The 576,716-nt window shown below is 38.0% G+C and overlaps 15 protein-coding genes and 5 non-coding genes across 27 annotated transcripts in view; 12 read left to right on the top strand and 8 right to left on the bottom strand.

Moving 5' to 3' along the window:
• Positions 1–2,767, bottom strand: part of purab (purine-rich element binding protein Ab) — a 6,689-nt gene extending 3,922 nt beyond the window's left edge. The window contains exon 1 of the mRNA XM_059345989.1: positions 1–2,767. This exon is cut by the window's left edge and continues 3,922 nt beyond it. Within this exon, the coding sequence (XP_059201972.1) occupies positions 1,888–2,733 (846 nt within the window). The 5' untranslated portion in view covers positions 2,734–2,767 and the 3' untranslated portion in view covers positions 1–1,887.
• A 4,138-nt stretch (positions 2,768–6,905) lies between these two features.
• Positions 6,906–78,319, top strand: nrg2b (neuregulin 2b). Its single transcript, XM_059346396.1, has 12 exons — positions 6,906–7,545; positions 37,709–37,871; positions 40,204–40,322; positions 42,749–42,872; positions 54,435–54,493; positions 60,103–60,126; positions 63,986–64,088; positions 67,461–67,590; positions 70,084–70,211; positions 72,976–73,191; positions 75,902–76,085; positions 77,831–78,319. The coding sequence occupies exons 1-12, from the start codon at positions 7,134–7,136 to the stop codon at positions 78,305–78,307; spliced, it is 2,139 nt and encodes a 712-aa protein (XP_059202379.1). The 5' UTR covers positions 6,906–7,133; the 3' UTR covers positions 78,308–78,319.
• Positions 78,320–87,333: 9,014 nt separating this feature from the next.
• On the top strand, positions 87,334–88,686 carry si:dkey-160o24.3 (N-acetyllactosaminide beta-1,3-N-acetylglucosaminyltransferase 2). Its single transcript, XM_059345668.1, has one exon. The coding sequence runs from the start codon at positions 87,334–87,336 to the stop codon at positions 88,684–88,686; it is 1,353 nt and encodes a 450-aa protein (XP_059201651.1).
• Positions 88,687–92,622: 3,936 nt separating this feature from the next.
• On the bottom strand, positions 92,623–100,224 carry eif1ad (eukaryotic translation initiation factor 1A domain containing). The gene is made up of 5 exons (XM_059346897.1): positions 99,914–100,224; positions 98,914–99,032; positions 98,694–98,802; positions 94,878–94,986; positions 92,623–93,554 (listed from the first exon to the last, which is right to left on the bottom strand). Exons 2-5 carry the CDS (start codon positions 98,998–99,000, stop codon positions 93,320–93,322), a joined length of 540 nt encoding a protein of 179 aa, XP_059202880.1. The 5' UTR covers positions 99,001–99,032; positions 99,914–100,224; the 3' UTR covers positions 92,623–93,319.
• Positions 100,225–101,365: 1,141 nt separating this feature from the next.
• On the bottom strand, positions 101,366–112,462 carry ctsf (cathepsin F). Its single transcript, XM_059346701.1, has 14 exons — positions 112,101–112,462; positions 111,232–111,342; positions 110,371–110,452; positions 108,228–108,289; positions 107,993–108,065; positions 105,602–105,715; positions 105,289–105,437; positions 105,036–105,132; positions 104,049–104,129; positions 103,770–103,889; positions 103,456–103,520; positions 102,356–102,446; positions 102,210–102,268; positions 101,366–101,912 (listed from the first exon to the last, which is right to left on the bottom strand). The coding sequence occupies exons 1-14, from the start codon at positions 112,344–112,346 to the stop codon at positions 101,838–101,840; spliced, it is 1,425 nt and encodes a 474-aa protein (XP_059202684.1). The 5' UTR covers positions 112,347–112,462; the 3' UTR covers positions 101,366–101,837.
• Positions 112,463–116,811: 4,349 nt separating this feature from the next.
• On the top strand, positions 116,812–128,253 carry aup1 (AUP1 lipid droplet regulating VLDL assembly factor). Its single transcript, XM_059346620.1, has 12 exons — positions 116,812–117,111; positions 118,566–118,703; positions 119,200–119,350; positions 120,360–120,547; positions 121,320–121,392; positions 122,875–122,948; positions 123,345–123,411; positions 123,551–123,653; positions 124,528–124,665; positions 125,339–125,478; positions 125,735–125,823; positions 127,878–128,253. The coding sequence occupies exons 1-12, from the start codon at positions 117,062–117,064 to the stop codon at positions 127,921–127,923; spliced, it is 1,257 nt and encodes a 418-aa protein (XP_059202603.1). The 5' UTR covers positions 116,812–117,061; the 3' UTR covers positions 127,924–128,253.
• Positions 128,254–130,834: 2,581 nt separating this feature from the next.
• On the top strand, positions 130,835–140,443 carry fnta (farnesyltransferase, CAAX box, alpha). The gene is made up of 9 exons (XM_059346858.1): positions 130,835–131,027; positions 132,328–132,413; positions 133,878–133,992; positions 134,899–135,003; positions 135,569–135,695; positions 135,930–136,078; positions 137,369–137,431; positions 137,714–137,906; positions 138,938–140,443. Exons 1-9 carry the CDS (start codon positions 130,900–130,902, stop codon positions 139,103–139,105), a joined length of 1,134 nt encoding a protein of 377 aa, XP_059202841.1. The 5' UTR covers positions 130,835–130,899; the 3' UTR covers positions 139,106–140,443.
• Positions 140,444–143,166: 2,723 nt separating this feature from the next.
• Positions 143,167–143,238, top strand: trnaw-cca (transfer RNA tryptophan (anticodon CCA)). Its single transcript has one exon. It is a non-coding gene; the product is annotated as a tRNA-Trp (tRNA).
• A 339-nt stretch (positions 143,239–143,577) lies between these two features.
• On the top strand, positions 143,578–143,649 carry trnaw-cca (transfer RNA tryptophan (anticodon CCA)). Its single transcript has one exon. It is a non-coding gene; the product is annotated as a tRNA-Trp (tRNA).
• Positions 143,650–146,418: 2,769 nt separating this feature from the next.
• trnaw-cca (transfer RNA tryptophan (anticodon CCA)) lies at positions 146,419–146,490 on the top strand. Its single transcript has one exon. It is a non-coding gene; the product is annotated as a tRNA-Trp (tRNA).
• A 146-nt stretch (positions 146,491–146,636) lies between these two features.
• On the top strand, positions 146,637–146,708 carry trnag-ccc (transfer RNA glycine (anticodon CCC)). Its single transcript has one exon. It is a non-coding gene; the product is annotated as a tRNA-Gly (tRNA).
• Positions 146,709–148,995: 2,287 nt separating this feature from the next.
• Positions 148,996–149,067, bottom strand: trnaw-cca (transfer RNA tryptophan (anticodon CCA)). The gene has a single exon. It is a non-coding gene; the product is annotated as a tRNA-Trp (tRNA).
• Positions 149,068–157,599: 8,532 nt separating this feature from the next.
• Positions 157,600–159,531, top strand: LOC131982112 (transmembrane protein 271-like). Its single transcript, XM_059346679.1, has one exon. The coding sequence runs from the start codon at positions 158,394–158,396 to the stop codon at positions 159,183–159,185; it is 792 nt and encodes a 263-aa protein (XP_059202662.1). The 5' UTR covers positions 157,600–158,393; the 3' UTR covers positions 159,186–159,531.
• A 37,555-nt stretch (positions 159,532–197,086) lies between these two features.
• Positions 197,087–324,308, bottom strand: pigg (phosphatidylinositol glycan anchor biosynthesis class G). Of its 2 annotated transcripts, none has more exons than XM_059346139.1 (13): positions 323,904–324,308; positions 323,599–323,804; positions 310,269–310,478; positions 306,332–306,520; positions 296,382–296,520; positions 285,501–285,713; positions 267,122–267,339; positions 263,630–263,914; positions 245,316–245,719; positions 240,259–240,450; positions 222,984–223,293; positions 206,767–206,930; positions 197,087–198,592 (listed from the first exon to the last, which is right to left on the bottom strand). In XM_059346139.1, exons 1-13 carry the CDS (start codon positions 324,067–324,069, stop codon positions 198,370–198,372), a joined length of 2,919 nt encoding a protein of 972 aa, XP_059202122.1. In that variant the 5' UTR covers positions 324,070–324,308; the 3' UTR covers positions 197,087–198,369. The 2 variants fall into 2 exon arrangements, with proteins under 2 accessions (XP_059202122.1, XP_059202123.1); XM_059346140.1 differs by having other exon boundaries at positions 323,916–324,308.
• A 5,686-nt stretch (positions 324,309–329,994) lies between these two features.
• Positions 329,995–353,476, bottom strand: guf1 (GTP binding elongation factor GUF1). The gene is made up of 17 exons (XM_059346911.1): positions 353,035–353,476; positions 352,038–352,149; positions 350,655–350,803; positions 348,313–348,393; positions 348,157–348,234; positions 347,990–348,073; positions 347,842–347,906; positions 347,546–347,749; positions 345,586–345,725; positions 343,489–343,612; positions 341,814–341,946; positions 339,579–339,722; positions 339,165–339,298; positions 335,351–335,452; positions 332,234–332,353; positions 330,624–330,660; positions 329,995–330,539 (listed from the first exon to the last, which is right to left on the bottom strand). The coding sequence occupies exons 1-17, from the start codon at positions 353,218–353,220 to the stop codon at positions 330,405–330,407; spliced, it is 2,028 nt and encodes a 675-aa protein (XP_059202894.1). The 5' UTR covers positions 353,221–353,476; the 3' UTR covers positions 329,995–330,404.
• Positions 353,477–364,788: 11,312 nt separating this feature from the next.
• Positions 364,789–428,115, bottom strand: LOC131981543 (gamma-aminobutyric acid receptor subunit alpha-2). Of its 4 annotated transcripts, none has more exons than XM_059345872.1 (10): positions 427,736–428,115; positions 427,229–427,327; positions 423,641–423,756; positions 401,164–401,231; positions 397,001–397,221; positions 394,805–394,887; positions 393,736–393,879; positions 373,015–373,167; positions 369,635–369,837; positions 364,789–366,935 (listed from the first exon to the last, which is right to left on the bottom strand). In XM_059345872.1, exons 2-10 carry the CDS (start codon positions 427,297–427,299, stop codon positions 366,627–366,629), a joined length of 1,368 nt encoding a protein of 455 aa, XP_059201855.1. In that variant the 5' UTR covers positions 427,300–427,327; positions 427,736–428,115; the 3' UTR covers positions 364,789–366,626. The 4 variants fall into 4 exon arrangements, with proteins under 4 accessions (XP_059201855.1, XP_059201857.1, XP_059201856.1 ...); XM_059345874.1 differs by having other exon boundaries at positions 427,229–427,313; XM_059345873.1 differs by lacking the exon at positions 427,736–428,115 and having other exon boundaries at positions 427,229–427,648.
• Positions 428,116–450,605: 22,490 nt separating this feature from the next.
• gabra4 (gamma-aminobutyric acid type A receptor subunit alpha4) lies at positions 450,606–489,253 on the bottom strand. Its single transcript, XM_059346724.1, has 9 exons — positions 488,992–489,253; positions 488,772–488,890; positions 487,126–487,193; positions 482,783–483,003; positions 481,653–481,735; positions 470,362–470,505; positions 469,678–469,830; positions 456,019–456,275; positions 450,606–453,410 (listed from the first exon to the last, which is right to left on the bottom strand). The coding sequence occupies exons 1-9, from the start codon at positions 489,078–489,080 to the stop codon at positions 452,883–452,885; spliced, it is 1,662 nt and encodes a 553-aa protein (XP_059202707.1). The 5' UTR covers positions 489,081–489,253; the 3' UTR covers positions 450,606–452,882.
• A 36,116-nt stretch (positions 489,254–525,369) lies between these two features.
• On the top strand, positions 525,370–533,914 carry cfap100 (cilia and flagella associated protein 100). Its single transcript, XM_059346525.1, has 14 exons — positions 525,370–525,533; positions 525,635–525,735; positions 525,867–526,095; positions 526,176–526,240; positions 526,703–526,866; positions 527,445–527,525; positions 527,658–527,836; positions 527,935–528,019; positions 528,731–528,770; positions 529,782–529,936; positions 531,269–531,398; positions 531,518–531,720; positions 532,475–532,568; positions 533,646–533,914. The coding sequence occupies exons 1-14, from the start codon at positions 525,452–525,454 to the stop codon at positions 533,769–533,771; spliced, it is 1,734 nt and encodes a 577-aa protein (XP_059202508.1). The 5' UTR covers positions 525,370–525,451; the 3' UTR covers positions 533,772–533,914.
• Positions 533,915–535,511: 1,597 nt separating this feature from the next.
• ap1ar (adaptor related protein complex 1 associated regulatory protein) lies at positions 535,512–555,467 on the top strand. The gene is made up of 10 exons (XM_059345943.1): positions 535,512–535,721; positions 539,314–539,362; positions 539,453–539,479; positions 539,889–539,914; positions 540,585–540,681; positions 541,785–541,883; positions 544,093–544,154; positions 544,559–544,632; positions 545,955–546,077; positions 549,186–555,467. Exons 1-10 carry the CDS (start codon positions 535,651–535,653, stop codon positions 549,449–549,451), a joined length of 894 nt encoding a protein of 297 aa, XP_059201926.1. The 5' UTR covers positions 535,512–535,650; the 3' UTR covers positions 549,452–555,467.
• A 5,151-nt stretch (positions 555,468–560,618) lies between these two features.
• Positions 560,619–576,279, top strand: smad5 (SMAD family member 5). Of its 4 annotated transcripts, none has more exons than XM_059346252.1 (8): positions 561,667–561,800; positions 563,922–564,075; positions 565,521–566,440; positions 568,242–568,544; positions 569,833–569,940; positions 572,361–572,582; positions 572,668–572,924; positions 575,157–576,279. In XM_059346252.1, exons 3-8 carry the CDS (start codon positions 566,038–566,040, stop codon positions 575,298–575,300), a joined length of 1,437 nt encoding a protein of 478 aa, XP_059202235.1. In that variant the 5' UTR covers positions 561,667–561,800; positions 563,922–564,075; positions 565,521–566,037; the 3' UTR covers positions 575,301–576,279. The 4 variants fall into 4 exon arrangements, with proteins under 4 accessions (XP_059202236.1, XP_059202233.1, XP_059202235.1 ...); XM_059346251.1 differs by having other exon boundaries at positions 563,918–564,075; XM_059346253.1 differs by lacking the exons at positions 561,667–561,800; positions 563,922–564,075 and adding an exon at positions 560,619–560,901.
• The last annotated feature ends 437 nt before the right edge of the window (positions 576,280–576,716 follow it).

The following is a 576,716-nucleotide window of genomic DNA, read 5'->3' as shown; positions in this document are numbered from 1 at the left end:
ACAACATAATGTGGAGAAAAGAACTTTGAAGGAGAAAAAAAGAGCATCAGAATAAAAACAATGCAAAGTGACATATTCTGAGCGGCAAGGCCCCCAAGGAGCGATCGAGGGGCTGTAGCACCATAAAGAGATAGATACTGCTTCGGCCCTGCACTGATAGGCCTCTACATCCACTGGACTGCACTCAGACTGATGGCATGGCACGGCCGGCTGGCCTGCCTGGCTGGCTGACTGCCTGGCTCTTTAACAGCATCCATCTCAGCTCTGACGAATATCCTCATCCAGCCACTCCTGATTTTGTTTTTTCATTGTTGCTGTTTTTTTTTTTAACATCATGGTGCATATGGTGTGCAAAACCACCTGTAACATCTTCATATTAATCCCCATGCTGACACCCAGTGGTACATCCTGGGTCCTTCTCCTGTTCCAGGGAGACACACGTCTACTCTGTGTGAGGCCACCAGCCAGGGCAGGGGTGCTGCTAGTGTATTCTGGCCTCCAGGGTGCCATGACACACTAAGCCCCCCCCCCCCTGCAGCACCTCATCTTTCTGAAGGGCTCGCTCCAGCTTGGAGTTACGCCCACTATCTTTATTGGCCCAAAAGCTCCCGGCAAACTTTCAGCTTACGTTTGGTGTTGCCACCCATGCTCCATGCACCGCAGGAGTGTGAATTAACACAGCCCTGGTGAGTATATATTTTCGGCCTACATAACAGCACTCGTAAATGAAAACGTACAGCGGTCGAGGTCACAGACCATCCACGTGATAACACGTAAACGAGTGGAGTGTATAAGGCACGGGTCGTAATGACGTCAGAGAGGATGCGTTGCCTCGCCGCGCGCTGCGCTGACGCGTCTTTTTTGTTTTGCTTCCACGCCTCGCGCTCCCACCAAGTGGACCTTATCTGTTTGCATCCCCCAACCCCCCCAGAGGAAAAAACAACAAAGTCACAAAGAAAAACTTAACCCACAGAAAACGTGGGTATCTTAATAAAGATTTTTTTTTTTACAGCTGATTCACAAAATCATAATTAGTACATCTAAGTTAGCACTTTTTTTCATTTAAGTTTATATGGACATGGTGCAAGAGGGTTGATATTCAATATAGTAGCTCAGAGATAGACTTATCCCATTTGTTTGAGGCGCACAAAATAGGCTATTCATTTTTGAGTCTCAACCTTTCCATAATGGCATGATAGAAATGCTTTCATTATAGCCAACTACGATTTAGGTCAAATTAAAGACTATAGCCTACTTTGCCAAACTTCTTTTCAAAACATGAGTCTACACACATGCTGACAGGTGTTTACAGGCCTGTAGTGCTGCGTTCTGCAATTCATACACTTTTAGAGCGCTTTCATATTTATTCTGCGTACCTTTATAATAAACTATACATCTGGTATCAGATTTTGGTTTCATAAAGTCCATAATATATTCTCTTTGTGCTGATGTCAAATATTCGTTCTACATGAAGACTGTCATTTTATATAATAGACCTCTGGTTTTACTTTTGATTAAATCTTAGTATATTACCAGTTTGAAAACATTTAAACATTTTTTTCGAAATAGCTTTGATGTGTGCAAAATCTGTCGTTTGATAGAGATATAAACACTCTGTTCATTGTCATTTAAATCAAGTAGGAAACAGTTCATATCTTACAGTTCAATCCTTGATAGCAGCGGCTTACTGTTACATGGGTGGTAAGTGGGGTGACATCCAGTAAAATGAGCGAGGAGACAGCAGAGGTGCTGCCATGTCTGTGGAGGTTGTGTGTGTGGGGTGATTCCCTTGGAAATTCTCTTTCTATTTTACAGTTAAAAGTCTCGTTTTCTCTCAGAGTTCAGTTTTGTCTTTGTTGTTTCATTTCTGCTCTCCTAAAATCCGCGTCAGTCATCGTCGCCGTCATCTCCGCCGTGCGGGCCCTCAGGTAGCAGTTCGGAGGCCCGTTTCTCTCTACTCCTCTCCTGGATCTTCCTCATCTCCTCCGCGTATTTACAGAAGGTGTTGCCGAATTTGGACCATACTTTGCACGGAACCGTAATGGAGTTCCGGTACGTGGGCTTCACCTCGCTGACCCGCATGAAGACCCCGTACTTATTGGAGCCCACATCAAAGAAGAAGCGCTTGTTGTCGACCGTGAGCGAGGTGCCCTCCGGGAGCTCCGCCGGCTCCTCGTCCACACCGTAGTCATCGATGAGTTTGGCCAAAGCGTCGCGGAACTCGATGAGACCCTGCGCCGGCAGAGCGATGGTCTGGCCTTGCGCGCTTCCCAATCCGGGCCCCCGATTAACGGTCTGTCGGATCCTTAGGAACCGCCCCCTCTGGTTCTCTTTCAGATCCATGTAATATTTCCGATTCTCCCGCACCAGGAATTCGCTCTTGAGAGCCCGCCGGGGCTCATCCTGCACTATGTCCGGGTTGGTCGGGCCCAGCTGGGCGTAATGTTCGATAAAGTCCCCGAGATAATCGCGGAACTCCACGGCAACCGACATGGAGAGAGTGAGGCGGCTCTTGTTTCCCCCAGCCCCGACCTCGGCTATCTTTAGGAAGCGGCCTTTAACATTCTGCTTCACGTCAAGGTAGAAGCGCTTGTTCTGGATGTCGACGCGCTTAGAGGCGAGCTCCTCGGTGTCGTGCTGCAGCCGGGACATGGCACCCATCGCACCCGGGGGCAGCGAGCCGGGGCCTGCGGTGGGCCCTCCGTGGTCACTGCCACTGTCTCTGTCCGCCATGATGCTGCCTCCCTGCTTTACCTTCCACCGTCTCCCTCTGCCTGCTGCAACCTCGACTGCCCGTCAAACCACTCCGCCGCTCTATCGCGAGACGAGAGAGGAGAAGAGGGTGAAAAAAATGAAAGTAACTGTAGTTGGTGTTACTGTAGTACTCCGAGAGGGCTGCGTTCAAGACAGCCGCGCTGTTTTTACAACGTTTCACACAATTTTCACTTCAGCCTTCAGTGCAGCTGTATATTGCAACTGAAAGTTACCCCCTCCACCCCCAACACAGCCTAAAACACTGCAGTACTAACACCAACCATAGAGATAGATAGATAGATAGATAGATAGATAGATAGATAGATAGATAGATAGATAGATAGATAGATAGATAGATAGATAATTGTCACACCTGTCTGCATCCTGTCCAAAAAGTAATAATACAGGAACAAAAGTCATACCTGGTGATTATTGGTGTGGGGTTTTCAGCACCATGGACAGCGGACCCGGACAGTCCCTGTGGAAGGACACAGACAGAGCGAGAGCTGGGTGAAAGAGAAATTTCTGAATGAACAGTAGATGATAGCTGTGTGGGAGTCTGAGGGAGGGGGCTGATACACTGTGAAGCATCATGAATCATTACCCTATGATTGGACTTGCTTGCCTGCTACTGTTTCTCAATGGCCTTGAAAGGGTTCATCAGTATAAAGAAGTTTGATTGGGAAATAAATGCTAATTTCAACACTCAACATGTCAGAAAAGCTGCATTACTTCACATACATAAAATGTACAAACAAGGTAAAACATATAAATGGGTTTTAAATGATTACAAGGCTGTGGCATATATTAATATCAATACACAATAAAAATAACACTGTATGCTTTAATTGTAAACGCTATTGGGTAAATAATACTAAAGTTGGGGGCCAAGGTCCCTTTGTTTTGTCTTCCTCTTCCATTCACTCTGTCATAAACCAATAAAGCAAAACACTTAAAATAAAATTAAAATGATAAGAAAAAAATCACAGAGAGCAGAGTTGTCCAACTCATTTCCTTTAACCCTAAATATAAGTTTGGTCTGATTGATAAGCTGGTAAAAGGGTGTTAGGGGTGTTAACTTGAATGTAATGGGCTTTATATTTTTTAGCTGACACTCAGTCATGTCCATTGTGGTCTGAGTGGATAAGTCACTAGTGTCTGTTTTCAGAACCACGGACAGCGGCTGGCGGGCTTAAAAAACAGATGGGATTTGAGTTTTTTTATTCAGTAGTATTCACGAGTATTGCTCGTAATGTAGAAAATGAGAGTGAGAGGACTGCAAAGTGGAAATATTGGACAAGTTTTCAAAATATATTGTACATAATAATTGTAACAAAAAGGCTGCTGTGTCACTAAGACAAATCATCACAGAAAAATAGCATTACCCTGACAGGAGCTGTGTGGACCAAGGTTATAATAGTTTTGGATTTTTCAGTAGTTTTAGTTTTGTTGTCATTTAGTTTTAATTAGATTTTATTTTTTGGAAAATGCTTAGTTTTAGTTTAGTTTTTATTAGTTTTAGTGTTAGTTTGAGTTTTTTTGTAATGAGGTATTTGTTGGGTGTCAGATTCAAAAAAGTCACAATAAATGTTGCCTTTATTTCCTTTGTCTGATCCATCTCAGCCCCAATAAGTTTATTAAGTCATAAAACCAAATAGATTAAATAGATTTCATATCAACCAAAAAGGTTTACGTATGAAAAAAGTTGACAAAGACGAAAACGAAGGACATTTTCAGTATAATTTTAGTTCGTTTTGTAACCACACAATACAGTTTCAGTTAGTTATCATTTTTTTAAAAACTCTCGTTTTTATTTTTATTTCAGTTAACGAAAATGTTTTTTCAATTCTAGTTTTAGTAAGTTTTTGTTACTATAACTATAATAACCTTGGTGTGGACGGCAAATGTATCACTAGGGGCCAATCAAAGTGACCTCAGAAACAACCTGCTGACAAGCCAAACACAGCCCCTCTAATCATCCCTACAGGTCCAGCATGAGTATCAGGGGAATCGTGGAGACAATTGGTGGCTAACCTCCCCGGGTTTGTCAGCAGGAATTGTTTTTATTTTACCCCCCTTCGCTTTGTCAACAAATTATTTGCTTTCAAGGCAAATTTGGAAATTCTTAAATTGTGTGTGAGATCTCTGAATGGGGTCTCTAATGAATGCATGAGTGATTGAATGAATGAAGGAGAGACAGATCGGTGAATGGGTGGGCAGTGGGCGGAGAGGTAGAGAGGAGGGGTGGGCCACTGGATGGATCACAGACTCTGAATTGCTGTGTTTCCCTCTAGAAATGCTGTGGTGATCCCTGGGTTGGAAAAGTAATCCCAGTGATGGGGAACCATCAGCATTTGACCAAGATAAACCTTCATGTTTGATAGCGTTTAGCACCATGGACAGCACACTGCAATGAAACTGTACTTTTAACTTTGACCTCCCAGTAAAAGATCTTATGTTAATATGTTACAGTGAACACTCAAACATGCAGTGAGGACACAAACCTTCATTGCAGCAATCTGGCTGTGGCCTTCAGTCTGGATGAGGTATCATGTGATTGGTCTGCTGGGACAGAGCACTAAACCTGTCAAGCCTTTCAGCACCATGGACAGAGACTGGTTCATGATGTGACCCTGCTGATGGGGAACGGGTGGATGAGGCCATCATGTAGCTGCATACTGGGATGAAATGGCCTCTCATACATTCTCTTTATTATCTCAGTCATCTATAGTAAGAAACACCTGTCTGCGTGTCCCCTATATGACATTATATTTTATCCGTTTCTCAGCATGGACAATGAAAGGCTTTCTGACCTCTAGCGAAGGGCGCTCAGCTCCTGACAGGGAGGGAAAAGCAAATCTTATGAATGGCTTGATTGATGGATACAGAGATGGAGGCAGGGGCTGGTTTGCTGTGGATGGAGGAGGGGATACTTGTAGTCAGCATAAAAAAAAACCCTGAGCATATTGTGTAAAGCTCTCTTTTCATTGGTGGAGATGTATTCAATGAAAAAAAGTGGTTTTATTAGCTGTAGCTGAGCAGGATTGGCAAAATATTTGGGTAGAATGTCTTTCCAGCGTAATACCCGCAGGTTGGGGTAACTGATGCCCCCACTTGTTGCCCCAGAGTCTTTAAAGTGTACAGCATCCCAAGGCAATATTAGTGAACTGCAATGACTCGCATAATAGTGTGGAAAATGACAGGTTTTGGGTGCGCTCTCCTGCAGCTTGCAGCTAGCGTATGTATGTGTGAGGACATTTAAAGCTCAAGTCTCGAAACTCCCAGCTCGCCTGGCCATGCTGAGGAATCCATTGAGAGAATTTCGCAGCGTTAGTCATCGCAACAACTATCCGCAGTGTGTGTAGTAGTCGCCTATAGCCTCTCTTGCACCTCTTGCACTGGAGATCCACAGTGGGCGCCGTGCAGGGCTTGGTTACAGACGCACTCTGTGCTCCGTGTCTGTGCACTGCGTGCGTGATTTCTTTTGCACCCACCCGCAGAGGTTTAACACCGGCATGGTCACATGCCGGTTGGGTCGGTGGCGGTGTGCCGGTGGGTGCCCGGGTCATTAGGGTGTTTGCGCAGGACGTGGCGAGCCGACGCCAGTGACCGGGCAGGTGATGTTTGCTCACGTAAGCCGCTCGCGTTTGATGAGGGGCGCAGGGGACGCGGCTGGAGGGTGCGCGCTACTGTTGCATCGCCTCACCGGATAACCGCTGCTATCTCATCCTGTCCGTCTGTTCCTCCCCGGTTTTGTGTTCTCTTTTTTATTTTGCTTACCGACTAAAGGGTTTGCAGGAGAGGGACTCTTTTGACGATCGAAATAAGTGGATAAAGGACCCGACCTTGCGTGTGCGTGTGCGTGGAGTGCGTATCGTTTCTTGTGATTCCCCTGTACGCGCAAGCTGCTTTTTTCATTCCAGAGAGGCAATGCGCCCACCCATGCGATGCTAGCCTATTAGCTGGAGAGAGAGAGAGAGAGAGAGAGAGAGAGAGAAAGGGAGAGAGAGAGTGCGAGGGAGAGAAAGAGAGAGGGAGGTTTCAGCCCTGGATTCGAGAGGAGGCTAATTTACGAGTCTTGTTTTGCCTTTCAGGAAAAGGGGAGATAAGAGGGGGAGGGTGGTTGGTGAAGGAGAATGCAGCAATCACATTTTTAAGCATGCAGAAGCGGGCCGTTTCCGGTTCCTAGACTGGTGTGTCCCCCCATCCGAGGCCAGCAGCCGTATGGGGAAAGCAGCGGCAGACACAGATGGCATGGACACTTCCACAAGGTCTGCCGCTCTGCCCTGCCTGCTCTGCCGGAGCCCGTTCGCCGCCGTCTCTCTCTTCCAGCTCGCTCCGCCGCCCAGCAGCACTGCAGCACAGCACAGGCTGACGGCATGAGGCTTGATCCAGTGCATTTCTCCATGCTGGTCATCGGGGTCTCCTTCGCCTGTTACGCCCCGAGTCTCAACTCCCTCCAGGACCAGGCGTACCGATCAGCCGTGGTCATCGAGGGCGAGGTGCGCTCCTCCCCGGAGAACGTCTCCTCCCGGGAGCCCTACAGTGTGAATGTCAAAGTGCTGGACGTGTGGCCCGTCAACAGCGGCGGCCTCGAGAGGGAGCAGCTCGTGACCGTCGGGGACTTCGGTTCCGAGGCCCCGTGCACCACGGTGGAAAAGGACCACAGATATATCTTTTTCATGGACCCCACAGCTGAGCCCTTGGTATTCAAAGCATCGTACGCCCCTGTGGACGCCAGCGAGCCGGAGCTGAAGAAGGATGTGGAGAGAGTGTTGTGCGAGGACTGCGGTAAGTTTAAGGCTTTTCCGTTATACCTGCCATACACTCACACCGCACTATAAGGGCCACAGAAGCTGCCATTGCGATGTAAGGAGACAGTCACTGCTCTCTGGCGGCGCGTGCACGTGTGTAGTCTATACAGTGTGTCAGCGTGCATACACACATGCCTGCGCGCTCGCCGATTGACACCTCCATCCTCCATAACCCGGTCACCCATAATGAAATGAGAAGCATGGCAGGAAAAGCGTGTGTGCATGTCGGTGTGTGCGTGACAGAGACACAGTTAAACCTTTTAGTTAAACCCGAGTTAAACCCGGGGTTAAGCCCCAAACAGCAGCCTCCTTAGTCAAGCACTGAGGATCACTTGATACTGAAACTTCACCGGAGCTGGATTCCAGCAAGATCTGCATCATCACATCATTACAGTGAAGAAGTCTGCATGTGGAGTCTTAAGGTGGAAGACACGGGTAAAGCTTGTGTGTGTGTGTGTGTGTGTGTGTGTGTGTGTGTGTGTGTGTGTGTGTGTCTCAGAGAGAGAGAGAGTTAAACGTGCCATGGAAATCAGGGACCTCAACCTTATTTTGAGGTAACCTCCTTTTCAAACTTTGTCTAGCTGCCTTTACAGTCAGTATTATATGTCAAATCAGTTGCTGTTTTACATCAAACAGTGCCAGTGTTGACTGCAGTGACAGTCTGTGGGTGGTGGTAACTGTTCAAATCTCTCAACTTGTTGCAAGTTTCCACCATGGTCGTCTGAAATTGTGCCTTTTTCCCTGCAGCACACCAAACAGAAACTCCTGTAGCACTTCCTGGTTTAAATAAGTATTCTCTGTGAGAAGTAGCTAAAACTATGTGTACCAGCTAGCCGGGCCTGTGAGAAACTCAGTTTAAGTTATTGTCACCAGAATGGCTTTTATAAATGAACAATCTGAACATGACACAATAAAAAAAAAGACCTGGGGCCTGTAGTCTCAAGATGAGGGTTGTGCACTTTATTCTTTCTCTCGTTTCCTCCCTTCATTTCTCTCCGACAGGGAGAGAAAAAAGAAGTCCTGAAATGACCCCTTTTCTACTAAAGGTAAAAGAAAAGGTTCAGAATCAGGGTCAGCTCCTCAGCTCAAATAACACATAAACTGAGCTCTGAGACAGTGTGATTTTGTGATTTTGTGATTTTGTGTATTGTATATAATGCAATCTGTTTGTGGAAAAGGCTCTCAGATCCTTTAATTTTAACCACATTCAGTAAAAGACATTGCTGACTTTTTGGCAGATCATCTCCTAGATCCATCCCAACTGTGTTTTCAGTATTTAAAAGTGCTACACTGTTTTTGAAACGATGTAACTACAATTTCTACCATCCACTAGTGTTAAAATCATCTGCTGTACTGTGGCAAATGTGGTTAAAGTACACAGACAGGAAGTTATTTCCCCTGCTGCACAAAAGAGTGGGGGGATACGATTTTAACTGTGGAAGTGTCACACATTTCTCCTATAAAAAATGTAACAGCACCACTGTAAACGTTTAAGGGTTCATTTGAGGACAAAACCTTTAAAACAATGTGATTATACCAAGACTTAATTCCCATATTTAAGTTCTTCAAATCCAGAATCAACCTCATTTCCATGCAGTGTCTATGAAGTGTTAAATCCTAATAGGAAGTAACTCAGATGTTTTAACAAAGGGTTCATCCAGCATTTGAGCTAACAACGTGATGTTCTATTTTTACCTCCGTGACATGCTAAAATTATCAAGTCATTTATTTATGACAGTGCTGTTGCAATCAGGCTTCCGTCTAAAATGCATTTTCCAGGCAGGGATAAGCTCAGGAGAGGAGATACCCACTTATGAGCTGATTCACCTCGCGCATGCACACACACACACACACACACACACACACACACACACACACACACACACACACACACACACAGATTTATAGAGAGAAACACAACCTAATTAGACACTGCAGAGTGTGTTTTGACAGTATGGATGCACAGTGACAACCAGGAGCCTCTGAATGTCCACAGCATCGTAAGAACACAAATGTTTGTTACTATCATCACCTCTGTTTTTTTTCCCCAAGATTGGTTGGACTGATCTGCCAAAACTAATCACAGAGTTACAAAATCCATGCCCAGAAATTGTCACGAGGTTAAAGGAACACTTTAACTTTAAAGTAACGCTTTAACTGCAAACATATCACACATTATTTGAACCAGTAAGACAGGACAAGGCAGTTTTACTTATAAAGCACATTTCATACACAGTTAGGTACAAGGTGCACAATACATCTACCAATACAAAATTAGAACAAATCAATTAGAGGTTAAAAGCCAGTCTTGAATGCTTTATGATGTTCTACTTCATTTCTTCACACAATTCTGAAACGGAAAATTTAAGTTGGGAACAGGTTTAACAACAGGAAACCAGTATCCAAACTGGGGATGCATGAACAGATAATGGTACATTTATATTACTAAGTATTATTCCATTGATTAAGTTATAGCCAATAAACTATCTGCTGATAATATGATGCAAAATTGCTTTTATTGACTTAACAGCAGTACAGCAGCTGCACACTCTGATACAATATTGGTTGCTAGTCAGCAGTATTGAGTGTCTAACATGTCTGATTAGATTAGACTATGCAAAAATATTGATGTGCAAACATATCAAGGGATGTGCAAAGTTCACAGTATAGGGCATACATTCAATGTCAAAGGACAATAGTCCAAGTTTTGCATTAATGAAATGTTTAGACACATATAACTTTCTTTGCAGCCTCATGTGTCTACTTGTATGCTTAGTAGATCTCAAGCACATAAACTTTCAGTAAAGTATTACAAAATAACCCCCCTGTGCAAAATGCCAACAACTGCTTATTGGCCAGCACTCCCCTTCAGTTGTAGCTCACTCCCTGGCTACACTGACACTTTTCATTGGGTGGATGCAGTAATGTCAGGGTGGCCGCTGAATGAGCTACGACCGAGCAGGACTCTTGGCCGCTGATCAGATGGAGATGTGCATGAGAGGATGCTGTAGGAGAAATTAGTTTAAAACAGAAGTAACTGCAGCTCCCAGAGGGGTTGGGGTGAGGGGTGTGTCAGCAGTAACCAATCCCAAACATAGTAAGACACAGCCAGCCAATCACAGCCTAACTGTCGAAACAACACACTTTTATTATAGTGGTGCTTTCACCTGTGTTCGGGTGGTACTGAGTAAGTCCATAGCTGAGTCTAGCTGACACTTTTATTGTTACAGAATCACTGGGTGGATACAGAGATTATTTTTACTTTAGTTAACATTGCCAGACAGATTTCTGCGCTTCGTTGTCATGCAAATACTGGAAACAGCTATCAATAACACAACAGCAACACACTTCTTCTTAGCGTCCATGTTCTTTCCTCACTACAACTTAAAGTTCATGAACACACCAAAGTAGGGAAGATGATTTCCCAACTCAGAAGAGCCATTCTGGTTAAATCATGTCAGAATGTTGAACCTGCTAGATGGAGGTACACCTGTCCTTCTTACTCTCTTTGACAACCCAGCAAAATAGTGAGTTTAGTGAAAAATGAACAAAAACATAGCTGTTATGTACTTGGCACTCTTAAAACCCAATCGGCTTCCCCAGACTTCCTTAATCCTCCTTACAGTCTGATTAGCAGGAGGTGAGAGATGACGACCTGGTAGTTTTTCTGCATATGAATGGAAATAAATGTAAAAATAATACATTTCAGTATCCTACAATTCCGCATTTTATCCACTGTGTATATTCTGGTAGAAACTCAGTACTGCTAATTTCATTTGCCAGTTTTACCTTATTGCAAAACTGCAAACAACCACCGTAAAGCAGTATAACAACAACCAAAGAGTAGCCGTTATAACAACATTATTCAGTTTGCTTGCTGTGTTTGTGGACTATCAGCGCCTGTTGGATTGACTTGCTGAAATGTAAAGACCTTTAAAGACTGTTTTGTTGATTTCCGTGCATGAATATGTAGAAACCACACAATGTCAGCTTTGTTAACTTTGAAACAGACAGTGATGTAAATACCAGCTAATATTTGTTGGAAACAACCAGTTATTAGATTACTGTCTTGATTTTTAATTCAGACTTTTTACCAATGAATGTTGACATTTACAGTGAGTTACGGTTGTGCAAAGTTAGCAGCAGAGACTCCTCACTGTGAGAGAAATTATGAGACAGTAAATCTTTTTTGGACTATAAAAGAAAGCAGAGCCAATGTTGATTAAATGGAAGAGCAGTAGGTTTCTCTCTTCCTGTTTATGCTATTGAGTGTGCCATAGCTAATCTAATAACCTCTCCCTCTTTTTCAACTACACCCCTAACCCAGACCTCTGACCAAAACCAAAAAAAAAAAACCAGCGTGATGAGGCAGATCAGACTCTGTAGAGCTAGCTGCAACATCTGATTTGAAAGAGCACAAATTGAAAAATAATTCAAGGCTACAGGAGTTGAGTAATTGACAGCGGGTCTTTGTTCTGTTCTGAGCGACTGAAACCACATGTATGTATGTCTCCACTGAGCTCGACTGGCCTTCACTGCCTTTCCCTCAGCACTCTCTCTCTGCTTCACTCAGTGAAAATAACTGAGCTGTGTGGACAGCTCACACTCTCCTCTTAAAAAGTACAAAACCAGTCCTATCTTACATCCCAGGCAGTCTAAAGCATAAATGTAGGTCTTCTCTGATCATTGCTGTTGGCATGCCTTTTGAGATACATTGACAGTTTCTTCCTAAAATAGCTTTATCTGATGCCCAAGCATGCTCCTGTCACTGATGCTGTATCTAGTGCTGCATACCTCAGCTCTCATGCTCCCTCTCTGTCTCTCTCTCTCTCTCTCTCTCTCTCTCTCTCTGTCTCCCTCTCTCTCTCTCTCTGTCTCCCTCCTCACGCTGTAGCTGACTGTAGCTGAAGTGTGTGGTTCAGCTTATGCCTGCCCTCCTGTCAATCAGCCACACAGAGGAGGAGAGAAACAGAAAGAGAAGGGGGGATCTTTAGCTTTGAGATTACAAATAGATGCTGCAATAATGTATATGTAAAACTTCCAATAAAAGCCAGGGACTTTTTTCGTTTCACTGTGAGTAAGGACACAAGTTCAGGGATAGGTTTGGTGTCTTGAATGTCATAAACTGAATTTACTGCTATTCTGTAAATTGCTGTAGTGTTGCATAGGCTTGCAAGGTGTTTTCTCTTTTTTTTCAAGGGAAGTTTAGCTCAGGAATATTGGAAATCTGGCAATTTTTTTTATATAAAAATACTTTTTTAGTAGCGAACTTATTTAGGAAGGAAGTACAAATAAAAAAATAATAACTAGCTTAAATACCGCGTTTGGTTAAAAGTATGCCCATTTTATTGAACTGTAACCATGCACATTTCCTTTGGTACTGGCTTTAACACCAATGACTTGTGACTTCACTTGAAAATGGCTTATAGCTTCGTCCAAGCTCATTTAAAAAGTTTGCCATGAATCAGTAAATTTTTAAAGTCAAGTGGCAGGTCAAGACAGTGGCAAGTGGCAGGAGAAAGCTGTGAAGAACAAATAAATACACATTTTATCAAGCATTTATTATTTTTGTAAATTCAATATATTTGTTGTTAAACAGGTGTTATATTTGATCATATTTGGCATTCTCACTTGTTTAGGACTTAAAACTAATTTAGGACTTGGGACTTGAGTTCAAAGTAACTTGCAAAACAATGACTTGGTCCTACCTCTGCCCAAAAATGAGCTGTTCACCTTTAACCCTACATTTGCAAACAGCCCACATTACCAGCTCATATTTTCAAGGTATCGTTCCTCAGTAGCTAACTCACCACATTGCACATTTCATATTAATGGATTTATGTAGCAGATTCATGTGCTATGTCTGCATATGACATGGTAAACATGGATAGTTTCCGGTTGAATATTCCCAGAATTTTGCTGCACTACTATTGGCGCCTTTTAGCTTTAAATGTTCATGCTTTTAGTGCCTGTTTGTTAGAAGATTGATCATATGTTATATGCATGGAATTGGAGTAAGCTGATCCACATAGGAAGGTTAGTTTAAAAACTCATCTGAAGTTTATTAGCTGACAGACTGTATCTCCATTCTGTAACCTGTACATATACTGTACATTAATGTAAAAAAAAAAAAACACCAACAATTTGAGGTGAGTCACTTGTTGTCACAGTAAGGGAACTCTTTCACTAGTCCGCCTTACAGCCTCTAGTTGTGTTTTACAGTAACTCTTGTAGATTGTAGATTACAACAATAAACAACAATAAGACCATCAGAAGCATACAGGTAGTGATGTTCAAGTCATGCCACCATGGTATAGTTGACTATAGGCTGCATTAATGCTTCAAACCTAAAAAAAAGTGGTGTTAATTTGTAGATTATCCTGCTGAACAAAATGCATAAGCATCAGATATGTATGTTTGCCACAGAGCTTATTTTCTGCAATGATCCAAAATCCAATGCAAAAATCCCATAAGCGTATTCTTAATAGACCACTTCTGGGTTGGCCGTCGAAATTACGTCATTTCGTTTGCTCTCTATAGCTGCAGATGTTGTTCAGCACTGGGCGAATGGATTAACTGTTGTTGATCAAGGAATAGTTACAATATAAATGATCATTTTTGGATTAAACAAACAAGAAATTTTGTGTTCATTATGGAGCTTTAGAGGTCTGGGATGCTGTATTTGTTTTACTTTGGGAGAGTTAAGATAACTGTTATCCCCCTTTTCCTCTTTATCCTGAGCTAGACTTACCACACTGTGAACTGTTCTGTAACACACAAACATAAGAATGGTATCTTCTCATCTCCCTCTCAGAAAGAAGCTTTAATATATCAAACCATTCCTTTAAAATTATCTGAGTGACTAAGCCGTCTGTGACACACACTCCCAACACTCAAATAATCAACCAAATTAACAGTTATGATTTTGTTTTGCTAAATTAAAATGTATGTGCATGTAGATGTGTGTGCATAATTATGTATAAGTGGTACTGAATGTGTATACAAAGTGTAATTGCAGATTAGTGTGCATGCATATGAGACTGTGTTGACTGCCTGACCTATGCATAGCAGACTGTGTTTGCATGTGTGTAACACCAGCACCTTATCAGCAGCAGTATAATTTTTCTGGGCTAACGTGCTCTGCTGTCTCTTAGCTCAGACTCACATCAGTGTGTACAGCAGCTGGAGGGCAGAACCACTGTGGCATTGATCTCCAAATCCCAGAATTAGGAGAATTTTGCTCTGGCGTTGTACATTTTCAGGCTCCTCGGTGCATGAATCACATGCTCACACTGCCGTTTGTGCTGGAACTTTGAATTCTTTAATTAAGAGGCAAAATACACCTTTAGACAGAAAAAAAGGTGGCGCTTAGACTAACATACATGCTGAACGTTAATATGAATGCAAGGAGATTCAATGGTTGAATCTGTGACTTGACAAGACTCTGTGTGTGTGTGTGTGTGTGTGTGTTGCGAGAGGTCTCTCACTTGTCTGTCTCATCCTTTTCTCCTCTTTGTTGCGTTATCTGTGTCTATTTCAGACACCCTCTGTGTGTCTCTTTCTCTTCTGTTTCTCTCTCCTGTCTCTCTCACTGTCCTGGTCTCAACAGAGCATTATACCTCTACAAACACACACACACACACACACACACACACACATACAGAGAGAGAGCCATGCCAGTTAGCTGTTGCTGTTGCTGCTGTGCTGCAGATGCCCCAGTGTGCTGTCATTAGCAGGGAGATCTGGGGCTGCTATAAATTATGCACACTGAATAACAGAACGCTGAGGATTTCTCCCCTCTGCTGCCTGCGTGTGTATATCTATATATATGTATGTGTGTGTGTGTGTGTGTGTGTGTATAGAGAGGATGTATAGACCATGTTTTTGCTCATTTATGTACTACTGACATTTTACTGATCAACTTTTCTTGTCGACATGTGTGTATTAGCATGCTTTTCTGTGGCTCAGTGCACTCCAGACTACCAAACTCATGTACATGTCCTTCACATATGTAGCGTGTGTGAGAGGGTGTGTGTGTGTGTGTGTGTGTGTGTGTGTCCTTGCTTGTGAATAATGTATCAGCACTCACCTTTTCCAGCAGTCAGCCTTAGTAGAAAAAGTCTGACACATGCCTCTTAAAGGGACCAGCCCAGCGCCACATGGCTCAGTTTGTGAATGAGAGAGGTCTTTGTGTAACCCCACTTACACACAGCGGAACACACGAGCACACACATGCAGATGTACTGCACACACCACCCACACACTAATGCGGCTGGCGCTGCACACACCCTCCTCACTGCATCAGCAAAGTGCCTGTTTCAGGCAGGATGGATTTGGCCGATGCTCTCTCTGTTTCTCTGTTCAGATTATTTCACCGCAGAATTAGATTAGACATCAAATTCAGAATTGAATAATTAGAAATGTTTATGCCAAGAACTTGTCAGTTGGCATTCCAGATAAAACACTTAAAAATGACAAGTTTGCCACTGTTTCGATAAATCTCAGGCGTTCTACTGTTTTCTTGGAAAGCCATTTTAATCTTTGGCATTCTTCTCCATAAGTAGCCCTGCTGTGCCTGACTGTAAGGGCTTGGCATGCAGTCAGCGAACGCCTGATATTCATGAAGTTGTAAAATGGCATTTTCAACTGTCACTACGGGTAATTCTTCATGAGCTAGAACTGCTCTCTCTCACATCCAAAGTGCTTTTGAGCAAGGCATTCAACTAATTCTGACCAACGGTCGTGTAAACAGGAGGAATAGTTCCTGAAACAGAGAATGTGCACTCTGCAAACATTTCTTGTGCGAGAAAAGGGTTAAAACATCCCTTTGGTTCTATATCAGGCTATCTTCGGCTCAGAAAGGCGTGGGCTATCTTTATCTCTCTTTGTTGTGGCGATCTTTGATGGTGACAGGTGGAGTATCTTCATCTGTCTTCCAGATGTCCTCCTCTGCCTCTCTCGATGTTATCTCTGAACTATTATAGTCTTGTGGTAGAAACTGTGTGTACTATATGTTTGTTTTTGCATCTTTGTATGCTTCTGTGAAGCTTTTGAGAAGTAGTGGATCTGTATTTCCTTTCTGAGGAAACATTACATGCATTCATTGAGAAGATATAGGCAATACATTGCCTAATTTTAACTTATGAAACAATATTTCACCTTCTGTTGTCAGCTGGCTTCGAGATATTGAAGATTGTTGTTTGTGATTTGGCAATTATGCTGCAATTCCACCACCTCCCTAGATTGATTTTGCCTCATGTATCTGCACCAAGTTGAAATACTGTAGATCAGGAGCTGCACAGCAGGCGCATCACCATCATCTGCAAAAAGACCACTGGATCTCTCACAGTTAGTCAAAATAATTTATCCAAAATAATAAGTTAAGAGGAAGTGAAGATGATATCTCTAGGCTCAGACTACAGTAGATTGGGGCCGATTTATACCAGATTCACCCCTACGACAGTTGGAGGATGAATGTGGTCTGGTACAGTACTGATGTTTGGTCCAGATTATCAGGTAATGTGAGGGTTTTACAGATCCAGTCGTTAACCTCCTGAACTGTTCGCAGACTCAGTTAGGCTACCCTGATACTTTCACACACGTTCAATATTAAGAATCTCAAATCTGTATACGTCTAACTCGGGAGCGTGTCTATGTTCCCGTCTTTGTACGCGACTGGGGAACATAGGACCCTTTTTACCTGCTTTTCCCAAAAAAAGGGTCCTATTTTCCCCAGTCTGTTACTTTTTCCACCATTACTGCCAAATTCCATGGCAAATAGGCCTATGTAGGCCTACGGGCTGTTTGACGCGCATATGCTAATAGGCCAAGACGAGGAAAGATTACGTCAGGGGTGGCAAACCTGCAGGTCTCGAGCTAACCCTAACCCTAACCCTAACCCTAACCCTTACCCCGCAACAGTGGGGAACATAGGATCTTTTTTCTAAAAAAGGTCACGAATATAGGTCCCGGGGAACATAGGGATGACCCTGTCTAACCCTAGCAACAGTACACATTCTAGCTCTTTAGGCCTTGTTCTTGCAGATTAAGCACCCGTGATGATTGGGTCTTCCTCATTCAGACTAATGAAGGCTTACTGCTGTTTTTTCTCACTACAAAGCATTATTACAGTAAGTTGTTGCACCATGTCAGTCTCCATTATGTTTACATCTGCTCCCCCATGAAATCATGCGAGCGAGATCATGTGAGGTGGTGCTCCCTCTGGCATGATAGTCTTCCATTATTTTAAAATCTTGTAGTGTGTCCAAAGTTTCTTCTCATGTGTGTGGTTAGCCCATATCCTAAAGCTGGGCATACACTGTACAATTTTGGGGAATTGTGTGATGGCTCTGTGTCAACTGTGCAAATCCTGACAACGTCTTACATGTCAGAAATTCATCCGAAAGTCCATTCGCCGGTTGGATGCAGTTGAACAGGGTACGATCGGTCCTCGCCCTCCGTACACTGCACAGCAAACGATGCCTGAAGCTGAAATGAGTCTTGCAGCTTAATAATCGTGTCAGAAACTGGCTCAAATAGTGCAGTGTATGCCCAGCTATACCCCCTTAAGTTGACAGCGGTGTAGTTGCAGCTAAAAATCTAAACGCAGCCTGTGAATGGACATGAACATGCAGCGTCAATCTCATTTTCTCATATCGCCATTTTGTTGTTTGGGGTTGGGGTGAGTGTTTGTCTGTTTGTCAGCAGAATGAGGGAAAACTACTGGCCCTATTTTCATGAAACTTGGTGGAAGGGTGTCGCATGGGCTAAAAAAGAACCCATTTAGTTTTGTAGCAGATTCAAACATGGATGGATACAAAAGTTATTTGTCACTTTAGTTAAAATTGCAAGAATCTATGCACCTTGCATGCTTACCGAGTTTTGGTTGGTTTTGGAATATGGATGTGAAATAATATGCTATATTTATTATTATTATATTTCATGCACCATTCATTTTTCTATGGCCATTTACTTTAAGTTTAAGGTAAAGGCATGCACTCATTTTCAGAATGAGGTAGAAAACATGTAGAACTATATGTTTATCCATCAAATTTACTATATTTTTCATACTAAATCACAACAGCATAATGCATCCATAAACACCTGAACAGAAAAAAAAATCATAAAATATTCATATTATATTTTTTATCTTAAAAAAAAAAAATCTATTAGAAAATGACTGTGTTTCACTCTAATTGTGACACCCCCCTGCCCATGCTGATGAATGCATCAATCTGTCTTAGTATCATTATATTCCCTTACTCTGTCCAGAGCCCACTCATTTAACTGAAAATTTAAATCTTTAAAAACTTGTTGCAAATATGGTGTTTCATTTTTAAAGAAGGTTACATAATTTTGTTAAAACAGCCAGCTACTGACAAAGTTGTTTTTAGTAAACATTACTTGTTGGGGCTGTTTTTCAGCCTGGGAACATTACACATTTGGTGCACTAGTGAGTATTTAAGCAAACAGGATGTTATACGTTGTATCAGCTAAACAAAACAAAATTACAGCAAACTGTGCAGCAAACTACTGCACACACAATAATATGTCACACTGATCTTTTTTTGGACACAAATACTTAGCATAATTTCATATATGATATGTTTCCCCCTACCTTCAGCAATTTATCGATCTTGATTGTTTGGGTGTGAGTTGTGGAAGATATAGACGCTTCCTTTCTTCTATGCAATTTGTGGGTGAGTCCTGTAGAAAGAAAATAGTTCCTGCATGAAACTGCTCACAACAAGGTCTGTGGATTATCATAAGTAACCAGATCATAATTTCTGGAAAAAGACACTGCTGTTGAGTTTTTTCAAATGTGTTTTTTGTGCTTTGATCTCCATCTATTTCCATTCTATTTGAGTGAAGGCAGGAATTTAATATGCTGTTTTCAGTGTTGTTGTCTTTCCGCTGGCCGAGAGTGTCAGTACTTTTCTAAGACACATTCAATGTGGTTTACTGTCTTCATTTGTCTCATCCATTTTTCTGCCATGTGCCATCTGGCTAGTAAAATATTACTAATAGCTGATTGTTTTAATACATTTTACGGCAGCTTACAACTGTAATAGAAACACTTTCTTCTGACCAGTCAAATGGCACTTTTTCTATGATTAAGCATATTTAAACCAAACCTAGGCCATATTTGAAGGGGAAAATACAATGCTACCCCCCCGTTATATATGCCATATATATGTATTATATATGCCATGTCAAGTATGGTCCTTTATTAACCAACAGGAAATGACAAGACACAACTTAAAAGAGAGATACTGTCTCTTTATGAGTAATAATGAGAGAAAGTCAAACTCACTCATAATAAATCTTTTGTTACTCTTGTCTCTTTGGTACGAAGCATCACAGGCTGACTGGCTGATAAAGGAGCATGCAGTGATCAGTTTACTGAGGTTACATTACAGGGTTTCTGGGAAATCACTTCAAGTATATATTTAAAAAAATGCTATTTGGTGCTGCCAACATGCAAAGTTGCCAAGTGCAGATTTTATCCTCAGTAAACCTTTGTCGGTGCAGCACATTCATTTTAGTGGATATGGAAATGCCAGTGGGACTTTAATGCACAGCAGTGCCAGTCAAACAAAAGGCCAAGAGGCTAGTGAGACTTTTTTTTCCTCCAAATCGCACACAATTTAGTGTCATACGGACATACATAATGGGGACACTTGTGCTTCAGTAATATTGAAAAATAGAAGTCAATCTTTAATACAGCTACAGTACATAAAGCCTTTGAACATCTAAAGCTGAGGACACACTACAAGATGTTTTGCCAGATTTTACCCAGGATTCCCAGTTGGGCAAAGTCGGCACTAGTTGGGGACAGTCGGCATGGCTCGTTGGCACAAAAATCTGTTAGTGTGTGAGGGACCCCGACCCGACCTCAGTCGCAGTCAATCAAACATGTTGAGTTGAATCTGGTGGCAGTCGGGTAGTGTGAACTGATTACTAACCCAACTGCAAACATGTGATGCCAACAGCCAATGAAAAAGAGAGGGTGGGACAGGAAATAGCGACGTAAGACACAGAGAAGTAGCATGAATATCAAAACAAGGACGGCGAACATCAAGAGAGTGCTGACCAAAGCAAACCTGGAGGGATCGAGCTGTTGCGGGAGTTTGTGGGAGAGTTTGATGCGTTCTGTTGGCTTTAGTCGGTTTGATAAATCATGTAGTCTGTGATCCCTCATCATGCGCAGTTGTTAAGTGTGTGATCCCCAGTCTTTCAGTCGTCATACAAAAATCTACTCAAACCAGTCATGAAATGTGTCCTCCACACTCCAAAAAAGGTGTGTCTAAAAACAAGATAAAAACCTCTGAGGGAAATTATATTGCTGCATGGACAGATAATTTCACTTGACAAGATTCTTGTTATTATTAAATCTAAAAATAAGCATGGTGTACGCTTAAAATAAGAAATTAACTCTTAAAACAAGATAGATTAAAGCTGCAAGCAGCGATGAACTGGCCCGAGCAGAGTGCACTGCAAATTATTTGTTTCTTACCAAGATTAAAAAAACCTTTTAGATTTAGAAGTATTAGATAATTTATCTTGTTTTAAGAGTTAATTTCTTATTTGAAGTGTTCAACATGCTTATTTCTAGATTTAACAATCTTAATTTAAGAAATCTTGTCAAGTGAAATTATCTGTCCATGTAGCAAGATCATTTCCCTCAGATTTAGTGTTTTTATCTTGTTTTTAGACATGCCTTTGTTGCAGTGCAAGTCTTTTCAAAATCTGTAAAGGCTGTGAAAGTTGTGTGTCGCCAGCTTTAAACAACAGTTTGCTGTCTTTACTAGTTTGTATGTCTATTATCAGGAAATTCGGAAAGAACAACCAATCCTTTCAGATGAAATTATCCAAATTTCTGATGTCAGAAGTTACTTAATGCAAAAAGAGGCCATGGCATGGGCCAGTCTGCAGACTGGGCCAATCTAATGCTTTTAATACAAAGGGGGTTTATGAGCAGCCCATCCCAGTTTGGACTGTACCTCATTTTTGTAGAAATCTGATTGGCTCAGTCATTTTTATTGTGAAGAGGATCTGTCCCTCTGAAATTTTGATGATGCAACTAACTGTGCCAAATTGAGCGATCTTTTTTGTGGTTGAAGGGCAAAGGTTGCTGTGGCCCTGCTAGCCGGCCATTGATGCTATGGAGTCATAGACAGAGTTGCAGACTAGTGGATTTCTCCGACACTCACTGTTGAAGTGTGGACAGGAAATTGTTTTGGGGTTTTGAGAAGGTATAGGCCTGTATATCTGGCGGGTGGTTGTTTCTGTCTACAAATATTTGCTTTGACTTTTGATGATAAGCTGCTTGTTTTTATTGATCTCATACATTGAGTAGCAGAGTGTGCACATATGTGAATGGTAAATGGAGTGCACTTATATAGCTCTTTTATCCGAATCGCTTTACACTCATTCACCCATTCACACACACATTCATACTGGTGGCCGAGGCTACCAGGGCACACTGGTGCCACCTGCCACCATTGGGAATTCATTCAGACACCGATGAATGCAGCATCGGGAGACATTTGGGGTTCAGTATCTTGCTCAAGGATACTTCGACATGTAGCTGCCATGGTCGGGGATCGAACCACCAACCTTCCATCACTGGGCGAACGCTCTACCAACTGAGCCCCTTGTAACTACTTTTTGACTGTATACTTTTTGGTGCAGAAGTTGGCAGTATACACTGCCTTAGTGTTCCAGCTAACCTCAGCTTGCGTGGCCTGGTCTTGTTTGGATTCAGTGCAGTGGTGACGTGCTTAGACAAAATGAGGAGGCAGGTGTCAGCAACATACCCTAAAGTGTCTTGAAGGTCTTCAGCATCATCAGATTCCCTTTATACCAAAAAACTGCATTAGTGTTAAAATTACTGCCAAAATGTTTTCTGCTTGCACTTGCATGAAAAGCCTCTCTGAATCTCAGTCCAAGACCATCCCTGGTGGATACCCTAATTTTGACACGGAGGTTGTTGCAGGTTCAGGGGGTGTGTATAAACTTAAGTCCTGATCTCTGAAGCCTAGCAGCATTTCAAAACTATTTTTATTAGTCCAAGGGGGAAAAGATGAATGGTTAAACAAACAAACACGTTGAAAGCAAGTTGCTAGTTGGGCCACATTTGTTATAACTTTATTTGTATGTTTAAACCAAAAGTGAGTGGGCCTGTAAGGTTGCTGATAATCAGACAAACAGTTTGAGTTAGAGTTCTACTGTTTTCCTTTGGTTTCTCTTTCAAATGAATGACTAACCTTGTTTTTCAACCTGTATGAGTGACTGGCTGCTTCTTGCTCAGTTGGACTTGCTTTTAGTGTTGCTGCTGCTTTCTGAGATCTCAGAACATGAAATAAGTGCTTTCAGTCTCAGCCAGTGGAAGTTTAGTCCCAGCCAGTGGACTCACTTTGGTTTTGGTAAGGATCCTGGCTGCAGTGCTTTTACCTATTGATGTGTGATCAGTTTCTTATAAAAGGCACAAAATTGTCCCAATAGATAAAAGCTCTGTTTTTTTTTTTTTTTTGCTTTTTTATCCTACAAGTAATATTCTCTATTCCTATTTAACTTTAAAACAGTTTGTGCTGTTGTCAACAGTTGAGTAGTGTGTTATCTGCGTAACAGCAGAAATTGATTCTGCTTGTAATGTAAAGCCATTTTCTCATGTGGACACCAGACAATGTCCAGACCCAATTCTCTGGACATTGTCTGGAGTTGCCCTTTCACACATGCACCACACAACAGAATACTGTCAGATGTTTTTTTATCTACTGGAAATACTTTGTTTGGTTTAGGTAAGGGGTGGAACTTTGGTAGAGTATGCAGGCGGAAGGATGCAAAAAAAAAAAACTGTGCATAGCCAGTTCTTAATTTGGTCAAATGCAACTTTGTTTAACAGTTTTGGCTACGGCCCTGACTGACAGACTTTCTTAAATCATCTGTTTGTAAAAATTACCCTGCTTATTTCCCCCTCTGATGTTTGTATTCGTCCAGTTTGCACCAGGACCATTAAACCTCATCAATACACCCAGTCGCTCTCTGTGAATTCTCTGGACAATTCACTTAGACTTTTACAATGGGGCTGGCAGAGCAAAGTCAGTTAAATTTCTAGTCCAACTGATTCAGCCATTTGTGTTTTAGCATACAACTCCTCCGGTTCATGTCCAAATAAGTTCAGGGTTGCAGTGCATGTTTGAAAGGGACTTTAGATAGAGGCAGCATATATGGACAGAAAAAAATGGGACCAAGCACAGAACCCTGGGGTACACCACAATAATTATATCTCACCATCTTTGCTTTGTCTTTGAAAGCGGCAGTAGGGCATCTTCTTCTGATAGCGTCTTTGTTTGATCTCTCAAAGGGGCAGTGGGACATCTTTCTTTTGTAGAATCTTTAGCTCCTCATGGAGGACGGATGTGATCAATGCTTCAATCCTCTTATCAGGAGAATTGTGTCTGTTAGTCTGCTTTACAAGCCTGCAGTTAATGGTGTGTGTGCGTGTCGAGGGGGGAAGGTTGATGGGAGAGATGAGAGGTGAGAAATGGTGGGGTGAGGGGTGGAGGATAAGAGATGGAGGAGGGAGAGGCGAGAGAGCAGGATGGATGAAAACAGGAAAGGAGGCAGAGGTGACAGAGAGAGAAAGAGATAGAATGAGAGAAGATGGATAGATGAGAAGGGGGGAGAGGGTATACAGGAGAGAAAGAATAGGAAGTGTTGGGGGGGTAGGAAGAAAGAGGGAAAGAAAAAAGATAAATGGAGGACAGGTGGGGCGCAGAATGACTTGCACACGACTCCCAGCCCTGAGAAAGAAAAAGAGGAGAAGGAGAAAGGAGAGACAGAGAGAATAGCTTTTCCCCACCGTTCTGCCCGCAAGCTCTTCATTAACTATTCATTACCAACTCTGCACATCCTCCCTATCTATCTATCTATCTATCTATCTATCTATCTATCTATCTATCTATCTATCTATCTATCTATCTATCTATCTATCCTTTTTTCTCTGTATCACCCTCTTTTTCCAGACATACAACTATCACACACACACACACACACACACACACACTCACACACAAATAAGACTGTGTGTGTGTGTGTGTGTGTGTGTGTGTGTGTGTGTGTGTGTGTGTGTAGCTTTTTGTGTGTGTGTTTGAAAAGAACCTGATTTCTGTTGAATCTGAAGGGTGTATTTATACTTAAATAGATCTCACTGCAGCCAATAGAACAATGCACAACACCAGCGTTGAGAGACAAGGTCAAGTCAGTGTGTGTGTGTGTGTGTGTGTGTGTGTGTTTGTGTGCATGTGTGTGGTTGTGGTTGTGAGTATATGTGTGTCAGTGTATGTGTTTATGTGACTACAAAATAACAAAAAGGGGAGGAAGGGAATGATTTATTGACAATCACTCTTGCAACCACGCACATACATCCACACAGAATGATTTTCTTTATCAAATGTGGATGTGACAGGAACACACACACACACACACACACACACACACACACACACACTGCCAAGTATTCTCTGCTTGCAACACACACACTTATATACATGGAGGGTTGCCCTGGGCTTGGTGTTGCTGCTGTGCAGAGGTTAGCTGGGTGATACTGCATGAGGGCCTGTTGTGACTGCTATCATTCAACAACCAACGCTCATCTCTCTCTCTTTTTCTTTCTTTCTTTCACCCTTTCCCTCCCTCTCACACATGCTCTCTCACGCTCGCTCCTACACTTTCTCAGTCTTTTTTCCCCTTTATTTCTGCCTTACATCCTCTCTCTCTCTCTGTCTCTCTCTCTCTATCTCCTGCTCCCTCCCTGGTTTCCATGGTGACAGCTGTGCGCTGCAGAAATCACACTGATCGGAGAATGAGATAGAAGGAGCTCCTCTCTTTTATACATGAACACACACGCTGGCACGCTTGCACACGAATACACACACTAGACACATACAACAGAACATAAAACATACAGTGTGTTTGCAGATTCATCCAAAACGACATGCATCGCTTTCCTCTCAACTTGTCTTTGTACATTTTATGAATGTACTCTGTTTCTTCGCTCGCCAGCTTGTCAGCTGACTCACAGCACACACACACACACACACACACACACACACACACACACACGTTCTGCCCATGTGTGCAGGCATGTTGCTGACCATGTGCCTTACCTGCCTGCGAACACACCTAATTGGTTTGGCTTCCATATCACTCTCTGTTATTGGATCATGCTTAGCAGGAAATCAGATCAATTTTGTTGATGCCTGCTTTGCTGGTCAGAGAGAGAGAGAGAGAGAGAGAGGGAGAGAGAGAGGAGGGAGGGAGCATCAGCTGACCTTGAAAGAAGGACCTCTTGATGGACGGCTGATGGGAGCGCTGGTCACGTGTGATTGGCTAGTGGAGCAGGCTGGTCACAGGCTATTGGCCAGACAATGCTGTCCATTTGAGGCTCCCCTACCACCCACCCCAAACCACCACCCCCACCCCTCTGTGCTCTCACTGAGGAATTCTCTCATCACTCAGTGATACAGAAGGCTTGGATCAGCAACTTACAGTACACACACACACATACACACACACACACACACACACACACACACACACACACACACACACACACACACACACACACACACGCATTCAATACACATTTGCACACACAGACAATCACGCGTATCCATCAGTGCAGACAATAAAATGCTCGTATGCACATCTGTGCAGCACACATGTTCACATGAAGGCACTCTCTCACACACACCTATACACGTTCATACACATTGACAGTGCTGTGGAAAATCTGTGTGTAAATTGCAGCTGCAGAATTAGACTTGTTATGGCTTGCTTGGTGCCTGTGGTGTGTGGGATGTGTGAATCTACTCTAATTGTGTTGGTGCACATGCATTTCACAGTCTCTCCCTCTCTCTCTCTCTCACTCTCTCTTTTTATGCAAACATAAATTGTTGTGCAGGCTTTGCTTTTTTAATGTCTGCAGTAGTACGAATATTTCCTGATCAAACTGAACCTCAACTTCAACATATTTACAAATTAAGTCAATTTAACATCTATTTCTGTTTCATCCACTATATTTTTTATGTGCTTGTTAGCAAGCAGTGCTGCCAGAAATAAGTATTTTTTTTGCAAGACCTTAGAAGAGGTTTTGACGGGCCCCACAGGATTTATAGGCTTACTTGGATGTTCTCCAGTTTATTTACTAATAATTTTACAGGTACAAAATAAAGAGGGTGGTAAAAAAAGGCTTCGCATTGGGATTTTACAACCATTCAAAGGTTGACGTCATGTACTAGCAATATTTTACAGTATGGAGATTTGACAGTCTGTTAAAGTGTTGAACTCATCTGTGGTAAATTATTTAAAGGAAACCTACGTTGTATTACGCTCCTTTTCAGTTTCATTCTTGTATTTTGGGTTTCTACACGTACATGTTTAAATGTTTTAATTTAAAAAATATATATATTTTCTGTCTGTCTGAATATACGTGTATTCACCCTTACATTAACGTCAGTGACTGTGGGTCATCCCCAATTACGCTGTCATTGCAGCCAGTGAATTAATGTAGTGGCACTGTAGCAGCACTTTTATGGATATATGTAGTATAGTTGTATCATCAGAACATTACAGAAGTCCTGATGGCTCATTTAAAGGCACAGTTTCTGAAAACAGGCTGTGTATTTCTCTGTGGTTGAAGCATTTTGATGCTTTTGCCGTATTTACAGAACTTAGACTTGCTTTATAAACATAAAGACATGGATATCTACAAATTGATAAATGGATCATTCAGCCCCTGATCTGTCAGTGGTTGCTTTGCACTGGTCTGTTTTTAAAGATTGACATCTTTTAATGAAAACATTTTACAGGCCAACCTGTTTATCAGTTTTCTTGATTATTCAGTGCCGATAGGACGTTTTGAAAATTGCTGTTATTGGTAGAGCTGGGCTATAATAGTAGGTGATGGCTGCGCCGCGTCCACCAGTCACACGGGGACATTCATCATTGTGTTCAAGGAGGCTCTGTAATGCGTATCTAAGAAAGTAAATGTTTACATAAAAGTTAACTTCATATAAGACAGTTTAATTTGTAAATCATTGATCGTGATAAGGTTGTTCATCATAGTAGTATTAATGCATTAAGTGGCTCTGCCAAAAGCATACTGTCTTTTTTTTTTTTTAGCTAGAAAGCATGGTCTTTATAATGCGACTGTAAGTTCAAGCCTAGCACGACTATGGGCCATATATGATCAATTGAGGGCTGAAAAGATCTGTGTGCATGTTATTAAATGCCTGATTATAATCTAAACCAGTGGTTCTAAACCTTTTTTCAGTGATGTACCCCCTGTGAAATATTTTTTCAGCCAAGTTCCCCCTAACCAGGGCAAAGCATTTTTGGTTGAAAAAAAAAAAAAGTATAATTATGTATACTTTTAATTATAATATTTACCAGCTATCGACTTTTTACTGCCTCAAATTATCATTATTATTATTATTAATATTATATTGGTCCTTAAAAATCGGTCAACGTCTTTTTCCATATATTTATTAAAGTAGGAGTGTCTCAGATGTTTATAAGGTGCTGTGTTTTATGCATGTCCACAGTCACCTTTTTGCCCTGCAGTGGGATCCCTGGGCTGTCTTACATGTGTATCCTGTAATTAATGCAGTGAAAATGAGGCAAGATGGAAATATCAATGGAATTACTTATTTAAAACATCATCATTCCAACATCCTAATGTACCCTATAGGTGCTAATGTGATTCTGGCATAGAGAGAGTGGTTTTAAGACTTAATGGAGAAGCCTTCACAGTAAATTCCTCCTCCTCAGCATTTGTGACTTGGTTTTGGACCATCCAGCAGCAACAGTATGCAGTGTGCAGAAAGGTTCTTTATATGTTTTACAGCTTTTTATATCTTTGAGTAACTGAAAGAGCCAACCGTTAATGATAAATCCATATCATTAATTTATAAATTAATCACATCTAAACTAAGGGCAGTGAAGATCTGACTGTCACTTTTTACATGTCAATATAATAACAATTCAATAAACATACATACACATTAAAGCTGCAAAGATTCATTTTTTAGTTTCCAGACAGAACAAGACATTTGAGGACGTGATCTTGGGCTTTGTGGAACACTGGAGTAATTTTTCAAATAATAGATTATTCGAGAAATCAATCAAAATATTGACACTGAAAATAATTGTTTATCTGCAGCCCTAATACACACCCAGAAACATACATTATTGCTCATTTCATTGGGATCATTTTGAAAGGAAAACTCATAAGGGTGTGTGAATATTTAAAGTGACTTGAAGTGTTACGTCAGATTTTTAAAATGAGTTCAAATTGGAGTGGGAATGTGTAGCGATTCAATCAATCCGACACCGTCACACTCGTGAAATGTGGGCGTCACATCCATGAAGGGTAATTTTCTTCTGGTTTTCAGCTAACATTCCCAGGCTGACAAAAACTTCCATGTTGCCTGAGGAGAGCGTCCCAGAGAGGGATGTGCTCATTGGTAACCAGGCTCACCACTCACAGCTGCTTCAGGCCGACTTTTACCACTCATTTCCACTCTTACAGCCTCACAGTCACCTCAGACTCACCAGGTGATGAGTCTCATCTGGATGGCTGTAAAGTGAAGCTACGGTAGTAATATCCATCTTTAAAATATAGTGTTATCTTACTTAAAACAAGAAAGAAAGAAAAATGTGTCAGTGGGGTAAAATGATTCCACTTATTCCAATGCAAATTAAGGATTTCCTTGAAAACTAGTTGAATTATTTGCCTTATTCTGCAAATTTGTTTCGAGAGAGCGATTTCGCCTTAGAAACAAATAGGATTATTACATCCAGCTGGCAAAGTGTTTTTAAGAACAAGTAATGTGTGGCAAGTCTTGCATCAAAGGACAAATCCCCTTGAATCCCCATTCTGGTTGATCTAATTAGCTTCATGGTAGAATGTGGATGACATTATTACATGTCAGGGCAGGTAAATGGAGTGTAATTTGATTTATGATTATGATGTCACTGGTCATTTTGCTATATATATCTCTCATTTCCTTCCTGTTGGTATATGTCCGAGGAAGACCTGTTGGTCATAATGTCACTAATAAGATTAAAGGGAGCTCTGATCCCAGTGTGCAGGTACTCCTGGTATTACAATAGAGTTTAATAGCAGGAAATAGCTACCTAAAACATGCATGGTAAATGTCAGGTTTTCCCGCACTGACATTGAACATACAGGATTAAATATATTGCAAAGAAAACAGACTTAATGGTTTTCTCTTGCTGTCTTGCATCTGTAAAATCTGTGGCTCTGACCCTTTATCCTAGAACTAATGTTTATACTAATTTACTTTGCCAGTTACCTTTCATTAGGAAACCTAATTGCTGCCTTGATTATGTTCTCTGGCAACGTTTATTTCCAATCAAGGAAGTGTCATGATCTTGTACTGCACAGAAGTCATGGGGAGGTGGTTGGTGTTCACAGCACATGACTTTGACACCACAGACGGGGTCATCCTGACTGTTGTGTGAGGTTTAGGCTTCTAAAAAACGGTGGTTTCCATGTGAGAAAGATTGTGGTTTTGGTTAATTTTTAAAATCCCATCCCATTGGCTATCAGTCTGATGACAATATAGTTTCTGGGGGCAGGGGTTGATATTTGTGGGGTTCCAGTGTAGCCAGTGGATATCTAGAGCAGTGATTCTCAACCTTTTATCAGTGATGTACCCCCTGTGAAATATGTTTTCAGCCAAGTACCCCCTAACCAGGGCAAAGCATTTTGGTTAAACGAAAAAAAGACTTAAAAACAGAGCACTGTGCCATCAGTGTCTAATTTATTAAACTTTGGAATTGATAAACACATACAAAATTCAAACATTTGAAAAAAAAAAACTATTTAAAACATTTTAAATGTTAATAATCCATGACTAAATTTATTGCAAATATTTCTCATCACTAAAATGTAGTGATTGGTAAATGGACCTGCACTGATATAGCGCTTTTCTAGTCGCTTTGCGACCACTCAAAGAGCTTTACACTACAGATTGCGCTCATTCACCCGTTCACAGACATTCATACTGGTGGCAGAGGCTACCCTAAACGGTGCCACCTGCCACCATTGGGAATTCATTCACACACCGATGAAAGCAGCATCGGGAGCAATTTGGGGTTCAGTATCTTGCTCAAGGATACTTCGACATGTAGGCTGCCATTGGTGGTTCATGGATTGAACCACCAACCCTCCGATCACTGGGTGAACACTCTACCAACTGAGCCACAGCTGCCCATTCAAACTAATGTAGTAAAAACAGTGAGCATATAACCATTTAAAACTATAACTGCTACACTTCAACCACGACTCTATCTTTGAGTTGTCAAGTGATTGACAGGTGATGCCAGGTGGCATATGACAGGTTGGGTCAAACCATCCTGGTATGGGGGAGACTCTGGGTTTTTAGGATCATGAAATTGAATAGCCTACTGAATATAAAATTAATTTTATGAACTTATATTTATATTTCCCTAAAATATTTATTAAATAATTATTTTTAAATGATTTTTACATGGATGCTTCTTCTTAAATGTATATTTTAAAATCTCACGTACCCCCTGGAGTGCCTCACGTACCACCAGGGGTATGCGTACCCCCATTTGACAACCACTGATATAGATAATAAATATCTGGGCCAAGACTCTCCTTGCACCGGCCATAGTTTACGGTCCGATAAGCAACTTGGGGTTAGTGGAGTTGAGAGACGTCTACAAGTGATTTAAAAAAACATTTTTTTTTACAAATATACAAAAAGAAAAAGAATGTAGAACACAAATCTGCAATCAACAAAAGCCCGATCAAAAATCAATGGTTAAATACTTTTCAGACTAAAAACGTAAACCAGAACACTTCCGATACAGATTATGCATTCATATGCAGATATGTGTTTATAGAGATTATGTTGTAAATTCATCAACCATACAAGAAGAAAAATATATCATTACCAACCTTAAGAAATTTGCTTTCTATTAAATGGTAAATGTGTGGGTATCCTGCTCTTATTATGTCATCACTATCACTCTCTGTGTTTCCATGTAAACATAGTACAAGGAGTTTGGGTATTTGTGAATTGTCAAAAGGGACTGTAGTATTTCTGCAGTAGCCTATTAAAATACATCTCAACACTTCTTCACAGGATGTGCTGATGAAAACAGGCTCATGTTCTATATGTTCAAAGAGAATCTGAGGATGTTATGCCTTTAAGTGGGCATCTATAGAGCTAGGCCACACACTGGGAATAGCACTGAGAAAGAGAAACTGCTCCTGCAAATGTGATTGAATTGACTACTGGAGCTAGTTTGGAGGGATTGATTAATAGATTGACAGAAGGATTGGCTGTTCTTTAACGCTGGATGTATGGACAAACTGGCTGTCCTCTACTTCTCCTCCTGTGTGTCTTAACCTCCTACTCGTGTGTGTGTGTTTTGCCAAGCTCTAGAAAAATATTCCAATCTGTGGAGACCTAAATTTCATTTTAACACCTCACTCCCTTTCTCCCACACATATTTTAAATGAACTCACTGGTTTCTGACACACAAACTATCATTTCTGTCTGGTTTTTAACACCGGTCATGCTTCGTGTTTCTTGAAGCTGCAGTGAAATGATACAATATGTTCACTGTAGTTTGTGCAGAGTAGCTTTGTCGTGCAACACCTGGACTTATTTATTGTTACAGTCAATGATTGTTGTTTTTACTAATGATGCTGAACTGTTTTCTAAAATGGAAGCTGAATGAGTATCTTTGCTTTATGTTCTTTGCATGTATTTGACTCTAGTGTGTTATTTATGTCCTCTTACTATATTTTCTTTCTTTTGTTTGGTGGCATTTCTAGTTAATTTACTGTTGATTATTTCTAACGTATTTACTGACTGTGTGTAAGCACTTTGTAACTTGCTTTTGAAAACGGCAAATATAAACAGAGATTATTATTCTCAGAGGTATTTTGTCATTGTGAGTCTAAATGTCAAATCAGTACTGCTGGTACTGGCCTAAAGTCGCCCCTCCCAAAATTAAATCTCATCTCTTTTCCACATATGAAACTTTATTATTAGATTACAGTTCCCATGATTTCCTCTTAGTGTCCTGCAAAATAAATTCAGCAAAATGCTGGAGGAAAACAGCAAGGAGGCTGCTCATTTTCTTATGAAAAACTGTTTGTCATGACAAGAGAAAAGAGAGTTAAGTGGGGAGTTCTGACTTTATGCTTTTTTGCCAAAATAATAAAGGTTCCTGGTAACTCAGCCTTGTTTTAAATGTGAGTTACACACAGAATGTTTCCCATAATAACTTCTATCTAGCACTGTCCTGAAGCAGGTCCCAGAAAAGGCTCAGCCTGATAAATATGACCGATCATATTGATTTAATGCATAAAGTATGTGGTTTTATGTGTGTCTCCTCTAGCCTTAACCTGGTGTGGTACATTGCAGGAGTATAAGAGTTGGGTTATACTAAAAAAGAAATACTTCTTATGAGCTGTTGTCCAACCATATCAGGGGGCAAAAGTGTTTATAGCTGTTCCCACTGGAAGATGGGGTGAAAAGCCGGCCGGCTGTCACAGACAGGAGAGACTGGATTTTGTTTAATTAGGGTGTAATGGTGCACATTCTTAGAAAGTCTCTCCTGAAATACATTTGTAGTGTTGCATTCTGTGCCTCACATTAAAAAATGAAGACATAATTAGGGGTGGGCAATATGGTCACGATATATAACTTTATATCACAATCCTTGAACAATCCTTTCAAATATTACAGGTTTTAAGGTTGACAGGTTGCCTCTTCCTGCTCTGTATTTACAACTTCACTGTTCACTGTACAATTCACTGGATTCACCTGATCATGCAATTAGGGGTGTGCCATATCGTATCGTTCACAACAATACCGTTATGTATTTTTTATGAGTAAAAAAAATGCATATCATGATATTGGCAACATGTCTACTTCTTGACGTAGTGGCGTAAGGGTTTCCAATAATGACCTAGATCATGGCAGCTCGCCAGACTCTCATGTGCTGTGCTAACGTCACATTTCAAGCTACTGAAAGTATATCTACACTATTCATAATATAAAGTTATTTTGCATGTTTGCGAGTGTCAAAATAAGATGCTTTGAATAAAACATACTAGAACCCTTATTCTCCTTTACAATTATTCTTTGAAATCGGCAATGATAAGATCAGTGTATATGATAGAATAGTGGCATTAGAATGTGTGAGAGGCACCAAATTTGGGCTTTTATGAAAACTAATTATCCTGGTGGGGCCCCCGGACCCCCTAGATGGATATTTTTAATTATTTTCTAATACTCAAGAGACAAAAGTCATTTTTTTTGTATTTGGCCACTGTATAGACTTGCAATTTACACAACATTTTAGATTTATGATTGTTTTTTGTTTTTTATTTATTTATACAGACTAAAATATAATTTTCTATATATTTTTCAGTATTTTGTAATATCGTCAAGAATGTCGTTATCTCAAAAATACCCTTAAATATTGTGATAATCTTTTAGGGCCATATTGCCCACCCCTACATGCAATCATGGGATGTGCGAGAATAGCTACCACAGTAGAAATGGTATTGCTCAATACAGTCACACTTAGATTTAGGTACTGTTCACATTTGAACACAGGTCTCTCTCCTGGCATGTGAGATTGTGGGTCAGTCAGGTTTTTATATTGTTTAGATTTACCCTTATCTTTTAAATACAACCCTACGCAATTTTATATCAGCAACACTTAAACCACACAAAGGTAATACTTTTCAGCGTATCCCTTTTTATAATAACCAGAAGCTCAGAGTCCACAACCAAAAAAAGCACAAAAGCATCTGTCTTAATGAAAACTGTATGAAAGTCCTTCGGCGCCGCACAACGTACCTAAGGGGTGGATAGGAGGGCGTGGACAGGCTGGCTGTCACAACATGTGTGGAGGAGGAGGGGACAGAGACGCTGGCGTGACCATCAATGACAGTAAATGTTTCAGCATAATTTTTGTTGCAGTCATTCGACTAACGTGGTTTAAAAACAACCAGATGCGTAAATCGGTACTCAGCCAATCCAACCCTAGTTACACGGTATATACTGGCATATCGCCCGACCCTAGATATAGTTGTATAAGAAATAAATACAGAAAGCCAGAGAGTTCAAACCCTGGCTCCTGTCTCACCTACATGCTCAGGCCAAGCACATTGTTTGACCAGATCCCAACAAACCAAATGTGGGACAAAGATTATGCTGTGTGGGACAATGTGGGAAATCTTAACAATGCTGAGAGGTAACTTAAAACGTTAACTTTATCACTTCACATGGTTTTCCTTGCTGTGACAAACTGAAAAATAAGTTTTTCAACGTAGCGTCTCCACTGCCTTCACCCAGTTAAATCTGCTTTCCCTGTCTTTGTTGTGGCTACATTTCCTTTCCTTTGTGACAGTCACCATCATATACCGCCTAAATCTGCATAGCTTGTGACTCTGTGATGACTCACAATTTTCCCCATTGGGCATAGTGAAGCAAAAACGGTGACAAATAAACCTGCACTTGACCCACATGTGTGCAGTTTGATTGACATGTAACAGCCGCGATGACAGCCTTCCCTGCCTTCTTCACAGTCATTGGATAAAAGCCAGACTTTAGAAAAGCATCCTCCCTGTAGTGGTTTGACTTTTGAAAACTAGAGATAATCAAAATGCGGGACATCATCTCAAAATGTTGGCCACAGGACGAGGGATAAAAAGGGAAAAGTGGGAAACCTTGTTACCCAACCATTATAATGTGAAATGGGTCTGAAAGTCAAATTATCAGTTTTGGAGTTGCTGGTCGGCTGTTCGAAACCATTTCTGGAACTTTCTGGAACTGGCACACGATAAACTGTTCTTACTGTAGAAATTAATATTGAACAATGTCTTTTTTCCTAAGTAGCATTAATTGTTTTTTTTTGGCCAATGGGATGCAACACAAAAACATTGCAATATAAAGCTCTGTTTTTTTTCTGTGCTGTTTGGTATTAGACAGGTGGTGCAGAGGGTTTATCGGAGAGTTGGGTTGAGTCAAGGTTCAACAGGCGGTCCTGTATTGACGTAGGCATGTGGAGCCTCAAAAAAAGAGAAAGCTTTTTCTTGAAAATACCAAAATAGCAGGCAAATTATTCAAAAAAATATATGATGACAGTGACATTTAGGGCTATTCTTCAGCATAACTCATTACAAGCCAGGAGAGAGAGAAAGAGAGAGAGAGAGAGAGAGAGAGAGAGAGAGAGAGCATCTGGTGATGTTGAGATGATTTACTCTGGTGTGACGTGGAATTATACATCAAGAGTGTGTGTCGTGTCTGTGACAAGACTAAATCTCACAAAATGTGAGAACTGGATTTAAAGATGTGCTGCTTGTTCTGTTGTGAGTCTAAAAATCCTACTTAAATCCTACTTACATAACTGCAAGCTGTTTGGATGGTACTTCATGGAGGTTCTCTTTTTTACCTCCATTCTGACTTGCATTAATTGCATTATTCTGCAATGCATTAAGATTCATGTTTATATAGCTTTATATATTATATCTGAAAAGACACCATGGCGTGGGCCTCTGCAGATGGTATGTGATCTATGAGCATGCACAGGCATTTATGCTCAGTGCTATGTTCGTGTAGTATTCTCTAAAACAGAAATATGGTGTTCATTGTGTTATTATTAAAGTTACTGTCGCTAACCTCGAAGTTGAACTGATTGTCCACTTCTCAATGTTTAACAAAACGGGTCAGCCTTCCCAAATCCACCAGAATCTAAATTTAGGCTTTGACAGAGTGATCTCTCATGTTTCATTTCTCATGTTGCAAAAATGCTTCTTCTTTCCCGACAGTGATGTCTTTACATGAAGTTAGGGCCAATTGACTGTCACTGGGGATTATTTTTTGTTTTGGATTAATATCAGACATATTGGTTGAAATTCTAACCCGGAAACCTGTCTGACTGTCTGTCTGTCTCTGTCTGTCTGTCTGTCTGTCTGTCTGTCTGTCTCCCTTCCTCCTGATTAAATCCTTAAATATAAAAAAAAGTTATAAGGTTTTCACAGGATATACAACCTGCGGTGTTAAGTATATGGTGAAAATGTACAAGATTTATGAGATATACATAGACTTGCAATGTCTTGTTGAGGCTCAACATCCACATACAGTATCTACTGAGGAGTAAATGGAGGGATGCAGCAGTGCTGCGAGGAGCTGTGGCTCTATACAACAGTTGCCTCACAGTTGATCAAGCGTGTGCGATCACTTAAACACTGTGTGTATGTGTATGCAAGCCGACGGGTGTGTGTCAGGCCCACATTTGTGCTCATTGGCTGTGTGTGTGTGTGCGTGTGTGTGTGCATGTGTGTGTATAAATGGTACTAGATGCTGCTGAGTTGTCTCTTTGCTTTAGCTTCTGTGTGCTTGTGCTGCCTGCACTGGTGTCAGTGATGCAGTCTGTTGTAGTTTTTAAGGAGAGAAGAGAGAGAGAGGGAAACTCTCCTGAGACTGATGAAGCACATGCACGCTCACACACACACATACGCACGCACACACACGCACGCACATGCACACGCACGCACGCACGCACGCACGCACACACACACACACACACACACACACACACACACACACACACATGTAAACACACCCACATTGCTCCATAGTGAAAATCTACTGCAGAGTTTCTGAGGGGAGAATTTTTTCTCTATTAGTTTTCACTTGCTTCTCAGGATTCAGACCCAAATGCTTTTCCTGTGTGTGTGTGTGTGTGTGTGTGTGTGTGTGCGCAGGCGCGCAATTGTGTCGTATTATTGATTTCCGTCCTGAGGCCATCTGTCATGTGAACTCTGACCTGTTGCCTCAGGTTTTGACCCTGACACCTGAACCATTGCTAACAGATTTTCACCAGCCACACACACATAAACACACACTAAGTCACAGACACAAAAACACAAAGACACACACACTCACAATTAAATGGATAGATTAATTGAATGTCTGTAGTTAATTTCGATAATGCAAGCTTTGATTTTCTTTCTCTGCTCCCTTCCTCTCCCTCTTTCTGTCCAGCCTCTGCTCCTAAGCTCCGGCTGACGCGTGGCCAGTCTCTGGTGGAAGGGGACAAGCTGTACTTGAAGTGTGAGGCGTCGGGGAATCCCAGCCCTTCCTTTCGCTGGTACAAAGATGGACATGAGCTTCAGAAAGGCAGAGACCTCAAAATAAAGACCAACAAGTGAGTTTGTCACACTGGATATTTTTCTTCATATTCACGCTAAGAACTTTGAAAATGCCCCAAATCCAGACAGATGACTGCTTCCTTAAGCACATGCTGTACATACTGTAATGGCTCCTTGCATGCAGCTCTGTTTTGGTGACCCTGGGCAACTTCACACTGCACCCACACTATGTCTATTAGTAGAAAATTGGTCTTTTACTGACTGTCCTTTTCTGTTTATATCTATGATGAACACAGACACAGTGAAAGAGCACAAACATTTATAGGGATAGTTTAGATTTATGGAGTGGGGTTGTATGAGGTACTTATCCATAGCCAGTTTATTACCTAAAGTAGATGGTGGTATAATATATATATATATATATATATATATATATATATATTGCTGTCAAACGTCTTTCGAGGGGGAACAGAAGCTGCTATCTATGCTCTTTTTTTAAAACCACCAGCCTCCAGTGACAAAAACAGTAATTTTATCTCGCAGTCACTGGTGACCCCCTGCCTTGATCGTTTAGTTTGTTTGTGTTATTGTGTGATTTTGGTGAATCTGAACTAATCTGAACCTTTAAAACACCAAAGTCACACAATAACGCAAACAAACTAGACCAGCAACTCCAGTGTTCTGTGAGGTAAAATGACTGCTTTTGTCAAAAGAGCCTGATGGCTTTAAACAGAGCATAGACGGATAGAACAGCTTAAGTTCCCTGTTAGAAAGGGCTGTCTGACAGCAAGTTAAAGCAGTGAAAATATTCTAAATATACCAATAAAGCAGGTGTGCCCACAATAATCATAATACTTTGCAGACCAAGACAATCACACAGAATCCCTTTGAGGAGGTGGTCCCGTCTAGTTCCAAACAAGCTCTGGAGCAGTTTGTTTGTGGTGGAATTGTGATCCGACCTTTATTCTGACCCAAATACCACATGCACTCTGCAAGTTCAAGCAAAACAGCTCCTGTTCCAGGGTGTGCTTTGCATTCTGGGATGCGGCAGAGCATGCAAACTGTAGCAGCTGGTGTAATGGTAGCAGCAGGTAGCTGGAGAACTGCAAAGCAATGTTTCTCTCACAGAAATATGCTCTAGTCAAATGAACAGGAACTTGAATTTACTTTACTACTCCTGCTTAGGACACATGTGACCAATAAGTGGAGTGAATGTTCTCACACGGTTTGTAGTGATGCATGTTGGTTCGCTTGGATTTTTCTGTGAGAAAAGCCACCAAAACCAAGGGGAAAAAGTTCCAAGTTTACAAGCTCATCAACTGACCATCGGACCAGAGTAAACAAACAAAAAATACAAAGTGAAGTTCGGTGGAGGAGGCGGAGGACTACGTCCTGGTAGTCGAATCAGGTTTGTTTCCCTGACTGAACATCAACAGTAGCAAGACTCGACTGCCAGGGAGAAGATTTCATTCTGACTTCTTACAACTGAAGCCTCATGTTAGCTTTAGCTGGACGGTACAAGGCTTTTTTTTTACTATACATGGACTACATCTTTTGTCCCCATATCTTACAGCATCCTTAGAAAAGGAGTGCTTTGAGGTCACTGAGGAGAGGAGGAATGAGTACAGTGACCCACAACTCTTTTAATATACAGTACACTCTGTATGTGCATTGAGTGTCGTATTAAGATACATTTGGAAAAATCAAAACCTATCCGTTTATGTGCCTAGTGAAATATTGCTGATACTGTTCAGATCATATCAACACGTCTTCCCAAGCAGTATTATCAGGCAGTGTCCTACTTTTGTTGCATTGGTTACATCAGACAAACACACATTATTTACCCGGTAGAGTTACAGATCAGTCTTTCTCCTGCTCAATTTTTATTAATTTTTATTAATAATTTAAGCCACTAAAAAGCTTGTTTTAAGTTTTATATTCCTTTTTGAAGGAACTTTAGAGAATGTAATAAACCCTTATTTTGCACATATTTACACACACACTTCTGCAAGACATTATTTACTGTTGTATAGCAATATTAAGCTTGTTGTTTATTTTATGCTCTGATTGAGTGCTTGTCTTGCTTTTTTTCAGTTATCATCTACTTTTTACTTGTAATCAGCTCCTGTAATCCTGTAAAGATTAGGCGAAGCCCGTCTGGTTTGAACTTTATAAATGTCCAAATTGCTTTTATGGCCAATCACTATGAACATTTGTATAGAATGATATTACTTGTCTGGGCTGGGAACGAGAACTAAATGTTTCATTCAGTCACAGATGGGTATGCTGCTTTTTTTAAACAACAATAACTGATATGTCTTTATGTCTGCTCTGTATCACTCTCTCTTTCGCTCCTCTGTCTGTGTCTCTCGCTCCCCTTCACTGAAGAAAAAACTCAAAGGTGCAGATCAGTCGTGTCCGTGTGGAAGACTCTGGCAACTACACCTGTGTGGCTGAAAACTCACTAGGACAAGAAAACGTCACAAGTATAATCAGCGTGCAGATCTGTGAGCAACGACACATCTATCTGTCTCTGTCTGTCTATCATCATTTCACGTTGAAACTTAATAATCATCAAGATAACTTTTAACTATTAAGGCCCTTTTTATATGCTTTGATCTTCAAGCCTCTGTTCCTGAATGTATTTTTTTTCATTTGGAATTTCTTTCATCTGTCTTTCTGAAAACCTAAAACTTGATACTGTGGTTTTCTGTCCATTTCTGAAGATCAATGGGTATCTGTCCTGGATAGTAAACTCTCATCACCCTGTATTTAAAAAAAAACTATGAGAGCCATTATTCTGTTAGCATGCAGCAACCTTACCTTTGCACAAAGATTTCTTTTTTTTTCAGAATAAAAGGGTTAGTATTCGGGGTGTAACATGCACAGAAGTTTAATTCAGGTTTAGGAGTCACAGTTCGACGTGAGTTCAGGACAAGGGGAAAACCCCAATTGAATAAGAACGTGTTTGTAAAGGCAAAAATCTTCTTGTTGGGGACTGAGGTAATATTTTGCCCACTGGCAACTTTGGTAAACTATTTTTATTATAAAAATTAGGATAATTTCAAACTCTTATGTATTGCACTGAATGAACACTGAACAAAAGCACTTTCCCAAAAGGCAACAGGACACAACAGGCTATAAAACTGAAAATATTCTCTTATACTATGAATTTGAAAACCCAAAAATACATAAAATGATAGAAATGAAAATGTGGGTGTTAGCATGTTGTCCCATTCACATCCCCAACAACAGTGGAGCAGCACAGACAAAACCCCTTATCTTCAACCCAACTCTGTCTCTCTGGTGTTCCAGCAACTCATTTGTGCTCACCATAGTGTGGCTTACTCGCTCTGCTCGCCACCTCACATGTTGCTAACGTCGTTTGGCTTAAAGTTTGGGGTCAGAACTTGTGCTTTGGTTCCACATTTCTTTCATTAAGCTACATACTGTGTATTCTGCATGCACCGGACCAGGACAGTTCAGCACAAATACACAAACAGTTACAGCCCTGACTGTTTTTATTATAAAATCTATTTAATATTAAAGATCTGATCATGTAATCACAATGTAAATTCACTGACTGTGATCAAATTGTGCTTTGTCATGTGTTATTTAAAAGGCTGTGAAAATAGGGGGATACAAAACAGAAATGGCATTACGCAGAACAATAGATTTTAGGCACTTTTCCATTAGGGTAAAAAAAGGCTGCTGGGAAAGTTTCAGGCCACGCCCTCTCAAATGTCCGCTCACTCTGCGTGTCTATATTACAAAAAAAGGCCCTTAGAGGGATTTACAAACTCCGGAGGTGACGTATGGTTTTCCAATCGTCACGTAATCCCTTAGCGACAGTTTCAACCACGCCAAACGTAAACAATAGGAAGGAAACGCAGAGATGGGAGGAGCAGAGCTGTCTGTTTCTTGTCGCTGCTCCATCTTCTTCTTCTTCAGGGATGGGCAACTTAAATGCTGGAGGGGTCCACAGTTTTCATCGACACTACCACAGGGCCACATATAGGACCGTGCACTTAACCAGATATGATAAAACTGCAATTAAATATGTTTACAGTGCAGTAACTTAACATATTTCATGCTCAAATGCATATATAACAGTATAAATAGGAATACAAAAGGTTTGAAGCATATAAAAAGCTATGATTTATTTTTTTTCAGTGCAAACCAACATTAATTGCAGGAAGCAATTTTGTGCATTTTTACACTGCACTGCAAGATTTCATGCTCAAATGCATGTAGTTGTACTGAGGGCCACTTCAAGTGAGGGTGTGGGCTGTATGAGGCCCCCGGGCCTCCTGTTGCCCATCCCTGTTCTAGATAATAAAGTTGTTGTTGTGACTACCCCACTTTGCTGGCTTTTAAGAATGGCGCGTGTAGTGGCGTCGAGTACTGCGTCACATCCCGCTTAGAGCTCTATCCAATAAGCAACCAAGCTTTTTTCAGGGGGGAAAAATGGCCGGTCAAACGGCCGCTAGTGACGGCTCATATTCAAATTGGGGGCGTTTTGGTGAGGGAGACCCCTCATTCCGGGTATTCGACTATAGTGGAAACACACCTTAAGTTTCTGTTAAATACACCCAAACGCTTTCAAGATTCAAGTTTGAAAGGAAGAAGACAGATGTGTGTTGTGGATGGGGAGCAGGTGTATCTGACTGAACCTGCCTCTCTCCACTCACAAAACCAGCAGCTGTGAGCTGGAGAGCTGCAGCGAGCACAGGAAAGTGACTGATGCCTGCCCAAAAAGTAGATAGATTGGTTACACTAAGCTCTATGAAATTCACTAAAGAGGTCTGAAAGGTATGTGGCATAGTGTGATATGGTATTTAATACTATGGCTGTCATAAAATATGTGCACAGTGTGATTTTAGCAAACAGGTGACAGCATTTTTTGTTTCATGTCCAACTGTCCTCCTTGTAGTGGCCACCACCACCCCGTCTCCAGGTGGGAGTCATGCGAGGCGCTGCAATGACACGGAGAAAGCCTACTGCGTCAACGGAGGGGACTGTTACTTCTTTCATGGTCTTAACCAGCTGACCTGCAAGTAAGTTGGTTTCTCAGTCGGCCCCCGTCCCCTCAGTCATCACAGTGTAGTCGCTCCCCTGTCTCTCCTCCCTCCCTCTCTCTCTCTCTGTCTCTGTGTCTCTGGTCTGGGACCCTGTGTTGCTGATCACTGCACTACGTTGTCTTCTGTTCCCTGGTTGTACTGAACCCTCCCCACATACATGCACCTGCAGCACACCTTGCCACTCACTATGCACTGTGTATGAGACATGTTATTTACAGTTTGTAACAGAAGAAAATTGTTTTTTTGTAAAGAACAAATGGGTTGAAAAAGAATTTTGTTTGCAAATTTTGTTTGCATGCATTGAAGCTGGTTGTTTTGCTCTTAGCGGATGACTTAAGTTTACAGTGAGTGAAGTTTGCTTGAAGAAAATACTTCACAGAAAGTTGTGAGATTTTTTTTAAGAAGAATTGTTCAATTAATGGAAAAGAATGACAAGTTAAACTGTTGTTCTGTTTTCATTTCAAATAATATTTGTTATTATTAATTTGATTTTTCTTTTAATAATAAGCAATAATGCACAAGAGGTCGTTGTTTACATTGATTTTAGAACAGCTACGGGTTGTTCTTAGGCATAATGTGGCTCATGTTGTCATCATGTTACAGTTACATTATGACCATATAAGTATATACCATCAACAACTACAACCCCAATTTTAAAAAGAGTATGGACACTGTGTAAAATATAAATGAAAACAGAATGCATAAAATTGCAAATGAGTGTATATATTTATGAAAACGATTTGCAAAACATTCAGTTTTACAGTGTTTTTCAACATCTGTTTCCCAACTTCTTTGGAATCAGATCGCTTACTTTAGTAAAAGTACTAATACCACACTGTGAAATTACTCCACTACAAGTAAAAGTCCTGCATTCAAAACTTACTGAGGTAAAAGTACAAAAGTATCAGCATCAAAATGTATGTATCAAAAGTAAAATTACTCATTATGCAGAATGGAACCACTCGGATATTTAGTCTAAATATATTATTAAATTATTTGTCATGATGTATTTATGTAAGCTGGTTTTTTTTGTAAGGGTAGGGCTTCTTTTAACTATATATATTGTTAGGAGTTTAATTTATAAAAATGTCTAATCATTTAAAATTGATCAGGTTTTGTTATGTTATATTTTGACCTGAAAAGTAACTAAAGCTGTCAGCTAAATGTAGTGGAGTAAAAAGTATGATATTTGCCTCAAAATGTAGTGGAGTAGAAGTATAAAGTTATATGAAATGGATATACTCAAGTAAAGTACAAGTACCTCAAAAATGTCCTAGGTACAGTACTTGACTAGATGTACTTAGTTACCTTCCACCAATGCTTGCCAGTGACAATTTTTGTCACAGTGTTACCGATTTCTCACTGACTAACCAAACTACACTGTAAAAGAAAGAAAATCACCGGCATATGACAACACAGCCAGGGAACTGTGAGCATAATGGGTTAAAAATAAAAACATGCAAGCTAGCTTAAGTTAAAGTTAACTTACCATCCTTGGTGTAGTTTGTCAGCTTTGGATTGAGATAAAGGACGGTGGATCGGGTGCCAGCAGTGACAAATATTTCTCCAACAAAACAACAGAACGCAGCGGGTTCCCTGCCTGCTCAGACATTCATTTAATACCTGTCGTTTCCCTGTGTTTATTTCACCACCATCTTTGTGGTTTTTGTGCATTCATTGATAGGCAGGGTATAGTGACCATTCTTGTTCTCTGTCTTTGAATGAGCAAAACAAACAACTGTAAATTTCTTGACTAATTTATGTGTTCAGACAGGAATAAAAAATATTCAGCCCAATCTATTTTAGATTACAGCAAACCTGATGCTGTGGGGCCACTTGTTAGCCATAAGCTAGTAGAACCTAATGGGAGCGTGTCTATGTTCCCCTGGTCCTTTTTCCCCGCTTTTCCCAAAAAGGGTCCTATATTCCCCGGTCTGTTACTTTTTCCACCATTACTGCCAAATTCCATGGCAAATAGGCCTAACCCTAACCCTAACCCTATGTAAAAAGCCCAAAAATGAACTACAAAGCAACCAGAAAGTAGCTGCTGTGCAAATTTAAGTTTTGGGCTGCTTGAGCCAAGGTGGGCCATGCGACGGTCGGCCTGCTGGCCATGCTGAGAGTCTACCGTAAAGATTGATAGATTGTGGGGAACATAGGACCCTTTTTCTGGAAAAGAGTCCTATGGCCCCCGGTATGTATTGCTACAGGGGAACATTGGACCCTTTTTCTGGCATAGGACCCTTTTTCTGGAAAAGGGTCCTATGGCCCCCGGTATGTATTGCTACAGGGGAACATAGGACCCTTTTTGGGAAAAACAGAAACATATTACCTGGGGGAACATACCTAATAGAAACTGTTAGCATCAACCTGATGCCTGCATATGTACAGGGTGATTTCAGTGTGCAAATGTCTTCATGTTATAGTCAATAATATATATGTATTTAGATATATTGTTATGTTCGTCTATCAGACAGTACTGCAGACATTTGTCTCCTTTGTCTATGCTAGGTTAGCAAGCAGGTAACTTGTGTAGCATGGCAGTATATTCTACTTTTGCTGACCCTGCCGCAAAATAAAAAAGTTTCATCAGAGCACAGTGTTGCTCAGAGGAACTTCACAGGCATGAAAAGTTAAAAAGGACATCCCGCTGACGTAGAGTATTAGCTGCTGGCTCTGTCGTCGGTCATTCTGTTGGCATGTAACCACGAAAGCTGAGGGCACCTAGAAAAGCAAAGAGGACAGAGCCACAGAGAGAGACTTCATACCTGAGAAATACAGAGTGATTTAGACTGTCCTGAATTGTCATTATTCCACTGTCAGTGATGCACAATTAAGTTTCAGTTCACCTACATTCGATGAAATCATTCATTTTGACTCACTACCATCTGTCATTTGCCACTGTTAGCAGCCATGCTAGTTACTAGCAATAATTACAGTATTGCTAAATTCTCACAGCTAACTGCAAATATTGATTTTACTTTTAAGCTGGGGTAGACTGTTGTTAAAGTAATTATTAACCTTTCAGGGTATTATAATTCAAGTGGTCTGAGAGAAGACAAGGGGAGACTTTGGCCAAGCAGATGTGTCCCTCCAGCAGTGATGGAAGAAGTATTCAGATCTCTTACTTCAGTAAAAGTACTAATACCACACTGTGAAATCACTCCAATACAAGTAAAAGTCCTGCATTCAAAACTTACTGAAGTAAAAGTACAAAAGTATCAGCATCAAAATGTACTTAAAGTATCAAAAGTAAAAGTACTCTTTATGTAGAATGGACCCACTCAGATATATAGACTAAATATATTATATATTTGTTGTGATGTATTTATATAAGCAGTGTTTTAATTTTACAAAAGGTAGGGCTTCTTTTAACGATATATACTGTTATGAGGTTTGATTTAAAAAAATGTATAATTTTTGTCTAAATTTTATTGTGTTTTTCATATTAATCTCGACCTGAAAAGTAAATAAAGCTGTTAGCTAAATGTAGTGGAGTAAAAAGTACAATATTCACCTAAAAATGTAGTGAAGTAGAAGTATAAGGTTACATAAAATGGAAATACTACTATACTAATTGCATTTAAGTACAGTACTTGAGTAAATGTACTTAGTTACATTACACCACTGCTTTCCAGATGGCAAAATCCTGATTCAGTTGTGGAAAATCTTGCAGGAAGGGCGTCCCGGTGGCACACCTAGTAGAGGCGTACCATAGAGGCCTTGTCCTCACAAGCAGTCGGCCTGGGTTCGAATCTGACTTGGAGCCCTTTCCTGCATCTCTTCCCCTCTGTCTCTCTCTCTCACATTGCCAATTTTTTTGAAAAATAAGAAAAAGTTGCTATTCCAATATCAGTAGTCTGACAATAAAGGTGCCAATATCAGCAAAACATTTCATAGATGGAAGGAAAATCTTGTCCATAATTTGATTATAGACAGTTAAAAGTAATGGTGTAACCAATTCTCTCCTGGATTATCAACTTTTGATGAAAAAACAGTTGTAAAGTTGACAGTGTGCAGGGGATCGACGCGATGTCAACTAAATAAGTCCTTGTCAAGGTGAGACTGTGTGAAACTGAATCCTCAACCATCTGACTGAATGTTTACTGAAAAATGACTGCAACAGTGGCACAGCTTCATCTTCTTTTATGAAGGCACAATCAGAAAGTAAATATGATACTTGCATATTTAATGCTTTGTCCATCTGTTTTGAAGTATCCCTCTGGTACTGCGGAGCACTTGACTACAGCACTGTGATTTTAAAGTTCCTTCTTCGTCAACATTCTCGCAACTATCACAACATATCAAAGTCAAAATGTCATAATTATCTAGCTATCTACTTTTTGGTAGGAAGCTTTTTTTTACTGAGTAACTGACACTTCATCCCAGCAATTTCCACTTTCTTGTTGTTTGTTTTTCAGCTTCTACTTTGTGACAAGAAATCCTGTAATTGCTATGTTGTTTGGCAGCTGACACTCACATTTTGGATTACAAGAGCGCGCACGCACACACACACACACACACACACACACACACGTGAACACATCAAGTAGATAGAGAGCAGCCTGTGTTATTTTTGTCGGATTTTTTAAAACTGTGAACATGTTTAACAGGTGCTTGTCTTCTATCTTGAGACAATGCGAGTAATATATATGTAGCTCAATCAGGTCAAGCTGCTTGACAAACTGATGGTCAAATTCATGGCAAGCTGGATCTGAAATGTAATAGTAATGCCACAGCTATTTCTGTACTAAAGCAGACCAGTACTGCTCTAGTATCTAGTCCTTCTTCTTCTGTTTATTTCAAATAAACTGTGAATATGCAATGCATCACTTCCTGTGAGTGGGAGGATTTTTCCCAGGAAAGAGCTACCAGACTTGTAGGTGTTTAGAACAGCAAGTTCAAAAATTTCCATGAACTGGATATTAGATGAATCACTGCAGTGTTATATCAACTTATTACTGCTATTTGCTGCTTACCATTACAGCAAATCTAATAAAACAATGTGTATGTTAGCAACATGGTGTAACCCCGGCTATAATGTAGAGGCTAGAGTTTGTTACATCTTACAGTAGAGTAGTAGAGGTGAAACTGGTATCATATTAGCAGTTATCTGCTAACACTGCTCTTCTTTGCTACACATTAATGGCACAGCATGCAAGCAGCTCTAAGCTCAGATATTTGCCCATCACAGACTTATCAGTATCTGTTGGTACTAGCTTATGTGTTTTACAATATGACTTCTTTTTTTTTAATTTTTACAATATATATAATGCAGAAAGTGATGCTTGTGGTGATTTAGCTTTTTATTTTTTATGTACTCAGCAATTGACTGATACTGAACATACAGTAATTATTTATTTAGCTGTCAATTTAATTTTTATTTACTATTTTTTTTCTCAGTGTTAATTTCTAGAATTGGTTAACAATGCACACATTGTATGTATAATGAATAATAATGTTAAACATTGTAAAAAATAAAAAAAGGGTTTTCAAAATCATATTGGTGCAAAATTCACCAGAATGGCCCATAATATATATTTGCAAAAGATAATTTGTTTCCCTCTAGAATCAGTGTCTGTATCACTCTCAAAAACCCATTATTGCTCGCTGTGATACAAACTGTGTTTGCGACCAAAGCTAAGAAAAAAGTCTTTGTTTTCCACCTTGTGGAATGCATATTTTCTAAACTGTAGGTTGTGATATTTCAGTTCAAACTTGCCATACATACAGGGTCACTTTGTACATGTGTAACAAACACTTCCCCTGGTGGCGTGGATAACAGATGGCATGTATAGTCCTGTATGACCAAGAGCTTTGTTGTTATGCTTCCTGACAATTGGATGTATCTGCTAGAAATCCATCCTTAGATCCTTTAGTGGCTGCTCCAGATCTACACTCTTTGTTTCTTCATTTCCATTTCTCTCTCTCTCTCTCGCTTTCTCTCTCTCTCTCTCTCTCTCTCTCTCTCTCTCTCTCTTTCTCTCTCAATATATATATATATATATATATATATATATATATATATATATATATATATATATATATATATATATCTTGCTTTCCCTCTTCTCTCTCTCCCCTCTGCCTTTCTCTCTATCTCTCATCTGATATACCTTCCGGTCATTGCTGAAGGATAAATCAGGATTTTTTTCATGGTGCTGACAAGCAGAAAACTTTGTTCGAGGGTGCATATAGACATCACGAGTTGCGTATATAGCAGTTTAGGAGTACAAAATGGGCAGGATTGTACAACATTTTTGTGCATGATTTTGCTACATGCAAACACACTGCATATTTCAAGACGCTACTGCAGGCTAGCAAGGTAGCAGCAAGCAGTTTCCGGAGAGTTACTGTAGCTTCTCAGCTTTGTCATCCTTTGTTGGCCTGTCGGTTTGGGCCAGTGGATAACAGGATGTAAATAAGACTGCTGTCTGTAGACTGTCTGCTCGGCTTGTTCGCTTCAGAGATATGTAGACCCCCACTCTCTCACACACACACACACACTCACACGATGACACTCACGGTTCTGCACAACAGCTGCAAATCAGTGGCAGTGCACTGCATGGCACTGGCAGGCAGCAAAAATATTTAATATCCCTGAAATTTGAGGTGGTATTTGCAAGCTCTTTTGTGCCAACCATGGAGACGTATAATCTCCTCTTCCCCGAAGGGGAAAATAATGCTGTACTGCAAAATGGAGTCTGTAGGTTAAAGTGGAGGACAGCACATACAGAAAGGCACCCTGGCTAAAAAAGTGTGGAGGTTAAAGTGGAGATCAGTACATACAAACATGCCCGCTGGCGAGCTGATGGCAGTGAAAGCTTGGTGTGTTTAAATGTTCCTTAGCTCTCCGTGTAGAGTTGCAGATAGCTCCGAACTTTGTTCCTAAACCTGTAAACATTAGCCCATGCTATAGGTTGAAAATGCCAAATTCCCCATTTGAATCAATAAAGTTAATTGAATTGAATCTAATCTACAAATGCCATGAGTTCAGGCTATTATTGATGCTAGAACATAATGTCCATGGCTGTCTGTGTTTTTTTCCCTCTTAAATTTGATGAGCCTTTGTATGATGAATATAACAAAATGAATCACAGGCTTTGCCTTTCCTTTGGAACAAAAGGTGCGCTGGCTTTTCTTCCCCTCTGTGCTCGTTCTCAGGGCTGTAAGAACAGTACAGTCGGGGGGAAAGGGGGAAGGCAAGCATGGAAAGATAAAGAAAGGGTATAGAGAAGAGGGGAAATGAGAGGCAGAGAATGAGAGAGAAGGGGCGAAGGAGAAAAGAAATTATATACAGTAAAAGCTCTGCCGGCATAGGGCTGCCTCTGCTCCGAGTGTCTCCCACCTCTCTCTCTCTCTCTGCTCTATTTATAACTCTATGGGAAATTGCTGAGTGGGCTCTTCCGAGGGTTTTTGCTGTAATTGATTCAAAATGCAAGTTGTCTCTTTAGTGGTGAGAAAGAGGGGAAAAGGATCCCCAGTCAGTTATACGGACAGTATATGCACGGGGGTAGACCGAGGTCCTTGCCTTTTAAACTGGATAAATTTGTTGACCTGATATTAAATCACTGCAATAAATACAATATGGCTATTACAGCCAGAGAGCTTCTGTTATCCTATAATGACTGTAATGGGGCCACACCCATGATATCATAACAGTGTGGTTCATCAACTGCTGTGATTCATCTACAGTATAATGTGCACTGCAGTTGGATCAGATTGTCTATAACATGCCTATTTTTCATTCGACTGCAGTAAAAGCTGATCTACTATCACTTAAAGCAATAAAGAGATTAAATCAATTATGCCTGGCTGGGTGAAAGCCATGACACTCATTATTACACATAATTCAAGACATTTCAGAATCTGAAGCACTCTCTCTTTCAAAGAGATGTTTTATTTTCTCAAGGACATCAATTGAAATAAGATCCTTTTTCGTAAAAAATGATAAGAATTAATAGGAAGACAACGGCAGTGTCAATACTGAGCATCAAAAGTACCAAGAATAACAATATTTTGGACTCTGTATATGTATCAATTTTCTAGTGACTGTGAAGCAGTGAGGAGCCGACTTGTTAGTTTCAGTGTTGTGAGTTTGATGGCTGTTGCCTGAATATGAATCATATTCAGCCCGTGGTATCGCTGACAGCTCGCCACCCATCCAGAAACAAAACACCACATTCTGCAGCTGCATGTAAACTGTTGCTGTTATTTATGCCCAAGAAATACCAAAACCTATTCCAGCCATTTTCATGCTCACACACTGTGGAGGGCTCTCTCTCTCTCTCTCTCTCTCTCTCTCTCTCTCTCTCTCTCTCTCTCTCTCTCTCTCTTCTCTCGCTCTCTCTCTGTGCATGCATACGTGCATGTGTCACTCTTATACTTCTATTCTTGTGAAAACCAGTTAAATTTTCACCACCATTTTTGCATTTGTCGGAACGTCACTTTGACAAGTCCTTAGTTAGCTTAGCTTAGGTCGCAGGGTTCATTTGGAGATGCTTTTTTTTTTTTTTTTTCATCACCATGAGGTTGTAATGTGTTACCGGTGTTGTTTTTTCTCTTGCAGCTGCACTCTCCTAAACCACTGCATGTCCATGATTTAACAGAGCACACTGCTTTGATTTCCTGCTGGGTGTCTGTAACCAAAGTTTCAGCTTCATTAAACCTTGCCCTCAAAATACAGTGACTTCTACAAGGCAACCACAGATATAACTCTACACTGCATTGTAGTGTTGTCACGATACTAAAATTTTCAACTCGATACCGATACTCAGGAAAATATTTGATACTCGATACCATTTTCGATACCACCAGGATAAAAACAAAGACCCCAAAATTTAACAGAAATGTTTTTATTAACAAGAAAAATGCAACATGAAAAATTAACAGAACCACAGGTTAAATATTTTTAATAAAAAACAGTTGTGCAAAAAGAAACTGCAACCATGATAACAAGCTTCAGATACTCGATACTTTTGAAAATGAGTATCGTATCCGGATACAACGTTTTAGTCTCGATACTTTTTTGAGTATCAATACTTTTGAAAACCCTACTTCATTGTACTGATGACGTAATAAGCATTTAGCAGGGAATATACTGAAGGCCAGTGATACAGTATGTTTGTTTACATATTCCTTATGCCATCCACATTTTGCTCCATTTTGTATGTTAATATGATCATTCACATTATTCATATCAAGTGATTTAACCCATAAGAACCCAGACCTATTTATCCTTGAAGGAAAATTATGGGGGGGTATACCACAGTCCAAGTGGACCACAAAGCACATATTTCTGATGTTTTTTTTTTAAATTCTACACCTAAATGTTAAAGATCTGTGATGTAATATACATGTCACATTGGGTGTTTATGGAATTTATTTTTATGATATTTCTTATTTTAATATAAAAAAAACTTGACACCTTTTCTGCTTACAGATACACAAATTTGTCTTTTTCTAAAATTGTGACATTAATAGTGCTGTTTAACAACAAATTATTTTTCAGATTTATTTTAAAGTAACAAAATAATAATAAATCAATAATAAAAATAAACAACAAACCCTAATAGGGTCAAATGCAATAAAGGACAGCCTATTAACGGATTAGAATTGTTAAATGGGTTTAAACAAAAAAATCGTAACAAAAAATAAGCTTTTTGAAATTAGCTACTTTTTTTAGATTTCTGTTTCCAGTCACAGTCACATTTTGTAGAAGTCACTCAAGTGTTTGTTACACCCATGTCACCGTGGGTTCTTATGGGTTAAAGCTGCATCAAGGCAGCACAGATCAATATTTTTTATAGTTACAGAGAATCAAATGACTGTTTGTAATGTGAAAGGTAATACTTTGTCCCCTATATGGGAGAATCAGATCATGTTTTCCAGCTCTGCTCTGACTGGTCCAGTCTGAGAGTAGATCTACTCCGAATCCTGCATATCACAAACACCTGAGTGATGAATGTTTTTATGACTCTTCTGCTTTGTGATGGTTATGTGTCTGATGAAGATCTCTGTCAAATGGAAACTGCTGGCAGCTATCAGTACAGTGTGCAGGTTTTGTCCGATATTTGCCTTCAGTTTGTTGAAGTTTTTTGAACGTGCAAACTTTACACTGTTGTTGCTGCATGTAGTGACGACCCCACAGAAAATGATTGCCTGACTACAGTTTTCCTCAGTTCTACAGAATCTTATTTTTTCTTTAAATGCACAAAAGTCGCATGGCAAGTCATCAAAGTTGTATTTTAGTCATGTTTATTGAGGTTTATTCTCGTTTTGTCATTTCATTCTAATGAAATAGCTGCTAATGTAGCAGCTGTATGGGTAGTCAGTGGCATAAATTGAAAAGATATGCTGTGTGGTATACAAAACTCTGTATTAGTGTGACTGAGCATAATTCTTTGACATTTTCAGATTTATAATTACTCTCTGATGTATCTTCTAGTATTTTCCTGGAAATTTGAGCAAATTGAGGGTTTTAAAAGTTGTATGATGGCATTGACAGGTGACCAAATGAAATGCACCGAAATTACAGATTTCTCTTGGTTTGAACATTAACTAAACAAAATATATAACACATGTCTAGGCTTTTTTTTTTAGACATTTCAAGGCAGAAATGTTACATATTATAGATTTAAGCTTAATGTTTGGGATTCGTGGCCCAAAACTTCATTCACTCTCACAGCTCTCATCAGCCTTATTTCCAACAGAAGCAGGCCGATGTTTTCAGACGAGGTTAGAGAAGAAGAAAGTGGAGCATTTAGCAGCTGAAGGGGCAGATATTTTTCTCATGAGTTGGTGGAGATCAGGCCTTGCTTAATATATCCTGGCTGACATGTTAGCCAATGAAAATGATGTTGTCACTGTAATGGTCATTCACTCAACTCAGATTGTTTAGTTAATCTGGGGTTAAAAATATGCATGTTTTAAGGAAAATTGTGAATGATGTGGAGAAATAGCCGCTCATTTATGTGCAACAAAACATCTTGTCCTTACAGAGTTTACAGACATATCTTCTTCTGTGTCTAAAAGTCTTCCTTTGTTTTTCTGTTTCATGGTGATTTTGGTCGGGTTTAAGAAACGGATGCAGAGAACGAGAGTCCATAATAAGGCATTTGTGAGTGTGTGTCTGTGTGCTTGCGTGTATCTGTTTTTATGTGTGAGAGGGGTGGGAGGTTAACGGCTGTACGTTTGATCCCTCCTACTTCCTGCACCACCATCACATGACCCCCATGACTGTGATGATGTCTTAACTGTAGCAGTGATGTCATATTGATGGCGGTGATGTCACGGTATGCAGGTCATCTCTCTCTCTCTCTGTAGTTGGTGGATTGTGCTGTTTCTAATCCCTCATCTCTCTCTGCTCTCTTATGTCTCCCTCCCTCCCTTCCTCTCTCTCTCCCCCTCCTTTCTATCTGTCTCTGTGTACTTCTCCTCCTCCTCTCTGTCCTCCTGTTTGACCCTCTCTCTTCCCTCTGTATCTTTAACCCTCCCCACCTCCCTTCCCCCCTCTGTGTCTTGTTTTCCCTCCATCAGGTGTCCCAATGACTATACGGGGGACCGCTGTGAAAACTCCGTCATGGCCAATTTCTACAGTATGTCCATTTGCTCTTGTCTGTCTCCTTCTCACTGAGATGCTGCATGCTACATCGGAGGGGTTGGATGGAGGGAGCGATCTGTGTGTGTGTGTGTTTGCAAACCTGCTCTTGTGTTTCATATAAGTAAATGTGTGTGTGTGTGTGTGTGTGTGTGTGTGTGTGTGTTCTTGTACTTCCTACATAGTGAGGACCACAACACGTTTTTAACCAACAGAGTGAGGACATTTTTGCAAAGTGAGGACATTTCGGCCGGTCCTCACTTCTTTAAAGGCTTTTTTGAGATTTCAGACTTTGTTTTAGGATTATGGTGACATGATAATGATAATTAACTGAAACTGTGGGTGGTTACAAAACTAACTAAAATTATAGTGAAAATGTCCTTTGTTTTTGTCTTTGTCAACTTTTTTCATGCATAATGAAGATGGATAAGGCAAAAGGAAATAAAGGCAAAATTTACTGTTAATTTACAAAAAACTAAAACTAATAAACACTAAACTAAAACTAAAGCATTTCAAAAAAATAAATACTACACTAAAACTAGCAAACACACTCTAAAAACATATCAAAACTAACTGAATTTAAAAACAAAAAATCACAACCCAATTAAAAATAAAACTAATGAAAAATTCAAATCTATTTTAACATTGCCGGGAAATCCACTATTCCAATGAGGGTCCTCACAAAGATAGAAGTACAAGAATATATGTGTGTGTGTGTGTGTGTGTGTGAGTGTGTTTGCATGCCTCTGTGTCCACCCCTTCCTCTACCTGTCTCCCCTGGTTCCTCCGTGGTGCTCCTCTGGTCACCAGAAACAAACAATCAAGATATTATTCATAATTTACACAAAAAAATATGTGTCACACTAGTTCATCTACTACTTAGAGCTCATACCATACTGGATATGTGACCTAGAAAGCTGTTTAAAAAAGCCCCAGAATTGACAACTCAACACTAAGCACCGCATTTTGACGCTGTGTCAACCCCTAAAAATTGTATTTTTAAAAAGTAAATTGCACACAAAATACTGCTGTTGTCGCTTGATCCAGAGAACTGCACACAAAAAAACAGAGGAGACAGAGGATAAACACAATAAGAAATACAGGAGGTTGGAGTTATTTGCTTTTATTGGAACACTTTGTCACTTTTTTTGTAAATGGTCCATCGGTGCTGTTTAGATTTTAAGCAGTAAAAAAAAAATGAAACAAGCAAGGTTGAACTATGTGGATAGAAACTATTATTACAAGGTTAAACTTTTTCACTGTAAGCTCTCTTTTAAACAAAGAGAAGAATCTTGCATTACTTACTTACTTTTTTGTGTAGCAGAACGACTGACAATCGAAGGCTTCAGACGGAGAACAGTATAAGTCCCTCTGACATTGTTTTGAACAGCCGCCAGTCATTGCTACAAGCTATAGTGTGTCCAAAATCCAAATAATTTGGCAAGTGAATCAATATGTTCAACATTTTAAGTCTTCATGTAATGAGATTTGAAATCATCACTCATGGTTCTATCTATCTAAGGGTCAGTCCCTTTGTGATACTGATTTTCATATAAGCGCAGTTACTTGATATCATGTCAGTGGAATCTGTTCTGAACTAAGAGATTAAGATAAAACCAGCAGGAATAAATGTTGTTTTCACTCTAAGCATCCATGGATCATCTGATGAAATCTTTCATTATGGCATGTGGCTAAATGCTGCTTGAATTGTTCCAGGGTTGACTTCTAATATGTTCAAAATGGTGTCACATGTTTTGCTTCTCATCACAGTGTAATTTAATCACAGGGATAGTTTGACATTTTTGTGTGCGTGTTTGCTTTCTCGCTGAGAGTTGAGATTAGATGAATCGATACCACTCTCGTGTCAGTACAGCTTAGCTTAGCATAAAGACAGGAAACAGGGAAGACACGTATCCTGGACCTGTCTAACTTTAACAAAATCCAGCAACCAGCACCTCTAAAGCTCATCGATTCTCACGTCGTATTATGTGAGTCTGTAAAAACTACAACTTGCGGTTTCACAGGAAATTATGTGCCAAACTATTTCTTGGCCAGGAGCAGTGACTTCCTTTATTGTCGATATCTTGAGGTTACTTGGAAACCAGTGGTGCTGATGCCCCCCTGCTTCCAGTATTTATGCTAAGCTAATGCTAATGCTACAGCTCCTCTGCATGGTAAATCACAGCTGCAACCGCTTACCCGTCGACACAAGGTGCAAGCCTATTATAATATTAAGCATCACTTAAAAAAACTAAGATAATATACAGTCATGGAAAAAATATTAAACCATTGTTTTCTTCAATTTATGTTCATTTTAATGCCTGGTACAACTAAAGGTACATTTGTTTGGATAAATATAATGATAACAACAAAAATAGCTCATAAGTGTTTAATTTAACAGCTGATATCTAGACATTTTCATGGTTTTCTTGTTAATGATTTCAGTTATCATCAAGAACACTATGGAAAAGGTCTAGATATCAGCTCTTAAATTAAACTCTTATCAGCTGTTTTTGTTTTTATGATTATATGTGTCCAAAGAAATGCACCTTTAGTTGTACCAGGCATTAAATTGAACAAGAAATTGAAGAAAACAATGGTGGTCTAATAATTTTTTCCAGGACTGTATTTTAAAAGAATATTTTTTTGCTATTTGTAGTATTGAGCAGCACTTCTGCCTGATTGAAGCAGCTCTCATATCCAGGTGCTGCAGAAGACAGAGCTGCTGCACAAAGCAATAACAAAAATAATATTAATTTGATGAACAAGTTTGTTTTAGAAGTTTTTATGAATAGCCCAAGTTTGTTTGTTACCCTCCATGTTTCGCCTCTGATTTTTTTTCTCAGCCAACGCTTTCAATAAAATGCTGTATAAGAGAAGCCGTCAGTTCCATTAATTATATTTATGTATTTGGAAAGGACTGGAAAGGATTGATGCAATCGTTTAACTGTAATATATTTACTATCCAACACTTCAAGTCTGAGCCAGCCAATGCAGGACTCGGCCTGGTACATTTTTTTTAGTACCACCTCTGAGCCGATACCAGAAGGTGGAATTAAAACACTGCAGCCCACTGAGAGAATCATCACTAGTGCACATCCTGCACAAACCCGCCATTTTTAAATAGCCAAACTGTCAATAGCAAACATATTTTTTCTATTCACTTGACCCAGATTTAGTTTTGCAGCCTGCCAAACTATACCAAACAACTGACAAACTACACTCCCTTGCCGATGAAAGGATCCAGCAAGCAGTGGCGGTTCTACACCAATGTTCCTGTGGGGGCCAAGGAGGGCCCAGTGTTTAATCAGAGGGGCCCATTAAAAAACGGCAAAGATGATATTTAAGCATTAAAAAAACTTTATTTTAGCTTATTTAAAAATTTAATTTAAGTATATTTAGTATACATTGATTGAATCAATGAGACTTATTAACAATTAAAATTATTTTTGTACGACAATGACATTTTATCATTTTTGTGCACAATTATTTTTTTATTTTTAAAGTGCAGAACAGTGAGAATGATCTTTTTTTATATTTACTAGAGCTGAAACAATTAATCGATTAATCGAACAATATTCGATTATTCAAATAATCATCAACTATTTTGATGATCGAATAATTGGTTTGAGCAGTTTTTTAAAGACAATAAGTCCAAATTCTCTGATTTACGCTTCAACACTTCTGGTTTCTTTGTTCCTTTATGACAATAAACTCAATATCACTTTGGTTTGTGGACAAAACAAGAGATTTGAGGACGTCATCTTGTGGTTTGGAAACACTGATTGATATTTTTCAACATTTTATTGACCAAACAACTAATCGATTAATCGTTTAAATAATCGACAGATTAATCGATAATTAAAATAATCGTTAGCTGCAGCCCTAATATTTAGTTTTTATTGCACAAATAAACTTTTATACAATGTACATATTCTGGGTTTTTTTTGTGTACAATGAGATATTGTTTGAGCAAAAAATAGGTAAGAATTGTTCCTTCGTTCATTCTTATAAATTGATAGTTTTAATTAGACACGGGCCACAGCAGGGGCCAAGGGCTCCTTCACAGGGGCAGTGGCCCCTGTAGGCCCCTGTGTAGAACCGCCACTGCCAGCGAGCGTTGCGTTAAAGATGCCGTCACAGCTGCAATCAGCTCCACTGAGAGGGTACTGTCTGTTGTGTGACACAAAATAGACAAAATATTAACTTTCCAGATAGGATTCAATTTTCTGATCTTACTCTCAGCCTGAAAGCAAATACACAGACTTTCAAAAATGTCTAACTCTTCCTTTAAATCACAGGGATGCAAACAGGGCATGTTTTGTCACTCTCCTGTGATTGCATGGGCAGTGACACTGAAACACATTATAGTTACTGGTACCATCAGATGGTAACCAGAGACAAGTACATAAAGTGTTTGGCCTTGCTACTTTCATACAAGAAAAAAGTTCTCCTCTGTTTATCTGCTGCGTCATGCTCCTGTTACTGTTCCCAGCAATCACAGAGAGATCAAACCAGAGGGGTAAAAATGAGCCTTGTTTCCAGGGGTTAAATACTGTTGCTCCATGTCATGTTGTCTTGCTTTGCTGTCTGTCTGATGTGGAAGTTTCCTCACTGAATAATGTCTAATTTAAACCAACACCAGGTTTTTACACCATGAGATATCACACTATATGTAATGTCTGCTTTTTTTGACCCCATCATCAAGCCGTTGTCTACATGCTGAAATCTGTCTGTGTGCTTTTATTTTTGCATTGTGACGCTCTTACAGTCAGTCGAAGCAACACTTTCTGCTGTTTCTTACGGACATAAAGCACTGTCAGTATGTAGGGTAGCTCAGGTCAGGGTGGACAGAAGATTGTATGGGCATCTCTCTTTATAGCCAGTAATGCATGCAAAGACATGGAAATTGGGGATGCCGAGATGATTTCTCTGTAAATCATATGAAAGGTTATAATAGCTGTACGCAGCAGTAGTGGGACAAAGTGCTATACAAGAGGTATGCTGTAATCAATACAGAGGCACACAGTTGCCATTAGTCAAACGAGTTACAGCACCCACCCCCATTTGCTGTGCCAGCCTCATCGACTGTACTGTGTTTTTATGTTGGAGAGTAACTCACTGCTTTTTACCTTTTGTTTTTTTGTTTTTTTTTGTTTTTTTTGTTTTGTATTTCTGTCTGTTGTTTACTCCAGAAATGAGGTCTAGTAAATATAGCAGTAAGTGATGTGGCTTCTTGTCTTGCTGTCTTTGTCCGTCTGTCTCTGCATGTCTTTTCCTGCCTGTTGGCTTCTCTTTCCTTCTGCCTTTGGTTCATTTTCTCCCTTCGTTTTTCATTTTTGTTTGGTTACGTTTTGGGTTGTTTTGTTTTGTTTTGTTTTGTTTTTTCCTATAATTTCTGGGGGTCACAGAGCTGAGGCTGTCTGAGTTGTCTGTCTGTTACTGGACGGTACACGTGTCAATCACTATGATTGACAGCACTAATTAACTTATATCCTGGTTCAGCGTATACAGGACATGAAAATAATATATCTGCTCCAAAGTGGACATTACAGCTGACCCTATCTGTCTCTTTCCTTTTACCACGACAACTTTCTGCGCTGGCAGGGCTTCTCAGAATTGAATTTACGGGTATGGAACATTATTATTCATTTTGCTGTGCTTAAAGGGTTTGCCAAGATCCTCTCACAGTCACACATTATTGTACCATCTTCTTTCTAAAACGAACAACTGGGTCTCCCTCAACCTGTCCCTCTTTTTCTCCTGCCCACTAACCTGCTTTTAAGACATGTAACCTCCCCTCTCTGCATGCACTCTTCTTACTGTCAGAAGCACACATTAGAGACAGACACAAATTAACTGGGAAGGATACATTAATAAAAGAAAGAGCAGAGGTGAATTATCCACCAGGCCTGTCACAAGTCAAAGTTGTGTTAACCTGGACACCATATTAGAGCAAAAGCTACCTCCTTTGCCCAAAAAATCAGAGGCTGTTTCACATCATCGATAAATACAAGTATCTGGCTCGTCCTCTGGGCTTTGGCAATGCGCATATTGGTTTCAGCAGCCCGTCGAATAAAAACATGCAAGCTGCGAGTATTTTTGCAAAGCGTTGCCAAAAGCTAGCAAAAGGCCTGACCACATAGTCTGTCCTTATTATTCTGCCCTTGATTGACTCAGTGTCAGAGTGGAGAGCTCGCCTGTCCTAAATCACGATTGCTGTTGGCTCCACTGTGCCAGCGAGATCGCCTTCCCATTTCCCTTTGCCTTTCTGTATCAGTACCCTGTGACACACACACAATGCCGGGCCAAGGCTCTCGTAGGCTTGTCAATCCCTACAGAGGCCCTTTATTTAGAAACCCCCCCTCCTCCTCCCTTAACCCCCTGCCTTCCTCTACAGTGGCGTGTCCTGAGATTTTTGAGGAAGGGGAGACAGGGAAAGGTGATGAATAAGGTTAAAGGGAGAGTTTTTGATTCACCTGATCTTGTTTAAGCTGATCTCAGAAACACAATAATTGAAGAAAAGACAGATTGTCTTCAGATATAGATTCCTCACGTGTGTCACTGTATAAAGTAGACAACCTTTAGTGAAAAGAAAGATAAAAAACTAGCAAATGATTGTGTAGCAGAAGGGTTATGACATTGGAAAACAATGATTGATCCTTAGTGACTTTAATTCAGCCGTGACTAACAATTCAAGGGCCTCTATAATCCAGTTTTAGGTGATAAGGAGACAAAGTCAGGCCAGTGTGTGGCTCCTGGGAACTAGTTTCTCCCCGGGCCTTTCTCCTGGACACGCCCCTGCTCCCCTTTCAGCCCCCCCTCCTCTCCTTTCCCCTGTCTACATGTTTCCTCCTGCTCCTCCTTCCTCACCACTTAGCCTTTTCTCCTTTTACTCCCCCTCTCCTCCCCTCATGTTCTGTTCTGTTTGTTGCTCCCTCTGTCATTGTGTCGTTGCGCTTTCCGTTTCTGACACAGAGTGTTACACCACAGCAGGCCCAGAAAAACTGAAAATAACCCAGATAAACCGAGAAGTATTCACACGACGTCACCACGAACCTGTTAGAACTTAATGAGCTTAATGTGTTCCAACTCTGCCTAGAGACGTTCTCACTGACATTAAAGCACTAACTCTCTCCCGTCACCAGCACACACTTTGTCAACCTCATACAAATCTCCCAGAAGTGTTGTTGGGAGAATCTTTAGAGAACAAATAGTAAAACGTAGGACATACAAATTAATTATTTGTAAAATTAAAGGCTAATTAAATAGCATAATAAGAAAACGTGAATTGTCTTTCTTATATATGTTTCCAAATGTTGTTGACTGTTAGAGATGTTTCTCTTTTAGCAGGACCCTTTAACCTGAACAATTAAAGCTGGCTACCGTCTGAGAGTCATACAATACAAATTAATACAAGACAAAATAACAGGATGATCTGATAAAACATTTTAAATACGATCCAGAAATGTCAAACCTAGGCCTGTCACGACAACACATTTTTTAGGGTGATATATTTCCCCAGAAACTATCACGATAAACAATAGTATTGTTTTATCGATGTTGTTTTAGTTTTATAACAACATTGGAGCATAATAAGTACATCCTTTTCCACAGCAATTCATTTTTGCTGTCTCAAGAATATTAAACATTGCAATTGAAATGTGGAAAATAAATATTAAAATATCCTAGACAAATAAAACACAATTAAATAAACCTCTGCCTCTGTTAACAAAACATTGCAATGAGATAGTCATTATGGATTATTTTGTTTTTAAAATAACATATAAACAGCTGGAATGGCTGCTTGGGAAATATATAGGGTTTTTTTGGCAATTCATACTGCCTGTCAAACATTTGTAGCATTACTTTAAACACAACACAAAAAAGCACAAAAAGTCACGCATGTAAACAACAATATATTGAGTCCACAAAATAACTATCGTGTCCATTTTTATATATCGAACAATAAGTCAATATAGTAATTATCATGACAGGCCTAGTCCCACCTGCATAATAACATTAAAGACCAAGCATGGCACACACACACACACACACACACACACACACCACTCCACACGCCTGGACTGAACATGTAAATTGTAGAAATGATGTACGATGAGATAATCTTTGATCTGAGCAGAAATATTATATATATATATATATATATATATATATATATATATATAATATACAATTCAACTGAAATATAAGTGTCTGCATTAAGATGTATAATAATTAAATAGAACAGTTAAATATATAATTAGTGTGTTATTTTTGAAATTGAAGTACTTATTCTTGACATATTTGATTGTGACCAAATATTTCAGTGTACTGCAGAGGAAAAATATTACATATTTGTTTCTTGCAACAAATAAGAAAGTAACTTGATGTACATAATTCAAGGCACATGCAAACACACACAAAAATAAATTATATTGTTGGGAAGGCTAATTCCCTAGTAACCCCCAGCCCCTAAAAAAACCCAAATCGTCAGAGGTGAACCAGGCTTAAAACTTAGGGCAGAAAAATCCTGCTCACAGGCTGCTATTAAATTACGTTTTTAATACTGTTCTATTAAAAAAAAAACAGGGTTAGAGATTAATGAGGTTTGCTTTGACAAAAAATGAAAAGATCCCTCACATTTGGAATTAACTTTTGAAATTCAGTTTAAAAACGCAGCTTTTATTTAAGTGAAATGCCACTGTTTATTCTGTAGTCTTCGTTACCAACATGACCTTTAGTAAGACCATAACAGGGTCACCTAATATAGGCTCCTGTAATAAGCCAAACTCCATAGTGTACTGTACAGCAACAGTAGTTGCTTATACAAGCACAGAAACACAGTAAAATACAGATAATTGAATACATATGGTATCATCCTTTAATCAATAAAATGAAATCTATGCTTAGCTTTGTGAATACTACACTGTTAAACTCTCAGGCCGTTGTGGTGTCAACACTTTGAGCAAAAAATGCTGTATTTGATTTTCTTCATCTGGACGACTTGTCTTTTGGTGACTCCATCCATACAGGCATGCATTCAGATCCCCTCCAGTGTCATCTTTACCATCACATCCCCATGGCCATGTAAATACATTTATATAGGGACAGCAGGAAGTCTTTGTCAGGATGTCTGCTTTTCATCATAACATTTATGAGACTGTAGAACTCCTGTGTTGTAGTAGCTCTGTTTGACTGTAGTACAGTTAAAAGTGAAAGGCATGTGACATTATAGAGCAGGAGTTGTTTTATAGAAAGCACAGGGGATAGGATGGCAGCAGATAATAGTCAAACACTGTTTCTGTAGTTACAATCAATGGAGTAGCTCATGCTGTTCGTGTGTGTGTGTGTGTGTGTGTGTGTGTGTGTGTGTGTGTGTGTGTGTGCAATTTTGTCTGTTTTGTGACTATCTGTCTCCAATGCATGGACGTGTGCGTGCATGTGAACATGTGTGTGTGTTTGTCTGGGTGTGTGTTTCCATCCACAGAGGCTGAGGAGCTCTACCAGAGGCGGGTGCTGACGATCACAGGCATCTGTGTGGCGCTGTTGGTGGTTGGCATCGTTTGTGTGGTGGCCTACTGCAAAACCAAGTATGTGTCTTTGAAGTAAACATGAATGACTCCCAATTGATTAAAGGCTCTAAACCTTCAAATTAACCCACTGTAAAAAAATAAAGATTAAAAAAACATCTAATAAGCTGCCAAAATGAACTTAAAGGGATAGTTAGGATTTTTTAAGCAAGGTTTCTATGATGTTGGTGTAGATAATCAGTGTATTACCTACACCAGGGGTCGGCAACCTTTACTAACAAAAGAGCCATTGTTGGCTAAATAAAGAGGAAAAAAATCGGAATGGAGCCGCAAACCTTATTTTGAGCCTTACAAGAAGGATAAAACAGCCTAAACCTGAGTCTAAATTAGCCTACCAACATTACAAATAGGTCATAATGAGCATTTATTAATATGTTTTTGTCAGAATGCAGCGAAGACACAAGTGCAAATGAGGCAGGACATGGTAAAAAATATCTCAGGAGATTTGAATCGAGAGATATCCTAGCTAGGGAAACTCAAAACTAGACTTGATGTTGGCATAATTTAGAGGTTACGCTGGACCGTAGACTTTCGTAAGCTATGAACAGCTGACACAAGTTTAAAAGTTTCTTAAAAATGTAAATACCATGTATAAGCTTCACATTTTACAATAAAGACTACAGATTGCTTTAGGCCTACGCCAATGGTAAATGAAAATTGAAATGTAAAGAAATTTACATTTCATTTTGTATAGGTTTTTTTGTCGCAGCCACATGGAGCCACTGCAGATGGCCTGAAGAGCCACATGTGGCTCCGGAGCTGTTGCCTCCCCCTGACCTACACTAAACAGCACCAGTTTGGAGAAGCAGGCATGGAAGCTTAGCTATGTGCTGCTTTGAAAGGGGACAGCAGGTTATTTATTTATTTTTTAAGTGTATGGTATACAGGTGCATCTCAATAAATTAGAATATGATGGAAAAGTCAATTTCCAGTAGTTCAAGTCAAATAGCCCCAACAAGTATTGAATCATATAGATGGACATACTTTTGAGAGACAACATTTACATATTAAACATACTTTTTAAAATTGGTCTTTTGTAATATCCAAATTTTTTGAGACACTGAATTTTAGGTCTTCATTAAATGTAAGCCATAATCATTATAATTAGAAGAAATTAAATAATTTAAGACATGAATTGTTTCATTCTGTGTGTAATGGATCTATATAGTGTTATTTCCACTTTTTGAATTGAATTACTGACATAAATAAACTTTCTACGATATTCTAATTTATTGAGATGCACCTGTTTGTCAAATGTTTTCACCATTTAACCTTGCCATCAGACAGCACATTCTTAAACGGGATTGATGCCATTATCCACCTATACAAACAGTAATTTCATTTTACAAGACCGGGGAGCATGCTGATCACTTGCTGCCTTAATAAGTTAGTTTGTGATATTGTTCAACTTTCGTGAATCTAAACTAACCCTTTAAAACACCAAAGTCACACAGTAACACAAAAAACTAGGAGGTTGAGACAGCGGTAGACCAGCAAGTCCTGTGTTTTGTGAGGTTAAATTGATGTTTGTGTCAATGGAGTCTGGTGGCTTTGAAGAGAGCATAGATAACTGCTCCATGTCCCTGTCAGAAAAGGCTCTCTGCAGTCAAGGTAAAGTGATAAAAATATAGTAAATATAGTAAATACAGTGTCTTGCCTCACAGCAAGAGGGTCGGCGGTTCGACTCGGCTCTTCAATATGGACTTTGCATGTTCTAACTGTGTCAGCGGGGTTCTCTCCGGGTCCTCCGGCTTCCTTCCACAGTCCAAAAACATGCACTTAGGTTTAATTGGACACTCTAAAATTGTCCGTAGGTGCAAGAGCTTGCATGGTTGTCTATCTCTATGTGTCAGCCTTGTGATAGTCTAGCGACCTGTACCAAGCCTCTCGCCCAATGTCAGCTGGGATCGGCTCCAGCCCTCCACAACCGGAGTGCGGATAAGCTGTTAAGGATAATGAATGAATGAATAGTGTACACTTTGTGTCTGAAGTAAGTTAAGCTGCTGCAACCCATACACAGCATTACATGACTTTGTGCCAGTACTCCTGACTGTTTCTCCGAACTGGGAGCTCACTGACCACCATCTACTGTACTATCACTCGTCATGTGTATTAAAGAAGGAGGTTGCTAACAAGTGGCTAAATGAGACTACAGAGGATATGAGGCCCTGTTTACACAAGTACGCTTGGGGTAAAAACATCAAAATATTTTATGGGAAGTGCCTTTCGTTTAGACGGTGCCGCCGTTTTTGTAGCTTAAAAGCGCTAAAATCTGAAACCACCCTCCAGAGTGTAAAACTGTAATCCGTTCCACCGTAGTGTTTCCGTCTACACTGCCAAGACACAAAACTCTGCTCACGTCACATACATGCTCCAGTACAGGGAAATAAACAAACGTGGGATTATTTCCATGCGGAGTCTTTCCACCAAATGTACAGGATATGTACAGATAGTATTAGTGAACAGAGAAGGATCTGTAATTACCTCTATCACATTTTGGATGCACCAGTTGGTCGGAGGCGTGCCAGACGGCTTTGGACGAGACCTGGGAGATGTAGTGGATGGTGGAGAACTTTGTGGAAGGAGTAGCTGATGAAAATGCGTGGCGTGAAAACTTCCACATGCCCAAATATGCTCTTATTGCTTTAAGTGATGCTGCCTTGCATGACACCCAATCCAATTCACACACTGAGTCACCGTATGCACGCAGATTTCCTCCTGAAAACGCTCGTCTAAACGCGAAATAAAAAGTGAGGACGCAACGCCACTTTTGCGTCTTCTATCAGACCGTCATCATGTAAACGGAGCCTAAGACTGCAGAGGATCTTAGTGTTGGTGACGGTGAAGTGGTGTGACCATGGTCTAGTTGGCTCATAGTCTAATGTTAGCTTTTTACTTCTGGTGAATAATCTTAAATCTTTTAGGAAAATTGTTATGCTTTTTGTCAGTGATCCAAGTTGATGCTAACTTCCATGATGGACTAAAAAAACTTTTAAAAAATCGCCATTCAATTCTGCCTATTATCCAATCATATCAAGAGCTTTAACTTATGAATTAATCCTAACTGTTCTCCGTGGTATTTCTTTTATAAACTGGCAATTTGGATGGACCTCCAATACTGAGCATTTTACAGTGAATAAAACAAGCTTTAATTCACAGTTGGCCAAAAGGTGTGCTATTAAGACCGTGCTGCCGTACCTTGATAATACTGCTGTAACCATAAAACAATCATGTGATGAGTGAAATCCCAACAAGTAATAAAAGGGTTTTTTAAAGAGCAATTATAGTGAGTTACAAAACAATATCAGTCACTGTCTTGAGTTCAGCACTTTTTCCAGGTCACTTATTGTTCTTTTATCACCACCCCTCCAGGAAGCAGAGGAAGAAGATGCACAGTCACCTACACCAGAACCAGAATCAGTGTGTGGAGCAACCCAACCGCATGCTGGCCAACGGACCCAACCACCCCGGTCCCGGTCCCGAGGAGATCCCCATGGGTGACGTGAGTCCAAACTGTAGATACACACAGCAGAGGCTTTCACAGGTCATCTGAGGTCAGATTAAACTGACAGGCAGGAAGTAAGTCACCTCCTGATGACCCTGCACTTCATGCTGAGGAGACAACCACAGCAGGTCACTCTGACAGGGTGAGGGACAGAACTGCTCCCAAAGCAGAAATAAATAAGTAACCATCCTCTTTTAAAAATGCAACAATATTAACTGACTAGATTTCATATAAACACAACAAAAGGTTACTCACCTCATGACATTTTTTTAATAGAGGTGCTAGTTAAGCAACTGTGAAAGCAAATAGATTTAATTATCTATGACTTAGGAGCTCAAAGTGTGGCCTACGCCCTCAGAAAAATTTTGTGCAGCTCCTGAACGTGACATAAAATGCATGCTTTATATTTTTTTAATCTTATGCTGTGCATTCAAATAATTCACTGTCTATGGCTGACATTTAATACACTACTCAGCTGCTGCAGCAATCTGAGCCCCTCGGACAAACATCTGTCAGGTTGTGAATTAGGGCTGGGCGATATGGAACAAAAGTCATATCCCGATATATTTAGGCTGAATATCGATATACGATATATATATATCCTGATATTTTTATCACAAAGTGAGAGCAAATGTTCAGTCAAAGTCAAAGACATGTCACAAGTAGTTTTATTGAAACCATTTATTTAAGTGAACATAAATACTGTATAACAACAGGAGTAACAGGAGCTTTCAAATCAAGGCTTCATAAAGTGCACATTTACTAAAAAAAATATCTTAAATAAAAATAACCGATGAAATAAAATATAACTATATTTTTCTGAAATAGGGTGAAAAAAAAGGATGAAGTTTTTTATTTTGCACAATAATGAGACAAAAAGAAAAATATAAAGAAAAAACAACAAAAGGTAGGTGCAAGGCAGCGGCAAGAAACCCAAAAGGGCTTATACAGGGCCTCTACCTATATTAACTATGATACATATATAAACAAAGAAAAAAAAGAACTAAATCGATATGTGCGATATGGTCTAATTCCATATCGCATTTAGAAATATATCGATATATATTTTTTATGTTGATATATCGCCCAGCCCTATTGCGAATGACTACTTATAGAGAGCAACTGGTTGCATGTAAAGCAGTGGTGGAAAGTAACTAAGTACATCTACTCAAGTACTGTACTTAAATACAATTTTGAGGAACTTGTACTTTACTTGATTATTTCCATTTTTCTGTAACTTTATATTTCAACTCCACTACATTTTGGTCAAAATATTGTACTTTTTACTCCACTACATTTACCTGACAACTTTAGCTACTTTTCAGCTCAAGATTTTACAAGAAACTTAATTTAGTGATTTTTCTTTCTTTCTTGAAGAAATTAAAATGCTGCTAACAAAAAAGCATCAACAAAAATAATCAAATCATATATTTAAAATATATATAAGAATAAGAGTGGTTCCATTTTACATAACAACTACTTTTACTTTTGATACTTTAAGTACATTTTGATGCTGATACTTTTGTACTTTTACTTCAGTAAGTTTTGAATGCAGGATTTTTACTTGTAGTGGAGTAATTTCACAGTGTGGTATTAGTACTTTTACTGAAGTAAGAGATCTGAATACTTCTTCCACCACTAATGTAGAGTAAAGTTAGTGATTTCGATGGACAACTCCCAACTATATTTTTTCTGTACGGCCTTCAATCATTTCCTAATTCTGTAAATTGGCATACTGTCAGATATTGTCAAACTTTGAGCACCTTTGTTCTATTAGCTGCAGTACCTATCAGGAGGCATTGGAGCCACATTTAGTTGCCAGGTTGACTTACCTTTCTTATCAAAGTGCTGCTGAGATAAAGCCAGATATATCTGTTCTTTTGATTAAATATAACTGTCCTATTAATAGGACTTTGGTGTCAAAATTTCAGAATACCCTCAGATATTCATTAATGCTGAAGAAGGGACAGAAAAAGAAGAAGACACTTGAGCTAGATGTCAGCTTCACCTGAGCAAACGGCACAGGAAGCCCACAGAGCCTCGGCTGGTTCACGTCTGCTTATTTAGAGTCGACTGGTCGACTTTATTTAGCTTCAGCTCTTAGATTTAACTCCACCAAGAAGCTTCTTTTAGCCTTCAGAGCAGTTTTGCCACCAAAAGAGTCTGAGTAAATAAAGCTCTGATCCACTGACAACAGAGGGAAATATGGTGGCACAGAGCTGACAGACGTTAAGGAGAGGGCACAAACACCTACCATTCTCCTGGAGACATAATGTGCATGAGTCAGCATAATAGCAACAATGAAAACAGTAAGCAGAGAGAAGTGATGAGGAGTTACAACATATCTGTGCAGGAGAATCTTCTCATCATTAGATATCACTTTATATTTATTTACTATGTACTTTATATTTACTCTTTGATACGTTAGTTATTTGACAATTGAAAATGTAAGTATTATAATGAGTTTATGTATGTGTGTGTGTATTGCAGTACATCTCCAAGAGCGTCCCAACAACAGAGTGTGTGATCAGCCACGGAGCCGAGGGTGCAGGCAACTACGCAGGCAGCCGAATGTCGACCCGTTCCCACCACTCTACCACTGCCTCACATGCTTCCAGGTAGAGCGGCCACACATCCACATGGGCAGACATAGGCAAAATATAGAAACCCCAACATTCCTAATTTTTCCCCTTATGGTTCAGTTATTACCAGTTTTCCTATAGACAGTATATATCTATATGTATTTATAGAAAGTAGCTCCTAGACAACTGTTGGCTGTGAGGTCTGTGTATCAGGAACATTGTTACTGAAAAAGAAAAAGTAAAAAAAAACAAAAAAACATATGTACTATATTTTTCTGCCAAAAATAATAATTCCATTCACAGCTATTGTGTTGTGGCTGCAAAAGAGATCTCAGAGACAACTTTCTTAAACCCTGGGCAGTTAAACCCACTGCTGCTTGTGTGTGTAGATGCCTCAAGAGTTAAAGGAGCAGTGTGTAGGATTTAGTGACATCTTGCGGTAAGGCTGCAGATTGCATCCAACTGAATACCCCTCCTCTCACCCACCAGTGTTTGGTTTGTCCAATCTGAGAAACAATAAAGGGCCCTGTGCTAGGGGGCCTGTGAAGGCTCAGTCTAAACTAACATAATTATACTATTCCTTCTTCCAGATTATACACTAATGAAGCATAATTAACCCTTGTGTTGTCTTAGGGGTCAAAAATGACCTGTCACTGTGCTTAACAGCAGAGGAAAACCTCCTTAATGATCTTTTTTCAACTTGAAATTTGATGACTTTTCCTAGAATGACCCTAGCCTGGCTAATGCCAGACTATATCACAAATGAGATATAGTCTGGAGACCACCAATTCATTTCTCCGTAGAGAAGGCGTGGTTTATGATCCTCCAGAGCCGTTTATTGGGCGCTACGAATGTCTATCATAAGCGTCTGTATGTAGCTCTTAGCCAATCGTATCAATTATACCAGATGACGTATGTAGAGTGACAGAAATTCAAGACGACCACAACGACCGGGGTCTGGCTAAACCCCATTAGCTTAGCTACTAATGGGGCTAGTTGGTAGATTACGCTTTTGCCAAATCCTGTTGGAATCAAGGCTAAAACATCCTTTTTGGTGGTGATAAAGGAGTGTAAAGCCAAATGTTGTTCTTCTTTTAAAATAAACTTTGGCTCTAAACTATCTAGAACACTGTCTACAGCTAGATCCAAAGAGAGCTTCGCGTCTGCTGCAGCCATGTTGGATCCGCAAAACAAACTACAAGCTTCCGTCTGTCCAATAGTACGCGTCATCGTCTTGCCGTCCCTCCCCGTTCTGTGATTGGATACTAAAAGCAGGGCTAAGAATCGGCCATGGACACCATGCTGCCTTGCAGTTCTAAACAAAATCGGGCGTGCGAGGCAGCATGGGTATAGCCAGGCTAGAATGACCCCAGCATGAGAAAAAGTAAAACATTGCCTTTGTTCATATTTCCATGAAAGCTGAACACCATCAGGGTACAAATCTTTTCTTAGGGGTGGTTTTTGACCCAGCAGCTATAAAATCATTTTCATACCACAAAAAAACATAAAACCATGCATGCATGCATGCATGCGGGCACATACACATGCACGCTTGCTAAAAAAATTATGTTTTCTGCACTGTTAGAGGGAAAACCGAGATATATATATATATAAGTTTGTTTCTTAATGCAAAATATATTTAAGTTTTCAAATTCAATCAAGCCGCTTTATTTAAGGGGTTTAGTGAAGTGGTGTATAGAGAAAGTTAAGACAACACAAGGGTTAAGAATATTATACTCTACTTCTGGCAATAGATGCCCCTAAATCATAAGGAATGATTCTGGACTTTTACGCTTGCTGTAAAAACTTTCACAGTTTGTTCCACAAGTATCACAACAATAACCCCTGGAAAGGAAAGAAAAAAACTCTCTGCTTTCTGCCCTAAGCCTCTCCAACTGGATGAGCATGGGCATATGCATGCACTTCATACAGTGACCTGTACGAGCACTAACCTTTCATTTAAATCATCCAGATCATGATTCCTGTATTCTTTGTGGGCCTGTAAAGCTCTCTGAGATGACACACTGTGAATCAAAGCTCAAGCTAGCTTCATAAACAGGAACTTGAGTTAGCAGCAGCTGTGAGCCTTTGGTTATGGTTACAGAAAGACCATGATAAGACTATGCTATGAGTTACGCTTTCTCTTCTTCTGAAATATTTTACTGATATTGACATGTTTTATTCTATTTTAGACTCTCTTTTTGAGAAGTCTGTCCTCCTTTTTTGGTTGCTTTGCAGTGTAGGCAGGTGTTGCCAATGCTGGAAAACCAACTTTTTCTGCAGTATCTTTTGCCATTTAATGAGGCTTTCATCATCTGAAGGGACATGCAAATATATCTGCGTTTGTAGAACAGCCAAAGTGAAAATTCCCTTGTTTTACTTTACACATACAGCACACACAGAGCAACAAGTATAAACTAATTGGCAGTCAATCTCTCAATTTGCCCTCCAACTCCTTCAAAATAAATATGTGTATGTTATGGCATGTTGATGCTTCACTGTCATCACCAGCCACTTGTTCACTTCAATAAACACGTGGCAAATAGCAATTTCAAGCTGGACAGGAAGTGTATAATCACACTGCGTAAGTTCCACAGTGTGCTGTTTACTGTCTATGGGACTGGCAGGATTAAGAACCCTATAATGTTGTTTTTTTATCCAAATTATCATGAGATGGTGCTTTAATAGATAAGGCATGTGATCGTTTTGAAGTATTGTTTTTTTTACCCAGAATTCATCCCTCTTCTGTAACTTTAAATACTACCTTTCAAAGTTGTTGTGCTAACACCCACACCTGCAGACACGAGGAGCAGACGTGGAGCATGGAGCGAACAGAGAGTATGAACTCAGACTGCCAGTCAGGTGGGCTGTCCAGCTCTGTGGGAACCAGTAAGTGCAGCAGCCCGGCGTGCATGGCGAGGAGGGCCGCCCACTGGGGCTGCACGGACATGTCCGGACCGGGAATGCAGTACGGGGATTCCTACGACTCTCTACGAGACTCGCCTCACAGTGACAGGTAGGGAAGGTGCTTGTGTGTGTGTGTGTGTGTGTGTGTGTGTGTGGTGGGGTTTAATTTTGGTCATGACTTTACAACACTTACTGTATTTTGTTTTTATCTCACAACCCTCTTTACTCTTTGGCGACCCCAAGTGGCAGTTAAGGACAACAGGCATTGAAGGACTACATTACCCAGATACTGTATATTGTAATGTGAATTTAAAAATTAGTGCTGTAATGGTTGTAACTTGAATGACATAATTCAACAGGTCTGACTCAACCTCAATCTATTTTTTTATGTTTACCAGTTAATTACAGTGGGCTTGTGAGCTCAGGGCACTAAAAATAATTGCAAACACGTGCAAATCGACACAGCGCGCGCAAATGAAGAAACATCTTCACCAATTTGATACACATGTACAGTTTTTATCCCTGCAAATAAAGAAACTGGCTGCAAGAAAATCACAGCACATCTGTTTCCAAGGGACACTTAAAGTTGGTGCACACAGCCGGGACATGCTAGCTGTGTTTTCCAACACCCATAGCCTACTAATTAATATGCCAGAAAAAGATTTTGTATGTCCCCATACATTGTATTAAATGCACCAATGATGGATAGTCAAATTCAATAACATCATAATCTGCAAACCCCAACAAGTGCTTTGTCTGAGCTGTGTGCACCATCTTTTAGTGTCCCCTGGAAACAGTTTGTGAGCTTCCTGCAGCGCTCTTTCTAAACGATGCACATTGTCGTCAAATTGCTGAAGATGTTCCTTCATTTGCTTGTGTTGTGTCCTTTTGTACACGTTTCTTCATTTGCAGTGCATTAACCTCTCAGGGCCACCATAAATAAAGGCTTCCTACAAGACCCAGAATGCCCTCTGACTTACACGCAGACTTTGTTTGGATCATCTGTGTGTACAACAACAGTACAGTTGCTTTATACTGAACATGAATATTCTGTGAATTATTTTTCACACAGTATTTAAAGGAATGTGACTCGTCTGTAAAAACAGACAAACCAAACAGGCGGTGATCTGCTTTGTGTATTCCTATTGTGCTTCTTATATTATTTTAACCCCCCTGTTATGTTTGTTTCTCACATTGTTTATATTTAATTAATTACTCCATTACTAATCATTTCAATCAATATTTAGTGCAATGGCGTTCTTTACCTCTCACAGATCATGGTTCAATGATGATTATTAACTCGTTTTTCATTTTAAAAAATGCACGTTAAAACTTTTTTATGTACATTGGAAAGACCTACATATAAAAAATAGTTTTACATGACATTGATATTAGATTTTAGTCTAAATTAAAAATAAAAATAAAAATCTTTTTATGAAAAAATACTTTTAACTGTTCTTTTTCAGATTTTCAAACTTTGAAATGGGTCCATTTGACCCGCAACAAAACAGGAGGGGTAAACAATTTTTTTAATTTCAGTAGATTTTAATGGAACAAATTTGTAAATTATGATAGGTGAAAATCACTTCGGTGCTTAATGGACTCAATGTTTCAACATTTTGAATCTCTTTTGTGGCCAAACTGTGCATTAACAACTAGACTCAATAAAGTGCAGCAGTCATACGCTCTTGGCGAAGGCACATGTTCAGTCATGTTTTTCATATTCTTGGGACAGACTGAGTGGGCAGTGAGGTGGCTCAGCAGTTAACACTGTTGTCTGAAGGCAGAAAGGTCCTGCGTGTGAGCCTGAGCCACCTGGCTGCAGTGTTTCTGTGTGGAGTTTGTATATCTCCGCCCACAGTCCAAAGTCTTGCAGGTCAGGAGGACTGGAAAGTCTTTACTGCCTGCAGGTGTGTATGTTGTGTTTTGTCTGTGTGTGTTATCCCAGTGCATGCTGGGTAGACTCCAGCCCCCCGGCCCTGAAGAGGACAAGTGGTTTATAAAACAGATGGATGGCACTCATTGAGATTTAGATTAAGAACAGTAACAAGTCAGTGTCAGCCAAGTCAGTGTCAGCCGTTCCATCTGTGTCTGCATCAGAGAAGTGAAAGTCATACAACATTTTTGTATCCCAGTGATTTATTTCATCAAAACTTGTGTCATGTGTATTGTACGGTCACTGGCAATCAAATTACTTTACCCGAGTGCTAAATTAAAATACATATGAAATGCTGTTGTTATGTTGTTATGTAGTTGGCATCTACAATCATGGAAAAAATGATGAGACCATTGTTTTCTTTACTAAAGGAAACTGTATTACCTAGACTATATAAACTGTATTTATTTACTTTAGGCATCCATATTTTGGGGTTATATTTCATTGTGAAAACCCTGCAGGTCATCCACCTGCCAATGGCCTAAACAATATTTAATAATCATATTCAACCCAGTGTTTTCACATGCAGTCAAGTTTACAGTTACAACTAAAGGTACATTTGTTTGGACAAATATAATGATAACAACAAAAATATCTCATAAGAGTTTAATTTAAGAGCTGATATCTAGACATTTTTCATGGTCTTCTTGGTAATGATTTTGGTTATTATCAAGAAAACCATGGAAAATGGCTGGATATCAGCTCTTAAATTAAACTCTTATGAGCCTTGAGTTGTACTAGGCATTAAAATGAACAAGAAATTGAAGAAAACGATGCTCTAATAATTTTTTCCACGACTGTATTAATCTTTCTATTGTCAGTTATAACGGAAGATGTGATTCAGACACCGCAATAATGTGCTGTCGTCTCTGTATCTCTCTAGGTATGTGTCGGCGCTGACCACGCCAGCGCGCCTGTCTCCGGTGGAGTTCCACTACCCCCCGTTGCCGCCCCAGGTACCCACCTTCCAGATCACCTCACCTAACACAAGCCACGCCCTCTCCCTGCCCCCCGCCGCTGCCGCCTACCACAGAGACGACGACCAGCCGCTGCTAAGATGCCCAGATGTACGTAGGCAAATATAGTACACACATACCAATGACTCATGACAGGAGCACGATAGTTACAACATACCATCAGTTATCGGATCGGGCAGGGTATTTTCTAATTTCTTTTTACCATTGTCAACATATCTCGTACAAAGGACAAAACCAGTGGAACATCAAGCTATCTCTTTTTGTTTTGTGACTTCCCTACTCTATCTATAGCACTCAGGCCCATTTATTAATTATTTTTTTATCTAAAGAACATTCCCACAACAGCTGGGTAGCCTAGTTTTATACCTTCCAGTCTTTTGTTTATGTCAACTAAAGATCTCTGATCTTGACTATTCCAACTTATCTGTGAAAAGTGTTCACACTCCTCTACTGAAGGGGAAGATGTCTGTGCACTTCACTACAATCTGAGATTCAAATGTGTAAAGGAAAAAATAGATTACGTATGTCACAGCTTCAAAAGCCAATCAAAATCTGTAAAAATTTGAAACCTCCACCACAGATTGGACCTGTCAGTACAGAGAGTGAAAACAAACCCATCTTAGCAGATGTAGCGACTGAAATCATAGCAGTCGTTCAGAGGCTAAGCGTTGGGTGTTTGCTTGGAATTTAAGGATTTTATTAATGAAGAAAAAACAAGTTTTTATAACATGCTTAAAGTATTAAAAAATGAACCACAGCAATCCAAAGTAATAAACAGCGGTCAACAAAAATACGACCTCCCAGTGACTTACCCTCTCTCTCTTCGTTACCTTCACGCCGTGCCAGTGCACAGGTGAATATATTAACTAGAGGTTATCGCCCATATTCCTGTGACCCAGTTACTGCGATATTTTAAATAAACACCAACAAAAAGAACAAACTATAAACAATCAAAATAACCCAAATAAAAACTACAAAAATCTATCTATTGTCTATTTACACCTCGTATATATATATATATATATATATATATATATATACACACACACACACAGTAGTGTTCAATATAATAGCAGTCCACTGTGACTAACCAGATTAATCCAGGTTTTTAGTATATTTTTTATTGCTACATGGCAAACAAGGTACCAGTAGGTGCAGTAGATTCTCAGACAACCAACAAGACCCAGCGTGATATGCACGCTCTTGGAGTCAACCAACTTGTGGCACCTTTCAGCTGTTATTCCACTCCAAGATTCAACGTTTCTTGGTTCTCAATTGGATTAAGGTCCGGGGATTGGGCTGGCCACTCCATAACATCAATGTTGTTGGTTTGTATATAACTGTATATAACTAACAAGTAACATCACAAATGCTAACTACACTTCATCATTCTGATACGTTTGCTAACCGTTGATTTTGGTGCACAACAAACTCCTCATCTGAGTCTTGAGGCTCACACATGTAAGACTGTATATCTGATGTTTCCTTTGGAGAAATGGAGAGAATGGAGAAAATAAACCAGACGCCAAACAAACGCTGCAGATCATGTTGCACTGCTCAATAATCACAAAAGAGTATTTTAACATATCTTTAATATTAGTCAAACAGGAGAAACTAATGCCTTTGTTGAGGACTATTCATCATCCGCGTAGTAATTTACATTTGGGGCTCTTGTAAGTATTCACGGGAGCAGGACTGTATATATAGGATCAACTCAAAATGACCTATGGCATGTTTTCATGGTAGTGAAGGATCATCAGTGCAACAGTGTCTCTCTGAGAAATATATTTAACTTCCCATAAAATCTTTTGTTCAAAATCTGTTTTTCTTTTCAGGATGGAAGTTTATACCGGCAGCCCCGGCGTCCACGGCGACCTTACCTGACGGAGAGCACGGGCAGTCTACCGTCCAGCCCCTACCGTCTCCCTGACGACGAGGCCTACGAGACCACACAGGAGTACGCCTCTTCGCGAGAACCTATCCGGAGTCGGCGCCGCCCGCGACGCAACCGCCTCAACGGACACATCTCCCAGCGTTCAACGGGCTTACGGGACTACAGCTCACAGAGCTTCAGCCAGTCAGAGGAGGAGGAGGAAGAGGAGGAGGAAGAGGATGCTCACGGGGAGAGCACACCTTTTCTTAGTATGCAGAACATGAACATGGACCCGCCCTTAACCGTCCCGGGTTTCCGTTCATCATCCGGTGCGGACACACGGACTCACCGCGGGCTGAGTCGGCCGGGGACGCGCAGCAACGGGCAGAGCCGCGGCTCCCAGTCACAGCGCTCCAAGGCTGACAACATGCCCCTTTAAGACTGGACCCCCCCCCCCCCCCTCCCCCCCGCCACCACCCACCCCTCCACCTCACACACTCCCCTTCCTCCTACACACAACCAGTGGACTAGAGACCTGCACCTAGGAGAAATATTTTTATTTTGTATAACAGACAGATATTCTAAACAAATGAAATATTTATTTTCATTTCAGCAAAAATTGTCTACTAGCTAACAGCAAAGACTTTTTTTATAACGGGGGGGAAATATTTATATGTAAAGTTTTTTGATTTACAGCATTATGAGAGATGAAAAAATAAGAGAATTACGTGCCAATTTTTTCACAAGTTAGATAAATAGAATAATATTGTGGTGCCTTTTGCTGTATGCTGAAGTCGGAGGTCCCATTGAGTTTTTGTAGCCTTTCTTATAAAGACTCCTCGTTTTTATAGAGACCAACCCTCTTCCTTCCTTTTGCTTTGGTTTTTTCTCTGATTTGGGATCTTCCTCTTTTTGAACTGTGATCTGATTATGTCATCATGCAATATTGATTCCTCCTGTGTAAAAGGTGTCTGTTTACATGAGTATGATCCACGCGATGCGCTCGTTTCACAGGGACATTTGTCACTGACGCAACCGGAAGTGTAGGGTAGTTTTTCTCGGATGATTTTTTTTTCTTTTGGATGAGTCACATCGATCATTTATGTCCTTGTTCGCTGCCTGTCAGTCATTTGTTGTTATTCCTGTGAAAACAAGAGTGTTAGGGAGTTGTTGAGGGGAAGTAACTCCAGATTCCTGTGTAGGTGTTCAGGGTGCTGCCATGACATGCTGGTGGATGCAGTGTGTGTGTGTGTATGTGTGTGTGTGTGTGTGTGTGTGTGTGTTTGTGTGCCTGTATGTACACCTCATGAAGCCTCATTCGGTTGGCGCCTCCGTTCACCTTGGAAAGTGTGGTCTCTCGTTTGACTGACATGCTCCTCTCATCAATCCTCACGCTGCCAGAAGCTCCATTGCACTGTAAGACCCTCCCTCCGTGAGCAGTCATTGGCCAGGGAGCTGCCGATCCAAACCGAAACCTAACCAATCCAGTTGTAATCCAGCCTGACTCTGGCCTCCCATGGACTGCCCAGCCCGCCCGTTTCCTATGCCAGCAGCTTAGAGCCGCACTGTGTCTCAGGACTTCCCCATCACGTCATAGCCAAAAGACTCAAAGCAGAGAGCGCACGTCATCTCAGTCACAGTTCAGTCCGCAGGCCAGATCCACTTCCCCTCACTCTCCTTCCTTCCTGTCTGTCCGTCAGGTTTGTTGTGTTCACTCGTGGCCATGATTAAGGGAGCGTGGGTAAAAACTCTTGGAATCAGAAGCAAGATTTTTTTTTTTACTTCAAAAAAGGTTGTGTGTATGTGTGTAAGTGGGCATGTGTGTCGCTGTGTGTGGGGTCACGATGATGATGATGATGATGAAAAAATGATGCGGAGACCACATCTGTTCACTATGTTGAAGGGGCGTAAGAAAGGAATTCTGGGCCCCCTGAGAGGAGGATATTGCTCTGGGTTCCCCCCTTTTCTTTCTTTTTTTTTTTTACTAATATACTACTTTATGGGCCCTCTCCAGCTGTGGGCCCCTGGAATCGCCACCACCTTTCACCCCTGTAGCGATGGCACTGCTCTGATAGGGGGGAAAAAATCGCTTGCGGGTCGTTGCGTGCAGGTTCACTCTGCTAGAGAGCGAGTTTTTTTGAGTCTGACTTTTTCTTTAGCTCACAGCCAAACGGTGGTATATGATAATACTGATTACTGCATCCTTGATTTGCATTCCTATACCTTTTATTGATTGAACCTTTTTTGCTTGGTCATATTGACTGAATGATCTGTTATCTGTCTGTCTCTGTCAGCCCCCCACCACTTCACATCGCCCCTCACCTTCATGTCTTTCTCGCCCCTCTTACCGACCTTCAGAAGCAACTAGCAGATGAATTTAGGCCCCCATCTCCAGATGAGGATACTGAACAGCACACTAACAGTCGGCTGATCATGTCAGAAACTCTTCACCTTCAGATATATACATCGGGTTTAGAGACCCCTTTTCAAGCTCACTGAGGAAAATAATACTGTGTCAGATACAATATGTGTCCCTAATAGAGTTAATTTCCAATAAGTAGACTTTTTTCTTTTCTTTTTCCACACAGGAGATGCATGGATCACAGATATAGAAAGTATCTTAAAAATGGCGACAAACCCCCCTCAGATTCAGGGGAATCATGCTAGAAATTTATAAAAAACATTATTTGGGTTCATGGCCCAAAGGTCTGGCTAGTTTTGTCTTACTATCACTGTAATCAATCTGGGATTTGCAGTGTGGAAATACTGCAAGTGAGGGTAGTGTGCTTCTAGAGCTAGTTGAATTGTTAACACCCCGCCCTCCTTCTCCTCACCCTGCACTCCCCCCTTTACCCTTTACATGCACACATACATCCCACACATCATACACTCCTCACACACAATGAAAAACACACAGACATACACACAAAACTTCATATGACACACACACACACACGCACACACACGCAAAGCCCTACCATGTTTGTGTTTGTCAAGCAGTTTGCCTTTGTCTTTTTTACCTCCCGACTCCCTTCTCTCCTCCCTCCCTCTCTCCCGCCCTGTCCTCCCCTCCCCTCCCTTAACCTCCCCCCTCCTCCTCTCTCCTCTCCTCTCCTCTCACCCACCCGACCCCTCTGCATGTCCTAGTGGTACTGGTAGTTGGGTGCATGGAAAAAGCAGCAAGCAAATCGTTTTTCCACTCGGTGAAAAAAATAAAAAATGTGTCTTCATTTTAACATTCAGCAATAAATCCCCTTCTCTTCATGTCCATCATTCTTGGAATATGCTAGAAGATTTTTTGCAAGTTTTATCAAAAACATACTACTTGTAAAAGAAGAAAAATCCAAAACCACCCCTTCATATGGAAAATAAAACTTTATTCCTACCATTTTGAAACAGTCCTGTCATCTTTGTAACTAAAACAACTGTAGGTTTTTTTTGTTAGTTTGTTTGTTTGTTTTGTTTTACAGTTGTTTAGAACCTTGTAGGGATGCATTTGTGGTCAATTGAAGAAAGAGAGGAGTCGGAGAATGAATATATATATATGACTTTACTTCAGATGGTGCTGGATTCAAATCTCACATGTGAAGAGATTGAATGAGAGTTACACAGCAGGGATCCGGCTTATATGGCCTCTCTGGCACATGGCCAGCTATTTTTGTAGATTGCAAGGATGTTCAACAAAGTCCAAACAAGGTAAACATACATCATTACAGTTCATTGGTCAACATCTCAAGTTTACATGGAGAGGCACAAATGTATTCTTGAAAGGTCAGTCTTCTTCAGTATCAGTGTTACATGCACACTAACAAACCTGTTGTCAATTTTTATTCATTTAAAGAAGTGGTAATACAATAAAAGTGCACTAAGTGTACGTTAAGCATGCAGTTACACAGGTATGACCAGTAGGTGGCAGCATTCATCTTGTCTGACATTTTTTTGTGGATGTTACTTTTCTTGCCACTAGATGCTGCCAGTTGAACTCAAATTTAAAAATGGCTGCAGAGTGTGCATGAGCAATGGTTCAATTAATTCTATTGTGTTGCAACACAGTTTGAGGATGTCAGACACATTTCAGGCATAGCTGAAGGATTTAAGGGTCTACGTCATGAAGTCGCACCAGTTTGAAGAGTCTGCTTTGCTACGTAAACAGCCGCTGGGCTTGTTGTGGAAGAGTGAGCAACTAGATTGAACTAAGAGTCAGTAACAAATAACAGGTCACTTTTTGAAATATTTTTTTGTTTCCTAATGTGAGAAAATTGACTCGGAGGAAGTGACATTTCTACGTCAAGACCAAACATCACAATGAAGCCAGTAAAGTAACTACAAGGAACTTTTAACAGGATATTTAACACTTTCAGATACTGATGCCTCTATATGACCTACATAAGCAAACAAGACCGTCAGTGAGAAGACTGACTACTTCTATGTAGTTATTCTATATGCACCAAGAAGCTGTCCATATACAGTATGTGTGTGTGTGTGTGTGTGTCTGTGTGTGTGTGTGTGTGTGTGTGTATATATATATATATATATATATATACATATATATATATTAATGTCTGGTACAACTAAAGGTACTGGTTTGGACAAATATAATCATAACAACAAAAATAGCTCATAAGACTTTAATTTAAGAGCTGATATCTAGACATTTTCCATGGTTTTCTTGAGAATAACCAAAATATATTTATTTACATATATTTGTGCAAACATATGTACCTTTAGTTGCAACAGGAATTAAATGAACGAGAAAGCAAGGAGAAAACAAGGTTGGTCTAATTTCCATGACTGTGTATATAGATATAGATGTAGATATAGATATAGATATATAGATATATATGATTAAACAAACACAGGACTTTTACCCAGGAGACAGATAGTAATGTCCAGTGTGAAAACAAAAGTAAACTGTTGTTGTATTATTTGAAGTAATGTAAGCTCACTTCTGTGGTAAAAAGTACTTTACTTTCAGTAGTTGCATCATCTACTCACACCCAGCATGGAACAACGGACAGGCTCTTTACCCCTGCGAGACTTCTGGAGGGGTCATGGGAGTTTGCTCATCCAGTCTACATGTCTTTTGTGTCCGCATACTCGGCACAATGTCAAAATGTTCCCAGTGGGTGTTGGCGCAGCCGGGGGGAGGAAGGGATCTGGTTTGGTGACCTTAGAATTGCATCTCTTGCAGATGATGTGGTTCTTTTGGCCTCATCAGACCGAGACCTCCAGCACTCATTGGGGCGGTTTGCAGCCCAGTGCGAATCGGTTGGGATGAGAGTCAGCACCTCCAATTCTGAGGCCATGGTTCTCTGCTGGAAAACGGTGGACTGCCCCCTCTGGGTGGGGAGAGGTACTGCCTCAAGAGAAGGAGTTCAAGTATCTTGGGGTCTTGTTCAGCAGTGAGGGTAGAACAGAGCGTGAGATGGACAGGCAGTTTGGTGCAGCGTCAGCAGTGATGTGGGCGTTGTACCAGACCGTCATGGTGAAGAAGGAGCTGAGCCGGAAGTAAAAGCTCTTGTTTTACCGGTCCACCTATGTTCCAACCCTCACCTATGGTCATGAGCTTTGGGTAGTGACCGAAAGAACGAGATCGCGAATACAAGCGGCTGAAATTAGTTTCCTCCGTAGGGTGGAAATAGTGGTTGAGCCAGTTTTGCATTGCTGAAACTGGAAAAGTCCCCCTGCAGAATGTTTACATCATCTGAACTGAATGAGCAGCTGGTGACAACCAATCAGCTTCTAGTGATGTTTAAAAGTGAAACTGGCTCCATACAGAGAACTCTGCAGAGCTGACGTAAGGAATGAGTAAAACACATTCTTGTACATTCCTGTTTTTCGGGTTCTTTCGTATCCCAATAAACAGCACCTGACTTCTTTACATTCTGATCTGCTCAAGCACCACAGTATCAGCCACAGTATCTACAGTATTAGACACGTGTATAAGCTGCCATGAAGGCAAAGGCACAAAAAGCACCCTGGATCTAAATGTGATGATCAGTGTATGAAGTGCATAAAAAAGACACAAAAGATGAAAGAAGGCTGTGGTCACACAAAAGTCAAGTCCAACACAAAAGACAGAGTTTGTTGCTTTCTACATCTGTGATGGGAGTGTATTCCCAGAAAATAATTGTATAATCGATGCATCGCAATCCAGATGTGGATGATTCTGCATCGATGCAGTGACAGTCCATAATCAGTAATTGATAATCAGACAAATAATGTGGGTTGTAGACTAGGCCAATACCCTTAGAGCAGTAGGAAGCTGTTTAAAGTTATAACTTGACTCCAAAAGTCAGCTATACATTTTGTAAAGCACTTTTAATAATAAAAAATGAACCCACATTTATACACTAATACCACACTGTGAAATGACTCCACTCCAAGTAAAAGTCCTGCATTCAAAAGTATTCAAAAGTATCAAAAGTAAAAGTACTCATTATACAGAATGAACCCACTCAGACTGTTTTATATATTCTAAATATGTTATTGCATTATTATTATTATTGATGAAAAAGTAACAGACCGGGGAACATAGGACCCTTTTTGGGAAAAGCGGGGAAAAAGGGTCCTATGTTCCCCAGTGTCATACAAAGAGGGGAACATAGGACCTGGAGAACATAGGCATGTTCCCACAGTTTCATACGGATGGACTCACATGCACTAAAGTGTACACGTGGCCAGACCGGCTACCAGAACAGAGGATCGTATTAGTGCACACAGAGGGAATATGACTTCTTTGTCTGATCAGAGAACCATCACATCACATCTTTACATAGCAAATATTTGTTCGCTGCTATATTAACATTCTGAATGCCGTGTATGGTTCCTCCTGCTGGAGCTTCAGCCATGATGCTTTGAACAGAGTCAAGTGGAGGCGTGGCTGCAATAGGATACGGGAGGCCTCTTAAGGGATCACCAATGTATAACATGATTAATACATGAGTAAAAAACAACAAATGGAACAGAGTCAAAGTAATACTCAAGTATGTGTTCGGGGTTAATAACAATGAGCAGTTATCTGCATTATAACCATTCAAAATGCTGCTTAAAATGTATTTATCAAAGCATAAAATACAGATTGAATATAACAAGAGCACACACATAGTTAACACTTTTTGCACATTCTTGAGGGAAAGCAGAGAGAGAGAGAGATAGATAGATAGATAGATAGATAGATAGATAGATAGATAGATAGATAGATAGATAGATAGATAGATAGATAGATAGATAGATAGATAGATAGATGATAGATAGATAGATAGATAGATAGATAGAAGACAGAGACACATTCATGGAGCAGAGACACATTTGTAGAAATATTTTCAAGGTTATGGGCTCGGAGGGAGTAAAGCACTGAGGAACATTAGGTATAGTCAGAGAGGGCCAGATAAGAAGAAATGTGTGTAGAATGTATTCCTTCAACAGATGCCGACCAGAAGCTGTAACACTAAGAGGCTAAGGACTCTTAGCCTGGGGTGTCATCAAGGGCAGGCCGAGTCTAAACCAGGGTGCTGCCCCAAAAGTTTTGACCGATTAGATAGTTGCACATTCACATTATAAAACTCTGTATAAAAGTAAGATAGTAATCCTTTCTCTGACGGTGGTTGCAACTTTATCGCTTAGAGACTGTGATTTCTGATCAGATTAAAGTCCATGTATGTGCTTACTCTTTCATTATTGTCTTAATAAATAGTCAAAAGGATATTACTCTCCTCTCTTCTGTTCTGAAAAACAATACACTTGAGCACATGTAAGGGAGCAAATGCATTGCTCTAACTGCTGCCTTGTGCAGAGGTATTCTGCTCCAATACATGTTCGTCTGCTGCTAGACCTGTTCACCCAGTGTCTTCATGCTGCTGGATAGATTTATAGGATGAAAGTATGACAAAAAAAAAAGATTGCAGCAAGAGCACATTCCATCTATTCCGTTAAGAGCTGGAGCTCATCGTGTTTAAGTAAAACATGTCATTCCAGTTTGTTCTCTCTGTGCTAGTGGGTGTATCCCCTGTGTCACACCTGACAGCCTGTTGCCTTTTTGTAGAGCCGTTCTGTGGAGCTTCTCGTCATTGTTCAAACTCTTATCCACTAGGTGTGTAGCAGCCTCGTTTGGCAACAAGACGGATCACTGGAGGATATAAAGCTGGAAGAATCTTGACGGACCATTGGAGTGACTTTCTTAAATCTGTATTGTGATTCTTTTTCTGTAGAGTCAGCTGATAATGAAGCCATCAGATTTTTAGCATGGACCCCCAGTTTTTCTGATCCAACAGACAAGTATTCAGTGAATGTGGGAGTCTTCACTTGAAACAGGTAAGCACTTTAATTTCATCAGTCCAAGAGAAGATGATGGCATCTTGCCAAATAACTAAGCTCCAACTAACAGGTATAACTGTAATTAGGAATATCATACAATAATACTACTGTTACTATTATCATTGTGGTTTTGTGGGCTGTGGTTATTTCTGTATTTACTTGGTGATATCACAGCTCTTTTTTTAAACTCTCTATTCATCATTTTAAATAAAGTCAAACTTAAAGGTAATTTATGATTTTCTGTTCCAAATTGATTTTTTAAAAGAAGGGGGAGACCAAGAATCAGTCAGGGAAATCAGAAAATTATATTATAAATAAATACTGTGTTGAAAGTTAGCTTAGAAAACATTCAGCAAAATTTTAGGTGCTTTTGCTGTTCATGGAAACAATTATCCCAGGTCAAGTCAAGTCAGTTATATTTATATAGCCCAAAATCACAGATTTGCCTCAAAGGGCTTCACAGACTGTACATGGTAGGACATCCTCTGTCCTTAGACCCTCACATCGGCCAGGGAAAAACTCCTCAAAAAACCCTTTTCACAGGAGAAAAAGAAGAAGAAAGCTCAGGGAGAGACAGAGGAGGGATCCATCTCCCAGGACGGACAGACGTTAATAGATGTTGTTGTACAGGACAGATCAACAGAGTAGAATAGAGTAGATAGAGTCATGGAAAAAATTATTAGAACACCCTTGTTTTCTTCAATTTCTTGTTCATTTTAATGCCTGGTACAACTAAAAGTACATTTGTTTTGACAAATATAATGATAACAACAAAAATAGCTCATAAGAGTTAAATTTAAGAGCTGATATCTAGACATTTTCCAAGGTTTTCTTGATAACAAATCAAATTCATTATCAAGAAATCCATGGAAAATGGCTATATATCAGCTCTTAAAAATAAAATATAAAAGCATAAAAATGTACAAGAAAATGAAGAAAACAATTGTCTAATAATTTTTTTACATGACTGTAGAGGTAAATCTCTCTTTGCTTTTTCTCTTTCCTTTCTTCCTGATGACTGTACACACCAACTATGAGCGTTCATGGTAGGCCTACATTTGATGTAATTTGATACTCAAAAGCATGTTTTTTTTGCACACATTTAAGTTTTTTCAGAAACTAACATACAATTTGTGTATTTGCAGTTGAATGGCGCGGTGCTACTGTCACTGGCGGAGAGTGCTGATCTGTGTGTGCACGCCATGCATCACCCTGTTCCTGCTGATGGTCTTCCTTACTGTCATGATATGTACTAGAGTAAATAACACATTCTCATCTGATGGAATCCCATTCAGGGTTCACTTTGTGGCCCCCGGTCTTTTGAGTAACAACAGTTTCGCCCCAGTCCCTAAAACTTTCTGGGAGCGTCACAATGATGCGTTTTGGAACCGCCTACAGCTGACCATGGACCGCCACTTCAACCCCATCCTGCACCCCTACAACTTGAAACAGAGATTTGAAAATGGTACCTCTTATGAGTCTCTACTGAAGCAAAGTGTCTCTGAAGTTAGCAACAGCACAGGAGGAAAATTTGGCCAGCTACCACAGCAGATACAAGAGTTCATGTGCCACATGCAGAGGAGAGACTACCCAACCCTCATCCAGCCAGACGGACAATGTGGAGCCGGGGCTAAGGATGAGGAGGAGCCTCCTTTCCTTCTCCTCGCCATCAAGTCAACGCAGCTGAACTTTAAGAACCGGCAGGCCATCCGACGGACGTGGGGCCGGGTGGGATGGGTAGCAGCCGGACAGAGGAGCAGCAGTGGAGGAGGAGAGAGGGGAGGATACGTCCGCAGGGTGTTCCTGCTCGGCAAAGACAATACTGAAGACCTGGATGTTGTTTTATCTGAGCTACTTCGGTTGGAGAGTAAACATTACGGGGACATTCTGCAGTGGGACTTCAAGGATACATTTTTCAACCTCACCTTGAAAGACGTGCTCTTCTGGAGCTGGTTCTCACGCTCGTGCGGCCAGACTCGCTTCGTCCTTAAGGGGGACGACGACGTCTTCGTCAACACCCCCAATATGATCACCTACCTCCAGGACCAGCTGAAGAAGCCGCAAGCACACATAACCATGAAAGACTTCATGATCGGAGAGGTCATAGCTGCAGCAGCACCCAATCGAGGCAACTTGTCCAAGTACTTTATTCCAGACAGCTTCTATAAAGGCTTCTACCCGATGTATGCAGGCGGTGGAGGGGTGGTGTACTCAGGCCAGCTGACCAGACGCCTACATGAAATGTCTAAAAGGGTCCACCTGTTCCCCATCGATGACGTTTACGTAGGGATGTGTATGAAACGGCTTAATGCTCACCCCATACACCACCCGGCCTTCCTCACGTTTGACTTTCCTGGCAAGGAGGAGGAGAAGCCCTGTTCGTACCACACAATCCTACTGGTCCACAAGAGAAGCCCTGAACAGTTAATTCAACTGTGGGCCCACATAAAAGACACACATGAACAGTGTTGGGACGTGCCCCTGAGAGACGGAAAACGGTGAGAGTATCCAAACTTTGACCCCACCTTCTGATAGCAAACATCCTGGTGAGCTGCTGTCAGTCATGAAGATGTGAAACTGTATTACCTAGACTAGACTATATAAACTGTATTTATTTACTTTAGGCGTCCATGTTTTGGGGTTATATTTCATTGTGAAAACCCTGCAGGCCATCCACCTGCCAACAGCCTAAACAATATTTAATAATCATATTCAACCCAGTGTTTTCACATACAGTCATGGAAAAAATGATTAGACCACCCTTGTTTTCTTCAATTTCTTGTTCATTGTAATGCCTGGTATAACTAAAGGTACATTTGTTTGGACAAATATAATGATAACAACAAATAAAGCTCATATGAGTTTAATTTAAGAGCTGATATCTAGACATTTTCCATGGTTTTCTTGTTAATGATGTTGGTTATTATTAAGAAAACCATGGGAAATGTCTAGATATCAGATATCATATATATATAATGATTAAGAGTATAAACAAATGTACCTTTAGTTATACCAGGCATTAAAATGAACAAGAAATTGAAGAAAACAACAAAACAACAAAATCATTTTTTCCATGACTGTATTTTAGTCCATTATCTAATACTATTATAATTTTTTTTGTACTTTTAAATGTTTTTATTTAGCCTGTAAGGTTTCTGATTGCCATTCAGTATATTTAAGAAAATAACCTGTAATGAATTATCACCATGAACATCATGTCTGCTCTTAAATTTAGTTTTATGTTTGTTATTCCACTAGAATACTAGGTTTTGAAAAACAACACTATGTAATGGAACAGAAATGTTCAGCAACAGAGGTGTGGACTCCTGTCACACAACTTCCACTTGAGTCACAAATGTAATTCCTTTAGACTTGTAACTCCCTCAGACTTTAAGCAACTTGATACTGCCCCCAAAACCATGCTACATGCCCTGAAAGTGCAAAGTCAGCAATACTTTTAATGATTGAGTGAACTTGTTTTATCAGGTAACTACACATTTTAGAAAGAATTCAGAGTTTTGTAAATGTATTACTGTGTTTTAAAAAAGGCATTATGCGTTGATGATAGCAATGTGACATTTTTAGTAACTGAAACTCAAAGTTTAGGACTTGTGACTTGCAAAACAAAGACTTTGTCCCACCTCTAGTCCACAGTAATACACGATTTACATGATTTGTAAAATAATTTAGACTTTTAACAGTGCAACACAATAATTTAGCTAAAATACTGACTGTTACAGTAGCATAAGTGGAGGAGAGACATTTGTGAACCCACTCAGTAATGTATGTTATAAAATGATTAGCTAAAGTTGGCTTACATTGGCTAAATTAGTCACGGTAAGCCAAAACCAAAAGGCATTTCACACTGCACATCTAAGAGTCGACCCCGGCATATTTAAGCCCTTTTTCACACAGTTCTTGGGCTTTAAGATTCACACTGCACCTGCTCTAGCCCTGGGTCAAATGTCTGCCTGGTAACAAATGACTAATGTTAGATTTCTAGATTGATATCATTACTGAAGCCTGTTTAATACTGCAAAATGTAACTCTATATTTAGGCGATTTTCAGAGTATAACCCAGCCAAGTCTAGGCTCACGCTGCTCCAGAGCAGAGCCAGCGAACCGTTAGCTAAAGTCTAGGTTAGGTGCAGTGTGGATTTTACAGCTTATTAATTTGATCTGTCATTGTAAGAGGAACAATGTGTTATTCATTCACACAGTAAGGTAAATATACAGTATGTACAGTCATGGAAAAAATGACTTGACCATTTTTTTCCTTCAATTTCTTGTTCATTTTAATGCCCGGTACAACTAAATAAACTAAATTTGTTTGGACAAATATAATGATAACAACAACAATAGCTCATAAGAGTTTAATTTAAGAGCTGATATCTAGACATTTTCCATGGTTTTCTTGATAATGGTTTTGGTTATTATAAAAAAAACAACAACATGGAACATGTCTAGATATCAGCTCTTAAATTAAACTTATCTTAAATTATCAGCTATTGTTGTTGTTGTCATTATATTTGTCCAAACAAATGTAGCTTTAGTTGTACCAGACATTAATTAAATTGAAAAAAAGGGGTGGTCTAATGATTTTTTTTCATGACTGTAGGTTCCCTTTGAGGGCAAGAAAAATCTCAAACTAGCCCTATCTATGTACATAAAGTGTATGCTCAAAGCAACTGTTTTAATGTAGCCTAAGATGAGTTTACAGACGTTTGGCCACCAGTGTTGAAACTGTAAACGTCTCCCCCCCATTATGTTACGTTATCTGAACTGAATGAATGCTTCCAGTGATGTTTGAAGTGAAACAGGTATTGCTAAAGATAACTGTCTAGTTATAATTTGATGGAGTAAAATACATCTTGTGCATTTTTCTGTATTTCTGATTATTTTATAATAAATGTTCAATTCCATCAATGGTACTTACTTATTTATTTATCTATTGGGCAGTCTGTGACCTAGAGGTTAGGAATTGGGCTTATAATCGGAGGGTTCGAATCCCAGGACTGATAGTTAAAGGACTGAAGTGCCCTTGAGCAAGACACCTAACCCCCCTGCACAGCTCCCCGGGCGAAGTAACGTGCAGCCCACTGCTCCTTGCATGGTGTGTTCACTTGTGTGTAAAAAGGATGGGTAAAAAGGGCAACTACAGACATGTACACAGTGAGTTAATCCTGAACAGAAGATGAAGGAACACTGTGGTCATATAAAACAAGTTCTACACAAAAGGTGCAGTTTAGGGCAGAGTGTTTCCCAGTGAGCACATGATGAGAAGCAGAATGAGTTGTCCTTTACTGAGTCTTCGAACTGCTAATTTTTGGATGCTCAACCATGAGAGATTTAGAAATCCTTGTTGTGGGAGTTTAAATCACAATTTTTTTTTACAGATGCAATTTGAATAATAATAAAAACCATGTCCAAAAGCACTTTGTGCAAGTATTAGCTACAGGTGCATCTCAAAGTTAGAATATCATAGAAAGTTGATTTATGTCAGTAATTCAATTCAAAAAGTGGAAATAACACATTATATAGACCCATTACACACAGAATGAAACATTTCATGTCTTAATGTATTTAATTTCTTCTAATTATAATGATTATGACTTACATTTAATGACGATCTTATATTCATCGTATCAAAAACATTTGAATATTACAAAAGAACAATTTTGAAAAGTATGTTTGTGCTCTGAAAAGTATGTCCATCTATATGACTCAATACTTGTTGGGGCTGTTTGACTTCAACTACTGAAAATGGACTTTTCAATGATATTCTAATGTATTGAGATGCACCTGTATATTGAAACGAAGGACACAGAATCTAAAGTGTAACTTGTGCCAAAGTCTGCAAGCTCTTTAAAAACATTAATACTGATATTTGCCCTCTCAAATATCAAACCAACATCCTGAGTTTGTTTATACACTATATATATTTACACTTTAAAAAAATGTTGGCAACATCAATGTTTATTATAGCCTGTTGCAAAATGTAAAAATCTTTGAAGAGAACCATTCTGTAAGAGCATGAATACTGAGCTAAAATAAATGTCACATTTGCAGAATAACAGCATTATGGGCGCCCTGAACATTCAAAACCACTTGAAAAAGTTCTACTTTCAGCACCGGTTTGTATTTAAAGCATGCTGAAACAACACCTCAGGCCTAACATGTTTCTAGTGAAAAGTCCCTGTAGAGCTGGTTCTACTGGTAATACAAATTACTCAATGTGTCAATATCATTAAACCACTTTGTACATGTGTGAGTAATGTAATTACACCCATATTCATGTTCATATTAAACGGTTTCCAGAAGAGATGGTTCTTAGCCTGTGAAATAAAAAGAGACTTTCTTTACAAGATATTGAATTCTTGAACTCTTGGATGACATGGACGATGATGAGTGCAAGAGATAATAAACAAAACTTAAGAATTCCTTTTCAAAACTTTCATTGTGACACAAACCAAAACTGGCTGAGTGGCTAAAGGAATGTCAGAGAAAGATGAGGCACGAAGCAGCCACAATGTCCCAACTTTTAACTACAACAAGTCATACAAGTCAACTGAAACTACAGTGTTTTTTGCTCTTTTGGTCAGCACAATCAGCATTACAAAGAGCTCTGAATAAGAGTGCCAGGTAGTTAAATCAACATCCTTCAGAGGAGTGGTGAAACTGGAAAGGTCTTTTAATTCTCACCACGCCCAGAGGTCTATTTGTCTATAATTAATTAAATCAATCATGACAAAAATATGTCCTGTCAACGGTGACGAGGCGTTAAGTTGTGCAATTTTTGTACGTTTCTAAATGATTCATTCTGTCCTATGGAGGAGGAGGAATTGATATAACAGTTTAAAATAAAATGATCCTGTAACTGGATATTGTCCATATAAGGATATAAACATGCTTGAGTTTGTGTAAGTAAGACAATGAAAGTACAGTCAAATCTGATTCTACAGAAGTTTTGATTCAGTTACTGATTTGTGATCTTTTTAAATCAATTTAAAAAAAAAAACAAGACCTATTTTACACCATTAGGTTTGAGTCCATTCAGTGAGCCTCTACTACAGGCAGTCCAGAGTCAGTGACAGCACAGCACACAGTCTCAGTTTCCCCTCGATCTCCATCGTCCTCAGTGCTTGGAGCCGTTTTCTGTCCTTTCCTCTTTGTCATCATCTTCCTCCTCACTGTCCTCCTCCTCGCTCTCACTGTACTGGTAGTTACAGCGGTTGGTGTTCACAAAGAGGTCGCTCTCGTCGTCTTCAGAGTCACTCAGTTCCTCGTCTTTCTCCTGCGTCTCTGCTTCCTTTTCCTGCTGTTTGTTTGTCTTGTCCTGCTCTGACAGCTCCTCTGTGAACCCCTCTGGCCTGGAGAAAAAAAACACACAATACACTCAGTTACACTTGACAAAATGATGTGTAAAAGAGCCCAGATTCGTTGATTGGGAGCCCAAGAGTAAACACAACTGGAGAAAAAAATCTGCTCTCAATTAGGGCTGGGCGATATATCGATATAAAGAATATAACTATATAAAAAAATATATTGATATAAAAAAATATATTGATATTAAAAAATATATTGATATAAAAAAAATATAAATATATTTTTAAATGTGATATGGAATTAGACCATATCGCACATATCGATATAGTTCACTTTTTTTCCCCTTTATTTTTTTAAAAGATATTTTTTTGGCCATTTTTGGGCTTTATTGATAGGACAGAGTGAAGGGGGAGAAAGAGGGGAAGACATGTGGGAAAGGGCTCCGAGTTGGATTCGAGCCCGGGCCGCCCGCTTACGAGGACAATGCCTCTATGGTACGCGCTCTACCAGGTGTGCCACCGGGAACGCCCACTTTTTTTCCCTTTATATATAAATGCTGCCCTGTTCTTTTGTAATGTTCGTTATTCTTTTCTAATATAAATATATTTAATTCAGAAAAAGATTGGCCTATTTAATTCCATAGGCTATTTTTATTTAAGATATGTTTTTAATGTAAATGTGCACTTCATGGAGCTTTGACTTAAAAAAATAAAAAATAAAAAAAAGGTACTCCTGTTATACAGTATTTATGTTCACTTAAATAAACAATTTCAATAAAACTACTGGTGACATGTCATATTTGACTTTGAACATTTGCTCTCACTTTGCGATAAAAATATCAGGATATATATTGTATATTGATATTCAGCCTAAATATATCGAGATATGAATTTTGGTTCATATCGCCCAGCCCTAGTCTCAATGCAGCGCGCCTTTATTTAGGTCACAGATAAGGGATCCCGGTCAGAATGAGCCCCGATTTCTGTAATAATTCACATTTTATCTTTTTTGGGCTGGGCCCGCCCCGTACAGAAAGGGCAGAAAATGCACCCGAGTTCTATTGGCAGGTTACCTATGACAACAGCTGTTCATGTCGAACAAAGTTAGTTTTACACAATGTGTGTGTGTGTGTTCTTCTTCTTACAGGCGCGTATCTGTGAGTTACAAAGCCTAAACATGACAAAATACAGCTTGTAGTCACATCTTGCTCCTGTGAGAACACAAACTGTGCTGACTCAGGCCTGTGGGAAAGAGGAAGGCTACAGTGGAGGAAAACACATTGGCTGTCTGCCTTCTCATAAATGTTCAAATATAATCAAGGATAAGATGTGTGGTTTGTATTAGCCTGGGGGTGTGTTCCTACTCACCAGTGCTGTTGTTCTTGCAGGTACTGAATGTGATCTTTATAGAGAATAAAGCTGATCTCTGCCTTCACCTTCTCTCCTTCCTCAATGGGATCCACAATCACATAGTCACCTGGAGGATCAGAGAGCACACATATATAAAGTGTGAACAAAAAAGCAAGTACATGAAGAGAAATGACAGCTTTTATGAACACACTCTCACACTTCTATCTTGAATAAACACTAAATACCATGCTCCCAAAACAGCTTTTTTAAAGCCTCAGACTGGCTCAACATTGACTCATAAGTCTCACACATATACATTTTAAGATCCCATTTCCAGTTGCATACATCACGACAGAGAATATTTTAGCCTCCAACATCTTAAAGAAACCAAGTGTGCAGAACTGCAATCTGATATTCACAAAGTCAAGGCTAAAGCTTATGCTAAAGCTAATGTGTCTTGTGACACTAGAGTTGTTTCAAAAGTAACACAGCACAGCAATATATTTAAAATAAATAAAACAACATATTTAATGCAACATTTTGTGATTTGTATGTGGCTCAGGAGGCAAAGCCAGTGGTCCCTTAATCACAAAGTTGGCAGTTCAATCCCTGACTCCTCCTGTCCACGTGTCCTTGAGCGACTTGAGGGACTGAATCACAAGTTGCCCCCTGGACATTATACAAAAGCTGCCCCTCATGCTTAGGAAAGGTTAAATACAGAGATTGAATTTCACTTCTAGTGCTTTAATTGTATGTATGTGACAACAAATAAAGATTATTTTTCTTATAAACAATTGTCAAACAATGTAACTTTTTAAAAACATTACAGTGATTACAAACCATTCCCAGACACGGAAAACTGTTTTTCTAATTAAACTTCTTCAGGAAGTTCATGACCTGCAAAGTTTAGGATTAATAAAATTATATATTGCTAATATTGCACACTTTCTCTGTACAGTGCTGTCACTTGTGTCTCCATTCTGTTTGAGCTGCTTGACTGATACTGAAATCTCTGTAGATTGATAGATGGGTTGGGTGGGTGGGTGGGTGGATGGATGGATGGATGGATGGATGGATGGATGGATGGATGGATAGATAGATACACATATTATTCACTTTTTGGTGTGGTAGTCCTAAAATGTGTCCACCGGTGCAACACAATAAAGAATGTCATTATTTAATTCAGAGAATGTTGGACAGATAAGATAGATAAGCCAAAGGCATATTAGTTTGTCCCAATTATATTTCCACATCAAACATACCCCTAAAAAATTCAGAATTATGTTATTTATATACTATAAGATGTACACATAGAGACTTCACCCAAATGCCTGGGTTACGTTCATTATAATTGGTATAAAACCCAAGGAATCTTCATTTCATCCTTATAGCTGCATAGTGATGATAACATTATTGTACTATCCCACACTTTTTACATACATTTTTCATTAAAATACCTTTTCCACTCACAATTCAATTTGTTGCACCACAGGACATTCCGTTGCACCATTGGACAACAGAGTACTAGTATGCCCATGTCGTGTACAAAGTCAAATTAATTATCAAACATTGTCAAATTTACTTTCTGCGTCTCTCTCTCTCTCAGGATCTTCATTCAGCCTCTCCCTAAACTTCCTAGACCTTTCCTTGGTGGTCGTCTCAGCCTCTCACTTTCAACATCAAATCAAACTAGCTTTAACTAGCTTTAACAAAACTGGGAAGGAAGGTTTGAGTTGTGTTGTCCTCAAATTCTGAGGTTAAGAGAAAATGCAAAAAAGCTACTTAAATTAGTCATTAAAAGTTGCTCTCGTTAAGGTTGAGGAAGTTTGCACCCATCCATGATCTGATGTCAGCCAGACAATCAAGCAATGGCTGGAGTGCAGCCTGCCCATCAACATTAAGAGGCAGATATAGCTGGACATCTTCTGCAAAGCAGTGGAAGGAGATGTTATGTTTGACTAGGATGTCCCCTAGGAGTAAAATATATAATAGGAAGAGGATGGGACCTAGTATAGAGCCCTGAGGGACCCCACAGGTGAGGGGGGCAACAGAGGAGAAGAAATCCCCAAGCAGGACAGAGAAGCTCCCGTCAGCCAGGTAGGACGGGCCATCCAAATGCGGCCGTCCATTAACCTCCATTCATTTTTTAGACTCGGATTATATCTCTTTTGCATATTTAAACTAATTTTTCAATTTGTAATACAAAAAATGTTTGTTTACATGTTTGCTTTCACTGTGTTAATTTTCATTATGATAGGAGTAAAGGAAAAAAATAAGTGAAACTGACTTCATGTTGTACTATAGGACAGTGCGTTTCACCAGTGGACATTTTCGAAATCAATGCCAGTTTGCGGCCTAGCTATATGAGAGACATTCTTCATCCTGAGTAACAGTGTTAAGGTTTACATTATTTTCAATTATCAATCAATGTAAATTGATAAAAATATTCAGATCAATACTTAAACTGCGTTGTACCAAAGGACTACCTTAAGACGACCAGTTCCAACACTGCACGGAAATAGTAATAGTAAAATATTTGAGACAGAAGTGATCTTGTGTGCAGTCCACCTGCTCCAGAGATGTCTTCTGTCCTTCCTGATTCTGGAAGGACCCCTCTCAGTAATGGGGTGGTCACATTAATGCCCGTTTTTACATCGACATAATGGCGTTGCTCCAGGAGGACACCAGTTTTGCGGACAAAATGTAATGTTAGATGTAGAAGAATGAACTGCATATTAAAACATTAATTTTAATGAAATATTATCAAATTTTAGTAATATTTGTCACTGGGAACACAAAAATTGAGCGTCACGTCAACCACCCACATACATTGACACAGAACACATATAGACACCACAACAAAACAAAAATATACACTTACAGCACATTTGTCACATTTAACCCTCCAACCCTCTCTGTCCTGAGCATAGTACCCCTCCGGTGGTTACCGGGGTGCTTTGTTTAGAGCTGATACAGCAGAAGGTAGAAACTTCTGCTGTAGCGAGCTCGTTTACAGGCCAGGATCCTGTGGCCAGATGGTAACAGTACAAAGGATGAGTTGAGGGGGGTGGCTGGGGTCGTGTGCTATGCTGAAAGCTCTGCGTGCGATGGCTGTGTTGTTGAGGTCAGAGAGGTTGTGGGTAGGGAGCAAGGTTATTACAGTCAAGGGAAACTAACTAAATAACGGAAACTAAAATTAAAAAACATTATCATTGACTGAAATAAAAATAAAAACAAGATTTTTTTAAAAAAACTAACTGAAACTGTATTTTGTGGTTACAAAACTAACTAAAATTATATTGAATATGTCCTTCCTTTTCGTCTTTGTCAACTTTTTTCATACGTAAACCTTTTTGGTTGATATGAAATCTATTTCATATATCTGGTTTTATGACTTAATAAACTTATTGGGGCTGAGATGGATCAGACAAAGGAAATAAAGGAAACATTTGTGACTTTTTTTAATCTGGCACCCAACAAATACCCCATTACAAAAAAAATAAAACTAACACTAAAACTAAAAACTAAACTTAAACTAAGCATTTTCCCCAAAAATTAAAACAAATTACAACTAGCAAACTCACTCTACAAACTAATTAAAACTAACTGAATTTGAAAAAAAAAAAAATCACAGCGAAATTAAAACAAAAATTAATGAAAAATCCAAAACTATTATAACCTTGGTAGGGAGACCAATGATTTTGGAGGCGTGATGTGTTAAAGAAGCAGGTTGAACAGTAAAGGATAACGGGTTGAACCACGCATTTGTAAAGTAATAACAGAAGTTGTAATTATCATCAATATTTAATCTAATCATCATGCTCAGACACTCACCTCTCTTGATCCAGAGGTTCTTGCGGAACTTGGTGGGCATGCTGACCAGGAAAGTCTCCCCCTGCGCTGTGACTGTTTCATGGAGGTTGTTGCCACGGCTACCAGTAACCTGAAGGTGCACAGGTAAGGATGGAGGAGGAGTAAGAGACACGTCTGTAATGTGGGTGGCTGTTTACTGTTGTTTATACGATAAATACAATGCAGTGTGTTCACAGCTCACCTTCACAATCTGCTGGTTTTCTGTGGGGGTGACAAAGTCTCCCAGAACCTCCTTCACCACATGTTTGCGTTTGGTGGCTTGTGACATTATAAACTGTGAGCTTCAGGTTCTGTCGCCAGCTGGGGAAAATAGGAAAAGTGATGGTAATCAGTTAAGGTAAGCTGGGTTGATATGAAAGCACATTTGGTAGACTATAATCTAGGGCTGGGCGAAATATCAGTATATTTTTAAATGTGATATGGAATTAGACCATATCGGAAAATGTCTTTCTTTGTGTATAAATGCTGCCCTTACTAGGGTTTGTCATATTTAGTTATTTTGTAATGTTTGTTATTCTTTTCCCATATATATATATACATATACGTTATTTCAGAAAAAGATTGGCCTATTTTATTTCATAGGCTATTTTTTATTAAAGATATGTTTTTATTTAAATGTGCACTTTATGCTTTAATTTATTTTTTTTAAAGGTTCTCCTGTTATACAGTATTTATGTGCACTTAAATAAACGGTTTCAAATAAAATTACTTGTGACACGTCATATTTGACTTTGACTGAACATTTGTTCTCACTTTGCGATAAAAACATCAGGATATATATCATATATCGATATTAAGCCTAAATATATCGGGATATGATTTTTGGTCCATATCGCCCAGCCCTACAATAATCTAACAGAGGAGATTTTATAAACCACGGGCTAAGCATCTAAACTGACAAGTCCAGGAGAAACTAATTATTAAGTTATCAGTAAAATAGCTTAGCAACTTTATAAAACTTTGGCTACAGCAGTGATTTCAATAATTGTTGGACGAATGAAAACACTTGAGTTTTCTTTATGTTATAATCCTAGAAAGTTAGCTAGAAACGTTAGCAAATAGCTGCTTTCTTAAAATTATGTAACAAACATTTACGTTACAAGTGATTTAGCCCGCTAAGCTAACAGTAGCTAACTCATAAAGCAACTCAATCTCAACCACGTGACAGCTAAAATAACTACCTTGAATGAAAGAAGGAAAATATTAACTGTGTCTCTTTGGTTCAGATTGTGTTTCTAGGCAGCCTGACAGCAGCTAAAATATCTTTGAAGAAAAGACACGTTGTAATATTTCCTCAGTGAAGTCCAACACATGCGTTCCTGTTTTCAGACAACACGAAATTTTACACTTCCGGTGCGAAGCGGTCGCCTCCTTTCAAAATAAAGGTTGCTGTCTATTTTTTCTTTTATCTGCAGGTGAAAGGGACAAGTGACGGGGGGTTGGAATTCCATTTAAAGTTTGTCACTTTAGTATCAATTTCTATTACCAGTCTTACTATGTTTGTATCTCATAAAATCCAGATATCGGTTCCCTAAAACATACGACTTTACACAGGTCGAGTACTTCCGTGGTAGTTCCTTTGCATTGTGGGAAATAGAGTTTTGTCTTCTCTTACAATTTGAGCAGCATTCAAGATCACTAGCATTCACCGTTACTAAGCTGTTTTCACATAATACATACATGAGTTAACGGGTATAAAAGTATCCAGTATTTTCTTTATTATTGTCAATTTTCAAGTTCAAGCTATTTTTACTTTAGGTCAAGTCACTGTTACGCAAATGTATTAATTCACAGTAATGGCAGTGCATGTTGATGAAGAAAATTGTTGTCTCTGTTTACTGTTTATATAAGCCACTTTGACATTTTAGCTATTTGACTGTGGTTTATACATACTTTATTGACCAGTATAATCTCACAGTAAAATATTGTGTTTCATATTTGTTTTTGTTTTTTATTAGTAGTGGAAAAAGTATTCAGATTTAGAAAAGTACTCGTTATACAGAATGGAAGCACCAAGATTGTTTTTTTTTATTAAATGTTAAATGTTACTACAAGGTATTAAAAGTTATCAGATCACCTGTAGCAGTGGTGAAAAAAGTATTCAGATCTCTTACTTCAGTAAAAGTACTAATGCCACACTGTGAAATTACTCCACATGTAAAAGTCCTGCATTCAAAACTTACTGAAGTAAAAGTACAAAAGTATCAGCATCAAAATGTACTTAACTTATAAAAAGTAATAGTAGAACCCACTCAGGCTATTTTATATATTACAAATATATTACTAGATTATTTGTATTGATGCATTTTTAAGCAGCATTTTAATTTCCTCAAGATAGGGCTCAATTTAACTACTTAATATACTGTTTTGAGGTTTAATAAAAAATAAAAAAAGTCTAATCACTTTAAATGTATCTTGATTTTCATGTCAAAAGTAACTAAAGCTGTCAGCTAATGTAGTGGAGTACAAACAATATGTACATTAAAATGTAGTGAAGTAGGAGTATAAAGTACCTCAAAATTTTAGTTAAGTACAGTACTTAAATGTACTTTGTAATATTCCACTATTGGTTTTTATACATTTCAATGGTTGTTGTTCCATGCATATAAGAAAAGAACACCATACACAAATAATAGGATCCCACATTTTTTTATTCAACCTTCATTATTTCTTACTGTCTTACAGCAGTTTTTACAATGACATTGCATCTATGTAGTAATGTGCAAACGCCCATCTTTCAAAAACCCCCTCAAGTACTACATAGCATTAGCATGATCACTGGCAACAAAACACCCAAGAAAACTCACAAGACAAAAGGCTAACTAGAGTTAGTGCACGCTCAGTTACTGAGAGGAAAGTTTGTTAAAACACAGCAATCATTATGACCTGCAGGAATAAAGGAATGAGATGCGCACATAAAATATACTTTAAAATTTCTATAAAATTCCACAGCAACACTAGCTTTATCAGAGCTGGTATGTTTTCAGTAAATTGATGACACAAGGTGTGAGGTATGAAGGTGGAACACTAGTTTGGTTTAACGGAAAAGTAACATCAGTAGAATTTTAATCATCATAAGCTCTGGATATGTGGTGTTTCAGTGCTTCAGTTGACTACAGCAGATGAGCACATCTTGTTGATCCCACAGGCATTTGACCCTCTGTACAGATAGTAGTAACCCTGCATGAGAGAGAGAAAACACATACACAACAGGAGTTAGCTTTGTACAATATGGTGAGAAAAACACCACACTGGTCCTGTTAAGGTCTTGCAGTGTTAAACTCAAGAGTTCTTCTGAGGTCAGCCTTTGCTGACTGGTATTCATTGTCTTCTCAAATCAAGAAATTCTAGCTTTAAAACCAGACTGTCGTTTCTAGTGGCTATATTTTTTTTAATTATTTTTAGAACCGTGTCATGCCTGATTCAACTTCTCTCTAATCCACAAACAAAGACTGTCGGTAGATGCGGCTGTCCTACCTGCTCTCCATAATCCTCTCCCCAGCTGTTTTTGATGGCCCAGAATGGAGTTCCTTTACCTGAAAGCACAGAAACATTAATACGAAGAGCAGAAAGTGTTGGGTAAACGAAGCCAGGATAAAAAAAACAGGATGAAAAACACTTACGTTCTCCGTATCCCACCATCAGCACAGCGTGGTCGATCATCCAGGGGTTGCAGAAGATCTTCAGAGGGTGAGACACACCCTTCCTGTAAAACTAGAGAAATGAAAAGACAAAATTAGATATGGTTTTATGTCGAGGATCACATTGAAGCGAAAGAGGAGGTTATATCTTTATGTACAGTTTACATGCATACAGTGTGTTCAATGAACTGTGTGTATGATTTAGTGACATCTAGTGGTGAGGTTGCAGACTGCAGCAACCTGAACACCTCTCTGTTTACTCCTCCCGTCCAGTAGCCTGGGTATACCCATACTGCCTTGCGCTTTGTCTCAAAATAGAGATGGGCTAGTCTGGCTATGTAAACATAAATTTCTTTTGCTCTACATACGTCATCTGGTATATATTGATACGATTGGCTAAGAGCTACGTACAGACGCTTATAATAGACATTCGTAGCGCCCAATAAACGGCTCTGGAGGATCGTAAATCACGCCTCCTCTACAGAAAAATGAATAGGTGGTAGCCAGACTAGATGATATAATCTGGTGTTAGCCAGGCTACCCGTCCAGAGCACGTAGGAGAACCTATGTTGGAATTCACTTCAACATAAAAACGTGAAAAGCCCTCTCTACACCAGTGGTTAGTTTGTCCATTCAGGCTACTGTAGAAACTGTTAAGATATATAAGGCTCATTCTAAGCTAAGTTTCAGGTGATAATACACAAACTTTATGTAATGCTTTCTATTTTACTACTCCTTTTTACTTCAACACTTTTTTACTCCTTTTACCTTTTATTTTCTGTGTATCTGAGAATGTCTTGTGATGATTCCTGCTCTGTCTTTTATTGTTTTTCTTTTAATGTAAGAATTGTTTTTAGCCTTATGGCATAATTCTTTGTGTAAATAATTGCTCTCTGTCGCAGCACTTTGTAAGCTGCTGTTTTTAAAAGGTGCTGTATAAATAAAGTTTAAATTGTTATTATTATAATTAAAACACAATCATGAATATTATATTCAACTTCTGCCAACAGCTCCCCCCTACGTCTTACACATTCATTTGAGCGTTTCATTCAGTCCTTTCTGTGGTGGACAAAACAGTTTACCTGCATGGCGAAGGCATTCAGTGCAACAGAGATCGGTCCGTTCTCAGCCAGCCAAGCTGCAATTTCTGGAGGGAAAAATAAAACAGTTAATTTAAAAGCTTCTTGTTTCAAACAATTTCTAGTTGGACAATTAAAATACCTGTAAAACCCTAACCTAATAATCTCTATTTACTGCTAATAACTGTTTATTAAATCAAATCAGTGTCACTTTGGGATAAAAAAGCTTCTTGTTGTGTATTTTAGTTATATTTTCTGCTGACATATTCATCAGTGCCTTATCTTCCCTTTCTTCTCCAGTTGCTCAGCCCACTCACCCTTCTCATCTTTGGGCAGCTCCACAGAGCTGTTGATGTAGGCGGCCACCTTCATGCTGGTGAAGTCACACCTCTGCTTGCGCCCGGTGTAGGAGTAGTCAGTCTCTGTCTCCAGACCACCTAAACAACACATCAAGGATAAAGACTGAAAGGTTAAAGCTTCCACTCAGCATGAGCAGGGCTGCTCAGAGTCACTAAATAGCTGTAATTTAAAAGTAAAAACGGGGGATTAGAAGCCAAGATGCTTCATTTTTGTCTTTTGCACACATCACTTATTACCCAGTTTCTCAATAGCTTCATAAGCATTTGATGGCAGTCCTCCCCTGCAGGCCTGGTCCAGCCCATCACAGTCAACCAGCTCTGGAAAGGACAAATCAATGAACCAATCAAATCCTGGCTTTTATCTGCAAATATAAACGGTGATTGCTTTTCTGCAGGGGAAAGTTATTGAATTATTGTATCATCTGTTTTTGTTTTTGTCTGTTCATGTGTGTGTGTGTGTGTGTGTGTTCTTGTACTTCCTATATAGTGAGGACCGGAACACGTTTTTAACCAACAGATTGAGGACATTTTTGCAAAGTGAGGACATTTCGGCCGGTCCTCACTTCTTTCAAGGCTTTTTTGAGATTTTAGACTTTGTTTTAAGGGTTAAGGTTACAATTAGGTTTATGTTAGTTAGGGTTAGGGTTGGGCATTTAGTTGTGATGGTTAAGGGTTAGGTTAAGGGGCTAGGGAACAAGGTTATTATAGTTAACAAGAACGAAACAAAATAACGAAAACTACAATCAAAAAAACATTTTCGTTAACTGAAATAAAAATAAAAATGAGTTAAAAAAAAAGATAATTAACTGAAACTGTATAGTGTGGTTACAAAATTAACAAAAACGAACTAAAATTATAGTGAAAATGTCCTTTGATTTCGTCTTTGTCAACTTTTTTCATACATAATGAAGATGGATCAGACAAAGGATATTTTACTGCAAAATTGACTGTGACCTCTCTTTTAATCTCCCACCCAAAAAATACCCCATTACAAAAAACTAAAACTAATAAAAAACTAAACTAAAACTAGCAAAGTCACTCTAAAAACTAATTAAAACTTACTGAATTTGAAAACAAAAATTCACAACGAAATTAAAACTAAAACTGATGAAAAATTCCCTTGCAAGGGAATTCACTTTCCCAATGAGGGTCCTCACAAAGATAGAAGTACAAGAATGTGTGTGTGTGTGTGTGTGTGTGTGTGTGTGTGTGTGTGTGTGTTACCTTGTTCAGAGAGGGACAGCAGTGTCCCATTTTTCAGGAACCACTGGCCTTCAATGTTTCCTGTCACAGAAAATGCCCAGCAGGATCCACACATGCCCTGCAAGAAATATACACGCACACACGCACACACGCACACACACACACACACACACACACACACACACCAGCATGAAGTAGGCAGGCGCTATAATTTAGTCATTAATAACATGTGATTTAGAGTGACCGCCCTATAATTAACTCTGTTTGTTGGTACCTGGTTCTTAACGGAACTAACAGCTCCATGATCCCGCCAGTCCCAGCTGTCAGGGGCGGGGCCTTGGGCAGGTGAAGCCGGCTTCATCGCTCGGTGAAGAGTCCATTGGCTGAGCAGCGGGTTCAGGTATGTGGAGCGAAACTCTTCCTCTGGAGAAAAACGGAAGGAGAGCAGTAAAACTTTTTTGTGTTGCCCAAGAAGATTTTGAAAAAAAAGCTGATGCAACACATGAAGACAGGAGGTGCACTTCCTCAGGGGAAACTGTGGAAATACAAGGAAATGCACACATACACACACACGCACGCAGACGTACCAGTCAGGTCGCTGAACTTGGTGACTCCATACTCAGCTGACCCCTGATCCAAAGACTGGAGCTTCTCAGCAGTCTTCAGGTTCTCGTGAAAGATGCGCAGGCGTTGATCTGCCTCTGCAGGAGCAAAGATTGAGATAAAAAAACACATAAAAATGATGTAGTACTTCATTTTCATTTATCCTTTATTTATTTGCTCAAGGAATCATTGAGGTCAACCCCTCATTTACAATGATGTCGAGAGTACAGAGAAAACACAAAACAGAGTACAGAGAAAACAAAACAGCACAGACAAAACACATGCAAAACATTAACACAGTTACAGTGAAAGGCAGAGTTGTTGGTTATTATAGTTTCAAACTTGACAGGGAAAGACAGTTTTACTGCTCTGTTTATTCATTCTTTGAGTAGGCAGAGTGTTGTTTCATAGTTTCAGAACGATACGATTTTGTACTGGTTATCTGAACATCGATACGACAGTTGCTGAAATCACAAAATCTTTCTGGGGCCTGTGATCAATCTGAGATGATATAAACCCAGTTTAAACAATCAGTTACAGAACCAATTCACATTAACATTAGGTGACAATCTTTTTACTGAGGTCTTCCAAACATCTAAATGAAACTTGACACAAGGTTTAAAACCAAGAATAAATATAAAATGGGAATGATGATGATATGTATCAATTTTTCACTTTGCAGACTGTGGTATTGTTACACTCTGTTGGTGTGTTGATGTGTGTTGTTTTGACAGAACACACAACAGTACATTCCTTCCTGTAGCGACTCTTGGGATGTGTCCTCATTTTCTTCATGATAATTTAACTATTTTGAACCAATAAGGAAGAACTGTACCAATCAACACAGTGGCCCATCAAGTTGGAGTCACTTAGTTTTCAGACACAATCCTCATTTTCATGTTTAATTGATTAATAAAGTTTCGAGAAGATAAACACTTTATCTGTCAAGAATAAATCACATTGTCACTATCATTTCATGGAAAGAGGTAAAAAATATTTTATTACACTTCATGAGCAGCCGTGTATAAAGCTGAAACAGCCAGTTAGCCTGTCACGATAACACATTTTTTAGGACGATATATTTCCCCAGAAACTATCACGATAAACGATAGTATTGTTGTATCGATGTTTTTTTAGTTTTTAATGATATTAGAGCATAATTACTACATCCTTTTCACCAGCAATGAATTTTTAAATCTCGAGAATATTAAACATTGGAATTTAAATGTGGAAAAAATTTAAATATAATAGATAAATCCAACATGGATAAATAAACTACAACCAAAACAAATAAAATAGACTTTCAGGCTCTTTTAACAAAACATTGCAATGAAATAATCATTATGTATTATATTATTTTTAGGGCTGCAACTAACAATTATTTTCATTATCGATTAATCTGTCGATTATTGAAACGATTAATCGATTAGTTGTTTGATCAATAAAATGTATAAAAATATCAATCAGTGTTTCCCAAACCACAAGATGGCGTCCTCAGGTCTCTTGTTTTGTCCACAAACCAAAGAGATATTCAGTTTATTGTCATAAAGGAACACAGAAACCAGAAATATTCACATTGAAGAAGCTGAAATCAGAGAATTTGGACTTATTGTCTTTAAAAAAACTGCTCAAACCAATTATTCGATTATCAAAATAGTTGATGATTAATTTAATAATCGATTATTGTTCGATTTAACGAATAATTGTTGCAGCTGTAATTATTTTATTATTAAAATAACAAAAACAACTGGAATGGTTGCTTGGGAAATATAGGGTTTTTTGGCAATTTATACAGCCTGTAAAGCATTTACAGGATTACTTTGGAGACACAAAGTCACGCATATAAACGACAATATATTGAGTCCAGAAAAAACTATCGTGTCCATTTTTATATATCGAACGATAAGTCGATATAGTAATTATTGTGACAGGCCTAGTCCCAGTATCACTCAGCCTCCTATCTCATTTATCAAACACGCAGTAAGTCCTTATCTCATCTTTTAATGATTATCTATTATCTGCCACTTACACAGTGAGACAACAGTTCCTCTGTCCTCACCTGTTTATCTTTTCATCCTCTGAAATCACATTCAACTGTCGTGTTTATGCAGCATTTAATTCTTTGCTATTTTAAATTTAGTGATTTTTATTCACTGTTGAGCTGCTTATAACCCATCAGTACACATGATGCATTAATAACAAGTATTGTGAATAAACCTGGAATATTCGCTTTATGTTTAGGTTGTCAAACTGGATTAAGAGCTTCTACCGTTGCTGTAAGTAAGCTGTGTTAACATATAGGGTTTAAGGTGTTGAGGCACATAATGCACCTTGCTATGACTGGTATGAAGACTGTAGACGTGTCAGTGACTCACCCTCCTGGCTGCTGTACACCTTATTGTATTTCACCATGAACTCTTTGAACTGGCCCAGCAGCTCCACGTTCTCCTGCCAGATAAGAACACACAGAATCAGCAACACACACCCTATATTTTATCTTAAACTCAAGCTGATGAAGGCAGTTTACAAAACAAAAGCTCTGCAGGAGTATGGATGAGGCAGATATGAGATAATTATCGGTTATTGATTTGACCAGGTCATTGTGTTTACCTCCAGAGGCTGGCTGCTGGATTCATCCGTGACCTTGTTGGTCTCTTCTTGTTGAGGTTCAGCTGATAAGAAAAACATGGAGGACAACAATGTGTCAATGTGCAGAACACCTATACACCTATACACATCTGACCCAATTAGACCTTCTGTATTTTTTTTGACATGCTAAAATATATTTTCTCCGATATGTATCTGTAAAATGCAAAGTACTTTCAGGAAAATAAACAAACACAAAAATATACAATCATGGAAAAAATGATTAGACCATTGTTTTCTTCAATTTCTTGTTCATTTTAATGCCTGGTACTAAAGGTACATTGTTTGGACAAATATAATGATAACAACAAAAATAGCTCATAAGAGTTTAATTTAAGAGCTGATATCTAGACATTTTCCATAGTTTTCTTGATCATGATTTTGGTTAATACCAAGAAAACCGATTAAATTAAACTCTTTTGAGCTATTTTTGTTGTTAGCATTATATTTGTCCAAACAAATGTACCTTTAGTTGTACCATGCATTAAAATGAACAAGAAATTGAAGAAAACAATTGTTTTAATTTTTTCCATGACATCTGACCACATTAGGCCTTTGCTGAATTTACCCTGGGGATGAATAAAGTAATTTTGATATGATTTGGTATTTTTTACACATTATATATGTCATATATATCACTTATATATCTAAATATATTTATTCATTGATGTTCATACTACTACATGCAACAACCTATTTAACATGCTAAAATATATTTTCTCCAATGTGCAATATCTGTAAAATGCAAAGTACTTTCAGGAAAACAAAGAAACACAAAAAATATATATTAATAAAAAATGCCAAATAGCAGAAATGTATGTGTATAGAATGTATGTATATGTCTTATTTTCTATATTCTTTATTCTGTCTTCTATATCTATGTGTCTGTATCTTGAGCTGCTATGACAACGAAATTTCCCCACTGCAGGATAAATAAAGTCATGTCTTATATGATGTTATTCATGTTTCATATGTGCAAAATACATTTGTTCTATGGATTTCAAGTTAGTTATTAAAAAATGGAAATACATGGAATGCAACTTTGATTATTATATTATATAATTATTGTTTGAGGTTGTAACTTAAAATAAACATTTGTTGATGTCACTTCACTTTTTAACCTTTTGCCTCGTTTAACTCTTTGGTATAAAGCATTGCTTATTTGCCAAGTTATTTGCCAAACATTAGCGTTACATAATAACAGAGCAATGAAGGACAAATGTATCTGTTTTTTTGGCAACACACAAAGTTTAAAGTCTTTTTTCTGTCCACGCACTAACTGGTTGGCCAAAGGGAGGGTTTGGGTTTACTGGAGAGGGTTATGTGAGGTAAAGCAGATGGCAGACGGCACCAACTCAGTAGGGAGAAGCGTGCCGGAGACAGAAGAGACAGACAAGCTGAGCTGTGCATGTTGTGTGCAGACTCAGCAGAGAGACATATGTTACCGTTTAGTCTGTTTGTGTTATTGTGTGACTTTGTGGACCTGAACTAATAGTTTAAAACACCGAAGTCACACTGACACAATAACACAAACAAACGAACCGCTCAAAGCAGTAGTAGATCAGCAGCTCTTGTGTTCTGTGAGGTGAAATTGCTGCTTTTGTTAAAGGAGTCTGGTGACATTGAAAAGAGAATAGCATGACTGAAGGTGTATTGACAGCAATCTACTGCAGGTAATACACCGAAGATGGATACGCACCTTACACAACCCTGCTTCAATAAACCTGAACTCTCCTTTTAAGGCTGCTTTGCAAGATCAGTGCCAATCAATACAAACAGGTTGCTGTAACAGATTTTCCTGATATCTTTTTCCATAATGGTAACGTAAAATGCCACTCTAAAGACTATTTTCTCTATTGAGATTGCTTAATAAGAGCCACTTTTATCTGGCAAGATACTACAGCGACTACTGAGGAAGCAAAGCATCATGGGAAAACATTGAAACCACAAAAACAGTAGTTCAACAGTGATTCCAGACAGCCTAGAAGCCTGAGGAAAGAATACATGCGAGATATCATATCAGAGGAACCACAATCATTCACACTTAACAACAGCTGAGTAACTTGACTAAACCATGGATCTCAGATGTGTTTGGCTGCTGACTCACCTTTAGGCTGGCACTTCTGTTTGAGCAGGGTGGAGGTGCCCTGCCAGGGAATGTCCCACACCTCGAACACACACACCTCCGTCTGACATAAACAAAAACAGAGATGAAGAACTATGGGATTAGAACACAGTGATTGCTCTTGATAGGAAAGTGAATCAATCTGTTGTCACATACAGTTTATATTTAGAGTGTTAGAAAGGGTTTGATCAAGTGGAATAATGTGTTTAGCACACTGATAACATCAAAGTGGGAAAGTAAGTTATGTCGTTATAAAGTCTTTAGATTTTCAACAAGAAAACGGCTCCATTTAGACTTATTCCTTCCCCCTGGTTTAGATACAGAATGTTTTTTTAAAGGGGGAATAGGTCTCCACCGTTAAGTCTAAAAATAGAGAGACAAAGAAAGAACAAAAAAGTGTGCTTTTGACCAGAGGATGGTGAGGAAATTAAGTAAGAGTACGAGGGACTTAACGCATAATGTGTTTTAGATCCATTTTGACGAATGTCCTCTGCTATAAGGGCTTTTTATCACTATATCTAAAAAATAAGGTGCTGTGTATGCATGTGCGCATGAGGCATTCACATGCTCGGGGTTCCTCCAAGTCAAACACAAGTCACAAGATCAGAAGACTGCTGACATCTGTGCTGAACAAACAGAACAACACTGCTGCGATAATGAATTAATGCACATTCTCATTTTTGGAATGTAACCGTTGTGAATATATTACTTAAATCTGCTTTTCTTAAATCGTGACAATGACCTACTTTCTCTCATACATTCACCCTCCCTCCCTCATACATACACACACACACACACACACACACACACACACACACACACACACACACACACACAGTGTACCTTGAGTTTCTGTAACTCGGGATAGAAGTCACATGTCCTCAGCATGGTGGATTTCTTACACTGAGTGTTACTCAGTTCCACTGTTATGGTGTAGCGGATACCCTTAACCAGCTGGAAAACAGACAAACACATACATATAGTGGGCACTTTTAATTTACAAACTTAAGAAAGGATTTATTCAGACATGACTTTAAATGAGTTAAAGTCTAGCATCCTTTAACAAATCCAATATGTGTGTATTTTGAATGACTTTAGGTAGACTAAGCTGTTTGTGAATGTATATTTACTGTGTTGTATCTGGATGCTTCTTTTGCTGCATGGAGACTGTGGTGGCAAAAGGCCAAACTGCACAGATAGATGCGCTGACAAATGACTCTGGCGAGGCAACTTGACTGTATTGTCAAGCCAGGTTAAACTCAAAGATACAACTTCCGGTCAGAATGACAAAGTGAATATATTGAGAGACACACACTGCTCGTAACTTTGTCTTGTAGACTTTTCAGAAAGTGCCACAACTAAAATAAATCACAAACTTGATAACACCAATGGGAAAGAGGAGACTAAAATATACAATTTCGTTTTTATTAAAATACATTAGTAATATACCACAGTGACCAGTTTATGCAATTATTATGAAGGTAAGTCACGCTGTTTCCGGCCTTTGTCTAGCTAACAATCGCTAGCTTAACGTAGCTTTAAATAGCCGTCGGCGTAATGTTGTTTACAAAAAAATGAGCCGAACTGTGTAAAATAACAGCTTCATTCTTCATCTACACTATTTTAATATGATAAAATAAGACTATATAATGCATTGGGGAAATAAAGGTTTTAACAAGGGTCACATTCACCGCGTTTGTTGTTGTTATTACCTGTTTGGTGGCAGAGAGGAGCCGGCTGACTTTGCGGAGGTGCATGGCGTTGGAGCCCCGGTTGTAGCGCTCCTCGGCGAAAGCCAGAGCCTTCTTCAGGCCGGCGTCGGACTCCTGCAGCCGGACAGGAGAGCCTGGAGGTCCGAACAGAGGCCGGTCGATGTCCTCACCGAGCCCGAGTACCGAGCCCAGCACGGCGGCCAGGGCCAGCCACAGGATTACCGGACAGCGGGATCCGACCACCATGTTGGCTCCGATGTGTTGTCAGACGGAAAGGGACCGGTGTCCAGGCTCTGCTCGGTTAAAAAGGATGCTTGTTTTCCTAGAAGAAGAGATCGATATTAAATGATCGGCAGTGGTTACACAAGACGTACTGATGTTGTTGCCAAACAAAGTAGGATGAGGTCGTGGGCGGAGTCAGGGGCATTAAGGGGCGTGGTGTGTTCAAGAAACACACAGTTAAAGCTGCAGCATATGACTTAATACTGTCCCTTATAACGCCATAATAACTGGTTAACAGATAACATCACTGTATATACTTCCCTACAAAGTCTAACAGCAGTAACTACACAAAGGGTAAAACTGAGAAAAACTGCTTTAAAGTTTTTTAATGTTTTTTTTTAACTGGCCAGCCAAATGAGTTATATGTAGATTTGTGATATTACACTTATTTCTACATGCACTGATGATGTCATTTTATGCTCAAAACAAAAAATGATTTATTTGATCTTTGACCCCAACATATGTAGTTACTTGCACACTAAACAGAGTGCAGTAACTACAATGTTGTCATCTTCTTTCAGCTTTTATATTTAGTTTTCATTGAATAAACATTTTCATATTGATTTTGTTATCCGTGTATTTAAAAGTGTTTAACAACTATATTCAGAGATTAGTGTAGATAGATTAGATGTAGATTAGATAAAAAAGAAATGAAGGAGTTAATTTTTAGTTATAACTCAATTTTGACCAAAAATGTAGTTACTGCCGTTAGACTTTGTAGGGCAGTATAGATCAAATGAAAAGACAAATCATCTTGCTATCGCATATAGCTGTGACTGCAGGCCAGTGGTGGAATGTAACTACGTTCATTTATTCAAGTACTGTACTTAAGAACAATTTTGAGGTGTTTGTACTTTAGTTGAGTATTTCCATTTTATGTAACTTTATACTTCTACTTCACTACATTTTGAGGCAAATATTATACTTTTTACTCCACTACATTTAGCTGACACCTTTAATTATTTTTTAGTTCAATTTTAACATAAAAAAACATGATCAATTTAAAGTGCTTAGATATATATATACATTTTTTTAATTAAACCACACAAAAGTAAATTAAGTAGTTAAAATTAAAATGAGCCTTATCTTTTCAAAATTAAAACACTGCTTACATAAATGCATCAATAATAATAATCTAGAATAGGATCTATCTATAAAAGCAAGAAGTGTAACCCTTTTGTTATCAGCAAGTTTTAACTTAATCTCAAGTCTGGTACACACACAGGTTGTGTGTGTGTGTGTGTGTGTGTCTAGGGCATATCTTGCTGACCGTTAGTCAAACTGACCTCAGATTTCCTATGTGGCTTGCACATGGCACGGAGGTGTGCATCCTCGATTTTTGAATTCATTTTTCAAAATATCATTCTTTACGTAGGAAGTGTTGCGACATTGCACTGTTTCCGATCGCCAGTCAGTAACACAATTCACTCTGGATTTCCACGCCTGACTCATCTCATCTGGAAGTCTATACGGGCACTGCACTCGAGGAATATAATACAATAATCTGTTTTGTCGTTGCACAAGACAACATTTTGTTGGAGCAGTCTAAATAAGTCAAAAAGAAATGTAGAAACATATATACATGCATATTATACAATAAAATAGTCCAAGTAGTAGTGCCAATAATTAATAATTACTACTACTAATAATCTAGTCATATATTTGGAATATAAAAAACAATCTGAGTGGGTTCAATCTACATAACAAGTACTTTTGCTTTTGATACTTCAAGTACATTTTGATGCTGATACTTTTATACTTTTACTCAAGTAAGTTTTGAATGCAGGACTTTTACTTGTAGTGGAGTCATTTCACAGTGTGGTATTAGTACTTTTACTTAACGTAAGGCTTTAATACTTTTTTCCACCACTGCTGCAGGTGATCTGATAACTTGTAATACCTTGTAATAACATTTAACTATTGATTAAAAAACAACAACAACACACTCCTTAAATTTAAAGGTACACATAGCAAAATATATCCTTTCCTCTCCTCATGTGCTGTATTTCTCTCTCTTCCTCCCTGTCTTCCTGTCCTGTTCACTCTGTCTTATTGTTTGTGGGTGTTGTATACGTTTGGACGGGATGATGGCTCATTTCGTTGTTCAAGTACTTGTTACTCTGTTCAATGACAATAAAGTTGAATCTCATCTCATCATCATCTCATAATCTGGGCACCACTGGTGGATCCAGGAGAGAGGCAGGGGAAAACAAGGGTTTTCTAGGATATCCTTACAGGAGAGAAAACATGATAACGTTTCCAAGGGTTCCCATAAATAGAGAAAAAATTATAAAATGGACCCCAAGGTAGCTCTTCCAGTGGAAAAAACGTGATAAATTGCACCTCTAAATGCAACTCCCTAAAAATGAAGAAGACACAATGTGCTATATAGGCTGATAGATGCTAGAAAACTTTCTGTGTGCTGGTGCCCCATTGCATACAGTCATTGCACTTTTTATCCTTTATACCCCTGCCCCTCAGGCAGCCTGAGTCTGACACTACTGGCCACTCAATTAAATAATTTTTGATGATACACACACAAGTAAAAATATTGTTCAGGACAAACACATCTCAATTTATGTAATAAATCATTTAGATGTATGTCAATAACATCCTAGACCACCGTCTTTAATGATCTGTCATGTAACTGAAAAAAATGCAAGGGCTATCATATAGCAGCGAATCCATCCTTTGTCATGTGTGTCATTCTTTTTTTCTGAACCAATGCTGTTCATACTAATACTACTTGAAATACCAAATATTATTTTTATATAGAATTTCGCTGCAATATTTTTAAATATCACATATTATTTTTGATTAGCCTATACCTTTTAAACAGTGGTTCTCAAATGGGGGTACGTGAGATTTTAATATATACATTTAAAAAGTAGCATCCATGCAAAAATCCTTTAAAAATAATTATTTTATAAATATTTTAGGGTTATTTTGGGTCCGACCCAACCTGTCATATGCAACCTGGCATCATCTGTCAATCACTTGAAAACTCAAAGATGGAGTCGTGGTTGAAGCGTAGCAGTTATAGTTTTAAATGGTTATATGCTCACTGTTTTTACTACATTAGTTTAAATCACTACATTTTAGTGATGAGAAATATAATATATTATGCAATAAATTTTGTCATGGATTATCAACATTTAAAATGTTTGAAATAGTTTTTTTTTTAATGTTTGAATTTTGTATGTGTCGTATGTGTGTCACTTCCAAAGTTTAATAAATCAGACACTGTTTTGTTGACTCGGTTTTTAAGTCTTTTTTCCCCAACCAAATGCTTTGCCCTGGTTAGGGGGTACTTGGCTGAAAAAAAAATTCACAGGGGGTACATCACTGAAAAAAGGTTGAGAACCACTGCTCTAAAATATTGTAAAATAGCCCTTGTAATTAGTCAATAACCAATGATGATCAATATCGCCACTAGAGGGCGACAAAGTACTGTAACTATTCCCATAACGGGACTTTAATTTTGAAAGGCTCAATAGAGCTACACAGTTAGTCTAGGCCGGTTTTGACAGTTTGTGGTTGTTTCTTGCAGAACTATAGATTATATGCATGTTTGGATGAAAAACATGTGAGGATGTGTATTCATTTTCATTTAAATTCCAAATGTGGCAAAGCTTTAAAGACAGTTTACTTTTAGAGCTATGCCACTTAAAAAGAGGACAGCCAAAACACATCAGGAAATATTACATGAAATACTGTTAAAAACATCTGGATTGACACAACAGGGTAAGGAAATAGTGTTCATGTGGGTTCCAGCTCATCAAAGTTTAATAGGAAATGAAAAAGCTGACAAAATGGCAAAGGAAGCAGTAAAAAAAGAAAAGAGGAGGTGGAAATGAATGTCAAAAGCAGAGTGGAAAATTCTAATCTGGAAAGAAATAATCAATCAGTGGAACCATCATTGGAAGAGGGAAATAAAAGGGAGATATTTATACAAACTACAGAGTGTAGTAGGGGAGGCAGGGTGTTATGGTGATAATAGGACAAGACAAGTAATTGTAAGTAGACTAAGAATAGGGCAAAGTAGGTTAGATAACACACTTAATATAACAGGAAAACATGCAACTGGTCAGTGTAACTGTGGGGAGAGGGAGACAGTAGAACATGTAGTAACAGCGTGCCCTGAGTATGAAAGGGAGATGAAAAGGATGAAGGTAGAGATGCAGAAGGCAGGTATAAGATGAGAAATGTTCAAAAATAGAATAGAAGGTGGGAAATTTAGGAAAGGGAAAAAAATCCTTCTGAGATTTCTTGCCACAACAGGACTAATTCAAAGAATATGACAGAAGGAAAGTGTAAAATAAGTTAAGTCCAGCAGATGGCGGTAAATGCAACGAAAAGGATGCCAACTGCCAATAAACACCAAAGACGAAGAAGAACCTATGCCACTTTTATTGTGAAGGCTGCTGGCCGGAAGTGTAGTTGTTGTTGCTAGCGCTGCTAGCACTGCGGGCTGAAACATCTCTCTCAGTAGCTAGGCTAACAGGTTAAACTTGCTGAAATAAACATTTGACTGCAGTCTCGTCAGCTCATCGGTGGAACAATACCGTTAGCTGCCACTTTACCCCAAATGCGACTAACTTAGTGTCGTGACCGTTATGACTAATTTATTTTCAGGGCTCAGGTTGTATTCTTAGCATTAGCCCCAGAGCAAAGGTGTGATGGCGGACATGGAGAACCGGGGGATCGAAGACATGTTTGACTTTCGTCGGTAAGTGAGCTAATGCGGGCTGCTGGTAACCTTCAGATAATTAGCCACAGTTGTAGTTGTCTAATCCTGTTTCTCTAGGTAAACAGTATGCTATTATCGGTGGCATATCGTTTGCTAGCTAACTAATGTCAGTTACAAACGAAGTCCAATCAAACATTTGATAAACATGCAGCTAGCTGCTAACCTAGCCGCTCGGTGGTGACGTTAACGTCAACCGTCTATTGAAACGTTTGTTATGAAACCTGTGTAATGGAGATTTCACTGTGACGTTACTCGTCAGCTCTAACGTTACATGCTTCAACAAGCTAACGTTAGGTTAACCTTATAAGAACTTGATATATCGCTAAAATACTCTGCTGCTAGCTGAGAGAGAAGTTCCCAGGAAAAACACAACTTCGTTAAGCAGAAATAGTAAGCTGATATTACATTTCGTCACACTGTTAAAATAATCGCCGAAGTTGGTTTTTTTTTTTACTAAATCATCTCCTCATGACGCCATCATGTGACTTTACCCCTTTAAGATGATGGCCTATGTCAAGTGTGTGACTTAGGCGAATTTATTATGCCTAAATCAAATTAAAATGTGACTCGGGCAATTTTTTTTAACATGCCTGTGTGACTTAAGCAAGATATGGTAACACTTTATTTTGAAGGTGTCTACATAAGAGTGACATGAGCGTGTCATAAACATGACATGGGATTTGTCATGAACATTAATGACACTTTGAAGTAACATTAATGCTCATGATACTGGCCTGTAGGTGCACCAGTTTACAGATTATGGTATCGGGTTTCAAGCCAGAATAGAACTAGCTTGATACTGGACATCACAGATGTTCTCTAGGTCCTAACCGCCAAAACAGTCACTTAGGGACACGTGTAATAACGTGTGGGAAACGAAATCTGCGGGTAAATGCGAAACTGAAACTCCCATTTATGCAACAATGAAGGAGGCGGGTGATACTTATTCATCAATAGTGAATGACACACGAACTATAAATTTGAGTCAATGCTTTAATTCAGGATTTAGCTAATCTCTAATAGTAGGCAGAGCTCCAATAGTAGTAATTACAAGCAGATGTAAGTGGGAGCAGATTTTTAACTGAGCTGCCGTTTCCTAACAGACTGAAGTGTATGCCAGTGCCCAACTATCCTACATAACACATAGGAGGTAGAATATGGATTATTGTTTTTGTGTGAGATTACAGTCCTATTTGACAGATGTTGACCTGGGTTTGGGTTTGTTTGGAGGTTCATTACATACAATTATGCATAAAATGTTGACACATAAATTAAGTCCACACATTTTTATTTGCTTGAACTTTGGTCATTGCATTAAGTTGCTGTCAGTGTGATTCAAGATCTCAACAAAAAATTCGGCCTACATTTCATCCATTACATTTAAAAAAATGTTTGCAACTATGATTTTTTTTTTTTTTTTAATCTTTGCACAGGTTTCCCAAAGATGCTGTTATCCTCCTGCTGTTGCTGATTTACTTTCCGGTTGGCGTCTGTTTGATGTTAATACGGATTTTTATTGGTGTTCATGTGTTCTTGGTCAGCTGTGCACTTCCAGAAAGTTTTGTTCGAAGGCAAGTATTCAATTTTCTATGAACACATTTTCCCCCTCAGTAATATTACTAATTATTGCTTGAGCAGTACAAGAAAGTATGCGTTCCATTAATATTATCTTATTCAAAATCATGTAAAAACACACATTTGTAATAATTAAAGAACACACCCTATATAATGCAAACAGTGGTATTTATTAAGCATATTGGCAGCGTGGCTGTCTTTCACAAATGACTGCATTAAATGCAGCTAACACATAAAAAACATTAAGGCTAGTGGCTGCTCAACATATTTTACATGGTCTGTATCTGTTACACTGTAACCTCTTGTAAAGACACCTAGCGTTCAGTAATTTCCATGTTTAATTAAAGGTTATGACTGGAATTGAATAACCTTATTCATATAATTAAAGAACGTATGTAATTGACTTGTATGTTGCTGTAAGAGCAGTGCGGAACCATGTATTTTATTGAGAATAACTTGATTAAATCCACCTTTATTTCTTTGTCTGCTCAGATTTATTGTCAGGATTATGTGCTCAGTCCTGGGGATGCATGTGAGGCAGAAAAACCCTCGCTCCAGAGACAAAAACACCAAGCTGTACATATGCAATCATGTGACAGAGTTCGACCACAACATAATCAACCTCCTGACCCCCTGCCATACTGTGAGTGTTTGACTTTTACATTTTCTAAACCATGTTATACAGCATGTTTTAAACATTTAAGCAAATTCTCATTCATAAGTATGCAACATGTTTACTGTATCTGTTTGCACCAGTCCAAAGAATAAATAAATGTGCTGAAAACTGCAGTGTTTAAATGTATTTCATGGAGTAGCCCTATGAAATGTCTTTGCTTTCCTACTGCTTCTATTTCAGTTAATAATAATAAGTAGTGCACTTACCGACTTTAATAGATCACCTACGTGTCAGTGTTTCATTTGAAGCACTTATAATGTTCTAGACTAGAGGAACTGCAAGGATGAAAGAACACCATGCTCCATATGTAAACTTCAGTGACTGCAGATGACACATTTAGAGGAAACAGTATGTTCACTGGTGCATGATGCATATTAAAGTTTTACATGCTCAGTGTCCAAGCCATCTTTCTATCACATCTTTGTTCCTGTTTAATTTGTTCAACCAGTTTACATGCACAGTTTAGTCGAGCTAAGCTAAAAAATCGATATTGGCCTCTAATCGGACTTCTGTCCTTGTCCCAGTTTACATGCAACTGAGAAAAACGAATAACTGACAGGAACGTGTCCTCCTCCTCAACACTGGGTGGTGATAAGCATCGAAAGGCGCCCTTTCTGTTGACCTCAGTTCGACACTTTGTGAAGTTGCTACTGACTCCCTAATGTGAGCGGCTAATGTGCGAGCGGCTTTCTTGGATGTTTTTGTTCCGGGGTCATACACTAGCGCGGGGTGGAGCAGGTGGAGCATGCGTTGTCTTGTCATACATGCCGGCGAAAATACTATTCCATCGCATTATCTGGGTGTCTTAATCGGAGTTGGAGAACTGCGACGTCAGTCAGACTAACACGTTTACATGCACTTCAGTTGTCTAGTTATAGTCAGATTAAGGCAATAATTCATTTTTTTTAAGTGTCATGTAAACATACTGATTGAATGCAGTGTTAGGTAAGATTGCTCTGTCTCTCCTCCTCATCAGCCCCAGTTAGAGGGCTCCACAGGCTTTGTGTGCTGGGCTAGAGGCTTTATGGAAATCCATTCAGCGTCTGGCCAGGAGGCAACAGAAGAGTCTCTTCAGAGGTACTGCTCCACTGAAGGCACCCCACCTTTGCTCCTGTTTCCTGAAGAGGACACCACAAACGGCCGTGCTGGCCTGCTCAAGTTCAGGTAAGTAGCACTCACAGCTAATAACTTAATAGTTATTAGCTGTGAGTGGAAAGTGGTCAATGCATTGCAAGCAGAGAGTATGACTCACAGACTTAAATGTATTATTTCCTCACATATTCTGCTTTTAGCTTTTTTTTTTTGGATAGTCATTCATATTTACCTATAACAATTAAAGCATTCCTGCAGCTCAGCACTAACTGTTCTATCAGTATTTGCACATGAAGGCAGTGTTTTGTCCTCATACTCACGACTTTGGTTGTAGAAAGTGATTTAATCAAGCCAGCCACAAATTATCATTCCTCTTCCATGGCACTTTGAGATAGAGATTAATTACTTTGGCGGTTGTTTCTTCTCACTAATTTCCCTCTAGAGTTCTCTGGGCAAATTAGTGTAAGGAAGTGAAAACAGCTGCGAAATTGATTCATTTCTATCATTAATTTGAATAACTCTGAACCAAGTGTACTATATCTTGAGCCTCCTGGAGATGCACTGTATAGAAACTAAAGTAGAACCTCATGATAGGATCAAGATTATTGTAATGCTTTTGTTTGCAGAGTTCTGAAATTCAGTTTATGTTAGTTTTTTCTCTTTACACTAAATGGCTTAAACAGACCCAAACTGCTTTATGCCAAGTTCAAAATGTTTTCAAGTTAAAGAAATTCGACATGCTCAGAATTCTATTTAACTTAAATTTTTTTTAAAAGAATGATTTTTGCTTATACAACCTTATTTGTTGATCAGCTAACATGATAAATCTATTGTTTCCTCTCAGTTCCTGGCCTTTCTCACTGACTGATTCCATTCAACCTGTGGCCTTACGGGTGACCAGACCATTGATTGCTTTGGTAATGTCATCTGAACATTATTTTAAGACAAAAATAGACTGCAGGGATAAGATGCCTTTACCATGATGTTGTGTATACACAGAATTCCCTGTTTGACTGTGATTTCTTACTGTTGGGGATTACTACTAGGGGTGTAACGGTTCTGAACCAAGACTGAAAAACCGTGACACAACAGCCACAGATCTTCTCTCTCGGTTCTGTCTTTGGTGCTGATCTCTGCTGAATGCAGCTTTATGGAGTTTTTTATAGAGACATGCTGCAAAACAAACACATTTCATAATGTAGCGTAAATGTATCCCAAATAAGACACCGTTTGGCTAAGATTCTATCAAAATTTCACATTAACTACTAATATAAATGATCATGTTATGCCTCCAATTAATTAAATGGTGTGAAACTAAAGTCTAACTTCTTATCTTTTGAACCGTATATTGATTTAACAGTGTACGTTAAAACAGCCTTGGGTTTACCAGAGTCAGCAAGAGGACGTTAGCGCCAGTGAATTAGCCGTGTGCTAACTGTATCCCAAATCGGACACTTGGATGTCCTCACTGTAAAACAATAAAACAATGGGGGCTGCTGAGTTTTTCGGGGGAAATTGGATTTTTCTGGGTAAGCCAAATAAAGAACACAGTTATCAACCATCGTTATATTATATATTATATCGGTATTTTTTGTGAACAGGCGATGTAACCACAGGCTTATTACTGTTAGCAGTGAGTCTACGTCCATATTATCTTCCAATGGAGTTTACACGTGCCGTCTTTGTTATTGTTTACATCCCACCGTCAGCTGCTGAGGACTCAGCAAGTGACACTATCCTCTCCTATAGACTAAACATTGAGTGCTCTGAAATAAGATTTTCCGCTGGGATGGATAAAGTTTGTCTGTTCATTCTTCAGAGAGGAAAGAATGTTATTAACATGTTAACATAATTGTCTTGGTCAGGGACGTGTCACACATTATAATTTAATTTACAGTTTGTGGACCATTTGTGTTCAATTTCCTCTTTATGTATGTGAACTTCATTTACAAATCAAATCTAATTTAGTGTTGTTTTAGTTGACTTGATAACATAAATAATGTTTCCACTATTTTTTCTCTTATTTTAACCTGCCACAAAAAAAATACAACCACAAAAAAGAAAGGGAGGTAATCAATCAGGGTAGAATAATTCATTTTAAATACCATCTCCAGCTGTTTAAAATCAATACACGTTTGGTGAACTTTCCTTGAACTACATCAAGCTGATTAGTGTGCTGCTTAAATCTAATCCAGCCATCTCACTTCTGACAATAATTGTGTTGCTTTGTGCAGCTGTTGAGCTTTTACAATCTCTAAAAATATTTTAAAGAGTCACTGGATTATAAGGGTCACCAGGACACGGTGCCACAGCTATTATTGTCCACATTCCATATTCTCTGTGTTAAATGTAGGACATGTCACACCACACTGACCTGACTGTGTTTTGTCTGTCCACAGAGCACCCCCGAGTCAAGCTGGCTGACGGAGCTCTTGTGGACATTTTTTGTTCCGTGTACAGTGTATCATGTAAGGTACTAAATAATTTGTATCATTATTTCTATCCGCAAATTGCTTTTAAGGTTGGATCCTGACATCCTGCAGCTGAATGATCGATAATAATCCAATAGTTTTCTTTATTTTTCATGTAAACTGAGGGAGATTTATGGAGATTTGAGTTATGTAAACTAGATGGGCTGAGTACAGAACATTTGGCGACGGCGCAGCTACCATCCCAGGCTCATCTTCTCTGGCCAGTTATGTTGATTAATGAGCAGGAGTTCCAAATGGTTTTAAAACTAAATTGCTTTCTTAATTGTTCAACGCTCAGAGTTCCAAATTCAGTTTTTAAATTGATTTTTTAACGTTTCTGTTGCCATAATTATTTTTACTTCACTTGTTGCTTTCTTGTTTTTTTATTGTAATCTCAGTTGGCTCCCACCAGTTTCCAGACAAGATGGAGAGTCCATGCAGGAATTTGCCAACAAAGTCCAGGAGGTAAAACAAATGCAGATTCATATAGGATTTGATTTGTAAAAGTAAAAACAAATGAGTTACCCAGGAATAAGTTTTAGGCTTGACCCAAAGACAACTACAACTTGGTGCTCCTAACTGCGTATCTTCTGTTTGATTTCAGCTACTAGCTGGTGAACTTGGCTTGGTCTCCACCAAAATCACTAAAGCTGATAAAGCAGAGCACATCAAACGGAAAAGGCACACTGTACCACAAACATCTACCAGTAAGTCTGTCATATAAACACACAATACAGAGGATTCTATGTAGAGGTCGGGGAAAGATTGATACAGCATAGTATCACAATATTTTGTGTATCAATATTACAGTCATGGAAAAATGTTTAGACCACCCTTGTTTTCTGATATCTAGACATTTTCCATGGTTTTCTTGATGATAACCAAAATCATTATTAAGGAAATCATGTTAAATTTGTAGATATCAGCTCTTAAATTAAACTCTTATGAGCTATTTTTGTCGTTATCATTATATTTGTCCAAAAAAAATGAACAAGAAACTGAAGAAAACAAGGTGGTCTAATAATTTTTTCCATGACTGTATATCAAAGCTAAGTATCGATATTTAGCAGCGGGACATCAGTATTTTTGTTTTTTTAGGAATATACTGGAGATACTGGTATCATATGAAACTAGAAGATCTGAGGGATTCAAGTTGTCAAAATAACTCTGCAAAGTTAGGCTTTTTGTATTTAATCTAAAAAGTTGTTGTCGTCCATACATGTTTGATATCAGTTGAGTTCAGTTTGACTGAATACTTTGTTGGCCAGTCTGTGGGTTTGACTCTCATTGTGGAGAAATAAAAAGACAGACTGAGAATTTTCTCTAATTTGACAAAACAATTCTTGATTGAATGTAATTTTGTGGACACAAAATGCAATAAAACAGTTAAATCACAATATATTGTTTCGCAATACTCACCATTCAAATGTTCAAAATCGCAATAACATCATATTGTGACTCAAGTATCAGGATAAAATCATATTGTGGGGCCTCTGCTGATTCACACCTCCAATTCTATGCATGTCAGGGTCCAGTTGTTTGTTTTTGGGGGGATGTCATCATTTCTTTTCCCCCCTCTAGGTGTCAGACCTGGTTCTATTGGCCTTGGCTTCATGGTCCAGAGTTTGGGTACAGATGATCACGGGATTGCTAAGATGGCCCAACAGGTGAAGGATGTGCTGCCTCATGTCCCACTGAATGTCATCGCCAAGGACTTGGGTAGGCTCCAGCATCAGATAGTATTTACATTTTAACCTCACATCCCATCATTAATGTTCAAAGTGCTCTATCCAGTCTAAAGGTTTTGAACACATCTTTCAAAATTTTCAATAAGGTGATGTACTTACAGTTAGCCCTGACACAATAACACGATAAACGATAGTATTGTTGTATAAATGTTGTTTTAGTTTTATAATGATGTTAGAGCATAATAAGCACATCCTTTTCCACAACAATTATGTTTTAAATCTCGAGAATAATAAACATTTGAATTGAAATGTGCAAAAGAAATATTAAAATATCCTAGATAAATAAAACATAAATAGATAAATTACAACCAAAACAAATAAAATAGACTTTCAGGCTCTTTTAACAAAACATTGCCATGAGATAATCATTATGTATTATGCTAGCATATATTATAAATGACATATAAACAGCTGGAATGGCTGCTTGGGAATTTTTTTTTTCCCCAGCAATTCATACTGCCTGTCAAACATTTACAGCATTACTTTAAACACAACACAAAAAAGCACACAAAGTCACGCATGTAAACCACAATATATTGAGTCGACAAAAAAACTATCGTGTCCATTGTTATATATCAAACGATAAGTCAATATACTAATTATCATGACAGGCCTATTTATAGTTGTGTCTTGATTGTTTACAGCAAAAACCAATTGTGTTGACACCACCATAACAAATCTGCTGGAGAACAAGGAGGAAAGTTCAATGGAAGCAACCGGGACGTCAGTGTTTGGGTCTTCTAGGAACAGCTCCTATTCCTCCTGTTCTGCTCCCACCATAAAGGTTTGATGTCTGAGCTCTTTAACTGAGGAATTTATCATTACAATCCAATTTTAATCATATTTAAACATAAAAAGGTTATATTTCCTACATCATTACTGGGGAACAATAGGTTGCATAGAAACAATTGAATATTTGAATTTTTATTGCAGCTGCTTTATCTTGTTCAACATGGGTTCATTTAATTTGTCTTCAAATGCAGTTCATCTAGCTAATTGGTTTTGATAAATGTAACTATGTATGTATTTTTCATCCACAGCCTGCTGCCAAATCTTTTGGGAAATCACCAGCTGACAGACATTTGTCTCTCCAAGAGAGAAAAGAAGCGATGTATAGTTTTGCAAGAAGGTGAGATTCTCTTTTTTCAGAATGTGAGATTTTTCTTATTTGCAAGACGAGAGCAATTTGTGTTAATACTGCTGCAGAAATAGCAGAAAGGTCAGCCATCCATGGTGGAATAAAATCATTAATTTGTCTTTCAACTATTGTTTTAATCAAATACTTCTGGACTTGTAAATGTTCATGTCTGTTTAGTTCATGTTCAAAGAAACCTCAGTGAAAAGCCAAAGCTGCTTCATTATGCACAACACCTTGCAGTTGTGACCAGTTTTGCAATATTCATTTGGTTAGAGATTTACTTTGAACTCATTCCAAGGGTCGTGTCTGTCGCTCAGTTCTGATTCTACGTGGTGTCAGAGCTGCCACAGACAAAAGTCTTATGTAAAAGTCCACCTGTCTTCACTAATTGGGACCCTGCAGATTTGTTCTGAGATCCAGACTGTCTCTGAACCAGCAGTGAAGGAGAAAAACATTAAGAGAAAAGTGGACTAACCAACACAAGACCTCTTAAAGAGCTACTTTGCAGATGTCGAACCAGCTTTGTGTTACTGTTGTGTCGATAATAGGAGTTTACCTTCCCTCTGTGTCGCTGTAGCCTTGAGCCCCCCGGCCATCCGGTGCCGGAAATCCACTGGGTGCAGTCATCAATGTTGAGATTGTGTCGTATATGTTGCATCAACTGCTAGATTTCTGCTACCGGAGGGCTCCAGGCTCACTGTCCTCATCATCATCCTCACTTATGCTGCTTAATGGGCAACAAACAGGAGACAAACTAAAGTTCTCTAACTTGGTGGAACATTTTGCAGAACATTTTGTTTTTTAATTTGTCAGCCAAATTATGAAACTTGGTTGCAGGGTGTAGCAGCATGGGCCATTTTTAGGTGTAGCGGAATGACCGGCGAGATATACAAATCACTTTTCACTTCTGTTATAGTCATTTGTGCTGCATTCAGGTGGTGTCGGAATCATCAGAAAATTGATTTTCACTCGGAAAAGTCGCATGAATGCCTCCTCAAGCTAAATGAATGTTAATATTGCTAAAAGGAAAATAAATATTGGACTTGGACAACCCCAAATGAATCCTAATGTTGCTCTGTATCTGCTTAACCCTTGTGTACTCCTCCCATCGACTATACACCCATGGTCCTCAGGGGTCAAAAAGGATCCCATGACACAAGACTTTGTCTGTTTGTTTTTAGGACATGTAGAAAAAAATTGTTACCAACTTTCACTTTCACCTTTTAAGGCAACGCATGACCAAAAATTTGATAGATCATTTTCACAATTTTTTTCATTATTATTGGTCAATTTTAATCAAATATACAAAATTAGCCTCATTTCAAGAGAAAAAAAGTAATAAAACCTGAATATTTTTTTTAATAGTTAAAGTGAAATAATATATATATATATATATATATATATATATATATTTTTTTTTTTTTTTTAAGTTAATAAGTTTTACTAGAAGTTGACATAACCTACCCTGTACATTCCCATCAAGAAATTATTATTTCACTATAACTATTGAAAAAGAATTGACCAATAATAATGAAAAAATTGTGAAAATTGTATATCAAATTTTTGGTCATGCGTTGCCTTAAAAGGTAGGGAAAAAAGTTGGTAATTTTTTTCTACATGTCCTTAAACCAGTCTAATGTCATGGGTCCTTTTTGACCCCTGAGGACCATGGGTGCTAAAAAAAATGTATAAAAAAACGTAAAAATGTATGAAGAAAGTTGATGCAGAGAATCACGTATACTGAAAATTTCAAGCAATTCTATGAAAGTTAACCTATATTAATCGTATGTTGAAAATGATTTGGGGTCAAAGAGGAGCCCAGGAGTACAGAAGGGTTAATGTATACTCAAAATAGGACTACAAGTGTTTTGATTTATATTGCAGGTGTAAACCTTCATAAAGATGTGTCAGATAGTTTAAGAACTAGGCACTGCATTGACTAAAGCAGTATAAAAGTTTATGACACATTAACCATCTATAAATGCAAATGATACTAACTGTAATGAAGTCAACACTGACTGTTTTATCTGTTTCTCTTCATGTAGACGCTACATTGAAAAACACGGATTGGATCAAGAAGACAGTCACTGAACACACTTTGGGTCAAGCCATCATTGCAAACATGTCGGAGAGAAGCATACTCAACCTGCATAGCTGTCTAATTTGAATGGTGATTTTATATTCCGTCAACAGGTTCTGTTGCAAAAAACAGATTTTGTTAATTGCAAATAATGGAGACAAGTATTCAGAACATGTACATGTTGATGGAATGGTGATTATGCATGTGTTTAATTCTTCATTCTGGCTGATCCATAATTTTGATAACAATTTGTATTACGATCCACTGACTGTGAATCATCTATTTATTTTTATAATGTCCAGAGTCGTTGATGAAAATAAAGTTCAGCTTGACCAGAAATATGTCTGACTGATGGTGTTTCCATTGTCCACTCAGATGTCCACAGCTTGGCTTCGGAGGAAAATAATGAATTTTAAATGTAAACTGCATTTGATCTGATTTTATTTATACATTTAAGGGCTACTGACCAAGGTTATAATAGTTTTGGATTTTTCACTAGTTTCAGTTTTAATTTCGTAGTGATTTTTTAGAGTGAGTTTTCTAGTTTTAATTAGTTTTTTTGGGGGGTGAAATGCTTAGTTTTAGTTTAGGTCTTTTTAGTTTTAGTTTTTTTGTAATGTTTTTTGTTATGCTGTGGTTTTTGTTGGGTGCAAAATCCAATAAGGTCACAATAAATGTTTCCTTTATTTTCTTTGTCTTATCCATCTCAGCCACAATAAGTTTATTAAGTCTTAAAACCAGATAGATGAAATAGATTTAATATCAACCAAAAAGGTTTACATATGAAAAAAGTTGACAGACGAAAATTGAGGACATTTTCACTATAATTCTAGTTATTAGTTAGTTTTGTAACCACACAATATTTTTTTTATTTTTTTTTTAAATTTCAGTTAAGTTTTCATTAGTTTTCGTTAACTATAATAACCTTGCTACTGACATATTTCTTGATGTTTTCGAATGCATGTTTGGTTTCTCCCATATGGAAGACAACCATATCCTGCCATAAGAGGGAGCCAGAGAGTCAGTGTGCTTGAGTCAGTTATTGAGAGAAAGAGTCCTGACAGGGATTTCTCCTGTCAGTAGGAACAGATGCACACACACAAATGACTGCATCACTAAAAACTACTGAGTAACACTTATTCATGCACCATGAGTGTAATAAATGATGTGCCACTGTGAAGGTGCAAGTGGAAAGTCAAATTGGTCATTCCCAATTGAAACTAAATGTGATACTTAAACACAGTGTGAAAGGATGTTGATATGCAGATCTGCTGGTCCAGTCAGAAAGCTGTGTGAGTTCTCTGCGGCAGCCGGAAGACAAAAATGAAATGAATGGCCTACATTCATAATTAATCTTTTGTGCTCTTTAAAAGTCACACCTCAACAAACATATATTTGCTGTCCCATGTAGTTGACAACTTTAAAATGTCTGTGCATCCCATATATCAGAGAAAATCAACAGGTAAGACTCTAACGCTAAGTTTCTGCATCACAAAATTAACATCCGAAATTATACTATATATATATATGTATATATATATATATATATATATATATTTAAACTTCTTTCTGATGTTGATGACAAATATTCTCTGCAAGCCTGAACAGCAAAGTATTTGTCTGCCGGCTGCCCATATCATATTTCACTTAGTAAAGACTGAGAATTATATATTATGCAAACGACACATGCAAGTAGTACTGAATGTAAAAATCCTTATAGCTTACTTGAATGTGATGTAGTCTATACCATTCTTAACTTTAAAAAAAAGTCTTAAGGGAATTCATATGAACACTTTATTTACCTCAACCTTAAGGTTGTTTTTAATTTAAATACTACAGTTAATATTTTTGATACCTTAAACGTGTTATATAAATGCAGGCGCTAAAATGTAGTCAAATGTTTATCTCTAAACTGGTTTGCATTTTGTATATCTCTTTTTTAATTTATTTGTATTTATGGAAGCCCATTTCCGTCAATGTGACAAAAATGCATTCTATAAGTCAGCACGATTACTAAAATAATGACTTAGTATCAGAGAGAGTCATAATTATGAGATACTAAGTCATTTTAAGTTTTTTATTATAATGACTTATAGAATTTTACCATTAACTTCACTTTCTGATTTAACTATTTATTTCTTTGTCAACTGAACTGGTATGAGTGTTTGTTTTTACATTATCAAATTAATCTTGGAGAGAAAGAGAGAGGAAATGAACAAGTGAATTGTGTATTTGTACCAGTCGTGGAAAAAAAGTATTCAGATCCATTACTTCAGTAAAAGTACTAGTAACACTGTGAAATTACTCCACTACAAGTAAAAGTCCTGCATTCAAAACTTACTGAAGCAAAAGTACAAAAGTATCAGCATCAAAATGTACTTAAATTATCAAAAGTAAAAGTACTTGTTATGCAGAATGGACCCACTGAGATTGTTTTATATATATTCTGAATATATTATTGGATTATTTGTATTGATGCATTAATGTAAGCAGTGTTTTAATTTGACAAAGACAGGGCTCATTTAAACTATGTAATATAGGCCTACTGTTAGGAGGTTTAAAATATCTAATCATTTATATTTACCATGTTTTTTTATGTTAAATCTTAATAATCTAAAGTAAGATTCAGCTAAATCTAATGGAGTAAAAACTACAATATAAGCCTCAAAATATAGTACAGTAGAAGTATAAAGTTACATAAAATGGAAATACTCAAGTAAAGTACAAGTACCTCAAAACTGTACTTAAGTACAGTACTTGAGTACATATACTTAGTTACATTCCACCACTGGTATATACAGACATCAGTCATGTTGGTTGTTTTAAACCTACTGGCTGTGAAACAGGACCACTAATTAAACTTTTTTTTCTCATTGCTTGAATTGGATAATTCCCACGACACGTAAATGCATCTTTCCGCTACACCGGATGTGACGTTTTCTTTCTTCCTCTCGCACTGCAAACGCGATTAAGCTACTAAATTAGCGATGTCAGGTGTCGAGGAGATCACAAATGAACCTGTAGACGTTAAAGAAGACAAGGAGTTTGATCTAGAGGCCGAAGACCCTCTGGAGGATGACTACTTTGTTGACCCCACTCGATATATATTTTACAGGTAGTTTTTGGTTATTATTTTGCTTAATGTTGGAGTGGCTAGCTGCTAGCTCGATAGCTGCTCTAACGGTTATCCACTAACTTTAGTTTGAATCAGCTGGTTTTGTTGTTATAACTTCCAATTTGTTAGTGAGGTTTGTTAACGTTCACCATAATGTCGTTACCAGCAGTGTTACTGACATTGAATTTGGCTGCAAATTTAAAATATTTACTGTTACAGTGTTGAGCTAATTGACTTTCTGTGAGTTCACCACACCCCTGACAAGTAGGGACATCTCAGAAACTAGCAAAGGCACAAATCTTCTGCGCCAACCCGGAATGTAAATCAGTTTATCTTATGCTCCCTATACACCAGAAGACTTTAAAAATATTTGGAAAAGACTCCTGGAAAACTATCAGCTCACACCTGCTCACATCTAAAGACAAGTGTTTAGAGTTTTTAGTCTCACACTGAGATTTTAGATAGACTGTGAATCTTTCAGACTCACTATTTACAAGACTACAACTAGATAGCAGTTTTTTTTCCATCATTCTCTTAGTAAAAACTTACAAAATGAGGAGAAGCAGCTTTTGGCTCCAGCTGCTCTAGTGTGTGCAGTGGTTTGTGTTAAAAAAAAAAAAGATAATTAGAGGAGAAGACGCCACAAAATGCCCCTCACAAAGCTGAAAAATAGTTTCTGTTTTTCTGACATGAAAAGTTGACTATTTTACAGTAAAATAGATATAAGGAAGAATAAAGGAAATGAACATTTAGAAATGAATTAATGATATACATTTATGTCCTATTTAATTACAGTTTATTTAATTGAATAATTATTTTTATAAGCTCTATGAAATTTCATTTAGTTAATCATACATTAATCATCCATTATTTATTTATGTATACATTTGTTTATATATTTTAACTGGGTCTCCTTACTGTTCTCTTTACTAAGAAACAGAGCCACCAAAAATCTAAATATATGACATCACTATATTTTTATTGAGGCATTATTGTGATGTTCCTTTTTCCTGTGGAAGTGGTTTTACTGGCCGGTCTGGAACCGGGGACCTTTCCCCCGCTCATCTATTGGTTGGTGATTGTGTTACGTCACTGAGACTTGAGATAATATCAAACACGTTTGATATGATCCAAACCCAAGACTAGGAAAAGACTGATATGAAACTGAGCAGATTACTACCTTAAACTTAACCATGGAGATGACGGGAACGCTGTGACTCCAGTAAAACTCCTAGATTTACCAAAGGCATTCTTTTAGGTTAGCAGCCAAGAAAGCCACCTCTGTGTTTTTGTGTTTCAGAGACAGAAAGGAGTGGGCTGACCTGGAGCCTGTTCCTCAGGATGATGGTCCGAATCCTGTAGTGAAGATCGCCTACTCTGAAAAGTGTAAGACTGCAGGGTTTGTTAGTAAGAGATGAGATACATTTGTAATAACCAGTGGTGGAAGAAGAACTCAGATCTCTTACTTCAGTAAAAGTACTAATATCACACTGTGAAATTACTCCACTACAAGTAAAAGTCCTGCATTCAAAACTTACTGAAGTAAAAGTACAAAAGTATCAGCATCAAAATGCACTTACAGCAGGGATGGGCAACTGGAGGCCCGCCGCCTCACTTGAAGTGGCCCTCAGTACAACGACATGCATTTGAGCATGAAATCTTAAAAGTGCACAAAATTACTTCTTGCATGAATGTTGGTCTGCTGTTCTTGCACTGAAAAAAAAATCACAGTAAGTGGTTATTTTTTATTTGCTTCAAACCTTTTGTATTCCTATTTATACTGTTATACATGCATTTGAGCATGAAATATGTTAAGTTACTGCACTGTTAACATATTTAAAATTGCAGTGTCATCATATCTGGTTAAGTGTATGGTCCTATATGTGGCCCTGTGGTAGTGTCCATGAAAAATTGTAGCCCCCTCCAGCATTTAAGTTGCCCATCGCCGACTTAAAGTATCAAAAGTAAAAGTAGTCATGCAGAATGGACCCACTCAGATATATTATTAGATTATTTGTATTGATGCTTTCATGTAAGCACTGTTTTACTCTTCTAAAGGTAGGGCTCATTTTAACTACTCAATAAACTGTTATGGGGTTGTTGTTTTTTTAAAGAAGAAGAAAGTAATCACCTTGAATCTATCTTTTACTTATGTTGAATCTCGACCTGAAAAGTAAATAAAGCAGTAAAAAGTACAATATTTGCCTCTAAAGCTTTGGCTGTTCACTGAGGTTTCTTTGAACATGAATTAAACAGACACGGACATATACAGGTCCAGAGATATTTGATTAAAATAATAGTTTGACATTTCTGCAGCAGTATTAACACAAATCCCTCTCCTCTTGCAAATAAGAAAATAATCTGTTTTTGATGTAACATTAATAATGACAAGTGAATCTCCCCTTCTTGCAAAACTATACATCACATTCTAAAGGTCGAGCTCATTTTAACTACTTAATAAACTGTTATGAGGTTTATTAAAAAAAAAAAAAATCACTTTGAATGTATCTTTTTTTTTTTTTTTTTTAATTTGAATCTCGACCTGAAAGTATCTAAAGCTGTCAGCTAAATGTAGTGGAGTAAAACGTACAATATTTGCCTCTAAATGTAGTGGAGTAGAAGTATAAAGTGACATAAATAGAAAACTCAAGTAAAGTACAAATAGCTCAAAATTGTACTTAAGTACAGTACTTAAGTAATTCTACTTAGTTACTTTCCACCACTGGTAACAACATAATGATTAAATTAACTATAACTTTACCACGGTACTAGAGACATTAGATAAACAAACATTTTAAGTCAGAACTTTGATGATGTTTCTAACTAGTGTGCATATGTTTCTTCTAACAGTCTCAGATGTGTATGACTATTTCCGTGCGCTCCTGAAGAATGATGAAAAAAGCGATCGGGCTTTCGCCCTGACAGCAGACGCCATTGAGCTTAATGCTGCTAATTACACAGTTTGGTGAGCATCCTGCATGTTTGGAACATGGAAAACTAATGTTTACTGTTAAGAAATGTCTCAATTTCAAATCACGGGGAACAAAAACCAGAAAGATGATTCCTGGTTTAAAATCATGGTTTATATAATAATTTAAAGTGATTATTTGAAGAAAAAGCCTTTGCTACTAATGCTGTTACTCCACTGTCAGACAGTATGACAGTTGTAGTTGATATTTATTTTTCATACAGATACTGAATCTCACTCTGAGGTAATCTTGTTGTTTATAAACTAGATAACTCAGAGATAATTTTTAGTATAATATTATAGTAATATTCAGTAAGGTTACTGAATGTGAAGCTACACGTTCAGTATTTATGCTGGCATATACTACCATCAGTTGTCATGGAAAAAATGATTAGACCATCCTTGTTTTCTTCAATTTCTTGTTCATTTTAATGCCTGGTACAACTAAAGGTACATTTGTCTGGACAAATATAATGATAACAAAAATAGCTCATAAGAGTTTAATTAAAGAGCTGATATCGAGACATTTTCCATGATTTTCATGATAATGATTTTGGTTATTAAGAAAACCATGGCAAGATATCAGCTCTTAAATTAAATTCTTATGAGTTATTTTTGTTGTTGTCATTATATTTGTCTAAAAAAATGTACCTTTTAGATATACCAGGCATTAAAATGAACAACAAAATTAAGAAAACAAGGGTGGCCTAATAATTTTTTCCATGACTGTATATACTAGGCCCACCCTCAATGACATTTTATCTTTAGATTTCAAGTTGTGTTTGGATAAAGTGACCCTTAAGGAGCAAAGGCCTCAATCCCACAACATGTGACTTTGTAAATAAAATGTAGTATTAGCAGTACTTGTGTTTACTGACAGCTGTTTGGTTTGGGTTTGTTCAGGCACTACAGGCGAGTACTTCTGCAAGCCCTAACAAAGGACCTGAGGGAGGAGATGAGTTACATTACTAAAATCATCGAGGAGCAACCCAAAAACTATCAAGTCTGGTGAGAGCTGGCTAATTCATTTCAACCCATATATGAATAATGTGACATTACTAAAGAAATTATTCAGGATCACCACTGTATGCAGACTGAATTTGGGAAGTTAGCTTTTTGTTTTAATGCCCCCGTGACCTGGAATGATCTTCAACTCACACTGAGGATCAGTACAGCCATAGCAATTTTTTCAATTTCATAGCTTGATTGTAAACTTTCCTGCAACTGTTTATAGCTTTGGTCATTTTAAAAAGCATTTTACATATAATTTTTCTTGTCTATTATCTGTATTTTGAATTTGTATTTCTGTACTGTTACTAAATGTACTCGTAGACTGTAAATGAGGAAAGCCTCAGTGCCTTACAAGTATAAATAACGAGTTATAATATATGTAAAATATTTTGTGAAAAAAAGCTGTTTCTGTTCATTTTTGTTTACCTTTTATCAAATCTAAATGGGTCGAAAATTTACAAGAGTTTGTTTTTTAAAGACGTGCTGCAGACTGTGCAGATAGAGAGATAAAGCAAGGTTTTTAATTTGAATTCAAATCTAGTTTTCTAAACTCCTTTCGCAGGCATCACAGACGTATGGTGGTAGAGTGGTTGAATGACCCCTCAGAGGAATTGGAGTTCATCGCCGACATTCTCAGCCAAGACGCAAAGAACTACCACGCCTGGCAGCACAGACAGTGGGTCATCCAGGTAGGTGTTGGAGCTCTTAGCAAAGTTTGGCTTACAAACACGAGGGCTGAGATCCAGTTTCCCTCCCACAGCGAGCCACCGTGCCAGAACCAATCCTTTACTTAATCATTTTGGTTGTTTGTTGACATGTTGTTTGAGTCCCTCTGTGGTCAGCATTTGTCTCAAGCATCGCAGGGCCACAACTTAAAGCGATACACAAGCTTGTTGCCAACATTTGTCTTCTTCAACCTGCAGGAGTACAAGCTGTGGGAGAATGAGCTGGAGTTTGTGGAGAATCTTCTGGAGGACGATGTGAGGAATAACTCTGCATGGAACCAGCGGCATTTTGTAATATCTCACACTACAGGCTTCTCTGATCCAGCCATAGTGGAGAGAGAGATTCAGTGAGTACTTTCCTGGCAAAAGGTTCATTTGCACCTTTTTAACCCTCAGGCCAGGTTGAGCGCATCTTTTCATTCTTCATTTGTTAATAGTTTTGGCTGTGTTCATGCATTTGGCATGCATTTTGGCAAGATTGTGTATTTTTATCTGATCTTGTTATTTCCAGCTCAGCTCCTGCAGTAAGGCTAAAATACACTGTGTACAAACAATAGTTACACTCTTAAGGTTGAGCGTGTAAAATGAGCCATTGAAACCCATTCAAAATGCAATTTTTTTTTTTATCTCTCTAACGTTAAAGCATAAAACATGCATTTTATTAAATCTTGGTGTTAATCTGGGCTTTGGTCTTGGAACTGATCATTTTTACTACTTTCTGCCAGATTGCATAATTTTGACCATATTCAGCATATAGAGAAAAAGACATGCAATTTGTACACACAATCCATACACACAAGCATGTACTGCTTCAAATAAATACAAAAAATGGGTCATCTTGAATCGCATCAAAGATGCATCCTTCTAGAGAGACATGACAAACTCATAACAAAAAAAGATAATTTACACAGCTGTGATTGCAGCATGGTCTATAATGGTGGCATCATGACCTGGCATATAAAGGGTTAAAATACTTGAGAATCAATTATTGTTTGATATCAAAAATTAGGGCAGATGTAGGTGGAAAATAGAATATCATAATGTATAATGTGTTTTTTAGCTTGCTTTTTAGGAGCACATTTTATGCGCACAGTAATCCAGTAAAGACCACATTTATTTGCACAGTATTTCCATATCCATCCAGATTTAGAGATAAGGTAAAATATAACTTTATTAATCCTGAAGGAAATTCTGGTTCCAGATTGCTCCAAAGCCTCCAAAAAAATGACAAAAACAGTCGCAATATAGGATAATTAAAATAAAAAAAACAATGAACAAAATAGGTTACAATAACAATATATTACATAAATATAACAATAACAATATTAAAAAATGGTGTGTCTAAGGAGTAAAGTGCAGGTGACATGGCAGGATCTAATATACAGATATATTGTTCATGATTAATATGATATGCTGTTATTATCATTGTTACAACAATGTCTTTAGACCACTAGTGTTAGAAATTAAAACTGTGCATTCAGGCATACGTTCCTATATTTACTTGCCAAAATACAGATGTCCTATGAACAAAGCTGTCTGACAAACCAAAGTTTATTTTTTTTTTTTATTCCTGCTCCAAGATGTGCATTATGTATTCTGCTGCATGCATTTGACTGATTTTCCTGTCTTTGTGTCAGGTATTGTCTGAGCCAGATCAAGAAGGCTCCCCACAATGAAAGTGCATGGAACTATTTGAAAGGGTAAGATGTCTTATACTAAAGTATCACCAAATCCCAGTAAATCTGCAAGGAGCAAAAATGTTTGTATTGACTTGTATTTGTTCAGTTGGTTTAGTCTGACTGAAAAAGACTTCTTGAGGAAAAATGATACTTCAACGTGCCGTCCCCATTCAGACATTCACTATACATGAAATGAGACGGGAGAAAAAAAACAAGTGGAGACTCAAGTTATTAAAAATGGAAAAGCTTGCTGAAAGGATCCTTTTCTTTTCCCTCTTTTTTTTTTTTTTTTTTTTTTTCAAGGATGCTGCAAGACCAAGGTCTGTCGTCTGCGCCCGGCCTGCTGCAGAGGGTCCTTGAGCTGAAGGAGACACACTGTTCACCTTATCTGCTAGCGTTTCTGTTTGATTGCTACGAGGACGTCTTGGAGAACGGCAGCCAGAAAGAAAATGTGTCTGAAGAGGAGCAAAAGGAAACTCTAAGAAAGGCTCTAGAAGTAAGTGCTTTGTTTCAGGAAAATACAAGTATAGAAAAAGCTCAAGCTGATTATGAGCAGTGGTGGAAAGTAACTAAGTACATGTACTTAGTACTGTACTTAAGTACAATTTTGAGGTACTTGTACTTTACTTGAGTATTCGATCGATCGAAAAATCTGATCAAAGGTTAAAATCGGCGATCTGAAAATCCGAAACGCTGCCGCTTTAAAACGAAGAAGTGTTATGTTGTGGTCACGCAGCCTGCATGCACCTACACACCGAATATGTTACACTGTACTGTGTAATAATGTGCAATAATGCCACTGATGTTCAGACTGGCATTTTGAGTTTGTTTAGCTTGTTAAATAGGCTCAATTTTTATTTGAATTTTATTTGACACGATATATGCAACAATACAGCCATTTAAAATGGATAGTATCAATAAATGAACTTTCAACATGAAGCTCTTGCCTGTTCTTGACTGCCCTATAGAGGCCATGTTGGCATATTGTTTCCCACAGTGTCACTGCTGCTATGAAGGAATATTAAAGTTACTGCTATGCAATAAATAAAGGTCAATCTAGGTAATCTAGTAGTATCTAGTAAATAAATGATTACAAGGTTAACATAAATGAAAGACTATAGGCCTGTGCATGAGTTGATGAATTGACTGATTGAGGCATTTTAATGCCTTAGTACAACTAAAGGTACATTTGTATGGACAAATATAATGATAACAACAAAAACAGCTCATAACAGTTTAATTTAGGAGCTGATATCTAGACATTTTCCATGGTTTTCTTGATAATGATTTTAGTTATTATTAAGAAAACCATGGGAAATGTCTAGATATCAGCTCTTAAATAAAGAGAAATTTAATTAAGAGATCTGAATACTTCTTCCACCACTGGTTATGAGTGCCAAGCATGCGTTTAATCTTTCTCTGCAGATAAATCTGTGAGAGATTATTTTGTTTTAGAAATAAACTAATAAATTGCACATTATTGTTGTTTTCCAACCCCTTCTTGTGTTTGATCCCTCCCCTCTCTAGATTTCTCAGCTTCTGGCCCAGGAGAAGGACACCATCCGTAAAGAGTACTGGCTGTTTTTGGGACGTTCTATAAAGAACAAGTTTGGAAGTGGCGGCCCGTCTGACGAGCCTCTGGCCGAGGATCCTGCACCAGCAGCCCCAGCAGCCGGGCAGCAGGAGATGAGCTAGAACCACTGGGAGACTCTCGCACCATTTCCACTCCTCCCCTGCTTCATCAATACTGTCAGCAGAACGCAACCATGCAGTTACTGTCAGACGCTATAATGTGTATGGCTGAAGGCGTTTGTTAAGGGATTATGCTGAAATCAAACAGATATAGCTCTTACTAAAGTGTTATTACATAGGATAAAGAAGTGGATTACATGTCAACTATGTGTCACCTTTTTTTTCAGCCAGAAGAACTAGGACTTAATAACTACATAATCAAGTTGTGTGTGTCATTCATCTAGAACTGGAACTCATTTATTTGGTTTATTCACCTTTTGGATTTATTATTAAAGGTGCTGCACACAACATTCAGAGCATACAGGTGCATCTCAATACATTAGAATATGATGGAAAAGTCCATTTCCAGTAGTTCAAGTCAAACAGTCCCAACCAAGTATTTAGTCATATAGATGACATACTTTTCAGAGGCCAACATTTACATATTAAGCATTTTTTAAATTGGACATTGTAACATTAAACTTTTTTTGAGACACCGAATTTTAGGTCTTCATTAAATGTAAGCCACAATCATTATAATTAGAGGAAATTAGATAAATTAAGACATGAAATGTTTCATTCTGTGTGTAATGGATCTACATAATGTGTTATTTCCACTTTTTGAATTGAATCACTGACATAAAACAATGTTTCTATGATATTCTAATTTATTGAGATGCACCTGTATTTATGGCTCTTGTTCTCATTCCCAACTCATCACATACAGACACCCGTTTTTAATGTTCTTGAACAGAGAACCTCGTAATGCAACACACGGAGTGTGACTTTGTCAGGTGATGACATTTATGCTCTGAATGTTGCGTACAGCACCTTTAAAGTGGCTCACTTTGTTTGGATCTGAACACACCTTTCATGTCTTTTTGTCTTCTAAACATAATCTGTGTGACAGCAGGTCCCATATACTGATAAACTGTCGGTGTTTTTATGCACTCTTAATCAGTTTAATGTCTGTAAGTGATGGCAGGTCTTATGTTTTTATCAGTTGAGAGAGAAAGAAACTACACTAGCAGAAGCTGACATGTTTCTCATATTCCTTTATGTTGTGTTTGCAAAAAATCTTTAATTTATAAGTTAGTTTTGTGTTCTGTTTTCCAAATAACAAGGATATTTTTGAATGGATGCTTGTTGGTGACTTTAATTGGAGCATAGCTTGTGTGTAAAACCTCTTCATGTAAATCCTGGAAGGTTTCTTGGTTGTTTAGAGAAAACATGTAATTGTGTTTTGATGGAGGGAAGCAGAAAGTATCATGAAGCATAAGAATAAAACTGTTTGTAGTAAAACTGGTTTGTTAAACTATTTAGTAGTGATAATAAGGCTGGGTGGTGTAGATAAAGTCAAATATCACAATATTTTGGGCCAAATACAGTAATATCAATGTTGCAATGATATTGTATAGTTAACTTTTGGTGCTTTCACAAAATATTAAGTCAAACCCGACTGATATGGGACTTTGCCAATACTGATTTTGATATATGGCGACCCATATAGTCATTTTTTGAGCTGAAATGAAAATATCCTTTTTTTTTAAATGTGGATTGTTCACAAATATTTCACCACTCTGCAAATGTACCCAGAGAGCTACTTCCTCAAACTTTATTAAATAGTATTGAACATATACATTATAACACTATCAGCCACTTCTGTAAATAACTGAGAAAATAAAGAATAAGTAGGAATAAAATAAATTGCTAAATAAACACCATTACTGTTTAGTTTCATTAAATTGCTAACTATTAAAAAAAAATAGAATAAAAACAAATTAAGAGCTGACACAGTTTAATAATACATTTTAAAAAAGCAAATAACAGCAAGCAACATTTTCTGCAACATATATTTAAAAAAAGTTTTCATAACAGCACATTTCAGACAGCATATACACTGATACGATATGCCTGGACATCCCATAATTGTTTTTTCACTATTTTTGACAAACTTTTGTTAACTCCAACAGTAAATCCTCTCACCTATTTCTCTGAGCCGATCGTTTGATGGGGAATGATGAGCAGGAGACATCCAAGTTCTCAGTTTAACTTCATTTTATTACAATACGTCACGGTTCAAACATCACTTCCCTGATTTACCCAAAAAAGGCGGATCAGTTTATGAAGTCTGGACCCCCCTTCGGTCCGCTGAACCCTCTTTTATATCCTACAGAAGTTTTACTAAGAATGTGGGTAGAACTCTCCAGAAGCTGTGTCCCTCTCGAATGGTTGATTCATCAGTTCTATCAACATCAGGACACGTCATGTCACCAAGTAGAGAAGAAAGTGATCTTTTCTGCTCAGCACACCATGTCCGTGACCCGACCTGTTAACAAAACTTTCAACACAACCTCCTGCCTTGTTATGCCTTGCAGAGATATTAGAGGAGACACAGATTTTGCAATGTTCACATAAGATATAAAAAGTAAAATATATTTTTGTGATTATAGAATCTTACTCTAAATAGGACACAGGAAGTTTGGGCAGATCAAATAAATATATCTAGAGTATTCATAGTTTTAAAACAATATTAGTACATGATCATTGTATCAAAAGCATCTCACATGATTAATCTATAAATGCATAGAGAGAGGGCACACACACAGTTAGTGAATTACGCAGGTACAGACAGTCACCTAGTGACCCCCATGCACAGAGACAGAAACCGATTATTATACACTATACTACCACATGTATCAACAGACTATAATTTGGCAATTTCTAGCATTTTTTTTGCATTTTAAAATGTGACAATATTTGACTAAAATCGACATGCTATAGTATGACTTCTTTTTGAGGGGGTCATTTTTGGACATCCCATACCATGGTGTTTTCTGTTATATCTGGCATATTATGATCTAATATGTATCAACTGTTAACAACTAAAGACTATGTGGCGCAACGGTAGCGTGTCTCACTCCAGATCAGAAGCTTGAGTGTTCAAATCATGTCAGGGTCAGCACTTTATTCATGAGAGTCATAGAAAAGAGGAAGCTTAATGCTGCTATAGATGCTATAACAGTAACAGATGCAGTCACTGTGATTTCACCCATAGCTTTGTGAACTCTGCTTTTAAAGCCTTGACTTCAACAATTCAGACGTTTTTTACAACTAGCGCATGGAAGAAGAATACAGGCCAGAATAATGCTATGTCTCTGCTAACGCCAGTGTAAGAGACATTAAACTCATTAGAAAATGTTTACTGAGGTAATAAATTCAGTGAGAAGTAGGTCTATTTTATAATGGACCTCTGAACAATCACATGGAGAAGTCAGATCAGAAGGTTGCGTGTTCAAATCACGTCAGGGTCAAAGTCTTCCAGTTTGGTAGATGAAGGATTGACAGGATGGCATTGTAAACACAAGCTGTATAACATTACTGGATACAGTGACTGTAATGTAGACAGCTGTTTTAAAGCCTGTTTTGCTGTTTCCATGTTGGTTTTTCTCAAACATTTTTGGTCATTTTGTGGTCATTTTGTGTCTTTTTGGTCAATTCAAGTCCTTTTTTGCTTAATTTTATGTAATTTTTTGATCATTTTGTGTCTTTTTTTGATCATTTTGTGTCATTTTGTGGTCAATTTGATTATTTTGGGTAATTTTGTGTCTTTTCTGACAAATCCCAAAGTAGCAAGTTATTACTTCCCAAGGAGTCTCTGGCTTGAAGCTGACTGTTACACACTCAGTAGGTCAGAATGGACCTTTAAACTGATAGCAAAGGACTTAGATTAAAAGTAACAATAAAATATGAATATATATATATATATATATATATATATATATAAATGCACAGACAGAGAGGTGTTTTAGTTGTTGTCTGCTTCATTATTTGTCCAAAATTCGTCGTGTCAACTGAGTTTGTATGATCTGAACTGTGCGTGTGAGATTCTGTTCAGTGAGCGGGGGTCGCAGACAACATGCATGTTAAATTGGGGGTCGTGACTCAAAAAGGTTGAAAACTCCTGTTCTAATGGACCTTTAAACAATCACATGCAGAAGTTGAGCTGTGTGGCGCTAGATAAGGACTCTGTGGCGCAACGGTAGCGTGTCTGACTCCAGATCAGAAGGTTGCGTGTTCAAATCACGTCAGGGTCAACAGTTTGTTTATGAAAGTCATAGAAAAGGTCAAGCTTAATGTTCCTACAGGCTGTATCATAGTAACAGATGCAGTCATTGTGATTTCACCCATTGGTTTGTGAACTCTGCTTTTAAAGCCTTGACTTCAACATTTCATCCGTCGCCATCTTCGTTTTTTTGCAACTAGCTCATGAAAGAAAAGTACAGGCCAGAATAATGCTATGTCTCTGCTAACGCCAGTGATTGAGACATGAAAAATGTTTACTGAGGTAATAAATTCAGTGAGAAGTAGGTCTATTTTCGAATGGACCTCTAAACAATCAGATCCAGAAGTTGACCTGTGTGGTACTAGATAAAGACTCTGTGGCGCAACGGTAGCGCGTCTGACTCCAGATCAGAAGGTTGTGTGTTCAAATCATGTCAGGGTCAAAATCTTATAGTTTGGTAGATGAAGGATTGACAGGATGGCATTGTATCCAGAAGCTGTGTAACATTACTGGATACAGTGACTGTGATGTAGACTGCTGTTTTAAAGCCTCCAGGTTGACATTTTGGCTGTTTCCATGTTGGTTTTTCTCAAACATTTTGGACATCCCCTAATATGGATTCTTATTGGATTCTTCCAATATTTGGACAAACTATACTACCACATGTTTCAACAGAGTATTTTTAGCCATTTTAAAATTTGACCATTTTTGACAAAAATCGACATGCTATAGTATGAATTTTTTTTAGGAGGTCATTTTTGGACATCCCATCATATGGTGTTTTTCTGTCATTTCTGGCCATATTATGCTCTAATGTGTAGCAACAGACTATAATTGACCCATTTTAAGCATTTTTAGACAAAAATCGACATAAAATAGTTTACCAATAATATTTCTCAACCAATATCAGTCAGGCTCTAATTTTTACACAGGGCTTTGATGAATAATTATCGGTAACGTGGACAGGTGTGGAAAGGAAAAGAATAGAACATCCTGGTAACTTAGAAAACATCACGTCACTTTACTGTATAGAAAATCTAAAACCTGAGAAGATATCTAATCTCTTATCACAATATAGAGTAAATATTGATATATTGCCCAGCCCTAAGTGATAAAAAGCAGATATGATGAAATGCAGAGTTATGCTGCTGCATTCTGATCAATGAGTCACACAACATCACAGCGTTTCACTAAATCTATATCAATTGCTCCAAATGAGCCACTTTCTCGCTATTGGTCCGAGTTTTTTCCCTGTGTGGTCCTCTGAGCTGTGCTGCCAGGAGAAAACTGAACTACCCAGCGAGCCTGTGCGCACACAGCAAATGTATTGACACTCACAGCCTCATGTCCTGGACTCCCTTGGAGCTAGGAAATGGATTTACTCCACTAGATGCAGCTGTTTCTACTTCTACTGACACTACAACACAATCCAGCCCTCCAGTTTCTCACCAAGCAGTTGGTTTTCCAGTAGTGTGTAATTACAGCTTCTCCAAATACTTGATATTTGAGTAGGGCTGCTTGCTTTTCTCTGCTTTTCCTCCTTAGTGTGGAGGACACTGATTGGCAAGATCACGTCATCAGCAGTTATGACATAACTGAGCATGAGAGGAATAATACAGGCAAATGATACGCTGAAAGATTTCCCATCTTGTCTTTTAACTCTACGTATCTGTCTTATGTAAATGAGTGTGAAGTAGATACTTTGTTGACAAAGAGCTGAAATTACAAATCAGGCCACACAACACGTCCAGGCTGCCAAGTGAATATGAATGTTGGCCACGTTGTTTCAACTTAACAAACAAAACAGATCAGGTACCTGCTGCATCACTTCATGCAATGTTTGGAGGACAGGCTTCCCTGGTGGGTAAACCTAAACCGAAAAAACAAAGCGGGGCCCAGAGAGTGTGTAATTAAAATACTAATTAAAGCCAGCACAAGTCCAAACAAACCACCCAGGTTTCTCATGCAATCTGCAGCCTGTGGAAGTTATTAAATACAGGTGAAGAAGACAGACTGCACTGCAGCCAATAATGTGTCTTCTGTTCCGTGTGATGTCCACAACAGCAGTTATCATTTTAAGATGCATGCACAGACATGGTGAATTAACAGGAGACCAGTGTATCGGTAGAGTCCTGGACCAGATCCAGCTCAGTTCTGGGACATCTGTTTCTTCTAAATGGTGAAAAAATGCAGCTAATCCTGTGTGGGACTCTGAAGCCTCTCTGTTTATCATACACTCAGCCACATGTTTTGTTTGTAACACTGAGACACAGGAGCAACTATGCGAGAACCATACAGTGCATGTGAGATTTTTTGAGGGGGAACATATTTGCATAAATACTGTATTTGTCATAACGTAGTTCAATACAGAAAACACACAGTAGAACCTCAGATGAAAGGAACCTGTAAATTAGGCCAAGACATGAAAGTATTCAATGCCCTAATCATCGGGTCTGGCAATAAGACATATAAAAAATGTAATGTCCTATGTAAGGTATAAATGTTTTTTTATTGTTATCAAACGTTAAGACAATAAATGTAAATAGAAAAGAGTTACAAAACAGATTAACCACTCTCCGCAAACACAGACACACAGGTGGATCAAAGTGTAGGTCGACTAGAGAATTCAAAATGGTCCCCCTTTAATACAGAAAAAACAACAGAGAAAAATATACTATAAAAAGTTTACTGTCTATTTCAATTTAATCTAAACAAAATTAAATAATTAGCATTAGAAAAAAAAAAATCCAGCAGAGGGGCCCTTGTTTATTTGATCACTTAATAAACATTTTAAAATGTATCTATTTTTTATTTTTTTTTATTTTTTTACAAAAATCAAGATATAGTATGACTTTATTTGAGAGGTTCAATTTTGGACATCCCATGATATGATGTTTTTCTGTTATTTCTGCCCATAATCTGCTCTAATATGTATCTACAGACTGTTATTGACCCATTTTAAGCATTTTTAAGGATTTTAAAATGTGACAATTTTTGACTAAAATCGACATCAACATATGACTTTCTTTAGGGTGTCATTTTTGGACATCCCATAATATGGTGTTTTTTTTCGCTATTTTGTATGTATCAACAGAGTATCATTAGGCCATTTTTAGGGATTTTAAAATGAGGGGATCATTTTTGGACATCCCATAATATGGTGTTTTTCTGTCAAATCTGGCATATTATGCTCTAACATTAGTTGACTAAAGACTCTGTGGCGCAATGGTAAAGTGTCTGACTCCAGATCAGAAGGTTGCGTGTTCAAATCACGTCAGGGTCAACAGTTTGTGAAAGTCATAGAAAAAGACATTAAACTCATTAGAAAAATGTTTACTGAGGTAATAAATTCAGTGAGAAGTAGGTCTTTTTTCTAATGGACCTCTGAACAATCACATGGAGAAGTTGACCTGTGTGGCACTAAATAAGGACTCTGTGGCGCAACGGTAGTGCATCTGACTCCCGATCAGAAGGTTGTGTGTTCAAATCACGTCAGGGTCAAAGTCTTCCTGTTTGGTAAATGAAGGATTGACAGGATGACATTGTATCTACAAGCTGTGGAACATTACTGGATACAGTGATGTGGACTGCAGTTTTAAAGCCTCCAGGTTGACATTTTGGCTGTTTCCATTTTGGGTTTTCTCAAACAGTGCATGTGCAGAACGATTGGAGTCAAAAGGACGCCATGTTATCAGCTAATGCTAGTGCCAGTGAGCTTGGTTAGCAAAGGGCATGTATCGTTTAAAATGACAAAAATCACATAATATGGTGGGGGTTTTTTGTTGCTATTTTTGGACAAACTATACTACCACATGTATCAACAGATTATAATTGGACCATTTCTAGCATTTTAGCCATTTTTTACTATAATCGACATGCTATAATATGACTTTTTATTGAGGGGGTCATTTTTGGACATCCCAAAATATGGTATTTTTCTGTCATTTTAGGCATATTATGCTGTAATATGTATCAACATACTTTAACAAGACCATTTTCAGCATATTTTAGCATTTTAAAATTTGACCATTTTTGACTAATATCGACACGTATGACTTTTTTTTGAGGGGGTAATTTTTGGCCATATTATGCTCTAATATGTATCAATCGACAGCAATTGACCCATTTTAAGCATTTTTAGGCACTTTAAAATTTTATAATTTTTGAAAAACAATCGACATGCTATAGTAGGACTTTTTTGACAGGGGTTATATTTGGACATCCAGAAATATGGTGTTTTTCTGCAATTTCTGGCACATTATGCTCTAATATGTGTCAACAAGACAATTTTAAGTATTTTCGGGCATTTCAAAATTTGACCATTTTAGACAAAAATCGACATGACTTTTATGACTTTTAATTTCAGGGGGTCATTTTTGGACATCCCATGATGTGGTTTTGTATCAAGGGTTAACTAAAGACTCTGTGGCGCAACGTCTGACTCCAGATCAGAAGGTTGCATGTTCAAATCACGTCAGGGTCAAAGTCTTCCACTTTAGTAGATGAAAGATTAACAGGATGGCATTGTATCCACAAGCTGTATCCATTACTGGATTCTGTGATGTGGACTGCTGCTTTAAAGCCTCCAGCTTGAGATTTTGGCTGTTTCCATCTTGGTTTTTCTCAAACATTTTGGACATCCCATAATATGGTGTTTTTCTGTTATTTCTGGCCATATTATGCTCTAATATGTATCAACTGTTAACAACTGAATTAAAGACGCGCTACCGTTGCGCCACAAAGTCCTTATTTAGTGTCAGTCAGGTCAACTTCTCCATGTGATTGTTTAGAGGTCCATTATAAAATAGACCTACTTCTCACTGAATTTATTACCTCAGTAAACATTTTTCATGTCTCAATCACTTGTGTTAGCAGAGACATAGCATTATTCTGGCCTGTACTTTTCTTTCATGAGCTAGTTGCAAAAAAACGAAGATGGCGATGGACGAAATGTTGACGTCAAGGCTTTAAAAGCAGAGTTCACAAACCAATGGGTGAAATTACAGAAAGGGCATCTGTTACTGTGTTACAGCCTGTAAGAGGATTTTTTTCTATGACTTTCAAGAACAAACTGTTGGCCCCAACATGATTTGAACACACAACCTTCTGATCTGGAGTCCGTCGTGCTACCGTTGCGCCAGAGTTCTTATAAATTGTCAGACAGGTCAAATGGGTCAATTGCTGTCAGTTGATACATATTAGAGCATAATATGGCCAGAAATGACCCCCTCAAAAAAAAGTCATACTATAGCGTGTCGATATTAGTCAAAAATGGTCAAATTTTAAAATGCTAAAATATGCTGAAAATGGTCTTGTTATAGTATGTTGATACATATTACAGCATGATATGCCTAAAATGACAGAAAAATACCATATTTTGGGATGTCCAAAAATGACCCCCTCAATAAAAAGTCATACTATAGCACGTCGATTATAGTCAAAAATGGCCAAATTTTAAAATGCCTAAAAATGCTAGAAATGGTCCAATTATACTCTGTTGATACATGTGGTAGTATAGTTTGTCCAAAAATAGCAACAACCCCCCCCCCCCCCCCCATCTTATTATGTGATTTTTGTCATTTTAAACGATACATGCCCTTTGCTAACCAAGCTCACTGGCACTAGCATTAGCTGATAACATGGCGTCCTTTTGACTCCAAGTGTTCTGCACATGCACTGTTTAAGAAAAACCAACATGAAAACAGACAAAATGCCATCCAGTAATGTTATACAGCTTGTGGATACAATGCCATCCTGTCAATCCTTCATCTACTAAAGTGGAAGACTTTGACCCTGACGTGATTTGAACACGCAACCTTCTGATCTGGAGTCAGACGCGCTACCGTTGCGCCACAGAGTCCTTATCTGGTGCCACACAGTTCAACTTCTCCATGTGATTGTATAAAGGTCCATTAGAACAGTAGTTTTCAACCTTTTTGAGTCACGACCCCCAATTTAACATGCATGTTGTCTGCGACCCCCGCTCACTGAACAGAATCTCACACGCACAGTTCAGATCATACAAACTCAGATGACACAACGAATTTTGGACAAATAATGAAGCAGACAACAACTAAAACACCTCTCTGTCTGTGCATTTATATATATATTTATATTTTATTTGTTACTTTTAATCCAAGTCCTTTGCTATAAGTTTAAAGGTCCATTCCTCCTGAGTGTGTAACAGTCAGCTTCAAGCCAGAGACTCCTTGGAAAGTAATAACTTGCTACTTTGGGATTTGTCAGAAAAGACACAAAATTACCCAAAATAATCAAATTGACCACAAAAGGACTCAAATTGACCACAAAAAGACACAAAATGACCACAAAATGACCAAAAAAGACACAAATTGAGCACAGAATGACCAAAAAAGACACAAAATGACAAGAAAAGACATAAAATGACCAAAAAAAATACACAAAATCACCAAAAAATACACAAAATCACCAAAAAAGACACAAAAAGACTAAACCACATGAACACTTTAACACAGTGGAGACAGAGCTGACTTCAAAAATGATTTGGCGACCCCCATGCATTAGAAAAGAGACCTACTTCTCACTGAATTTATTACCTCAGTAAACATTCATGTCTCTTACACTGGCGTTAGCAGAGACACAGCATTATTCTGGCCTGTACTTTTCTTTCATGAGCTAGTTGCAAAAAAACGAAGATGGCGACGGACGAAAAATGTTGAAGTAAAGGCTTTAAAAGCAGAGTTCACAAAGCTATGGGTGAAATCACAGTGACTGCATCTGTTACTATGATACAGCCTATAGCAGCATTAAGCTTGACCTTTTCTATGACTTTCATGAACAAACTGTTGACCCTGACGTGATTTGAACACCAAACTTCTGATCTGGAGTCAGGCACGCTACCGTTGCGCCACAGAGTCCTTATCTAGTGCCACACAGGTCAACTTCTCCATGTGATCGTTTAGAGGTCTATTAGAAAATAGACCTACTACAATTTTTGACTAAAAAAGACGTGCTATAGTATGATTTTTTTTTTTTAAGGGGATCATTTTTGGACATCCCAAAATATGATGTTTTTTTTGTCATTTCTGGCAATATTGTGCTCTAATGTGTATCACAAGACTGTAATTGACCCATTTTAAGCATTTTTAAGCATTTTAAAATTTGACCATTTTTGACAAAAATGCTAGCAAGCACTAACATTAGTAATCATTTAGAGACATGTTTGAGCAAAATTGCAACATTGACAAATTTAAGTTTATTCGCTCTCCTTGTTGCTCTGTTCTTGGCTCCACTAACTTTTTTAGCATGAGTTAATGGGCTCTTTGTTGATGAATGCTATGCCCACGTTTTGTGGCTGTTTCTGTTTGGAGGTTGGTGAGTAATTTACAGTTGGTTTATCTCATTAAATATGCAACCTGCTGTGACTGTAATTTAAAGGAGGTCAATGAGAGGAGAAAATATGGGCTGGAAAACCAAAACTATTAGCTTAAAGAGGCTAAAATCCTCTGAAGAGCTGCAATAAAATGTAGAGTTAAGAGATGATATTCTGACTTTGTCCCAACAAGTTACACCTTTCATGTTACACATTGTCCTTTGATTCATTGTTAATATAAAAACATTGCTATAGTATGACTTTTTTCATTTTTAAATTTGACTCACCGGAGCACAAAATGTGTATTCATTAGTGGCTGAAAATATAAAATAGTCCCTATTAAATGTACTTTTGCATGAGTTACTCCTGTTTGAGTAACAATAAATAAAACCTACAGTGCCCAGGTCTTATGGGAAATTGTTTAGCCAGTCTAGAAAAGGAAAATTGATTTTTTGGCTCATTAATAAAAATAAAATCAATGGGTTTGAGAATGAAAACCACAGACAGGGTAAAAAGGGAACTTCAATATTATTTAGACAGATTAAAACATATATTTGGCCTGCATAGAAGATTTTATGACCGTAAGAACATTAAAGAATAGCATTGTTATCGTTCTACAGTGTTACTATTTCATAAAAAAGCCAAATACTGGTTTTTTTTTCAAAAAAATCTTCCTTGTTGTCTGTGTTTCAACACACACACATGTGATCATCATCATCATTACACCTCTTCCTTCCAACAAATGAACCACAGTCGTCGTCGTCATCATCATTATCATCATCATCATCATCATCATCATCTCAGGCACTGCTCTGCAATAGAGGGGATAAAATACTTTAATGAAGAATACATGGATATCCATTAACCGAATAGCAGTATTAATCTTCTTCATAGCACAGCAGAACAATCACAATAATTGTACTGAATGTGGAAGAAATGTACTTAATGCCTGAAGGATGATTTATAATAACTTCACTTTCTTTAAGCATAACAAATGAAGTGAGCAGGGTGTTGAACGAACAGACACTGCACACACGAACTGCTACTGCTAGTCTTTATGATTTAATTACATTCTTTGGATTTTATTCTTTTCAGTACTTTGTGCCCTTTACTCTTTGAAAAATATAGTTGACTAGAAGTTCTTTGATTAAAAGTCACACCATGGAAAGCAATTCAAAATATTTATAGCTGAGCCATGAAGTCTTTTATTACACCAAGTAGTTCAAATTAAAATGACCAGGGAAAGAGTTTAAAGTTAAATTGACTTTTGATTACGATTGTGAGGTTAAATGTTAGTAATGGGCTTTGCTTTACTTTTAGATAGTGACTGTTAATGGTGACACTGGTAACAGCGTTAATAGTTGGATATTTAAGAGCTGATACTGTGTTCTAGTACTGAGCCCCAATTTATTCAAAAATAGTGTTGTTTTCTTATTCTAAAGCTACAGCAACTGCTATTTTTATAACAGTGAAACAAACATTACAGAGACATTTACTGTAAATTCTGGTGCACTTAACGCTTCATTGAAGCCATTCTACCAATATTCCTGTAATTGTTTCAGCATGTTACAAAATTAATAATAAAATGATCAATTTATAACGATGAACAACAGAACAATACTCACCTGTTTTTTGTTTTAACAATATCTCATGGTACACAAAAGAAACCCAGAATGTGCACATTGAATAATAGTTTAATTGTGCATTTAAAGCTTGTGTATATAAAACAAAAAGATCATTCTCACTGTACTGCATTTTCAAAATAAAAAAAAATGACAAATGTCATTGTTGTACAAAAATAATTGTTATTGTTGGTAAGTCTCATTGTTTCAATCAATGTATCTTCCAAATATACTTAAATGAGATGTTTAAATAAGCTAAAATAATGGTTCTGAATACTTAAATGTCATCTTTGCCATTTTTCAATGTGCCCCTCTGATTAAACACTGACCTCTCCTTGGCCCCCACAGGAACATTGGTCTAGAACCGCCATACTTACATTTTTCTAGTTAGGGGGAGACCTCTAGTGGCCATAGTTATTATGATGGGTGGGAAACAGGTATAAAGACTGCAAAAGTCCACTTAGTTAGGGGGATGGGTCAAACAATAGCAAATTTTGAACCAGGAGACATGTCACATTTGAAAACAAACCAAACATACAAGATATTTCAACTTAACAATTGGTTTTGTTACGAGGTTAAGAGATGTAACGTGACCACACGCACCATAACAATGTCACAACATGTTTTCCTAAACCTGACCGAGTGACTTTGTTGCCTAAACATAACAAAGTAATTCTGTTTCAAAACACAGTGTACAATAAAACATTAATATATGTAAAGGTTTCCCTTGAACAGTTACTTTTTGCAACATGTCCTCAGATATTAGACAATTAAAACAAGCCAGACATTGCAGACAAAATACATTAGTAATCATTTAGAGACATGTTTGAGCAAAAGTGACAAATTTAATTTTATTCCCTCTCCTTGTAGCTCTGTTCTTGGCTCCACTAACTTTTTTAGCGTGAGTTAGTGGGCTCTTTGTTGATGAATGCTATGTCCGCCAGCTAATTTTTAATTAATTAGTTAATGTTTAAAGTTTGTAACATTTGCTGGCTGTTTCTGTTTGGAGTTTGGTGGGCAATGTACAGTTGGTTTATGTCATGAAAAATTACAAGCCAACTTGCTGTGGCTGTAATTTAGAGAAGGTCAATGAGAGGAGAAATGTGGGCTGGAAAACCAAAACTATTAGCTTAAAGAGGCTAAAATCCTCCAATGAGCTGCAATAAAATGTAGAGTTAAGATATGATTTTCTGTGTCTTTGTCCCAACAAGTGACACCTTTCACATTACACATTGTCATTTGATTCATTGTTAATATAAAAACATTGACTGGTGCAGCTTTAAATACCTTGACCACCTAGCTCCTTTGTTTATTTTCCTTACAGTCTTGCCCATTTGACAGGCCCTGTCCGCTGTCTCATCCTGGCCGGACAGGTCCTCCGCCTCCGTATTGATTCTTTACAGTCTATTCCTCTTTGAGATAAACATAGATTGAGTCCCTCCCAGTTCCAGCCAACAACAGTGGAAGCTGCTTTAGATTCATTAATATTTATAGGCTAACACAGGATTTTACAGGCTGACCTGTCACCGATGTTGTAACTGCTGCCGTAAAACTGCAGCTCCTATGCCGAAGCAGTCTCTTCACAGCTGACTATTGGCACAGCTGAAGCAGTGGGCCCTAAACACACACTCACACACACTGGCGCACAGTGTGACTTGTAGTGATTAAAGCTAAAAAGCAGTTCTTCAAGGGGGAAAAGGTGATTTTTAACCACAATGTGAGGACGCTGAATAGGCCTGGTTTATGTTTGGTTGATCATGTATGAGGCTGTCTCTCTGTCTCTCTTTCTCTTTCTCTCTCTCTCTCTCTCCCTCTATCTCTTTCTCTGTGTCGATCTTACCTATTAGGATGGGAATTACTTTCCTCTTCAGTAGCAGCATCTTCCAGGTTTGTGACCATGACAGGGAAATTGCCTGTGTTATGGAGGTGAGCAGTGCTCTCCTTGTGCCCTGATGAAAGACATATGCTGTTAACAACTTCTGCTTCATCAAATTTACCGGACAATTGAATTCAGTAGTTTTTCTCTAAGACTGCTCCTACTGTGAGCCATTTTCTGAGCTGGCCTGGTCCAAGTTTATTTGTATAGCTCTTAATCACAGTTACAGTCTCAAAAGGCTTCACAACACCCACATTATGGAACAGCAAATGTGAAAATGGTTTAGATCTGCTGATCAGCAAAGTGTGGACATTATACAATACTGGAACACAAGGCTGTGCTTCTTCCTGCTGAAACCTGATGTGTCTGGGTCAAAGATGCGAGCTGATGTGTCCAGTCCGTCTCACTGTTGCTGTTGACATCCTCGGAGCTGCCAGTGGAGTGAGCCACACCCACTGCTACCAAGCAGGACTGCCAATCAATCAATCAATCAATCAATCAATCAATCAATCAGTCAATCAATCAATCAATCAATCAATCAATCAGCAGTTCATCAACACATCATTCACAGCACTTTCTCTTATCTGCAAACCGATGCAAAGTAGCAGTAATGACCTAATTAGAGTCCTGCTCACACACACACACACACACACACACACACACTTACTGGCAGCTGTACTGGTACAGTCAATGAGGTGGCTCATTGTGATGAATGGATGGGAGAGGGCTTTCCCTGGTGTAATTCCCTCACATGCACCAATCAGACGTTTGCATCATTAAGTCAAAAAGTCGAGCTTGTCCTCTGAAAGTTTTTACATCCAAGGTAAATGAATTGGAAACAAATCACATTTAACAACCTGCAATAATCTGCCAGCAGGTCAAACCATGGGATCATTTGACATATTCTTGGACTGATGGTCTCAGATGGTTCCTCCTAAGTTTGGGAACTAATTTTGTAGTTATGAAATGTTTTCAGCTAGTTCTGGTCTATGACACTTCATTCACTGTGTCAGATGAGATGTACCATATAATTATCTGTGTTTATGCATATTTTGTTGTGTGACCTCTTTCCAGCCAATCATGCTTGATGTTGGCTAAGATGAACATGACTCTCCTGCATGGCTGTTCTTCTATCTGCTTCTATCGCATCATAGTGACACAAACAACAACAAAAAACAAACAGATGTGGGTAGATTTGTAAGTAGTTAGGTCAAATGTAATTTTGTAAAATTTCACATTTTGTTTTTGTGTTTGACTTGTGCATGATCATTTTTCTCCAAATACAATAATTTCTTGCCTCTGGTATGATGGCTTATATTAATATTCCCATTTATTGCAATGCAACTAAAAGAAAAAAGTCTTCATGCTAAAGTCAGTTGGGTCACCATTTGGTCTAAACTGAAATATTGATGAAACAAGATGGATTGCCATGGTATTTTCTACATTCATTATCCCCAGAGGATGCTTCCTAAAACTTATGTGTTGGCATTTGTGTTTAATGTCTAAATAACTATCAAAACTTTAACATTTCCACTTTGGTTTATGATCAAATATGGTGCTTTTTTGTCTGTCATTTCTGGCCATATTATGCTCTAATATGTATCAAAAGACTGTTACTGGCCCATTTTTAGCATTTTTAGGCATTTTAAAATTTTAAAATTTGACAAAAATCGACATGACTTTTTTTGAGGGGTCATTTTTGGACATCCCATAATATGTCCCATCTCATATGTGGTGTTTTTTTTTTTTGACAAACTATACTACCATTGGGCAATTTTAGGGATTATTAGGCATTTTAAAATTTGACCATTTTTGACAAAAATCGACATGACTTGACTTTTGTTAAAGGGGATCATTTTTGGACATCCCATAATATGGTGTTTTTCTGTCATTTCTGGCATATTATGTTCTAATATGTATAAAAAGACTGTAAATGGCCCATTTTTAGGATTTTAGGGATTTTAAATTTTGACAATTTGTGATGAAAATTAACTTTTTATTCAAGGGTAATTTTTGGACATCCTATAATATGGTGTTTTTTTCGCTATCTTTTGAAAAACTGTACTACCACATGTATCAACAGAGTATAATTGGGCCATGTTAAGCATTTTTAAGCATTTTAAATTTTGACCATTTTTGACAAAAGTCGACAGGTATGATTGTTTTTCTTCCAGCAAATACCTGCAAAACTAATTTAATTTAGCACATTTACTATAAATAAGCATGTTCAAATAACACTAATACTTTTCTTTTTAGCAGTTCAATGATTTATTATAAGCTGTATCATGTGTGTGTGACTGTATTAAACGCTAAACATCAGCATGTTGTCATTGTGAGCATGTTAGCATGTTGGTATTAGCATGTAGCTGATTATGTGAGCCAGGCAGTTCATCACGCTCCTCCATCCAGCATGAATCCAACCCTAAAGACAAACTATGAACTTTGGGACAAATGGACTCACACTCATACAGTTACTTTTAGACTGTGGGCTGAATCAACTTCTGCTCGGCATTACACCATCGACTTTCGATGACTCACACGATTTGTCCTTCTACATTTGTTTCAGTGCTGAGGAGATTTTCTCAGCAGTCATCTGCTACCTGTAACACCTCTGCTCCTTTATCCCCCTCGGACTGTCTGTGGTCCTCACCAACGCCAAGGTCATTGAAGCACTGAACAAACATGTCACCACCTCCACAACACGGTATGAAGTCAGTGCTAAATAAAACGTGAGAAGTATAGTTTCTCCTACGCCTTGCTGGCGGTAAAGGCTATTTACTGAGAGGTTGGCTGAGAGCAGAGATGTAGAGAGTCCAGTCAGCTGCCATCTGGCCGGGCTGCAGCTTTCAGCACCACGGACAGCGCACACAGCACCGCTGCTCTATTATTAATGCTTTTGTTTAAGATTTCCAGAAAGATCCACCTGACAAACAACAAGCCTTATGCGATGCAAAGATATCACAGTACACTGTAAAAAATGTCTGTAGATTTCACGGGGAAAAACTGATAAACCATGACAGTAAAAGACCGTAAAATGATAAATGGGTTAATTCAGTTTCAGTAACAATGAAACACATATAAATGTATATATCAGCCAAAACAGTATTTTTACAGTTGTTTAAAAAAACATTACTGTAAAATACACTGGCACTGTAACAAAAATATACTGTAATATATACAAACATCACTTTAATTTTTGCATTTATCTTTTGTAAAAAATACTTTTTCCAACTGTTAGATGTACTAAACCATATATCTAACAGAATTATACTGTAATATTTAATGCTAGAATCTGGCCAAAGTATTTTCTTGTCAATTATATGGCAAAAGAGCGTTTCTTTTGATGGAAAAACTTTTTATTTATACGGTAAAAATGGAATAAAATGTCAATCTTAAACGTGAAATCAACAGTGCCAATATCTTTTTACCGTATAAAAAAAACTTCTACCGTATTTTATTATGGTAAAGTTCTGGCAACCACAGCTGCCAGTTTTTTTTACTGTAAAAACAATAGTTTTTTACAGTGTATGTATGTCGTCTACATACACATTGGAATTATATCATTGTAGAATTTATAAATAACCCCAAAAAACATCCACCTTTTAATTATCAGGAACACAGTTTAGTAGCAGTACTAATTAAAATAATCGACTCACGTCCACTGAAACTGATTTTACGACAAGGCTCGGGGCTTTAAAGGGGTGTGAAGAAATTAATGTCCCTGAAAGCCAATGATTTCTGTTCCTGCTGCTGTTTGTTTTTCTCGATCACCAACCAGAAGTCGTTCACCATCCTTTTCATTTAACACCACGACGCCATAAAGTCACTACGGGGCCCCTTGGACACATTTAAAGTCCCTGTAGGAGTGTTGCAGTGATTTGAAGGCCTGTGGGTCATCGGTCATTGGTCCACAGGACCCTCAAGCATCTCAAGACTCAAGCAGCCGCCTCCTTCTCTGCCACAAAAACGCCACACACACCATTCAACCCGGAGACTGAGCGGACTGCAGAGAGACTCTGCTCAGGAGCAGGCGGAGAAAAAAAGGGAAAACTTTTGGTCAGGAGTGCATCAAGAGTCTGATGGGCGGTTAAAGTGACCATTGCTTGTGTATGGATTATCGATAAGTGCGCTGTTGCCATTAGTTATTTATATATTCCTGTAAAAGCGGCGGGGATGCGAGAGAGACGCCACAGTGGCGAGGATCGCCCGCTCTGAACCGGAGGAGTCACCGGCAGATGATGTCCCAATGTGAGAGTGCTTCCAGAGGAGACGGAGGAGAGGACGAAGGAGGATGAAGAAGGGGGGAGAGGGATCGAGAGCGGCAGAGGTGGAATATAATGAAGTTGAGTGGGAAAGGACTGTGCACCGTCTTCTCCAGCACCCTCCTCTTCGTGTGCGCCCTGAGCGAAGTTGTCGTTGGATTAAGATGCTTCTCGTTGGGATCTATGGTGAGAGCGCATTTCCACCTCGGCGCCGCGGCCGGGGCTTTCTACTCCGGGCTACTTGTGGGGATCGGCCAGGTGCTGCTGGGCTCCGCGCTGCTCTGTTGCGTGGACAAACCCGGCTGCAGGAATTTCTTTCTCCTCGGTGTTGTTGTCTTCTTGTTGGGGGTCCTCACCGCCTTCTCCGGCGCGGTGGTGGACGGGGACACGGCTTCTCTGGTGGAGAGGAAATATACCCATTACTGCTTCCACTCTGTGCTTGTGAACCCTGCCTGCGAGCAGCTGAGGGATTACCAGCGGAGTCTGGTCATCTCCACTGTTCTCAGCACCTTGGAGTGCCTCCTCGGGCTCATCAACCTGCTGGTCATCAAAGGGTACAAAACCGCGCAGTTTTCTAGGAACCGGCAGTCTCAGAGGCAGCGCGCCGGGGCCATCCTGTTCAGCGAGGAGCGGGACTGCTCCTCGGCGGATTTCCAGCCGGTGTCTTACATCAATCTGGGTGTTTTTAACGTGTTTGACGAGACAGGTGCAGAAGTGCAGTGCGGGGGACACCCGTCAATCGAACTGCCGGGATACTCGCCCACGGACCCGGAGCTCAATCATTGCTTCCCGTTCTCCTACCCGCTCCCCAGCGAACTGCCGCCCGCGTACGAAGACATTTTCCCCGCTGAGGCATGCAACACATAGCCGCTCTGGAGCAGCCCCCCCTCTGCTGTGACAATCAATGACTTTGTGCTTTAAACAATCCCCTTCTTCTTCTTATCCACTTCCTCCTCCAACAGCAGTAAGTCACACAAGAGGACAACAGCAGTGGGTTTCCATTCACCTGATCCATTCTGATATTTTCTTACATCTGCCTGGTATTGTGCATCACCAGTCAGACTCATGTAGATGATCAAAGTGAGACAGGCCCAGACAGTGCAGACAGATCAAGGCCCATAAACGCAACAGCTTGCTAGTATAACAAAAAGCAGAGTTTGTGTTTTGAATGTTTGCTGTTAACATTTTTACTTGTGAATAAAAAGTGTATTTAACCTCATCTGACGTCATTAAGCTGCTGCCAGTAGAAATCCTGTTGGTTTAAAAAAAAAAACCACACAACTCAATTTCAAGACTTCAACCACATCTTCTGGTTGTTGTGGGGCTGTGTAGTAAAGCAATCTAATCTTTCTATTTTATAATAATCAAGAGTCATGTAGTCTACTATATACAGTCATGGAAAATATTAGACCACCCATGTTTTCTTCAATTTCTTATTCATTTTAATGCCTGGTACAACTAAAGGTACCTTTCTTTGGACAAATGTAATAATAACAACAACTTTGTTTTCTTGATAATGACCAACATCATTATTAAGAAAACCATGGAAAATGTCTAGATATCAGCTCTTAAATTAAACTCTTATGAGCTATTTTTGTTGTTATCATTATATTTGTCCAAACAAATGTACCTTTAGTTGTACCAGGCATTAAAATGAACAAGAAAGTGAAGAAAAAGGGTGGTCTAATATTTTTTTCCCATGACTGTATGCAGCTGTTTTCTCATCATCAGCATCTGGGAACATACCAGGAATACGTGGTCTTCATGCTATAATACTGAAGAGAAAACAAAGTTTAAAGGCACACTGCAGTGATTGATCATTTGCTTTTATAAAGTTGGGGGAACTTCTAGGAGATACATCTAAAAAAGGGTTTTCAAAATCCAACTGGCAGAGGCCAAAATGTCTTCTACCTCTAACTTTTAAACCCAAGTGTGGGTCCAAAAACACTGAATCCTACATTTACCATAATGCAACAGTGATGAATACATTTTTCATTAGACTGTTCTGGTCTGGCTGGAAAACATCTTCCAAATTGCACACCCTCAGTTTGTAACACAGGCTTTTCCTTTATAAATTTGAAGTTTCCAAGCCAAAGGTGTTCCTTTTTTGTTTTTTTAAATTGGCAAATGGTTAATATATAAAATAAAGGTAACCAATGACAGCACATACAGAATCAAATGTTATTAATACCAAATAATGTAAAATACATAAAATTAAAACAATAAGGTAATAAAAGATGTAAAAAATAAAAATGACTTATTATTTTTTATAATTTAAATAAATAAATGAAGAAATCAGGTGTAAAAATACAAACAGGTAGGCTATAAACATATTTCATCAGAGGTTTAAGGAGGATCCAATCATTTTTCAAAATCTTACTACTTTTTTGTGATTTTTGTGAGAATTCAGTTCTAGGAGAAAAGGTAAGAGTTAACCCTCATGACATCACAGCTTGCAGTGCTCCTCAGAGCGCCACATGACATTATACAGTCATGGAAAAAATTATTAGACCACCCTTGTTTTCTTCAATGTCTTGTTCATTCTAATGCCTGGTACAACAAAAGGTACATTTGTTTGGACAAATATAATGATACCAACAAAAATAGCTCATAAGAGTTTAATTTAATAGCTGATATCTAGACAATTTCTATGGTTTTCTTGATAATGATTTTGGTTATTATCAAGAAAACCATGGGAATTGTCTAGATATCAGCTCTTAAATTAAACTCTTATGAGCTATTTTTGTTGGTATCATTATATTTGTCTAAACAAATGTTGAAGAAATAGGAAAAAACAAGGGTGGTCTAATAATTTTTTCCATGACTGTATACCAGTTATATACTCCTCATGACAAGCAAAGTGAAAAATTGGTGTTGTGCACCTTTAATGTTCAGCCTCAGGTCACAGATAAGCAGGTAAAACTGATAGAACTGCTACTCATAATAATGAGTATGTGGGAGGAAACAGGGGGACAGCAAATGCACCGTTACTCATTTGCTTAAAGTAGCAGGAGGGGTAATGATACAAAATCCTTCATTTTGGGGGTCTTTTAATGCTCCCTCGGACGCAGCCGGCTGTCCGGATATGATACAGATGGCAGGTGGTCTAATTTAAAAAGATTGAAACTGTGCCGCTCTGCTTCTCATACTGTTCCATTTGATGTGACTTGAAATAATTTATTAACTCCACCGCACACAAATAAGCCCATCAGCTCTCAGCACGGATCCTCCCGGGACCATCAAAACATTTTCAACCTCACTGTTGCTAATTTCACTTAACAGCTAGAACAGTGACAGGAAATAAAGGCTGTCATCATTATGTGCCCACCTTTAGACAACGCTGCTCTGTGGTAAATCAAATTGAAATGGCCCCTTTTTTTCCCTTAAAATTAAAGCCCTCAAATGAGCCTCCGCGGCCAAATTTCTGTTCAGGGGCACTTTGAGAGGGAGAAACTTTAAGAAGCATCGACTGGCTCAGTGTAATAATCCTCCTCTTATCCTTTTCAAACCGTGAGATGATGCTTTCCACTCTCATTCTACTTAAGTCTGGCTTTGAGTGCCAGGGCTGAATACAGGATAGAGGTGGGGAGAAAAAACCCCTGCTCTTCTCTTCTAAAATTTCATGCCAGTAAAAAAATAAAGCTAAGATTAAGCCAGCGACCGACAAGAGAACAAAGGAGGTCTTCAGGGAGCTGGTGTCCTAAAAGTTTCATGGAGGGGCGTCCAAAGAAAGATGCAAACAAAGCGGAGAGCTCTGTCTGCTGTGAGAAGGCTTTAGGTTCAGACCCTTTCAAACAAATAAGGTGTGCACCCTTGCCAGCAGCAACTCTTCAACCTGCAGCAAAGACACACAGGTCAGCAGTATCACACAGAGCTTAATGAGGGAGCTGGCCTAGATATGTTTCTTTTTAATCTCCTTGCAAAAGTGGGATAATAGATACATAGAGAAAGTATTTCTGTCTTCTTTCGTAACTCTTAACACCTTGAATAAAGTACAATGTTGGGTTTTGTGAGGATCGTGTGTAGGAGCTGGTGCAGTGAAGCAATGCTGCTTCTGTTGCATATTTTTTTCTATCATGCACGGTGCTTGTTACTCCCCCAGAAAGGGTCGAAAAATTCAATAACTGAAGAAAAAAAAGTCGACAAGCAGCTGAGGTAAATAGGCATCGTTGGTTTTACTCGACTGCCTATGAATGGGATCTTTAGGAGACTTCACGTGCTAGAAATAAAGCTAAAATTTACACACTGGTATATGAAACTCTAGTCTGAAATGGTGCTGCGATCCCCTTATTAAATCTCTGGAACTTTACTAGCTTTGTTTGCACTAGGAGTTATTGGACTGAAGACGTCTTCCATTTCCATTTTCCAGTTGATTGTGTGGTTAAGCTGAGCATACAGAGAGATTTCATATATTTTCAGGATGCACAAAGTCTATTTACATACAGAGTCAATGCAATAATGTCCACAATATACACAAGTCAAACTGTGCACAAATATCAGCACAAGATGGATTTAAATTGCTGATTATATCTTCAAGAGACTCGTGCAGATGCCCAGAATAACATTTTCTGACATTTACTGCTAAAAATCTATTTCATTGACAACATGGGAAAGTTATCTGGCAGATTTTATTTCACAGACACGGAGTGATTTAGGATCACTGTTCACACCACTGTAACATTTATTTATGCCAATTGGTTCCTGCAGTCACAACACACTTGGTCATATAGTTTGGACACCATCTATATCTTAAAGAACAATCCAGTTTTCTATTGCATTTCATTTGTTGGGGACATTTTGAGAATAGCTGTTGGCACGTCGATCATATATGGAGAAAAATTCTTATCACATGCAGAATGGTTACATTTCAACAAACAAAAATCTATTCTGTATTTAATATTCACATGTGGATTTGTTGGACAGTTTGTGCTACATTTTATTTCAAGAGATGTGTCATAATCATTCATGATAAATAGCAGTGGAGGAAGAAGTGTTCAGATCTCTTACTTCAGTAAAAGTACTAATACCACACTATGCAATTACTCTGCTACAAGTAAAAGTCCTGCATTCAGAACTTACTGAAGTAAAAGCACAAAAGTATCAGCATCAAAATGTACTTAATGTATCAAAAGTAAAAGTACTCGTTATGCAGAATGGACCCACTCAGATTGTTTTTATATTCTAAATATATTATTGGATTATTATTATTTATGGATTTATGTGAGCGTCATTTTAATTTTCTCAAGGTAGGATACGTTTTATCTTCTTAACATACTTAAATGTTAAGGCATTATGGGGTTTAATTTCAACAAATGTCTTATTAAAATTTAATTTTCATGTAAGATCTCGACCGGAAAAGTAACTAAAGCTGTCAGCTAAATGTAGTGGAGTAAAAAGTACAATATTATAAAGCTGCATAAAAAGGGAATACTCAAGTAAACTACAACTTCCTCAAAATTTTACTTAAGTACAGTACTTGAGTAAATGTACTTAGTTACTTTCTGCCACTGATAATAAGAACATTCACTTTTACTTGAGTAAAGTTCAAGCCACTTCAAGGTCCCATGTTGTTGAATTTCCACGTCTTATTTTAAAATTATAAATCAGGTCTAGGTGCTATGTATACAGTAAAGATATCAAACCACTGTGTGAGAAATACACACAGCTTGTATTCAGAAACTGTGCCTTTAAACAAGCTGTCAGGACTTTTGTAAGGTTGTGATGTCACAACTACGTCAAATATTCAAATATATATAGGTAGAAAGTGCTACTATCATTCCCTCGCTGCAATGATGGTGTAGAGACATCGAGAGCAAAGATGCAGAAGACGAGTAAACACATTCAGAGCAGACCGGGCTTTTTCGGAAGGGGCGCTTAAAGAGACAGGCGCTAAATCTGATCATTTCAGACAGAGGGTAAATACTTGTATATTCAGACAGTGTGAAAAAAATAATGCGTTTTTTGAACATCAAAGCATGTAAACATGTTCTGGTAGAAACCTAAAATACAAGTATTAACCAAAAAATGAGCATAATATGCCCCCTTTAATATTCTACTTCGACTTACTATACCGTTTTATACAGTTATTATGCAGTTTTTATGTAATAAATTTGTTAAAGATAAAAACACGATGCATTGTTATGGATTTACAACTCAGTAGAATTATCTCAGCCTTAATATAAATGCATCAGAAATAACTATCCAATTATATAATATATAGTAGTATGGCACTAGGGGTGGAATAAAACTAAGTACGTTTACTCAAGTATTGTACTTAAGTACACTTTTTAAATGTACTTTCCCCTCTTTTTTACTACTTTACGCTTATTCTCCACCATATTCTTTAAGCCAATTATGTGCTTTATAATCCACTTAATCTATGTGACAACACTAGTTATTCTAAGATTAAACTAAAATGATGTATCAATATGGATTAAGATACCAGGCAGAATATAAAGTGGTGAAAATTGGCTCCACCTTTAGCAGTTGCAGTAGTTGGTGATGCTCACATTAATGCATCAATGACCTGAACTATTCATGCATTATACCATTCTGTATAATAAGTACTTTTACTTTTTAATGCAAATATTTATGTACTTTTACTGGAGTAAGATTTTCAGTACATGACTTTTTCTTGTAACAGAGTTCATCACTGGGTCTTTCTACCTGAACTCAGGCTAAGTAAAATATCTGAATACCACTGTGTAGCACTCATGGGCTCACGTTCTGCATAGGGTGCTTTTACTTTGTTTCACTAATAATACTTTTGAATTATTTATTGTAACAGAGTATTTAAGAACATTGTATTCCTATTTTTACTTGAGTAAAAAGTCCACCGGTTTATGTTCACTATAAATAATCACCAAAGTTGGGGAGTAACGTAATAGAAGTAGCAGGATTATGTATTAATAATACATTCTGATTCCAGTTACTTGAAAAACTAACAGAGGAAATGCTCAGCAAGGACACGGTCAGAAATGTATTTTTGCGTTGAAATATAAGACCCAGACAAATGAGCTCAGTGAGTTGATTTTAAAGTATTCCAAAAGCAAGGTGTTTGGCATATGCTACGTAATATGAGTAATCTAATGTCTCATGTAAATTACATTTAGGGTATGTTTTTGGTAATGAAGTCCCAACATCTATGGTCATACTGCCTTGGCTGTGCAACTGGTAAAAGCCAGGTTAGTTAAATAATCGAATTGTTTAATTTTGCTGTTTTTCTGGCTCATTTTAGCTATCTTACTATCAAGAGAAACTGGGGTTGTAAGCTAGTAAAGTACAGCTATATTTACAGATAGAATGTTCTCAATGTCTAAACTATGTTTAGGACCAAAAGTGTATAAATGACTTCAGCCTGTGTGGCTGTGGTGCTCGTCTCAGTCCTTCCACTCCACCGGGGATGATTGTAACATTTTTTATTTTTCTGTCTGGGTCTTGGAGCTCTTTAAAGTTAGTGCGTTCAGAATATTGCATGCAACTAGTAGCATGTGTCTGCTATCAGTGATGGAATGAAACTAAGTACATTTAGTGCTGTATTTAAGTAAAATTTTGAGGTACTTTTACTTTACTTGAATATTTCCATTTGATGTGACTTCTACTTTACTACATTTTAAGGTAAATATTGTACTTTTTACTCCACTACATTTAGCTGACAGCTTTAGTTACTTTTGACATGAAAATCATGATACATTTAAAATGTTAAGATGTTTCTTTTTTTAATTAAACCTCATAACAGTATATTAAGTAGTTAAAATTAGCCCTACCTTGAGGAAATGAAAATGCTGCTTACATAAATGTATCAATAAAAACAACGTTATAATATATTTGGAATATATAAAACAATCTGAGTGGGTCCATTCTGCATAAAGACTACTTTTACTTTTGATAGTTTAAGTACATTTTGATGCTGATACTTTTGTACTTTTACTTCAGTCAGTTTTGAATGCAGGACTGTTACTTGTAGTGGAGTAATTTCATAGTGTGGTATTAGTACTTTTACTGAAGTAAGAGATCTGAACACTTTTTCCACCACTGTCTGCTATTGAATGGTGTAGCTCTGTAACACAAACAGGAAATGTTGGTTTAGTCTCAAACACAAGGAGTGAAATGTTATAATTCACCTCACAGTCTGATGTAGTTTAACACAGCCGGGATTAAATACAATGTTTTAAAAGAAAGAATATGACAAAAGCTCAAGCTATTGAAAGCTTTTTTATTCAACACTAATTTCTTTTTAACATTGTGTAAGTGTGTGTGTGTGTGTGTGTGTGTGTGTGTGTGTGTGTGTGTTTGACACATTTGAACATAGTTAACAAAATGTGCAAATGAAGCAATTTAAACAACTGAACATTAATGTGTGTGTGTGTGTGTGTGTGTGTGTGTGTGTGCGCGTGTGTTTAACATGTTTGAACAAAATGTGCAAATGAAGCAACTTCAACAACTGAACATTAAAGTGTGTGTGTGCGTATGTATATGTGTGTGTATGTATATATATGTGTGTGTATGTATATATATGTGTGTGTGTGTGTGTGTGTGTGTGTGTATGTGGTGTATGTGTGTGCGTGTGTGTGTCTTCAGTTTGTGTGCGCATGTGGGTGTGTAGGTGTGGGTATGTGTGTTTGTGTGTATGTGTGTATATGTATGCATGTGTATATGTGTGTGTGTGAGTATGTATGTGTGTGTCTCCAGTTTGTGTGTGGGTGTGTGGGTGTGGGTGTGTGCATTCCTACATATTCTTCCTTCTATTTCATATTTGACATTGCCGTATATTTGACCAGTTCCTATCTGATACAGAGACAGTCCATAATATGCTTCAGCAGCCCTGAACAGATAACCTGTCAATACTCCTCCTGTTCATCAGTGAAGAACTAGTTTTCGCTCTGTTATCATACACGTGTAAGTTCCCCTGATCCCTTTTCTTCTAGCTCCTTCCTCTCTTTACCGAACCTGTAGTGTGATGTTACATATATTATACAATCTAGCCACAGATCTGAAGGAGTTTCCCTGCTGTTATATATCATTTGATGTTCTCTTCAAAATGTTGAGACTATTCACCTCTTGTCACTCGTTCTCATCGAAGACCTAGGCATGCTGAAACTCAAAGAAAACATATAAATAGAACAGGAAGTTGTAACATTTTGTCACATGTTGCTACAAGCAACCAGAGTCTTGTAGCCATGAACAGCCAACAGCTCAAACATCAGCACTGACAACTTGAATGGAAGATTTCTACATAGACACACAGACAACAAAAGTTTCATGAATTTAACTACACAAATAAAAATAACATTTTCTTACCTCAAAACTAATTTCTTTGACATGAACAGAGCATGTGCAGAGTGAATCAGGTGATTTGTAGCTTGTTCCTGATTGGACTAATAGCGAACAAACAAAATGACAAATTTTTGTAGGCCAACCCAGAAGTAGCATCTCCATGGGGTCTTTAGAGATTTCTCCAATGGGATTTTTGCACTGGATTTTGGATCATTGCAGAAAATAGCTCTGTGAAAAAACATGTTTCCTTCAGCAGGATCTTAATCTTCATAAATTAACACAACTTTTATTATGTTTGAAGCGTTATTGCAGCCGACAGAAGTAAAAAGCTAACGTTATCAGTGGTGGAAAAAGTATTCAGATCTCTTACTTCAGTAAAAGTACTAACACCACACTGTGAAATTACTCCATTACAAGTAAAAGTCCTGCATTCAAAATTTACTGAAGTAAAAGTACAACAGTATGAGCATCAAAATGTACTTCAAGTATCAAAAGCAAAAGTACTTGTTATACAGAATGGACCCACTTAACCTGTTTTATGTATTCTAAAAATATTAGTGGATTATTATGACTATTATTGATGCATTTATGTAAGCAGCATTTTAACTTTCTCAAGGTATGATTAATTTTATCTTCTTAACATACTGTTATGAGTCTTAATTTCAACAAATGTCTAATCACTTTAGAATTAATAATGTTTTTTATGTTAAATCTCGACCTGTAAAGCAACTAAAGCTCTCAGCTAAATGTAGTGGAGTAAAAAGTAATATATTTGCCTAAAAATGTAGTGAAGTAGAAGTATAAAGTTACATAAAATGGGAACACTCAAGTAAAGTACAAGTACTTCAATAAATTTCACTTATGTACAGTACTTGGTTAAATGTACTTACATTACACCACTGAAGATTATGCTATAGTGAACTACACAACAGTCACAACCATCTCTATCGCTGTGCTTCAGAAGGTCTCTGACAAGCTGGTGAATAGCATAATAAATTGTTTATTTACATAATTTACAATCTACAAGAGTTTGCAAGAGCTCTGAAAAACACGACTAGAGGCTGCGAGGCGACTAATGAGAGAGTTCCTTGTACTTTACTTGAGTATTTCCATTTGATGTAACTTTATACTTCTACTTCACTACATTTTAAGGTAAATATGTTGGTTTTTTTACTCCACCATATTTAGTTGACAGCTTTAGTTACTTTTTAGGTCGAGATTTAACATAAAAAACATGATCAATTTCAAGTGATAAGATGTTTTTTTTATTTTGATTAAACCTCATAACAGTATATTAAGTAGTTAAAATGAGCCCTATCTTGAGAAAGTAAAAACAGTGCTTACATAAATGCATCAATACAAATAATCTAATAATATATTTAGAATATATAAAACAATCTGAGTGGGTCCATTCTGTATGATAAGTACTTTTACTTTTGATACTTTAAGTACATTTTGATGCTGATACTTTTGTACTTTTACTTCTGTAAGTTTTGAATGCAGGACTTTTACTTGTAGTGGAGTAATTTCAAGCTAGTGAATCCATAGCATAATAAATTGTTTATTTAGATATTTTACAATCTACAAGAGTTTGAAAGAGCTCTGAAAAACACAACTTGAAGCTGTGAGGCGACTAATGAGAGAGTTCCCGTCCGACAACCACTGTGGTCTCATTTCTCACTGTTGTCCTCCTGACGGCCTGCCAGTCTGCACAGTAAAACCGCTTCAGATGATCCTGAACGTGGTGGTGCTCCTGGTCTACAACCAGGCAACTAGGTCACATGTCCCACCGCTGCTCATCCAGCTCCACTGGCTACCTGTTGCAGCCCGCTTCAAATTCAGATCTCTAATGCTGCCTATAAAGTTGTCTCCGGTACTGCACCCAGATACTTGAACGCCCTGATACAGACATATGCTACCTCACAACCGCTGAGCTCTTCCAATAAACGGCACCTGGCTCTGACACTTGTTGGTCCAAGGCAATCCAACCTCTTTGTGTTTGTTGTTCCCCGTTGGTGGAACCACTACCAGTTCCTACCAGAGCAGGCCGTCCCTCTCTACTTTTAAAACCTCCTGAAGACCCAGCTCTTCAGAGAGGACCTTCTCTCCTAGCACCACACCACAACTCTGCTCCTTAAAGAATCCTCACTAGCACTTATTGCTGCACTCAACGCCTCTTATCACACTTTACCTTGATTGTTTCCCTTTTTCTGTAAGTCGCTTTGGATAAAAGCGTCTGATAAATGACTTAATGTAAATGTATTTAGCCACTTGTTAGCAATTGCCTTTTTAAGGACACGTAAAAACTTTAAAATTCACAAGTGGGGGTATTTACTAACATATTTTATGTCATACAACAAAATGTGACATCTACTCAGCTTGTGTTAAACACAAATCTTATTTCAGGTATTTAATCAGAAATCCATTCAAAATCTCCATTGAGTTGGGCCTATGTCGCCAAAATGCTAACTTACTTACCGGTTTAATAATAACTCATTTTTGTGGTGCCCTATTGAAAGTGTAACAATGTGTTACAACCATCCCCTGTCTCCCCTAATCATTTATTAATTGCTTTAAATTGTGCCACATGAAACTTTTTGTCAATCCCTCTACAAAGCAGAATTGATGTGTTGCAATACACCTTTCTCATTGAATGCTCAGGACTGAGGCACAACTCTTCACACTTTTCACATCATACCAAAAACCTCAGAATAAATCCACCTAAACAACTTTCAGTTCACGTCTCATGGTTTTACTGTGTTTAGATATTGGCTCCATCCAGTGGTGGAATGTAACTAAGTACATTTACTCAAGTACGGAACTTAAATACAATTTTGTGGTACTTGTACTTTACTTGAGTATTTCCATTTTATGCAACTTTATACTTCTACTCCACTACATTTTGAGGCAAATATTGTACTTTTTACTCCACTACATTTAGTTGACAGTTTAAGTTACTTTTCAGATAAAGATTTAACATAAAAACATGATCAATTTAAAATGAAACCTCATAACAGTATATTAAGTGGTTAAAATGAGCCCTACATTAACAACAGTAAAATGCTGCTTACATAAATGCATCAATAATATATTAAGAATATATAAAACAATCTGAGAGGGTCCATTCTGCACAACAAATACTTTTACTTTTGATACTTTAAGTACATTTTGATGCTGATACTTTTGTACTTTTACTTCAGTAAGTTTTGAATGCAGGACTTTTACTTGTAGTGGAGTAAGTAAGTAAGTAAGTAAGTAAGTAAGTAAGTAAGTAAGTAAGTAAGTAAGTAAGTAAGTAAGTAAGTAAGTAAGTAAGTAAGTAAGTAAGTAAGTAAGTTAGTAAGTAAGTAAGTCAGTCAGTCAGTAAATAAGTAAGTAAGTAAGTAAGTAAGTAAGTAAGTATCTCCATCAGATGCATTTATAAAACGACAAAGAGCTTTCAACCGTATACATATAAAAGTGAGAGAGATGAACACTGTGGGAGCACTTTACAACCTGCTGTCTATCATGACGAATGCATCTCTTAACAAATGTCACCAGCCTGTTTACTGGACAGAAAAAAACATTTAAGTAAATCTAATGTGTATTTATCCAAGGAAGTGTGGGTGCTACTTTTTTTTAGCTATTCAGATTAAAGTTCACACAGCTGTGATGGAGATCAGGGTGCTACAGCAGAGGAGATGGGTGGTAAGTGCCATTGGAGTTGACCTTGTGACCTTTCTGGTCACATGCCAGCTTCTATGTGAAAAAAACAACACTCATGCAATATCAAAAGTGCTTTAAAACACCACTATCTGTAATGATTCCCTCCATTAATGCATTGAACTGGGCCTTCATGATATCCTTTCTACCATATGAATAAATCCTGCAGCTACAGAGGTCTATTGATGCGTAATTGCACGTTTAAAAAAAAGCAAAGACATGTCAGGTTGTAATGTAGGGCAGTCTATTATCTAAAGATCTGTGCTTCTGCGGTCTGGAGCTTCTTTTTCTCCTGGTGGCTGATCCTTTGTTGGATAGCGCTGCTGCATTAGTGTAATGACAGCCTCTGGCTCTGGTCACACAAAGTAAAAACTGCTGACTTGCATCTTTAAGTTCCTCACTCTGAGGAATATAAGGGAGGGTTTCTGCACAAGCGATTACACTGCAGATATCTGGATGACTGATGTACGTGGACAGGACAGGAGCGTGCAGCAGAGGGCGAGCTCACGGAGCCCTGAGGCGAGGAACCCACATCAAAACTCTTTTTTTTGGCGCTTCTTGACACCAGTTAGACAATTAGCTCATTAACAAGTGTAATAATGTTTGAAATGTCGCACCACACAGAGAAAATAACAGAAACACACACAGAAGCCTCACGTCTCCATCTGCATTACTTGTCCGAATGTATGTCAAGGACAAAACTGCCAGCTATACTTATGGAAAAAAAACATCAATACCCCCTAAAAGCCTTTCATTAGACACATATCCATTTGTCTGTGTGCCGCTGCCAGGGAAAGTTGTGTCTGGAAAAGCTCCAGCTGCTTTTAAAAGCCAACACTGGGCTGTTCCTGACAAAAATGTGCTTCATTACCTATGTGTGAGCTTCCAAGCCATTAGACTCACTTGTGTCAATTTCTGAGAAACTTCATTCTCCTTTGTACTCTCTTTGAAGAGTTTTTGTAGATTCTGATGTTTCATTTTTTGCTCTGCAGGAGCAACAGTGTCAGAGCTCTCGTTATGACTGAAGGCACAACGAGGAACACTGCAAAAAAAAGAAAGAAAGCTGTAGCTACAAAAGACACCATTGCAGTGGGCGTCGAGTCTGTTTAGTGGCAGAACTATGTGTGTACCTTGGATTCACATTATTTGCAGATAATGAAGTTATAGCTTGTAGCTTAACGCAAAGGAATCACATTCAAAAGTTGCTGATCACACTCATACTGTGTGCTGTGAAACTATATCCTCCCAGTGTGCACTATGTGATAGCTGTCACACAGCTCTGTGCAGGTGTATTCACCGTGTGCTCTCAGCTTGTTGTTCACAGCAAGGCTTCATACACAGGATGCAGTAAACATGCACACTGCTGACTCACCAGCAGCACATAAAGGGCATATATTGTTAAAAGTGAAATTTTCATATATTTTTTTTATTGTAATAAAGCAGATCAAGGTGCTATATAAATACAGCTAGTTTAAAGGCACAAAACTGTTTGTGGTTGTGATGTCACAATTCAACTATATGTACAGGTGCATCTCAATAAATTAGAATATGATAGAAAAGTTTATTTATGTCAGTAATTCAATTTAAAAAGTGGAAATGACACATTATATAGATCCATTACACACAGAATGGAACATGTCATGTCTTAAATTATTTAAATTCTTCTAATTATAATGATTATGGCTTACATTTAATGAAGACTTAAAATTCAGTGTCTCAAAAAGTATGTTTAATATGGAAATGTTGGCCTCTGAAAAGTATGTCATCTATATGACTCAATACTTGGTTGGGGCTGTTTGACTTGAACTACCGGAAATGGACTTTTCCATCATATTCTAATGTATTGACCACCTGTATGCACCTGTATGTATATGTAGAACATGCTGCTACAGTGCTGTGACAGTCATTCCCCAGCTGCAGTGATGGTGCAGAGACACAGAGAATGCACATGTGTCCGACCAATCAGAGCAGACTGGATCCACATTTACTCAAGTACTCTACTTAAGTACATTTTTTTTAGGTACTTTTATTTTACTTGAGTATTTCCATTATATGTAACTTTATACTTCTACTTCACTACATTTTGAGTCAAAGATTGTACTTCTTACTCCACTGCATTTAGCTGACAGCTTTAATTACTTTACGGGTCGAGATTGAACATAAAAAAACATGATATATTTTTGATGATTAGATATTTTCTTTAAATTAAACCTCATACCAATATGTAAAGTTGTTAAAAATAAGCCCTGTCTTTACAATATTAATACACCGCTTACATGAATGCATCAAAAATAATAATACAATAATATATCTCAAATAGAATGGAACCAGTCAGATTGTTATTTATGTGTTATGAGTACTTTTACTTTTGATACTTTAAGTACATTTTGCTGCTGACAATTTGTACTTTTACTTCAGTAAGTTTTGAATGCAGGACTTTTACTTGCAGTGGAGTAATTTCACAGTGTGGCATTAGTACTTTTACTTAAGTAAGGGATCTGAATACTACTTCCACCACTGCATGAGAGGATTTACAATATAAGCGAGAAGTCCTTAAAGTGTAATAAAGTTGTGTAAAAGCTCCAGACCTCCATAGCCACATTCCGATTCAACTTTCAGGCAAATTTAAGGTTAACTTCTAGAGTATTGCAGAAGAAATGCAAATGACGGCCAGTTTCTATCAACTGTTTGGAGCTAATAAACTGGGCTACAGCTACATCGTTTCATCAGAAGTTACACATGGCTGCAATCCACCAGTAAACAGAGAAGAACAAGTGGAGGTTACAAACCAGAAACTACGTGGCCTCAGTGATCTAAACTATCTGGGGCGGAGGAATGGAGAGACTTCTTCAGTTTTAATTGTTCTTACATGTCAGCTAATATTGACCATGTGTCAAGCTGTCCAGATAAGAAGGCGAAAATAATATCGTAGAGGAAACAGCTGATCAGTCATGTGAGTTAAAAGTCATATTCCATATCCCATTTAGGGCATAAACTCTTTTTTTGACAAGGCAAAAACCTTTTCGAGTGAGCTCCAAAACTTTTTTCGCACAATTGAGAAAGTTGTATTGAATTTTGCTGTTTCCATAAAGCTTTTCTAAACGGTCCTTCAAAATGCGCATACAAATATGTGAATGGAAATATGGCTCAACAACTGAGAAAATTCAAATTACTTTTTCAAAAGTCTATCAGAACCTTTTAATGTTTGGTCCAAGTCTTTGACACAAACAGGGTAGCAGTGCACTGCCTCAGCCTGAGTGCACACGTTGATCCTGCAGGAGGTTGATAAGGTTATCGATCAGTAACAGCGATTCAGTGATTACATCCGGATTCCTGGCTTTATTCCATCCATTAGTTCAGAAAGAAAACCTCCCTAAATAGAGAAATGTGCTGTTTTTAAATGTGGTTTTGAATCAGTTACAGGCCACAGTATCTGTGATTATTCATTCATTCATTCATTCATTATCCTTAACTGCTTATCTGCACTCAGGGTCATGGGGGGATGGAGCTGATCCCAGCTGATATTGGGCGAGAAGCGGGGTACACCCTGGACAGGTCTCCAGACTATCACAGGCTGACACATAAGGCGTGTTTCGTACTTTTTGAGTACTTTTAAGAAAGTGGATTGTTTTGGCTCTGCCCACTAGTTAGTTCCCCTCGGCCTCTGTTCCCATACAGGTACTTTTGTAGCGGCTAACCAACAGAGTTCCAATGTGACAACAAACTGACGCAGCAAGTAGTGTTGCCAACTTACCGACTATTCAGACCCTTCTAGCGACTCTTTTTCAAAAAAGTGACTAGCAACAAATCTAGCAACTTTTTCTGCTGTTATTGGAGATTTTTTTGAGACTCGTTCCTACTCTTCTTAACGAGTAGCAGGCACTGTCCCAAAGCACTCACAAGCGGCCCAGTCCTCCTGCAGCAGTCTCTCCCAGCTGCAAACAGAGCAGGAAATGTTAACCCCTTAGCATCCAGTTTACTCAAGTAAAGTACAAGTACCTTAAATTTGTACTACTAGTACATTACTTGAGTAAATGTATTTAGTTTCCACCACTGCTAATAGGTCATAATGAGCTTTTATGAATATGATTTTGTCAGAATGCAACAGGGTTAAGGCTGTGAGCTTTTGTAAGCTATGATGTACATTTTAGTTGACTAATAATGCTAATATGTTAGCAGGAGATTTTAACCCCTTAGCGTCCAGTTTGCACCAGTCTGCAAATGAATGACGCATGTGCAAAATCGCTGCTCAGTAGCGGATCAGAAAGAACCTACCCAGGCAGGTACTTTCTGAGCTGCTACCTGAGCCGCTAACCGGTGGAGTTGGATCTTGGGTGGATCCTCTCTCCCAAGTCACACCCATAGCAGCTCACTAGAGGGAAAGTACCTAATGGAAACGCGCCTATAGAGACAGACAATCATTCACACTCTCATTCACTCCTACAGGCAATTTAAAGTCACCATTTAAATCTAAGCTGCATGTTTTGGACTGTGGGTAAAAGCTGGAGAACAGGTGAGAACCCACACTGGCATAGGGAGAACATGCAAACTCCACACAGAAGCGCTGCAGGCTGGGGTCAAACCGACAACCCTCTTGCGAGCCACTACACCGCCGTGAAGCCCTTCCTGTGATTAAAAAGGACAAAATACTTTATACAGAGGAGAAAGTTCTATTGACCTCCTGCTGGTAGAAAGGGTCGATGAGGGTCATGGATGACTTAAGAGTCCTTTAATGATCTGAGTCCACTTCACCGACCTCCAGTTGGATTTGTGGATTACAATCAACTCATCTCACAGGGCGGACTGCTGAATTAATAACTAATGAATGCTTTTCCTCGCTGTTGATATTTAATTATCTTTGAGACTCTTTTAGAATGAACCAAACTCGGCACCAGATGTCTATTTGTTCCATTCATCTGCCAACAAATGAGCACGGAAAGGTATTTTCTATTATTCTATTCTCACTCTTGGCAAGTTTGTTCACCCACTTCTTAATACAGAAAATTATAATGTTAATGGAATTGCTGAGTGCCACATTTCTCACCTAAAACCTCTCCAAGAGAGACACACTGCTGTATTATTCGGAGTCATTATGCAAAGTCCCAGAAAGTGTTCGCAACACTTCCTGACATTTAAGGTGGACTAAAAATACTCAGGTCAGAGTCACCTCCATATTTTAGCTGTGTTGGACACATTATCTAATGTATTTATCAATAAAAATGTAAAATGTAGTTCACGGCGGGTTAACAAGCAGCTTCACTGCAGTGAAAGTCAAGCCAGTAGTAATTTTATGCAAACAGCAAGTGTTCCCCTCCAGGCTTCTTAACAACTGAGCAGAGTTTTAGTGAGCTGGATTCCTCTCAGTAGCTTGGAACAGAACGTGTGGCAGAGAAGCAGCGAGGGGAGAAGGGGAACCCTGGCAGCGTCTGCAGCCACAGAGTGAGCCGTGCGTCAATCAATAGCTCCTGCAGTGGCTGTGTTTTCAGAGGGAGCCAGCTCTAAACTTGCAATAACCTCTTTGGCTCGCTGCCATCTGCCACTTAGCAGACAACTCCTGGAGCATCAAAAGAGCGGAGCGGTGCAGCTGAGGTAAGGTCGCTTTCACACAGAAAGCTCCAACTCAAAGGCACAAATTTAGTTCTCCAGCTGCTGCATTCCTGTAATGAGTTCTGTATTTTCTGCTGGACGGCCAGCCACAGTTAACCCTTACAGCTCATGAAAGAGAAATGAGCTGCACATATAAATCCACATTCTTCAGATATGTATTCAAGCAGCGTGCACGCTGAGGAGGGGCAAATATTACAGATTTATGGCATTTCACATGCACACCAGCAGCTCCTGGTGATTTACAGACAGCACAGTGTCTCATTTCACACGCCAACAAGAGCAAACATCTTTCTGTCGCTTTTATTTTCAATATTGTGTAAGCAAAATTTTGATTGTTTAAGCTATCACTCAGAGATGTGGACTCAAGCCAAACTAGAGTCACAAATTTAATGAATTAAGACTCGAGTTGATGAAAGAAATAAAGACTTGTAACTCCAGTGACTCATCATTTAAACTTTTAATTTAAAAGCCAGAAGATGAAAAAGTACATTATTTAAAAAGTGTACTAATTCATTTATCTTCGTGTCAATGTCAATGCTTAATTCTCCAGATGCACTTTGTTCAATCCAATCCAACAGCAGCAGAGAACCGACTAAGAACTACGTTTGGTGAAAGCACATTAAAACTAGTTTGAAATTCAAAGTTTAGGACTTGGGACTTGAGTGCAAAGACTTGAAACATACAGTCATGGAAAAAATTATTAGACCAGCCTTGTTTTCTTCAATTACTTGTTCATTTAATCCCTGGTACAACTAAAGGTACAGTTGTCTGGACAAATATAACGATAACAACAAAAATAGCTCATAAAAGTTTAATTTAAGAGTTGATATCTAGACATTTAACATGGTTTTCTTGATAATGATTTTGGTTATTGTCAAGACGAGGAAAAAAGGACTAATTTTAACTTAAAGGGGACAAACAGAGAGGTAGAAATACACACAAACACATATACAGGTGCATCTTAATATATTAGAATATCATAAAAAAGTCAATTTCCAGTAGTTCAAGTCAAACAGTCCCAACCAAGTATTGAGTCATATACAGTCATGGAAAAAAAATATTAGACCATCGATTTCTTCCATTTCTTGTTCATTTTAATGCCTGGTACAACTAAAGGTACATTTGTTTGGATAAATATAATGATAACAACAAAAATAGCTCATAAGAGTTTAATTTAAGAACTGATATCTAGACATTTAACATGGTTTTCTTGAAAATAACCAAAATCATGTTCAAGAAAACCATGTTTCCATGTAATGAAACAATGGTCTCATATTTTTTTCCATGACTGTAGTTGTGATCTGTTAAACAAGGACTTGGCCTCACCTTTCCGGTCACTTTAACAGCCAGGTGGACAGAAATACAACTCCAGATTTTAATGTTCCACTAGCAACAGCTTCTCTCCACCACTCCCAAGTAGCCAATAAATCAAACAAGCCAGGCTTATTTCAGTTAATCTGGCTCATTTGGTTCTGACAGTGAGTCGGATTAACTCTGGGTTCTACAACCTTTATGAGCAAATTTATGAGCCATTGTTGGCCAAAAAAACAAACAGTAAAAATCTTGGAAAGGAGCCGCAAACCTTATTTTGAGCCATACAATAAAGATAAAACAGCCTACTAAGTCTAAATGAGCCTATCAACATTACTAATAGTCAGTGGTGGAAAAAGTATTCAGATTTCTTACTTCAGTAAAAGTACTAACACCACACTGTGAAATTACTCCACGACAAGTAAAAGTCCTGCATTCAAAACTTACTGAAGTAAAAGTACAAAAGTATCAGCATCAAAATGTACTCAAAGTATCGAAAGTAAAAGTAGAACCCACTTAGACTGTTTTATATATTCTAAATATATTATTAGCTTATATGTATTGATGGTTTTATGTAAGGAGTTTTTTTTAATTTTGCAAAGACAGGGCTCATTTTCACTACTTAATATAGGGTTTAAGATGTAAGATTTAATTTAGAAAAAAGTCTAATCACTTTAAATGTATCATGTTTTTATTGTAAATCTCGACCTCTGAAGTAACCAAAGCTGTCAGCTAAATGTAGTGGAGTAAAAAGTACAATATTTGCCTCAAAATGTAGTGAAATAAAAGTATAAAGTTACATAAAATGGAAAATACTAAAGTAAAATGCAAGTAACTTAAATTTGTACTTAAGTACAGTACTTGAGTTAATGTATTGAGTTACTTTCGACCACTGCTAATAGGTCATAATGAGCATTTATTAATATGATTTTGTCAGAATGCAACAGGGTTAAGGCACCGGGCTGTGAGCTTTTGTAAGCTATGATGTACATTTTAGTTGACTAATAATGCTAATATATAAGCTAGACCTGTTTTACAGGTGCATCTCAATAAATTAGAATATAATTGAAAAATTTCTTTATGTCAGTAATTCAATTCAGAAAGTGGAAATAACACATTATATAGATCCATTACACACAGAATGAAACATTTAATGTCTTTATTTATTTTTTTCTAATTATAATGATTATTGCTTAAATTCAATGTAGACCTAAAATTCAATGTCTCAAAAAAATTATATAACAAAAGACCAATTTTAAAAATTATGTTTAATATGTAAATGTTGGCCTCTGAAAAGTGTCACCTATATGACTCAATACTTGGTTGGGGCTGTTTGACTTGAACTACTGGAAATGGACTTTTCATCATATTCTAATGTATTGAGATGCACCTGTATAATTGAATACAAATTGCTTTGGGCCTACACCAATGACAAATGAAAATAAAAAGTGTGAAGTAATAACCTTTTCATTCTATATACATTTTTTTTTGTTATAGCCACAAATAGTTACTCTGATGGCCTGAAGAGCTGCAGGTTGTCTACACGCTGACTAACTTAAATCAGCTTATTTGTTAAACCTGCTTTCTAGAAGAGGCCAATAATGAATGTACGCCCAGTATTCACTCCTCTTTCAGCTGACTGTGTCTGTGTGTGTTTGGTGCTGGGCAGGTCATGGACTGTAGGTTTATCCAAGGATTTTTACTGAAAACAGCTGCGTTAGGACAAAATGATAATAAGAACAGTGAGACAGAACCAAAACAGTAACATTTGTGCCTTAAAACCAAACGGGTTAAAAGATATTGTAGAATTGGAGGGAATGGCAGAGTCGGTGATTTGTCTTTGTAGGTTCATCATCCATTTTTTAAATAAAAATATCAATTACAGCAGCTTTAAAGGAAGCTTACCACAGATATATTAATGAGATCAAAGCAGTTTCACCGCAGTGTTCTTGAAAAATGATTTGTAGTCTGAAACAGTGGAGCTTAGAGAAAGATTTACAATTCAGTAGAGGCGACTGGATTTAATGGATGACATGATGAAAGCTCCGCTGTGAAACAGAGCAAAACATCAGCAAGAATGTGGGGAAGTCTCACATCGGCTCTTCGGGGATGTATAAAAAGAAAAGGTCGAATCAAAGAAAGAGGGCAAAAATGAATATTAAAGAATTTCAAAGTGAAACTACTGTGAAACTCCTCGGTAGTGACTGGACACTTTTTTTTCTTTTTCCGGAGTTGCCTGGGGCAAAAACTGCTCGCCAGATGTGGGGGTTCTCATGAGTCCCTGGCTGAGTGCTGCTGTGTTGGAGTTCAGCCAAAAAACCATCTGCACCAAGAGTCATCTGCAGGTCTCAGAGAGGAAGACTCTGACTGCTCTCTATCTACATGTTTACTCACTAACAGCTCAGAGGTGCTGGCCTGTATGAAGTCACAGGGTCAGGTCTTTAAGAGGTGCTGCAGCCTGAGGGCTTCAGTCTGTTAGACAACAATCCTGACGAGTTGGACTGAGGAAATGACCTGATCTGATCTGAAGCGGAGACCTCAGTAATAGCCATGTGTGCGCAAAACTAGGGCCGGGCGATTTATCGATATAAAATATATATCGATATATTTTTAAATGTGATAAAGAATTAGACCATATCACATATATGAATGATGAATGAACCCTTTTATTGTCATTGCACAGAGTAACAAGTACAAGTACAACGAAATTGTGCCATCAACCCGTCCAAACGTATAAAACACCCACAAACAATAGACAGAGGTAAACAGGTAAAGACAGGGTATGAAGAGAGAGATATACAACACACGTGAGGAGAGGAAAGGAGGAAAAAAGCAATGAACAAAAATATAGTTGCATTTTTTTTCTTTTTATATAAATGCTGCCCTTACTAGGCTTTGTCATATTTAGTTATTTTGTAATGTCCGTTATTCTTTTCTCATATAAATATATTTATTTCGGAATAAGGTTGGCCTATTTTATTTCATGGGCAATTTTTATTTAAGATATTTTTTTTTATTTAAATGTGCACTTTACAGAGCTTTGATTTGAAAAAAAAAAAAGGTTCTCCTGTTGTTATACAGTATTCATGTTCACTTAAATGAAAAGTTTCAATAAAACTACTTGTGACATGTTATATTTGGCTTTTATTTTGACTGAACATTTGCTCTCACTTTGCGATAAAAATATCGGGATATATATCGTATATATCGATATTCAGCCTAAATATATTGGGATATGACTTTTGGTCCATATCAACCAGCCCTATATACGCATAACAAGCATGTTTTAGCAGAAAGGGTTTAATACGGTGCAGGAAACTTAGCGAGAGGCCAAACAGCATCAGAGTGGGACATGTTTAAAGCCTGGACTGCTGAGGCAGCTCCTCAGTGCTCAGTCCAGAAGGTCATCTGTGCCAGTTGTGATGGAAACCCAAAAACCCTCTGGTGTGGGGCCTTCTGGGCTCAGTTAGCCCTATAAACCCTTGGATCTGCTGACTGGTCATTGGCAAGCCAAAAGGACTTCAACCTTTGTGGTTGTGGAGGCAAAAACTATGGGCCGAGCCTGGAGACTCCACTGACAATTACTGTTGTTTAAAGGGCAATAGTGGAACAGCCACGGAATCACTCAAATTTCCGTGAAACTGACACAGATTTCGCTACAATGCAAGTTAATGACAGTCATATCCCGTGGCTATTTCACGGATTCCTGTGAGACCAGGTTCTTAAAGGGACAGCTCTCCCAAAAACACACTTACCTGTAGGGCTATTTATCAATTTAGATGGTTTTGGTGTGAGTTGACGAGTATTGGAGATGTCGACAGTAGAAATTGTGGAAAAATCTCAACAGACAAGAGTTTCTTAGAAAGACAGCCCTGTGCGGGATTTAATGACAAGTGTCAAAAAAAGATACAATAGGCAAGATACACAAATGGGTACTTGGTTTTCTATTCCTGTTACTATATATCTAATGTTCATGTGTAAGGTCGGACTCATGATTTCCTGTTTTGTCCAACTTCTCCTTTTTGGTTGATATGAAATCTATTTCATCTATCTGGTTTTATGACTTAATAAACTTATTGGGGCTGAGATGGATCAGACAAAGGAAATAAAGGCAACATTTATTGTGACCTTATTGAATCTGGAACCCAACAAATACCCCATTACAAAAAAACTAACACTAAAAACGAATAAAAACGAAACTAAAACTAAGCATTTTCCCAAAAATAAAAACTAATTAAAACTAGCGAACTCCCTATTAAAAAATAATTAAAACTAACTGAATTTGAAAATAATAATAATAATAATAAAACTAATGAAAAAAACCCAAAACTATTATAACCTTGGTACGGTTGCAGATAATGTTTACATGTCACGCTGTCACCAGGAGAACCTCTTGTCCAGGAGTAGAGCACAGTGATACAGTTTGTGGCTGTCAACATATTCTCATGAAGGTGTTTATATGATTTCCTACTAAAGCTCTTGCAGTGCAATTCATATGATATCCAATTAAATGTGACGTGTGTCAAGCACAGTTTTTGACAAGTTACTGACACGTGACAAGTGCTGTTGAAACCTACGTCACGATTACTGTTTGAAATAGGTTTTTAATGCTGGAAAGCGGTTCTGTTTAGGCACCTAAACCACACATGATGATCACTGTTATAAAATATGTCATGATAGCAGTTTGTTGTTGAACCTTCCTGTTATGTTGTGGGTTAAATTGACCCATTTCAAAGTTAAAAACTCTAAAAAAAAAAAAATAGCTTGGTTTAAGAAGTGTAATCAGCATATAAAACAAAATGTTCATCAGTAAAGTGTGGGAATACAGGTGTTATGACTTTTGTTTTGTTATTTCTTCTATAGGAAAAAATGTTAAAATGTCAAATAAAAAAAATGAAAAAATCAATTGTGATGTTAAACCATTGCATTTTATGTGTATGTCTTTCCAATGTACATAAAAAAAGTTTAAACACACATTTTTTAAAAATGGAAAACAAGTGAATTATCCTCATTGAACCCTGACCTGTGAGAGGTAAAGAACACTATTGCACTAAATATTGATTGAAATAGTTCATAAGGGAGTTATTAATGAAATATAAACAATGTTTATTGGGATTTTTTAGTTTCTGACACTTTTGGATAATTAAACATGCCCCGGGTCTAATTGAACATTATTGCTGCTCCTGAGAAACAAACATAACAGGAGAGTTAAACACACTGTACATGATCTAAAACGGTTCCAACCACAACCACCTCCTAATAAACATTACTCCCATCCCCCTCCTGCCCACCAGACAGTCCTTCCTTTGAACTAGGGATGGGAATAATTAATCGATGATCGGTTAATGGTCGTTAAGTATTCGATCAAATGGAATTTTTAATTGATCTGTGTATTTTTTAGTTTTAATTTTAGTTCTGCGACCGTACATCAATAAGTCAATGAGCTGAGAATTAAGTTGGATAAAGCTAGAGTTTGCAAACTGAAAGTTGTAATAACAATAATAATAGAGTATTAATTTGAGCAAAACTAGCTTACTGTATCAAACCTTGCTAGTATGAATTATATATAATTTGATCCAAAACTATTAAAGGGGAGGCTGTGCCTCAGTTGGTAGAGCAGTCGCCCACTTATCGGAAGGTAGGTGGTTCGGTGATCCCTGACCATGGCAGCTTACATGTCGAAGTATCCTTGAGCAAGATACTGAACCCCAAATTGCTCCTGATGCTGCGTTCATCAGTGTGTGAATGAATTCCCAGTGGTGGCAGGTGGCACCGTTTAGGGTAACCTCTGCCACCAGTATGAATGTGTGGGTAAACAGGTGAAAGAGCTTCGAGTGGTCGCAAAAGCGACTAGAAAAACGCTATATAAGTGCAGGTTCATTTACCATTTAAACACAAAACACATTTAAATATGAAGATTACTGTGAAAACTAACCTCATGCCTCTTCGGAGACTAAAACATAAAACATAGAACTCCTTGATGTTTTCTTTACAGTTTATTCCCAGTTGAATTAGTTTTAGGATTGACAGGAAGTCTCTTTTTGTCCTTTCAAAATAAAAGTGTCCGTTATCAAAACTTTTGCACAGTACTATCTAATATCTTTTATTTTGCCCATGTATGCATAGCGATTGTTAACGTTATAGATGTTCGAGCTGACAGGTTTCTTTCTTCTGCCCATCCCTACTTTGAACATAATGTTGCTTCGTCACTGATTTACATTTCCGGGATACCTATTCATTCCAGTGCATGTCTTTTTAAACAGCCTGCAAATGTAGTTCAGTGTTGATACCTGCGACACCCGGCAACTCACACCAAAACAATCTGGACTGATGAATAGGGGGAAAATATGTGAGGCACCTCAGGAAGCAAAGTTTTGTCCAAACTCGTCTGGAATGTGTCCTGTTTGGTGACACATGGCTGCACCGTGGCAGTGACAAGAACCAGTAAAGGTGTTTGGGGGATCTGATCAGGAAGCCATGACATGTCAAACTGTGAGAACGCCCCGAGGGCCAGACCCAGAACATTCATAAAGATTACATATCTCTTGTTAGCCCCAGGAACCCCCAGGAGAGCTGCAGGACTAGACTGGGAAGAGGGTTGCCACAGTGATCTGGACCTCATCTGTATGGAACACCAGCAGCACACATGCTATGTAGGTTTTTAATAAAAGTCAAATAACAGCAGGGAAAATACCAGAACAGGTGAGCACTGCAAGGAAAAAACTTAAAATATTGGTCAAATTTTTTCAAAAAGGTAAATGTAAAAAATAACAAAACAAACACATCCTTATTTCATTTGGTAAATTAATAGATATTTTGGCTAAAACTAGTTGAATTCAACTTTTTTGTAAATGTAGTGCAATAAACAGTGGTGAAAAGTAACTAAGTACATTTACTCAAGCATGTACTTAAGTACAATTTTGAGGTGCTTGTACTTTACTTGAGTAATACCATTTTTATGTAACTTGATACTTCTACTCCACTACATTTAGCTGACAGCTGTAGTTACTTTTCAAGTCGAGATTTAACATAAAAAACCTGATTAATTAAAAATGACTAGACATTTTTTCTTATTGAAGCTCATAACAGTTTAAGTAGTTAAAATGAGCCCTAACTTGAGAAAATGTAAACACTGATCACATAAATGCATCAGTAATAATAATCTAATAATATATAAAACAATCTGAGTGGTTCCATTCTATATAACCAGTACATTTACATTTGATACTTTTTAAAGTACATTTTGATGCTGATACTTTTGTACTAAATTAGACTATATTTACAAAAAAGCTTACAACTACAACAACATACCTTATAACATATTTGATTACAGGTAGGCATTTTGTTGGTTAATGACATCACTTAGCAACAGTGGTGGAAATACATTTACTCAAGTACTGTATTCAAGTACAATTTTGAGGTATATTCTTTCTTCTTTATATTCATCTTTCTACTTCTACTTCACTATATCTTGAGGCAAATATTGTACTTTTTACTCCACAACATTTAGCTGACAGGCTTTAGTTACTTTTCAGGTTGAGATTTAACATAAAGAACATGATTCATTTAAAGTGATTAGACATTCTTTTAATTAAACCCTAACTAATTAGTTAGACTGAGTCCTACCTTGAGGACATTAAAACACTGCTTACATAAATGCATCAATACAAATAATCCAATAATATATTTAGAATATATAAAACAATCTGAATGGGTCCATTCTGCATAACGAGTACTTTTACTTTTGACAGTAAAAGTACATTTTGATGCTGATACTTTTGTTTTTTTACTCCAGTAAGTTTTGAATGCAGGACTTTAACTTGTAGTGGAGTCATTTCACAGTGTGGAAACTTTTACTGAAGTAAAGGATCTGAATACTTCTTCCACCACTGCCAATAATACATCTTAAGTGCATCATCACTTTGGAGGTTTTTAGAGAGACTCCCACTCAGGAGTGGGCCCAGCATGAAATGTGTGCTTCCTGTAATGATGGCACTGAAGTCCAGCTCTTGCAGGCATAAAATAATTATTTAGTGGGTGGATAGAAGGATGATACTAAATTATCATCCTCCTCCTACTACTACGCCGTACGTGGAGACATGTGAGGTGCTCTTCCACAGAGGGTTACGTGTTCAGTTTTACTAAGTCAGGAGGAAACTTCAGGAACAAAGTGCCTCATATGTCATTCATCCTCCAGAGCAGACGGAGGCCTCCACCAGGGCTGCACCGCGCACAAAGACAATTTAATGGGTAGATAATCACTAATATTACAGGAGGACTGAGCATGAATTCTATTACTACTGAAATGTGAATATCAGCCACTGAAAAGTTTCTTCTCGGGAGTTCTTTTGCAGCTGACAAAATCACACAGAAAGTTATATTGTACAGCATAGTAAATCATTTATTTCATTATGAAGAACATAAATAATGCAAGAAAGAGTTTTGATTCAAAATGATTCTGTCACTTTTCATCATTTCACATTTTTTGTAGAACTCTGCAACAAACAAAGGAGCCAACAATCCTCAATTCTGTTAGAAGATACAGGAGAAAAGGACACATTTTAACTTAAAGGGGACAAACAGAGAGGTAGAAATACACACAAACACATATACAGGTGCATCGAAATATATTAGAATATGATGGAAAAGTCCATTTCCAGTAGTTCAAGTCAAACAGCCCCAACCAAGTATGGAGTCATATACAGTCAAATTTTCAATTTCTTGTTCATTTTAATGCCTGGTACAACTAAAGGTACATTTCTTTGGACAAATATAATGATAACAACAAAAATAATCATAATAGTTTAATTTAAGAGCTGATATCTAGATATTTTCCATGGTTTTCTTGATACAATTATTTGGTTATTATCAAGAAAACCATGGAAAATGTCTAGATATATGCAATAAAGAAACCAAGAGTGGTCCAGTAATGTTTTCCATGACTGTAGCCAACATTTCCATATTAAAAATACTTTTTAAAATTGGTCTTCTGTAATATTCAAATTTTTTGAGACACTGAATCTTAAGTCTCCATTAAATGTAAGCCATAATCATTATAATTAGAAGAAATGAAGACATGAAATGTTTCATTCTGTGTGAAAAAAATTGAATTACTGACATCAATAAACTTTTCTATGATATTATTATTATTATAAGATTATTTATTAAGATGCACATATATAAACAGAAGGAATCGCACAGCAACCGTTAACTACATAAAAAAGTGTGATGACTGCTATGAATCTGCTGTAAACTAGTTTCTATGAACGTGGAATTGCAAAAAAATACAGAGAAAGTATCTCTCTTTTCATGGGATGTATAAGTGCACCTAACACGTGTGAAAATGCTTTCGACCATGTGGACACTACAATTATTCTGATCCATTTCATGGGCTGCTAGGTATTTGGATACAGAGGAATGATTTCACACAGACAGTGTCGTCCCATCTGATTTGTGAGAAGCTGCTTTGAGGCTTCTTCTCGCACGGCTGCAGTCAGGTTCTACACACACAGCCACCAGGGAGGAAAAACACAGTGATTTAAAGAAAACTAGTTTATGGAGATTTGTGCTTATTTCTCCGTGAGTTAAGCATTTTTTCTTAGAGTTCATCACAGTTCCTGTTTAGCTATTTGGACTTCATGTATTTAACTATTTAATATTCAAACGGCCAACTGGCAGGCCATCTGAATTTTTGCCGTTTTTCCTCCTCAATCTTAGGATAGACTGGATATACCGATATTATATGAAACAAGAAGATCTAAGAAATCTATAGACCCAAGCATGTCAGGAGTGACGGGAATTTGCCAAAATATCGCTGCAAAGTTAAGCTATTTTGGCGATTTCAAAAGTGGTCATGTGACCTCTGACGTCATGTAATCTCAATGAAAATAGGCTCTCTGTGTTCCCACAGGTCTCCTCTCTAAATACATGCTTTATAACATGCAGTTTAAGGCAAAAACGAGCAAAAATGAGTTTATCTCATGTAGTACAAATTTAGAATTTCTGCCTACTGTATGTGTATATTTGTGCACACTGTTGTCCCAAAACACACTTTGAATTACAGTCATGAAAAAAATAATTAGAACACCCTTGTTTTCTTCAGTTTCTTGTTCATTTTAATGCCTGGTACAACTAAAGGTACATTTGTTTGCACAAATATAATGAAAATAACCAAAATCGTTATAAAGAAAATCATGAAAAATGGCTAGATATGAGCTCTTAAATTAAACTCTAATGAGCTATTTTGTTGTTGTCATCATTATTTTTTATTGTTGTTGTTTTTTCCATGACTGTACATAAGCTGGGGATCACTGAAAAGCTGAGACTCTTAAATCTGGATTTAATGATTTCATGAGTTCTCGATATGAATAAAATTGTAATATTCAGCACAAAAATTGCTGCAACAATTTATGGGACATAGTTGAACATGGAAATGGACTTCAGAAAGCCAACACTAATGTTATGGCCCTTTATACACCCTAATAGGTTTCAATAATTAATTAATTAATTCATTATAATTAGATATTTTTGACCAGATCAACTTGGCACACAGTGCTGAGCTGCAACACAAATTAATCTTCAGGTTCACAGCTTTCAGATTATGTCAACCACCTATATGTGGCATTTATTGTTGACCTGCTATCTCCCCCTAAACATCCACTGCCCACAACCACCAATTCTAAAAAAAAAGGACCTTGAACACTAGTTCTGTGACTTTCTGTCAATAAAAAACAGCTGGGCCCGAGAACAAAGAACAGACAGAGAATAAAAATAAATTAATAAATAAAAAACACAGAAAAATGGCCCTTATAGACGTTCAAACTTCATCAAGAGGAAAAGGAATAACAAATCACATTGCTGGCCGCTGGTGGAAAGTCTGCTGCCAGCACCGAGAAGAATGATCACTGTAATCATATTATCAAACTCTGTGTCCTAAAGTACTTCAGAAGTTCCTCAAACTCCACAGAGCTAAAGTGGTGTCACAGGTTTTCATTTTAGAGAGAGGCAGCTGATGAGATGCTCGATCAAACATAATTCATCTTCAGCACTATAAAAACCCCACGGAGTGCTTCATAGCTCCAAAACATTTGTTACTGAACACAAAATCTGTCTCTATCTAAGAGGATGAAGAAGTTAATCTGAAATGATCCTAAATCCCCTTTAAAATTACAATTACAGGATCAAATTAGACTATATTTACAAAAAAGCTTACAACAACAACAACAACAACAACAACATACCTTATAACATGTTTTGGATCATCATTGTGGGTTAACATCACTGCATTTTGTTGGTTAATGACATCACTTAGCAACAGTAGTGGAATATAACTAAGTACATTTACTTAAGTACTGTACTCGAGAACAATTTTGAGGTACTTGTTCTTTACTTGAGTATTTCCATTTTACATATCTTTATACTTTTACTTACTTACTACTTACTACATTTTGAGGCAAATATTGTACTTTTTACTCTACTACATTTAGCTGACAGCTTTTTTCAGGTCAATATTTAACATAAAAAACATGATTTTTGATGCTGATAATTTTGTACTTTTACTTCAGTAAGTTTTGAATGCAGGACTTTTACTTGTAGTGGAGTAATTTTACAGTGTGGTATTAGTACTTTTACTTTTTTAAATTAAATGATCTGAATACTTCTTCCCCCACTGGGTGTTAGACAAGCAAAGTGATGTGAAGCATCCTACACACTGGCAGATTATTACCTGGAGCTTCATTACAGAACAAACTGCTTGTCCTGTCTTAAGTTTAAATAATAAAATCTTCCTAAAAGTAACTTACGGCTGTGTCCTTGCCCATCTCAGATATTCTATCTTATCATAAGTAAAGAAATCCAAACTAAAACTATGACTTAGATTCTTCAATCGGTACTTGTCCTGTCTTTTACTGTATCTTTGTTTAGAATATCAGCAGGCTCTTGAGAAGGACAAGCCAAACAATCAACAGCTCTCACTGGCTGGCTAGCTTGCTATTGTGGACAAGACGGCTGTTCAACTTTGGCTACGAGGAGTCGGAGGCACTTATTGTGTTGGTGGAAAATAGATCAATCTGGAAGTCATCCTGAGCAAAAACAACAAAGAGCTTTTGTGATGTGTATGGAAAAAGCTCCATGCCCTTCTCAAAATTAGCGCCCTGACTGCTGCCAGGAGACACTACTGGTACTTCCTCATAACTAAACATAACATATAAAAATATATAAATTTATTAATATTATAGTTAGGTTTAGGCAGCAAAACTACTTGCTTAAGGTTAGGGGAAAGGTACATGTTTAGGTGTAATAGAAGCTAGTAACATAGTGGACATTGTCATTCTTTATACTCTGTAACCAGAAGTATTCAGATCTCTTACTTCAGTAAAAGTACTAATACCACACTGTGGAATTACTCCACTACAAGTAAAAGTCCTGCATTCAAAACTTACTGAAGTAAAAGTACAAAAATATCAGCATCAAAATGTACTTAAAGTTTCAAAAGTAAAAGTACTTGTTATGCAGAATGGACCCACTCAGATAAATAAATATTATTGGATTATTTGTATTGATGCATTTATGTAAGGAGTGTTTTAACTTTCTCAAGGTAGGATTAATGTTGTTTTCTTAATATACTGTTATGAGGTTTAATTTCAACAAATGTCAAATCACTTTAAATTGATCATGTTTATGTTAAATCTCGACCTGAAAAGTAACTAAAGCTGTCAGCTAAATGTATTGGAGTAGAAGTATAATGTTACATAAAATGGAAATACTCAAGTAAAGTACAACTTCATCAAAATTGTACTTAAGTACCGTACTTGAGTAAATGTACTTAGTTACTTTCCATGACTGTCTGCTACATTACTTGTTTGGCGTCTTTCATAATTACTGCAGCTACTGGATGGTGCTGCTAGCTACAAATGTAAAAATAGGTCATTTTTAGTCGCTGTACAAAGACCTGTGTGGTCGTTTTTAGGGAAGGAAAGTGTCCTTTGTGTCGACCTATTTATTATCATCATTCAGTTTGAGAAGCCTTTTAATCTTACATTTGTATATTTATGTTGTTCCCCATCTTCATTGTCACTGCCCGCAACAGTACTGCTGCCACTTTGGGCAGTTATTTGTCTGTTATTTTGAATTGAGGACAGGGTCCTAAATTCCTAACTTGGGATATCCCTGTTAGGACCATTCTTGTAAAAACTAAATCCCTATTTTAAGATAAGATAGGACCTTTTCTTAAATGCAGTTGGGAAACAGAAAAAAAAACCCTAAATGTCTTCCTAAACTGAGCTTAATAAGTTTCTGTAATGAGGCCCGAGGTTCATAAACTATTCCCATCAGACTTTTCAATTAAATAAGGAACGTTACACACTAGACTTTAATCAGAGAAGAAAAGGCTCTTGACAACAGTGCGCTGTCAATTCAAAAAAGGATCCCTGTTCTGTTTTGAGCTGAGCCACCTCAAAGCACAAAGTGTCGTGCTTTTGATGCAAACCAGCTAACCTGCAGTGATCCATATGCAGCATGTGTCTGTCTGTGACCCTGTGTATTCAAATGTAAATCCTCTTGTTTGTCTGACTTTTCAATGATGTTGGGGACATTTAAATTCAGTTTTCTGAGGGTATATTCAGCATTGAGGTTGTCCCTGTCAAGGTGGGCCACAGCAACAAGCACGACGGCAGAAAAACAAAATGTGAAGCTCATCTTGCATCAGACAAAGTCTATTCAGAAACACACTGAACATCAGCAATGCTTTTTTTCCCCTGTCGTTGGTTTGGCATCTACTGTGGCACCTCGGGGGATGTCAGTGATCTTAGCTGCAGGCGAGATGCTGCTTCAAGGCAGACAGCTCATCAAGGTGAGTGACAAGTGTTGGGGCGGAAACTTACAATTCCCTTTTTCTGCCTGGAGGTGAAAAGTTGCACACTGTAGCTTTCACACTAAATCTTTTAACTTTTTTTTTCTGGACAAATCTCAAAGGGTAATGATGTAAGGACTGCCAGGTTATAATCAGGAAGGAGCTTTGAAGTAGTCACAGCTGTTCTCTGACATCACACACAGCCATAACTCAGCAAAATAACTGCTGCAATGGAGGTCTTTGCTTTTATTTTGTAATGCACCGCTGCAATAAAACACTAAAGAGCTGCATTATGGAGGTGGGAAAATTTTTTTATGGCACAGATTATGTGAACAAAGACGTTACAGAAGCAGCGAGTTTATGACGTATCTGAGAATTATACACATCTTCATTGCTGCTTATTTCCATTTTCTGATTTGACTTTCAAAGTAAGAGTCCAAGCAATCAGTGAGACACTTTAGAAATACAGTGTGCTCTGTTAGTACTAGAATAGAAACACACCACTTGCTCTTTTGGCTCCAAAAGTCTTCCTTTGGATGACAGCCAGCTTTGCATTGGTTGTACTCTCAGTGATACTGAAGGAACAGACTGAGTGGAAGTTAAAGACGTTTATAAGTCTACAGTACAGTGCAAGACTCTGGAAATTATATCACCTGCACACCCAAACTGTAACGTACAGTCATGAAAAAAATTATTAGACCTTAGCTTTCTTCAATTTCTTGTTCATTTTAATGCCTGGTACAACTAAATGTACATTTGTTTGGACAAATATAATGATAACAACAAAAATAGCTAATAACAGTTTAATTTAAGAGCTGATGTCTAGACATTTTCCATGGTTTTAATAATAATAATAATAATAATAATAAATAATAAATAATAATAATAATAACCTAAATCATTATCAAGAAAACCATGGAAAATGTCTAGATATCAGCTCTTAAATTAAACTCTTATGAGCTATTTTTGTTATCATTACATTTGTCCAAACAAATGTACCTTTAGTTGTACCAGGCATTAAGATGAACAAGAAAGCAAGAAGAAAACAAGGTCTAATATTTTTTTGTATATATGCTGTATATGCAGAAGGATTAATCTGTATAGGACACAGGGAATCATGTTCCTGTAGAACTAAAGAAAGGTAATCCAATGACTTCAGCATTTTCCTACTGTACTGTTTAAGACTACATGTCCTACTGAACAATGTGGGGAATAAAAACAAGAAAGTTCAATGAATTTGTTCACATCTTCGTGAAACTACATTAGATGAATGACTATTTTACTGTCTATGTATTTAATCATTATCTTTCCATTTAAATACGTTTTTCATCTCATATTTCATGATGTCACTATCCTTAAAAAATGCTCAAACAAAATACTCTTAATGTTATTTATGATGCTGTTTGACTGCTGGTCGACTACCCTGTTAATACAGGTGCATGCCTGTGTGTGTGTGTGTGTGTGCGTGCGCGTGTGTGGCAAGAGGGAGAGCAAGGACTTTTTTTAATCACAGTGAAAATGTTGTTTACGAAAGGCTAAACACCAACAAATATGGATGGACGATTGATATTTCATTAGATAAAAATCATATAAAAATATGTTGTGAATTTCAGAAATGACTATATGTTTTGAAATACTCTTGAGTTATTGAAATGGTTTGGACTGGAGTCAAAAACAGTTCTACGTAGCCACCACTGGAATCTAAATCTACAAATAGTGTAGTACTAATAACACACTCACACAGTCAAGCAGCTGTCTAACAGCACCATAAATAACATTAAGAGGATTTCGTTTGAGCATATTTTAAGGAGCTGCTCGGTCAGCTTAGGTTTAATTGGTGACTCTATATTAAGAGGTTGAATGATTGTCTGTCTCTATGTGTCAGCCCTGTGATAGTCTGAGACCTGTCCAGGGTGAACCCGCCTCTCACCCAATGTCAGCTGGGATCAGCTCCAGCTCGCCACGACCCCAGTTCAGATAAGCAGATAAGGAGAATGAATGGATGGATGAACAGACATGCAAGAAAATGTTAACTTTATGAATGAGGCTTTTACATTTCTGGTAGACTGTTTATAACACTTAACTTAATATCTGTATTTTTCACCAACTGCCTTTCACATCTTGCCTCAGTAGAATGAAGTAGAACATGTAATAATCCATTTGACATCAGTTTCATGGTACAAAAATGTCTCCTACATGCAGCTGACACTGATTTTGTGCCTAACATAACTACAGATAAATCCTATTTGAGGTAAACAGGCTGAATGTGTCTGGAGTTGTTGATGGGCAGACCTCTAGTTGACATTGCATGCATCAGAAATGCATGTCAAGACACAAAAATTGCTACTGAATGACTAAAATTTCAGTTGGTGCTGGAGGAAAAAAACAGAAAGTGATAATACAAACCATATAATACACCATGATATTTCCTTTTCTTCCTGGATTCTAGATGTCTGGGCTAAACTGTGGACTGACTAGCTTGTTGAAATTCTGCTAGATGTCAGGTTGCTGCATCAATTCTCATTTAAATTATACGAGAATCAGACATTGGAAGCGTGTTTATGTTCCTAAAGCTCTGTGTTCCCTAAACCCTATGTTTTTTTAAACTCATTGTTCCCTAAGCCCTATGTTTTTTTAAACTCATTGTTCCCTAAGCCCTATGTTCTTAACTCTATGATGCCTAAACCCTATGCTCCCATAGCTCTATGTTCACATAGCTCTATGTTCCCTAAATCCTATGTTCCATAAGCTCCATGTACTCTGTCTTTGTTCCTCAAGCTCCCTAAAAGCTTCCCTTAAAAGCTATTTTGCCATAGCTCTACGTTCCCTAAACTCTATGTTCACATAGCTCTACTTACCTCAGCTCTATGTTCCCTAAATCCTGTTTCTCAAGCTCTATGTTCACTTAAGCCTATGTTCTTTAACTCTATGTTCCCTAAACCCTATATCCTTAGCTTTATGTTCCCTAAACTCTATGTTCCTTAACTCTATGCTCCCTAAACCATACATCCTTAACTATATGTTCCCTTAACTCAATGTCCTAACGCTATGTTCCCTAAACCCTATGTTCCTTAAATCTATGTTCCCTAAACCAAATATCTTTAATGTTATGTCCCCTCAAACCTTTGTTCCCTAAACCATATATGAATGAATGAACCCTTTATTGTCATTGCACAGAGTACAAGTACAAGTACAACGAAATTGAGCCATCAACCCGTCCAGAACGCATAATACACCCACAAACAATATCACAAGGTAGACAGGACAGGAAGACAGGGTATGAAGAGAGAGAAATACAGCACACATGGGGAGAGGAAAGGAGGAAAAAAGCATGAAAAAAACCTCAGCAACATGGCATGGTACACTTTCACAACATGAGTAGACTTATGACGTGCGGGGGGGGGGGCAGCATAGCCAGGCGGCCATCCGGATCCGCAGCCACCCGGCGCAGCTCTCAGACCCGCCTGTCTCGCTGGGGGTATGAAGCGTCGAAGGCGTGGGTTGGGGGGTGGTTGGGGGAGGGATGTATGCATAACAGTATATGTGGAAGTTTGTGTGTGTAGGCCTGAGACCCGCCTATTGTCAAGCACCAAACAGTTTGTCTCAGTTCGCTGGAATAACAAAAGCGATAAGCCTGGACGTTGCTAAGGAGATGACCTTCCTTCCTGGGCCAGGGCAAAGGCAGACAGTTCAACAGGTGGTTGTGGGAGTCGAGAGGGGGGGAGGATGGGATGGTAGTGTCTCACTACATTCCTCAGCAGGGAAGATTAGCAACCTTAACACTATCCTTAACACTATGTCCCTTTAACTCTATGTTCCCTAAACCCTTTATTCTTAACTCTATGTTCCCTGAACCCTGTGTTCCTTAACGCTGTTCCTTAACTCTATGTTCCCTAAACCATATATCATTAACTTTATGTCCCCTTAACTCTATATCCTTAACGGTATGTTCCCTAAACCATAAATCATTCATTTTATGTCCCCTTAACTCTATATCCTTAACGCTATGTTCCCTAAACCCTATGCTCCTTAACTCTATGTTCCCACAGCTCTGCCTCCCTCAGCTTTCTATTCTCTCAAGAACAAAAGATCAAGAATAAATTTAGGTCAGCAGGAGATTTGAAATTACTATATTTCAATAAAAGCAATGTAATTCGACACATGTAGTTTATTATCCAGCCATGCACCTTAACAGACACCTTGAAATGAAGAATATTAACAGGAGGGCACATACTTCTACTTGCTCATTGGACCTCATCTTAAAGTCTTGGATTTGTCCTTAAAATATGCAGAATCTATGAACCCACTCGCCCCAATATCAGCAGAAACACACTGTATGCGCAGCTTTGGAGTGTTTAAAAGAAAAAAAGGAAAAAAAGAGATTACATAATATTTTATCGACATATCAAAATGTTCTGAAGAAAAACAAATGTAAGTTTTGAAAACTCCCACATTAAACCCCCTGCACCTCCATGGTGCACCCACACAGGTGTTTTTACTGATGTTGCCTGATTAGTCTCCTCTCAGGACTGTGTGGGGAGGTACACACTCGGCTTGATTACGGTCTCCCTGAAACCTCTGGTAGCTTTGTTGGACATGGACTACTTCAACCTATATAATTAGTCGACTGGCGTTTTCACATCTTGACTTGCCAAAGCATGTACAGGGTTTGGCAATGTCTTTCAAATCGTTGGCTAGTTAAAAAGATCTACATCCTGTCTTTTCCTCAATGAAAAATGTCATAAAGGAGAATTCACAAAGACTTGGAAAAAGACAACCATGGTGCTCAGAGATTCTGACTGCACTGACAGTAGGCTCTGTAATTATGCAATAGAGGATGTAATTGATGTGTGTCTGCCCTGGGGAAGCTACAATGTTCAGAAGAAATACATCTTAGATATTTTGCCCTGTATTTTCTTTTATAATCGTGAAAAATATACTTCATTATCAAGGTTGGATTAGAACTTAAAAAAGCAATATTGGCTTCCAGTAGGCACTGGCAGACTCAGGATGTTTGAGGGGCAAGGGCGAAAAAAATGAAAAGGGCACCAGTGCACTTCATCATGTTTAATCGACAACAAGGGGCATCTAAGAGGGCACTTTCGCTGCGTTCTCTTTTAAACATTGGGGCACCAGGGGGGCATAACCCCCACAAGTCCACCAGTGCCAGTTGGGCAAGGTGATAAGACAATAATGTTAATTAACTCAATATTTTTCTTGATAGAATGTAACATTTGTTCAATACACCAAGAGAGGTGGGCACTTATGCACATTAAAAGCTAGTTGCCATCCACCATTGAACAGAAGAAGATAAACGGTTTATCATGTTGCTGCCAGACAGGCTTGTTGTAAATAAGTGGATTACTAAAAATAAGTGAAATTAAAGTAGGTGAAATAAGCTAGCAAGCAGTCAAAAAAGTGTCCCTCCTGTCCTGTCATATTTATCCTCATGAATCCCAATTTGCATGATTGTATAAAAATAATTGTTAATCTAACTACCAATTGTTGTGTTGCTCTAAATGCTGCTGCTGCATGGACTTGTGGGACGGCCTTATGTCCTTTCCTGTGGTAAAGGACGGACCAGGGTTAGGGTTAGTGTACGCCACAGGAGATAAAGGAGAGAAAGGAAGCACTGAGGCATTCAGACAGTTGGACCAGCTCTTATCATGGCTGCCACTTAGATGCTTCCAGGTCATTTCACTCAGTTAGGAAAAAGACTGTTCGACTGCAGCCCTATTGAGTTTGGTGACCTCATGTAATTGGCAGCACTGCTCAGCCAAACTCCCACCTAACTTCTAATCAGGTAGAATAATTGAAAACACCTGTGAGGATGCAGACCTTTACTAAGCTGTTGAGAACAGTTAAACTCCCAGCACCCAAACATCACATTTATAAGTCAATCAATTATGCATGTAACCAAATCATCAAACTCTGCATTATTGCAGCTCACAGTCCCTGAGGTAGGCTAACATATTGAATGTATATATTAAAAAAAGGGTTTTTCTTTCAAAAATCTTCTTTATGTCATTACACTTTTATTAATTTTTCCTTGGAAAGAATTAAATATTCAAATAGACGGCTGAAAAATACATTGTAGTTTAGCTTTTTCAGAGTGTTTCCTTGCAAACCAAACAAACAGAGTCCAAAGGAAGGAGCCTTTGTGAAGCATCTGTTCACATATTGTGAACAGATCAGTATACTACACAGTGAGGGTAAGCATATTGCAGTGTGCACCAGTCTGAAAGTCTTACTCACAGTCTGTGACCCTTTGACTTCCCCTAAGGGAAGATGTGCGTCTTTGGCCCCCTAAGACTTACTGGAACTGTGGCTTTGCTCCATCGTATTGAAGAAGAGACAGACTCCTGCAGTCAGCAGCAGGTGCATAGACTCATACAGTAATTTGGGTGAAAAGACGCTCCATATGAAGAGATGGTACCGCAGAGCAGTTACCAGCACAATGTAGGCTGCAGCTGGCACAGACCTCAGCAGGGCCAAACAGTAGCAGCCATGGCCGAGTGCAACCGGGCTCCTGCAGAGAGGAGAAGGATTCATCAGAGAGGAGGAAAGCAGAGAGGAAAGCAGACGACTCCGCCGCTGCGAAGAACTTCCTGTCGAGCAGAAAACTTTATTTGTGAACTAAGGTCACCCTAAGCTGCTTTATGTTTTCCAAAAGATGATGTCAAATCAGTAAAGCTGCAGATTGTTTGATGATTCATAGCAACATTTGCACATTTTGGAGTTTTTACCTTACACATGTACCCAGGAGAGAAGTCTGATCCAATTATCTTCTCACAATAATACGGATTGCTGGCAAATTGTGATAAAGAAGTTAATGACTTTAAAACCTGCATGATGGGAGGGGGGGTGCAGTGAGGAGATTAGGAGATGATGATGTAAAACCAAACACACACGGATACACAAAGACTTGTGTACACTAGACTTCATCTCTGACGCACTGAAACACATGCGTAGATTGGTTCATTCAAACAGGCAGAGTCCCAGCTGAGGGGGAGTTACTTCAAGCCTTTTCCCAAGACAAGAGAAGTAGGAGACATGGGAAGAAGTCCAGCTTGGAGGTGGAGATTCAATGAAAGGGCCAGTTAAAACACACACACGTACACAACCACGTCAAACACTAAACAATAATCAATAAGCTTTTTTGAATGCAACAATTCAATACTGTGGCACACAGGAAAAAGAGCCTCATTCAGGGAGACAGAAAGGAATCAATAATAATGGATTTAACAATATTACTAACTTGCACAACAACATCTGCGTAGTAAGAGTCTCTTACACTTTACAGAAACTTACACTTTAAAAACTCTTGTATGTCTAAGATGTGCATATATGTATATGTTTATATATGTATTGCGAATATATGTGTATGTACATGTGTGTATGAATACATATCATAGACTGTATATAAATATGGTAGACACAACAGATCCCCAAAAGGGTCGATGCTAAACCAAACACCGAATGGTGGCAGTAAACAAACCATAAACAAACAACCACCGTTCGGGAACTGGGATCTAACATCTACCCCCCAAAAGAGAAGCCAGAACATCTTGATCGCCCCCTGGTGGCTGGCTGCAGTTCATGTCATAAGCCCTACCCCCTCCATGTTAGCGAATGACATGGGCCAAAACAAAAACTCAAAGTACACAACAACAAAAATTTCCCCAAATATGGTTTCTGTCATTTTAGGTCGTTCTTATCATACTGATGTTTGTTCAAGTCTTAATTTTTCTGATTAGTTTGGTTTTAATTAGTTCTTTTATCCAATTAAACTGGAGTGCAACGTCATTGTTGGCAGCTACAATTGATGTTTGTGTTTGGATGATATCTCAATACCGTGACTCCACCAACCGATCACTACATATCGTCATTAGTGCAAGAAGGCAGCGCCTGTATCTGGAATATTTTGGCTACTATTTTTGTACAGGAGTAGGCTGAGATGCATCGTCCATATTTATATACAAAGGTGCATATGTATGCATAGGTGCATGTGAGTATGTCAGGCACTAAGTTCCAGCAGGGGGCGCTAAGTTTGGCTGCAAAAAATTCTGTCCATTCATTTCAATGCAAAATGAGAAAACTTCTCATTTGATTCATTACCTCAGAATTTTTTTTTAGGGTAACACTACATCAGGAGAGAAGCAGAACAATGCGTATCCATGGCAATGTGTCAATAAAGTTATATATAACGTTATATATATATAAAAAAGGATGTTTAGCAGTTTGGTCTCATAACTTTGACCCTTTCACTGTATTTTCACTTAATGACAGTTAATTTGAACATTTTGTTCAGTAAAAATGTCTTGTTCAGTGTTTGGTTGGACTAACAGACACTCCAAGGAGTCGCTGCTGAGTTTTCTGAGGTCAGTAACGTACATTTGTTTTTGTTTTTTGCTAGCCAAAACTAACATCCAGTTAATGCTCCAGTTAATGCTAACATGAATTAGCAGCAGCTTCTCTCAGTCAGGTTGAGGTGTAGAGAGGCTGTAGTCGGTGATCAGATCCCTCTCGCTCCTCCACAGTCCAGATATGGTCTGCTCTCCGTATTGGAAACAAGATGGAGATTCAAGATGGCGACGAGTGTAATGCTGAACTCGATGCTTCCAACAGGCCACAAACCACTGGGTGATGTCACGGTCACGGTCACTACGTCCATTATTTATATACAGTCTATGGTGTATGTACAATAAAGAGCCTACTACATGGGAATGCTGTGCTTCTGTAGCCTTAGACCAGGGTTTATCCCAGGACATGGGTATCCGCAATGAACGGACTCATGTCGCCATGACTACTTAGATGAAAAGGGATGAAGTTGGTGAGTGTAAAATGGCCTGAGCTAAGTTAAGCTGTTAATTAAAGGTGAGTGTTTTAAAAACAGCTAAGTTTATTTCCGTGTCCTACCTCAAAGGGCTACTAAAATATTAATGTGCGACCCTTTGGAAACCAGTTCTCTCAGTGAGGAAGAGCGACATCTATGACATCTTGTCTAATTCACAGTTTTATAACGATTTGAGGAGATAAAGAAGCTAATCTATCTTAACTTTAGCTTGATGTTGTTTATCCATGGTGTGGTTGGAAGAAGAGAAAATCATTGTCAATCAACTTGACAAAACTGAAAAATAAGTATATTTTGGTCCAAATTAATTTTGTTTTTCTGCCGTCATAAATGTGCAAAAGAAGACAATATGAGCAAAATGAAGGATAACTGACGCACTTGCAGACAGAATGGAAAGCAATGTTGTCCTTCAGTACTTTGTGTTACAATAAACCATTTCACTTTTGAGCTCACAAAGCAGCACCTGCACAAGAGACCACCTGTCTGTCACCAGCTTCATAGCACCAAACAGAAAAAAACAGAATGGCCTGAATGCTTTTTACCATCTGCATTTATGTCAGAATATCTGACTCTTTAGAGACAGTATTAGCGATAGTCATTAAGTGAAGTGGTGTTGATGGGTCTCTTCTGATTGGCCAGTTTAGAAGGTTTTCAGTGATTATGTGCACTAAAACAATGAAAACATTCCCTTTGCCTTAAGTAGAGTTTGACTGTGTCAAGGGAGACCCGTTGAAAAGCTATTGATCAAAGTCCATTTCCAGTACTTGCCTTGTGGTCGAGCTGCTGATGGTGCAGAGTGAATTCTTAATGCGCGGCTGTATATGAGACTATTTTAGAGTTTCATTTGTCACAATGTCTCTGAGTGTCTGAGTGCACATTACAGGTGGGGCTTCTGTAAAAAGCACCACTCTATGAATAATAACAACAGAGAAAGATGTTGACGTAATGTGATGGTAGCTTGAGTGGCATTATAGAACGAGGCTGAAGTCCCTGCAGTGGCCTCTAGAGGCTGCTGTGTTCACTGCAGTAACAGTATGAACTAACTAACAGTATGAAAGTGATAGGCAGACCAAACAAAATACAGGTGTTATGGCTATTTCAGAGGGTTAAACCTATGGATTAAATAAAAGATGTGGACATAGCCACATGATGTCACCCATTGGTTTGTGGACTACTATTATGAAGCATCAAGTTTGGCATTTTGGCGGTCGCCATGTTGGTTTTTTGGAGCCAGAAGTGACCATATCTGGACAAAAGGGAGGAGCTGAGGAGGAGCGAGTGATGGGTCTCATTGAGAACTTGTTTAGCAAGGTGCAGCCATATTTCTGTAATACTTTGGCTATAAAAAACAGGCTCAAAACAAGTTATACTCACTGGAAAAAACAGCCAACTCCAAAAGGTGTCTTAGTAGGTGTCCAAAATGTTCCAATTAACAATGATAGACTATGAGCACACCATTAAAGCGTGAAAGTTCTATGACATAATCAGGGATGACACCAAAAAACAATCTTACAGCTATTTAACTCAGTGCCATTGTTACATATTGCACTTCTATACTGATTTACAATGCGCACAAGAGTGTCAATAAATCCCAAAATGAACATTGTGCTGTAATAAGGAAGACTTGAAACTAAAGATTGAGACCATAAACTCATTAGGAAAATGTTAACTGAGGTAATAAATCAAGTGAGAAGTAGGGTCATTTTGCCATAGACATCTAAACAATCGGGCATTTTTAGGCAACCAGTGAAGTTGGTCCCCTGCTGGTCATTAGATAAAATGCAGGAATAAGGCACTTCAGCATTGTCTTCACACTAACTCATTTTCTCTCATATACAATCTATGGGGGAATCGTAGGCCAAGACTAAAGTTCTTGCAGTGGCCTCCAGAGCCAGTCAGTGCAGCCCAATATATATAAGTGATGTGCAGACCAAACAACATATAGTGATTTGGCTTTTCAGAGGGTAAAACCACAGTGAATCACAGTCTCCACCATCACTTCCCATAATGATCGGCTTGCGGGCAGATCACTTACACTGTTGTGTAAATGCGATTTACCGCCTGCTTGCACTGCTGTTGCATTTTTGCTTAATCAGTGAAAGAGATCAATGATTGAGCTGCGTTGCGTCTACATTTGTTTTTATCATATGTTACATTTTAGGATGGAGTTTGAACTTTTTTCCTCAGGTATGATGTTATTATTACTTTCTGTGGAGTGATTTCCCCTTGCTGCTGTATGTGAGATCCTGTCATGTTTCTCACAAGGGGTTTCTGCTTCTTGTAGAAATGAATGCCAAAGCTTTGCTTCAATCTTAGCTTGGCTTCACTTTTCATTTGTAACACCTCTACAGGGAGATGAAGGAGGTCTCTATAATAACCTTGGAAACATGAAGGCTGAGGTTTTGACAATGCCTTTTCATGGATCAAACGTTTTGGTCAAAGGAACATTTTCCCCTCATTGTAGTGCTTAATGAAAGGGTGACAGGTCACCGACATCACAGAGTCATTCTAGGAGGACCTTTAATGTTCAAATCACATCTAATATCAGGACAGCCAGGAGCTGTTCGGCTCCTAAGTATTAGATGGACAAATCAAATCAAAATCAACTTTGTCATCTCCGAGCTCTGCCGCGAGCAGCACAAAAAAGGTTTAAGATGAGAAGAACTTTTTAATCAGAGTCTGGCTAAACTACTGAAATGTTAAACTCATCATATTCAAATGTGGTATCAAAGATTATTAAGAATACAAATCATGCATGGTATACACTCCCTCCGCTGTCTTATTTCAATGGAACCTTTGTGCTAACCAAATTAAAACTATTTTTTACATAAAGTAGTGACTTTTTAATCACAAAGCTGCAGCTTTAGATATGTCTATCCATGCATTTCTGTTTCTGGCATTTAAACAACAGAGGCACGTTAACTCCTTTTGTACAAACACCACCCTTTTGTCCACATTAAAAAAGAGCATTTTACTTTTGGCTCCATCAGCAGGGCAGCTGTTGCCCAGCCACAGAGCTCATCACTCAGCACTGTGCAGGGGGCATCATGCTGAGGGGAAGCTGGAGTTATTGGCTGCATTCGCACACATACAGCAACCCAGCTACTGGCCTCCCTCCAGTCGAGGTCTTACACAGGTTAAGCTGTTTACATGCATCTTTGATACCCTGTGAGCGAGTCTCCTCATTGCCGTGAGTAAACCAATTAACAAATTGTTTCTATGCATCCGTACTGTCCCACCCACAGAGAGGAGTCAGAGCGAAAAATGTAGCAGACTCTCTGAAATAACTGTACAAGTGATGATGCTGTGTGGAGGAGCTGGCACCGTCGATAGAAACCAAAGTAAAACAGAGTAGCATGTTGATATTAAATTATACCAACGTCTGGCTGCACTATCAGATGAGCTCAGGAACCCCTGCATTGGCACCACCTGCTCCAAATGTCTCATTAATTATACCAGTGTACATTGTATATATAAGTGTATGTTGTTACCATTGTTATTTTTATAGAGCAAAATTATTTGGATTGTCTTGAAATGTAACTTTCTACTAATACCACCAGACATTTCAACCATTTCTGTGACTTACAGCCAACTAATTCAACTTCTCTGCTCATTTGCTAACACACTAACTCATACAACCAACCTATGAGCTCCGTGATGGGCAGCTAACTGGCTGTTGTAAATAAACAACCCCGAAAACTTTCTGTTTTGCCTGACCGCCGGATGTCAGCCCTACACACGGGTGTGTATGTGACTGACTGACTGACTGACTGAGAGATTTGTTCAGCCTGTTTCCATTTTTTTAATCACGTTGTCATTGGCCTCATAAGGACAGTGCTTTTACAACACTAATTTCGTTTCAAAGGTTATTATTAGGGCCTGAGCACAGAGTGGTGCAAAAGCGGTAATGTTCCACTAGGAGCAAGATGTGAGCTCCTCGTATAAATTCTATGTGTGCAAACCACACTGACTCTGTCTTCCATTGCATTAAGTGAAGCGTAATCCGCACAGACAGCTGTTGAAATCACAAAAAAATCCTTCTGTACATATGTTTTGACCTTATTAACAGCATGTTAATTGATTACTCAAGACTCCCGGTCTGTTTGTGAACTCCTCTCTCACTCACTGCAGTAGTGGCCACTCACTTTCTGTCAGTGACTACGCTTTGATTAAAGTTTAAACCTAGTGTCTGGGTTCACCTTGTATGTTTAATGTGCTAAATTGTGGCAAAATTGTGAAAAACTGTTTATACAATGCATGACTGTAAAACATAGGCCAGACCAGGTAGTAAATGCTTCCTGTATGTAGCTGAGTGGATCTGCCATCACCAGGTTGACTGACAGCAGAAATTTACTGACATTTTCTGACTTACTGATTATTTTTCATTATGGCTTCATGGGAAGAAATCGACATGTTTGTATATATTGATTGATTAAGCGAGTGAGGGGAATCTGCTGGTAAACCAAAACAGACCAATAGTCTTGATCAATTATTATGTATGTGGTTAATAAGTTGAAACAGATATACAGGGGGATATTTGTGTGATTTAAATAGCTGTCTATGCAGAAAACGCTTCACTAAATGCCACAAAAATAGACTTGACATACAAAAAAACACGGGGAGTCTCAGTGAGATGAGCGTCTCACGCCCTCATTGGGGATTGACACATTTTATAAAATGTAGGACACATTAGTGACAGACGAGGGGTTAATTATATCATTATCATATTATTACTTGTTTGTATTAAAGGGAAAAAAGCATACAATTACTAATATCTAAAATATTCACACCATAGACACTACCATTAACTATTCGTCCCTATTAAATCACAATCACCAAATGTGGTCAGCTAGAAACTAGGTTTAGATCTAGTCTTGTTTATATCCTGACATACACATATACAGTCATGGAAAAAATGATTAGACCACCCGTGTTTTCTTTAATTTCTTGTTCATTTTAATGCCTGGTACAACTAAAGGTGCATTTGTTTGGACAAATATAATGACAACAACAACAAAAAAACTCCCAAGAGTTTAATTTATGATATGACATCTTGCCATTTCCATGTTTTTCTTGATGAAAACCAAAATCAATATATGTAATAATAACCATAAAAATGTACCAAATAATAACCAAAATCATTATCAAGAAAACCATGGAAAATGTCTAGGTATCAGCTCTTAAATTAAACTCTTATGAGCTATTTTTGTTGTTGTCCTTATGTTTGTCCAAAGACATGTACCTTTAGTTGTACCAGGCATTAAAATTAACAAGAAATTGAAGAAAACAAGGGTGGTCTAATATTTTTTCACATGACTGTATATGTGTATATGTCAGGATATAAACAAGACTAGGTCTAAACCTAGTTTCTGGCTGACCACATTTGGTGATTGTAATTTAATAGGCAATGTGTTACACAAATAGTTAATGGTAGTGTCTATGATGTGAATATTTTAGATATTAGTAATTGTATGCTTTTTTCCCTTTAATACAAACAATATAATTAACCCCTTGTCTGTCACTAATGCATCCTACATTTTATAAAATGTGTCAATCCCCAATGAGGGTGTGAGACGCTCATCTCATTGAGACCCCCCGTGTTTTTTGTATGTCAATTCTATTTAAAAATTTTTTTTTTTTTTAAATTGTCACAATTTGGCTACAATTTACCACATTGACCATACAAGGTGAATAGATACACTAGGTGTAAACTCAGACTTGTTTAATCAAGGGATAATTTCTATTTTTGTTTGTTTGTTTTGAGAGTTAATGAGTTGAGCTTACACAGAGCCCCTGTAAACTGCAGAATAAGCCCTCAGTGCAAACCCTCCTGGTTGGATATCACTTACCGGTCTCTCTCTGCGCTGAGGTAGCAGACGAGGTGACACGCCCAGAGCAGAGGCCCTGCGTAAGTGCTGAGGGCCGTTAAGAAGATGGCAGGTGCTTCTACGTAACTTTCCAGTCCAACGAAGCCGACTGAAATGTCGACGGTGGCGATATTGTTGGAGTTGCCCTGCAGGAGCACAAAGAAATCTTATTTTAGCATCACTGTGGGTACGGAAATAACTCACCCTGTATACAGACACAAACAAGTACACACAGATCTGTGGGTGAAGCTTTGTAAGCATTTCCGAGCTAAAGAAGCAGCCCTTTGCTTTATCATCATTACTCTGAGCTTCTGGCCCCTTCCCAGCGGCCCAGTTGTTGTTTGTGTTTTCCAGTCCCTGACTGGAGCAGCACACACAGCTTTCAGTCTGGACTCTTGTTAGAGCCACTCAGGCTACTGTGGAAGTGTGCATATGCGTATGAGCCAGCACACACTTTGTTATTTAAAAAACGGTATATTTCTGGCTCATTTCACTTTCAAACCAATTTCCAGTATGTCTGGAACGAGCCAAACAAGCCTGCAGTAAACTGGAAATATTCCTTTTCCAACCTGGTTTTATTTGCTTTTTCCAAAGCTTTAGCAGATGTTATCACAGCAATGCAAACAGGATATATAGCCACATTACAAAGGCTATTTGGTTCTGTAAATGCAGCATGTATTTACACAAGGAAAATATGCCTCTGTTCAATTGTAAATAGTGCAACTCAAAAAAAGGTTAAACAGCATAAGAAAATAGTTTGTGCAGATATAAAGAAACATTTCATAGCCTTATATTTGTAAAGGATTTTTTAATTCTTGCTGTTTCATTAAGAGCTCAACTAGAATATGAGGGCTTTTATTAAATTAAATTAAACAATATTGAAATATATAAAGTTCTCTGTGCAGATCATACAGTTACAGTTAAACATCTATAAACATTATGGAGGAACTTACTGTGCCAAAAAAAGGATAACGTTTACTAGTTATTAGTAATGCTATAATTTGTCATTTTAACAGCTTTATTGTTGCACACATTATAACACTTTATAAACAAGATATTAGTATTTGTCAATCAACACCCAAATGATTTGGAAACCTCTTCGAAATTGTTGGTAAAACATCTAGAAACATAGAGACAGATCGACCAGATATTTTTAACACGCTGTTATTTGGTTAATAATTAGTTTGTAAACAACTATAAACATTATTCAGATGGTTAATAGTTTGTTTGTGTCTATAAACATTATTTGATGTTTAGTGGATAGCATTTATTGCAACTGATGATTATAATACTGGTTAAGCTGTTATAAATACTCTGTAAAGCATCTATAAACATTATTCAGATGTAATACTTTGTAAATGGTTAATAATTGGTTTGTAAGGTGTCTATAAACATTATTTGGATGCTAATATAGAGTTGCAGTTCATGTGGATGAGTGGGAACTTTAATTTAAATGTTATGAATGTAATTAATGTAATTTTACTCATAATAAATCTCTCTCCTCTCTCTCTCTGTCCTTGATTTTGTTATACTGGAAGATCTGTAAGCCAAAATGTTATTCCAATAGAAACATTATTTGGTTTATTTGCATTTTTTAATCACATTGGTATGGAACGAGCAGCTGATACGATCAGTGATATTAAATATAATTCTGGAATGAAACGGGATCAGATTTAGAAATCTGTCTCAACGTTGTGTGCCTGCAATTAATGGAGACAAATACTGAGCAGCCAGTATGAGTTTACTTTGAAACCTTGGCTCCTCCATACAGATCAGGTATACATGATGAATAATTAATGGTGAGGCACTGCTCTGTATATCCCCCTCCTGATGGATAATGTGTCATTGTACCATTCGCTATTTTACTGTGATTCTCTCATTTTACATGTTTATCTTTTATAAAGCTAAAACTGTAAATGTGAAAAAATATATTTAGAATGCCTTGTTAAATGATGATGAATAAATCATTTGTTATTCTATTAGCATCATACAGATAAATAATACTTTGTTATACAGTGGTTAATAATTGATTTGAAAACCATCTATATACATCAGGTGGATAGCTATTATAAAGTTAATGATGATTAATAATTAATAAGTGGTTTAAAGAGTCAAGTAACAATAATTTCCCAACAGAATTTTTACTGATGATCCATAAAATAGGGATTATTTCTGTAAGCTTCTACTTGTTTATAGATGCTTTACAAAGTATTTATAACAATTATAATGTATTACAATCCTCAGTTGCAACTTTATCACAGATAAATACTTGATACTTTTAGTATATAGTAGTATAATGGTATAATAAATGTTAAAATTTGAACAACAAAGTGTTTAAATAAAAAACATTATAGCATTCTAATATTAGTAAGTAATAAAGTAAACAGTATAAATGATAATTTTATCATTTTTGTTTGTTAACAGTACAATAACTAAAAGTTTAATTTACTATCAGCTTACTATTAACTAATATCTAATAATAGTTATTTTCGCTGATGTTGCAATTTCAATGTGATTCACGATATTGGAGGGAAAGATCATCTCTGTATCATTATTCTCATTTTCCTTGACAAGCATATTAAAATAATTATGGTGTCATTTTTGCGGCAAACATTTTTCAGGGTGCATACAGAAATACTTTAGTTGAATTTAAAACCTTTTTTAATACCTTCACAATATTTTTTAACACCAACACAACATTGATCTGAAACTGCTGCTGCAACCTTTCTATTTTCAGTTTTGGGGTAACTAATTATAAAGTAATAGATTACTGTTTTTTTGTTACTTTTCTGAGTAAGTAAGGGTAATAATGCTTATAATTTAAATCAAGTACCTATATCACAGTTACTTGATACTTTTTGATTCGATAGCAGCAATGACCTATACACAATTATGTGTGTGCAATTTAACCCTAACCAAGGACAAAATGATATTTCATTATGTGTAGGGAAAGCACACAGCACTTCTCCACTGCTACACTCTATCATTCTTTCTAAATGAAGGGGCACAAAATGACGGTTTAAAAAGTTATAAACAGAAAGTTTTAATGAAAGGACTTGTGTAAATAGTCAAAAGTAAAGTGACGAGTAAAGGAGTAACAAATCCATCATCATTTAAAGAGGTAACTTGCAACTAAATTACAACTGTAACCACAGAACCTCAGCTCGCAATGTTGATGCTACACACACAGTTGCCATTGTCTGTGGCTCCCGCTGTGGTCTTTTGGACACTGCTGCTGCTGGGACTTAGCTGCGGATGGTTCGAAAAATGTAATACCTTGTCAGATGACGTTTGTTACTTTTTAATGGCCTTATTTTTGGCTAATTTCATTTACTACCTTTTAAAAGCCCACGACACCCTGTTTTTTTGTCTGTAGAATATGCAATTATATACAGTTTGTAGGGTGGGAGATTTCTGCAGCACCACAATACTTCACTCAGGATCATACTTTGAAAAATATTTTGCCTTCAAATATTGCATCATTGTATATTGTGATTAGGATAAAATTTTGATTAATAAAGCGGCCCTTTTTCATAATTATGGTTATTATAAAGTCTTACAAAAGGATTCATTGAAGAATAACTTTTAGGCTAACTTTTACGGTAAAGGAGTGTAAAAGTAAAAGGGTTAGGGTTGGACACAAACACACAGACACACAGTTACAGACACACAGAGACACAAACGCACACAGAAACAAACAAACACACACACACACACACACACACACACACACACACACACACACACACACACACACACACACACACACACACACACACACACACACACACACACACACACACACACACACACAAACAAACAAACAAACAAACAAACAAACAAACAGACACAGACAGACAGACAGACAGACAGACAGACAGACACACACACACACACACACACACACACACACACACACAGAAACAAACATAGACACACACAGACAAACAGACACACACAGACACAGACACACACACACACACGCAGACACACACACACACACACACACACAAAGACACAGACACAAAGAAACACAGAAACACAGACACACAGACACACAGACACACAGACACACACACAAACACACACACACACACACACACAGCAAAGTAAGCCATGTTCGTATTTGTGCTGCTCAGGTGCTTAATCAGGTTTCTGGGTGGCACACTGAGGTTATTCACGCCTCAGAGCCGCAGCCTTCAGACAAATCAAACAAGCTGCGCCACTGAACAGCACCTCCAAGAAACGCTGTCATGTCTGCTCATATCTTTTTCCACTAAATTCAGATTGGCTCATTTACAGTATTTAATTTCATAAGGGGCGTAAGAAGTGTTAATTACATCAAGAATTCACTGTGACTGTGGCCTACGTGCTCCACCCTCCACATGCACACATGAGGAGAGAAATGTGTGGGAATCCGCAGAGAGTCTTTCTTGTTCAATCTGAATGCAATGATGATCCATGAGCGGCAACACATCAAGTTACGCTTTATTTCCCTTCTGTGCACACATCTGTGATCACAGAAGAAGAGAACATTAACAGCTGGCTCCGTTTTCAACAAACACACAGTGAATTCCAGCGAGCAGGTTGAGGGCTGCATATGGATATTTTCTACTTGTTTTCTTTCTCAGATCCTGCTGTGATCTTTCAAATGGAAGGCTTGTCATTCTGCACCATCAACAAATACATTACTTGTGAGAAAACATTAGTGCAAAAACATTATGATTGAAGATCAGATAAAATTGAAGGGTATGAATATTCCACTGGGGGGGAAATCTGAGAATTTATGTCTGCAATTTGTGTGATGAGTCGGCACCCTGCTGTCCAATTAGAGCTGTTTCTGGTGAAACGACCTGTCCAGATTCAGAAATCAGAGTGTATATTAACAGTTATATATCGTCTTTGTATACTTTTCAATTGACTAAGTGTCAAAAAGGTTTAAGTGTTTGCTATTGGTTGAATATTTTCACCTCTTTACCTTAATGTCAGAGAGCTGAAGCAGTTATCTTTGCTCTCTCTGAGCCCGTTTACACTTGGTTTTAAAATGCGTCTTGGGCAATCGATCACAAGTGATCAGCGTTAAATACAAGATGAATTGTGATCAGATCACTCAAACCCCTTGCTGAGGTGATCTAGTGTGTCTGGAAGCCTGGTAAGAGTTCTCTGATATTTTTGTTCACCCTTTTTCTCCAGTTTTTTCTTAGTTATGAAACTTAGTATTGTCTGTTTTTGTTTGGTAGATTTAATTGAATCTTATTTTTCAGTTAGTGGTTGACTTTTGTTTATTATTTTGGCCTTGGAGACCCTGATGATTAGTTGCTTACTTTTTTGTGTGGTGTTTGGTTGGTTTATCTCTGTTAATTAATTTGCATGTAAATAAATATGGTCATTGTTAAACCTAGTGTCCCAGCAGGTATTTTTCTCCATAGTTTTGGGTTTACTCTGAATTGTACTTCCTGTGTCCCTAGGCATCAAACTAAGGTTGTAACAGACACATTTGACCACATACATTTTGTGGTGTAAACCCGGATGTATTATCTTTATTATAAAGATGAAATTTGTGTCCTTAAGTTCCACTCTGTAGGCTACCACTGAGCTAAGGCTAATTTGTCATTGCAGAATTATCCACATATTGCTCAAAATAACTTAATATTTACCCTGGTGGTAGAAGCAGATCGTGGTAGGAACATCAAGGCTCGCCTTCTTTTTATTCTACAGTTGTCTGATATCTGATCAGCACGTCAGAAATAATGGATCAACATCATTGATGACCCGGACATTCTGAGCGTTTCTCTCCACATAAATTTGGTTGGAACATCAGAGCAGATTACTGCCGGTAAATTAAAGGTACTCAGTTTGGGCATGGTTCCATGTTGTTTTGTTTACATTTTTCACCGCCAACTTTTCAACCACTAAGAAATAATAGTGTGAGTAGATTTCCAGCCCTCCACCTAAGTCCACGCCCTTCTTCAAATCTGTTTGTTTTTATTTGGTCTGCTTACATTTCTGCACTGTGAAAGCAAACCATACTAAATACAAAACCAACCCAATGTATCAATTTCACTCTGATTCAGACGAACCAAACAGACTTCAGCTGTGAAAGCGCCCTAAATTTATCTAATTCTGTATGATTTAGTACCAACTTTTTTGGAATTAGGGTGTCATATGTAGAGAAGGTTGTTAAGTGCTTCTGAATTCACACCATCAGGTTTACTTGTCTGCACTCATGTTGCAACACAAACAGGCTTATTTGTGAAGGGTAAACACTCCTTGCTGATTAACTGACCATCTGGTTTTAAGACAGCGACAAATCCATAGAAAATCCATTGCAAAGTCTGACTCGTCCACCAATTCAAATAATCGAGAGAGCTGAACGCAGGTGGCCAGAACTTCTACTGTGAGACAGTTACAATTGAACTTTTATGAGGTTATTTCCCATAATCCTCAAGTGTTTTTTGTGTATCTGGCTGCCAAAGAACAAGGACAAACAAAACTGACAAAGTCTCTCTGAAAACCTCTGAAAACAGCCGAAGCAACTGTTTCTTTCTAGCCCCTACGTTAATGTCTCAGAGCTCACTGATCAGCTGATTAGATTTTAATTCAACATCAGTTTAATTGTTCTGTATGACACAAGTTTTTGTTGCAGAACAGCAAATTTAAATCACACGTGTCGGCGCTTTACAGATCCATTATGGTTACAGCTTCGTTATTACTCAAAGGTCTGTAATTACATGCCTGGGCGCCGAGGCTGAAAATTGTCTGGTGGCGGTCTATTCCCGAGCCCATCACAGTATTAATGACCCAAGGGTGATTATTAAATTGTTAGTGATGTGGAAGTTCAGCGTTGACAACAATACACATCTGAACCACATAAACCAAATATGGGTGATTCTCATGAACATGGTACAGCTCATAGCAATAATCCAAGAGCATTGAATACATATTTTCTTTGACCCTTTATATCACATACAATCTAAAGGCACTGTTTAATATGATGATATGTTTTTAAGGAATTTGAAGGTATTTTCTGACATTTTTAGAGCGACTGTGAGCTAAATTCATTACCGTAACACATTCTTAAATTTAAAAAAATCAATGAAAGGTTTTTTTTTCTTCCCTTGACTAGCACTTAAATGTGCTCAAGGGTAGCTGGTATCATCAAAATGTATTTTTATTAAAATATACACATTTTTAATGCAAACAATTCTATCATTACCGTAACATTGAAACATTTTTTCTCCTCAATTTTCATTCAGATTTTGTTCTTTATACATTGTCAAAAACCATTGTTTGATTATATTCTGTTAAATTATACATTTCAAACAAATGTATATTTATTTTAATAAAGCTTATTAAATATTTATTGTATATAAGTGTGGGGAAACCATGACATTTTTATCTGGATGCATTACAGTAATGAAATTGTGAATCAAAAATATGTTTAAAAATATAGAAAATATTATTTTAACACAAAACAATGAATTGTGCCTCATTTTGGTTATATTGTTCATTCATATAAAAGTAAAATATATTTAGTTTAATAAAGTATGTCCTTATAATCTTCACAGACATAACTTAGACTGGCTTCATGAGAATCACCCATACAGTGCCTTGCAAAAGTCTTCATCCCCCTTGGATGTTTCACCCTTTTGTTGCTTTTACACATGGAATCATGGTGGATATAATTTGGCCTTTTTAAAAAAGAATTTGCAAAAAAACCCTCTTTAATATCGTAGTGAAAACAGAATAGTATAGAATAGTATTTACAAAATAGTATAAATTAATTAAAAATATATCAGGTAAAATAAATGATTGCATAAGTATTCATCCCCAGTGTTTCCAACACATAGACCATTCTGTGGCGCACCCCCACATAATGGAGACCGACCGCCACAAAATGATTCTCTTATTTTTTTCCCCTCTCTAGGACCAGAGCTGCCAAGTGTCACGCTTTGAGTGTGACAGTCACGCAATTTAACCCATTCTCACACCACACGCCACACTTGACATTTCTCACGCTTATATTTCCCCATTCAATACTCTGTATTTATTTTTTTCATCCTAATAAACTTTCGTCCTCGCGGCTTGCCGTATCTCGAGTAACTCTGATTGACTGACCGAGATAACCAATCCCAGACCAATCCATCAGTCCTTTGTGCCTAAATCTAACCAACCGCGGAAGGCACCACGCAATATAAACCAATCAGAAGCAACGAAAGGCGGGTCTTGGCGTCTCTAACTTTCTTTCACACACAACAGCGCCGACATTTAAAACCCACTCGACGTTGCTTGAAGACAGATGGTAATTAACTACTCAATTTTGTTGACAGTTGATTCACTGTTTCTCCTTGAGTTTCCTAGTTAATATGTACTGTTTTAAGGCTGCTATAAGTCTATCACTGTCCTGTATTTGTTGCAGAGCTGTGTAACATTTATTTGCCTCTTCTCTTGACCAGTTCACACTTGAAAAAGAGACTCTAACGTTAGTCTCAATGGGCCTCATTCATGAAACGTTAGTAGATTTGTGCGTAGATTTTCACATAAAAGCCTACGCTACTAAAAACCTACTCCGGATTCATGAACGCCGCGGGAAACTCAGATCTGATCGTAAACACGTGTGTATGATCATGAATGCCAATCCATTGTAAGGTGGCAGCGCGCTCCCGGTAATCAGCAATTAGCATGAACCCCGCCCATGAATTGCTAATGACCACCATATAAGGAGGTGTGTAGAGGCATCCTGTCGACCTGTCAGTCATGGCACAAAGAAAAAAAGAACGAGAAAGAAAAAAGAATTTTTCCGAAGCGGAGATTGAAATTATTTTGGGAGAAGTGGAGTCCAAAAATTTTTTTTATTTTCATCTGTTAGTAGTGGTGTGACAGCTCCTGTGGTGTCTGCGGGCTGGCCAGTGGGGTCATAAGCCACGGCGTCAGTGGGTAACCCCTATCCCCTATGGATATAGAAGGGTAAGTCCATATATAACACACACATGTGATTATGCAGGCTATATTCTTACCAATGAGCCAGCCGTCTCTCACAGCTCCATCCTCCAAACGCGTGCCAACTGCGCAATTACGCAGGATGAATGCGTAATACGTCCCACCGGGCCACCGTGCCACAACGTTTAACAACACACACTTTGCGTCACAGATCAGTTGCACATTCACGGAATGAAAGTTTTTCCGGTTAATGTAAGCAAATGCATCACCGGATGGAGCCTTGATGCGTACGTGTGTGCAGTCTATGGCACCGATAACACCTGGCATGTTTGCAACTGCACTGAACCCCTGCATTACTTCTGTCTGCCGTTGTGCGCCATATGGAAATTGGATATACTCTGGCATTAATTTAATGATACCTCTGAGAACTGCAGGCAGGATGCGGCTCATGGATGGTTGCGAAATGCCGGACCTGTCACCTATCTCCCGCTGGAACGTCCCTGTGGCTAGGAAGCCAAGCACAGATAGCACTTGTAGGTGTGCAGGGATGGCATGGCTGCGTTTTGTTGGCCTCGTCAGATTAGGCTCCATAATGTTGCATAAATGCAACAGAATTGGTCTCGGTAGTCTGAAACGACTAATCAACCATTCATCATTCTCAGCCAACAGATCTGCCCGATCCCTGAAGTACCGCTCTCTCCAAATAGCGCCTTGCGCCAAATCATGTAGAAGTGCAAGTTCAGCCATGGTTACCATTAACTAGGACTGAGGGCCTTTTATACTGTGGGAGGTTTAATTAGAATTGATCCAGATATGGTAATGGTTTACATCCTTTTTGTGATTTTATTATTAGCCTATATTTTTATTATCATCATTTAACATGTAGAAAATAGCGCGTAATCTATTGAGTCAATTTACATAGATAATTCACAATTATGAGTTTAATCTGAATCTTAATCCCGCCAATTGCCAACTAATTTAACTAAATATGTTATATTTTTAATCGTTTGTCATGTTTATATCACATGTTTCAAAGGCATCTGCGTATTGTGTACATAACAGAACGCATTATGAATTAAAATTGTAATTTCCAACAGTGACAAGCATTATTTATATGCGTTCTTAAATTTACACAAGCACTACGTGTGGTCAGCAGCATGTGTAGATTTTGTTAGTAGCTACGAAAAGATCGGAGCTACTAAAATATTGATGAATGCGGAGATGCACGTAAATTTCCGTCTGCGAACGGTTTACACACAAATTCGTTCTGCTCGCGTTTCATGAATGAGGCCCTGTGTGTGTGTGTGTGTGTGTATGTCAGAGTTACAGACTTGTGAATATCAATTTAGACCCCTCTAAAGCAGTGTTTCTCAAAATTCTAAATTTCAAGGTCTATCCTTAACTCTGAAAGTGTACAAATGGAACCAAATTAGCTTTATTGGCATGAATGGTATCAACCTTTGTTGCCAAAAGCAGAACATACATACAGACATGCAATTCAATTACAATACAATTAATACAATACATTAAATATTAATACAAACATATTAAATATTTTACATTAAATATATTTCATATTAAATCTCTCTCCTTCTCGCTCTCTCTCTCTTTTGGCAAACATGGCGGAAGGCGGAGCAGACACGCCCATAGACAAATAGACGCAGCATCGGCTGCTGTGACGTGAGAAATTCGGCCGCCATCTTGGAGTGGTGATCCGCTCCACTCAGTGTAATTAGTTTGACAGGAGCATATAACTGTCAGCGCATTTAATTAATCTTACCTCACTGAATAACTGATTTTCACGCGTTTTTTTGTCATACGTGTAGCTATGATAAAGGACACATGTTTTGGCATGTCTTATTATTCATAGTTGGCTTAACAGTAATTGAATATTCTTATATGCTATAAGTGACCAGACGTCTGAGATAAAAAAAAAAAAGACACAAAATAACTAAAAAAAATCACACAAAATGACAGAAAAAAACCTAAATTACTTTTAAAAAAAAAGAAAGAAAGTGACAGAAAAAAAGACACAAAATTACTAAAAAAGACTAGCCTGGCTAACACCAGACCAAATCTCATTGGAGATTAGGTCTGGACACCTACAATGTATTTCTCCGTAGAGGAGGTGTGGTTTACGATCCTCCGGAGCCGTTTATTGGACGCTTAGAATGTCTATCAAAGCGTCTGTAGGTAGCTCTTAGCCAATCAGATCAGTTATACCAGATGACGTAGTAGAGCAACAGAGATGGATGTTTGTTGTGTGTGTGTCTGTGAGAGAGTGTTGTTTGCTGCTTTGCTTCTCCAGTTCTCGCTTTCTGCAAGATTATTTATTTTCACGCTTTATTCCCCCTCATGTCATTCAGCCACACACATCCACTGATTTTATGGGCAATAAACAAGCTGCTGCGGGTCTCTGGGGGCTCCGCTGTCCCCCGATTCGGAGCGAGATCACCGGCGGTGACCGGCAGTCTCGCCGGCTCGACGCAACGAGCCGCAGAAACCGCCCGTGCGGCGCTAATAGTCCCGCTACCGGTGATCTCGCTACGAGCCGGGGGACAGCGGAGCTGCCGAGAGACCTTTCGCCTTTCAACTTTCGCTCTAAACAATTTAAAACACCATCTACAGCTAAAGAGAGTTTCGCGTCTGCAGCAGCCATGTTGGATCCGGAAAGCTTCCAAGTGCCGAGTAGTACGCGTCATCGTCTCACCGTCCCTCCCCGCTCTGTGATTGGATCCCTAAAACAGGGCTAAGATAATCGCCTCGTTTCCAGACCGTCTGGAGGTTCGAAATCAAATTCGAGCGCGCAAGGCAGTCTGGGTATACCCAGGCTAAAAAAAGACACAAAATGACAGAAAAAACCTGAATTACTTTTAAAAAGACACAAAATGACCTAAAAAAGTCACAAAAAAACAAAAAGACACAAAATAACTAAAAAGGACACAAAATGACAAAAAACTAAATTACTTAAAAAAGACACAAAATGACAAAGAAGACACAAAATGACAGAAAAAAGACACAAAATAACTAAAAAGGACACAAAATGACCAAAAAAAAGACACAAAATAACTAAAAAAGACACAAAATGACCAAAAAAAGTGCCAAGGGAAAGAGAGAAAGATGGCCTATATTTTACATTTTGTTGTCCAAGTAGCTGTTACTTTGTTCAGTGACAATAAAGTTCAATCTAATCAATTCTAATGACTGTTGATTGAGGGTGTGTGGTGGCAGCGGGGCTCAATGGGTGCTCAGCAGCCCTAAAGCTCTGACCCTCGACTCGCCCCTGGCCGCTGGCATGTAGGTGAGGACATCAGTCTTAAGGAATAAATCGACGTTAAAAGGCCAAAGTCATCATGGTGCTAGAGTCTCACTCTTGTCATTTTCTGAAACTTGGCAGCCCTGCTAGGACATTAAAAAAACTTAGCCTACGCACAGAAGACACCGCATTCACATCAATAAATAAATGTTTTACAATGAACCGGGCCGATCTCAGAGCTGTTAAGACTCTCCGGTAACGTTAAGGCATATTGAATGATTGCCGCAAATGCCGTTAACGGGACAAGAGCAGTCAAAACGGCTGCTTCAAGCTAGCTACATCGAGGGTAGGTTCGCTTCCTGTTTTCAAAGTAAAAGCACAAATTCTATCGTTATCAAGGGCAACGGGCGTTTTATTTTTGTAAATGTAACCGGAAGTGTGTTGCTCACGATGGCTAGCTTGAGTAGCGCCGAATTCGTCCGGGCAAAAGTGTAAACAGCTGGTATTTAGACAAATTAACGCCGAACCGATCCCCTTTAAAGTAACTGAAATAATTGAACAAAGTTCCAGCTAGTTGATGCAGCAGTGTCACAGTTAGTGAAATGGAGATAGCCTGAGTGCAGCTGATGTGTGTCAAGTGATCGTAGTATAAAAACATCTGTGTCTGTGAGGTCCAGTCTCTGGTTCATCACTATTCCTGCTACAATTGTACCATGAAGACAAAAGAACACTCCTAGCAACTCAGAGAAAATATCATTGAAAAGTATAAGTCAGGAGATGGCTACAAAAAATATCCAGCTGACTGGACATCCCACAGAGTTCAGTTAAACCATCAATAAGAAATGGAAGCAGTATGGCACTTGTTTAAATCTGCCTAGAGATGGCCGTCCTCACAATCTGAGTGACCAGACTAGGCAAGTATCATATCTGTGTTTGAGGAACATTCAAAGCTTATAACACCATAACACATCCAGTCCAGTTGGTCTTCATGCCAGCGCTGGAGAAAAGTAATATCATTTACACACAAACACTTCCTCTGGCCAGAACTGCACCTATTACGGTATCCAACACTTTATCAGTGGTGATAGCTTCCCTAAATGTTGCTATACTCGGTGTCAGGGTGTTAAATTAGATGTCTCCTACAATCAGACAAGAAAAACTTGCTTACTGATTTGTTGTTCCCTGAACTCCCCTTTGTAGAGATGGGAAGAGGTGGTTTTGGCTCAGATTCGCATCTTCACACCTCTGTTCTTTTGGCGTCAGCACCAATAGGTGGTGCAGCTTGTGAAATGGTTGTAATTCATAAACTTGTAATGGTTTCATAATTGTTTTTTTAAACTACAAGATCATATTTTAATTTACTGCAGGGTGGATTTTACCGGTCTGGATTCCAATCAAAGGTAATTTGGAGAGGTCGGTGAGGGGGGTTAAATAAGCTCGTCTGAATGTAACACCTAACATTTAGCTCCCCCCTGCCCCATTTACTTTTATTACTCTGAAGATAAAACTGATTAAACAGTTGATTAGACTGTGTATATTACTTTGAGGCTTGGTGTCTACCCTCAAGCATCAACAAAAAAGTCTTGACAAAAAATATGAGTTTCAAGAGCAACATTTTGACGATGTTATGGCAAGTCAATCACATATAGACTCTACAAACCTGGTTCAATAAGTCGGGACGCCATGTAAAAAGTTAGTAAAGACAGAATGCATTCAATTCAGAACTAAGTGTAGATTTACAAAAAAAACCCTATTAAATTAACTATTATTATTAAACTAAAGTATCACTTTAAATACAAGATGTACAGTTTTGGAAAGGAATATATGTAACAAACGATTGACAAGTTATCACATTCGTTTTATTTACATTTTAGACAACGTCACAAATCTTTTGGAATTTGGGGGCCGTAAAAAAAATCAGTTTAAATGTATGCTATAGTTTGAATGTTTGCTCTGTCTTTACAGATGGAGAACTGAAGCCATTTTCTACGCTCAAAGCCACCAGACTCCACTGACAAAAAGACTTATTTCACATAGCAGAACGTGGGAGTTGCTGCTTTATTGCTGCCTCCAATATTTAGTTTTTTTGAGTTATTGAAGTGTGTTTTGAAGGATTAGTTCAGATCTACTAAAGTCACAAAATAACACAAACAAACTACCCAACTGAGGCAGCAACAGACCAGTACCTCCTGTGTCCTGTGGGAAGAGCTGGTAAATCCAATTCTTGCCAAAGCCAGTCGGGAGAAGAGCGAAAATATCTTTTTCATCAAGAAAAGCCTTTGGTGCTGTTCTTCGCTCTTCTGTAGGTAAAGCAATACACTCTTAGTTGTGATTCAATGGATGCTATTACAGCATCTATGCTAAGTTCTTTGGAGACAGCCATTGTTGATTTGACTGGAAAGTCACCTCACAGGATACTGAGTGGAAACACAGTACCTGATAAGACGGATTTTAATTTCATATTACTAATATCCAGTTGGCCTGCAAGATGATGCCTTACTGTCTATGAGAGTTATGTATGTTTATGAGTTGATTCAATCAATACAATTAACAATCGGATAAATGTTTGCCTTCTTTTAATTATAGGTAAAACTAATTAATAAACCAACTGAGGCAACGACAAACCAGCAACTCCTGTGTTCTGTGAGGTAAAATGACCGTTTTGGTCAATGGAGTCTGGTGTTTTGTATGTTAATTTCCCCCCTGGGTAAAAGCAGCAAGGTAAGCAGGTGAAAACATTCTTATTATAATATAAACTGAAAGAGATATTGATTTTTTTTTAGGCAGCTAAAAAACATCCACCTGCTAAGCAGTACATTGCTGAGCTTCTGTGTCAGTACTGCTGCCTGCTTCAACAAACTGGCAAAATTCATTCATTCATTCTCCTCAACCGCTTATCCGCACTCTGGTCATAGGGGGCTTGAGGATCCCAGCTGACATTGGGTGAGAGGTGGGGTACACACTGGACAGGTCCCCAGACTATCTCAGGGCTGACACATAGAGACAGACAACCATTCATGCTCTCATTCACTCCTACGGGCAATTTAGAGTCACCAGTTAAACCTGGAACATGTGAACTCCACAGCGTCAGTGCTAAGAGCTACACTACTTTTGTGAATGACCTTTAGCAAGGTTTCTTTGTGGTGTATTTATATGATATAGCTTATTTTTCATGTCTGTATATTTTCTAGGTATTTTACAATGTTGTGATGCTGGCATTTTGAAAAGGTGCCTTCCAGTGTGAAACGGTTGCTTTTATTTTGGAAGATCGTGACGGGAAAAAAAGTGGACCTGTCTATCATAGGACAGACAATCAGGCTCTCATTCACTCCTACAGGCAATTTAGAGTCACCAATTAAATCTAAGTGCATGTTGTTGGACTGTGGGAGGAAGCCGGAGAACCCAGACAGAACCCACGCTGACACGGGGAGAACATGCAAACTCCACACAGAAGAGCTGCAGGCCAGAGTTGAACTGGCGACCCTCTAGCTGTGAGGCAAGAGTGCTATTTCCCTGCAATTCACTGTAGGTAATACACTGACTTTGGATAAGTCCCTCAAACAAGCAAACTTTAAAACATCCTAACTATCCCTTTAAAAAGTAGAGCCCCAGTGGTGGAACAACCTTCCAAAATCTATACGATCTGCTGAATCCCTCTCACGTTTTTAAAAAGAAGCTGAAGACCCAGCTATTTACTGATCACCTACACACATAATCAACACACAGAACAATAAAAATAACATCATGCACCATTTGCACTCACTACAGAAAAGCACTTGTGTCCTAAAAACACTTACGTCCTAACAGGACCCAACTTAGTCCATGCTACTTATTCTTGCTTATTCTTCTCTCTCTTCATCTCTTCATCCTTGCTTGTGTTGTATGATCTGTCAAATGTACATCGCTTTGGATAAAAGCGTCTGCTAAATGGCATTGTAGATTGTAGAAAAAGACAAAGTGGCTCTTACACCTTTCTATCACTGATATCTTTATGGTTGCTTACCTGAAAGTAAAAGAAGGCCTGGCCGAACCAGTAATGCATGATGGTGGTCTGGGCTGCGTCATAGTGGAGCTTCTTCCAGATGAACTGAGCCATGAGCGTCTGGATCAACAGGCAGCAGCAGAGAACTGGCAGGTTGTGAGCACGAAACAATAGCGAAACCAATAAGACCAAGCCGCTGTAAATCTCCCACAATCCCCTGCTCTTTAACTTGGCATCTGCTGTGATGATTTGGGATCGCAGCAGGTCTTTGGTGCCCGTGAAGAGGATGCCCAAGATGAAGACGTAAACAAAGCGTGCCTCCACTGTTCCCCTAAAACAGAAAAATTACAGACAGGCGTCACTTTTTGCATTTGCACTGAGCCAGAAATCGATTTTTCCTGCACAGGACCCCCTCGTTCAATATTCAAGTAATTGTGGTAAGTGACTCTGGGATGTGGATTCTGGCAGTGCTGCTGTACCTGTCCATGCATTTTACCAATTAAATATACACTCATTTGGGTTTTGGGGGCATGAAGAGCATAATTTAATTCAAAAGATGTAAAACAATGGACAAGAAGAAAATCAAACTAATTAACAGAATAAAAAAAAGAACAAAACATCTTCATAAATCAAATGTATCGGAGCATAAAGCTTTGAAAAGAAGACAGAAAGTGTCTACATATTATCTCTGTGAAACTGACATTTCCTTGTGGAGAACTTTGATAATTGGGAAAATATGACAGCATCAGTAAGAGCAGATATGGTTTCATTCCTCAACCTTAATTTCTAGAAAAAGTTTGAAACTATTAACATGTCTATTATGACTTACACCAACCCAGTGATCTCCAGTCCACCAGGCTTTACCTGTGGCGCCTGCATATTTCAGTCAGATCCTTTTGTTATAATGGGTTCTCAAAGCTCACTACTTTAATTAATTTCATAACCCTGTCTCTTGTTGGACAGGTTTCCTTATATTTCTGTAACTCATAACCCTTCTTTCATTCGGTATGCAGTGTGTCAATGTAACATTAATAATTAAAGGTATGAGACTGGAAGACAGAATGAATCGCCTGAGGAAAACAGACTCTTACACCCATCACTCTGTCTGTTGTACTTTCTGCACCACTATCATTTGAGAAATGTGCTATTAACATAATCTTAGTGCATTTTAGGGTCATTTGACTTTTTCAGCTGCTATTGATATCAACATGCTCTTTTTTTAATTTAGTAAATAACAAGGATGACAACAGTGGCAATGAAACAGCTCAGACTAGAGGCTACTCTAAGGAAGGGGATTATAATACAGCTGCTAAAAATAAAAGTAATTTTAGTCTTTCTTTGGTCATTAATTCCAGTGAAAGGTATGATTTTCATTCTTGATGCTGTTTTTATTAACATTTAGCTTGTGTTATTTCTTAAAGGTACTATGTGAAATTTTCTGAAAATCCTTGTTATTAATGACTGCAGTCAGCATCCTGTTGCACGTGTTGGCAAAATGCTGGAAAATAAATCACAATAATATTCAGAAAGACAAAAAGTATCAGGATCAAAATGTACTTAAAGTATCAAAAGTAAAACTGACTCGTTATGCTGGAACACCATAAGAAAACACCATACTTTGAGATGTCCAAAATTTCAAAAACAAAAAAAAGTCATACTACAACATGCCAAAATTTTTTGGGGAAAAAAATCATTCATTTTTTAAATGTCCGATACTCTCAAAACGGTCTTATTATAGTCTGTTGATACATGTAGTAGGGTGGTTTTTCCAGAAATAACAAAAAAACACAACATATTTTTAGATGTCCAAACTTTGAAATTTGAAAAAATAGACCCACTCAGATTGTTATTAATAATCTAAATATATTATTAAATTATTTGTATTGATGCATTTTGTAAAGATAGGGCTCATTTTAACTACTTAACCCTCTGGAGTCCATCTATTTATTGAAAATACACGTTCTATTTACAGTAATAACTTCATTTATATATGATATGTAGACAAGCTGAGAAAGCCAGTTGAAAGTGCAATCATAGGAGCTTTCACAGTGTGCCATTTATGTTTCTAGACCATTTTTAAAATGTGAATTTTCTTTCTGCAATGAAAACTATTACTATTTTTAATTTAAAGTAATAAAAAAAATGGTACATTTCCATAGACACCTGTGTCTTTTGTTTGTATTTTCGGTTCCTGGCAGCTTTTTACTTTGTTAATTAAATAAAATGAAAAATCTGACTGATAGCCAAGTTTGTGTGGAGAAAAAGGAGCCATGCATGTGATGTAAGGACAGACTGAAAGATGCTAAACAGAGACAGAAATTAATGCATAGGAAGTTGACAAATTTGAACCAAAATCTCCTGGACTTCAGAGATTTAATATACTGTTGGTTGAGGTTTATTTAAAAATGTCTAATCAATTTAAATGTATCATGTTTTTATGTTAAATCTCGACCTGAAAAGTAACTAAAGCTGTCAGCTAAATGTAGTGGAGTAAAAAGTACAATAAATTGCCTCTAAACTGTAGTGGTGTAGAAGTATAATTTGACTTAAAATAAAAATACTCATGTAAAGTACAGGTACCTCAAAATTGTACTTATGGTAACTACAGTACTTGAGTAAATATATTTAGTTACATTCCACCACTGGATTTAATGGATGCTATTACAGCATCTCCACTAAGCTTTTTGGAAACAGCCATTGTTGTTTTGCCTGGAAAGTCACCTGACACGCATAAACCACCAGTAGCTCCTCACAGGATACTTAGTGGAAAAACACTATACTTAAAGCCTGACAAGATAGGTTTGCATTTCATAAAACGAGAATCCAGCTGGCGTGAGATGATGCAACTCTAACCTCTGTCTCTGTCTCTATGTTTATGAGTTAATTAAATCAAAACAATTTACAAACTGATGCATGTTTGCCTTCTTTTAATTATAAGTAAAACTATTTAATAAACCTTCACAATTCACAAATCAGACATTATTATTCAGAAGCATGCCTCACTGGCTTTTTTTTGCCAGTTGGCTGGGTACATGTTGTGCCCACTTCAGTTTTATTATTTGATTCTGTTTGTCTTTCTGTGGTCAGATGCATGTTCCTGCTCATTTAGCTCTGGTTGGGTTACATCCCAAATTTGTTTGTAGTGGACTTGACCTCCTGCTCTCCAAACATTAACATAACAAGTTTAAAAAAACAGGTTTCATCCTTAAAGGTTAGATGGATGTAAGCTATGTAAGCTTTGAATTCATGTCAGCAAGATTTAATACAGATTTAAATACGGTTAAGGCCTATAATGTATGCCCTGCAAGCCTCAAGTCTCAAGCTTCTACAAGGTTAAAAAGAAAGTTTCCATAAGACTCTTCTCCTTCTAAAAGGCTTACTCCACAAAAATCTTTTTCCAACTATCAATAATTTATATGCTCAAAAAGTCCTAAATTGAAGCTTTAAAGGAAAAGTGCTTTCGATTATGAAGGCAATTACATTTAGTCTAATTTCCATTTTAGGCATTCAGCATATGCCGTTATGCATAAAAACTGCAAAAAAAAGAAAGATTTCCACCCTTGAATCTGCTCTTAAATTAACTTACATTGATTAATATTTGTCCAGAAAAGAGAGGAATGAGTATATTAGCCGTAATAAAACAGAAAACAGGCAACAAAAGATTAGTAATAGCTATGGCCGTGATAAGTTGTTTTATTCTATTTAAGAATGGATGAAATAAAAAGCACTAAGAGCTAATGAATTTAGTATTGCATTTTTAAGGAGCTACAGCCTGAGGAAACTGAGGTTTTTAATTATATTCTCTGCAAACAAGAAGAGATTAACCCAGTGTTTCGGAAGACAATGTTTTATATGTGACCACAGCACCCAAGATCATATCTAACATTTATGTAAAGAAGCTTCTGGTAATATTTTCAGCTCAAAAGCTGCAACACATTTAGAAAACAATGTGTTTACAATCATAGCAACCATGCTTTTTCTCAAGAGAAGGCTAACATGGAGTAAATGGACATTTCTTCTTTCAGCAGGATGCAGTCAAAGCTGAGAAAGTACTACAGGATAATAGCTGACCCTGAAGGAGTTGAGCAAGTATTGGACATGTATTATTAATCAGTGTGTTTTGTGGAAACCTGTTCCAACGGTGGAAAGGAGCAGAGTAATATGCGCCATACAGCACTATTCTTTATTATTCACTACTCCCATAACAATGTGGCAGGGATTGTATTCATCATTATTTTATGCAAAAGGAAAAAGTGGAGAAATCCTGGCCTGGATTTGATTGTATGCGCGGACAGTGATGGATTCGAGCTGCCGGGCTTACTTGTTAACGAGTGTGTTGCCTGGGTGGAAAATTTGAGGGAATTACAAACTAATCTTTCTGTCGGGCATGTTTGTGCATCACAGAAAAGGACCGTAGCATGTGGTTGTTGTCTTACAACTATGTAAAACAGGATGGAGAACACATGACATGTACACGTGAGACATTTCTTTCCCTTCTCAGATCTCTATGTTTACCTCTGACAGTGCTAATCCACATCAGTCTCAAACAACAAACAGTGACGCATGCAAAACCTGAATGCTGAACGGAGTCTTGTTTACTTTGACATTTTCAAAGCAGAAACCACAAGCCAATAAAGGCTATTTGCTCTATATAAATGTCATTTTCCCAATTGCACCACCCCAACCCAAAGTGGCTGCAGTTACTTTAAGTGTCTCCTGATTATAGTGTACCACACAGCACAGCTTTTGCACCTATCAGATTCCTCGCCTTTATTTAAATTAGTCATTTAGCTAAGGGGGGATTACGTAATCTATTCCCATCCTACTCTACAGAGAGGCAGCAGCAGGGACGGCAACACCACTAAACAAGACTCCTGCAACCCAGCATGTCCCTGTCCCTTCATCATGTCCACATGTCTCCCAGTGGAGACGTGTAAGCTAACAGCCAGTTTAAGGAGCAGCGTGGAATGGTGACAAATGCAGAGTTAATAATACTGCATTGTTATTTGAAGTGTGTGTGCTTGGCGGCAATATGCAAAGCATCTTGGAACTACAGTCTAGAGGGAGATTTTGTTCCAGACTACAGACAGTGTAATTGTTCAGTCATTAGTATTGAACAACAATCCTATCAGCCGTCCTCAGATATATTATTGCCATTTTGTATTGAGCCCCTTTAGCACGCTGTAGTTCAGACCACCAAGCAAACGCCAAGGTCACAGCAGGCTGGGTTTTTATTCCACAGCAATGAGAAAGACGAGGCCGTAGTGGTTGTGATAATGGTGCTCAGCTGTGTCTTCCAGCAGAGCACATTTATTATAAAGAACAATGCCAAGAGTGCTTTTTGTTATTTTTGGGCATCATTTGTTGAGGTTACATGTGGATTTAAGGCCCAAAAGAAATCTTTCCAGAGTGCCACTATCAGATTGATAAGAGTAGGCAGGTCATTAAACATTCATTAAAGCAGATACAGTAATATCATATCCTGAATGTGCTCATTAATCAATGGATCAAAGTGAATCCAGTCAGATACAGAGAAAATAACGACCTAAAAATGTGTCCAAAACTGCTTTAGACACTGAGTCTATCTGGTATCGACTTAATACTAAACTCATTATTGTAGCTTTATTTAATGGATGACAAGGGTCAGTGGTGGAACAAAGTACATTTACTCAAGTACTGTATTTAAGTATAATTTTTAGGTGTTTGTACTTTACTTGAGTATTTCCATTTTATGTACCTTTATACTTATACTCCACTACATTTAGAGGCAAATATTGTACTTTTTACTCCACTACATTAAGCTGACAGCTTTAGTTAGTTTTCAAGTTGAAATTTAATATAAAAAACATGATACATTTAAAGTGATTAACAAAACCTAATAACACTGTTCTGGTCTTGTTATTTCCTGTTTTATTTTGAAATACTAACTCTCCTCTCGTTTCAGGTCACTTGCCCTTCCCCGTGTGTCATCTGTCTGATTGTCTCCCCTAATCACCGATTGTGTTCACCTGGTGCTCCCTTCCCTCCATGTGTTCCAATAGTCTGTGTTTTCCCTTGTCTTGGTCTAGTGTGTTTGACCCCGTCACCATACCAGCCACTTATCTCCTTCTTGCCACAGCTTGTCTTGTTTTTTGCCCTTTTGGATTCCTCGCAAGAGTGATTTTTCTTTGTAATTTATTAGGTAAGCGCAGTTCTTAGTTTCATAGTTTTTTGAGTCAGTCGTTTTGTTTTTCCTCCTTTTGGAGCGCTTTTAGTTTGTAGATGTTATTATTTAATAGTTTTTCCCCTGAGAGTTTAGTTAGTTTTTCCCCTTATCTTAGATCATGAAATTTATATTTAGTTTTTAGTGTAGATAGATTCAGTGTTTATCCTACTTTGGAGCAACTTTTCTTTGTTTAGTTTTTACTCAGAGTCAGGTGTTTCATAGCCCTCTTTTTGAGACCCATGAGCTAAATGATCTTAGTCCCATTGTGGCTAAATGGGTGAAGGGGTGAAGAGGAGTAAAGCAGAGGAGGTCCTGAGTGTATGGCAGGGTGTGGAGGTCTGAAGGAGCTCAGTGAGGTATGAGGGTGAAGGAGGTTGTGGAGGGTTTTGAATGTGAGGAGCAGGATCTTGAAGTCACTACGGAGGTGGATCAGGAGCCAATGAAGCTGTTTGAGGACGGGAGTGATGTGCTGTGTGGATGGACTTCTGGAAATGACCAATGCGGCCGAATTTTGGACTAATTGCAGTTTATTGAGGGATTTCTCTGGCAGACCATGTAAAAGAGCATTACAGTAATAAACATTGTACATACAACCTATACTGGCGTTTTTGAGGGGACAACAGGCGAGTCCTTATGGAATATGCTATCAAAACAACTGCACTGTCTGAGTGAATATTCTTTATATTTTTAATGATATTTCAGGCAACAGGCAGATAGTATCTTAGAGCAAAGTACACCATTTATAACCCTTTAAACACCTTCTTCTAGTTTTTGCTTGCTAGCTGTTAGCATGTGGGATGAAACTTGATTGAGCGACATACATTTATATATAAGTATTACAAGTATATTTCCATTTCTTCTTCATTGTCAAAAAAACACCCCTTTATAAATCAGCTGTTCACTTTAAACCCCAACTTTGCATCTGGCCCACAGCGACAGCACAGGTTTTTAAAGTGCGCCACATTTCACACATTCTGAAAATGACTGGATTTATTTAGCAACGTAATGGATTATATCAGCATAATATGTAATTACAGCCTGAGTAAATAATGCCTGTATCATTTTATTCTTATTATTTCCTACGTATTGCTTATCCCCATTAATTCTCATGGAAAGTTTTCACCTTGAATATTTCACAGAAACCTGCAACCACAGGGATGATCAATACTTCTGGAGATCCAGATCAGCTCAATCAGTTAGAAAATATCAGGCCGTGGCCTAGAGGTTAGGAATCGGACTTAGAACTGGAGAGTCGCCGGTTCGACACCCAGGACTGACAGGTCAAGGACAGAAGTATCCTTAAGCAAGGCACCTAACCCTCCCACAGTGCTGCCCACTGCTCCTTGCATGGTGTGTTCACTTGTGTGCACAGGTGCATCTCAATACATTAGAATTTGATGGAAAAGTCCATTTCCAGTAGTTCAACTCAAACAGCTCCAACCAAGTATTGAGTCATATTGATGGACATACTTTTCAGAGGCAAACAAACAAACTTTTTAAAATTGGTCTTTTGTAAATTTCAAACTTTTTGAGACACTGAATTTGAGGTCTTCATTAAATGTAAGCTATAATCATTATAAATAGAAGAAATTAAATAAATTAAGACATGAAATGTTTCATTCTGTGAGTAATGGATCTATATAATGTGTTATTTCCACTTTTTGAATTGAATTACTGACATAAATAAACTTTTCTACGATATTCTAATTTATTGAGCTGCAGCTGTAAACAAAAAAAGATGGGTTGAATGCAGAACTTGAATTTCCCCATTGTGGGATTAATACAGTAATTAATCTTAAAAATCCAGGAGTGTTTCTGTATCAAGGAGTGTTTCTGAAATCACACACATAATTTTGATGAAGCAGATAATCTGTGTTTTTTAGTCCTAAAGTCTTTGTATAATCCCATTGGATGTTTGTTAAAGCCTTTGTTGCTCATTTAGCCGTAAATATTGAATGTTATTGAGTAAAAACAAGTCCGATTTTAGGTTTCCAGTGGCTTTAAAGCCTCGTGGAATCCCTCACATTGTCTCTTGAGGAACTTGTCCAGTTGAATCAACCTGATGTTATTTGCTGCATTTTGTATTGTTAATAGTAGCAGTGGACAGAAAAACTGTAGCTTGTCAAGCTGCTACAGAGGAGCTGTCTGGATTCCATGTTACCTTGGAAACAAGCACTGGTGTTCCAGCAAATGAATAAGAAAAGGTAAGATCACATCCAATCCCCTCAACATGTTTGGTATATCCCCTTCATCAATCACCTGCATCGGGCTAACACTTACAGTAAATCAGCCCAAACAAGTAATTTAGTGCCAGAGGAAAGCTTTGAAGCAGACGCCTGAGGATGAGGAGGGCCTGAGCCACGCTCCTTCTGTGGGAGAAATCTGGGCGCAACTATTGAAATGCCACTGGGACAAAGTGGCAGACTTTAAAACAATGGTTACAGACAAAACATCTAATTACACTACAAACCACAAGATCAATACCTGCTCTGGTGCCAGTGTGAGCTGAAGTCTTTATATTTGTATCAGCTCCATGTTAGATTAAAAAGAAATCAGATTTATTCTGAAGCAGTATAATGATTCAGAAAGATAAAGTACACACAAAAGAACTTTTATGAACAATGCTTTCAAGTCCGGGGAGAATAATGATTTGTTAAATGTTACCAGTGATGTGTTGTACCCGCACAGAATTGCCTTTGAAACAGGGTTATAAAATGCTTTACCTCTGGCGTAATAAAGCTGAATTCTGTGTGTGAGTATGTGTCTGCTTATGTGTGAGAGTGCGTGTGGCAGCGGTTCACAGGTGTTTTGAGACGAGTTTGAATACATTTCCATTTTTAAGCGGGATCGGTATGCATGAATATTTTTAAATTGGGAACCTGCACAACAGCCCCTTTCTAGATAAAGCAGTACATGATAAAATGGGTCATGTTTTGTGCAGGTGTGGCGTACATACACACACAGATGAAAACAAACATTGTAAACGCTTCTAGTGGCTTCGTGTTTGGTAGAAAATGTGCCGTAAATGCAAAGAAAGGAGGACAGAGAGTGAAACCAACTTTGGCTATGATGTATAGAGGCTTAGACAGGCTTGGCCCTCAGCCTGCTGCTTTGATGTTCAGCTATACTTGTTCAGACAATTTTAATAGTTTTATCTTTAAATGTTGTCTTGATTTTTTACACATTTGTTTATTGTTGTTAGTGTCCGGTTGATAATCGCAGACTTCTCAATATCCAGTTTATTAAAAAATACTGCAAAGTGCATGTTTGCCCTGTCAGAGCTGACTGGCAGTCTATTTTTAGATTCATTTCTGATGATGCCGCAAGGAAGGGTGTGTGCGAGAGAGAGAAAAGCAGAAAGAGAGACAAACTGTATCCACTGTGACATCAATCCAAGTAAAGTCTTTGAACCGTTTAAAGTGAGCAGCGTTGGCGGTTCTCAACCCCATTAGCCATTTTGAAAGATGCAACAGTGCAATTAGGCAGTTGGCACAAAGGGAAGGCGAGGGGGGAACCAGGGATTGTCAGAGGGTTTTACTCTGATAAAACACACAAAAAGAGTAACCCAGGACGACCAGACTTTTAAAGGGGTCACTATACAAAGTCACTGCTTTTTACATTCACATTATGGTGGGAAGGAAAAGACACAGCAGTGAAAAATACAAAAATTTTGGCTTTTATATTTCAGGGAAAAAGAAACAGCTCTGATCTAAAATAAGTTCAACTATATAAATACTGTAAACTTGCACATTCATTCCCTCATTTAAAAACCTCCATATTTTTTTACATACTGTTAAATACTGTTTGTATGGTGACTTTTTCTATTCTTCATATTTTCTATTTATTTCCTTAATAAAAGGAAAACACAAATATGTTGTATCCAGTATGAAAAAACACAAGAGGTTAAAATAAGCCCTATTTATGTTTGTATTTATTTATAATTATGTATATTTATATAGGTAAAAATGAATTTAAATAATGTTGAAATAGAAAGAGTATATGAAACAAAGTTTTTGGGAGTAATAATAGATGATAGAATTTGTTGGAAGCCTCACCTAAAATACATTAAACAGAAATTATCCAAGTCTATTTATATCCTTTACAAAGCAAGAGATCTACTGAATAAGAACTGCCTTAATTTGCTGTACTTTCACTTGTGTTGCCTTATATGACATACTATGTTGAAATTTGGGGAAATGCATATAAAACAAACATAGATCATTTATTATCCTGATAGCTCTTTTCTGCAGTTTAATTATTTGAAGTTGGATACCATGATTCTACAAATCAGGTTTTTATAAGCTATTACACTATCTAGCTATCACACACATTAAAATTTTTGGACATTGTATATTCAAAAACATTAGAAATTATGTTTCGAGTGGTAAACATGTCAATGAAGGCAGGGCATTTATAACTTAAGGGGGTTGCTAATGTTTGAAACTCACAAAGTGAGAACTAATCTCAAGTACAGATGGGTGTCAGTTTTGGGTGTAAAATTATGGAATTATGGACAAAAATGATGACATAAAGATTTGTAATTCTATGTTTGTTTTCAAGAAGACTTTAAAGTCTAAAATTATCAAAGGTTACAATGAAATTTGATTGAATTCGATTTTTCAGTTTAAGCTATCATGTGTTTTGTAACGATGTGAATTATTCAGTTAATGTAAGATGGTACAGGAGAGGCTAAAATAAGCCATGGGGCTTCAGCCTAGTCCTTTTTCTCTTGCTGTCTGATGGATTCTTTTGTAAAAACATGATTTTATTTTATTTAACCGAAATAAAGCATTCATTCATTTATTTATTTTTATATATTTTATTGCTTCTTTTTTTTTTTTTTTTACATTTACCCTATATTTAACTTATGTTTCACCAAAATACATTTTTGTTTGGATATGTAACTTAGTACTGTGAGTACTTCAACATTTTTGTTATTGTATAGCGGGCTAAAGAAGCTTTTGTAACAGTTATTTTCCACAAATATTTGTCATGTGAAAGAATGTTATATGAAAGGAAGTTTCATAAATTTTCATTATAGAATTTGTGCTCATTCAAAGATAGTGTGATGAAGGGCTGAACTAGAGCTATATTTTTATAATAGAATATTTAGTTGTTTCCCCGGCACAAAGGGGGAAATAAACAACAAACAAAACAAAATAAAGAAAAAAATAACAAAACAATATTTTGTACTTTGTTCTTTTGCACCAATATACCAGATTAAATTCCTTGTAGGTGAAAACCTATTTGGTAATAAAACCAATTCTGATTCTGATCCTATATGGTTTCTCAACTCCACCAAACTATAAAATCTGACCCATGGGAAATTTTCCACTTGATTTGATTTTAACAACTCAGCAGTTGGAGGCTTTACTAGCAAACAGCAACCCCGGGGTCTGAAAAATGAAGCCAGTGCAGAAGTGCTTCAAACCTGTATTCTTTCTAAAGGCCCCCACACACCACCCCGACGGGACCCGACGGGACCCGACTACACCGACTGTCGACTACACAGCAGCCTGTACGTTCTGTGCTTGAGATGCAATAAGTCTCCCTAACAACGGGTGACTGTAATCCAAAACATGAAAACAGGAAATGACGTAACATAGAAACCATAGAAGTAACCATGGAAATTAAAAACAAAGCACACATAGCATTAAGCTTATTAGTTTTGAGAAGACGTTTTGGACTTTTTATGGTCGCTCCGGCTGAGCTGATGGTCACGTCAGTCCACGTAGCCATGGCTTCCAGTGTATCTTTAAAAACGATGCAAAAAATGTAGTTGTCTCTCCCATGCCATGTGTTTATGTTTACTCTCGTCTCTTCCGCCCCTCCCACACACCGTGCTGATTTGCTAGAGCCAATCAGATCCGCCCATAGCTAGCACACAGCCAATCAGAGGACCCAACGAGTCTACCCTCCAGACGCCCGACGCCCGAACTGAGCATGTCGAATCGGGCCCGATGCTGCGTTCATCAGTGTGTGAATTCATTCCCAAAGGTGGCAGGTGGCACCAGTGTGCCCTGGTAGCCTCGGCCACCAGTATGAATGTGTGTGTGAATGGGTGAATGAGCGTAGTGTGTAGTGTAAAGCGCTTTGGATAAAAGCGCTATATAAGTGCACCCCTTTTACCATTTACCACTTGTGTCTCTTACAATATCGACTTATCGTTCCATTAATAAAATGGACATGATTTTTTTCTGGACTCGATATATTGTCATTTACGTGTAGTGTGTGTACCAAAAGCCAAGTTTCCCGACAGATGCACAATTACCATAAAGTTTGATGAAATAAATGGAATGGGTCCCAAAGCTTTTGTGGTGTGTGAACATTTCGGGTTTCAGCTGAATGAGCGAGGAGAACCCAGTGACGTCAACCAGCTGGTATGAGAACAGTGGCAACGCAAGCTGGCAATAAAGTTTACTCAGCCGGGACCAAAAAAACACGGTGGACCTGAGAGTATTGTTGTTTTGATTGTTTATTTATTTACATTTTATTTATCTAGGATATTTTAATATTTCTTTTCCACATTTCAATTCCGATGTTTAAAATCTTTAGAATTAAAAATGAATTACTGTGGAACAGGATCTACTTGGAATATCATGCACTTATATCATTATATCGTCGGCATAAAAAGGTCCTAAAACGACATCAACGATACGATCGTGATAGATAAAAAATAAAAAAATCATCCTAAAAAAATAGTTATCGTGACAGGCCTACTCACTTGTGATCACTCTGACCCTTTCAAAGTGTTTATTAAAGTTAATTATAACATTTTCGCCTCTAAAAATATCTCAGCATTTGGTTGTACTAAAAAACTGTAGCGCGAGTGTTAGCTGGTAACTTAGATTTGTCCTCCCCAGCTCCACCTTCTATGGTCAAATATGGCTCTGAAAAAACAAGATGGCAACAGCCAAAATGTTAAACTCAAGCCTTCAAAGCGGTAGTCAACAAACCAGTGGGGGACATCACTGTGATAACAACCACTTCTTTTATCCAGTCTGTATAAACTGCTTCTCTTTGCCAGGCAATCAAAATATGGCACCTGAGTCTAAAGCCCGAGACTAAAGTTTGTCTCAGCTTTATAAAGAACTTTGGCAAGAAGTCTAAAATACATCGTTGAGGTGGAGCACCATAATGATCAACTTTTGGAGGTCTGAAGAAAAAGCTGAAGGACTGGGTCAACGTCAGCCTTGTCAATCATGCAGTTCGTCAAAAGGAACCTGGGTCCCTGCATGCCTTTAGTCAGGTGTCTTTGTATGGGCAAGGGTGAGAGGTTGAGCTTTTAATTAGGTGAGCAAGTAGGAGAGACTGCCAAGGAGAACAGGAAAGGTTAGGGAAGGCCAGGTACTGGTGGTAGATGAAGGGAGGTCAGGAGAACTAGACAGGAGAAGTGTGTGCAGCCCTGCACACTCATTATTTTCTGACGGGGGTTAGCAGGAGATAACTCTGTGCCAAGCTACAGTCTGCAGAATGAAAAATTACCACACTTAGGAGCTGCTAGATTGTCGATTTCCTCTCTTTTTGGACAATGCTAACAACAGCTATTACATATTGACTCTGCAAAAGGATTAGCTGTATACAGTGTAAAGAGGCATCAATCTTCAAGAATAATGATGCATTTTTTTTTAAAGGCATGAATTTTTATTATTATTCAGGTGGAGTTCAAGGGTGCACAGATTGTCTCAGGTGCACTGAACACGGAAAGGTTGTGCATCACAAAAACTGTTTTATCTTTCGCTGTGTAAAATGAATGTGATTATGAACCTAGTATGCTTGATTAAGGTTTGAGGTTCTTACCCTCAGGTATATACCACAAGGGTTTCAGTGAAGCTGCAGGTTTAAGAATCCAAACTTTTCTCAAGATTTATCTGTCAATGATAGCAGAGGGAACTCAAGAGCAATTTAAGAACTGAGATTACATTTTTTTTCTCTCCAAAAGACAGGAAAAGCACACTTCTTATCATTACACTGTATAGTGGAAAGTGAAATGTTTTAATGTTGAATCTTTTACATGTTACATTAGTACAAATATAACTTATCAAAAGCACAAATACAAACCTTCTGGTGGCACTAGATTAAAAGTCACCAGAGATCACCAGAGTCAGGTGAATAGATAATTTAATGATCATGATTGTCTTTATGGCAATCATCTAATATGTGTGAAGATCGGCTGTGGCTCAGTTGGTAGAGCGGGTTGCCCGAAGGGTTGGTGGTTCGATCGCTGACCGTCGCAGCCTACATGTCGAAGTATCCTTGAGCAAGATACTGAACCCCAAATTGCTCCTGATGCTGCGTTCATCCGTGTGTTGTACTAAAAGAACTTGTGAGAATGAATTCCCAATGGTGGCAGGTGCCACCGTTAAGGGTAGCCTCTGCCACCAGTATGAATGTGTGTGTGAAAGGGTGAATGAGCGCAATCTGTAGTGTAAAGCACTTTGAGTGGTCGCAAAGCTCCTAGAAAAGCGATATATAAGTGCGGGTCCATTTACCATGTAAGTACAAACCTCCAGGCCTGAAAAGTAAAGCTAATGTGAAAAACAACACTTGCTTCAAGTCTACGTAAATATAGCATAATGTTCATTTTGTAAATCATGGTCCCATTAAGTGAAAATGAACAATAAAGCAGGGTATGCTTCAAGGTGTGGCTCACTTCGATTGACTGGTAACCTGCCAAGCTCCAAATTCTTGAAAAAACAAGATGGCATCGGCCAAAATGCCAAAATCCATGCTGCAAAACAGTAAACCACAAACCAATGGGTGATGTCACGGCAGCTAATTATAGTCTGGATCAATGGACCAACCAGCTGACCAATGGCGTAGCATTGTGTACAAACCATATGGACATGTCTATACCAATCCCAAACGATGGCTGAAATGTCCACACCAATATGAAGCTGGTGCTGACGAGAGGAGGTCGACATTGTCCTCATGCAACACTCATGTCTGAGGATGTCGGGCAAGAAAAAAAAGGTGGAAGACATTAGAAGCTTCACCAAACAATATGTAACTGGGGATTTCCACCGGGCAGCCGCGGAACGGCGCCGCCGCGGTTTTGCTCCGTCTTCTGCCCGGCGTCAATTCACACCGGGCACGTTACGGCCGCGGAACGGCAGAATAGCAAGCCAGCCGTATACACACGAGACAACGAGAACACGTGATAATCCTGAACATACGGGAGACCGCGAGATCCTGTGATAAACTATGTGTATAAAGTAAACAACAACAACCAACAGCTTACTTTGCTTCTCTGATGTGGAAGATCTGTTGATCTGACCATCTATCCTTATAAAAACAATGTGTTATGTCATAAATGATTGTATGATGTTCCACTTCAACAATCAGTCTCTTGTCGTCCGTGTCGCCGATCCTCTGAGACCCTTTGATTGATTGATTGCTGATCTGGTGCCTCAGTCATAACGTAATGTTGATGTGAAGTAGTTTTAAGCTGCATGAACTGCGTATTGTGTTTTATTTTGAGAGGGGGCGGAAGTGTATTACGTTGATTCTGAGTCTGACTTCCTGTCTGTTGCGATCTGCTCTGTTGAGATTTACGAGGAAAATAGAATAGAATAGAAATAGAAAATAGAAATGCTAGCTAATGCTCGTGGAGAGCTGCGGCTGAGACGCTGCTGAAATGTACCGCAGCGCGCCCGGTGGAAATGCTCTCATTGATTAGAGTGGCAGCGATCAGCAATGGCGACCGTGGCATAGCCATTCCGCAGTTGTAACGCGCCCGGTGGAAATCAGGCCTAAGTCACCTGAGGAAGATAGTCCCCCCTCATAGGCCACCGCTAATGAATGCAAAACATCGTTTCCAACCGTTTTCTCACTCTCAATGGCGATCGATTTGTTACTTTGCTAGGTGACAGAAGAAGCAACACAGCTGTCATGGTGCTGTACCAAATGTTTGACTGCTTATGTACAGTAAGTAATGCAAAAAAAAAAAAAAAAAAGACTAAGGCACTCTGTAGATCTGTGAAATCTTCTATAAATATAAGGAGCAGGCAGACAAAGTGTTCTGTATATTGGGATTGTCAGTAGTAGTTCAGATTTAGTGATCCTGACTTATAGGTTTTGTTTTGAGAAAATAACTTTCTATTTTGAGGGATCTTTCATTTGAGCAGCCTTTTTTTTTTATCGTAGCCTGGGGGATTGACTTTGTGAACACCAAGTTATGCTCCTCAATGCTCCAAAGCCAGCATAGTGCTGATATGTGAGCTTTTGCTTTGTTGTTAATCTATGTATTATGCAAAGTTTAATGGGAGATGTTAGCACTATAATGTAATGTAATGCACTACGACTGAAGTAAAGTTCAGACAAAAAGGAGATGGGGATGGGGGGGGTGACCATAAGATGACTGTGACTATGTCCCCATGCTGCTGCTGCATGGCTGAAATCACAAAGTCTCTGGTTGCACGACTTGGAACTCCTTGAGGAGTTCTTACTGAGTGCTGACTTACTGCTCAACAATAGAGAGCAAGACGGTTTTTGAATTAGAGTTGTGGGAGCTAAAGAAAAACAAAAACTAATTTTCAAGCCAAATGAAAAGCAAATTTACAAAAGTATTTTCCAGTGTACTGCATGGTGATAGATTACCTCTCCACTATCCCTATTCAATCTGTACTCTAATTAGCTAGCTTACTTCCTGGTGTTGTGAAAATGAGACTTTGTTTTCATCCATCACATAGGACAGGAGGGGGGAGTAAGATTGTGACTCGGCCAGGATTGAGGGAAAAAAAAGATCTTTCTATACTAGTGCCATTTTTGCTGGCAATATGAATTAACAGTCATAGATTGTGTGACTTGCCTTTTAGTGTAATTAATTTAATTTAAGACGCTGTGTGACTTTCTTTTAGGACTTGAGGGTACACCAGGTTGGGGAGATTTACTGTTGGCAGATGTAAAGGAGAAAAACCTGTACAGCAGTTCATCATCAGTTTAAGAGATGTGTTAGTCCCAAATGAAACAGCAGCACCGCAGCAACAGCCCAGCACTCTTGAACTGTAACTCAACTTGCTAACAGGGAAGCGCAATTTGCCAACTGTTATGGTGAATGAAATCACAATCATGGGATTCACAAAAACTTACTTAGATGTAGTTCGACTGGAGTGTTGCCAGGGAAACCAGACATTGCCGACAGCTGCCCGGTAGCTGTAGACACCCAAAAGTCCGAGGGCGAGGGCAACCTTAGAAACCCACGAGCAGCGTCTTTGAACCAGGAGGTAGATAAGAACCAAACAGAAAGCAGCCAGCAGGGAGAGTACTGTCCTGTGTTCGGAGCTGGAAAAAAACACACATGCAGTACTGAGGTGAAGAAAAGGTCTTTGAATTTTATAACACATTTTAAACACATTTACTGGAAACCCTTTTTCTTGTTTTACCTTAAAATATAATGAGCATAAATGTATTCATTTAACAGACTAAACAAAAACATTTGAATTAGACTATTTGCTGAGCAACAGAGAACATTTTGATGAGATAAAAACACCGTCTGTCAAATCTTCCAGCAGCAGTTTAAACATTAAAGAGGCTCGGATCTTCAACTGTTCACTTGATTTAAGGCTATACAGTTTGAAATTACACCGCCACTGAACACAGACAGGTAATAAGACCTCAAAGGACGTATCAAAGTTGAATAGAATTCGTGTATTTAGCCTTTCACTGAATCAGACAGCAGTGGAAGTTGGGTACTTTTGAGACAAGATGAAGCGTAACACTACCTAGATCTCATTATCCAAGCAACAGGCAATGCAGGTGGGAAGAAAGGGCATCGCTGGACAGGGAAAAGGTCAGAATCCACATCTCTATTCCACAATGTGATGCATGTTAAAGAACAAACCATAATCCCTTGCCCCGTGCTGTTGACAGAATATTAATGGATCTGAAACAGTCAGTTTTACTGAGGCATTTTCTACAGACTGAGCAATCACAGAAGGCTATTTTCCCTTCGTGAATCTTAAAAAAAAGCTAAGTGGAGGGTCCTGTCAACTTCTCAGCCAGAAAAACACCATTAAAATGTTTCAGTGTCAGGAAAAAAAAGGCTTGGATAATGTTAACGCCCTTTACCTTCCCTTAAATGTCTGTAATGACCAAATTATTCAGGACTTTTTTTTGTTTTCAATTGTAATTTCCCTGCACATTTCACACAACCAGCCTCATCTAGCTCCTATATTTCCTATAAAGGTTTTCAATATTCAACAAAGAACAGGAGTGAACTTGTTACATTGATCTGTGACTTTCATGTGTATGTGGAGAAACAAATGGGGACTGTCGCTGCAATGTATTCTAGTCTACTGAGGCTAATTGATATCGCTGCCTTGTAGTATTAATCCATCCCTTTGTGAATGATGAACATCAGTACTTAAAGGTGCAATGTGAAAGATATGACCAGGCTTTTAATGCAAAACATTCATAGCAAAGAAGTGATATGAAAAGAAGCAAAATAAACAAGAGTAAACATTGGTGTGGCTTTCCATTGCTGGAGAGGTTTGATGCAATGTCTCTTTTAGACTGTAAGTAACATACAACATTGGCTTTTTACTGAAACATATCTTTGGTGCAACTGAAAAACAACTATAACCGTACCCAGAGACATTCCAAATGGAGTTAATACATTATTTTGATGTGGTTGTTTTCTTGCTAAAACGGAGCTAAGCAAACTGTAACATAAACTATGGGCCAATGCCTCATGTGAAGATTACAAGACAGCAGTGTTATTTTGACTCTTTCAGTTGTTGTTTTTTTGCACATTGTTACCCTATCCATGAAACATTACTGTTACACTCCTATTTATACTCCTGTTATAACCTATGGGCAGAATGGGCTTAGAAATTTGTTAAATTTGCTGTTTTTTCTGGACGCAAGCAGTATTTTATTCAAAAATCCTGTCCCCTCTGTTGAATGACATTATACATTATAGAGTTGTCATCGCTGTGAGCAACTTTTTGACAACTTTTTTTTAGAGTGCTACCTGCAAGACAAACTGAGGCTACGTTTACACGAGGACGGTCTGAACAGAAGACGCAAAAGTGGCGTCGCGTCTTCACTTTTTATTCCTCGTTTAGACGAGCATTTTCGGGAGGAAATCTGCGTGCATACGGTGACGCTAAAGTGTGTGAATTGGATTGTATGCATGCCAGGCGGCATCACATTTTCATCAGCTACTCCTTCCACAAAGTTCTCCACCATCCACTAGATCTCCCAGGTCTCGTCCAAAGCCGTCTGGCTCGCCTCCGACGAATTGCTGCATCCAAAATGTGATAGAGGTAATTACAGATCCTTCTCTGTTCAGTAATACTATCTGTACATATCCTGTACGTTTGGTGGAAAGACTCCTCTAAGTTTATTAGAGCTGCCAGAGCAGCTTGAAGGTCCAACGCATGGAAATAATCCCACGTTTGTTTATTTTCCTGTACTGGAGCATGTATGTGACGTAAACACATACGTGACGTGAGCAGATCTGAGCAGAGTTTTGCGTCTTGGCAGTGTAGACGGACACGCTACGGCGGAGCGTATTTAACTTTTCCACTTTGGAAGGTGGTTTCAGATTTTTTCGTCTTTAAGCCCCAAAAACGCCGTCACCGTCTAAATGAAAGGCACTTCCGATAAAATATTTTGTCATTTTTACCCGCGAGCGTCCTCGTGTAAACGGGGCCTAAGTGATGGCCATGTTTCTAAGTTACCCAAGCATCTTTTTCTGCATTGAATGTTGTCAAAACAAGTTTTTGTATCGGACAACGTCCATGTCTATTTGGCTTGGGCCGATGGTCATTTGAATTGGCAATCGACAATTGTTTGAATCAATTTGCAATACCTAACTGTTGTTGCTTTTCTAGAAAAACACTGCCATGATGAATTTTAGTTCAGTGTTTATGAGAACAGAATCGCTTGTCATGTTTGGATTCCAATGTAGGATCGCAAAGCCAGGAGCAACATAGGGTTTCTGGAAAAGTGGAGATGTATACAGACATATCCAGTGACTTAATGACGTGGCTCTCTAGCCTGTGGAAAATCAAACATGTTCTGAGACGGTTCTGAAGTTGAACCATCTGACCAGCCATAAAATTGTCTGACAGATACATTGGTGAGGCTCTACAAGGTTTATTACACGTGAACCCGAATCTGGGTGGGAGGAGGTTAAATGCCGCTCCCTATTGTTTGGGAGCATGTGGCCAGGTATTACACATTGTATCTTTAAACAGTGAACAAAGCCTATTCACTTTATTTATGTGGGTCTTGCACTAAAACCTCAAGTTAACCTTATTTTTTACCTCTCTCACCCTCAAGTGTAGCTGTGTTAAAAATGAGTTCTGGCAATCACCTGTCACCTCCATGTTCCCATATATCCACATGAAAAAGTAATTCTCAGCTCTGCTGGCAGCCCCATGTTTAATACAGTCAGTCATACAAAAGTGTTGGACAGAACAAACAACCTGTTGAATATTTCAGTGCTTCCTATAGCCTCACCAGTAGTGAAAGTGTGAAGTTTGTCTTTGGTAACAAGAAAAAATGACATGCGGTCCGTACACTCCAAGGGATTGATGGATGCACAACAGATTTTGTTTCAAACATACTTAGATAACTTCTGAACTCATTATCTTATATCCCCAGCTCTTGTGTTGTTTAATAGGGAACTCCAAAGACTTCAGAGGCTAAAGAGAAAGACAAACCACTCTATCTTGTTGCTATTCATAGAGTGGTGCGTCTTTCCCCTGGGGAACCTCTCAGGAATCCTAATGCTGCCAAGAGTAATTCGGAATCAGCCAGGTAGCTGCTGCTGTTAACACTCTCTTTTTTTTGGCTTTGCTGCCTTGTAAAAACATCCAAGTTTACAAGCGAGCGGCATGGTTAAGCTTGTTGAGTTTAAGCTTAACAGAAGCTAGCAATGGTTATAATGTCAGGGCACAAGACCTTTAGACTTTATCCATAACACTTCAAAAAAGAACTTGGAAAAATAGTTTGCTCTTCACAAATGGAGCCACAAACATTTTTAAAATTAAAATGTCTCATTGCTTAAAAATGATTGTTTTGAATGCTACTTAACAATTTTAATGTGTAACCACTGTTGGCCAACAAAACTTTCAGAAACTATGTATTTTTTCTTGTGCACAAGTTCCTCTTGAAAATAAGTTCTGAAGTCAGTGAGACTACAAGGATAAAGTCAAACACTTTGGCAGCAGTTGCCAAGCCAGCTAAGGGGTTGGAGGCATATGATGACTGAGTGGCAAGAAGTTGAGATTGGCGAGTTCTGGCAAAAAGAATGCTGGTGTGATATTAAAAAAAAACAGCCTTTTGAAAAAAAGCTTTATTAAATAAAAAGGGCCATAATCAAAGTAATGAAATAATAATAATGGGTCTGTTTTAGGGGTGTGACAAGATGTCGTGGCACTCGCGAGATTAAACTCAATGATATTTCTTGCGCTAAAAATCATGATATGCAGATATACGAGTTTCCAAAGTTCTATTTGTGACCTGTGGGGGCAGTAAAATGAAAAGAAGAAGAGGAGGAGAAGCAAGCAGCCAGAATGACGTCGCAGGGGCCGGTGGCTCGTTAACAGTTAGCTCTGTAGCAGTACAGTGTGTATGTGCTGCTGCTGCAGGAGGTGTTCAGTTAGTGATCTCCGTTTGTTTACAACAAGCACCAGACACTCTTTTCACAGTTAGCGATGCCGGTTAATTCAAGATCGCTATGTTTATGATAATTAGCCATGCTGCTTTCTTTATGATCAGCTGCTGATGTTATGCAGTTAGCGACGGCGGCCACAGTTGAGTCTCCCGTGTGTAATCGTATGTGATCACGGTCGAAACGGTCGCTAAGCGATTACGCGACGATCGAAAACCATACGTCACCTCCGGAGTCTCATAAATCCCTCTGGGGTTTTTTATTTATATTATTTTAACTTCTATAAATTTTTGTTTTGGTTTCAATTTGTGGAAGAAGAAGTTTATTAAAAGCTCATGCTTACATCATGCATGTAAAGAGTTCTAATAAAACATTTCAAAATGCATGTGCCACTCGGTTAAATAAAAGTCTGTTGGTCCAGTCACATATTGTGTCATTGTAGTTTTCTTAAAATCTCATCTCGTGAGCTGAAAGTGTCGTCACACCCCTAGTCTGTTTTGATCTATATAATGGTAAAGCCTACCTGTTAAGCCAATGTCCCACATCGGGAAGATGGGCCCACTGCACTCCGGTCTGATTGAGCGAGCGCAGCAGTCGGCAGCAGACCAGCGTGAAGGGTGGCGTGGCTAATGCTAGCCACTTCTCTGAGTAAATCTCTGCCTTGGGGTGAGCGGTGGGATGACAGTCTTTAGAAGGGAGGATAGGCTCTTCTTCTTCTCCAGAGCCTTTCTGCTCTCTAAAGTACTTGCGGCAGACGTCCTGGAAGACGGCGAGGCAGAGGGTGTTGAGCAGGAAGTACCAGGTTTGGTGCTCTTCCTCTACAAAGCTGCTGGCTGCCAAGCTGAGAGTGTGTCCGACTGTGCCGGCCAGCAGCAACACATCCAGCTCCGACAGCGACCACTCACTGCCACTGCTGCTCAGTGGAGACTAGGAGAGGAAACAACAATGCTTTAAAATAGAGGCTTTAGAGTCAGGAGTAAAACATGTCTAGAGTGTAACAGTGTAACAGCATTGATGTTATTTCTCAAAAACAGGTTATTCTTTTCTTCTTGTCTGTTCATCCATTTCTCAGCTGGATGTCTATAGACAGGATAGATAGATCTTCGGCCTCGAAACAGATGACACAATTTTGGTTGAGATCCAGATCTGGATCCCCACACAAGATGATTATTATGTTTGTAGGAGTGACAGATCAATTAACTGTCCCATCGATAAATGACTGCAGTCGTAGTTTTACCAGTGTTACAGTGTTCAGGCATACACAGATGATATCAGTTACTTACTGCCCACACTGTTGTGTTTATTAATTTTGTTTTAGTTAATTTGCATTTTTCAGCACCCACGTTCATCAAATAAAGAAAACTCCACTTTGTAAAATACAAAGGTTGTTACCAATACCAACAACGGACTCTACAAGTGCAAACTGAAAGTGTCGGCTGCCGTTTTTTCTCTTTAAATATCCGTTGTAGTGAGTAACACCATCCAGAATGTAACTCTTGACACAAGTTTTTTATCAAGTGTAGTTTTTTTTAATTCCCTTCAGACATCTACTTAGTTAATAACTCTTTTTTTATTTTATGAAGTGCACTGCAGACAAAGTGCATATCTACCTTAGCAGAGAAAATGCAGAGACCAAATGTCAAATAAATGTTCATTCGAGTTCAGCAGTTTTGTCTCATTTGTTTATCTAAGTTATTGTTGTTGACATTTGCGCTCTCTCTATCGACATTAGGATCAGGATCGGACACTGAAATGTCCATATCAGTCGTATGCTACCAAATTCCAAATCTAAGGAGTAAGTTTGTCCCACAACTAGGGTTGTCAAAAGTATCGATACTCAAAAAAGTATCGATACTCAAAAAAGTATCGATACTAAAACGTTGTATCCGGATGCGATATTCATTTTGAAAAGTATCGATACCCACAGTATACACAGTGTCAGTATACATAAGCATAGAGTTAATAAGTTTACATAAATGTTGGTGACTGAAAAGTGTTATTTTCCCAGAATGAAGCAGAGAAAAGTCAACAACACACAGCCGAAAATATTGTTGTAATCGTTATTGTTTATTGTATATATTTATTTTTTGCACTACCTCACACCTGAAGCTTGTTATCACAGTTGCAGTTTCTTTTTGCACAACTGTTTTTTATTATAAATATTTAACCTGTGGTTAATTTTTACATGTTGCATTTTTTTTTGTTAATAAAAATATTTCAGTAAAATTTTGGGGTCTTTGTTTTTATCCTGGTGGTATCGAAAATGGTCGGTTTAACTTAAGAACGTTTTAAGTTAATACAATTTACAAATGGTGCGAGAGATGCAACTACCACAACCACATAAACCTGAATAGACACTCGACCTACTTCCACCTGGTCCACCTCTACTGTACTGTGGATCCACTGACAGTTATAAATGTTCAACTCAGAGGGGTAATTATTTAAACCAAAGTACAGCTTGGGTGATTCAGACCAATCTACTTCAATGTGAAAACCCTCATCTGGTGACACTCATTTAAATGACCCATGTACTTGATAATAAAACAGTTCAATTGGCAAACAATTATACCTGCTCTATAATCTCAGCCACATCATTTCAAACTCAGAAAGAGAACAATGTGTTCATTGATGCAAACTGTGTACTTTTCACTTCTTATTTTTATGAAAGCTACACCATCCAGACAGCTGATGATTCAGTCAGTCGTCACATTTTATGTACAAGGTCTCTATGGAAGAATTATCTTTATTTAAGAGAGTACATTTTCAGTTTGAGAGCATGATTTTATTCCTTTTCAGAGACACAGCTCCTTCTCATGCTCGGATTTATTTTCCTCATGCTCGCATTTTTAAGCGCAGGGAGGGACACCCTTTAGTCTGAGGAGACACCTCGACCTGAGAGGACGTGTTTGTTCTGAGTGCGTGCACATTAGATTTGAGCGTGCAGACTTTACATTCGAGCACGTGGACATTAGATCTGAGCGCGCAGGACACATTTGAATGCAAGTCCAAGTCCAAGAAGAAATGTGAGCACAAGCATGTGATTTTTGGGTTTAAGCACACATTTTGAAAGAAAGCTGCATAAATCTGAGTGCGGGCACAAAATGTGTGCATGAGGAGAATAAATCTGAGCACGAGAAGGAGCTGTGTCACTGAAAAGGAATAAAATTATGCTCTCAAACTGAAAATCTACGATCTTAAATAAGATAAGATAATTCTTCCATAAATCTCCACAGAGTAGACCATTTGTCAATACCACCCATAATGAGTCAAAAGGAGTGCTTCATGTCTCACGGTAGTGTTCTAAAAATATCACACACGTACAGTTCGTGGTTGTAAAAAAGGCTGCCGTATCAGTATTATATCATATTAACATCATATTTTGCTCCCTGTACAAACTACCTATATATACAATATTGTCATTTTTGAGGGGAGACCGGTCTCCATTTTATGGTATGTTTAGTATAACCAGTGGTGGAAGAAGTATTCAGATCCCTTACTTCAGTAAAAGTACTAATACCACACTGTGAAATTACTCCACTACAAGTAAAAGTCCTGCATTCAAAACTTACTGAAGTAAAAGTACAAAAGTATCAGCATCAAACTGTACTTAAAGTCTTAAAAGTATTCGTCATGCAGAATGGACGCACTTAGATTGTTTTATATATTCTAAATATATTATTGGATTATTATTATTGATGCATTTATGTGAGCAGCATTTGATTTTACCAAGATAGGGCTCATTTTAATTATTTAATATACTGTAGTGAGGTTTTATTTACATAAAAAACAAGTCGAATCACTTTAAATGTATTTTTTATGCTAAATCTTGGCCTGAAAAATAACTAAAACTGTCGGCTTAATGTAGAGGAGTAGAAGTATAAAGTTAAATACGATGGAAATCCTCAAGTAAGTAAAGTAAAATAACCTCAAAATTGTACTTAAGTACAGTACTTGAGTAAATGTACTTAGTTACTTTCCACCACTGAGTACAGCTTTGATGATTTAGTTAAGTGGTGGCAGTGCATCACAAGTTCAAATGAAGTTCAGCCAACCTTTTAGTTTAGCAGCAATATTTTAGTCCAACAAACAAGGACCAAATACAGACAGGCCTCTTAGCCTGTGCTCACCTCAATGACAAACAGAGGCTGACCCCATACTTAGACTATCTGCAGGCATTAGACTGCTTCATACTTGTTTTTCCCAGCTTTCACACATCCGGCTGGTTACTTCACACAACCTGCTGTGACATTAAATATTTAGTTCTGGTAGTTGTGTTCCAAAATAAGACGAAAAACATTATCACTCAACTGTGGCAAATTTAGGATTTACAGGTTCTAGGTTGCATACATTTTCATACATTACAAGTATCTGGGTTGTTTCAATCACTAGTGTTGTTTATGATTATTTCCATGAGCATCTTCCAGATTGAAAAACCTGTATTTGATTAAATGATCATGTTACATTTCTCTCTATCCGACACGTTTTGGTGTAAGTCTTTGGTCAAGCAGGGTTCGCCCATTCATCTTTCAAAACCTGAGTTATCTTTGCTTTGCTGAGAAGGGGATTAATGTCCTGCACTGTATGCCTATAACTTTTTTTATTTTATTATTAAACATGTCACAGTCGACAGGCAGCTGTGATGTGTTTTTCTGGCTCCATTGCTTTCTGTTTGAGTCTCTCTCCTCCACTGGTTGGCAAATTGTTAAATCTCAAAAGCAACAATTCCTTATGTTTTCCTTCACTGAATAAGTCGCCTGCTTACTCATCATTCTGGCATTGTTTCAAAGTACATGGAAGACAAGCGTAATGGAAGTATTACTTAAAAAATTAGGAAGCATCACCATTAATTTATTACCCAAAGTTATCCTATATTACCCTGATATTCTATTTATACAATTTCACTCCAGTTTTTTTTTTAACTTTGCAGGCCACATCAATATATCACAAAGATCTGATTCAATTTCTTTCAATTTCTTTTATGAATACATCTCACAGCTTCTCTGACATGGTTGAGTTGACCACACCCCATTGATGGTGTAGAGGCAACTTTTGATGGACAGGTCTTCAGGTACTGTTCCAACTGGTTCAGATCCAATTTAGTTGACAGGAATTTTTTAATCTCTAATGGCGATCTTATGCCAACAAAAACCCCAAACAGTGGTGAAGTGTGGCCTTTGGTAGTGTCTTTGGAAAGCTGCAGTGGCCATTTAATCCTGCAGCACAGTACGGCCAAACTACAAAATAGGTATAGTTTAACTTTTGAAGGTGAATTGCAAGCAAGTGCAAGTTGACCAAAATAATTCTTAACAACTGGAACTCATGAACACGCCTACCGGGTGCAGAAAAATTGTATTATTGCAGCGTGACACAATTTGCCACTACTTGGTGTCTTTTTGGCAATACTTTCAATTAGTATGACCATGGAGTACCACAAGGATCAAAACTTGTCATCCTTCTGTTTGATCTATAAAAGCAGCTGTTAAAGCAGATTTCTGAGAACAATACCATTGCTTATACTGACAATACTCAACTGTTCATTTCAAATTCACCACATGACTACAGTAAATAATACACAACAACGTGTCTACAACTACAACTTATCCCAAACTCAAGCCACCAGACTTCTACCCACATGACCAAATTATACTGAATCAGAGAATACATTTCAAAACTTTGCTGCAGGTCTACAGTCACACTGTAATGAATTTCACTGTAAAATAACAGTAAAATACTGGCAGCAGGGCAAAATGTATTTTACTGTTATTTTATAGTCCATATACTACAATTTATTTTAACAGTATATTACCATATTTTGGATTACAGTATATGACCGTAGAATAACGGTGGGTTTTGTGGTTATTTTAAAGCGGATCTACCGTAATTTATCTAACAGTATAATACCTTTTGGCGATACTTTCAAGCAGTATAACACGTGGAGTACCACAAGGATTAATATTTGCCCCCCTTCTGTTTGATCTATGAAAGCAGCTGTTAAAGCAGATCTCTGAGAACAATACCATTGCTTATAGTGACAATTTTCAACTGTTCATTTCAATTTCACCACATGATCACAGTAAAGAATACATTTTTGACAGCAGGGTTACTGCAGTCCATATACTGTAATTTATTTTAACAGTATATTACCATATTTTACTTGCAATACATTCAAGCAGTATGACCTGTGGAGTACCACAAGGATCAACACTTGTCCCCCTTCTGTTTGATTTATGAAAGCAGTTCTTAAAGAATATTTCTAAGAACAATACCATTGCTTATACGGACAATACTCAAGTATTCATTTTGATTTCACCACATAACTACAATAAAACAAACTTTTTTTTTTAAATAAACTGCTCTGAAATAAACTGTGTATTGTCTTGAACTCATATCTGAATGATAAGTCATATCAAATAAGTAACAAGTTAATCAATCCATGCACACTTATAGCAGATTAGTCAAATGTACTGCTCTTGTGCAGCTACAACATATCCCAAACTCTAGCCACCAGACTTCTACCCACTAAATCAGAGAATCACTTTTAAAACTTTGCTGCAGGTCTACATTCACCTACTGTACCAGGACCCAATTATATTTCTGGCGTGCTTTCTCCCTATGAACCTGTAAGAACTCGGATCTGCTGAATGTTCCAGTCAGCTGGTACTTTAGGAAGCTACTGTTCCCAACTGAGAAAATGTTTCGTTTTAGACTAGACATAATATGTAAATCAGTGAGCTTTAGAGGTTCTGGATAGATGTGAGTAGTATTGAGAGTCTAAGCTGATCTACCTCTATGCCAGAAAGTGAATAAATGTCAAATAATTTCTTTAGTATCAAAAAAGTTTTATGATTGACACAATGAATGAGCTAGAATATGCTCTGCTGATTATTTAAACAGCATAAAAGGGAGAAATATTTTCTTAGCAGCCCCAGGGCCAACATATACAGTAGAACATCCATCAATAAAAAAACCTGAACTAAAGCCTAATGTGCTGAGGATGGATAAAGGATATTACTCCTCTGACCTACCAATGCCCTGCCCTGCATCATGACAAAGTACAGTGAAATGACAGGATGATGACCTTTTTTTGTCTGTAATGTAATATTTTGCTTTAAAATTATCATAGGACCTTTAGTACCATCTTTGCATCCGTGCCAGTCAAAATCAAATTTCTCTGACTTCAGGCGAAAGTGTATAAAACTGACAAATAAGTTGCAATACCTCTGGAAATACTTCAAGCCTTTTTTTGACTCTATTATATGTATATGATTTATTATTATTATATTACTGGCAGGCCATTGAACACGACTTTCCATCATGCAGTTGTGAAACACCCTTTCAGACCCAGTCCAACTTTCTCATGTAAATGTAGACGTATTCACTCAGGCAAAAAAGGGAAACCTTATTAAACTTTTCTATTACAGACCCAATTAATATATTTGTTAAGTGGGCCTTTTTTTTTTAAATATTGCTGGTATTTTACACTTCTGTTTTTTCCAATTTCTCTTTTCAAATTTTCACCCACTTGTCACCTCATTTATAGAAGCGACTTTTTCAAATGAAGTACACTCACCTTTAGGTTATTAAAATTCATTCGACTGGAATTCTAATCACATTTTTGTTGGAGTGGTGAGTTAGTAAGTGTGCTTAATCTTCCAGTTGCACAGAAACTAATCAGGATACCTCTAATAAAAGCTTTGGATGCCGCCCATAATGCAGTCATTTGTCAAGCCAAAGCAGGCGCAGCGTTGCACTTTGATCCAAACTGATCTAAGTGATTTTATAATATAACAAGACCTTACCTGACTTTAGATCATTTCTTAACCTTTCCAACTTTCCGTTTGGAACTTTGTTGCACATTATTTCCCCCCTGAATGGTAACTCAAGCTGTATTTATGAAGTATTAAAGTGAATTGAAAGGTTTCTGAAAACTGTCCAAAAAGATGTAAAGTTGGCAAAAGCAGAGGTAATCCCGTCAGGAGATGTTATTAGAAAAGTCACAGAGGACTTCCTGCAGATTCATTACTAATACTAATATAGTGTTACACTAAAACAGCTTTATTATCTAATCTCAGTATCAAAATGAGTGTGTCAGTCATGATTTAGAGACCACAGAATCTACTAATTATATTTCCTCACACAGGTTATTACAGAGATAAAGATTTTTGGCCATGAAGATGAGCCATGATGTGTAAATTTTCAACGAGATGTACAAGCAATACAAGGTACAAATCCATAATTTTGCTTTTAAAGTAATCAATACTATTTTAAAATTGATTCCAACATGAACTGCAAGTCAGTGAAAGGAAGCTGAAATGCTGCTGTAGTTTGACTGTTTATGGTCCCTCTATGACAAGTTAGTGAAAAATATACCTGCAGCAGGATTCATGAACACAAGCTTTTATTGTTGAAGAGAGATTACAGCCAGAGTTTACGATCCATAAATGTATACTGTTATTAGCTTTTATAGACTATATCATTTAAGTTGGCCGGAATTGTCTGCCAATCAGGATCCAGCACTTATAAATATGCATTTTCAGATATAGACCTAAGAGCATTACTTTCTTCACATAAATCATTAACTATAAACACACCTACAGTAGTGCTGAAACACCAGTATTTTAATAATTTATTATTATTCATTTATCATTTAAAACACCCAAACCCCTAAGATGACTACTTTGGATCGCATCAAGGACCTCATCCAAATCTATACTCCAGCGCACAAATTGAGGTCCGAGGGCCAGCTCCAGCTCGTGGTTTCTAGGGCCAGACTTAAAACCAGGGGGGACAGGGCTTTCTCTGTGGGGGGCCCCAGACTTTGGAACGCCCTCCACGTCCCAACAGCCCCCACGGTGGAGTGTTTTAAGTCTCGTCTTAAGACCCATTTTATTCCCCTGTTTACGTCTACGTCTTTTATTTACGTCTATGTCTTTTATTTATTTTACTATGTTTATCTGTTTGATTTGACTGTTTTATTTATAGCATCTGTAAGAGCAGATTTGATGCTAATTGTTGTGTGTGTCATGGTCTGATTGTGATTGGCGGGTCAGCCTTTATAGGTGGGAACCTTTTGGGGGCTCGTCAGGTGTTTTCCAATCGGAAGAGGAAAAACAGTTTTTGACCGCTACGCTACACTATGCTACACTACGCTGCGCAGCGCACGTTATGCTTCGTGCGGATGTATGTAAGAGAGAAAGTGTGATTAAAGCATAAGATGTTAAATAAATGGACTTGTTTTCCATCTAAACTGAAAAGCAACTGGACTCTCATTCATCATTAATGGCAAAGTCAAAACGTGTCAATTAGTTTTCCTGTTGAAATGCCTCAGTGGCTTGAAGCATTGGCTTAGCTTCTATAGCATCATTTTAGATTTATACACTTATTATTTATTGCTGATTGTTATATGGAAATGGATGTTTTATTGTTGATTCTATGTACAGCACTTTGGAGACGTTTTTGCTGTTCAAATGTGCTGTACAAATAAAGTGGATTGGATTGGACTGATTGTTCTACCACCAATACCAAACCAAATTCCACTCTCAAACATGAACACTTCAAAGTTTCTGATAATATTTACAGTTATCAGTTACTTTTGGAAATATTTATCAGTCATTCACAAGATCCACATGAACCACTCTCCACATCGGCAGGAATGAGATCCACTTCACGGCACACATTTGAAAATAAATGATGTCACTTATCACTAAACTTTTTTCCTTCTTACAAAACAGTGTAGCAAATGCCAGGAGTTGAGTTTTCATTAAAACAAAATTATGACAGGTGTATTTACTGCATGCTGAATTAATGAGAGCCACCAAAGCCAAATTGCCTCCTAAGATACCATAAAGCTGGTTGCTGACAAGCAATCAAGCAATTTACTATTTAAAAGGCTATCTTTATAAATGGAGTCCGGTGCAGAGCTCACTCAACATAAAACGCACCATTTACTGCCAGGTCTGTTTGGTAAATGGTAGCACACCAGCCTTCACCTCACTTAGCTGAAGTGTTAACTGTTTCACTACAACCAGTGGTGGAAGGAGTATTCAGATCTCTTACTTCAGTAAAAGTAATACCACAATGGAAATTACTCCACTAGAAGTTAGAGTCCTGCATTCAAAACTTACTGACATACTCGTTAAGCAGAATGGACCCACTCAGACTGTTTTATATTTTCTTTATTATTGATACATTAATGTAAACAGTATTATAATTTTCTCAAGGTAGGGCATTTTAACGACTTAATATACTGTTATGAAGTTTAATTTAAAAAAAATCACTTTAAATTGATGATATTAAATCTTGTAAAGAAGCTTAAGCTTCCACAAAAATGTAATTGAGTAAGAAGTTCAATATTTGCCGCAAAATGTTGTGGAGTAGAAGTATAAAGTTACATAAAAGGGAAATACTCAAGAAAAGTACATGTACCTGCTTATTGTACTTAGGTACAGTACTTGAGTAAATGAACTTAGTGATATGCAGGGTGGTAGTCAGGGGTGGAAAGTATCTAAGAAGACGACAAAAAAGAAAATGTGACATGACTCACCTTTTGAACTGACTTTAGCAATTTAAATAACAGACAACTGTCTTGCTGACATATGAACTAACCACAGACACTTCATTCATGGATTCACACCACTAGAATGAATAAAGGGGAAAAACTGGAATGGATATTGGCATTATTGTTGCATTCAAAATATAGGGGAAACACTACTACATGTAATTGTAAATTGAATACATTTGGGACTTAACATTTTTCATTTATTATCCTAGGGGGGGTCTGGAGCCGATCCAGAGACACAAAGACAGACAATCACGATCTCATTCATCCTACGGGCAATTTAAAATCACCAATTAAATCTAAGTGCATGTTTTTGGACAATATCAGGAAGCAGGAGTACTCAGAGATAACCCACGCTGACACTGGGAGAACATGCAAACTATTATTATTATTATTATTATTATTATGACGTCAGAGGTCACATGACCACTTTGAAAATGATGATGCAATTTTTGTGCTAAAAAATCATGACGATTTATTTGATCTTTGACCCCAAAAATGTAGTTACTGCACTCTGGTTTTGCATTTCTGTAAAAGTTTCTAATAGTAATGCAAAAACAGAGTGCAGTAACCACAATGTTGTCGTCTTCTTTCAGCTTTGCTATTGCTATATTTTAGTCTTAATATAATTGTATCACTTTTTTACTTAATCACTATGTAGATAATAATCTCCCTATTAAATAAACTATAATTACTATTAATCTTATCTTCACTATTCAACACAATGAAGAAATACAAGGCTACACTGTATCGCAGTCCAATCAGACCGTGGTAAAGTGAAGTTACTGCAGTCTGCTTTGGTTTTGAGTTGGAGTTTGCAGTTACTTCAGTTTTTATATCATTATTTCTCTGAAATAAAGCAAAACTGAAATCTAAAACTTTGTCACAAGATAAAACAGACATCAAGGAGTTCATTTTTAGTTATAACTCAATTTCGACCAAAAATGTAGTTACTTCAGTTAAACTTTGTAGGGCAGAATAGATTCCTTAGATCTTATAGTTTCATTGGAACACGAGGCGGATAAATCGGTATTGCGGTATTGTCTTAACTCCATATATCTCTCTAAAATGTATCTCGTAATACTGATACACCGCCCAACCCTAGTTCGATTGCATACATCTGTTAAGTTTAAAAAAAATTTCATTTTTGCCACAACTTTCTGCCATCGCCGTTTAACCTTTTTAACCTTTTTAACCTGTTTAACCTGTTTAACCTGTAGCCAAAGTCTGGGGATTCCTCCAGAATCTGCTGCTGGATGAGGACGCACACTTCTCTTTAATAGTCCAATTATTACTTCTAGCTGAGCTATGTGCACATTTTTTTTTGACATTTGTATGACATTCAAACTCAAAGAAAATATTCCACAGTCTTTTTCAAGGAATGTGGAGTCGCAGAAAAATCTACAGTACAGTATACTTCCTCCACATGCTCCAGAGTATAGATCTGGGAGTTTATTTCTTCACCCAACCTAATGGCCCGAGTGGATTTCTCCTGACTTTTTTGCCCTCTCAGCACTTTCCCAAAGTTCCCAGAAGGGAAATGAGATGTAACCTTTACAGATAAATTATAATGAGCAAAGAGGTGCAGCAGTAAAGAGGACTCATCTTTTAGGCCAATTTAAACAAACACTAAAGACTGAAAGCTTCCACCTTCTGAATAACTAGTTCCAATATATCTGATTGATTGCCCACATTTAGAAGAGCGATCTAAACATCACCAGAAATTACTTTTATTTGCTGAAGTAAATTTCAGCATAGCCCTTATAGAGGAAGACAAAATAAACTATTTAGAAAACATATTTGCGCTACCACAAGCACTGCCTCAACACTGGGCCATTAGCTGTATCTCTAAACCCCCTGTATATCTCCTTTTGTTTATCTGTTAGTTTTCATTTGCATCTGCTGAACCTCTTTGTCCAGCAACAGTGTAGGTTTAATGGTGTCATGTAATTTTAATGACCGTTCCCTTCTACATGCTCAATTCAGTTTAGGCACTAACTGTTAACAGAGAGAAAATAGGCCACACCCTTATATAACTGACATATAAAGATACTGATTGTCTCTTAAAAAGCTGACAAATGCTGAAAAGTGGCATTCATCATAATATGAAATACCTTTGTAACGTGAGTGTGTAGCTGGGATTACATTACAACTGAGTTAAAGGTACCCTATTGTGAAAAACTATTTTTTTCTGCCCATATATATGTTTATATATATATATATATATATATATATATATATATATATATATATAAACATATATAACCCGAGAGTGTGGAAAGCTGAAGCCTCTGCATTGTCTCTGTGGGTGGGCCAGTGGCTGTAGGGCCTCTTACAGGACATTTGGATTAGCCTCCTGATGTTGCGCAACAACGAGAGCTGTTAGCATATTGCCACCTCCACGGTGATAACCATCAGCCAGTGGCGGAATGTAACTAAGTATATTTACTCAAGTACTGTATTTGAGCACAATTTTTACTTCTACTCCACTATATTTTTAGGCAAACATTGTACTTTTTACTACACTATATTTATCTGCCAGCTTTAGTTACTTTTCAGGTCGAGATTTAACATGAAAAACTAACTTAATCTTATAACAGTATATTAGGTAGTTAAATGAGCCCTGTCTTTAGAAAATTAAAACACTGCTTACTTAAATGCATCAATACAAAAATGTTATAATATATCTAGAATATATAAAACAATCTAAATAGGGCCATTTTGCATAACAAGTACTTTTACTCTTGATATTTTAAGTACATTTTGATGCTGATACTAGGGCTGTTTCCACTAGGCAATACTCGGAATGAAGCGGGTCTCACTCACTGAAACGCCCCTAGTTTGAATATGAGCAGTCCAGAGCCGGCTTTTGTCAGGACTTTTTAGGTCCCTGTCGAAGAGCAGGGGCTTTTTTCTGTGCTCTTCTGTTGTTGTTGTTGTGTAGAGTAGTACTCTACTACTACTGTAAAGTAGTACTCTACACAACAACAACACACGCCATTTGTAAAAGGTGGCAAACAGCAACTTTTTAGACCCCCTTAGCGGCTATTTTTCAAGAAAGCGACTGGAGACAAATCCAGCGACTCCTTCTTACTCTTCTTAACGAGCCGCTAAAGAGCCGGTGGTCGGCTTGTTAAGAAGAGCTGCCGTTTGCGACAGTTAGCTACAGTTAGCTCTGTAGCAGTACAGTGTGTATGTGCTGCTGCTGCAGGAGGTGTTCACTTAGCGATCTCTGTTTGTTTACAACAAGCACCAGACACTGTGCACAGTTAGTGATGCCGGTTAATTCACAATCACCATGTTTATGATCAGCGGAGACTCTGTGCATAAATAGCCATGCTGCTTTCAGCTGCTGACGTTGTGCACAGTTAGTGACGGTGAAAACCACACGTCACCTCCGGAGTCTCTAAATCCCTCTGGGGGCTAACTTGTAGTGAAGACACATGAAAAGTGAGCGGACTTTTGACAGGATGTGGCCTGAGACTTTCCCGGTGGACACTTTTCCCCCTAAAGGAAACACGGCTACTTTTGTACTTTTACTTCAGTAAGTTTTGAATGCACGACTTTTACTTTAATTTCACAGTGTGGTATTAGTACTTTTACTGAAGTAAGGGACCTGAATACTTCCACCACTGGTATCAGACGCCATTCTTTACTCGTTTAGCAACTCCCGCTCCAGAGATGTGGAAAGTTAGAGTGAGCCAACTGATCAGGCAGCCAATCAATTAAAGGTCCATTAGACATGTATTACACAGTTCAAACTAGCATAATATGGGACCTTTAAAGCAATCTGAAGATTTTATTTGAATAAATGTCAGTATCTCTGTCCAAATGAGGTAACACAATAGTGATTGAGACTGGTCCCCCATCAAAGATATGACTCACATTTACATTTTACAGCACATTTATTGCATTTTTTTTTTAAAACCATGACTTTATGACGCAGCAACTTGACAAAGTTCACTGGACTGTTTTCACTTTTTCCATCATGGCTGGCTTCACCCTCCTTTCGCAACAAAAAGGTAAAAACAAAACTTTGTGTGATGCAGAGAGGAGGGCACCAGCGAGCTGGAGACACAATGATCTCTGCAGATTCAATTCTGGCAACTGGAACATTTTTGATATGGAGTGTAATGATGGTGGGGTTATAATGTCCTGTTAAAAATATGCTAAACATATGCTGTTTAAAATGATGGATTGTGTTCATCAATGCGGCAGCGTGTTTGAGAAATGTGAGCTGGTTTTAATGGATTTTGAAAACAATGGGAGCCTGTGACTTCTGGGACACAGAGAGTAAACCTGCAGCAGAACAGACTGTAGCAGCATCTGCAACAAATCCATGTTCTCTTTGTTGTGCTGTTGGCTTTAACAGTTAAACTCTGGAGTTTTAGAAATACTGTGTCAGAGTTTCTTCTTTGTAACTCTCACAGTCACTGCACTGAATGACAAAAAGATACCTGTACTTTTTATGTGTGTCAACATAAAAAAACGTTTTTTATATCAATATATTCAAAGGTACAACGCTGAATTAAAGATGTCAACATTAAAGCAACTACCTTCCGTTTAAGATGCCATTTTTCTGTGCAACACTGGAGAGTAATTAAGGAGGCTCTTTGCAATCCTTCATGAAAAACACATGATAGGCAGTGAATACAGAGAGGCCCTATTTGATTAATATAAATGGCACCCAAAGTCTCAAATCGGCTAAGAGCCACTCGCTTCAACACTTCTTGTGGTTGAGTGATCCAAGAAAATCTACAAAACTTTTCCTCAGTTCTTTGTTTCACAGAATATTCAAGTGATTTAAGGCTGCATTCGTAAAGACTCTGCTAACTTTGCTTCATCACAAAGTACGGGTACAAGAGAAGAGAGAGAGCCATCCCTCTGAGCCTCAGTGGATTTAGAGAATTTTCTCTCAAATAAATTCTGATTGCTGTCTCATTGCTAATGTTCCTCTACCTGCAGGACGTGACAAAATGAAATAATTAAAGCAAAAATCTGTCTTTTGAACAGCAGCAGGTTAGTGAATGGAGCTGATTGGGAAACTAACATCAAATCTTTTTGCTCACTTGTCCCTTTAATGGGTGGGTTCATGTATACACTACCGCTCAAAAGTCTGGGATCACTTAGAAATGGGGTGTGACGATACTCTCAGCTCACGAGATGAGACGAGACACGATATTGGGTTCACGAGAATGAGACGAGACAAGATTTTAAGAAAACTACAATAACAAAATATATGACCCTACCAACAGACTTTTATTTAACCGAGTTGCACATGCATTTTGAAATGTTTTATTATAACTCTTTACATGCATGATGTAAGCAGGAACTTTTAATAAACTTCTTCTTCCACAACTTGAAACTAAAACTAAAATTCATAAAAGTTCAAATAAGATAAATAAAAAAATAAAATCCCCCAGAGATTAATGAGACTCCAGAAGTATGCTAATCGCTTAGCGACAGTTTGGACCGTGATCCGTGATCACATACACGACAGATTAAACATGGGAGACGCAACTGTGGCCGTCATCACTAACTGAACAACATCAGCAGCTGATCAAAACAAAGCAGCATGGCTAATTATCATAAACATAGCGATCTTGAATTAACCGGCATCGCTAACTGTGAACAGAGTGTCTGGTGCTTGTTGTAAACAAACAGAGATTGCTAAGTGAACACCTCCTGCAACAGCAGCACATACTCACTGTATTGCTACAGAGCTAACTGTTAGCTGGCTCTGTGACTGCAGCTGGGAGAGACTGCTGCAGGCGAAATGTGCCCCTTCAATTTGTTTTTACTCTTCTTAACGAGCTGCCGGCCCCCGCGACGTCATTCTGGCTGCTTGCTGCTTTCCCTCCTTCTCCTCCTCTTCTTCTTTTCATTTTACTCTCCCCACAGGTAACAAATAGAAGTTTGGATAACTCACAAATCTCGCAAGACTGATTTTTAAAGCGACAAGAAATATCGTCGAGTTTAATCTCGCAAGATCTCGTGGCACGAGATTTTGTCACATCCCTACTTAGAAATGTCCTTATTTTTGAAAGAAAAGCACATTTTTTTAATTAAAATAACAGACATACAGTCTAGACATTGTTAATGTGGTAAATGACTATTAAAGCTGGAAACCGACGATTTTCCAATGAAATATCTATAATATATTGTCAGCAACTCTGTCTCACTCCTGTGTTCCAGCGGCACGTTGTGTTAATCATTAAAACACCTGAGCATTATGTTTTATGCTGATTTGAGATGCAATAAAATGATCCTTCCTCAGGCTGGTTGAGTATCTAGAGGTAAAGTTGGAGATTTGTACAGGTTAAAATTATGATTTTTACCCTTGTTAATGCCTTTACTATATTTTTATTGCTTTTTTTTAAACTCATTTCATGAATAAAACAGTTTGTTTTTGTGAAAAGAAACAGACATTTTCTGGGTTAGGGTTTACTGGTTAATGTATGTTTTAGCATTGAAATGCTGTTTTCCCAAACACTTCTAAAAACATTTTACAGTCAATTTGGAGAAGTAGAGTACCAGCAGGCAAACTAAGCAATATACCACGTTAGTTCAGATCTGAAACCGAAATTCACACAATAAAGCAAACAAATAAAAAAATCGAAACATTGGTGGACCAACAACTCCAGTGCTCTGTGAGATAAAATTGCTGTTTTTGTCAAAGGAGTCTGGTGGCTTTAACTAAAGTGATAGACTGCTGTGGGGTGTGGCAAAACACATTTTAGCGACCTAAAAAAGACCAAGTGAAAACTCTTTATTATATAATATATAAATATTTTCAACCTCTAAGTCTGCCGTCAGACAGTCTTATACAAAGGGGAACTGAAGCAGTTAGCTAAGCTCTCTTCAAAGCCACCAGACTTCATTGACAAAAATACCATTTTAATTGCAGAACATGGGAGTAGGGGTGGGCGATATGGCCCAAAAAGATTATCACGATATTTCAGAGTATTTTTGCGATAATGATATACTTGATGATGTTAAAAAATACTGAAAAATATATAGAAAAAGATTTTTTAGTCTGTATAAATAAATAAAAATCGTACAACAAAATGAAAAATCAATCATAAATCTAAATGTAGTATAAATTGCTAATCTCAACAGTTGACTCTTGAGTATTAGCAAATAATAAAAAATAACCATCTAGGGGGTTCGGGGGGGGGGGGGGCCCCGGGAGAATTTTTTTTCAATCTCGTCCATTTTGAGAGCTAAATGTAAGCAAACACCTCACATAACATTCACAGTCAACAGGGCTTTCCACTAGGACATGGAACAGCCAGACTGTGGACTAGAGAATTTTTTTTCATAAAAGCCCAAATTTGGTGCCTCTCACACATTCTAATGTCATTATTCCATCATATACACTGATCTTAATCATTGCCTATTTTAATTAATTATTGTAAAGGAGAATAAGGGTTCTTCTATGATTTATTTAAGGCATCTTATTTTGACAGTCTTCTTGTAAATTCTGGGGTGGATTATGTGCTTTTATTTTGAAAGCAGCATTGTTTAGCGACAGGAAGTAATAGTAACTTTTTGTGATTAAAACCAAAACAACTTTAATTGTTAGCTAATGTTAGCTTGCGGCTAACGAACGGCATAATGCAAAAGTGTGTTTGGGCCGTTTGGACCTCTGACGGCCGGGACATGTTGATAGGATTTAGATTGGCGCGCGCACATGCAGATGCACACGGAGAGTAATGTCTCGGAGGATGACAGGGTGACAGACACTCTGCTGAGCAGAGACAAAACGCGAAAATAACTTGATATTATGAATAGTGTAGATAAACTTTCTTTAGCTTGAAATGTGACGTTAGGTCAAGAAGTAGGAATGTTGCCAATATCATGATATGCATTTTTTTTACCCATAAAAAAAAAATATACAGGTATAGTCGTGAACGATACGATATGGCACACCCCTACATGGAAGTGGCTTTTCTAATGTTTGGTTAGTGATATCGTATGAATTTTGGATCCAAACTAACCTGATACACAGCAGTATATTCTGTCCTGTAATCTTCAAACTTAGTACAGCTAATGTTGACACAATTAGTGCTAGTGGTCACAGCTTACTGTGGGAACGCGCTGATGGATTCTGCATTTAATATTGTTTGTTACAAAGCAATCACAGAGCAGCTGGACTGGTTGGAGCTTTAGGCTGCATATTGAGGTTTTACATGCAGATCAAGCACACGTGTATAGACCCCTGCGGGCAAACATCTGCACATGTGTGTGGATTGTATATTTTAGGTGCACTGACTCACCTTCCCGTGAATCTTTGGTCCCAGGGGGAGTCGCCGCGCTGCCATGGTGACCAGAATACAAAACATTGCAGAGGAAAATGCAATAGCAGCAAACACGAGACCCCAGGAGAGGCTGCAGAAGTAACAGGAGCTCTCGGCAGACGTGCACACCAAGACGTGCACTGAGGCGAGCAGCAGGCACAAGAGGTAGAAAGGCAGGGAGAGCAGGGCCGAGAGGACGGGAAGATCTACTGCTGCATCACTACTGAGGGCTTCAGGCATCGCCAGCAGTAAGACCAACAGGAGCTGAAGGGCAAGGAGAGAGGGAGAGAGGGAGAACTTTAATCAACTTTTAATCAATTGATACAACCACAGAAAGCTACAGGAGCATAGCTTGACCAGTGTATGTCCCTTTAACTCAGCAGGTAAGAGCAATGACATGTGAAATTGGATGCATTTAGAGCAGGTTTAATGTAATTATTAGTAATTATGGCCAATCCATTTATCAACCATTTTTTTTACTGACTTTGTATGACAATTATACTGTTAGAAACATTTTGTACACCGAAAAAAGGAAACTTTCAAAAGTGCACCGTTGTTTATGACAGATTAGATTTCATTTTGTTCCTCCACACCTTTCATGCACAAATAACTCACTCCTTGGTTTTTATGTTAGCAGAAGTTGTGGCGCGTATCTGGTTCTTTTAGTATCACCTTGGTCAAGGTTCCAGCTGAGCTAAGCTGATACCAGAAGGTGGAGTTAAAACACTGCAGATTACCGATTGTTAAGAGAGAATTTAAATCAAATCAAAATGACTTTATTTATCCCAGAGGGTAAATTCAGTTAGTCTGGTAGAATCTCTGTTAGAATGAGACAGCCTGGTGGCTGTAGGAGAGAAGGATCTTTTGAATCTCTCCGTCCTGCAACAGAGAGAGAGGAGCCGTCCACTGCTGTTTTTTGCTCCATAAAGGTTTTGTGTAGCGGATGATCTGGGTATTTCAGGATGGCCTGGAACATGTTGACAGGTCATCTCTCCACCACCTCCTCCTCAATAGACAAGCTACCAGAGGTGTGGACTCGAATCACATGACTTGGACTCGAGTCATGAATTTGATGAATTTTGACTCGACATGACAAAATGTAAAGAGACTTGCAACTCGACTTGGACTTAATAACTTATGACTTCACTTGGACTTAAGTCTTTTGACATGAAAAGACTTGCTACTTTCCCCAAAACCCATGTGTGTGTGTGTGTGTGTCTGTGTGTGTGTGAGAGACGTGTGCTGTTGGCGCAACATCCAATCAAATTCGATCCACGTTATTTTAATCCACCAGCATCCATCCAAACAAATTGCAGGACATCCAATGGAGAACTGTCAAAAAACGGCGCCAGTTGGCAAAATGATTCCAAAGATAGTTTCATTCAGGTATAAAAACTACGAAGTGGTAAAAAAACCCAAACATGTGGGTCGAAGATTACAAGAACTCCCTACATTTGAAGTTGCACAAAGAACAGTAAGTTTTGACACAACGCGAACACTAGCTTCTCGGCTAAGTAACTTTGCTAGCAGCTTTGCTAAATTAGCGAGAAAAAAAATGAGACAAGACAGAACAGAACCTGCTGTGGAGCAAGTTAAAGGGGCGGCTGTGGCTCAGCTGGTAGAGTGGGTTGCAACCGCAACTGAAGGGTTGGTGGTTCAATCCCTGACCGTCACAGCCTACATGTCGAAGTATCCTTGAGCAAGATACTGAACCAAATTGCTCCATATGCTGCGTTCATCGGTGTGTGAATGAATTCCCAATGGTGGCAGTATAGGGTAGCCTCTGCCACCAGTATGAATGTGTGTGTGAACGGGTGAATGAGCGCAGTCTGTAGTGTAAAGCGCTTTGAGTGGTCGCAAAGCGACTATAAAAGCGCTACATAAGTGCAGGTCCATTTACCATTCAAAGTTTGTTTTTTCAAATGTGTTTGAAGAATATTCTTGCAAATAATGGTTTTGATAAATAAATACAGATTTAAAAAGCATACATGATCTGTGTAAATGTTATTACTCTGTTGTTAAGAGGACTTGAAAGGACTCGAAAGGACTTGAAAGGACTTGGGACTTGACTTGAGACTTGTCGGTCTTGACTTGGGACTTGACTCAGGACTTGAGGGCAAAGACTTGAGACTAAGGCTACGTTTACATAATGACGGTCTGAACAGAAGACGCAAAAGTGGCGTCGTGCTTTACTTTTTATTCCACATTTAGACACGCGTTTTCAGGAGGAAATCTGCTGCATACGGTGACTCTAAAGTGTGTGAATTGGATTGGGTATGCATGCAAGGCAGCATCACTTAAAGTTTTCACGCCACGCATTTTCATCAGCTACTCCTTCCACAAAGTTCTCCACCATCCACTAGATCTCCCAGGTCTCGTCCAAAGCCGTCTGGCTCGCCTCCGACCAATTGGTACATCCAAAATGTGATAGAGGTAATTACAGATCCTTCTCTGTTCACTAATACTATCTGTACATATCCTGTACATTTGGTGGAAAGACTCCTGTAAGTTTATTAGAACTGCCAGAGCAGCTTGAAGGTCCGACGCATGGAAATAATCCCACAAGTTTGTTTATTTTCCTGTACTGGAGCATGGATGTGAGGTAACGCGTGTGTGACGTGAACAGATCTGAGCAGAGTTTTACGTCTTGGCAGTGTAGGCGGACACGCTACGGCGGAGCGGATTGCAGTTTTACACTCTGGAGGCTGGTTTCACATTTTTGCGTTTTTAAGCTACAAAAACGTCGTCCCCGTCTAAACCATGGGTCTCAAACTTGCGGCCCGCGGGCCAATTGCAGCCCTTGTGACGATATTTTGTGGCCCCCACCTTGATATGAAAGTTTAATGTGAGTTTTATATGAATGGCACTTTACCGTGTTGTATGTCTTTTTTTAATAATTTTCTGTCTTTTTTAAATAATTTTGTGTCTTTTTTAAAATAATTTTGTTTCTTTTTTTTTGGTAATTATCTGTCTTTTTTAGCAATTTTGTGGATTTTTTTGTCATTTTGTGTCTTTTTTTGGTAATTTTTTAATAATTTTGTGTATTTTTTGGTAATTATGTGTATTTTTTGGTAATTATGTGTATTTTTTGTCATTTTGTGTCTTTTTTGTGTGTTTTTTTTAAGTAATTTAGTGTCTTTTTTGGTCATTTTGTGTCTTTTTTGGTCATTTTGTGTCTTTTTTTTTGTAATTTTGTGTCTTTTTATGGTCATTTTGATACTGCCTCCAGCGGCTGCCAGGTAATTTGAGTTTGAGACCCCTGGTCTAAACAAAAGGCACTTCCCATAAAATATTTTGTCGTTTTTACTCGCAAGCGTCCTCGTGTAAACGAGGCCTTACTTGTGACTTGCAAAACAATAACTTGGTCCCACCTCTGAAAGCTACTGCCGACAGCGTCTACATTTCTCTATTCATTTGATCAACATTTTAAAGGGGACACATCATGAAAAACTCACTGTTTTTCTCACTTACCTGAAACACAAACACCATGCCTGCGATCATGGAGTACATGTCGTACTTGCCCAGCTGTTTGCTGAGGGCCGAGCTCATGGCAGCCAGGGCTTCCAGATACTGCTTCAGGACCTTGTTGCCCATGTTGGAGAGCACCTCAGAGGTGTTGCCCTCCATAAAGAGCTTCATCCAGCTCCCATGAGCCTTTTCTGCCACACGGAACTGCTCAAAGCCCGCCTCTGGAATCACAGAGAAGTGGGGAGGGGGGACATCGGCATCAACAACTGGCATGTTTAAATAGAGTGAGCATTAATCAGGGATTACGTGACACTGATGTTTGATGGCAGGTACTTAAAGACTTGGCATTACTGTGACATGCTGTCAACTACTTTTTGGAACTTTAGCAGCTATTGCTTTCATATAGATTTGTCAAAATGAGGACATTTGCAGCAGCTCATTAATAACCGCTGTGGGTTTCCTGATGCGACGTCACATTAATTTCACTCTGTTTATTCATTACCAAATAGCATCTGATGCATTGGGACAATTAAGGTTATTTATGAAACCAAACAATGTGTGCTTTCCAATTATGTAACTCAAACTCTGTCAGCAAACTCAATGCAACATTTTCAGTATTAAAGCACAGCACTCTTGTCAATTGGTGCCAACATTTTATTGTTTATATCAACAATCTGTCACCATATACAGACCACAGCATGTGCTTTTAAATGGTTTTAAATCTAGTGCAATGGGTTTAAAGAAAAGGCTGCCACAGGGGCCTGGTATAAGGTGGATCCCCCTACTAGAGAACAGTGGCTGAGTGTTGTGGAGGAGATTTATAATATGGAGAAGTTCACACATATCTTGAGAATGCGGGAGGAACAGTTTGAAGGGAAATGGGAGTAATGGCATTATTACAAAATGGGTGAGGGTGATACCACTATAGTAATGATAACTGAACAGGACAGAATTGTTGCATTGTGACTGAATGAAAGGACCTATAAGCTGCTACTTGATGTTTTTTGTTGTTGTTGCTGCTGTTGTTGTTTTTTGTGTATTATTGTATTAAAAATGGAAAATACTACTCAAATAAAAGTTAAAAAAAAAATAAAATAAAGAAAAGGCTGCCCCAGACCTGTCTGTCTGTCTCCCATTCTCTTCTGTGTCTACACCAACAGTATCTCCTGCAGTAGAGAAGGGGTAACCCTTTTAAAGTATGCAGATGACATGGCCTTGGTAGCCCATCTGGCTGACACCCAAGCCATGACCAACTATCAGCAGGAAGTCCACACCCTGGTCCAAACCTTTGCTGAAAGCTCATTAGAGCTCAACATCTCAAAGACCAATGAGCTGTGCTGTCGGTGCAGAGGGAAGAACCCAGAGAACCTGTTCCAACTGCTCAGCATACATGGTCAGCTGGTGGAGCTGGTGGAGAGTTTTAAGTATCTCGGGACAGAGATTGACACCTGCCTGTCCTTCTCAAAACATGCTGACAGCGTCTCCATACTGCAAAAAAAGGTGTGTCTAAAAACCAGATAAAAACACTAAATCTGAGGGAAATGATCTTGCTGCATGGACAGATAATTTCACTTGACAAGATTTCTTAAATTAAGATTGTTAAATCTAGAAATAAGCATGTTGAACGCTTATAATAAGAAATTAACTTAAAGCAAGATAAATTATCTCACACTTCTAAATCTGAAGTTTTTTTTTTTTTTATCTTGGTAAGAAACAAATAATTGTCAGTGCACTCTGCTCGGGCCAGTTCATCGCTGCTTGCAGCTTTAATTTATCTTGTTTTAAGAGTTCAATTCTTATTTTAAGCTGAGGACTTTTAACATCAGCAAAGACATTTTAACACTTGTTTACAGATCACTCATTGAATCCACTCTCATAACATCTAATCCTGGTTCAACTTCACTACCACCACCAAAACCAAACTCTCCCGCAAAATAAATAAGACCAGAAAAATAACCAGAACAGCCCAACTCCCTCTGACTGAACTGTACAGGCGCTCAGTGGTGAGGACCCCTCCCACCCCCTGCACCACTCCTTCAGGCTGCTGCCATCAGGCACACCATACACAACCCCACTGGCCCGGAAAAACATTTACAAGAAATCATTCATCCCCTCTGCAATAACTGTCCTAAACAGCACAAATTAGGTTGCTCTGTTTGTATCTGCTGTTGTGTGTGAATGTTTTTGTAAGTGTGTTTTAATTTATGATGCCGATTTGGGGAGGAACACTTCAGACAAATTTCTGTTTTTACTTGTAGAACAGACAATAAAGTTAAACCTCTGAAGTCCAGGAGAGTTTGGTTCAAATTTGTCAACTTCCTATGCATTAATTTCTGTCTCTGTTTAGCATCTTTCAGTCTGTCCTTACATCACATGCATGGCTCCTTTTTCTCCACACAAACTTGGCTATCAGTCAGATTTTTCGTTTTATTTTAATTAACAAAGTATAAAGCTGCCAGGAACCCAAAATACAAACAAAAGACACAGGTGTCTACAGTCTGTTTGCATGTAAATTAAAAATATTAATAGTTTTCATTGTAGAAAGAAAATTCACATTTTAAAAATGGTATAGAAACATAAATGGCACACTGTGAAAACTCCTATGATTGAACTTTCACTGGCTTTCTCAGCTTGTCTACATATCACATATAAATAAAGTTATTACTGTAAATAAAATGTGTATTTTCAATAAATAGATGGACTCCAGAGGGTTAAGTTATATCACATCATATCACATCATAATGACATGACAAAATTACAGATGTGGTTGTATGCTAAGCAAAGACTGGATGAAGTAGGAACCAATGGCAGAAATTATATGCTTTTTTAATAATAGCTTGTTCAAAACAAACTGAACAATAACTGTCCTAAACAGCACAAATTAGGCTGCACCGTTTTTATCTGTTGTTGTGTGTGAATGTGTTTATAAGTGTGTTTTAATTTATGATGCTGTGTCAAAGACAAATTTGGGGAGGAACACTTCGGACAAATTTCTGTTTTTAGACTGGATGAAGTAGGAAAACAATGGCAGAAATTATATGTTTTTTTAATAACAGCTTGTTCAAAACAAACTGAACAGTGAAAAAAGTGATGAAAACTTTAACAATAACAGGGAGGATAGAGATCATTACAACAAGACTCAAACTTTTTTTAAATTTTAAAACATGCCAATTTATATAGAGTGAAAACTCCTTTTCCACTGGGATAAAGTCTAAAATACATTTATTTGGGAAGGATGAAAGCCTTGTATTGATCTTCTGAATATAATTGGTTATACTCTCTATAAACAGATATCTGCATATGGATGAAGAATGGGGAGGAACGAATCAGGCAAATTTCTGTTTTGACTTGTAGAACAGACAATAAAGTTAAGTTATATCATATCATATCACATCATAATGACTTATTAGCAATATTACAGAGGTGGTTGTATGCTAAGCTAACACTGGATGAAGTGGGAACCAATGGCAGAAATGATATGCTTTTTTAATAATAGCTTGTTCAAAACAAACTGAACAATGAAAAAAGTGATGAAAAGTTAAGGGAGTCTGGAGTGCTTTGTCTCACTTCGGAAAAATCCTTTTCAGACCATGTTGGAGGTTTTAAATGGCGAATCTATTAAGTTTCAGCAATTTCTTGTTCTTGTTCTTGTCGATAATGTTCCTTCAATTAAGAAGATAATATGTCTGTGATAAAAAAAACATTTAGTTCTAAAAAAAGAAACGTATAATTTGTCAGGATCCAAACGATGTCGAGCTATGACTCACTCACATGTTTACTCAAAGCAGACGTAATGATGCCTGCTTTCATTTTACTTCGGTGCTTTGGGAACATGTTCAAGGACAAAGCAATGTGGAGACTTGATTCAGGGTATACATCACATACACACACACACACACACACACACACACACACACACACACACACACACACACACACACACACACTCCTAAAAACAATATTTTGCAGTATAACACCTATCTCAGCAGCATAGGCATAGGGGTGATAAATAGTGACTGTGGCTTTGCCAGACAGAGGGGTTGGTAGAAATATTAGAAGCTTAAGCCACAGGCATGAATCATACAATATCGATGGCCCTGGCCATGTTTCATCTGTCCAAAAGTACAGGGATTGGTTAATGGCCCTCCAAGATGCCTGAGGTTAGAAGCACAAGAAAAACACAATATGAAGATTGAAGCAAGGCAGACAGTGATGGATTAAAGAAAAAAAAGAAGTAGAGATTTATAAGGACAGTCGTAATTTACTACAACATAATACCGCTGCTATGGAAGGGTTTTCATTGGGCTTTGGATAACAGACAATAAGAAGAACTTCTTATTTAATCTAATATCATCCAAAAATAGGACTTTCTGTCAAGACATGTACATGCTTTATCACTGCAATTTTGGGGTTAAATTATATAAGATATACAAAATTGGACATTGATCTAATCCCTTTGACAATAACAGGAGATAAAGATCATTGAAAACAAACTTTTTTGATTTCAAAACATGCCAATTTATATAGAGTGAAAAATCTTTATCCACTGGGATAAAGTCTTAAATACATTTATTTGGGAAGGATGAAAGCCTTGTATTAAACTTAAGACAATGAAAACAACACAAGTGCTCCAAGGTTTGGCTCTTCTGAATATAATCTCTATAAACAGATATCTGCATATGGATGCAGAATGGGGAGGAACGCTTCAGACGAATGCAATCTCAGAAGCATTCTGCTCGTTGATTTTGCTTTCTTTTAGCTATAGGTTAAATCAGGACATGAACGTTGTCTCTCAACTGCCAAAATATTGTCAATTACCCCAAATAAGGCTTCAAACTGATAAGTGATAGGTTCAGAGATTTAATCGGTTATGACTGCTGCCTTGATTATACCAATCTCGGTCTGGCTGTGTCACGAACAGGCGGCAACATCCGGGTCTGAGCAGTGAGGCAAACCAGGAAGTGCCTTAAGCTGCATTCTACCAAAAATTCCAGCAGGGGGTGCTGAGGGCGGTTACAGAAGCATTTGGGTCCATTCATTTCAATACAAAATGAGAAAACTTCTCACTTGATTTATTACCTCAGAATTTTTGTAGGACAACACTACGGTCTCAATCACTAGTAAAAAAAATCATCTTCAAGACAATTTGATATTAATAGTTCTAATAATGGCCCCATGTAGAAGAAAATAGAAGATAAAGTGTCTTATGATTTGGGGCGTGGCTACCTTTGAATGACAGGTCACTAACGAGGTGAGCCGCCATCAGGAGAGAAGCAAAGCAATGGGTATCCATGGCAACGTGTCAATAAAGTATATATATTTAAAAAAAAAGGATGTTTACCGGTTTGGTCTCAAAACGTTGACTCTTTCACAGTGTATTTTCACTTTTTGAACATTTCGTCCAGTAAAAATGTCTTGTTCAGCGTTTGGTTGGACTAACAGACACTCCAAGGAGTCGCTGCTCAGTTTTCTGAGGTAAATAAGATACAATAAGATGTTTTTGTTTTTTTGTCTTTATGACCAGTTTCTGTGTAAGAAGGCTGCACGCACCTCACATTCATTCATTCATTCATTCTCCTTAACCACTTATCCGCACTCGGATCGTGGGGGGCTGGAGCCAATCCAGCTGACATTGGGTGAGAGGCGGGTACATCCTGGACAGGTCTCCAGACTATCACAGGGCTGACACATAGAGACAGACAATCACGCTCTCATTCACTCCTACAGGCAATTTAGAGTCACCAATTAAACCTAAGTACATGTTTTTGCACTGTGGGAGGAAGCCAGAGTACCTGGAGAGAACCCACGCTGACACGGGGAGAACATGCAAACTCCACACAGAAGAGCTGCAGGCGGGAGGACACACCTCACATAAAAAATAAAAATAGAGGACAGGCTTGTTTTTATGTTTGCTGAGTGGATCTCTGTAGTTCACAAATACACCACTGGCATGCTGCTGCAGCAACTTTCATTGATTTTAGGGTTATTTGGAATTATAGTGTTGCAGCAGCCGCTCACATAGGGATGGGTACCGAATTCGGTACTTTTATAGGTACCGACCGAATTCTGTCGGTACTACCGAGTACAGATTCATATAAAATCAAACGGGACCATGTTTCGGTACCTTAACGGCGTTAACTTTAAACTGATCATTGATTTCAACCTGTTTTCATTTGACGTCTTTGATTAACAAGCGTGCTGACGATCACACTATTTTTTATTTTTTTATTTACCTCCTCGTCTGGTCCTGTCTGCTCACCGCGGCCACTAGCTGCTGCCCTCTTCCACCGCGGCGCAGAGATGAACAGCCCGGCTCTAGGACTGCTAGCCGCTAGCTGCTATCTCTCCAGTGTCTCTACCCGGGCCTGGCCTTCGTCTGCCTCCAGACTGGACCTTCCTTACTTCGTTTGCTCTCCCATTCTTCTGTAGACCAGTCATTAGCAGCTAGCAACTAGCTGCTGCATCTCTGGTCCTCCGCTAATACTCCGCTCTTGAACTCAGGAATATTACCTGCCACTTTACTCCAAACTGCCTGCTGAAATTAAATCCCTCGGATCCTGCGTCACCCTCGATATGTGCACAGAGCAGCCCGACTCAACTTTGTTTATTCCAACCATGCCATGCCCACAATACTGTCTGACCGGTGCTCCGCCGCACAGCTACGACGTCATCACAACAAATCACACGTGCACTTGCAGCTTTTTTTCTTTCTTTCTCCGTGCACTTGCCACCTGAGAGCGCTCCTCTGTGTTGACAGCATCATCCACCTCCCAACCTCTGTTCAGGCATCCTTTGATAACACTGCAACCTTCATGTTACAAAATGCACTTTCACTCAACAATAAAGCACTGCTCATCCTGGATGTTATATTGTTTTGATATAAATAAGTTATAAGTTGTTTTGATATAAGTTTATATTTTGAGAAATAAATATGTTGAATTGAAACATTTAGATTTTATTATTAAACAAATTAACATTTATTACCACATAAACAAACGCAAAAGTACCGAAAATTGGTACCGTTGAGTACCGATACCGATTCCCAGGTACCGGGTATCGGTACCGTATCGGTTCAAATGTGAAAGGTACCCATCCCTACGCTCACATACTTGCTGTAATGTCACGCGGTATTGTAGCCTAGGTGTAAGGATAATAGAGGTGTGAATCAGCAGAGACCCCACGATACCTGATACTCCTGATATCCTGATACTTGAGTCACGATACGATATTATTGCGATTTTAAGCATTTTGTAATACGCAAGTATTGCGAGACAATCTATTGCGATTTAACTGTTTAACTGCATTTTGTGTCCACAAAATTAAAATCTATCAAGAATTGTTTTGTCAAATAAGAGAAAATTCTCAGTCTGTTCATCTCCCTTCAGTCTTTTAATTTCTCCACAATGAGAGTCAAACCCACAGACAGACCAACAAAGTATTCAGTCAAACTGAACTGGATATCAAACATGTATGGACGACAGCAACTGCAGCATTTTATCAAACTTTCAAAAACAACAAGCTTCACTGCTCTGAATATTCTGAATGAAAAAATAAATAAATAACTTTGCAGCATTATTTAGACAACTTCCTGACAGGATATCCTGATCTGGTGCCTATAGATTCCTTGGATCTCCTAGTTTCATATGATACCGCATCTCCAGTATATTCCTAAAAGTGAGCCCGCTACAGCCTCCGAAAATACTCACCGGAACGCTAAACATCGGTACTTGGCGGCCATAAATCTATCTAATATTGCCACAGAAAATATTGCGACGTCTAAAGGATGACAAAAAAATGACATGTAGACTATAAAGAATACAATAGTAACCTGGGTAATGTTATTGAGAGAGAATCACATTTTTATGATAATTTACAAATAAGAAGTTACCTTGCATAAGAAAAAGGGCTGAATCATGCCATAAAGGAGATACCCCTATTAATATCTAAAATATCAATAATTATATATATTGAAAAGATTTATCAGATTGCAGAAGAGGAACCACAGAGTCTGAAATTCAAAAGAGTTGCCGTTTGGGAGAGTGAGCTGACTTTAATTACTTTTACTTTGGATAGAGTTATTGCAATCTTGATTTCAATGAGATAACTGTGAGGGATTAAAACCATGAAATAAACAGTATAAAAAAAGAAAGACTGCAGACAGACAGAGAATGCGGCGGAGAGATGCGGAGGCAGAACAAGGTCGTTAAAACCTATCAACAGCGTTGAACTTTAAAAATGTCACATTTCTGTGTTTTGCAGGCTATCCTGACTTTAAGACAAAGATAAGTGATTGCAAAAACTTAACAGAGATTGCACAATAATGACAAAATCCTAAAAGATCCAACTGCGTCACACTCCAGCTGTTTTGTTGTTTGATTGAAGTGCTTTTTGTCCACTGATGAAACATATTTGAACAGTGAAATCAGAAACATTACATTTCAGGCAGAAGGCAGCTTCTTTTTAACAAACTTCTTTCACACTCAGTCAGATTTGACCCCAACAGGTGTCCAACAGGCATGCTACTTAAAATATCATCCCAGGCGAATTTCCCAGCAGTGACAACTATTACATTCGACTGCATAACAGCCTCATGATTACCCAAGTGGACAGATTCAAAAAAATCAACACATCCAAATGTAGGTCTGCTGAAATAATTTCCATTTCATCCCATCACTATGGAAACCAGGGACCAAAATAGAGTGGAAATTGTGCTGCCAGAGCGGTAAGTTTTTTAATGTGAAAGGAAGTGGTTAGTTTAAATCAAGTTTTGAAAATGCAATATTTGCTGATTATCAAACTTCTGATTACCAAGTCTGTGGAAGTTCAACACATCTGTGTTTTCTTTTAGACGACATACTGTTCATTGGTCTGAAAATTCAGCATAGGACACACATGACACCATGCTGTGCTGAAGAGTGGGACATTATACAAATGTCTACAGGCCCCAAAATGGCCCAAACAAGTAAAAACAGGTTTGTTACTTAAAAACACAGTGGCCATAAAGTCTCTTTACAATTAAAAATGTATTGCTAAGGCAAATGATGAGATATTTTAATCAGATTTGTTGTATGTACTCAGTGGTTATCACAGTTTTTAATAAAATTGCATTTGTGTATTTCAGGTACCCTGTTGATGAAATAGGTAGTGGTAAATTAACCCCTATAATAATGGCTACTCCTCAAGAGAAGGCACAATGTGTATGATGGTTTATTGAAACAAAATTGCACGGGGGAGCCAGAGAGATGGTGTTTGGAGTTGACAGTAGAAAGCGAGGCGGAGGATAACAGACTGACACCCTACAGCGAACATGGTGAGAAATCGAGTACCGTCCTGATGTGCTTCGTGCAACTAATGGTGCCCATTTAGAGGTGTTTTAAATGAGGCGCAGTGGTGCTGTGACCTAAATGCTAATGGTAGCATGCTAACATGCACACAAAACAAACATACGGATGCTAAGCAGGTAAAACGCTAACAATAGTTACCATTTTAGTTTGGTGTGCAATGGTCCGTTCCATTTGAACTGGAAAGTCGGAATTACTGAATTCCAAGAAGGAAATTTCAACTTGAACATGATTTCCAATTTGGAAAGTCAGAAGAATCCTACTCACGCTGACCTCAAAATCCAAGATGTTGCTCCATGCATCTACAGCGGTGAAAGCTTCAGTAATTTACTGTTTATTATCAGGTCTCCTTAGTTCTGTCTCATTAAATTAGTTGTACACCAATACTGTTCAACTCCTATCTGTGTACATGTTGCCACAGTGTTTGTAGGCACAAAATGCTGCATCATCTGCTGCTAGCCACTGGTTGTTAACCCTTTGATGTACAACATATAAACACCTTCTAATGCAAAACATGGGTCAAAATTGACCCGCATTCATTTCCCATGTTATTTAATGCTGCTGTGTGTTTCTGTGCTCTCTCTTTTGATATCAACTTATTTTATGATTGAATATCCCAAGTATTCTTTAAATATCTTGTTTTTGATAACAACTGATCATTATTTTCATTTTGCTTCTCATACATAGAAAAAAAGTTATGGTATTATTACATAGCTAACTACTTGGCTAAGTAGCTTGCTAAGCTAATTACTTAACCAAGAAGTTAGCTAAGTAGTTAGCTTAGCAAGCTACTTAGCCAAGAAGTTAGCTAAGTATTTAGCTTAGCAAGCTACTAAAATGGATATGGGTCATTTTTCACCCATGTTGTGCATTTGAAGAGTAGTGACACAAAAAGGGATTTTATTCAAAAATTAATAAAGGAAAACTTTAAAAGTAGGATGTATGATGATCAAAAACTAATTGAGGAAAACCTGGAATACTGAATGATGAAAATAATTTATTGCAAAGATATAGAACATAAAAACTCTTTCGGGTCACTTTAGACCCATGTTGTGCATCAAAGGGTTAACAATGGCTGACCTGGCTAGAGCAAACCACACTTCTCCTGTTTTTTCAAACTGAATGCAGTCAGCTGAGGTGTGCATCACTCCCTGTTCTGACATCACACTTCTAAGATAAGACAGCAGTAGCATGCTAACATTTTATAACTATCATGAAACACAAAGTTCAGCTTTTGTTTTGCAGGCATTTATTACCCAAAGCAGCTGACCAATTTCAAGGCTCAATGCTAACTTTTAAATGTTGTTGCCAGGGTGATATCCAAGCATCCGCATTTGGTTGCGGAAATTTAAAATATTGTTGCGTTTTAGAGTCACTTTATACTATGAATAATGAAGATACTATGTCATCTTAATAATAAAAATGTCCCGTAAAAGAAAAGCTTAATATTTCTACAGCTTAAAGATGGCCGGATATTCGCCTCCCAAGAGACAAATATTCTTTTTTGTTCAGGGTTATCTTTTGCTTTTTCAGTTGAATCAAACTGCACATTTGTTTATGGTGTTTATCGGTTAGTCTACATTTTCACCACACTGCTAAACAAATTAATTTGCTTCACTTTTGTCTCTAAAACAAATGCCTGTGTGCACGTGATTAAATCAATTGGTTGCAAGCAAAGGCCAAGAGCCCTACATTTAGAAGTTGACCTGATGATGGGGCTAGATTAAAAGTCAGGGGTCAGCAAAGTGAGGGTGCAAATGCTAATTGCAATGCATCCAGTGGTTGCTGTGTTGCACAGAATGACCAATAGACAGAACAATCCACAGAACCATGCTACTAGCATGGCTGAAACATGAGTGTAAATTCCTGTTCACAATAACTATGTCTTCCATGTGGCCAACCATCCATTAGTCTATCACCCCAGTCACACAGTTACAGGAATCCTGAACACAGTTGGAACTTATCTTATTAGTTATGCAGTCGGTACTAAAACATTTTTTTACAGATCCATGGTGTTGATTTTATATCAGTCCTCTAATGGTTGCTATGGATTTCTTAAATTAGGAGTGGAATTTCTTTATTTCCAGGTGACCAGAGTAGAATTGTTTTGAGTCTATTTCTGTGTTCAGAAAGTTCTCACTAGGTAGGTTGGCTCCAGGCATGTAAGCAGCATTGGCACCACATGCTATCTATTTTGTCACCATGTCAAAAGTGCTACATGTTAACTGCATGATTGATTCAGTCAAAAATAATTGCATTCAAGGGAAAACAGCTTTTCAGAAGATTAGGAAATCTCAAATGACTTTCCACATGTCCAATTATTTCCCAAAACAAGTCATTTATCATAGCCTTCTCTCTGCCTTTTGCCTCGCTCTCATTTAAAACGATAAGAAAAATTACTTCTGAGGGATCAAACATTAGCAATGGTAATTGGTGCTATTGGTGCATCAAATGTTTGTGAAAATGAGGGACAGCAACTGAGAGACAGACAGAGAGGGAGACAGATAAGACGTGTGGGGGAGAGCCTGCAAGATGGATAACTCTGACAAACGCTGTGACCCCGAGATAAAAGTAGTAGCACAACTCAGTGAGGATATGTGCATGCATTTGCACAAAGAGTGGGCAGCATTAATGTTCAAGAACAGACTACAGACTGTTTGTGAGTCTCCCATGTGAGATTCTTGCAGCTGTAAGGTCATCTATTCACGGACTTAAAGAAACCAGTATACAGATTTTTCACCGAGGGTTTAACACTTACACCCTGACATGACAGGAACAGGCTGGTCTCTCTGATACTGGGTTTCTGGTGGAGCGAGGTTCAGTCTTTCTTCTTCATTAATGTGCTTTTGTATCAAATGGTCATATGGTCATGGTAATTATGGCAGCTCTTCGTACCCTACATCCTGTAAATGGATGCTTGATTAATATGTGACAACAAAACAATTACAAACATTATGTTTGCTGAAACATTTGGTGGGTTGTATTTTCAAAGGGTCCAACAATCTGGCCCACTGGATGACATGGCAAAGTGTGAAAATGGCAGAGATTCATTACTTCCGACTCCAGCAAGCCCTATGCTGGATTTGCTGTTCCCTCATCACAAAATATCCAAATGAAACTGGGTTCTATGGGTACTCACATGTCCCCTCTTTACAGAAATTCCCACTTTATACTAGTCCAGTTGTGGAATGTAACTAAGTACATTTACTCAAGTACTGTACTTAAGTACAACTTTGAGGTACTTGTTCTTTACTTGAGTATTTCCATTTCAAATCAAATCAAAACGACTTTATTTATCCCCGAGGGGAAATCCAGTTATTCTGGTAGAATCTCTGTTAGAATGAGACAGCCTGATGGCTGTAGGAGAGAAGGATCTTTTGTATCTCTCCGTCCTTCTTCCAATGCTAAACACATATTATATTCAGCTGCACAATCAGACTTATAATGGCGAAAAATACAAGAATTTTCAAAAACAACTGAGAACAGAGAAGATGGTTGGCAGGTTTAACAAATCACCAGTCTGCTTTTAGTCGAAAAATTAGCAAAGCAGCTGTGAAAGCTAACAAAATAACACCAGCATCAAAGCCCAATTTGTTGGTTTCATTCATTCATTCATTATCCTTAACTGCTTATCCGCACTCGGGTCGTGGGGGACTGGAGCCGATCCCAAGTGCATGTTTTTGGACTGTGGGAGGAAGCCGGAGTACCTGGTCACTCTGACATAGGGAGAACATGCAAACTCCAAATTTGTTAGTTTTAAAATTAAAAAACATATGACTGTAACATTTGGACTAGTTGAGATTTATGAGTTATTATGTAATGGTTTTACTGTCCCGACCCACTTGAGATCAAACTGGTTCCATCTGTGTCCCAAGATCCTGATCTTGAGTTTGAATGACTTTATTTTCATCTAGGACAAGTAGAATTATTTCCAAAACTGTGTCTTCTTCATAAAGGACTTCAGTGTTGACAAGCTTTGGTGTGATGAATCGTTTGAACTTGTAAGATGATTCTACCCCCGTCTTAATCAGACTGCTTCAGGTTAAACACTGCTTTGATGTCGTCGACAACATGGTGTGAATAATGAGGAGATGGACTTCTTACAACAAACCGTTTCTGAATAAACTGAAGCCAGTGCCATCTGTGTTCTTCAGTGAAAAAAGACTACATCCACACGACTGTGAGTGGAATACAAATGAAACAATTATCTGAATGAGACAGTGATTCTCTTAGTCTGAGCCAACATATGTTACCTCAATAACTTATTTGGAGAATTCTTTTTATTTGCATATAACTGGGACATATGATGTCATCATGACATGGCGCCTTGAACATTGACCCTCTGGTTCATTTACGTTGTGCAATGAATTGTGGGTCAGAATGGCTAGAAAAGCATGCTGACAAATGCAACCGGATGTAGTGGGACATCCTGGTATTTTTGACATAGTATTGTATACTATGTGTAAGTGGCTGCTATAACGTGTGTTTCCATTAGGTACTTTCCTCTAGTGAGCTGCTATGGGTGTGACTTGGGAGAGAGGATCCGCCCAAGATCCAACTCCACCTGTTAGGGCAGGGGTCGGCAACTTTTACTAACTAAAGAGCCATTGTTGGCCAAACAACTGAAGAATACAAATTGCTTTTGGCCTAAACCAATGATAAGTGAAGATTAGAATGTAAAGATTTTATTTTGTTAATTTTTTTTGTCACAGCCGCAGGGAGCCACTGCATACTGCCTGAAGAGCCGCAGGTTGCCTACCCCTGGGTTAGCGGCTCAAGTAGCGGCTCAGAAAGTACCTGCCTGGGTAGGTTCTTTCTGAGCCACTACTGAGCGGCGATTTAGCTCATGAATGATTCATTTGCAGACTGGTGCAAACTGGAAGCTGAGGGGTTAACATCTCCTGCTTTGCTGACTGCAGCTGGGAGAGACTGCAGCGGGAGGACTGGGCCGCTTGTGAGTGCTTTGGGATGGCGCCTGCTACTCGTTAAGAAGAGTAGTAATGAGTCTCCAAAAGTCTCCAATAACATTAGAAAAGTCGCTAGATGTGTCTCTAGTTGCTCTTTTGAAAAAGAGTCGCTAGAGAGGTCTGACTAGTCACTAAATATAGCAACAAAGTTGCTATGTTGGCAACACTGCTTGCCGCATCGGTCTGTTGTCACATTGGAACTCTGTTGGTTAGCCGCTACAAAAGTACCTGTATGGGAACAGAGGCCGAGGGGAATACGAGCAGTGCGGAGCTGTCTTTTTTCGGGACTTTTTTAGTTCCTGTCGAAGAGCAGGGTCTTTGTTCTCCCCTGAAAACAGCCTGGTTACTGATTGGATAGATCGCTAAGCAGGATGTGACATAGTACTCTACACGACAACAACACACACCATTTGTAAAAGCCGGCCAAGCAGTGTTCCCAACTTAGCCACTTTGTTGCTAAATTTAGCGACTTTTCAGACCCCCTTAGCGACTCGGCTTGTTAAGAAGAGCCACTGTTAGCTACACTTAGCTACACTTAGCTCTGTAGCAGTACAGTGTGTATGTGCTGCTACTGCAGGAGGTGTTCACTTAGTGATCTCTGTTTGTTTTCAACAAGCACCAGACACTCAGTGCACAGTTAGTGATGCCGTTTATTCACAATCACTATGTTTATGATCAGCGGAGACTGTGCCTAATTAGCCATGCTGCTTTCAGCTGCTGACGTTGTGCACAGTTAGCGACGGCGAAAACCATACGTCATTCATGTGCCAGGGTTTGAGGATGCGCCCCGGAACCTGTACTGAACATAACAAAAGAGTTTTTCCCTCGTCAACCTCACTCATGCAGAACTCGCCTTGGAATTTCATTGTCTCGCAAGTTAGCACATGTTGTGCAATATCGGTGTTGTGATTAGCTATGTAGCGACAGTAACACATTATAACTGACCCATTTTGAAGTTTGTAAAAGGTATACTGTGTCTTATTTGCACCATTTGTGTGCTATTTAGTGCCATCAATCAAGCTAGCAGCACGGAGAAGGCAGCCAAAGTTAAGGTTTTGCACCCCTTGGTGAGTGGAGTGAGTACAGTGTGTACAAGATATGAAGAATGTTAAAGACTGTAAAACATGTTTTTCTTTTGATATTATGAGTTACTTGAAAAGTTACTCTAAAAACAGTGTTTATAAGGTGCAGTTCAAGTGTTAAACTTTGGGAAATTGTTTACAAATTTGTACCTTCTGAGAGATTTATTAACAAGCGAATTTGTGTTTATTTATAGTTTTCACGGTGCAAGATGATCTCCAAAAATAAAACGATTGCACCCGTCAGAAACTCTCTGCCATTTATTAGGAAGTCAAGGTCTACTACACTATTTATTGGGAAATACAAAATCTTTTTCTGGCATACTAAATATTATAGTAGTATGGGTACTGGAATATGACACTGGGTAGTGTCAGTTAGTGGAGTTGAGGCAAGCTGTGAGGGAAAAAAACATTTGGAGTATATTACTGCATGTGCCAGACATTTTTTTTTATGGCTTTTCATAAAGACGGCTCCTATTAATTTCAATTGTTGAAAGAAGGTTGAGATGGAGTAATGGGAACTGACCCGCTGTGTGTTTGGCAGTTCTATCCAACTTCAATATAATAAGGAAAAAAAAGACTGCATTTTCATTTTATAAAGAGCTGTTTGCAGGCTGAGAGGCAATGAACTAATGTATATATTTGTAGTGATGTAAGATTAATAACTGTAATATGACCATGGTGAAATTTTTTTTTGTATAGTTATTACACATAGGTCCCATGTAAGCCTACAACTAACAGGTTTGGTTGCCCAGTAATAGTAATTTTGTTTAGAAAACTAAAATTAACAACATTACCTAGTAATGTCATGTCTTCCTAATAATAAGCCAACAGCAAGTTATAACTCGGTAGCAGGGGAACATAAAATATGCCTTAATAAGCCAGTTGTATGACAGGTATGTCAATTGGGACTAATATGTACAAAGACTGTGCACCACATCCTGCAATGCTTTTCATAATACTCCGATTCCAAAAAAGTTGGGACTCAACAATCCAAAAAACAGAACGTAACGCCTTGAAGATGAGACATCTAATTCTCAAACTGGGAAAACATTTTTGTTTGTTTGTTTTTGTTATTTTCTTTTTCTCTTGGCTTATTTTGCCCCAGTATCATGCACAACCACCACATATAACATCAAAAATAAAACTCTTCATGTAAATTACCTTCAGCAGTTCTTTCTGGTGTGTTTGTATTATATAGCTTGTTTTTCACGTTTGTATATTTTCTAGGTATTTTACAATGTTGGGATGCTTTTATTTTGAGGCCGTCCAGTGTGAAATGAGTACTTTTATTTAATTGATATAAAGTTGATATAAAGTATCAAAAGGCTTCTATAGTGGCTGGCTGACAGGGACACAAGGTTTGTTAAAATTTATTTCCTTCTGTCATATATACAAGTGGCTATTTTTGTTGTCTTAACTATTGTATAAGTGTTTATTTGCTAAAGGGTTGATGCTAATTTTTGCTATTGTTTTCCCATCTTGTAGCTCTTATGGTGAAATCACAAGGTGGCCAAGGAATGTTTTATTTTTATTTTCATGAAGCTACGGTTGTGAGAACAAATCTTGTGAACCATCAGTTAAAGAGTTAATCGTCGGTCAGCCAGGGATGCTACACTTCGGCTTCCCTTTAATTTCCACTACCGGGCAATACCCGGGCAATACCCGGAATGAGGCGGGTCTCACTCGCCGAAACGTCCCTAATTTGAATACGAGCGGTCCGGAGCCGGCTTTTGTCGGGACCTTTTTAGTCCAGAGCAGGGTCATTTTTCTCCCCTGAAAACAGCCTGGTTACTGATTGGGTAGATCGCTAAGCGGGATGTGATGTAGTACGCTACACAACAACAACACACGCCATTTGTAAAAGCAAAAGACTTTTCAGACCCCCTTAGCGACAAATCCAGCGACTCGGCTTGTTAAGAAGTACAGTGTGTATGTGCTGCTGCTGCTGCAGGAGGGGTTCACTTAGCGATCTCTGTTTGTTTACAACAAGCACCAGACACTGTGCACAGTTAGCGACGCTGTTAATTCACAATCACTATGCTTATGATCAGCGGAGACCCTCTGCATAATTAGCCATGCTGCTTTTCAACTGCTGACGTTGTGCACAGTTCGCCAAGGCGGAAACCATACGTCACCTCCAGAGTCTCTAAAGCCCTCTGGGGGCTAACTTGTAGTGGAAATATGCAGAGTGAGAGGACTTTTGAGAGGGTGTGGCCTGAGACTTTCCAGGTGGTCACTTCCCCCCCCTAGTCGAAACACAGCTATATGGCCCAATGAGGTAAAATATGGCTGATGGGAAAGTTTCAGGCCACGCCCTCTCAAATGGCCGCTCACTTGGCGTGTCTCCATTACAAAAAGGCCCCAGAGGGATTTACGAGACTCTGGAGGCGACGTATGGTTTTCGATCGTTGCACAGTTTCCTGGCCCCAGAACACCAACATGGATCCATACCTCTTCGTCGGTCCACCTATCGTATGCTCAGCTTGTTGTTGTTTCTTCTGCTGCTCCATTTATTCTTCTTCTTCTTGATAGTACAATTATTGTTGTGACTGCTTGCTACTTCGCCGGCTTTTAAAAATGGTGCGTTATGGCATTGATTACTACGTCACATCCCGCTTAGCATTCTATCCAATCAGCAACCAGGCTTTTTGCAGGGGAGAAAAATGGCCCTGCTCTTTGACAGGCGCGGCTCACATTCAAATTAGGGGCGTTTCGGTGAGGGAGACCCGCCTCATTCAGGGTATTCGACTATAGTGGGAACGCACCTTTAGATCTGTTCTGCAGGCCATAAATAGTTTCAACTGATTTTAGGGGCAGGCTTTACGATTAACTATACAGAAATATAGTTCATCTCACTGAGAAAAAGGAGCCACTGATACTCTGAGCAGCCTGTGAACAATACAGCATAATGATGAGACTCCTGTCAGACAGGGTCCTGGCTTTCCGGGCTGTAACGAGCCCAGAGGTTGGACACAGTGAATTTGTTACCCACCTTTCTCATAGTCGGGCATGCTGTCTTTGAGCAGGCAGCTGAGCTGGTGGCCATTGAGATGCAGGAATCGCAGCTGGTCTCGGAGCGAGGTTTCCTCCAAGACACCCGGGATGACACGGCCAACGCTGTTTTGAGATATGGGCAGACCGAGTCCCAGAGCCAGGGTTGGAGTCAGGTCAACTTGCTCCACCACTCCAGGCTTCTCCATCCCCACTGACACCACAGGGCAAAAAACACACAAACAAAACAGTGAGGATCTACTGCAACTGCAACACATGATGGTGAAATAATACCACATGAATTAAGAACTTTCCTTTGTGTTTTTCTGGCATCTTTGTTTTGCTGTGTTGTTTTCTAACATTCTAACATTGTCAGTCAGCCTGTAAAAGATTCAAGGAATCTTTTTTTAACCTGAACAACAACCAGGTTCTTCTTCTATTTATTCCAAGAATAAGTTGAAAGTAAAAAATCTGCATGTCAGGTAAAAAGCATCAGTGTCAGACAAAGAAAAGCTTTCAATAACTAACCAGATCTTGAAGCACAATTGTGTTAAAACAATCAGTGATAGCGGGTAGCAAACTGGATATTGAAATGGCTCAATTTTCATGCCGCCTGCCGTGGAAGATTCCTCGTTCACACAATAAGAGCTTGTCTGAAGGAATTTCACATCACTCATTTGGAGGAATTTGAAAAAGGAGTTCCTTTTCTTGAAGTCATAAACCTGACACAAACACGAACAGTGAAAATCCCATGCCTTTGTGTTATTTGGAAGTCAGCGGTTATATATAATATATCATACTGGGACATATCACTCTAATCACAGCAGCTACAGCATCTCATTGTTGCTCCTTTCTCTTTCCCCTCAGGACAGTCAAACTGCGGTCACGGGAAAATGGCTTGAGTGTGGTGGAACATCGACAGCTCTCTCCACAGTCTTATTTTATTTATCAAAGCAAAGTGCATCAGTGACATCTTGTTTGTTGAAACATAGAAAAACCTGCGTCTGAAAGCACAACAAACAAGCCTCATAATTACTCTTGTATCAATGCCTGGGGTGTGACCACGGGGAGGGTTGTCGCAACATGCAAAAACAACCCCAACAAAAAGCAACCAAAAAAATTTAATGAAAGACTGAAATCATTATCATTTTTCAAAGCTTGTCTCCTGTCAAAAGCGAGCAGACATTTTTTATGTTGACACTTGGCTTCCTGTAGAGAGCTTTCAAGAGTACAAACAGAAGAGTGGGAGTCATTTCCCAAATCGTCTCTGTCTGAGTGAAGCTTTCGGGTTGCGATGATCAACTATGCTGGTGTAAAATATATCCAAAAATGAACAATCCAGCTCACACGTGAGGGGAAGTGAGACGGCAGCAGGCTAAAGACCGGGACAAACCCCAGAGCTATGAGCTAATTTGGTAATAGAACACAATGAAATAAGCCGACGAATTATCCATTTTTATATTAAAAAGGGGACGGATTTGCAACAAGACGAGGCTGTATTAAGCTCATAGCTTTTCGGGATAATACCATAAAACTACCAAGAATATGAGCTTGTTTTAATCTGTTACTTAGCAATGAGTAAAAATGTTTAAGTTCCCGCTTTTAGTTGCAGTCATTACACTAATGAGGAAAGTTGATAGCGCCTTCTTTTCAAATGTTTTAAAACCCTCTGGAGGTGTTTTTATCAAACACTAATCCCATATTAACTGTGTGTTAAATCATACATTATTATTTTAGGATTTGTTCTCTGAAAACACGGCAAGAAGAAGAAGAAGTAATCGGCTTGGCAGAGCGCTGACCACATGCCTTTACTGTTACTTCCAGACAAACGTCTTTAGAGCCACGTCCTCTCTGCTGGTGCTGTTGGCTTACAATGAACAGACTGGAACACATTCTGGCAGAACAGATGTGTCATAACTCAGTATAAAGGTTACACACACAGAATGCTGATTCATAGATGAGAAAAAAGTGCAGCTGACGAAGAAGAAGCCATATGCACTGAAGTATGTAGCTCGCTACTATTATTTCTAATATACCACCATAGTCATTTTCTGACTGTACAGAGCCACCACGCACTCGCTCAGCTGAGAGGAGACTCTGTACCAAAGCTGGCACCATCACAAGGTTTTCTCAGCTGATTATAAAACAGTTTGTTTAGATGGATTCTGATGGTTATTAATTTATTTATTTATTGGTTGCAGATATGAATGTCAGTACATGTCTATGTATGTATGCATACAGTACAGGCCAAAAGTTTGGACACACACCTACTCATTCAATGCGTTTTTCTTTATTTTCATGACTATTTACATTGTAGATTCTCACTGAATGCATCAAAACTATGAATGAACACAATGGAATTATGTACTTAACAAAAAAAGTGTGAAATAACTGAAAACATGTCTTGTATTTTAGATTCCTCAAAGTAACCACCCTTTGCTTACTAGAATATAAAACATTTTCAGTTATTTCACACTTTTTTGTTAAGTACATAATTCCACATGTGTTCATTAATAGTTTTGATGAATCACAATGTCAATAGTCATGAAAATAAAGGAAACACATTGAATGAGAAGGCGTGTCCAAACTTTTGGCCTGTACTGTATGTAAATATACACTGTAAAAAATGTCTGTAGATTTTACGGTGAAAAACTGCTAAACTATGACAGCAAAAGACCGTAAAATGATAAATGAATTAATTCAGTTTCAGTAACAGAGAAACACAATGAATGTATATATATCAGCCAAAACAGTATTTTTTACATTTTTATTATTTATTTTAAATACATTACTCCACTGTAAAATACACTGGCACCATGTTTGTAACAAAAATATACTGTAATATATATATACATAAGCGTCATTTTTGCGTTTATTTTTTGTAAAAATACTTTTTCTAACTGTTATATGTACTAAACACCATATCTCTAACAGAAATATACTGTAATATTTAATGGTAAAATCTTTAATTCATGCAGCATTTGTAATGTTTTTCTATTCAATTATATGGCAAAACAGCATTTCTTTTGATGGAAAAACATTTCATTTTTGGCGGTAAAATATGGAATAAAATGGCAATCTTAAACGGGAAATCAACAGTGCCAATATAATTTTACCGTAATATTAGGAAAAGTTGCACCGTATTTATTACAGTAAAGTTCTGGCAACCACAGCTGCCGTTTTTTTACCGTAAAAACAACAGTTTTTTATTTACAGTGTAGTTATGTATGGTAAGGGGTAAGTGGGTGCAGCAGAATATAGCTTCAATCATAATAACAAATAAAATTAACTATGGGTATAGTACATGTTTATAGAACACGCGCACACACACACGCACACACACTATTTATATTTTTTCCATATTTATTTATTTAGTTATGTATATAAGTCATGATTACATATTAATGGAGAAGCGGTGGGATTAGATAAATTCACACTTCTTCCCTCTTCTTCTGAATAATAATTGACTGTTTTCTTATGCACTTTTTTGTTGTTGTTGTTATTTTTTTTACAAATATTAAATTAAAATAAAGACCGGTAAATTTCAATCAATCAATCAAACGTGTACTGTATATGGGTACTATTCCTCAGGTCATTAATATCTCCCTCACGTCAGCAGGCTGGATTCTGTCCATTAAGGTATAAAAACACTGTTGCACCAGTTCCTCATGTGGTTGCACCACTGCTGCTGTGTGTTTTGAGGCTGGGACCTTATCTGTTCTCTGTTATTTTTCTGTTATACTTTTTTTGTTGTTGTTTTGACTGGAATACAATATTATGACTTCTTAAAAGGCACTATGAGGGATTTTCAGAAAATCCTTATAAACAATGACTGCTGTTAAGTGAACTGCAGTCAGTATTTTGTTGCTGGGGCTTACACTCCAGAAGCATTAGCACCCTGGGGACTGGACAAGATAGTGACGTGACACACAAGAGACTAGAGCTGTGAATCCTCATGATACCATTTTATCCTGATACTTGAGTAACGATACGATATTATTGCCATTTTTAGCATTTTGCTTTATGGTGAGTATTGTGATACAATATATTTCCATTTAACTGTTAATCTGCATTTTGTGTCCACAAAATTAAATTCAATCAAGAATTGTTTTGTCAAATCATAGAAAATTCTCAGTCTATTCATCTCACTTTTGCGAGGTGGTGAGTATTGTGATACAATATATTGTGATTTAACTGTTAATCTGCTTTTTGTCAAATAACAGAAAAAAGCTCAGTTCTTAATTGGGAGGAAGCCATGCATGTAAAGAGGAGAATTGTGGGAACCCAGAGACCCTATTTTCATTGAGAAGCATGACACCATTGAAAATCACCATGAAACATCAAAAAATAGTGTAACTTTGAAGATATATCTCGACAGCTTTCCGACACAATATCCTGACGATATTCTCACATGGTAATAAGAGAAAATTCTCAGTCTATTCATGTCACTTCAGTCTTTTTATTTCTCCACAATGAGAGTCAAACCCACAGACTGACCAACAAAGTATTCAGTCAAACTGAACTGAACTGATATCAAACATGTATGGACAACAACAACGGCAGCATTTTATCAAACTTTCAAAAACTTTAAGTTTCACGACTCTCAATTTTTTTTTATTCAACAAAAAAAGGCCTAACTTTGCAGCGTTACTTTAACAACTTCCCAACACGATACCCTGACACACATGGTGCTTATAGACTCTTTAGATCTCATAGTTTCATATGATACCAGTATCTTGGCGAAAAACGGCGAAAATACAGATGGCCGTCGGAACACTAAATATCAATACTTGAATCGATGTCATATTGCCACGCAAAATATTTCGTGATATTATGCTGTATCGATTTTTTCACCCACCTCTACAAGAGACTGAACATGATTGAGAGGCATCATGTTGACAGAATGTTTGGAAATAAATTACAATAAGAGCTGGGCGATTTGAAGATATATATTGTCAAAATTATATAAAAGTGTCAACTGTATATATTTTGTAACTATTGCAATGTTAAAAGAAAACTGCATAGAGACAGAGCTCCATGCCCATCGGGGGGGGGGGGACCATCAGTGCCACAATACACAACCTGAGAAACTAACAATATGTCTGTTTCTAGCTAAAACTATAAGACTTAAGCACATCATATGATTTTAGTACTCTTTGTCTACCAGAATGGACAAGTTGGCTGTTAGCAAGCCAATATAAGCTATATGCCAGGTAGGTAAGGCACTTTACAAATTATTTTCCAGGACATTTTCAGCCGCTACAGAGACAAGTTATCATGTCATACAGTAATACATTCCCCTGTTCCGCTTATTCTTTGGAAGTGTTCTTTTGTACAGTTGTAACTTGAATTTACCTAATTGTTTCTAGTCTGTCTTCCTGACATTGTCACTTGACAACACAAACATTTGAAACAGAATTAAGACTCTCTTGACTCTTGAATGAAGTCAAATCGACTGACTGATAGCTGTAATGCCAATTTAGCCATGTTAAATCACATTCATTTCAGATTCAGAATCAGAATCCCCTTTGGTCATTGGTCAATCACTTTCCAGGTTTTCCAGTTTTTCCAGGACGCGTAGAAACCCTGACTTAATATTGCATAGCTTTCTGATTTATCCACATTCTTCTACAACATGAGTCACATAGTGTCAAATGCTTTATCTTAACTTACAGAAATGTAGTGAGCCTTTGACTGACATTGGATATACGACTTAGTGACAAAATGCACTGCATACACAAGCTAACATTAAATATACTGAGTTATAGGACCACACAGTTTCCCCTATTGCAACTGCTGATTAACTGTTAACATCCGTATCCACTTATAAAAAAACTGTTTTTCTGTTGGTCAGATTATAAAAACTAAGTTATGGGTTCTTTACCCTGTTGGTAGCTGTTACATTTCACCTCACAACAGCTATTAGACATTTTTCTGTTGTTTGCTAACAGACAGACTTGTGAAGGAGGCTCCATTTAATACAAAGTCATTGGAGAGTGATGGATAGTTTTCCCCTCCAGTGGGGGCGGGGCTTTAGTGTGCTCTGTGTCTATTAAGGCAATATTTATGTCATTTGGACGAAGCTTTGTGTTCTGATCCTCTGTCCTGTGGGAGTGAAGCAGTAGTGAATAGAGATGCTGTTTTGTTAAGATGGAGTATGGACTAAAGATAAATTCAGAGACTCAGGTCAGGCAGTATAGAATATCTACAGCACTGAGAGAGTAATGTACTTAACATTTATATATTAATGTTACGTTCTATAGTGCCCAGTTTGTCTCATCAGCTGGAAAATCTCTAGCTCAGCAATGTAGTAGTCAGATGACGTTACATTAAACATCACATTTACAAACTAACTAACACGTGTTAACCCTTGTGTGGTCTTCACTTTCTGTATACACCACTTGTCCTAAGGGTAAAAAATAACCCACCTTCACTAAACCCCTCAAATAAAGCAGCTTGATTGAATTTTAAAACCAAAATCTATTTTGCATGAAGAAACAACCTGTCATTCATCACAAACGTTGTAATTATCGAGGTTTTCCCTCTTTACACTGCAGAAAAACTTTTTTATTACAGCTCACCTGTCATAATTGGTTTACTGTTTTAACAAAATATTGCTAGAGGTGCTGCATAGGTGTAAACATATTTTTTTAGCAAGCATGCATGTGTACATTCCCGCATGCTTGGTTTTTCAGTTTTTTCTGGTATGAAAATCATTTTATAGCTGCCGGGTCAAAAACCACTACAATAAAGATTTGTACCCAGTAGGTGAACAACTTTCATGGAAATAAGAACAATGACAATGCTTTACTTTTTCTCATGTTGTGATTATTCTAATAACTAATAATAAATATTATTACTAATACTACTAATAATAATAATACATTGAATTTATATGGCGCTTTTCTAAACACTCAAAGCCACTTAACGGGGAATAAATAAATAAACGGTGAAAAAAAAAATATATATATATATATTTTCTTGGAAAAGTCATTGAATTTCAAGTTGAAAAACGATCATTAAGGAGCTTTCCTCCACTGTTAAACACAGTGGCGGGTCATTTTTGACCCATAAGACAACACAAGGGTTAATTGCTTCACATAGTACCTTTAAAATCTTCTCACGTCAGTAGGCTGGAATTACTGACTCTATCGATTAAGGTATGAAAACATTGTTGCATAGGTTACTGTGGTGGTTGCACCATTGCTGCTGTGTGTTTTGAGGCTGGGATGTTATAAACCTTATCCATTTTATATCATTGGCTTTCGGTTTTGACTGCAATACAGTTTATTACAGCTTCCTAAAGAAAGCGAGGACGCTGAGGTAAACAATGACTGTATGGCCTCTTCTACCTACACTGTGTGATTAAAGTGGCAGTGCCTCTCAGGATCCTCCCAGCACTGTTGACTAAATGTTCTGCCAATCTGCAGTAAGTGCGCAGTTTTTCTCAATGATGCATTCAGATTAAAAAGTGAAGCTCAGGTACTGAGCCACTAATGGACTCTGATCCACTGCAGCATGTTCTAATGAAAAACAACAGGCAGTGGAGCTTCCTACTAATGACCCATCATCCTCACCATGTTAAAAATAACCACTTATACTGATGAGGACACTGAACTGCTACATTAAATAGAACACATTTCCATGTCAACATATGTACTTCTGAGGCAGTATAAATAGAAAGTCATAAAGAAAAGAAATTACTTTTTCTTTGTGATTATTTAATTAGGTGCCTCAGAGTTTCATCTTTATAGGAAGCTTTAAGTGGCATAAAGATGAAGTTTTGGTCATGTATTTTATGTGTTTTGCTGTTCTTAGATGAAGGTCTCCAGAGGTCTGGACTTAAAGGTAGTTATATTTCTCAACCAGCGTCTTATTATGAGCCATGGGATCTACAGGAACAAACTGCTTTTTACTATAGTAAGACCAGTTAAGGTTTTTCAGATTAGAGTTTTCTGCATTTCTTTTCCTTTCAGGTCTTCTCATTGGTTTCAAAGGTACAATGTGTAAGATATGGCCAGAACATTATGAACAGAATGTAAAGAGGTACAGTTTTGTGGTATCAAAGACGTCTCATATAGTGCTGTAGGGCTGGGCAATATGGCCCAAAACTCATATCCCAGTATTTTTTTTTATATTAAATATACTTTGTAAAATTGGTCTTTTGTAATAATTTTTTTTGAGACACTGCTTCATTAAATGTAAACCATAATCACTATAATTAGAAGAAATTAAATAAATTAAGACATGAAATGTTTCATTCTGTGTGTTTTGAATTGAATTACTGGCATAATAATAATACATGTATATATATATATATATATATACATATATACATATATATATATTCATATATATACACATATATATATACATACATATATACATAAGGATGGGTACCGTTCACATTTGAACCGATACGGTACCGATACCCGGTACCTGGGAATCGGTATCGGTACTCAACGGTACCAATTTTCGGTACTTTTGCGTTTGAAAATATAAACTTTAAAAAATATATCAAAACAATATAAAATCCAGGATGAGCAGTGCTTTATTGTTGAGTGAACGTGCATTTTGTAACATGAAGGTTGCAGTGTTATCAAAGAATGCAGAGGAGCGCTCTCAGGTGGCAAGTGCACGGAGAAAAAAAAAAAAAAAAAAAAAGGTTGCAAGTGCACGTGTGATTTGTTGTGATGACGTCGTAGCTGTGCGGCACAGCACCGGTCAGACAGTATTGTGGGCACGGCATGGGTGGAATAAACAAAGTTGAGTCGGGCTGCTCTGTGAACATATCGAGGATGACGCAGGAGTCTGATGGATTTAATTTAAGCGAGGCAGTTTGGAATAAAGTGGCAGGTAATATTCCTGAGTTGAAGATTGGAGTTTTAGCGCAGGACCAGAGATGCAGCAGCTAGCTGCTAGCTGTTAATGACTGATCTACAGAAGAATGGAGAAAGCAAACGGAGTAAGGAAGGTCCAATCTGGAGGCAGACGAAGGCCAAGCCCGGGTAGAGACATTGGAGAGATAGCAGCTAGCACGAGCAGGCCTAGAGCCGGGCTGTTCGTCTCTGCGCCGGGTTGGAAGAGGGCAGCAGCTAGTGGCTAGTGGCCGCGGTGAGCAGACAGGACTAGACGAGGAGGTAAATAAAAAAATAGTGCGATCGTCAGCACGTTTGTTAATCAAGACGTTAAATGAAAACAGGTTGAAATCAATTATCAGTTTAAAGGTAACGCCGTTAAGGTACCGAAACATGGTACCGTTTGATTTTACTTGAATCGGTACTCGGTAGTACCGACGGAATTCGGTCGGTACCTATAAAAGTACCGAATTCGGTACCCATCCCTATATATACATACATATATGTATGTATATATGTATATATATGTATGTATATATATATGTGTATATATATGTATATATACATATATATACACACACATATATATATACATATATACATATACATATATACGCACATATATACATATACATATATATATACACATATACATACATACATATATATACATATATACATACATACATATATACATACATATATATATACATATATACATACATATATATATACATATATACATACATATATATACATATATAGACATACATATATACATATATATTCATATATAGACATACATATATATATGTATGTCTATATATGAATATATATGTATATATGTATATGTATATATGTATGTATATATATGTATATATACATATATATACATACATATATACATATACATATATACATATACATATATATATACACATATATATATATACATATATATATATATATATATATATATATATATATATGCTGATGCTGCCCCCTATGTGTTTGAGGTGTTACACATTGCACCTTTAAAGTGGATGCCACTCAGTTAGGAGAAAGTGATATCTCGCTTTGTGAATTTTGAATCAGATGACAGATTTTTTGTTGTTTGTTTGCTAAATAAATAATGATCAACAACCACATGACAGCTGTATTATGTTTGTATTCCATGTATGTTTTAGTCTTTACTTTAACTTACTTTACTACACCACAGACTGAAACCAGCTCTAAATAGTCTAAATAGGTGCTGCACGATACACTTTACTTAAGAAACTGTGTTAGCCTCTTTAAATTTCCATGTGAATGAATCACAGTCCACCTCATTAATGAATAATGGAGTTAATTCAACAGACTCTGGTTGTATTCCATTGAAGAGAACAGAGAATCTGGCATTTGCTTCCTTCCCCCTTCTGCGATTGGTGAAACTTTTTGAATTTGGAAGCATTGAAAAAAAACGACTGGTAGGCAAGTGATTCAAGCTGTTGGCACCACAGGAGGCACAGAGTGCAAGCAGAACCACCAGTTCTGTAGCAACAAATCAAGTGTAGCTGATTAATTAGCATCAATGGTCTATAAATAAAAAAAAACCTATGCAAGAAAAGATCTCAAAAATAGACTTGGCAGAGAAAGAAGCAATTATCACGATCACACTTTCACACCTAACCACATTCATCACTGGAATAAAAAGTTATACTCTGGGAGTCTCGAGATGACATCACTCCTCACGACGGAAAGGAATAGAAAGTTGAAAGAAAATGTTTCCCCTGCAAGTCCTGTTTACAAGTTTAGTTAGATTTTTGATTGTCAGTGATGAACAGAAGACATTCACTGCAGCAGGATGGACGAGTGGACGGAGACAGCGCCTTAACTAGACAGTCCAAAACCATGTCACACATTTATTCATAAGCCTGCATGCTGGCAGGGTGTAGTCGTAATAAGATCACTGGCCCCCGCCAAACAGAATCTCTTCGATTTAATCTGCAGCCCTCAGCTTCTTTAGGCAACATTAGACAGTTTACCTTTTCTTTTGAAGGCCGGACTTATGAGCACCAGGGGCGTATTGACTTCTGGCTCCGAGGAGCCTCCGTGACTGCCGGTCTCCGACATGCCGTGGTCTCCGCATAGCACCAGCAGGTAGGGCAAGGATCCCTCTGCCTCCTGAGAGAAACAAACACCAAGGTTAATGGACTCCCACTGTATGTGATCTGGGAGAGCAAAACCTCAAAGCTCCAAGATGTGAATAATTCAAACTTGGCACCGAAATGGAAAAAGAAACAAACATCCAGTTTGGAAAAACAGAGAAATATCATAACATGACAGCTGCTGGGTTGATAGACTGCTTCAACGGATGTTTTTGATGTTATTATGTTGAAGACAATTAATAACAGCAGAGAAGGAAGGTGTTAATCCCTTGTGTATCACTTGAAGTCCATCAGAGAAAAGGGACAAAAATCACACCAATACACATAAAAACCGCTATAAGATAATATACTTATATTATTTTCAAATTTGACTGAGGCAAAATGTACTGATTATAACTACCAAATAATCATTAATATTAAGGATATTTTAACCCTTTAAATTAGTTTGTTGACATAATGCCACTGTTTATTTAGTTTTTCTGGTAAACAACACAAAAACTAGAAGAATTATTCTTCTGAATTATTGTCTGTATACTTAATGCTATGATATGTCAGTGATTAGCAACCACATTCATTTTGATGTATTTTTATTTTTTTGTGCAGTGTCAGATTAATAAAAACTCCCACTTGTTACCTTAGAGGACAAAAATGACCCTTCTCTAAAGCCGCTATAAAAAATATACATTATTATTCTTTTTTTATTCAATTTTTTTTATCAGTCCTGATCATAACAACAAATATTCATTAATGTTTAGAATTGTTAACCATTTAAATGCCAGCTTGTTTACATCATACCAGTGTTGTTTTTTTTATTTAATATATATATATATATATACAATTTAAAATGCAAGGGGGGGATACCTTTATCTTTATTTTTTTTATTTTCTTTGCTTTCTTAAAATGTTTTCCTTTTTTCTAATATTGAAATATTTCCTTTATACTAAATGTTAGGGATGGTTTCTCTCACAGTCTGGAATATATGCATTAAACACTGCAGTGCACCATGTTACAGCAGCACCTGATAAAACAGAATGCATGATTTTAAGATGTAATGGCAGTGGGATCAAAAAATGTGGTTTTAATAGGTTCCAATGGGGACATCTTTGTCCTCAAGGGTCTTAGTGTCTGTGTTCTGGATCCAAAGTTTACTGTAGACGTATTATAGGAGCTGAGATTGAAAGAAAAAACCTCAGACATTTGCCAAAACTCAGCCAAAATGATCCATAGAAGCCAAAACTGTCCCTTGCGAGGCACAAAAGTTAATTTATTTCTTGAGAAAAGGAAGTCATGACAAAGACTTCCTGGCACACGTTCGCTCCATCTCCAGACTGGAAAAATACAATAAGAGCAGCAAACAAACACAGTATGACCAACTTTGATCAGACTCGGTTCCTCCCTCAGTCATTCCCTTTCAACTAGACTCACGAGGAGCGTCCATTGACTAAGACTTCAACAAAGATGCCTTATGAGTCATAGCAGTGGGAGCTTGATTTTAAAACACGACTACAGATGTTAACAAAACAAAAGCCAAATCTTACCACACATTACAGTACTCTCAAAGGACTCCTCAGTTCTAACGTTGTATCAAAAAACAAATCAAAGACCAGAGACTTTTATTATTAAAGATTGAAAATGGTATTCTATTAAGCACGGAATAATAGACAGCCTGAAAGACAGAAAAAGCAACGACTGTTGAAAGGCTGAGATCAATTCTGCTTTTGTGTTTGGACGCCAAGTCAGATAAAACGCTACTTTTATCGAGGATGACTTTATCCAAACAGACACACAGAAAAGGCCAGTGTCAGCACAGTGATTATTTAGCCGTAGCTAAGCTAGTAAAATCGATCATGCTGTTTTGATTCTGTTACAATGTGACATAAAAACATGATGAATACATCGAGCCAACACTGCAGGTTGATGCCCGAGCCAAAGGGTGCCATTGTGCTCTCAGCTGACCCATTATATCTGTTACTCACTCAGCAAAGGAGGATCAAAAGACTTTCCTTCTGTCCCAGATTTTACCTCATGGATGCTTGTTAGAAATGCCATCGGACACAAGGGACCCAGAAAACACCTCAAGATCGCTACTTAACACCACTGAGCCAACACTGAGCAGCCACACTCCACTCCTGTCCTCCAGGATGAAGGCACCAGCGTGCCTCTATGGGAGACCTTTTTCACACTTCATAAGAACCAAGTATCCAATACACAAAGGTACCAATAGCTCATGCTAACTATGAACAAGCCAGAAAAAAACTTGCTTAAAACTCACTTAAAACACTTCCACAACGCCTGTGAAATGTATGATGTAATTTTTAGTAGGGCTGGGACTCAATAAAAAAAAAATCTAATTACTTAGAGGCTTTGTAATTAATCAATTGAAATGAATCGCATTTTAATCGCATATAAATATTTGACCTGAGAACAGTGAGAAGTAATTTTTTTCACATGGATTTTTAGTATACCATTGAATAATGACTGAATATATAAGCTTAAGCAACAAAAATATTGTTTATTTTTGTTCAAGTTCAACAGACCAGTGCAATTTTTGCCATTAAGTGTAGCAATAGCATATTTAGAAATAAAGTACATTTCATAAATTCAGGTAGGTAGACCTTCTGCAAACTATAATACTTTGTTTTTTAAGTAAAACACGATCCACGCTAGCTACCACACTAGCCGCTAGCTGCTATATGTTTTGCATTGAGGTGATACTTGAGGCTCGATGTGCTGCGGTGGTATGTGAATTCCTTGTTGCATAGCAACACAACCATGCTCTTATCGACGATTCCATACGTTGGTTTTTTTGTAACTAAATGTCCCATCATCCACCGGGCCAACCAAAGCGGTTTGATCAGCTTCTTCCTTCATGTTCACTGTGGTTTGTTGTTGTCTGAACTCATGAACGCTAGTTGGTGCTCCAGTATAATCGGTCCGCCTGAAACTCATCCAGTGAGAAACGTTCAGCGGTGCAAAAATAAGTGTGATTAAAATGCGTACATTTTTGTGTAATTAATTAATCTTGATTAACGCGTTAAAGTCCCGGCCCTATTTTTTAGACTCAACGACAGACTCTGTCATCTCATCCCAATTTCTTTACCCACTCACGAAAACAACACGAGAGGAAAACAACTTAGAAAGGGAAAGAAACGGAAACTGAAATGTACAAGTCTTAGCGTGACCATTAAAGGCCCACAGACTTGGAATGAGTTTGGGAGGACGATAAATGAGTCTCTGAGCATCTCTGTCTATCTTTTAAAAAAATTAAAACAAAAACTACTGTTGAAATATGTGTAGCTCCAGCCTGGGTCACTGTGTTTTGTCTTGCTGTACTGATGTCTGATGTTTTTTGTCATTGTGTTTAAACTGTAGACTATTTGTACTTATGTAATGACTATTGGGCATAGGTATAGGAATCAGGTAGAAATAGGAATTATTATTTTAGTTTTTTTTCTTAATTATATTGTATTGTTACTTTGTTGTTCCGGGGTTCCATTTATAAACTATTGATAGCTTTTGGGGTTACCCTTTTTACAAGATCATGTTTTGCTGTATATTATGATTTGAAATTTTCATTTGGATTTTAAAATGATTTGTAAATAAATAAAAATGAATGAATGAAATAAATTATTGGTTTTCATTTCCACTCTTCCATCCCAAACAAAGGTACATTACTTTTGCAGTTGCCATGGGGTATATGGAAAGCTCAGCTAATCAACTTAACTTGTAAATTTTTCCACATATTTGTGTTTAGAAAAAGGCCTGCAACAATAGGTCATACATCAAAGTGCAGACGTCCCTTAGCTTGGCTGCTTATTAAAGTACTGAATACTGAATAGCAGCACAAATGCAAACTGAACTGACAATTCAATTGTATAAAAATGTATTGTAACAATACATGTTTTTGTATTATTAATAGTACTAAACAGAACCTAGTATATGAACATATTTGTAAGGCGTAAAGTACATTTACTCAAATACTGTACTTAAGTAGAATTTTGAGGTACTTGTACTTTACTTAAGTATTTCCATTTTATGTAATTTTATACTTCTATTCCACTACATTTTGAGGCAAATATTGCACTTTTTAAATTTTTCAGGTCGAGATTTAACATAAAAAAACATGATCAATTTAAAGTGATTAGACTTTTTTTTTAATTAAACCTCATGACAGTATATAGTTGAAATGAGCTCTATCTTGAGGAAATAAAATGATGATCAATACAAATAATGTAATCATATATTTAGAATATATAAAACAATCTGGGTCCGTTCTGCATAACGAGTACTTTTACTTTTGATACTTTAGGTACATTTTGATGCTGATACTTTTGTACTTTTACTTCAGTAAGTTTTGAATGCAGGACTTTTACTTGTAGTGGAGTAATTTCACAGTGTGGTGTTAGTACGTTTACTGAAATAAGAGATCTGAATACTTCTTCTACCTTTCTTCTAATAGCTCCTCTGATACAGTAGAGCTGGGGTGGTATGTCAGACAAAACAAGAAACCACTGCTGTAAATTGTACATTCACTTTAAAGAAGGACTCAATAACAGGATAATATTCATGTCTTCTGTTGGCACAGAATATATCAGGAAAAAGAGAAATTTAAAAAAGAGACACAGAGAGTGAGAGACACATTTGAAACATTTCATTTATCTCTCTTATGAAATACACCGCTCAGATTACACGCCGCTCCACAGGTCAGCTTTAAGAAGTTTTGCACTTCAAACAGCAAAAGCAGCGGCCCAACCTTAAAATCTAAAAAATCCAGCAGAGAAGATTGAGGCCACGCGATCTCCATTAACACAAAGGTCTGATGGAGGTCTTTATGACCAGGAGGTCCTGTTTTTCCAATCATGTTTTAATGGAGAGTTTTTGCGTGTGTCCACTCTGCAGGTAAAGCATGCCTCTGCCCCTAATACCAACTCAGTGAAATAGTCTGCTCGCATCACATTACAGCAGAAACTTTGAGGGCTGTCATGTGGATACTAACCTGCTTTTTCTACGGTGGCCCTGAGAGCTCATAGTGCTGCAACTTAAGAAAACAAATGCAAACACACAAAACACAAGCAAATTAAAAAACATCTTTATCAGTCAGAAAACACAAGAACAGCATTTAGAGAAAGCGCTGCAAGGCCACAACACAACACAACTTTCCAGAGGACACTTAAAACTGATGCACATGTCTGGACACGCATGTAATATAAGTACGTTTTTTCAAGATAATGATAATTTCACGTTATAACCTTCATAGCGTGTTAACGTTAGCGGCCGATTGATAGCATGCTAATGTTAGCGGCCGATCAAAGCGTGCCAACATTAGCCGGTGATTGATAGTATCCCAAGATCTACTCGGTGCCATTGAGAGAGACCAACTAGAACGTGTCTCATTCATTTTTTGATATGTTTAACTGCAATGGGATCGATACGGGCTAACAGGCTAGTGGGCCACGTTAAAGCATGAAAATATCATTATCATGAAATAATGTGATAATTTAACATTATAATGTGAAATTATCATTATCTTGATATAACATGATAATATTACATGCATGTCCAGACGTGTGTATCACTTTTAAGTGTCCTCTGGAAACACTTCTGTTGTGTTGTGGTCTATTTGCAGCGCTTTTTCTTATTGTGTTGTGGTCTTTGCATCGCATTTTCTAAATGCTGCGCTTGTGTTGTCACATTGATGAAGATGTTTTCTCAGTTTGCTTGTGTTTTGTGTATTTGCATTTGTTGTCTTAAGTTGCAGCGCTGTGAGCTCTCAGGGCCACCGTATTTTTCTACTTTACTGTGCTGCAGCAGGAAACACCATTTCCTTACACTACTGAAGGATGCAGAAGCCAAAAAACAAGCAGCTCGGTGGTGCTGTCAAAGTCACTGAAAGTAGACATGTTAAAAGCATGTGCTGATCAGAAAAAAACAGTTGTTTTTGTCGAAGCTTCTAAGGTATCCAGCGGGACCCCACTGGGCTGTGTCTATATTTAGGTCACATTGCTGCTGAAGAAAAGAACAGCCTCAGCTTTCACTAATGTGACTGAAGCAAGACTTTCAAACACATTTTATTCAAAGGGCTCACTGGGAGCACATATGAGGCTGCTATTGCCCAGACACAAAGATGTCTCCATGAGCCTGCTGAGACAGGATTTAACAAGACAGAATTAACAACTTTGGGGATGTGGTGAAATGTTGCATCCACATTTCCAGACATAACCCTTAACTGTGTGGTTTGCAAAAAGGAAAAAGTTTACGAGCGGATCTGCATTTGGCCTCTCATCTCTTTTCTGCTATATCAGAGATGAAAAGAGAATGAGAGAGAAGAGGCAGATTGCAGGCTGGTGTTGACATGACCTCGCAATCTAAACACAAGCTACACGGCTGAATGACAACGAAACAATGGCCATTAACAGCACACACACGGCACGGAGACAATATGCATGCACAGCTGTCAGAGCGCACAGAGAAAACAATGCCACAAGACTTGCACACTGATTAAAGACGAAATTAAAGATAACAGAAAAGCTTAACAGTTTATTAAATCTCTGTGGTTGCTGCACGAGATAATATAATAACTGCTGGATACATAGCAAATTATCTGTGTAATTAAATGACCGTCCAAACACTGATGGTGCTAAAAATCCCCTGATAGCATCACATTAATATATTAACTATTGATCATTACTTCATATTTGCATATTTCATTTATTTACTTCATAATGACATTGACTACTATTATAATAACCATCAGAGATTTAAAAAAAAATGCTATTTAAAAGTTGAAGTGTCGTGTTGAGTTGAACGCATTTTAATAGAGAGAAACAGATGTTGACTAGCAACAATTAAAGCAGCAGCCCGGCCACTGAGAGCAAATCACTCAAGTTATCTTGGATTAAAAACCAGGAGACGAGCTGGTAGCGCAGAATACAGTCAGTAAATAATATGCAGGTACAATCTGGAAAGCCTTTTGAAGATATTCATGAAAATAAACCCAGTTTCTATGGTGGCCCTGAAGTGCAAACCACACCAGCAATTCACTTATTATGGTGAATTGCTGGCATGTTGTGGTGAATTCCTGGCGTGTTGTGTGAATGGCTGGTGTGTTGTGATGAATTGCTGGCGCGTTGTGGTGAATTGCTGGTGTGTTGTGGTGAATTGCTGGTGTGTTGTGTGAATTGCTGGTGTGTTGTGTAAATTGCTGGCATGTTGTAGTGAATTGCTGGTGTGTTGTGTGAATTGCTGGTGTGTTGTGTGAATTGCTGGCGTGTTGTGATTAATTGCTGGTGTGTTGTGATTAATTGCTGGTGTGTTGTGGTGAGTTGTTGGCGTTTTGTGTGACTTGCTGGTATGTTGTGTGAATTGCTGACGTGTTGTGATGAATTGCTGGTGTGTTGTGATGAATTGCTGGTGTGTTGTGATGAATTGCTGGGGTGTTGTGATGAATTGCTGGTGTGTTGTGATGAATTGCTGGTGTTTTGTGTGAATTGCTGGTGTGTTGTGATGAATTGCTGGTGTGCTGTGTGAATTGCTGGTGTGTTGTGATGAATTGCTGGTGTGTTGTGTGAATTGCCGTTCTGGTTTGCACTTCAGGGCCACCGTAAATTTCAGACTTTTGACTATTAGCAACAGCTCAGCCTGTAACGATTACACATTATTAAGGACAATATATTTCCCCAGAAACTATCACAATAAACGATAGTATCATTGTATCAATCTCGTTTTAATTCCATAACGATATTGGAGCATACTAACTACATCCTTTTCCACAGCAATGAAATTTTAAATCTCAAGAATATTAAACATTGGAATTCAATTCAATTCAATTCAATTCAAACAACTTTATTAATCCCACAAGAGGATATTCATTTTGAGCAGCAGGTTGTCGTGGTTCATACGGCCCACATGGCCCATAACAAATAGTCAATACATAAATAGTCGACACAGCACACATCAGACAACATGGAGCTTAGAATGGACACATTGGAAAAAATAAATAAATAGATAGATAAAAATAAATAAAAACCCTATGAAGAATTTAAAAGTCTTAGTGCAAGGGGGACGAATGTGGAAAGGAAATATTAAAACATCCTAGATGAATAAAACATGACTAAAATATAAAAATAAAATAGACTCTCGGGCTCTGTTGACAGGAATTGCACTAAGATAAACATTATGTATTATATTATTTTATATTATAAATAACATATAAACAGCTGGAATGGCTGCTTGAATGAGCTGCTTTTTCGGCAATTCGTACTGCCTGTCAAACATTTACAGCATTACTTTAAACACAACAAAAAAAAGCACAAAAAGTCTGCCTTACAACGCTGTTAGAAGTTGATGGATTAATGGTCCATTAAATGTCAAAAATAGTATGAATGTCAATCACAATTTTGAAGCTCGATGTGACCAAATCGCTTGTTTTGTCTGACCAAAACTACAAAACATGAATATATTTTGTTCTCTAACCCTTCAGACAAAGAAAAGTTGCAAACTATCACTACTGATGCTGGAACTGGTAAATATTTGTCATTGGCAATGATTATTCAACTATCAAAATATGAACTTTTTTTCCCCTGTCAACTAACTAAAGGTTTCAGCTTAATTGATATGCCATAAATGCTGGCAAAGAGTTACCTCTTTACACATTAAGCATACTCTGAGAAAAATAACTTTTCACTTTCCACCTGACAGATGTAAGGCCAGCATTCACTCTCCTTTTAGCTCGGCTTTGGTCGTCTCCTCCTTTGGGGAGTAGTCTGGCTCATCAGTTGCTAAATGCTCCACCACATTTACTAGTTTGTTGCACAAATGCAATGAAATGTGTATCTTCCTCACAATAAGCAACCCCTCTCACATTACACAAAGTCATTTGAACCTTTGTTATTGTAAAAAAAAATATTAATTAGAGCACCTTTAAAAGACAAAATTAAAATTTTAAGAACTTTTATGACACTTTAGCCGTGTTTCTGCTAGGGGGAAAAGTGGTCACCGGGAAAGTCCCCCTCTGTGTCACACTCTCAAAAGTCCTCTCACTCTGCATGTGTCTCCACTACAAGTTAGCCCCCAGAGGGATTTAGAGACTCCGGAGGTGACGTATGGTTTTCACCGTCACTAACTGTGCACAACGTCAGCTGCTGAAAGCAGCATGGCTAATTATGCACAAAGAAGTCTCCGCTGATCATAAACATAGTGATTGTTAATTAACGGCATCGCTAACAGTGTGTCCGGTGCTTGTTGTAAACAAACAGAGATCGCTAAGTGAACACCTCCTGTAGCAGCAGCACATACACACTGTACTGCTACAGAGCTAACTGTAGCTAACTGCCGCTAACGGCGGCTCTTCTTAACAAGCCGGCCTCCGGCTCATTGGCGGCTCATTAAGAAGAGTAAGAAGGAGTCGCTGGATTTGTCTCCAGTCGCTTTCTTGAAAAATAGTCACTAAGGGGGTCTGAAAAGTCACTAAATTCGGCAACAAAGTCACTAAGTTGGGAACACTGCTTTACCATCTTTTACAAATGGCGTGTGTTGTTGCCATGTAGAGTACTACGTCACATCCCGCTTAGCTATCTACCCAATCGGTAACCAGGGGAGAAAAAGACCCTGCTCTTCAACAGGGACGGAAAAGGTCCCGACAAAAGCTGGCTCCGGACTGCTCGTATTCAAATTAGGGGCTTTTAGGCGAGTGAAACCCGCTTCATTTGGAAACAAGACAAACTGCAACAAATTTCACACTGCAGGAATAAAATCTCAGAAAATAAAATCTTAAACAGAACATGGAAATGCACCACGGCATATAAATAGAGATTTGGATCAGTAATTACCTTTGGAATGAGGGCGCTGTGAATCTTTTTCAGGATGTCATCCATCTCCAGTAGTTTGGGCTGGATGAGAGAACTGTGGGGTCCACTGATGTGACCGATGTGGTCGAGGCCCAGGTAGTGGAGGATCAGGATGTCCCAGTCGTCTCTCTTTAGGGTGCTATCCAAGTGACGGGTCACATTGTTGTCAACCTACGTGGGAGACATGATGCGTCAGAGATACACATTTACTGATCTACAGGATTTCAACTGATATCCAATTTAGGTTGATATTATTCAAAATCTCCCCCTAGAGCAAACAAACTTAGCTGAGAGGAGCTTCATCCAAAGCTGTGATAGAGTCTGATGATTATCTGATTATCATCAGGCAAATATTACACTACATTTGTAGCTGTGGCATACGGAGCTAATTGAAGAGCAGCTTTTGTGTGATCTCATCTCTGTGCCTCCCTGGTAGCTCAGCTGCCTTCATCTCTCTAATGCTGATCACTTGGCCTCTTAGATAATGCAATGACTGAGTCCTTTACAAACACACAGAGCAGATCCCACACAACAGACACATAAGCTACAGCTTAAAGGTATAATATGCCATTTTTGCATTACATCTTATACACAAGTGATCAAAAGTTTGGGGTCACCCAGAAAATGTCTGTGTTGTTGTTGTTTTATTCATTAAATGAGCTACAAAATGAATCAAAAATATAGTATAAAGATATTGACAAGGGTAGAAATAATAATTTTAGCCTGTACAAATCGCCAACTTTACCTCTAGATACTCACCCAGCCTGATAGAGGATCATTTGATTGCTTCCCAAATCAGCACAAACAGTTCTGAGTTGTGCTAACATAATGTCCAGGTGTTTTAATGGTCAATTAGTGATGGTTGCGGACAATATATAATAGATATTTCATAAGAGAATCAGCCATTTACAGCTTTACCACTCATTTAGCACATTAACAATGTCTAGACTGCATGTCTGTTATTTAAAATTTTTTTTTTTTTGCTTTTCTTTCAAAAATAAAGACATTTCTATGTGACCCCAAACCTTTAATTTGGGGTCACATAGTTGTAATTGTATTATCCCTAATGTATCCAACAATATTCAACCCCAGAGAAATCTGTGTTACACTTGGTCACCTGTCAAAGGTGTCACATTTAGCTCCTCTAGTTGCTTTAACTTCCATGAAAACACAGGAAACACAAAATGATACGCGTTAAGAGTAACTATCATGAAATAAAACATGGTAAGTTGACAAGTTCACATTATGTAAGCAAACAATAGCTGCAGTAGCAGTATGGCTAGTTGGCTCATTTCATGAGAAGGATCTTTACTACACGACTCACCCCGAGATTACTTCCAGAATAACATAGTTATTCTAACGCCTGGATTCCACTGGATGCGTAATGGCTGCAGATCCGTCGTCGGAGCCGTTACGCACCCATTATAATCAATGTGTGAGATTCCACCGACTGCAGATCCGCTGCGTAATGAGTCCGACAACGCAGGGCCATCCGACAGCCCTCGCAACACTTGCGCAGAGCTTCTATTTTTGTCGGACGACGGAGCACTACGCATAAATTCAGCACAGAGCAGATCGTTCGGGACAGGAAGTCTTGCACAGACACAAAATAAAACACCGGTATATTTTCAAAATAAAATACCTCGGGTTCGCTAACGAGGTCGGCCGGCTCGTTAACAAGCCGGCCGACCTCGTTAGCGCTCGTTAAGACGGAGTCGCTGGATTTGTCTCCAGTCATTAACGAGGAGATGTTGATTATCTTCCAGTTATATCAATTGAATTCGCGAGATCTCGTGCGTCCTCGGGACTCTGCTGTCCGCAACAGCTCCGACACAGACGGATCCGGTGGGTGTTGATGGACTGCGTAGATACGCAGCCGTTGCGGACAGACCCCTGTCGGAGTCGTTACGCATCCAGTGGAATCCAGGCGTAACCCTAACCAAGAACTTTTCCTAAACCTAACCAAGTCCTTTTTGTCCCTAAACCTAACTTAAAGTGCCTAAACCTTAACATAACTAAACTCCAGTAGTGTCCACAGATAGACCCACTTGCATTTATTGGCAAGGTAGAAAGTTAATGTACCCATATCATTATTATTATAATATTATTCATTCATTATCCTTAACCGCTTAACCACAGTCAGGTCTCGGGGGGCTGGAGCCGATCTCAGCTGACATTGGGCGAGAGGTGGGGTACACCCTGGACAGGAAATAACAAAAACTAGAATTGAAAAAATATTTTTCGTTAACTGAAATATAAATAAAAACAAGAGTTTTTAGAAAAAAACGATAACTAACTGAAACTGTATTTTGTGGTTACAAAACTAAAATTATAGTGAAAATGTCCTTAGTTTTCGTCTTTGTCAACTTTTTTCATACGTAAACCTTTTTGGTTGATATGAAATTTATTTAATCTATTTGGTTTTATGACTTAATAAACTTATTGGGGCTGAGATGGATAAGACAAAGGAAATAAAGGCAACATTTATAGTGATCTTATTGAATCTGGCACCCAACAAATACCCCATTACAAAAAAAAACTAAAACTAATAAAAAATAAACTAAAACTAAGCATTTTGCAAAAATAAAAACTAATTAAAATTAGCAAACACACTCTAAAAACTCATTAAAACGAACTGAATTTGATAACAAAAATTGACAACGAAATTAAAACTAAAACTAATGAAAACAACAAAACTATTATAACCTTGGTCTCCAGACTATCACAGGGCTGCCACATAGAGACAGATAGATCACGCTCTCATTCACTCCTACGGGCAATTTAGAGTCACCAATTAAACCTAAGTGCATGTTTTTGGACTGTGGGAGGAAGCTGGAGTACCTGGTCACACTGTCACAGGGAGAACATGTAAACTCCACACAGAAGAGCTGCAGGCCGGAGTCGAACCAGCGACCCTCTTGCTGTGACGCAAGAGGGATAACCGCTACCCCACTACGTAGCCCTATTATAATATTATTAGCTAACTTTTTTGTTGGCATTTCACAAGATTCCACTCTGCCTATTTGTAACGTGAATGACCTTTCACTTGTCTATAAACATTATTTCAGCCTGAGTCACATTAGATAGATTTTCATCAACAATGGTGGTTGTATGACAACGATGACAATATCCCATTAGATCCTACACTACTTAACAAAATCAGCATTTTGATGACACAGTAATTATATACTGTGCATTTAATTAAACATTAATACATTTAGGGCTGCAACTAACGATTATTTTCATTATATCATTATTACTGTTGATTATTTAAATGATTAATCACTTAGTTGTTTGGTCAATAAAATGTATAAAAATATCAACCAGTGTCTCCCAAACCACAAGATGACGTCCTGAAATCTCTTGTTTTGTCCACAAACCAAAGAGATATTCAGTTTATTGTCATAAAAGAACAAAGAAACCAGAAATATTCACATTGAAGAAGCTGAAATAAGAGAATTTGGACTTATTGTCTTTATAAAAACCAAACCAATTATTCGATTATCAAAATAGTTGACAATTAATTTAATAATCGATTATTGTTCGATTATTCGAATAATTGTTGCAGCTCTAAATACATGTACAGTCTTTACTCCATGTGTTGGTTTAAAAAAGGTAAAATCAGTCTATAAAACTTGAGGAACTTGAGCCTGAATGACATCGTGATAAGATGCAGGTAAAACATTTTTTCATAGAAAAACATAATTCAGGTTGCTTCATGAATATTCAGAGTCAGGATGAGAGGATTTGATAATTACACAGGTTTTCCTTGCTCTCCCTTTTTTCTGTTTCTTATTAACAAACATGAGTTCTCATCGTTTTAAAATGCCTGTGTCATATCTGCCACCACATACTTTAATCCTTTGATATTCGCAGGAAACTACATCTCTCACATCTTTTACATTTGACTCACACCTACCTCGGTGTAGTCGGATACAAAGAAGGAGGTCGTGCCATCGTACTCCATGAAGTGTTTGGGGAAGAGTCGCACCCAGGTGTCATCTCCGTAGAAGACCATCCTCTTCCCTGCTGTTTTGGCCTGCCAAATGAGGTTGTCTTCCAGCAGTGCAGGAGAATTCAGGTTCATTACCACATCAATGAAGCCTGGGATACTGCCAGTGGTAAGAGCCTGGGGAGGGATATGTTTTTGTCATTGTCCTTTGAACAATAATTGTCTTATAATGGTGTTACACAACCTCACAGTATCATCCAGCTAATTAAGATTTGTGTTGCAGTACAGTAAAATATGCCTTTATATATGTACAATTTTCAAAAAATGAACGAGTTCCCCTTTTATCTGATTGGTCACTACTTTGATCTAAATTACATCCCACATACCCCAAACCAAATTTGCTGCCACAAATAGAAAGTGAAAGCTGAATCAGGTGGATTGATGATATTTATGAAGTACAGTTTCTACTGATTTCATCATGTTATCTGAAATAAAACAACACTGGCCCCCATTTGACTGACAAGGAAAACGCAGGCTGTTTTGGAAGTCAGAAGAGAGGCTGCTGCATCGTCGAGGGGGAAGTACAAAGGCCTTGTCTTTATGCTCTGAAGGAGACACGAGTATGCAGATGCTGGCAGGAAACACTGTTATTCAAAGCCCTTATGAGCTGCCTGGAGCACGGCCTGAGATCTTCCGGGACACTCAAAAATCCAGGCGAAAATCAGAGGTGACCAGTCTTTATTGTGCGAGGGCACTCTGCTGCCGAGGGAGCTGGCATGGCGAACTTAAAGTAATCTTTTAAATCACTATCTTATCTGTCTTATAGGTGATGAGTTTGTCCTTATATAAACCTGTTTTTTCAGTCCACATCCAGGGATTCTGTTGATCTTATCAGTTTCTGTATATTCATGTTTTGTTTGCTTGCAAAACACTTTGCATCAGTTTGTGCGTGGTTACTGTGTGAGCACCACTTTTACTGTTCTATGGCAGCTCTGTGGCTACTTCACGGGCGCTAGAGACAAATAGCAATAAACTAAAGGTGTCACACCCCCACAAACAACCTCAACAGTCAAAAGCTTCAAACCTCTTTCTATTCGCAATCACATTTCCACTATCCAGGGGGCAATAATGTTTTATCAACGTGTGTCTTGATGTATCTGTATCATGATGTGTCTTTGTGGAGCAAAGTTCCCAAAGGTTTGTGTTTCCTACTTAACAATGACAAACTAATAAACAGAGTATCGTCAGAAGCCTTTCAGTTTTGCAGGCTGATTCACAGTTATTGCTCCGACTGGAAGCTGAAAATTTTCGAGCCTCATCTTCTGAGCTTTGTTCCGGAGCTCAATTATTTACCACTTCCTTCCTTCCTTGCTATTGTTTTGCTCCTGCCAGTGCAGATGCTTGCTTCAGGAAGAGATGGATGGTTCTGCTTCAAAAGCAGTCTTCTCTTTCTGCCTGTTCAGTCTCACTGAGGTAGGTCCCTCGTCTATTAATAGAGCTGGTCTGACCGATGAAACCAGTGGTTCGGGCAAAAACAGGAGCTTTTTTTTTTACCAAACTGGTAGAGCACTCTGCTGTTATGCAATAATAAACAAAGGGGCATATGGAGATCACTCTTCTGCAAGACATGCACAGGCCTTGGAAATTTTTTTTATAGCTTAACCCTTCTGCACCCCTTAAAAATAAAGTTTAAATACAAACAGAAGACATCAAATTCAGAATAAGAGTAAATATTTTGCTCCCAGTTTGAGCACTAGATATCTTGTCTTTGAACTGTATTTTATTGACTGTCGGTGCAAAGGATTTGTTCGTGACTGCATTCTGCTTATATTATAGTTTTCAGTGTCCTTACGTGTTTGGAATCAGGGATGTACACTATACATATCGTCTATCACCTTGTCAAACAATTCCAGACATGGGGCGCCCCGTTGGCACACCTGGTAGAGCGCGTACCATAGAGGCATTGTCCTCGTGAGCGGGCGGCCCGGGTTCGAATCCGACTCGGAGCCCTTTCCCCGCATGTCTTCCCCTCTGTCTCCCCCTTTCACTCTGTTACTCTCAATAAAGCCTTGAAAATGGCCAAAAAAAATCTTTAAAAAAACAAACAATTCCAGACATTAACACTGAGAAAGAAAGGAATAAATAAAAATAAAAGCAGGAGTTAAACAGTCCTGTATGCTGAGTATCAGTCAATCGCTGAACATTTAAATTAAGAATGAATAAAAAAACGAAATAAATAGCTATTAGACATAATTTCCAAATAACTAGAAGCGTAGGTTTCTGTGTTATATGTTCTGTAAAAAAGGCTTTTATATTGGCACATATCAGAAACATATACGCCAATACCAATAAGACCCAATATGTCTGTGAAAGGTCGATATGAACTAAAGGTTGACTGATACGGGTTTTTTTTAAGGCAGATGCCAATACCGATTATTTTGACATCAGTCTTAACTGATCCTTGATATGTGCTGCTGATTTTTTTGGTCCGATTCTTGAAGCTGATATTGCCTTTTCTCCATCCATTTACATGATAAAAGTCTCAATTTAAACAAAAAAATAAGATTTATTAACAAAATAAACAAAACATATTAACAGCTGGATAGCAAACAATGTGTATGTTGTTCTATGCCTCGAGGTGGTGGCGCCTCAGATGATCCACATATTTGATGTGTTTTTCTTTTTTCTGGTATCAGCAGCAGCTCACCAGAGAACGGCAGATGTTGCACTGAGCCTTGCCTGCTGTTGGCTCAGTGAAATGGGATCATTGATCGGCGAACGCACGCACGTATTGGCCGATGCCGATTCAAGTAAAAAACGCAAATATCGGTTTCAACATATCAGTCTGTCGATATATCAGTCTATCTCTAATATGAACCAATAAAATCTATTATGTTACCTGAGAAGACAAAATGCCCAGGTCAAAAAACTGCCATAGAATTATAAACAGCTCTGTAAAAAATTAAGAGACCACTGCAAAATGACAAGTTTTGCTGGTTTTACTTTTTATAGGTATGCATTTGAGTAAACTTAACTTTTTTGTTTCATTCTGTAAAGTGCTGACATTTCTCTCAAATTTGAAATTAAACTATTGCCATTTATAGCATTTATTGGCAGAAAATGACAACTGGTCAAGTAACAAAAAGGATGCAGTGTTTTCAGACCTCGAATAATGCAAGGAAAACATGTTCATATTCATTTTTAAACAACACAACACTAATATTTTAACTTAGGAAGAGGTTTTTATTATCTCCCTCATAAAACAAGATCTAGTTCAGATGATCAGCTGATCAGTGTCTCATAAAGAAGAACGAGGAGGCTTTTGTTGGAATCGAACAAACACTGGAGTGGACTGGCTGCCATATATGTAGAGATGCTGATTTATTTTTTTTAAAATCCAGAGCTGTATATATAAATATAATTTTCCACTTTCATTGAGTTAAATCTTACAGTCAACATCAGTCCCCATCATAACAACCAACTATTCATTCATTTTCTAGAATTTAACCGTTTAATTGCCAGTTTGTCTACATAATGCTGCTGCATTATACAACGCATAAATTGAAATATTTTCTGTCTACTAAATGCCAGCTTGGGCTTTTTTATTATCTTTTTACATATATTTTGATGCATTGCATAAGACTCTGCAGTGCTCCATAATACAGCAGTAAAAAAAAACTCTGTGGAAATGTGGAAAATAGCATGTATTTTCCCCATAGGGCAAATATGAGGAAATGGCTCAATCTGGTTGAAAATAGTAAAAACTATCATTCTGAAGCCAGGGCTCCAGATTGAAAGTCTCAAATAATATTATGCATGACTTTATGCTGTAATGGCCATTGGATCAAACCTTCAATAGGACATTCTGTTCAGGTTCTGGGTGTCTGTGTTTTGGCTTCACACTTTATTACAGACTTTATAGGAGCTGGTGTTGAACTTCCAAAATTAAAAATATAACTCAAACCATGCCAAATTAAAGCTATATGCATTAAGACAGCCAAACTAAAAAAAAAAAAGAAGTAAAAAGTAAAAACCTCAAAATGTCCCTAAGGATGCACGAAGGTTGGAAAAGCAAAATCTTTAAAATTTCTCCAGATGCCAAAAAAAAATTGAGAAGCCGCCCAAACAAATCAGTGACTCATCAACATACTAATGGCCCACAGTGTGCGTCTAAGCTTGCGATGTGCCACTGCTTAAATGTCAAATACAATATCAGTGGGGCATACAGACAGACACTGGCTGGCACACACAGGAAAACGTTTGAAGGTGCCAAAACACAGACGGAAGGGGCTGTGACTTCCAGTCTTCCTGTCTGGCACAAGATTTCTCTTTTTCACTAACTTCTGACTACTGAGTGGAAGACTTTCTACCACTAAGTTGAAAAAAATATCCTCTCAGGCCTTATTACCAAACGATACCTGTGGACGTAATGCAGTGGACCAGTTATGCACTTGGTGACTGTGTGGATAGTGTACCACCCAGGCAGATAGTAACCTTTCAAACAGCCACATTGCATCGCTGCTGCTGCTGCTGCTGCTGCGATGATTAACTGAATTCATTGTCGGAGCCCAGCGCCTCAGTAATGTCCACTGACTGCTGTGCCACTCTGAGAGTGCCGCTCAACTGGCCACATGTGAATACAGGACTGGGGAAGAAAACTAACTTCTTCTCTTTTCCTGCCACTGTAAAAGAGAACAATTAAATTCAGAGGGAAGACCCCGGGGTGGAGTTTCAGCTGTTTGCTGCCTGGCACTTCAGCTATTAAAATAAAAAATAGTTAAGAAACTAGATACTAAACTTAATGTGTATCAAAACAAGACTTCAATACAGCTGATCTGTATGTGTGCATGAAGCTTTATGAGACATAGTGGAAGGAGTGCAAAGACTTATGAGTGTGTAAATTATTGCCCGTGCCACAGAGAGATTATGATTTAGGTTAGTTGGCTGTGTCATACCAGTTAATTGGGTGCAATGCAGTGATAGTGGGCAGTAAATGGTACTTGGTCTGTACCGCCACCTACTGGTGAAATCTAAATGCTGTGCTTGAATAATTTAACCTTAATACTTGTGATTTGTTGCACTGTTTAATAACACAACCTCTAAATGACTCCAGTGTTAGAGTGAGCTGCATGCTCTAATGCAGAGCAGTAATGTGCTGCCTCAGAGCCATCGTCTGATGCATGTTGGGCTTTTTGTGATGCACCAGCTGCAGCCTGACAGTGGGCCAAAAATAATCTTGGGATTTTATTACACTGGGCTCTCATCTGTATTCTGACATTAATACATTTCTACTTAAAAATTAATAACTATCAACCAGTATATATTGGGGCTGCAACTAACAATTCACTATCATCACTATCGATTGATCTGATGATTATTCTCTCGATTACAGTAAAGAGATTAATCATCTGGTCAATTACATTTCTGAAAATAGTGAAAAATGGTTATTAAACATCAAGGTGATGCATTTACATGCCGTTTAGTCAGTCCAAAATCCAAAAAAATGGAAAATATTATTAGACCACCCTTGGTTTCTGTTTTCTTGATAATGACTTTGGTTATTATCTAGAAAAACATGGAAAATGTTTAGATATCAGCTTAAATTAAACTCTTATGAGCTATTTTTGTTGTAATGGTTATATTTGTCCAAACAAATGTACCTTTAGTTGTACTAGGTATTAAAATGAACATGACGTAAAAAAAAAGGGGTCTAATATTTTTTTCCATGACTGTATATTCAAAGAAAAGCAGAAATCTCTATATTTGAAAGGGTGAAAACAGCATTTTTTGCTATTTTTGCATGAAACATTACTTTACCAGGGGATTGATCATCAAAATAGTTGGACATTATTTTCCTGAAACTCCAGTAATTGATTAGTTAACTAATCAATGCAGCTGTGCAATATATGGAGAAGAATATAAAGCAGTATAGTCACTACATTAGGCTGAAAATGTAAAGTGTTGTGCCTGAAATCTTCTGTAAATGCCCCGCCCCCTGAGGAGTGATTAAGTGTCTCTCCTGCAGGGATTATAGATGTACCTGTATGCTCTCAGCAAGCCTGCAAATCAAACTTACATGTTTCTGGACAGCTGATGAAGTGGCATTTTCAATTCCTGCTCTCCTCCTTGTTCATATACTGTACTGTACATCTCTGCTGCAACATAAACCTGCCATGTCTGTGCTTCTAAATCAGAAAGATTTTATTTTGAACTTCCTCTCTTATCGATTTCCCTCTACATACTTTTTTACCCACAACAAATCTTCTGAGCGGGTTCACAGCCAGAGCTGGTTTTCCCAACCTTTCCCTCCATCATCACTGCATCCCTTCTCTAAAGCCCGGGGATTATGGTGGAACATCTGTCTCCCAGCAAGTCCACCTCAATCCAGCTCAGCTTTATCCCGTCATCCCTCCTCCACATCATCACTGACCTGCTCCATTTCATGACAAGCGACTTCAGCTCCTCTTTAAAACATGACTTCATTCTGTTCAAGAAAGTGTTCCACCATCTCTATCAAACGGGTAACTTGTATCTTTTAAAATTGAATTTTTAAAATTCATTTTTTGTAATATATTGGGGCTGCAACTAACAATTCACTATCATCACACTATCAAATCATCGATTAATCTGATGATTATTCTCTCGATTACAGTAGAGCGATTAATCATCTGGTCAATTACATTTCTGAAAATAGTGAAAAATGGTTATTAAACATCAAGGTGATGCATTTAAATGCCGTTTAGTCAGTCCAAAATCCAAAAAATGGAAAATATTATTAGACCACCCTTGGTTTCTGTTATTTCGTGTTCATTTTAATGCCTGGTACAACTACAGGTACATTTGTTTTGACAAATATAATGATAACAACAAAAATAGCTCATAAGAGTTTAATTTAGGAGCTGATATGTAGACATTTCCATAGTTTTCTTGATAATAACCAAATAATTGTATCAAGAAAAACATGGAAAATGTCTAGATACCAGATATTAAATTTAACTCTTATGAGCTATTTTTGTTGTTATCATTATATGTGTCCAAAAAAATGTACCTTTAGCTGTACCAGGCATTAAAATGAACAAGAAATTGAAGAAAACAATGGTCCGATAATAAGTTACCCGTCTGATGCAATGTGTGTGAGGACAGTTAACATTACATTTATTGAGCAGACACTTCTGCACAAAATGCAATTTAAACTCCACAGGAACAAGAGCCCTCGCCCCTGAACTTGTTTTTAGTTTCCTTCAAATTACAGAAACTAACTTTGTAAGCAATGACTTTGCACGGTGCAGCCAGGAGCCTGGTGCAATCCAATTATTGTCACTTCTGGCTCCAAAAACACAAGCTGGCGATTGCCAAAACACCAAACTCTTGGCTTCAAAACAGTATCCCAATGTTCACTTCCCCTATACAGTCTATGAGTGCTCCTCAGTTTAGAGCATTGTCTGTTTCTCTTTGTCCTATGTGATAGTAAACCTAATGTCTTTAGGTTTTGGACAATTTGATGGCATCCCCTTGAACTTTGGAAAATTGTAGTGGATATCTTCCATTATTTTCTGATATTTATAGGTTTTACATTGATCGATTAATTAAAGAAATATACTGGCGGATTAACTGAAAGAAACACAGTTGAAGCCTTGGTCACACACTGTCAGAGATTAATTTCTGGCTTAATTTAGTCCATCCTCCATTTTCATCCGCTTATCTTGGGCTGGATCGCGGGGTCAGCAGGCTAAGCAAACAATTCCAGACGTCCCTCTCCCCAGCCACAACTCCTCCCGAGGGACCTTGAGGCGTTCCCAGGCCAGGCGAGAGATATAATCCCCACCCAGCGTGTTCTGGGTCGACCACGGTGCCTCTTACCAGTTGGAGTTGCCTGGAACACCTCTAACAGGAGCAATCGGCAACCTCTGGGTCTGATCAGTGAGGAAAACCAGGAGGGTGCCGTAAGCTGCATTCTACTGAAAATTCCAGCAGGGGACACTGAAGAAGGTAGCAGAAGTATTTGGGTCCATTCAACATTCAAAATCCCCCTTAATTTATTTCCTCAGAATTTTTTTTTGACACTGCTATGGTCTCAATAACTAGTAAAATATCTTCTTCAAGACAATTTGATGTCAATAGTTCTAATAATGGCCCCATTTAGAAGAAAATAGAAGATAAAGAATCGTATGATTTGGGGCGTGGCTATCTTTGATTGACAGGTCACTGACGAGGCGAGCCGTCATCAGGAGAGAACGGGAGAGAAGAAAAGCAATGCGTATCCATGACATAATAAAGATTATAATATTTATAATGTCTATGGTATCCAGCCGTGAACTTGTTTGTCGTTGTCCGTGTTTCCGTCCGGTTTCGTCTCAAAACTTTGACCCTCTCACACTGTATTTTTACTTAATGACAGTTTATTTGAACATTTTGTTCAGTAAAAATGTCTTGTTCAGCGTTTGGTTGGACTAACAGACACTCCAAGGAGTCGCTGTTCATTTTTCCTAGATAAGTAACATACATTTTGTTTGGGTTTTTTTGCTAGCGACGAGCTAGCGAAATCGATGCCTCGCGGGCAGTTAACAGGCGCCCGGGGGGGTCCTTACAAGATGCCCGAATCACCTCAACTGGCTCCTTTCGACACAAAGGAGCAGCGGCTCTACTCCGAGCTCCCTCCGGATGTCTGAGCTCCTCACCCTATCTTTAAGGCCACCATTAGGAGGAAACTCATTTCAGCAGCTTGATTTGCGATCTCAAGGTTCATGACCATAGATGAGGGTTGGAATGTAGATGGACTGGTAAATCGAGAGTTTCACCTTCTGCGACAACGGTCTGGTACAACACCTGCACAACACCGCTTCATTTATAATACATAGAACGGTATAACGGACGATTTTATTTTGAAAGGACGAAAAGTGAGATTATACTGTAAAGAAAACATCAAGGAGTTCAATGTTTTATGTTTTAGCTCCCGAAGAGGCATGAGGTTAGCTTTCACACTAATCTTCATATTTAAATGTGTTGTTGCAAATTTCAGTTTGCAAACTGAAGCTTTATCCAACTTAATTCTCAGCTCATTGGCTTATTGATGTACAGCCGCAGAACTGAACGATCAGCATGTTTCAATCCAGTGATACTGTCAGAGATAAAATTAAAAAATACACAGATCGATTAAAAATTCCATGTGATCGACCAAATTCTTATAGACCCTTAACGATCTCTAACATCAATGTATAAACAGCAAATAACTGTAAGCTGCTCCATGCTCTGTTGGCTCTTATTTGTGAGACTGTACTCCTGCTTGATATTACTGTAGTCCTGTTGCTCCTCCACAGTGTCTTCTTCTTGTTTTCAGTGCCCACTGTCTTTGACCCTGTCAACCAACACATGCTCTTTGCTGTTGCCACTGACCTGAAGATTGCAGAGTCTGCACTCTCCTGGTCCTCATCCTACCTGTCTGAGCACATTTATCAGACATCACTGAGGAGGAATCTGTCCAAACTGTGTATCTTTGAGCTGCAAGTTTCTTCCGGGCTGAGTTTTGGCCCCAGTCTTCTCCTATCTTTAAGACACCTTGACGCTGTCAGCACATCCCTGTTCCTCCCACCACAGCTAAAGCATGAATTCTGCCTTTTATTCTGCCCTCTGACACTCTGAATATTCTGCTTCGCATGACAACTCCAGCTTGATGCCTTCCTACTACCTCAGTGCTGCCCAGCACCCATACAGACAGCACTGAGCTGCTCTTTTTCCTGGAAAATCTCTCCCTTTGCAAAATCTCTTCGGCACCATTGACAACAACACGCCAACTCTTCCTGCCCACAGACTTACTGTGTTTCGGCACAAACCAACTGTCATGCTAGGTGCACATGACATAACTGTAATTCACTCCTGGCCCTGCTCCCAAAATACACTCAATGTGACAACGAACACACCATGTTTTCACCCTCTCCCAAGTCTGCCATGTTAGCCCTATTTGCAGCTGTGGGCTAGAAACTTTGCACCTATCTCAAAATGTCTTTACAGGATTATTCTGGGCACATAGGAGTACTGTTAGGACGATTTTGGCTCCGGCACTTATGACTTTGGCTCCCCCTCTAATGATGGGCTGGATGAAATATCGCTGATAAAGGAATTTAAACTTTTTTTTTTTTGCTGTTTTACTCATTACAGGTCACATTTTCGCAGAGCCCAAGGTGACAATCTCAAACTCCTTCTTTTGTCTGACCAATGGTCCAAAACTCAAAGATGTTTAATGTAGAATGATATGAACCAGAGAAGGCCAGCAAGTCAGCACATTTCACAAGATCGAAGCAGTAATTTTTGCATAACAAACAACTTAAAGGATTCCACTTAGTTAAGTTTTAGTTCATTTTGCCATGTGATTAATCATCCTATTGTTTCAGCACTACTTTCACATGCAAACTATTGATAAAAAGCGTTTAATAAATCTTAAATCTGGCCACACTAATCTGACATTACTGCCAAGGGTTTAAGGCAACGTTCCCGTCTCATCTCTTCCCTCACATCTCTCTGTTACTACCTAATAAAGACATTAAATGTTCAATCGGTAATTTTTATTGTACAAAATCAGGTCAATTTGAACTTTGCATTAACTTCAACTATTACTTTAGTATCCCTAAGGGGAGCTTAGTTTTGCAGCCAGGCACTAAAGAACACATAAGTGAAATGTTAAGAATTTGGCAAAGGTTTGATCTCTCAAAGTGCCTTAAATCTAAAAATTAAGTGTCAGTGTCCTCTACCTTAGATTGACTAGAGGTTCCTCTATTCAGGGTTTCACCTTCAGGCTGTGATGTACAGTTTACCCTCAGTGATATCAATGGAGTGGACTAAATGCACCAACAATTCCCAGTACATATAATAATAATAATAATAATAATGCATTTTATTTGAAGGTACCTTTCAGGACTTTCGCCATACAATAAACAATTAAAAATAAAACGCTAATAATAAAAACAGCAATGACAGTGATAATAAACAACACTAAAACAGTACAGACAAAATTGGCAACATTAATATAATGATGAATATATTATGGGTAGGCCAGTCTAAACAGGTGTGTTTTGAGATGTGACTTGAAGGTTGACAGTGTTGTTAGAGAGCAGATGTAAATGGTAAAATAGTAAAATGATCTGCACTTATATAGCACTTTTCTAGTCCCTTTGCGACCACTCAAAGCGCTTTACACTACAGACTGCACTTATTCACCCATCACACACACATTCATACTGGTGGCAGAGGCTACCCTAAACGGTGCCACCTGCCACCATTGGGAATTCATTCACACACACCGATGAACGCAGCATCGGGAGACATTTGGGGTTCAGTACCTTGCTCAAGGATACTTTGACATGTAGGCTGCCATGATCATGGATCGAACGACCAACCATCCAATCACTGGACGAAAGCTCTACCAACGGAGTCACAGCTGCCCGACTGAGGGAGTTTGTTCCAGAGTCGAGGGGCAGAGCAGCTAAAAGATCTTAGTCCCATTGTGGCTAAATGGGTGAAGGGGTGAAGAGGAGTAAAGCAGAGGAGGTCCTGAGTGTACGGCAGGGTGTGTAGGTCTGAAGGAGCTCAGTGAGGTATGAGGATGAAGGTTGTGGAGGGCTTTGAATGTGAGGAGCAGGATCTTGAAGTCAAAACGGAGGTGGATCGGGAGCCAATGAAGCTGTTTGAGGATGGGAGTGATGTGCTGTGTGGATGGACTTCTGGAAATGACGCATGCGGCCGAATTTTGGACTAATTGCAGTTTATTGAGGGATTTCTGTGGCAGACCATGTAGAGCATTACAGTAATGGAGTCGGGATGTGACAAGGGCGTTGACCAGTATGGAGGCGCTATTATGGGAGAGAGATGGGCGAAGGAGATTGATATTGCGAAGATGAAAGTATGCAGATGGGGTGGTGTTATTGATATGGGCAGTGAAGGAGGGGGTGCTGTCCATATCAGTCTCAGTACAGCACAATGCAGCTCAGATCATTAGGATTTACTGCCAGGCTGTTATATTGGATTAGCATTATCTTTAGCTGGATGGACCTAATATACAGGAAACTGAGAATATATCAAAGCTAATCTGACTATTTGATATATTAAATATTGTTCTGGATTATAAATAGTATCATTTATAGAGGCAGGAATCATCAGAGGACCCACAATATGATTTTATCCCGATACTTGAGTCACAATACAATAATATTGAAATTTTAAGCATTTTGCGATATATATTGTGATCTAATGTTTAACAGATTAAAGGGATAGTTCCGGATTTTGGCCGGTAAACTGGAAGGATCACGAAACAATGTAAATCACAGCAAATATAATGACAAAGAAGCAGCAGGCCTGTACCGGCGTACCGTATTTACTGGCTTTTTCAAGTAAAAAAAATAGTGCCAAGTTGATTTCTGATATGGACGAGGACCATTGTGGTGTGGTGGAATGGGGGACCCCTTTAGTGTACACTAGAGGTGTGAATTAGCAGAGGCCGCACGAAACGATTATTATCCCGATACTTCCGCTTTTTCAGTATTGGTATACAATATATTGTGCTTTAACTGTTTAACTGCATTTTGTGTCCACAACATTAAATTCAATCAAGAATTGTTTTGTCAAATAAGAGAAAATTCTCAGTTCTGAAATGGGAGGCAGCAATGTATGTCAAGAGGAAACTTGTGTGAACCCAAAGAGCCTATTTTCATAGAGATAGCGTGAGGTCAGAGGTCACATGACCGCTTTGAAAATCACTATGAAACATAAAAAAATAGCCTAACTTTGCAGCGATATTTCAAAAACTTCCCTGATATACTTGGTATCTATAGATTCATCAGATCTTCTAGTTTTATATGATACCAGTATCTCCTACTCAGTGGTGGAAGAAGTATTCAGATCCAGAAATGTTATATTTTAATCTTAATAATAATACTAATAATTTTATCTCAGTTTTTTACTTCATCACTAGATAATAATCTCCCTTTCCAATAAATTTATAATTTATATTATTTTTATGTATAAATTAGTATATATATCCAAAGCAGACTGTCATAAGTGCAATTACTGCTTGGTTTTGAGTTGGATTTTGTGGTTTTTATAGAATTATTTATCTGAAATAAAGCAAAATTTGAAATGTAAAACTTTGCACATGATAAAACAGACATCAAGGTGTTCATTTTTAGTTTAAACTCAATTTTGACCAAAAATGTAGTTACTGCAGTTAGACTTTGTAGGGCAGCATAGGTAGCATAAGGGATCTGAATACTTGTTCCAGTGCTGCCTGAGTGTGACAGTGACCTCTCACCTTGATCCTGGGCATGGTGACAGTGGGAGGTCTGGCCTTGGCCACAAAGCTGAGCGTGGAGCCCCTCTCCACCAGGTGTCTGGTGTAGGGCATGTTCCTGCGTCCATTGGCTCCAAACACAAAGTCCTCCCGCAGGGCATCCACTAACATCACCACCACCCGTTTAAACAGCGGCTGTGGGAGGCGAGAGGAGTTGGGAGATCTTCCTGTAAATGTAAAGCACATTATTTAGGTTTTTTAAAACAAATTAGCGTCCCCAATGCGGGGAAGATAGTGGCGTATAAGCAGAGTGACAGACAGCTCACCTGTCAGCTCACCTGTCAGCGGCTCGGCTGGCAGCTCTGACAGCTTGTTCTTGGATGAGAGGGAAGACTTGAGAGGAACAGGGAAGAACCCCCGCAGGAACAGGGCAATGCCAATCACTTCAAATATTAACATGAACGAGGCGAAGACAGACGAGCGGACTTTCATGTTGCTGCTTGTCTGGTTGACACTTGATGTTAGTGAGATAACTTGCTGCAGTAGCTAACAACCGACATCACTTTCTGCACACACTTTATGAAGAAAATAAAAAGACGTAACATCCCATTTTTAGCCAAACAATACTTCACAATAACACGTGCCTCGGTTTAAAATGAATTACCTATTTGTTATATATTTGTGGCTGTAATTTAAAATAAAAACACCAATAGCAGTTAATAGCGCTGGAACCATTCATAGCAGCTTCCGCGTTGAACTACGGGTACTACGTAGATTCAAACAACACCAAATCGCCTTTTCCTCACAATCTTTTGTTTGGCTCAACTGTTGTGAGTACAGCTGTTTCTCAATAAATATAATATCATAGAAAGGTTTATTTATGTCAGTAATTAAATTCAAAAAGTGGAAATAACACATTATATAGATCCATTACACACAGAATGACACATTTCATGTCTTAATTTATTTAATTTCTTCTAATTATATTGATTATGGCTTACATTTAATGAAGACCTAAAATTCAGTGTCTCTAATTTTACAGAATATATATATTAAACATCTGAGAATATATATTAAAAGTCTGAGAATATATATTGAAAGTCTGAGAATATTTATTAAGTCTCAAAATATATATTAAAAGTCTGAGAATGTATATTAAGTCTCAAAATATATATTAAAAGTCTGAGAATATGTATTAAACATCTGAGAGTATTTATTTAGTCTCAAAATATATATTAAAAGTCTGAGAATATATATTAAAAGTCTGAGAATATTTATTAAAAGTCTGAGAATATATATTAAAAGTTTGAAATTATTAATTTAAAGTGTGAGAATATATATTGAAACTTGAGAATATATATACATATATATATATATATACATATATATGTATATATATATATATATACATATATATATATATATATATATATATATATATATATATATATATAAATAAAACTGAGAATATATATTGAAGGTTTTAATATATATTCTCAGGTTTTTCAGTCCATATTCTCAAACTTTCATTCCATATAATAATTTTCTGAACGGCATGCCATAATATGTTTGTATGTATATATATATATATATATATTTGTTATTTCCCTGCCAAAAGGTCTAATTCTAGGTCTACACATGCCAAGTGTTTTTACTTGAATTCACTGCTGAAGTACAACTTGTCACTGCCCATTTCTTTCACTGTGGCTAAACACCCATTAGTCTCTTAAATCAGATTTGCTTTAATTATAGGTCAGCTCACAGGGACAATGAGATCTTTTCATCGAGCCACTGTAACTGCTGGGTAGAAGGTAAGTGGACTGTCTGGAGTTTTATAGGATTTAAATGTGACATTTATGGAGCCTGAAGCTGATGAAGTCTGATTGGAAATTAGCTCAGAATGGAATTAAATTCCTTTCAGCTCTTTTGTGCGTTTGAGCTGATGCTGCCATCTACTGGGAGCTCCGCTTCAAGGCCAAACTGAGATTTTCCCCCAGAACACAACACCTTATACAGGTGCATCTCAATAAATTAGAATATCATAGAAAGTTTATTTATGTCAGTAATTCAATTTAAAAGGTGGAAATAACACATTATATAGATCCATTACACACAGAATTAATGTATTTAATTTCTTCTAATTATAATGATTATGGATTACATTTAATGAAGACCTCAAATTCCGTGTTAAAAAATGTTTAATATTACAAAAGACCAATTTTAAAAAGTATGTACAATATGTAAATGTTGGCCTCTGAAAAGTATGTCTATCTATATGACTCAATACTTGGTTGGGGCTGTTTGACTTGAACTACTGGAAATTGACTTTTCCATCATATTCTATTTTATTTATTAGTTATTTATTTATTGGATCTCCATTAGCACCAGCACATTAGCATAGCTATTCTTCCTGGAGTCCAAACATTAAATCAAATTGTCCCTTCTCCGAGATCATCAACAAAGCAAAAAACGTCAATACAGTCACAACACATAAACAATCATAGACACTGACAAACATACACAACATACATTTAGTCATTTAGCAGACGCTTTTATCCAAAGCGACATACAGGAAGAGTAAAAAGCAAACAATCAAGGTATAGTGCAATAAGAGCTATTAGTGCTAGTGACAATTCTTTGAGGAGTAGACTTATCATGTGGTCTAGGAGAGAAGATGCTCTCTGAAGAGCTGGGTCTTCAGGAGTTTTTTTAAAGGTAGAGAGGGATGCCCCTGCTCTGGTAGGAACTGGAAGTGTGTTCCACCAGCAGGGAACAAAAAGTGCAAAGAGTCTGGATTGCCTTGGACCAACGGGGGGCAGAGCCAGGCGCCGTTCATTGGAAGAGCGCAACGGTCGTGAGGTAGCATATGTCTGAATCAGGGCGTTCAGGTAGGTAGGAGCAGTACCGGAGACAACTTTGTAGGCCAGCATTAGAGATTTGAATTTGATGCGGGCTGCAACAGGTAGCCAGTGGAGCTCAATGAGCAGCGGAGTGACATGTGACCTTTTTGGCTGGTTGTAGACCAGGCACGCCGCCGCGTTCTGGATCATCTGAAGCGGTTTTACTGAGCAGGCTGGCAGGCCTGTCAGGAGGGCATTACAGTAGTCAAGTTTTGAGATGACAACAGCGGAGTCAGGAGTTGAGCGGCATGTTGAGTTAGGTAAGGTCTGATTTTTCTGATGTTGTAAAGTGCAAAGCGGCATGACCGGGTAACTGAGGCGACATGACTGGAAAAGGTGAGTTGGTCATCAATCATCACCCCTAAGTTTCGCACCACCTTGGTGGGTGAAAGACACAGGGAGTCAATCTTGATGTTGATGTTGTGGTGTATTGTGGGTTTAGCAGGGAAGACCAGCAGTTCAGTTTTTGAGAGGTTCAGCTGGAGGTGATGTGCCTTCATCCAAGTGGCTATGTCAGAGAGGCAGTCAGAGACCCATGCAGAGACCGATGGGTCATCAGGAGGAAATGACAGATAGAGCTGAGTGTCATCTGCATAGCAGTGATAGGAAAAGCCATGTGAGCGGATAACCTCACCCAGAGAGGTTGTGTAGATAGCGAATAGCAGGGGTCCCAGCACTGAGCCCTGGGGAACCCCTGTGGTGAGGCAAGACAAAGTAGACAACTGTCCATGCCAGGATACACTGAATGAGTGTCCTTTGAGGTAGGAGTCAAACCAGGACAGAGCCACGCCAGAGATGCCCATTTTAGAGAGAGTAGAGAGGAGGATGCGATGGTTAACTGTGTCAAATGCAGCTGACAAGTCAAGCAGAATGAGAACTGAGGACTTTGCTGCTGTTCTTGCTTCTTTTAAGGCTTCTGTCACAGACAACTGAGCAGTTTCAGTTGAGTGACCGCTTTTGAAACCAGATTGATTTGGATCAAGAAGATTGTTCTGTTGGAGGAATTCTGAAAGTTGCTTAGCGACCGCCCGTTCAATAGTTTTGGATAAGAATGGAAGAAGTGAGACAGGACGATAGTTCTCGACTTCAGCAGGGTTGAGAGAGGGTTTCTTGAGAAGAGGTGTTACCCGAGCTGCTTTGAATGCGGTGGGAAAAGTGCCGGAGGACAGTGAGGCGTTAATCACATGTGTGACAGCTGGCGTGATGGTTGGGCTAATGGACTGAAGAAGGTTTGTTGGTATAGGGTCCAACGAGCATGTAGTAGGACGGCTACATGTCAACAGTTTGGATACCTCACTCTCAGAGAGGGGTGTAAAGCCAGAAAATGAGGTGCTAGCAACTGATTCAGTGCCGCCCAGCTGAGATACAGAAAGACATGTAGTAGGACTTCTACATGTCACAGTATTAGGAGTCGGGTGGGGGTCAGAGAAATGGCTGCTAATTGCTGCAACTTTGCTTGTAAAGAAGGATGCAAATGTGTCTGCGGTGAGGCAGGTAGGAGGAGGAGGAGGCGGAGGCTTGAGTAGTGATTTGAAGGTGGAAAAGAGTTTCCGGGTGTCAGTGACACTGTTGACTTTGTCGTTGTAAAAAGCAGTCTTTGCATCGGTGATGCTGCCTGAGAATGAGGACAATAGTGTCTGATAGTTTATGAGATCGTCAGGAAGTTTGGATTTGAGCCATTTTCTTTCAGCAGCTCTGAGCTTGGTACGCTGTGATCGAAGGGTATCAGTCAACCATGGGTGGGATTGGTTGGGTCGAGCAGGCCTTGTAGATAAAGGACATAGCCTGTTCAGACATGAGTTCAGAGTAGAGCAGAGTGAGTCAGTGGCATCATTAGCCTTCAGAGAGGAGAATGTGCTGAGTGGAGGTAGGGTAGAGGCAACAATAGAGGAGAAGTGGGCTGGGGATAAGTTCCGGAGGTTGCGGCGGAACCATTGGTGCAAGAGCAGAGGGTTGCTCAGGTAGAGTGACATTAAACTGGATAAAAAAGTGATCTGACAGGTGGAGAGGCGTTACCACCAGTGCATCTGTGGCACAGTTACGGATGAGAATTAAGTCAAGATTCTTGCCAGCTTTGTGAGTAGGAGGACTTTGGACCAGCTGGAGGTCAAATGAATGAATTAACGTCATGAAGTTATTAGAGTCTGGACTGTCGAAGTGGATGTTCATGTCGCCCAGGACAAGCAACGGACAGTCATGATCAGGTATGGAAGAGAGCAGGGTATCTAGCTCATCTGTGAAGCCACCCAGCTGGCCTGGTGGACGGTAAATGACCACAACGTAGGCTTTAACAGGAGCAGTTACTGTTATGGCATGGTATTCGAAAGTGTCATATCTGATGGAATGTAGCAGAGGGGTGAACTTCCATTTATTGGAGATTAGCAGGCCAGTCCCACCTCCTCGTCCAGAAGGACGGGGGGTGTGGGAGAGGGTGTAATTAGTGGAGAGAGCAGCAGGGGTGGCTGTGTTCTCAGGTTTTATCCAGGTCTCAGTGAGAGCAAGGAGCTGAAGAGAAAGGTGGTTTGTGTAAGCCGTAATAAAAATCGCTTTTGTTTACTGCGGATTGGCAGTTCCACAGGCCCATGGAAAAGGAAGTGACAGTGTGTGAGGACTGTTTGAGAGGCCGAAGGTTAGATAGGTTTCTGCACCTTTTGGCCAATTTTCTGCATGGACCGGAGACAACAACAGGAATGGAGTGGCACATATTGTAAGACTGGGAGGGAATAGGACTGGTTCCCTTTGCTCGGTGAACTTGCACAGGTAAGCTTGCTTGTCTTAGCCTCGTCCGTCTTACCCAAGGACGGCTGCCGCTTTAGCAAACGCCCCTGTTATTATACTGTGATTGGAATTGAACGTGGCTGTTCTCGCATTAAGGCTGATTGTGACAAGCGTAGACCGCCCTCTGCCAGAGCTGTGAATGGTTGGAATTTCCAATTGAAGTGCAAAATTGCTCACACCTGGGGGTTGTTACCAACCCTAGATGGCCACTTAATTGCTCACTTGCCCTCACAGAGATGAATTCTCAGAATTCAGAAAGGAATGCAGATTTTAGGCTGATCACAGCAAATATTCAGAGAGATTCAGACCGCCCCAGCTGAAAAACTCTTACTGCCCCAGTCAGTATAGGTTTTTTAGTGAATTTCTGTATATTTTGCCAGGATATACTTTCACTTCTCTCAGTGCAACGCAACCAGAGGACTTTCGTCCATACAAACAACATAACATAACATACAGATACCAAAAAATAAATAAATAAAAGATAAAGGAAAAGATAAAGCGGTCTCACAGGATAGAAAGATTTATACAAACACCCTTGTGCTCCCAGTTTTCGCTACTGCAGCTGCAACATTAACCCATAAGAACCCAGACCCAGTAATCCTTAAAGGAAAATTATAGGGGATATACCAGAGACCAAGTGGACCACATAGAACACATTTACCTCTAAATGTCAAAGATCTGTGATGTGACATTGGGCGTTTATGGTATTTATGTTTATGATATTTCTGATTTCAAAATAATAAAACTAGACATCATTTTCTACTTACAGAAACACAAATTTGCCTTTTTCTTTGCATCTCCACAGCATATATCAAAAGTGTGACATTAATAGTGCTGTTTAACAATAAATTATTTTTCATATTTTTTAAAATCAAATAAGCAATTTGTCTTTTTCTTCGCATCTCCATAACATGTATCAAAATTGTGACTTTAATTTGTTCAGGAAATATGGTCAGACCAAGTGAAATGCAATACAGGACATTACCGGATTAGAATTGTTAAATGGGTTTAAACTTAGCCTTTTAACAAAAAAATAGTTAAGCAGTTTGCAGCATTAAAGACAACTTTATTAAGAGAAATTGATTACGGCCTTTCAATTACAAAGAATTGTAACGCTACTATATAATAATATCCTAACATTATTGCAGTCTATTTGTCTTTCCTCTTCAGAACACTAATGAAAGCGTCTTTTGGGACTTCCACGGTGCCAAAACGCCGCATCTTCTTCTTCCCCTCCGCCTGTTTCTTCAGCAGCTTCATTTTCCGCGTTATGTCACCTCCGTACTACCAAGACAAAGAAAATATAGAAGTCAGAGTGTTTCTGGTACACTTGGAGAACTTTTGAGAGTAAAATAAATCTTTACTTACACATTTAGCAAGAACATTCTTTCTGAACGCCTTTATTCTGAAACAGGAAATTACACAGTTAAATCGATTTAGCAAATTTGATACACAGATACAAGTCACTGTGCTCTATATAAATATATATATATACTAGGACTGTCAAAATAAACGCATAAATTGCTGCGATTCATTTTGAAATACATATAGCGTTTAAAAATATTACAGATTTTGTTTACCTCCTTCCTTTGTGGGGCCTGACGTCACGGAACGATAGCTAGAATGTCACATTTCAAGCTACTTATTCATATTCATATAAAGTTATTTTGCATTGTGTTGCCGCTGCCTCTGCAGCAGTGGCGGATCTAGTGGCGGATTCTACACTGGGGCCACAGCCCCTGTGTAGAAGCCCTTGGCCCCTGCTGTGGCCCCTGTGTCAAATTAATAATAAAATTATCAATTTATAACAATGAACAAAAAATAGGTGAGAATTGTTCGTTCAAACAATATCTCATTGTACACAAAACAAACCCAGAATGTGTACATTGTATAGTAGTTTAATTTTGCAATAAAAGCTTGTGTAAATATTAGGGTTGCAACTAACGATTATTTTAATTATCGATTAATCTGTCGATTATTTAAATGATTAATTGATTAGTTGTTTGGTCAATAAAATGTTGAAAAATCAGTGTTTCCCAAACCACAAGATGACGTCCTCAAATCTCTTGTTTTGTCCAAAAACCAAAGAGATATTCAGTTTATTGTCATAAAGGAACGAAGAAAACAGAAATATATACATTGAAGAAGCTGAAATCAGAGAATTTGGACTTTTGTCTTAAAAAAACTGCTCAATTATTTGTTTGTTGTATTTTCCTTCTTTTCTGTATATCATTACATTTGGTTGTTTTTTTTGTTTTTGTTTTCTGTTTGTTTGTTTTCTGTGTTTTGTTTCTCTTTAAGTTATATTACCCAATCCATATCTATCTGGACACATTGGTGCTAAATGTTGTACTCATGTCTACCCCATGTCTTTGTAATTACCATTCAGCATTGCACTTTTGATATACTGAAAATCCTTCAATAAACAGATTTTGATTTTTTTTAAAAACTGCTCAAACCAATTATTGGATTATCAAAATAGTTGATGATTAATTTAATAATCGACTATTGTTCGATTAATTGTTGCAGCTCTAGTAAATAAAAAAAAGATCATTCTCACTGTTCTGCACTTTAAAAATAAAAAAAGTAATTGTGCACAAAAATTATAAAATGTCATTGTCGTACAAAAATCATTTTAATTGTTAATAAGTCTCATTGTTTCAATCAATGTATTTGTATCGTCCAAATATACTTAAATTAGATTTTTAAATAAGCTAAAATGAAAGGTTTTTAATACTTAAATATCATCTTTGCCGTTTTTTAATGGGCCCCTCTGATTAAACACTGGGCCTTTCTTGGCCCCCACAGGAACATTGGTCTAGAAGCTCTACTGGTTAAGGCAGAGTGTGTGTCACTGGTCAGTCGGTCAAAATCTAGACTAATCTAGTTTAATTCATTTCAAAATATGAGATTAATTGGTTAGGTTTTTTTAATCTATTGACAGCCCTAATATATACATGTTGTTTTGTTGTACTTACGTTTCTCTTGCAATGACCCTACTCCCGATAGAAGCCTGTACCGCCACCTCAAACATCTGCCTCGGTATGGACTCTTTGAGTCTCTCACACATGCCTTTCCCTGTGACGTACGCACGGCTTCTGGAATGGGAGAGCACCAGTCAGAACCAGGCAGTGGTGGAATGTAGCACATTTACTCAAAAACTGTACTTAGGTACAATTTTGAGGTAATTGTACTTTACTTGAGTACTTCCATATTATGTAACTTTATACTTCTACTCCACTACATTTAGGGATAAATATTGTATTTTTTACTCCACTACATTTAGCTGACAGCTTTAGTTACTTTTCAGGTCGAGATTTAACATAAAAAATAACATGAAAATTTAAAGTGATTACATTTTGTTTTTTTTAAATGAAACCTCATAACTGTATATTAAGTAGTTAAAATGAGCCCTTTCTTTACAAAATTAAAACACTACTTACATAAATACATCAATACAAGTAGTTTAATAATAATAATAAATATGTATATATGTGTGTGTATATATATATATATATTTATATATATAAAAAATCTGAATGGGTTCATTCTGCATAATGAGTACTTTTACTTTTGATACTTTAAGGACATTTTGATGCTGATACTTTTGTACTTTTACTTCAGTAAGTTTTGAAATCAGGACTTTTACTTGTAGTGGAGTCATTTCACAGTGTGGTATTAGTACTTTTACTGAAGTAAGAGATCTGAATACTTCTTCCACCACTGGAACTGAGCCAAACTCTGCTTTACACAGAACATTTACAGCGACCAGATTTTGAACATTTTTTACTTTCCAAGGACCCACTAGAAAGTTTCCATTACCAAGTGGATGAAGGTCTGGAAAATAATGCTGCAAAATAAATAGTACGCTTCAGCTCAGACTATAAAAACATAAAATAACTTTTATCTCCAGCATTAAATAAATGTATCCATAACTCAAAAACGAGAACACATGAAAAAAAAGAAACATAGATGATTGTAAACTTAACACATTTCACATCAATGCATATTAGAGCTACGATAAATTACTTGTACAGCTACAGAAAATAAATTATCCAAGGAAGATGACTGTAACAGTTTCATTGCACATTACAAAATTGCACAAGTTTTCCAAAATATTCCCAGATTTTACTAATTCCATAACTTTTCCACACCTGAAAAATGTACTGTATTTAAAATACAGTAGCTGATAATGACGGATAAATGCAGGTAGCCTGTCTAGTACGATGCTACGACCAGGAGGAGCCAACACTCCTAAAGAGTGTAAACATCGGTGGAACAGCTAGCCTGGCTCTGTCTAAACTACCACCTCACAGTGTGTCAGCTAGTCAAGTCTGTCCGTCCTGACTCTTCTAATATCTGTAGTGAAGACTTTGAAGTTATTTATTAAAAGTTATTGTAAGAGCCATTTATCTATTTGTTTGCCTTTGTTTTTTTTTTAAATGTATTACACATTTTGTACACTGGGTGGCAGTCCTCTATAAAGGGAGTGCATTTATACAGGAAGGGTAATGCATGAGTGAGTGCCATGGGTTCAGTTTGTAAGTGCTATCAGACAGTTTGTTTGTTTGTTTTTCATCTGTGTAGTAAATGAGTGTATGAATTCTTGAGTTATGGCCAAAAGTGTGGATGTGGAAGTTTGTGCCAAATGCGGAGAAATTCCCTGCAGGATGTATCTCATTCCTGGGAACAGGACTGATGGTCGACCCAACAACACGCTGTCACCGCTGCTGAGGCAAGAAAACCAAAACGGCTTTACATCCCGTAAAAACACAACTTTTCCTTTAGCGTTTCTGTTTGTGTGTTTTCTAACTTTGAACAGAACCAGCCCTTCTAATTCCCTCATTTACAGTCTTTATGTCAGGCTAGCTCATTTTACTCTGCAGACTGGTGCCTTTGAGCCGGGTCGTGACCAAGGTTATAATAGTTTGAGATTTTTCATTAGTTTTAGTTTTTATTTCGTTGTCAGTTTTTGTTTTCAAATTCAGTTAGTTTTAGTTAGTTTTTAGAGTGAGTTTGCTAGTTTTAATTCCTTTTTATTTTTTGGAAAATGCTTAGTTTTAGTTGAGTTTGTATTAGTTTTAGTGTTAGTTTTTTGTAATGGGGTATTTGTTGGGTGCCAGATTTAATAAGGTCACAATAAATGTTGCCTTTATTTCCTTTGTCTGAGTTTATTAAGTCATAAAACCAGATAGATGAAATAGATTTTATATCAACCAAAAAGGTTTACGTATGAAAAAAGTTGACAAAGACGACAACAAAGGACATTTTCACTATAATTTTAGTTCATTTTGTAACCACAAAATACAGTTTCAGTTAGTTATCATTTTTTTAAAAACTCTCCTTTTTATTTTTATTTCAGTTAACGAAAATGTTTTTTCAATTCTAGTTTTCGTGATTTTGTTAGTTTTCGTTAACTATAATAACCTTGGTGGTGACACCTGGTCATACTATAAGGTGCTTTGGATAAAAGCCTCCATATCAAACAGATGTAAATGGCTTCTCTGCTTGACAAGACATCACAGTTCACTGGGCTTCAGTCAAGTTCTATATATTTAACGTTACAGACACTTTGCTGTGTAATCGGTGCGTTGCCCTCACAGAGTACCGCTGGGCCTGTCTCCAAGGCCTACAGTAAGGTAGGTCAGAGAGCAGCCACTGGTGAAGCGTAGCGCCCTTCAATTACTGAAGTCTGTACTGGCTTTGGTGGTGAGTACATTAAACACAGATCTGCAGAGCATCATCACTTTTCTTCTGTGAAGTTACTTTATTGTCCTTGTCTCAAATGGAATGAAGTCCTTGTCCCGTGTGTAAAGTCATTGTAATAGATAATGTCAACACTGGCTGCCAAGGGGCCAATTTTTAATGTTATCCTGCGTGTTGAATATATTTCATGCTCCATAGGCTCAGAAGAACTGCTATAGTAACGAAGGACCATATAACCTTGAAATTATGTAAACTCATAAAAAATGTGCCAGCGATCATAATGAAGCTCTAGGAGACCTGGAGAAGATCCTTCTGGCACCTAACCAAGTTAGGACCTTCTCATCCAAAATATATGGTGAAAAATTAAACGGTTGTGATTTCTACTGTACCTGTGTACAATTGTGATGAGTTCTTCCACTGGTAGTCCGTTCAGCAGAATATTCATCTTTATCAAATCAGCAGTCTGGTAGCCTGCATTCTCATAGTCAAAGCTGTGGGAGATAAAAGCATGGGAAGCTTTCAGAGTCAGTCAAAGGTGATACATTTATGATTTCAACATTCCAACATTGTTAAATGTCAGACCCAAGGAATGCTGCAGAGGAGATGGGAAAACTGTGGGATTGAAGATTTAATTCAGTGGATTCACAGTTTTGCTAAGAATTTAAACAACTAACCAACTATGAGGTTTGAATTGGCTTGACAGACAGCCAGATTATTTAACCCGAGGGAAATTCAAGCATCCAGTAGCAGCATTTAAACATACATTAAACATACACTATAGAAACATTAAAAAATAAACTCTGCCTAAAAATATAGATATAGATATAGACATATCCTAACGTCTATCAATAGTGTGTTCTGAGACTGCCTACCACCCACCAGAAATATTCCAACAACAGATTGCAAAGTAACCATAAGCCCCAATATGCATTTTTAACCCTCCTGTTATGTTTTGGGTCAAATTGACCCATTTCAAAGTTTAAAAAGCTAAAAAAAAAAAATAGTTAAAAGTACTTTTTCATAAAAAGAAAAATATTCTTTTTATTTTATTCTATTTTTTTAATCAGCGTCATGTAAAACCATTGTCTTTTATATGTAGGTCTTTCCAATGTACATAAAAAAAAGTTTTAACATGCATTTTTTAAGAAAAACTAGGGAATTATCCTCATTGAACCATGATCTGTGAGCGGTAAAGAACACTATTACACTAAATACTGATTGAAATGCTTAGTAATGGAGTTATTAATGAAATATAAACAATTTTGCAACATTATTACTGTTCCTGAGAAACTGACATAACAGGAAAAGTCTGGATTTCCTCCAGTGTGGCTGTCTGAGGTCCTTATCCACAGTCAGTGTTTCACCCTCACTGTAGGTGAGCAAAATACTGCTGTGGACGAGGGAAACAGAAAAAAGTAGTCACCTAAAAATCAATATCAGTTTAAATGTTTGCTATATTTAGAATATTTTCACTGCTTTAACTTGCTGTCAGACAGCCCATTCTGACAGGGAAGTGAAGCTGTTAAATCCCTCTATGCTCTCTTCAAAGCCACCATGCACCTGGATTTTTACCTTGTAGAAAAAAAAAGAAAAAGAAAAAATGTTGCTTGTGTTGCTGGTCGACAGTTGCTTCTATCAGTTAGTTAGTTTGTGTTAATTATGTGAATTTGACGAATCCACACAAAACCTTGAAAAGTCAAACAATAAGACAAACAAAGTAACTGATCGAGGCGACGGTAGACGAGCAACAATGTAAAAAGACTTATTTTGTCGATGAAGTCTGGTGGCTTTGAAGAGAGCAGAGATGACAGATAATTAGGTCAGTAAACACAGTCTGTTCACTCTGTTCTACCTGGATGTCACAACAACTGGAACATGTGCAACCGTTTCACTGTTACTGCAAAGTGTTTTTTCATTTTTGCTATTTTATCCCTTTTTTAAATTTCTTTTTTACTGGTAGATATGTTGTTTTATTTATTAGTGGTCTTAATTTATTCATTTTTGTTTCTCTATTATCTTATTGTATTACCTAATGTCTGTTTGCTACGGAAGCCGAGAACGGCCATGTGTTTTTTTTTGTTTTATTTTATGCACTGTTATCTCATGATAGCGACTATCAATTATCTCGATGTTTTGAGGGACCTGCCTGATGCACGATACAAAAGGAAGCAAAATGCAGCAAATATTGAGCAAAATGCAGCATAAAAAAAATGTTATACCTTCACTACAAATGTCCGTAAAACATAATGGGACTGTGCATAGCTGCTGACTTGGGTTAAACACTGTAGATATAAGGTCTGATGGAATCATATTGTGAAGAGACTGCCACATGGCATTAAGCGTAAACCTACCTAATGTGTATATGATGCACCTGGATGCAAGAATGAGATAAACTCTGCCTACTGTATGTCTGTGCATGTAAAATTATGCACAGAGCTGGGAACTGGCTGTGAGTGACTCATTTCACTACATGCACTTCCCTCAAAACAGAACCTGTTTTTATTTAATTTGTTATCACGAGAAAACGGTCTTTGTTATATAAAGATAACGAAATAATAAATCACGAGATAACATAACAATAAAAACAATACACAGCCGCTCTTGGCTTCCGTAGTTTGCTTTACGGTCCTTTTATTTTAAATGTATTTTATGGAAGCTATGTATTAATGGAGGGGTCAGGACAGAGGCAGATGGGGGAAGGGAGGTTGAAATACTGGAAACCACAAAAATGTCAGGATATCCCTAACTGTTCACTGTCCATTATTATAACAATAAAATATTGTTGGAAAAAAAAGGAAGAAGAAGAAAGGACTGTCTGACAAGGTAAAGTGCAGACACAACTGATAATTATTTTTTAATTGGCTAAAATACATTTAGCTGCTGCCCCGTCTACAGCAGCACATTGTTTAGCTTCTGTGTCATGAATCCTGACTGTTTCTCCAAACCAGGGGTGTGCCCCGCCGACCGCTATTGACTATGGATCAAGGTTATAATAGTTTTGGATTTTTCATTAGTTTTAGTTTTAATTTTGTTGTGAATTTTTGTTTTCAAATTCAGTTGGTTTTAATTAGTTTTTAGAGTGAGTTTGCTAGTTTTAGTTTAGTTTTTAGTTTTTGAAAATGCTTAGTTTTAGTTTAACTTTTATTAGTTTTTGTAATGGACTATGTGTTGGCTGCCAGATTCATAGAAGTCATCATAAATTTTGCCTTTATTTCCTTTGGTTTATCCATCTTAGCCCCAATAAGGTTATTAACTCTTACAGTTCCAGGTGTTTTGAATTTTGGTTCCTGCATGTTCACCAACCAGCAGCTATTTAGTTGGAGCTAAATAAATACATTTCATATCAATCAAAAAGGATTATGCAGTGTTTCCCCTACATGTATTCTGCCGCAAAATACATGTGATTTGTAATATCATGGTTGAATTTCAAGACTTTCACTTGCACACAGTGAAAGCACAACATCCGAGTGTTGCGCCGGCGACACTTTTACCATAATGACTAAACGGTTTGCACTATCTGGAAAATTCCAATGTTTTCTGAAAGAAGTTGCTCTTGACAACCAACATGGTGTCATTACGGTAATTTCACTCACGCTTCTCCTGGAAGCCCACAAAGCAGGAATACACACACTCAGTGGTGGAGAAATAGAAACACTGGATTATGTATGAAAATAGTTGAGAATTACGAAAACAAAGGACATTTTCACTATAATTTTAGTTTAGTTTTTAACCACACAATACAGTTTCAGATAGTTATCGTTTTTTTAAAAACTCTTGTTTTCATTATTTTTTTCAGTTAACGAAAATCTTTTTTCAATACTAGTTATTTCTTCAGTTTTCGTTAACTATAATAACCATGCTATGGATAAGCGCCTCATACAGCCCCATTTCAAAAAATCCATCTAAGTGTTTATAACCGACCTTGGGCTTTGTATATTTACAGACATAGTACTTATTTATTCATTGATGTTCATATTACTACATTCAACAACCTATTTAACCTATTTAACATGCTAAAATATATTATCTCCAATGCAATATCTGTAAAATGCAAAGTACTTACAGGAAAAAAAAAAAAAAAAAAAAAAAAATATATATATATATATATATTAATAATAAATGCCAAATAGCAGAAATGTATGTATAGAATGTGTATAGAATGTATGTAGTCATATCTTATCTTATCTTCTCTCTGAGTTTTACCTGGCGTATCCAGAGGACATGGATTTGAGAAGGTCGTAGAAATCTACAACAATTTCATTTAAGGGAAAGAGGAACTTCATCATGACCCGATGTTCATCTATGTACACCATGTTCTTCTGGATCCCTCTGCGATTCTTGAAAAACAAAAAATATGATTTCATTGTGCATGAATTTAAAATCCTCACAATGGAAAAGCCCAAAAGCATCAGAAATATTCACATAATTTCATCCAAGTATTGTTTTCTCTTTTGCTCCAGACTGAATTAGAAAGAGTAAAAGCGAAGATACACTCCAGTATCTCCTGTCAAACTACATTTAAAAAAAGATGTTTTCAAGGCAGAAACTGTGTGTTGAAAGTAAAGGACGATTAGCTCCTTATTGTGCAGGAAGAAGACTTCTACATTCTCCTCTTACCATGCAGAGACTCATAATCTTGCCGGTGTAAGAGTCCGGAGCGATGATGGTCCCCAGCACCATCGGCTCCAAATATTCCGACACAACGTTTTTTTCTGGGAACTGAGCGGGGTTCACGATGGTTATCTCCTCACTGCCGTGTTCCTGCAGAAAGACCCAGAACCACAAGAGATTTGAACCTCTGAAAAAAACTGGTTAACGTCTTTAATTTAAAGCTTTCATGATATTACATTGATAGTTCATCCCAAAATAACACTGACGCCCTGCAGGCTTGCAGGTCACTCTACAGTCACACATGCTGTTACAGTATTAGTTCGATTAAGAGTCTTTCAAAAGTGAGAGAAAGTGTATATTTAACCCTTGTGCTTCAGTTTAAAAAGTTTGTCTGGGGTCCTTGAAGGACCAAAATGTCTGCATTAAAAAATGGCATAAAAATATTATATACTATTAATATTAATTTTAGGGCCGGGACTCGATTAAAAAATAGCATATTTAGCCGCTAGCTGCTATATGTTTTGCATTGAGGTGATACTTGAGGCTCGATGTGCTGCGGTGATATGTGAATTCCTTGTTGCATAGCAACACAACCATGCTCTTATCGACGCTTCCATCCGTTGGTTTTTTGTAACTAAATGTCCCATCATCCACGGGGCCAACCAAAGCGTCTCATGAACGCTAGTTGGTGCTCCAGTATAATCGGTCCGCCTGAAACTCATCCAGCGAGAAACGTTCTGCGGTGCAAAAATAAGTGCGATTAAAATGCCTCAATTTTTTTAATGCATTCATTTTTGTGTAATTAATTAATCTTAATTAACGCGTTAAAGTCCCAGCTCTAATTATTTTCTACTTTCACTGCGTAACATTTTTTAAACAACATCAGTCCTGATTATAACTACCAAATGGTGATACGTTTTCTGAATTTGAACCATTTCAAAAAATGTAAAAAGAAAAAGACAAAATTTAATTATTTTCTGTATACCAAATGCAAGGGGACATTTTTTTTTTTTTTAAATCACAGTCTGGGATCAGTGATTATCAACAACATTGTAGTAGTAAAAACTACAGTTTACTCTAGATTGAAGGTCTGATATAATAGAGTGCATGATTATATGCTGTAATGGCCATTTAATTTAAAAAAAATGGTTTTAATGGGAACATTTTTGTCCATAAATGTCTGTATTTTGGCTACATAAATTATTAAAGGCTTATTATAGGAACTTCTGCAATTCAAATAAAAAATAAAAATAAAAAAAACGTCTGCCATATGTATTAGCACAGCCAAAATAAAAATTAAAAAAATTAGAGATAAAAAATGTAATTAAAATTAATAATAATAATTGATTGAATGATTGAATATTGATTAATTTTCTGAATTGTAACCATTTAAATGCCAGTTGGTTTCCATAATACTATTGTTTTTTTGTTTATTTATAAAAGAAAAAATATTTTCTGTACACTAAATGCAGGGGGAAAAGGGGGAATTTTTATTTTTTTAAATTACAGTCTGGGATCAGTGATTATCAACAGTGATTGACTCAATCCCATTAAAAACAGTAAAAACTACAGTTTATTCTAGATTGAAGGCCTGCTATAATATAGTGTATGATTGTATGCTGTAATGGACATGTGATAAAAATAAAATGGTTTTAATGGGAACATTTTTGTCCATAAATGTCTGTATTTTGGCTATATAAATTATTATAGGCTAATTATAGGAACTTCTACAATTAAAACAAAAACAACTTCATACCAAAACGTATGCCATATTTATTAGCACAGCATAACAATAAAAAAATAAAAATAAAAATAATAAATAATAATAATTATCATAATAATTAGTATAATAACAATAATTATTATTATTATTATTATTGTTAGTATAATAATAATTAGTAAAATAAATAAATGAATGAATGAATGAATGAATGAATGAATAAATAAATGTAAAAATTGTCCCTAGTGAGGTACAAAGGTTAAAGTTTTTCTTGAACTTGTTACTCTTTCCTTTGGAACAGAACACTTTGATTGCCTTTGACTTTGAGTATTTCCCATCACGTACCTCCCATTTATCATTTCACATAAACACGTCAGCAGTACCTTCATTATATACCTCCAACAGCTCCATTCATCATTAACCTCCAAGTAAGTTCACACTCTCTTTTTACTGAAAGCACAGTACGATCCCACCTCTACTGTAAGACCAGAAAATATACAGGAGCAGGAAAAGGCTCTTACCTTGATGAGTTTGGGTGAGGAGAGGATAGCCTTGTAGGGCACGGTGGGTGCTGTTACTATAACGGAGGCATTGTATTCCTGCTCCAGCCTCTGATTGAACACCTCCATATGGAGAAGACCCAGGAAGCCCAGCCTGCGGGGACACAGCCAGGTTCACAGGTTCACTCAAGTTTTATAATTCATATTCATGCTTTTACCTCCAAAGAGACTGCTTGGAAAGAGTTCAACGGTGATGAGGCTCATTGCTATTCCACTGCAGCTTCATACCTCCCAGTGATCTAAATCACTGCCACTAATGGAATCAAACTCGATTTCATCATCTGGAGTAATATGACCTGTGATGATAAATAAACTCTCAGTTGGCTGTCTCTTTTGGCACCTTACAGCATGTCCCAAGAGGGTTGTTTATTCTCCTATTGATTATAGAAAATTATGTCCATCTTTTTGTAGAAGCTGATTACTAGGGGCGGGGCAAATCAATACAGCATAGTATCGCAATATTTTACAAGGCAATATTATATAAATTCACTGCCACCAAGTATCGATATTTAGTTTTGCAACAGCATTTTTGTCTTTTTTTGCTGTAGCGGGCTCACTTTTAGTAATATACTGGAGATACTGGTATTATATGAAACTAGAAGATCTCATGTATTTATACAGTCATGGAAAAATTATCAGACCATTTTTTTCTTCAATTTCTTTTTCATTTTAATGCCTGGTACAATTAAAGGTACATTTGTTTGGACAAATATAATGATAAGAACAAAAATAGCTCATAAGAGTCTAATTAAAGAGCTGATATCTAGATATTTCCATGGTTTTCTTGATAAAATACAAAAATGGAAAATGTCTAGATATCAGCTCTTAAATTCAACTCTTATGAGCTATTTTCGTTGTTATATTTGTCCTGACAAATGTACCTTTAGTTGTACCAGGCATTAGAATGAACAAGAAATTGAAGAAAACAATGGTCTAATAATTTTTTCCATGACTGTATAATATATCGTGTCGGGAAGTTGTTGAAATAACGCTACAAAATAAGGCTTTCTTTTGAGGTTTCATTCAAAAAATTGAGAGCAGTGAAGCTTGTTGTTTTTGAAAGTTTGATAAAATGCTGCAGTTGTTGTCGTCCATACATGTTTGATATCAGTTCAGTTCAGTTTGACTGAATACTTTGTTGGTCAGTCTGTGGGTTGGACTCTCATTGTGGAGAAATAAAAAGACTGAAGTGAGATAAATAGAGAATTTTCTCTTATTTGACAAAACAATTCTTCACTGAATTTAATTTTGTGGACACAAAATGCAGTTAAACAGCTAAATCGCAATATATTGTGTCGCAATACTCACCATATCGCAAAATGCTTAAAATGGCAATAATATCGTATCATGACTCAAGTATCAGGATAAAATCGTATCGTGGGGCCTCTGATGATTCACACCTCTAATGACTACAGATAAATCCCTACTGCCTCAAAATTTGGATCTCTTTTCTGCAACAGAAAACTACATGAAAAACATGGAACATTCTGACTAGTGAAGAGGGTCAAAAGTTTCCTAGTTGCGCTGCTCACTGTCCACACTTTTGCTTTCATCCGCTGTCACATTATATGTTGCGACACATCCCTCTGTTGTGCTCTTAAAGCCATTTTTCATTCAAATTCAAAGCAGTCTTCACCTCCAGCCTGCTCCCAGGGCCAGACTGCTGTCTCTCTGCACTGTGACGCTTGAGTCATTCAGGGTCAGCCTCTCAATGGCGCTGCGAAGGCCCGGGTAGTCTGACTGGTCCATGGGATACATGCCTGAGGGACAGAAAACAAAAAGACAGAGTGCACACCATCAGCAAAAAAAAGGACTCTTTTTATTTATGTGGAAAGCTCTGAGTGCACTTACTGTACTAGTAGTGGTGGAAGTATTCAGATCTCTTACTTCAGTAAAAGTACTAATACCACACTGTAAAATTACTCTACTACAAGTAAAAGTCCTGCATTCAAAACTTATTGAAGTAAAAGTACAAAAGTATCAGTATCAAAATGTACTTAAAGTATCAAAAGTAAAAGTACTCGTTATACAGAATGACACTTAGATTGTTTTATATATTCTATATACAGATTCATCTCAATACATTAGAATATGATGAAAAGTCCATTTCCAGTAGTTCAAGTCAAACAGCCCCAGCCAAGTATTGAGTCATATAGATGGACATACTTTTCAGAAGCCAACATTTACGTATTAAACAAACTTTTTAAAATTGGTCTTTTGTAATATTCAAATTTTTTGAGACACTGAATTTTAGTTCTTCATTAAATGTAAGCCATAATCATTATAAATAGAAGAAATGAAATAAATTAAGACATGAAATGTTTCATTCTCTGTGTAATGGATCTATATAATGTGTTATTTACACTTTTTGAATTGAATTACTGACATAAATAAACTTTTCTATGATATTCTAATTTATTGAGATGCACCTGTACTATAAGGTTATTTGTATTGATGCATTTATGTTAGCAGCATTTTAACTACCTAATACACTGTTATGTGGTATCATTTATAAAATGTGTCATCATATTAAATTTATGGTATTTTTTCATGTTGAATCTGTAAAGTAACCAAAGCTATCAGCTAAATGTAGTGGAGTAAAAGTATAAAGACACGTACGTGGTAATACTCAACTAAAGTACAAGAACCTCAAAATTGCACTTAAGTTTGATAAAGGTACTTAGTTACTTTCCACCACAGTGTTCTAGCCAGGCGGCAATCTCCGTGTCTGAGCATGGAGGCCAACCAGGAAGTGCCTTAAGCCTGTAATCTACCGAAAATTCCAGCAGGGGGCGCTAAGTTTGGCTGCAAAAAAAATCTGCCCATTAATTTCAGTGCAAAATTTGAAAACTTCTGACTTGATATATTACCTCAGAAAAAATTTTCAGGACAACAATATGGTCTCAATCACTAGTAAAAAATCATCTTCAAGACAATTTGATGTCAATAGTTCTAATAATGGCCCCATTTAGAATAAAATAGAAGATAAAGAATCATGTGATTTGGGGCGTGGCTACCTTTGATTGACAGGTCACTAACAAGGTGAGCCGTTACCAGGAGAGAAGCAGAGCAATGCGTATCCCCGGCAACGTGTCAATACAGTTATATATAACATTATATAGATAGAAAAGAGGACGTTTACCGATTTGGTCTCATAACTTTGACCCTTTCACTGTATTTTCACTTAATGACAGTTTATTTAAACGTTTTGTTCAGTAAAAATGTCTTGTTCAGCGTTTGGTTGGACTAACAGACACTCCAAGGAGTCGCTGCTCAGTTTTCTGATGTAAGAAAGATACATTTTGTTTTTGTTTTTTTGCTAGCCAAAACTAACATCCCAGTTAATGCTCCAATTAATGCTAACATGAATTAGCAGCGACTTCTCTCAGTCAGGTTGAGGTGTAGAGAGGCTGTAGTCAGTGATCAGATCCCTCTCACTCCTCCACAGTCCAGATATGGTCTGCTCCGCGTATCGGAAACAAGATGGCGATGCAAGATGGCGACGAGTATAACGCTGAACTCAATGCTTCCAACGGGCAGTCCACAAACCACTGGGTGACGTCACGGTGACTACGTCCATTATTTATATACAGTCTATGGTTCTAGCCAGTGAGACACAACATCTCGGTTATATACTTAGTGTTTAGAAGAACGGTATCCATTTTCCATATTCATTTCTTATTCAACATTATCACAGAGATTTTTATTTGCAGGAGGAGAAAAAACGTCTCACCAGCAAAGACCATGGCTTTGGCGGGTTTAAAGCCTTGAAGAGCCTCCACCGGCTGCTCCTGGAGGTAGAGTGTGTCTCCAATCTGCGCCTCCTTCACATCCTTCATCCCAGCTACCATGTAGCCCACTTGGCCTGCAAACCTGCACGACAGGAGGAGAGTCACACTCATGCCATGTAAACAAGCATCTCAGTGGACAGTTGGATGAATGTTGAACAAATCCAACCACATGGGCCGGTGTTTATTACTGACAAACCCAGAGACATACAGAACAAGAGGCTGCTTTATTATTCTGCAGTGAATCAGATTTAAAACAATGTGTTATATAAAAAATGGAATAATATTTCACATATCTATCTCTTTGAGAAGCAAGTAAGGACAATAATTATGTTGATACAATTATAATTAATTAATTAATTTAATTTATTAATTATTATTACAAATATTATTATTAATTAATTAATCATGCCATTGTTGTTTTGTTAATTTATAATTAAAAAATATATATAAAATTGAATTATTTTCTGTTTATTAAATGCAACAGTAAATTTGCATTTTTTTTTTTTAAATCACAGTCTGGGATCAATAAATATCAACAAAAGTGATTGACTCAATCTCATTAAAAACAGTAAAAACTACAGTTTATTCTAGATTGAAGGCCTGATCTAACAGAGTGCATGATTGTATGCTGTAATGGACATGTGATAAAAAAAAATTAAAAATGGTTTTAATGGGAACATTTTTGTCCATAAATGTCTGTATTTTGGCTACATAATTTATTATAGGCTTATTATAGGAACTTTTACAAAAAAAACACTCATACCCTTACCAAAATGTGTGTGCCATTCATGTGTTTGATGAATGTTGAACAAATCCGACCTCATGGGCCGGGGTTTATTACTGACAAACCCAGAAACATATAGTACAGGAGGCTGCTTTATCATTCAGTAGTAGTAAAGAATCAGACTTAAAACAATGTATTATATAAAAAATGTAAAAATATTTCACATGTATATCTGTCACTGGGAAGCAAGTAAGGACAATAATTCTGTTGATCCAATTATATTGAATTATTTATTATATCAGGTATAATCTTGTTTTCGCTCCTTTTTTTATGACTTAAGAAAAGGGTTCCTGAGTGGCTTACTTAGCAGTGCAAAAATGGTCCTTTTTGGGTCATTAGTATACTTTAAAGTTGCCAAAGCATGGTACAAAAACACTGACTACCTGTTATAATTATTTATTTTAAACTGTGTCTTATCAGGAAGTGATATTCGCCCTGTCCCAAAAGGATATAAAAATAATACATTTTACAGTAGATTGTTTGGTCTATAATCTGTCAATATCATTTTACTGATCACAATTTTCTTAAGCTTTAAGATTATCAGTTTATTTTCATTTAAGAAAAGTTTATCAGTTTATTATCATGTAAGACTAAAAAAAAAGAAGCTAAATCCTTGCAACGGAGGGGCTGGAACCAATACATTTGTATTTTTGTCCTAAAAAATTACCTAAATGATTAACTCAACTATCAAAAATAGCAGATTATTTTCTGCCAATTGACTATACTGTCATCTACAGTCATGGAAAAAAATTATTAGACCATTGTTTTCTTCAATTTCTTGTTCATTTTAATGCCTGGTACAAGTAAAGGTACATTTGTTTGGACAAATATAATGATAACAACAAAAATAGCTGATAAAAGTTTAATTTAAGAGCCATTTTTGGTTTTATTGATAACCAAAATCGTCAAGAAAAACATGGAAAATATCTAGATATCAGATCTTAAATTAAACTCCTATAAGCAATTTTTGTTGTTATCATTATACCTGTCCAAACAAATGTACCTTTAGTTGTACATTAAAATGAACAAGAAATTGAAGAAAACCAGGGTGGTCTAATAATTTTTTCCATGACTGTACATAGGATGAGATGACCAGTGGGAGGAAGAATGCCTCTTACAGCTTCTGTGTGGGGTGCTCGTCTGGCCGGAGGAGCCCCAGCTCGTTGACCTCGTAGGTTTTGCCGAGATGTGCAGACACGATCCTGTCCCCTTTCCTGACCCGACCTCCGAACACGGCGATGTTGGCCACCACTCCTCTATAGTGGTCGAAATTGGAGTCAAACACGAGGGCTTTAAAAGGGTCATCGGTACTTGCCACGGGCCTGAGAATACAAGTATGGAACAAAAAAAGAGCTTTATTTTTAGGTGTCAGACATGTTTGATGTGAGAAATGACACCAAGTGAACTTTCTTACGGTGGAATTCTCTCCACAACTGCTTGGAGAACCTTTTCTACATTTGTTCCCAGCTTAGCTGAAATCTGAAGGAGATGTAATTGCAAATTAGGCGAAATATCTCTGATAGATTATTCTGAAAAAGCAACTTGTCTATACTCCAACTCACCCTAATGCACTCCTCAGTGGGAATATCAAACACCTTTTCAATCTGTGACTCCACTCGCTCTGGATCAGCGTTTTTTAAATCAATCTAAGGGAGAAATATGCTTTTAGAACGGCAATCAAGAAGAAAAATTAAATGATTAAAGCAAAAACGAGTAGGTCTCAGTGTACCTTGTTGATGACGGGGATGATTGCCAGCTGAGCTTCAAAAGCCAGGTAGAAGTTGGCCACCGTCTGCGCTTGAATCCCCTTCACAGGACAGAAAACATATTAGTCACCGATAATAATTCACTGAGAAAACTGTGTGCTGTGATTCTGGTTTTGTACCTGATTGGCATCTACGATCAACAGGACACCTTGACATGCAGAAATCGATCGAGACACTTCATAACTGAAGTCAACATGACCCTAGAGAGAGGGAAAGTATCGGGGATTTACACCTCTGAAGTTCAGGAGATTTTGGTTCAAGTTTGTCAACTTCCTATGCATTCATTTCTGTCTCTGTTTAGCATCTTTCAGTTTGTCCTTACATCACATGCATGGCTCCTTTTTCTCCTCACAAACTTGGCTATCAGCCAGATTTTTCATTTTATTTTGATTAACAAAGTATAAAGCTGCCAGGAACCCAAAATACAATCAAAAGACACAGGTGTCTATGGAAATGTACCATTTCTTTTACCATTAATACACACAAAACCAGCAGAAAAAATAATAAATAATAAAACTCCAAAACAGTCTATTTGCATGTAAATTAAAAATAGTAATAGTTTTCATTGTAGAAAGAAAATTCACATTTTAAAAATGGTCTAGAAACATCAATGGCACACTGTGAAAACTCCTATGATTGTACTTTAACTGGCTTTCTCAGCTTGTCTACACATCACATATAAATAAAGTTATTACTGTAAATAAAACAGTGTATTTTCAATAAATATATGGACTCCAGAGGGTTAAAAAACTATGAACGTGTAACATAGAACAAAGAAAAAAAGAATTGTGAACCAATTATCATTTCTATTTGAGGGGTCAAGTCATTATTTCAAGTTTCATATTATTTTGAGATACAAACTCATTATCTCTGGGCTTATTATTATTTTCAGACACTAACTCAATATTTTGAAATCAGACATTATTTGTGAGAGATGTTCTCATTATATATATATATATATATATATTTATTTTTTTTCATCTCATTTGTGGAAAGAGGCTTCCACACATCCATTTTGATCTGATGTTACTGTAAGTAATATTTTGGATGAGAGAGCTGCTGCTGTCAAGATAAAATCTGGAACATGTAACTTTGTAACAACAATAATAAAAAAATATACAGAAACTATTCCCCATGATGAATCCATCTTAGGGCCTGTTTACACGACAACGCTCTCGGGTGAAAACGGCAAAATACTTTATCAGATATGCCTTTCGTTTCGGTGGCGACGGCGCTTTGGGGGCTTAAAAATGCAAAAAACAGAACAGAACAGAAATCACTGTTATTGCTGATTTTCAAATTTCCAACTGTCCCTGAATGAATCCTCTGTGATGAATGCTTCCATCAGGAAAAGTAACAAAATGTGCTGTTTCCACAGAACTGCAGGACTTGCAGCATATTGTAATGAAAACTAGGCCACACTGAATAAAATGTGACAGGATTAAAACACGTGCCCTGAAACTGCTTGGGATTCAGAGGGTTAAATGTGTTATTAAATCTATACAGCAGTACAAAATCAAGAGATATTCCATTTGTAATAATATTAAAAATATATATATATAAAAAGCTGCAAACTTTCATATTTTAGAAGCAGTAATTAGAGAAAGCCTTCATTTGGCTTGATAAAAATGCAAAAAATTAAACCACCCTCCAGAGTGTAAATCTTAAAAACGTTCCTCCGTTGCGTTTCCGTCTAAAGGGTTGAAAACGCAAAACACAAAAAGTGTCTCTGATCAGCTCAAGCTGACTCGTCACGTTTATGTAACATCTATGTTCAGTCCAGGCAACAACAACAAACATGTCGGACTTTCAAGTTGCCGTATCAGCTCTGATAACTACAAAGAAGTCATTACAGCAGTTAAGCAGAATTATCACAGATAATATAGCAGAACAGAGAAGGCACATCAACTACCTAGGACAATTTTTTCTATTTCTACTTCTATATCTATTCTATTTTGCGCTGCTATGAGTAGAAGTAGGAGAGAAGAGAAGTATCTTTGATGCGTGAGCTCTTGGTGGTGTTGTGTGGCAGTGCTTCACAGTACCACCTAGCCACCTGGCGTGCATGCTACATCGAATTTCACAGACTTTTGTGCGTAACCATATGTACACAGATTTCCAGGTAAAGACGCTCTTATAAACACAGAATAAAAAGTGAGAACGCAACACTACTTTTGCGTTTTCTGTCCAGATCGTCTCCATCTAAACAGGGCCTGATATTTTGGATGACAAAGCTGCTGCCGTCAAGATGAAATCTTGAACATGTCACTTTTTAACAATAATAAATGAATAGAAACTATTCCACATGATGAATCTGTCTTAAAGCCAAAAGCCCTCTAGTTGTTTTTGACTGTGTTTTCAGTTATGGTGGGGATATTATGGAACATATAAAACCTGCCACAGTGCAGAAAAGTGGAAAGGTAGTTTTTCTTCCTGACATCAGAGCTGGCTGAGCATTTACCGGCGTGTCGATGAGGTTCAGGAGGTGCTGCTGTCCCTGGTGGCTGTAGATCAACGAGGCGGTCTGAGCCTTCACCGTGATCCCTCTCTCTCGCTCCACCTGAAGCTTGTCCAACACCTGTTTGTTCTTCTCAGTCTTTGCTATGGCCCCTGTTTCACAGTGACATCCATCAGGAACATATTGTGTTCATTCTAATCATTCATTTTATGAACAGCTGATATAACATGTGAGAGAAAGAGATAGAAGCTCTTACAGTCGTACAGATCACAATGGCCCTGATTAATGCTGGGGACAAACAATCAGCTTACTGTACATCACAGCACTTCACACTAAATTATCATTACGGCCGCCAAGAGGCTCATGTTTTCATCTCCACTTGTCTGTCCGTCTGTTTATTTGTTTATCTGCCTGTCTGCATGTTTACTTGTATGTCTGTCTGTTTATCTGTCCGTCTGTTTATTTGTTTGTCTGCCTGTCTGTATGTTTACTTGTCTGTCTGCCTGTTTATCTGTCTGTCTGTTTATTTGTCTGTCTGTCTGTCTGTATATTTGTCTGTCTTTTTTTATGTTTATCTGTCTAGCTGTCTGTCTGTCTGTCTGTCTGTCTGTCTGTCTGTCTGTGTTTATCTGTCTGTGTTTATCTGTCTGTCTGCCTGTTTATCTGTCTGCCTGTTTATCCGTCTGTCTGTTTATCTGTCGGTCTGTCTGTTTATTTGTCTGTCTGCCTGTTTATCTGTCGGTCTGCATGTTTTTATGTTTGTCTGTCTGTTTATCTGTCTGTCTGTCTGTCTGTCTGTCTGTCTGTCTGTCTGTTTATCTGTCTGTCTGTCTGTCTGTCTGTCTGTCTGTCTGCAGGATTTTAGGATTATTTTCTAATGGCCCAATTTTCATGAAACTTAGTGAAAGGGTGCAGTATGGGCTAAGGAAGAACTGATCAACATTTGGAGTGGATGTGGGAGACACACAATTTATTTTTAAATTTAATTTTATTTATAAGTGCATTTGTGCTACACTTGTCAGCGTTATTGGAAAAATTTCCAACTGGGAAAAAAATCATGTGCACGCCTCCTTCAGGTTGGAAAAACAACTTGGCAAATAAGCAAAAGTTTTATAAACAGCTGTCAATTTCTTGTTTGTTTTCCGTGTTGTTTCTACTTTATGACTTAAAGCTCATAGACACCCCAAAGCTAGAAGACTAACTCTCCAACTTGGGGAACCGGGGCATCTGAGGAGATGTAAATGCAGCATCAGCCTCTCGGAGTGCCATTCTAGTAATAAGTTTGTATTCAAACCTAAACACAAATCTTTTCTCTTGCATTAACATGTTTGTGATTATGGACAGTCTTCAGAAAAATGTGGATTTTAAAAAACTAAGTCATCTCACCTGTCATCTCCAACAGCCTGTCAGCCAAAGTGCTTTTTCCATGGTCAATATGAGCAATGATGCAAAAATTCCTGATTCTGTCCACAGGGAATTTAGACAGGTCAATAGTATCCTGGAAAGCAAAAAGAGAAACAGCAATACTTGGAGGGATCAATGATTACTTCTGAATAAGGCACAGGCAGAAACACAAGTGGAGAGAACAGCTTTATGAATTTTAGATTCTTAGCACCTCTTCTCCCTACTTTTAGCTGTGGTGGAACAAGTAGTAAAATATTTTCCTTAAGTATAAGTACTAATACCACACGGTGAAATGACTCCACTACAATTAAAAGTCCTGCAAGTATCAAAAGCAAAAGTACTCATTATGCAGAATGGACCCACTCAGATTGTTTGATATATTCTAAATGTATTTTTAGATTAGTATTACTATTATTGATGCATTTATGAAGGCAGTGTTTTAATTTTGAAATGATAGGGCTCATTTTAAGGTAAGATAAGATACGATAAGAAATGATTTTATTTATCCAGCAGTGGGGAAATTTAGTTGTCACAGCATGTCAAGACACAGACACATAGTAATAGAAGAAAGAAGAAAGAATATAAAAAATAAGACACTTACATTCTATACACATTGTATATATATCATGCCCTCAGGTTGGCGGTATTATGTGCCGATTCGGAAGACAAACCGTTATGCAATTTATTTTATCCCCTCTGCCATCAGGCTGCTTAATGCACAAAATGCAGTTTGAACAGAAAATAATTCTGCATCCCGCTCTGCTGTACAGTCACTGGTTGTGGTTGTTGTCTATGTACTATTTATTTAGTTTGTTGTTAGTTTGTTTTTTTTAAAATATATATTTTTGTACTATATATATATATAGTATATAGTATATATATATATATATATATATATATATATATATATATATGAGTAGATGTACTGTGTGTGTCCCAGTAATGCAGGTAAACGTGAACAGACTGAATGTTTAGGTACCTTGTCTGTCTGTCTGCTGATCGTCCTGCAGCTGCTGGAGAACACGGGCAGCCTTTTCATCCAGCGGTGTCTTAACAATGTGTAGCTCATGTTATAGCTTTGTATTTTCCGTCTGTACACTTTGAACTGTAAAACACGTCTTATTAAGGGTGTTTCACACCAGCGGCTCACCAGAGAGAACGACATGTTTGTCGTTAAGCTGCCAAGCAGGATGAGTTCAATAGCAGCATGAAGGAGAAATAACTGTTAGCTAACGTTAGCTAGCTAGCTAGCTGTGGAATACGTCTGTAACGCCATTAATAAATGTAGGCCGTTGCCGCATTTGCTGACCGTTACTGGACTGTCACGACGACAAAAATACACCTATCTTTAAGTAAATAGTCCTGTAATAACCCCGGTGCATGAGTTTTCTCAGGGTGCTGACATTTTGGGTGACAGTTCACCGCGGAGTCGTCTGGGAAATGTTGTTTTTGACTTTTTAAACCAAAGATGATGAAACGAAACAAGATGACTCCCTGCTGTAACTTCTCTTTTCTATTATTGGTGTTGTGTCCTTACTGGTTTCAATACTAACTGGTTGCCATACTGGTGTGTGCAGCTGTTTTCTGTCTCAGTTAGCAGATTTGTCACATATTTAATAAACTTATAACTTGCGTTTTCCAGGTCGCATCTCCTATCAACTGTGGATAATATTGTTGCACAAGTAAACACTGCATCACAGCCCCCTATACATAAAAAGAAAGCATGAAAATATAATGTTTGCAAGATCGGTTAGAGCTGGATTCGAATTCACTATTTTGTAATTATAAATTAATTGTTAATGAACCATCACCTCTACAGTCATGGTAAAAATTATTAGACTACCCTTGTTCTCTTTCATTTCTTGTTAATTTTAATAACTGGTACAACTAAAGGTACATTTGTTTGGACAAATATAATGATAACAACAGAAGTAGCTCATAAAAGTTAAATTGAAGAGCTGATATCTAGACATTTTCCATGTTTGTATTGATCATAACCAAAATAATTATCAATAAAACCATGTTAAATGTCTAGATATCAGCTCTTAAATTAAACTTTTATCAGCTATTTTTGTTGTCATCATTATATTTGTCCAAACAAATGTACCTTTAGTTGTACCAGGCATTAAAATTAACAAGAAACTGAAGAAAACAATGGGTGGTCTAATATTTTTTTCCATGACTGTAGGCCCTATATGTTTATCAAATATTTGACGAATCTGCTAAATGAGGCAGAAAACATCTGCACACACCAGTACGGGCACCAGTTATTTCGGGAACCAGTAAAGACACAACACCCGTCAGAGAAAGCGAGTAAATCACCACCAATGCTTAAATAACTGTTAAACTGTTATTCCTCAGTGTACCGAAATGTTATTATCAAGCTAACAACCGTTGCAAAGCTGAGTACACTGCTGTCAGTCATCTTGGTCTTTTTTTTTATCATTTAGTGTACCATTTGTCTAAGGGAGTACATTCAGAATAATAATCATAACACAGAGAAATCAACATTTAAAACAAAACCTAAAAGCATTAAAGGGCGATGACTATCTTGACCTATTTTTTTATTATTTTAATCTTTGGAAATGCTTTGACAGCCGGAAGTCCCGCCTACTGAACGTGTCAGATGAAGGATAAAAATGGATATCAGTTGCTATGACAACGAAGCCACCTCTTGCACAAGAATAGATTACTGTTTCTCTGTGCAACCAGAGATAATAAGCCTCCATTAGCCCCAGTTTCTGCCTGTCATGTAATCATCTCTTCTTTCTTTTTTTCCCTTTTTTTTTGTCTTTTTCCATTTGAGATTGCATTCGAGGTCCCAGACCTAATAATCTGTCTGTCTTAAAGATAATACAAGCTGTTCTTAAATAATCTCACGGGTCATTCGACAACACCACTGACATACTAGCCTCCTGTTTTAGAGATAAAGCCTGTAAAGACTGCTTGTTTATGATGCCAGACAACCATAAAAACCATGGGCATTTTTGTGTACAAGACCAGCATGGAGATTTGTCCCTTCTGGCCATGGACGGATCATGAGACAATGAGTCCATGGGCACAGACATGCAAAAGGCCCCCACCACCAACATATACTTTGATGTTTAGCCTCTTTCTGATGATGTTTTGTGTCTCTTCTCTACGGTGGCCGACAAGGGTCAAACGGACGGCAACGGCCCAATACGTCTCAGTTTGAGAAAACAGCTTCAAGTACAGAAACGATGCAAAATCACAAACTCAAACACAAGTCTAAACGAGGTACAAAACGAGGAACGTGGTGCAAATTAAAAAACGTGCTGCAAAAAACAAAGACAAATGCATCATCATCATCAAACGAGCTGCAAATGGAGAAACGATCTGCAAACCGAGAAACGATCTGCAAACGAAAAACGCTGCATGCTCCAAACCTGCAGGGGGCGCCCTCAGCGTAACAGCTCAATAGAGAGACACACGGGATGGAGAGAGACAGAACAGCTGACTGAATCCCAACAGTGTATGAAGATACAGCGGGAACGGTAATGTGACTTTTACTTGATTTTATATATATGTATATATGTGTTTATATATGTTTGCATGTAGATTAGCCTGCTTGACATAAAACACTCGTTTTAATAATACATTAAAAAGCCCTCTTATCACAGTCTCCCATTTTGCAGATCGTTTCTCGGTTTGCAGATTGTTTCTCCATTTGCAGCGCGTTTGATGATGATGATGCATTTGTCTTTGTTTTTTGCACCACGTTCCTCGTTTTGTACCTCGTTTAGACTTGTGTTTGAGTTTGTGATTTTGCATCGTTTCTGTACTTGAAGCTGTTTTCTCAAACTGAGACGTATTGGGCCGTTGCCGTCCGTTTGACCCTTGTCGGCCACCGTACTTCTCTGGTTGTTTTTTCACTCTGTAACTGTCTAAGTCTTTTTGGAGCTGGTTTTTGTTTTTTTGTCTGTGCTTGTTTTTCCCCTTTTTGTAGTCCAGGGCCTGTTCCAGGTAGAAGGTTCAATAAACTCAGCAGGGGGGGCGCTAACGGCGGCTGCAGTTTTTTGGTCCATTCATTTCAATACAAAATGAGAAAACATCTCACTTGATTTATTTCCTCAAAAAATTTTTAGGACAACGCTATGGTCTCAATCACTAGTAAAGAGAGAAGACAAGGCAAGACAATTTGATGTTAATAGTTTAAATAATGGCCCCATTTAGAAGAAAATAGACAAAGAATTGTATGATATGGGGCGTGGCTACATTTGATTGACAGGTCACTAACAAGGTGAGCCATCATCAGGAGAGAAGCAGAGCAATGCGTATCCACGACAACATGTCAATAAAGTAAAAAAAAAATAATAATTTTAAAGAACGTTTACGGTTTGGTCTCATAACTTTGACCCTTTCACACTATATTTATTTGACAGTTTATTTGAACATTTTGTTTATTAAAAATGTCTTGTTCAGCGTTTGGTTGGACTAACAGACACTCCAAGGATTGTGTCTCTCAATATGGTGTCTCGTCTCGTCTCGTGAGCTGAGTGTATCGTCACACCCCTACTTTACTACCTAATATAGCTTTTTAATGGCTGATATCATATTTTGACTCATTTTGGAGAGCACAGGTGTAAATAATAATGTGTTCCATTCAGATGTGCCAATTTCAAATTAATGATTACATGAAGAGCTACGAAACAGATTTGACAACACTTCCTGCCGAGAACGAGACGAGATTTTAAGAAAACTACAATGACACAATATATGACTGGACCAAAGGACTTTTATTTAACCGAGTTGCACATGCATTTTGAAATGTTTTATTATAACTCTTTACATGCATGATGTAAGCATGAGCTTTTAATAAACTTCTTCTTCCACTTCTTCTTAAACTAAAACTAAAACTTATAAAAGTTTAAATAAAATTAATTAAATTAAATATTTCTCTCTTTTTTTCAAGTGCAAACTAAATAAGCCGAGTTTCCTTTAGGGGGAAGACGCCACTGGGAAAGTCTCAGGCCACGCCCTCTCAAATGTCCCCTCACTCTGCATGTCTCCGATACAAAAAGCAATTTGCAGACTCCGGTTCTGCACCTGGGAGAGACTGCTGCAGGAGGACTGCGCTGCTTCAGTTCAGTTCGGTAATCCATCCATGCTACAATAAGATGGTGTTTGATGCAATGGAACCTGATCTGTGGGGGGAAATAGCAGTTTGATAATAAAAACAGGATCATCTCAATACATTAGAATATGATGTAAAAGTCTATTTCCAGTAGTTCAAGTCAAACAGCCCCAGCCAAGTATTGAGTCAGATGACATACTTTTCAGAGGCCAACATCGTCTTTTGTAATTTTTTTTGGAGACACTGAATTTTAGGTCTTCATTAAATGTAAGCCATAATCAATATACTTAGAAGAATTAAATAAATTAAGAAATGAAATGTTTAATTCTGTGTGTAATGGATCTATATAAGGTGGTATTTCCACTTTTTGAATTAAATTCCTAACATAAATAAACTTTTTTATGATATTCTAATTTATTGAGATGCACCTGTATATGGATTTCTTATATATCATTCTGTCTCCAGAATGTAAATCTGATTAGATCATCATCAAAGTAGAAGTCAAATACTTCGTTTAATTTTACGCAATAAAGCTTGAAACTATCACAAGACTTGAACTCATCTGTACATAAATAACTAACTCTTAAGTGCTCTGATTGGACAAATTGTAAATGATTCAATTATGAAGATTCCCAGACATGTATGTAAGCAGCCCGGCTTCACATCCATCACTATTGATTGCTGTCAGACTGCAGCCTCTGAGCGGGGGAACAGGCTCGGCTGGATCGAGGCGATGGAGACCTCACACTGGGGTCTGTGCAGCGCAGCAGTGCTCGAGTGGTGGAAAGATCAGGCCGGAAAATGAAACTTGAGCGAGCTTTGCATTACAGCTCAGTGCCACAGGGCTTTCTGTGGGTTTTATATACACTCTGGTAATGATAGTAGCTTGCTTGACAGCATCCTCTCCTGCTGAAGAGGAGCTGAGCTGCCTCTCTCACGCTCCCATGAGCTCACTGGGCTGCTGCCAGTTTATTCTCTTATTTATATGTAAGGAGAGAAGCTCACATTATTGAGTGGTTCTAAAATCAACAAATCAAGCCTTTTTACTTGCTTTGTGTAATTTATTTAACATATTTTATGTCAAATTTTGAGGGCCGCCACTTTGAGCAACTATGGATTAAATAATGTATGTTTAACCCTCTGAACCCCGAGCCGTTCCAGGGCGTTTTTGGTCTTTATTTTATTTTTTTTAATTTTCTCACTGTGGCCTTGTATTTAATGTATTTCAGCTCTATGGAATCAGCACAATTATGGCTAGAAGTAGGAACAACTCTCTTTTGTGCAGAAATCATAAGAAATTATAAATCATAAAAAACGGCAGTTAAATTTCTCTGGAAATATATATATTTTGAATTGGAATAAAATGTAATTTATATAAACAGTGTCATGAATAGTGGAAAAAATGTGGGGCTCCACATATTGAACATATTTAACTATTTGCATATTTACAACCTCTCTCTCCAACTTCTTCTCTCCTGTCCTCTCCTCTCAGCTCTGTGCAAACAGCCTGCAGTTCTGTCTGACATTCAGTGAATATTTGTCACATGACCGTTCGTCTCAGCGGAGTCACTCATGGCTTCACAGTGTGAAGACAGCAGAATTGAATTTTTTTAACAGGATCTACTTATAGATGGCAACTTTTTAAATAAGACAGAAACTTCCGTAGCCTGGGATCAAGTTTTGACATAATGCCTGTTTTTGCTGAGGATTAAATATAAGTGGCATGGCCTAGAGCAGGGGTAGGCAACCTGGAGCCACATGTGGTTGTTTATGCCATCTTCAGTGGCTCCCTGTGGCCCTGTGTGGTTCATGACGACATGAACAGTTACTTCTGTTTGCCCATAAACTGTATTAAACATCTACAGCCCGGCACCTTAACATCTACATTTTGACAACTTGGTTAATGGTAAATGGACTTATCACTTTGCGGCCACTCAAAGCCACTACAGACTGCGGTCATTCACCCATTCACACACACATTCATACTGGTGGCAGAGGCTACCCTAAACGGTGCCACCTGCCACCATTGGCAATTCATTCACACACCGATGAAAGCAGCATCGGGAGCAATTTGGGGTTCAGTATCTTGCTCAAGGATACTTCGACATGTAGGCTGCCATGGTCAGGGATCGAACCACCAACCCTCCGATCGGGGGGCAACCTGTTCTACCAACTGAGCCACAGTCTAGTTTTGAGTTTCTCTGGCCAGAAGAGCTTTCAATTCCAAATCTCCTGAGATATTTCTCTGGTGTCCAGCCTCTCATTTACACTTTGCTCCTCGCTGCATTCTGACGAAATCATATGAATAAATGCTCATTATTAGTTATTAGTAATGTTGGTAGGCTAATTTAGCATCAGTAGGCTGTTACATCTTCATTGTTATTTCTCTCTGGTCCAACAATAGCTCTTTTGTTAGTAAAAGTTGCCGACCCCTGGCCTAGAGGTAAGAAATCAGTCTTGTAACTGGAGGGTTTTAATCCCAGGAGTGAAAGACCAAAGTACCATTGAGCAAGGCACCAAACCCCCCACACAGCTCCACAGGCAGACAGAAATGTGCTGCCCACTGCTCCTCAGCATGATGGGTAAAAAAGGATGGCTGAGTTTGAATTTCCCCTTGGTGGAATTAATAAGGGAATCTTTATAAATATATATATATATATATATATATATATATATATATATATATATATATATATATATATATATATATATATATGTCAGCCGATATATCATTATCATATATCATTACTATGCTAGAAAGTTCTTGGTTAGGTCAGCTGTTATTGAAAAACATGGCACAAACTAGATATAAGAATTGAAATGATATGTGTTTTATTAGAAACTGTGCACTGAATCAAGCATCCACCTGGTGAACAATCATTTTATCTGGAATGTTTAAGATTCTATCAGGACGTTGGAGAAAATCTGAATGAAAAAATAACTTATATATCCGACCAACAACAGAATTTGTGAAAAGCAAACAAAAATGCTAGATTTTATCGTCATGCAAAGTTTGATTCAACAGTCAAATGAAATTAAAGATTGTTGAAAATATTGATGTGAAGCTAAATCCCATCACTTTTTATGAAGAAAAAAGAACACAGAGTACCATATATGGCTACTGATATGGGGCTGGACGTGATCTCTTGACATAAAGCATCTAGACTGTGATAGAGCATATTCAAAATAGGTTTATACATATATATTTTTTCAACACAGTGCCATATGTTCATAAAGTACAATCATTAGTTGTCCCTGTTGTTTTGTTACTGATGGATGACATGATGACTGTATATGGCTTCTGAGTTAAGTGTAAACAACAAATATGAGATGAAATCTATGACAATATCATGTTACAAAAATAAATGAATATGAATTTAGTCCCGAATCCTCCGCTCATTTCAGGCTTATTGTACAAAAGAATAGCTGGCAGAAGGATATGACTATCATCCACACATGATTCACTGGAGTTCATGTTGGCACAGAACGGTCCTGTGTTTGCAGTCCTATCCTTGTCATATCTGTAATTAGTTCAAAATAGCTTGTGGGATCATGAAATGTGTTGTGAATAGCCAGACATTGGATATGAATAATCAGTGAAAATTGTAATGGCAAACATGCTGATTAGTGCTGCCATGGTGCTCGAGACGACACCAACAAATCCACACTGTCCTCCAGAGTTACTCCCACCACACGAAAGCCAAAAAAGCTTAGAAAGAAGCTGTAATGTACACATGTTAAACAGTTTTCACATTATTTTTATCTCAGTTTGTATTAGGGAATTAGGGGCATTTGTATTTGGGAATTAGGGGCATTTGGAAGAAACCATCAATTAATTGATTAATTGCTGCATGCATACATGGGCAAAATAAAAGATACACTGTAAAAAAAAATCTGTTTAATTTACGGTAAAATACTGGCAGCTTTGGTTGCCATAACTTCATACTTTCTACCATAAATTTAAATGTAATATCAGCAAAAACTGTAATTTAGACTGAATATTCACGTTATTTTAAGGGTAATTGTGTCATTGTGACATCATGGTATTGACTTTCCATTGACTTTACATGAACATTTTTATATTTTTACAGCACACTGTGTGTTTCCTACAGTTTATGACAGTAAAAGTTAAATTGTTGTGCTATTCTTTGATTTACGGTAATAAAAAGTGTCTATTATGGTGATATACAGTTTCTAATTTTACGCCCCATTTCTGATGTAATTTGACAGTGTTTTACTGTAATTTCTACAAACATTTTTTACAGTGTATACATACAGTACTATGCAAAAGCCTGTTTTGATAACAGACACTTTTATTGTGAAAAGATGAAAAGAGACTTCCTGTCGATCGTAAAACTAAATCAAGTGAAATTAAATATTAAAAATAATGTCAAGGAGGCATGAGGTTAGTAATCTTCATATTTAAATGTGTTTGGTGTTTAAATAAGTTTTGGATCAAATTAAACTCAGTAATTCATTCTAGCAAGGTTTGATAAAGTAAGCTAGTTTTGCTCAAATTAATACTCTTGTATTTCTGTGTCTTTTGTAATTGTTATTGCAACTTTCAGTTTGCAAACTGTAGCTTTATCCAACTTAATTCTCAGCTCATTGGCTGATTGATGTACGGCTGCAGAACGCGTTTCAGTTCAGTGATACTGATTCGCAGTCAGAGATAATATTTAAAAAAATATGCAGATTGATTAAAAATTCCACGTGATCGACCAAATTCTTAACGATTAATCAATCATCGATTATATTATTCCCATCCCTAGTTTGTATGCATGTAAAACATAATTAGCATAATGATTTATTTAAAATTTAACCTTGCTTAAATACATAAATATAACCTAGAGTATAAAATAAAAATATATAAAACAATTAGAAAAATTGTTAATAGTGTACTTGTACTTGTTGTGTAAATGTTGTTCAGGCTCATAAATCCCTTGTATTTTTAGCAGTAGATTCAATTTACTTGTATTATTAATACGACTTATCACTAAACAATATGTGTATGGCAAGGTGAAATGGGTCCTCCATAATGAGGCACCTGCAGAAAATTACCACCTATCTGTGAAACTCGGCCTTCATGCCATTACATACAAAGTCAATGCAAAAACAGGAATAGATGTGGATTTGTGTGAGGCGATGGAAATGATGCAAAATATATGGTGCTGATTCTCCTGACGTCACTGAATGTTGCTGAAAATGTTGTGTAACAGATGTAACCATCTGTAGGCAACCAGAGCTCTATGATTGTAGTACCTCATAGTGTATAGAGAGACTGAATGGAGATAAGGCGCGCAGTCAGTCACTTCTTTAAAATCACTTCTTAAAACCCACTTTTATAGACTTGCTTTTATGTAATGCTTTCTATTTTACTACTCCTTTTTACTTACTTACTTTTTTTACTCCTGTTATTTTCTGTGGATCTGATAATGTCTTGTCATTGTTCCTGCTCTGTCTCTTATTGTTTTTCTTTTAATGCAAGAATTGTTTTTAGCCTTATGGCATCATTCTCGTTGTGATTAACTGCTCTCTATGGAAGCACTTTGTAAACTGATGTTTTTAGCCCTCTGAAATCTTCGGCTATTATGTCCTTTAAAAAATCTGGTAAAAAATCTTTACCATGCCGTGTTGGTATCAGTTTTTTCAGCGTTACCTCACTTATATGTCCTGATAATTAATTTTTGACTTACTTGATAAAAATGCTGAACCCAAAAGAAACAAAGGAAAACATAAAATCTGATCTGGAAAATTATATTTCAATACACAGAATTTTAAATGTTGCAAATATGAATACAGGTTGCAAATATTTCATATAACAGGTAAAATGAGGATAATCTCTTGTTCTATATTTGTATACTAAATATATTTGACATTATCTCCGGTTTTACTTTTACTATTACTAAAAAAATCTGGCATGGAGTTTCAAGCCAGAACTTCAGAGGGAAGCTGATGGCAAGACTCGACGTTGCTTCATTTTTATGTCTTCGCATCATTAAGAAGTAATGTGCCGGTGCTTTCATGGACTCTAGAAGGTCAAAAGGTGCTATATAAATAAAGTTATTATTATTATTATTATTATTATTATTATTATTATTATTATGACTATTATTTATTGGAGAAAAGTAAGTGCAGAAGTTCGACAACCTGGTCAGTTCGTAAAATATGCGTGTTGGACTTGATTCCAGCTATCGGTTGTAATTTACTATGAACCAAGTTAGCACTAGCAATAGCCAGTGGGGACAAACAGACACAGTTGGCAACTGAAGAACATCTGAAGTCCCAGATGTTTCCCTCAGCAGTTGGTGGAGACCAAAACAGAGCTAAAACAACAGTCGAGTGTGATGATAACGTTGCTCTGTGTGTTGGATGTTTAAATAGGCATTTTTCTTTGCTTAGACTGTAAAACCTGAGCAGACAATCCCTGGTCAGGGCTGTCAGCTTTATATGGTGTTCTTATAAAGCTCACAAATGTATTTAATGCATTTTCGAACATTTTAAATTGCAAGTACTTCAGTTAATAATGTTTCAGTTGACGATCTATTATAGTTTATTTTTTATTTTTATAGTTTATTTTTATAGTTACAGTATTATAGTTTATAGATACTTCAGAGAAGAATTCCTGGTAAAAAAAAAAAAAGGAATACTAGTGGTATTTTTTTTCTTAAACTCTGCCTACACTAACAAACTTTACAGCAGCGGTGTAACTACTGTAGCCTGAGGGTCCCATCTCATTGGCTGCAAGTAAACAATTGTTAAATATTCATGAATAGGTTTACTGCTCTTATGAGCCTTTATGAGTTAGGACCATTAGTGTCATACTTCCGGTGTGTTTGGAAATTATGAACAATTTATTAGTAATAATTCAAATGTTGCTAAACTTCCGATTTTTAATAGAAAAATAAAGATATTTTTTCCCTGATTTCATTCAATATTCTTGTTTGTTCTTGAAAAATTGAAATGATGAGGTGAAATGATGAGGTGAAATGATTGCGTGATAATTATGCTAATTTTGCTAATCACAGTTTAGCCAGTGTAATGCTAGGCCCCGGTTCGAGTCCCGCATCGGACGGCCGTTTACTGCATGTCATTCCCCTCTCTCTGCCCCCTGCTTCCTGTCTCTCTTCAGCTATCCTGTCCATTAAAGGCATGAAAAAGCCCCAAAAAATACATTTAAAAAAAAAAAAAATAGTTAGCTATCTAAGTTAGAAGCATGTTCAGTGAGCTGAAACACAAAGCGGGACACACCAAAGTAAGGAGAAAGGTGAGCAGGAGGAAAGCTCTGCAAAACAGTTGGATTGTCACTTAACATGCAGTGGGAGGCTAACGCCAGCTGGTCGCTAGTTCATTTAGCAACATCATCATGTGAGCACTTCTCTTAATTATGTTAAGTTCATGCAAAATATAATTGTTATTTGTTTGCCAATGCACAGTGATGGTGAATGATGATGATATTAGTGCAAGTGACTAGTATTGTACCAATGAAGCCTCATGAACCATTTTCTTTATTTTCTGAGTCCAATAGAAGGAGCTCTCTGTTCAGCAAAGAGCTAAAAGCAGACTCAATTACCATTGCTTGAGCCTTTTTCTATTAACCAAGAGCCCCATCTAGTGGGCTCAGAAAATAAAGAAAATGGTCCATGAGGCTTCATTAGCACATCACTACAAGTGACTGGGTGAGCGGTTTATCTTTACTGCTGCTGTAGTAGGATCCTTGACTAGGCTGTTAAGTCTTATATCTTTATTGACTCAAATTATTGATGAGCATTCCTTAAGTTTGTCTTCGTTTAGCTTCTCCATATTGACAATAATAATGAAAGTTTTAGTAAAGTGAAAGTGTGCCTGTGTGTGTGCATGCCTGTGCTTTTAGGCCAGAGGGGAGGGCCAAAGAAAATGTTTTGCACCAGGGCGTTTCACAGTCATGCTGCTGCTTTACAGCATACACATATAAACCTACAATTCATTCCAGGACCGTCAGCAGCCATGGAGCAGACCAGCGCTGTTTTAGTGTAAAGTGTAGAGTGTTTTTGGAGTTGTTTGAAGTTAGACTCTAGTTTTACACCGACTTAGTTAATTAGAAACATATCATAGCATGACACAGCGGGTCGATGTGGGATTCAGTGACACTAGCTATTAGCATTAGCTGTATAATGTTAAGCTCCTAGCAACATTTCTAGCTATCTTAGCATGCTAAATTTACACACGGTGTTTGTTGGTCTAGTTCTGCATTCGTAGTGGTAAGAATACTAGTTGATAGGTTTGGGTTATCTAACAGCTAAAAAAATGTTAAACTTGGAGCAAAGATATGTGTGTCTGTTGATATCGGAGATATTAAGTTGGGAGTGGGCTCTCCCACACTGGTTAATCCATAGTTAGGAGTGCTCCTCTTGCTTTTTGAGTTTTGGAAAAGGGCAAAAAACGACTCCTCCCTCTAAACTCTGGGGGTACCTGGTGTCAGACCGTTTCACCTTGTTGCTCAGAGCTCAGAGCTTGATGGACCTTCTTCTCTTAGTAACGGTTGCTAAGGTATGATTGGACGAGGATCGTTCAGGGTAAGAGTTTTGCGCACGGTCAATTTATTAATGGCACCTTTTTGACTGAATATCACCTTTTTTCATAAATAAAAACAACTGTGATTCCATGTAAATATGTGTATTTTATGACTTATCCCTTAACACCTCAACACACACTGTGTGCATCTTTTGTAATTCTGTTGCTTGTTTGTTTGTTTGTTTCCTTCTCAATGTAATACATTCACATACACACAGGTATTTTCCAAATGATGCTGCTGCAAACTTGAAGTTAACAGCACTGAACAGTTTTAAATGCACAAGCACACTAATGTTGCAGCTTCCTCTGTAATTCCTACAACCTTTCTGGCTTTCAGTGGTCCAACAATTCTGGAGGTCAGCATTTGATTGCAGCCCCATACCTGCAGTCACAGATAATAAAACAACTTTTACACTGTAACAATATTATACAAGTGTGTTTTTGCATTGGCTTGGACAGAAAAAAAAGAGTCAGGCCACTCTGAGATGGCAAATAAATATGATAAAATCAGTTCCTTTCACTCAAAAGAAAAATATATACTGTAATATCAAGAGTGGGCATTACCAGCAAAATTCAACACATTTAGAAGTAAATAAAATGTTTGTGTTCATGTTCATGTGTTTGCTCTTAGTCTGTATGTACAGTGGACACATACTGTAACTGGAAACATACTTTGAAGGAAATATGCACTCTAATCGAAGTAATCACACAATATGTCACCATGAAAACATGAATATAAATATACATACACATTTACAAAAGCCGGGCTTTTCAAAAGTGCTGCAGACGGTGTAGAAAACAGGCGGAGATAGAGGATCACACTGCAATCCAGGACTTCAATCTGCAAAGGTATGTGTACACAGTTGCTGGAGGTATTTGGTTCGTCTCTTAATCCCCAGACCAGAACCCATGAAAACTGGCCTCTAAGTAGAGGGGACCATGTCCTTTATAACGGGTTCTCTGTTTAAGTAGGTGGCCCAGTAGACGAGATTGAAGCTGCCAAAGAGAACGGGAAACAAAATCCTTGACATCCTGTCAATTTTGCTAACGCTGTTGAATGTCTTCTTGCTGTCAGGGACTTTGCCGTCTGCTTTGGGCTTGTTAGGATCTGAAGCGCCCCCTTTGGCAATAGTTGGAAGTGTGCTGGAGTCCTTGGTGATGTTGGGCGCGTAGTTGGCCACTGCTACAGCGTAGGCGTTATTCTTCTTCATGACAGATGCCCTCTCCTTTTTCTGTTGAAAGACCACAGAGATTTAATGTGAAATCTGTAAAAAGAGACAGAAGCAACCCTGAGACCTGTCAGCATCTACTCATGAATTTAAAATACATGTTAATGAAGGAGTGAGGTGAAAATGGATCAACAAAAAGTTGAGGATGCACTGTAACTTTTAAGGTTTTGTGCGTTTTTTTCAGCCTTCTTTTACTTCCAAGGATGTTTGAAACTTAAAGCAGAGGTGGACTGATACACCTACAGTTAGCAGGAGGAGGTCACACAGGATGTAATATTTATAAGACATTTCACATAAGACACCATACTGGTTGGTTTATGTTAAATATAGCAATTCTCTTTGAGTGGAGAAACCAGCTTTGCTCTTTAAGTGTGGCCACGGATCACACAGGCCATTATAGATTTAAAGGGGACAAATTATCTTCATTTTCAGGTTCATACTTATATTCTTGGATTTCTACCAGGACATGTTGACATGCTTTTAAGGGGTAGTTAAATGATGGTCTGCTCGTTCCCAGTTTGGAGATCTTGATGTGTGCTCCTGGCAGTAAACAAATGTATTGCTGCAGACAGGGACTGTCACAAAACATATTCTAACCATCTAAACTTTAACCCATTCTAAAAATGTCCATCCATCCATCCATCCATCCATTTTCTTCCGCTTATCCGGGGCCGGGTCGCGGGGGCAGCAGGCTAAGCAGGTTATTCCAGACGTCCCTCTCCCCAGCCACAACGTCCAGCTCCTCCTGGGGGACCCCGAGGCGTTCCCAGGCCAGGAGAGAGATATAATCCCTCCACTGTGTTCTGGGTCTTCCCCGGGGCCTCCTACCAGTTGGACTTGCCCGGAACACCTCTAACGGGAGGCGCCCAGGAGGCATCCTTACCAGTTGTGAGTATCCCCACACCAGCCCGGCGCCTCTCACCCTGGGCAACTCCGGAAAAGGAGAGAGTCCAGCCTCTCTCCAGGAGTTTGGTTCCAGAGCCCACACTATGTGTGGAGGTGAGCCCAACTATTTCTAATTGGTAACGATCCACCTCCCGCACAAGCTCGGGCTCCTTCCCCGCCAGCGAGGTGACGTTCCACGTCCCCAGAGCTAGCCGCTGGAGCCGGGGGTCAGCACGCCCAGGTGCCCGCCTTCGCCTGCCGCCCGACTCACACTGCACCCGACCCCTATGCCCTACTCTGCGGGGGGTGGGCCCACAGGTCGGCGGATCCATGTAGCTTCTTCGGGCTGAGCCCGGCCGGGCCCCATGGACAAAAGCCCGGCCACCAGACGCTCGCCTGCGTGCTCCCCTCCCGGGTCTGGCTCCAGGAGGGGGCCCCGGTTTACCCGTGCTGGGCGAGGTGCGCTGATTGTTATGGCTCCGCTTCATAGAGGTCTTTTGAATCGCTCTTAGTCTGGCCCCTCCCCTGGGACCACTTTGCCATGGGAAACCCTACCAGGAGCTATTGCTCCCGACAATACAGCTCCCAGGATCACTGGAGCACACAAACCCCTCCACCACGATAAGGTGGCGATTCTAAAATCTAAAATTCTAAAAATGTGTGTAGACTATATTAACAATATTTCCACCGATGTCCATGTCCCTACATTTTTGTTAGAGACAACACATACAAGAAAATAAAAATGAGACAATGACAATGACAATGAAATGATGTTCGAAAGGATATCTTCATTATCTGAAACCACATTTAATATGAACATCTGACACCTGTAACACGATGTCAGAACGTAAGAAAAGTACAATATTTCCCCTTGAAGTGATACAGACAATTAGATAATAGTAGAATTTAATCAACTAGAGTACACTGTGTTTCCATCCTTATGGTGAACATTTCAAACTTCTCTGAAGAGTTGAAGAAAAATGTAATTATTGGCAACACCACTAATTTCTATTTCAAATTTCAAATGTCTTTTTCTTTGATCCAGGCCCTTGTTTGGCTCAATACTAAAGCTGAAGTAGGCAAAAAAATAGAAAAACACCTAGCTAGGGTGACATTTTTTCAGCACAATCAGCACAGTCATGGTTCTAATATCAACAAACCAAGTCCCTTTTCACTTTGTGTAATTAACTATATGTCAAATTTAGGGGCACACAACATATATTGTGTTTTTGGTCTTTTTACATTTGTCTCACTTTGGCCTTGTATTTAATGTATTTCAGCTCAATGGAATCAGCACAATCATTGCTAGAAGTAGGAACAACTCAAAATGTATTTTTTGCAGAATAACAATGTTATAATGTTATAAATCATACAAAAGGCAGTTGAATTTATCTGGAAATATATATATTTTTAAATTGGAAAAAAATGGAATTTATATATACAACACTATTCCAAGTGTCATTAATACTGGAACAAAAAAAATGGGGCTTCAGATATTGAATATATTTAACTATTTGCATTTTTACAGCCTCTCCTTACAACCTCTCCTGTCCTCTCCTCTCAGCTCTGTGCAAGCAGACTGTAGTTCTGTCTGACTTTCAGTGAATATTTGTACTACTTTTTCAGTCCTGAAATAGGTTTCTGGAAACATTTTAAGCAAAAAAACCCAACAATCTTGATTCATATTTAGCAGGTGCTGTTTACGTTCATAATCTGAAAGCTCATTGGCTTCTTCAACATACAGTTACGCTTGTGAATTCTCTTGAAATCAGTAATTCAAATGGACCCTGTCAAAAAGACTGTTTTTCTCGCTGTACCTTGTCAGTCACGACGCTCTTTCCGTCCCAGGCCCAGCCACGCTTTGTGAAGTAATTGACGGTGGCAAACTCGATCAAAGCGGAGAAGACGAAGGCGTAGCAGACGGCGATGAACCAGTCCATGGCGGTGGCGTAGGCAACCTTGGGAAGGGAGTTCCTCGCACTTATACTCAGTGTTGTCATGGTGAGAACGGTGGTTACACCTGGGAACACACACAACGAAGATGAGGAAAGTAGTTTTATATCACACACTGTTTTACCTCTTCTCAGAATAAGTGTTAGTCGTTATTGTCCCTTGTCTGTTTACAGTAGAAGGTCACTGTTAGCCTCCTCCGCCCTGGAAACCACTGACCTTCACTAATGCTTTAACTGCTCAGCAGGTTCTCTTTGTTTAGCCAAAGGACACAGTTTATTCTTGACTTTTAAAGCCTGTTTTTCTGTATTTCTTTCAGCTAAAAAGTGCGCTCAGTTTTCCACTCAGCTTACAAACAAGTCCAACATAGACAGTGGTAGAAAGTAACTAAGTACACTTACTCAAGTACTGTACTTCAGTACAGTTTTGAGGTACTTGTACTTTACTTGGGTATTTCCATTTTGTGTAACTTTATACTTCTACTTCACTACATTTTGAGGCAATTATTGTACTTTTTACTCCACTACATTTAGCTGACAGCTTTAGTTACTTTTCAGGTTCAGATTTGACATGGACAACATGAATGTGAAGTGATTAAAGTGACATTTGTTAAACCTCATAACTAGCCTGGCTAACACCAGGACCCTTTCATTTCTCCGTAGAGGAGGTGTGGTTTACGATCCTCCAGAGCCGTTTATTGGGCGCTTAGAATGTCTATCAAAAGCGTCTGTAGGTAGCTCTTAGCCAATCAGATCAGTTATACCAGATGACGTAGTAGAGCAACAGAAATGGATGTTTGTTGTGTGTGTGTCTGTGAGAGAGTGTTGTTTGCTGCTTTGCTTCTCCAGTTCTCGCTTTCTGCAAGATTATTTATTTTCACGCTTTATTCCCCCTCATGTCATTCAGCCACACACATCCACTGATTTTATGGGCAATAAACAAGCTGCTGCGGTGCTCTCGGCGGCTCCGCTGTCCCCCGGCTCGTAGCGAGATCACCAGCGGTGACCGGCGGTCTCGGCGGTGACCGGCGGTCTCGCCGGTGCGGCGATACAAGCCGGCGCTACCGGTGATCTCGCTACGAGCCGGGAGACAGCGGAGCCGCCGAGAGACCTTTCGTCTTTCAACTTTCGCTCTAAACTATTTAAAACACCATCTACAGCTAAAGAGAGTTTCGCGTCTGCAGCAGCCATGTTGGATCCGGAAAACTACAAGCTTCCAAGTGTCGAGCAGTACGCGTCATCGTCTTGCCGTCCCTCCCCGCTCTGTGATTGGATCCCTAAAACAGGGCTAAGAAACTGCTGTGGTTTCCAGACTGGATGGAGGTTCGAAATTAAATTCGAGCGCGCAAGGCAGTCTGGGTATACCCAGGCTACCTCATAACAGTATGTTAAGATTATAATGATTTTATGCTTACATAATAGATCAGTAATAATTATCCAATATGGGATATATAAAACAATCTGAGTTGATCCATTCTGCATAACGAGTACTTTTACTTTGATACTTTCAGTACATTTTGATCCTGATACTTTTGTACTTTTACTTCAGTAAGTTTTGAATGCAGGACTTTTACTTGTACTGGAGTCATTTCACAGTGGTGTATTAGTACTTTCACTGAAGTAAAGCATCTGAATACTTCTTCCACCACTGTAACCGAGCCCTGCTCTGCTCTACACAGGGCTTCAGCACATTTTCAGCGACCAAATTTCAGAAATATTTGACCCACTAGAAAGTTTCCATTACCAAGTGGATGCAAGTCCGGAAAGTAATGCAGCAAAATAAATGTGTGTGGGCTTCAGCTCATCAGCTCATTTTAAAGACTGTAAAAACAAAAAAAATAACTTTTTTTTAAAAAAAAGAGACCGAACACATGAAAAAAAAATAAGAAACATACAGTACATGATAGTGGTGGAAGAAGTATTCAGATCTCTTACTTCAGTAAATATACTAATACCACACTGCTAAATTCCTCCACTACAAGTAAAAGTCCTGCATTCAAAACTTACTGAAGTAAAAGTACAAAAGCATCAGCAAAAGCATCAGCCGCAAAATGTACTCAAAAGTATCAAAAGTAAAAGTACTTGTGATGCAGAATGGACCCACTCAGATTGTTTTATATATTCTAAATATATTATTTGATTATTTGTATTGATGCATTTATGTGAGCGCTTTAATTTTGTAAAGACAGGGCTCATTTTAACTACTTAATATACTGTTATGAGGTTAAATTAAAAAAAAAAAAAGTCTAATCATGTTTAATTTAACATGTTTTTTTATGTTAAATCTTCACCTGAAAAGTAACTAAAGCTGTCAGATAAATGTAGTGAACTAGAAGTGTAAAGTTACATAGAATAGAAATACTCAAGTAAAGTACAAGTATCTCAAAATTGTACTTGAGTACAGTACTTAGTTACATTCCACCAGTGTGCGTAAGACAGCAGATTATCCAAATATATAATTGTAGTATTATTTTTGATGCATTTATGTAAGCTTTAATTTACTGTTGTCAAGGTAGGGATAATTTGTTTTGAATGCAGGACTTTTACTTGCAGTGGAGTAATTTCACAGTGTGGTATTAGTACTTTAACCCTTTATCATGCGAAGAACTATATTTGGTAACTTCAGTGGATATCAAAATGGGGTCAAGAAAAAAGTTGCAAATTTACTAGATTAAAGTGGCAGATCTACAAGTAAAAAAGAGATTTAAAGTGGTGAATCTGCGAGAAAAGTTGCTTTTTTCCCACTTCTTTCTCATATATCTGTGACTTTTTCCACACAGATTTGCTACTTTAAATCTCTTAAAGCTGCAACTTTTTTTCTTGTAGATCTGCCACTTTAATCTACTAAATTTGCAATTTCTTTCTCAAAATATTTTTATTTTTTATTTTGGATATCAGCTGAAGTTACCAAATACTGTTTTTCGCCTGATTAAGAGTTAACTGAAGTAAAGGATCTGAATACTTCTTCCAACACTGAATATATCTGAAGACTGAAGCCCTTAAGGAATGTCTCCTTTTTCCTCTCTGCCCTGTTTTCCCACCATTTTCTGCAACTTCCAGTCGAAAAAAAAAGAAAAAGAGAGAGAATCCATATGCTGTGATATGTGTGAGATCCCACTTTAACAAACCATCATTACATTAATGCCAGGTTAACATGCAGCATTACTGCCTTTTAAAATATATCTTGTATATGTATGTATGTGTACATATATGTATGAATGTATAAAAAAAGATAATAGGACACTTACCGAACACAGTCCTAGCCGGCACTGATTCTCTATTCAACCAGAAAGACACTTGGGAAAGAATGACTGTCATGATGCACGGGAGGTATGTCTGGATGACAAAGTAGCCAATCTTCCTCTTCAGATGGAAATGAGCCGTCATCACAGTGTATTCACCTATGGAGACAAGATCAGGTCACTTTAAAGCACCGCCAACACCGCCGCAGCTCACATGTATCATTTGATATCTGAGTACTTATAAAGGAGCAGTGTGTAGGATTCTGTCTGCAGAAAAGGAATATATTATTCATAAATCAATGTATAAACAACTGAATCTAAGAACTGCTGTGTTTTGTTAGCTTGCACTCTGCTTATACTGCTGAATTATGAAAAATGCACAAATACTTTTGCTTGGACAAGAAATAAAGCCACAAACACAAATGTACTGCTGCACACCTGAATGTGATGAATGAGCATAAAAAATGGTTAGATATATAATAAATTATAACATTATATTTTTGAACTACCTTGAACAGTATTGGGCCAGAGAAGCCACAGAGCATTCTGGCTTATTTTTTTCTCCAGACTTTTTAATGCAACAACGGATTCATACTGAATAGTTTCATACACGGTTTCCCATAAAGTTGGAATAATTTTGTCGTCAGATACAATCCTCTGTTAACTGTGGTTTCATTTTTATTGTGTTGTGTTTGGAAGAGATTGATTAATAAAGTTTTGAGAGATAAACACTTTATCTGTCAAGAATAAATCACATTGTTACAATCATTTTATTGAAAGAGGTCAAAAATATTGTATTCAAACTTAATAGGCGACTGTGTGTTAAGGCCAGTGGTTGAAAGTAACTAAGTACATTTACATAAGTACTGTACTTAAGTACAATTTTAAGGTACTTATACTTTACTTTAGTATTTGATGTAAATATTGTACTTTTAACTCCACTACATTTAGCTGACAGCTTTAGTTACTTTACAGGTCGAGATTTAACATAAAAAAACATGAAAATTGAAATTTTTATCAGTATAAATCATCTAATAATATATTTGTAATATATAAAAACAATCTTAGTAGTTCCATTCTGCATTACGAGTACTTTTACTTTTGATACTTTCAGTACATTTTGATGCTGATACTTTTGTACTTTTACTTCAGTAAGTTTTGAATGCAGGACTTTTACTTGTAGTGGAGTACATTCACAGTGTGGTATGAGTACTTTTACTGAAGTAAAGGATCTGAATACTTCTTCCACCCCTGGTTAAGGCCCTGGGGCTATGGACGTTTTGGTGGTTGATCCCTCTCTTCACAATCTGCCACATTAATTCAGAACCATCTTCAATGGACAACGGCGAATAGGAAACAATGATGCCCTTCTCATCAGTTACACAATATAAAACTAATCAGTATAAGATAACAATCAATGTAATGATGTTATTTTCAAAAAATATTGGTTGGTTTTCAGTTCAGGTTTTCTGTTTTTGCAAACAGTGTGTAATAGATATGTGAGAGTAGAATAAGATGTCCCCTGAGCTGCATGCTGTCATCTTCCTGCTGCTCTGATGTGTGGAGCTGTCCATGGTGCTGATGCTGCAGCTGTCACACTGTCAGTCTCAGTGCTGTAATGTTTAGCAGTGTGGTGGAACTACTTTAGAATACTTAAAAAAAAAATACATACATATATATATATATATATATATATATATATATATATATATATGTATATATATATATATATATTTACAAATAAAAGGCTGCATTGTCTGTTACATTGATGTGTCATTATTAATTATGACATTAATATGTCATGGTCTTTTAACTTAACCCTCTGGGGTCTATGATCGTCCCGTCCTGATCAGATCATGAGACAATTAACAAAAAAACTAGGTCACATGGAGCGCTGCTATCAACTTCACTCCAGAGTACAGACTTGAAACTTTCTCCCAATTTTTGTTTGACATTCCTAGGCCATGTAAAACTGAAGATATGATAGTTTTAATTTGACAGTACAGAAATATTTGAGCGTTAGTGTAGGTCTCTGTGTAATTTTCCACATAGTTTGTTTTGAAGAGTTGCAGCTAACAAGGAAGAAAAAAAAGCCTAAAAATACATGTTTTATTGGGACTTTTTTGTATATAGTGTTATTATATTTAAATTTTACCTTTTTATATGTTCATATTTGTATCCTATGTTTACATTTTCAAGTTCCAAAACAGTTCATTTAGCATATTTGTGCATTTTGTTTTAGTAAATAGTATAATTTTTCAACTCGGATTTCATGATTTTTGTATATTTTTGGGCTCAATTTGTTGATAAAGTAGGTTAAAGTGAAAAAATAATTGTCAGATCATATAGGTGAAGAAAAAATGGATACCAAATATGGGTAAAGTAAACATTTTTTATGTGGTGTATGAAGGGCAAAATCAAAAGTATTCAAAAACGGCCAAAATAGGCTCAGACTCCAGAGGGTTAACCCTCCTTATGTTGCTGGTCAAATTGATCCATTTCAAACTTTTAAAATCTAAAAAAAATATTGGGGATGAAACTTCTTCTTCTTGGCTTAATAAGTGTAATCAACATATAAAATGAAAATGGTTCATTTCACATATCAATGTCATGTAAAACCATTATATTTTACATGTAGGTCTTTCCAATGTATATTAAAAAAGTTTTAATGAAAAACGAGTGAATCATCCTAATTGAACCATGATCTGTGAGAGGTAAAGAACACCATTGCATTAAATATTTATTGAGATGGTTAGTAATGGAGTTAATAATAAAATATATATTGCAATATAATATGGATTTTTTTGGTTTCTGACACTTTTGGATAATTTAACATGCCTTTGGTTTTGTCTGGACGCGTGTCACAGCACGATTCAGGATTCAAATCACTTAAAAACAATCAATCATAATAAAATAAGAAAGACAATAAATAAATTAAGACATGAAATAATTTAATTTAATTTTCTGTGTAATGGATCTATACAATGTGTTATTTCCTCTTTCTGAATTGAATTACTGACATAAATAAACTTTCTGTGATAATCCGTCTAATTTATTGGGATGCACCTGTAAATAAGAAAGCAAAGGCTAGTCTAGGAGAACGAAGCTGCCTGTCAGTTAACTCCATCAGTACAGTGCAGGGAACTCCAACTGCACATCAAAACTCTAGGAAATGATTTCTCTCCTCCAGTCGAATAACCTCCCTTTGTGCTTCCGCCCTAAGTAATTTATATGAGCAGAACATTATATTTTTATGTGCCGCTTGTAGAGAATGCAGCTTGAAGATGCCAAAGCACTCTGAGTCGTAGATTAGACAGCCTACTGCGGCTGTTAACAGTACATATTTGATCAAATAATCCATCCGCACATAGAAAAGTAGGCAGTGTGATTTCTTAGCCACCGAGCAAAGCCTTAATAGCTGACAAGGCCGTGAAACAGTGCCAATGCTGCAGCAGCAGGCAGGCAGGCAGGCCTTCCAAATGGAGGATATCTCAAAGAGAAGCCAAGATTAGACATGAGAAGAAAAAGATGTGTTACCCATGGCAACAGAACAGAGAAACATAGCTCATTTGCTGCGATGCTGGAATGAAGGCCTTGATACACGCTGCCACTTGGCAAGAGGAAAGTCCTTTTCAGCAGTGGGAAGGGGGGAGGGGGTGTCAATTCCAAGGACTAATCCCAAAAGATTTTTTATTCCCTGCTTTTTTTTTTTTTTTTAGAGGTCTGTAGTTGTATTGCCTGCGTTTCTCGCAGTTACGTGAGGACTAATTCTCTCTTTCACCATCCACACAAACACTCGCCACACAGCCACTGGAATTTAGTGGAATGGAGTGCACTCTCAGTACCCTATGGAGCTCTATATCTCCTGTAATTTAATTTGCATGCCCGCCCCGATGCCTGTGTTGTGGATGGGGGAGGAGGAGGATGTGCGAGGAAAGGAATGTGGCTGAATTTTCTCTCTAGAGGAGCCTGTGATCGCTTCACTGAGAGAGGAACACAGTAATTATAGCATGAAGATGATAATCGCGTCATGTTTCCCACAGATGGAGGAAACATGGCTCCTGCTGACGCCACGGGAACCAGATCTCGCTGGATGCACGCACTGCACAGTGTTCACCGTCCAACAGAGGACGCTGACTCTCACACCAGAGACAGAGGGACACTTCATGGGGATTTATTACTACCAGATACTGTTCATGTCTTTAGAGACCTTTATAAAAGTACCTGCTGCCCAGAGGTGTGAATCATCAGGGGCCCCACCCTACGATTTTATCCCGATACTTTGAGTCACGATACAATATTATTACAATTTTAAGCATTTTGCGATATGGTGAGTATTGCGATACAATATATTGCAATTTAACTGTTTAACTGCATTTTATGTCCACAAAATTAAATTAAATCAAGAATTGTTTTGTCAAATAAGAGAAAATTCTCAGTCTGTTCATCTCACTTCAGTCTTTTTATTTCTCCACAATGAGAGTCAAACCCACAGACTGACCAACAAAGTATTCAGTAAAACTGAATTGAACTGATATCAAACATGTGTGGACGACAACAACTGCAGCATTTTATCAAACTTTCAAAAACTTTAAGCTTCACCACTCTGAATTTTATTAGAATGAAACATAAAAAAGCAGAACTTTGCAGCGTTATTTTGACAACTTCCCGACACAATATCCAGACACACATACATGGTGCCTGTAGGTTCCTCAGAGCTTCTCGTTTCATATGATACCAGTATCTCCAGTATATTCCTAAAAGTGAGCCCGCTACGAAAAGGCAATCGGAACTCTACATAGCAACAAAATTGGCGCTGGACTCCAGTCAGAATGAACCCCGATTTCTGTAATAAATCGCTTTTCATCTTCTACAGAAGTTGGACTTACACGCAACCGAATTCTATTGGCCAGTTACCAATGACCTGGACAGACCAACAGCTGTCCAAGTCTTGTTTTAAAGATTGGCGATACCCAATGTGTGTGTGTGTGTGTGTGTGTGTGTGTGTGTGTTGTTCTTACAGAACTACAAAGCCTAAACATGATAACTTCTGTGGGAAACACAAACCAAACTGCGTGTCTCAGGTCAGTCTGTGAGAAAGATGAAAGCTACAGTGGAGAAAAACACATTGGCTATCTGCTTATAATTATCAAAATATAACAGTACTGTCCAACAGTTTTTAAACTCTACATCCCAAGTTTTAAGTTTCTCTTAAAATGTGTAGTCTCCAAAGCCATGCCAAAATGACATGAATGTTTTTTTCAGAATTTATCTAAAAAATCAGCAATAGTTCAGGCTGCGTTGAGGACTTTTTGGCCACTAGAGGGCAAACTCATTAAAACAAGCTGAGAGCCAAAGCAACATTATCATCCTAAGTAGAGCTGCTAAGTGAGGTTTATTTCTGTGTTATTCAGCGATATTAGTGATCCTAATTACGTTACACAGGCATTTGATTCCATGTTGATATCAGGCCATTGGTTAATTCATGCTGGTTATTTGGTAAAAGGGCTCTTAACAATGGATCACATTAGCCATGTTTCCGTCCAAAAGTGTAACAAAGGTAAAAACTTGTTTGGAAGAGGAGGCTCATACTGTGGTGACAAACTATGGTGTTACTGTCTTGGTCCACTCCTTCTTGTTTTTCATTTTCAGCATGAAAGCGATAAAAATCCACTGAATGCTACCTGCCCAGCACCAAATTACAAAACAGATCAACTTAATGTATACTCAGTATATATTTACTAGTAGTGGAAGAAGTATTCAGATCTCTTATTAAAGTAAAAGTACTAATAGTCCTGCATTCAAAACTTACTGAAGTAAAAGGAAAAAAGTATCAGCATCAAAATGTACTTAAAGTATCAAAAGTAAAAGTAATCATTATGTAGAATGGACCCACTCAAGTTGTTTTATATATCTTCTAAATATATTATTGGATTATTTGTATTGATGCATTTATGTAAGCACTGTTTTAATTTCCTCAAGATAGGACTCATTTTAACTACTTAATTTACTGTTATGAGGTTTAAGTTTAAAAACAGCAAACATTTTTCACTTTAAATCATGATTTTCATGTCAAAAGTAACTAAAGCTGTCAGCTAAATGTAGTGGAGTAAAAAGAACAATATTTACCTTAAAATGAAGTGAAGTAGAAGTATAAAGTTACATAAAATGGAAATACTCCAGTAAAGTACAAGTACCTAAAAATTATACTTAAGTAAATGTACTTAGTTACATTCCACCACTGATAATCACTCCATCAATGTTAAAGCTACAATGACAAATAGAACAGCATGTATTTCACACTGCGTTTGCAGTAAAACATCACAGTTCTGTTCAGTCATGGAGTATTCATATGACATGCAGCTAAAACAAAACCTGTTTCTAACAGCAAACAAAACAAGCGGGATTCATGCAAACTGGAGCCGTAAAAGCTTTAAAGTGAGTGGAACATGACTGTGTGACACATATATGTACGGCTGAATAGTGGGACAGTGTTTTTAACAGTGTGTTGATGTGTTCACAGGCTTATGCAAGATGTCCGTCCCTGCAAAGCCTGAGAGCACATTCGTTCGTGCCAAATGACCTAGTTTGCAAGTACGCTACACCAAACACTGACACACTTGTGATGAATGATTAATTTAAAGTCAGCCAATCAGATAATGTGGAGTGACTAGTTAAACAGAAGAAACAGTCACTGGCAGGCATTCTGCTTTCTACCGAGGCATCATACACCACTTAACCTAGATAGGAGCATTTAGTGCATGAAAGGATATTCTTACTCAATGAAACTGAAGCAGGGATTCCCTTGATAGTGGAATGCAGCCACTGGGGAAATACTCAATACTGGTAATTAATACCTTTAGGGAGTAGTGGTGGAGCACTGGGCACAGTCATCAAATCTGTTTTTCTGTCCTCAAAGCAAGTTGCACGCAAAGGTAAAATTCTGTAATTAGTCTGTTATCAGGATGGAGATCCTGTTAGTGCTACAGGCAGTAGAGGTGGGGGAAAATACAGCGATATTTTGAGTGGCAATATTATATCGATTCATGGCCGCCAAGTATCGTTATTTATTTTAGCTGGCTCACTTTTAGGAATGTACTGGAGACACTGGAAGTAGTAATTCTGCAATGTAGTTCTTTATCACTGAGGGCAAAGCAAGAGAACTGTTATGTCATTATAATAGATACCCTGTAAAAAAAAAAAAAAAAAAAAAAACTTTTGTTTTTACGGTAAAAAAACAGCAGCTGTGGTTGCCAGAACTTTACCGTAATAAATATGGTGCAATATTATGGTAAAAAGATATTAACACTGTTGATTTCCCACTTAAGATTGCTGCATAAACTAAATATTTTACAATTAAATATTACAGTATATTTCTGTTAGAGATATGGTGTCAAGTACATTTAAAAGTGGGAAAAAGTATTTTTACAAAAAATAAATGCAAAAGTGATTGCTTGTATATATATTACAGTATATTTTTGCTACAAACACGGTGCCAGTGTATTTTACAGTGGAGTGATGTATTTAAAAAATAAATAAAAATGTAAAAAATATTGTTTTGGCTGATTTATACATTTACGGTGTTTCATTGTTACTGAAACTGAATGAACTCATTTTACGGTATTTTACTGTCATGGTTTAGCAGTTTTTCACCGTAAAATCTACAGACATTTTTTACAGTGTAGATCATAATAATAATGTGAGTGTTAGGAGGAAGAATAATGGATACAGCATAGTATCGCAATAATTTGCGTGGCAATATTACATCGATTCATGTCCGCCAAGTATCGATATTTAGCGTTCTGCCGTTTTTGTAGCAGGCTCACTTTTAGGAATATACTAGAGATACTGGTACATGAAACAAGAAGATCTAAAGAATCTATAGGTAACGTGTCAGGTTATCATGTCAGGAAGTTGTCGAAATAACTAAAGACACTGGAATGGGACTCTGTCGCCACGTTATCTCATTTAAAGTTTTAGAAAGTTTGATAAAATGCTGCAGTTGTTGTCATCCATACATGTTTGATATCAGTTCAGTTCGACTGAATACTTTGTTGGTCAGTCTGTGGGTTTGTGTAATCCTCTCTACCACCTCAGCAATCAGCTGAAGTGCTCCACACTATTTGAATATATATCGATCAAAACATATATATCAGGCTGCAACACCTGCAATAAATCATATATGTTGTGTTCCTTCTTGAAATATGATAGTATAGATTTTTCATCCTTTTTCAAAACTGATTATACAGTAAGATAAATTCACCCCATGTTTATTTTTTTATTCTGATATATAAGTGACTTACTTGTAAGGTTATAAGTTCTAATAGCTGTAGAATTTTGTCTTATTGGACAAAAAAAAATCTTGATTGAATTTAACTTTGTGGACACAAGATGCAGTTTAACAGCCAAAATCGCAATATATTGTATCTCAATACTCACCATATTGAAAAATGCTTAAAATAGCAGCAATATAAAAAACACTATAAACTAAAGTATCGGGATAAAATAATATCATGGTGCCTCTGCTGATTCACACCTCTAACAGATAGCAGATACAGATTTGACTCTTTCTCAGTGGCCTCGACCACACCACTCTGAAACACAGACTGTAGAAACTTCAGCATGAAGAATGAAAATCAGACTCACTGTGCACACTCGCATAATAAGAAGTAGCAAGGTTATTATAGTTAACAAAAAAGTTAAGAAATAACAAAAACTAGAATTGGAAAAAACATTTTCCTCTACTGAAATAAAAATGATGACTAACTGAAACGGTATTGTGTGGTTACAAAGCTAATTAAAACAAACTAAAATTAAAGTCAAAATGTCCTTCGTTTTTGTCGAAGCATTGGTGAATCTGTTTAGTGAGACTGGGATGTTAAACGACTATGTTAGTCGATTGCTTTAAAAAAAAAGTTCAGCACTTCACTCGAAACCAAAATTCAAAACACCCAGAGCTCCAAGAGTTAAAAACCTTATTGGGGCTGAGATGGATAGTAAAAGGAAACTAGAAAATTTCCTCTGGGGAAATTCTGAAAGGGCCACGGGGGCTACTGCCGGTGTGTGTACACTATGATGAGATTCTTCAGAGATTTCAAACTATGCCCTTTAACCTCAAAACATGTGTGTGTGTGTGTGTGTGTGTGTGTGTGTGTAGCGAAAATCGCATAAAGTTACCTGTGTGTGTGTGATTAAAATCACATAAAGTTACCTGTGTGTGTAATTAAATTCACATTAAGTTACCTCTGTGTGTGTGTGTGTGTGTGTGTGTGTGTGTGTGTGTGTGTGTGTGTGTGTGTAGCGAAAATCGCATAAAGTTACCTGTGTGTGTGTTTGAAGCATATGTATGCATGTGTGAGGAGTGTGGGTGCTTACGCGCATGTGTGTAATCACATCAAAGATCAAAGGCAATCAGATCAAAGCAATCAAAAGAATTAACTGGCACCTGTTCCGGCATAGTAACAGCAGAGGTGGACAGACTAAAATTTCTGGCCTCGAACAGAAAGCATTTTCGGCAAAACCATAATACATATCATTGATCCGACTTCACTTTGAGCGTCCTGAGTTCTTCCTGAACGTCTACATATGTTTTTTTTTTCAGAAAAATTAAAAAATAGCTTTGTTAGAGCGATCTAAAAAAACGTTTAGGTCTCACTTTTTCCGAAATCTTCCTGCGTTTTTAATATGGGAGCCAATGAGGCTGTTGGTGGTGTTGGTGGCGCATCTCTCTGTCCTACGCCCAAACTATAACTCTGACAGCTTTACCAGAGGATTGTGAATGAGAAGACAAATTTTCCTACGTTTCTATGTATAAATTATTTTTGTAGAGTGGAATTTGCGGCCTGGAGCGCAGTTTTCAAATTTATTTTTGACAATTTTTTCTCTCCCTCTACACTCTGGCAATGATGTCACACACTGTGACACGAACATTCCGTGCAATACACACCCATTATAATCTCAGAATTTCTACAAAAATGATCATGGTCATTGAACAGGGATTGATAAAAAACTATATGACCTATCAAAACGTGGATTAATACACCGATACACAAGACTTGTGTCTACTGTTTAAAGTTTAAATGGAGTCTCTAGGTGAAATTATGCCGGAGAAGTATACATTTAAAAATCTCCAATTATTGTTCTTTGTCGCTCATTTTTTTCTGGCTGTCCCATTCATTTCAATGCAAAATTTTGGGCAGTTTTTCGTGACTTACGTCGCGAAAAATTCATATTCTGTAGAGAAAAGTAATAGCACACCGATCCCGATCAAACCGCACGTTTTGATATATAATTTAAAACTATTGAAACTAAACATTAAAAAAAAACCTGATAAAAAACTACCAAACTCATTATTAAATGTGTATTAAAACTAGCAAATTTAAAACTAAAACTAATGAAAAATCCAAAACTAATATAGCCTTGCTCCACAGCGATGCTTGACAAACCACTCACTTCTCCCTTTACTTTTTTTTATTGATATTTATTGATTATTGAAGTTTCTGCAAGATGATGACAGAACTGTCTCTATTCAAATCAGAAAAAAAACACATTTGTTAATGTAAAACAGATGCAGCTACATTGAATGATGCTTTGCAGTAATGTTATGCTAATGCTGTAGAAAAAAACACCCTGGTCTCCCAGTAATAATAGCACGCCTACAGAGTTCTCACCATTATCATGATTACTGCTATCATGGTCCTGCAAAAGCTTCTTCCATCATGTTTTCTTCTAAGTAGTATTGCTAAAATTAGATCAGTGCTGTCGCCCAGTGATGCTTTCAGATCTTCTCCTCACGTTCACCCACCCATCAACACCTTCTACCTGATTTTAACGGTGGCGTTGTTCCAGGCTGCAGCAAGGATTTTTACCATTAATGTTGTATTTCTTTTATATTTTTAAATCATTGCCCAGACATTATTTCCTCTGGCTACCAATCAAGTTTTTAGAAATGATGATTTGAGTCTAGTTTCTGGTTTTATCAAGGCCTTGCTCCCTGCTACTCTGTCTAACTCTGCAGACTGGTGGAGTTTTTCTTTCGCACCCACATACATGGAGCCTGCCAGCATAGACCAGCAGGCCAGTTTTTTACATGCACTGCAAAAAAGCTAACTTGTATTTTTTGGCCTAAAACAGCGATTTAAGTTGGTAAAACTTGGAAATATAAATTACTGACATTTAGGGCAGTTTTTTGCTCAAAAAAAGTTTGTGAGTTGTTGCAACTTAAATTTAAGTTGGGGTTCAAAACAAGGAACAATAGTTCTGCTAACTCTTATTTCTTTGTTGTGAAATGCGGTAAAGCGGTGAAATTCAGTCATTAGCGAAAGCTAGCGGCTAACTGATGCTAGCGGCACTGCTTGTTAAAGCTACAATAGTAGCCATTAGCGTATCAATGCTAACTCAAAATTGTGGTCACAACATTAGCTGACATTTCATAGCGGGGTTACAATCGTGCCAGAGAAATTCATAGTTGAGCAAACTCAAAAACAAAACTTAGAATATTTAGTTTAATTGTCCAACTTAAAATTTTATCGAAGTTTGTTGCCTTGAAATGTTGAATTCACCCAACTTTTCTTTTTTTGCAGTGTGAGTGGTTCCCAAACTTTCTGGATTACAAAACAGTGTCTACCAGTGACCCCCTGTCACAAGTTGCTGGTCAATGAGCTGTGTGAACCTGTTTCCCTCTCCATACATCTCAGATCTACAAGTTCTCACAGCTAAATGACAGAAGAGTGTCAGATTGTATGTCAGTACCAACCATTACGAAATGTAGGTACATATCGCGGCTCGCGGTACAACGGCGTGTTCTAAAAATAGCACACATGTATGGTCCGCGGTTGTAAAAAAGGCTGCAGTTTCTGTAGACCACTGACCTAGGTTTAGGGTAAAGAACTTCCTGGTAAGGTGTTATAAAAGACAGTTTAAACAGTAAATAAATGTACGTAAATGCTGGCAGTGAAGCAGCTACAAGGGTCACATGTCCACTGTAAGTTAAGATAACATGATCAATCAATCAATCAAACTTTATTTATATAGCACTTTTCGTACATAGAAATGTAACACAAAGTGCTTTACAAAAAATAAAATAAAAACAGACAATAAAAATGACAAAACCCACCCCTCCCATCTCCAAAACAATCTGCACGTAGACATACACATATACATGCACACACATGCACATAGACACGTACGCACACAAACACACACTCAGACTCACACACAGCACATATTAATTGATAGTGTAGAGACATGATGATTCACGTAACTTAAGTGAAATAAGGTAACTGAATAAGGTAACTGAAAGTAACTGAAGTCAAGTCAAGTCAATTTTATTTATATAGCCCAAAATCATAAATCACAGATTTGCCTCAAAGGGCTTCACAGACTGTAGTTGGTACAACATCCTCTGTCCTTAGACCCTCACATCGACCAGGGAAAAACTCCTCAAAAAAGCCCTTTTAACAGGAGAAAACCAAGAAGAAAGCTCAGGGAGAGACAGAGGAGGGATCCATCTCCCAGGACGGACAGACGTCAATAGATGTCGTTGTACAGGACAGATCAACAGAGTAGAATAGTCCACCGTTTTTATGACCCATCCACCACCCCAACCTCCAACCAAAGTCAGAAATCTGCCTTTTTAACTTTGCTTTGCCTTCAATCGCTACTATGTCAGCAAGATGGCGGCGGATACATTGCAGCTGTTGGTGAAATACGTCAATATCGCTCGTTTTTCACTGCTTGTACACAAGAACTATGTTGACGTTTTTGACAGACTGAACAGACTGTTCAGATTGTTCCACGTGAATGTGGGCCATTTTCATGTGCACTTTTGCCACTGCAGAGAAGTGACGGATGCAGAAAATAACTCCCTATAAACGTCTGTATAAACTGATTTGCAGCAAGTCACAGTCTCATTGAGGTAAGGTTTGGTAGTCACCACCAAATGAGCAGTGGTGTACTAGGAAGCATGGAGAGTCAGCTGCTGAATAAGTAACAATAAGCAGCATGAGCTAAGCAGCCAGGTGTAAAACCAGCCCTCCATACACTTTTTAACTTTGACGTTAAACCACAAGGACATAAGACATGGCCCTGACCAATCATAGCGTCACAGGGCAGGTCTCATTGTGACCTGCAGTGGGATCCATAATAACAGCTCTGGAGATGGACAAGCAAGCGAGCTAACTAGCCAGCAAACATTAAGGAAAAATCTAATAAAATTGAAAAGTGGAAAATAAATTGTGAACAGAACAATGTTTCATCTCTGTCGTCCCTTTAACCCTCCTGTTATGTTGTGGGCCAAATTGACCCATTCCAAGGTAAAAAATTAAAAATGTGAAATAAAAAAAAATAAAAAATCAATGTCATGTAAAAACATTGTCTTTTATATGTAGATCTTTCCAATGCATATTAAAAAAGTTTTAACATGCATTTTTATAAAAAAAAAACAAGTGAATTATCTTCATTGAATCATGAAATGTTTAGTAATGGAGTTATCAATGAATTATCTTTTGATAATTCATTAATAACTCCATTACTAAACATTTGGATATTGGGATTTTTTTGTGTCTGACCCTTTTGGATGAGCCATGAACATTCTTGCTGTTCCTGAGAAATGAACAAAACAGGAGGCTTAAAAAGACTGTAACCACTCAGATTTATCCTTTCACTGTATGTCTCAAGTTTCTTTTTATAGCTTGCTTGGTGAGTTTTGTTTGGAAAAGTGCTATTCATGCTCTTTATGGTTATTTTACACATTTCATGTTACAATTGCAACAAGCAATGTAATAAATTGTCTGTCAGGGGTATTCTCAGGTCATTTGGCATTATTCTTCCTCCTAACACTCACATTATTATTATTATTATTATTATTATTATTATTATTATTATTATTATATTATCTATAACAATGACATAACAGTTCTCCTGCTTTGCCCTCAGTGATAAAGAGCTACATAGCAGAATAACTACTTCTAACATGACATAGTCAGGCATTATCCTCTGCTGTGTCAGTTAACCAACCACAACCACAGAAACCACATCTCACTGCACTGATCTGGCGTCCTATTTAAAGCCCTCACATTCACATCCACTCTGTATTCTGTGCTCGCTGCTGTTACTGCTGCTCCACTCCACCCAGCCTCCACCTGCTCCGGTTCTGCTCTGTTTGTGCGCACCCTGGAGGGCCTTTATTTCTAAGTTAATAACCATTGGGGGAGTATTTGCAATGGTCCCTGCGTGTTATTTATCACTGTGCTAAGTATTTCATTCTGTTACAATGTACCGCCTCAGCAGGGAGCCTCACCGAGAGGAGGACCATGTTGCAGAGTCGACTTGTATTTCCATTTTTATTTGCTGTGTGACATGATAGTTCGTGACAGAACCAAGCTTAAAACATGGAAAATAAACGCTACAACAGAAGGTAGATGACACATTTCATCCCTTTCGCGGTAAAGAGCTCACATATGAGACATCTGTCTTATTCCAAATGCCGTAGAATCACCGCAGCACATATTTTTGATCCAGAATTAGGGATGGGCAATGTGGACCAAAAGTCATATCCAGATATATTCAGGCTGAATATCGATATACGATATATATCCTCATATTTTTATCGCAAAGTGAGAACAAATGTTCAGTCAAAGTCAAAATGACATGTCACAAGTAGTTTTATTAAAACCATTTACTTAAGTGAACATAAATACTGTATACCAACATTCTACAAAATATGGCGGCCTTCTTGGTATTTTATGAGAAACCCTAATCAATAATATCTGAGTACCCCCCCCCCCCCCCCCCCTCCTTTTTTAATTCAATTTTAATTTTATTATTAATAATATTTATTATTATAATTTCATTTATTTTCTTCCATGTATTTAATCCATTTGGTTGTTTGGTTTTTTTCTGTTTTTTTTACTCCATTTACATTTTTTTGTCAGTGACTGTATATGGATGTCTCTGTTTGGATGTTAGGGCAGGTGGTTGTGTTGTGTGATGGGTGGATGTTGTAAAAAAAAATCTAAAATGTTCTTCCTGTACAGTGAGTGTCTTATACATGCTAGGTCATCAATAAAAAGACCATTGAAATGAAAAGAAAAGTATATCGATATATTTTTTTATATCGATATATCTCCCAGTCCTATCCAGAATTGTTTGCCAATCGTTCAAATAATTATCATTTCCTTATAAGAGAAGACAATAACACCTCTGCAACCAGGCCTTATTCTCTCTCCAGTGGCTCTCTGTAAATCCATGGATTTATTTCTAACTTACAATGCATTACACAGCCTTCATCTGTGATTTGCTGCCTGCTATCATATAATCTCCAGTCACTGGGTGTCAGATTCCTTGTCACTCCCAGCATGGAAAGGAAAACAGCTGCCAACCTTCCCTCGTCTCCTGAGAAGAAACCTCTCTGACTCAGTGCCCGTTTATTTACCACTTCTTATATCCCATTTCTGATTTTCTCATCTTTTCAAGCTATTTCTCTTCACTGTCTACTGTCTTCTCCCTGGACAGCAGTGGTGTCCCTCTCATCTTCACACACACACACACACACACACACACACACACACACACACACACACATATAGACTTGTGTATGCACTCTCAAGTTCTGGCCCCGTTTCCTGGCATCTGTGTTATTGTATTTGCATGAAATGTGTTGCTTCTATATTTAGCCCTCATTATCTCTTTTCTCTTATACTATAGCCTATTTTTCTATGTATTTTTCCTCTTTGTTTTCTGGATTCACTTAGTAAACAATATGCTTGTTGAAAGTGTTTATTATAAATTAATTATAAACGAGACAACTGCTTGTCTTGGATGGAGCATCTTTCTGACAGTTTTGTCTCGAATCAAGGCTTCAGATTTGGTTGCTGCTACATTTCTCAGAGCATTTACACTTTGCAAGAACAGCTTTTTCTTTTTACACGATTTCTAAGAAGTACTGTAACAAGAACACATGGAAGAAGACCATTTCGCAGTTCCCTTCACTTCAGTCACTGTTGCTGTGCCTGTCAAGCTTACACATGCAGTTACAATAATAACACAAGCAGATCTGTTTTTTTAATGTTTCCAGCCATTTTTTTAAACGTCAGAAACTTATTAGAAGGTCTTAAATTTGCTCCTGATGGCTACATACAGGTAGTGGTGGAAACTAAGTATATATATGTATATATAGTATAAGTATATTGTGCTGTGCTTAAGTACACTTTTTAGGTACTAATATATTACTCACTGTAAAATACTCTGGCACTGTGTTTGTAACAATAATATACTGTCATATATATATATATTCAATTCAATTCAACTTTATTTATAGAGCGCATTTCATGCACAAGGCAGACTCAATGTGCTTCACAATGTATACACATAATTACAGTTAAAAAAAACAACAACAACAACAAAAAACACAGAAAAAACAAACAAAAATCGATTACAAATTAATTGAAGAGTGCAGGTAGACAAGCTATTCCATATTCACCACATATACACTTACTTACTCACACATGTGCTCCCACTCCCACAACCACACATGCACACAATTCAACCAAATGCTGTAGAGAAAAGATAGGTTTTTAATCTGTTTTTAAAAATGGCTACTGATGTGGCAAGTTTAACTGTGTCAGGCAGGGTGTTCCACTATCGCAGGGCATAAATACTAAAAGCTGCTTCTCCTTCTTTGGATCTGGTGTGAGGGATGAGTAAGTTGCCACTGCCTGTTGACCGAAGTGTTCTTGCTGGGGTGTAGGTGATGAGCATATCATATACAAGCCATCACTGTAATTTTTGCATTTATTTTTTCTAAAAATACTTTTTCTCACTGTCAAATGTACTAAACACCATATCTCTAACAGAAATATACTGTAATATTTAATGGTAATTTATGTGGCATTTATAAAGTATTTTCTTGTCAATTATATGGCAGAACAGTGTTTCTTTTGATGGAAAAATGTTTTATTTTATGATCAAATATGATCTTAAAAAAAAATCAAAAGTGCTAATATCATTTTACCAATCTTTGGGAGAAATTAAATGTATGTGTATTAAGATTTTTTGGTTTGGCCCGTGTCCCATCCACTAACATGGAGGGAGCGTGGCGTATGACCTACACTGCAGCCAGCCACCAGTGGGCGGTACACATGTTTTGGCTTCACTTTTGAGGAGCTGTCTAGCCGTCCGTCTTTATATCGTGCCTATGGACGAGTAAAGGACTGTAAAATGAGGTTAGGACAGCAGCAAATACCAGCAGATGGCATTTCCACCAAGTGTTAAAATATTAAAACATTTTTGCTGACCTGCAAAGCAGCTTTACAACTAGAAGTTGATGATTCTGGTGCAACAACACCCACAATTATATAAAACAGAGTTTCAAATCCAAACAAGATATTATAATATATCAAAAATAGTAGTATTGTATAATTTTGGTGAATATACTTAATTTAATTCTTTGTAAACGATACAGCATCACCATAGGAATATATCTTCATGTTTTGTTTTGTGGTTCTGCCGTTCTATCCGACTGTGTGTTTTTTCTGCCGTCTACTATCAGCAGCAGCATGTTGTAAAAGCTGCTATCAGACAGAAGTTAGTCGCTATTAGGCATGGACGTTTGCAAGAAACCTGCCAACTCGAGCATCTATAACGTTAACAATCAATTAATCCATTAATCGCATGCATACATGGGAAAAAATAAAAGATGTATGTACATGCAAAATAAAAGATAAATATGTACAGTACTATGCAAAAGCCTGTTTTGAAAACTAACGCTTTTATTTAAAAAGGACAAAAAGAGACTTCCTGTCGATCGTAAAACTACATCAACTGAGATTAAACTGTAAAGAAAACGTCAAGGAGTTCAATGTTTTATGTTTTAGCCCCCGAAGAGGCATGAGGTTAGTTTTTACAGTAATCTTCATATTTAAATGTGTTTTGTGTTTAAATAAGTTTTGGATCAAATTAAACTCAGTAATTCATGCTAGCAAGGTTTGACACAGTAAGCTAGTTTTGCTCCAATAATACTCTTGTATTTCTGTGTGTTATAATTGTTATTGCAACTTTTAGTTTGTGGTAGTGATATGCCGTTGGGACTGATAGGCACTGGACATAGGCAGGTCTATGGCTTACACACTCGAACTTCCACATGTACAGATACACACACATCCCCGCCCTACACCCACCCACGCCTCCGATGCTTCGTACCCCCAGTGAGACAGGTGGGTCTGCTGTATTTCTTTCTCTTCATCCCTGTCTTCCTGTCCTGTTCACCTCTGTCATATTGTTTTTGTGTGTTTTTTTTATACGTTTTGGACGTGTTGATGGCAAATTTCATTGTACTACCCTGTTCAATGACAATAAAGGCTTTCTGATTCAGTCAGAGATAAAAATTAAAATAAAACGACCAATAATCGATCATCGATTATTTATTCCCATCCCTAGTTGCTAGACTCTGCGTTTAAAGATTTCAAACATTTTATCTCCTGCATTTCTCTTCCAGCTCATGTTTTGAACCTCTAGACTTAATTATCCTGTCCACTAATGAGCTTGTCACTGTTGGATTCACTTGCTAATGTCTCCTGCAGGTCCATTTGAGCAATATGCCACATTTTCAAGGCGTACCGACTTATTCACTTTCTGGGCCCAGAACATAGATTTTCTTTGTCATTTCACACATCGCTGCACTTTTGTGAGACATTCCTGTGTCTTTGGGCACCGGCGTAAGACACTTAAAATCACTGAAGAACACAGCAGCTTTGCCTTTTCTCCTGGAGCTCCTCTGTTAGTGCCTCTGACAGCTACAACACACAGATGCGCTCCCTCCCTTATGTCTAATTCTGCATCTGTCATCTATTTTCTTTATTATCCATTCAAAAACTATCCTGCGCTGCATTTGAATGTGTGCCCATCTTTGCTCTCCGAGGGGGGGATTATAAAGTGGAAAGGCTTGTAGTATTAGCAGCTCACCTGTCATACTGCTTTTTTAGGTCTCCAGGCCATGCTAAATGTAGATGAACAAAATACAGAACAAAGTAGGGAATTCAACATGCACGACTGCCAAATCCCTGTTTCGTTGAGTCTTTATCATGCCGAGGAAGCCAGAACAAATGTTTCTCATCGCATTTCAAGCCAAATAAAGTGAGTAACAAAAAGCCAAAACTTAGCAAAGCGCTTCACAGCGAGCTGCGGCCGCCTCCTGCAGCATGTAGGAGGTGGACGAGTTCAACATCCACCCAAACAAGCACAAAATGCTCACGCTGTCATTTTCACACTCAAACAGCTTGGAGATAATGAAGATATTTCAGCTCCTGACTCCACAAAAATTGAAAATGTCATCACAGATTTCAGGTTGTGTTTGCACAGGTTTTGCTGCTAAATTCAGCAGACAAGAAAGCCCTACAGAGGGTGATAAACAATGCAGGCAGTAGGCCTGTCACCATAACATTTTAGGACGATATATTTTCCTAGAAACTATCACAATTAACGATAGTATCATTCTATCAATATCATTTTAGTTTTATAACAATATTAGAGCATAATAAGTACATCCTTTTCCACAGCAATGAAATTTTAAATCTTAAGAATATTAAACATTGGAATTGAAATGTGGAAAATAAATATGAAAATATTCTAGATAAATTAAAAATAAATAAATAAACTACAACCAAAACAAATAAAATAGACTTTCAGGCTCTGTTAACCAAACATTGCAATGAGATCATCATTATGTATTATTTTATTATTAAAATAACATATGAACAGCTGGAATGGCTGCTTGGGAAAAATAGTTTGCTTCCCGGCAATTCGTTCTGCCTGTCAAACATTTGCAGCGTTAATTTAAACACAACACAAAAGCACAAAAAGTCACGCATCTAATCGACAATATATTGAGTCCACAAAAAAACTATCGTGTCCATTTTTATATATCGAAGGATAAGTCGATCGCCACCACACGCTACCTCATTGACAAACAGACTAAAGAACAGTTTCTTTCCCACAGCAATACAAACCGTAAATGGACAATAACGCATAATTTGCTTCCATCGGCACTTTATCTTTTACCTTCTAACTATTTATTATCTTTTAGACTATTTATTACATGTGCATAATGTCTGAATGTACAGTCATGGAAAAAAATTATTAGACCTCCCTTTTTCTTCCATTTCTTGTTCATTTTAATGCCAACAAAAACAGCTCATAAGAGTTTAATTTAAGACATTTTCCATGGATTTGTTGATAATAACTAAAATCATTAACAAGAAAACCATGTTAATTGTCTAGATATCAGCTCTTAAATTAAACTATGAGCTATTTTTGTTCATCATTATATTTGTCTAAACAAATGTACCTTTAGTTGTACCAGGCATTGAAATGAACAATGCATTGAAGAAAACAAGGGTGGTCTAATCATTTTTTCCATGACTATGTTTTTCAAGCACCTTATTTATGAGAAGGACACATAAATTGTGTTGTAGATTTTTGATACAATGGCAATGAAGGAAATCTTGAATCTTAAATCTTAAAGGAGACATTAAATATGGCACTTGTCTAGCGAAACAGGGACTATTTTGTTGCTCCATATTTTCTCAAGTGTTTGAAAATAACAAATCCAGGATTTCCTTTCTGTTTCTGAGACATTTTCTAAGCTGAACATTCACTGCAGCGGAGGTGGAGGAGTCATGAAGTCGCTTTAATTCCCTCTAGACTTCTCCTAACTAGAGCGCAAAAGCTTACCTGTACTCGATTTGATGGTTTCCTGTCCGACCGTTTGTCCGAGCAGGTCATACTGGTTCAAGCGGGAGCTCTCTCCTTCCACCACCACAGAGTCGGAAGCATTTAGAGTCCAAGCGTAAGTCACTTCAGAGATTGTGTAGGCATCTAAAAAAAGAAAGAGAGAAGAGGATAAACCCATAGGGGATAAATCTGGGGCAGCCGCAGCTATTGATGATTTTTCGAGAAATTATTTCAGTGACCCAAATGAAAAGCCCCCCGCTACATTGTGTTTGAAGCTGGGTTTCTAGAAATAAAAAAGAATACTGTAGAGAGAAAAAAATCTCTCAGAGAAGATGGAATTCATAAAACGCCAACAAGCAATTGATGCACGGTGACATTTGCCCTTTTCAATCAGTCACGGCGTACACTGAATATGAAATGTGAAAGCTTGTCAGCTAACCTATGAATGTCTAATGAACACAACCCCCCCCCCCCCCCCCCCCCCGTATAAAATAATTGAAATATTCTGCCAATCATGTTACAACAAAAAAGCTTCATGTGAAATACTGTAGGTGACCACATAAATGCATTAAAAAGCAAAATATAATTAATGTGAGAAGTCAAGACATTTATCAGACATGACCCACCATGTACTGATGCTCTGATTACTTAATCATTTTAAAAAATCAATATCTTAAAAGCCGCTTGAAGCAAAAAATCTTCATCCAAATGTAAAGAAGCCATTGCAATAAAATAGTGATTTAAAATCACAAAATAAAATATTTGGATGAATTTAGAGTCCTTTTTCCCATATTTCCCAGTGACATTTCCACTCAGTCCTTTATCAGTCTATATATATATATATATATATACATATAAATATATCTGTTTTATTGCTGCTTATTTAGTTAAAATGTAGAGGGCCATTGCCAGAAAATTGAGCCATGCATTCCAGCTTCACTCGGTTCTTAGGCTGCTCTATTGCCAAAGAACCAGTGAGGAGAAGTTTTTTAAAAAAAAGGAAAAAAGAAAGAAAATAGCATTTTTACTTAAAGGTCCCTCAGGCGCTATCATCATCAAAGTTACTCACAGCTGCCAAATTTTAGTGGACAGGAATGAAAGTCCATGGGGAAATCCTCCAGATGCATTGGGCACTCTGCATGCACAGTTAACCTGCATCCAATTCACAGAAAATTAAGGAGACTTTGCAAATGCATGAAAAGTAAACAGCACAGATTAGGCATGGTCTCAAAAAAAAGAAAAAGGAAAAAAAGAAAACCTCACAAGCCTCATGCAGTATTCAAGACACTTCCCATCTGTAATGCCTTGAAACAAAAATAATTCATCTTAACCTTAATCAGCAGAGCAAAGTAAACAAGGTGCTGCAGAGACTGTGTGTATCTAGGTGAGACTCTAGCTCTATGAGAAGAAACTGCATTGTATGAAACTGTGCTGTTATACAATATTATTCAACCGCTGTTAAAATGACTTGCAGTAGTTTATCATTTAAACAGATTTTCTTAAAAAGGAAGTTTACAAAAAGATGGTGAGTTGCATAAAATACAGTCATGGAAAAAATGATTACACCATTATTTTCTTCAATTTCTTCATTTCATTGCTTGGTACAACTAAAGGTACATTATTTAGACAAATATAATACTATAACAACAAAAATTGTGCATAAGAGTTTAATTTAAGAGCTGATATCTAGACATTTTCCATGGTTTTCTTGATAATGATTTTGGTTATTATCAAGAAAACACTGGAAAATGTCTAGATATCAGCTCTTAAATTAAACTCTTATGAGCTATTTTTGTTGTTTTCTTTATATTTGTTCAAACAAATGTACCTTTATTTGTACCAGGCATTAAAATTAACAATAAATTGAAGAAAATGTGGGTGGTCTAATCCTTTTTTTACATAAGTGTATTTGAAAATTGATTTGGTGTCTGTAGTTTTTAGTTTTTACACATTTATGAGGCTATTACATGGTTTAGCAAGGTATGTATGTCTGTTCATGTGAGGCTGAGGGGATCAACACCACTCTCATGTCTGTACACTAAATATGAAGCTGTAGCCAACAGTGTGTTAGCTTAGCATAGCACAAAAACAGCTAGCTCTGTCCAAAGACTAACGATAACCTCCAGGTGTAAAAACAGTGAAGCCAATGTAGAAGTGCCTTAAACCTGCAATCTCTCATATGGCCAGCAGTGGGTCCACTCCACTGGCTGCAGAAGATGTCCAATCGTATAGAAGTCTATGAGAAAATGACCCTACTTCTCACTTGGTTTTAGTGGTAGAATGTAAGTTGATTCACTCAAATACTGTACTTGAGTACAATTTTGAGGTACTTTTACTTTACTTGACTATTTCCACATTTGTAACTTTATACTTCTACTCCACTACATTTTAAGGGCAAATATTATACTTTTTACTTCACTACATTTAGCTGACAGCTTTAGTTTTTCAGGTCAAGATTTAACAAAAAAAACATGATCGATTTTGCCTGTTTATCAGTTAAACCACATAAAGTATGTCAAATAGTTAAAATGAGCCCTACATTGACAGCAGTAAAACGCTCCTTACATAAATGCACCAATACAAATAATCAAATAATATATTTAGAATAATCTGAGTGGGTCCATTCTGCATAACGAGTACTTTTACTTTTGATACTTTAAGTACATTTTGATGCTGATACTTTTGTACTTTTACTTCAGTAAGTTTTGAATGCAGGACTTTTACTTGTAGTGGAGTAATTTCACAGTGTGGTATTAGTACTTTTACTGAAGTAAGAGATGAATACTTTTTACACCACTGCTTACACACCACGAGTCACAGTGTGGCCTGGTAAGTACATTTAGTTTTTCGCTCAATTTATATCACCGTTAACGTGAATTATGGATATACCTTGCTAACCAAAAGGTCGCCCACATACTGATGGGTGATGTCACTGTGGTTACGTCAACTTCTTTCATACAGTCAATGCCACACAAAAGGAGCCAAAATCTGTGCTCCAGCACCTCTAAAGCTCACTAATCAACATCTTCTTTATGTAATCTGTACAAAATCTTATATTGGCCCAGTTGTGGTTTTACAGGAGGTTATGATCCAGATTATTAATTGGCAGTAGCTTCATATTGGACATACAGACATCAGGTTGGTGCCATCTACCTTGTAACTCTCATCAAGAAATCATATACGTGTATTCAGTCAAACCATTCCTTTAAAAACAGGAACAACTTTGTGACTTTTCCTTCAGACATGCTCCTGGGACTTGAATTACCTCATGGTGTACAGCAGTGTCCCGTCATCTTTGATCCTCAGCAGTTTATTAGGCATGGTCATGTTATGAGCCACAGACTTTTTCCCATTGTGGAAGAAGGTGTCTGGAGTCCAGATTTTACTTGCCATCAGGTTGTTGAGAGGCAGAATATTCATTGGTCCGTGAAATTTCAACCTCTCATCCTTCCAGCTTTGCCGGAAGAAAACATCTATGGTGTACTCCTGTTGGCAGAGGTGAGACACCAGGAAATGATCAACCCGCGTTATTGTATTTGTGTGCTTCGACTTTTACACTATATGAAAATGAGTTTCCCATTTCTGCTGAAGAAAAAAAGCCAAATAAAACACAGGGCACTCTCAGCTGCCCTGTTTTATAGGAGCCTACGAGCAGCAGCTCTTCACGACTGACTTCCTCTGCCACTTTAGGACCCGGGCACTGAATGGCTTTCTCTATTTGTCAAAGCTCCATCAAGGTGAGGCCCTCGCTCTCCGTGTTCCTCTCAGCTCTCTGAGCCGGTGTTTTCCTAAGCTGGCTCTGAGGCCAAGACAACCCCTTGACCTACAATCCTCTGTTGTCAAAAGAAACCACACACAAGAAGGATTTAGGGCAGAAAAGTGTGTACGTGTGAGAGCGAGTGTGTGTGTGTTTGTGTGATTCACACACAGAAAGTGAGAGTGAGAGGAAGATAAATTCCTCCAGAGTGTTTTTTCCTGTCACAGTTGAAAAGCCTCTGACATTTAGAAGGTGGGACGCTGAAGCTGTCCTCTGAAAACAAAACTAACCACCTTATTTTGAGGGTAAAGCAGCTCTTACAGTAAATTATGACCCCTTTAGTAGAGGTGTGAATCAGCAGAGGCCCAACGATACGATTTTATCCCCATATTTGAGTCATGATACTTTATTATTGCCATTTTTAGCAATTTGCGATATGGTGAGTATTGCGATTTAATATATTGCGATTTAACTGTTTAATTGCATTTTGTGTCCACAAAATTAAATTCAATCAAGAATTGTTTTGTCATATCAGAGAAAATTCTCAGTCTATTCTTCCCACTTCAGTCTTTTTATTTCTTCACAATGAGAGTCAAAGCCACAGACTGACCAACAAAGTATTCAGTCAAACTGAACTGAACTGATATCAAACATGTATGGACGACAACAACTGCAGCATTTATCCAACTTTCAAAAACAACAAGCTTCACTGCGCTCAATTTTTTTGAATGAAACATAAAAAAAGCCGAACTTTACAGCATTTCGTCAACTTCCCAACACGATGATGCCTATAGATTCCTTAGATCACCTAGTTTCACATGATATGGAGCTGCAACAATAATTGATTAATTGAACAATAATCAATTATTATATTAATGGTCAACTATTTTGATAATCGAATAATTGGTTTGAGCAGTTTTTTTTAAAGACATAAGTCCAAATTCTCTGATTTCAGCTTCTTCAATGTGAATATTTCTGGTTTCTTTGTTCCTTTATGACAATAAACTGAATATCTCTTTGGTTTGTGGACAAAACAAGAGATTTGAGGACGTCATCTTGGGGTTTGAGAAACAGTGATTGATATTTTTATACATTTTATTGACCAAACAACTAATCGATTACTCGTTTAAATAATCAACAGATTAATCGATAATGAAAATAATCGTTAGTTGCAACCCTAAGTATCTCCAGTATATTTCTAAAATTGCCACACAAAATATTGCGATACTATGCTGTATGGATTTTTCAGCACCTCTACCCTTTAGAATGTAATCATTCAATTGAATTGGCATTATCAGAGATTTTCAGCTTCATAGATATGAGTTGGGATATGCCTAGCAGGTTTAGAAGGCAATTATCAGCTATATCACCAAAACAAATTCAAGAAGACTCAGGTGACTCTACCTATATTTATGTTTATTGTTGGGGGGCTTTGGTGCCTGTAGTAATTATGAAAGGAGCATGGTTTGCTGGGACAGCAAGAGTGTATGAATTATATATTGATTGTAAATACTGTTCAATGATTGTAAATATTGCTTTATTTTATTGTTATTAGTTTTTCGTTTCTTTTCAAATGAATAATAGAATTATAATAATTTATTGTAAATATTGCTTTCCCTATCTTGTTATCTTTTTTTCTGATGCTTGCTTTGGCAATACATTGTTATGTCATGCCAATAAAGCCAATTGAATTGAATTGGAAGAAATCAGATGTAATGACAGTATAAAGAGCGACAAAGTCTGTGTAAGAGGTCCAGGTATTTGGATAGGTCAAACAAACACACTATCACCGAGGAGACTGCTGTTTCTGTCTCATGAGAAACCAAAGACAGCACTAACTTATTTTACCTTAACCAGGTAACCAGTGGTGGAAAGTAACTAAGTACATTTAGTCAAGTGTTGTACTGAAGTACAATTTTGAGGCACTTGTACCGTACTTGAGTATTTCCATTTTATGTAACTCGCCTCTCTGTTTGTGATTCTTGCCTCATCCAAGTTGTAATAAACTGAATGATCCTCTCAGGCGTTGTGTTACTACAGAGACAACAACCTGCATAAAACTGCAAACAAAGACAATAAAGCTTTTGTCGCTCTAATTTCAAAGATACCTTTGACATCTTCGTTTGGCTGACAGCTCTTTTGAAGCTAATTACTAGAAGTAGGGGGGAAAATCCATACAGCATAGTATCGCAATATTTTGCGTGACAATATTATATCCATAAAAAGCAGCAAAGTATCAATATTTTTGTATATTTTAACTGTTGTTTTTACGGAGGCCGTAGCTGGCTCACTTTAATGAATATACTGGAGATATTGGTATCATGTGTAACTAGGAGATCTAAGGAATCTATCGTGTTGGGAAGTTGTCGAAATAATGCTGCAAAGTTCGGCTTTTTTAATGTTTTATTCAAAAAAATTGAGAGCAGTGAAGCTTAAAGTTTTTGAAAGTTTGATCAAATGCTGCAGTTGTTGTTGATGTTTGATATCAGTTGAGTTCAGTTTGACTGAATACTTTGTTGGTCAGTCTGTGGGTTTGACTCTCATTGTGGAGAAATAAAAAGACTGAAGTGAGATGAATAGACTGAGAATTTTCTCTGATTTGACAAAACAATTCTTGATTGAATTTAGTTTTGTGGACACTGAATGCAGTTAAACAGTCTTTTTCTTTTTTCTAATTATTTTTCTTTCATTTTCCAGCTTGGACTTTCGGGAGACCTATAAATCCTCTATACCACCTCAGCAATCAGCTGAAGTGCTCCACACTATTTGAATATATCGATCAAAACATATATATCAGGCTGTACAAGACTTCAAGTGCAATAAATCATAATGTTGTGTTCCTTTTTGCAATATGATAGTATAGATTTTTCATCCCTTTTCAAACCTTATTATACAGTAAGATGAATTTACCCCATGTTTATTTTTTATTCTGATATATAAGTGACTTACTTGTAAGGTTATACGTTCTAATAGCTGTAGATAGAGTTGTCAGTTTTCAGCCCTGTTAGCTGTTTATCTGTCTGTCCATCTGTTTGTCTGCAAGATTTCTTTAAAAGAGACATCAGGGATGATTTAGCTGAAATGCAGTGTACAGATCGTTTTTTAAGTCTTAAAGCTTTTATTTTTCTGTGTCCGAGACCTGTTCCCGTTGCGTAAGTGGTGTTTTATGTTCAACTGAGTGCCTTCTAGTTTACATATCTTTCAGAGGCCACTGCATTGAACTCCAACATCATAACTGCTAAATCAATAGATCAATCACTTGGAAAATGGGCCTTCAACAATAGAAGGGACGCTGATGATATGATGTGAGGGTGGGCGCATGTTTCAGAATGATAAACAGGAAAGCCCAGGATAAACAAAGGAGTGACTTGAATAACAAGAGGACTTTCAATAATTTATAAGATGAAAATTGTCCGATGAATAGACATCGTGCTGTAATGTGGAAAACTCGTCCCACTTCAATATTGTGGTGTGTGTGCAGGGAGGGACGTGGTGCAGTTATGAAAGGCCGGAAAGCCGCAATGATGCTTAAAATAAAGCAAAAGAAACGTCTTTTGTTCCTTAAAATGTGTGTTAAACAGGACGTACAAGGCTGTCCTCTGGAGTGTCAATACAGCAGCAGTGGATGAATAATTAAAAACAATAAACAAAAGTCCAATATGAGCTCTCACCATGTCTGTGTCCGACACCGGTCCAAAGCTGGTGACGTAGATGTTTGTCTTCACCTCAGTTATCCTGTCTGGATAGGAGACAACAACAAGAGGCATCAGAACACCAAGGTGGGAAAAACGTCAAGATTGTAGCCTACTTGAATTGTTTTATCTTTTATTTTTAAATAAAAAAAACAGACAGGTTCTCAGGAAGGCTAACGCCATTATGGATTGTCCTGATCACCCTCTTCGAAATGAATTTGAGCTCTTTGCCCTCAGGCTGTCGTCTTAAGGTGGAGGACTAAAAAACTTCAGGTCTTATTTATACCAACTGCCATTTATTTAACTAATAGAAATTAGCCCTCAAATTGCTCATCTTCACAAGTCTGCATTTTTCACATCTGCACATTGCACTTTTCGCCTATACCAGGTATTAACTCTCCATTTAGGGGTATTAGCTCTGTAATGAACATGTGTCAGTGATTTAATATATATATATTATATATTATTATGTTTTATTAGACTTTTATTGGGTCTTATTCTATAATCGTTGTGTAACTTGTCTTGTGTGTCCTGCTGCAAAACTAATCTCCCTTCGAGGGACTAATAAAGTGATAGTGATTCTGATTCAAGTTTTGATTCAGGTTTTATTTGATTTCATACACCATTCAACAATAAATCACTTTTTAGTCGTATTTCTTTCCAGTGTCATTTGTTTGTAAATGAGATGGATTGTGCCCTCGGTTCACCTGTAACTGACCTGTGCAACACAATTCATTAGCAGCTCTTGTAAGACTACATCTAGTGAGCCACAGTGACGTGTAGGCTATGATTTTAAGCGTGTAAAATGTGTCCTAAATGTTCACACTGATGTGACAGATAGGAAGAGCAAAGCTCTCATATGCTTCCTATTCAAGTGGTAATGTGCTACTGCCTCGGCGTCGCTGCATCAGGTCCATTTGCTTTCTCTAAACTCTGTCTCTTTCAATAATTACTGAAGCTCCGTCTCTCATGCTCAGTCAATTCAAAAAGCTTTCACGTTTTACTCTACACTCTGTACTACACAGCAAACAGCATCTCACATACAATCTAAAGAGATCATTACTCCTCAGTAAAGTGCTCTTGTGCATGGCAAGGCTAGCCGCCATTCACATCCCTCCAACAGGACATATTATGAAAATGCTTTCTTATTTATGAGGTAATGTAAATCAAGAGGACGTGGCAGGTTGCCGGGTAATAGGTGCAATCCATTTAGCATGGCATACGACGGGGTGCATTTATTTATGTAAACCAAGCCTTTGTATGTGAATCAGGCTGATTTAAAATGATTAGGTTTTTACTGTGACTCACAGAGGCCTCCATTAAGTTGATTTATTTAAAGAGAAATGCTCTTAGTGGAGGCCTACATGAAACGCCATCTCAGTAAAAACCAGGTTTGACACTAAACGCCGTCGTGCTGCACTGCTCCCTCTTGTAAAAAGACACGATGTGGTGCATTTTATCATTTGGGTGTACTGTACCTTAATAAAGTGGTTGTGTGTGAGATCTTCTCTATTATAATCCTTTATATTGTCTTGTCTGAATGTCATACCTTAAATATTGGACTCAAATTACCACAGTGAAATATACATTTGACACTTTTTAGTCCTAGATATCAGGGCTTCCTTTCTGACTTTTCGACGCTTCGAAAGATTATGAAATCAAGATAATTAAAATAAAAGAAATATGTGTTATAAATCTTTCAGCAGCTGTGCTTTTACCCATTTAGTAAAGGAAAGTAACTCTAGGTACGCATTCTAAATAGTTTCAGAGTATGGTTGGTTGCTTGTATGTTTATTTTATACTCTTTATATATTTTATTTATTCTATTATTCTATTTTATTTTTAATTATATTTCATTATTATTATTCTATTTTTGTTACCTTAATCTGTCTTTACTCTGTATTTGTGATGCTGCAACACCTGAATTACCCCCATGGGGATCAATAAAGGAATATCTTATCTTATCTTATTTTATCTTATCTTATCTTATCTTATCTTATCTTATATTGAATATACTGTGGTGGTGCTCTACATCATACTTAGCAATTATTCATTTTATATATTGAATATATATGTTTTGTATTATTCAATAGGTAGTGGAAATGCACAAGGGTTATTTGTTTTGATCTTATTCATTTACTTTCTAATATACACTCACCGGCCACTTTATTAGGTACACCTGTTCAACTGCTCGTTAATGAAACTATCTAATCAGTCAATCACAATGCAGCAACTCAATGCATTTAGACATGTAGACATGGTGAAGACGAGCTGCTGGAGTTCAAAGTGAGCATCAGAATGAGGAAGAAAGGTGATTTAAGAGACTTTGAACGTAGTATGGTTGTTGGTGTGAGTATTTGACAAACTGCTGATCTAACAACCACCTCTAGGGTTTACAGAGAACGGTCCAACAAGAGAAAATATCCAGAGAGCCTTGATGCTTGTTGATGCCAGAGGTCAGGAGGAGAATGGAGACTGGTTCCAACCTTGAAGCAGATATATTAAATGATAAACCTATGATTCAGATAATTCCACTGGAGAATAAGTAGACTCTTTTCATCCTGTGTCAGTATTCAATTGGAGTCTGGTTACCATGTGTTTTTGTTTCAACAATATTTGTCTAAGTATCAGTTGGTTAGGCTGTTCTTATAGTGTACTTGAAAGTTACATTTTCTTTAAATATTGTGCGTCCAAGACATGTGCACTGTATCATTGATGTAATTCTTGTCTATTTATTCTGTATATTCAAATGGAAATTGACCTGTTTTACTTTTACGTGTCGCTGTTTGCTATTTTGAGATTCTTATTGTTGATGATGTTGATCGTGTTTTATTCTTATTTGTATGGAAGAATTATCCTATCTTTATTCAAGAGCGTAGATTTTCAGTTTGAGAGCATAATTTGTCTTTCTCATGCTCAGATTTGTTCTCCTCATGCTCACATTTTGCGCTCGCACTCAGATTTCTGCTGCTTTCTTTCAAAATGTATGCGTGCACTTAAAAATCACATGCTTGTGCTCACATTTCTTCTGCTTGGACACAAACATTTCGCTCGCACTCAAATATGTCCTGTGCTCGCTCAAATCTAAAGTCTACGCACTCAGATCTCAACTCTGCGCTCTCAAAACTTTTGTGCTCGGACTCAGAACACGCACGTCCTCTCAGGTTGAGGTGTCTGCTCAGACTGAACGATGTCCCGCCCTGCGCTTAAACTAGTGTGTTTCACCAGCCAATAGGGAGACAGCTAGATTATGGCCCGTCTTAGGTGCGTTCCCTCGCCTTTTTGAGCGCTCCGGAGGGGCGGGTATATGGTCTGTTTGTAAAACTGCTTCTCTCTTAAAATACACCAATTGACCATATTAGCCAGCTATTTGAATTGTCACCTATTTAAGACGCAGCATATTTATGTAGAATTAATCTTAAGTAGTCCTAAAAAGAGTTATCGTAGTTTAGATTATATATATATATTTTTTTTTTAATTATTATTTATATATATATATTTATTGTTTTTTATTTTTCACCTGTTCAGTGGTGTCACGATAGTCCAGTGGTGAAGGATGCTACCATCTGTTGCATTTTAAACCATGGGGCGCCGGTTCGCATCCCGTCCGCTGCACTCTTGCTGCATGTCTTATTATGATTTACATTTTTAATTGATAAATTAATGTAACAGTAATACAATCCGTGTAACCAGCTGCTTCTCTTATTGAAACGTTTAACAAGAGATGATGGGTAAATAGACTTGGCTACGTGATTAAAAAGGTATAATGAAAAATACACTATGATGATGATAATGATTTGAGGATAACATTTGTGCGTGTAATGCAGTGTATCACCGTCCTATTTACGCGGTCAAAGCCAGGGAGCGCGTAATTATGCTAATGTTGGTAATACTTTCACTTTCACAAGAAGAAGACTATGAGCAGGATTCGGAGCGCGGCAGCGAATGAATGGGAGACAGATGGATGGCCAAAGACCTCAAGTAAGTTCATTGCTAAATGTTGCTACAACTCAAAACACTCGTACTTATCAACATATATAGCGGGCCTTTGTCGGCACTAGGGACAGCAACTCATTATGAATGAAGTGACGTCAGCGGGGATTCCCTTCAGCTCGCGCATCATTATGTGTGCCGACCTGCCGCTGGTACGATCATACGTTGCCAATTATTGTATTTTCGTTGTACATGTGTGACGGGTCACAGCTATCTGTGAGATGCAGCTCCACACTACTGTTGCTCCTACAGACCACAGACGACGACCAGGTGGATTATGGGTGTTTTATTACTGTTCTTTCCTGCAACACAGCACACAGCCACAGTGGTGAGGGGAAGCCAACATGAATCTCGGGACAATCACAGTGAAGTCCTCTTTCCTCTGACTCAATTAATAATAAAATAAAATAAAATAAAATACAGAAACCTGTCCATATAAAATAAAAATAAAAGTTACATCCTGTGTGATCGTATAGTATATTATTTCATAAATCATAGGTGAAAAATCCCAGCATAACCCTTACATAACATGAAATGTCTTTTATGAACACGTTCAACATTTAACATGACAAGTATAAAAATCACAAGTAGCTTATTAACTAATTCAATTCATTAACATAACTATTAACAAATGTGAGCCAAACAAACACCATGAAAAGTCACACAAAAAGTACACAACATATCACCTGCAACACAGCACACAGCCACAGTGGTGAGGGGAAGCCAACATGAATCTCGGGACAATCTGAACACCGGACACGAGGGAAAACATTTAAGCTAGTAACATGACAGTAACATTTAAGCTACTGTCATGAACAAGTCTCTAAACAACATTTTACGGTCCGATAAATAACAATAAGTACTCAAAACTGTTAGAATAGGTCACAGTAAATACGTAACATAGCAAAATATTAGTATAAACATGTGGAACTAGAAGAAATTAATTAATTATCCCGGATCACACAAGAGGACGTCTTACCACAGTGAAGTCCTCTTTCCTCTGAGCAGAACCCACGCTAACCACTGCGCCAATAGATGGCGGTGTTGCACCTTTTTCTGCCATGCTTTAACTGGCATAGATCTACTCCGTTACATACACCCCCCTTAAAGTATGCTGAATAGGGGCAACATAGATCAAGCCTACAATATAAAAGGAAAAGAAACCCCCAAAACAAACACACAAAACATATGCATACTACAGAAAATGGATTCAGCATAAATAAGGAGAAAAAAATGTTTTTCTCGTGAATATCGAGCAGTGATGTACGAAAAAGTCAACATCAGAAAGTCCTCCTTAAGAAGTGTGTAAGAACAGGGTGGTACCAAAACCCATACTTATCACAGACTAACAGAGATGCCATCTACATCTCATAAATGCGTACATTCCTTTGCTCTTTTAGTTTAGTGTATCACATACACCAATTCAGAAGCAAAACTGAACCAGCAAAATAAACAAACAAAACAAACAAAAAAAAGAAAAACAAGCGAATGCTTGTCACTAAATCACTGAGGCTGTTCTACACACAAAATGGCGTGTGCTCATTAGCTGCAATGGCACCAAACGCAGACCCCAGCACAGGTCCAGTATTCTCCACAAATCTCTGGTCTGACATCTCACAAATAAGCCTATTTGGAAGCCTAACCAGTCTCCCATAACTTGTGAAAACTGAAGGGGCCTGTGTGGTTTGTGGATGTGTGCAAACTACCTCTTCTAACTCAATCTCATCTGGAATGAGACTTAAGGCACCAGATACATCAGTAGGCAAGTGTGCTGTGTCATGCACTGAGACTGATGATGAGGTAGGGTGTGCACGAGAGCTGTCGTCATGGTCAAAGTCGTTAGGAGCGCAGTCCGGAAGCTTTTCTGACTGCACAGGTGAGGTAGCAGCGACGACGCTCCCTTCAAAAACACTCTCATCCCTAGCCCCAGCCTGAACAGGTGACTGCATGAGCCAGTTCATAGTACGAGATCGAGCCTCCTCCTGGTTATCCACAACAGAACTCCGGGCACTTCCAGATGGCACAGCTGACTGTGACTCCCCACAGACTGCTTGGGAACCAGCTTGCTCAGGGAACGTCAGGAAGTCGACTGGGAGCAGCATGTTTCTGTGGACAACCTTCTCCTTTCCAGTGACATTATCTCGAATCCTGTACACTTTAACTCCAGCTCTCACAGACACCACATCGAAGGGGGTTGAATCCCACCGGTCTGCAACCTTTCTCTTGCCTTTCTCACCTCGATTGGCTAGCAGCACCCTGTCGCCTACAGTCAATGGCAACCCTTTGACTTTGCGGTTATAGATTTTGGCGTGACGATCTTGCTCGCCATAGGCACGCCGCTGAGCAATCTGTGCGGCCTCAGAGAGATCCTTCCTCAGGTGGTTCACAAACTCATGGTGGCTCACAATGCTGTCATTCTCCAAGACATGATGGAACATGATGTCAATGGGCAAGCGTGGGATCCGTCCAAACATCAAGTAAAAAGGCGCAAAGCCTGTGGTCTCGTGCACTGTGCAGTTATAGCAGAAGGTCAGCATCCGAAGCATCTGTGGCCACTTAGACTTGTACTGTGGGGGGAGAGTCCTTATCATGTCACCAAGAGTTCTGTTGAACCTTTCTGCGATACCGTTGCCCATGGGGTGATACGGAGTTGTATGGGACTTGTGCACACCTGCCATCTCAAGAAGATCTTTGATGAGCCTACTCTCAAAGTTAGCTCCCTGGTCAGAGTGGATCCGTTTGGGGAAGCCATAGATGCAGAAGAATTTGTCCCATAGGCAGCGGGCGACTTGCTTTGCAGATTGGTTCTTACAGGGAAAGGCGAGAGCCAGCTTTGAGAAGTGGTCTGTAACAACAAGGACATCAGTGGTCTTCTTGTCACTTGTCTCCGCTGTCCAAAAATCAATGCAGACCAGCTCCATAGGAGCTGAGGTGCGAATGTTCTCAAGGGGAGCTCTGGCGTCTGGTTCTAAAGTCTTCCCCAAAATGCATCTCTGACAGTGTTTCACATGAGTCATAACATCTCTTCCCATGCCTGTCCAGAAGAATCTCTCACTGGCTAGAGAGAGAGTCCTTGAACGGCCCTGGTGGCCGGCTGCATCATGGACACCATGCAGGACGTGATGTTTCAGAGACTCGGGTACAACAAACTGTAAGATCTTCCTGTTAATGCAACGGTCCCTCTTCACTCTGTAGAGAATCCCATTACGCACTGTCAATTTCTTCCAGTGCTTCAACAGTCTGAGTACACAGCTCGACTCAGCCGCCCTTTCATGTGCATTCATGTGCATTCATGTGCATTTCATGTGCACACGGCTGACACCTCCTCCGCACCAATAGCACCCCCAGACAGCATACAGGTATCTTGTGCTGGACTAAGATCCACATCAGCGGAGTCATCAGCACTCTGAATGGCCTGGCACTTGGTGGTTAGGCGGAAGACGTCTTGCACTTTCCCAGTGACAACTCCATTGATTTCATCCAACAAAGACAGATAGGGCTCCTTCACCAGACGATGGCTGATGCTGGACTGGACGAAGGGTTCACGGCTCAGGGCATCAGCGACAGTGTTCTTGGGCCCGGGGACATATTTCAGGTCAAAGTCATATGCCGCCAGCTTCGCCACCCACCTCTGTTCACACGCATCCAACCTGGGCTTCGTTAGGATGTACGTCAAAGGGTTGTTGTCTGACCATGCAGTAAAATGCCTTCCTTTCAGCCAATGGGAGAACTTGTCTCATATGGCCCACTTCAAGGCAAGAAATTCTAGCCTGTGAGCCGGGTAGTTCAACTGGGATTTTGACAATGTTCTGCTGGCGAAGGCGACTGGCCTTGCCACTTTCTCACCATGTTGAAGCTGAGAAAGAACAGCTCCAATTCCATCAAATGAAGCATCTACAGCGAGAATGAAGGGCTTCTCGAAGTCTGGATGAGCTCGGGTCACACTGTGCGATAGTTCACGTTTCAGAGTGTCAAATGCATCCCGACACTCAGACGTCCAGTCATCTTCCAAGAGCTTCACTTGACTTGAGCGCTTGTTCACATGCATCCTCTTACGTCTGGTTTTTCCCCCAGTCTTTTGTTCCGAGAGGAGCTTGAAAAGGGGCCTCGCCTTAGTGGAGCAATCTTCGATAAAATGCTGATAATACAGCACCATCCCCAAGAATGACCGAATCTTTTTCTGTGAGGGAGTGACACCATCGCTGTCCATCAAGTCAGACACTTGTAGTTGGTTAATGGCTTCAACCTTTCCAGGATCTGTCTGCACCCCTGACTCAGAGATGACATGCCCGAGAAACTTTACGGATCTCCGCAGGAAGTGGCACTTTTTCTGCGCCAACTTGAGGTTATGGTTCTTCAGACGAGAGAACACCATCTCCAAACGCTCAAGTGCTATCTGCTCATTCGGCCCAAAGACCAAAAGATCGTCTAAGTAGCACAAGAGGCTGGTGAAATTCTCATCTCCAAAGATTGAGAGCATCATGCGCATGAATGTAGCTGGGCTGTTGGACAGACCCTGAGGCATCCGGTTGTATTCATGCAAGCCAAATGGGGATGAGAAGGCAGTATACTTCTTGTGGTCCTCATGCATGGGCACATTATAGAAGCCTGAGGTGAGGTCCATGGTGGAAAAGAAGACATTTCCCCCCAGTGCAGCAAGAGCATCAGCCTGATGAGGCAGCGGGTGCGCATCCTTTACTGTCCTAGCATTGAGCCATCTGAAATCTGTGCAGATGCGCAGATCTCCATTTTTCTTCCATACGAGGAAAAGGGGCGATGCGTACTCACTGAAGGACTTACGAATGATGCCTTTTTCCTCCATCTCATTGAGAGCTGTTCTCAGCTTCTCATAGTGGCTTGGTGGCACCCTGCGGTAGGGCAGACGGAATGGCTTCTCATCCACTAGATGTATCTTGTGCACAAAGTCAGTTGCCTCTCCACAGTCCATCTTATGTCGTGAAAAGATTGACTCATGTCTCTCAATGATCTGGAGAAGCCTGTCTCTCCAAAGGTCAGACACTGCACACGAATCTAAGTCCAGATCAGATAGACCAAGCTCGTGTAACACTTTCCTGACATCTTCCTTGGACCTCGGTGTCGCAGGACCAGCCATGGATTGAGAGTGAACTTGGATGTGGTCAGGTTGAGACAAATCTTCAGCTGCAACACAGGGAAACACATCTGCCAGTTTTGTGTTCCTCTTTAGCACTATGGGCTCGTTAGTGGGGTTGATGACTTTCATGGGCAGACAGTCGCCCCACAGAGGCGTAACAATCCTGCCAACCAAGACTTGTCTGGGTCTGCATCTTGCTTGGGTTGGTTCAACAATCACTGTACTGCCAACTGACATAGGTGCTGAGGCAGGAAGCATGCCCCACACGAGGTGTTCACTTTGTGGCTGCAGTGTCAAACGTCGTTGCAATTTCAGTGTGCCAACCTTGTCAGGCACTGTGTCACCCCTCCACCTCTCTGTGTTGGAAAGAAGAGAGAAGAAGTGATGGCAGTCTTCATCAAAGACGCTACTGGGCTCAGACATGAGCCGCCAATAGCCGTCAGTCTGTCTCATCAGTCGAATAATTGTCTTTATGGCATTGCTGCCCAAGATCATGTCATCAGTCTGACGACGAACATTGGAATGATCATTTTACAATCATACACCTCTACTTCCACATCACATACAGCTGAGGGCGTGACCTGATGACCCCCACATCCAATAATGACAACATCATCAGCAGAGCACTGTTTCATATCTGGATTTTGTTGTAGGAGGCGCTGCACAGCTGGTACACTTAACGTACATCCTGTCGAACCACTGTCCATCATCGCCTTCAGAGAAACACCTGCAGCAGTGACAGTGGTGTAGAACAAACTGTCTGACTCTTGAATTCTGTGCGTGCCTTGAAATATGGCAGTCTTGTCTGGGGGGACACTGGAACAGGCCGACGCAAAGACTGACTCAATGTCCTCAATATCACCTGTGGGAGGGACACCAATAGGATCCGCACCGTCCTCCCCTTGATGCAGATCCACTAGTTTCCCGACTGTGCAGATGCGGTGGATGACACCTGCACAGGGCAGCTGCGTCTGGAGTGATCAGGGGAGAAGCATTTAAAGCAGAGTCTCTTGTCACGGCAATGAGTGAGTGCAGAATGGCTTGCGTCCCCACAGACGGCACATGGTAAGTTATTCAGACCCTCAATCCTGGAGGGTTTCACTCTAGGATGTCTGGTGATATCAGCTTGGGTTGGAGTAGATCTCTCCAGCAGAACTTTCTCCAGCATGGTAATGACACGTTCAAGAGCAGCTAAGTCTGGTGACTTGGGTGTGCGAGAGTCTTTTGAATCAGGTGGAGGTGCTACAGTGTGAAGCACTTCAACTTTGTTCACATACACATTCTCGCTAGGCTTCCTACCCACAGCAGCAGCAGCACCCCACGAACCTCTCTCAGTGTGGTACTCATCCAGCACATCCTGAACCTCTACTGCAATCCACTTATCGATTGTCTTTGACCTGAAAGTCATGGCAAGCTCTTTGGAGGGACAATTCTTTATAAACATACGTGTCACCTTTAGGCTGGGGCAGTGTAGTTCCTTGCCCTGTTCTTTGAGGCGGTCAGCAGCGACGTCTGCTGCTTGGTTGAGCCTCAGCCAGTAGTCATATGCATCCTCATTACTCTTTGGCAGTGTAGTGTAAAAGTCTGCTAGGGGGAGAGGAGAACAAGGGACAGCAGCAAAATGTCTACGGAGGGTAGCATAAATGGCATCTGGGTTCAGAGTTACATCAATGCCAGAGTTCCTCATTGCAACTTTCACAACATCTTTAGCCCGACCTCTGAGGTGAATGAGTATTTCCTCAGCCTGCTGCTCTGGTTTGACATTGGTCCTCTTTATGTAATCCTTCATCAGGTCTTCCCATTCGTGCACATCTACAGTGTCTGAGTCGTCTCCTCTGAAGGTCGGAGGCTCTTTCACTTTCCTGTGAGGTGCTAGTTGAACATGTGACAGATCTAAACTGTGTGCAGACATGTTAGCTGGTGCAGTATGCACAGCAGGGGTGCTCGGTGTGGGTGCACTGAGTGTCGGGCTGAGGCGTGCAACTATACTATCTGCCAGCTGTTGGCCAACATGCTTAATTATGTCACTCATCTGACTGACTACATCAGGTGAAGGTGAAACAGTCTTGTGTGAGTGTAGCAGTAACCTGTGTACTCAGTGTAGGTATAGTGTGGTGGCCCTGAGAAGGAACCCTGCCTCCACCGGCCGAAGTGGCCTCAGCTAGAACCCGCTCACCCCCCATCACGTGAACAACATCCCCTTCAACAGGACTGTCAAACTGCAACACCATACCCCTGCCTCTACCCCTACCAATACCAAGAGGCGTACTAGTATTCCCCTGTATGTAGCTCATTTTCAAACCCCACTTGACAAATCTTATGAAACTAAACAAATACAGAAAAGAATACAACAACACAAAGAGACTGGTTGAGCAACAACGTGCACCAGTTATGTCATACACCGGTAGACACACTGTCCACCTGAAAGCGCAAGGTAGAAGCCGGCCAGCAAGATGGTCCCAGTCCGGGGTGAAGAGCCAACTCCAGACCAACGAGTCACGGCACCAATGTGACGGGTCACAGCTATCTGTGAGATGCAGCTCCGCACTACTGTTGCTCCTACAGACCACAGACGACGACCAGGTGGATTATGGGTGTTTTATTACTGTTCTTTCCTGCAACACAGCACACAGCCACAGTGGTGAGGGGAAGCCAACATGAATCTCGGGACAATCACAGTGAAGTCCTCTTTCCTCTGACTCAATTAATAATAAAATAAAATAAAATACAGAAACCTGTCCATATAAAATAAAAATAAAAGTTACATCCTGTGTGATCATATAGTATATTATTTCATAAATCATAGGTGAAAAATCCCAGCATAACCCTTACATAACATGAAATGTCTTTTATGAACACGTTCAACATTTAACATGACAAGTATAAAAATCACAAGTAGCTTATTAACTAATTCAATTCATTAACATAACTATTAACAAATGTGAGCCAAACAAACACCATGAAAAGTCACACAAAAAGTACACAACATATCACCTGCAACACAGCACACAGCCACAGTGGTGAGGGGAAGCCAACATGAATCTCGGGACAATCTGAACACCGGACACGAGGGAAAACATTTAAGCTAGTTTAACATCATGAACAAGTCTCTAAACAACATTTTACGGTCCGATAAATAACAATAAGTACTCAAAACTGTTAGAATAGGTCACAGTAAATACGTAACATAGCAAAATATTAGTATAAACATCTGGAACTAGAAGAAATTAATTAAATATCCCGGACCACACAAGAGGACGTCTTACCACAGTGAAGTCCTCTTTCCTCTGAGCAGAACCCACGCTAACCACTGCGCCAATAGATGGCGGTGTTGCACCTTTTTCTGCCATGCTTTAACTGGCATAGATCTACTCCATTACACATGTTACAATGAAGGCCCGCTATATATGTTGATAAGTACGAGTGTCAAAATGATTACGGTACTGTTATTGAAACTACTGTATATGGTCGATGTGTTTTGAGTTGTAGCAACATTTAGCAATGAACTTACTTGAGGTCTTTGGCCATACATCTCGTCTCCCATTCATTCGCTGCCGCGCTCCGAATCCTGCTCAAAGTCTTCTTCTTGTGAGAGTGAACGTACTACCAACATTAGCCTAATATCGCGCTCCCTGGCTTTGACCGCGTAAATAGGACGGTGATACACTGCATTACACGCACCAATGTTATCCTCAAATCATTATCATCATCATAGCGTATTTTTCATTATACTTTTTTAAATCACGTAGCCAAGTCTATTTACCCATCATCTCTTGTTAAACGTTTCAATAAGAGAAGCAGCTGGTTACACGGATTGTATTACTGTTACATTAATTTATCAATTAAAAATGTAAATCATAATAAGACATGCAGCAAGAGTGCAGCGGACGGGATGCGAACCGGCGTCCCATGGTTTAAAATGCAACAGATGGTAGCGTCCTTCACCACTGGACTATCGTGACACCACTGAACAGGTGAAAAATAAAAAACAATAAATATATATATATATATAAATAATAATTTAAAAAATATATATATATAATCTAAATTACGATAACTCTTTTTAGGACTACTTAAGATTAATTCTACATAAATATGCTGCGTCTTAAATAGGTGACGATTCAAATAGCTGGCTAATATGGTCAATTGGTGTATTTTAAGAGAGAAACAGTTTTATAAACAGACCATATACCCGCCCCGACAGAGCGCTCAAAAAGGCGAGGCAACGCACCTAAGACGGGCCACAATCTAGCTGTCTCCCTATTGGCTGGTGAAACACACTAGTTTAAGCGCAGGGCGGGACATCGTTCAGTCTGAGCAGACACCTCAACCTGAGAGGACGTGCGTGTTCTGAGTCCGAGCACAAAAGTTTTGAGAGCGCAGAGTTGAGATCTGAGCGCGTAGACTTTAGATTTGAGCGAGCACAGGACATATTTGAGTGCGAGCGAAATGTTTGTGTCCAAGCAGAAGAAATGTGAGCACAAGCATGTGATTTTTAAGTGCACGCATACATTTTGAAAGAAAGCAGCAGAAATCTGAGTGCGAGCGCAAAATGTGAGCATGAGGAGAACAAATCTGAGCATGAGAAAGACAAATTATGCTCTCAAACTGAAAATCTACGCTCTTGAATAAAGATAGGATAATTCTTCCATATATTTGGAGTATGTTGACATTACCCTAATCATTTTTTATTGGTTCTATTGGGCTTGTATTATGGGGAATCTATCGGAATATTCCTTGCATGTGTGTTTATACACTGTATAGAGTATATGTAAATGCAAGCTTGATGAAAATTTGTTATACAGTCAGTAATCAGTTTACCAGTGTGGACAGTATGTAGAAAATTATTTCCGTTACATCACTGCCAACATAAAAAAAATCTCAACCCCTGTATTATAAAACCCACAAGAAAAAGCAATAAACAGGTCTGAAGATAAGCAAAATCCACCACCGAAGGGAAGCTCCAGTCCATTTGCATTGCATGAGTGGAGCAAATTCACAAGCAAAACGCGCCATTGTTGTACGAATGATGCATCCTCACAGTAGCAAACCTAGAAAAGCACAGCCCTCAGGGGGAAATATGCGTCTACTATTTAAAAATATCCAGAGTGCATTTAATGCCGGAGGATGTCAGGACACTTATTTATAGGAACAAGGACAATACCCAAAGTTCATTTATTCAGCAAGAGCAGTCAGAAACATGTGCTTTTCATATTGTCTGAATCATATGGTACAGATGCGCCTGCTGAACCGTGTTTAACTGGTCAGACAAAACCCGTCTGTGTTGGGGGACAGTGCATCCTGCTGAGCAACTATCCAACTTTACTCTTGCCAGTTCGGACAGAGGTTAAAAGCATCAGCAGAAACCCAATGTTTCACTGCTGGTTGATACTTCACTCTGGATGAAAAAAAATTAAAATTAGGGCCGGGACTCGATTAAAAAAACGAATCTAATTAATTTGAGGCTTTGTAATTAATTAATCGAAATAAATCGCATTTAATCATATATAAATATTTGACCTGAGAACAGGTCAAATATTTATATGGAATATAGATTTTTAGTATACCATTGAATAATGACTGAATATATAAGCTTAAGCAACAAAAATATTGTTTATTTTTGTTCAAGTCCAACAGACCAGTGCAATTTTTGCCATTAAGTGTAGCAATAGCATATTTCGAAATATAGTACATTTCAGAAATTCAGGTAGCCTATAGGTAGGTAGACCTTCTGTAAACTATAATACTTTGGTTTTTTAAGTAAAACACAATCCACGCTAGCTACCACACTATCCGCTAGCTGCTATATGTTTAGCATTGAGGTGATACTTGAGGCTCGATGTGCTGTGGTGATATGTGAATTCCTTGTTGCATAGCAACACAACCATGCTCTTATCGACACTTCCATACGTTGGTTTTTTGTAACTAAATGTCCCATCATCCATGGGGCCAACCAAAGCGTCTCATCAGCTTCTTCCTTCATGTTCACTGTGGTTTGTTGTTGTCTGAACTCATGAACGCTAGTTGGTGCTCCAGTATAATCGGTCCGCCTGAAACTCATCCAGTGAGAAACGTTCTGCGGTGCAAAAATAAGTGTGATTAAAATGTGTCAATTTTTTTAACGTGTTCATTTTTGTGTAATTAATTGATCTTAATTTACGCATTAAAGTCCCGGCCCTATTTAAAATACATGTGATCAAAGCCGTAGAGTGGGATTTCTCCATATAAATGTGGTTGCGGTGTTGTATAAGTACTTTTACTTAAGTAAAAGATCTGAATACTTCTTTCACCACTGCCTTTGACCACATGTAACTTTTTAATTTGGTGGAAATCAAATCATTGACCAAACTCTTCACAGTCAGCGAAACTGAAGTCGATGTCTCTGTAAACTGTGAATTATTTTTCATTGCTTTTACACAAAATGCAGTCAGTAGCAATATTTTTTCCAAAAATCCATTAACTCTTTCTCACCTGCAAAACACTGTATATCTACAGTACATAAAAAAAAAAAAATGCTCCATACGGTTTTCAAAATGGTCATTCAAAGCAGAATGAGAGCAAATGTTAGAAAAACTGAGTAGAATATTTACAGTAAAAATAAAGAAGTGAAGCTGCAAATTCACACTCAAGCCCTTGCTAAACAAGTTTACACAATGCTGATTAATTAAGCCTTTTGTTGCCAAGGAAAGCTTTCTGTATTTGACAGTATACCAGAGTTATGGTGTCTGACGCCTGTGGCGACTTTCCTGCACAGGAACACTGTGTTTTATTTGACATGAAAAACATGATCGATTTAAAGTGATAAGACCTTTTTTTTTTCTTAAAACCTCAGAACAGTTTATAAAGTAGTTGAATGATCCCCGCCTTTACAAAATTAAAACACTGCTTACATAAAAGCATCAATACAAATAATGTAATAATATATTTAGAATATATAAAAGAATCTGAGTGGGTCCATTCTGCATAACAAGTACTTTAAGTACATTTTGATGCTGATACTTTTGTACTTGTACTTCAGTAAGGGATCTGAATACTTCTTCCACCACTGTTGAATACATATGTTACCTCTTCTTAAACAGATGTATATATGATGTAAACCAACCAAGAAACTCCTGGATGTTTTACACAAGAAAATGTGATCTTAAGATCTAAATGTTCTATTTTTTCATTTTTTTTTAACTCCCACTGAAAAAATAACCAATGAACACATTTCGTTATGGTGCTCACAACAAAACGACAGGATCAGTTAGATTTGACATAAAAAAATTAAAAAATAATTTAAAAAAGCAGCTTTTAAGCTTTAACATAAAAGTGCTAAGCTTATAGTCGTAGTTGGATGACAAATTTTTGGGGTGGAAAACAAATTAGTAGCAGAAGTGTGAATATGAACAGAAGTGAGCTGCCTCGCAGTCACACTAATGATGATGTGGAACTGTGCTTTCTGCATTCACTCTCTGCAGCCTGGTGTGATTTCAGTGAAAGTGACAGAAACCAATTGCTGCATTTTTAAAAAAGATTGGTATTGCTTCAACATTAGAAACAGACAACAGTAAAAGTATGAAAAATAAATGCTGGATTAAACCAGTTCGGATTACAATTTAGTTACATTAAAGTCTCTATGTTGGAGGAAAAATAGCACTTTTTGCTTGTGGAAGCAATAGGCCTGTTTAGCCAATAAATAGCTGTGGTGATATTGTATTCTCTATAAATAAATTCAAGAGAAATGTGCAGCCTAAACCCACACAGTAATTCATTCATTGTTGAAACGATTACAGTTGGGTTTTTTTCTCCCCTGAAACCTTCTAGTAGCCCCAAGGGGACATGTGGGTTCATCTCGAAAACCTCTGCCCTAGATTCATCTTTTCCATCTTTATCATTTGATTATCAGTGGGAGCTGTGAAACGTTTCAACTCACATCCCTCGCTCCCTGCAATAAGACACAGCAGAGTGCTCTTTGTGATAGGTTTAAATGTCGCACACCTTAGGAAAGACATCTAAAGGCTAAATCAACATTATACCTTCATATGGGAGCCGAGCATTTTGTGTACGATCTAGTGCAATCAGTGGTAACAGGTCTGCAACTGATTTAATCAGAGCTGAAACTGTGTCTGACAGGTGGGGTTTTTTTAGGCATTAGTTTGTGGTCTTGTTATAGTGGATGAACTGCATTACATTACACAGGTGCTCCTTTATTTTGTCCACGCCCCATTGCTGCCTTTAAGGGGACAATGACCCAACACAACCAACAACATGTCCAACCTAAATGACAGAATAGACAGCTTTTTCCACCCTGACAGCACATATGAGTGGCTCATGGTACCGGATCCTTCTAGAAATAGCACACATGTCATTTTACGGACACGTGTGGTTTTCGTTTGTAAAAAAGGCTGCAGTGAATTTAGGCTACAAAACCACTGACTTTTTTTTGGCCAAAAAAACCTGCTGGTTAGGCATTATAAAAGACAGTTTAAACTGTAACTGTAATAAATGTACGTAAATGCCAGAAGTGAAATAGTTATGAGGGTGACGTGAACCACGAATGTTACGAGAACAACGGAAGTTACGCGAACGGCCGGAGTTACGCGAACGACGGGAGTTACGCGAACGACGGGAGTTGCGCGAATGGCGGAAGTTACACGAACAACGGAAGTTACGCAAACAACGGAAGTTAAGAGAACGGAAGTTACGCGAACGACGGAAGTTACGCGAACGACGGAAGTTACGCGAACAACGGAAGTTACGCAAACAAAATTAACACTCCAGGCAATAGAAAAAATATGTGTTTTGATGTATTTTTGGCTGACAGAACTCCAAGAGCAAAACTAGCGTTAATAAAGCAGACAATCAGAGACAAGTGTCTCACGCCCTTAGTGTGAATTCATTATCATTCATCATTCATTATCTTTAACCACTTATCTGGTCGTGGGGGGCTAGAGCTGATCCCAGCTCACATTGGGCGAGAGGCGGAGTTCACCCTGGACAGGTCTCCAGACTATCACTGGGCTGACACAGAGACAGACAATCACGCTCTCATTCACTCCTACGGGCAATTTAGAGTCACCAATTAAATCTAAGTGCATGTTTTTGGACTGTGGGAGGAAGCCTGAGAACCCGGAGAGAACCCACACTGACACGGGGAGAACGTGCAAACTTCCGTGTGGATCAACACATTTAATAGAACTGAATCCTATTTTATCCGTGACGAATGAGGAGTTTTCTATATCATCAAGCATGTTATTACTTGTTTGTATTAAAAGGACAAAAACATACTAATTACCAGTATCCAATCATTCCCATCATAGACACTAACATTAACTATCCCTGTAACACACTGCCCACAAAATCGCATAATCACATTGACCAGTATAACGAGGTATTGACTTAGTCTTGTTGATTTTGTGAAGAATTGTCCTTCAACCCATACACCCACATAGTGTGTATGTTCCTACATGACCCACATAACAGTCACATATTTAAACACATGGTTGACATGAAATGGTCAGGACTTTGTCGCTCTTTATACTACATTACTTGATTTTCTCTTTTGCTCATAATTACTACAGCCATTAGAGGTCCCCCACCTAACAGAAAACAGGAATCATAAGCTGCTTGTACAAATGAGCTATAGGGGCGTTCTTTGGGGGCAAAGACAGTCTGTTTTAATTGCTGTTTTCTTTGGAGTGAACAAAAAAAATGTCTTTGAATTATCACATGGAAGAGTAACAAACAGAGATGTGGGACAATACATCCACTACAGTAAGTGAAATGATTATAAGGCAAAATACTTTTTGTAATGTTTGTATGTATGAAGTTAATGTGTAATGAAGCTGTAAATAAATTAATGAATATTTGAAGACTCATAGAGAGAGAACTGACATACAGTAGGCTTTATGTATATATTAGATACATTGCCATTCAAGCTCTTTTTTTTTAAGTGGCACAATACTTGAACCATGAAAACCGACTGCCAGAATATCCTGTATGTCTGAATGAACACACTCATGCAGCTGTGATGAGGCTCCTTTTCAGCCATTATAACCATGTTATAAGCCAAGGCTCAGTGAAGCGTTAACATGCTTTTCCCACAGATGAGACATAAAGATGTGTCTACAATGTGGAAAACTCCATCTGATGTCATTTTTCTATTCTCAGACTGAATTCTGGAGCTCCTGTGTGTACATTAATGGGTACAGTGTGGTACTACATCTTGAGTGTTGGAAGTTAAGCTCCCGCCGGGGCCAAATCTGATAAAGATGTATGAGCTCATGGTACTTCGGATGAAAGCGTCTAATTTAAGTTCAAATGTTTTATTTATTTGTTGGTTCGCTGATGTCCCCTAAGTCTGCCTTTGACACACTCAGAGCTGTCTATTGGATGAGAATCATTAGATAATGTAGTCAAAATCAATATAGTTTATAGATTCAATTCTTAAAATCTCCAGTGGACGACAAAAATGTGAAAAGTGTCAGGGCCAAATAAACCATATGTCATGGAAACAGGCCATGAAATTCATTATGGTTCTTAAAGAAGGATACTGAGCCACGGGCCAAAAATGTATGCCCTTCCTACACAGTAAATGAGCTTGCAGCTCCATCTCTGTAGGTCCAGTTGTACAGGCTCAGCGCTGCCAAGCTAAAGGAGGTCTGTTCCCCATATGGCAGCTCCTGGACTGGGCTGATGGCCCCAGGAATTTGAATTTCAAATGGAACCAAATCCTAAGGGAGGAGCTCAGCTTTGGGGTGAGGGGCCAGCTGGAAATGAGATGCCAAACATGGCGGATGATGGGAGAGAGGTGAGGATGGAGAGGGAGGCACTGTAGCGCACTGAGGCCACAAGAAAAGATGCTCATCAACACACAAAATGCACCGTCTGCTGCACAGAGTGAAGATATTTAAGCCTGTCGTGCTTATTAAATTTGAAATGCATCAAATGGCACAGAAGCTCAGGAAAATCATTTTTAAATATTGTACATTATAAACCATATGATTACATTTTATATTAAATTATATATATATATATATGTATGTATGTATATATATATCAAATTTATATCATATATCACGTTTCATATATATAGATTGTATTTTATATTAAATATTTTATATATACATATGTGTGTGTGTGTGTGTGTGTGTGTGTGTGTGTGAATGTGTGAATGTGTGTGTGTAATGATTTTGTCAAAGAAAAACCATGGAAAAAGGCTAGATATCAGCTCATAAATTAAACTCTTATGAGCTATTTCTGTTATTATCATTTTTTTTGTCCAAACAAATGTACCTTTAGTTGTACCAGGCATTTAAATGAACAAGAAATTAAAGCAAACAAGACTGTATTTGATATCACAATGTGACAAATCAAAGGAGTTTCAAGGAACATATTCTTTATGTTTTTAGACAAAATGTAAATCAAAGAAGGAGGTGAAATGCTTTCTAGTTGACCTCTTGAGGAGTATTTAAATGTATCCAGCTTAAGATATGCCATGACAGATTTCCATTGATTAACACTAACCATCCTGCCAATAATGATAGACAGAGTGAGACTTTCAGGCTGTGCTCACATAGACTGTATTAAAGTAATGGACGAAAAAGGAGGAGGCAACTCCAGTGGTTGCAAAAAGGAGTCCAATTGTATATAAGTATGAGGAAAAAATCCCTATTTCTCACTAAATTATTACTTTAGTAAACATTTTCCTAAGCAGTTTATGGTCTCAGTCGCTAGTGGCAACAACATAATTACATAGTAATCAACTAGAAGCTTTGGAAACTTTGCCTGTTTTACTCTCTTCTATGCAACTTCCCTGAACACCTAGTGAAATGTAATGAACCCAGGGGTAACTTTGTGTTGCAGTTAGCTAACCAAGCTTGCTAGCAATAACTTAACTTGCTCCTCCCCAGGTCAACCCTCTTGTCCAAATATGGTCACTTCTGGCTCCAAAAATGTAAGATGGCAATGGCCAAAATACCAAATTTGAGGTTTCAAATAGGACCTCTGTTGCCAAATTCTCATTTGTTTATCAATCTGTGCTGTGGAATGACATAAAAAATCTAACAGAATCATGTTCCTCTTTAAATACTTTTAAGACCAAGCTCAAAAAATCCCTATAGATGTTCTACACCTTTGTATTATTTGTTTTGTTTATATTTTGTTTGTATTTTTTATTTTCATCTAGCTATGTAATTTAAGTAAAGTATAGTTACTTATAGGTTTAAGAGGGAGGGTCGCGTATAACCCATTGGGCTTTTTTTTTTTTTAAAGCCTCCCGCACTCTACCCCAGTTCTTTTGTTCTAGACTTGGTTTTTACAAAAGACTCGAAGCAACTGAATACAGTTTACCATTTATTGAAGAATAATAGCCAAATGCAATGAGCAGCTGGACTCTCCTGCGTCATGCTGGGAATCACAAACAAGTTAGAGTGCCAACAAGTTCCTCAGTTCACAGTTTTCTTCTGTGTGTGGGCCCCAACCTCACCCTAGGTTGGACTTTTTCGCGATTGATCAATTTAGGATGACGATGGCAGTAGCCAGTCCATACCAGTCACCCTGTGGTTATGTCATTTCAAAACTATGGTGTTATGCATGTATGTTTCTTACTTCCCTTTTTTGAGGCATATGTGGGTGCAGGGTGCAGCTATTTCTTTCTGAAATAGCTGCACCCTGACCTAATTCCAACGAGTTTTCAGGAAAGGTTCAATAAGAGGGCACGATGTGATCTCTTAACCAACAGCCAAATAGAAAAAGTGAGTCTTGCTCAGGATGAGGGCAGGATGTGCCCCTTGACCTGCAGTTCAATAAAGGAACTAAACTTTAAATGTTCATTGAGCACTTTTCTGCAAAGTCACGTTTGCACATTTTTTTTTAACAAACACTTCAGTTACAGCTAAGCTAAGATAAGATAAGATAAGCTAATCTAAATATCCCTATCCTTCACAACCATGCAGCACACAGTACATTTCTTCCGATATCTGACAGATCCAGTGGGCATTTCACAGAACAAATTCAAACGAGAACAGAGCCCTCTGCAGGGTTAAATGTGGCCAGTTTGGCTGATGTGACTTTCCAGGAAGTGCAGTGAGTGTTATATAAGCTAAATGTTTTGTGCACAGAGTGTGTTTGTCAGTTTATTCTTGAGGGGATTGTTGCCAAAGGTTATCAGTGATATGAATCTGATGTCAAATGAAGTGTTTTCACTCCAAATAAGCCATCAACCATTTAAAAAAGAGACATGCTGTTTCATAATAAATGGGAGCTCAAAACATCCAAATGAGTAAGCGAGATGGTGTCATCTAAAAAAGTGCAGATATTAGATGATGAAGTTCTGTACATCCAAGGAATAGCAGATCATTTTCTTACCCCCAAGACCTGGCCGTAGACGGTTGTCATATCCATCGAGCAGGCTGTCCAGGATCCGTGTAAACAGGGTGATGTTGGTTTTAAAGGCATCAGATTGGGCATCGGCATTCACTGACCTAGTTGACGGACAATAACATGATCAGCTAAGGGACACTTCAACAAACAGGAATTTGTTTGATTAAATTTTAAATGTATTTAGAGTCATAACTGATTTCCACAGAGGCCTGATTTATGGGGGGGGGGGGGTTGTTATTAACTGGCAGAGACTTCATACATGCCCACACAGACACACATACACATTGTTTTTTCATCCACATGGATGACCCAGTTCAAGGCAGAACATTTGTGAGCCATCTGATCTTGGAGCCAAAACACAACTGAATATGCAAATGTAATCAGAGCTAGAGATTCATGGTAAATAAATTCAGATAAGGTCCTACATTAAAGCTTGTTATATCACTGTCAACAGCTCTGGTGTAACAGCCACAGGTCATGGGCATATTTTACTGTAAGCAGGGAATGTCCATACAATATTTTACACATCTGAGTATTTTTTGTTTGGACAATATTTCCAGTAATTATCAAGTGTTAGATTAATTTAGCCTACTTTTAATGGTATAACCTAATGGAATAGGAATATTGTATGTTTTATTTTAAAGCACAGTATATCCTCTAATATAGCAACTGTTTAAAACACAGTGTCAGAAATCAAATTTATAATTCTGTAATGTAATTTAGCAGATTATCCAAAGTTACGTACATCAACCTCTGTTAGCATGTGTAAGTCACTGAGGTAACTATAGATTAGGGGTCTCAAACTCAAATTATCTGCGGGCCGCTGGAGGCAGAATCAAAATAACCAAAAAATACAAAAAATGACTAAAAAAAGACACAAAATTACTAAAAAAAGACACAAAATTACAAAAAAGACACAAAAAGACTGAAAAAACACTAAATTACTTAAAAAGAGACAAAATGACAAAAAAGACACAAAATGACAAAAAAATACACAGAATTGCCAAAAATGACAAAATTATTAAAAAAAGAGACAAAATTATTTTTAAAAGAAACAAAATAACCGAAAAGATACCAAATTTACACAAAAAAAGATGAAAATGACCAAAAAAAAGACACAGAATTACCAAAAAAGACACAAAATTACAAAAAAAGTAATTAAAGGGACCTTCCACACACAACATGGTAAAGTACCATTCATATAAAACATTGAACATTGAACTTTCATATCAAGGTGGGGGCCACAAAATATCGTCCCGAGGGCCACAATCGGCCCACGGGCCGTGAGTTTGAGACCCATGCTATAGATGAAAATGATAATTAATACATTTAAATAATAGACAATCATTTAAACCTCCATAATGTGTGGATTTAATGCTTATTTATAGTCATGGGAAAAAATGATTAGACCACCCATTGTTTTCTTCAGTTTCTTGTTCATTTTAATGCCTGGTACAACTAAATGCACATTTGTTTGGACAAATATAATGATAACAACAAAAATATAGTCATTTTCTATGTTTTTTTTATAATTACCTAAATTATTATCAAGAAAACCATGGAACATGTCTAGATATAAGCTCTTAAATTAAACTATTATGAGCTATTTTTGTTGTTATCATTATATTTGTGCAAACAAATGTACCTTTAGTTGTACCAGGCATTAAAATGAACAAGAAACTGAAGAAAACAATGGGTGGTCTAATCATTTTTTCCCATGACTGTATATAAGGACAAGTATGTAGCCTAGCATAAACAGATGCTACACACCGCAGCATTTAAAGCTTATGCTACGACTAATACACAAGACTGTACAAAACACAAACCAAACAATAGAAAATTTGCTGTGTTCATGTTTAAAAAAAAAAAAGAATAAAAATTTCCAGAAACGCAATACTACGTTTCTTTTTGGTTTTACTTTAGTTTTGTTACTTACAACATTAACGATGGTTCTGTTATTCAGGTGTTATAGGTTCCTTTAATACCAGGAACCTGAAATCAAAGCAGTTAGAGCTGCAATGATGTATCAAACGATTGATTATTCAATGAACAATAAATTGTTAAAAACATAATCTGTACATTGATTTATAATAAAATCGGTTGCAACCCTGAAAGCAGCTAAGCAGAATTCTTCCTGATTTAATGACAACCTATTATTTACACATTTGCTTTGAGTAAAATCATTTTGACAGTAAAAAGCCTTTTTTAGGCCCACCACTGTGACATGTCAAAATGTCTCCTGAAAAAAAGGCAGCCAGCACTACAAGATGGACAATTTGGCCGTACCAGTTTTTTTTTTTTTTTTTAAGAATCTACAGTACACATTGGTGGGGACATAGTGGGTATTACATTCAGCAGCCTTATTTAAATTACCCCTCATGCTTCTGAACCTGGCTTTCCTTTCTTCTTTTGTCAACTGTCCTCTAGTGTGAGCACTCAAATGACCTACGCTGTCACTCCTACTATCAAAAGACACCTTTACACCTGATGTGATAATGTGAGATGTCCTCTGATAAAACAGCGGGTGCCGGCCAGAAGTAAGAATGAAGGTGTAAAGCACCTAGACAGGCCTCAGATATTACATTTTTTAAATAATATCCACTGATAGCTGTATTCTCCTTGCAGTTGCAACTGCCCCTGTGAAGAAGCCCCTGGCCCCTGCTGTGACCCATGTGTCAAATTAATAATAAAATGATACATTTATAACGAACAACAATGGAACAATCCTCACCTATTTTTTGTTCAAACAATATGTCATTGTACACAAAAGGAACCCAGAATGTATACATTATATATATAAACGGCAAAGATGATTTTGAAGCATTCAAAACCTTTATTTTAGCATATTCAAACATCTCATTAAAGTATATTTGGAGGATACAAATACATGTATGTATATAGACTAGACTATATAGACTGTATATATATATATATATATATATATATATACACTACAAATATAGCCTATAATAATTGTGCACAAAAATGATAAATGTCATTGTCATAAGTCTCATTGTTTAAATCAATATATTTGTATCTTCCAAATGTTAAGTGAGATGTTCAAATAAGCTAAAATAAAGGTTTTGAATGCTTTATTTGCATATTTGCCATTTTTCTATGTGCCCCTCTGATTAAACACTGGCCCCCACAGTAAAATCGGTCTAGAACCGCCACTGTCTCCTTGAAAAACAGACCCCAAAAAGCATTTCAAGGTTGATATTGGCTGTATAGATGCTAAATTAGAGTAGATTAGAAAATAAAATCCAAGCTGGTCAATGAGATTTTAATAGCATAACACTATGGTTGGGTGGTTCAGGCCTACTACACCTGCAATAGGCTGGATAATTACCCACATGCCCTGGGGGTTATTTTTATGGTCAGGCTGGATACTGCAGGCAGTAAACTGGCTCTCCTCCTGCGCATTGACTGTCCTCTGATAATGAGTCGGCTGTGATAAAAACTTGATAAATGGAGACCTCCAGCCTGTCCCCGGAGACACAGCGAGTGATCCCCCCGACCTCCAGCTTCACACTATCACCGCTTCAAGGCGTCTCCCATTCAAAAAACACTCACCTGGTTTTCCAAAGAGCTGTGAGCGCCAGCAGGCAGATGAGAAGTAGAGGAGCGCTCTCTCTGCTCCACATGGCTGCTTCAACACCTACACACAGCAGGCTGAAATGAATGGAGGCTCAATTTAACCGGCTTGACATGCCAGTGGATTTATATGTGACCCCAGAGCCATTATATCCATCACTTATTTCTGGGGATTCCCTTCAGCACGCGAAGAAAAAAAAAAATAGACGAAGAAGAAGCAGCAGCAGCATCTGACAGCAATTAGTATTCACTGACACGTCCCACGCCTCCACTCACTGAACATTACTGTTACCAAAAATATTGGATCAAGTCAACACCGATACAAAGCTGTATTTAGACGACATAAAATCATTAAATGCAGGAAATATGACAGAAATTGTGCGATCAAGCTCCTCTCCCACGCTTTCCAGCATCTCCCCACTAAGAAATAATGATCAAATAAACGTTTTCTTTGTGTCTGAGGAGGGGGATAAAAAACTGACTCACCTCAAGTGCAGAAAGTACCTGCTGCAGCTGGAATCGTCGAAGATGCAAGAAAGTTAAAGGCAAATCACCGCTCTCTCCTGTTTTGATGCGACTGAATGAGTGCAAGTGTGTCATGAGAACAAAGCTGCGAGCATTGATAAATCATAGTCCCAGCCAGCAGCAGGCATGCACCCGGAATGCATTGGCTTTCATAGTGTCCCCAAAAAAAATGAAGAAAAAAATTATAGGATAGAACAATGAAATGGTAAGAAATTAAATTATTATTATAAAAAAAATTAAAAAGCAGCTGTTGTGGGAGCTGATCCTGACTTCAAATGTCTCTGTTCGGCACCCCCCTCCTCAGCTGGTTAAAAAAAAAAGCTCGATGTGAATCGTGATAAGCAAGAAGCACATCTCAGTCTCCCTCATCTCCACACAAAAACTACAAAGGCTGAGGAGGAGAAACACTGGGTCCTAGAGGTAGTTTGGTATGCATTGAGCCCTCCTTCACGCAGCCTGCAGCCGAGACCTTGGTATGTGAGGGTGTTAATGAACAATGTTTCCACTCACAGTCAATATATAGTGCCATATTGATTATGCAAACGCTTCCTCGCATCGTGGTGATGGATATGGCCTGTTTTCACAAGCCCATGGGTAACCATTTTTGTAAAGACATATGTTTTCATATGTGTGTATCAATATTCACACCAGCCTTGATTTTCTTTTTTGATTTTTCATTTTCAGGCTTAAATACTAGAAATGATCTGATAATCTGGACCTGTGTAATGTGAAAAGCCAATGCTGAAATACTGATTAATGACACCTTAAACCATCAGCATTTATAATGGTTTAATGTTAAGCCAACAACTGATTTAAAATGAAGGATTGTATCATTATATTTTTGTTTCACCCTTTGATGCATAACATATAAACACCTTCTGATGCACAACAAGGGTCCAAAATGGCCCACATTCATTTCACATGTTATTTCATGCTGGCTATGTGTTTGAATATCTTTTTATTATTATTATTACAACAACAGATCATCGTATCCATTTTTCCTTTCATACTTTATGAAGAAAAATAGTTTTTGTATTATTACATGTGTCAAAAATGACCTTCTGCATTAGAAGCATAATGATACAAAAAGGTTTTTATTCAAAAAGTAAGAAATGAAAACAAACAAATGGGATGTATCATGATCAAAAACAAATTATTTGAGGAAAACCTGCAATACTGAATGATGAAATTAATGTATTGCAAAGCTATAGAATATAAAAACTTAGTCAGGTCACTTTAGACCCATGTTGTGCATCAAAGGGTTAACTTGCTTTGTATTTCTCTGGACGATGCTGTACCAATATCTGATATCTAAAGACCAATATTGATCTAATGTACAGTATCATAAAATCAAAATATCGGTCTAAACAAAAATTGGATTTACTAAAAGGTGTTTTCTTTGTTGTTGTTGTTGTTGTTGGTGTGTGTGTGTGTGTGTGTGTGTGTGTGTGGGAGACAGACAGAATGGACGGCCCTCTTGACACTAAGCTGTTGCCATGACTGTGTATTGTGGTAGAAATAGTCAACCTTTTCACACATTTATTGTTGTTGCAGTGTTTACAGCGAGTAGGCTCATTTCTCTGGATTGCCTCAAATCAGAAACTGACAATTTAAATAAATCAAAGTGGAAAAAAACGTCATTATGATTCAAAATACTTTGCAGCTTTTTTATATGTGCCACATTCTCTAATGTCAAGCTTGGGGAGCTGTTCTTTCAGTGACACACAGTAGAAAGTGGCTTAGTGCCTTAAACATGTATTCTATCCAATGGCCAGCAGGAGGCGACTCCTCAGGCTGCATAAAAAAAATCTGATTGTATAGAAGTCTATGAGAAAATGACCCTACTTCTCACTTGATTTATTACCTCAGTAAACATTTTCTCTGTGATTTTGTGACTCTTGCCGGGCCAATACGAGGCAACAAAGTCTACATTAATGATACGTCAAACACTGGTTAGTGACCTGGTGGTGTAGTGAGCTTAGCTTCACAGTATCTTATTATTTCTTTATTAATCAACATGGTCTCACAGGAATCCGTGAAATAGCCACGGATTTGCTTAACTCAAAATCCGTGGAATAGCCACGGAATCACTCAAATTTCCGTGAAACTGACACGGATTTCGCTGCAATGCAAGTTAATGACAGTCATATCCCGTGGCTATTCCGACATACAAAGTGATTATGTACATTCACTGAGTGAACATTTCAAAAATAAAACATATATTTCTCGCTAGAAATGTGATCAAAATCCATTTTTATGCAGAAACTAGGTCAAAATACTGATTTTTTTTCACTAAAAATGAGAGAACTGTCCGCCATGTTTTTTGTTCTGACCGCCGGGACCTTGAAAGTCACGTTACTTAGAACAAACCAATAGGAAAAACTATCCATGGAATAGCCACGGGATATGACTGTCATTAACTTGCATTGTAGCAAAATCCGTGTCAGTTTCACGGAAATTTTAGTTATTTCGTGGCTATTCCACGGATTTTGAGTTAAGCGAATCCGTGGCTATTTCACGGATTCCTATGAGACCAGGTTCTTATTAATACATATCTGATAACTTTTTATTTAACATCTCAAGTGATGCCCCGGAATGTGAATTATCTTTGTGAATGGATGACCAGAAGGACTTTGCTGGTTAGTGGCTTATTACAACACTGGTAGTCATTTTTGTTAACTTGAGTTTTGAAAAATCTGCAGCTTTTAAGGAATTTTCAAACAAATGTAATGAATGTGTGGACTAGAGGCAAAAGCGTAGAGGATCATATTTTGGACTGTGAGCTTCCTCCCACAGTCCAAAAACATGCAGCTTAGGTTCAATTGGTGACTCTAAATTGCCCGTAGGAGTGAATGAGAGCGTGAATGATTGTCTGTCTCTATGTGTCAGCCCTGTGATAGTCTGGAGACCTGTCCAGGGTGTACCCGCCTCTCGCCCAATGCCAGCTGGGATCGTCTCCAGCGGATAAGCGGTATAGGGGAATGAATGAATGAATGAATTAATTAATTAATTAATTTGTATACCACTAGACAGGGCCTAAATTAATTCTAGTAGCAAAAGTTGGTAATTTGTCTGAATGAAGTTGACTGTGACTCCTTTCATGGCTGGAGTCCCAAATGTGAAAAAGGTGTCCTGGAACCACTGCCTCTCACTGACCTAAAAACACAAGGTTTTGGGCTATTTGTTGATTTTTGTAATTTGCAAAAGAGGTCCTGTGTGCCATTACTTGAGTTTCGAACCAGTCGACATAAAACTAAGTCATACGGTTATGCAAGTTCATTTTAAGACACTGTTTGGGTTCTGTGTGAAACCAACAGTCAGTTTTAGGTTTGTTACTGTCCTGAAGTTTGAAGTTAACCTGTACATTAACTTCTGTACGTATTGTGTGTCACATTCCAACATTTCACTCTTGAAATCTCAGTAAGTGCATCCAGTAGTTTTGTATGGACGTTTTTCTTTTTCAACCCAAACTTTGATCTTTTTCTTTTCCTGAGCATAAGCATGTATTTCTGTTGTCTGAAGTATATTTTGTTTGAATTCACAGCGTTAAACACATGTTTAAAACTGAGACTAAGTGCACCTGTATGTTTACAACATTGAGATCTGTGGTTTGCTAAAACATATAATGCCAATATTTTATTCTGTGGACTGGGCTGTTTATTTTACATCACAGCTGGGCATTAGTCGGCTAGAGGGCCGCAACCGGCCCATTGGCTGTCCCTGTCTGGCCCTCGTAACATTATTTAAGATTATAGAGATTTCCAATTTAAAGTTTGAAATTAGAAATCACTATAACAGCAGTGCCTTTATTTTGAAGGTGATTTACGTTTGTGTGTGCATGCATATGCACCTGGATAGAAACACTGAGTTATCTTGTTACCTTGTGAAAAACACTAATTGCTTTTAATACATTGCAGGTTTGCTTCATAACATACATGCTCTATATTGTTTTTGTGGTTTGAATGTATGTTGTGTTCAAAATAAATGGAAAAGTGAGATAATGATTGGAGTTTTTACTATTTTTTACTGCCATATTTCAGTTACTCCACATAAACATTAAGTCTTATCATAACTTGCATCTCCAGTAGCAGCTCAAAAGCAGATAATGTACTGTATTTAAAAAGTGGTGAAATGAATATTGAGTAGAATTTAGTTCAGGGTGTTGGTCTGGCCCTCCACAACCTTCACAGTATCTAATGTGGCCCCTTGGGAAAATTAAATGCCCACCCCTGGTTTACATTGTGCTCAAATGGTCATATTTCTAACTTTTTTTGTGTGATCAGTAGGAGCATCCCAACATGTTAATAATAATAATTTCAGTGTAAATTAAATTATAAATGTCAGTGCTGTATATCAGGTGACTGTTGCTGACGCTCAGGCAGGTTAGAGGAGGAAAAAAAGAACGAAAGAGCATTAAGGAGACCTGGTGACTGATAAACCAGCATATACCTTGATTTAAGAGGCAGCAAGGAAAGTGAGTACTCAAACACACACACACACACACACACACACAGATCAAACCAGACTGTTGGACCTCAGGGGGTCGGCCCATTATCAAGCAGTCTCTGCCTTCCTTTGCTATACTTCAGACTAGAAGGCTGTCCCATTGATCTCTCCTTTAATCCATACCTGTGACAGGTGATCGATGAGGTAGGTCATCTCAATAACGGTGACCCTCAGGCTCGTCATCAAGTCCAACAAAGCAGGCAGGTCGGCATAGAACAGCCGGCTGAGGGGAAAGCAAGGGCACGGAGGACAAAAAAACCCTCCTCCTTTATTCTAATAAACTGTGTTTGCATGTTTGTGCATGTTCTTCTAAACTTGGGTTTTTACTTGTGCTGCTAGCCTCTGTGTTACATACTCTTACAGCACATTGTTTATTGCAAGATGTTGCATCATACTCAGCGTACTGCCAGGCCTGAGTCTGTCCCAGTTGGGCACAATGAGTGACAATGCATATTGATCAGGTCCATGTTGAGGAAGGTACACAAATGAGTCCAGGTTAAAAGGTAGCTGTAAATATTTTATTAAAATGTAACCCCTTTATTACTGTAATCCCCTGGTTTCATGTGTTTTAGGATCAGAGGCGTTGTGAGAGAAATCCCCCTGAGTTAATACAGTAAACAGTATATTAAAACACATTTATGTCAATTTATGTCACTTTGATTAAAGCCACATACTAAATATGAAGAGTGCAGTCCAAATATGCAAAGTAATTCCTCATTAGTGTGATTTATGGAGGGCTGAGTTATTCCAATCTGTCCTTGGGTTGCTAACAGACTTATGTGTTAACCATTTGTTTGTTTTTAAAGCCATTATATCCAACAGACGGATTACCTGTAAGCAGAGAGAATACCAAGGGAGCAATACAGATGCAGATTCAGACAGGCAGGAATTGACTGATGTGCCTTCAGTCAGTGGGGGAGCAGCTCAATAACGATTTGGTCGATCAAAAAAACAGGTAATAGAAAAGTGTGCTGCTGCTGCTGCTGTTGAGGTGGTGGCGGTTTGAAACAAGCTGATTTAATTATTTTTCATGTCACAATAACTCTGATATATGTGCATCTAAATATAGTCGCCGTCTAAGCAAAAATGTTTGCTTGTTATAAAATGGTACAATAGAATATAATGCTTGACAGCCATGTGGGGCAATATGACTCACATGTATGCACAAAATGCACAAAAATGTATACATACACACACACACACACACACACACACAGTGTCCTCTGCTGGAGAATCACTGTAACTCAGGCCTCCACATAGATTTGGAAACAGATGCAGAGAAAGTGACTGGATCAACAAACAAGGACATCACCACATTTGATTTTCTGCTTTTCCAACTCACAGCAGAGTCGTCACACACAGTTCAGTTTGTTCTATTTGTCATCACGCCGACAGAGCAGCTAAACGTAACATCGAGTGTTTGCTGCCTTTGATACGGTGCTGATATAAGAGTGCAGCACCAGGTGGTTGTTGACTCCGCTGACATTTTTGAGGGGAGAGAATACCTGAGCCAGTCATGCAGCGTGTTGTTGTCAGCTGCATGTCAGCATGAGTTGATTCACCAGGCAATGCTGGAAATGCTAAACCAGTCTCAGGCCTGTTACCTCGGCAACAAGCCATGCATGGCAGAAGAACGATGTTGTGAGAGAAAAAAGATGAGGAGCCCATGGAGGAGCTCTGACACTCTTAAAGTGATAGGTCGCCCTCAAAAATCCTTTTCGCTACACACACACAGTAATACTGAAGCAGCTGACACAACTGCCCTTTATTATCCTTCATGCTGAAGCCACACTTGACTTACACTACTGTATGCCTTCTAAATTCAGCACATAAAATAAAATAATCATATTTTAAGTGTAATGTTATTTTATCTGCTTGTGAAAATGATAGCCAAGTCAATGAATGGATATGGAGGAGCACACAAAGAAGCCCAGGTGGAGCTAATAGCACTGACGATCTGTTACATTTCAAGATGTCACATTCATTTAAATGCAAGTGACTCACTGGTTTTAGAGGCTTTCTCTGATTTCTGTAGCGTTGAGACTTCTGGGTTAGCAGGTTGACTTCCTGTTGCCACATTTTTTGTGTGTAACTTCTGATGAGTTAGCAGAAGTAGCAGTAAGCTAGTTAACTGCCAACAGCCAAAGTGATTCACCTTCAATTTAGCAAATATTGCTTGGTGAATTTAGCTTCTGACATGGAAGCTAAGCAATGTACTTCTTTGGACAGCAGCGGCTAGTATTTTAGCCACCGAATAAATCAACAGGTGTGTTTCCACTGGGTACTCTTTGAGTACTTTTTGGGCTCCGCCCACTAGTTAGTTCCCCTCTGCCTCTGTTCCTATACAGGTACTTTTGTAGCGGCTAACCAACTATGTTCAAATGTGACGTAAATAGTTCTGCGAGGGAGCGTGTCTATGTTCCCCTCTTTGTATGAGACTGGGGAGCATAGGACCCTTTTCCCCCGCTTTTCTCAAAAAGGGCCCTATGTTCTCCGGTCTTTTACTTTTTCCACCATTTCTGCCAAATTCAATGGCAAATGGGCCTATGTTGGCCTACGGGCTGTTTGACGCGCATATGCAAATAGGCCAAGACGAGGAAAGATTAGGTCAGGGGTGGCAAACCTGCAGGTCTCGAGCTAACCCTAACCCCACAATAGAAAAGGGTCCTATGCTCCCCGGTATGTATTGCTACCGGGGAACATAGGACCCTTTTTGGGAAAAACGGGGAACATAGGACCTTTTTTCTAACAAAGGGTCCTATGCTCCCCGAGCGGGGAATATAGGGCCTGGGAAACGTAGGGATGACCCCTTCTGGGACACTTCCCAATTATTCAGCGACAATTTTGACTGTGACAACAGACCGAAGCGGCAAGTCCTGGTGGTTTCTTGTTCTCGATCGTCTTATCTCAGTCTGCTCTCCTTATTTATTTTTAAAGTGCCGCTGTTATGTTGTGGTTATGTTGAGTTCTACTCAGGTCATATCAGCGTTGACTAGTTAGCAGTGGCTCAGTAGCGGCTCAGAAAAGTACCTATCCGAGGAAGGTACTGCCTTGATTTAGTTAGTTTGTTTGAGATTTAGAGTAAGTTTGTTGTGTTATTGTTTGAATTCTGTGTTTTAAAAGGGTTAGGAACAAGCAAAACGAACTATCTAGACCAGCAACTCCTGTGTTCTGCAAGGTTAAATTACTGTTTTTTTCAATGGAGTCTAGTGGCTTTGACGAAAGCATTCAGCTCCATCACCACTTCTGGTACTAGGTCACATACCTAGTAGTCTTGGGGCCTAAATCTAACCAAATCGTTTAATTTCAAAATGTAAATTATGTGTTTAAGACAGCAACTTTTCAAAGATGAATTCATATAAGTTGGTTTGGGAGTCATTGGCAAATCTGTCGTCGAGGTATGAGGACATGTTGGACACACCATACACACACCAGTAAAAAAAAATGTGACAGTCATTGTCATTTTATTTTTTAATTTACCCCCAACAGATGGAAATCCTCTTTCATTGCTACAATAAAAAAATGACAGTTGAACGAACATTTCACTCTAAATGAATAAATGTTACTAAATGTCTTGTTGAAGACAGTCCAAACAGAACAAAACAACAAACCACATGCAGAAACCTGAAACTCATCATGAGCAATTAAAAGCCTGAACACACTTGAGCGTATGATTGACAGGTGCAGTGCAGAAACACCTCGGCTCTGAGCCCGGAGCGCCACAGATGGAGACAAATAAAAGTTCACCCAGAGTTCATGTTATCAGCTGCCAGATGATCTCACTGTTACAGACCTTGTCTCCTATTTTTTACCTCTTCTTTTATCTTATATAACTCCATAGATGAATCAGGGGCACATTAAGCTCATAAAAATAAAAAGGTCACTTTTCTGACCTTACCAATGCTATTTATGTAGCAGGAGAATTCTGCACTCACTGTTGCTAATTTCCCTCATGTTACCAAGGAAACTAAACCCGGTGCGACTCGACGGTGCTCCGCGTTTTGCTGGTCATATTGCGTCTGCCATCTTCAGCTCCGGAGTTTCTACAATAATTCCCTTTTTATCCGTGGCTAAATTTAACTGCCGAGCCAGTGTACAAACAGCAGAGAGCTAAACCGTGGGCTCTCACACCTGGTTCCCACAGCTCGCTGTCACAGGCTGGAAAACAGCTCAGCATCACGACACGGAAGAGAGAGAGGAAAATGAAAAATGGCAGAGATTTTACAATTTGGGATCTGTAGGTGGGCAGTTTTACAATGTGTCATTAAAAAATATAGTACAAGGCTGATAGAACACTATTGTTTGGTGTGAATAGCTAAACCTATTCATAAGAGTATGTGTACTGTACTTCATGAATGTTATAAAATTGCGTGAGTGTGTGCCATTTGTGTAATTATAGCCAATGTGGTCTACTGTAGTGGGAAGTACCACTGAAGCAAGTTTTGGTACTATGCCATGTGTTTATATGCAGTGGTGGAAGAAGTATTCAGATCTCTTACTTCAGTAAAAGTACTCATACCACACTGTGAAATTACTCCACTACAAGTTAAAGTCCTGCATTTAAAACAAATTAGCCCTACCTTGACAACAGTAAATCAAAGCTTACATAAATGCATAAAAAATAATAATACAATTATATATTTGAATAATCTGAGTGATTCCATTCTGCATAACGAGTACTTTTACTTTTGTTACTTCAAGTACATTTTGATGCAGATACTTTTGTACTAGTTTTGAATGCAGGACTTTTACTTGTAGTGGAGTCATTTCACAGTGTGGTATTAGTACTTTTACTGAAGTAAAGCATCTGAATACTTCTTCCACCACTGTTGTATGTTTCTTAATTTTTTTTCGTGTGTTCGGTCTCTTTTTTGAGTTGTGGATACATTTATTTAATGCTGGAAAAAAAAGTTATTTTTTTGTTTTTACAGTCTGAGCTGATGCCCATACATTTATTTTGTTGCATTATTTTCCAGACTTGCATCCACTTGGCAATGGAAACTTTCTAGTGGGTCCTTGGAAAGTCAAACATTTCTTAAATTTAGTCGCTGAAAATGTGCTGAAGCCCTGTGTAGAGCAGAGCAGGGCTCAGTTACAGTGGTGGAAGAAGTATTCAGATCTCTTACTTCAGTAAAAGTACTAATGCCACACTGTGAAATGACTCCACTACAAGTAAAAGTCCTGCATTCAAAACTTACTGAAGTAAAAGTACAAAAGTATCAGCATCAAAATGTACTTAAAGTATCAAAAGTAAAAGTACTTGTTATGCAGAATGGACCCACTCAGATTGTTTTATATATTCTACATATTTTATTGGATAATTAATATTGATGCACTATGTAAGCATAAAAGCATTATATTCTTAACATACTGTAGGTTTAAGTACATTTACTCAAGTACTGTACTTAAGTACAATTTTGAGGTACTTGTGCTTGAATATTTCCATTTTATGTAACTTTATACTTTTACTCCACTACATTTTGAGGCAAATATTGTATTTTTACTCCACTACATTTAGCTGAGAGCTTTAGTTACTTTTCAGGTCAAATAAAAAAAGAAAAAAACACTATAAATTTAAAATGATAAGACATTTTGTTTTTTATTTAACCACATAACAGTATATTAAGTGGTTAAAATAAGCCATATCTTGACAAAATTTCAAATGCTGCTTACATAAATGCATCAAAAATAATAATCTAATAATATATAAAATGATCTGAGTGGGTCCATTCTGCATAATGACTACTTCACTTTTGATACTTTAAGTACATTTTGATGCTGATACTTTTGTACTTTTACATCAGTAAGTTTTGAATGCAGGAATTTTACTTGTAGTGGAGTATTTTCACAGTGTGGTATTAGTACTTTTACTGAAGTAAAGGATCTGAATACTTCTTCCACCACTGCCAACAAGTTAGTTTAAATTTTCAACAGGCTTATTGCAATGTTTTTAGACCTATTCCATATACTTAAATTTGACCACTTTTAATACAAAATAGTTAAATAAAGAGCTAGACTTCAGCATCAACACCACTGCCTATATTATCCCATAGTATTGGAAATACAAACACATTTTGACCTCTTTTTACACATCTTACTGAACATTTATTGAATGAATGAATGTATTGTCATTCATAGTATAGAACAGGTGAAATGTTGTTGCTGCTTTATTATTTTATCTCTAATCAGAGATTCAGTCATCAGTACAGAGGAGTTCTTGCTGCTGTACAGTCCAAACAGCCACTAGATGGCACAGCAGGTTTAACACACATTCATTATATTCTCTGCTTCTAAATGACTGAGCAGAAATTCCACAATACATGTATTTTGATCATGAAATATTAAACGATTGTTACGGTGGACATGCAACATCCTTTTCTTGTTGTTTTTCTCTCTTTGCAGCTTTTCACATTTCTCTCTTCTAGCTGTATAATTGTTTTCTATCTCATGCCATTAAAACAATCATTAGTTTCTTGTAAATGTGAATTGAATTTGTAGTCATTATATGTTTTAAATCAATACAAGCAAATTGATATAAATGAAAGTATTCGTGAAATTTGTCAGGCTGTACAACTTATGCTTTAAATGCTATATTACTGAAAAATATCTATAAATGTTGTTGTATAAATGTATTTCTATTATTTAAGTAAAACTCCCAGTAAACAGTCAACCTGTAAAAATGGTCATGGAGTCTGCCTGAGTATATATTTATGAATTGTATTTTAGTTTGTTTTCATCAAATATAAGACATTCAGTTGCAAAATTGTCTACTAGATCTTGTTCTTGGTTATAAGGTTGATATCACCTTCTGGAATGGACAGAAAATAATAGGTTAACCTACAATTAATTCACATTAATTAGCTTAACTTCTTACTTATTAAAGGATATCAGATATTTGTTTATTTATTTTGCATTTCACCTTTATTTAACTAGGAAGTCCCATTGATATTCAGAATATCTTTTTCAAGAGAGACCTACCCAAAATAGCAGCCAAAACTCAAAAAATTAACATTTACAATAAAACAAGTGCAATATAACACAATATTAAAACATAATGAGCCCTATTAAGAAAAATAAGCACATGTCTCTATCACCGGTCTTGATGGTAGCTTTAAATTCATTGATTGATATCAGACTTTCTAGATTAAGCTTTTTCTGTAGATTGTTCCATTCCCAGGGTGCTGAGTAAGACAATGCAGTTTTTCCCAGTTCAGTTGAAACACGGGAGACATTTAGGAGTAACCAGTTAGAGGAGAGAAGCTGATAGGTCCCAGAGCTAACAGAGAGGAGCTTATGGAGGTACACAGGAAGTTTTCCAAGTATTGCTTTGTAGATAAAGATAAACCAGATCTGTTGTCTACGGATTTGGAGTGATGTCCAACCAACTAGTTCATAAAGAATGCAGTGATGAGTGAGGGACTTAGAACTTGTAATGAACCATAGTGACGCATGGTACACTGAGTCGCGGCGCAAGAAGGAGGATGCCACATGCATATACAAAGTATCACCATAAGTATATAATATAATATAGTATATAAGATATAAGATATATACATAAAGGTGGAGATATTCCTTATTTTAAACTTCTTAGAGAGAAGTAGCTAGTGATGAAGATAATGCTGATAAATATCACTTTATGTGAACTGTCATGGTGGTTGCTAAAAAATAAAAAAATTGTAATTTTGTTTGTGTCAAACAGTGCTGCATCTATTTGTAGAGTCCAATATTCTGCCACTTTAAGTCGATCTATAATTAACATCACCATTTGTCAAGAGAGAGATATTAAAGCAAGGTTCTCATTAAGCCGTTTATTTCTCAGTTTTTACCGGCAGCATGCCAACACTAGTCACCGGCCTTACATCTGATTAGCCGTGACACAAAACTGGCAAGCTAAAACCCACCAGCTGCTGTTTCCCATGCACATGGGCCAAGGAGAGGCTCTTAACTTTGTCTTGTTTTCTGGTCTTGTTATCCACTGTTGTATTATGTTGTGAAATGTATTTGAAGTATGTTCTTTATCTTAACACATTGATAACAAAGCTGTTTTATTTAGACCACTGTTGATTAGCTCAAATGCTGAAAAAGAGGCAAAAGAGGCCGTGTTCACTGTGTGTACGCATTGAAAGAGAAATTAGCCCCTCTAATGTCCAACTTCTGCCTCCCATATAAAGCCATTTACATACTCCACAAGAGCAGAGAAATTTGTTCTCGTTTTTTTTCTTCTCATAATTCATAAGAAAATTCACTGCAGAACTTCTGCAATGCAAAAAACATTAAGCTTACCAAGTATTTTCTTCTTATATGAATCAATAGTATCTTAATTATATTGTTTTGAGTATAATTTACCTACTGACCATAGCTTCATGTGTTTATGTAATTATTAGTATTATTATTATGTGTTTATGTAATTATCCCCCATCCATCCATTTTCCTCTGCTTATCTGGGGTCGGGTCGCGGGGGCAGCTGGATAAGCAGGGCATTCCAGACGTCCCTCTCCCCAGCCACAACATCCAGCTCCTCCTGGGGGACCCCGAGGCGTTCCCAGGCCAGGCTGTTTAAAATACATTTTTTTAGGATTGACATTGTGAACATCTTCATGCTTTTCAAGCTATTCAACTGTTATTCAACTGAATATGGTGAGTTGTTACCTAAAATATTGGCTCAATTGGGAGCTTTAGTTGCATGTAGTTTGAATGCTATTTCAAAAGCATTTTCTACCAGAACATGCTCGTTTCAAGTATTGCTGGCTACAGTTGGCCTTTTCAAGCCACAATTGTTAAAAAAAAGAAGAAAAAAAAAGTATGTTTGGAGTTATTATTTCAAGACATCATTGGTTTTTCCAGTGCCTGGATATTTTTACTTATTTAAAGAATTCTTACAAAGAAAAATGTACTTACTGCACTGGCAGATAAATGTACTGGTTTCGAGCATGTGTTTAATTCTAGTTATTTATTTCTTATTTTTGGTCAGTTGGTTTTTGCAGTGTGGGAAGTCGTCACAGGACCCTCCCACTGCAGCACACGTCTCATTCAAATTCAGATTTCTGACCAATCGAACAGTAGTTCTTGAACACCACACAGGAACAAAGTTCTGTCCAGAAGATGTGTCTACAAGAACAGAATGACATCATTCTGTTCTTGCAGCGCTGGGAGAGAGAACAAATTTATTAGCCTATTTATTAGCCTTTAATGCTAACACCACTTTAGTCAGGCATTCAGTTTTGTTTAAATGTATTTCCTGTTAACTCAGTCAATATCTGAGCTTGGTCTTCCCTATGCATGCTTATCAGATTAGCCCTGTATCTAACCTACATGCTTTTAGCTAAATGCAGCAAGCAGCTTATCTGACGGTTGTTCTTGTCCAGCCAATAGTTTTCTATAATCGCTGTATCATGACACAGAGCTTCCAGCTGTCTCAGTAACATTGCTGGCAAATTTACAAACGCCACAGCTACTTTTCTGCTTGATACTCTAAGTACATTTTGATGCTGATACTTTTGTGCTTTTAAGTTTTGAATGCAGGACTTTAACTTGTCGTGGAGTAATTTCACAGTATGGTATTAGTACTTTTACTGAAGTAAGGGATCTGAATACTTCTTCCACAGCTGATGGCGATACATTTTGCCAAAAGTGTGTGTACAGGTTGTTGCTGCTCCCAATCCACTGAAAAACAAATCAACACTGCGTAAGAGCCAATTATACTGTTGTACAGATAGAAAACATCCACCATAATTGTGTTCTTAGCTTATTACCAACTTGGACTGACACAAGTATATACTCACATTTATCCTCAACTGTCTCTCCTGTTCATGTCATACAGTGTTCATCTCAGTACAATGAAGTTAAACCATGAAGCAGGGATTTGTCTAACATGTTTAATTGTGTTTCTTTAAAACAGAGCATTGGATAAGGACTAATAAATGAAACATTAGTTCAAAAAATACTTTATCAGCATATCGACTGTAACAATTTGAGAGGATGACAAACAGTTCAAGTCGGAAACAATGTACAGATAGTACCTTAGTTTGTTTTTCAGCCTTTAGATAAACTCAACGTGGCATCATTATGAAGTGCACAATACACATGTTTCAGTTTCACAAGTCCTTTGATTCAGGCAATGTTGTAGAAAATCACCTGCAAACCAGTGCATTCAAAGTTCTGCACAGATAATAGTACAATTCGAGGGTCAGTTAGTGTTTGATTATGACTAGTGTTTATCTTAAATTCTTACATAATGGAAAAGCATTGTAATGAGTCCTTTGGTGCAGCTTTAGTTTATGTAAGGAAGCAATTTAAGGTTGTGTACATACTGTATGCCGTGTTCTATGTTTCTATGTTGTTTACATTATTGCTGTCTTTGTGTGGCTTATCTAATGCTAAATATTGCTGTGATTGGTGCTTCTACTGTTTATATTGAGGTTTTCATCCACAAATTAATTTTTTCACCAGCAGAAATAAGAAGATAGGTCTTTTTAGTGTATGTGTGGAAATGCTGTGATACAACAGACAATGAGAATCCAGTTGTCCTGCTTCACCGGGAAGAATATTCACACCCAGAATGACTTGCACAAGTGCAAGAAAGTATAATACAAACTGGAATGTATTATCCTATTAACTACCAAGGGCATACATGTTAATTATCTTGGTGGACTGAAAGTAAAAATCCTTTTACATGTGACATACTGTGTAGTATCAAACACAAAAAGCACAGAACAAAGGTATGAATCCTTCAGTGTAAAATCTGCCAAGTGTCACGAAAATACACTTCAGCCATATGTAAGTGATTATAATTAATTATACTGATGTATCTCATAGTAACTGCAGGGTGTTATTATTATGATTATTTAAATTTTTGTTATTATTATTATGTATTATTACTTTTAATTATTGTTATTATTAGTAATTAGTAATAATAATTATAACAGTGATAATAATAATAATTTTAGTAAAAGAAACCTCAGAAACTCACCCTTATGATTATGATGATTATTATTATTTATTAGTTTATTTAATAATACCAATAACAATAAGTGTGTTGTTATTATTATTATTATTATTGTTGTTGTTGTTGTTGTTGTTATTATTATTATTATAAATAATAATAATAATATTTTTGTACTTTGTTAGTACAATAATATTATGATTATTTGGCTTGTTTTTCTTTACTAAGTTTTCTTTTTTTTTCACCATCTAATTGCCGTACCCATAAAGCCACTATTTTTTCCTGTTTTTGCACGAGTAATAATCATAAGTAGATTCACATAAGCAATGAACAGTCTCTTCAAAGTTGGTTGATTCCAAAACATAATGATGCAGCACATATACAAGTATAACAAAATTTTGGATTTAATTTAAGGCCCATTTCTGTCAATTTTTCTTGCCAAACTGTTTTTAAAAGAACCTTCACAAATTCACCCTTAATCAGTGCCCCTCCACAAAACTAGCAGATTTCTGCCTGGAGGATTCTCATCTCTGAAGACAGATGAGTGATGAGAATAATAATACAGAGGGTAGACCTACATTGTTACTGTGCTAATCTCTAGAGAGTGGCTCATGAAATGAAACCATTCCTCATTTTCCTGTGAATCCCCCCCTCCCCCCCACACACACACTCTCAGAGCACGGGTTTAACATGATAAAATGCTCTCCACGGATCTTACAATTTAAAATTAGACACAAACATGAATGCAAAATCAGCCTGTGTGATCATGTTCTGGTTGGGATCATCTGAAGTCATTTGGATTCAGGAGAAAATGGCAGCGTGTTGCTCCCTCTAGTGGTTTATCTTGCTCAACATGTTGTATTATTATTATCATTATTATCATCATTATTAGTTCTTTCTGTACAATGTGATGTAACAACCAGCATACAGACAGCGTTGCTGGGGAGTAACTCCCAGTGGTGGAATGTAACTAAGTTTTTTTACTCAAGTACTGTTCATAAGTAAATTTTTTAGGTACTTGTACTTCCATACTTCCATCCGAGTATTTCCATTTTACGTAACTTCATACTTCTACTCCACTACATTTTGAGGCAAATATTATACTTTACAGGTTGAGATTTAACATGAAAAACATGTGATCAATACAAAAGGATTATGCATTTACCACATAATAGCACATGAAGTAGTTAAAATGAACCTGGACAACAGTAAAATGCTGCTTAAAAATGCATCATTACAAATAGTCTAATAGTATTTATAAAATATATATAACAGTCTGAGTGGGTCCATTATGCAGAACCAGGACTTTTACTTTTGATACTTTAAGTACATTTTGATGCTGATACTTTTGTACTTTGTAAGTTTTGAATGCAGGACTTTAACTTGTAGTGGAGTCATTTCACAGTGTGGTATTAGTACTTTTACTGAAGTAAATGATCTGAATACTTCTTCCACCACTGGTAACTATTGTCAGCAAAACCGTATGAAAACAAGTTTGAGTGCAACACCATAAACACCTGGTTTAAACGAAACAAAAACGAATCCAAAATAAATCAAATGTAATAAGTTACACTACTTTGATGAAGTGGTTAAAGTACTTACATTACTTGTTACATTTTTAACAGGATAACTATAAAGTTTGGCTCTTCTTTTTACACTTCTGGTTGATTCCCTCTTTCTGTGGTCATGCTTCACTAAGCTGTTAGTCAAGTTCAATTTTTGGAATACAACATTTTTGACTGGAAATTAAAGTTTATGTTCTGTAAAACATGTACAGATATGCAAAGTTGGAATAAAGATATATGAAGTTGGAATATTGTTTGTGTCTCTTTTAACTGTGGTTTCATTTACATTGTGATATGTTTGGAATAGATTGATTAAGAAAGTTTGGAGAATATATACACTTTATCTGTCAATAATGAATCACATTGTAACAATCATGTCATGGAAAGTGTATAAATCTGCTATCCTTTGATAGAAGCTAAGTAAAAGAAGGTTAATCTATTGTAGGTGAACCTATATTTTAATTTAATCATAAAAAAATAATAATAAATGGAGAAGCAATTAAGGCATAGAAAAAGAACAGAAAAATATTTTATGGTAGACCATTATATTACTGTCTTAATGTAACTTACAGCATTTGATTAGCCTGGTCTCCTAAAAATGATTTTCCATTCCAACAAATCTCTGTTATCGCATACCTTTCAAATATGTTTCTAATCAAAAGCTAGCAGGGGACGAGGTCAGAGTGGATGGAGGCTGCTGTTTGTCTCCAGTTTGAATCTAATAGTCAAAACCAAAACCATGACCTTTTTCTAAACCTACCAAGTAGTTTCAATGCACAACATTAGCCTTGTGCTTAAAAATGCGACTGAAAAATGTTCTTCTTTTAGAAGACAGGGTTGGATGCTTTAAACGCTCGACTGCCACCGTGTAAAAATACACAGGTATCAAAGTCACTCTGTCACCAGCATGAGCTGCATATATATTTTTATATAAAACAAGGTGAGTCGCAGCCCTACGCACAGTACATTCTGTGTCTTTAAATCCCAAATGATGATTAATGATACATAAAGGAGACTTTGCTCTGTCAGCAGGAAACCGAGAATTTAAACAAAGTGAAACACGCCTTGGGCCCTCTAAGAAGAAAGAAAGAAAGAAAGAAAGAAAGAAAGAAAGAAAGAAAGAAAGAAACTGCAAATCTCAACAATCTGAAGCCAGTGTGAAAATGTGACATGGATAGTGGTTAGAAGATAGCTATGGGTTTTTCAAAATCCATGCATGTTATTACCAGCATACATTTAGTCAAGTAAAATTTTGAGGTGTTTGAACTCTACTTAAGTATTTCCATTTTATGTAACTTTATACTTCTACTTCACTACGTTTAGAGGCAAATATTGTACTTTTTACTCCACTACATTTAGCTGACAGCTTTAGTTACTTTTCAGGTCGATATTTAACATAAAAACATGATCAATTTAAAGTGATTAGATTTTTTTTTTTTATTTAACCTCATAACAATATATTAAGTAGTTAAAATGAGCCCTATATTGAGAAAATTAAAACACTGCTTACATAAATGCATCAATGATAATAATCCAATAATATATTTAGAATATATAAAACATTCTGAGTGGGACCACTTTGCATAACGAGTACTTTTACTTTAGATACTTTAAGTACATTTTGATGCTGATACTTTTGTACTTTTACTTCAGTAAGTTTTGAATGCAGGACTTTTACTTGTAGTGGAGTAATTTCACAGTGTGGCATTAGTACTTTTACTTAACAAAGGGATCTAAATACTTCTTCCACCACTGGTTATTACTACACGTGTGTTCTGAAACAATCCAAAAATATAAGAAAACATGAACAACTCTCCCCCAAATCAAGAAACTAAAGTGCTCAAATATGTGATCCATAGATAAAGGACACTACAACAATAGAATAAAGCTAATTTATGTATTAAAACAAGAAAATAAATATTGTCACAAATGGATTGTATATTTCATTTCTTCAAAGCAAATTTGAGTATGAAAATGTTATATAAATGATAAATGACTATAAATTATTAAATGAAGTGAAAGCTAAGATAAAAATATGAAAATGTTTTCTTACATTAGGCCCATTGTCCATGGAGCAACTCCAGGCTTTATACTCAAGTCATCACAAATAACAAGTTTGAGACTGAACTTTGGGTAACACTTTATATTAGGGAACACATATTCAACATTAATTAGTTGCTTATTAGCATGTAAATACGTAACATATTGGCTCTTAATTAGTCATTATTAAGTTATTAATGCCTTATTCTGCATGGCCTTATTATACAACCAGTAAGCCATTAACTAAGAGTTTTCCCTCAATAACCTAAGAATTATTGCTTATTAGTAGTAAGTAAGGAAGTTGTTGTATATGAGTTATGATCTTAATATGCTTTACTTTGTATGGACTTTATAAGTCTCTACATATCGGTGAACGACACCATGGAAACGGCAAATAGCCACCTTCTCCAGACCTTTGACGTGACTGGTGGCTCCTTTGACTTTGCATTTGACATTACAATCTACCAATCCTCATCCAAAAGACAATATGTTACTTATTTGCATGCTAATAAGCAACTAATTAATGTTGAACATGTGTTCCCTAATCTATAGTGTTACCGAACTTTGACAGAGAGTAGCTCATGTTAACAAATATTTATTACATTTTCCTAAGCCATAGAAATAATACACAGAAATTCTTCATTCCGGTGGTGTTCCCCAGCTGTTTCTACTTTGTTTTAGTGTAACTGTTCTAATTCAGCTTTTCAGTGGACCCAGTCTTGAGGAATGTGTTCTGAGCCTGTCCTGCTGTTTTAGTACCTCAAACTCAACTGAAAGCAACGTTTGTGGTGTCCAGTCAGCCAAACAACAAAAGCAGATGTTGAATTAAACTCTCATCTTCATGTTAATTAATAAACCTGAGTGGAAACAAGCAGGAAAACTACTGTGCACTGCAAAAAAGGTGTGACAGATAATTTCATTTGATTTCATTTCTTAAATTAAGAATTAAGATGATTAAATCAAGAAATAAGCATGTTGTATGCTTAAAATAAGAAATTAACTCTTAAAACAAGATTATTTTTATGCCATGTTAATTCAGTGATAGTTTGAGTAGTGTGTGTGTGTGTGTGTGTGTGTGTGTGTGTGAGTGAGTGAGTGAGTGAGTGTGGGTGTGCGGAGGATGCGTGGGTCTGTGTGTGTGTGTATGTATGTTTGTGGGGGGGTTAGGTGTTGCATCTCTGTTTTTATATTCTGTATAGCACTTTGTGTTTCATTTATTGTATGGAAAGTGCTTTATAAATAAAGTTTGATTTGATTTGATAACACTTCTAAATCTAAAGGTTTTTTTTATCTTGTTAAGAAACAAATAATTGTCAGGTCACTCTGCTCGGCCAGTTCATCAGCTTTAATTTATCTTGTTTTAAGAGTTAATTTCTTATTTTAAGTGTTCAACATGCTTATTTCTAAATTTAACAATCTTAATTTAAGAAATCCAAGTGAAATTATCTGTCCATAATTTCCCTCAGATTTATTGTTTTTATCTTGTTTTTAGGCGCGCCTTTTTTGCAGTGTGGCATCCAACTCCAATAAAAGAAGAGCATGACCAAAAATAGGACTGTGTTGAAAATGAAAAGAGGTCAGTTGAGCCACTAGAGGGAGCGTTACACCATGATTTACATCAAAAGTGCTCTAAAACTACAATGAATGGCCCATTTTACGCAGCCATCTGCACCCTGTAGCTTCTGAAAAAGCTATTTTAATGCTCTTGAACTATTTAAACAGTTGAAATGACAATGATTAATTGAGAGCTGCGTCTCAGGATGGGGTTGAACTTTCCACAAACCTGCACCGTGTCAGCTTACAAAATGGCAGCGTGAGCGTGTGGAGCATCTTTATAACTATCTGTCTGTCATCGAGGATAAACAGCATGTTTGTCAGGAGAAAAAAACTAAAAAGAAAACCCACAACCTGGTGTTGGCAGCTCCATCCGTCATGCACACGTTTAAACAGTGAGCATCAATCTGTTGCTGACAGGGTCCTCATTAGTACATGTATGCCCCGTGTTTTTTTAGGATCAGATGTGTTTTGTACACTGTTGTGAGAGATAGAGGGAGAGAGGGAGAGCGAGGCCAACAGGGAGGTAATAACGGCAAAATCAATTTCACACATGGCTGAGTTTGGGACGGCGAGTGACGGCGGGTATCTTGATCTGTCCGTCAGCCGGCCTGTTTGTGGCTGCATCATAACTCCTGTTAGACTAACCGATCGACGAGGGCCCACGACCATGACTACACGGATCTTGTGGCTATTAGAGCAGTAAAGCAGGCCCCCACAGCATCACCAGTCCCCACACGCACCGTGTCCATATGACATCTCTGTCTGCAGGTGTACAGGGGAGCTGAGCTCAGCCACCGACTCTTTAACCTTCAACTTCTACAATGAATAATAAATTAGGCCGTGAGGAAATATACTCTATTAGTCAAGCATGGTTTTGGTGATTGCTTTATCAAAAATACACTGAGGATATTATATCGTCGTCAATTATCTTCTAAGTAGAATAGATCTGCTCCTGATTGATGCGGGACTAGAGATAAAATGAGACCAAAACTGTACTTTTTATATGACTTATACAGTCATGGAGAAAAAGTCAGAAAAGTCAAAAATCAGTCCACCCTTTTCTTCTTCAATTTCTTGTTCATTTTAATGCCTGGTACAACTAAAGGGACATTTGTTTGGACAAATATAATAATAACAAAAATAGTTCATAAGAATTTTATTTAAGAGCTGATATTTCGCCATTTCAATGGTTTTCTTGATAATGATTTTGGCTATTATCCATGTTAAATGTCTAGATATCAGCTTTTGAATTAAACTCTCATGAACTATTTTTGTTGTTATCATTATATTTGTCCAAACAAATGTACCTTTAGTTGTACCAGGCATTAAAATGAACAAGAAAATGAAGAAAACAATGGTCTAATACTTTTTTTTAACATAACTTCTATGTCTCTATACTGCACACAGTAAGTAATGAGTGGACAAATGTCACTTTGTCCAGAGAAAAGGACTCAATGACAATAAATCCCCTGCTTCGACTCTACCGGTCAATAACAGGACAGGACAGGAGACAGCAGAGAGGACATTTTCCTGACGTCATGTTTGTGATATTTAGATAATGACGTCCTTCACACATTCAAAGATTCAATTATCAGCAGTCTCTTTCATTACCACTGAGGGTCATAGCGGCACAAGGTCCCGATCACACACACAAGGCTGTTTTCACTGACTTTAACTTGTTTTAAGGGTTTTTCTTCTGGGCTGTTTCTTCATAACTAGGAGGGCAGTAGAAATGTGACGCATTGTTGGGTAATTATGGCTAGGATTAATACTTTATTAATCCGAATACCTCTGTGGTTAGCCTATCCTTTTTTTACACAAGTGAACACACCATGCAAGGAGCAGTGTGTGTGGGGGGTTGGTGCCTTGCTCAAGGGCACTTCAGTCCTGGGAATCGAACCGACGATCCTCCAGTTCCAAGCCCGATTCCTAACCCTTAACCTCCCAACGGACTGGTAATTTGCATTCTTGACAAGCATTAGATAAGAAGAATGATACCACTTTTATGTCTGTACGCTAATATGTTGCCTAAGCTTAGCATTAGTGATGTGCCAATGAAGCTTCATGAACCATTTTCTTTATTTTCTGAGCCCACTAGAGGGAGCTGTTGGTTTATAGAAAAAATATCCAGCAATCGTAACTGACTGTGCTTTTAGCTCTTTGTTGAACAGAGAGCTCCATCTAGTGGGCTCAGAAAATAAAGAAAATGGTTCATGAGGCTTCATTGGCAGATCACTACTTAGCTGAAAACTGGAGATGGGGGAAGAGCTAGCTAATAGCTTAACTTGTTTACTGTAACTGGTAAAGTTAATTACTGAGCTGTAATAGTGCTGGTAGATGGATTTTACAGACCATTTTCCATGAAAAAAAAGTTGCGCAGGTTGGCGGCTTATTACAGCCCATATATGTAATTGATGCGGTGACCTCTAGTGGCCGAATTAATTATGACGTGAGCAACGTTTTGGGCTCAGGCTGTTCATGTCCAGTGTAAAACCAATAACATTGAGTTTTTTACACATTTGTAAGTAACTATGTTAGTATGTAACCACATCAAGTACTAGGACACATAAATAACAATGTCAGAAAAGTCTTGAACTTATTTCAACCCTTTATGCTAAGCTAAGCTAATCGACGACTGACTGATTCCTTATATTTAGCACACAGATATGAGTGTTGTTGTTGTTGTTGTTATCAAACTCAGAAGAATGTTTATAAAAGGGGCATACAGGTGCATCTTAATATATTAGAATATCGTAGAAAAGTTTATTTATGTCAGTATTCAAAAAGTGGAAATAATACATTATATAGATCCATTACACATAGAATTTCATGTCTTAATTTATTTAATTTCTTCTATGTATTACAATTATGGCTTACATTTAATGAAGACTTAAAATTCAGTGTCTCAAAAACATGTAAATTTTACAAAAGACCAATTTTAAAAAGTATGTTTAATATGTAAATGTTGGCCTCTGAAAAGTATGTCCATCTATATGACTCAATACTTGGTTGGGGCTGTTTGACTTGAACTATTGGAAATGGACTTTTCGTCATATTCTAATTTATTGAGATGCACCTGTATTTTCCAAAATTATCCTTTTTGTCAAGTTTTTTAGGGCCATTATTCAGCCTTAATTGACGGTGGAGGATTACTTCTATAAGACTTAGAGTTTTTTGCTTGCTGGTAATGTAGTGCAGCTGCAGTTAATCCCATTACTCTAACTCTAGCTGCTATAATTAACAGTAGCCGAAAGAATGACTGAGAAACAAAACCTCAATGTTGCACCCTTTTTCTTTTGATTGACCTTGGTGTGTGATCGGGCTCTGCTGCAGCTCTGGTTCTGCTCCACAGACCTTTTAGAGTCAAACATGAGAAAGCTCACAAGATGAACACCATGATATGCAGCGAGTTCAAACTGAGCAGGTGACATCTGTTAGACTTAATTGAGGTGTATGACAGCAGTCAGCTCCTGAGTCCAGTAGTTGAACAGTTCGTATTGTACTGTACAGGCCAAAATGTCCCAAAACAAACCGCCAACTAACTATTTTATTGCTGCAATCATCTGCTGACGAATAGCTTCACTTTCTCCTCCCTCCATTTAATCACAATCTTTGTCTACTATTTGGCCCACAGTGGCAGGAAAGAAGCTTAAATTCTACTATTACATGAATTAATAACTTGTCTTTACTACTTTCTACCTGACTGATCCCCAAATTTCATCTTCAGTATTTCCAGATTAGTTAATCCGTTTTGTATAAGAAAGTAGGTACTGTACAAGAGAGGCTTTTCAGGGCGGATGAGGTCCCGGCCAAAGCTCCTCTCAGCCTGGTTCGAGGACTTTGATTGTGACTAAAAACTAAAATCTATTTCATTTGAGTTCGACCGCATCTGGCCTATATTGAGGAATTAAAGTTTTTAAAGTGAAAATCCAAGGAAACCACTACTAGAGTACCTTTGTTCTCTCGAATAATTTAACGTCATCTCGACAGCTGGCACCAAAGCAACAAGTCTTAATCAAATGGAAGTACACTGTAATCATTAAATATAAATCCTAATAAATTCATATATTTACATAGCGTAAGTGCAGTTCATTTCAGGACGGTGCATCCGAACGTCTTGCCAGGTGCAGGGTACAAAAATAGGAAAATGAAAAAATCCCATGCTTTATCCTGACTGCAGGCCAAAAGGGATCATGAGGCAGTTGAAGCCAACGCGGACCTTTACAGTCAGATGTAGCACGATATAAAGAGGACAGTAGCATATTCCAGTGTGCAGGTGTTCTTTCTTACGAGTCAGATTTTTCTAATTTGGTTGATTTGTTCCCATGCTTGCTGTTCGAGGACCTTAGGAAGAAAAAATAAATGTGTTCTCCAGGATACGAGAGTGCTTGGTGAGCAAATTTCTGTTTGGCAAGAATGATAGTTTCCTCTTATTGTTTGCAAACTCCCATAATCCTTATTTGCCTCCCATCTGCTGAAAGAAAAGAGTCTTCAAAGTCTAACCGCCTTTAGCCACCATCGTGTCCTTCGATAAGTAAACCACCCAGTAGACCATATTAAAAGCCCCAAAGGACACTGGGAACAGGATCCGTGCATACTTGTCAATTTTGCTGGTCCCGCCCATCCCAGCAGTGGTGGGCTGGGAGCACGGCGTCTGCTTTATCTCCAGTTTGTTCCCCATCATCTGGATCCGCTCCAGCTTGGGCCCCAGCAGATGCTGCAGAGACGAGGAAGTGTCGTTCTGTTTGCACGGCGTCCCCGCCATCACGTCTGGCGTGGAAGCTGCAGCCTGGGGGGCGCTCTTCACCAGCCGGGCGGAGGACGAGGCCACGCTGAGCAGACTCTCAGATTTGGGGCTGGAGCGGGAGAGGGTGGAGGAGCTGCCGTTGGTGCCACTGGCTAAAGGTCGCAGCGGTCTCGCTCTCCCCACTCCTGAGATGTTGGTGGTGGACATGGCTCTCTGGTGACTGCTGGGCTGGGAAATATAATTCATACGCTTCCTCAGGTTACCGTTGTTATCAGGATTCTGCAGGGGGAAAAAACAATAATTACATACTATGTATTATATAAATAAAAGACATTCCTTGTTGGCTAACAAGGACTTGACAACATATTGTGTGTGTGCATGGGGCTGAGATAATTGGTACAAATAATGAATCACATCCACGACCCAAAATGCAAATGTGTGACATATTAGAGTGTTTGTCTTACTACTAAGTACTAACCAAGCATTAGTGGTGGAAAAAGTATTCAGATCTCTTACTAAGGTAAAAGTACTAGCACCACACTGTGAAATTACTCCACTACAAGTAAAAGTCCTGCATTCAAAACTTACTGAAGTACAAAAGTATCAGCATCAAAATGTACTGATATCTAGACATTTTCCATGGTTTTCTTGATAATGATTTAGGTTATTATGGGGTGGCTGTGGCTCAGTTGGTCGCCTACTGATCGGAAGGTTGATGGTTCGATCCCTGACCATGGCAGCCTACATGTCGAAGTATCCTTGGGCAAGATTTGAACCCCAAATTGCTCCCGATGCTGCTTTCCTCGTGTGTGAATGAATTCCCAATGGTGGCAGGTGGCACCGTTTAAGGTAGCCTCTGCCACCAGTATGAATGTGTGTGTGTGAATGGGTTATGCGCTATATAAGTGCAGTCCATTTACATATTGAGGTAACGTTTTGGTCTGAGTGAGTTATGAAATAAGTTGTTTTGTTAAAATGTGGACCTACATCTAAGAGTATTTGCAGATTGAATAATCACATTCCTCCTGTACATGTTTGAAGGCGTTTGGAGGCAAGGTAACGCTCACTTGCTTTTCCCGTTCTGAGAAGCTGGCGGGCAGCGTGAACCTTGTCATATTGATCTGATTACAGCCCTCCTGACACAGATGGCCTTCATCTGGAAGCGGACGATAGAGTGTGTGCAATACAGATGTCACTTACCACGGATTTCACTCATTTCACACAAGCTTAAGACAGAAAGTAGGTAGCACTTCATCGGGGCGGTAATGCAGTGTAGCGTCAAAGGAGCTTATCCTTTGAGAGTTGATGTTTTCAAGCAGGGAGAGTGTGATGCTGGTACTAAGGCATTTGCAGGAATTATCCACCCCCCCTGAAACTCAAAGGATCCAGTGTTATTGTGTCCTGCGTGCAGTGGAGGAAGTGTGCGTGTGGATGGCGAGATTTGCTGTTTTATTAAGGAGGAGGTCAGGGGCTGAGGAGCAGGCCCACCCTGCCTCTCACGCCAAGCCCTACGGTTAGCTCCACAGGACCTGCTCTCGAGGAAGAGTATTAATTCTTTTCCCCAGTGCCAGAGCCTTTCTGAAACCTATACAGATGTACCCGAGCGGCGTTGCCGTGGCAACCTACTAATCCACTGAAGTGCTGTTGTCACTATACTGCATTCAGGCATGATTACGCCACACTGGGATTTGGACTGAAGGGGGCAACTTAAAGTAGTTAGTGTAAAACTGGCATATGCATTGGTGTGTGATGTCAGCTCAGTGATCAGTTAACAGTGGGACCTTCCTCTTTACGAGAACATCAAGTTCACTTCCCCTCTGTAAAACAGTATTTATACAGCACCATAAACACACTGCTGCAGTTATATGAACAGTGATTAGTAACACATTCATCATATCTGACGAGCGGCTCGAAAATAGCTTCATGGCATATTCATGAATTCTGGTTCAATCCATATGTCAGCTGCCATGGTGTCAATGTAATTTGTTTCAACCGGTTGGTACAGAAACAGGAGATTATGTCAATTTATTCATGTAGAATTTCAAAATTAGGCTTGCACAGCAAACACCACCACTGAGAAAACACCTCGGTTTAAAAATCTGTGCTGTAAAGCTGTTTCAGATCCTATTTATTTTTTACTCCTCACCCACCTGAGCTACATTTTTACTAGGGCCGGGACTCGATTAAAAAAATTGATCTAATTAATTAGAGGCCTTGTAATTAATTAATCGAAATTAATCGCATTTTAATCGCATATAAATATTTGACCTGAGAACAGTGAGAAGTTATTTTTTTCACATGGATTTTTAGTATACCATTGAATAATGACTGAATACATAAGCTTAAGCAACAATAATATTGTTTATTTTTGTTCAAGTCCAACAGACCAGTGCAATTTTTGCCATTAAGTGTAGCAATAGCATATTTAGAAATATAGTACATTTCAGAAATTACAAAAATAAAATGCGTCAATTTTTTTAACGCGTTCATTTTCGTGTAATTAATTAATCTTAATTAACGCGTTAAAGTCCCGGCCCTAATTTTTACAGAAAAAAAGTCTGGGATTTAGGTATAATTTGTTCAGATTTCTGGTGCCAAAACTATAAAGCTTTTATAATCTTTTAAATACAAGCAGGTTCTGGTGATACATGGAAGATCATGGGATCACATTTCTCCTCTCATCTCTATATTTTAGATCCACTGAGCTCTTACGAGGAGAAGCACAGCTGACGATCCTCAGGCAGGCCCACTCCTGGCCGTTCACAAGTCTAGGCTAAAGGCCAGATACAGTAAGCACATAATAAGGGACATGCTGTGTAAGTGCTCCTTGAAGTTAAGTGCTATCAGACTCTTCTGCCACGGCCACTTTGAGGGAAACAAAAATCACCTGCAGCACTTCCTCTGTGTCCTTGACCTTGACAGGCGTGGTTTGGGGCACCGGTGGACATTTGGCAGGCTTTTTTTTGGCCCGCTCGATCTGCGCGTTGGTAAAGTAGTTTACAGCGGCGAACTCAATGAGGGCAGAGAAGACGAAGGCGAAGCAGACGGCGATGAACCAGTCCATCGCTGTGGCGTATGAGACCTTGGGAAGGGAGTGGCGAGCGCTGATGCTGAGTGTCGTCATGGTCAGGACAGTGGTGATGCCTATAATGGTTTCAAAAACAGAACATTGTTAAACAAGATCTGTGTTGCAGGTCATTACAGTTCCACTTCTCTGTCTATCTAATACAGTGAAACATATCTGATTTACAGGTGCATCTCAATGAGCTAGAATATCATAGAAAAGTTTATTTATGTCAGTAATTCAATTCAAAAAGTGAAAAATAAACACATTATATAGATCCATTCCACACATAATGAAACATTTCATGTATTAATTTGTTTAGTTTATTCTAATTATGATTATGGCTTACATTTAATGAAGACCTAAAATTCAGTGTCTGTAAAATGTAATGTTACAAAATAATTTTAAAAAGTATTTTTAATATAGAAATGTTGGCCTCTGTATGTAGTATGTCAATCTATATGACTTAATACTTGGTTGGGGCTATTCAACTTGAACTACTGGAAATGGACTTTTCTATCATATTCTAATGTATTGAGATGCAACTGTTTTTATTATCTGCTTTTATTAACTGCTATTTCCCCCCACAGATCAGGTTCCATTGCATCAAACACCATCTTATTGTAGCATGACAAAAAGGAGACAAAAACAACTAAAATGAGATGCAAAACAGCTGCAAAGGGAACCAAAGAAACCACATAGTAACCCACAATGACTATTAAAGGGGCAAAACAACCACAAAGAGACACAAAAAGACAACAAAGAGACACAAAACAACTTCAAAGAGACACAAAAAGGCAACAAAGAGACACAAAACAACTTCAAAGAGACACAAAACGACTTCAAAGAGACATAAAACAACTTCAAAGACACTCAAAATTACTACAAAAAGTAGCAAAACAACCACAGACATAAAATAAAAAATAAAGTCTGTGTCTTGCTCCTATATACAGATAGTAGAAGTGATGGGGCCTTCTGCATGTCTCTGCCCAGGGGTTCATTGTCTCATAATCGTTCGTACTTACAAGAATAATGCAGTATAATATAAACATAACCCTCATAATCCTGATGCTTGTGCCAGTACATTCAGGGCTGTCTCAAAGAAGGAAGTCAGACTTTGTATAAAGAGCAACAAAGTCTGTGTTTACATTATATTAATGCTTAAAGTTATGCGCAATTGGGAGATGGCTCTTCAGAAATCTCTGAATGACTTCATGGAGACAAAAAACAACTACAAAGAGACTCAAAACAGCTGCAAATAGAACCAAAGAGACCACAAAATAACCCACAATGACTATTAAAAGGGGCAAAACAACCACAAAGAGACACAAAAAGACAACAAAGAGACACAAAACAACTTGAAAATGACTACAAAAAGGAGCAAAACGACCACAGACATAAAATAAAAAATAAAGTCTGTGTCTTGTTCCTATATACAGATAGTAGTAATGACGTTGCCTTCTGCATGTCTCTGCCCAAGGGTTCATTGACTCATAATCCGCCCATGCTTTAGAGATCATACTGAAACACCCTGAAAGAGATTTTCTTCATGTCATTGCTAAATAAATGGTGATAAAGATCATTTGCACAGTGTGCAATAACCCATGTACATTACGTTGCTCTCCATCAGAATATTTCATTAACTGAATGTGGGGGATAATGAACCAGATATATTTGGCTCTCTGAAATGGGATCACATGTACAAAAAGAACCACAGTATTTACACCTGCAGTAAGTGATATTTTGATCACTTGGGTACTGCGCAAAAAGCTGTAAACACATACACACACACACACAAGTGTACGTAGAAATATACGTAACCTCCAGGTCTGAAAATGAAGCCAATGCTGAAGTGCCTTTAACCTGCATTATGTCTAATGGCCAGCAGGGGGCAACTCCACTGGTTTAAAAAAAAGTCTGATAGTATAAAAGTCTATGAGAAAATGACCCTACTTCTCACTTGACTTATTACCTCAGTCAACATTTGGCAAGTTCCCAATCTTCTTTAATACAGCATGATGTTGATTTTGTAAATTATTGTTCCATTTAGATTAAAATTGACGATAACCCACCTTTGGATTGACAAGTTGTTCTCACTGTGTTAACACTTTCAGAGTATGTGTTCAGTTCATGAAAATTAATTCTAACATTTTAGTCACCGAAAAAGGTCCTGGTCACCGTTTACTTGCACTAAAAGACACTCTAAAGGGTGGGCTGTTGCTTTTTCCCCGGTAAGTACATTATGTTTTAAGCCTGTTTTCCACTAGCCAAAATGACCATCTCTCCTGAAAAATGACAACTGAGCAATAACTTCCAGGGCTGAAAAATGAAGGCAACCTGAAAGTACCAAGAATTGTAGTTCCTCAAATGTCTACTTGAGGCTGGCTCCAAAAGGGACTCAATTCCCCTAGACTTCTATGTTAAAATGCTCTACTCTACTACAGAAATAAACATGTTTACAAAAAAATGTTTTTTTTTGTCTGTATAGATACTGGAGGTAAATTGTTAAATAACTCACCAATTATTGCTTTTGTTGACCAAAATGGTTAACCCACAGCACATAACTGTGCCCAAAATCATATATATATATTTTTAATGTGACTGTTGAGGCTCTAATTTCACTGTTCCTAATGCGCTATAATATATACGTAACCCTCATAATCCTGAAGCTTGAGCCAGAAGAAGGGAGAAGGAAGTCAGACTTAGTATGAAGAGCAACAAAGTCCGTGTTTAATCTATATAAAGACTTAAAGTTAAGCAAAATTGGGAGCAATGCCAAGATGGCGACAGTGGGAGCCACCTCACTAAGCTTTCCAATTTGTCATACCCAGTCTGTTATCCAAACCAATATCACACTTGACATAAATTGCAGATGCACTTTGCTAACAAAGCTAGCTAGTGCTAATGTTAGCTAGAAAATCTGCTCAGCCTCCAAATATGGTCACCTCTGGTTCAAAAAACCATGATGGTGACGGATGCCAAATTTGAGGCCTGAAAACTGTACTCCTCAAACCAATGGGTGACGTCATGGTGGCTGTGTCCTCTCCTTTAATATATACAGTCTATGTAAACACAACACTGACATATTCACATTGGCTTCATGCATACCTAAAGATACATGCATGCGAGCAGTCCGACCACCCCAACCAAGCTCCAGTATCCTTTTACATTTTAAGACAGGTGTAGAAGAAAGCTAAAATCACCACATGTCAACCACTTATAAACTACAATTGGCTTTATGCACAGCTGCACTACTTCCTGAACTTCAGCCAGCTCCTTTGTTTCCTGTCTGCCATTATTGGACAAACTGATTCATCCAGGTGTGTCTGACCTCAGTTGTCACGACAACAATAATCAGACACACCTGGATTAATCAGTTAGTCAGAACCCTATGGGTGACGTCACGGTGGATACGTCAATTATTTATTTATTTAAAGACATTTTTTGGGCATCTTATAGCTTTATTGATAGAGAGATATTCAATCCAATCCAATCCAATCCCCTTTATTTGTATAGCACATTTAAACAACACAAACGTCTCCAAAGTGCTGTACATAAAATCAACAATAAAACAAACAATTCCATATACCAATCAGCAATAAATATCAAACAGATAAACATAGTAAAATAAAATAAAAGACGCAGTTAAAAGTAGTAAAATAAATAAAAATAAATAAAAGACACAGAGGACCACAAAACTCACGCAGTGTTAAAAAGCCAAGGAATAAAAATGAGTCTTGAGACGAGACTTAAAACACTCCACTGTGGGGGCTGTTCGGACATGGAGGGAAAAGGGAAGACAGAGGGAAAGTGATCCAAGCCGATTTCGAACACAGGCCGCCCGCTCACGAGGACTGAGACTCTACCAGGTGTGCCACTGGAGATGCACCACGTCCGTTATTTATACAGTCTATCTTTGTCACTGATCTGACGTCACACACTAACCTCGCGACAGCTGCCACCTACAGTACCTGTAGTAGCTACTGCAGTTATCGCGAGGCTAGTGACAGAGCTCAGACTGGGAATGTTTCATTTTTTTTACTCTGCCCGGGCCCGGTTAAAATACGGGAGATTTATTGGAAAATACTAATAAGGGAGGACTCCGGGAAAGAAGGGTAACATACGGGACTTTCCCGGCCAAAACAGGATACTTGAAAGGTCATGACATTACTATAGCTAGCTTCTCTCTCTTTCGGTGGGATTCAGTCAACTGCACTTCATGGAGTACAAAAAATCTCTTCCTATTGAGGTTTAACTCAACCAGGATTACTTCTGCCTGCAGACAAGCTCTACCTCCAAATAATGTTTGTACAACTGCAGGTCTGATGTGTATCAAAAGATATTACACCACCAAGAGCTTATAGTCGCTCACAGCATATCTCCTGGCTCCACTCTTCACAGTACCGAGAGTGATACAAGGAAAATAAAACTAGACACCATTGTGTCCAGCATGCAAGGTCACATGTGACTTCATACAGCAACAGAAGGTTACAGTATAAGCCTGTAGCTCATCACTCGCCCTTGGTATTATTAACCAATAGCAATAATGTGATTTAGAGAAAATCCCCTTTACGTTGGAGACCTGGAACAATCTGTGCTTCAGAGTCCTTGCCCAACATAAATTCATCCCCTGCACCCGGACGTGACCGCCATATAATTACCTGTCAATCAACAGCAGCTGGATGACATTGATAGGTGAACTGCAGCTTGAGGCCACAGACTGAGGAAATTAACCTCTAACATGAAGCTGTTTCAACAACTTAGATGGTTGATAGATATACTGGAACTCTGCATATGTTAAAGCTTTCATGTGTTTTTTTTTAATGGTGTATATTTTAATAGTTCAGAGTTGTAATGTATGCACTGCAAAAAAAGGTGTGTCTAAAAACAAGATAAAAACACTAAATCTGAGGGAAAGGATCTTGCTGCATGGACAGATCATTTCACTTGACAAGATTTCTTTAATTAAGATTATTAAATCTAGAAATAAAAACAAGATAGATTATCTAACATTTCTAAATCTAAAGGTTTTTTTTATCTTGGTAAGAACCAAATAATCTGCAGTGCACTCTGCTCGGGCCAGTTCATCGCTGCTTGCAGCTTTAATTTATCTTGTTTTAAGAGTTAATTTCTTATTTTAAGCCTTCAACATGCTTATTTCTAGATTTAATAATCTTAATTTAAGAAATATTGTCAAGTGAAATTATCTGTCCATGCAGCAAGATCATTTCCCTCAGATTTAGTGTTTTTATTTTGTTTTTAGACACTATATTTTTGGCAGTATGTATAGTCTGTCCCCTGTCCTGAAGAAGTGGACCTGGCCTCTAGCCCGACGTCAGCAGGGATTGTCTCCAGCCCCCCGCAACCCTGACTAGGATAAGTGGTTCCAGATAATGGATAGATGGATGGATGGATGAGTGAAAAGGACAAATTATATGGAAGTCATCCTATTATATTTAAGCTGGGTTTGTGGATTTTGATTTTTTTTCTCTCCTTTTTTTCAGAGTAAAAAGTTCACTGGCATGTTGTTGACTACAGTGCTCCCCTTCCCTAAATAAGATCTTTATACCAGCTGTTTCATTTTCACCTCCGCACAATGACAGGATTGCACCTTGCGGGGGATATATTGGTACTTTGGCTTCCTCTGAAAATAGAAAAACAGATGTCTGTATACAAATCCAAATCCTCCAATGTCTCTAAAATAAATAGCTCAAGATTTTAAAGACATGTATTCAATTTTCTTCCAAGAGGAAGATGAGTAACAGAAATCTCATGTCTGTTTGTTTAGTCCAGAGCTATAGGGCCAGTATACCACCAGAGCTTAACTTAGTATAAAGACTGGACGCAGCATGAAACAGCTAGTTTTGTAAAATCTAAGGTTAAAGATAAATTGACCCACAATCAGGGATCAGCACTTCTGCAAACTAATATTTCACTGTGACAACAACTCTCTGGGAAGTTTGCTTTTAAATTGTTATTTTGTATGTTATTGTTGAGGCTAAGTTCACTGTTTGTATTTACACAAACAAAAATATTGCACTTAAATTTATATATAATCCTTGTAATGCTGAAGCTTGAGCCAGGAGATTCAGGGCTGTCTTTAAGAAGGAAGTCAGACGTAGTTTAAAGAGCAAAGAGCATACTTAAAAGTATTAAGTAAGTTACACACAACACAGCTATTCAAACCCAAACCACAATCTTTTCATGAATCAAAGCTGTTCTGTTGCCAAAACCAAGCCAACAAGTTCAATTGAGCTATTTTAACTGAAACAACAACATATTTTTAGCCTAAATTTGTAATTTTGTTGCCCAACCCTAGCCAAGAAGTTCAAACATGGCTTTTTAACTGAAACCACAATAATCTCCTAAACCCAAACAAGCAGTTTTGTTAGATTCTGCACTGCTGGAGCTTGCATAGACGCATTGATCGCTCTTGTTGCTCCACATTGCTTGAAACAATGGTACATAACTTTTCATGAGGTATCATAAGAACCATTGCATGAAGACCGGTTGTACTGTCTCAGCTCATGCATCACTAACACGGGAAATTGGTAATTGAAATTTGTGACCTCCATTACCATCGACAACCACATCTGCACCCTCTCATTGTGAACAAACATGGCAGGGAACAACAGTCTCAACACCAAAGGGGTAGAAACCAGTGACTTGCTTTGAATGAGCTTGTTAAAAATGATCTTTTTACTCTCTCTTTGACCCCTCTATCTGAAGCCAAGACGCTCCAGCTCTAATCCTCCCTCCACTCCTGTTTGTCTCCCTGACAAATTGCTTCTTCCACACTCCTAGCAGGACGCTGTGGTTGAGTCACTGAGGCAGGAAGTGAAAAAACAGTGTGGCTGCAGGGAGGCAGAGGAGAAATCCAAACACCGACCACCCTCCTCCCTCCCAGCCCGACCCAAGCCGCGGCCGCCACACACATGCATTCAAACACAGCAGATAAGAGCAGAAATCCGCTGCCTCAGAGACTCCACTGATACAACAATAGTTGTGCTGCTGTGGTGGTGGACAGTTTGTGGCGGGGAGGCGGGGACAGTGCTGCCGGACTGTCAGATACATTGGTCACTGCAGGAGAGCAGGAGATCCCCCAGTGCTTTATTACTCCGCACGCCACTGAGAGACATTTTTACTGAGGGTCACACAGTGTGTTTCTGCTCACAAACTGCACAGTCAACAGGAACATACAGCGTGTCAAATGCTCACTGAACGGATACAGGTGACACTGAAATGTGTGTTTGTGGCACCAGTAGCAAAACTATTATGCAGATTGGTTGTTTGTCACCATTAGTGATTCGCTGTGCTGTCACAGTTTGACTAAACACCACTGCCAGCCAGAAACAGGCCTGTTATTATAATTAAAGGGGAAGGGCTCCAGTTTCACACATCAAAGTCTGCTAACAGGTGCTGGGGAGCACTACTGTATGTGTGAAAAATGTTTTATGGAGCCTTTTGTGGCTCCAACTATTCCCTGTTTCCACAGAAATACACAGGCTGATACATGTAAAATATAGGACATAAACAGAAACATACCATCATGGGAAAATAGTTTTCTCCTTGCTTTCTTGTTCATTTAATGCCTGGTACAACTAAAGGTGCATTTGTTTGGACAAATACAATGATAACAACAAAAAAGCTCATAAGAGTTTAATTTAAGAGCTGATATCTAGCCATTTTCCATGATTTTCTTGAAAATGATTTTGGTTATTACCATGGAAACCATGGAAAATGTCTAGATATCAGCACTTAAATTAAACTCTAATGAGCTATTTTTGTTGCTATCACTGTATTTGTCCAAACAAATGTACCTTTAGTTGTACCAGGCATAAAATGAACAAGAAATTGAAGAAAATAATGGTCTTATATTTTTTTCCATCACTGTATTTTATGCAACTCACCATCTTTTTGTGAACTTCCTTTTTAAGAAAAAAAAATTAAATGATAAACTACTGCAAGTCAATTTTTTTTACAGCGGTTGAATAATATTGTAAAATAGCACAGTTTCATACAATGCAGTTTCTTATCATAGACCATAAACCATGGAAAATGTCTAGATATCAGCTCTTAAATCAAACTCTTATAAGCTATTTTTGTTGTAATCATTGTATTTGACAAGAAATTGAATAAAACAAGGGTCTGATCATTTTTCCCATGACTGTATAAGTCCTATACAAGTGGCCTTAGCTGGAACACGGTGCAGCTGGTTGAATCCAGGTGGGCACATGCAATGATTTTTTTTAGATTGATTATATGTCACAAATGATTAGCAAATGTTCTATCAACTTTTTTTGGAATTTGGGTTGTACTTTTCTACAAAAATATCAATCCCTACTCCTGAGGGAGCTGTGTGAAGTCTAATAAATTGACTCAAGTCATGTCACTCACCAGACCTCTGTGGCCTGTTCCTCATCTCTGCTAGCAGCTCAGAGCTTCATTAGCCACTGCTGGTGGCAGCTGAGGTGTATTGTGGGTAAGGTACATGCCAAGTTCTGACAAGGAAGAAGAATGCATGTAATAAGAAACCCCCCATGATGAGTTAACGCGTTGGAGCACCACCATAGAAATAGCTAGACTGGGTATTAGAAAAGTTTGAACTAGTTCTTTATTAAGGATGTGCAAATCATTTAAACAACTAATGCTTTTCTAATCAGTTATCAAATCAGTTTATTGACTTGTTTATTTGCTAATACCTTTCTTATCATTTATACTGATCTATTTGCACTACCTACTGCTATCTGCTGCTAAAACCTATTGTATTTATTTATATATTACTGTACATATGCACATACTTTGCACTTTACTGCCTTTTTGCCCTTCTGGTTAGATGCTGAACTGCATTTCGTTGTCTAAGTGTCTAAGTGTGTACAATGACAATAAAGTTGAATCTAATCTAATCTAATCCGATCTAATCTAATATTTCTATTTCTTCTGCTGTAACTCTGGAAACGTACCTATTGTGGTACTAATAAAGGAAATCTTAATCTTAATCTGTCAGAGCCATTTTTTGGTTTGATATTGTGTTTGATTTATTGTTTAATAAATGAATTTGCCGTGGTTATTTGAGATACTTGTTTGTTTTATGTTTTTATTGCTTTTGACATACTGTGGATGCCATAGTTGGCCTGATGAGCGCACCTGTGTGTGTATTTAGGAGAGGAGCCCCAGGTGAACAGGTAGACGGGAAGCGGTACAGTTTGTGGACCGCTCAGTGACAGCCTTTTTGGTTTTATATTGTGCTGGAAAAGTTTATCGGAATCAGTCATGTTTTTCTTTTGTTTATTGTAAAATAAATACAGTAAAGCTGACGGACGATCTCAGGCTTTTATTTTTTTTACCGAAGGGGCAAGCGTGTCTCAAAGCCACTATCCCGAAGGACTGTGATTATATTTTTAAAATATAAGTCACAACATAATCTTAATCTTATAAACCCTTGGTAAGAACTAATTTTGGGTTGTTGTGAAAAATCCTCTAGCTTTCTATTTGGTAATAATGCAGCTGTATGTTAGTAATGTTAGTAAACCATTAATAAATGCTTAACAAGGTCATTAGTTGATTACAGCCCTTTCCAGAAGGTAAATGGACAAACAATTCAAAGAGTCAAAGAGATTTTTTTCACGACCCAACAAATCAATTGTCCTTTTTAACCCTCCTGTTGTGTTGCAGGCAAAATTGACCCATTTCAAAGTTTAACAATCTAAAAAAAATAGTAAAAAGTATTTTGGGGGGGATGAAACTTCTTCTTCCAGTCTTAATAAGTGTAATCAACATATTAAATGAAAATGAAAAATTTCACATATCAATGACATGTAGAACTAATGTATTTTGTACGAAGGTCTTTCCAATTTACATTTAAAAAAAGTTTTAATATGCCTTTTTTAAATTAAAAGTGTGAATTATCCTCATTGAACCATGATCTGTGAAAGGTAAAGATCACCATTGCACTAAATATTGATTGAAATTGTTAGTAATGGAGTTAATAATTAGATATAAACTATGTTTATTGGGATTTTACTTTCTGACACTTTTGGATAATAAAACATGACCCGTGTCAAATTGACCCACAAACATTATAGCTGAGAAATGAGAAATGAACATAACAGGAGGGTTAACTACTAAAAAGTACTTACAGTATGAATCAATGCCCTATTAGAAAGTCTTGCATTTTCACTTATCTATCAATCTATATCACTGTATACAAAACCAACCATAAAAGATTATATATCACTGACAGACCACTTTTATTTTGTAACTCCACATACTTCTAGCAAACAGTCGATATGTCACAAAGCTGTTCAAAGAGTCATCATTCACCACTGACACTCGTGTTTTCCTTCCCCTGTCATTATTCAAGTTAAAATTACCTCCTGAAAATGATGCTCTGAAACATAATCTATCAGAAGTACTTGCGTAATGGAGGGCGAGTGTCAGCGCCATTATCATTGAATGACTTTCCATCAACATAAGTGGAGGAACGTGGTCGACAAACGAGCAGACTGAGACGTCCCTTAATAATAAAACAACAACTCCCAGCAACTCTGGTCTAGATTTAGCAGCTCTGTCTGTCGCCCTGCCTCTCTATCGACACACACTAATCAGTCTATTCTAGGACAGGGACCCAAACGCTGTACCAGGGGAGCCATGGAGACCGCAACTAGGTCACAGGCCAGAAGCTGAAAGTTACTGATGATGAAGACATGATGGATAATGAAACATTAGATAAAGTGCCAGATAGTGTAATAACAGCACACTCTTCAAAACAAATGTTTAGTTGATTAACTGTTACAACAGTATTAGGGCTGGGCGATAAATCAAAATAAAAAATATATTGATATGTTTTTGAATGCGATATGGAATTAGACCATATCTCATATATCAATATAGTTCAAATGTTCTTTCTTTCTTTATATATAAATGCTGCCCTTACTAGGGTTTGACATATTTAGTTATTTTGTAATGTTCTTTATTCTTTTCTCATATAAATATATTTATTTCAGAAAAAGATTGGCCTATTTTATTTCATAGGCTATTTTAATTTAAGATATTTTTTATTTAAATGTGCACTTTATGGTTTTACGGTTTCAATAAAACTACTTGTGACGTGTCATATTTGACTTTGACTGAACATTTGCTCTCACTTTGCGATAAAAATATCGGGATATTTTATCGTATATCGATATTCAGCCTAAATATATAGAGATATGACTTTTGGTCCATATCGCCCAGCCCTAAACAGTATTAAGTTAAACTAATACAACAACCACAAAGAATAACAGTCTCAAGTGAAGTTGTTATTGTATCATCAGTTGGAAACAGTAAATCTGTGATCTGAAGGAAAGCTTTCTAATTAATGTGATAATGCAGTGATGTAAGATAGGAAAGAGCCCTTTACCTATTTTTCCCCTTGTCTATGAGTTGGCTTCATGCAGGCTATCATTTGCTCATTTGTTTTGGAACTGTGCAGATTTTGAGGGAACTGGATCAAATCTTTCCTTGTTGGTTATTAAGAACCAGTAGTGGAAGAAGTATTCATATCTCTTACTTGAGTAAAAGTACCAATACTACCAGGCAGAATTACTGTAATGCCTAAAGTCCTGCATTCAAAACTTAATGAAGTAAAAATACAAAAGTATCAAAAAGTACTTAAAGTATCAAAACGTACTTATAGTATCAAAAGTAAAAGTACTCGCTTTGCAGAATGGACCCACTCGGATTGATTTATATATTCTAAATATATTATTGAATAGATATTGATTATATTAGCAGCATTTCACTATTGTCAAGCTACTTTATATATTTTTCATGTTAAATCTCAACTTACTAGTATATTTACTCAAGTACTGTACTTAAGTACAATTTTGAGGTACTTGTACATTACTTGAGTATTTCCATTTAATGTAACTTTATACTTTTACTTCATTACATTTTAGAGTCAAATATTGTACTTTTTACATTTAGCTGACAGCTTTAGTTTTACTTAGACTTTACAGGTCGAGATTTAACATAAAAAAACATGATAGTGAAGTGATAAAAGTGACATTTGTTTAAATAAAGCTCATAACAGTATTTTAAGAACATATAATGATTTTATACTTACATAATGCATCAATAATAATCATCCAATAATATATCTGCAATATATAAAACAATGAGTACTTTTACTTTTGATACTTTAAGTACATTTTGATGCTGATGCTTTTGTACTTTTACTTCACTAAGTTTTGAATGTAGGACTTTTACTTGGAGTGGAGTTACTGGTGATTTGTAGCTGTTAATTGGATTCCAAATGATAATTTCTTACAGTACTGTTTACTGACGGAAACAAAATCTCATTACTGTACTGTGTCACCACCAAACACTGTTACATTTACAGTAGTATTAAGATTAAAAAATAGTAGTGAATAATAAATCATCATTTTTTTCAACGGTCTCTGTTAAAAATGTATAGTGATAATAGTGATATAAATAAACTGATCCATGTAATATTTGTGTTTTGTTTAAACCCCTTTCAGCTAGACCTCATAACAGTAACACCTTTTTGAATGAAATGCTCTTCATTACAAGCTATTCTTTAAATATGTACACTGCAAAAAGGTGTGTCTAAAAACAAGATTAAAACATTAAATCTGAGAGAAATTATCTTGCTGCATGGACAGATCATTTAGAAATTAAGATTACTAAATCTAGAAATAAGCATGTTGTACGCTTAAAATAAGAAATTAACTCTTAAAACAAGATAAATTAGCGATGAACTGGCCCAAGCAGAGTGCACTGCAAATTATTTGTTTCTTACCAAGATAAAAAAAACAAAAACTTAAGATTTAGTAGTGTTAAATGTTTTATCTTCTTTTAAGAGTTAATTTCTTAGTGTTCAGCATGCTTATTTCTAGATTTAACAATCTTGATTTAAGAAATCTTGTCAAGTGTCCATGCTGCATCATTTCCCTCAGATTTAGTGTTTTTATCTTGTTTTTAGACACACCTTTTTTGCAATGTAGACACCTAAAATCAGAATTTCCTCTTGGGGCATCTTGCCTATAACAACTCCTTTTAATGCTATCACAGGATATCTCTCCCATCAAGGTTTTATTACAGTTTCCACCCATTTTGAGGGGTATTTAAATCACATCTTGAGAGGATTTTGTGTCATCTACTATTTCAGCCAAAACCATTTTTGTAAACCCACATTTCATTGCTTAAGGCATCTTTGCTTAGAAGATGCATCAAAATGATCTTTCCTAATGCTGTCAGCTGTTCATTCTAGCATTTCAAAACCAGTCTTCAAAGTGAATGCAGGGGAATTTGCATTTCACAAGGCAATATTAAGATAAAAAAGAAAAACAGCAGCTCTTTATATTTCATAATCACCTCACACTGTGACATCACCTTGTTGCGCAGATGATGCAGGCATCAGGTAAATACACAGAGAGCAGGAAGGCTGTGCAGCATGAGGGATGTGTGAGGGCTACGTACCGAAGACTGTGCGTGCCGGGACCGATTCTTTATTTATCCAGAAGGACACTTGGGAGAGGATTACTGTCATTATGCAGGGGATATACGTCTGAATCATGAAGTAGCCCATTTTACGTTTCAAGTGGAAGTAGACCGTCATCACCACATATTCACCTGAGGGATCAACAGAAATGAATTAGTTTGATTAACGAAGAATTCAAAGTCACAGTTTTCACTTAATGCAGCTTCAGACAGATGTCACATTTGATTCTATTTGATCTTTTTTTCACATTTTAGAAACCCTATCCATTTTCACCCAAACGGACACATGCCAACAAACTTTCTGCTGCTAAAATCTTTTTTGCATCCGTCAGTATTTATGTGAACTGAAAGGCACTCTGCGATGCCTCGGTTTATAATGTTGACAGGGTTTGATTTTTAAAGAGGCTGCTGGTCATGGTCCAACGGAGTGACAAAGCTCCAAATCTTTACAAAATCTACCACCTGTGCTGCATTTGTACAGCATTTGTCCTGTCATTCATGTGGGAAATACAGTCTCGACCTGCTACAGTACACACAGACAGATTAACATCTTTTCTTTCAATTAGGGAGAACATATTTGAGAAAGAAAGACAGAAAGAAAGGAATTTTTGCAGTATAATTCAGTTGATAGGTGAAAACAGTGAAAGGATGAGTGAGCCTCACCTGTGATGGATTTAATGGTTTCACTGGAGACCGTCTGGCCGATGAGATCATACTGAACGAGGCTGGAGGACTCAGGAGGGACTTCCACTGAGTGCTGAGGCCCTTTGGTCCAAGTATAGATCATCTCTGTTTTAGGATAGGCATCTGTGGGCAGACAGCAGCCCCATGTGACTCACTCTGAGTTGTGAGCAGAGCAGGATAAAGAACAAGACGTGCAGTATGGGAACAATCATGTACAGGTGCATCTCAATAAATTAGAATATGCACTGTAAAAAAAAGACTTTTGTTTTTACGGTAAAAAACCGGCAGCTGTGGTTGCCAGAACTTTACTGTAATAAATACGGTGCAACTTTTTGTAACATTACGGTAAAATTATTTGCACTGTTGATTTCACGTTTAAGATTGCCATTTTAGTCCATGTTTTACCGTATAAATAAAACGTTTTTCCATCAAAAGAAACTTCGTTCTGCCATATAATTGACAAGAAAATAATTTATAAATGCTGCTTGAATAAAGATTTTACCATTAAATATTACAGTTTATTTCTGTTGGAGATATGGTGTTTAGTACATTTAACAGAGAGAAAAAATATTTTTACAAAAAATGAATGCAAAAATGACGGCTTGTATATATATTACATCATATTTTTTGCCAGTGTATTTTACAGTAGAGTAAAGTATTTAAAAAAAAAATAAAAATGTAAAAAAAAATACTGTTTCGGCTGATTTATACATTTACAGGGTTTTTTATTGTTACTGAAACTGAATTAACCCATTTATCATTTTATGGTCTTTTACTATCATGGTTAAGCAGTTTTTCACCGTAAAATCAACAGATATTTTTTGCAGTGTGATGGAAAAGTCTATTTCCAGTAGTTCAAGTCAAACAGCCCCAATCAAGTATTGAGTCATATAGATAACATACTTTTCAGAGGCCAACATTTACATATTTAACATACTTTTTAAAATTGACCTTTTGTAATATTAAATTTTTTGAGACACTGAATTTTAGGTCTTGATTAAATGTAAGCCATAATCATAACAATTAGAAGAAATTATATAAATGAAGACATGAAATGTTTCATTCTGTGTGTAATGGATCTATATAATGTGTTGTTTCCACTTTTTTAATTGAATTACTGACATAAATAAACTTTTCTATGATATTCTAATTTATTGAGATGCACCTGTATGTATGTAATGTGTCTGTGTACTGTAAACTGCCGGACCACATGCATACAGAACTGTGATACGATGTGTGGACATATACATTGTCAATGTGCAGGCTTTCTTGACACATACACTTTATTATAGTTTAATTTATCCATATCTTTCATATTGTAATATAATTTGGGCAAGCACCTTTCCTACTACACTCCATAGAATGTTGGTTCTTCAGAAACGTTTTGTTAGGATGGAACCAGATCTGACTCACATGCCTCATCTGTACCCCTCTTTCAGAAACTCCAAATACTTACTGTTCATGACAAGTTTTTATTTTTAAGGTATATTCAGATCATGAAAACTTTCCAAAGCACTTCAAGACTTATTTAAAATTTAATTCTCAGATTCACTCTTATTCAACGCGTTGAATGGAATACCTTTTCCCATCTGGCAAAGGACTCCATCTCTGTAAAATGTTTCAAAAGATGTCTAAAAGCTCATTTAACTGCTGTTTTAAAATTCTAATTCACACACAAATACACTTTTATAACATGTTCATTTTTGTTTTTTATTGTTTTTGTTATTGTCATTATAACTTGTTGATGTTATACATGTGTTTTTTCTATTATCAGTTTATCACTTTCTAATAACTATGAGATTTTAGGTGGAGGCTTTAAATAAGCCCATATGGGTTTTCTGCCTCTCCCTGCACTTTACACTATATGTTATCTTTGTCATTTTACGTAATTCTAACTGTGCAAATAAAATAAACCTAAACCTAAACACCACCCAACTAGTTTGACAGCCTGCAGACTGAAATCATTCACAAGTTTAACCAAAAGTTCTTCACACTTTTTATATATGCAGGTGCATCTCAATAAGTTAGAATATCACAGAAAAGTTTATTTATGTCAGTAATTCAATTCAAAAACTGAATTCATTTTCAGTAATTTCTTCTAATTATCATGATTATGGCTTACATTTAAAGACCTAAAATTCAGTGTCTCAAAAATTGAATAGACCAAAAGAACAATTTTAAAAAGTATGTTTAATATGTAAATGTTGTCCTCTGGAAAGTATGTCCATCTGTATGACTCAATACTTGGTTGGGGCTGTTTGACTTCAACTACTGGAAATTGACTTTTCCATCATATTCTAATGTATTGAGATGCACCTGTATTAAATAACTTGATCTCTTTTTGCATCTCTGCTACTTTTTGCTTTGCCAGAGTTTTTATTCACCCCTAACACCACTTTTTTGTAGGCCAGGACACAGGCACAAGTGCAAACTTTTCAGCATGATGAATATTATAAAAGTGCAATAAACCAGGAATAATAAGGTCCAGAACAATTGGAATTTTTTCTGTCATCAATCTACGCGGCTTCTAAGACAGAGGTAATATTTATAACTTATTATTAATGACTCTTTAACAGAGATGGACCAGAGAGCCACTGATACATATGTTGTATAAAATTGCGTTGCATATTATACTGGGCATACAATAACAAGTAGGGCAGCCTACACTCACCAGTCACTTTATTAGGTACACCTGTTCATCTGCTCATTAACATAAATGTCTAATTAGCCAATCACATGGCAGCAACTTAATGCATTTAGACATGTAGACATTATTATATTGTATTTGTATTTTATAAAAATTGTAAAATATTGTTAAATATATAGGGCGGCTGAGTTGGTTGGCCCCCAACCGAAGGGTTGGTGGTTTGATCCCTGACCGTCGCAGCCTACATGTCGAAGTATCCTTGAGCAAGATACTGAACCCCAAATTGCTCCCGATGCTGCTTTCATCGGTGTGTGAATGAATCCCCAATGGTGGCTGGTGGGACTGTTTAGGGTAGCCTCTGCCACCAGTATGAATGTGTGTGTGAAAGGGTGAATGAGCGCAGTCTGTAGTGTAAAGCGCTTTGAGTGGTCGCAAAGCAACTAGAAAAGCGCTATACAAGTGCAGGTCCTTTTACCATTTACCATCCCTCACATGTAAATTAACAGTTAAATCAATCAATTAAAAATAGGTAACTGTAATTTAACAGCATTAAACTGTATTACACTGTTAAATAAATTACGATAAATGCCCAGTAAAAAAAACACAACACCCACCGTTATCCGACGGTCATATACTGTAATCCAAAATATGATAATATACTGTTAAAATAAATTATAGTACATGGATTGTAAAATAACAGTTAAATACTGGTATCCCTGCTGCCAGCATTTTATTTTACAGTGAAATTCATTACAGTGTAGCTAATAAAGTGGCCGGTCAGTTTATAGTGCATACATGGTTATGGTTCACACTATGCTAAGCTACTAAAATAATATTTTTTGACTAACAAAGACAGTGAATGTGTGTATGCTTGTGATAATAATACAGCTAACTGACCATAATATGTATGTAGCTAATAGTTTGTTGTTATGAAAAGGTGCTGCAGAGAGATTTAGCATAGTTTAACTAATTTAGATGTTTGCGAAAGGAGTCATGGGTAGCACAACAGATAGTCTTCAGTGTTGTGAAAGTTGTGAAAAAAGTTAGTCGTGTGCTTGTCGTGTGTCTGTCTGCTGTTTGGTGATGGGCAAGTACAGTAGTACATACATCCCACCACATTAGGCCTTCTTTTTTCTATATTATACGTATATGTCATATACCACTTATACTATACTGTGTATATCTTTGTATATATTCAAATATATTTGTCTATTGATGTTCATACTGTTACATGCAACAACCTATTTAACATGCTAAAATATATTTTCTCCAATGTGCAATATCTGTAAAATGCAAAGTACTTTCAGGAAACAAACAAAAACAAAAATATATATTAATAATAAATGCCAAATAGCAGAAATGTATGTATAGAATGTGTATATTCTATATTCTGTCTTCTATATCTATGTGTCTGAATCTTGAGCTGCTGTTACAACTACATATTTACATTACATTTACATTTAGTCATTTAGCAGACACTTTGATCCAAAGAGACTTACAGAAAAAAGAAAAAAAGAAAAAGACAAAATGGGAAACATCCCCACTGTGGGATAAATAAAGTCATATCTTATCTTATCTTAGTAGCTTATCAGAGCTTTTTTTAACTGAAAACAGCAGTCTGCTGCTGATGAGAGCCGTGAGAGTGAATCAAAACTTTGACACTGCCATAAAACCAAAACAAGCTGACATACACTTCAACACATAGAGCGGAGGGGAACTGCAGAGTCAGGTGACGATATTTAATAATACATTTAATGTGATATCCTTAAAGGCTTTTAATAAAATATTATTGCTGTTCATTGTTTCTCCAAGAATTGGATTAATGGCGTGTGGGGGAAAACCTCTGAAGCAGCATCACAGGACACTAAAACTCTCCACTGACTAATTAATTTTTAGTGCTACCAGCCCTTTGAGGCAGATTGACCCTTCACTTCTATTGAAATGCAGGAAAACTCCAGAGAACCTAATTTACTATCCTGCAACATAGAGTAAGATTATACTGCAGGTTTTCTCTAGTTGATTGCCAAGGAGGGTCTTTCATGATATATGGCATCTAAGCAGCACTGACTGGCTTATAGCTGAGAGAAATGCATGACAACTCTTGCAGATCCACTGAAACTCTTGCAATGTGGTTGGAGGGAAAGTTCCTAGAGGTCTCATCTGTCCTGTTTCACTCAGCAATGCATCATGTTGGCATCACATCCCCAACAAAAGTTCCACTTAGGGATGGGCGTTTGGAAAAAACCTGCCAACTTGATTATCTATAACAATAATGATCAATTAATCGATTAATCACTATGTTTTTATATATACTCCAGTATGTATAAAAACATGCATACATGGGTAAAAAAAAAAAGATTTATATACAGTACTGTTTTGATAAAGGATGCTTTTATTTTGAAAGGACAAAATGTCGAGACTTCATGTCGATCGTTAAACTGAATCAACTGAGATTAAGCTGTAAAGAAAACGTCAAGGAGTTCAATGTTTTATGTTTTAGCCCCTGAAGAAGCATGAGGTTAGTTTTCACAGTAATCTTCATATTTAAATGTGTTTTGTGTTTAAATAAGTTTTGGATCAAATTAAACTCAGTAATTCATGCTAGCAAGGTTTGATACAGTAAGATAGTTTTGCTCAAATGAATCCTCTTGTATTTCTGTGTGTTTTATAATTGTTATTGCAACTTTCAGTTTGCAAACTGTAGCTTTATCCAACTTAATTCTCAGCTCATTGGCTGAATGACGTACGGCTGCAGAACTGAACGCTCGGCATGTTTCAGTTCAGTGATACTGATACACAGTCAGAGATAAAAATTCAAATTTAAAAAATACACAGATCGATTCAAAATTCCACATGATCAACCAAATTCTTAACAACCAATAATTGTTCATAGTTTAATTATTCCCATCCCTAGTTCCAATATTGAGATAAATTCTCTACTGTATGTTTGATTGTAAATCATAACCAGGCTTGTTTTGCTGAATGTGTCCTGGCGAAGCTGACCATTCTGTGGATGCACAACTAAATGCCACTAGTCTTTGCCTGCCACTCCCTATGGGACTCCACATCGGCAGGATACCAACTGTGCTGCCAAAATGAAATGACTCTGGTGTGTCATGGAGTGGAACGCAATGCCTGTGCACACAAGTCCAGATGGAGAAACAGAAAAGGAGACGGAGAGAGAGAGAGAGGGAGAAAGAGTGATGGAGGAAAAATGAAGGCAGGGCAGACAGAGAGAGAATTAGCACACACACACACACACAGACACACACACACACACCAGCTATGGAAAATAGCTGCATAGGTCTGTGCTATCCTGAGGCAGAGGAAGGGATTCTGACCTTTCCTTCGCTTCAGGCCACATCAGATCCATGGTCGCTTCCTCCTGACTGGAGGCGAGCAGCAGCAGAGCAGGGTGGTGAAAGGAGGAGGATGACAATAACTGAGAAATGTGAATTTGTCCTCTACAATGTCACCACACTGGGTAATTGACGGCAGAGCGTAAAGGCAAACTCTTCCGTCTTTTCCTTCCCTTTCTCTCTCGCAGATGTAATCTTCAAATTGCTGCTCTCCTCCGATAAGACGGAGCTGAGAAACTCCTTTATTTCAGATAAGTCTTTTCTGCTGACCAGTAGGCCCACTATAAACACTGATGCTGAGCGAGGGTTTCATTGTTCACAGTGAAGAATGTCATACTTCATTATTTAGTATTAGCATTCAGTGGCTTTGTGTCTCACAAAGCGCTCTGCTCCGCTTTTCAGCACAGAATCCATTTCAGCGCTGAGCAGAGAACAGTCATGTGATCAGACTGAGCCGGGACAAACTTTGATTTATGACAGACTTCTTTACCTCCATAAATACTTAAAAAAAACTTTACTTCAAAGGCACTACAAGTATTATTTGTTATTACAAATATATCTTCTAAAATTAATCATGAAGCCTGGCACCACAGCTAAAAACAACTCAGACCATGAAGACTGAGATAAAAGGTAAGCACTTTTTTTGTGTTGTTAAAGGAATAAGTCTTTTAAGACTTTTTTGCAGATTCAGATTTAGGCCTAGTCCACATATACAGGGGTAATTTTTTTATGTTTTGGCCTTTTGACCACATGCAATCTGCATTTTAGGTCACAAACGAGGCAATATTTCATGCAGTGACGTACATGGCTCAAAACGCATTTCGGCATACTTGGACTGGTAGGAGCCCCAGTGCATGGTTTTCTGAGTTGTTCTAAGTTTTCTGAGTTGCTAATTTTATATTCAAGTGTGATATTGAGGATGAACTCCAGTCCACACATATAATTCCCCTCTTCCTCAATACTTAATTATAGACAGGGAGCATTCTAGTAATTGCTTCTTTTTCAGGATTCTGTTTGGCCAACATCTGTTCTTTGGTTTTGTTAATCCACCGACATGGCTTTATTTTGGATTATAGTCAAGTCAAGTCAATTTTATTTATATAGCCCAAAATCACAAATCACAGATTTTCCTCAAAGAGCTTTACAGACTGAACATGGTAGGACACCCTCTGTCCTTAAACCTCGCATCAGCCAGGGAAAAACTCCTCAAAAAAACCCTTTTAACAGGGAAAAAAGAAGAAGAAACATCAGGGAGAGACAGAGGAGGGATCCATCTCCCAGGACCAACACGTGCAATAGATGTCGTTGTACAGGACAGATCAACAGAGTAGAATAGAGTAGAGGTTGAGGAGGCAGAGGGAGGGAGGATAGAGGGTTGAGAGGGGTTAGGCATGCTCTTGACAGTCCTTCACTGTGTTTTGGCATTTTTTTCACGATCAATAGAGAATGATACCACTCTCACGTCTGTCTGTAAACATGAACTGTAGCTCGCAGCCAGTTAGCTTAGCATAGCACAAAGAGTCACCAAGTTTTAGAGTTGTTGATAGGCAGATTTTGTTACCTTCGGACAGTGCAGGCCTTCACTAGTTAGGCTTAGCTTCATATTTACTGTGGGGACCACTCATTGTTCTGGCATTGGTTCCACGTATCGATATTATAGGCATGTTTCCATCATGTACTTTTCCCTCTAGTGAGCTGCTATGGGTGTGGCATGGGAGAGAGGATCCACCCAACTTCACCGGTTAGCTGCTCAAGTAGCGCAGAAAGTACCTGCCTCAGCTCAAAATTGTCAAGTCAGGTCAAGTAAGTGTTATTTATATAGCCCAAATCATAAATCACAGATTTGAGACTCTCACAGCGGCCAGGGAAAAACTCCTCAAAAAACCCTTTTAACAAGGGAAAAAGAAGAAGAAACCTCAGGGGGAGACAGAGGAGGGATCCATCTCCCAGAACGGACAGACGCAATAGAAAAATTGTGTCTGTCACACAATTATCACATAAGTGTCGCAGAACTATTTATGTCACATTAAAACTCTAGGCAGAGGGGAACTAACTAGTGGATGGATCCAAAACACTCAGGCGCTTTCCAAAAAATACTCAGTTGAAACAAGCTTTATATGGGTCCAATAGAACACTGAGACCAACAACTGCTAAATAATTATGTTTATAGTGTGACAACACTGTGGTTGAGGAATGCTAAGGTTAAGACACACAACCACGAGGTTAGGGTTGGAAAAAGATCATTTCTTCTGACTACTGTGCCTTCAGACCAATGATACATTGACATATTGGCATGGCACCATTTACTGTCCAGACATGAGAGTGGAACTATTCCTTTAAGAATCTTGTTGTTGTTTCTCCTCTCTTCATCTCACTGAAGCCACTACATGTGTAAAAAGATGGATAAACAGCCCTCGAGAACAAAAACTTCTCAGTAAGAAATACAATAAAGAGAAACTACCTGCTGTGTATTACTTGCACATCGTGATGCCTCCTGTTTAGTTCTGTAAAGTCATCCAGTCCTGTGAAACGACACCGGGGGGCACAAAATACAAAATGCTCTGTGGAGGCTTCTCAGCAATGGGTTTATTTGTTTACAGCTTCTATAATAATGACTCAGGCGCAATGGGGTAAACGCAGTAATGACTCATTGATGAAAATCATTACATCTAGTACCAACATGATAATTCTACACTCTGTAAATGGCTTCTTATGTTTCTCCTATATGGGAAACAAGCATGGTCGCTGCATTTATGGTATTCTATTCAACAGCATTTTGTGGTACTGGACCTATTTGGGCTTTACTTTCTTTTTCAGAGGCACTATGGTATTATTTGAGGCAAGATGCTCTTGATGTGTTAATGGACACCAGTTTGTTATGCACAGCTGGTTCATATTGATGAGCAATTCAGCAAACATCTGGTTGTTGGTTGTCTTCTTCACCTGCCGCATAATTAAAGGAGACAGACCAAATTTGTGTCTGTTACTTCCTGCCATGATTTCACATTTTGTGCTGATCTCGTCTCTCTCTACTGGATAAAAGAAGTAGACATAGCCTCCAAGTCTGAGAAGTTAAACCAATGCAGAAGTGCCTTAAATCTGCATTCTTTCTAATGACCAACAGGGGGCAACTTCACTGGTAGTAAAAGGAAGTCAATTTGTGTAGAAGTCTATGTGAGAATGACCCTAGTTCTCACCTGCTCTATTATCTCAGTACACATTTTCCTAATGAGTTTATGGTGTAAATTGTTAATTTCGAGTCTTCTACAATTCGGCATGGTGTTCATTTAGTAAATTGTGGTCCCATTTAGAGTAAAATAGACAATAAAGCAGGGTATGCTTTAAGGTGTGGCTACCTCATGATTGACAGGCTTTAATTGTAATTTGTTATTTGAGTAACGAGGTTTGGTTTCAAGCTCCTTTAATACTTTTCATTGGTTAAAATATTTTTAAAACCCACAAACAGAGTAATCTAGAGGTAACCAATATCATTGAGATAGGTGAAAAAAAAGTCAAAATATGAAGATACAAGGTTTCTGCCTAAATCTAAATCACCTTACTTCCTCATTCTGATGCTCACTTCAGCAGTTCGTCTTCACCATGTCTATAAGTCTAAATGCATGAGTTGCTGCCATGTGATTGGCTGATTAGATATTTGTGTTAAGGAGGAGTTGAAAAGGTGTACCTAATAAAGTGGCTGGTGAGTGTAGGCTGCCCTACTTGTTATCATATGCCCAGTATAATATGCAACACAATTTTAAAACAACATATGTAGCAGTGGCTCTCTGGTCCATCTCTCTCTAAGCTAAAGGGTCCTTAATAATGTAGGCCATTTAAAGTATCTTTTCTAGAGTGCTTTAAGTTCATTAAAGTTCATTGTAATTTGTCATTTGAGTAACAAGGTTTGGTTTGAAGCTCCTTTAATACTTTTCATTGGTTAAATATTTTTAAAACCCGCAAGCAGAGTGATCTAGAGGTAACCAATATCATTGAGTTAGGGGGGGGAAAGTCAAAATATGGAGATACAAGGTTTCTGCTTAACAGAAATGATATCTCAACCAAGGGAGCTACGTTGTGATTGACAAGTCGCTATCACGTCAATCTGTCATACAGGATAGGTGAACTTTTTTTCTGTGTTTTCATTTTAGAACGTTGACTCCTTCACAGTGTGTTTTTAAAGTTCCTGAAAGTGGAATTGTAACCTTTTGGTGACCCAAAACATCTTGTTCCACCTTTGGTTGTACAACTCTAAGGAGTCACCTGTTTTTCCTGATTGACATTTTGTTTTAAGCTTGTATTTTGCTAGCCAAAATTAGCATCACTACAAATAGCCCAACATGAATTACAGATGCACCTTGCTAACCAAGCAGCAACCTCCAGGTCTGAGCAGTGAGGCAAACCAGGAAGTGCCTTAAGCTGCATTCTACAGAAAATTCCAACAGGGGGCGCTGGAGGCAGTTGCAGAAGTATTTGGGTCCATTAATTTCAATGCAAAATAAGAAAACTCACCTGATTTATTACCTCAGACAACACTATCATCTGATTTGCTAGTAAAAAATCTTCTTCAAGACAATTTGATGTTAATAGTTCAAACAATGGCCCCATTTAGAAGAAAATAGAAGACAAAGAATCATATGATTTGGGGCGTGGCTACCTTTGATGGACAGGTCACTAACAAAGCGAGCCGTCATCAGGAGAGAAGAAAAGCAATGCGTATCCACGGCAACGTGTCAATAAAGTTAAAAATTTCTTGTTCAGTGTTTGGTTGGACTAACAGACACTCCAAGGAATCACTGTTCATTTTTCTGAGGTAAGTAACGTACATACTGTTTATGTTTTTTGCCAGCCAAAACTAACATCCAGTTAATGCTCCAGTTAATGCTAACATGAATTAGCAGCAGCTTCTCTCAGTCAGGTTGAGGTGTAGAGACGCTGTAGTCAGTGATCAGATCCCTCTCACTCCCCCACAGTCCAGATATGGTCTGCTTACCGTTTCCCAAAACAAGATGGTGACACAAGATGGCGACGAGTGTAACGATGAACTCGATGCCTCAAATGGGCCACAAACCAATGGGTGAGGTCACGATCACTACGTCCATTATTTATACAGTCTATGTTGCTAACCAAGCTCTAAGTCGACATGCTAAGTTCTGACTCCAAAAAACCAAGATGTGGACGGCCAGCATGCCAGATTTTAAGGCTTCAAAACATTAGTCCACAAACAAATGGGACATCACAGTGACACACACAAACGCAGGACTTACAGCTTCCAAACTTGAGGGGGCATGCATGTCCATCCATGGGGAAGTCCACGAGCTTCATGGGACACTCAGCACTAATAGTCAACCTGTTACAGTACAGATAACAGTTGCTCAATAACAGGACCAAATAGACACACACACACACTCAAATACTTCAGCAAGAACTAGAGACAGCAACACCAAAGCTTTGGTTATATACAGTCATGGAAAAAATGATTAGACCATCCTTTTTCTTCAATTGATTGTTCATTTTAATGGCTGGTACAACTAAAGGTACATTTGTTTGGACAGTTATAATGATGACAACAAAAATAGCTCATACAAGTTTAATTAAAGAGCTGATATCTGGCCATTTTCCATGTTTTTCTTAATAATAACCAAAATTATTAACAAGAAAACCATGGAAAATGTCTAGATATCAGCTCTTGAATTAAACTCTTATGAGCTATTTTTGTTGGTATCATTATATTTGTCCAAACAAATGTACCTTTACTTGTACCAGGCATTGGAATTAACAATACATTGAAGAAAACAAGGGTGGTCTAATAATTATTTTCATGACTGTATTTCAAAAATTTGTGCAAGAATTAAAGACAACAACCCCAAAGTTTTGGTTATATATACAGTATGTACCACCCACTTAATGTTGGCATGCACTGTTGAAAAGAAGAAATTGTTACAGTTGATTCTTCTCTTATAAATACGTATCAGTGATATGATAGAGGGTGAACTCTTATTTGCACCAAGCCCTTTCCACTTAAAAGGCAGAGAAGCAGTTCTGTGACTGTTATATTGAATCAAAGATTTAAAAGTTTGGCAGCCTCTGCACTGCCTCCACACAGCTCTGCACTGTTTACACATTATAAGCCACTGGGTTTGATTTCACAGCAAATCTGCTCAATTGCTTTAGATCAAACAAAGTCTGTTTTTTTAAATAAGCGCAAACACCAAAATATAGAAATCTAATTATCTGTAGAATCTATTCCCCCCCATCACAAATTAGCATATAGGAAATAAACACGGAGTTTATGAAGAAAAACATTTGATCAGGCTAAAGTATTGCTTTCAGTATATCTGATCAGGTGTTTCATGCTAATAGATTTAGATATATGATGATGGAGTACACTCAGTACCTCATGGTGTACAGGATGGTGCCGTTCTTCATGATGCGGAACAGCTTGTTGGGGGCCGTCATGTTGTGAGCCACTGACTTCTTGCCGTTCCTGAAGAAGGTGTCCGGTGTCCACACTTTCGTCACCATCAGGTTGTTCAGCCTCAAAATCTCTATCGGGCCTTCGTACATCAACCTCCGGTCCACCCACGTCTGCCGAAAGAACACGTCCATTGTGTACTCCTGAGACAGGGAAATTGGCAAACGCAAGGCAAACATCTGAGGTGAGGTAGGTTGGCAGGTGGGATGATAATGCTTCATGATTATTTGTATTCATCTGGAAGAAAGTCTGTTAAGTGAAACATCTTGTTTTCCACCCACAAAGGAAGGAGAGTGTGCTCTTCTGTAAAGACCAGATTTGGAACAAGAGTTGTGTGAACTTTAACAAACATTAAAGGGACAGTAACCCCTAAATCAAAAGTATGTTTCCTCTAGTGATGTGCCAACGAAGCCTCATGAACCATTTTCTTTATTTTCTGAGCCCACTAGATGGAGCTGTTGGTTTATAGAAAAAGGCTCAAGCAATGGTAATTGAGTGTGTTTTTAGCTCTTTGTTGAACAGAGAGCTCCATCTAGTGGAGTCAGAAAACAAAGAAAATGGTTCATGAGGCTTCATTGGTACATCACTAATTTCCTCTTACCTGTAGTGCTATTTATCGAGCTAGATCAGTTTCGAGTGCAGATTGATGGAGCCAGTATATGATTGACACTTTGACATCAAGTTACTAACAGCACCAGCATTAATGACAGATCATAATTCATGTGGTTGAGGTACTACTAGTTGCCATTAAACCTGTTGCCTTGTACGATTTGTCATTCCGAGCCTGACAGATTGTTAGCAGGGAACCATTCGATGCAGTACCCAAGCAGTGTATACACTCACCAGCCACTGGCGGTGTGGTTTTCTGCTGCTGTAGCCCAGCTGCTCCATGTGTTGTGCGCTCAGAGATGGTCTTCTGCATACCTTTTTACCTGCCTGAACCAAAAATCCATTCATAGACTCCAGATTGTCCAAAAATCAGCTGCCAGACTTTTAACGCGAACCAAAAAACATGATCACATCACTCCTGTAGGAGGCATATATTGCTTTATTGAATGATTATTTTGTGTTTAATTTGTTTGTCTTGTTGCCATGGTTTCAGGTCACGTGAGCACTATAGTTGACAGCCAGCAGGTAGGTTATATCTAGGAGTGTGCTTTACCTGCACGGGAGAAGGGAGCGGCGAGTCTAGGTAGTCGTAATTTTTGTTGACCGCCTTTGTTATCGCTTTTGTAATCTGCTTTGAAACATGTTCGCCATTAAGTGTACACATCAACATCGTACGTGTGTGTGTAAAACCACTGATTATAATTTAAACCCCTTAAACTTCTCTGGACTCTTACACTGGCTCCCAGTATGTTTTAGAATTAATTTTAAAATTTTACTGATTACTTTTAAGGCTCTTAATGGCCTCACTCCCTGTTACATCTCTGACCTCTTAACGTCCTACACACCAGTCTGTACTTTGAGATCCTCGGGCAGAGGTCTCCTGACTGTTCCAGAGGCCCGGCTGAAAACTAAGGGGGACGGAGTGTTGGCAGTCAGGGCCCCGAGGCTCTGGAAGAACCTGCCCGAGGAAATCAGGTCGGCTGAGTCAGTGATGTCTTTTAAGTCGCTTCTTAAAACATACTTTTATCGGAGAGTCTTTCCTGATTTTACCTGAATTTTAACTCCTCTTGAACTGTCTTTTAATTGCACAGAATGTTGTCATTTTCTAACATCTGTTGTTTCATGTTCTGTTTTTAACTCGTCTTCATAAAGCACTTTGTAGCATGTGTTTTGAAAAGTGCTATATAAATAAAGATTATTATTATCATTATCATTATCATTATTATTATTATTATTATTATATTATTATCATCTTTATTATTATGTTACCTTGGTAATATGTTCTAATATAAGTGATTATTTGAGTTACTGTTGCCTTTCTATCACCCTAAACCAGTCTGGCCATTCTCCTCTGACCTCTGGCACCAGAAACCATGACAAGTCTCTTCAATCCCTTTTCTTCCTCATTCTGATGCTCGCTTTGACCTTCAGCAATTCGTCTTCACCATGTCTACATGTCTAAATGCATTGAGTTGCTGCCATGTGATTGGCTGATAAGATATCTGTGTTAAGGACGAGTTGAACAGGCGTACCTAATAAAGCAGCTGGTGAGTGTAGGTTGCCCTACTTGTTATTGTATGCCGAGTATAATATGCAACACAATTTTAATACAACATAGTGGCTCTCTGGTCCATTTCTCTCTCAGCTAAAGGGTCCTTAATATGTAGGCTATTTAAAGAATCGAAATGTATCGCAGATTCTATAATGTAATATAATTATGTTAGAGAGAATGCATCCATTAATCCGCAACTATGATAATAAAGATTATTTTGCTGTGAGTCAATGAATGTTGGAGATATTGGCCGTAGAGATTTGTAGAGCTTGTGGTGCCCACATCACCAAAAAATCTTTTTTTTGAAAAACCCAACAGCTATGTCTTTCCACACATCAGGACCTCAAGACATTAAACAAACCTTATGGGCCGTTTTTAAACAGAAACTACCTAACTTCCCTAACTAAACCTGCCAACCGTATCTCTGTGTGCGTCTACTCATGGACAAGAGTCTCATGCTCATAATTGCGGCAGATGTAAACATTAATTGCATCCTCCTTTGCTGCGAGAATACTACATGACACTTTCCTGAAAAGGGTAAAAGGGTCACAGTTTGGCTTGGTTTAGGGATAAAAAACTAAATCTACTTGGTAAGGTTTAGGAAAAGAATGTGGTTTGAATTAAACTAAGTATGTTGGCCTGGACCACTGACTTTTGCAGTGCCTGCAGCTGGTACAAAATGCTGCTGCCCGTCTCCTTACTGGGACACGCAAACGTGACCACATATCACCGTCTTAGCTTCGCTGCACTGGCTAAAATATTATTGTTAGTTTTCAAAGCCCTTAATGCCCTAGCCCCGCAGTATTTGACCAAGCTCCAAGCTCTCGATTAACCGGTCCATCTATGTTCCAACCCTCACCTATGGTCATCAGCTTTGGGTAGTGACCGAAAGAACAAGATCACTTATACAAGCGGCCGGATTGAGCTTCCTCCGTAGGGTGGCTGGGCTCAGCCTTAGAGATAGGGTGAGGACCTCAGACATCCGGAGGGAGCTCAGAGTAGAGCCGCTGCTCCTTCGCGTCAAAAGGAGCCAATTGAGGTCAATTGGGCATCCGGTAAGGATCCTCCTGGGCGCCTCCCATTAGAGGTGTTCCCAGCACGTCCAAATGGTAGGAGGCCCCGGGGAAGACCCAGAACATGGTGGAGGGATTATATCTCTCTCCTGGCCTGGGAACGCCTCGGATTCCCCCAGGAGGAGCTGGATGTTGTGGCTGGGGAGAGGGGCGCCTGGAATGCCCTGCTTAGCCTGCTGCACCAGCAACCCAGCCCCGGATAAGCAGAGGAAAATGGATGGGTGGGTGGATGGATGGATGGAACATGCTCTTGACGTGTTACTGGACACCAGTTTGTTGTGCACCGCTGGTTCATATTATCCGAGCAATTCAACAAACATCTGGTTGTCGGTCTCGCTCACCTTCTGCACTATTAAAGGAGACAGACCAAATTTGTGTCTGTATAAAAGAAGCGGACAATGCCTACGAGTCTAAGAAGTTAAACCAATGCAGAAGTGCCTTAAATGTGCATTCTTTCTAATGGCCAGCAGGGGGCGACTTCACTGGTTGCAAAAAGAAGTCAGTTTGTTTCAAAGACTATGAGAGAATGACCCTAGTTCTCACTTGATTTATTACCTCAGTAAACATTTTTCTAATAAGTTTATGGTATAAATTGTTAATTTCAAGTCTTCTACAATTCAGCATGATTGATCATTCAGAGTAAAATAGACGATAAGGGTGGGGCTACGTCTTGATTGACAAGTCACTATCACGGCAATCTGTCAAACATGACACATCCCTGAAAAGGTCCCAGTTTGGTTAGGTTTGTGGTTTGAGTTAAACTTAGTACTTATAGAGATTTTTGAAACCTTTTTTGTTGTTAGCTTTGAGCACCACAAGCAAAGTGTCTAGTATCTGGTTCCATTATGTTCAAGAGGAGGCAGACATCTCTATGGCTGTTATCTCCAACATTCAACACCAGAACAATCTAGAATGATAAATAGCACCACAGGTAAGAGACACAACATGCATTTTTGATTTTAGGGTGAACTGTCCCTACAGTAAACACATGAATCCAAGTTTAAATCTATTTAAAGTGTGTGGGTACATACCATTTCAACATCTGAGACAGGCCCAAAACTTGTTACATAAATGTCTGTCTTGACTTCAGTCACAGGACCTATTGAGCCAATGAAACAGACACATGTCATTTCCTGTTTTAAATCCCTCCATGTCACAGTCCAGCCTCGGAGAGACACCAGTTTTATTCACACTCATATCAACCCATCAAACCCAAAAGACATGCAATAGCTTATCCAGAGCTGCCGTGCTTTTGCATAATGGAAGTTTAAAAAAAAAAAAAGCTTAAAAGATGTAAAAACATAATCCTGTTTGATTTTTTCCCCTCAGTGAATAAACGTGGAAGCACACTGTTTATAAGTGCGGGGATAAGCAAAGCTACAGTGTGCAGGGCTATCTGCATGCATGTCTGCTGACTAAATCTATTTAAGAATAACGCTGGCCCCAGCTTCAGACATGATGTACAGAAAAAAACAAATCCGTACTTTTAACACTTGAACTTGTGCATTAAGCGTTTGTCCCACAACATACACACAGTTATATAACTGCTTTCACTTAAACATACGAGCTTATGGGCCCCTCTTCAGACTGCAAAACTACCAGGCTTACTGGATAAAGTCATAAAGTCTGAAACATGCCGTGTGTTGTGACACACTTGACCCAGAAGCAACATGTTCTATATGATGCAAGTGTCCCACAAACACACACATACACAGAGGTAGAAAGACACGACATTGATGCTGTAATGTCCTGTTTCCTAAAGATCGAAAAGCCATTTGATGCAGATTTGTGATGAGAACTAATCTATAGGCTGTATTTGATGCTCAGTATTGAGTACTTTGTAGTGTGTTTTAATGTGTTTTAGCAGAGAAAAAGGAAAATAAAAAATAAAATGTACTTATCCTTTTTCATTGGGAGCATACAAAGTGTTTCAGGAGTGACATAATGACTCTGGGTGAAACTGACTTCAATTATAGGGCGAATCTGGTGCTTAATATTCAATTTGCAGTTATCCTTTTAAACATTATAGTGTTTTTCTATCCTCTAATGGCACAAAAAAGTCTAATAAAAATAAAAGTCACTCTCCTTTCTTATTAAGATGATTTAGAGCTGAAACTGACAGGACAAATAGGGTGTATTCGGTGCTTAATAATGTATCATTTAATATTAATTTTACTGGACTTCATAATGTTTTTTTTCACTTCCTATGACTTTGGGGTTTTTTTATGATAATTTTAGAGTGTTTCAGATGTGACATATGGGTGAAATGGAGTTGATATATAGGGTATATTTAGTGCCCAGTTATGAGATCACAGTTATCATATTGCACTTTATGGTGAGTTTTTACCTAATATAACATAAATATGTCAATTAAAAAAATTAAAAAATCACCCTTCTCTTATTTTTAGGAAGATTGAAGATGTGACATAGTTACTATGGGTAAAACTGACTTGATATTCAGGCAAAATAATGACTTAACAGTTACCTTATTGCAATTTATGGTGGGTTTTTTTAACATTTATGTCACAAAAAGTCAAATGAAGATAAAGTTCCACTCCCTTCTTTTAAATTGAAACTGTTTCAGGGCTTTACTTTTGGTAGTTTTCATATTAAAACGTTTCCTATTGTGCAAAAATAGTCAAAAATTTATACAAATATATATATATTTTCTACCTACCCCCGAATCCAGGTCGCAGCCTGTTGTCATAGCCGTCCAGAAGTCGGTCTAAAATGCGAGTAAAATTCTCCGGATATATCCTTTCATACTTCTTTGTCTGTCCAGAGATTTTCTTTACACTAGAAAGAAGAAAAAAAAGAATCAGGATACCAAAAAAAGCAAAGAAGAGAAAACTGATTTGAGGTTTCAGCACCGCGGACAGAGACACTGTGGGACTCACCAAGTCGCCAAACAGAAAAAGTAGAAGAGGGTCCGAATAAAAGCGGGGCACATCGCTGTCACCGTCTCCTTCTTCTTGGCAGAAACCATCTTTGCATGCCATACTTTCAAGCCTCTTCACATGTCACCACGCCAGATGCCGGCTGTGTAGCAGGAGGAGCGCAGAGCGGCAGCACAGGAGGGAGCAAGTTGTGCCTCTCTCCCGCTCCCTGCAGTCCCTCCAGACGCGCACATACACACATCCACACACACACACACATGCACACACACCTTCACCCCCGAGCCCCGGTCACCTCTCGTCCGGATCCGAGCTGCTGCTTCTGCTGCTGCTGCTGGCATTCACAGAAAGAAACAATCCTCCCTCTCTCTCCTTCAATCTCTCTCTGTTTGCTTCTCTGTCTCTGCCGCCCTCTCCTGCTCCCCCCCCTCTCTCTTTCTCTTTCTCTCTTCTGTTTGCTTTCTCCTTCCCTCTGACACACACCTGCTTTGGTCAAGACGTGCACTGCTTTGAAATGACTTCCCCTCCTCTGTCAAAACTGTAACTGGACGCAGATAGGCCTGTTCACCTCCTCAGCATGAAGGTGTTCCCTGACAGCATCACCTGCAAAATCCACACTTAAGCACCCCCTTTTGCTTTAAAGACTACATTTCCCTAAATGTGCTCCCCTGCGTGCCCTTTGACCCCCAGCATCAATCAGTGTCCGTCACTCTCCGGCTGCTTTGTGACAACGAATACGCAGCCTATAGCCTACATGTTGAACTAGTTTCAGGAATGCATTGGTGAGCGCCTGTATTAAGATTCAAATGGGTCAGTCTTGTCGCAATACGCAATCACACACACACACACACACACACACACACACACACACACACACACGCACACGTACACAGGTACTGTAGAGGAACTGGGACAAGCCACATGCTGCTTCACAGATTTCTCTGCACCTGGGACAAGCACAAGACCTTCACTTTCTGTGTGTGTGTGTGTGTGTGTGTGTGTGTGTGTGTTTGTGTGGCTCTGAAGGTGAAGTGCGGGTAAATCTCGCAGGATAAACAAGATGTCTGGGTTCCACCACACTGGCTTTCCTGATTAGTTTTGAAGAGCATACAGTATAAACACACACACACACACACACACACACAGGCCTGAACAGAAGCCACTTAGTGTGAAGGGACGGTGAGGAGACATAACGTTGAATGCGAGCTGAAGTCCTGTAGTGGAGTCTTTAAACGCAGCACAGCCACCCACCCTGGTCCTCCCACAATACACTGGAGCAGGGCGGCTCTGTGGGGGATGAGTAATATGCGTGCTCTTTGTGGTGGGCAGGCTTTTGTCCAAGTGATTTTTTTTTTTAGACATTTGATTACAATTTGCTCTTTTAATGAAGCACTTTTGGCGTACTGTACAAAAAGGTTGTAGTAATGTTCATTCAGCAGTAGTGAAATGCCTGGAAATGTCACAAGTACAGTTTTAGGAAAAAGTCACCTTATTATGCTGCGGTGACCTTTCCCTGTAAGTCTCGTCTGTGTGTTTAAATTACAGTACATGATGTTTTATTGTGTTAACATTTGTGGCCTAAAGACAAACACTGTGCACAAAGCATTAAAGAATTGTTAGAGGTTCTCTAATTTAATTTTGTGGCTTTGCTGTGTTTGTCTCCGATACAGCTTGTCCTGAGATTCCTTGAAACAGGTTCTTCTGCTTTGTAAGCTATATGCCCTGCAGCAGAAATAACTGCTATGATAACCTAGTTTTTTATCAGTGTGAGCGCATGAGTTTGTGTGTGTGTGAAGGAGGAAGGTAGACAAGGTGAGGGGAAGCTGTGTGATGGCTGCTGTTTGTGTTATGAGGGGTTGAGGGCCGTGGCAGCAGAGGGTCATTACATTACCTCCTGTAGGAGCCACACGGGGCCTGATGACAGCCTTCACAGAGTCCCAACCTGATGACACACACACACACACCTACAGCTGCTGCAGCAGGGCTTGTTAGCTGGAGCTCAGTGCACATGAAAGATTGCTGTCTTTACTATGTGGCAGCTACAGCGAGAGCTCATTAACTTTGCAGGTGCAGATTTCTAGACTAGCAGTGGAATAAGCCTCGTTATCACTGTTATGGTCACCAGTAAACAGGGCTGGAAAGTTGAAGCAAGTACAGTTTTGAGATACTTTTTTAAATGTTAAAATTATATAAAATAGAAATCTCTAAAAAATATATAATATTTTACTTAATTCAGTTCCATATGCTTGCACTACCAGTTTTGTCTTTGTTTATAATAATAATAACTTAGATTTATATAGCGCCTTTCAAAAAACCCAAGGACGCTTTACATAGAGTGGGCGAGAGGGGTCAGGAGTTATTTAAGGTGTAAAGCCATGATGAACAGGTGGTGTTTGAGGAGTCTTTTGAAAGTGGGATGAAGCAGTTTTGATGTCTGGTGGAGAGTTCCAGAATCTGGGGACCGTAGCACTGAAAGCTCTGTATCCAAAAGTCTGCATTCTGGTGGAGGGGATGGAGAGCAGCCCTGTGTCTGAGGACCGCAGTATCCAGGATGGGGTATAGTGGTGGAGGAGATCAGCTAGATACTGGGGGGCAAGGCAATGGAGGGATTTGTATGTAAGCAGGAGTATTTTGTGGTCAATGCGAGACTTGAACCGAAAATTCCAGCTGGGGGCGTTAAGTTTGACTGCAAAAACATTTCTGTCCATTAATTTCAATGCAAAATGAGAAAACTTGATTTATTATCTCCGAAACACTATGGTCTCAATCGCTAGTAAAAAATCTTCTTCAAGACAATTGATGTTAATAGTTCTAATAACGGCCCCATTCACAAGAAAAAAAAAGATAAAGAATCGTATGATTTGGGGCGTGGCTACCTTTGATTGACAGGTCACTAACAAGGCGAGCCGTCATCAGGAGATGGTAAATGGTAAATGGACCTACACTTATATCACGCTTTTCTACTCACTTTGCGACCACTCAAAGCACTTTACACGACAGACTGCGCTCATTCACCCGTTCACCCACAGATTCATACTGGTGGCAGAGGCTACCCTAAACGGTGCCACCTGCCACCATTGGGAATTCATTCACACACCGATGAACGCAGCATCCGGAGCAAGTTGGGGTTCATTATCTTGCTCAAGGATACTTCGACATGTAGACTGCCATGGTAAGGGATCGAACCACCAACCCTCCGGTCAGTAGGCGCCCACTCTACCAACTGAGCCACAGCCACCCCCAAGAGAGAAGCAGAGCAATGCGTATCCACGGCAACATGTCAATAAAGTTACATAATGTTATATAGATATAAAAAAGGAGGTTTAGCCGTTTGGTCTCCTAACTTTGACCCTTTCACTGTATTTTCACTTAATGACAGTTTATTTAAATGTTTTGTTCAGTAAACATGTCTTGTTCAGCGTTTGGTTGGACTAACAGACACTCCAAGGAGTCACTGTTCAGTTTTCTGAGGCCAGTAACATACATTTAGTTTTTGTTTGTTGCCAGCCAAAACTAACATCCCAGTTAATGCTCCAGTTAATGCTAACATGAATTAGCAGCGGCTTCTCTCAGTCACGTTGCCGGTGTAGAGAGGCTGTAGTCAGTGATCAGATCCCTCTCGCTCCTCCACAGTCCAAATATGATCTGCTCCGCATATCAGAAACAAGATGGAGATGCAAGATGGCGAGTGTAACAATGAACTCAATGCTTCCAACAGGCCACAAACCAATGGGTGACGTCACGGTCACTACGTCCTTTATTTATATAAAGTCTATGGTAAGGACCATGGCAGCTGAGTTTTAGACATACTGGAGTCTGTCCAGGGCTTTTTTCGGACAGACTTCATTGCAATAGCCCGAATGTGATGTAACAAAGACATGGATCAATGTCTCTGCAACAGAATCAGGGAGTGATGGCCGTAGTCGGGAGATGTTTTTGCGGTGGAAGAATGCAGTTTTGGTGGTGGCTTTGATGTGGGGGTGGAAAGAGAGGGTAGTGTCCAGAATGATGCCCAGGTTGCAGACTTCAGTGGAAGGGCAGCAGTCCACATCCAGGAGGAGATCTCCAAACTTCAGTGCCTTGGGGGCCACGACCATGAGCTTGGTTTTGCTGTTATTGAGTTTGAGGAGGTTGGCAGACATTCAGATTTTGATTTCGTGGAGACAGTTAACTTTATGTCTTATGGTTCCAATTTTCATATTTTATTTTATAATATCAATTTTTATTTTATCTTCATTATACGATTTTGTATGCAAAACATAAAGATGTAAAATATGCTCAACAACCAGCACAATAACAAACACTTTTGCTTTCTGCCATAGCCATGATGTAGTCACCTATTGGTATATGGACTACTGTCACTATTTTGTTTATTTGGTGCCAGAAATGACCATATTTGGATGTGAGGTTAGATCTCAGTTGTAGCCAACCTCTGGTGCTGATGCTGAGCTCTGAAGCCCATGCGGAAGTGCCAAAAACTGCAGTTCCTCGACCAGCGGCCTGCTGCAGACGGCAGCAAATCAGATTGACCCTCATGTTAAAATGTCCAATTTTACAGCAGAATTAAACATGTTTAAAAATAGCTTTAGTCCGAATAGCTAATTTCCCCCTCCATGATAACTCTGAGGGGCTTTCTATTATAACTAACTTGTTTGATTTTTATTTTAGGGTTACAATTCTGCATAATTAAGGACAAAGCCACTTTGAGTGACAGGTTGGTCACTAGGGCATCATCTAGCTAATTCACTGAAAACTTGACCTGTTTTACATGAAGATATCGCACAAATAAAAATGGCTTGCTGTGTGGTGAACTGTACTACTGGACACCCAAGAAGTCTATGCTCCACTTTGTTTATTGAGTGAAATGCTAGTGTGATTTATTTATATTCATTCATTCATTATCCTGAACCGCTAATCCGCATGGGGGGCTGGAGCTGATCCCAGCTGACATTGGATGAGAGGCGAGGAAACCCTGGACAGGTCACATAGAGACGGACAATCACATTCTCATTCACTCCTACTGGCAATTTAGAGTCATCAATTAAACCTAAGCTGCATGTTTTAGGACTGTGGGAGGAAGCTGGAGTACCTGGTGAGAACCCACACTGACACAGGGAGAACATGCAAACTCCACACAGAAGAGCCGCAGGCGGGAGTCGAACCGGCGACCCTCTTGCTACTACACCACCGTGTAGCCCTAATTTATTTATATTAGAAATAATTAGCAGATGTAGCCCTTGTGTTGTACTACTTGAGAATAGGTTGTTTGTACAAGCAGGTTTTTTACGACCCATGCTTATGTTTGTTATTAGGTGGCACTCTCTCTTCGCGGATGAAGTCAGGTGACATAGTATTCACCTTCTTCTTCCTCACCCTTATTTCTCCTCCAGTTCTAACACAATTGTATTTGCTCTCCTGATTTATCACTAAGCTAGTAAGCCACTAGAGCAACAAATTCAAATTCAGTCAACACAAACCCCAGTACTGGAAGTCAGGGCAGCATTGACCTCTATATTATCAGAAAACTTAACCCATAAAAAAGTAATTTGAATTTTATCAATATAATTCTGTAGTTTGCAACCTAGAATTCTTTAAAATCCGGGTTGCGTGAATAAAAACATTTAAGTCACTACTGACGGCAACTTGACAAGTGAAACTAATTGTACCCAACTTTCAGTATCAGCTCAGCTCACTTGGACCCTGACTGAGGTGGTACTAAAAAAAGTAAAGTGGAGTCCAGCTGTGCCATGCAGTGGAAAAACAGCATTAGATATTTGAGCCAAATAAAAGTCTTGTTGGAGCAGGTAAGTCAAACCATAAGGTAAAAGCTGTCCCACTTCCTGCTTGCTCTGTATCACAATAAAAGCCTCTGGCGACTGATCAGCAGGTCACTGCATCTCTTGCTGTAGTGTGTTGGATCTAAAAGCACACAGCTCCAATCTGCAGCCCACACTGTGCGTGCATGAATGCAACATGTGCCTACATGAGATACCGAAATGTGTTCTCCTGTCAGATATACTGAAGGCTGAATAGCATAAATGAGCGAATCACTGTCAAGCTACTCTCACTTTTGACAGCATTTTAAAAATGTGTTATTTATTTGGCTGCACTGAGCTGAAGCACTGTGTTTCCAGCCTGTGTGACTGAGGAAAGGGAGCCATAATGGCCAGGTAGGGAAAAAGCAGCTCTTTTGCGCTGGGGGTTACGATTGATGAGGCTCATTGTGGCAGTGCAGGAAGCTAATGAGTCAGAACCACGAGTCAAGCTGTCGGGAAATCACACCACCCAAAAAAAATGCCCAACGTGACATCTTCAACACCAAACAAATGCAGAGGGAGAGGCACACAGACTGAAAATGACACACCAGAGAGCAGAGCTTATGCTTTACTTCAGCTGTAATTCATTTCTTTTAACATTTCAGCTTAACCAGGCACAAACTACAGCCTGAAAGTGAGTGTCAGCATAATTACACACAGACAATAGGAACATGTAGCTTTTAACAGAACAGAAAGGAACACCTGACGGTAAAAGATGCAAACAAAAGCACAAAAGGAGTAGCTTTTTCCTAATTTACTTCAACCAGCTAGGGCAGAAATAAAACCTGTTTAATCCTCCTCCTCTCTACCTCAAACAGTTCTTAACACATCAGAGATCACACTAATGGACTTCCTTTTTCAGTGGCACATTAGACCACCTTTGGCTCCCAAAAAAAAAAGAGTCAAAAATGTAGAGTTGAAGCAGTTCACTGTGCTCCACTGACAATATCAGTGCTTTGTGCAGAAAAATAGAAATAAATATAATAATTCTACAATCAGTCGATGTATTATCATCATGATTGTTTAGTTTTTTACCGATCATTTCATGCAACAGCTCTTTTAGACCATATTGGACATTTGGAGTAAGTGCTCCAGAAGTGTAGTGACAAAGTATACAGTATATACATGGTTGCCCATAAAGGCAATTATGAAGAGAATTTTGTTTTCAGCAGTGGTGGAAGAAGTATTTAGATCCCTTACTTAAGTAAAAGTATGAATACATCACTGTAAAATTACTCCACTATAGTAAAAGTCCTGTATTCTAAACTTACTGAAGTAAAAGTACAAAAGTATCAGCATCAAAATGTACTTAAAGTATCAAAAGTAAAAGTACTCGTGATGTAGAATGGACCCACTCAGACTGCTTTATATATTCTAAATATATTTTTTAGATTATTTGTATTGATGCTTTTATCTAAGAAGTGTTTTATTTTTTAAAGATAAGGGTCATTTAAATTACTTAATATACTGTTATATGATTTATTTAAAAAAAAAATCATATATTTCTTGTTAAATTTCGACCTGAAAAGTAACTAAAGCTGTTAGCTAAATGTAGTGAAGTACAATATTTGCCTCAAAATGTAGTGGAGTAGAAGTATAAAGTTAGATAAAATGGAAATACTCAAGTAAAGTACAAGTACCTCATAATAGTACTTAAGTACAGTACTTGAGTAAATGTACTTTCCACCACTGGTTTTCAGACACAATCCTCTGTTAATTGTGGTTTCATTTTCATGAAGTTTGGAAGAGATTGATTGATAAATATTTAGAAGATCTAAACGATCTATCTGTCAAGAGTAAATCACATTGTCACAATCTTTTCATGGAAAGAGGTAAAAAACATTTTATTCCAACTTTATGAGTGACTGTGTATATATGACTCCTTTTTTGCTGTGTACAATGAAAAGTCAATGTTGAGTTATTTGATTAATAGTTAGTTAATAGTTATTTCAATGTAACTGTGATATGTGTCACAGTGTCTTATCCCAACCTTAACCAAGTCCTTTTTTTTCTAAACTGAACCAAATAGCTCTGTTTCACAACATGTTCTAAACAGCAGCCATGTGACTGTTTCACAACATTTTAAAAGCCATAGAACAAGACATGAAATTATCCGTAAAAGTGGCATGCTATTTTCAGAAGAGCACAGCGTGTCTCCTCTCTTGTTTGCACGTGTTGTACTCAGGTCCCTGCTTTAGTCTGAAGATAATCATTCATTTTTTCCATCAAGCACTACAGGATAACTTTTAATAACTTTGTTGTATTTCGTTTCTTACAACAACAGAAAATCTGCCCACAAACTACAGTTGTGTTACAATACTTTGGAGAGTTAAGACACCTTCACATGTAATCGGCACACATAATAATAAATAATTATATTTAAAAAACAAAAAACTGTTTGCACTACTTAAAAGCACTTACATCCTAATAGGATTCAACTTAACCCATGGCATTTACTCATGTTTTGTTTCTTGACTTCATCTTTGCTTGTGTTGTATTAACTCTCAAATGTATGTTGCTTTGGATAAAAGCGTCTGCTACATGATGTGGTATATTTTCTGTTACTTTTAATCATAAGTGCTGTGCTTTACTAAAAGGCCCCAGTATGACCTCTTGATCATCAAACAGCCGGTTTAAACCAGAACTTTGACGTGATTTTTGATTCATTTTCTCACTCAAGCGATAGTAATTCCACTACAATGACACTATAGAATTGTAGAATTTGTGGATGTAGAGCTGTAGCAGTATTCGTATATGCAAATATATATAAGAAGAGTCTTCCTTTCAGGGGCCTGGATTCTATTTTTCTGCAATTTGTCACAGCTTACACTGCTTATTCACACTGGGTTTAAATAATAATAATAACAACACTATAGTGGAGAATGAAATGGCATTTTTGGAAATCACTAACAAAAGTGTCTCTTTTAGTCTGCCTTCTACAGTTTCTCCCATCCAATAAGATCCTTTCTGCATTAAAAACAGCACCCCCTCTGAGAAATATCCATCAAACCAAACCTCTAAATTGCCAGCTAATCCGTTTGCCCCATGTTTTGGCTCACATCCACCCGGGATGCATTTATCCACCGAGGCTGCGCTTCCACTCAGCAGCTGGAGCAGCTTGGTTTTTATACGTGCTCAGGCAAACATGAGCAGGAAGATCGTCCTTCAGCTGGAAGACAGGGATGTTGTTTTGCTGCTGACCATGACCTTTGACCTCCTTGTAGAAGGCGGAGGTGGAGCCAAATGGAGAATCGCCCCTCAGGGTTAAAACAGCATGAAAAAAAAGCACCTTCACTGACATACAAGCCTATAAAAATAACATCAAATTCCACTCATCCATGTTCAGAAGAGAAAATATTGACATGAATCTCTTCCTTCGGGGGTTCTAGTTACCACCTCACAGCCCACATCGCTGCCGGCCAGTTCCTACCTATAATATGACTTTGTAGAGACAATGGGAAGATGTGACTACAGCAGATAAAAGTCTTGACATGGAAGCTATATCCAGAATATGATTGACAAATGCACATTTGTCCTCCAGGGCTCCTATTCCAAATGTATTCCTGCTTTGAAGGCTCTCCAACTGCCAAAAGTACGGTGGCCCTGAGAGCTCACAGCGCTGCAATTGAAGAAAACACATGCAAATACACAAAACACAAGCAAATTGAGAAAACATCTTCATCAATTTGACAACACAAGTACAGCATTTAGAAAATGTGATGCAAAGACCACAACACAACAGAAGTGTTTCCAGAGGACACTTAAAAATGATGCACATGTCTGGACTGCACTTGTGATATTATCAAGTTATTTCAAGATGATGATAATTTTACGTTATAATTTTAAATTATCACGTTATTTCATGATAATGATATTTTCATGTTTCACATTTTAGTTGGTCTCTCTCAACGGCACCGAGTTGGTCTTGGTCTTGCTAGCCCGCTAACACTATTGATTGTTGGCTAACGTTAGCACACTATGATCGGTCGCTAATGTTAGCGCGCTATAATCGTTATAACATTGAAATTATCATTATCTTGAAATAACATGATAATATTACATGCATGTCCAGACGTGTGCATCACTTTTAAGTGTCCTCTGGAAACACTTCTGTTGTGTTGTGGTCTTTGCAGCATTTTTTCTAAATGCTGTTCTTGTGTTGTCAAATTGATGAAGATGTTTTCTCAGTTTGCTTGTGTTTTGTGTATTTTTATGTGTTTTCTTAAGTTGCAGTGCTGTGAGCTTTCAGGACCACCATACAAAATCATTAAAAGTGTGATCTTTAGGCACAGAGGAGTCCTCCAAGAAGATGATATTTTCAGAAAAGCATTCACAAAAGCAGTGGCTAAATATCCTAAATCTTATTTAGTCCTATTTCTTCAGCGCTTTTGCTGCCCACAGTCATAGTCGTTTCATCCAAAGGAAGCATCATCCTGAACCATTATCCACTTGTGAGTCTGATTGGGAGTCATTTATGCTCTGCAGTGCCCTAGCGGCCTCTCATCTACTTCGGTAAGCCTGCCCACCCATTACATGCAAGTACTTGACGACACTTGAGTGCCCTATAATGTACAGATGACAAAATTTCCCTCTTTCGAGACAATTCTGTCACTCTTACATGAAGTTTAGGCTGTTGAGCGGCTGGAAACCAACCAGAGGTGGGCACTGACTGAGCTCATCGTCATGTAAAAGCAAACTGCATTGATCACCTCAAAACTGCTTCATGAAAGGTAGAACTTTTACTTTAATTTCCCATTTGTTTCAGTCAAATGATTAACATGTCCATAATAAGAAGTGTCCACTAGTTTACCTAAATGTCCCACAATGTTTAGCCTGACATGGGAGTATAGGCACCTGTCCTAATTAAGTGAGATAGTTTGGTTTGGGGGGAATTGTGCTATTTTTCCCCCCATCAGGAGTACAATTCATGTTTCTGTGAGAAGGTGCTGAACAGAAAGATCAGCCTGTCTCAACTTTATTGTTAGATAATAATCCTCCCTAGTTTGGGCTTATTGAAGTGTGGTTGTATGAGGTACTTATCCATAGTCAGTGTATCACCTTCAGTAGGTACCACTTGATAGGAAACTATAGAAACCTTTTTGCTGCTTTATCTTGCTGTCAGACAGCCCTGTTTAAGTTTATATGAGGGAACTGAAGCTGCTACCTATGCTGTCTTCAAAGCCACCAGACTCCACTGAAAAAAACAGTAATTTTACCTCAGAAGTCACAAGAGTTGCTGCTCTACTGCTTGCCTTTGGTTTGATTGCTTAGTTTGTGTTATTATGTGACTTTGGGGAATCTGAACCAACCCTTTAAAACACTTTTACAAATGAACAAACAGCGGACTTTCACCCAGGAGAACAAGGTTCATGTCCCATGTGAAAACAAAAGTACCACAAGCTGCTTTTGACAAGCGCTCATATGAGTAGTTATGGGTATATTGACAAACGGTCTATTCTGTCGTCTAGGCTGGAGATCTTGTTGGGGCCAACTTAGGGTCAGTACTTACATGTTAGCACACTAAACATATTTATAATTTATCATGAACAGGTTTGTACGATATCTTGTGTAAATTTATGCACAACAGTGTGAAAACAAAAGTAAAATACTTTTTAGGTAACTAATGGTGTTTACGTTATGCAACTAACGTTTTATGTAACTTCCATGGCTTCACTTCAGGCATTTCTGGTATATTTATTTACTGTTTTCTTGGACGTTTTTTGCCGTAAAGCTAGGTCAGTGGTTTTGAGGCCTAAATTCACAGAAACCGCGTCCTTTTTTACAACCGCGAACTGTACGTGTATGTATAATTTTTCACACATTACCCGCCACCAGCAGGGAATTCAGTGTTAAGAAGTCGTGTTCACTTCACATATTTTTGTGAGATCACGTTGCCACAAAAGTACACTTCTCAGCTTCTGTGTCAGTACCTCCTAAGTAACCCTCACCCTAACCCAGGGGTCGGCAACCTTTACAGAAGAGCCATTGTCGGCCAAAATAAGAGAAAACAGTCAGAATAGAGCCACAAACCTTATTTTGAGCATTAGAATGGACATAAAACAGTCTTCTAAGTCTAGATTAACATTAATAATAGGTCGAAATGAGCATTTATTCATATGATTTTGTCAGAATGCAGATGAGAGGCTGGAAACCGAAGGAATATCTCAGGAGATTTGGAACTGAAAGCTATAGCCTAGCAAGGAAAACTCAACTTGAAGTTGGCTAAATTTAGAGGTTAGGGTGCCGCCCTAGCTTCGATGCACATATGGACTAAAGTGTTTTAAAACATTTTAACTGCCATTATAATAAACACATTTTTACAATTGAAGAAAACAAATTGCTTTGGGCCTACACCAATGATAAATTAAATTCAAAATGTAAAGAAATAAACGTTTCATTTTGCCACAGGGAGCCACTGAGGACAGCCTGAAGAGCCAAGTGTGGCTCCGAAGCCTCAGGTTGCCTACCCCTGCCCTAACCACTAAACAAACACACAGACTTACTGCCTACTCATGAGTGGTGGGTCGGTTAATTTACAGCTAACGTCTGTACAGTGGGTACATTTGCTGTTACGAGCCAATCAGCTGTCAAATTCAGGCTAATCCATTTAATCCGTACACAAACAATCGTGTTAAAAAGACAGTTTGGGCAGTCAGAGGGAGTTAATTTATCCACCTTACCTCTACTTATGAGAGATGTCTCTGGCTAACATGTGTTGCCGGATATGGTCAGTGTGAGCAAACGTTAGTACAATGACATGAAACCTGGTAATCAGACTCTGGTAACAAGACTTTAAGAAGTCTGGATCCAACTGTTGCTAAGCTTGGCTAATTAACTCCTAGCTGTACCTTTCTAGTTAACATACAAATATGAAATTGGACTTATGGCTGGGCGATATATTATATAAAAAATATATCAATATATTTTTAAATGTGATATGGAATAGACCATATTGCATTTATCGATATAGTTCAATTTTTTTTCTTTCTTTATATATAAATGCTGCCCTTACTAAGGTTTGCCATATTTAGTTATTTTGTAATGTTTGTTATTCTTTTCTCATATAAATATATTTATTTTAGAAAAAGATTGGCCTATTTTATTTCGTAGGCTATTTTTATTTTTCATAGGCTATTTTTATTTAAGATAATGTGTACTTTATGGAGCTTTGATTTTTTTTTTGTTAAAGTACTCCTGTTACACAATATTTATGTTCACCTAAATAAACTGTTTCAATAAAACTACTTGTGACATGTCATATTTGGCTTTGACTGAACATTTGCTCTCACTTTGCGATAAAAATATCAGGATATATATCGTATATCGATATTTAGCCTAAATATATCGACTATATATGTGACTTTTGGTCCATATCGCCCAGCCCTAATTGGACTTGATCTTTTTAGAGCACTCGAGGAAAGAAAACAAATGAGCCTGTTCCCAAAATTTAGAACTATTCCTTTTGATCCAATGAATGAATTCTTCTGTCTGTGTGAGTACTCTGTACAGTTATATTTTTCCCACTGAGACAAGATTACTGACTGGTGTGTGACGTTCCTTAAATCTTTAAAAAATATTTAATTTCTCTAAACCTCGTGCATTGGAAGGAGGGTGGAGTAAAAGCACTCACAAAACTGCCTAATTAAATGTGTTTTTTTTTAATGTGTAATACATCTAATCTAACTTTTCTTAAAATAATCTTAGCACCAAAACAGAGACGTGAACATACAGTATCAGGCATGCAGGGGAGCACAGCTGTTGTAGGCGGTAGAGGTTTTTTTTTTTTTTTCTTAAACACAGGCGGAAATGAGGCGTTCACACATTTATAGATCATTTCTGGTGATGATTTTGAATCCGTCTGTAGGGGACGTGGCCGGTGGGAGATGCAAGAAGAGGCGTAAATGTTGGTGGGAGAATGTTTGCCCTGCAGCAAATAGTGTGTGAGTGCATGTGCGAATGTGTGTGCTTCTGTGCACATGTGCATATGCATGTGTGGTTGAAGCACACATGAATAAATTATGTGAAAATGAGTTGGACAAAATGCATTGGAAATAGACTGTGCATCTCAGATGTGAGGAGGAAGAACATGGAGAACGCATGATGGATAAGAATCACAAATTAAAAAGTGACGATAACTAATACTACGGAAATCAAGTACTTTTATTCTCCAGTACAGTCATGGAAAAAATTATTAGACCTTCCTTGTTTTCTTCAATTTATTGTTCATTTTAATGCCTGGTACAACTAATGGCACATTTGTTTGAACAAATATGATGATAACAACAAAAATAACAAAAGTTTAATTTAAGAGACTAAATCATTATCAAGAAAACCATGTTAAATGTCTAGATATCAGCTTTTAAATTTAACTCTTAGAAGTTATTTTTGTTGTTATAATTATATTTGTCCAAACAAATGTACCTTTAGTTCTACCAGGCATTAAAATGAACAAGAAATTGAAGAAAAAGGGTGGTCTAATGCTTTTTTTTCATGGCTGTATATCAAAAATCAACTACCTAAATGGTTTGAATCCTCTAATGACATTTTACTCTCTGAACAACCGATAATTAATAAATCCTGTTCTCCGTATGAGGCTAACCATGTTTCCCGGTGGAGGACATGTTGGAAACACAGTCCCAGTTTGCTCCTGCTCCTCTTTCTCAGTCTTCTCCACAGCAGCCCGGGCCCCCCCACCGGCAGCAGCAGATGTACCCACAACACTTTGCTGAGCCGTTTTGCTGAGCCATGACAACTGCGACAGAAACAGGGTGACACCAGATAACCTTGGTATCATTGACACACAACGCGCACACACCCAAGGACACACTTGGCATGTCGCTAAATGGCAACGGTGTCATTATTTTAATCTCTGCTGGCACCACAAAGTCATGGGACCCAGTTTGGATGGAGTGCTGGATATTAGACTATGGGCTCTTCCAAACGCCTAAAAGCACACTTTAGACAGAATACACACTGAGGTTGAATTTTTCAGCCAATACAGTAAGTGCATATGTATGTAAAGTCATGGAAAAAAATGATTAGACCACCATTTTTTTCTTCAGTTTCTTGTTAATTTTAATGCCTGGTCCAACTAAAGGTACATTTGTTTGGATAAATATGATGATAACAACAAAGATAGCTCATAAGAGTTTAATTTAAGAGCTGATATGTAGACATTTTCCATGGTTTTCTCGATAATAACCAAAATCATTAATTTTTTTTAAAGACTATACACAAGGAACGCAGCCCTAGATATGTGGCTCAGATATTTTTATGCCTCACATTAACAGCACATTTATGGAATCTAAAATCATTATGGTCATGTAAATTTCTATAAAACAACATCGCAAGTCCATGATGTTTTCAGAACAGACATAATGAATAATCCATGTAACAATACTTAAATAAAGCATGTGTAGACTGACTATTTTACATAAAAGCTTTAAAATCATGTGGATGCTACACTGACTTGAAATAGCAAGAATGGTGCATTTTTTATTCCAACTCTGTGCCCTGAACCTCTGTTTTGCACAATGTAACAGAAACAAGGGTGGTCTAATCATTTTTTCCATGACTGTATATGGGATCAATTTCACTTGTTGTCCAACCACGTATTACAGATACACGCGATCATTACATAACATGCCATGTCCTTGCAGAAAGTCCCCTTTAGAAGGACATTTATACCTGAGCAGACATTGTGATTAGGAACACAAAGCAGACGGTTGGAGCGCCCTCCAGGCGTTTTAGCAGCAGTAGCCTGGAGCACACATATTATCCAGCCGTTTGAGACTTCAGCAGGGGGGGTGCTCCCAACCCAGAAGATTAGGTTAATGAATTCACTTTCTGTGAAGGGATCCTTCCTCTAATGTGCATGTTTCCACTTTAATCCAGCACCTGTTTCTATGATGTTTTCCTTATTAAGCGGATAAACATAACTTTCCATTGTTACTGTTACAAAACAAAATTCACATTTCAGCGTCTTCATAATATAACTGTTCTGAACGGGAGATTTAAAGTCGACAGATTAATTTGGGATTGCAGGTGATTTAAATTCACTTGTGCACTTGACTTTGAGGAGGACAGATATGAATAAATATGCATGTGATGTCTATTTGCATTCACAGGGATGCCCTTTATGTGTGCCAGTGTCTCTGGTCCAAAAGTAAAAAATAATAGAGATTTTGATATAATACGATATTGGAAATAACTGAACAGCAGACTTTCACCAAGGAGAACGAGGTTCACGTCCCATGTGAAAACAAAAAATTACTTTTTACACAACTTACGTTTTTACCCAACTCAAGTGGCTCACGTCAACCTCATAACTACTTCACTTCCAGCATTTACATTCATTTACCGTTTTAATTGTCTTTTATATCACCTTACAGGAAGTTTTTTGCCCTAAACCTAGGTCAGTGGCTTTGTTATCTACGCAAACCGTATGTGTATATATAATGAAGTGTGTGCTATTTTTAGAACTCTGTGGTACAAAAACGCTAATTTTGACAAATGTTCTTATGTATTGTTGTGGTTGGGATTGACAACCGGTCTATTCTGTCATTTAGGTTGGAGATCGTGTTGAACACATTTTTAAACAGAGGCTTCAAAATGCTTCAAAGTTGAAACTAAACCCACTACAGCCTCTGAAAGAAAGAAGTCTGCACAAAGTTCCAGGCCATTAAACACCCTGGAGTTAAATGATACATAAAGCTGTGTGTCATCTGCATAACAACGGTTGGCAGTACTGTATGCAGGGTCTCTGCAGGTTTCAAAAAGTCAAATTTGAGACTTTTTAAGGCTTTTTTTAAGACCATAATGCATACAATTTAAGACCCATTTCACATCCATACTGGATCTTGCAGAAGGTGCAGTGTGCTTCATATAAGTTTCCATCGACCAGCTTCAACCATACATTAAATTGTTTGTTCTGGAGCCACAAATTGTTGAACTGACACTAACCCATCTTACATGAGTAATCTGGCTTTCCTGCAGGCTTTCGTTAAGTTTTCTCCACCGTTGCTGGTTGTGCTCGATAAACCAAGAAACCAAAAAATCCCAATAAACATTGTTTATATGGCATTAATAATTCCATTACTAAGCATTTCAATTGATATTTAGTGTAATGGTGTTCTTTACCTCTCACAGATCATGGTTCAATGAGGATAATTCATTCATTTTCATAAAAAATGCATGTTAATACTTTTTTTATGTACATTAGAAACACCTACATGTAAAATACAATGGTTTTACATACAACAAACAAAAAAAAGGACACCACACATAAATCACAAGTAAGGGACTGTAAACAGAGACACATCAGAATATCCGTTCAAAATATACAGTTTAGTTTTCTCTTATTATAGCATTTATATATCCTGGTTACACTGAACAGGCTTCAAAATGAACCATAATAGGACCATGTAACCAAGCAGAGCTGATGCTGAACACACCATTGCCTATAATACCAGTTGTAATCTGATGCTCTACTGGGCTTTTTGTCGCCTACACACTTCAGTATAAAACATGTAATGTTGCATCGATTCTATTGATTCTGGAAGTGTTGCAGTGGTGTGATACGTTCACATCTCACAGTGAAAATGGGATTGTGATCCGTCGAAGCCCTCAGTTTCCTGGCCTGATTGCTTGGGAGATCTTGCTTCATTTCGCCTCTCTATTGAGGCAGGCACTGTATAAATAGGCACACTGGAAATAGACCCTCACTCTCAGAGGAGCCTCTCAGGAGAGGGCCTGGACCAATGGCCAGATTTCCAACACTGAGATATAGGCCATACATTACAGACATCTGGACTGTAATGATGTTTTGTGGAATCCCTTCACATTTTGAAAATAATGTGAAGTTAAAAAAAAACAGGAGGTTAAAATCTTTTTAATCTGCATATGTGTCCGATTTAAGAGTTTTTCATACAGGGAACTTTGATACACTGAAATTGTTTCAATTATATTTTTTTCTCCTGCAGCCAAAAACATTTATTCATTTACTTTCCATTTACTCCTCTATGCCTCATTTACCGTGCGCCATGACGTCCATAGCAGTTATCCTCAGCAGTGTGTGCAGGTCTTGTTCTTCCCTATTCCTGTTCTGAGTAATGTTGTCGCAATTATGTTGTACATGAATGGACATGTTTTCCCTAAAGACTTTCATGTTCCTCACAAGGCGTTAATGAATGATGATCACACAATATCTTTCCATATCTCTCAGATATCTGATGACTATACAACTCCTGAGAATAACTCGTGATTTGACACTTAGACGTTTAGAGACACATAGGATTAAACCACTTGGGATAAGCAGAACAAGCTGTTAACACATTATTGACATCATTATCGATATATAAAGTGGCAAATGCAGACATGTTGGCAAATACACTGGAAAAAAGTTGCCTATTTTACATAACCAGCAAAGCAAACTTCCCATTCATTTGGAGTCATGGTATCTTTATTCACTGTCTTATAGATTGTGTTAAAGAAGTGCACATAGCCACTGTTTCATCATCCATTTTTCTGTGGACTACTATTTTTGAAGCCTCCAGTCGCCATCTTGGTTTTTTTTGGAGCCAGAAATGACCATATTTGGACATGAGGGTGGAGCTGGGGAGTCAGTGATCAGCTAATGCTCATGCTAGCTAGCTAGTGTAGCAGAGAGATGTTGTTACACTAAATTAGATTTATTTTTGTGTTAATTAAGAAAAAGGCAGAAAACTTTAATTTTGAAGGAGCAAACTGAGCATGTTGGATTTTGCATTTGTTAGGGGTTGTTAGGGGTGACTCTGACTCTGGCTGCTCTGTAGTTTCAGCTCAGTCTACCGGCAGTGTTGGTGTATCGGTGTTGCCGGTAGACTGAGCTGAAACTACAGAGCAGCCAGAGTCAGAACATGCTGCAGAAAAAAGTTGCAGAAGCAGAATTGAGCATTTTAGTCTCAAAGTAGCGATGGGCTAGTCCGGCTATGTAAACATTAATTTCTGTCGCTCTACATACGTCATCTGGTATAACTGATACGATTGGCTAAGAGCTACATGAAGACGCTTTTGATAGACATTCTTAGCGCCCAATAAACGGTTCTGGAGGATCGTAAACCACGCCTCCTGTATGGAGAAATGAATGGCTGGTTTCCAGACTAATCTCATTTGTGATTACTCTGGTGTTAGCCAGGCTAGGTAAAAAGTACTAGTACAACGAAATTAGCCATCATCCCATCCAAAACATATAAAATGCCAAAATACCAAAGTTAAGGCTTCGTTAGCCCACAAACCAACGGATGGCTGTCCCCTCTTCTATAATACAGTCTATGACTGGCCCTCAGATATATTGACTGGTGCTCAAAGTCCTCAGTTAAAAAGAGTGTAGTTATAAGACGGTCTCATCACTGAGGTGTAAAAATAGATTAGGATTTAATCAGAAGACAATTGCATTGAAATCAGTTTCCCTTGAAGTGCTGTGCCACTCAAGGGACGGAAAAATGAAGGAGATTTGGGTTAGACTCCTTTCGGCAGCCATTTTACTCCTCTGAGACTTCACTGTGTTTTTCTCTCCATCTCCGTCTCCATCGCTTCCTGCCAACATGACACCATAGCTACTCCATTCACTGCTTCAACTACCCTGCTCATTAGTAAAACAACTTTATTATTTGGAAAAAGCAGCCTAAAAGCAACAAGAATCAGCACTGTGTGTGTGTGTGTGTGTGTGTGTGTGTGTGTGTGTGTGTGTGTGTGTGTGTGTGCGTGTGTGTGTGTGGTTATTTGACATAAATCTGGCATGAGCAGGCCCCATGTCATGATCTAAAAGTTGCAGGAATACTGGTGCAAATATGTATATAATAACAGATTTGATAGCAGATGTGATCATATCTGACAGTGCCTCATCACATTTTTGGATTGATCAAGCATTACTGAAAATACTGAAAAAACGACCACATTTTGCTATTTCCAAACCCATCTGCCAGTAAATGTTTGCAGTCAAAATACACATACGCTCTGAAATGAATATGATTAATTCAAAACGATGACCAACCTGGCAGTAAGTGAAATATCCTGTTGTGGAAATCTGTGACAGTTAGGGATCTAATTTTGGCTTCCTTTTTTCTTCTCAATCCATATAAAGTCTGATGCTGCCAAAGTGCTGAATTACTTTTGATATCTTTAAGTCTTGACTGAAGTTCCCTGGATGAAAACATTTTTAAAGTGGCACTAATTGATACTTTTAATTGATCTTTTCCCACTGCTGAGGCTTTTTTACCCACGACTTTGCTGTTTTGGTTCTTCCCAAGCAGCAATCTCTGGGCCTGCAAATGAAGCCAATGAAGTGCCTTCAACCTGCATTCTTTCTGATCACCAGCAGGGGGCGGCTCCACTGGTTGCATAAAGAAGTCTGACTCAATGAGTCTACGAGAAAATTACCTGATCTCTCACTTGATTTATTACCTCAGTAAACATTTTCCTAATAAATTTATGATCTCATTTGTTAGTTTCAGCTCCTTCTCTTCGCTTTGTAATAACAGTACAGTAGTAAACAATACACATCACCTCCTATTGTCACCACCTTCGCTCTCAACATCCAAAATGGAGAGAGCAAAAATAACTTCCGTCCACAATGGGAAAATCCATTTCTTCAACTATTTACTAGAGCAAAATACTAACTTAAACTTATATGTAATTATCTCTGCTTACATCAAAATGATACAGAAAATAATTTCATAGCAAATTATCATCAGTACTTTGAAAAAAGTGTCATATAAAAACAGGAAGTCACCTAGCCTGGGTATACCCATACTGCCTTGCGCGCTCGAATTTCATTTCGAACCTCCACGCAGTCTGGAAACTAAAGCTGTTTCTTAGCCCTGTTTTAGGGATCCAATCACAGAACGGGGAGGGACGGCAAGACGATGCGTACTACTCGGCAGACGGAAGCTTGTAGTTTTGTAGTTTTCTTACGGATCCAACAGCTGCAGCAGACGCAAAACTCTCTTTAGCTGTAGACGGCGTTTTAAATAGTTTAGAGCGAAAGTTTATTTTAAAAGAAGAACAACGTTTGACTTTAAACTCCTGTTTCACCACCAAAAAGGACGTTTTAGCCTTGCTTTCGACAGGATTTGGCCAAAGCCTAATCTACCAACTAGCCCCGCTACCGATCACTGCTGTAACGCCGAGAGACCCGCAGCAGCTTGTTTATTGCCCATAAAATCAGTGGATGTGTGTGGCTGAATGACATGAGGGGGAATAAAAATAAATAATCTTTCAGAAAGCTGCCGTGTGTGTGTGTGTGTGTGTGTGTGTGTGTGTGTGTGTGTGTCTGTCTGTCTGTCTGTCTGTGAGAGAGTGTTGCTTGCTGCTTTGCTTCTCCAGTTCTCGCTTTCTGCAAGATTATTTATTTTTATGCGTTATTCCCCCTCATGTCATTCAGCCACACACATCCACTGATTTTATGGTCAATAGACGAGCTGCTGCGGGTCTCTGGGCGGCTCTGCTGTCCCCCGGTTCGTAGCCAGATCACCGGCGTTACAGCAGTGATCGGTAGTGGGGCTAGTTGGTAGATTAGGCTTTGGCCAAATCCTGCCTTCGTCTGCCAAGTAGTACGCGTCATCGTCTTGCCGTCCCTCCCCGTTCTGTGATTGGATCCCTAAAACAGGGCTAAGAAACGGCTGTAGTTTCCAGACTGTGTGGAGGTTCGAAATGAAATTCGAGCGCGCAAGGCAGTATGGGTATACCCAGGCTACTTTTTACCCTGTGCCATGACAAAAAAGGTGATTCTGATCTCTGATTCTGATTTTTGTTTTAGTCACAAGAAACAACAAATCATCTCCTATTGCTATATAGCTAGCAAGGTGCGACCATAATTCATGTTAACTGTGATATTGATTGGGATGATAGTTTTAGCTAGCAAATGACAGGCTAACCCTTGTGTTGTCCTAACTCTGTATACACCACTTGTCCTAAGTGTAAAAAACGACCCGCCTTCACTAAACCCCTTAAGTGAGGCAGCTTGATTGACCCAAATCTATTTTGCATGAAGAAGCAACCTGTCATTCATCACAAACCTTGTGAATATAACCTTGTGAGTTTTTATTACAGCACACCTGTCATAACTGGTTTACTGTTTTACTAAGCTGTGTTTTACTTTTATTTTCTTTATTGCTAAATTACTGTATAGGTGTAAACATGATTTTGGCAAGCATGCAAGCATACATGCGTGCATGGTTTTTATGTTTTTTATGTTTTTTTCTTATGACATTTTACACCCCAAATATACTTTTTGTCATGTAGGGGTCATACTAGAGGGGAAAAAAGTAATCACATTTTTAAGTTGAAAAAGATCATTAAGGGGTTTCCCTATGCTGTTAAACATAGTGGCGGGTCATTTTTGACCCCTAAGAAAACACAAGGGTTAAAACAAAAGAGAAAAAAAACAGCCAACCCTGTAGAGTAAAACCGAACAGTGAACAAGACATTTTTAGGCGACCAAAATGTTACAGTTAACTTTTCTGAACTGAAAACACACTGTGAAAGGGTCACAGTCAAAAATACTCTTTATTGTCTATTTTACTGTAAATGGGACCATAATTTTCAAAATAAACATTATGCTGTATTGAAGACTTAAAACTAACAATTGAGAGCATAACTCATTAGGAAAATGTAAGCTGTCATAATAAATCAAGTGAGATGTAGGGTCTTTTTCATAGACTTCTATAAAATCAGACTTCTTTATGTTATTGGTGTAGTCGCCCCATGTTGGAAATGGGAAATAATGCAGGTTGACGGCACTTCAGGGGCTTCACTTTTCAGACCTGGAGGCGACGCCCTTCTTTTATACAGTCTGTGGGGCCAGTAGCACCAACTCATCACCGAACCATTCAGTCATAACAAACTGGAGGTTAGCATATCCACTTTGACACTGACATCAGAGGTGGCTTTAGTTCAAGTGGTAGATTGGCTCAGTTATTAATTGTAGGGTTGGTGGTTTGATCCCCAGCTCCTCATTTCAAGGTGTCCTTGTGCAAGACACTAAAATTACCTCTGGCCATGAGTGATGTAGATAGTGGGTGGCAAATTAAGTTAAATGTCCAGAGGATTGCTATTTACAACATCACACTATCAAAGTCAATCACATTATGTCTTTAATTCCACCAGAAAAAAAAAATCAAAGTGTTGATGAACACATTAAAGACTATTATTATCCTCACAGAGTAAATTCATCCAGATTTGAGACGATTACTGGGTTTAAATGAAGTAAATTTATGGGCCAAGGTGAAAGAGCTCATTATCCTTCATCATTAGTGGATTAGTCCAAGAGGTGGATCCCATAATTGTCAGCAGTCTCAATGGCAATTAACTTTCCAGGGGTTCAATCCATGTTCTCATGTTAAACATTTGTAGATATAGTATTTCCTGCTATGGAAAACCCAATATGCCTATCTGAACAAACTGTTGATTAGGCAGAGGCAACAAGCAACAGCATTTACTGTGGGCATGCAGCAGGTCAGAGTGAAACACTTTCACATGTGACTCAGGAGGACTACCTCCCACAATACTGCCAGAGTGAATACAACACTCTATTTCATTTTAGAAGTCAAACTCTTTCCCCTTAAAATGTCCTTCCGCTGCCGAATAGTCACCCGAGTATCCAAATACAGACAGCATTTTCTCCAGACAGGACCAGGCGTCTGTCTGCTAACGAGTTTTTAATTATATGAGGATTAATTCTGCTGGGATCAAAGCCGACAGGCATGGACGAATCCCACAAATATGCAGTTGTACATCCCCACAGTCAGAAAAACGCATCACTTGACAAGTACCTCAATTTGCAAATGGAAATGTAAACAAGAAAGTACTAATTCATTAGGGCTTACCAGACTAAGTAGAAATGCAATATTCATAGAGTGGAATGAGTTGGAGGTGTACTATTTGTATGCCTTCAGCAGCATGGTAATCTGTGACTTTTCTCTGAGTAATAGGACTCAACTAGAAAATTTCCTCTGGGGAAATTCTGAAAGGGCCATGAGGGCTACTGCCGGTGTGTGTACACTATGATGAGATTCTTTAGAGATTTCAAACAATTAATACTCGTAATGTTATGATGCTATATTATATACAAGGAGCACACCTACAACAAGCATTCCTTTTCAAGTATTTATTTATACAGCAACCTATGCCCTTTAACCTCAAAATATGTGTGTGTGTGTGTGTGTGTGTGTGTGTGTGTGTGAAACATGTGTATCTGGAGGAGTGTGTGCGCTTACGCGTGCATGTGTGTGTGTGTGTGTGCATGTATCTGTAACTGTAATCACATAAAGTGACCTGTGTGTGTGTGTGTGCGTGCGTGACCTGTGTTTGTGTGTGTGTGTGTGTGCGTGTGTGCGTGTATCTGTAACTGTAATCACAAAGTTACCTGTGTGTGTGTGTGTGTGTGTGCATGTATCTGTAACTTTAATCACATAAAGTGACCTTTGTGTGTGTGTGTGTGTGTGTGTGTGTGTGTGTGCCTGCGTGCGTGCGTGTATCTGTAACTGTAATCACATAAAGTGACCTGTGTGTGTTTGTGTGTGTTAACTATAACTGCGGTAAGAAAACCATGTAACTCAGTCCTTCAGTGAGCCTCAACTAATTAAAACATTTTTTAAAACTCTGCTGTACTGCAAGCTGCTTTTGACAAACACTCATATGTACCGTTATGGGTCTTACTGACAAACAGTCTATCCTGTTGTTTAGGTCGAAGATCTTGTTAGGGGCAATGTAGGGGCAGTACTTAAGTGTTAGCATACCAAATAAACATAATTATAATTTAATTTAAACAGGTTTCCATGATATCTTGTGTAAACTTATGCCTATCAGTTTGTATGGTATCTTACAAAATATTACACGATTTATAAACAGCTGTACAATCACTGTTAAACAATCTCATAAAACTAAAATTGAGGCAGCGACTCTGTGTTTAAGATTGGGGCAAAAGATAGGATTTGGGTACAAAAATAACTATATCTGTACCTAACTACTGGCTGTATTTACATAGGTGATGTGAGCAGTGACATAGGAGACATAGACAGTGATGTAGATGTGTTTATGCATGACTTAAGAATGACTTTTGTGAGACTTTTAGTTTCACAGGAGACATGAACATCAGTCTCCAGTATTTTTTGTTGAGGACGGTCTGTTATAAAGGTATAATGTGGGGCATCCCAAATCGCCATGAGCACTTAAGGCTAATACATACTCCGCTAAAACAGAGAAATTTGTTAGTTTTTTCTCAAGGAGAACAAGAACAAAGTTCTTTCTGGCCAGGACATTTCATACTTCATGAGAAACTCCACTGAAGAACTCCTGGGAAGTCGTCATAGGGCCCTCCCACTGCAGCACATGGCAAATTCAAATTTCTGACCGATTAAACAGTAGTTGTCGGACACAACAAGAAAAAAGTTCTGCCCAGATGATGCGTCAAGAACAGAGACATTTGTTCTCTCTCCCAGGGCTGCAAGAACATAATGACGTCATTCTGTTCTTGCAGCTCTGGGAGAGAGAACAAATGTCTCTGTTCTTGCTGAGTATGTAGTATTAGCCCAGGGTTTGAATCCAGCTTGGACCCTTTTCCTGCAGGTCTTCCCCTCTGTCTCCCCCTTTTACTCTGTATCTCTTCCACTGTCATATAAAGCCAAAAAATGCCGAAAAATACAGGTATAATATAATAAGGGTATAATACTCTGTGAAATACCCTGCACACCCACAGTCCACCCACACAGGTGTTTCTGCTTATGTTGCCTAATTACTGCTGTGCTTGATTGACATCTCCCTCCTCCTTGATTTGTGTTGATTTTATTTTACTTCCTGGGAGAGGCAAACAAAACCTGTTATTATTCTTATTAGTACATATTGCGCCACAATAATTGGCTGTGCAAAGCCTTTCGTTTGGTAAACATACAGTCATGGAAAAAATGATTAGATCACCCTTGTTTTATTCAGTTTCTTGTTCATTTTAATACCTGGTACAACTAAAGGTACATTTGTTTGGACAAATATTATGGTAACAACAAAAAAAACTCATAAGAGTTTAATTTAAGGGCTGATATCTAGCCATTTTCTATGGTTTTCTTGATAATAACCAAAATCATGTTGTCTGTATAACAACCAATGAAACAATAGAAGATAAACAAATACAAATAAGGGGGGTGGGAGTTTATAGAACCAAAACTGCATATGAATGGGATCCATACTGGGGCAGGGGGAGGGGCTGATGCACTTTCTATGATTTTTTTTTTCCCATTCATTTTTTTATTGCCAAAAACGTAACCAAGTACATTGCATGACATGTTTTATAGACACACACACACGCAATAATACCTAATACATAATTGTATGTGGCTGAGCTTTATTTACTCTTGCTGACGACAGTTCCATATAGGATATGTCCAAGAAAGTCCGTAGCCAGTGTCCAAAATGTCATGAGGGGATTTCCAGCGCTGGGCAACAATCTTTTTGGCTGCAGTGAGCCCTGCAAGCCATACTTTACAATGTTTTTCCGCCAGGGAAAGCTGGGAATCATCATTTAAAAGATGCACAGCAGGGTCCATAGGGAACTGAACTCCCATTAAATTAGTAATATTTTCATTCACCTTTCTCCATTATTTAGATACCTCTGGACATTCCCACATAACATGTAAAAAAAGAGCCAATGGTTCCATGAGGGCAAAAAGAGCTAAATGGATCCAGGACGAATCCCATTTGATGTCTTATTCTTGGTGTTACATATGCCCTATGGCAGAATTTTAAATGTATATATTTATGATTTGGGTTTTCTGAGGCTCCAGAGACATTGTTCCACTTACTATGATTTTAAATGTATCTACATTAGTGACCTGCTACATTGTCCTATTATCTGAACCTTCATAACAATCTGTTAAAGCAACAAGTTGGCTTTATTTCAAAATCTGACTGCAGAGAAACTGTTGTCTTGGCAACGTTTAGGTGGTTTAGTGCATGGAGAATGTGTGTAAAATGAATGTTTTTATATTAATTTAAATTCTGACTATGTCTATATTTAGAGTCCTCATTAAACATCTTTCTAAGTACAGTAAAATGAAAATGTTAATACTCTTAGACCTTTAACGGGACCTTCTTTGCATGAAAACCAAGTATGAACTGAGCTGGCTCTGCTGATAGACAGACATTTGGAGGATTTGAATAATGTCTCAATTTCTTTGCTTTATGTCAAGCTGAAGATTCACTCAGTTTCCCAGTAAATAATTATTCAGTGTAAACTGGCATTAGACATGCTTCTGAATGTCCTATATTTAGAAAACGTCGTTCCAAATTCCCAATTCACTGCGCAATAATTCATTCAATTAAACAGATTGTCTTTGAGTACAGGAAAAGACCACCATAATACCAAATATAATCAATTGAGCTTATTCATTACATTTTGAGGCTTTGCCAATCACAGCTCTCCAATATTCATTTAATATTTATAACTGACATGATTATTATTGAAATACTTGACAGAAATACATGTATGAGTCAGAAAGTGAGGATTTAAAGCGATGACACGAATGCAGAGGCCTTCGACTTTGAAGCGGTTACAAAACTACTTGGTAAGGTTTTGGAAAAGATCATGGATTGGCTTAGACCAGGGATAGGCAACTGGAGGCCCGGGGGCCACAGACGGCCACTCTCACTTGAAGTGGCCCTCAGTACAACGACATGCATTTGAGCATGAAATCTTAAAAGTGCAGTGTAGAAATGCACAAAATTACTTCTTGCATTAATGTTGGTCTGCTGTTCTTGCACTGAAAAAAAAAGAAATCACAGTAAGTGGTTATTTTTTATTTGCTTCAAACCTTTTGTATTCCTATTTATACTGTTAAACATGCATCTGAGCATGAAATATGTTAAGTTACTGCACTGTAAACATATTTAAAACTGCAGTTTCATCATATCTGGTTAAGTGCACGGTCCTGTATGTGGCCTTGTGGTAGTGTCCATGAAAAATTGTGGCCTCCTCCAGCATTTAAGTTGCCCATCCCTGGCTTAGACGAAGTATGTGACATAGTTACAATATGCGGCGTAGTCAGTGGTGGAAGAAGTATTGAGATCTCTTACTTCAGTAAAAGTACTAATACCACACTGTGAAATTACTCCACTACAAGTAAAAGTCCTGCATTCAAAACTTACTGAAGTACAAAAGTATCAGCATCAAAATGTACTTAAAGTATCAAAAGTAAAAGTACTCGTTATGCAGAATGAACCCACTCATATTGTTTTATATACTCTAAATATATTATTAGATTATTGGTATTGATGCTTTTATGTAAGCATAGGGCTCATTTTAACTACTTAATATATTGTTATGAGGTTTCATTTTTAATTAAGCCTTTGAGTTTCAAGTATTTTACCACAGCATGTTCCCTTAGGTGAAGTGTAAGACTCCTCTACAAATATAACAAATCATCTTTAAATATACACTTCAATCTTACTCATCCAGTCCGATTTTTGATCCAGAATGGTTCACAAACATGTACAATATTTTATTCACTTACTTTATTTTTTGTCTTAATGTATTATATTCTATTAATCTAGTTTGTATTTCACTTTGTTTTATTATTGCTGCTGTCAGTACAGCTTTTAGATCTATTCATTTACATTTTCATCCATTTTATTGTCTCGCAGGCATTGGTCTCAAAGGGTTAATTTATTTTCGTCTTACTTGTTCTGTCCTATTTTCTGATTGTTAGTCATTTCTGAAACACTTTGGACTGTAATCAACCGTATCAAAGGTGCTATAAAAATAAATATTTGATTGATTGAACTATCAACATATACAAAAATAACATATTTACATTAACAGGTATGCATAATTCACTTGTAATCATGTCTTTTGTTGTTGATATAAATTATTTATATTGGTGTAAAACTATTTTTTCAGATCATGATGTTTGCTTGCATTTGTTACTTGCCATACACCATACCATGGAGCTGTATATATAACACTTATTGATCGAAGGAAAGACAGCAGTGGTAGAAAATGTATTCAGATCTCTCTCTCTCTCTCTCTCTCTCTCTCTCAGATCTCTTTAGGTAAAAGTACTAAAACAACACTGTGAAATTACTCCACTACCAGTAAAAGTCCTGCATTCAAAACTTAGTGAAGTAAAATTACAAAAGTATCAGCATCAAAATGTATTTGAAGTATCAAAAGTAAAAGTACTCGTTATGCAGAATGGACCCACTGAGATTGTTTTATGTATATATACATATATTATTACATTATTTGTATTGATGCTTTTATGAAAGCAGCATTTTAATTTCAGATAGAGCTCTTTTTATCTATTTAATATACTGTTCTGAGGTTTAATTTTTAAGCCATTGAGTAAGTATCAGCATCAAAAGGTACTTAAAGTATCAAAAGTAAAAGTACTAGATTGTTAAATATATTCCAAATATATATAATTGGATAATCATTAGTGATGCATTTATGTAAACAGTTACATAATGCATTTCCTCAAGGTAAGGCTCATTTTAACTTATATACTTTTATGTTGTTTAATTTATAAACATGCATAATCATTTTAAATTGATCAAATCTTTCATGTTAAATCTCGACCTGAAAAGTAACTAAAGCTGTCAGCTAAATGTAGTGGAGTAAAAAGTACAATATTTGCCTCAAAATGTAGTGAAGTAGAAGTATAAAGTTGTATAAATGGAAATACTCAAGTAAAGTACAAGTACTTCAAAATTGTCCTTGAGTACAGTACTTGAGTAAATTTACTTAGTTACATTCCAACACTGGAAAACAGTAATATAGTTTGGTGAACTAAGTAGCAGCAGACATGTAGAACAGCAGACTGTAACTGTGTAAAATGCTGTCTCAGTTTGGAGCCCTGCAGCACAGTCACATGGACCAGTCTGCATCTCACAGCCGCTTCAGCAGCTGCCTGACACTGTGGCAGCTCTAATGTTTGCTTCATGACAGGAGGTCAATACTGTTTTTTAACTCAGCCACCTAAAAACTCACTGTAAGACATGAGGGAGAGTTATAGACTGTAATAATCTATCCACCTCACATGTATCATTCATTATGTTGCTCAAGAAATGCTTTGATTTCTGACTTTTTCTGTTTGTATTTATTGATCGGGGCATATGTGGATGTGCAGCTTTTTTTGTGTGTGTTCGCTGAAGGTGGTGATGTTAATTATGTTTAAATAAAATCTGTTGATGTCATTATGCGTAGAAGGCTGAATGTTCACCTCTTATATAATAGCAAATATCTACTGTCTTTGGGCTACAAAGCGGAGGAGGCGGAGGCAATCTGTAATGCTCAAACAACCCATGCAACACTGCAAGAAACCAGCTGCTTACCAGCTTATCTACATTATAAAACTGATACTGCATGCACATCAACTTATTGCTAAACTGTACTACTGTACTGGCTTTAGACACATTGTTTAAAATAAACTTGAGGACAGTTGCACTACAGTTTTTGTGACAAAAAGAAATGTAAAAACACCTAAAGTGCTTGCTGTGTGTTTCCTTTCCATCCCTGATAAACATTAAACTCTTCCTTCAAATCTGAATAAAACATCTTTCCTCTTTCCTTGCACAAGCTGCCCTTTTCTGCTGCGAGAGCCAACACTCCCCCATGTGTTTGCATTACTTTAACCTGACAATCTGACACTGGGATTTCCTACAAGCAAGTGTAGTGTGTGGGCTGCTTTGTTGAGCTGAGATGTGCAGGGTCATGTGTGGATGCGTGGGAGGGAATGTACAGTATCAGCTTCTAAGTATATTCCCTGAAACACACAATGAACTAAAAGAAGTATTGGCAGCCAAGTCAACTTAACTTGGGAAGAAATTATCACTCACATTGAAGCACTGCTCACTGCAAATACAAACGTGTCTACATGTCTTTCATTAGGATCTCTTATAGTCCTAAAAATCTGTTTACTCTTCATAAGAAGGCAATCCAACACAGGAGATATGAAGTTCTGCCTAAGACTAATTGTATGATATGTCTATGCCATCTAGTGGAGAATTAATATGACTTGGCTCACAGAGTTGATGAGCAAGTTTGATGACATGTTCCTGTAACTTTTCCATCCATGTAGCCGCCAAATGTTTGTAAAATAATATTATTATTTTACAAACCTTCTGTTAATCCTGTTTTTTATGTGTTTTTCAAACATTAATTTTCCTCTAGTCATCAAATAATTAAAGACTGCATGTTTAAAATGTCCAACAATATTATCAAATATATAAATTATAACCATTGGTGGAATGTAACTAAGTAGATTTACTCAAGTACTATACTTAAAGTATAATTTTGACGTACTTGACCTTTACTTGAGTATTTCCATTTTATGTAACTTTATACTTCTACTTCACTACATTTTAGAGGCAAATATTAATTTTTCACTCCACTACATTTAGCTGGCAGCTTTAGTTATTTTTAAGGTTGAGATTTAACATAAAAATATATACATTTATGATGTGTATGCATGTTTATAAATAAAACCACATAAAAGTATATTAAGTAGTTACAATAAGCTGTACCTTGACAATAGTAAAATGCTGCTAACATAATCAATATCTATAATAATAATCTTATAATATATTTAGAATATATAATCTGAGTGGGTCCATTCAGAACAGCGAGTACTTTTACTTTGATACTTTAAGTACTTTTTGATGCTGATACTTTTGTACTTTTACTTCAGTAACTTTTGAATGCAGGACTTTTACTTGTTTTACTCAAGTAAGGGATCTGAATACTTCTTCCACCACTGATTATAACACAATGGCTGAATAAAAAACTACAAACATATATTTTTGTCATAATCATTAAGGTCCTACTCTCTTGAAGTCTTTACCACATGGACTCAGGTCTGTTACAACAGTGTCTTCCTTTAAAAGCAGACTAAAAACACATCTTTTTTTCTCAAGCTTTTAGTTAGGTAAAGGGTAAAATGCTCTTTTAAAACCAGCACAATTGTTGTTTCTTTTAACGACGATCATACCACTACCTCTTACCCTACTCTACCCTCATTTTTATGCTGTATTATATGTGTTTATATGTTTTTATGTATGTCACATTATTTTATGTTTTATTTTATCTGTTTTATATATAATGTTAATGCAATGTTTAGTGTATGTATATTGTATATTTCTGTTATGTATGATTTTTACTTTAAGCACATTGAGTTTACGCCTGCCTTATGAAATGTGCTATATAAATAAATTCGATTGACTTTTTACTAGAAGACATTGAAGGCAGCAGTTACCAAGACAACCGTACACAAACGTAGCAGCTCAGCCGTTGTATGCAGGTAGGTTGAGTTCATTATGATGTATAGCATATTATTATAAATGAAAGCGTATTAAATGTGTAAAGCAGTTAGCTTTATGCTAACCTGTGCAGCGGTTATCTTACCATGAGAGACAGAAACTGGGTCTAACCTGTGACGTTGAAGTTAGCAGATGCTAGTCTGGAAAGTTGACGGCTAACAGCTGAGCCTGGCTAGGAAACATGTCTGTAAAAACAACCGTGATATGATGGTAAATACACGGAAACTCATTTGAAAGAGCAGATGATATTCAGTTATTTTTTTCTAAACCAAAGCGATATCTTATAACTTATTTCTATTGTAAAACTCCGTTAACATTTTCAAAACAATTTAAGCTAGCGTTCAAAGTATTTAGCGGTAGCACATTTATATACATTTATATAAACAGTCAAAACAACAGAAAACCAACCTAAATGGCCCCATTAATTCACTTGGGCCCCTTTCAGCTGTGTGGGCTCCAGTCAGCCCCAGCTCTGTCCTCCTGTCTTCTCTCAGGAAGGTGGGTGATTCTCATGAAGTCAGTCTAAGTTATGTCTGTGAAGATTATAAGGACATACTTTATTAAATAAATATATTTCACACTTATATGAATGAATAATATAGCCATAATGAAGCACAATTCATTGTTTTGTGTTAAAACAATATATTTTAAAAATATTTTAAACATATAAATATTTTATGTTTTTGATTCACAAATTCATTACAGATAAAAATGTCATGGTTTCCCCACACTTATATAAATAAATATTTAATAAACTTTATAAAAATAAATATACATTGTTTAAAAATGTATAATTTACCAGAATGTAATTAAACATAATGTTTTTTAACAATGTATAAAGAACAAAATCTGAATGAAAATTGATGAGAAAAAAATTGTTTGATGTTACGGTAATGATAGAATTGTTTGAATTAAAATATGTGTATATTTTAATAAAATACATTTTGGTGATACTCGCTACCCTTGAGCATATTTAAGTGCTTGCCAAAGGAAAAAAAAAACTGTTGTTGTTTTTTTAGTTTTTTTTCAAATGTGTTACAGTAATTAATTTTGCTCACAGTGTGTCTAAAAATGTCAGAAAATACCTTAAAAATGTTTAAATACATTATAAATTCATATTCAACAGTGACTTTAGATTGTATATGTTATAAAGGGTCAAAGAAAATATGTATTCAATGCTCTTGGATTTTTGCTAGGAGCAATAGGATGTTCATTTGAATCACACATGTAGCCTTCACCCCCATCATATACACACAGCAGGTAGATATGCAGCCTCATTATTAGTGGTGGAATGTAACTAAGTACATCAATCAAGTATTCTGCCCTACAAAATCTAACTGCAGTAACTTCATTTTTGGGCAAAATTGAGTTATAATAAAAAATTGAACTCCTTGATGTCTGTTTTATCTTGTGACAAAGTTTTAGATTTCAATTTTGCTTCATTTCAGAGAAGTAATCAAATAACAATTGCAGGAACAACAAAAGCCAACTCAAAACCAAATCACACCGCAGTAAGTTAATTTGCCACTGGATATATACACGGATTTAGACATAAAACGAAAGCAGACCGTCTTCTTTGACTGTGATACAGTGCAGCCTTGTATTTCTTCATTGTGTTGAATAGTGAAGACAAGAATAATATAAAATATTATTATCATTTAATTATTTAGTTTATTTGATAGGTAAATTACTATCTAGATAATGAAGTTAAAAAGTGAGATAGCATTATATTAAGACTAAAATATAACATTACTTTATAATATAAAAGCTAAAGAAGACAACAACATTGTAGTTACTCCACTCTGTTACTGCACTTACTATTAGAACCTTTTACAGCAATGCAGAAACTACATTTTTGGGGTCAAAGGTCAAATAAATTTTTGATTTTTTAGCATAAAAATGACATCATCAATACATGTAGAAATAACCGATTTGGCTTGCCAGTTAAAAAAATGTTTAAAAAAATTTAAGGCAGTTTTTCTTAGTTTTACTCTTTGCGTAGTTACTGCAGTTAGACTTTGTAGGGCAGTACTGGACTTAAGTACAATTTTTGAGGTACTTGTACTTTACTTGAGTATTTCCATTTTATGTAATTTTTTTACTTCTACTTCACTACATTTTGAGGCAAATATTGTACTTCTTACTCCACTACATTCAGCTGACAGCTTTAGTTACTTTACAGGATTTAACATGAACAACATGATGAATTTAAAATGATTAGACATTTTTAAATTAAACCTCATAACAGTATATTAAATAGTTAGCCCTATGAGCCCTATCTTTACACATTTAAAATGCTGCTTGTTTAAATGCATTAATAATAATACTCCAATAATATATTTAGAATATATACAATAAACAATCTGAGTGGGTCCATGCTGCATAACGAGTACTTTTACTTTTGATCATTTAAGTCAATTTTGATGCTGATACTTTTGTGCTTTTACTCAAGTAAGGTTTTTACTTTACTTTTACTTGTCATGGAGTAATTTCACTGTGTGGCATTCTTGCTTTTACTTAAGTAAGTGATCTGAATACTTCTGCAACCCCTGCTCATTATATGTATATATATATATATATATATATATATATATATATATATATATATATATATATATATATATATATATATATATATATATATATATATATATATATGTGTCCAATGACCATGTGGGGGTTCTTGGGCTTATTGTGAATCTATATGACTCTATATTGGCATACTGTAATATGATCCAGCCCCTGGTTTGTTATGTTATAAAAATAATAAAGACAATGTTCAAAAAAATAAATAAATAAATAATGTTTGACAGTATGCGTCATTTAATACAGACTGAAATAAAAATATTTACAAATTACAGTAGAGTTGAAGTGGTAGTATAGTAGTCTCTACAGGACAGTTTAGGGTCCAAATATAATTTAGATTAAGATAATTAAAAAAATTTACTAAACAAATGAAAATACTCCAACCAGCAGATGTTTTCCCTTTTTTATGGATTTGTTTATTTGTCATTGCATATCACTACGCAATGAAATTAAGATGACATCAATCACTCAGCAGCATAAAAAAGGAAGATAAAAAGTGACATTGTCAGCATCAATAAATAGATATGGAGTAAAATACAAAAAGCAATTAAAAAGTGTCATTATAGTGGATATCAACACAGTTAAGTTCAGTCCAGCTTAGTTTAGCCTTTCAGCAGCTCACTTATGGCCTTGTTGAAGACGCTATATTTCATGCAGTTAGTCCATGCCCTCATGACCCTAAGCTTGTCTGAGGGTAGGATGTCAGAAAGCGTATGGCCAGGGTGAGTAGGGTCTGCTCTGATACTAGCTGCTCTTCTCTGCAGCCTGCTGCTGTAAATGTTTTGCCTGACTGGACCTCTTCTAACAACCTTTATGATTCTTATTAAGTACATTTGGCACACGACTCCCTCATGTTTCCACCCAACAAAGATTTTATCAGCAAGGGAAAACACCTGTATGGGTGCACAGAGTCTTTATTAATGAAATACATTTTGAACATAAATATTGCCACTGCAAATTGGACATTGTTATCATAAAATGCTCTCTGTATAAATGTGTCTTGAAGTTGACACTGAAGCAGAATTGCTTATTAATAATAATAATAATAATAATAATAATAATAGTGATAATAATAATAATGATAATAATAATAATAATAAAATAATAATTTGTTTTATTTATGGGCGCCTTTCTGAACACTCAAGGTCATCTTACAAAATCAACAATAAAACAGTCAGTCCATCAAACAAGCAGTCATAAAAGCAGGTAATAAAACTACATAGAAATACTAATAAAACTACATAATAACACTGATAATAACAAAGAGAAAGGTGGGGTCATTTAAGTGAAAGCAGATGAAATTAAGGGGAGTAGGCCTGTCTAAAAAGATGGGTTTTCAGGTAATAATTGAAGGTGGTAATGGAAGTGGAGTGTTGGATGTAATGAGGCAGAGTTCTAGAGGTGGGGGGCTGAGCCAAGGGGGAGAAGGTAGATGATGAACAAAAGGGGTCCAAAGACAGAACCTTGGGGAACACCAGATAACCAGAAAACCAACCACCAACTTAAATGTTTTTTTAAATCATCTGGGTTACTGTTTGTCATCAACAAAATATATTTCATAGTTTGTTTTCTGTAACCTGCAGGCAAATGAAATGCTGAGCCAGTGCGGCACCAGATGCCAGAAGTAACCTCAAAGATGACATCACATCCCGGTTAGTATTTGTCATAATGCCATTTGTGCCTCACAAAACACATATTGTAAATGTAGTCTGTGATTAATCATGTTTTCAACAGGAGGAGCAGAGATTCCTTCTGGCAGCATTGTTCCAGATACTGATGGTGCTGCCAAATCACATACACCAGGTAGGCTACAGAAGGCAAGGACAGATCTGTAAAACAGAAAGCTTAAACAATAAGAATGTAGAAAACTAAACAACACATTTTCTTCATTTTACTGTGTACAGACATGAGGAGGAGGAGGAAGACTCCACTGAGCCCATTCAAAGTGCCAGACAATAATAGCCTTTTCCTGCTGAGTGTAAATGAAAAAAGGGACAAAAAAGAGGTTGGTGTGTTTGTTTTAGTACAACTGCATAAATAGAAATACATTATTTTACATACACTGCATGATACTCGTGTGACACGGTGAAACGATCTTCATGTTGATGTCATGCTGCTATTCTTCTCTGTGCACAGGAGATGCATAAATTCCTGGCTTTGCCAATTCATGAGAAGAGGACCCACGCTGCTCGAATGATGGCCAAGCTGAGGAAAGAGCTGGAAGAACAAGTGGAGGAGGAGGTGGAGGAGGAGGAGGAGGAGGAAAAGGAGAAGATAAAGAATATGAAACCAATCAAGAGTAGGACAGTTCTCCCTAAACAAACACCTGCCAGACGTGAGCTGAAGATGGCCATGATGAAACGAGGTGAGTGGAGAGAAGCAGAGTGCACACTGTTGCAAACTTTCAAATGTTAATGTTACCTGTCGTCTGTCCATTGTCTCCAGAGAATGTCACAAAAGACAGCAAACATGACTTAATCTTCATGGAACGGCAGAAGGCAGTGTTGGAGGTAAATTAGTTCAACAATTGTTAAGATCTTAATAAAAGTCGAGCTATGTCAACAATCTGGATTCAGTTTTCTGTGACAGATGCTTCTGAATGTCCTCTTGTTGTCATCTGCCATCTTGAACTTAAGCTGCCGCGTAGTGTTGTGTTAAGTGAATTAAACATGCATTCTTTCTAATGTACAGCAGGGGGCGACTTCAATGGCTGCAAAAATAAGTCAAATTGTACAGAAGTCTATGAGAAAATTACCCCTATTTCTCACTTGATTCATTACATCAGTAAACATTTTCCTAATGAATTTTATTTTGTCAATTATCAAGAACAGTGTTGGCTCTGCTTTTTGAATCAAGAATGCAACCTGCTAACCAAACTAGCGCTACTGTTAGAGCTGATTAATTAGAATGTGTGAAATAAAAAGTCTGGCTTTGCCCTCTTGCTTTATTTGCCCTTACTCTCCTTTCCTCAGTTATCTCTGATGACAAAGAGGTCTGAGATCATGAAGATGGACAAGGCCCTTGAAAAAGAGGAGAGACAGCTGAGACAGCTTGAAAGAATCATTGAGAGAGACAACCTCCTCTTTGAGGAGTTCCTCAGGGAGAACGAGAAGAAGTCTGTGGAGGCCAGAACATTGTAAGAAGAATCAGCATGTGACAAGTATACTTACCACTTATACTATACTGTGTATATCTCTGCAGATATTTAAATATATTTATTCATTGATGTTCATACCATTCCAGGCAACAACCTATTTAACCTATTTAACATGCGAAATATATTTTATCCAATGTGCAATATATGTAAAATGCAAAGTACTTTCAGGAAAACAAACAGGTGTTACTTTTGTTATTTATAAAAAATAAATGAGTTAACTGTTTGGTGACTGCTGTGTAATGATTTGGACTATTTCTAACATGTGAGTCAAGCAGAGCCATGTTCAAGATGACACAGTTCAAATGAAAGACAAAGAACAGGCCATAACAATCTGTTTTCATCTTGAGTATTTTTTTTTTGTACCTTCCAAACACAAAAAATATATATTAATAATAAATGCCAAATAGCAGAAGTGTATGTATATAATGTGTATAGAATGTATGTATACCTTTTGACCTGCTGTGACAACTACATTTCCCAACTGCGGTTCTATGTTGGCTGCATGCTGGATGTTTTAAGAGTCACATTGTAAATGGTTATTTTGTCTCTGTTGCCAGTTTCGAACAGGAGGCCAAGTCCAAACAGGAGAAGAATACTGAGATCAAGAAACTGAATGCTGAAATAGGGAGCATAAAGAGGTAACGCTCTGATAATGTTGTATCTTTGTATCATTATGCACATTAGCCATGTTTAAGTACATAAAGGGGACAGTAATTAGTGAATTCATTAGGAAGGACAGTTTAATGTAATCATTTCTTTCTTTTTCTTAGTGAAATTGCCAAGTTTGAGGAAATCCTGATAGACTACATAAGATACAAGCAGCTTCTGTTTGAGTTGTCTCCTCCAGAGTGGCAGGAGGCGCAGAACGCTTTGAAAGCTAAAGTCGTGTCTGAAGGAGATGCTCAGAACCAGCAGAACAGGGACCCTGAGGAGTTCGATATTAGAAATGGCAAGTACAAAACCCAGTGAATCAACATAAAACAGATTATGAGGACCAGGGTAACACTGATTTCTGTTAGTGTGACATGAATGATAACATGCACACAGGTTTGGACGGCGAGGATGCCGGTCCAGGTCAGGAGCTGCCGTCAATCACAGACACCAGGCGGTCCTCAGCCCACAACGACACACTGTGAGGAAACACTAACACACCCTTCTCAATCACAGCACCATTTGTTTGGCACATCCAGTTTTTATCTTTGACATTTAACCCTCCTGTTATGTTTGTTTCTCAGGAATGTTCGTGGGTTTATTTGACCCTGGGCATGTTTAATTATCCGATAGTCTCAGAAACTAAAAAATCCCAATAAACATTGTTTATATTTCATTAATAACTACATTTTTAACCACCTCAATAATATTTGTGCAATAGTGTTCTTTACCTCTCACAGATCATGGTTTAATGAGGATAATTCACTCGTTTTTCATTTTAAAAAATGCATGTTATAAATGTTTTATGTACATTTGAAAGACATACATATAAAAGACAATAGTTGACAATACATGACATTGATTTATTTATTTGTTTATTTTACGTTTTTATTTTATTTTTATGAAAAAATACTTTTAGATATTTTTTTTAGTTTTTATTTTTAAACTTTGAAATGGGTCAATTTGACCCACAACATAATATGAGGGTTAATTGATGTGGTGCTAAAAAACATAAGGCAAAGGAATCACTAACATACTTTTACATATTAAGGACCTATCTCCTTGTTTAAAATGTGTATTTTTCTGTGGATATCCATCACTTTGAACACCTTGAAGTAAATCATATAGAGTACTGTTTACATGATGCTGCAAAACTTTCTCTTAACCCCAAACTCTGCCTGTGTCTTTCCAGGATCACAGCTTCTAGACTGGACGACAGCTCAGAATATGAGGTCAGGTTTCCCAAACTGAAACCTAATTCTTTGACATCTGTGTTAGAGACATTTTTTGTAGTGATGTGCCAATGAAGCCTCATGAACCATTTTCTTTATTTTCTGAGCCCACTAGATGGAGCCCTCTGTTCAACAAAGAGCTAAAAGCACAGTCAGTTACCATTGCTGGATCTTTTTTCTATAAACCAACAGCTCCATCTAGTGGGCTCAGAAAATAAAGAAAATGGTTCATGAAGCTTCATTGGCACATCATTAATTTTTTGTGTTGATTACAAATTATATTCTTATAATTTACTTATTTCTTGAGATAATATAAATCTTTTCTTTCTGACTCCTTAAATAATATGAAAGGATAAAACATATAAACAAGCAAACCCCCTCCGCCCATCCCAACCCTCCACCCTGACCCTCCATCCACCATCCCATTATAAACAAAGCACAAACTGAGGAAGCTCCATCTCAACATGGAGCAGTGAGGAAAGACTGGAGGCAACTTAGAAATAATTAGATAAAATAAATAAATATAAAGTAAGGTAAGATCAAATAAAATAAAAAACAAAAGTCAATAATAATAACAATAAAAAGTAAAAAATAAAGCAAGTAAAAAGTAAAGCATGATAATATGTGTGTGTGTATATATATATATATATATATATATATATATATATATATACCAGCTGTGATAGTGGGAAGGGCTACAATGAGTGGCGGTTCTTTTGTTTCACTACAGACATGGGGGAAACGTGCAGTATACGGGGCATTGATACAGTCTTTGACCTCACGTTAGGAGTATAATTTTTTTCGTTACTTTTGTTAATGATAAGAATAAATGAGTTAACTGTTTGGTGACTGCTGTGTAATGATTTTGACTATTTCTAACATTTGATTCCATCAGAGCCATGTCCAAGATGGCACAGTTCAAATGAAAAACAAAGAGCAGGCCATAACAATCTGTTTTCATCTTGAGTATTTTTTTTGTACCTTCCTCACCTTTTTTTCTCACATGTGCAGGATGAGCCACAGCTGTACTTCACTGATCCCCAGCAGCTAATAGATCTGGTGACAGAGCTGACAGAGCAGAACTTGTCCCTGATTCAGAACTCTACCAGGGTGGAAGAGACCTTGGAAGAGCTCAGACAGTCCATGGAGACAACCAGGATAAAGATGTAAGCAATGTTGAATTAAAGTCTTGATAAAAGTCTTTATAGGAGACATGCCACCATACCTCAGCACTTTACTTAACTGGTCACATAGTAGTTATCCAACATGTTCTAGTGATTGCTTAATGCTCAATGTTCCCCGGACAAATACTGAATTTGGAAAAACTCTGCTCTCTGCTGCTTCTACCTGCAACATCTACAACATTCACTCAAACTCAATAACCAACACTGCCCTACAAAGTCTAACTGCAGTAACTACGCAAAAGGTAAAACTGAGAAAAACTGCTTTAACGCTTTTCAAAGTGTTTTAACTATCCGTTAAAGTTAAGTGATATAACACTTATTTCTAAATGTATTGATGATGTCATTTTTATGCTCAAAAATCATGATGATTTATTTGACCTTTGACTCCAAAAACGTAGTTACTGCTCTCTGGTTTTGCTGTAAAAGGTTCTAATAGTAAAGCAAAAACAGTTGTGCAGTAACAACAATGTTGTTGTCTTCTTTCAGCTTTTATATTTTGTTTTCAGTGAATAAACATTTTCATATTGATTTTGTTATCAGTGTGTTTAAAAGTGTTTAACAACTCTATTCATAGATTTGTGTATTTTAGACTTAATATTATATAGAAATGTTATATTTTAGTCTTGATATCATTTTATCTCACTTTTTTACTTAATCACTATCTAGATAATAATTTACCTATCAAATAAACTTAATAATTAAATGATAATAATATTTTCTATTATTCTTGTCTTCACTATTCAACACAATGAAGAAATACAAGGCTGCACTGTATCACAGTCAAAGAAGACGGTCTGCTTTGGTTTTATGTCTAAATCCGTGTATATATCCAGAGCAGACCGTGGTAAATGAACTTACGGCCTGCTTTGATTTTGAGTTGGATTTTGTTGTTCCTGCAATTTTTATTTGATTACTTCTCTGAAATGAAGCAAAATTAAAATCTAAAACTTTGTCACAAGATAAAACAAACATCAAAGAGTTAAATTTTAGTTATAACTCAATTTTGACCAAAAATGTAGTTAGTGCAGTTAGGCTTGGTAGGACGGCATAACTCTGCCCTTCACTGTATCTTTTTAAAAAATTATTTTAAAAAAAAATGTGTTTTGTCTGTAGTTGTTTGTTCTTCATTGTGTTTTCTCTGAGCTCTCGACATCATTGTAAATGAGGGGTTGCCCTCAATGATTCCTCAAGAAATAAATGAAGGATAAATGAAAAATATTAATACACTTGTTTTTTTTTACTGTACACTGTTTACTCCCTTATCTCCTCCACTTTGCCACATCCACTGAATGATGAACCCTTTTCTGTATGAAGTGAAATAGATGAAGAGCAGTTAACACTGCAGCTCAACGACATAAACCATAGAATCGACGTAGAGACGGCAAGAGGCAACAAGCTCAGACAGAAGGTCCAGCTCCATGTGTCACTGAACACTGAAGACCAGGTAAGAAAAGAATGTTTCTTTGACTACATTTTAATCCAACATCCAGACATGGCATTAGTAGTTTAGAGCAGTAGATATCTGCTCTGATCTTCTCTTCTTCTCTTTATTCTTTCTTGCAGGATGTGATGTTGGACGCTCTGGGCGAGAAGGTGGTAGAGGTGCATCACTGCTGCGTGGATGACAGGATCACCAACCTCAGCACCTTGGAGAAGCTGGCCAACATCGAGAGCCGCATGTCTTTACTGATGCAGAGCCTGGAGAACATCCCAGAGGAAAGCTTAGAGATGATGAAGAAGATCAAGGACAGCGAGAGGAGGAGCAGGTACAGCTCAGTGAATATACAGCACTCATTATCTCTTCTCTGCTGCAAGAAACAGTAGCTAGAGCAACAAGTTCAAGTCTTTTCTGAAGGTAAGGTATGATAATAAAATGAGATTAAATAAAATAAATAAGATTAAATAAAATAAGATTAAATATAATAAGATAAGATTAAATAAAATAAGATTAAATAAAATAAGATAAGATTAAATAAGATAAGATTAAATAAAATAAGATAAGATTAAATAAAATAAGATAAGATTAAATAAAATAAGATAAGATTAAATAAAATAAAATTAAATAAAATAAGATAAAATAAAATAAAATAAGATTAAATAAAATAAGATAAGATTAAATAAAATAAGATTAAATAAGATAAGATTAAATAAAATGAAATAAAATAAAGTAAAATAAGATAAAATAAGATAAGATAAGATATGATTTTATGTATCCCGCAGTGGGGAAATTTAGTTGTCACAGCAGCTCAAGATACAGACACAGATATAGAAGACAGAATAAAGAATATAAAAAATAAGACAAAACATATTCTATACAATTTGCGTTTGTTTGTTTTCCTGAAAGTACTTTGCATTTTACAGATATTGCACATTGGAGAAAATATATTTTAGCATGTTGAATAAGTTGTTGCATGTAGTAGTATGAACATCGATGAATAAATGTATTGACAGATATGCAGAGATATACTTAGGTAATGTCAAATAGCAAAAAGAAACCTGTCTTCCTTCGTCATGTTGCAGACAGCGTGAGGAGAAGCAGAGAGAGCAGAGAGAGAAACAAAAGGAACGGATGAGGAGGTATTTGGAGAGATCTTTGGCTGACTCCAAGAAAGTAGTAAGTGTATTAATGATGTGTAGCACTGTAAGATGAGAATGAAATCTGTGAAAATATATAACGGCTCATTACATTAAGACACATCACATTAGTTTAAGTACATTGTCTTTAACAGAACCTTGTGGTGTATCCTGATTCAGTTGCAAACTTTGAAATGAAAACCTGTTTTTGAATAGACAGTAAAAAAATAAAATAAAACAAACTCCTCCAGCAGCAGACTGTTACACCCATGATTTAAGAAGAGAGCTTCCTCTTATCCCTTCTGCTGTCAGACTCTACAACACCTGCACCACCTGATCATGTTGTAGTTTCTGTTCAGATCACTACTTCACCTTTGTTAGCACACTGCAAAAAAGGTGTGTCTAAAAACAAGATAAAAAACCTATTTATATACAGTCTATGATAAAAAACACTAAATCTGAGGGAAATGATCTTGCTGCATGGACAGATAATTTCACTTGACAAGATTTCTTAAATAAAGATTATTAAATCAAGAAATAAGCATGTTGAACACTTAGAATAATAAATTAACTCTGAAAACAAGATAAATTATCTAACATTTCTAAATCTAGAGGTTTTTTTTATCTTGGTAAGAAACAAATCATTTGCAGTTCACTCTGCTCGGGCCAGTTCATCGCTGCTTGCAGCTTTAATTGATCTTGTTTTAAGAGTCAATTTCTTATTTTAAGTGTTCAACATGCTTATTTCTAGATTTAATAATATTAATTTAAGAAATCTTGTCAAGTGAAATTATCTGTCCATGCAGCAAGATCATTTCCCTCAGATTTAGTGTTTTTATCTTGTTTTTAGACACACCTTTTTTGCAGTGCACTTACAGCATTTCATTACACTTCACACCATAGCTTTTATATTATCTTGATCTGTATCTTTATTTTTTATTCATCATTCGAACTACTGCCCCCCCTCCCTGTAATTCATATTCACACTTTTGCGGTTTTTTGATGCTGTGACAAGTGAATTTCCCCTTTGTGGGATCAATTAAGTGTAATCTAATCTAATACAATCTAATCTATAAAAAAGAATCAAGGCCTTAACTCTTCTCCAATCTTCTTTCAGAGTGGGAGGAAGCTCATGCCCAGATATAAGCCTGTTGCCCAGAAAGTCAGAGTCAGCAATGTGGACAACACCCCTGCTGAAGATGAGCTGCATGCCTACCTCTTCATCGCTGATGACATAGATTAAAAAACCCAAAATAAAACCAATAACAATCATTAAATCGACACCAGCTGACGTTTTCATAGTAATATCATCATAGTGTGAGATAAAAGACCAGGGCAATAATGTGCATGTGTAAAAGAACTATGTGAAGTATAATAAAGATATCTGGTTGCAGTGATGACTGAATCCCTAGTTGCATAATGCATTATGACCATTATTCATTCATTCCCATTAACCGCAATCGGGTCGCGGGGGCTGGAGCCGATCCCAGCTGTCATTGGGCGAGAGGCGGGGTACACCCTGGACAGGACGCCAGACTATCGCAGGGCTGACACATAGAGACAGACAATCACACTCTCATTCACACCTACGGGCAATTTAGAGTCCCCAATTAAACCTAAGTGCATGTTTTTGGACTGTGGTCCCCAATTAAACCTAAGTGCATGTTTTTGGACTGTGGGAGGAAGCCGGAGTACCCGGTGGGAACCCACGCTGACACGGGGAGAACACGCTAACTCCACACAGAAGAGCCGCAGGCGGGAGGCGAACCGGCGACCCTCTAGCTGTGAGGCGATAGCGCTAACCACTACACCACCATGCATATCTCTAATTCCAATAAACACACATCAATGATCTGATAGCTTATATTGAAATGTGCAAGAAGCAATCAGTGGTAGAAAGTAATTAAGCACATTTACTCAAGTTCTGTAATTGAGTACAATTTTGAGGGATGTGTACTTTACTTACATTTTTCTATTTTATGTAACTTTTTATATTGTACCTTTTCCTTCACTACATTTAGCTGACAGCTTTAGTTACTTTACAGGTCGATATTTAACATGGTCAATTAAAAGTGAATTGATTTTTTTTTTTATTAAAACTCATAACAGTATAGTAAGAAGTCAAAATTAGCCCTATCTTTACTAAATTAAAATGCTGCATTCATAAATGGATCAATGCAAATATTTTATAATATATTTTGAATATGTTTATTCATCTGAGTGGGTTCATTCTGCATAACAAGTACTTTTACTTTTGATACTTTAAGTACATTTAATGCTGATACTTTTGTACTTTTACTTCAGTAAATTTTGAATGCAGGACTTTTACTTGTAGTGGAGTAATTTCACAGTGTGGTATTAGTACTTTTACTGAAGTAAGAGATGAATACTTCTTCCACCACTCGATGGAAGTAATGAGCACATTAATACACCAGAAGGATAATTATTATCTCTATCTAATATAAGCCTTCCCATAATTCTGAAATACTGTACTTTTACTAAGTAAAATAATATTTTTACTCTAATATCTGAGTACTTCTTTCACCACTGGAAGTAATACGAGGCAGAAGAGATAGATAGATAGATAGATAGATAGATAGATAGATAGATAGATAGATAGATAGATAGATAGATAGATAGATAGATAGATAGATAGTCCGGTATTTAAGTACAATAAAATACAATAGAATAAAATACTGAGGTACAATGAATAAAAACAATAATAGAAAAAACACAGAATAAAACAAGGACACTCAAGAAGTTAAAAAGAAGATCAGTTGGTAGGTAAGGTACAGTGGCAAGATGATATGGTAATAATGTTATTGTGACTACACGAAGTACATGTTCCAGTATTTGGAGTGGAGTGTTGTGCAGGTGCACAGTGCAAAATGTGGTCATAATTGATGAAAATGTGCAGAAAGCGACAGCAGGTGGTGGTGTTGAACATTGCTGTGTGCTGAGGCGGAGAGGAAGGAGGAGGATGAGGAAGTGGCTGCAGCAGCAGCAGCAGCAGTGCTGACTGGAGCTGGACATGTAGCTGCTACACTGATGCACCAGCAGCTGTCTGTCTGTCAGGATTTCACTAGCCTGGCAGCTAGATCACAGTCATATCTGACAATGCGATGGGTAACTGCTGGGCATACTGTGTGGGGCTCTTCAGGAGAGAAGCCAGCAGGATCCAGAGAGGAGGCGGGTGAGTGAGTGAGCTCTAGCTAGGGAGCTAACTAGCATCAACTGAAGCAGCGTATCCGGTTACTGCTAACATTAGCTCAAAGTTGGTTAGCCGCTAACTGAAACCACAGTGTGTCTGTTCACTGACAGCTCGGTGTGCTAACCTGCCAGTGTTGTTGTAACTCAGAGATAAATGTCAGTCAGTTAGCGAGCTGGTGGCGCTACTGGAGGGTCTGTGAGGGGTCATCCGGAGCCAGCAGGCAGCAGACCCCACCCCAACTGTCAACACAGCTCTAATTAGTTTACAACACCAGCATGAGGACAGACTGACCCGGCTATTTAACAGCTCTTTGACAAAGGATTTGGACCAATAACTGGACCTTATAGTCCAGTGTGTCTCCTTACAGAGACTGAGTCACAATTGTGTGTTTCTTGCGTCATTTTCAGGCCGTTATGACGTCAAATGTAAGGTTAATAATTCATGTTTTTCAGTCTGACTCTACCTTGTGCTTTGTTAACACACACACACACACACATATGTTTATATATTGGAGCTGAGTGATACTATATTTTAGAGGTGTGAATCACCAGAGGCCCCACAATTAGGGCTGGGCAATATGGACCAAAAGTCATATCCCGATATATTTAGGCTGAATATCGATATACTATATATACTGATATTTTTATCGCAAAGTGAGAGCAAATGTTCAGTCAAAGTCAAATATGACATGTCACTAGTAGTTTTATTGAAATTGAATATTTTATAGTTTATTTAAGTGAACATAAATATTGTATAACAACAGGAGTATCTTTTTTTTAAATCAATAAAAAAATCTTAGATAAAAATAGCTTATTAAATAAAATAGATATATGCGATATGGTCTAATTCCATATCACATTAAAAAATACATTGATATATTTTTTATATCGATATATTACCCAGCACTACGCACAATATGATTTTATCCCGGTTCTTAAGTCACGATACGATATTATTGCCATTTTGCGATATGGTGAGTATTGCGATACAATATTGCAACTTAACCGTTTAACTGCATTTTGTGTCCACAATTAAATTCAATTAAATCAAGAATGTTTTGTCAAATAAGAGAAAATTCTCAGTCTATTCATCTCACTTCAGTCTTTTTATTTCTCCACAATGAGTCAAACCCACAGACAAGTGGTCGACCGATACGGGTTTTTTAATGCCGATATCGATTATTTTGACATCAGTCTTAACAGATCCCTGATATGTGCTGCCGATTTTTTTGGGGCTAATTCTTGAAGCCGATATTGCCTTTTCTCCCTCCATTTACATGATAAAAATGACACAATGATAACAAATGTTACACAAGTCTCAATTTAAACAAAAAAAGAAACATTTATTAACAAAACAAACAAAACATATTAGTTGGATAACAAATATATAACAGTTGGATAGCAAACAATGCGTATGTTGTTCTAGGCCTCGAGGTGGTGGCGCCTCAGATGATCCACATATTTGATGTGTTTTTCTTTTTTCCGGTACCATCAGCAGCTCACCAGAGAATGGCAGATGTTGCACCGAGCCTTGCCTGCTGTTGGCTCAGTGAAATGGGATAATTGATCGGCGAACGCACGCACGTATCGCCCGATGCCAATACAAGTAAAAAACGCAAATATCGGCCAATATATATCGGCTGGCCGATTTATATCGGTCCATCTCTACCACAGACTGACCAACAAAGTATTCAGTCAAACTGAACTGAACTGATATCAAACTTGTATGGACGACAACAACTACGGTATTTTATCAAACTTTCCTCAAGTTTAAGCTTCACTGCTCTGAATTTTTTTTTAATGAAACATAAAAAAAGCCAAACTCTACAGCGTTATTTCCACAACTTCCCGACCTGATATCCTGACTCAGGATCTTCTAGTTTCATATGATACCTGTTTCTCCAGTATATTCCTAAAAGTGAGCCAGCTACAGCCTCCAAAAAAAAAACCCAGTGAAAATACTGTCTCCATTATAAATGTGTAAATGTCCAGTTTACCTGCCCCCATTAGGTCATATTAACATTGAAAATGGTTATGATGTCATCTAAGTGGGAGTAATATGTTTCAGAAACAGAATTCCTTTAATAATCCCCAGGGGGAAATTGCTTTCCTTACAGAGACAAAAATCCAAAACAAAAATCTGTCATGGAAAAGCTGTTCAGCAGCATTTTTCTACCTTGTAAGATTGACTGCTTATTACCCCATTAACTCTTAAATGGGACCCAGATTTATCACAGATTAAGCAATAAATACTGTTTTACCATTGCACATATAGATCAAAACCAGAACATTACCAAAATACTGTTGCATGTTTTCCCGCAATACAGTTTATTAATTTTCCCAATCAAATGGTTGGATATCAAACTTACTGATAACTGATAACTTTCACTTTAGGCTATTCTTTATGTTCATAAACATATTGTACTGTGTTACTGTGACTGCTCAGAGACTGCCCATACCAAACCACATTAGTCAGCACAGTAATGTGGTCATTGCAAAATGGCTGTTACACTGTATTGCAGCTTCTGAATTGGACTCTGGTCAGAACTGTTCAATATGAACCTACTAAGATTGATTGGACAAATGACATGTTTAGACTTGAGAATATAGATAGGATTCATTAGTGCATTAACAGAAGATTGCTGACGTCGACTCTTGGGACAGTTTTTTGTCGGATGAGCAACATTTCAGTCACTGACTAGTGAGTTTAATGACAGTCTAGGGCTGCCCTCGACTACAGACATTTTAATGGACTAACCCTTAGGAATCTGTTGACCAATCGAGTTGATTTAATCAACAGATCAGCAAAACAGAGTTTCTCTACGAAGAGTCAGGCAAAAACACCACTCTTGTGTTTACCAGAGATATGTTCATAAGTTTCTTGAAAATAAGTCATTCAGAATGAAAAAAAAAATATATATATTATGAATTGACTGAAGAAATCTTAGCCAAGACTAAATCAACCAATCAGTCGACTAATGGGCTCAGAGGGAGGTGCTGTCTTGGACCAAACAGGCAAGGAAGTAAAAAATTACAAATAATAAATTATCCTAATCCTAATCCTAAAATTAAGTAGAGGTGGGACCCACAGTATGACTTTATCCCGATACCTGAGTCACAATACAATATATTGCAATTTTAACTGTTTAACTGCATTTTGTGTCCACAAAATTAAATTAAATCAAGAATTGTTTTGTCAAATAAGAAAGAATTCTCAGTCTATTCATCTCACTTCAGTCTTCAGTCTACAATCACTTCTCCACAATGAGAGTCAAACCCACAGACTGGAGTCCTTAGATCTTTATGATACCAGTATCTCCAGTTCACCAGTGAGCCCTCTACGGCCTCCGGAAAAGAAAACGGCGAAAATACTGCCACCCCACCGGAACGCTAAATATTAATACTTGACGGCCATGAATCGATATGATATTGCTACGCAAAATATTGCGATACTATGCTATATCATTTTTTTCCCCCACCTCTATAGGTCTGTTATGTGAAATTGCAGCTTTTCAGATGAAATGTTTCAGCCATCATATCGTCAGTGTTTCATACTCTTTTAATTAATCCTACAGGTCAAAATACTTCCGCAGCAGTACCACAGGGGAGCATTATACAATCGAGGTATGACTCGTACATTTACTACTTCTGTTTTCTTATTTTTAACTATTCAGTATAATGTTAGAAATCTAATTGTTTCTTTTAATTTTTCAGTTTGAAAATCTGGTAGAGAGTGATGAGGTAAGTCTGATCACATTATGATTATCTCTTTTATATAATAGAGCTTCCAGAACCCAAATATGGAACATATTGTTAGTGAGTTTCCTCTCAAACTCTTTTATTATTCTGCTGTTTAGGAACCAATTACAGTGCAATACACAAGAGTGATTGCTGTATAAGACGAACAGTGTAATTAAAAGCTGGTACTCCCAGGAAACGTTTTAGTCCTGTCAGTCTCTGTTAGTCTTCCTCCAGTGATGAATTGAAAATGTTGGGTGCAGCCAGTGCGCATCACTGTGGGAGTAACTCAATTACTGTCTGTGCAGTCCAGACTAGTTAAGTCCAGCAGTGCAGCAGGGAAGATGCATCTGACACTGACATCCTGCTGCTGCTGCCGCTGTGTGGTAAAATGTTGTTTGTTGCATTGCAGGCTGAGAGCCCACAGCCCTGCCCGAGGTAAGAGACCCGACATGCATCTTCACAGTAATCATGAGTATTCTTTAAAGCAGTAGTTCTCAACCTTTTTGAGTCACGACCCCCAATTTAACATGCATGTTGTCGGGGACCCCCGATCACTGAACACAATCTCCATGCACAGTTCAGATCATACAAACTCAGTTGATACGACGAATTTTGGACAAATGATGAAGCAGACAACAACTAAAACACCTCTCTGTCTGAGCATTTATATATATTTTTTATATTTTATTGTGACTTTTAATCTAAGTCCTTTGCTATAAGTTTAAAGGTCCATTCTGACCTCCTGAGTGTGTAACAGTCAGCTTCAAGCCAGAGACTCCTTCTAAAGTAATCACTTGATACTTTGGGATTGGTCAGAAAAGACACAAAATTACCCAAAAAAGGAGAAAAAATGACCAAAAAAGACACAAATTGACCAGAAAATGATCAAAAAAAGACACGAAATTACCAAAAAAGACATTAAATGACCAAAAAAAGACATTAAATGACCAAAAAGACTAAAACCCATTGACACATGAACACTGTGGAGACAGAGCTGACTTCCAAAATGATTTGGCGACCCCCAGAAATCATCTGATCGCAAGGTTGAGAATAGCTGCTTTAAAGAACAGTTCACCTTCTTATATATCTGTTCCTCCTTTATTAGGCCCATCAGTGAGGATGAGCTCAACCACCTCAGAGAGCACCGCTACACTGCGCTGTCAGACAACCAGGTCCTGATAGACCAGAAGCTACAGGTGGAGGTAAGACACACTCTCTTTGACCCTGTTTCCATTTAGCAGCAACATGTGGTCTGAGTGATCTGAACACAAGTGGACAGCTCTCCGTGTGTGTGAGTGTTTTCACCTGGCAGTAGCATGCGTCTCCACATGCGTCTTCAGAGACTACTTGTGATCCGATTCCACTTCCCTGTTCTGTGTGTAAATTAACAGATACATCATTTCAGTTTGCAAAACACCAATTGCGCTGCTGTAACTGGCGGGGGTGCCTAGTCTGTTTGAAAATTAAAAGAAGAAGAAGTAGTTTATTTATATAGCAACTTTTAAAAATAGGGCAATTCAAAGTGCTTTACACAAAACATTAAAAGCATTTAAAAGAGACGCATATAAAATGACATTCAAAAAAAAAAAAAAGCAGATAAAATATTTAGGAAAAAATATAAAGTTAATTCAAATATAAAATTTTAAAATTCAAAGCGAGCTGATAAAATATGTATTTTTTTAAATATCAAATTCTCTACTCATATCTCTAAACAAGAGGAGTCCCTTAATCTATCTGGCACATCCGGCTTCACCCTTTTAGGAAAAAGCGGCACATCTAAACGAGGAATCTATAAATCAGTGGCAAACAGAAGTAGTAGTAGTACTAGGAGTAGAAATCAAAAAACAATAAATTCTTTACCGTGTTCCAGGCAAACCACATCACCGAAGATGTTAGATGCACTTGTAATTTTTGTCTTGGGTCTTTTGGAAATGTCCAGCCAAGTTGGACAAAGCCGGCTCACTGCAGTGCGAGTGAGTATGTACTTGCGCTCAGGCTGGGGGCGGCAGTTGAGTTACGTGGACACATGCAGCCTGAACCACCTCCCAATGTGGTTTTCGACAGCCGATCTCAATGCGTCCTGATCATGTTTTCACCTGTATTTAGAGCTCCACGTGTATTTGGATCACTCAGACCACATGTTATTGCTAAATGGAAACAGGGCCTCTGTTCCATTTACAGCCAGCCTTATTTCATTTTTTTACGTTTCAGATCTTAATTTTTTAAGTTGCTGCATTGTTTTTTCTGTTTTGTAATTTTCTGTTCTGTGTTTTGTGTTTGTTTCATTTTTGTTATTCCTGCTCAGTTAGAGGCACAAGAGGAGAAGTTGAGGCTAGAAGACGAGGCTAGAAATGCCGCCCAGCGCGAGGCCGCCAGGTTGGCACGTGAACGAAAATTGAAGGAGGTGAGGCGGCACTGAGCGCTCCCTTCTGCCAGTTTGACTTACTGCTTGGCTAAAACAAACTTCTCCTCTAACCTGCTGGCCCTGTTCCGAGGCTTCCCAGCGTTTCAAGTCCTCGGCCTTCTGGGGCTTAAAGGGACACGGCCATATTTTCTCTGTGCAGCCTTCTTATTGTCTCATTAGCATTTACTTGGTATCTATCTTGGGGAAAAGTGGTCCATCTCAGGGCTTTATTTACTTAAAAATCAACTTCTTTGCACTCCTTAATCGTTCAGTAGTCTGAAAAAATTCCAAATGTACATTATAGCTGCAGTGGAACAATGCTAACTATCTATATATATAGCAGAGGGGGAAAAGAATCACATTTATTTCAGTTAACGATGGAATAATAGCCAATAGATGATGTATACCATACAGCAAAGTGTTAATAGACATAAACTTGCAATGACCCTTATTCGTGAGTACAAGCAGTGAGGCCCATGCTGCAAATAACATTATTACTTATGCCAGCCTTTACAGTCATTACATCATGAATAGTGGACTATTGGAATATAATAGTGTTGTAGTGAGACAAATATCATGGTTATATATTTCCTATACTGCTGCAGGGGAATGGCTTTTCTTGCAGTAGTACATGATATAATGAAAATGGGACCTGTGAAAAATAATCAGCTGAGATTGAGATTATTTTTTGCTTTTCATGCCACATCCCACTGCTTCTCTGATGTTTCTTTGTTTTATTAAAAAAATTTGATCTCATGTTTCCTTAATAGCAACAAAACTGTTAACCCTTGTGCCTCACTAGAGATATTTTTGGATCTTTAATTTAGCTTCTTTTTTTCATTTTGGCTGTAATGCATGTGGCATTTTTGGAAGAGTGTGCATTGTTGTTGTTTTTTTAATTATTATTTTGTAAGTTTAACCTCAGCTCCTAAACTGTGTAGCCAAGATATGCACACAAAAATATCAGTAATTTCACTAGTTTTCTCCACAGCCAATACAGCATTAAGTCATGCATTGTATTATATCAGGATTTCAGTCTAGAGTGCTGGCAACTATTTTCTATTTTTTTCTATTTTCCATTAGATTGAGCGGTTTTCTCATGTTTCCCTATGGGGCAAATACATGTTTTTTTTCCTGGTTTCCATGAAAGGTTTATTGCTGCTGTATTATGGAGCACTGCAGTGATTAATGCAATCTATCAAAATCAACAGGGTTGTGGCAAACTTCCACTTACTTCACACTGAAATAAGTTAAACTACATCAAAGCTACCTGAGAGCAAATCTGATCTAAATCTGCCTAACTAAGAGATAAGATAGAACTTTATTAATCCCGAAGAAAATTCTGGTTCCACAATGCTCCAAAGTTACAAAAACAAATTAAAAAAAATAAGGAGTAAAGTAAGTAAAGTTCAGATGAAATGGCAGGATGTAATATAAAGATATATTGCACATGATAATGAACATAATACAGTCTATGATGTTTAAAATTGTGTGGCACATGATGAACTGATGCTACTAAGTAGTTCAATACAGAGAACTCGTCCTTGCAGTCAGTGTCATGTATTTTCTAAAGTATGCCCATGGGAATTCTTCTCAGGCTGAGATTCGAGACATTTATCCATAATAATGTTGCTGCTATGTGAGCACGGAGCATCACCGCCCTTAGAGGGACGACAGAAAGGAAAAAGTGGCCGTGGCTGCCTGACAAATGCATTAAAAGCAAAAGGAAAGTGGGGTCAGTCAAAGGGGTTCAATTATAATGGAGAAGGAAAAGTTAAATTTAAAAAAACATTATTATCCTTTCATGCCCAAAACTTGTTTGTAGTTTTAGTCGTTCTACGCAAAAAATGGCAACAAAAAAAGGTAATACACTGCAAAAATATGAATGTAGTTGATCTTCCATTAAAAAAAAAACAGTCACATTATGTAAACAAACTGGCAATTTAAAGGTGAAAACTCTGAAAATTAATAGATATTTTGTAGTTATGATCAGAACTGAAGATGGTTTAAAAATTACTAATATTGATATATATTCATTTTATTGCAGTTTTTTGACATAGACATTTTTGTCCTCTAGGACATCAGAGCAACTGTTTGAAGTGAGGCACAAGGGTTATTTTTTCCTTTTTTCTTATTAATATGGTCTGTATTTTCATCATGGGAGCACAGGCCTATCTTTTTTCTTGATCTGTGGGTTTTTTGTTCGCAGCTGTCTGCCCAGAGGACACGAGGGAAAGCAGATGGCTCCGGCGGTGAAACTCAGCAAAGAAAGTGAGTCACTTAAGTTCATCAGACAACAGGATAGCTGTTAGCTGAGGACAAGCTGCGGTCATGAGGTTCTGCGTAGGATTTAGTGGGCAGATTCAAATAGAAACTAGACAGTGATGCTGGATGGTTTTAAAAGGGGGAAATGAGTTAAGAATCTTGAGCACCTCAGATGTAGAATATTCTCATTTTCTGCTGTTTGGGAGGCAAAATCTTACATATTTGCTTTCTAAGATCTGTGAAGGCTGCTGCAGAACAGATATTAACATACTTGGAGTCTCATATTTCAATGTTTTACTCATTTTCACTGTGTCAGAAGGGAGCACCGTCAAACAGGTATCCATAAAACATAAGCATCTGCTCTTCCAGGTCAGTTATTGTTATGTGATTGTTGTCATGGCCCGTTGCAGACCAACCTCTGGGGAGGATTTTGACGTCTACCTCCAGAATGTTAAAGCCCAGTCGGAGGCTTTCAGAGGCACCAGTAAGTGAACGATCCAGCCTTAATCATATAAGCTCTGACAACATTTTGTTTCTGCATGTTATTATCACTTTATAATAGGGCTGGGCGATATGGCAGGAAAAATGATCACGATGTATTTTTTCATATCGTCCGAACTCGACTATTATCCCATTTTTTTCATATTGTTTTTAAACAATATTTAGTTTCAGTTTAAAAGCATCTGTACTGAAAACTACAGAAACTAGATAGTAGTTGAATATTGTATTAACATATGAAGTAAATTACAAAGCAAATTAAATAAGATGAACATAGAAAAATATAAAAGCAATTTTTACTCGGCAGTAAAACAAATGCAGAAAAATATAATGTTGCTGGTACGGCTCTTTAAGTTTCCATATGTCCCACGCTCTTGAATGCACCATAGCCGTTCCGATGCTAATGAATGCACCATACCTGTGTATGAATTGCAGTGCTGTGAATGTTAGTTTTTATTTCGATACAGCGGAGGATAGATTGTAATTTCCTTTGCTCTTTCCCAACATTCACCTGAACCTCTCTGGTTTATTGCTCCAATTCATCTATTTTACTGCCCTCCGCTCTGTGTTTAGCTCCACGTTCAGTCTTTCCATTTACTTCTCCAGCAACTTACAAACAGTAGTGGAGCAGGAAAAGGTCGACTCTGATTGGCTGTTGTCACGCACATTTTTGACAGGTTTGATCTAGGGCTGAGCGATATGGACCAAAATTCATATCCCGATATATTTAGGCTGAATATCTATATACGATATATATCCCGTGACTTTATCGCAAAGTGAGAGCAAATGTTCAGTCAAAGTCAAAGCCAAATATGTCATGTCACAAGTAGTTTTATTGAAACCGTTTATTTTAAGTGAACATAAATACTGTATAACAGGAGTACCTTTTTTTTTTTTTTTTTAATCAAAGCTCCAAAAAGTGCACATTTAAATAAAAAGAAATCTTGAATAAAAATAGCCTATGAAATAAAATAGGCCAACATTTTTCTGAAATAAATATATTTATATAAAAAAAGAATAACAAACATTGCAAAAGAACTAAATATGACAAACCCTAGTAAGGGCAGCATTTGTATATAAAGAAAAAAAAGAACTATATCGATATATGTGATATGGTCTTATTCCATATCACATTTAAAAATATATCGATATATTTTTTATACCAATATATCGCCCATCCCAAGTTTTATTGAGTAAATATGCTCACAGCTGATCATTGTAAATCGGGATCATATAATCACCCAGGTCTACTTTATAGTGTGCTGCATCTGCATGGAAAGATGCCTCACATTGACTCTTTGTTTCCAGGACTGCCGTCTGACACCAACGTGGTGACCCCCAACACAGAGTGCAGCTGGGACTTCACCACCAAGACCCGCTCCACTAACGACGACGGTACCTCGCTGGATCTGGAGTGGGAAGACGAGGAAGGTGAGAGTTAAATCCCAGCTCAGACTGGACCGTTTCTCTCTTGCTGAGCAGTCGGTTTTACCCTCCAGTCTTTTCCTCTGACTCTGCAGCTGCACAGATGAATCTATCTTTGGTCTGTGACAAATCACTGATCCGTCAAACATTCTTGTAACATCCTGATTGAGCTTCAAACTTTTATTGAAGATCAGTCACACCACGGGGTCCATGTCAGAGCATTCTCTGCCTCCAGACCAGGCCTGCAGTTATTTCTCAGCCAGGATTGATTCTGTTTTTCAGTGACTGCAGTAACGTGGGGAGGTAAAGGCAGAGCAATGCATTCAGTATATCTCATATGTACAGTCATGGAAACATTTGTTTGGTGGATATTATGATAACAACAAGCTCATAAGAGTTCATTTTAAGATATTTAAGTACTGATATCTAGGCATTTTCCATGGTTTTCTTGATAATAATCAAAATCATTATCTAGAAAACCATGGAAAATGTCTAGATATCAGCACTTAAATTAAACTCTTTTGAGCTTTTTTGTTGTTATCATTATATTTGTCCAAACAAATGTACCTTTAGTTGTACCAGCCATTAAAATGAACAAAAAATTGAAGAAAACGAGGGTGGTCTAATCATTTTTTCCGTGACTGTATCGACGGGCCTCAGAAGTCCCATCCAAACGTTTTAATAACAGGTGTGAAACAAGTCGGTGTGTCAGGATTCGCGGTTGCCGCTGAGCAGCAACACATTGCTGTTTTTGTGTGTATGTCAGTACAAACGTCAGTGTTATTTAGGGAAGTTTGGCAGTAAATTCTGCTGATCTTTAGCCGCATTTCCCCTGCACAATGGCAATCAGCCTAAAGAGATACGATCAGTAGCAGAAAACAAAATACCAAAAGTGAGTCCAAGTCTAACCATGCAGTGGTTCCTTTTGCTGTCACCACCCTGTGGGGATTCAATTTCCCCTCCAGAGGATAAGTTACTGAGAAAAATATGTATCAGCCAAGATTTCAATCAGTATTTAGTTTTTCATCTTGATTTTTTTCTATTGAACTTCGATTATCATAATGCACACTCCCTATTTCATTTAAATTTGATTCATACAGGCTTTTATTGTATTTTTTATGAATGACAGGACACTGTTGCACTTTTACATACACTCACCTGCCACTTTATCTGCCAGCAAGGTGTACCTGATAAAGTGGCGGTGTGGTCTTCATCTACTTCAAGGTTGGATGTGTTGTGGTTCAGAGAATTTCTGTTGCAGATCTTGGTTGTAACAAGGTTTTTTTGAATTCCTGTTGAACCAGTCTGGCCATTCTCCTCTGACCTCTGGCATCAACAAGCATCAAGGCTCTCTGGATATTTTCTCTTGTTGGACCATTCTCTGTAAACCCTAGAGATGGTTGTTAGATCAGCAGATTGTGAAATACTCAGACCAACAACCATGCCACATTTAAAGTCTCTTAAATCACTAGTCTTCTCCATTCTGATGCTCGCTTTGAACTTCAGCAGCTCGTCTTCACCATGTCTAAATGCATTGAGTTGCTGCCATGTGATTGGCTGATTAGATACTTGTGTTCACGAGCAGTTGAACAGGTGTACCTAATAAAGTGGCCGGTGAGTGTAACTTATAATTCAGGAGAGCTAACAGTTTCTTGTAAATTTTGGTTTTGAAAGGCTAAACACCAATAAATAAGGATTGAAGTAGTTTATTTTATTAGATAAAAACATCTTCTGTATTTCAGAAAGTATTAAATCCATTTTTTGTCAATAAATATACAACGCACTGTTGAGTTTTAGTGTTAATCTATAGCCCCTTTCATAGTGCGGCCCTGCAAATGTCCTGCTATATTGCCCGAAAGATCTGTGCCTTAGGGCCTTCATAGTGATCCAGCAAAGGCATGATATTCATACTCTTTCATAGTGCAGTCTGACATCATAGAACGAGGTGGGCGGAGATGATAGTCAGAGCAGCAGTAGCACAGAGCTAATGGGCTGCACAGTTAGCTCTGTAGCAGTACAGTGTGTACAGTATGTGCTGCAGCAGTATGTGTTCACTTAGCAACCTCTGTTTGTTTACAACAAGCACCGGATACAGTTAGCGATGCAAGTTTGTTTACGATAAGCGGCGGACGCTGTGCACAGTTAGTGACGGTGGCCGCAATTGTTGTGCAGCTGCTGATTCGATGATTTTCGGACCAAGCGGGAGGTGTGTGTTAGACGTTACATGCGATGTCAAATATTCCAATTCGTCCCGATGACCCGTTCATAGTGGTCCCGCTTCCAACAGTTCCACCAATTTTTCCGCCTCTATGACCTCTGGATCATTTGATCCCAGCTAGGGCTGGGTGATGTATCGATATAAAATATATATCAATATATTTTTAAATATGACATGGAATTAGACCATATCGGATATATCGATATAGTTAAAAAAAATGTCTTTATATATAAATGCTGCCCTTACCAGGGTTTGTCATATTTAGTTATTTTGTAATGTCCGTTGTTCTTTTCTCATATAAATATATTTATTTAACAAAAAGATTGTCTTATTTTATTTCATAGGCTATTTTTATTTAAGATATATTTTTTATTTAAATGTGCATTTTATGGAGCTTTGATTTAAAAAAAAAAAAAAAAAAGGTAGTCCTGTAATACAGTATTTGTGTTCATTTGAATAAACGGTTTCAATAAAACTACTTGTGACATGTCATATTTGACTTTGACTGAACATTTGCTCTCACTTTGTGATAAAAATATTGGGATATATATCGTATATTGAAATTCAGCCTAAATATATCGGGAAATGACTTTTGGTCCATATCGCCCAGCCTTAATCCCGGCATCCCGCTTTGGGTTCGTTTATAGTGGAGGTGAGATGTTACAGCTGTAAATGTCCCGGCATGAAACGGCACTATGAAAGGGGCTTAAGTAATAAATGGAGCATGGAACTATTCAGTACAGCTCTATTAGGTTCCATAAAAGAAATGTTTTGTGTCAAGTCTGCCCAGGAACAGGTTACTTGGATGCTTTGAGCCACCAGATTACCGCCTGCAGCTGTTTTTGTCTCCACTGACTTCTCCTGTGAGAATAAAAGCTCATGTCCTTGCCTTGTAGGAATCAATCGTGCACTTCCAGCTTGGGAGAGGTCTCGGACAGAGGAGGACATCCTGCGAGCGGCCCTGAGGCCCGGCGGCAAGCAGATGACCAGCGGGCCGACCTCGGCCTCCGAGGACTCCAACGCACTGGAGTGGGAGAATGATTTTGTGAGTACGCACCCAGAGGACAGTGCAGACACTGAATTTGATGGGTTTGTCAATCCTGTCCTAGACACTCCCTCTGAGGACGCCTCGGACTTCAGGTCGGACAACCAGGACAGATAGTGTCCAGCACCAAAGGAGACGTTTGTTGTGTCCTCTTCATGTCAAAGCTCACCAGCTTTTTGCCTCATGAAATGGAAATGTACGTACTCACTCTTCATATTCTGTAACGAGACTCTGTGGGAATATGTCGTGTAATCTACACTACACAACAGTGTGGTGATGTTTTTATCAAATACTCATTTTTTCAGTGCCTTCATTTGCCATATTAGCCGACCATTGATGCATTGTAACTAAAACAGACCGAGTACTAGTGATGTGCCAATGAAGCCTCATGAACCATTTTCTTCATTTTCTGAGCCCACTAGATGGAGCTCTCTGTTCAACAAAGAGCTGAAAACACACTCAATTACCATTGCTTGAGCCTTTTTCTATTAACCAATAGCCTCATCTAGTGTTAAGAAAATAAATAAAATGGTTCATGAATTGGCACATCACTACCGAGTACCATCCATTACCGTGTGACACATTGTTCAGTAAGTGCTTATTTCCAATGCACAGTGCCCAGGAAACGCCAAAAAACAGACAGCTTTTTATTCTAGTGACATATCTTACAGGTTGTCGGAGGAATGTAACTTATTAAGTTACTTTTTGGAATCCTAGCATGCACATTTCTCTGCATTTGACCCAGTCTAAACTATTTGGCGGCAGCAGATGGTCACAGTGCAGCGCCGGGGGACTAACTGCAGCTCTGAGGTCAGCAGCAATACCGAGTGTTCCAGCATGTCTTCTGCTGTTCAAAATCAAACCCTCAGTCTCTGACTTAGGTTTCAGCTCTGCCCTCAGTCTTTACAAATTAAATAGTTGCATGATGGCAAAAAAGAAACTTTCTTCTAGAGTAATAAATATTAGTTTTGACTGTTTTGACTTGAGATCAGTGTAAAAATCATTGGAGAAAGAATATTTTCTTTACTTTTGTATAATTTTTCTCACTGTTTGATGGACAGTGTGGGTGCATAGCATGCCATCAGAGCAGCAGCATCTTCAGATGAGGCATGATATGCTGTCAGTGTCCCCTGCAGTCCGGCCCAAGAGCAATACGGGACCTATCAAATATAAAAACTGCATAACTGCAATGTGCATTTTCTTGTATTTTCAAAGATCAATAAATAGGCTTCCTATGAGACATTCATTAACACTCAATGCTGCTTTCATATCTGATTAAATTGTGTTCGGCCCAAGCATGAAAACACTTTGTCTGTTTGCAGTAAAATGCTCAGTAGTTTTTATAAATATAAAGTTTCCATCAATGAACATCTCGACAACGAAGGACCTCTTATAAAACACATCGAGCTGCAACGATTAGTCGATTAGTGCATCCATATTGAAATGATGGCAAACTATTTTGATAAATCGATTAATCGTTAAAGTCATTTTTAATGCATAATGGCAGAAAGTGACGTTTTCAGCTTCTGAAATGTAAAGATTTCCTGCTTTTCTGTGTTTTCTATCACATGAAACTGAATATCTTTGGGTTTTGAACTGACATTTAAAGGCATCGTGTACTTTGGAGAGCTGTTGTGAACATTTTTCACTATTCTCTGACATTTTATAGGAAATAATCTGTAGATGAATTGATAATGAAAATAATCATTAGTTGCAGCTCTAAAAACCAACATATTCTCTCTGCACAAACTGAACCATTTGTAAATCAAGAGCTCTGTTGGATAATACTGCCGGTTATTCCAAGCTCCACCCTTTCAGAGTGTACTAATTCATACAGTGCATTAATGCGTATAGAATAGAGTCACATTGGATTTACAATTGCCCCCCAAAATTTTATTATAAGATCTTTTTTACATAAAAACAGCACACAACAGCAACATCATTGCCAGACAACATGACATCCACACCCCAGACATATATTATGGATTATTCAGGACACCATCTCTTCATAATTTGCATATAATTATCCATGACTGGCAAAGCAACAACAACTCTGGTTGACTGATTATAACCCACAACAGCCTGTAAACTATGGAACCATCGTCACATTTAAGAAGCTGCAATTAGCAATATTTTGGTTGTACTGTTTGTGGCCACATTTCTCCATCTAAGTCACAAATCCAAACTGAGGGAAAGCTGAATAATTAAGCTAATGTGTGGCTAATTGCTCTGAAATATACAGGTACATCACAAAGAAATAGAGTATCATAGAAAAGTTTATTTGTCAGTAATTCAGTTCAAAAAATGGAAATAACACATTATATACAGTCATGGAAAAAAATATTAGACCACCCTTGTTTTTCTCCTATTTGTTTCGTTCATTTTTATGCCTGGTACAATTAAAGGTACATTTGTTTGGATAAATATAATGATAACAACAAAAAAATTGCTCATAAGAGTTTAATTTAAAAGCGGATATCTAGACATTTTCCATGGTTTTCTTGATAATGATTTTGGTTATTATTCAGTTCAGTTCAGCTTTTTTATTTCAAACATGTGCGAGTAACACAAGAAAGTCAACTCAAAAACAAACAAATCCAATGAGAATAATCAAAACAAAAATAGCAATAGTCAAAACAAAAGCTATAAAGTGAATGCAACATGTCCGAACAGGAGTAGGATGAAGCATATGCTTATTTAAACCTACCCCTTCTCCACTACTCAATTAACATTTTTTAATTTTTTCCCCCCCCTAAACATACATATTTACATAATATATATTTACCAAAAAAAAAGAAAATAATTAGATTAAATAAACAAATACATAAATAATTGATCATTTATGAAACACCCGATTGTTAAAGCCCTTCTATCAAAAAACCCATGGAAAATGTCTAGATATCAGTCTTTTTTCCCATGACTGTAGATCCATTACATACAAAATGAAACATGTCATGTCTTAATTTAATTTCTTCTAATTATAATGATTATGGCTTACATTTAATGAAGATCTAAAATTCATTGTCTCAAAAAAAATTGAATATTACAAAAGACCAATTTTAAAAAGTCTGTTTAATAAAAAAATGTTGGCCTCTGAAAAGTATGTCCATCTATATGACTCAATACTTGGCTGGGGCTGTTTGACTTGAACTACTGGAAATGGACTTTTCCATCATATTCTAATGTATTGAAATGGTCCTCTATACAGGAATAACTGCAGAATATACTACATAAGTGGAACATAACAGGAGACAATCTTCACTAACAAAAATGACTCCAGCTTCAAATAAAAGACACGACTGATTAGTGGTCGGTTGCTTTTATTCATCACGTAATCAAGAGACGATGTTTTTAAATGTGATTAATTTGTATTAAATCTGATATGAAATCCAAAGTCTGAACTAAACGTTCATAAATCATGATATGATTGTTGTTCACTGCTTATAATGAAAGCAATATGAGTCTGGATGAGAAAAGAAAATCACCAAACATGCAAACAGGACTCTGGTGTAAACTCTGTAATGGATCCAATGCTGCTGTATACATTCTTCTTCTTCTTCTTCTTCTTCTTGTGCTTTACAGTTTGATTTCACAGTGTTTCACAATGATTATTTAATCTGTTTGAATCAAGCGTAGTTCACTGATTGCACTCCGGTGTGTGAGGTTTTTTTGGTGTTATAATTCACTGAACTGATTGATGTGTGTGAAGAGGAAACTGGTGTGTGTGTGTGTGTGTGTGTGTGTGTGTGTGCGTGTGTAGACGAGACACGGGTTGATCCGGGGACATTAAACTTCTTAATATTTGAGTGTGTAATTTAACAATAGTATTGTTTTGAGCACATTTTTCATATTCTGTTTTGCTGCGAGTACATGACCTCTGATGATGAATCACTGTAACTTTCTGTAAAAGAAGTCTGTAACTTAACATTCCTTGTCACACTGAGCCTGAGAGGAAAAATAAAACCCAGAAACATGCACTCACTGGAACGACCACGTGAACATCACGGACAGCTGGGATTTCTGCTTCTAACAAACTTTAGCCGTGCCTAAATAACACCGGCAGAGTGAATTTGTCTGCTGCAAAACAGTACAGTGGTGGAAAGTAACTAAGTACATTTACTCAAGAACTGTACTGAAGTACAATGTTGAGTTACTTGCACTTGAGTATTTCCAGTATTTATGTAACTTTATACTTCTACTTCACTACATTTTCAGGCAAATATTGTACTTTTTATGCTACCTATTTTGCCCTACAAAGTCTAACTGCAGTAACTATGCAATGAGTAAAACTGAGAAAAACTGCTTTAAAGTTTTTTAATGGTTTTTAACTGACCAGCCAAATTGGTTATAGGTAGGTAAGTGATATGACACTTATTTCCACATGTATTGATGTAATTTTTATGCTAAGAAATCATGACAAATATTTGACCTTTCACCCCAAAAATTTATTTACTGCACTCTGGTTTTGCATCGCTGTAAAAGGTTCTAATGGTAATGCAAAACCGGAGTGCAGTAAGTACAATGTTGTTGTCTTCATTCAGTATATATATATTGTTTCAAAGATGAATGTGTGTATTTTAGACTTAATATTACAAAGAAATGTTATATTTTAGTCTTCATATAATTTTATCTCACTTTTTTCTGGATTTTGTATTTACTGCAATTTTTATATCATTGTTCCTCAATTTAGACCAAAAATGTAGTTACTGCAGTTAGACTTTGTAGGGCAGTATAGATCATAAGACTTTGAAAAGATTTGGAGAAAACTCTTAGAGTTTTTAGTCTCACACTGAGATTTTAGACAGACTGTCAATCTTGCAGGGTCACTATTTACAAGACTACAACTAGATTATTTTCCTACCATGCAATGTTTTTCCCATCATGCTCTTAGTAAAAACTTACAAATGTAGGAGAAGCAGCTTTTGGCTCCAGCTGCTCTCGTGTGTGACGTGGTTTGTGTTGGAAAAAAACAACAACAAAAAGGGTTTCTGTTTTTCTGACATGAAAAGTTGACTATTTTACAGTAAATATAGATATAAGGAAGAATAAAAGGAAAAGGAAAGGAACATTTAGAAATGAATTCATGATATACATTTATGTCCTATTTAATTATAATTTGTCCATCCATTATTATTTATTTAGGTATACATTTAATTATACATTTTACCTGGGTCTCCTTACTGTTCTCTTTACTTTTCACACAAAAACAAAAAAAACCCACACTGGGCTATACTACATTACAACTCGGCTCACAGACACAAAGAAAAATACATATGATGATTCAGAAATTATATAGATACAAAAATAAATGACCTACATGTTCCAGTCCTATGTAAATCCTTGTGTAAATATGGTTGAAATATTCATACCAATGTATAACAAAAAAGGATCCCACATTCTATGAAAGATGTCATCTTTATAATGCAGCATACATGTCAGATAGTCAAGAGATATATATTCTATTATAACATTATGCCATTGTGTTCTAGAGGGAGCTTTATCTGTTATCCAGTTTAAGAGAATACATTTTCTAGCACAGAAAGGTAACATTTTGTACAATTTCTTCTCATATTTATCAACAATAAAGGCATTTGATATCTCATGCAACATGCATAATGGGTCACATAGCAGATTCTTAGATAAAATCCTATTGATCTCCTTCCCCACCATGTGACAGAACTTTTGTATATTCCTGCAGGACCATGAGCAATGAGTAACTGTTCTCTTTACTAAGAAACAGCGCCCCCAAAAATCTAAATATATGACATCACTATATTTTTTATTTAGGACTGAGCTTACTGTCATTATTGTGATGTTCCTTTTTCCTGTGGAAGTGGTTTTACTGGCCGGTCTGGAACCGGGGACCTTTCCCCCGCTCATCTATTGGTTGGTGATTGTGTTACGTCACTGAGACTTGAGATAATATCAAACACGTTTGATATGATCCAAACCCAAGACTAGGGAAAGACTGATTTGAAACAGAGCAGATTACTACCTTAAACTTAACCATGGAGATGACGGGAGCGCTGTGACTCCAGTAAAAGATTTACGAAAGACTTTCAGTTTGTAGTCTGGGACTGTGGAAATCTTTTGGTCAAGATTTAACATGAAAACATCATAAATTAAAACGTATTACACGAGATAAGGAGTGCCTTTATTTTTTACATTGCACTGTGCATTTCTTTGAATGTGTTACCTCAGTTGGTTGATGTTTAAATTATTGTAAGCTTGTCCTCCAAAGCCAATGTAGACAGTTGGAGTCTTATTTATGATTTTTGCTCATTCTTTTGATTCACAAAATTATCTGACTTAGTCGTGGACCAATAGTGGAAAATTATTTTCAATTACAATTTTGAGGTACTTGTACTTCATGTGAGTATTTCCATTTTATGTAACTTTATACTTCTACTGCACTAAATTTTAAGGTAAATATTGTTCTTTTTACTCCACTACATTTAGCTGACAGCTTTAGTTACTTTACAGGTTGAGATTTAACATAAAAAACATGATACATACAAACTCAACAGTATATTAAATAGTTAAAATGAGCCCTATCCTTACAAAATCAAAACATTGCTTACATAAAGCATCAATACAAAGAATGTAATTAAATATATAGAATATATAAAACAGTCTCAGTGGGTCCATTCTGCATAACAAATACTTTTACTTTTGATACTTTAAGTACATTTTGATGCTGATACTTTTGTACTTCAGTAAGTTTTGAATGCAGGACTTTTACTTGTAGTGGAGTAATTTCACTGTGTGGTATTAGTACTTTTACTTGAGTAAGGGATCTGAATACTTCTTCTTACACTGAAACCTCCTTAAATCTATTGACTGTGTATCTCTGTAAAGGCAGTATACTGCACAACTGAGTTTGAATTTTGAAGGAAAGTTTGCCATTAGTTGCTTTGTAGTAAATCAAAGAAAGGACGAAGCTGAAAGTAAAGTTGAAAATTTCAATTAGACATTAGATCACTGCCAAAGTATCGCTTAAATTGATTAGCTTGATACGCCTGGGCTGAAAGGGACCTGTTTATGTGTATGTGTGTCTGAGGAAACTTGGGTATTAAATTACCAAAAAACTTGTCAAAACTGCAATACAAAATCAACTTATTTTCCAATAAGAAACATTTTCAACATTTGAAAGAAAGCATCACACAATATGGAGAAACTATTACCAGTGTGTAAGAAATTGAAAGATGGTTTTTTAAATAACAGGTCACAGTTCACACAGCACACACTCATTTTCAAAATTAAAAGGGCAAATTAAAGCAAAAACCGTGTCGTCTTTAACCTTTTACACTGCTGGTGGAACACAGTGAGCCTCTGTCTGCTTTGGAAGCAGGAATGAGCTGTTGATCATCTGTAACTAAATGTCTCTTCTGCTGCTCTGTGTTTAAATATGACAGTGAATCAGCTTCCTGACACTCATGATGTCAGTGTTACTCATTAGCTGTTCTGAACACACTCTCCCTGCTAAGGTTTTGCTGAAAACACCCTTCGGGAACAGGAAGTGATGAATTTCATATTTCTGTTTTTTGAAGGCGTAGGCACCATGGCGAAACAGTCTAAGGACAGTGTGAGACAAAAAATATATCATCCAAACTTAATACTTAAGTCTTAACCCTCCTGTTATGTTGCTGGTCAAATTCACTCATTTTGAAGTTTAAAAATAAAAAAAATAAAAAGTTAAAAGTATTTTTTCATTAAAAAAAAAAAAAAGTAAAATGTTGAATAAAAAAAATCAAAAAAATCAATGTCAAGTAAAACCATTGTTTTTTATATGTAGGTCTTTCCAATGTAATAAAAAAAAAAGCTTTAACATGCATTTTTTATGAAAAACAAGTGAATTATCCTCATTGAACTATGATCTGTGAGAGGTAAAGAACACTATTGCACTAAATATTGATTGAAATTATTAGTAATGAGATATAAACAATGTTTATTGGGATTTTTTAGTTTCTGACACTTTTGGATAAATAAAAATGCCCCGGGTCTAACTGATCCATGAACATTATTGTTCTTCCTGAGAAACGAACATCACAGGAGGGTTAAAAACCTAATTGATCACCTTTCGATCAAACCATGGGGACCTGTGGGGTGCAGGGAGGAAACACCACTCTGATGGCTTTGAATCAAAAATGACAAAGTTGAAAACAGTCAAACCGACCAAATTTGTCTGATAATAAAATGTCATATAACGTATGAACAATGTAGTTATTACTTCATCAGGGCCACTTTAATACTGCAATAATGCAACGACCTGGAGAAAAATGTGATAACTCATATTGATAGATGACTCATCATGGTTACAGTAAGTGACGCACTTTAGGAAGAAGCAATGATGGTTAATGCAACAGTGTAATGTGTGTTATCAGCAGTGATGTACATTTACTCAATACTGTACTTAAGTACAATTTCAGGTACTTGTAGTTTATTTGAGTATTTCCATTTTATGTAACTTTATATTTCTACTTCACTACATTTGGAGGCAAATATTGAACTTTTTACTCCACTACATTTAGCTGACAGCTTTAGTTACTTTTCAGGTTGAGATTTAACATGAAAAACATGATCAATTTAAAGTGAATAGACTTTTTTTTAAATTAATATTAAATGTATAAATGTTTAGTAAAAGTATATTTAATGGTTAAAATGGGCCCCATCTTTACACAATTAAAACACTGCTTACATAAATGAATCAATACAAATAATGTAATAATATATTTAGAATATATAAAGCAATCTGAGTGGGTCCATTCTGCATAACAAGTATTTTTACTTTTGATACTTTAAGTGCATTTTGATGCTGATACTTTTGTATTTTTACTTCAGTAAGTTTTGAATGCAGGACTTTTACTTGTAGTGTAGTAATTTCACAGTGTGGTATTAGTACTTTTACTGAAGTAAGAGATCTGAATACTTCTTCTAACACTGCCGTGACGAAGCTTAAAAGTAAAGTTGAAAATTGCAATTAGACATTAGATCCAGTACACAGGCAGTGTGTAAGAAATTGACAGATGGTTTTTAAATAATTATAATAATAATAAAAGGAAATAAAGGCAACATTTATCGTGACCTTTTTGAATCTTGCACCCAACAAATACCCCATTACAAACAAACTAAAACTAATAAAAACTAAACTAAAACTAAGTGTTTTCAAAAACTAATAAAAACTAGTGAACTCACTCTAAAGACCTAAAGGCTAATTAAAACAAACTGAATTTCAAAACAAAATTTCACAACAAAATTAAAACTAAAACTAATAAAAAATCCAAAACTATTATAACCTTGGCAACAACCTCCTGTTGTGTCAATTCTTCCTGGTATTTAAATATTTCTGTTTATTATCAGAGGCTACTGTGATAGAAAAGATATTTTTGAGCTTGAAAAGAAAATCAAGTGCCTCTTTGTCACATCTGGATCAAACCATCACCACTGAAGAAACCTCTTATAGGAATAAATATTCTGCTGATTAGTTACAACAGGTTCACTGTGGGTGGTGAATCCAACTTCAAAATAAACTGATAGCTGAGTCATCTTTAGTAGTTTTCCTGTAAGAATTGATATCATAAATATGACACACAGTCTGATGACTCCACACTGTGTCATCATGAGCTCATGTCAGTTGATGCACATTTTAAGTACAACATCTGCATGGTGAAAAATTAACTCGCAAAGGCTTCTTCACAGGTTTGAAAAGCATCGGAAGTTGTGAGAATAAAGATAAAATACCAAGTTTTGAAAAGTTTATAAATTGCATGAAGAGTAGAGGTGGGGGAAAATCGATACAGCATGTTATATTGATTCATGCCCCCCAAATATCCATATTTATATATGATATTGAGGCCGTAGCAGGCTCACTTTTAGCAATATACTGGAGATACTGGTATCATATGATACTAGAAGATCTAAGGAATTCATAGGCTGGGGGAAGTTGTCGAAATAATGCTGCAAAGTTCTGTTTTTTTATGTTTCATTCAAAAATATTGATGGCAGTGAAGCTTAAAGTTTTTGAAAGTTTGATAAAATGCTGCAGTTGTTGTCGTCCATACATGTTTGATATCAGTTCAGTTCAGTTTGACTGAATACTTTGTTGGTCAGTCTGTGGCTTTGACTCTCATTGTGGAGAAATAAAAAGACTGAAGTGAGATGAACAGACTGAGAATTTTCTCTTATTTGACAAAACAATTTTTGATTGACTTTAATTTTGTGGACACAAAATACAGTTAAATCTCAATATATTGTATCGCAATACTCACCATATCGCAAAATGCTGAAAATCACAATAATATCGTATTGTTTTTTTTGTTTTTTTTTACTTGTTTATTTGCTAATACCATTCTTTTATTTCTAGTTCATACTGCTGTGTTCTATTTATTGTTATTTTGCTATCCACTTTGCTGCTCTAACTCTGGAATTTTTCCCCATTGTGGGACTAATAAAGGAAATCTTAATCTTAATTTTAATCTTAATCTCAATGACTCAATAATTAGATCGTATCGTGGGGCCTTTGGTGATTCCCTCTAATGAATAGGCAAGTAGAAAATGTTGAATGTTGCAGAAAATTTGAGTGCATGCATCGCACAAACTCAAGTGATAATTTATTAGAATAAATTACCTTTAACATCAACCAAAAAAGTCAAGTCAATTTTATTGGGGTCATTCCTATGTTGCTATGTTCCCCGCCCCGTATGTATTGCCTGTAGCAATACATACCGGGAACATAGGGTTGGAAAAGGGTCCTATGTTCCCCAGTGTCATACAAAGAGGGGAACATAGGACTTGGGGGACATAGACCAATCCCATTTTATTTATATAGCCCAAAATCACAAATCACAGATTTGCCTGAAAGGGCTTTACAGACTGTACATGGTAGGACACCCTCTGTCCTTAAACCCTCACAGCGGCCAGGGAAATACTCCTCAAAAAACCCTTTTAACAGGAGAAAACCAAGAAGAAACCTCAGGGAGAGACAGAGGAGGGATCTATCTCCCAGGACGGACAGACGTCAATAGATGTTGTTGTACAGGACAGATCAACAGAGTAAATAGAGGTTGAAGGGGGAGAGGGAGGGAGGATAGAGAGGGACAACGCTGACAACTAGGGTGCCAAAGCAGGAAATTCCCTTTGCTAAAATTTGAGATACTTTTAATGGAAGTCTGGTTTAGCCACTTAATCACAAATGTTACATATACAAGGCAGAGGCGAATCGAGTTCTGGAGATGGTGTATGTACCCCCAACAGTTCAGATCTGGGTGTGTGTCGCCCACTAGTGGCTGAACATGGACACTGCATTTCATTTGGGATCTGAAGACTGAATGAAGAATCTGCACTCCCAACACTATCCTTCCCAAGAGTAGCGGTGCGTCTGCGGAAATGGGTGTGGAATAGTACATTTGAGTCTGTTTAATTAAAGTTAAGTGAATTAATAACGCGGGGGACTGGTGAATCGTGGAACAGGCGACTACAAAGGACAACAATACACAACAAACCGCAGAGCTCCAGACTGAGTGGAGCCAGCAACTTGTGAGACGTCCCAGAGCCGCAGCACGACCACCGTAAGAATCACAACTTCACACACTAAAACATCACAGACGAGTTTAAAAAAGACACGTATTGGTGTTGATTTCCTTTCAGGTTCAGCTGCTGGTTGTTACGTTTGACGTTTATGACTGAGAAATAACTGTCAAGGGGGAAAAGTTTGTTAAATCGCAGCATTCCCTTATCTCTGCGCAAGCACGGCGGATTACGGTTTGGGAAAGGCTAACGATTGCATTTAGTGCATTTTAAAGAGAGTTGAAAAACTACAGAGGTGTTGTAGTTTATGTTAGGGTTGTGCGTTTAACGCTTTGGAGTCCACAAAAGCACTGACACGTTACTTCTTCATTATGTCATGGCATAATAACGAAGAAACTTCAAGCCCTGACATGGAGTTCCCTCTAAAGTTCTGGCTTCAAACTCTGCCAGTTTTTGTTTGATGATGATAGGCCAAGTAAAGCAGATGATAAGGTCAAATATAGATCTAGATCTATATATATATATATATATGCAACATTTAAAATACTTACTGAGCATGGGTTCTAAATGTTGATCCAGTAAGTCAAAGTGAAAAAATATTCATCAGATCAAATAGATGCGGTGCTGAAAAAAATGATACAAACACTTTTTAAGTGGCAGAATGAAAAGTATTCAAGAACTGACAAAATAGCCTAAGACTCCAAAGGGTTAAGGCAAGAGGAGTGTGCCTATCCTCAGCTGTAACACCAAAGTGAGCACTAGTTTGTGAGTAAGGCGGAGGGATATGCACTCCGCCTCTCCAGTCTACTAGTGTCCAGGACCTGGAGACATGGCTCGGGGAGACGGAGGGAAGAAACGGTGGAAAACAGAGAAATCTTTAAGAGAGTAGCAACCACCGCCTAAACCTAACATTGTCATGGCCTGTGTGCGCTGTTAGAAGGTACGTAAGTGATCGTTTATTGGATTGTTTGGTTAAAAAGGAGTGTAAGTGAACTCCGGTGAGCGACATCAGCAGGGCAGAGGCTCGCCACTTTCCCTCGGAGGGCTGGGCTAGCAGCTAGCATTAGCTTAGCTTCAGTTGAGAGAAGTTCAAAAAGTTTCAGGAATGGAGGAAGAGGAGGAAGGGTGAAGGAACTGTGGCTAGCCGTGGAGAGGTAGGAAACTATGGCTCCTAAAGTCACATTGTAAAGAGGAAACGGCGCCCTGAGACGGTAGACTGTTGGAGTACACAGTGGTAGTTGTTACGAGGACTGTAAAAGTTTAAGCTAAACAAGTTAAGCTAAGCTAGTTAGCAAATTCTCGAGGTTACTTGCATTAGCCTGCTACATAGCAGGGCTGGCTAATGCCACTGACATGATCTATTATACTATGACTGTGTGTGTTTCCCTGGTTAACTCTATGGAGTCTTATAGGGCTATTTTGTCCATTTTTTAATCCTTTTCATGTCTTTTCGTGTCTTTGTAAGTCATTTTGTGTCTTTTTTTTTTTTTTTTTGTTATTTTGTCTTTTTTAGTCATTTTGTGTCTTTGTCTTTTTAGTCATTTGTGTCTTTTTTGGTCATTTTATTTCTTTATAGTCATTTTGTGTCTTGTGGTCATTTTGTATCTTTTTGTGGTCATTTTGTGTCTTTTTTTAGTCCTTTAGTCCAACATAAAATGTGATTTTGAATCTTTTTTTAACTTTCAAAACACTATCATGCTCAATAAAGAATTTTAAATATTGCAAATGTGAACAAAGGTTGGAAATATAACATACAAATACAAAATATATTTGAGCTTGTCCCCAGTTTTACTTGGTATATCATCATCAAACTGAAACTGGCCTCATGGAGTTTACAGTCGGAACTTTCGAGGTAAATTTACAGTAGGGCTCCATGCTGCTTTGTTTTCTAGTCTGAATGTGATGAAGAAGTCATGCTTTGGCACTTTTGGAGACTCCAGAGGGTTAATCAGAGCAGCACTAAAAGCTATTTTTACTACTGTTTGGGGATTAGTGTAACGCTAGAGGTTTGTGAGTCTCTTTTCTCTGTGTCTCTGGGTGGGGGGTGATCACTGCTCACCGGGTCGTTCTTGCAAATTGTCTGTTCCCTGGTCTACCTCACACTTGTCAAGCATTTCAGGCAGATTTTACACAGCAATGCAAACTATTGTTGAGGTGATTGACTGCATTACTTCTTAGTTAAACTCTGAGGAGACCAGGCTGTGATAAACAACCATTTATGTAGTTCAATATAACTGCGATATTGGATATTTTCTGTTGTTTAGCAAGTGGTCTGGCTTTTGGAAAGGCCCTCCGATGAGTATTGATTATTAGTATGAATTTTATCCCGTTGTTTTCAAACGGTCTCCTGGCATGTTGTCTTTAGTTAATCAATTAAAACTTTATTGCACACTCCAACGTCCAAATAGACATACAATCACATACAGTACATAAAAAAAACATACAGTGTAAAAGGCACCTAATATTTAAAAAAGTGCTCATGCAAATTCAATATAAAAAGCATCTAATAAATAATGGCAGTAAAATGTGGCATATTAAAAACAGTGCTTATACACTTCCTATAGAAGACACAAATACCAGTGTTTTCACATATAGGACTGGTATCTCCCAGAACTACACTAGTTAAAAGTATTATGTGCCTTAGATTGTTAAAGTATGAACTCTGTGCATGGAAAACACATTTGGGTCATACTTAATGTAACTGATCACCTATATGCTCAGGATTTCTTAGGATGAATGACTGATGATTTTTGTTACAGACCAGGAACCATCTTTAATCATGGTTACAGTTTGTTTGGATCATAATCATTAAATCAAGAGACTCATTAAAAGTGTGGCTTTGTGAAAGTATAATCGATCCACAATGATTTGATTTTCAGCCTTTTGATGCCTTTGATGGTGAAAACACAAAGAGCTATCGGTGTTATCAGTTTGAAGAGACGATCAGCTTTATCTGAAGGTTTAGTCATTCAGATGCAAATCAGCTTTTACTTTGTCCATTCAGGCAGGTTAAAGCTATGACATGTCTGTTAAACAAAGTGTTTCTGCTCGTTTCAGGAAGATTGGACATGTCCTTCTGTTGAAATGTGTTATTTGGCATTGCTCACCCTTTTACAATGAACTGATGAATCACTGCTGAGTCTAAAAGAGGACTAGCTGCATCCAGATCTCTGACTGATCAGACTGTGTGGAAACAGCTGCTGGAACATTGTCTGGTGAGCGTCAGGAAAACTTAGAGGCTGATCATTTTGTTGTGTGTGCCTCCTACATGTTCTAGTTCTGCAGGGTTTCCCTCCGCTTTCATGTGAATGTAGAACAATGAGTAGTGGAAGTGGGTGCAGTGCTGTTGGACAGCTGTGTGCTGGAAGGGAGGGATCTGGGCAGAGATGGGATGAGGGAGGAAGCAGCTCTTTGTGGTCACATCCTTTTTGACTAAGGCCATTTTCACAAGCCCCCAAACAGCTGCTGCTGCTGCAGGCTACATGTGTTTGACTGTCTGCTTGCTGGGGCTGCATGATATGGGCAGACGTGTCAGATATCACAGCTTTTCATCAGTGTAGTTGTGCGTGTGTTTCAACCATCAGAGAGATGGTTGAAACAGTCAGCATATCTACATTAGTAGGTGCAAGTAGAAGTATGTTGAGGCAATCATTGTAGAGATCCTGAAGCAATAGTACTTTCATTTTTAAGGTGGTGGTTTAGTATTGTTTTGTTTGTGTGCATGTGACTCGTGGTTGTGCAATGCAGGAATGGTTGATAGGTACCTTTGACCTATATCATATTATATCAGTAATATCTAAGTATTTTATTTATTTTCAATTCAAGTTTAAATGTATTTAAGGTCAGATCTACAGCTGTACTTTTAATGTAACAGGTGCTGTCCACTGTCTTTCTGAGTGAAAAATTACAATAAAAAAAACACACGTGAGTAAATTTAGATTTAATAAGCCCACACTAGCCCACATTTTACCCACTTTGAACATAGTTAAAAAATATCTAGTATATGAACTTAGCTGACCAAAAAATAGATTCTGGTCATTATAGCTTTTGAAAAATATTCATATGCAAAATTTTATGAATTGGTAAATTTTTATTTGTCTGTAGGAGTGTTTCTACTTTTGTTTGGCTTCTCATATGTATGACATGTCTTCAGGTTCTACATGCCTTTACCTATCAGGTTATTGCGTCATCCAAGTTTCAGCAACACGTCTCTATGGAAATGATGTGTCGGTTCAAAAATGGGTCAAAAGGCTTTTTGATCATTCCGTTTGTCACATGCTTTGCTCAAATTCAGATTTGATTTGTAATTTGATTTTTAAAATAAATTGTACTCCGCCGAGAACGTTATGTTTTCAGTCCGGCTTGTTTGTCTGTTTGTCAGCACAGAAAAACTACTGTCCCTATTTTCATGAAACTTGGTAGAAGGGTCAGAGAAGAACCAATGGAGGAGTGGGTCCGAATCAGTGTGGATACACAAATAATTTATCACTTTTGCTAACCTTGCGAGATGGAACATGTCCTTGGTGGAGCTCTACACTCTGGGTTCCCTTCTACTTTAATTGTGATATTATTTAGAAATGTTAGGCTGTTTGCTTTTGACATAATTTCAGACAAATGTGTGAGTGGCTGATCTTTGTATCTGCTTTTTCTGTTTTTGCAGAAGACTGGAGTAAAACACTGATTGTGCACTGGTTGGAGGAGTCATTCCACAGAGGAGCTGGGAGTTGTTGTTGTTGTTGAGAAGCAGTGCCTTCCTTCTTTCTTAGCCTGTCATCTTGCACCGGTGAGTCCTGCTGCAGCGTGTCAGTTCGACAGAGGTCCTGATCTCAGCTCCTGCAGCCTGCACCCCCTCCCTCCATCAGTGGTGGTGACCCAGCTCCGGACAGCTTGCTGCAGGGCCCTTCCTGAGCAGCAGCAGCTGCGTCCTGCTTGCTGACTCCCCTCCCTCCCCTACTTCCTGTCCTTGGTCAGACAAGGCTAAAGCCTCCTCTCCCCTACCCCACCCCTCATCTCTGTTGGCCTCTCATACTTTCAGACACACACACACGTTCCAGCACCGTTTTAGGCTACTCACTAGTTGGAGATCATCAGCAGGGGAGTTGTAGACCCCTTTGGTCCCCCTGGAGTGAGCAGCCACCACAGGAGACCTCCCTTTTCTCTACACTGCAGCATCCAGCATGACCTCCATGTCCAGTCTCTTCTCCTTCACGAGCCCAGCAGTCAAACGCCTGCTCGGCTGGAAGCAGGGAGACGAGGAGGAGAAATGGGCGGAAAAGGCAGTGGATGCACTGGTGAAAAAGCTGAAGAAGAAGAAGGGTGCAATGGAGGACCTGGAGAAAGCTCTGAGTTGCCCCGGGCAGCCCAGCAAGTGTGTTACCATTCCAAGATCACTGGACGGCCGGCTACAGGTTTCCCACAGGAAAGGTCTGCCTCATGTAATCTACTGCAGAGTGTGGCGCTGGCCAGACCTCCAGTCCCACCACGAGCTCAAGCCCCTGGAGCTGTGCGAGTACCCGTTTGGCTCCAAACAGAAGGAGGTCTGCATCAACCCATATCACTACAAACGAGTGGAGAGTCCTGGTAGGTACCCACGCCCTCTGCCAATTGGGTAGTCAAGTCAGGTTATTTTTTTATCCTAGAAAGTTAACATATCCTCATAACTACTTTGTTTGTCCAACAAAAAATATTTAAATTATCATCTCTTAATATGGAATTTTAATGGCACAAGTCTTCCTGTTCACCTTGTCTTTCTAAATTTAAAACCAGGATTTCAATAGGGCACAGTCATTACCAAGTCTATTTATTTGCAATGCACAATATGAGCCAGATTAGACCAGTGTGGATCTGTGCACATCCCTGAGCTTGAGCTCTGAGTAAACTGTGGAGCTGGTAAACAAATCCACAGAGGTCAGGAGGCTGTCATCACACAGGCCTGTTCCACCCACCCCCTCCATTTCACAGAAAATCAATATCACTAGCTCTTTTGGAGTCTTATTAGATTATATGCCTCAGGCACTCCAGATGGGGTGTGGCATCAGAGAGTGGCTTACTAAATGCATAAACCACTCAGACTAAAGTCCCAGCACTTTCTCATCACTACCCCTTTTCTCCCCCCATCTCTTCCTGTCACTCGCACACTGCATGGCATACGCTCACAGATGACCCTGAGGGGACAGCCTCTCTGACATTAGGCTGGCTTGGGATTGCCATGTCTGTATTGACCAGTTCAAGGATGTGGATCACATGTCAGTCAGGAGAGACGGCACGTCATATCATTTAAAGCAAAGCTCACTGCGCAGTTCAGAGGGACAGCCTTGAAGCCGTGACGCTTAAAGTCACTTAGGAGATGATAATAAAGGCTGGGGGAAACGTACTTTCTCCTCCTGACGAAGTTGAAAGTGAAAATAAATGTGGATGACGACCTCTGTGGTTGTATCTTCACCAAGGTCAAAAGGGGATTTAGACAAATGCAGAATTGTTGGTGTTTTCCAGTAGGTTGGGATTGTATTTTGTGTTTAAGCAAACAAAGAACTGCTACTGATATTGGCTGTGCGTAAAAACTGCTTCAAAATTTGGCCAGAACAATTAATCTAAATTTGATCAAAATTGCAATATGGACAAATCACAGGAGGCACAATATTTACCAACGGGAAAATATGTGTTTGAAGTCTATTCTAAACGAAGTTTTGTGGTGCTGCAGGGATGTTCTGGCTGGCAAATAGTTTACTATAAACTTTGATAATCATAATTAGAATTTTTGTCCCAAATCCTTCAGCCCTAATAAAACTTTGATGAAAGTAAAATTAAATTTTAAGGAATTATCTTTTTATTTATTTATTTATATATATATATATATATATATTTATGACTTTTTTTGTCATAATAAAAATGTAATTTAAAAAACTATATTTCAAAGAACAATGTGCTGACAAAATCTATGTTATTGAAAGCCTACATTTACCCCCAAAAAATTAATAAACCAAAGGCAGTATATCAAATAGAATACTTAACAAATAAATATCCCAAAAAGTCCAATATTTGGGTCAAACCTTTATAGTTTCAGTGTATTAGTGTTACATGGGTGTGCAGCACAGCTACTTTTCTAAGAGCATGCCCATCAAGGGCTTCTCTTTCCTTGGGTTGCAGTAATGGAAAGGATGCATTATTTACAAGGGAATGCATTTAAGCACAATAAAAGCCAAACTTCAAACAGGTTTTATAGTTAAAGATGTGTGTGGTAGACATGAGCTGCTTACATATAATTATCCACTCCTGTTTTGAAATGAAAAGAAAACACCTTCCTTGCCCTTTCTTTGTGCTTTATTCATTAACATCATTAACAGCCAACTAATTTTCCGCTCCTCTTTGCCCCATCATCCAGTGCTCCCTCCTGTCCTGGTACCGCGGCACAGCGAGTTCAACCCACAGCACAGCTTACTGGTACAGTTCCGCAACCTCACCCACAACGAGCCGCACATGCCCCTGAACGCCACCTTTCCAGAGTCCTTCCAGCAGCCGCACAGCGGGGGCGGCAGCAGCAGCGGCAGTGGTGGTGGAGGAGGTGGCGGCGGTGGTTCTTTTCCAATCTCTCCCAACTCTCCGTATCCCCCTTCTCCAGCCAGCAGTGGTACTTATCCAAACTCTCCTGCCAGCTCGGGGCCTTCCAGTCCATTCCAGCTCCCAGGTAAGCCAAATATACTCATGTACCTGACCCTGGGAAACATGCCAAGCCATTGTGTTTTTCTAGGTTGTGTTGCTGTCAAGTAGCCAACAAGTGGCTAACTTTTAATAAACAACAGTCTCTGGTGATTTCACCTTTTCTGTTGTGTAATGTAAGGGAACATTTCATTGTGTTGTTTACAGTTTAGTGAATTCCAAGTAAATTCCTTTTTAGTTTGTGCCATTTAAAAATGGCATCAACTTAATGAATCATTGTTGTACTAGAATATGGTACTGTTAAGTCTTTATAATTCATAATACAAAGATTAAGAAAACCCATGCATTATACACTGTCACTAGGCAATGAAAACTGTTTTTAACAGTACTCTAACCAGGTCAAGTGATTATATTCATCCAAATCAAGCTACACCCCTAAATGAAAACAAAGGAAATGCCAACTAAGCAGTGTCTACCAGAGCCAGTGCTGCTGGCTGCTAACTCAGTGGACCCGGTAGCCTTTCTGTCTCATTGTTACTGACCAGAGACACAACACGTTCATCTAACAGCAAGAAATATCACTCAACTGAGACATTCCTTTCTGCCATGTTCAATGGTCATGTTTTATTGGAGGGATACCTTTTCAGATTGTACTTGTGTTTCAATGGATGTTACCACTGCCCTGTGTGTGTCTGGTGACTCTATTCTGCTCCACTCCAGATCTGCTGACACATCCGGTAGCTGCAGGCAGTCAGGCAGAAAAAGGTTTTCATGGCAATTTAGGATTTTCGGATTTGAGCTCTATTTGTGCTGAAAATCCCTGATGGTTATTGTCTCCACTCCCAAGCATCATAATCATCAAACTTTCCTCACTGTCATCTAAGTGGAGGTTTACGGCATTGTTTTTTCCCCTCTGTGCCTCACTATGGGCCCTGAAAGCTCATGTTGCATCTCTGTCGGGAATGGGTTAGCATGTGGCTTAGCAAGTGAGGGATATGTGAAATCCGACACCGTTTCCGGGGTACAGATCCTGTGATGATTGTCCGAGTCTAGGGAGGTGTGTGTGTGTGTGTGTGTGTGTGTGTGTGTGTGTGTGTGTGTGTGTGTGTGTGTGTGTGTGTGTGTGTGTGTGTGTGTGTGTGTGTGTGTGTGTGTGTGTGTGTGTGTGTGTGTGTGTGTGTGTGTGTGTGTGTGTGTGTGTGTGTGTGTGTGTGTGTGTGTGTGTGTGTGTGTGTGTGTGTGTGTGTGTGTGTGTGTGTGTGTGTCAGCAGAAACAACTGGTCTCATCCTCACTAACTGCTCTCTTAATGTCCCAGCTGACACCCCACCCCCAGCCTACATGCCCCCTGACGAGCAGCTGGGCCAGGAGAGTCAGTCCATGGAAACAAGCAGCAGCCTGGTGCCACCCAACATGGCCAGAGGAGGTGAGAAGTGCACACGTTTACATTGATAATTATAAATCAGTAAAAAGAAAAATGGAATAACCAACGTGGAAGTACACTTTGTGTATAGGATGCTTGAAGCATGATTAGCCTGCAAAAATGTTCCACCCCATCTCAACATAAACCCTGTTTCCAAAAAGTGGAGACGCTGACTATTATCTGCAAATTCTTTGCAACAGACATGCAGTTACATTAAATACTTAGACAAGATAATTAATGTTTAAATTTGGAAACTTTTTGTAAACATATACACTCATTCTATATTTTTTAAATTAGTTTTTTCAACAATTTTTATTTGTATTTTTATTTGTGAGAAGCATGAATACGCAAACACAGCGCTTGATATACAGTTCACTGTTTTTCCCCCCACATTTTTTGTGCCCCTCCCCCACCCCTGAGAACTAATAACCAGAACTCGGAATAACCAAAAAACAACAAACATCAAAAAGAGTACATTAATAGACAAAAAGTAATAGAGAAAATTAGAGAGAGAAAATGATATTGTTAATAAAATAAATAAAGAATTTAAAAATACATTTAAAAATAAGGGAAACAGGAGATTAAAAACAAAAGGAGAAAAAAAAGATCAGTCAGGAGGAAGAACGGTTAAATCATTAAAGTGTGAGACTAAAGATTGCCATTTAACAAAAAGATCCAAAAAGATCACTAGATCCTCTTAGTGTAAACTTTATCTTTTCTAGTTGCAAAAATGACTCCTTCTGAATTTGATGCGTTCTGTTTTTATTTATGTTTTACACCGTGTCCCAACTTTTTTTGCTATTGGGGTTGTATTTGTCCGTGCAAATGACTGCTGGGCAAAACCCACGATGATGCACTGCTGCAAAGTAAAGCCAGGAGCTGTTTTTTTGTTGCCGTATTTTAGTTTTCTTGTGCTGCAGTCTTCTGCTGCCACACTGCAGTGGAGTGAGTGAGAGAGTCGGGTGTGCTTTTGTCTTGATGTTACTTCTATATGTAAACGTTTGCAAGAAAGAGTATCCTCATCACATTTTTGCTCCTAATCTTAGGACTTTACAACCCCAGTGGAGTTGTCTAGAACATAAATAAAACGGAGTGCAATAATCTGTTAATCCTTTGACATATATTCAATTGAAAACTGAAATAATAATTATTCGCTAGGTCTGATTACATATTCATTGTTGTAATTGTCATTATTTATCCAACAATAACATTTCACAAGTACTTTCAGTTTCCTTGTTGCTGAACTGTGCTATTTACATAAGCTTACTTTTTCAAAGCAGTTTAGACGTCTGACTGTGTAATCTACATGAAATATAGTTACGGGATTTAATAAGAAATATGGGAACTGTCTCAATAATTGTTAATAGTTAGTTAGATAGTATAATAAGTTAATCTGGTTGAATACTTCATGATTTTATGTACAGTTTTGTTTAAACTGTCAGGGATTTCAGTTTTTGTGGAGCAGGAACACATTTCTATTGTCTCTGTTACTAAAAATATATTTATTTTAATAATGCATCCAATATGATGTCATGTGCTGTATGAATAGAACACCACTTTTAAGGACATTTGGCATGTTATTTAACGCCCCGTTCTCATTCCCAACCCGACACATATGGACACACGGTCACAGTTTCAAGTGCATGTTAATGTTGTGAATTCAAACAAAACTGCTTTGTAAGGTTTGAGAAAAGAGCATGGTTTAGGTATATTAGTTGTTACCCACTACCTACTACGTCTCCTGACATCTGGAGCTTGCTCTGAGATTCTAATGTTGTAATACATAGTGATGACTAGGGCTGGGCGATATTGGCCAAAAGTCATATCCCGGTATATTTAGGCTGAATATCGATATATGATATATATATCCCGATATTTTTCACGCAAAGTGAGAGCATTGTTGGTCAAAGTCAAATATGACGTGTCACAAGTTGTTTTATTGAAACTTTTTATTTATGTGAACATAAATACTGTATAACAGCAGGAGTACCATTTTTATAATTTTAAATCAAAGCTCCATAAAGTGCACATTTAAAAAAAAAAAATCTTAAACAAAAAGAAATTTCACTGCTTAATATTTTCTCATTACATAGTTGTTGTTTTTTAATCAACACTAATCCTAGTCCTAATCATAAGTGTTTTTATGTAAATGTGCGCAAATTTGAACTGTTAATATATGCGATATGGTCTAATTCCATATCACATTAAAAAATATATTGATGTTTTTTTATTTCACTATATCGCCGAGGCCTAGTGATGTGAAATGGCTTTAAAGATTGAGGTATTATTCATCTACCAATTGATGACACTAGGCTGTTGCTTCTTAATCAATATGTCCTATGTCCTCTAGAAGTTTTTTGCATTTAAATTCATCAGCTAAGTTTTTCACTTTTTTTCATTTGATTTGTTGTGCAATTTCCCAGATGTGCAACCAGTGGAGTATGAGGAGCCGAGCCACTGGTGCTCCATTGTCTACTACGAACTCAACAATCGAGTAGGTGAGGCCTACCACGCCTCGTCAACCAGTGTGCTGGTGGACGGCTTCACCGACCCTTCAAACAACAAGAACCGCTTCTGCCTCGGACTGCTGTCCAACGTCAACCGCAACTCGACCATCGAGAACACCCGCAGACACATCGGCAAAGGTACCACTGACTGTCACACGCAGCACAGGAGCTGTACGTTTTGCTGTGTGTTTGAATGAGCTGACCGTCTGTCTCTGTTCACCAGGAGTGCACCTGTACTATGTGGGAGGAGAGGTGTATGCAGAGTGCCTCAGCGACACCAGCATTTTTGTCCAGAGCCGTAACTGTAATTACCACCACGGCTTCCACCCCACCACTGTCTGCAAGATCCCCAGTGGATGTAGCCTCAAGATTTTCAACAACCAGGAGTTTGCTCAGCTTCTGGCTCAGTCGGTCAACCACGGCTTCGAGGCCGTTTATGAGCTAACCAAGATGTGTACCATTAGGATGAGCTTTGTCAAGGTAAGGCCTTTGGAACTATGTAGAAGACTGGAGGCGTAATCATACGTTGGGCTTACTTCCTACAGGGGCTGGAAATCCCTTTAATGCTTAGATTTTAATGTGGTGTTTGAAAAGTGTTTTTTTATTTTTTCTATTTGGCATTTTACTTATTGACAACCATACAAATATCCAAAAAGACAACTAGGAAAGGTATGAAGAAAGTAAAGTAATATAAAGTAAACTTAAAAGAAATTAAAAATAAATAAAAAGGATATGGGTTGGGCACACCATTGTTGATGCAGCTTTTATCATTGTCCATTCGGTCTACTGAGTAATTGACCCAACTTTTTTTTGTGTACACAGTCCATTTAATCCACCGGTGGTCCAGTGTCCATATATATATATATATATATATATATATATATATATATATATATATATATATATATATATATATATATATATATATATATATATATATATATATATTTAAATTATCAAAAAGAGTTTGATATATTTGATATATTTAAATTAATTATATATATTATATATATATAATATATATAATATATAATATTTTCCTGGCCTTTTTACATGCCAGGATCAGTATTTTGAAGAGGTACAAGTCCTTCTTTTGAATAGTACTGTCTCGAGTCAAGCCCAGGTACATGATCCGGGGGTCCCTGGGTATCCTGTAAGAAAGAATCTCTTCCAGAATTTGAACCACTCTGTCCCACAATCCCTGTGTGTGTTCTGTTTTAATTTGTCATCCTTCTGTGGCATGCTGACACAAAACATAATTTTGTTTTTTTTATAGGACAATCAATCACAATGTCAGGCTCAGTGGTGGATGACTAACCCTGCTGTATAAACTGTAGGGCTGCTCAACTTTGACAAAGATCGTGATCACAATTATTTTGGACAATATTGTGCTCGCAATTTAACTTTTTGAAACATTATGTATTTATTTAACTTTAGCAAAAAATCTTTTTAACAGTGGATTTTCTTGAGCTTCAGCTGAAAAAACAATGTCAGATTGTAAAAAAGGATTAAGAAGTGAAGTAAATAAAATATAAATATGTACACATTTAAATAATAAACATGAAATTAAAAGAAAATAGATCAAAATAAATAAAATCAACTGTGTTGTGACATTAGTGCACTTCCACCACATACTGAAAACTACTGATCATAAATATTCAATATATAAAATATAAAAATGCATTTGTTCCAATATGATGTAGTGCACTGCCATGCTCCAGTCAGTAACTCGCATAAACGGGTGACGGTGCACTGCTGTAAAGTAAAGGGTGCGGTGGATTTTTTAACACAAGACAAAACGAGGGCATCATGACAAAAGAATGTTGCACAATAATCATTTAATCTCAATTATCTTGTCTCTTTAAATTTTTTTAGCCAAAACTAATTTACAATAAAATTAAACTGTGGCCCAGCACCTCCTATGTATGTAAATATCTAAATCACTTCAGCTGTAAGGTGCTGGAGAAGCTTCAAAATGCACCTGTGCTCTAATTAGTTCTCTTGTTAAAAGAAAAGGAAGACATGCATCAGAGTTCCTGAAATGAATCGTCATCAATATTAGTGATGGGAATAATCAATCAATGATCTATTAATGGCCGTAAGAATTTGGTTGATCACATGGAATTTTTAATTGGTCTGTGTATTTTTTTATCTTAATTTTTATCTCTTGACTGCGTATCAGTATCACTGAACTGAAACACGATCGAGTGTTCAGTTCTGCTGAGAATTAAGTTGGATAAAACTACAGTATGGAAACTATAAGTTACAATAACAATTATAAAACACACGAGGATTAATTTGAGCAAAACAAGTTTACTGTATCAAACCTTGCTAGCATGAATTACTGAGTTTAATTTGATCCAAAACTTATTTAAACTCAAAACACATTTAAATATGAAGATTAGTGTGAAAACTAACCTCATGCCTCTTCAGGAGCTAAAACATTGAACTCCTTGATGTTATCTTTACAGTTTAATCTCATTTGAATTAGTTTTACAATTGACAGGAAGTCTCTTTTCGTCCTTTCATAATAAAAGCGTCTATTATCAAAACAGGCTTTTGCATAGTACTGTATATATATCTCTATTTTGCCCATGTATGCATGCAGCGATTAATTGATCGTTAACGTTCTAGATAATCGAGTTGGCAGGTTTCATCCAAACGCCCATCCCTGTTCAGTATCATTGTTAAATGTGTGTCCTCTCCTCACAGGGCTGGGGAGCTGAGTATCACCGACAGGACGTCACCAGCACCCCCTGCTGGATTGAGGTGCACCTGCACGGGCCCCTCCAGTGGCTGGACAAGGTGCTGACACAGATGGGTTCCCCTCTCAACCCAATCTCCTCTGTGTCCTAATGATGGACTTGTAGGAGCTCGGGAGATCCTTTCTACTTTTTTTTTTTTTTTTTTGGTTTTCTTTTCTCCCCCCTCAGTGATTTATAATTTAAGGTGGTCTTAATGGCTGAACTGTTTACACTTAACTTTGGGAAGGGATATCGAACTCTGGGGATACAACAACAACAACAACAACAACAACAACAGCCGGAATGAGTTGTTGAAACAGAGTAAAAATTACAAGCAAATACCTGCAGAAAGAAAGAAGCCGGCACGCCCAAGGAGCAGTAACGACATGGACACTACTGCTTGACAATGCTGCAACACCTGCAACAATCGAGGGCTCCATTGTCAAGCTTGAATCTGTCAAATGTTAATTTTTTTTTTTGCATCAAGTTTTTATTGTTTTCTCAAAATGTTTTTATCTCTCTGTATGTGTAGTTTTTAATGTAGCAGTTTCACTACTCTGCCTTATGTCCGACAGATGAATTGGAATTTTACTGAAACACTTTTCTTACATTGTCGTCTCAACGTCAGATATTTACAATTAAGATATAGACACGATTATGTTTACCATTAGGCTCAGATATAACAAATGCTTTCTTTTTATAGTCTCTACTACTAGAAATGAACACTGAGCTACTGCCTTTTAAGAAGGTCACGTATGCCAACCTGGTAGTTTTCATATGGGAGATCAATCACTGAACAAGTTTAACATGCCATAAGCTAACAACATTGTGAATGTTACATCTATTGCAATAGAAGTAGTCATTTATGATATAATCAGACAATGGACATTATCATTACTGACTCTTGTTTGTACTCTCGAGTCCAAGTAAGAGTGACTGTATTTTCCATACTCACTGTATTAACAATATTGTGCACTCATGGATTTTGTGGACGCATATTAAATTTTGGCGTGGGTACCAAGGCATTATGTTGATAGATAATTGACTTCATTAGCTCAATGAAATAAACAGGTTATTTGGTAACAATTTAATCTTTCCATTTGTCTGTTCTTTTACAATCGTGTGGAAATGTGTTGAATCTGAGTGAGTTAACAGTAACACCAGTTGAATATTGGTCTACCTTGTGATTAAACTTGTCTGAATAGCTGGTATTAGATGTTAAAAGTATGATCAAAACAGTGATCGCAGCTTTAAAATGCATATTGTTGCCATGGCAAACCCATAAAAGCACCACAGCGAACAAGGACAACAGTGAATTTTAATAACTTGAAATTAATTAAGTCTGTTTCAAATACATATACATGTTTAAAAACACATTAATTGGCTGTAATGGAAAACTCAGCCATAAATGTGATAAGGCTGCAAGTCAGACTGACCTTTTACAATGTTTATTAAAATTAGATAATCCTGCTGTGTGGAGGGTTATTGATTCTGATTAGAAGAAATTATAAAAAGATAAAATGTTTGG

The sequence above is a fragment of the Centropristis striata genome, chromosome 12 (genome assembly GCF_030273125.1).
Source record: "Centropristis striata isolate RG_2023a ecotype Rhode Island chromosome 12, C.striata_1.0, whole genome shotgun sequence".
In the NCBI taxonomy this organism is placed as follows: Eukaryota; Metazoa; Chordata; class Actinopteri; order Perciformes; family Serranidae; genus Centropristis; species Centropristis striata.
The sequence above is the reverse complement of the archived record's forward strand: the minus strand, read 5'-3'. Positions and strand labels throughout refer to the sequence as shown.

Excerpts from the sequence above, each read along its gene's own strand:
- nrg2b (XM_059346396.1), top strand. The coding sequence starts at position 7,134 with ATGAGGCTTGATCCAGTGCATTTCTCCATGCTGGTCATCGGGGTCTCC. Across the intron at positions 42,873-54,434 it reads CTTAACCAGCTGACCTGCAA|GTGTCCCAATGACTATACGG; the intron begins GTAAGTTGGTTT and ends TCCCTCCATCAG. Across the intron at positions 70,212-72,975 it reads ACTGCCTCACATGCTTCCAG|ACACGAGGAGCAGACGTGGA; the intron begins GTAGAGCGGCCA and ends CCACACCTGCAG.
- si:dkey-160o24.3 (XM_059345668.1), top strand. The coding sequence starts at position 87,334 with ATGGCGCGGTGCTACTGTCACTGGCGGAGAGTGCTGATCTGTGTGTGC.
- eif1ad (XM_059346897.1), bottom strand. The coding sequence starts at position 99,000 with ATGTCACAAGCCACCAAACGCAAACATGTGGTGAAGGAGGTTCTGGGA. Across the intron at positions 98,803-98,913 it reads AAAACCAGCAGATTGTGAAG|GTTACTGGTAGCCGTGGCAA; the intron begins GTGAGCTGTGAA and ends GTGCACCTTCAG. Across the intron at positions 93,555-94,877 it reads CTGCAAGAACAACAGCACTG|GCCAGAGGGGTTCACAGAGG; the intron begins GTGAGTAGGAAC and ends TTTTTTCTCCAG.
- ctsf (XM_059346701.1), bottom strand. The coding sequence starts at position 112,346 with ATGGTGGTCGGATCCCGCTGTCCGGTAATCCTGTGGCTGGCCCTGGCC. Across the intron at positions 108,066-108,227 it reads CCAGCAGCCAGCCTCTGGAG|GAGAACGTGGAGCTGCTGGG; the intron begins GTAAACACAATG and ends CTTATCTGGCAG. Across the intron at positions 102,269-102,355 it reads GATGGTGGGATACGGAGAAC|GTAAAGGAACTCCATTCTGG; the intron begins GTAAGTGTTTTT and ends CTGTGCTTTCAG.
- aup1 (XM_059346620.1), top strand. The coding sequence starts at position 117,062 with ATGGCGGACATGGAGAACCGGGGGATCGAAGACATGTTTGACTTTCGT. Across the intron at positions 121,393-122,874 it reads CCAGACCATTGATTGCTTTG|AGCACCCCCGAGTCAAGCTG; the intron begins GTAATGTCATCT and ends GTCTGTCCACAG. Across the intron at positions 124,666-125,338 it reads TGTCATCGCCAAGGACTTGG|CAAAAACCAATTGTGTTGAC; the intron begins GTAGGCTCCAGC and ends GATTGTTTACAG.
- fnta (XM_059346858.1), top strand. The coding sequence starts at position 130,900 with ATGTCAGGTGTCGAGGAGATCACAAATGAACCTGTAGACGTTAAAGAA. Across the intron at positions 131,028-132,327 it reads ACTCGATATATATTTTACAG|AGACAGAAAGGAGTGGGCTG; the intron begins GTAGTTTTTGGT and ends TTTGTGTTTCAG. Across the intron at positions 135,004-135,568 it reads CCCAAAAACTATCAAGTCTG|GCATCACAGACGTATGGTGG; the intron begins GTGAGAGCTGGC and ends CTCCTTTCGCAG.
- LOC131982112 (XM_059346679.1), top strand. The coding sequence starts at position 158,394 with ATGAAGTTGAGTGGGAAAGGACTGTGCACCGTCTTCTCCAGCACCCTC.
- pigg (XM_059346139.1), bottom strand. The coding sequence starts at position 324,069 with ATGAAAGTCCGCTCGTCTGTCTTCGCCTCGTTCATGTTAATATTTGAA. Across the intron at positions 240,451-245,315 it reads GTGGGACATTGGCTTAACAG|CTCCGAACACAGGACAGTAC; the intron begins GTAGGCTTTACC and ends GTTTTTTTCCAG. Across the intron at positions 206,931-222,983 it reads AGGCCTTCTTTTACTTTCAG|GGCAACTCCAACAATATCGC; the intron begins GTAAGCAACCAT and ends GTGCTCCTGCAG.
- guf1 (XM_059346911.1), bottom strand. The coding sequence starts at position 353,220 with ATGTCGTTCTCTCTGGTGAGCCGCTGGTGTGAAACACCCTTAATAAGA. Across the intron at positions 350,804-352,037 it reads CAGGCTGTTGGAGATGACAG|GGGCCATAGCAAAGACTGAG; the intron begins GTGAGATGACTT and ends ACTGTGAAACAG. Across the intron at positions 339,299-339,578 it reads AGATTATGAGTCTCTGCATG|AATCGCAGAGGGATCCAGAA; the intron begins GTAAGAGGAGAA and ends TTGTTTTTCAAG.
- LOC131981543 (XM_059345872.1), bottom strand. The coding sequence starts at position 427,299 with ATGTGGAGCAGAGAGAGCGCTCCTCTACTTCTCATCTGCCTGCTGGCG. Across the intron at positions 394,888-397,000 it reads ACACTGCTGTACACCATGAG|GTTAACTGTGCATGCAGAGT; the intron begins GTAATTCAAGTC and ends AATTGGATGCAG. Across the intron at positions 393,880-394,804 it reads TCCACTAAAATTTGGCAGCT|ATGCCTACACAATCTCTGAA; the intron begins GTGAGTAACTTT and ends TTCTTTTTTTAG.
- gabra4 (XM_059346724.1), bottom strand. The coding sequence starts at position 489,080 with ATGGTTTCTGCCAAGAAGAAGGAGACGGTGACAGCGATGTGCCCCGCT. Across the intron at positions 470,506-481,652 it reads CCCCCTCAAGTTTGGAAGCT|ATGCCTATCCTAAAACAGAG; the intron begins GTAAGTCCTGCG and ends GTCTGCCCACAG. Across the intron at positions 456,276-469,677 it reads CCCGGCACGCACAGTCTTCG|GCATCACCACTGTCCTGACC; the intron begins GTACGTAGCCCT and ends AAACCATTATAG.
- cfap100 (XM_059346525.1), top strand. The coding sequence starts at position 525,452 with ATGTTTTCAACAGGAGGAGCAGAGATTCCTTCTGGCAGCATTGTTCCA. Across the intron at positions 529,937-531,268 it reads GAGACAACCAGGATAAAGAT|TGAAATAGATGAAGAGCAGT; the intron begins GTAAGCAATGTT and ends TTCTGTATGAAG. Across the intron at positions 532,569-533,645 it reads TGGCTGACTCCAAGAAAGTA|AGTGGGAGGAAGCTCATGCC; the intron begins GTAAGTGTATTA and ends ATCTTCTTTCAG.
- ap1ar (XM_059345943.1), top strand. The coding sequence starts at position 535,651 with ATGGGTAACTGCTGGGCATACTGTGTGGGGCTCTTCAGGAGAGAAGCC. Across the intron at positions 539,915-540,584 it reads AGCCCACAGCCCTGCCCGAG|GCCCATCAGTGAGGATGAGC; the intron begins GTAAGAGACCCG and ends CTCCTTTATTAG. Across the intron at positions 544,155-544,558 it reads GGTGAAACTCAGCAAAGAAA|ACCAACCTCTGGGGAGGATT; the intron begins GTGAGTCACTTA and ends GGCCCGTTGCAG.
- smad5 (XM_059346253.1), top strand. The coding sequence starts at position 566,038 with ATGACCTCCATGTCCAGTCTCTTCTCCTTCACGAGCCCAGCAGTCAAA. Across the intron at positions 568,545-569,832 it reads CAGTCCATTCCAGCTCCCAG|CTGACACCCCACCCCCAGCC; the intron begins GTAAGCCAAATA and ends TTAATGTCCCAG. Across the intron at positions 569,941-572,360 it reads ACCCAACATGGCCAGAGGAG|ATGTGCAACCAGTGGAGTAT; the intron begins GTGAGAAGTGCA and ends GCAATTTCCCAG.